The sequence below is a fragment of the Canis aureus genome, chromosome 11 (genome assembly GCF_053574225.1).
Source record: "Canis aureus isolate CA01 chromosome 11, VMU_Caureus_v.1.0, whole genome shotgun sequence".
Taxonomy (NCBI): domain Eukaryota; kingdom Metazoa; phylum Chordata; class Mammalia; order Carnivora; family Canidae; genus Canis; species Canis aureus.
This window is the reverse complement of record NC_135621.1, coordinates 46,290,479-46,796,452: the sequence shown is the minus strand read 5'-3', so window position 1 is coordinate 46,796,452 and position 505,974 is coordinate 46,290,479. Positions and strand designations below refer to the sequence as shown.

Genomic DNA, 505,974 nt, shown 5'->3' with positions numbered 1-505,974 from the left:
AGGGTTCACTCCATATATCAGAGCAAGTCCATTCTCCAGCTAGAAAGCCATGTCAAAGAAAAAGAGTATGTGTGGTAAAAGTCCTCTGCTAGACCTGCTAGGAATACCACAGGATGCTGTTGGCTCCTTTGAACACAAAGAAGTTACATATAATCTTCCCACAGCCCTCCCAGGAGTGCAGTCCATTCTCCATCACCTACCCAAACACAGGCTAACTAGTGACTTCCAGAATTTTCTCCACCTATATTTTTCACAATATTACACTGCTCCCTGTGGAGATAGATGTATCATCCCAGAAGTTAAATTCAAACTTTAGCGTAACAGACAAAAAAAAAAAATTCCTTCAAATTAATGATCATGTTTGACAATTCCCTGTTTTTAACATTAGGAGCACAATGCTTATTTTTGCTTTTCTTTAATCATTTCAATCAGTTTCTGTTGGGGGACTGGCAAGAAACTGTGGGAATTCTGATACTATCATCTTAATGGGAAATGCCTAATTTTGTTTGGTTGGTTTTTATTGTAGACAAAATCTTAACTTTTTTTAATTGTAGAAAATTATATATTCAGATGAGACAATGAATGAAAGTACAAATCATGTTGTGTGAACCTAAGACTCTGAAACATATAAAAATTTCCAAAGAAACCATTTTAATTTCTTCAAAGCAAATAAGCCAGTTTTCCAGTGAAAAGCATACCTTTAGGTCCTCAAAGGCTTATTAGGTTGAACCATATGAAACTGCTGGTATTTGATCATTTTTGACAAAAATGGCAATTTCAGATGGCTCAACAATTCTTTGGAGTCAACAATTTAAAAATATGTGACCAATATATACAATACACCAATACGATATGAAAAATTAACACAAACTGGTAATAAAAACTAATCCCAATACATAATATATAAAAACAGAACAAAAGACTTCATTTTTCAAATAATAGTACACTCTTTATTAGCAAGATGTGGAGGATACTACTGAATTCTATGAGCTAATGTTAAAAACTGGCTTTTAATAAAAATTATCAAAAACTAAATCCACATTTAAATTTCTTAATTTTAAAATATATTAAATAGGGATCCCTGGGTGGCGCAGCGGTTTGGCGCCTGCCTTTGGCCCAGGGCGTGATCCTGGAGACCCGGGATCAAATCCCACGTCGGGCTCCCAGTGCATGGAGCCTGCTTCTCCCTCTGCCTGTGTCTCTGCCCCTCTCTCTCTCTGTGTGTGTGACTATCATAAATAAATAAAAATTTATAAAAAAAATAAATAAAATATATTAAATAATAAAATTCTAGCCCTGGAAAGAATGTATATAAATAATCTGGTCCATCCCTCTGTCCTTTAGTACTCTAATGAAATAATGCAACAGATAAATATTTTAAAATTTCTAAAGGAGTGAGGAGCTCTCTTAGAAAAAGATTCCACAATTTAACAAGCCTTATTTTTCAGGAAGTCATTGCCTTTGAATAACATTTCACTTCACATTCATCATTCTTATACAACCATTTTTTTAAAAAGAAGGCCCAGCTGAAATTATGGGCAATTTCCTACTTAAAAATCTCTTAAAAAATAAAAGAACTGGATTCATAAAGAGTTTAGAAGAACTAGTCTAGAAAAGCCAAAAGACAGGGGAGCAGGAGTCCAAATGAGATAGGTTGAATGGAATGCGCACAGACAATCCTAATTAGAATGGATAACTAAAAGTTACAAACAGGACTTAGTATCTCATTCTCTAACTTTACTGAGTGTAAGAATTACATGGAAGAGACTGTTAAAACACAAAATTCTGGATGCCATCTCCAGAGATTTTGATTTAGTAGGTCTGAAATTGTGCTTAAGAATTTTTAATAACAAGAGCACCTGGATGGCTCAGTTGGTTAGGCATCCAACTCTTGACCTCAGCTCAGGTCATGATCTCAGTTGTGTGATCGAGCCCTGCATCAGGCTCCATGCATAAAATTCTCTCTCTCCCTCTCCATCTCCCTCTGTCCCACCCCTCTTAAAAAAAGAAAATTCAAACAAGCTTCAATGTGATGCTGAGTCACTCACTGAGCAGCACTGAGGTAACCAATACTGTCCTCAAAGTAGGTCTAGAATCAAGCAGCCTGTAAATTTGCATAGTTCTACTACCTACCAGCTGCTCCTCCTCTCTGGCTTGCAAGTTAAAGGAACCAGGGACAGAAGGATGCCATTAAAATGTTCAGGACATAATCCTCAAGATTACACTTGGGGCACAGAGAGATTTCAAAATGTCCAGTGGACATCTATTTCCAAGGCCCTCTTAAGAATTATGTAGAATTACCGAGATCCCTGGGTGGCTCAGCGGTTTAGCACCTGCCTTCGGCCCAAGGCATGATCCTGGAGTCCCGGGATCGAGTCCCATATCAGGCTCCCTGCATGGAGCCTGCTTCTCCCTCTGCCTGTCTCTCTCTCTCTCTCTCATGAATAAATAAATAAGATCTTTTAAAAAAAAATTATGTAGCATTACCAAAATCATTCCCTGTTTCTGGAGTATTCTTCTCAGGATCCATACAAGCATGGATTAGAAAAAGACCTGAATCATTCTATATCCGAAAGGGAAAATGGGGCTCATAGATATACAGAATCATATACTTTAAATTAAAACAATGAAAAAATAAAAAATAAAAATATAAATTAAAACAATGAGTAAAATTCCTCTGTTCTCTTACATGTTTTCGCTATGCTTATAAAACATACTAACTAGTGAATGAATACCAGATAAGCTATGGTTGAGAAGTTGTCTGGAATACAATCGTTATTTGTGAGTTGTCCCCGAAGTAATATAATCATTAACAATGTTATTCAAAACAGACTTCCAGGTAGAGGCTTAATAAGTTAAAATCTATCCACTGACCTTATAAAGCACAATCCCTGAAAACAATCAAATGACCCGTTACAACAGACTCCTAGAAATATTTTCTTCATCTAAATAGCTGCAAATCATTTCTCTGAGAACTGGGCAATCTCTTTTCAGCAATTATCCTAAAGTCCCAAATTCCATCATTATAGTGAAATGAGATGAAAAAAAGAATAATAAACTACATAACTTAGGATAATGCTTACTAGAGTATATTTAGCCATATTTTTATAATCATTCTTTACTTTTAAAATATATCAACAATTTTATTAAACTTGATTTTTAAAAATTCAAAAAGTTATAAGGAGCTTGGAGTAAAAATTATCAGTCATGAACTCTTTTTCTTAAGTACTAACTGGCAGACATGTTCCAAAATGCTGCTTTGTTTCAAAAGAAAAATTGTATTCTAGGGGCTCCTGGGTGGCTCAGTCAGTTGAGCATCTGCCTTTGGCTCAGATGGGGTCCTGGGATGGAGCCCTGAGTCGGGCTACCCGCTCTCTCCTAAGTGCTCACTCTCAAATAAATAAAATCTTTTAAAAAGATTGTATTCTAGAATATATAATGAGGGCAGCCCAGGTGGCTCAGCGGTTTAGCGTTGCTGCCTTCAGCCCAGGGCGTGATCCTGGAGACCCGGGATCAAGTCCCGCGCCGGACTCCCTGCATGGAGCCTGCTTCTCCCTCTGCCTGTGTCTCTGTCTCTCTCTCATGAATAAATAAATAAAGCCTAAAAAAAAAAATTATATATATATATATATATATATATATATATATATATATATATATATATATATATATATAAAATGACATGTATTTTCCCATGAAGACTCCCTGAAGACAGAGCATTACTTTCTACATTAGAATCATCTTTATTAGGGACGCCTGGGTGGCTCAGAGCACCTGCCTTCGGCTCAGGGCGTGATCCTGGGGTCCTGGGATCAAGTCCCGCATCGGGCTCCCTGCAAGGAGCCTGCTTCTCCCTCTGCCTAGGTCTCTGCCTCTCTCAATCTCTCTCTCCCATTAATAAGTAAATAAATAATTTTTAAAAAAGAAAAAAAAAGAATCATCTTTATTTAAAAAGCAGAATACTGACCATTAGCCAATCCTACACTATGGACTGCCCCTACCAATCAACATGTCCTCTTTCTGGATCTCCTTCAATAGATCAGGTTATTCCTTTTAAGATCTAGTTTGTGCTTTTTTTCTTCCCTCCTTTTCTACCTTCCTCTTGTTCCTTTTTTTCCACTTTTCTCTCCTACTACTCTTCTGCAAAACTTTTCAAATTCTTCTGTGTTTCTTTCTGGACTTCTCATTTTCATCCACAAAACTTCACAGCTCTTACCCCATTTTTCTTTCATATTATTCACACTCCCCGCATCCACCCTGCAAAATCTCCACCTTCTCTGTTGTCTTTGTTTTCAATTACTGGGGACTTTTTTTTTCCTCCAATTGACCTAAGTAGTCCAATTGCCTGGAGATACTAATTTTGTTGTTTTTGCAAACTTCACTAAAAACAATCGAGAACTTAGGATTTTTCCTTCTTGGAACCACAATGGCCAAAAAAAAAAAAAAAAAAGAAAATTGACAGGAAAACATTTTCACAATTAAATCAGAAAATGAATGTAGAGAGACAGGTAAGATCACCCTAAACCCATAATGTTGATGAAACATTATAAAAGATTATAAAAGTGAAATATCAGACGGTGACTCTTCAGATGACAATATCATGAATGAATTTTATCAAGATCAGGGCTTCCAGCTACAGATCAAAACAGAGATCCTCCTAGTCTTCCCACTAAGCATAATAAAACTCCTGGACTTTACATATTATAAATACAAAGACAACCCAGCGGTAGAGAGAAGGCAGCAGATAGAAGGGACAGTGGAGTCAAAGAACAACACATGGTGAGTTCTCAGTCTCTTCTTTCTGCTTCATATATTCCAGATTGCATACTGGAGAAGCCAGCATCCTGGAAGCACCATAGAGGCACAAAAACACCCCCGGAAAAACTGCTCTCTCTTGCCAAAGGACTAAGGATGGAGCAAGAAAACTTTGAGACAATAACCACTATATTTCTGACCAAATACCATGAAAACAACCAGAGTCCCATCTTCATCCCAATGGCAAAAGACAATCACAAAGTCCAGACCTCCACCCCTGTCTGACTGTAACAAGGCTGCCGGCACGTGTGTGCGCGCGCGCGCGCACACACACACACACACACACACACATACACACCACACACGGGTAATATAAAAAAAGACTATGTGCAGGGCATCTGGGTGGTGCAGTTGATTGATTATCTGACTCTTGGTTTCACCTCAGGTCGTGATCTTGGGCTCATGAGATTGAGCCCCACATCAGGCTCTGTGCAGAGTCTGCTTCAGATTCTCTTTCCCTCTGCCCCTCCTGCTCATGCTCTCTTTCTCTCTAAAATAAAGAAATCTAAAACAGAAAAGAAAGACAAGACTGTGTTAAGAGTGAGGACTTACTTCATCCCTCAGCAAAATGTGCCCCTGATTATCTACTGATAATGTGCTTGAAACAATGAAAAGCACTAACAGGTACATTCCCGTCTGCCAGCCAGGTGGCATCATCAGAGGCCTAATAGGGAACCAATCTCCCACCACTGCACAACTGTAATGAGGAGCCCCTTTCCACTGGGAACAAGCAAGGAGGATGGACTTCTACCTCACAAGGCAGTAATAAGGTGGAGTGCCAATCTACCTTATTACTTCCACCTTCCACATTATTTGGCCACCTTCCACCAAATTTTGGATTTGGTGACTTCCCCTCCAAATCCAAAAACAGTGTCAGAAAAGACCAGCTAAGGGGTACCTGGGTGGCTCAGTGAAGCATCTGATTTCAGCTCAGGTCATGATCTCAGGGCCCTGGAATCAAGCCCCACATCAGGCTCCCCACAGTGGGGAGTCTGCTTGTCTCTCTCCCTCTTCTTTTGCCCCTCCCCCTGCTCAGTTCTGTCTCTCCTTCAAATAAATAAATTAATTAAATATTTTAAAAAAGAAAAGGCCAGCTAAGACAGAAACTTCAGACCAAGAGTCTCATAAGATAATACTGAAAATGCCCTGGTTAGATGAAAACCACTCATTACACTAAGAATCAGGACAATTTCAACTTGAAAGAGAAAAGACAATCAGTAAATGTCAACACCAAGATGACACAGATATTGAAATTATCTGATAAAGGTTTAAGAGCAACCATCATAAAAATGTTTCAACAGGCAAATTTTTTAAAAATTGAAAAAAAACCAAACCCTACACAAAGAAATAGAAAAGATATAAAATCAAATGAAAATTTTATACAAGAAAATACCATAACTGAAATTTAAAAAATTTAATGTATGGGCTCAACAGCAGAATGAAGAAGAAAGAAGAAAGTGTCAGTGAATCTTGAGAAGACAACCAAAATTGCCCAATCTGAACAACAAAGAGAAAAACCGCTCAGAAAAAAAAAGTCAAACAATCTCAGGAACTTTGATACTATAACAAAAAAGATCTAACATTCCTGTCAATAGAGTCCCAGAAGGAAAAGACAAAGACAGTGGGGTGGAACAAGAATTAGGAAAAATAATGGCTACAATTACTCAAATTTGGCAAAAATATAAACACACATAAAGATGTAAGAAGCTGAGAAAATAACAAAAAAGATAACCCCCCACCCCCCCAAAAAAAAACCTGTACCAAGCAACACCATAAATGAATTTCAGAAACTAGATACAAAGAAAAAAATCTTGACAGCAGCCGGAGATAAATGGCACAGTATCTACAGGGAAAAAAATAATAATAATTTGAATAACTGCAGATGTCTCCTCAGAAATCATGGCAGCCAGAAGAAAGTAGCATGACATTTTTCAAGTACTGGGTAAAAAAAAAAAAAAAAAAAAACGAACTACCAACCCCAAATTCCCCATCCAGCAAAACTATCAAACCAAGACATTCTCAGACAAAGGAAAACTAATGGAAATTTTCATCAGCACATCTACCCTAGAAGAATGGCTAAAAGGAGGTTCTTGAAATGGAAAGGATAAAAGAAGGAATCTTGGAACATCCTTCTTGGAACATCAGGAAGGAAGAACCAAAAGCAAAAATAGGGTAAACACAACAGATGTTTCTGCTTTTTTCGAGGTTGCCAAATTATGTTTGGTAGTTGAAGCAAAAAGTGTAATGTCTATGTACATTATCAATACAGAGAAAACATTTTATAACAATTATAAACTGTGGAGGCTAAGGGGCTTTAAAGGAAATAGGTTTCTATATTTCACTCAAACTGATAAAATGCCAATAGCAGTAGACTGCAATAAGTTATATATATACAACAACCAGAGAAACCACTAAAATATCTATACAGAGGGATATACTCAAAAACACTAAAGATAAATAATAATGTGATTTTTTAAATTTCCTTTTTATTTTTGAGTGAGATTGCATGGCATGGGATAGCATATAATTGGATTATGGTTTTTTTAAGATTTTATTTTTATTTTTGAGAGAGAAGGCCCAGGTGTGGAGGGGTAGGGAGAGAGGGACAAAGTGAGAATTACAAGCAGACTCCCTGCTGAGCATGGAGCCTGAAGTGCAGGGCTTGATCCTGCAACCCTGAGATCAGAACTTAAGCTAAAACCAAGAATTGGCCACTCAACTGACTGTGCCACCCAGGTGCCCCTGGATTATGTGTTTTTAAACCACTCTACCAATCTTTTAATTGGTAATTTTAGACTGTTAACATTTAATGTGATTAGTGATGTTAGGCTTTATAAAGTCCTGTCATTTTATTTTTATTCACTATTCTCTCCTTTTATGTTGCTGTTTCTCTGTTTATTTTCCTACCTTCTTAAGGATTGTTTGAATGTTTTAAAAATTGCATTGTTATTGGGGGACCTGTGTGGCTCAGTTGTTTAAGCACCTGCCTTTTGCTCAGGTCATGATCCCAGGGTCTTGGGACATCAGGCTCACATCAGGCTCCTGGCTTCTCCCTCTGCACCTCTCCCTCCTTGTGCATGCACATGCTCACTCTCACTCTCTTCTCTCTCTCTTAAATAAATAAATTTTTAAAAGAAAAAGGAACAAACTATTCAAATAACTGACAACTTGGATGGACTTCAATTATGCTGAATTCAAAACATCAACTGTAATAATAGGTCGCATACTGTATGATTCCATTTGTGTAACACTTTCAACATGACAAAGTTATAGTAAGGAATAACAGATTAGTGGTCACCAGGAGTTAGGGAGGCAGGGGACAGAGGAACAGATGGGACTATAAAGGGGCGGCACAAGGGAGATATTTATGGTGATAAAATTGTTCTTTACCTTTGTACAAGAATCTGTACAAATGATAATATGGCAGAGAATTATACACACTCATAGTTTCAATGTCAGTTTCCTGATTTTGGCATTGTACATTACTCATATATAACTCATCATAAGAAGTAACCATTGGAGACAAATGGGAAGTTAGTTACACTGTATCTCTCTGTAGCATCTGTAGCTTCCTGTAATTCTATAATTATTTTAAATAGTTTTTTAGAAAGCAAAACAAAAAAGAACCAAAGGATGAACAAAAATTTCTAAGGACAAAAAGGAAATACAGCATTTTCTTCCAGTTGGTCATTCAACTAGAAGGACATCCTCACAATATTTGCCATAAAAAGTGAAAACATCCTGTTTTGCTAAAACGATGGATAATAGTATTCTCTTGACTAGCATGTATGTGTGCAAAAACATTTACTGGATTAGTTCCTAAACAGACAAATGGTAAAGGCTAATGCGCATATCAAAGTGATTAAAAAGAGATGATGCAGAAATGAAAAAACTTCACTAGGTTCATCATTCTAATTGCTGTTTATCAATTTAATAGTGAAAATGTTTTGCAATTAATAGCATCTTCAACAAAATTATCAAGTGTAAAAGTTCCCAAAAGTTTTGTGTTTTGATGATTAAAATGCAAAAGAACTGTAAGTAATGATGAGCTAGAACATACTAAAGATGTACTTAAAATCAGGAATTTCAAAAAAAAAAAAATCAGGAATTACAATTTACAAGCAGAATGTGTTCCAGGTTCATGCATGATCATAATAGTTGATGAGCAGTTAGTTGTGTTCAAAGGACATTGTCTATTGGAATTTGTATACTTACCAAACCAGAAAAATGTACAAAAATGTGGCTTTGTTAAATTTAGATTATTAAAATTTACAATAAAGTTGTTTTTCACTACCCCTTTATTCTTATTTCTGTATTATTTGTAAAACTACTTACAGTGAAAATAAATGAAGGTTGTCCACTGGACGCAGATAAACATTGATAAAATAATAATGATAAAAATCATGTATATGATAATCATATAATAAAATGATAAAACAATATTTTTCCTGGTATAATGAGGGCTTTTAGATTGAGTTTAGGGAAATTGCCACTTTCATCCACAGCTCACCCTTTCCCACATTACTTAAGGTAAACCTCAGTTTGGGATTTCTACTCTTTAGAACGATGCTGCAGAAGGGTGGAAAGGATCAATGGATTCAATAGACATCTCGTTATTTAGTCTACTCTAGGATCTATTAAGACCTGTTAGTGGAACAGATCATCTACAATATTAATCCAACTTTACATCTCTTTCATGATGTAAGGACACACAGAGAGGATGGCCCTACTCATAAAATATCAGAGGTTGCAGTTGCTGCAAAAAATACACACCAAAAAAAAAAAAATACACACCCTGAAGTTCTCATTTATAGGTTAAGCATACTTCTCAAAAATTCCTTAGGCCCTCTCTGAAGTTTTTCATGCACTGAAATTTCACCACATTTGCTTACTTTGGTGCTCATGGATCCTCACTTCTTCACATAGATGCCTCTATAAGCCCTCATTTTATCTCCACTTGGATTAGAATATAACTGTTCTCCACATCTTCTTGAATTCCCCTCCAGCTATTCTATGGATGATCACATAGCTTACCTTCCAAACTGGAAACTCTTAAGTGACTTCCTAGTTAACTCTCCAACATTACCTGTAATGTCACTTAGGATTATTTCTTGCTTCAACATTATCAAATTGCTTGGGTCTCTCCAAACTCACTATGAGTTTTAACCCTCTTAGTGCATGCTGTTTATCAGACCCATATTTCTCTTTCTTCATTTGATAAAATTCCATTCATCCTTCAAAACACTCTTTGGTCATCTTCCCCATGATGCTTTCTCTGACCTCTATCCTCTGTTTAGCTCCTCTTTGTCTTTTTTTTTTTTTTTCTTTAAAGGTTTGACAGAGAGAAAAGAGAGAGAGAGCAAGCATGCACACTGTGGGCAGGGGCAGAACAAGAGAAGAGAGCCCAGAACCTGAGACAGGAATCAGTCTCACAACCCTGAGATCATGACCTGAGCCGAAATCAAGAGTTGGATACTTAATCAACCATAGCTCCTCTTTATCCTAACTACACTCCTATTTTATATCTACTACACTGCTATAATTACATATATATCTCCTTTTCCCTACTAAACTGTGAGCTTCATGATGGCAAATATGTCAGGAATTCCCAAGACCACACCCAGGTTCACTGATTCAGCAGAAGGACTCACAGTACTCAACATACAGTAGTATAAGCAAAGGGAAAAGGCACATAGGTAGAAGTCTGGAGGAAACCAGGTACAAGCATCCAGGTCTTTTCTCAGTGGAATAATACAGGACACACTTAATTCCTCCAGCAATGAATTCTGACAACACATGCAAAGTGTTATCTACCAGTAAAGCTCACTAGAGACTCAGTGCACAAGGCTGTTATTGGAGGCTAGTCATGTAAGCAAGCTCTGCCTAGCACATACCAATATTCCACACTCAAAGAAGGAAAGCAGATGTTCAGCATAAACCAAATTGCTCGTACAAATAATTTAGGCACAATAAGCCACTCATCATGTAGAGTAAGGTTTTTTTTTTTTAAGATTTTATTTATTTATTCATGAGAGACATGGGGGGAGAGAGAGAGAGGCAGAGACACAGGCAGAAGGAGAAGCAAGCTCCATGCAGGGAGCCTGACGTGGGACTCGGTCCTAGGTCTCCAGGATCACGCCCTGGGCTGAAGGTGAAGCTAAACCACTGAGCCACCCAGGCTGCCTGGAGAGTAAATTTTATACCAGTGTTTACCAGCCAAGTTCCCAGATTCAAGTCAAGTTCCAACCTTGCAAGCAAGCCTTTCTAATGATAAGCTGTCTCACATCTGTTAACTCTCTTTACAGCAGAAATCACATTTTAGATTTTTTTCCCCTACATGTCCGTGCCTTGTAGAATGCTAGGTAATTAGCAGCTATGCCAGTGAATGGCAAATCCTCTTAAATTAAAAAAAAAAAAAAATTATAGAAACTGATATGTGTAAAATTCATCATAGCATTATTTATGTAGTTAAGCTAATGATTGTAAGTTTACAATAGAATGCTTTGGACCCACTAAACACCATGACATGGGAAACATCTGTGTTACATTAAGCAAAAACGTAGGTTATACAATGTGCCCAAAATGATGCCAATTACATTTATACTTAGCATAGTAGTTCTCAAACTTTTTGGTCTCAGAACTCCTTCACACTCTTCTAAATGAGAGGACCCCAAAGACCTTTTGTTTATGTGAATTATATCAATATTTACCATATTAGAAATCAAAACCAATTAACATGCAAAATAATTAAAATTATTTTAAAAATAAGCCCATTACATGTTAACATAAATGACATATTTTACAAAAAATAACTGTTTTTCTAAAACAAAAATTTAGTAGAGTGATATTTGCTCAAATCTAATGTCCTGCTTACCAAAATATAGCTGAATTCTCATAGCTGCTTCTGTTATTTGAGACTGAAAAAGGCAATAACCAAATAACTTATCAGTTTTTTTACAAAAATATTCTTGACTTTGTGAACCTCCTGAAGAGGTTCCCTCGAATCCTCATGTCCCTGAACCACATTGTGAGAACCACCAGTCCAGAAAAATGAGAGAAAACACACCAAAAACGTTAACATAGTTTTACCTACTAGATTCCGTTGACTAGCATTCTCTTTCAGGTTTCTCCTTTTTTTTTTTTTTTTTTTTTTTAAGATTTTATTCATTTATTCATGAGAGGCACATGGAGAGAGGAAGAGAGAAAAGCAGAGACACAGGCAGAGGGAGAAGCAGGCTCCGTGCAGGGAGCCCAACGTAGGACTCAATACCGGGTCTTCAGGATCAGGCCCTGGGCCGAAGGTGGCGCTAAACCACTGAGCCACCCGGGCTGCCCTCTCTTTCAGGTTTCTGTGCATTTATATTCTACTAAATAAGACTGATCTTTTTTTTTTTTTTTTTTTTTTTAAGACTGATCTTTTAACTTTTTTTCTAGCTATTCTTGTCCACTACTGGTTTAAGGGTGCAATGTACTTTATCCATGTACCTTGTTAAACAATGGAGTCTAGAACTGGACAATTACTCATATCCCCAAAGCCTGGCTGGCAGTCTTTCTAAAGCATCACAAAAAATTCAGTTAGCTAATGTTCTGTAATAATTCAGTGTTCTCAATTTAGTCCTCCTCTAATATGTCAACCATGAATAATATCCTTTCAGAGCTAAGAATACGTCAAGCATAGATTTCCACACAACCTCTGAGCACAGCACATGCTTAAGCAGCTTTCCAACCTGGAAAAATTAGATTAAGAAAGTGTTTTAGGAAATGGATGGTAGCCAACTCAGCTGAACAGAAAATAATTCCACACTAGCAAGCCCAAGGGCTAAATCTGCCAATTTTAATATATAAATAAGAGAGGCAACTGGCCTACCTGGCAGCAGTTAGGTCTATATCCTAGCCCCTTCTCAGGTCCTGTTTTAAAATTAGGTCCTTATTTGTAATACCTCAGATTTTAAAGAGCTTTCTTTTTTTAGAAATTCAATATGGCAAAAACTTTACGCCATTGTTTTATGTGTATTTAGGACTTGAAGAATCCTAGTAATGGGTCTCGAGTCTGCCTCCAAATTCAAAATCACCTGATGGAACATTTTAAAAATGCCCAGGGGACTTCTAACTTCTAACATAACAGACTGAGGAGGCCCACAGATCCTCCTCCCAACAGCAACTGTGAAGCTAGCCAAACAAATCAAAAACAACCATTTCAGTGCTCTGGAAATCAATTAGAGACATACAACAAATTGTTTATTCATGAATACACTGCACTGTAAGAACCGAGTAAGTACGTGACTTTATTGCCAGAAACTGCCCTCATCCCTCCTCAGGTCTATCACTTCAGAAGTTCAACAAGGCAGAGGCAGGCCTTGAAAGCAGTAGATCCATGGTCACTACTAAAGGGGACTCACCTGATTTGGAGTGTGGGTCAAAGCGGCAACCTCTGAGGCAAATGAAAGAGAGGGTCAGGGGCTCCGCCAGCCTGAGGTCATTGTACTATAGGGAGCAAGCAATGGACGGGCAGACGGGCCAAGAGACTGAACATGGAGCCCCAGGAAGTGAGACAGTTATAGGGAGCTTACAAAGCTCCTCACAGGTCAGGCTGACTGGAGGCCACGAGCACAGCAGAGACCAGAGTGGGCCCAAGCCACCCACACATGCCTGGCTGACAGAACCCATACACACACACACAGAGAAACAAACAGAGGCAAGAGGAAAGTAAAGCCACGACAGACTTGAAAACAGCCTGAAGTAGAACTGCTCAATGAGTACCTATCAGCAGAGAATGGAGGTCTCACTGCCTCAAAGTGTTTGACTACAACCCCAACCAATATTTGGCTGAACACTATCCTATGCACTGAAAAATAAAAATAAAAGTGTAGAAAGATATCAGGAGTCACATACTGTGGGAGAGACAGACTTGGGAGATGTAGCTCACTCAAGCTACTAAACAAATAAGCAAGCAAAACTGCCAACAGCTTCAGGAATAAAATTTTTAGAAGAATCTACAGCTGCATCAACATATTATCTAAGATATACAGTAGTCAACAAACATTTACAAGCATACAAAGAAAAAAAGAAAGTGTGACCAGTACCTCAAGCAGAAAAAAATTAGAAGCAGTCCATAGAAATGGTCTCTGAGTGTTCCCAGATGTTGGAGTTAGCAGATGAAGACTTCAAAACAGCTAATATAAAAGAACTAAATAAAACCACATTTACAGAATTAAAAGAAAGTGATGTAATGAATAGAGAAAATAAAGAGGTAGAAATTATAAAACAAGATGGAAATTCTTGAGTTGAGGCTCAACCCCAGATTTTTTTTTTTAATATTTTATTTATTTATTCATGAGAGACACAGAGAGAAAGGCAGAGACACAGGCAGAGGGAGAAGCAGGCTCCATGCAGGGAGCTCAATGTGGGACTCAATCCTGGGACTCCAGGATCACATCCTGGGCTGAAGGCGGCGCTAAGCCGCTGAGCCACTAGGGCTGCCCCAACCCCAGATTTCTGATAGCAAAAGAAAGAATCCATGAACTTGAAGTTAGATCAATAGAAAGTATCTAGTCTGAAAAATAGAGACAAAAGATTGACGAAAATTAAGCTATCATCAAGCATACCCAGAAGAGGAGAGAGAAAAAGTGTCAGGAAAGTATATGGGAAAAGTAATGGCCTTCCACAAAACAGGAATAGAGGGGAACTTCCTTAACTTGAGAAAAAATATCAACAAAAAAGTCTCCAGCTAACCCCACATTTAATGATGAAAAACTAGATACTCTCCTACTAAGATCAGGAGCAAGGCAAGGATGTCTGCTCTTACCACTCCTATTCAATATCATACTGGAAGTTCTGTATGATGCAAGAAAACAGGAAAAGAAAATAAAAAATATATAGATTGGAAAGAAACATAAAACTTTCACAAATGACACTGTCTACATGAAAGACTCCAAAGGTCAACAAAAAAAAAAAACTCCTGAAACTAATAAACAATCATAACAAGGTTTCAAGATACAAGGTTAATATATAAAAATCAAGGGCTTTCTTACATACCGGCAATAAACAACTGGATTTGAAATTAAAATCACAATACCGTTTACATTAGCATCCCCCCAAATTAAATACTTAGCTATAAATCTAACAGAATATGTACAGAACCTATGCAGAAAACTACAAAAGTCTGCTGAAAGAAATCAAAGAAGATCTAAATAGATATTTCATGATGTCAGTTCTCCCCAATTTAATCTATAGAGAAAAATCAATAAAGCCAAGTGTTAGTTCTTTGTAAAAATCTTCCCCCAAAAAACAGGTTTAGAGGGTAGTAAATCGTGGCTGGTTCAACATCAGAAATTAATTATTATAGTAGGAGCACCTGGCTGGCTCAGTTAGTAGAACATACAACTCTTGATTCTCAAGGTTGTGAATTCAAGCCCCAGACTGGGCACAGAGATTACTTTAAAAAGTTAAATCCTAAAAAAAAAAATTAATACACCATGTTAACAGAATAAAAGACAAAAAAACATGAATTTTAAAGGATGCATTAAAACATTAAAAAATTAATACACCATGTTAACAGAATAAAAGACAAAAAAACATGAATTTTAAAGGATGCATTAAAACATCCTGCCCTGCTGCTGACAGGGCAGCCTTGGGTGGCTCAGCGGTTTAGCGCCACCTTCGGCCCAGGGCATGATCATGGAGACCCGGGGTCGAGTCCTGCATCGGGCTCTCTGCATGGAGCCTGCTTCTCCCTCTGCCTATGTCTCTGCCTCTCTCTCTCTCTCTCTCTGTGTGTCTCTCATAGATAAATAAAATCTTTAAAAGAAAAAAAAAAGCATCTGACAAAACCCAAGACACACTGATGATTAGAAAAAAAAAACCTATATATAATTCACATCATACTTAAAGGGATCATGTCACTTTTTTTTTTTTTTAAGTCAGCTCCACGCCCAGTGTGGAGTCCAACATGGGGCTTAAACTCACAACCCCATGATCAAGACTTGAGATGAAATCAAGAGTCAGATGTCTAACCAACTGAGCCACCCAGGCACTCCCATTCATGTCACTTTTATTCAATGTTGCACTGGAGTTTCTAACCAGTATCATAAAGAAAAGGGGAGGGGAGTAAAGAAAGGAAGGGAAAGAGGGAGACAGAATTGGGAATGTAAATTTTTCAAGTTTCTAAAGGGAAAGGACGAACTGGTAATACACCAAAAACACAGGACTCATCTCAATAACTACAGTGGCTGCTACAAGACAATAAAGGCAGGTCTTAAAAATTAAAAGGAAACATATTTTTCAAGTTAAAATTCTTTACCCAGGGACACCTGGGTGGCTCAGTGGTTGAGCGTCTGCCTTCGGCTCAGGGCATGATCCTGGATTTCCAGGATCGAGTTCCACACTAGGCTCCCTGCGAGGAGCCTGCTTCTCCCTCTGCTTTGGTCTCTGCCTTCTCTCTGTGTTTCTCATGAATAAATAAAATCTTTTAAAAAAATTTTAAAAAATCCTTTACCCAGACATCAATTTAATATGAAACTAGACTTTTAAAATATTCAAGAATGTAACTATTCAGGAAGCTACTAGAGAAGGTGTTCTAACAAAGCAAAGGAAAAAGTCAAGGGGAAAAAAAAACAAAAAACAAAAACTCAGGATCTGAATGTGGGAGCCCAAAAGGGAGGCAAAGAAAACTCCCAGGATAATAAAGAACAGAGTTTCAGGAGGAAACTAACCGGAAAGAAAATAAAACCGATAGGTTATCTGGCATAGTAAAGCATCTCATCTGGAGAGAATTACAGTGGACATATGGCATAGACAATCAACTGGAAAAAATAGACACAGAATATTATACAAAAAAAGAATTAGACAACTATTAATACCAGGAAAACCAGAAAGTTGTACAACGAAGGAAAGGTCCAAGACTTAGCTTAAAGTAGGATATTTATTCAGTCACTATAGAGTAATGATTTAGCTAAAACTTGCAATATAACTATACTGGAAGGATGAGAAGGAAAAAGGGAATAAGAGCTAAATGCTCATCTATAATTAGAAGTCCACAGATGACATCTAAAAATTTTTTTTAAAAATCAAGTAATAATAGCACATATATGTAACTTATAAATCTGGAATCAGAAAGAACAGCCAAAAGAACTAAAAATAGCTACTTCTAGGAACTGAGACTGGAAGAGTACAGAGAAATTAAGCTGGACACCATTCTTTCAATATAACCTTTCAGTATTATATTTTAACTATAAGCATATTACACTTTAATAAAAATGTTATTTAATTTAAAAGCACAAAACACACAGATAATAGTAACACAGCTTTGATTAAAGGATCTAGGAAACAACCAGAAAATCCACTCTGCTTATAAGAGTATGAGGACAAAGAACCATGAAAAAGTAATGATCATAGAACTCAGGGAATGGAGTTGGAAAGAGAGTGTGAAGAGGTACTGGGATGCAACAAGCTGGGAGATACTGGCAGGAGGCTGGGCATACTTCTGTACTGTGTTCCAAGACTAGTACCTGGCTATCATGGAGCACAGGTGAAATGCTGGTAAGGAGGTATCAGGAAGGGTCAAAGGGACAGCTAGAGATCATGAGAGTGCTAAGGCACTAAAGCTAGAATCTATGGGAGAGGCAGGCAAGGCTATGACAAACAGGATCAGGAGAAAAGAGTATAGAAAGGCAATACTTTTGGGTTAACATTAGGTACTTAGGATGGTGATAACACAGGAGATGAAGATGAGCTAAATCCTGGAGAACAAGCACAGAGATGCCAGGATTAGAAATGAGAGCTGAAAAAAAAAAAAAAAAAAGAAGAAGAAGAAATGAGAGCTGAACATAAAATTGGTCTGTCCTCATCTCACACAACCTCTCAGCAGCATGTCACATGACTGACCATTTTTCTCTTTCCTGAAACACTTCCCTCAATTGATTTCTTTGGTATCACAATTTCCTAACATTATTCCTACTTTGCCAACTGCTTCTCCTCTACTTGACCTCAAAGATGGAGTGGGACAGGACTCAATCCTGTAAGTTCTCTCATTCATTCCCATTACTTTAAATGTTATCTGTATGCCAATAATACCAAAATTTGTTATCTCCAGCTTAAGTATCTCAAATTAATCACAGAAGTCTTGATTCCCCACACTCCCTCTTACTAGGCTTTACCTATCCTGACTTTGTGTTCTTTCAACATGCCAAGCTCATTCTTATTTGAGGACTTTCATACCTGCTAGTCCCCCTGCTAGGACTTCTCTTCACTCTACTCCTCTGGCCTCAATTACACTGCCACCACCTCAGAGAGGCTTTCTCTGACCACTTACCTGTACTAGCCTCATTCCCACCTCTGGCATTCTCACATTAGCTTGTCTCACTGCCAGTATTCATTGCTATCCAAAATAATTTAGCCTGTTCAGTTGCTCAAATATTATTGGGTAACTCTCTCCCCCCACCCTTAGCATCTCTATAAATAGGTGATATCCTTGCCGTCACAGAGCTTAACTTGTTTACCAGTATATTACTAGTGCCTGGTGGAACAGTACCTTGCATGTGCTCAATAAACACTTGGAAAAATGAATGATTTAACTAAGCTTAAGAGAAGGAAAGGAGTAATATGAAGAAAGCTACTTACAAATCCAGGAGTATTATGTCCATAAACCCCTAATATCCTATAGCTAATAAGATTAGTACATTTCCCTCAAGATCTAATTCATTACTGTAGTAGTTTAAGCACTAAGACAGTTTAGCATATTAACTTCTAGACAGTCCACCAAAAGAACAGAGGAAGCACAGTTCACATGCAAGAAGAAACTTTCTCTAGGGAAGGTGATAGAAGGCCATCTCAGAGTGTCTTATTTCCACTTTATCTTTAATCTTAGTTTTCTGATAAGGAAACCCAGGTTATCTTTACTCTTGTATCCAACTGGTTCAGAAAGGGCAAAACTCATTTCCCTTGAGAAGACAGTTTATTAACCTCCCAGATCTTAATCAGCACACTAAAAGATAACTTCCTTTCATTACTGCTTCAGCAAATGCTTGCTACTACATCAAGAAATGTTTCCCCTCTCTTGTTTATACTTCCTTCTGAAGGCACGGACTGCAGTCCTGTGTCTGTTTCATGTGTTTGATTCATGCACTGGATCACGCACCCTCTCAGGTACATAAGTTCACCATGATTCTGAATGATGACTCTAGATACTGAACTTCACTTCCCAAGCACAAATGAATCCATTTCCCTGTTGTGCACAAACATGGCCAATCACTACCACTGTCTTTCACTTCACTAATAGGGTGACTACATATTTATCCTTGCTCAGGACAGTTCCAACGTACAACTATTACCTGCAGCAAAACTGTTAATATCACCTCCTTTACTTTCAAGTGCCCCAGCTAGGACATTGTATCATCATCCTAACTGCATAGGAAATAAATAATGTACATTGAGAATACTCACACAACTGATTATATGATCATGGAATAGTATGAATTGAATGAAAATCAACTAATAATAACATTCCTATTACTAGATATCAAGAGCCAAACGTACCCAAACATTGAAAATGAGAACTACAATGTGGATGTTGAAGAGACTGATAACACAAAGGTCTTGATGTTGTATCCTATTATCTACCATGTATGCAGTATGCAAGGACAAAAAAAAAAAGTCACATCTGCCATGCCATGACCTAAACTCTAAAAGACAAACTTCTGAAGGAACAAAAATGAAAATGTTATATATCCAGTTTAGAAGAATTTGGACTAGAATCTTGCTGGGCACTAGAGAACAGAATGGTATGAAAAGCGGCTATAGTGTGACATCAGTGAAAACGATGGAGCAGGGATTGTGAGGGTATGCCCTCCATCCCCAGAAACAGTGAAATAATGTGAGTAAAAAACAAAACAAAACAAAACAAAACAAAAACCACCACCACCAAGATGTTTTTATACATACAGAACAATAGTTATATATACTATTACATATACAGTAAATGCTATCTGTGTAAACATTTTAAAGCACACATGTATATGCATACAATTATGGGATTTATAAACATAAATCAATGTATAAAAAATATATTAGAAGAATACACAAATGGGGCACCTGGGTGGCTCAGTCGGTTAAGCGTCTGACTCTTGATTTCAGCTCAGGTCATGATATCAGGGTCCTGATATTGAGCATGTCTCATGCTCCATGGGGAGTCTGCTTGAGATTCTCCTGTGCCCTTCCCCCCACTCACACACACACCCATGTTTTCACTCTTTCTTAAATAAATAAATCTTCTTTTAAAAAAGTTCATTATCTAGCCTAAATCCTAGTTTATGTTTGCTGGCTACTAGCAACCACTTTTTCTTGTGAGGCACCTGGGTGGCTCAGTTGGTTAAGTATCTGATTCTTGATTTTAGCTCAGGTCATGATCTTGGGGTCCTAGGATTGAGTCCTCTTAATTAAGCTCCACACTCAGCAGGGAGTATACAACAGATTATTTGCATGACTTGGGCATCCTTTAACTAACGGCAGAAGGAACTAACTTTTAACCTAAAAATAATCAAGTTAAAATGGATTTTTTGCTAAATTTTTTTGAAAACTGAAACCCCATACTTTAAAAAAAAGTAACAAATAGAGCTAGAATATGGTTAAATACTAGCAAAGGAAATACTGCTTTTAAAGAAAGCACATAGGGATCCCTGGGTGGCGCAGCGGTTTAGCGCCTGCCTTTGGCCCAGGGCGTGATCCTGGTAGACCCGGGATTGAATCCCACGTCTGGCTTCCGGTGCTTGGAGCCTGCTTCTCCCTCTGCCTGTGTCTCTGCGTCTCTCTCTCTCTCTCTCTGTGACTATCATAAAAAAATAAAAAAATTTAAAAAAAAAAAAATAAAAAAAAAAAATAAAGAAAGCACATGAAGGGGGATCCCTGGGTGGCTCAGTGGTTTAGCGCCGCCTTTGGCCCAGGGTGCGATCCTGAAGTCCCAGGATCAAGTCCCACATTGGGATCCCAGCATGGGGCCTGATTCTCCCTCTGCCTGTGTCTCTGCCTCTCTCTCTCTCTCTCTCTCTCTCTGTCTCCCATGAATAAATAAAATCTTAAAAAAAATAAAAAATAAAAAAGCACATGACAAAAAGTCACTTTAGATGACCAAAAGAATGAGACTTCCAGAAGCTTCTCTATGGAGACCCCACTTAGGTCTCTAAGATCTGCTTCCTACGGTACACCTGGGCTCACATCCTGTATTCTATCATTTTCCAGTCACATAATAGAGTGGGATTAAATAATTTACTGGTTGCATGTCTCCATGTCAAATAGGGATTTAATACTCACCTACTTCCCTCGAGTTGCTGGGAGGACTAAATGAGACCATGGATGCAAACATAGTCAACGAATGGTATTCTTCCTTGTTCTCAAATACCAATGCTATGCTTATGCTGGTCATGAACCTACAGGCTTATTTCTCCTGAAATGGCAGCAGTATATGGCAATAACAGAATTCTCATCAGTCTTATTATTTCTTGCAAAATCATCTGCAAATAGAACCTTACCAATGATTAAAAGTAAAAATGAGGAAATATGAATGGATAAGACATTTGGGGGAATGTTGCAGAGCTACAAAAGAGACAACTTGAGATGAGTGCAAATTATGACAGACAACAAAAATAGGAAACTTTACACCACAAGTCTTGAAGCTTAACCTCCACTGACACGAAAGAACAAGGTACCAAGGAAAAATCTATCATGACAGCAAACCACTAGACATACAGTCTAGGATTATTATAGTTCCTGGAACATTTACCTCTTTTTCCATAACTCATGCACAGGATTTGGGAAGAAAAAAAAATTTTTTTAATTTTTTGTAGTCTGAAATAGCAATCCAGGTGCCAACAGAAGTTTCTCTGTACAGATGCTGGCCAGAACTAACAAAGAGGTAAATTCAATTAACAACTGGCTGTTTGCCACAGTGCAGAGAGAGATAAACTAGCAGGCAAACTCTTTTCATATTTCATACAACTTTCCATTCTCTTTTACGTAACAAGTCCCAGACTGCTGAGTTTTCCTGCAAAACTTCAATCCTATTCAAACTCTTCTTTAGAGAGCTAGAGTTCATCGTCAACATAGACCAAAGTTGTAATGATGGATGAAACCTCATACAGAAGGGAAAGTAGGACAGGGCAATGTAATCAGTTAAATCTGGAAAACCAACCAATGACCATTTCCTAATAACAAGAACAGCACTTTTGTCCATCATTAAGTCTCATGGGCATCCAAGTTTTGGTCTCTAATACAATTCCTACTGAAAGGAACTAGGACTCTTAAGGCATAGCTAATTCCACATCCACTGACGGGGGCGGTGGGGGAGGAATCAGGATGTGTCTAGAACCATGGGAATAGATGCTTTCAAAGATGTCAGGGAGAGTTTAAAGAGATAAAGAAAGAGCCTAAAAGGGGCTCCATTAGACAAGTTATGACTATATGGGCATTTGAAGAAAAAAATTACATTTAGTGGATATAAACTTATTCTGTAAATAATGCTAAAAAAGAGAAAAATATTCAGAAACAGGCTGAAATGTGAAAAAGGTAGAGAATAGAACATGGTTAATTTTCTGTTAATTTAAACAAGTAGAAGACTGCCAGTATACTTGAGTATTTGTTTCTTATAATAAGCATGTCTGCTTATAAAGCATAAACATAAATTTGTATCGCGTCTACCAAGAAATGGTGGGGATTCTGGGCAAGTCTAAAACTACGGGAAAAAAATAAGAAAAGCAATAAGAACAAGGGGGTGGGGGGGAATGATTAGAGTAATGGTCACACCAAGAAATTTGGCTAAAAAAAAAAATACATATATATATATATATATTCCATGATCTGTCCTAAAATGATCAAACTCCTAGACTAATCCCTTATCTTAGAGGAAGAAAACTCTAGGTGGCCTTCTAATCACAAGATTCTAATAAGGCATGCTTAAGTTCGCAGTATCTCTACCAGGTCAGGGTAATGATAAGAGGACAATTAAGAATCCTATTCCAGAGGGAAAATACCAGCATGGAAAAAAACGAAAATCTATATTAGTAATGGGAGCTTAAATGGTCTTATTAACCTAACAAGTTAGGTTTAATTGCAGAAAGAACCCCCACTAGATAATAAGCAGCCCAGATTTAAATCATCTTGGGAGAACCAACCAGGTTTCCTGCCCCACTCAAGATTCCATCAATAACTGTGATCATGTTTAGCATGAGTGGTCTCAGCAGACATTCATTTTGTTTTTCCCAGGCTGGTGAGATTTCTAAAACGTCAGAAAGGTATAAAAATAAGAATTTCATAACCTTAGGAAGATTCGGAAATAAGGAAATGAATGAAGCCCATGCTATTGATAGTTTAGAAGAGTTTAAATATAAATACGGGTGGTATGTTTCGCAATATTTGTATTTGTCTGATTGAGGTGTTTGAAATTCAAAAACAGCTACACTTTAAAACAAAACTATGAGAAAAAAGATGTGTGCACACACACCCATATGTGCCAAGTTGTCACCTACCAAAAAATGTACCCAAGTCTAAAGAAATAAGATATTTTACTGGAAGTAAAACTGAGGACAAAATAGTAAGATAATGACCCTCTTCATCATAAACTCTTTCCTAGTTCTTCAGATCTATCACCTACTTCACTTTCATTATACATGCTTCTGATCTAACAGAAGCTGCCAGTCCCTAGACTGATTCCCCCAGTCTCTTGCCACTATCTTTCTACCCTTTATGCAAGAGGTCAACACTTCTGGTCACAATAAGGCTAAAATTAAACTTAAAAAAACCCTATAAACTAGATTTCCATTACTCAAGGCCCAGCACAATACCTGACAGAAAATGTGCACTTAAAATACTAAATGAATGCATTAAAAACCTAAGTGCCTAAAGAGGAGAGAGGCTGGATAAATTATGGTACATCCATACAATGGAGTCTTATGAAGTTGCGTAAAAAAAAAAAAAAATGAGGAAGATCTCCATGAACTGAAACAACTTGGAAACAACTTCCAGGACACATTGCAAAGTGGGAATTGCAAAGCACAGAAGAGTATCTACAGTATGCTACCCATCACATAAGAAAAAGGATATAAGTAAATGATTATGTATTCATTCAATTTATGCAACAAGGAATACAGAAAGAATAAAACAGAAAATGAGACTGAATACCTGCAAGGGATAGATGGAAACTAGGTAGAAAAAGGGGAGAAACGGAAATAGGATAGAAGGAATGAGGAGAGACAGTTCTCATAGGCTATTTTTTTTTTTTTTTTACAGTTGAGTCTCAGAACCAAGATAATGTTTCATATATCCAAATGTAAATAACTGCAATAAACAGGACATGGAGGGAGGCCCAAAACAGAATACAAGCAGGAATAAATGGGCTGACATGTATTATAAACAGAATAACCACACTGAAAAGGAAGTGACTACGAAATAAGCTAAGTAACTTTGGAAAACAGCATTTCACTATATAAGTTTAAGACAAAAAAACCAGTACACAAATACTGTACCCTAATAAATTTATTTTTCACTTAGATTTTGGTTAGCAATTCTGATACTACTATCTATATATACTATAATTGAGCAAATAACTATATTAGGGTATTAACAGTCTTTTTTTTTTTTTTGCATGTGTGAGAGACAAGAGATAAGTTCCAAAAAAAGAAATGTAGAAACCAGAATGAACACTGTTGTACTGGATTAAAATCAGAGGGATCAATATAAACTCATGGTGTTTTTTTCTTGCACTATCTAGTGAGAGGCTGAGTGTTGATGCCATAGTAGGAATGAGCACACCAAAACTCCATTCTTTAAAAGAACTAGAGGGTCCATGAAGCGAGGACTACTTCCAGGGCTGGGGCAGGGAAAATATAAGATGAACCTGGAGCACGTTACAGCACCAGAAAAATAAAAATTGCTCATAAGATGAATGAGAACCAGGGATGCCTGGAGGCTCAGCGGTTGGGCACCTGCCTTCGAGAGGCGGATCCGGGATCGAGTTCTGCATTGGGCTCCCTACAAGGAGCTTGCTCCTCCTTCTGCCTGTGTCTCTGCTTGTCTCTTTCAGTCTGTGTCTCTCAGGAATTAATAAATCTCAAAAAAAAAAAAAAAAAAAAAAAAAAAAAAAGATGAGAACTAGATCAAGGTGCTGGTTGTGCCACACTGTGAATGTACGAAATGCCACTTAATTGTTCACTTTAACATACTTTGTATTTTATGCTATGTAAATTTCACCTCAACAAATCTGAAAAAAAAAATGACAGGGGCATGCTGAAGGCACAAAATCCTCATTGAAGAAGCTCCCAATGGCCACCGCTGGGACTAACACCAAAATAATTAATGATAACAAAGGATCACAACCCACAGAACAAAATAAGTAACCATTGAGTCCATTCACTGATCAAGATATGAGAAAGAAATGAGGAAGAAGAGACATCTCTTCATTTCAGCAGAGTTCCAATTACTAAATGTAAAAGAAATGGCAGAAATGGAAAATCACATTAGGCAAACACCACAGTAATAAATTGTTGCAGACAAAAATAATCAATGGATATTCAAACTTGTGGGCAAAAGTATGATGAGAAACAGGATATCTGCTTAATTTTAAAGAAGCCTCCACAAAATGCTTATTAATTACAAAGAAAAAAATAGTAACTTTATAGGGGAGAAGCCAGGCAGATAGCAGTTTAACTAAGTGATCAGAGTTATTATAACCCGTGATAAGACACTTCAGCATCATGTACTTTGTGATATGATGCACTGAGAAGGACACAATGTTGTTTCTGTGGTATTCTTGCCAAAAATGCATTACTTCAATCTAATCATGAGAAGTCATCAGACAAACTCAAATGAAGTGACATTTTACAAAATAATTGGCCAAAGCCTTCAAAAGTGCCAAGAACATAAGAGAAAAGATTAAGGAAATTTCCCATAATGGAGGAAACTATAAAACATGACAACCAAATGCAATGTGGGATCCTGGACTGGATCCTAGAACAGAAGGACATTAGAACTAGTGAAATTCAAGTAGATGAGTTAATAGTACCATATCAAAGTCAATTTGAGGGTTTAGAATATTATATTCTGTGGCAGGTATAAGGGAACTCTGTGTACTAATCTTCAGATTTATTATAAATCTAAAATGATTTCAAAATAAAAAGCTTAAAAACCCCATTTATTATTCACCAGCTTACTATTTATTTATTGGTTTTTAGCTATCTCCTTTCCTCCTCTCCCAGACTAAAGCAAGGATTTTTCTGATATGTTCAATAATATAGCCCAAATCTCCAATAGTGCCTGACACACAGAAGGCACTAGACAAACACAATTATACAATTTTGGTTAGCCAGAACTATGATAGTATACTCCAAACCCTAGATTTACTATTAATTTCCTTTATATCCTGTTTGAAAGCAGTCTTCTTATTTTGTAAAGAAAAACTTTTAAAAATCTAAAAACTTGTATTTACTGTTTTTATTTGTAAATAAAATTCATAATTTTAAATTAAATGTTTTATTTGGCTTCTATATTTTTATACGCAACAGGATAGGATATCCAATCTTTTCATGCACCCAAGGCTCTATCTTGGATGCAACATACTGAGACTACTGGGGGCCCAAAAGTCATTCCACTGCCTAGTGAGGCAATGGTTCCATGCCAGAAGAGGCAGAGTCATGACATTCTCTTGCTACTGGCCCCCTCCATGCACCCGGTGCTCAGTTCCTAGAGCAGGAGTACCACTCAGAGAGAAGCTAGTCATTAGCCCCATCCCCACCTCCAGAGCCCTGGCTCAGAAATTCTTCCTGGTGAAAAGCAGGCCATAAAATAGATAGCTCCTAATCTCTTCCCAAAAGAACTAGCTTCATTTGTGACAGGAGTGGAGGAATTTAAATTAAGAGCCGTCTGAAAAACAGAAGTCGTGGTGAAGAGAATTGGGAGAACTGTGGATCTAATGAGGATATAACCTAGATGATAGGAGTTCTGTGGCTAGTTTGCAAGAAAAAACTAGGAAAATGAACAACTAAGAGGAGCCTTCCTGTGGTCAGAACAAATAGCGAAAATACAAACTCAAACATTTCTTCAAAAGAACCATAATTTGATTAGATTAGTTTGTAGCAGAATTTATGCTCCAGTGCACTGTTGTAAACAAGAGAACAATCAGCCAGCAATTAGTGTAGTGGTCACTGAAAGAGTGAATCCTACCAGTAATAACAGTCATCCTAGAAGTGGGCATACCTAAAACACTGTCTCCCTGAGGAGCAACACATAGACTCAACCTTATGGGGGATGAGAGAGAAGACAGACTAAAATAATCCAGCCAGTCACTAAACAAATAAATAAGCAAATAAGCAAAGTGATAACAGCCTGAGGGTAGCGGTGGGAGAGTATCCAGTGTTGCTAAAACTATCTAAGATGTCCAGTTTCCAACAAAAAATTATAGACAAAGAAATAGGTAAATATGACCCATATGCTAGAAACAAAGCAGGCAGCATAAGGCACTCACTGTGAACATGACTAGATGTAGGATTTAATGGGTAAGAAGTATTTCAAGAAGTCATTATAAATACAGTCACAGAACTAAAAGAAAACTTCACTGAAAAAGTAAAGGAAGGCATGACAATATTGCATCAAATAGAGTATCAAAAAAGAAACAAATTTTAAGAAAGAACAAAATGCAAATTCTGGAGTTAAAAAGTGCAATAATAGAAATCAAAAATTCACTAGAAGACCTCAAGAGTAGATTTGAAATGGCAAAAGAAAGAATCAGCCAACCTGAAGACAGATCAGTAGAGATGACATAAACCAAAGAGAAAAAAGATGAAAAATGAACAGAACCTCTTAAAAAGTTAGGATACCATTAAGAATAAAATCATCAATGTACTGGAATACCAGAAGAGAGAAAGGTTTAAAAAAAAAAAATACATATATATATATATATATATATATATATATATATATATATATATATATATTCTTTGTATATATGATAAATATAGAAGATGATAAATACTGCCCAAAGACACCTGCACCCCGATGTTTATAGCAGCAATGGCCACGATAGCCAAACTGTGGAAGGAGCTTCAGTGTCCAATGAAAGATGAATGGATAAAGAAGATGTGGTTTATGTATACAATGGAATATTACTCAGCTATTAGAAATGACAAATACCCACCATTTGCTTCAACGTGGATAGAACTGGAGGGTATTATGCTGAGTGAAGTAAGTCAGTCGGTGAAGGACAAACATTATATGTTCTCATTCATTTGGGGAATATAAATAATAGTGAAAGGGAATATAAGGGAAGGGAGAAGAAATGTGTGGGAAATATCAGAAAGGGAGACAGAACGTAAAGACTGCTAACTCTGGGAAACGAACTAGGGGTGGTGGAAGGGGGGGGGTGGGAGTGAATGGGTGACGGGCACTGGGGGTTATTCTGTATGTTAGTAAATTGAACACCAATAAAAAATAAATTAAAAAAAAAAAAAAAAAAACACTGCCCAAAGTTACTGAAAAACCAATAATCTACACATCTAGGAAGCAAGACCCATAAACAGACACATCATGGGGGCACCTGGGTGGCTCAGTAGGTTAAGTGGCTCCCTTTGGCTCAGGCCGTGATCTCAGTGTCCTGGGATGGAGCTCTGCATAAGGCTCCCTGCTCATCCAGGAGCCTGCTTCTCCTTCTGCTCCTCCCCCTGCTTATGCTCATGCTCTCATGCTCTCTCTCTCAAATAAATAAAATCTTTAAAGAAAAAAAAAATAGACACATCATGGTAAAAACAATAAAAGTCAAACACAAGACAATCTTGAAAACCACAAAAGAAAAACAATCCATCACTGACCAGGGAACCCCAAGGAGAACAACAGCTAACTTTACAGAAGAAATAATGAAGGCCAGAGGCAGTTGGGGTAACGAGAATATCTCAAAACAAAACAAAACTCTGTCCACTGGGAATCTTAAGTTCAGTAGAGCTATATTCAAAACTGAAGGTAAAATACACATATTCCAAAATAAACAAAAACTGAAAGGATTCATTCCTAGCAGACCTTCCTTACAAGAAATACTAAAGGAATTCATTAATTTGAAAGTAATCCTAGACAGATTTAAGTCAGCACAAAGAGCAACAGTGATTATGTAATTATAACACTATTAATGCATATTTTTTCTTTCTCTTAAAGTATTTAAAAAGAAATAGTATAAAATGATATGCATATAATGTATCACCAAGTCCATAACACATGGAAATGTAATATATTTGCCAATAACAGAACAAAGGAGGTAGGTGAGAATAAAGCTGTAATGTGCTAAGGAAATAAATGGTGGTAAAATAATAACAATGTATTGTGTTTATAATATTGACAGATGTAATGTCTACAACAACACATAAAGAAGGGATGATAGAGCTATATCAAAGTAACATTTCTACATATTACTGGAATTAACTTAGCATAAATCTGAAGCTGATTCTGAAAAGTTGAGAGATGTATACGATAAACCCTATGTATACAATAAGCCACTAAAATATACTCAATAGTGAAAAAAGTCAGTAATGAAATTAAAGTGCTACATTAGAAAATATTGAATCAAAAAAGTAAATAAGGAAAAGAAGAAAAAAGACGTGAGACATATGAAAAACAAAATGATGGCAGATATAAATCAAGCTAAATCAATGACAAGCAATGTGGATGGATAAACCGCCTGCCTACTCAAAAGGTAGACACTGTCAGACTAAATCCAGGAAATCATGATCAAACTATGTATTGTTTACAGGAGTCAAACTGTAGAATTAAATACACAAATAGATTAAAGCGAAAGAACAGAATAATGCAAAACATACAAGCAGAAACCAAAGAAAAGTTGGAATGGCTATACTAATATCAGACAAAACAGACGTTAAAACAAAAATGTTACCAGAGATAAAAAGAGAATATTTAATAATTAATATAAAATATTTAATAAAAAAATGTCCCCAATAACAGAAAATACATGAAACAAAACTGACAAAAATGAAGAGAGAAATGGAAATTTTACAGCAATAATTGGAGATTTCAATATTCTACTTTCAATACTGGATAGAACAACTAGACAGAAGGCCAACAAGGCAACAGAAGGCCCCTGTTGCCAACTGGACCTTACAGACATCTACAGAACATACAGCAGCACCACATACAGTCTCAAATGTATATGGAACATTCTAGAGGACAGACCATATGCACCAACTGGTAAAAGAAAAAAATAAAACATCAGAAAATACTTTGAAATGAATAAAAATCAAGACAGAACGTACCAAAATGTATGGGATGCAACTAAAGCAATGCTTAGAGGGAAATTCATAGCTATAAATGCCCACATTGTGAAAGAAAAAAGATCTAAATCAATAACCTTGCCTTCTAGAAAAACCTTACCTGCACTAAAAAAAGAAGAGCAGGGATCCCTGGGTGGCACAGCGGTTTGGCGCCTGCCTTTGGCCCAGGGCGCGATCCTGGAGACCCGGGATCGAATCCCATGTCGGGCTCCCGGTGCATGGAGCCTGCTTCTCCCTCTGCCTGTGTCTCTGCCTCTCTCTCTCTCTCTCTCTCTGTGACTATCATAAACAAATAAAAAAAATTTAAAAAAAATTAAAAAAAAAAAAAAAAGAAGAGCAAACTAAGCCTAAAACAACCAGAAGAAAGGGATCAAGATTAGAGTAGAAAGTGGGACGCCTGGGTGGCTTAGCAGTTGAGCCTTCAGCTCAGGGCGTGATCCTGCAGTCCTAGGATCAAGTCCCACATCGGGGGTCCCTGCATGGAGCTTGCTTTTCCCTCTACCTCTGTCTCTGCCTCTTTCTCTGTGTGTCTCTTATGAATAAATAAATACCATCTTTAAAAAAATGATTAGAGTAGAAAGTAATGAAATAAAGAGTAGATAGAGAAAAATCAAGAAACCAAAAGCTGGTTCTTTGAAAGGTCCTCAAAATTGACAAACTTTTAGCTAGTTTGACCAAGGGAAAAAAAAACAAACAGAATACTAAAAAAGGGGGCTTTACTACTGATCTTACAAAAATAGAAAGGACTATAAAGAAATATGATAAATAATCGTACACCAATAAATTAGATAGTGTAAATGAAATGGACAAATTTGTAGACTACAACCTACCGAAATTGACTGGAGAAGAAATACACAATCTGAAAAGACCTGTAACAAATAATGAGATCCTATCAGTCATCAAAAAACTACCCACAGGCCCAGATGATGTTGACTCCAAACATTCAAAGAATACTTATTTTCCACAAACACTTCCAAAAATAGAACACTTCCCAAATCTTTCTATGAAACCAGTATTACACCCCAATATCAAAACCTGACAAACACAATATAAGAAAACTACAGACCAATAACCCTTATGAATATGGATGCAAAATCCCCAACAAATATTAGCAAACCAAATCCAGCAACATATAGAAAGAATTATACAGCATGTGCCACGTGTTATTTATCCTAGGGATGCAAGGTTGGTTGAACACCTAAAAATCACTTAATGTAATACATTTTACCAATAGAATATAGATCAAAAATCACCCAATAGACATGGGAAACTCATTTGACAAACTTCAACACATTTTCATGATAAAAAACACTTAGCAAACCAGGAATAGAAGGCAACTTCCTTCACCTGAACAAATGGTATCTACTTAAAAACCACAGCTAACACCCCACTTTAAATGTAAAGACTGGCTGCTTTCCCCTTAAGAATGTCAGCTCTTACATTGCTTCTATTTAACACTGAAATGAAGGTTCTAGCCAGAAAAATAAACAACACACAGAAAAAAAAAAAAAAAAAAAAAAAAAGACATCCAGACCAGAAAGGAAGAAATTCACAGATGGCATGATCTGGTACATGGAAAATCCAAAGGAATCCACTATTAGAATAAATAAGCTCAGTACAGTTGCAGGATACAAAATCAATATACAGAAATCAATTGTATTTCTACACACTTGTAATGAAAATTGACAAAAATAAGAAAACAACTCCATTCAAATCCTATCAGAACATATAAAACACGTAGGTATAAATTTAAAAAAAGAAGCATAAAACCAATACTGTGTAAACATGCACAAAAATTGCTGAAAAAATTAAAGACCTAAATAAATAAAATCCTATGTTTTATGGATTGGAAGACCAAACATTGTTAAGATGGTAATAGTATCCAATCTGATGTATAGGGTCAATGTAATCCCTATCATAATCCCAGCTGACTTCTTTATGCAAATTGACAAGCAGATGCCAAAATTCACATGGAATTGCAACAACCCAAAAGAGCCAAACAATCGTGCAAAAGTATACAGTAGAAGGACTTACACTTCTCAATTTCAGAACTTACTACAATGCAACAATAATCAAAATAGTGTGGTACTAGCACAAGGACTGTCAATGGAATAGAATTGCAAGTCCAGAAATAAATCCACACATCTACGATTTTCAGTAACAGTGCCAAGACCATTCAATCAGGAAAAATAGTCTTTTAAACAAATTGTTCTAGGACAACTGTATAGCCAGATGATGGACCTTTACTTCATATCACACACAGAAACTGACCTAAAATGGTTCAAAAGGTCAAGACTCTTAGACCCAAATATAGCAGAATTTTCATTCTCTTGGATTTCACAATGAGCTCTTAGATATGACACGAAAGAAAGAAAAAAAAAAGATATGACACGAAAGGACAAGCAACAACAACAAAAATAGACTGAACTTCACCAAAATTTAAAATTCTTGTGCTTCACAGGGTACCATCAAGAATATAAAAGACAACCAAAAAAAAAAAAAAAAAAGAATATAAAAGACAACCCACAGAATGGGAGAAAATTTATCTGCAAAAATCATGTATCTGATAAGGAAATTATATCTTGAATAAATAAAGAACTCTTACAACTTAATAAAAAGACAACCCCTTTTTAAAAATAAGCTAAGGAATCTGGCATTGTGATGCCCCCAGATATGGTTTTCTTTTTTAAAATTCCCCTGGCTATTCGGGGTCTTTTCTGATTCCACACAAATCTTAAAATAATTTGTTCTAACTCTCTGAAGAAAGTCCATGGTATTTTGATAGGGATTGTATTAAACGTGTATATTGCCCTGGGTAACATTGACATTTTCACAATATTAATTCTGCCAATCCATGAGCATGGAATATTTTTCCATCTCTTTGTGTCTTCCTCAATTTCTTTCAGAAGTGTTCTATAGTTTTGAGGGTATAGATCCTTTACATCTTTGGTTAGGTTTATTCCTAGGTATCTTATGCTTTTGCGTGCAATTGTAAATTGGATTGACTCCTTAATTTCTCTTTCTTCAGTCTCATTGTTAGTGTATAGAAATGCCATTGATTTCTGGGCATTGATTTTGTATCCTGCCACGCTACCGAATTGCTGTATGAGTTCTATCAATCTTGGGGTGGAGACTTTTGGGTTTTCTATGTAGAGTATCATGTCATCAGCGAAGAGGGAGAGTTTGACTTCCAGGTTGTACTACAAAGCTGTGGTCATCAAGACAGTGTGGTACTGGCACAAAAACAGACACATAGATCAGTGGAACAGAATAGAGAATCCAGAAGTGGACCCTGAACTTTATGGGCAACTAATATTCGATAAAGGAGGAAAGACTATCCATTGGAAGAAAGACAGTCTCTTCAATAAATGGTGCTGGGAAAATTGGACATCCACATGCAGAAGAATGAAACTAGACCACTCTCTTTCACCATACACAAAGATAAACTCAAAATGGATGAAAGATCTAAATGTGAGACAAGATTCCATCAAAATCCTAGAGAAGAACACAGGCAACACCCTTTTTGAACTCGGCCATAGTAACTTCTTGCAAGATACATCCACGAAGGCAAAAGAAACAAAAGCAAAAATGAACTATTGGGACTTCATCAAGATAAGAAGCTTTTGCACAGCAAAGGATACAGTCAACAAAACTCAAAGACAACCTACAGAATGGGAGAAGATATTTGCAAATGACATATCAGATAAAGGGCTAGTTTCCAAGATCTATAAAGAACTTATTAAACTCAACACCAAAGAAACAAACAATCCAATCATGAAATGGGCAAAAGACATGAACAGAAATCTCACAGAGGAAGACATAGACATGGCCAACATGCATATGAGAAAATGCTCTGCATCACTTGCCATCAGGGAAATTCAAATCAAAACCACAATGAGATACCACCTCACACCAGTGAGAATGGGGAAAATTAACAAGGCAGGAAACAACAAATGTTGGAGAGGATGCGGAGAAAAGGGAACCCTCATACACTGTTGGTGGGAATGTGAACTGGTGCAGCCACTCTGGAGGTTCCTCAAACAGTTAAAAATATACCTGCCCTACGACCCAGCAATTGCACTGTTGGGGATTTACCCCAAAGATACAAATGCAATGAAACGCCGGGACACCTGCACCCCGATGTTTATAGCAGCAATGGCCACGATAGCCAAACTGTGGAAGGAGCCTCGGTGTCCAACGAAAGATGAATGGATAAAGAAGATGTGGTTTATGTATACAATGGAATATTACTCAGCTATTAGAAATGACAAATACCCACCATTTGCTTCAACGTGGATGGAACTGGAGGGTATTATGCTGAGTGAAGTAAGTCAGTCGGAGAAGGACAAACATTATATGTTCTCATTCATTTGGGGAATATAAATAATAGTGAAAGGGAATATAAGGGAAGAGAGAAGAAATGTGTGGGAAATATCAGAAAGGGAGACAGAACGTCAAGACTGCTAACTCTGGGAAACGAACTAGGGGTGATAGAAGGCGAGGCGGGCAGGGGGTGGGAGTGAATGGGTGACGGGCACTGGGGGTTATTCTGTATGTTAGTAAATTGAACACCAATAAAAAATAAATTAAAAAAAAAAAAGACCCAGGCTAGAGGCTAATAAATAACATAGTTTTTTTTCAATCATAAAATAAAATAAAATAAAATAAAATAAAATAAAATAAAAATAAGCTAAGGATCTGAATAGACAATTTTCAAAAGAATATATGCAAATTGCTAAAAGTATATAAAAAGATGCTAGACATCATTAGTCATCAGAGAAATGCAAATCAAAATCACAATAAAATACTATCTCCCCACCACTAGAATGAGAATCGAAGCCAGATAATAAGAGTTGTCAGGAATGTGAAGAAACTGGAACCCTCATATACTACTAGAAGGAATGCATAATGGTCCAGCTACTATGAAAAACAGTCTGGCAGCTCTTCAAATGATTAAATATAGAGTTACTACATGATCCAGCAATTCCACTCCTAGGCAAATACCCAAGAGAAACGAAAACATACATCCACATAGAAACACGTACATGAATGTTATCTGTCCCTTTGGACGTACAGATTGCTTGCTCGGTCTTCCCCAATTTCCGGATTGTACCTGACCAAAGTAGGAAGCTCTTTAGGAGAACACCAGCTACAAGTGAGACATGTAATGACTCTGGTCCCACTCTCACAACATCTGCTTACAACTTTCCCAAACTTATCCATTCCACATAATTGGAAATTGGAGTTCTGCCTCACTTTTATGTGGGAATGCTGCATACCCTGCTAAAACTGGTATCCCGGCCCAAATTCCATCTTCCCTGGCTGGGTTCCCAACATCCTCCCAAGCTTATGCCAATCCCATGGACCAGCTCTTGTATTCTTTCAAGTGTTAAATGAAGACCTACGAAAAATACAAATCATTGCACTGTGATTACCAACAAAACCTTGAGAATCTTTCATAGTCTATGTGCCAATGAAACTCAGGGTCTCATAACTCCAAGGCACAAATACTCTACCCCCTTTTTAGAACTTTTTGGCTGCATAAGGAGCTCTCTCTACCTGACATGCCCACTGTCTACTACTCTGCCTGGCATCACCTTCATATTTATTCTTCTTCTATGAAGTGACTCAAGAATTAGTAGCCTCTGTCTCTGCCCTTCTGGGCAGTAGACCAATAGCTAAGAGCATAATCTCTGGAACCAGCGTGACTGAGCTCAAACGCCACTCTACCACTTAATTGTATGACCTTGGCAAGTTTCTCAACCACTCTGTTTTCTTATTATTGAAAGGGGGTAATAATTCTTTCCAGGGATGTTATAAGGATTAAATGAAATAATGTATAATATAACATGCTTCCCAGCACCGTATTATTTCTTCTATATCTCAATCTATTGATGGTATTGCATTTGTTTACTTGAATCTTCCCTACCAGTACCCTACATTCACAAAAAGTGTTAAGCTTCTTATTTCTTTCATATTCGTAGCATTTAGTGCAGGGCTAAGCACCTATAAAAGGGACCAATGAGTGAATGAAAAATAAAAACTATTAGCCCAGCAAAGTCAATGATTATGGAAACCATGTTTTCAATATAAAAATCAGATCACATGGTTTATGAGTAGTCTAGAATTGCAATATTTGAAATCAGGCCTGCTCTGGAAAATCCAGGCTGATCTAGAAAGAATCCAAATGCTCAGCAGTTAGACTGGTTACACAAATGACAGCATTAAAATACAATAAATTGGGGCACCTGGGTGGCTCAGTTGGTTAAGTGTCTGCCTCCAGCTCAGGTCATGACCCCTGAGACCCAGCCCCACATCGGGCTCACTACTCAGTGGAGAGCCTGTTTCTCCCTCTCCCTCTGCAGCTCCCTCTCAAATAAATAAATAAAATCTTTTTTTTTAAATAACAAAAAACCAGAGGATTTTACATAACCATAACAGGAGTCCTCTGCTGATAACGTGAAGAAGTCTGGACAAAACACTAAGCAGAAAAACAGAGAAGAATATGCATGAAAGAGTTACAGAGCTGGTCAAAGAATGATAACCAAAGAGAACGGACTTAATGTATGAGAGAACAGACATTATGTTTATCTAATACCACAGGATGAAATAATATATTTTTAAATTTTTGATTCAACAGACAATACAAAAAGAAAATAATGCTTATAATGCCTTCACATAAGAAACAAGATAAGTGGAATGGAGATTCCAAAAATTTTACTCCCTTAAGACACAGAAGTTAAGTTTCTCCATTACTTTAACTCTGAATAGATAAGCTTCCTGATAAGAAAAAAAATCCACATAATCTCCTTATGGTCAATTCTCTGACTTTATAAGTAAACTTTTAAGGCCAGTCATCTGTTTTGGTCATATCTCGGACAATCAATAGTTTGATTAAATTAACCAGCTAAAGTTCTTTCTAAGTATATCTTCTCCTTTTGGTAACAATTAAAAAATGAAATCTAAAACGTACATATTTGTCCACAAAGAATAAAAGTTTTCAGCAAGTTTTTCATTCATTTCTCCCTGGAATAGTTCCTCTCCAATTACAGCCCAACTCAGAAAAAAAAGGAGATAGTATACTTGCTCAAAGAACAGATCATATGGTTTTCACTTTAATCAACTTATTTTGTTCATATGTACTCACACAGATATACACACATCTACATATTCATACCTATATACATGCTAGAGGAAACTAAATAATGAATCCATCTTTTCAGTTATCTTCATATAAATTAATAAAATAATGCCAGCAATAGGATCCTCAAATAACCTGGTGATGGTAACTACTCTAACTTGATTCTAAAAAACCAAACATGTACCTCCATCCTTCTTTGCCATCAAAATTCCTTAGGTTAACATAAGGAATGAGGGCACCTGCACCTGGGTGGCTCAGTAGGTTGAGCATCTGACCCCTGATCTTGGCTCAGGTCATGAACTCAGGGAGATCATGTGATTCCATGCAAGATCAAGCCAAGTGTTGGGCTCTGACAAAAAGACTGTTCTCTTTTTGGGCTCAGCAGGAAGTCTGCTTGAGATTCTCTCTCTCTCTCTCTCTCTCTCTCTCTCCCCCTCTCTTCTGCCCCTCCCCCTGCTCATTCTCAATAAAATCTTTAAAAAAAAAAAAGCAAAGGTATTATCCCTGAATATCACTTAATAATCTCCTTTAAAAAACATATTGCAACATTCTTGATACAATAACATTTGTTTCCAATTTTTGAGTAAGAATTTATCCTCACCCACTTCATAAATACTCTTGCCCAAAGAGCAATCTGTCAACACATGCAGTTTAATTCATTAACTACACAGCACCAAATCATTAGTATAATCAGCATGTAAATTTCATGAAGGTGCTGATTGTGTCTTTCTAAGCACTCTAAACACCCAGTACAAGGAAGCTTATTAAACATTTATAATGTTTAATAAAAATAAAATGCCAAAACAAAAGTCTTTATTATTCAACTTGGCTCCCATGTATAATATAACCACTGATCAGTATCTATTTTTTCAAGTGCAATTATAAGAAATCGAAAACAAACCCCATTCAAATTAGAAATTCTATCTCCTCTGTCCAAGAATAGTTTCATTTTTGTGTCAGAAAGAAACTAGCAGACCACCAGCGGAGAGCATGCAACATGCAAATAGTTGGGATATTTAACCTAAACCTGTGTGCATCCTTTAATTTGTGGAGATACTTTCCTTACCTTTCCCATTTTGCCACGTAGTATACCAAGATAAAGTCAGGAACGAAGTGATAAATGCTAAAACAGTAGCTACAGTTCCATTTCGGAGCCTCATCTCATTTCACCATCACACTGGTTCATATGTTTATGATGATAACCAAGACTGTTCTCTTTTTAATCCTGAAGTCAACTGAATCCACTACTTCTGGTTCTGGGCCAATAAAAACAATCAATAAGAGAGGTTCATTTCAGATGCTCGGCAGAACAAGCCTAGCAGCAACACCATTCATAATTGCTATTCAGGATTGTCTTCACAGTCTTCACAGGCTGATGTCTCAGGCTTCTTTCTTCCTATTCAGGGAAAAAAATAGAAAGAAAAATGTGTTTAATAATGCAAAACATTACTTATTTCATTTATCATTCACCATTATGAACAGACTTTTGGCTGGGCTAATCTTTATCTACAAAGATTATCCCCACAACTAAACAACTCATTTAATATACTAGAATTATATGGTTTTCCTCCTCCAGGAGAAAAAGCTTCAAACTATATTCCCTTCTCATTGATTCTGTTTTGTCTGTAAAAAGAAAGTTATGGTTCATTATTTAAAGGGGGAAGTTGTGGGGCTGGTTAAACAAATAGCCACAGATTCCAAGCGATAACTCGAAAGATCACGACACAGTTACTAAGTAACAAAATTGTTACACTCCTCAGTTTTCCTACTGCAAAATAATAATGCTTTGAAATTTTTAAGAAAAAGTGACAGACTACAACACATGAGCATTAAAAAACCTGGGCTCTAGATCCAACAGTGTCATTATATATATGACTTCGAGTATGCCACTTATCTAGGCCTTGCAATTTCATCCATAAAATGAGAATCCATCCTAGCTCCACTTTGGGGACACAAATAATGTTATAAATAATAGAAAAATAATAGGTCACAGGTGTTATTGCCATTTATCAATGTCATAAAAGAATGTAGTTTTCCCAGTGATTAACCTACTGCCAAGGTGTAACTTGGGAATATGTAGGCATTTAGAAAATGCAGTAACCTAACCAGAACACTGAATGACCTAGGACCTACCATTGCTTTCACTCAGAAAATGGAAGACCACCACCCATCTAACAAAACCATTGAGAAATTCCAATTCAATCAAGTCTTTGTAAGTACTTAAGTATAGTACCTAGCCCTTAATAGGTTCTCCATAAATATTAACTGTATAAAAAATAAAATCGAACAAGGGACACCTGGGTGGCCGAGCAGTTAAGTGTGCCTTTGACTCAGGTCATGATCCTGGGGTCCCATATCGGGCTCCCTACAGGAAGCCTGCTTCTCCCTCTGCCTATGTCTCTGCCTCTCTCTGGGTCTCTCATGAACAAATAAGTAAAATCTTTAAAAATAAATAAATAAAACCAAACAAAAAACTGCAGCCAGCCACTGGTTTGATCTACTCTATGCATAGCCAGTCTTATTCCCTGGGGGCATGTCAGGCACTCCAAGATGTCCACTGATTCCCAGGGGCCTCAAAGAGACCACAAGATGCACTTGGCAACATACTAAAACAGACTTTATTGGGGTAAGTTAATGCACCTCCAAAAAAGCCTGACAAGCCCAAGGGACAATTCCCTCAGCTACAGAGTATGGCTGATTAAAGCAGCCATTTGTAGGCAATTCAGAAACCACCATCTCAGCTACTTTGTAACACTGAACATTACTAGAAACCTCCCCTAGTCTAGGGCATAGTACTAATGGTAACAATGACAGACATTACAACAGTCTCCTGTGCATCTATGGTATGCTTTAAATCTTCACGAAACCCTACGAGGCAGGTATTTTTTTAATTAAAGTTTAATTGACACACAATATTACATTAGTTTCAGATGTAATGAGACAGGCATTGCTAACCCTATTTTACACACAAGGGAAATGAACCCAGAGAGGAAACACTAATCAGTAGGCCTCCAAAGTTCAAGCCCTAACCCACCGCCCTTTGCCTCTCAGACTAGGCCACCTGTACCTTGGAAGTATGAAGAGACTGCTAGAGCCACTCAAAGTCCAGATAACCTTCCTGAGGTATTAACTGTACCCAACGGTGTGTGAATTTTTTAAATCTTCTATTCTATAACAAATATGGATCTATTATGAAATAAGTTGCAAAATTCATATGAAATTTCCAACTTTAAACCTAAGACTTTAAACACATTTCTCACTTCCTGCAACCTCTGGCTAAGCACCCCTCCCCCCACCCCGTAAACACACCGAAGCATGCCTTTTAACCCTCCTGGGCCAGCAGCTCTCACTGTGATATATACTATTCTAGAAGCACTGAACCCCTCTACTTCCTGGCTTCCTCTTACTATCTGAAAACAAGGAAGTCCAAAGGTATTCTCAAAAGTTATCACTATTTCCCACCACCAAAGTTATTCACCTTCTTCTATAATTAAGACAAGTTAACATCAAACACGCCAACATGGATGGTTTAGTTTTTTAAATCTTTGTGGTGAAATCCTACAATCTGAACTAAATTCCTTAAAGTGCCTAATATGTTGTCTTACATCAATAAACATCCAATAATGAGTCTTGGTAATTCAGTGAATTATATAATGTAGAATCTCTGTGTGACATTATATAAAAATGCATATAACTTTCTGTTGCTACACACTTAGCCCCACCCTACTTCAGGAAGGATTCTGTCCTTGTAAAAGATTCCAAAGTACACAGGTTATTAAAGGTCCAATCAGTAATTTCAAGGAAGTAGAGAAAGAATCATAAAGATATTTCAAAGTAGTTTTATTAAATACAAAAAAAAAAAAGCCCACACAATAAAAGTCAGTATAAACAAGTAGAGACAATAAAAGCAAATAATTTCTAAAATCAAAGTAGACCATGGATAAACTACTGATGATATGTGAAAAATATATCAAATATTAAATCTGCCCCAGGAAGCTTTTAAGCTCTGGTTTGAAGGAGATACATATCAATTCTACTAACAAATAAGACCTGAAATTCTGCAGGAGAAATGGAAGGGTACTTTACTCAGTAAGAATGCAGTCATACATTTTAATTAGGGTTCCCAAACTAATGAAGTTAAACGGCACAGTACAAGTGAACACTCCAGACCAAAGCAAAACTAATGATCTCCATGCTGTTCAACCAGGAGAGGCAGTCACAGGCTGGACAGCCAAGAGCCCTCTGGATTGACTGACTACCTAAAGCAAGAAACAAAGTGACTCGTATTTTGATCAGTGCCCACATTTGTAAAAATGTTAATCTAACACCTTAACGCTCTCTGAGGTTATCACTTAACATATTGGAATCTTTAGCAACAAAAAAGGTGGTGGCTAAAATTACGAATCATCTTCATCCTGCCAAAGATGAATCGAACTTCAACTCTAGATCTTAGACTGAAAAATGTGTTTTATTTAACTGCCCTTTAAGGGCTGCAGTCCTACTGTTTTATTATTAGACACAAAAACCTTCATTTAAAGTGTTCTCTAAAATATTCAATACGTTTTATGGTTGAGGACACTCTGCCGAACACTTGGCATATCCCCTAATTATCCCACAGACAGGACAGTGGTGCCTGATGAACGAAACGCACAAGCATGAGACCCATGACATAAGCCGTAAAACTTTATACACAGTAATTATGTAAAAAGAGAATTATTTTAAATGTATAGAATTAATATCTTTCATTAATACAGCTTACATAATTTCATCGTCCTGTACGTTTTCCGATTTACAAATGTGGGCTAAAGATCCCCATGCCACGATAACCTGTTAATAAAACTGTGTTGTTTTTTTTTTAACATTCAGAAAAAGAAAGAGAAGCCACAATTCGCATGATTATGGGATTGTAAATGTAGGTTCTAAATTCCACCGAGCGACGCTGTCACTATCTGTCATGAGAATTCGTCCGACAGCAGAAGCACAACGGCAAAATACACGGAAGGCATTAAAAAAAAAAGAAAAGGAAAAAAAAAAAAAAAAACGTACGTTAGGTCTGATTATATTCCGCAATTCGGACCGTAATCGGCGGACGCACGGGCTCGAGAGGAAGCCACGGCGGAGAAATCCAGGCGGGCGCGCAGGTGGTGCGGCTGCCTGCCCCTGCCCCTGCCCCTGCCCCTGCCCCTGCCCACGCCTCGGGAGGGTCGCCCGGCGCCCGGCGCGCCACCACCCAGACCCGCGAGGGCCCCGCTCCAGCTGCCTCGGGGGCGGGCGGCCCGGCCGGCCTGGACCCTCACGTCGCGCCGACCCCGGCCCCGGAAGGTGCCTGCCCCGGGGCCGCCCGCTGCCGACGGAGCCCCCCTTGCCCCCGGCGCCCCGCAAGCCCGCACTTTCCTCCACTTTGCCCCAAAGTCGACGAGCCCCGCCGCGCCGGGGAGCGCGGGGAAACGCACCAGGCGCCCCGCCGGCCGCCGGGAGACCGCGCGGCTCCGGGGGGCGGCGGCGGCGGGCTGACCCCGCGCCCCGCCCGAGGCCCAGCCCGCGCCCCGCGCCCCGCGCCCCGCGCCCGCCCCGCAGCAGCCCGAGGCGCGAGCTCCCGGCCGGGCCCCGGCGCGCGCTCCGTTACCAGCAGGTGGATCTGGGGCGACCCCGGAGCCTCAGGACCCGGCGGCCGGGGCCGGCCCCGCCCCTCCGTCCCGCGCCCCGCCGCGCAGCCGCCCTGCGCCCCCACCTCCAGGCCGCCGCCGCCGCCGCCGCCGCGAGCCTCACCGCCGCGGGCGCTGCCAGTGCTGCCGCGGCCGCCGCCGAGGCTGCTGTGGCCGCCGCTGCCGCCGCCGCCGCCGCCGCAGCCGCCGGGCGCCCCGCCTCCCCAGCGCGGCTCCGCCCCCGCCGCTGGAGCGCCGCGCCCGCCCCGCCCCCGGCCCCGCCCGCGACCCCGCCAGCCATTGGCCGCCGGGGCTGCGCGCTCGCCGCCGGGCGCCCCCGCGCGGCCGCCCCGCCCGCCCCGCCCGCCCGCGTCGGTGCGCTGCCGGCTGTCCCCGGGGGCGCCCCGGACCCCTTCCCCCGCGCCTGCTGCCGGCGGGGCCCGAGCTGGTCCCGGCCCGCGGGCCCGCGCCGCCCTCCGCCACATCTGGCTTCCACCCTCCCGGCGCGTGCAGAGGCAGCTCGGCGGCCCCGGCAGGCCCCGGGGGCCCTCGGCCTCCGCCCGCGCCTCCGCCCTGCGGCCCTGGGCCGCCCCCCCCCCCCCCCCCGTCAGCAGCAGCCCGAGGCCCCGCGGGTCCAGCCGCCTCTCCGCCTGTCTCCGACCTTCGCGGCATCCCAGCCAGAGGCCCCCAGCCCAATCCGGGACTCGGGAAGACGGACGAGCTGAGGCGGAGGAAGGAGAAATACTAGGCTTACCGGCAGAGGCTTTGGGTGCTAAAGCCTTCGATCTTCCCACTCCATCCCTGCCCTGCCCTGCCCTGCCCTGGCCCTCTCTCCGGGGCCCCGTGCTCTAAGCTGTCACCGTGTCAAAAGGTTTGAAGTGACCCCAGTAGACCATCATCTACAGAAAGTCCGACTGGCCTGCCCGGCTTCTGCTGAGTGTTCTTGTGCACCATGACCCGTGTTGATAGTAACTACCATTGGGCAGTTACCATCGTCTTTCGGATACCCGCCAAGAGCTGTTGTTTTACCATCACAATAATCCTCACAACAACCCTGCGAGTTAATATTTACAGGGAAGCTGAAGATCAAGGGACGCCTTTCTTCCTTGCCGCCAGGCTCCCAAAGTAATAAATTTAGGTTCCTTTTAGAAAAGAGTAATCCGAAAATTCAAAACTTGAAGAGGCGAAGCTCAGAGTATTTTTTTCTTCCCGGCAAATTCCTTGCTTTTGTCTCGAGACAACAGTAATTAATAATCAGCTATGACATGCATGGGTTTCTTAGCTCTCCCGTGGTGATATTTCTCTCCAGGACTATTAAGCTGTTTTAAAGGTCCAGGAAGAGATACACGATTCCTTCCTCCCGTGGTCCTCCCTGGTTTCAGGGGGGATGGACAAAAAGGTTCGTCCACTATCCAACACCATGAACAAAACTTAGTCATGACAGCCATGACATCAAATCGCAACTTTTCTCTCTGCTCTGGGGGCCTGAGAACCAAATTTCCTGTATTCTATGACAAAGACATTTCCTAGTAGAAGGCTGGCAGTAAGATTTCTTTTTTTTTTTTAAGATTTTATTTATTTATTAATGAGAGAGACAGAAAGAGAGAGGCAGAGACACAGGCAGAGGGAGAAGCAGGCTCCATGCAGGGAGCCTGACATGGGACTCAATCCCAGGTCTCCAGGATCACATCCTGGGCTGAAGGTGGCGTTAAACCGCTGAGCCACCCAGGCTGCCCTGGCAGTGAGATTTCATGACCAGATGTAAGCAATAAAGATAGACCATTCAGGGATACACCCTTTGAAACACTGAGTGATACGTTTTGCCTAAAATACCTTGGGAATGGAAAATCTTAGGCCTTAGTGTACATTGTTCCTAATGACAGACAAGCACACCCCCCCCTCTTGCAAATGGAGAAATCTTTGCCATTTGACAAATGATGGTAAAAGCCACCAAGCCGTGCCCACAAGATTGGCCAAAAGGACAATTATTCTTTTTGCTACTATTCCTATTTTATGGAGGAAGAAACTGAGGCCCTGAGAGATCAATTTGGCAGATACAAATAGTAATTTAGGCAGCTAGTAAATGATGGAACCAGAGTTCATACCCAGGTCCGTTTGATTCCAGAGCCCCTATGTCATCCCACCACACTACCTCTCTGCTCAAGCCTTCAGCAATTGACAAAATTTTGTTAAATGGATGAATATTGAAACGACATGTTCCTCTCCACTTTCTCCATTCCCCCCCCCCTCTCAGTAAGGGACAGAAATGAAAGCACCCACAAACATACTGAAAGCAGAGGCATATGTCAGAGGAGAAAGGAAAGCCTGGAAGGACAAGTTTCAATTACAGACTCAATGGGCTTATTCAGGAAGACAGCAGGAATTCCCCCTGGACACTGGTTAGTGGTGAAACCTACAGCAGAAGACAGAAAGCAAACAGAAAAAAACAACTGCCTTCCATTTGGGGCCTTTTTGATAATATGTTGCTTCTCCATCTGTCAGCAGAAGGGCAGGTTTTGTAAGACATCTGACCCTACAGTTAGACTCGTCATTAACCATTCACATTTAGCTCAGGAAAATCTGGATTTCAGTTCATTGTCCTAAGAATGCTAATGGCATTGAAAATGTGCCTCCAAAGCATGGGTCATAATCGGTTGCTCATTCACCCTAACTTTGCAGAGCACATGATCCTGGATTTTCCAACCAGGTCTATGGTCTCTGTTTAATAAAGGCAGTCATACCAAACCCCACTGAGTCCTATCTCTTCTTTACTTTATCTCTTCCATGATGATTCCCCTTCTCTTTTATTCCCTTTTTATTCCTTCTCTACTGTGCAGTTTCTTTTTGCCTTCTCAAGGCCTTTACCTCACTGTCAGGGGAAATACAGGAAATGCATAGGCAAGAAATGCGGCCTGTAACTTCACCAATCTGTATTCTGTCCCCAACAAAACTGCTATGTTCTTTCCATGTTTTCTGAGTGCCTATGAGATGCAGAGGCAGCCAGCGTCTAACGGCAGGGCACTCACACACTCGTGGGAGAGGCAGGTAAGGAATCTAACCCCAAGACAGTGCCATAAGTTCAAGGTACTAGGATAGAAGATAGGATGGGGCCATCAATCAGATTCTCAGGGCAGGGAAGGCTTCCTGGAGGTGACACCTGAGCCAAAAGCAGAGTCCACACCAGAAGCTAATCTTTTCCCTTTACTGCTTTGATGGTGCACAGTTGCTGGTGGGGCTGTGCCTACAGCAATCATCTTCTAAGAAATCACACATGGGATCTTTAGTTCTCAACTCCAGTCCCCTCCAAGTCTTAGCAATCAAGTTGGAGTGCCTGGGTTGCTCAGTGGGTAGCATCGGCCTTCCACTAAGGTCATGATCTCAGGGTCCTGGGATGAAGCCCTGTGTTGGGCTCCCTGCTCAGCAGGGAGCCTGCTTCTCCCTCTTCCTCTGAGCAGGAGCAGGGGGAGGAGCATTCTCTCTCTCTCTCTCTCTCTCTCGCTCTCGCTCTCTCTCGCTCTCAAATAAATAAAATCTTTAAAAATAGATGTTGTGATTCTGGTTTGTTAGCTACTCACGTAAGTGGAATTTTCTTTCAATTGTAAAGGCTTTAAGAGGAATCGTCCCCTAAGATCCTCCTTGGCTCCTGTAGAAGTGGCAGGAACCTCTCGTTTCACTTGATAAACAAGTGTACTTTATCACTTCTAACCTAGAAGTTACAGGGGAGCTAGGATCAGGATGGGCAATAAAAGCTTATGTATTTTCAGATACAATGTCCAAACTGTTTCTGTTGTGTAATTAGGACACACAGGGACCAAGAATTTAACGAGAGAATGCAAATGGAACCAACTTATGTAATGTTCCACAATAGGTGGACATTCAGGTTCATCCAGGTGAAGGAAAGCAGAGAGCTAAAGGATTTTTATTTTTTTAGGTTTACACTTCCTCCTCACACTTTTGCTTATCCTGATGTGAGAGAAGCCTTGAAAGATGCCTTTCCTATTTCATTCGCATTCGCACTGTCTGGTAGATGAATCTACCAGATTATTCAGACAAAAGCCAACCTGTGCAGCTATGTAATTTGTTATGATGAGACCTCACCATACTTAAGTATTGTGGTCAGTGGCATTTGCGAACATATACAAGACATTGCTAAAATTGTTCAAGGTAACCCCAAGATGAAAGAGAATCCAACCATCTTACCAGGAAAGGGCTCCCTTCCAGGCATTGTTAGAACAATCAGCAATGCCCCATGGCAGGAAAAGTCTCTGCCAAGAGTGTTTAGGAGGATTGGAGGGATCACTCTCTTTTTAGCCACACCATTAAAGCTGACTCACTGGTTTTATTATATTTGATGTATACTCTGAAGGCACGATGGAAGAGAATTGTGCGCCAGAGAATTGCAGAGCTTTAGGGATTTTTTCCTTTTCTTTTTCTTCCTCTGTGAATTTGGTAGTTGTAAAAGATGCTGGATCAACAGCCCTGCATCTGAAATCCATCCATGCATAAAACCAATTCCAGCAGTTCAACTGTGCTACTCCATCAATTCATTTCAAACAGGATAAAAAACCTTTACTCGAAAAATACACTCAGGACCATCCCTGCCAAGTATTGGGCCATTTGGAGCTACGGATAGCTAGACAACATAATCGTCGTCTCCTTTTTTCCTAACAACCAGTATTTCTTTACCCTCTCTTATAGTGACTGATCACAGCCCTATAAGCTGGTGTCTGTATCAGCCAGGCACCCATAAGAAAGGAAAAAAGAAACTATTCTAGGTATTTTGGATAGAGGAACTAATACACAGATTGGTTGCAAAGGTGTTGGAAGGGCTGAATGAAGAAAGAAGAGGATGAAGACCCAAAACAAAGCAGGATGGATACCCAAGGATCAGGGGGTGCTAATGCCCCTGGGGTAGACACCTGGAGCTTGCGCCTGCTGCAGCACTATTGAAGAACTACTGCTATTGGCTCTGGAACCCTGGGGGGCTAGAGACAGGAATCAGCCCACCCCCTCAGCTCACACAGCTGTTACCAACAACCTCCAGCCAACTGCCACACCGTTGGTGGCAGAAGCAGGAGGCTTCTCTCTTTCCTATGCCTTCTGATCTCCAACCAGTGCCTCCTGTCAGCAGACACTAACAAAAAGCTCCAGGAAGCCCGGGGAACTGTAGCCAGCTCATTCCCAGCTGCAGCATCACAGAGCAGAGGACACGCAGCCCGTGTGAGGCGAGAGACAATGCATAGATAACCAACCCAGTGTCAATAAAAAGCCATGTCAGGCATTCTTTAAAGGCAAACCAGAAGCTTGTCCTGGAAACAGGAGGGAATGGAGAACTGTAAGGCTATCAGATCTTTCCACTCCAGTGGGGTTTATACAAACTCTAGGAAAACACAGTTCACATTCACATTGCTCTCAAGAGACTGCTCTCATGTCTCATGGCAGCCATCAAGACACTGTCACTAGTAAAGAGAGACTTTTCTATCAAACGGTGCCATATTAAGCCCTTACAGGATCAGTAGTTTACAAGACATGGAATTATAAATTGTGGTCTCAACCCTCGAGGAGTTGACAGCCTGGTTAGAAGAAATTGAACTCCAATAAAAAAAAAAAAAAAAAAAAGAACACTCACAGCTCTCAGGGTCTCATGCCCGCTTGCCACTAAAGCCACATTCCTCTGCCCCTCTAGCCAAGCCATGCTATCCTGAACCTCTCCCTGCCCTCCACAGAGGGGCACAGGCAGTTGCCTCTGGCAACTCACTCCCCATCCCCACTCCACCACCCTCTTTGGCCAACTAATATCCATCAAGATTCAGCTTGCTGCCACTGCCCTGAGAAACCCTTCCTTACCTCTGAGCCTGGGAGAGGGACGCATGGCCCTCCTGTCCCTACTCCTACCTGCGGATCCATCACACGGTAGCATTACCCTGAGTCTCCAAGCTGGTGTTAGTTGGAGGAAGGGCAAGCCCTGGCACTTCTCAGCCTTTGGAGTGATTGGGTCAGATCTGGGGCAGCTGGAACCCTCCAGCTACAAGTGGCTTGGGGACCATGAAGAATGTTATCATTTTCTCTGTGTCTCGTTAAGTGAAAAAAGATGGGCCCCGCCAATATAATTGCCAGCTGACTTCTATGCCTCACTCAGCTGTTATACTGCTGTGGGCAAGGACCATCTTTTCTTTTTCTTTTTTCTTTTTATTTAAAGATTTTATTTATTTATTCATAGAGACAGAGAGAGAGAGAGAGAGAGAGGCAGAGACACAGGTAGAGGGAGAAGCAGGCTCCATGCAGGGAGCCCGACGTGGGACTCGATCCGGGGTCTCCAGGACCACGCCCTAGGCTGCAGGCGGCTCTAAACCGCTGCGCCCAGGGCTGCCCTCTTTTTTTTTTTTTTTTTTTTTTTTAAGATTTTTATCTATTTACTCATGAGAGACACAGCGAGGCAGAGTCATAGGCAGAGGGAGAAGCAGGCTCCCTGTAGGGAGCCCAATGTGGGGCTCAATCCCAGAACCCTAGGATTATAACCTGACCTGAAGCCAGACACTCAACTGACTGAGCCACCCAGGCACCCACTACTTTAAATTTAACATTGGTCTAAGATCAAATCACCAGGCCTACGAAATGCCAAAGGAGAATAGAGAAAGATGGTTCTCTTCAGTAAATGACATTCTAATATTGGTGTCTCAGATGCAACCCCAAAAATGCTATATCACTTCAGAAATGAACTATAGTGGGAACAGGGATCCCTGGGTGCGCAGCGGTTTGGCGCCTCCCTTTGGCCCAGGGCACGATCCTGGAGACCCGGGATCGAATCCCACATCGGGCTCCCAGTGCATGGAGCCTGCTTCTCCCTCTGCCTGTGTCTCTGTCTCTCTCTCTCTCACTGTGTGCCTATCATAAATAAATAAAAATTAAAAAAAAAAAGAAATGAACTATAGTTCATAGTTCATTTTGGGAACTAAGGCCTCTCTTCAGAGGAAAGAATCTTCCAGAATTCTGAACACTCCATTCAAAAGACCTGTTCAAGTTCTCCTCATTATAAGGACTTTGGGGAGGTAGAAACACTGTTAGAAATTGAGAATGTCTTCTGAATACAAAAATCTTGGTGCACAGAAGTACCAGTAAGACATTCCAAGACAGTCTCCTCAGAGTGCTTTGTAAAACTAATTTTTTTAATCATGGTTTTTTTTTTTTTCCGAAGATTTTATTTATTTGAGAGAGAGTGAGTGAGAGAGAGCTAGAGAGATCATGAGCAAGGGAAGGGGCAGAGGGAGAGGAAGAAGCAGGCTCCCCGCTGAGCAGGGAGCCAGAGGCAGGGCTTGATCTCAGGACCTCAGGATCATGACCTGAGCCAAAGGCAGACACCCAACCAACTGAGCTACCCAGACACCCCTGTAAAACTTATTTTTTAAAAAATTCTCTACAAAATTTTTGGACATCCATTTGTTTTGTGTACTTAATAAATGCTTATTGAGGGCACACACTCTAAGAGTAAGCTGCCTCTGGTTCTGTATGGGAAGGTAATGGAGGAGCAAGGTTCAACTCATACACACCCTGGAGGCAAGAGGGGTGTCAGGAAGCTTCCCAGGTTAGGGGGCAAGAGAACAGTTCTAATAGGTAGGAAAAAAATAAACATAGCTAAGAACACGAAGGCCCCATTCTAGGGCAACTCAAGTCTGGTGCCAGCTGGGCCCTGTTGCCTTTCATCTGGGCCCCTACGGCTGCCTCCTAGCCGGCCAGCCAGCCAGCCAGGCTTTTCCTCAGATCTTGATTTCTTTCACCAACTGAATAATTGCCCCATCCTTCCATCATGGAGAACTGTTTGTTCCTGTCAGTTTTCCTCATAAAGACTCCACATGACCTAAAGCTTTACACAGCACACAAGCTAAATATATTGAGTAATCATTTTCCTAATTTGTCCAAAGATACGCAGATAGATACATAATCAAAAGTTCTGAACAGTGTGATGGCCCACTCAAAGATGGCTAGCCATTAACCAACTAGCTGGTGTCCCAGGATATGGGGCCCTCATACTTGAACCCTGCCCTGTTTTGACAACAGAAGTCATCAAATCTTTTCTCTGATGGGCTTGGAAACAAAGGTATGCAGTGTCATGCAATGTCAGGGCCAAAGCAGAAAGACAGAGTATGGAGTAGCAACGAGGAAGCCAGAGGTAGAGAGGAAAGCAGAGAGAAGAGAAAGCAGTCTGTGAAAGGGAAGAAGCAGCAGCCTGAGAGAGAAGCGGACTGAGCAGTGGAGGCCACTGTGGTATGGGAGTGTCTACGCGGGCAGGACAAGTATGGTCAAATTGAACTTGTCCAGGAGGCTGAGGGCTGGGTTCCTGCTCTTCTCTGTATGGAAGGCAGAGTAGAAGGGTCAGGGATTTGAGGAAGGCTGCTTGGTTTTCATAAGTAGGACTTGACTGTTTTTATGAAGGACCAGGAGCTCTTATAAAATCATATATGCAGATTCAAATAAAAAAAACCTAACATATTCTAGAATCAAAGATGTATTTTATTTTATTTTTTTAATTTTTTGTTTTTACTTATTTACGATAGTCACACAGAGAGAAAGAGAGACAGACAGAAACATAGGCAGAGGGAGAAGCAGGCTCCATGCACCGGGAGCCCAACGTGGGATTCGATCCCGGGTCTCCAGGATTGCGCCCTGGGCCAAAGGCAGGCGCCAAACCACTGTGCCACCCAGGGATCCCTCAAAGATGTATTTTAGATCATCCACAGTTTATATTATATGCTCTGTAATCCCATTCTCCTGTCACCCGTTAGTGGAAAAAAGTAGGTAATTATACTTATTTTGAAATTTGAATTTAAGACAATTGGGCATGGATTGAAAAGGTAGAGAGGCCAACCCCCGAAACTGCATCAAGGCAGCCAGAGATCCAACAAGGCCAAGGTTGGCTAAATGTGTGACATATTGATATACAGATTCTAAAATTGTCATAATGAGGACAAAAGTGATCTATTTCTAATAATGATGATCATAATTTCCATGTTCCATTCATTTTCCCCAAACCCAAAACATAAGATCACTTAGATAAATCCTCCTGCATTTTAACATTCATTAGAACTGCCTGTGTGGTCATTTTTTTTTTATCACTTCTCTAATTTCCCAACCTGAATCCTATCTCTCTGGCCACATTTATGTTGCCATTCAGCAGTAACAGAAAGATGATATTCAGAAGTACCAGCGAGTTGGACTCTCAAACTTCTAGCAGGATGTGGATTTGGCACCATGGGCTTATAATGAAAAAAATATAAGAACTGCTCCCAGCTAATGGAAAAATAAATTGGAATTGTATTGGGAAGGTGCCCAAAGGAACTTGCCTCAAATGAGAATTGAGTTTTTATTAGAAAAATCTGATAAGAGTAAAAAAAAAATTCATGCTCTGATCTCTCTAATCATCTAATGGTCCTTATAATTTATTGTTTCATTGCCCTCTTATAAAGGGACATTACACTTGAGTGTCTGTCAAATGTTTTTGTAATTATGAAAGTACCCTCTGCCCGGCAACGTGAAATAATTTCTCCTTTCAAATGAAAGCTTCAACCTTGCAGTGAAAGTACATGTGCCAATTTCTGCAACATCCAAGTGCTAAAGGAAAAGTCATCATCTTGGCCTCTGCAGAGAAGAATAAATATTTAGGAAGCTTCTTCCTCATTTTAGCATTTGCCATAGTTGCTATTTGGTTACATATCATATTTCTTTCCTGTTTGACAAATATTGACTGAGGGCTTACTATGTTCTGGGCACCAAGCACTATGTGGCACACACAATTGAACAAAGCTCTTCATTTTGTCTGGAGTGTGGGGTGAGGGCAGGAGTATAGTAAGAAATGAGGCTGCCCTGAAAGATTGGTGTTTGGGATCAGTTTTGCCGAGGAGGAGACTGGGGGGAGCACTTCAGTGTTAATATAAGGAGTATTGGACTTTGTTCTGTAGATAATGTGAAGTCATCAGATGTTTTTGAGAATGGCTGGTTGGAGCTCTGGTCACAAGACACGCCCTGATCCTCCTGGTGGCAGCCTGCACTGTTGGGTATAGGGCAGGGGGGTGGGTCCTCTGGTCAAGAGCAAGAGAGCAAGAGAGAGGAGGTGAGGAAGTGGCACGGAGACTGAGCCCAGCCCCAGGGATGGGGCTGATAGTAGCATTCCAAACCAAAGCAGAAGGTACAGCAACGGAGATGTTTGGGAGAAAGATGACTTCAATTCTGGCTCTGCTCAATCAGAGCTGTTAAGAGATACAGAGATAGAGCTCTTTGGCAGGAGTGGAAAATGAACATCAGACCTTAGGAGAAAGATCAGGTGATGCCAGCAAGATGGAGAGGGTTGAGGGTGAGGAGAAGCTACAGGGTTTACCTGCTAGGTCACCAACCACCTTCACAAGAGCCATTTCAGTGGAGCAGTGCCAGCGAGAGGCTCCAAGGCCATTTGCCGAGGATGAGTGGGTGGTAAGGAAGAGAAGGCGGTGAGTGTGAACTGTGCTTTCCAGAGTGGAGAGAAGCCTTTCTGGCTTTGTTGTTAAGATCAGAAACATTTGAAGATTTAGAAAAAGGGGATCTAATTGATGAATCATAATCTCATAACTGGCTGCATCCTACTGAGCATTCTCTTTTAGATTTGCTTGCTTAGTATTCCTAATCATTTCTCATGTCTCTGCTATTTTTCTATACTCGCAAATCAGAATGAAGTAATCATTAATACAGCTAGGATTCCCAGAATGTTTACCCTCTGCCAAGCATCACACTAAGAACTCTCAACATACTAATTAATGTAATCTTCATGACTGCTCTAAAAGGTTGAAGCTCTCATTTTGCCTTTCCACACATGAGAAAACTGAGGCCAAAGTCATGAAACAATTTGTGTAAATGCATGCAACTAGGAAGTCACTGAGCTGAGATTCAGCCCAGGTGTCCTGCTGGAGTCTACCCAGGTCAGGATGCCTCCTCCCCCGACCACTGAGAAGGTATCAAAGGAGTCCTAGGATCTTTACAGAAACTAAACACAATCCTAGAAAGCTTTCAAATATGTATTGTTATTTTTAGACTGACTCATTTTAGAGAGTGACTCGGGCTAAGTTCATCATCACTCGTCTCAGGGCCAACAGTTATGTAAGGGAAGCTGAAAAATCTGCCAACATCCTAAACCTAGAATGGAGGACCCTAGGAGCGAAGAGGAATCCTAAAGTCCCTTTGGTCAAGTGTTTTCTTCCCATAAAAAGAAACCATCATCTGGGGTTCCTGAGTGGCTCAGTCAGTTAAGCATCTGACTCTTGATTTGGGCTCAGGTCATGATATCAGGGGATATCCTGGGATGGAGGCTAGTGTTCAGTCTGCTTTAGGATTCTCTCTCCCTTTCCCTTTGCCCCTCCCCCCAACTAGCTCTCCTCTAAGATAAATAAATAAATCTTACAGGAAAAAGAAAGAGGGGCACCTGTGTAGCTTAGGTGGTTAAGCGTCTTCCTTCAGCTCAGGTCATGATCTCAGGGTCCTGGGATGGAGCCCCGTGTCCAGCTTCCTACTCAGTGGGAAGTCTGCTTCTCCCTCTCCCACTCCCTCTACTCATGCTCTCTCACTCTCTCAAATAAATATTAAAAAGAAGGAAAGAAGAAAGAAACAGAGAAGGAAAGAAAGAAATTAAGAAACCATCTAGAACAGCAGGGTGGCTTGGCCAAGGTCATATCACCAGTTTAGGACCCGCTAAGCCCAGAATATAATATCCTGGGTCTTTCTACTGCCCCTAAAGGAGCTGGAGGTGGAGGAAACAGGGGAGAGGGCTGTGGTGAGACAGGAGGGAAGCAGCAGGAGCAAGGGTGAGGGTGAGGGATACCAACCTGTCCCCAGGCTGCAGTCCTCCTCAGGCCTTTCCCTGAGGTTGCGTGGTCCTGTCAGCCGTTTGGCACGACTCTGATTTCCTCATTTCTCCCCATCTCCCCCCCCCTCCTTCTCACTCTCACATAGGGTCTTACAGTATCTATACTAAGGAGAAAGGGCGTATGAGGCTCCACACACAAGTGGTTAATGAATGTCTTAAAATTCATTAGCTGACCCACAACACATGAGTGAATAATTACAGGAGACACATGCAGAGGAAGAGCAGCTCCACGGTTCTCCCAGGGAAGCCAGGAAATAGCTTCAGCGGAAGCCTCTCGGATCCTGCGGGTGCACACCTGTGGTCTGGGCTGGTGACTGGAGCTGTGCAGTGGTGGGACCGGTCCCTTTCTTCTTAACATTGAGGCTCCCACCGTAGGAGCTGTAGTTGGTAACTTTCACTTTTTACTGGCATTTCATTCTGCTGCCAACAGGGATACAAGTAATGTGAAAACACTAAATGGGTGTCTCTCTCAAGAACAACTTTCCACAGAAACGCTCACTGTGCAAACACGGCTGCTCCCTAAATGGCCCTACACATGAGGCCAAGAAACAGAAAGCGCATTTTGCAGAATAACGGCCTCTCCCAAAACTGTTGGAGCGTTGGAGGCGGTGTTAAATCTCGTAAGCAGGGAAGGGCCAAGTCATTACCATCCAGTGATCCTCTTCTGTGGTCGGCGTGGAGATGTTTGGAGGCTGTTTTATTCATACGATTCCATTAAATGACTTCAGGAAAATACAAAAATACTGTTTGTCCTCATCACAAGAAAAAATTTTTTTCTGGGGATGTATATGATGGATGCTAACTAGACTTGTAATGATCATTTCACGATGTGTTCAAATAGCGAATCATTCTGCTGCACACCTGAAACTAATACGGTGTTAAATGTCAATTATACCTCAATTAAAAAAAAAAAAAAAAGCCAGGGGCACTTGGGTGGCTCAGTGGTTGAGGGTCTGCCTTTGGCTCAGGTCGTGATCCCGGGGTCCTGGAATCCAGTCCTGCCTCGGGCTCTTCATGGGGAGCCTGCTTCTCCCTCTTCCTGTGTCTCTGCCTCTCTCTCTGTATCTCTCATGAATAAATAAAATCATAAAAATGAAATATAAATTTTTTAAAAAGCCAGAGATAAGAGGTCAAGACAAAAACACAAACAACCCCTTTTTTTACATGAAAAATGTAACAAGTTTCCAGCTTGAATTCAAGAGTATGCGGAATTGGAAGTTATTGATATGGGCTTCATTTTAGGGATTGTGGGACAACCCCAGACAAAAAATATTTTTCTTGGTGATTCTCTGCTCCCTGAACATTAGTACTTTGTTATGACTTATCACATAAGTATGAGAATTTTTCTCTTTGATAATTCTCTGGGTCTTGGTAACCATTCTACAATACATGTTTATCAAATCATGTTGTACACTTTAAATATATACAATAATATTTGTCAAATTATTCTATAATAAAGGTTTTTGGGTCTTGTTTTATTTTAAGAGTAAATGCCCCTGGAAAGGACATTGAATTATACCAAGGCTGGCACAGGCCTGTGGGTCTAGACAGGTCATCACAACCACTGACCAGAGCCAAGAGTGGACTTTACCCCATCAGTCACCCAGTTTGTGTGAAGGGGTCACCACTATACAACTCCAGCCAGTTGTTGGCTCCTGAGGATAGAGGCCCAGAGGAGCCAGATCTGCTTTTTCAGAAGAAACTGAAATTCTGATTCTAGAGTTACTTTTCCCTATCTTTAAAAATTATTTTTTGAATTTAAATTCAATTAATTAACATATAATGTATTATTGGTTTCAGAGGAAGATGTCAGTGACTCATCAGTCTTATATAACACCCAGTGCTCATTGTATCACATGCCCTCCTTAGTCTCCATCACCCTGTTATCCCATCTGCCCACTCCCCTCCCCTCCAGTGACCCTCAGTTTGTTTCCTATGATTAAGAGTCTGTCATGGTTTGTCTCCCTCTCTGCTTTTGTCTTGTTTTATTTTTTCTTCTCTTCCCTGATGATCCTCTGTTTTATTACATTCCATGAGTGAGATTATAATTATCTTTCTCTGATTGATTTATTTTGCTTAGCATAATATTCTGTATTTCCATCCACATCCTTGTGAATGGCAATATTTCATTTTTTGATGGCTAAGTAGTATTCCGTTGTATATATGTACCACATCGGCCTTAGCCATTCTTCTGTCCATCTGGGCTCTTTCCATAGTTTGGCTATTGTGGACATTGCTGCTATGAACATTGGGGTGCAAGTACCTCTTCTGATCACTACATTTGTATATTTGGGGTTAAATACCCAGTAGTGCAATTGCTGGGTCATAGGGTAGCTCTATTTTCAACTTTCTGAGGAACCTCCATACTGTTTTACAGAGTGGCTGCATCAGTTTGCATTCCCACCAACAGAGTGAGAGGGTTGCCCTTTCTCTACATCCTCACCAACATCTGTCATTTCCTGGCTTGTTAATTTTAGCCATTTAGTATCTCATTGTGGTTTTGATTTTTATTTCCCAGATGCCAGGTGATGTTGAGCATTTTCTCATGTGTCTATTGGCCATTTGTATGTCTTTTTTGGAGAAATGTCTGTTCAGGTCTTCTGCCCACTTCTTGATTGGATTACTTGTTCTTTGGATGTTGAGTTTGATAAATTCTTTATGATTTTGGATACTTTAATACCAGCTGGACCAAACAAAATACATTTTCTAGCCATAACTGAACTGCAGATCTCAGCTTCCAACCTCTGCAGTATCTTCTTAGTTAATGATATCTTAAAAAGTGAACCAATGGATATGATCCTTAGACTTAGTTTGAAGCTCAGATTTTCCATTGAATAAATGTATTCAATGTATTATATGATATATGATATATGATGTATATATATGATATATATATATATACATTAAAAATTTTATTTATTCATTTGAGAGACAGAAAGCACATGAGCAGAGGGAGGGAGAGGGACAAGCAGACTCCATGCCAAGCAGGGAGCCCCATGCTGGCAGATCCCACAACCCTGAAATCAGAACTTGAGCCAAAATCAAGAGTCAGATGCCCAACTGCCCGAGCCACCCGGGTGTCTCTATGGTATATATTTTAATAATGCATGTGCTGCATATAAGGATAGATGTTATATATTACATTATGCATATATTAACATATCAAGTATTTAGACCTACTTAATGCTTAGAAACCCAGTTTTCACATCTGTAAAATAATTATGACATTGGCTACCTTGCAGGGATGTTCTAAGGATTTATTATATACGTTCCTTTCCATTCTGATTGGATGTCCTGGGGGAGCTATAGGAAACCTGAGGCCTACTAGGCTTGATATTTTGTTAAATATAGCCTGTGGTTAGGGCCAGCAGAAAGCAAATAGGAATGGGAAAAGTCTGGAGCAGCCACAGAGAAGATTGCTGAAGATTGGACACATTTTTCTCATCTTCAGTTCTCATATTTTATTGTATGGCTGAGCTTTGTGAACTTCAATACAGTGTCCTCTCCAAGAGCATTCACCCAATGAGATGGGACAAAGGCTGAATAGAAAGAGTGCTCTGGCAGAGAAGGGCTGGGGAAGCCACACCCCAGGGCAGGAAGTGGCCCCTTTGATGCCCAGAGGTTGACTTCTCCCACATGCTCTGCAGCCTGAGGCCTCTGCAGCTCCTGTATCCTGAAGTTCTGCCCTAGCTCAGACCTGCCCAGACACTGTGGTGATCACCTTATGTTGTTTAATAAAAGCAACTTATGGTCAGTGTGTAAAATACAATTCTAACTTCATAAAAAGAAAAGGTATACATATGTATCTAAGTATGGAAACTATCCTGGTGGAGAATACCAAACATCCTGGTAGGGGTGGGGGTGCTAGGAGAGTTCCTGTTGTATCTTTATGTTTGCAGAATGGCTAGTTTTTCCCAGGGCCCTCAAACTCCCAACCGGATTGTCCTCCGTCTGGATTTCTCCCCTCTCCTAGCAGTGTTCAGCTCTGCTGGGGTATCTCCAAAACTCCTTCTGCTGTACTATGCACAGTGCTTCACTGTTCAGTGCCCTTCCTAGTATTGAGTCTATACTTTCCTCCCACTCTGCCATGTAAATGGGTCCAAGTTCTGGTGCTCAGCAAAGGCCCCTCATCCCCTTCCTCCCTCTGCTTTCTACCAGGGCACCCCCCGACCCACATTTCTGCCCTCAGCACACCTCTCAGGAAGCCAGCATACTTCATCACGGCCACTCCTGCATCTTTGTCTGATTGCCTTCTGCCTATAGACTGTCCAGCAAAGAATGAGCCCAGAGGGGCCTCTCTCTTCTCAGATGTTAGCAACCAGCTCCCATCCTTTTTCCCTTCTCAAACCAAACTCATCATCTTTCTCCAAAATCCATCTTCTCTGCCCATGTCCTCATCTGAGGGGTTAATATGCCCTTGCTCACAGTGGCTGAGGCAGAAATCTCAGACTGAGTCTTTGCTCCTCCCTTTTTCTTCCTACACTTGGGGTCAGCTGCCAATTCCTATCTATCTGCCCTTCAGAAACATTACAGGCATCTGATCTCATTTCTCCTGTCTCCTCATTAGGACAAGGCCTCATGACATCAGCCTTCCTGAAAAGTCTGGAAGAAATTCCTGCCAGCTAGCTCAAACGTAAAAAAGGGATTCATCTGGACTTCATGAGGGATGGAGCCAAGAACTAGAACCCAAAACTGGGGCACACCTGGCAATAAGTTAGTCTTCATTGGAAAGAGGGACTGGGGAGTGATGGGGGAAACAGTGCACTCCATCCACTGCAAAGGATGAGCCCCAAACTCCAGAGCCTGGCACTCAAAGCTTCCCAAGGATGTGCTGTTTCCTGCCTGGCCAACAGTACTTTATCATTTTTTTCTCAAAAGCACATGACCATCTTTTCTTCTCTTTCCTGATACTATTCAGAAAAATATGATTTAAAATCACAAGGGGCCTTACACAATAAAAATGTCTGAGAAAAGAAATATGTCTCTTTAAGCTGAAGACCTCTATTTCAGTAAGACATATGTAAAGATGAGATTTAATGTGTCTTGATCTTTTTAGAAAGTACACTTTTATTTCATTTATAGTTAGAGTGTATGGCATAGGTGTTTCGTCTGCATATCAATTCTCCACTCTGCTTTACTAACAGAACCCTGATTTTTTCTGGGAATGGCAACGTACCCAAATAAATACATTTCCCAGTATTTGGATATGGGTGGCAGTATGATGGGTGACGGTATGTTGAAGTTCCTGCCATTGACAGTTATGCAGAAACTGTTATGTAAGGCTTTTACCCTTGCCCTTCCTCCTACCTGTTGTGTAGAATAGAAACCCAATGGGTGAGGCTTTAGCAGTTATTTAATGACCACACCCTCAGGGATAGTAAAGCTCTACGTTAAGAGGAGCCTGGTCCCCTAATGCTTTGTGAAGCTACCACACCAGCCTTAAACTGCTTAACTTCAGATTTCTTGTCACATAAAAGAAAAACCCTATTCAGTGGTTCCAAGCTTGGGCTGCCCTTAGGACTCATCAGAGGGGCTTTAAAAATTACTGTTGCCTGGATCTCACCTCAAAAGATTTTTATGTGGGATGCCTGGGTGGCTCAGTGGTTGAGTGTCTGCATTCAGTTTAGGTCGTGATCCCAGGGTCCGGGATCGAGCCTGCTTCTCCTTCTGCCTGTGTCTCTGCCTCTCTCTGTGTGTCTCTCATGAATAATAAATAAAATCTTTAAAAAAAAAAAGATTTTTATGTGATTGATATGGGGTGCAGCCTGGACATGCAGTTTTTTAGAACTTCCGGATGATTCAGTGCACCAAAAGTTGAGGACCACTGCTCTATTCTGTGTAAGCCCCTGCTTTCCCAATTTTGTTACTTGTAGTCAAATACAATGGCTCACAGGTATGATCCCCATTCTCAGCCACCCAGTGCGTTTCTAGCTCCTAGTTAGAATGATAATCAAGAGCAAACAAGCTACTACATACAGTCAGACCCAAGGGTAGGTGTATGACCTAACCAGGACCACTAAAATAATAAAATTTTGAGAAGCAAACACAGGAGAATGATTTCATGACCTTGGGGCAAAGGTTTCTTCAATAAAATATAAAAAGCACTAACCATGAAAAAAGAAGATCAGAAGGTTTTTCTTTTCATTTTTACTAAAATGAAAAACTCCTGTTCACCAAAAGATACCAATGAAAGAATGAAGAGGAAAGCCATGAATGGGAGATCATTGCACTACATATACCCAACAAAAGACTTATGTCCAGAACCCCAATCAGTCAATAAGAGGCAGTCAACCCAACAGGAAATGGGCTAAAGACTTGAACAGACACTTCATGAAATACGATATCCAAATGGCCATAAATATGTGAAGAGGTGCTCAATCTTCTTAGTCATTAGGAAAATGCAAAATGTAAAACTATAATGTGATACCATCGTATACCCATTGTATAATGGTGTAAAATGTCTCAAATGAAGAAGACTGGCAATACCAAGTGTGGGTGAAAATATGGAGTAACTGGAAATCTTCCATACTGCTGATGGGGGGGGGGGGGTAATTAATATCACTACTTTTGGAAACTGTTTAGGTGTATCTATAAAGTCTTTCAAGGGGAGAAATGTAGAATAATTTTTGGGCATCTTTTATAACTGCCAAAAATCCCACCCCAACGCCAAATTCTGAATACTTTAAAAAGAAAAATAACCCTGCAAACTTTGACACAAATCAAAGCTGGAGAACCAAGTTAATTGCATGCTGTTTATGGTAATGATACACACCATCCATTATAAAGTGTAAAAGGTCTTTAGGAAGGTAATATGCAATTGCTGTGTACTTGTTTGTATTGATAGCACATGATCTAACTTCACTGTGATGATTAGGACAACTTTGGTTATCAGTGCTACAACCCAATCAGAACAAAATTTAGCAAAAAGGGGGATTTTTATGGATGACTGCTAGCTTAAAAGCTGTAGGAGAGGAGCGACAAAGACAGCCTGAGGGACAGCTGGACCCAAAAACCTCAGGAATGCCCTTTATCCCTCCGCTCTTTAATTTCCCGCTATGTGACTTCCTTTTTCTTGCTGACTACCTACTTGCCTCTGTCTACTTAGTTCTATGTACAATCTCATCCACTGGGAAGATATGCATTTTTTTTCTCATTTTCAGTCTTAAAATTCCAGCAAAGGAGGGTGATTAGCTCACATGGGTCAAGATTCCACCCCTGGGCTCCCCAGCTGTGGGTGGGACCTGACAAAGGCACCGTGAATGTCCAGCTCCAGCCAGGTGCCCAGTCTGAACTGTGGCCAGGAGGCTATTTTCAAAATGCCTCCTCCTGAGTTATCATGAAGATAAGGTGAACATGAAGGGAAGCAATACCAAGAAACATGGAATACCTCATGATGGAGGCACAGCACATTCACTTTAGGGAAACTTTGATTTTCCTATTAAACACCAAGGTGTGATTGCATTTTCCTGTATGACCATTTCTCTAGTGCAGCCTCTATGAGGACTGGAATTGGGAGAAAATCAACCACAGCCCCTTGTCACGATACACTTGGACATACATCTATAGAAAGCCTCGGATGCCTAAAACAATAGATGGCCACACTCCATAAGCCATAAGCTGTATCTCAAATTATGGGATTGGGCAGCACCGTGTGTACCTAGAACACAAAATGTCAAGCATCAAGACATGGCCTGCATCAGAAAATGTTCACCATGTAGGATGCCCTAAAATAGAACTCAAGAGTTGCTAGATAAAGCCCAGTTACAAAGTATGGGGTAACAAAAGTACACCCCAATCTGCTAGAGTTTGGGGAGGGTCACACTCAAAAGAAGAAATCTGTTTTCTGAAGACAGGCTACTTGGGAGATCCCAAATACCAAGGGTAAGTCAGTGTGTGCTGCTCAAAATACAACATTGAGGCCAAAGTGTGTGCCCTCAAATACAAAGCCTAGTCTCTGAATATCCCAAATGGGGATCAGGGAAAAGTGGGGATCAGGTTGTTGCCCCCTTCCCTACAGAGAATTATGGAATGTCTGTGTTGATGCCATTAGCTGCAGAAATCTAAGAAAGTCCCAGAAACTCCAAGACTGGGTGGACAAAGTTCTTTCAGAACAAATTGTATGTGTGTGCTGGATTTCCCTGAATAGTAGTAAAGCTTTGCACTTCGTATCACACAAACGTTTAGAGTATTTTACAGGAAGTTGTTCTTCCTGTATTTTTACCAGCAAAGTAGATGTACTATTGTAGAACTCAGTCTGATCCCTGCCACCATCAGCATTATATCTATCTCCTCATGATGTGGGCCATGAGTGCAGAGACACCGCAGACTTCCTGCTGCATATCTGTCTGGGTTTTTGCATAGGTGGAAACAAATATTGCTTCACTGGGTTTTTCTCAATTCATTTCCTGAAAATATAGCTGTCTTCTTTCAATTCCCTAAAACATGCTTTAACGTCTTTTTTTTTTCTTAAAGATTCTATTTTTAAGTAATCTCTACACCCAACGTGGGACTTGACCCCACAACCCTGAGATCAAGAGCTGTGCACTCTACCAACTGATCCAGTCAGGGGCCCCCTTCCTTTAATATCTTTTATAGCTATAGTGTAGTTCTGAAAATTTTGACTTCATGCATCACAGTAAGCAAATGGTCTGGATCTGCTTCCTATGAACAGAACTCAGTTTGTGACTTTCTCAATATCCCAAGCATGTACACGCACGCATGCACACACACACACACACATACACACACATAAACCAAACAAACTGCCTGTTGGGCTCAAAATAGCCACTTCCCCAACTGAATTTTATTGAAGATTTTGGTGACTTAGGCAGACACAGCCTACGTTTCTTAGGGTCCCTGGGGCATGTCATCAAAGACAAAGTATCTGGTTGAATGGAAGATAGCATGAGGAGTCAGGAGGCCTTCCTCACAAAATAAACCCCAGAATAGGGAGCATGTTTCCAGAGATGGTGGGCACATGGAGCACTGGAAACAGGGTAGTGTGAATGGAGATGGGCCGGGCAGGCCTCTTGTTGCTCTAGCACTGCCTTAAATTAAAGGAGAGGCCTTCTGAATCCTGACCTGGAATTCCTCCCTTTTCTCCTGAGCCCCTGCCCCCTTGGTCAAGCCTTGGTAATGTAATACAGAAACCAGGGGATAGGGGCTTTGCACACATTGTCTTACAAATGAGGGCATGTGGTCGGAAAAGAGCTTCTGTGATTCCTGCTCCTGCTTCCTCTTCTCTCTTGGCATCTGGAGAACTTCGAGTAACAAGAAGTACAAAAAAGAAGAGGGGTCTAAAACATGAATCAAGTGGCAAAAAGTGTCTTGTTCTGGAAATCAATAATTATATATGCTATGCAACGTGCACGGTGTGGTGAGGGGGAGAGAAAGCAAAAGAGGAGCACAGGAAAATAAAAGGCAAAGTTCCTTCCCACAAAGGCCCCATTTATAGAGGCACAAACAAGATTGGAAACTATAAACAGCATGGTTGAATTGGACCCAGAGAAGGGTTCATTCAGTCCCCAAATTTAAAAAACAGATTTCCACAATAAAATTGGAGAATTGGACTTCTAGTGAAAAATCAGAGGACGCAATGATCCCAGATGTGTATCCTTACAGGCAACAACCTGTTTGGGTCTGGAGTGCTGGGCATTCCCCACTTGGGAACAGTCCACACCGCTCCCTGTTGCCTTACTCTTGAGCACTGTAACTTCATGAGCATTGTAGCAGATCACGTATAAATGTGTCATCCCTGACAGGAACACCAGAGCCACAAAATTAGAGGATGACTGTGTAAATTCAACAAAAGACCACTTATATAGCCATCACGAATACTTGTGGAAAGAGGAAGAGCATAAATCAATTCCATAAATTATCTCAATTCACTCAAGAGCACTGGGCTGAGGCTGAGGAATTCATTCATCTTCTGGCAGTTGGACAAGGAGGCCTAATTGTAGTGGCCAACCTCCAGTTTCTAGGCCCACTTGGAAGAGAACCAAATCTAGGATGGGGCCTTCTGTACACAGCTGCTGAGCGCGGGGGTCAAAGAGGGGAGCACAGGTCCTGCTCTGACATCAACCTTCAACAGAAGAGCGCCAAGGCGGAATCCATGAATAATTCATATCACAACCAGATAGATGCTCAGTGAGCTTCAATGGCAATGAATTACCTTGTGTGCATTTCCTGCCTACACATCAGTCCATCTTTTCACCAATGTCTGGGGCAAGTGTATGAATGGGCACATTCTCTAACGCCTCTGCTTTAGGCAAGGCAGTTTCAGGATCTTGGCCCAGGTTCCCAAATATCTGACTTGCTATTTACAAACTGTATACCCTAAGATTGCGAATAACTCATGACTAAAAACATGCCCTTGCTAGAGAGGAATCTGGATGGAAGAGAAGAACAATGTTTCTTTTAAAGCCTCTGGAAATTCATGTATGTCCAAGTCATGAGACTTGGGTGTTCTGGTGAGAAAATGTGGTGGGAGAGGAACAAAATCATTTATAGAACACCCGCTATTTGGGCACTTTACACGTGTTCTCACTGCTAACTTCACTGTCCAGATGGAGAGACGGGTTCTGTGATACCACCGTCCAGCTGAAATATAGCGTGAATCACATTTGTAATTTAAGAATGTCTCATTACCACATTTTAAAAAGGTAAAAATAGGGGTACCTGGATGGCTCAGTGGTTGAGTGTCTGCATTTGGCTCAGGGCATGATCCTGGAGTCCTGGGATCGAGTTCTGCATCAGGCTCCCCATGAGGAGCCGGCTTCTCCCTCTGCCTGTGTCTCTGCCTCTTTCTTTGTGTCTCTCATGAATAAATAAATAAAATCTTAAAAAAATTAAATTAAAAAAATGAAAGGTAAAAATAAAAGGGTGAAATGAGTTTGAATAATGTTTTACTTAACTCAATGTATCCCAAATAATCATTTATAAATGATTTGTATAATGATTTGTAATATGAAAAATTACAAATGAGATATTTTACATTCTTTTTTCAGACTAAGTCTTTGGAGCCCAAGACAGAGTTTACACTTAGAGCACATCTCCATTTGAACCAGTCACATACCAAGTGCTCCGCTCAATAGCCACGTGCGACTGTCACACAATACTGTGGGATTGAGCAGCCCAGCTCTGAGAGATTGACACACTCAAAGTTGTGTGACCTTGGGAAAATTGCTTCACTTTCCTGGTCCCCCATTTCCTTATCATGAAATGTGAAGAGTAATAGTTGGGTAAAGCATGAAGGCACAGTTCCTCCAAGGTCTTACAATAACAGATTAGCAGGACACAGAGGCCGTCGTTATGTGGTGGCAGGATGGTGGCAGACAAATGGCAAATGGCATACATGACATATTTACAAGTTATATCTCAAATCTAGGTGACATAGCTTATTAGTGGCAGTTTTCGCAACCACATAGACTTCAGAGTGACAGATGGGAGTATTCTGGGCCTGGGCAGCCCCCATCTGGGGCTTCCAGCAACCTGTCAGGCCTTCACCTGGACAGGCAAAATTCTAATGCCAACAGCCACTAGCATCTTCTATGAGGAGCTGGGGAGATGAAAACAACCCTCCTTAATAACCTTATTACAATGAACTATAACTTGTCTAAGATTTGTGTGTCAGATATTTATTACTACTAATTACTAATTATTACTGTACCAAAATGACAAAACACATGCAAAAATGCTATATCCAGCTCATTTGAACATTCATGTGTTCAATTCTATTGAGACTGATCACATTGTCTTTTTTGTTTTGTTTTTACTATTTTTTTACGTTTTTATTTAAATTCCAGTTAGTTAACATACAGCATAATATTGGTTTCAAGTGTAGAATTTAGTGATTCAACACTTACATACAACACCCAGTGTTCATCACCCCAAGTGCCCTCCTTCATCCCTATCACCTATTTCACCGATCCCCTACCACTTCCCCTGCAGTAACCATCAGTTCTCTATAGTTAAGAGTCTGTTTCTTGGTTTGTCTCTCTTTTTTCCCTATGTTTATTTGCTTTGCTTTTTAAATTCCACATGAGTGAAATTGTATGGTACTTGTCTTTTTCTGACTTATTTCACTTAACATAATACTCTCTAGTTCTATTCATAGTTGCAAATTTCATTATTTTCTATGACTAAGTAATATTCTACTGTGTGTGTGTGTGTGTCTGTGTATGCCACATCTTCTTTATCCACTCATCAGTCAATGAACGCTTGGGCTGTTTCCATAGTTTGGCTATTGTAGGTAATGTTTCTATAAACATAAGGGTGCATGACTCCCTTTGCATTAGTATTTTTGTATTATTTGGGTAACTATCTAGTAGCACAATTGCTGGATCATAGGGTAGTTCTATTTTCAACTTTTTGAGGAAACTCCATACTATTTACCAGAGTAGTGGCACCAGCTTGAATTCCCACCAACAGGGCAAAAATGTTCCCTTATCTCCACATCCTCACCAACACCACACCTGTTGTTTCTATGTTGTTGATTTTAGCCATTCTGACAGGTGTGAGATATTACCTCATTGTACTTTTGATTTGTATTTCCCTGAGGATGAGTGATGTTGAGCATATTTCATGTGTCTGTTGGCCATCTGGATGTCTTTTTTGGAAGAATGCCTAGTCATGTCTTCTGCCCATTTTTTAATGGGATTGTATTTTGAGTGTTGAGTTTGATAAGTTCTTTATACATTTTGGATACTAACCCTTTATCAGATATGTCATTTGCATCTTCTCCCATTTAGTAGGTTGTCTTTTAGTTTTGTTGTTTCCTTTGTTGTGTAGAAGCTTTTTATTTTGATAAAATCCCAACAGTTCATTTTTGCTTTTGTTTCCCTTGCCTCAGGAGATATATCTAGAAAGAAGTTGCTATGGCTCATGTCAAAAAGGTTACCGCCTATGTTTTTCTCTAGGATTTTTATGGCTTCAGGTCTCACATTTAGGTCTTTCATCCATTTTGAATTTATTTTGTTTATAGTGTAAGGAAGTGGGGCAGTTTCATTCTTTTCATGTTGCTGTCTGGTTTTCTCGACTACTTTTTTTCCCCATTGAATATTCTTTCCTGCTTTGTTGAGGATTGATTGACCATATAGTTGTGGATTCATTTTTGGGTTTTCTATTCTGTTCTATTGATCCATATGTCTGTTTTTGTGCCACTACCATCCTGTTTTGATCACTACAGCTTTGTAGTATAACTTGAAATCTGGAATTGTGATACCTCCAGCTTTGTTTTTCTTTCTCTAGGCTGCTTTGGGTATTCAGGGGTCTGTTGTGGTTTCTACAAATTTTAGGATTGTTTGTTCCAGCTCTGGGAAAAAATGCTGATGGTATTTTGATAGGGATTGCATTAAATGTATAGGGTAGTATAGACATTTTAACAATATTTGTTCTCCCAATCCACGAGCATGGAATATCTTTCCATTTCTTTGAGTCAGCTTCAATTTCTCTCATCGGTGTTGTATAATTTTCAGAGTACAGGCTTTCACCTCTTTGGTTAGGTTTATTCCTGGGTATCATATGGTTTTTGGTATGATTACATATGGGATTGATTCCTTCATTTCTCTCTCTGTTGCTTCATTATTGGCATATAGAAATGCAACAGATTTCTGTACATTGATTTTATAACCTACAATGTCGCTGAATTTGTGTATCAGTTCTAGCAGTTTTTGGGGTGGAGTCTTTTAGGTTTTCTATATAGAGTATCATGTCATCCGCAAACAGTGGAAATTTGACTTCTTCTTTGCCAATTTGGATATCTTTTATTTCTTTTTGTTGTCTGATTGCTGAGGCTAGGACATGCAGTACTGTGTTAAGTGGCTGGTGAGAGTGGACATCCCTGCCTTGTTCCTGTTCATGGAGGAAAAGTTTGCAGTTTTTTTCCCATTAGGAAAATACTAGCTGTGGGTTTTTCATATATGGTCTTTACTATGTTGAGGTATATTCCCTCTAAACCCACTTTGTTGAGGGTTTTTTATCATGAATGGATGCTGTACTTTGTCGAATGCCTTTTCTGCATCTATTGAAATGATCATGAATCTCATCCTTTTACTAATGTGGTGTATCACGTTGATTGATTTGCAAATATTGAACCACTCTTGCAACCCAGGAATAAATCCCACTTGATCATGGTGAATGGTTTTTTTAATATATATTGTTGGATTTGGTTTGCTAGTATTTTGAGAAGTTTTGCATCCATGTTCGTTAGGGATATTGGCCTGTAGTTCTCTTTTTTTAGTGAAGTCTTTATCTGGTTTTGGTATTGGGATAATGTGGGCCTCATACAATGAATTTGGAAGTTTTTCCATCCTTTTCTATTTTTTGGAATAGTTTGAGAAGAATAAGTATTAAGTCTTCTTTAAATGTTTGATTAATTTCCCTGTGAAGCCATTTGGCCCTGAATTTTTGTTTGTTGGGAGATTTTTGATTACTAACTCAATTTCTTTGCTCGTTATGGGTGTGTTCAAGTTTTCTATCTCTTCCTATTTTAGCTTTGGTAGTTTATATGTTTCTAGGAATCAGGTTGTCTTTTTAATATAAGTATTCAGAGAATTTACATTCTTAACATTAGATCTTAGCTAAAGAGTCAGCTAGGATGATAATTTAATATAAATGAGAAGATCTTTGTCATCAAAGGTGAAGTTTATTCTGATAAAATAGAAAGCTCCAGTATAGAATAAGATGCAGCATAAAAATATTGCAAATAGAAATGGGACAGAGCAGGGACTAGACTCAGATCCCTTCAACCTTAAAGGCAATATCCAGCATTCCTCCAGCCTCTATAAGGAAAAAAAAAGAAAAGTTCAAACTCTATACCTCTTAAGTATGCCATCTTGCAGAAATGCAGAGAGAGGATGCTCACTGAAAGGAGGATGTTCACTACAAAGATTGGTGAAGACCAGACCAAACCAGTCTGCTCCAAGGTGGACCCCAGTGTTGACCTTTCACCAACTTTCCCCCTTATTATAATACTAAAAAACACCACCCCCCCATGGAGATTTAACATGCTAATGAGACAGAGGACACAAGAAGCATGACCTTTAACTGCACAGGTTCTAATAAATCCCTGTTTCTACATGTTTTGAAGATGCCCTTTCCCACTTGAGTGTCTAAAAACTCTCCCTGAGGGGCACCTGGGTGTTTCAGTGGTTGAGCGTCTGCCTTCAGCTCAGGTCCTGATCCCAGGGTTCTGGGATCAAGTCCCACATCAAGCTCCCAACAGGGAGCCTGCTCCTCCTTCTGCCTATGTCTCTGCTTCTCTCTGTGTGTCTTTTATGAATAAATAACATCTTTTAAAAAATTAAAATAATAAGAAAAAATAAAAAAACTCTCCCTGACCTCTGCTCGGGGAGTCAGCCTGAGGACACCTTGCTCTGTGCTGTCTCCCTTGCGCTGACCATGAGCTTGGATAAAGCCTTACCTGAAACTCACATTTGGCCTCTTGTCAATTTCTATTGTTTAGGGAGCCCAAGGGCCAGGTATGGTATCATATTTGGAGGGACCCTGCCAGGACCCCAGGGGTTCTTTTTCCCCATCCAGGAGAATGTGGGACCCCCTGGGTCAGCCAGATGCAAGCCCTTGCAGCTGACCAGCCATCTCCTAAACGTTTATTTCTGTGTCACTGCTGCCTCTCCTGTCATGGGGTTCCCACTACTCTCATTCAGACAATATTTTTCCCTTTTCCCTTCCTTCCTAAACATCTAACCTCCCTCTCTCTTCTTTTCCATGCTCTTTCCCCTCCTTCTCATACTGCGGGCTGCCTCTAAGAGGCCACTGCTGGACTCCACCCAGCCTCTGAGAATGTGCCCCAGCACCGCAACCAACCAGCCCAAGTGGGAGTGGCCACCAAGTACCCACAGACCTGGGTGGCCCAAGATTTCCCCAACGCCAGACTCATGAGACCAGTGCATATGTAACCCTCACATCATGGATTGGCTAGAAATCTGATAGTCACAGGAAACTCCTTTTTTTTCTTGTCTTTAGTTGCCTGATTAGACCCTTGCAGGAAGGCGGGTTGAGCCTGATTCCCTGGGCCTGATCACCCAGGGACCAGTGAGAGTGCTGCCTCCCTCCACCGGCCACCATTTGGTTCCTTTGAATAGACATCTGTGTGGGATAAGTGGAAAGCCATTTCTTTCTTTCTCTCTCCTTTTTCCTTCTTGTCTTCCAGCTCCCTCCATTTTGCCCACTGTCCACTTCTAACCTGGAGGTTCTGTTTTGCTACCCAACTTGAAACACCTGGGTACTTCTCTATCCTCTGTTCTCATCTGTGGAGAGAACTGTGTGGACTTCTCTGTCTCCTGTTTAGTCAGATTTATCACCTGGTTAGATCTCGCTGCCTCTGTGAAGACCACCCAAACTGGGGTGCCTGGATGGCTAAGTTGGATAAGTCTGCCTTCAGCTCAGGTCACAATCTCAGGGTCCTGGGATCAAGCCCTGCATTGGGCTCCCTGCTCAGTGGGGAGTTGCTTCTCCATCTGCCCCTCTCCTCTTCATGTTCTATCTCTCTATCTTTAAGTAAATAACTAAGATATTAAAAAAAAAAAGACCACCTAAATAATACCTGGGCTCGCAGGGAAGCTATACTTTAACATTTACCGAGGTAAAAATTACTGGACAAAACCTTAGAGCACAGCCTCTATTTCTACCTCAAGCACACATTGTACATCTGCTTCATTTAAAAAAATAACCAGGGATCCCCGGGTGGCGTAGCGGTTTGGAGCCTACCTTTGGCCCAGGGCGCGGTCCTGGAGACCCTGAATTGAGTCCCACATCGGGCTCCCGGTGCATGGAGCCTGCTTCTCCCTCTGCCTGTGTCTCTGCCTCTCTGTCTCTGTGTGTGACTATCATAAATTAAAAAAAAAAAAAAAAAAAGAAATTAAAAAAATAACCAAAATGGAACATTAACATAAAGATTAAAACCTCAAGTTCCCACGAGACTGAAGTCATGGAGCCTTGCACAGACTGGAAAGGTTAAGATAAGGTCTGCAACTTTCTGAAATCTCCTTTGTCTAATGATTTGTAACTTTTTATGTTAACCCTGCATCAACTGTTCCTTCCCTGGAGCACTTCTTCTTTTTGAAGATTGTGTACCCAAAGCAGTTGTCTTAACTTGGGCTCAAATAAAATTATTTTCCTTCTACTTTAAAATTTAAAAAAAGGTGGGGGGAGATCCCCGGGTGGCTCAGAGATTTAGCGCCTGCCTTTGGCCCAGGGCACGATCCTGGAGTCCCGGGATCAAGTCCTGTGTTGGGCTCCTGGCATGGAGCCTGCTTCTCCCTCCTCTTGTGTCTCTGTCTCTCTCTCTCTCTATGTCTATCATAAATAAATAAATAAATAAATAAATAAATAAATAAATAAATCTTTAAAATAAAAAAAAAAAGTTTGTTCATTTAAGGTTTGTTGCCTTAACTAAAAGAGGCATGTCTTTAGAGTTATCAGCATTACAATATTTCTTGGCATAGTCAGCAGGATAACAGAGCAACTGGCCTGAGAACACCTTGGGGTTTTCTGGAACCTGGCATTCAGTGCCAGCACAGGCCCTTTGGGCCCCTCTGGCTTCTCAGCACCTCACAGATGCATGGATGAGTTCTCCTGATACCTAGACCTCCTCAATTTGAGCCCATAGTCCTGATGTTTATTTGAGCTGTTAGGGGCTCCCGGTAATGTTCTGTAGGTGGGCATAACCTAGAGGGGCTAAACCTGATGGGTTGATTGTTTTCATGTGACATTGTACTAATTGATGTTATTAACATAAAGCTTGAGTAAATGTTCTGGCTAGAAATATGAGTGACGAAGTCATCCAGCTCCAGAGAGAAATTACTCAGAAGTGACTCTGTGCCAGTCTCTCCTTGAAGGCAGAGAATCGGCCGGGCTATGCGGCACCTTCTATGTGTATCTGTTTCTGGAATCTGTACAAAGCTGAGAGAACTTAATTCCAATCCATCTCAGAGCCCGCTGGCGTGAGTTCTGACTGATAGGCGTGCTAACAGTTATGATCCTGTATCTAAAAGGAAATGATGTTTTTCCATTGTCACACTGCCTGGCCTATGTATATGTTAAACTAAGAGAAAAGATAGCCACTAAAGGCTCTCTTGGATTCCTTGCTCCCATGTGGTTGCCTTCACAAAGGGGGTTTTGGTTTGATTCTCTTCGCTTATCAAGAAAGCCATTTGGTTCAGTAGGTGAAGCTCCAACTTTTGGGGGAAGAAAAAATGCTAACAGGGGTACTCTGGGCTTCATTTATGGTTCTTTCTGAGCTTTTGCCTAGGAAGATGGGGAATACTTCTGTTCTCCCACCACCACCATCCCCCCCCCCCCACCCACCCAAATGTCCTTTAGGACATACTTGAAATAAATGGTTCAGAGGAAAAGCCTGTTTGCAAGAGGGAGAGACAAGAGGCAGAATAAGGAAGGTTAGTGCAAACTTTAAATCTGCCTCTGGCCTAGCCAGCTGCACCCCTGTCATCTCTGCACCCACACGCCCCCCTTCTATTTCTGCACCATCACCAGCATGACTTGAGTAGCCAGCTTCTATACCATCCCTGATGCCTCCAGCACCATGGCTCTTGTTTCTCCTACCCTCAGTATCAAGGAGCAAAAAACACCCCAAGTGGTTGTGTACTTCCTTATGAGGTTCAAACTAAAGCACTTCACGTATCAACATGAATGGGCCTAAGGTCTCTCTGGACTCAAAGCGCCCACTTCAGATTTCCCCATCGGAGTCCTCCCAGGAGTTCCCACTGGGGAACAAATTGATGACTTTTTAGTAGACACAGGCACAACACATTTGGTAGTAAAGTTAATTTAGGTTTGTTGCCTTAACTAAAAGAGGCATGTCTTTAGAGTTATCAGCATTACACATAACTCTTCTAGTCTACCAAGGTTTACTAAATGTCAGATAAGCTCATGTTATCCCTGTTGCAATTTGTCAAAAAAAAAAGAGGACTTTAAATGATGGTTAATTTTTGTCTGTCTCTCAAAGCTTTCATGGGTAATTGGTAAGAACAAGCAGATTGACAAAGCAAAAATATTTATAGCTTTCACAATCTTTAGTAACCTAAAACTCTGAAGTTTTGCTAAGTTAAAAGTTAGTTTTGTTAAGTTCATTAGATATCTAAGTCTTTTCCAAATGAAACAGACTACTAGAGCATTAATAGACCATTGATTACCGAATTTAGGTTTACCTACTTAGGCTTTTTTTTTTTTTACTTTGGCTTATTATAAGAGAAACTAAAGATAAATTTAGGTCTGCTAGTAAGCATGTCTTATGCTTTATTGAAAGTTGTACTATAAAAAAAGAACCCATATTTCTAAAAATTATGAACACTATGCATAAATTTCGAATCTAAAGAATTCTGATGTAACAATAGCTTACTGCTGAGTTTTTACTAGAAACTGAGGTTTCTAAGAATTAAAGTTCTGATAAATGGAATTGATACTACTAGGAATGATAAGGAAAACAACTCTGTATGCAAGGAAAGTAAGATATGTTTTTTATAAGAAAGGTATGAGAAATGAAAATATACTTCTGTTGAGGAAAGAGAAAATAATTTTGTCCTAAAATGACACTGGTTATTTAGAGAAGGCTTAGGACACAATCTAAATTTAAAAAAAATATATAGAAAGCTTGTGAAAAGAGGATCTTTAGAATTGTATGTATGGTAGACTGACTAAGACTGAGATAAATGAGTTTTAAAAGTACCCTGGTCGGGCACCTAGGTGGCTCAGGCAGTTAAGTGTCTGCCTTTTCGGGGTCCTGGGATTGCAACCCCCCCAAATCTCCCCACTCAGCGGGGGAGTCTGCTTCTCCCTCTGTGCCTCCCCCTACCAAGGCTCTCTCTCTCTCAAATAAATAAAAATTTAAAAAAATTAAATACTCTCATATGAGATTAAAATTTGGCTTTTCTCTGTTAAAAACAAGATTTTCTTACCTTGTTCTGCTCTTTGTAAGAATTTGTAAACAAAGATTCTCTTTGTCTTTCCAGAAAAACAAAGTTTCTATGTTTTGTCTTTATCAGGTCTTTATTTAATTTAAAAGGCTAGGTTTTGCTAACAACTATGTAACATCCAGCAATTGCGCTACTAGGTATTTACCCAGAGAATACAAAAATACTAATTCAAAGAGATATATGCGGGCAGCCCCGGTGGCGCAGTGGTTTGGCGCCGCCTGCAGCTGGGGTGTGATCCTGGAGACCCGGAATCGGTCCCACGTCCGGCTCCCGCGTCCGGCTCCCTGCATGGAGCCTGCTTCTCCCTCTGCCTGTGTGTCTGCCTCTCTCTCTCTCTCTTTGTGTGTGTCTATGAGTAAATAAATGAAATATTAAAAAAAAAAGAGAGAGATACATGCACCCCAAAGTTTACAGTAGCATTAGATACAATAACCCAACTATGGAAACAGCCCAAGTGAACATCAGCTGGTGAATGGAGAAGATGTGAGATATATATATGTACACACACTGGAATATTACTCAGCCATAAAAAGGAATGTATTTGCCTTTAGAATTTCTTGCTGCCCTCTTGGTTAAATAGATAAGTTTTGAGTTTTATAATGATTTTTTGATCCTGTTTTAGGCACATGACTTAAAACCTTCTGTTTTTCTTTTTTAATAAACTTTCCAAGACTCAAATTCTAAATAAAGTCCTTTTTGACTAATTAGGTTTGCTAACTGTTCCAGAAAGCATATGAAATTCTTAAAGTTTTAATATGTCTTGGTATAATGTCATCAAGTATAATGCTAATTATTAAAATGTTGTATGTCACAGAAATAACTAGATTTCCTTGTCAACTGCATTATAATGAGCTCACATCAGCTTTTCAAACTTGTCCATGTTTGAGTCTTTTATTATTTCTAGTTATTGCTCTGATGCTCTTGACAATGTTTCATCTTCGAAAAGATACAGATTTCTGTTATCTTTAAGATCATAAAACTAAACTGGGTAAGAATTTCTAGAACTAATGGGAAAACTACATTTAAACAGAATAAGAATTAATAGTGTGGGGGGTAGATAAATTAAGAAAGATGACTATAGTTTTTATGACTCTTAGGTAAAAAATTGCTGTTCTCTAATGTTTACTTTTCCAGATTTAAGGAAACTTTTTCTCTTAAGATATCTATGTCTTACAGAAATATGTTACAACATCCCTTGTCAACAAATTGAAGTGTTTATCTTTTCTCTCTACCTCTCTCTCCAGAATTCAGAAACTCTCAGTGAATATCCTTTCTTTCGTGGCAATTATAATTGCTTGCATAAGTCCAATAAGAATCTGTTCTCCTTGGATACCATTGGAAACGTCGGTTATTTTACCAAGGCTTTGACTGGAATGCCGTATCTGAGGGAGACATATTTAGATGCACACATGACCAGGAAGCCTTAAGAAATTAATGTTGACTTTATGGAGTCAATAGAGCCCCCTGGAAATGTTGGCCTGATTCCTTGCTTCCAGAGTTCCCAGCAGTCTTACCAGGTGAGTAAAGAATGTCACTTCCTGGCAGGTGCAGGAGACCTCAGAATATATTGGGGACCTTGAGAAGAACAATATCCCCACAACTACAGGTATTGCAGGCAAATCCGACAGCAACTATTTGCCTTAGCATCTAGCCTTGATCTCAAGGTCCTGGGATCAAGCCCCACATCAGGCTCCCTGCTCAACAGAGAGTCTGCTTCTCCTTCTTCCTTTCCTACCACCCCCTGAAAAAAACAACCAAACATACAAACAAAAACCTGTATGGTCAGGGGCAATACAAACAAATGAGTATTAATTTGACTGTCTTTGACAAAAGTGAGGGTAACTTTAGAGAGACTACATGTCTTCAATAACACAACTTCATGAATGTTAGACTCTGGTTCCGGTTAACTGTCTTTAAATGTTTGTTGTTTGCTTCTCAAACTGAACTGGATCCTACATTGTTCTTGTTTCCTCCAATATCTAGCTATGACTCTCTAAAATTAAAGCCTCCAATTTTCTTTCATTTTCGTGACTTGGAATCATTCAGAACCAGAACTAAAACTGTTCCTTTTCCTGAAGCCCTGCAAACTGAAGCCAGACAACTTGAGGTAAACTACAGAGAAATTGCCACAATGGCCCATGTTTACACAATCTTCGTGTCTATTACTTCGTGGGAATAATAAAAAGGTTCCATGGACATATGATTATTTAAACAGTTAGACAACGGGACAGACTCCCCGACAATTGTGTAAGCCTGCTATCACCGAGGTCCAGATCAGCAATAGGTTTGCTGACTGCCAAAACAGTCGGCTTGGTTGATTGTTTCCTTGAAAGGTCTAGCCAGGGAAGTCATTTACAACAATGCTGTCTTACAAAATGCCACAGTCACTGTGTTCACAGTGGTGACTGAAACAGGACAAGATTTTAAACTCATACAAAAATCTCTGGCTTCAGTGGTCTTAGACCACTGACTTGCCTTGGATAAGTGCAATCACAAATACATCTGGTTGTTTCTTCATTAGTGTTTCTGGAGAGGTGGAACAAAGGGCTGACATCCTCCTCCAGCAGACTACGTGGCTACATAATTTTAACAACACCACCACTCAAACCATCTGGGACTCCATTCATGGTACCTACCAAATGCTACTTGTTTCTTGCCTTTCGTTGGGCCCTTAGTGGCCATTTTATTGCTGTTACTTTGGGGGCTCTTTTTTCAAAAAGATTTTATTTATTTCTTCATGAGAGACACAGAGAGAGAGGCAGAGACACAGGCAGAGGGAGTCCCGCAGGGAGCCTGCTGTGATACTCAATCCCAAGACCCTGGGATCACAACCTGAGCCGAAGGTAGATGCTCAAGTACTGAGCCACCCAGGTGTCCCTGGGCTCTGTCTTTTTAATCTCCTGGCAATTTTGGTGTCTTCCAGGTTTCAACAATTCCAAGTCAAGTGAAAGGTGACACAAGGTTTCCAACCTCTACCTTTATGGAAGGATCTGAATCCCTATAAATCATTAGAACAGTCAGGGAGAGATTTTTACACCTCCAGAGTAGGATAGGGACTTAGCCCCTGCTCAGCAGGAAGCAGTTTCAGAAGATGAGACCTCTGGCCCTGTCTCCTTAGGAATAAGGAAGGTAAAGTCTCTCAGAGGAGAGTGAGACAGAGCAAGGACTGGACTCAGATCCCCTCAACCCTGAAGACAAAATCCAGCACTTCTTGACTGCCTCCATAAGGGGGGGAATAATAAAAAGCTCAAACTCTATGCCTTTTGAGTAGCATAACTTGCAGGAATGCAGAGAAAGGATGCTCACTGAAAGGAGGATTCTCACTACAGAGACTGGTAAAGACCAGACCAACCAGGCTGCCCCAAAGTGGATTCCAGGGCTGACCTTTCACCAACTTTCCCCCTCATTATAATACTAAAAAACACCCCCCGGGGGGAAAGGTTTAACATGTTAATTAGACGTGAGACACATGAAGAAGCATGAGCTTTAACTGCACAGGTGCCAATAAATCCTCACCTCTACAGGCTTTGATGGTGCCCTCTCCCTCCTACATGTTTTTAAAAAACTCTCCCTGACCTCTGCTGGGGAGTCAGCCTGAGGACACTTTATTCTGTGCGGTCTCCCTTGTGCTGAGCATCAGCCTGGGTAAAGCCTTGCTTGAAACTCCTATTTGGCCTCTTGTCAATGGGTCTTGGGCCCCATTTGGTAGGAGGGACAGCAGACACACCATTGGAGCTGATGGACCTGTGCTCACCTCTTGGTTTCTCCACTCTTTTCTTTATGACTTTGATTCCTTACATTGAAAATGGCAAAAATATGCCCCTTCCTGGGCTGTAGGATGGAATTAGCTTCTGAGCGGGATGAATGTTAGTACCCCATTTTTTCTACATCAGTGAGAAAGGGTGAGATGAAACAGTGAAAAAAGAAAACCATCAAGCAAAGGCCTTTTGTGTTTTGTTTTTGCCTTTTTTTGTGGCCTAATTTCTTTTAACAAATAACAATAATTTCTCTGATTAGGAAAATAGCACATTCATTGCGGCAGATTTAGAAAATGCAGCAAAATATATTTTTTTAATTGCTACTATATCTACCACCCAGAGAATATTAATGTTTTTGTGTTTGTCCTTCACATGCCTACATGGAAACATTCGTCTTTCTTTTTACAACATGGGGATAATATTATTATATAAAGTGTTAGATCCCATTTTTCACTTTATATGTACTCTTATTTTTTTAAAGGTTCTTCAGAAGTTTTGGAATTTCTCTTATTTTAAAAATATTGTTCAAAAACATAACTTAATGGTTATATAATATTTCACTATATTGATGTACCATATTTTACTTAGTCCTATTTTGGAGCAGTTAGACTGTTTCCAAGTTTTCTCAAAATAGAACTTCTGCATGGTACTCTTGCACACAAATTTTGGTGCACATCTGTTGAAGTCTTTAGGATAAATTTCTAGGAGTGGAATGAGTAATTCTAAGGGTTTTTAAGTGGTCCGGACACATTACTAAATCACCCTTCTGAAAGATCGTAACAATTGATGAGTGGTAATTTTTGTACCATCTGGTCTCAGAACCGAATGACCAACTACATTTTGAAAGTAATAGATTGAGGATTGATGGATTGCAAGTACATATGGGAGTTCTATTTATCTTTCTATGAAGCTCTATATGTGATTTTCCACATTTTGTAATTAGGATGCAGAGCTACAGAAATTTGGGAGCAAGCCAGATAATTTCCGGGGAAGAGATTGGCATGGGCATGGAAGACGGGAAACATTTGTCAGTCCTGGAGATCAAACACAATCAAGTCCTAGTACTTGAGGAAGGTCCATACAATTGGGGGGATGCTGGGTCAGCCCCAAGTCTTTAAGGGGAGCTTCCACAAGACTTGACTTCCGCACTTGGCGGGTGAGGCTTCTGGCTGCCTGCCAAGGAGGAGCAGCTAGGAACAGAGCCTCACAAAGTGGGGGCTGGGAGACAATGCCAAGGGGCTGAGGGAGTGGGGCCACCAGAGAAGCAAGCTTGTGAGAAGAAGGAGCTGGGTCTGGGATGCTCCTGGGGCCAGCTGGACACTCCACTGCAGCCACAGCAGCAGCCTACTGGAGATGAATCACGGAACTTTCCAGAAAGGTGAGGGTTCTCTGTAACCTATGAGAATCATTCTGTGGGTGCCTGGAACTGTCAGGAGGATGTCACCCACTGATGTGGGGAATACCACACAGCATGAGAGGCATGTCACCCCCGAAGTTTGGCCTGAGCCAGCAGCTGCTACTGCCAACAGCAGGCTCTAGGTTATGTGAAGACTCAACATTAGAATTAGGAATGTGGAGGAGGTGATGTGCAAGTAAAGAAATAATTTATATTTATTTAAACCAAAGATATGCACAAAACACAAGTCCTGAAGATTCAGAGTGCCCAAAAAATTGCCATTGATTTTGATAACTTTAGGAGAATTAGCAAGGTAACTAAGTAAGAAACGGGTGAAAATAATTCTCTGCTGGGGGGGGATGGTGAAACAGGTGAAGGGGATTAAGAGGTACAGATTTCCAATTATAAAATAAGCAAGGCACAGGAATGAAAAGCACAGCATAGGGAATAGAGTTGATAATATTGTAATAACTTGGTGCAGTGACTGATGGTGACTACGCTCAGGTTGTACAGGTTTCCTGCATCATTGTCGAATCATTATGTTGTACACCTGAAACCCATAAAATACTATATGCAAACTGTACTTCAATTAAAAAGAAAATGATTCTCAGAATTGTCACAAAGACAAATACCTCACTCTAGTAATTATGGATCCCCTGGCTTTGGACTCAGGAGCTAGGGCAGGCCAAGGGGGGTTCACATGGGGCTTGGGCAGGAAGGGGGCTGGCCAGCTCCCAGCAAGGGTTGGCTGACCCTTCTGGGGACCCCAGTGAAGGAGTTTGGGCACTCCGAAACACCCTCCCTCTGCCTTCCAGACCCACTGTCTCGGCAGACATATTCTTGCTGGGCACAGGTGTGGACTCCTTCAAATCCCCCCATGTTGCTCTTTGGAGACTTGGCCCTAATTGTTTTCCAAATAATTATGGATCCCTTGGGACTCCCAGGTGGCTCAGCAGTTGAACATCTGCCTTTGGCTAAGGGTGTAATTCTGGAGTCCTGGAATCGAGTCCCTTGTTGGGCTCCCCATGGGGAGCCTGCTTCTCCCTCTGCCTGTCTCGGTCTCTTTCTCTGTGTCTCTCATGAATAAATAAATAAAATCTTTTTTAAAAATTATGGATCCCTTACTACTTAACCATCCCCAGAAAAAAAAAAGAAAACAAAATGCTATTCACTAGCCTTAGGAATAACAAATCCTGCCAGACTGGTAAAATTTGACTGGCTCTAAGTTTGGTAAATCAAGGGCTATCGTTTACATGATATATATTAACTTCAGCAAGGGGTTTGAGCTCATCCACTCAAACCATCCACTCAAACCACTCAACAACCAGAAAAATATGTTCAAAGCATCTGTATCAGAAAACACACAGAGCATTTTCAAAGGCTGGTCTTGGGCCAGTATATCCTAAATTTTCATCAGTGATGGTATAAGCTGGTGCATATGAATAAATGGATCAAAGAGATGATCCAGTCTGGGGTTAGAATCTACTAGCACACTAACTACCCATGTAAGATGGGAGATAAAGACTTGGAAATCAAGAGTCACAGATATATGGAATGAGGGTTGAGGGCATCAGGTATAATAAAGAACAAATTAAGCAAATAAAAGTGATATAATAGTATAAGTACAATATAAAAAATAATATAGTATTTACATAGTATAGTAAAACTTCCACCTGCTGGAGTCTCCAAGAACAAGTCACTCCAGAAAGCCAAGTTTCCAGGAATTGAGACACCTTTAGGCATAAATTTTAGGTTTTTATCTATTTTTAATGGAAAATTTTCAAAAAAGCTATCATTCACTGTTTTCTTAAAGAATTTAATGAGTCTAATGTAACCTTTTCTTGATTACTCAGGGCAATCATTTATGATCAATTTCAATTCAGTAAGTATGTCCTGAGCATCCCTACTTTGTGCCAAGTACTATATATTGAACTTTAATCAGTTTTCCTTTACTTTAAAACCAGATTTTGAAAACATGATGCTAAAGGAAAGAGGCCAACCACAAAGGACCACAGAGTGGGTGACTCCACTCATATGAAATGTTCGGAAGAGGCAAACCTGCAAAGACAGCAAGTAGATGGGGATCTGCCCAAAGCCTAGAGGGGCTGAGTAGGGGGGATCGAGGCGTGATGGCTCAGGGGCACTGGTTTCTACTGGGGACGGTGATGATGTTCTAATGATTCACAGGTCTGTGGATATATTAAAAGCCATTGCACTGTACACTTTAAATGGGAAAATTCTGTAGTGTGTGAAGTATATCTCAATAAGGCTGTTAAAACAACAACAGGTTGTCAATATTCAGAGAACAGGAAGAGACAATACCTGAGCAAGGTGGGGGGGGGGGGGAGGGTGGCCTGCACTGCGCATCTGGGGAGGAACCGGGGATGTTAAGCTCCTACTCGGTCTCTGGCCAGGCTGGCTCTGCTCTCTGCTCCCTCTCCTGTCCTCACGCCTGCCTGTGACAGGTTCTGTAGCATCAGCTGCTTACGATCGGCTCTGGTTCTGGAAACCACAGAGGTGCAAGGCTAGGCTCAGGAGTCAGAAAGACCTCGGTTTGGTGACTAGGTTGTGACTCCATTGGTGTGATTGTGGGCAATTTCTTTACCTTCCCCAAGCCCCAGTTCCTTTATCTGTGAAACAGCAATGATAATATCTACCTCATAGTGTTGTTATAAGGATTAAATGAGATAAAGCTCAGAATGTGGCCGCTTTGTGTCTGACTCATCATAAGTGTTCAAAAGAACTTTGTGTCTGGGAAGTGAAAGTGTCGCTACGAAGAAGCCAGTCCTCAGAGCATGAGCTTGGTGGCACTCATTTTGGCTATTGGGCTGTTGGGACGGGTAAGGACATTTGTGTCAATGGCTGTTCCTGCCAGGGGAGGTGTTACCAAATTACCAGCTTTCCCTAACATAGTAGAGAAGGAATAAACATCAGTTGAGCGTCACTATGTGCCAGGTGCTTGACATCCAGGATCTCATTTAATCCTTCTAATAGGTCCGTGCTGTTGATGGGGAAACTGAGGCTCACACAGCTCATCCTGACGATGATGCTACAGAACGTTTTTACAATGTGCTACGATCGAGTACTAGCTCACCTAATCCTCACTAACCCTGGGAGGTCATGTGAGATGATGATTTATATGAAATATATATGTGGTCTGCGTCTCCACTTCCTGCAGTTACCCAAACCCTGAGAGTGATACAGGTTATGTTAATGGGGTGAGTTTCTGGGCCGCACCTCAGGGCAGGAGACTCAATCTGATTCGAATGGGGTCTAATTTCGGTTCCACCGTCCAAACTTCCCGGGAGCAGAGGGGGGCTGGAGGTTGAATGAGAGGGCAATGGCCAGTGATTTGATCAGCTGTGTTTATGTAGTGGAGCCTCCATAAAACCCCCAAAGGCTGGGTTCAGAGAGCTTTGGATTTGGTGAACTCACGGAGGCTCCAGGTGAGCAATGCACCAGAGGGCATGGGAGCTCTGTGCCCTGTCCCCAGACCTCGCCCTCTGCATCTCTCCCACCTACCTGTTCCTGAGTTATATACCCTCTTATAATAAACCAGCCATCAAGTGAGTAAAATGTTTCTGAGTCCTGTGAACTGCTCTAGCAAAATAATCGAACATAAGGAGAAGGTCGTGGGAACCCAGTTGGCTAGAAGCACAGGTAACAACCTGAATTTGCAACTGGCATCTCGAGTTGGGGGTGGGAAGCCTCACAGGACTGGACCCTCAACCTGTGGGACCTGAGGCTTTCTCCGGGGCCACAGTGTCACCATCGAGTTGAATTGCAGAGCAGCCAGCTGGTGTCTGAGCATTACTTGTGGGTGTGGGGGAAGCCCTGCACACACACATGGGCACACACACACACTCAAACTGGTCTCAGAATGTCAAAAAAGTAGTTATCATCATTATCTCATTTTACATATGAGGAAACTGAGGCAGAGAAAGAATTAACTTGCCCAGGGTCACATATATTAAATTGCTGATCTGGGACACAAACAGAAATCTGATTCCAAAGCCTACATCTCTTCCACGTCTGTGCTGCCCACTAGGAACACAGCAGAAGGTCCCAGGGGGCCCCATATCTAACAGGAAGACATGCTTCAAAAGGCACAGGGGATGGGATGCCTCGAGAATTAAAAGGAGGACAGTCCCTAGCTTCAATCATTCAATCAGGCAGCTGGCATCTTTGGAAACACTGAGGGGCTTCATCAGGCTCTTCTAGACCTTCCTACCTGAGAATACATACAGACAGTACCTTTTTATTTTACTTTATTTATTTATTTATTTTTTAGCTGAAGGCTACTTATGGTTTTGGGTTTTCAAAGGGCTCTTAACAGTTGTTCACCACTACAAGGGGGCTGGTGGCTGAATTTCTAACATTTTTCTAGTATATTTGTTTTTGCTGTTGTTTCTTACGTGGTTTTGAGCGCAGAGAGGAAATCCCTGGGGGATTTGAGAGGCTCGGGGAACTCTGAGGCCTCACCCACCTCCCCATCTTGCACATGACAGCCAAGGTTAGTCTTAGGGCTTTGTGTGTAAAGTAGGAGGAAAGAGGTCAGGACTCCCACTAGATCCTTTTATCTCCTTCAAGTCCACTCTAAATGAGGAAAGGAACAGTCCTTCATCTGCTGCCTCTACTCTGTTTGGTGAATCCAATGTTGGTGACCTCTAGCATCTGGACCAGAGAAGTTTTCTTATTCATAGACATCCTATGATAGTGGCCAGCTGTTCCCAGTCTCTGCGGAGCCAGCCATCCAGGTAATAGGTTCATACCTCCCACCTGCTCCTTGAACCATCTGGACTAACCTTCCTTGCCTGTCCCTTATAGGTCAGACCCATTTGACAAGACTGTCCATAGCCTAATGATAACTGCTTAATTGGTTTTAACTTTGGGGTGGAGGAGTGGGTTTGGTGGTACACGTTTCAAAATGTTTTTTCACGGCTTATATAGCTAGATGAATGCAATTATAATATTCAGACCCGGGACACCTGGGTGGCTCAGCTGTTAAGCGTCTGCCTTTGGCTCAGGACATGATCCTGGAGTCTTGGGATCGAGTCCCACATGGGGCTCCCTGCATGGGGCCTGCTTCTCCTTCTGCCTGTGTCTCTGCCTCTCTCTCTGTCTCTCATGAATAAATAAATAAAATCTTAAAAAAAATAATATTCAGACCCCTTCCTGAAATGTTTTCTCCAGACTGAGGATTATTTTGCTGGGGTCCAGTGACCCTGGCTAGAGGAAGAAATTCCCACAAAGCAAATAACTGTTAAAGCTTCTTTTTCTTGTGCTTTTTCCAGCCACAGATGTGTATTATTAACAACAACAACAACAAAAAATCACTATACTTACTCACGTGAAGAAGGTACCCCCACTGACTCCAGCAGGGGCCCGAGTGGTCCTCCTAAGCCTCTTCCCCACCCTCCACCAGAGGCGGCTCCAGGTCTCTCACTGCAGGAAGAGATTCCAATCCCTTTCATTAGGATGGGGTGGCCCTGGCTGAGGAAACAATTAGGTGGCGGCCTAAGGGAGCACCTGGCAGCAGTTAATATTTGACTCCTTAATCAAAGGACCAAAATTCAAAGGGCTTCCAGAAAAGAACAGTGACCACCTGCGACCAGCGATGGCGGTTGTAAACCGGCCCTGGGAACAAGGCAGGTACAAGGCATGGCTTTGGGGCGGGGGTGGGGACAGGACAGATGGGCTCCTTGGCTCCCCTGAATCTCCTGTGTTCAAAGGCATCTGATGAAGTTCAAAGTACCTCTTGGTTTGCCTTCTCATTTCCTGGGCTGAGTCACTGCCATGATCAGGGTAATATATTAAGCTATTCACAGTTCCTTACACTTTAGTAATCTCCAAAGCTCAGCTGCCAAGATCACGTTTTAAAAGAGAGAGACCTCCACATGGGGCAAGCCTGAGCGGGGACACACTTGTGAGGACGCCAAGCATGGTGGCAGGAATGGGGCGCAGGCGGTGTGTTAGTCTGCTTGGGCTCCCCTAACGGATACCAGACAGGTGCTGAAACAGCAGAAATTCGTCTTCTCACAATCTTGAAGGCTAAAAGTCCAAAATCAAGGTGCACTTTCTTCCAAGGCCTCTCTCCTTGGCTTGCACGTGGTCGTCCCTCAGTCTGGGATGTTGGCTTCTTCATCTCCTCTTCTCACGGAGATGTCATTGGGCCCTTCGTGTCTTCTCCAACTCCTTAATCACGGGGCCAAGATTCAAAGGGCTCCCAGGGAAGAACAGTGTCCACCTGGAACCGGGGACAGCTATTGTAGACAGGCCCTGGGAACAGGGCAGGTGCGTAACAATCCCATGTTAACTGAATTATCTCCTGAAAGGCCCTGCCTCCAAATACAGTCATATTCTGAGGTCCCAAAGTTTGAACTTCAACCCATGAATTTTGAGGGGGACAGCATCATGCCCTTAACTGATGATGTGAAGGACAAACTCCAAACACAGCCTCCTTCTCCAGTGTGTGGCAAACATCAGAGCCATATGTCCCTGTGAAGAATCTCCTGTGAGATGGGTTCATTCTTCCTGGGGTGCCCTGCAGAGCAGGAGCAGTGGCTGCGGGCTCAGGGGCTGGCCCTGCCCCAGGAGGGTCACACCGCTGCAAGGGCTTCGGTTTTGTCTGAGCAGGAGACCCAGCAGGGAACAGAGACCCCTTCCCTGCTCCACAGTTCTAAAATACTTAGGGGAGAATCAAACTCCATGCTAATTTAATAGTTATTAATAATTGATAACATCCATTCCTCAAGGATTGTTTGCACAGTGCACGGAGGCTGGAGAATTAGTGATAATAAAATTTTAACAATCAGATAAAACTGGGTTAACAGTTTTCCTGTCTTCGTTTTAAATGTGTATATGTATAAAATATTCATTGGGAGTTATAAACTAATAAACAAAGATGCCCCCCTCCCATCCTCAGGCTCCAATGTGTAAAATTCTAATGTGAAATTGTAAATCAAGAAACAGTAATGAAGGAATTATAAGAAAATGATCAGAAATTATAAGAAAATGACCATTCCGTACCAAGTGATGATTGGTATGGAATGAATACATTGCCAGGGTGGTAGGTCAACATGAAGGTAAGGACGGGACAGGAAGGGGAAGGGGCTGGCATTTCCCCTGCTCTGTCATCTGTGTTGATGTGCGATTGGCAGGTTTCACCTTTTCCTCAGCCGGCATCCGCTGGGCAGCTATGACCTGCCAGATTCTGGGCTGGTCTCACCACCACCTGGAGATGGGTTCCACACGTGTCCTCACTCACCTTCCTGCCCTCCTTTTCTAGAGCAGTTCCACGAATGCCAGAAGGAAAAAGAAAAGAAAAAGAAAAAAAAGAAAATGAAAATGCTTTTGGTCCTTAGGCCTGCAGAGTCTTTCCTGTGTCAAACCTCCAATGGCGGGGGATGCGTGCAGTCTCCCCGTCTTGCCTCTGATGGCTCTTTCTACCCAGTTGACGATTCTCAGGGTTTTTCCAGGAGCTTCTGTTCATCTCTATCTACATCCCTAGTTGGATTCTTCCCTTCTTATGGCCTTAAAAAATGTTGGCGCTGACAACTCCCAATTTATTTTTATTTTTTAAAAAAGATTTTATTTATATATTCATGAGAGACACACACAGAGAGAGACAGAGACACAGGCAGAGAGAGAAGCAGGCTCCCCATGAGAAGCCTGATGCAGGACTCAATCCCAGGACCCTGGGATCACGCCCGGAGCCAAAGGCAGATGCTCAACCCCTGAGCCACCCAGGTGCCCCACAACTCCCAATTTATATGTCAAGCTGAGTCTGAGCCCCAGACTCACAGATGTATCTCCTGGACATCTCCACTTCAATTCACTCAATTCTCAAGGCTCCTCAAACTCCTCCCCACCCTTCACCACTCTTCCTTCTGTCTCAGTAAATGCCAACACAGCCACTCACCTGCTCAGGGCCAAACTCCAAGAGGCATCCTTAATTTCTCTCCTTCCCTCACTCCCCATATCCAACTCATTAGGAAGTTCTTTCAGTCCTCCCTTCAAAGTCCATTTGGAGTATGGATTTTGAGCACCTATCCATCTCCTTGGTTACAACATTGGGCTGGCCACTATCACCTCTGGATGCCATTTGTGCAATAGACTCCCAGTGGGTCTCCCCACTGTCACTTTGCCTGCCCAACCAGCTGCTAGAGTGATTTAGAAACCAAAATTAGGTCATGTAATGCTACTTCTATCCCCTAGTCTGCATAAAATCCTCCAATGGGTTCCTGTTGTGCTTAGAATAATATCCAAACTTCTTATTGTATCCCCTAGGCCTTGACTGAGCATGTCCCACTCACCTCTCCAGCCCCATCTTGAGCCGCTCTCATGTCTCTCAAGACATTCTGGCCAGGTTGGCTGCCAGTGTCCCCTGGTTCATGCCTCTGGCAACTGGCCCCCACCTTCCCAGAGTCCCTTCATTAGCATGAGCTCAGGTATAGTTGAAAGGGACTTGTGACTCATAGCAAAAGCCTCCCCTCTCACCCATAGCAGGAAATTGTAGGGTTTTAGGAGCTCTTATGCCAGGAACCAGGACAAAGACCAAATATGTATTTCTTACTATATCACAGGACTACGCCAGGAAGACCAGGCTGTGTGTGGGGAAGGTGTCTAGATCTACTGGGCTTCTGGAGATGCTGGGAAGGCAGATGGATTTCAGAGCAGCAGTCTGGAACTGGAGACACAGAGCTGGTTGTCGTTAGCATATGGATGACAGTCACATAGGCTGAAACAAAAACTTTGCAGTGATTATTCATGGATTTTAGAATAAACTCTAAACTCCTGAACATTCTCTCTCATAGGGCCCCCTCTCCCCTCAGCTAATTTCTACTCATGGTTTGGGTCTTCACACAGTCACCCCAGGCAGGGCCTCCCTTCCTCCTCCCTCTCCTGAGGCAGGGTCAGGAATGCCTCTCCTGTCAGCTCCCACGGGGGTCCCCTGTCTCTACAGCAGTCCTTACGTGTGTCACTGCACAGGGGGGCCACACTGTCTCTGCCATGGGACCTGGCTCTTTGCCTCTGTGTCTTCCCCGACGCACACCCATCCCTGGCTCATGGTGGATGGCCAGTACGTATTTGTCCAAAGAGGTCATTAAGAAACGAGCCTTCTGAGGCCGTGAGCCAGTCTCAAAGAATGCAAATCCCAGTGTTGTTGGTGTTGGAAGGATCTGGTCACTAGAGTCCTGCCAGGCTCTCCTAGGTGTCGTAGACTGTGTACTCAGGGAGGCCTGAGGACTTTCGGAAGGGCCAGCTCCCAGAGATGCCAGGAACACGTGCTTATTTGTTCCCTCAGTGTCATACCTCCCCTCTCCCGGCCACATTCCAAACCTGTCTCAAAAGCCTGACCACTCGGTGAAACTTTCCCCAGTCCACCTTGGGTAAATACATGGCCGCTACTGCCTGCCTCTCGCTTGCTGCACTCACACGGATTTACCTTAGAGCTTGAGCTCTAATTTCTTTTTTTTTTTTTTTTAAGATTTTATTTATTTATTTTAGAGTGAGAGAGAAAGAGCACATGAGTGGTATGGAGGGATAGAGGGAGGGGGAGAAGCAGGCCCCCCTCCGAGCAGGAACCCCCTTCCCCGACATGGGGCTCGAGCCCAGGACCCTGAGATCATGACCCAAGCCACCCAGGTGCCCTCAAACTCTAACTTCTTATTATTTTTATATTGTGCATCCCTTTACAGCTTGGTTTCACACAAAAGAGTGCTGATCTGTCGCCTCATCGAAGTGTTGTCCCTGTTGGCTTGTCAACTGCTCCAGCAGGAAGGAGGCCGGACCCTGACTTTGAGCTTTAGTCGTGGTCACGAGCCTCCTTGGGTGACTCAGGGATTCCTCAGGGTAGTTGCGACAGTGGTGACAGAATGTCCCTTCATTCCAGATTGCCTGTCTGGGGCTGTGCAAGATGCCAAGCAGAACAGAACTTGTCAGGTTCCTGGGAGCCGGTATCAGCTTTTCGAATCAAGTAGGAAATGTCTGTACCTGTTCTTTATTCAACTGGATTCCTAGCGGGATCCCTGGGTGGCGCAGTGGTTTAGCGCCTGCCTTTGGCCCAGGGCGCGATCCTGGAGACCCGGGATCGAATCCCACGTCAGGCTCCCAGTGCATGGAGCCTGCTTCTCCCTCTGCCTGTGTCTCTGCCTCTCTCTCTCTCTCTCTGTGACTATCATAAGTAAATAAAAATTAAAAAAAAAATTAAAAAAAAAAAAAAACTGGATTCCTAGCTCAGTGGCAAGGTGCCTGCAGAGGACCCTGGGGGCACAATGGCCTCGAGGGACCAGGAAGGTCCAGGTGCCCTGCTGCCCTCCTGCCCTCTCTGAGGCCTACTGGGCAGTCACCTGCAGGTGGTGGCTCTCTGGAACAATCGGAGGAAGGAGTCAGGAACGGTGTCCCCGTGAGGCCGGCTTTCACCACTAACCTGCTTGGCTGTGCTTCAGCTGTAATGAAGGTCTAAGACTCCAAGAGCCTGTCATGAGAAGGCCATGAACACCTGTGTTTTATAGGCTTGCATCACTTCAGGGTCCTTGAGGTGCAATCTCAGGGAGCAGTCAGCTGTGTGTGGGAGGGAGTGGGCAGGGAGGACAGCCCCGATCCCTCCTCTTCCCAAGTGATCCCTCCTCTTCCCATCCTCCTTCTGAGCTGGGGGGAGACCTGTGTGCAGGGATGGGTGAGCACTTGCCCTTCTCCAAGCTGGCTGCCAACCAGAGGCGAGTCCCAGGACTAATGAAACACAGAGCCTTGTTTCTGCCTCTGGTTTTATTTTATTTTTTACCTTTTTTTTTTTTAAGATTTTATTTATTTATTTATTCAGGAGAGAAGAGACACAGGCAGAGGGAGAAGCAGGCTCCCTACCGGGAGCCCGACACGGAACTCGATCTCAGGACTCCGGGATCACGCCCTGAGCCCAAGGCAGACACTCAACCGCTGAGCCACCCGGGTGTCCCCTGCCTCTGATTTTGAAGAGGAAGTTATATGAAGGTTCTCCCTGGGCCCTTCCTGCCCCACCCTCTTGTCTGAGTTGGGGGGTGACTTCACCCTTCAGAGAACACACTTTCTTGTCCTCTGTGTTTCACTGACCTGTTTCCAAAGTGGGGGGAAATGATGGCAGGTAGATTAGCAGTCTGAACAAGCACTTCCCGTGTCATTCCAGAACGAAACGTGTGAGGACAGACAAGATACTAATTGTCCTTAAAATTTGACATTTGAATTAACGGTTAGATGGTATATTAGTAGGGGTTTCTCCAGAGAAATGGAACCAATAGGATTTGTTTGTTTATTTATTTATTTATTTATTTATTTATTTATTTATTTATTTATTTATTTATTCTAAGGTATTGGCTCACAGGATTCTCAGAGGCTGAGATGTCCCGGTCTGCTGTCTGATGTGGGAAACAGAGGCAAAAGGGAAATTAAGTTTCCTTACTACTTACTGCCCATTGACAAGTCCTTGAAACAAGCAGAGTGACCTTCCTCTAGGAACTCGGCTGCCTCCAAGTTAATACTTTGATAAGTACAAAAGGCAATCTTAGCCGGCCTCCCAGGATCCTCTGAGTCTATTTTAAGTTATAAAAATTCCTTTGGAAATTTCCTTTATCTCTACCCCTCAAGAGCTGTGTTGGCAATCATCCCCGGAGCGTATGACCCATCGATACACATCTGAAGAGTCTCATGACTGAGTTTTTACTAAACAGTAATAAATGACCTTTTCCTAACAATAGCTAGCCACCTTGGGCTCCTGGAAACCTGTTTCCAAAATACCAGGGATGAAAAAACAAAAAACAACAACAACAAAAAACAAAATACCATGGATGCTTACCCTATCCCTAAACCCTCCCCACTTGAGAGTATATAATGGGCCACTCTTCATGACCCCAGGGCAGCTCTTCCGGCCCACAGGTCCTGTCCCCGTGCTTTAATCAAACCACCTCTTTGCACCAAAGACATCTCAAGAATTCTTTCTTGGCCATCGGCTTCGAACCCTGACATCTTTCCGACCTCCCTACAAGCTGTCGCCCTAGGAAACCTGGTGATGTAGTTTCAAGACCTGATAGCCAGAGAGAGGAAGGGTGTAGATTCCAGTACAAGTCTGAAGGCCTGGGAACCAGGAGCCCTGCGGGCAGAAGACTGGGGTCCCAGCTCTTAGGCAGAGAGAGGGCAGATCCAACCCTTCCTCTGTCTTTTTGTTCTATTCAGGCCTTCAACCCATTGGATGTTGCCCACAGAGGGGAGAGCCATCTGCTTTACTGAGCCTACTGCTAAGAGATTAGCATTTGAAACACCCAGAGATAATGTTTAACCAGATAGGTTAAACATCTGATGATCTAGTGAAGCTGACACACAAAATCAACCATCACAGGCCTTGGTGGTTTTTTCCCCATCAAAGTGGCTAAAATAAAAGTTAGGCAGTGTCCATTTTACATCGTTAACAAAACACAAACTAGTGAACACCTACAACGCTTTGGCATTTTCAAGACCAAGTCCCCAGTCTCGTGTGTCCTTCTCCCAATATAAGAAACTGCTTTTTATTCAAGGGCCCAATGGTCATAAAATGCCAGCTGAGTGGTTACAATTTGCAGAGGAATATTTTAAGTGGTACATTATAGAATTTTTTTTTAAAGCCCTTTGTTTCTTTTCATATTATAAGTAACATTCTTGGCAATGCAGTTATGCTTTTTGTATAGAGGACACAAGTGAATATTGTGGCAAACACATCCGCGTACCTTCCACGGCCTTAAAACTCATGGCAGTCATCAAAGTCTCAAAAATGCCCCGGCACTAAATCATGCGGCCTCAGAAATGCAAAAATAAATCTGCAGTCTAGTCTTTCCAGAAGAAATGTAAACTGCAAATCAACTGACCTCAGACAATTCATTTATTTAATTTATCCTTTGGGTTTATGAAGGAGTCCAATTAATTTAAAGATGCCTTCATTACTGCTGGCTGCTCTGGATGGTTCTTCACTAAGAATGCTAAGTTCCTGGAACCGATGACTCACATCTTACAATTCTGTGTATCCTGCTCAGCCCCTTGAACACAGGCTTCTCTGTCTCAGAAGGTCAAGGGATTAACCCTTTCAACACCTGAAAGGGGATGCAACATCTGGATTGAGATGCTAGGACTTTTCTCCCAAGGGAGAATCCTTCAAGCAAACCGAGCTGGCTCAGAAAATACCCATCCAGTCACCAAATGCTGACTGAGGATTTCCAGACCCTTTGTTCAGACTGCTGAGCATCGGGATCACATGAGCCAGTGTGTGAGCTCAAAGCTCCTATAGGAACAATCAACTCACTCCTTACTTGGTACAGCTTAGGCTGCTGACTTTACTACTAGCTGACTATTACATTGATGATATGATCAATGATATTAATATGCAGGGAGGAAGGAGAAAACAGTTCTGTTTAATGTATTCAAAATATTCTTTCAAATACCTCTACAATATGAAGAACTGTTGCCAAGAATTGACACTTTGGAGAAGGGGAAATCTATTTCTTTCTTGGAAGTATTTGTTCCTTATATTCAAACAATGGGAAAAAATCTAAGCAATTATTTATTTATTTATTTATTTTTTAGAAGATTTTATTTATTTATTCATGAGAGACACAGAGAGGCAGAGACACAGGCAGAGGGAGAAGCAGGCTCCATGCAGGGTGCCCAACGCGAGACTCGATCGGGGTTTCCCGGATCAGGCCCTGGGCCAAAGGCGGTGCTAAACTGCTGAGTCACCCAGGCTGCCCTTTACTTTTATTTTTAATTTAAATTCTAGCTAGTTGACATACAGTTCAATATTGGTTTTTGGAGCAGCATTCAGTGGTTCATCATTTACATACAACACCCAGTGCTCATCACAACAAGTACCCTCCTTGATACCCATCACCCATCTATCCCATCTCCCACCTATGTCCCTCCATCAACCCTGTTTGTTTTCTATTGTTAACAGTCTCTCATGATTTGTTTCCCCTTCTCTCTTTGTCCCCCATCCTGAATGTTCATACTTTTTGTTTCTTAAATTCCACGTATAAGTGAAATCAGATAGTATTTGTCTTTTTCTGACTGGCTTATTTCACTTAGCATAATACACTCTGGGTCCATCTACGTCATTGTAAATTGCAAGATTTCATTCCTTTTGGTGACTGAGTAGTATTTCATTAGATATATGTATGCTACATCTTCTTTATCCATTCATCAGTCAAGGGCATTTGGGTTCTTTCCATAGTTGGGCTATTGCTGATAATGCTGCTATCCTGGGGTGCATGTACTCCTTCAAGTATGTATTTTTGTCTCCTTTGGGTACATACCTAGTAGTAAGCAATTTTTTTTTTCCAACGGTAAACCTTTGTGTATTTTATCTAGTGTATTTTAACCAGTAGGCAAAAGTGCCTCACAGCTTCAGGTTTTCTAGGTTGCCTGCTGATGGTTTAAAAAGCAAAAGAAAGACAAGATAGAAGATGAACACACACATTTACCTGGCCTCCTTCCCACAGTTCCACTGAGAATCAAGAATGAGTTGGAGTAATTCCACAAGACAGCAGACAACAGAAGGGGATATCAACAGAGATCAGATTTGAATATAATTCTGGAAGGTGGAAAGTGGGTGTAATGACATAGCAGGTTGAGCCACAGCTCAGAGGATACAAAGGAGAAAACTGCCTGACAACAGAGTCTTTGTCTTGGCTTCCAAAATTTCTACACTCAGAATTCACAGTTTTGTGCCTGGTCATAATTAAGCCTATCTGTTGACCCTCCCTTCCATGGACTTGGTCTTCCTATTCCAAATGGGTATTTGGGGAGAAAAGGGGTACACAAGTACAGAAGAAATGACAACAAACTCCCCAGATCAACCAGTCTCGCCTTCATCCATAAATACAAATGGACGTGAGGAGAGCCTTCAGGATAATCAACAGTTTGAAAGAGAAGAAACCCAAGGATGGTTCGCAAGGTTAAAATTAAATTTAAAAAACCAGCAGTCTTAGAGCTCCATGTGAGAGCATTGCTTCCATGAAACAAGAATAGGTTAACCTGGAAAAGGAGCAGAGAATCAGAGTTCTTAAAGATTAGTGATGGGATTTCTATGATAACACTGCACACTAATATGTGATATGATTTTGAGTATTTGCTGAAGTATAAGAAAGAATAACCCACATGGCTTTGATACTTGGAACATTCTCTGTGGAGAGATGGATTTCGTACTAGAGGATTACATTTATTTCTCCAATCACACTGCTTGGTTCTGTAGTGATTGATATTTACATAATTAAAATGTTGTGAATGCTATTTCTTAGTTTGCATTTTAAAAATCAACTTCTGGGAGAACACCAAAGACCTGGTTAATATATAAAATGGAGTGCAAGTAATATGACATGGGTACTGGAAAGGTAATGGGAATTGACAGCAGTCAGGCAAGGATAGGAAAGAGTATAAGGTGATGAAGGAGTAACCAGATCCTCACATCATGGAGAATCAAGAGGAGTGGTGTCCTGTTACCAGAAAAGAAACAACAAAGTGATGCAAGTAAACAAAACTATAAATATGTATGTTTATAAAAGATGAGTCTTGCGGAGTAGTAGAGGGAAGAGATAATATGAGTCACAATTTTTTCATATTTCATAGTGGGCTCAGTAGATGCCATGTAAAATTAATAAATCAGGAAATAAAGTTATAAGCATATTACCTAGAATTATGGATATAATCACCCAAAGAATACAAAACTGGGTAAATGTGGTTACTCTGGTGAGTGGAACTGCCTATGGGAGTGTAAGTCTTTGATTTTTCATTTCATATTATCCTGTAGTTCAGGTATCAGAAAAATATGGCCTCAGGCAGGCTGCCGGTTTTTGTAAATAAAGTTTTATTGGAACATAGTCTAGTTCATTTATATTACCTATGGCTGATTTTGTGTTAGCAGTAGGAGAACTGATTGACAGATATTGTGTAGCTTGCAAGCTGATATTTACTATCTGGCCTTCTACAGAAAAAGTTTGTTGGGATTACCAAACAGATTAAGATTTTTAAAAATTGCATGCATTATCCTTTTATTTAAAAAAAATAAGAAAAATCTTTATACCAAACATGGGGCTCAAACTTATGACCCCAAGATCAAAAGTCACATGCTCTGTTAACTAAGCCAACCAGGTACCCTGCATGCATTATCTTGATTCTTTTTTTTTTTTTTTAAGTAGGTTCCATGCCCAGCATGGAGCCCAAGGTGAGGTTTGAACTCACAACGCTGAGATCAAGAACTGAGCTGAGTTCATGAGTCAGACACTTAACTGAGCCACCCAGGTGCCCTATGCACTATCTTGATCCTTAAAAAAGAAAATTAAAGTAGGGGGGAAAATAAACATCCTACTTTTCAATACTTATTTCCAAACCACTGTCAACTTGAACTCTGAACCCTAAATACAGACCACACTAGACTTGTGTATTAGTTTGCTAGGGCTGCCATAACAAAGCACCACAGAAATTTATCTTCACTTAAATCTGGGAGGATAAAAGTCCAAGATCTAGGTATCAGCAGGATTGATTTCCTCTGAGGCCTCTCTCCTTGGCTTGTAGATGGCCATCTTCTCCCTGTGTTGTCACATGGTCTTCCTTCCCTGTGTGTGTTATGTGTGTGCACCCTAATCTCTTATTAGGACACCAGTTATGTTGGATTTGGGCTCACCCTAATGACCTCATTTAATTTAATTGCCTCTTTAAAGGTTCTATCTCCAAGTACAGACACTCTGACATACTGGTGGTTAGGACTTTGACCAATGAATTTGGGGGGTCATAATGAAGCTTATAACAGCTTCCAAGTCCAGCGTCCTGTTGGAAGAGATCATAAATAGAAGAAAACGTCTGGAACTCTGCTAGAGTCAATGCAGAGGTGTCAGTAGATGAACAGAACCACAGCCTTCAAGGGCAGGAGCTGCTGGGACCTCTGGGTTCACCACCACTGAGGGCTGCCTTCCACTCAGCATGGTTGCAGGCACCCAACCTCTGCCTTCTGCTCTGGCCTTGGAGCACTCACCTATAGAAGTGCCTGAGTCTTACAGATGAGATGGTAGATGAGGTGGCAGGGGTGGGTGATAAAGAAAACAATCTAATCTTTTTTTTTCCCCTCCTCCCCTACCTTTGGGAAGAAAGATGGGGCATTTAAATTTCAAGGCTTCAGCTTCTGAAATTTGGGTTTATTTTGTCTGAAGGACTCCCTAAAGATTTGCCTCTAGTTTCTTTTGTCTCTGTAGCAATTCTGCATTTTCCTAAGCTTGATACCAGAATTCTTAGCCTTGTGGGGAATCTTTCAGATAGAAGGTGTTCTTTACTGGATCATGGGCTAAATGTTGAGTTTCTGTTTTCTGCAAATGTAACAGCAATTGTCAAACTAGGTGCTTGGCAGGGAGGGTGCTCGCAGGCCTCTGGCCTCTCTGCAAATACTTCAGGATGCTTCGGAGAGGTTAATAAGCACACCTCAACCACCAGCTGGACTGTTGCTGTTTGTAATAATCTTCTGGGCATCACAAACATCTCTCTCCTTTATTTCCATGCTAATAAGGATAATTTCCCTACGGAGAAGGCAGGAAGGATGCCAGACAATACAATAAAGTAAATGTCAACCACTGCCTGAATACCTGTGCTATTACCCACAAGCACGCATTCGGCCTGCGTTATTTCTGGTATTTGGGCCTCAAAAACCTATTCACTAGAGATTATTTTCATCTATCAAGGAATAAACAAATATTTCCCTACACATGGGAGTTATGTAGAACTGACAGGACGATTCAGGGGTGCGGCTGGAGAAGCAGATCTACATGCCTCCCCCCATCACTTTCACCCATAGAGAGGGACCACGAAGGTCCCATCTTCTGATTGGCTGGTTCTGCATGGCTTCCTTCTCTTGGTAAGAAAAGGCTTTCAAAGCACTCTGAACAACTTCATTCTGCATAAAAGCCCATTTGGATCATTTTTCTGGATGATTACTTCTTAGTAATAATTACTATTAAGAGCAATGTAATGTAATTACCTTATAAAACAAATGTAAAAGACCCTGCTCTCAGACTACTACATGTTGTAGATGCAGAATAGTTCTATCCAGGGAAGACACTGAGCTCAAACTCCTTTCCAACACAAAGATCTGGACAGCTTCCCAGAGGGATGGCCATCCTCCCTCAGCTTGCTAACTTTGAGTGTCAGGGAACTCACTCCTGACTGGCATCCTGTCCCATGCTGGACAACAATAACAGAACATTCTTTGTCCTTCTCTTGAACTTTCATTTCTGGTCCTAGTTTGTTCCCTGGGGAATTGCATAGAATAAGTCAATCCTTCTTCTTTCTTCAAACATCTCAAGATGCTTCTCCTGCCTCCCCTTGGTCTTTCTGAGCTAAATATCTCTTTTCTCTGAAGTTTCCTGCACAGGACACTCCCTTGGCATCTTGGTTGTCCTCTCCTGAGCTCTCTCTAGAAAGTTAAGCTTTGTATGTGGGATGCACCTCATTGCCACTCACAGCCCATTAGCCGGAACTCAATGAGGTCCCATGAATAGGTAGATGTGTTGGGTGGGAGAGGGCGGAGGCAGGAGATGCAGTTTCTGGCTGGACATCTGCTCCTAGATACAATCTCATACTATGCAAGGGGATTGCAGGTCTTTGATGTATCCCTCCCTCCCTATCCCTAGCTATCTCTGCCACAGACCCTAAGACTGTAGTTTGGGAGGTGTTAGGTAAAATTCTCTCACACTGTGCTTATGGTCACATTCTTAACTTCACGTAAGACATTAACTTCAAAAACAAGTAGGGATTTCTCACTTTAGGACCCAGAAAAAGTATATGAAACTGCTATATTAGGTACCAGTTGCTATGTAACTCCAAAATTTAATAGCTTAAAACAATATTAAACATTTGTTTCCTAACAATTTCAGTGCGCCAGGATTAAGAGCACCTCACCAGATAGTTGGGCTTGGAATCTCTCATGAGGTTGTGGTCAGTATGTCAGCTGGGCTGCAGTCATCTGGAGGCTTGACTGGGGCCAGAGGAGCTGATTCTAAGGTGGTTCATTCATGTGGCTGGCAAGTTAGTTTGCTGTGCTGCCATGACAAAGTACCATAGACTCGGTGATTTAAACTAGAGAAATGTGTTTTCTCATAGTTCTGGAGGGTGCAAGTCTAAGATCAAGGTGTTGACAGAGTTGATTTTTTTTTAAGATTTTTATTTTATTTATTCATGAGAGACACACAGAGAGAGGCAGAGATACAGGCAGAGGGAGCAGCAGACTCCCCACAGGGACCCCAGTGCAGGACCCTGGGATCACGCCCTGAGCTGAAGGCAGACTCTCAACCGCTGAGCCACCTAGGAGTCCCAGGGTTGATTTCTTCTGAGGCCTCCTTCTTTGGCTTAGAGATGGCCATTTTCTCCCTGTATCATCACATGGTCTTCCATGTGTATATCTGTGGCCAAACTTCCTCTTCTTACGACACTAGTCATATTGGATTAGGGCCCACCCTGATTACCTCAGTTGAACTGAATTACTTCTTTAAAGGCCTTGTCTCCAAATACAGTTATCTTCTGGGTACTGGGGGTGGAGTTAGGACTTCAACATATGAATTTTGGGAGACACAATTCAGCCCATAACAGGAGGTCTCAGTTCTTTTGACATGGGCCTCTCCACAGGCTGCTTGAGTGTCCCAGACATGGTGACTGGCTTCTCTTAGAACAGTCCAGAAGGTAAAGACAGCAATATCTTTCACTACATTGCTTCAGAAGGCTCACATGGTCACTTGTGCTACATTCTAGAGTTAGAAGTGGGCATGAAGTCTGTCTTATACTCAAGGGAAGGGGAATTAGGCTCTATGTTTGAAGGCAGGAGTATCAGAGAATTCATAGAGATATTTTAAAACCACTGCTGCTGCCATAGAAATATTTCCCTGTTGTTTTCTCTTAGAATCCAAAATAAGGATTTCAGTTTTTCCTTTTTTTTTTTTTTTAAATTCCTCTGTCTTCCACTTAAAACTGCTGCAAATCTAGAACCTACCTTACTGATTGCATTTTGCTTAAAATTTCACAGGCACATGTATTTGCTCGGTATTTTTTTTTCTTTTTGATGACTTTGTCCTGTGAAACAGATGAGTAGGCTCTCCTCAGTGTGGATGAGGGAAGCTTGGTTATCCTGCAATTGGCAGCCTTGCTCAAGCTAGAGACAGTGACTGTAGTCTAAGGGGGAGACTTATTCAATCCTGTATAAAGTCTGGAGGGAGATTATCTCCAGGGCTTTATATGGAGTGTTATAAAATGGATGCTTTGAGGAGAGAAGTGTGACAAGTCAGGCTGGATGGAATCACAAGAACTTCCCAGGAGCCACAGAGCCTCTCGGTGATTTTAAACATTAATCAAAGGATAGACTTGAATGAAATGGAGAAAATTTTATTCATCAAAATTTTCCTCCACAGATCATTCCATTTCTTTTGAAGACATTTTGTTAAGCCTCTTAACAGTGTGGTATATGAATGTGCAGGCCTGAGGTACTCGAGACAACCAAGAGCAATTGTCCTGATGGTGGGGGTTGGCTATGGGAGTAGGAAGCTAGAGAGGTATATGGCCTCTTAGGTTTCTTCTGTGTGACTCCACCCTCAAATATTTAATAGACCTGACCAAAATAAAAGATGTCAGGTGTGCATGGATTTCTTTTGCAGACTGCTGAGAGCTGGAGAAAGACAGCAACAAAAATGTGTAAGTCCCACGTATGAAGTGGGCTGTGAGAATGGAAGACCCAGGGCAAGCAGGGGAAGGACATAACCAGGACATTGTCATCACAATTGGGCCTCCCTTGGCAGCCAGATCAAAACCTGGGGTTCCTGTTTCTAGGAACAAGAGAAACCCACAAGTGCAGGTATTTATCCTTGCGGGAAGCTCTGGAAGGCAAGGTGTGCTTTGGAAAGACCTACCTCAGCAATTTTCCCTTCTCTCCTCCTACACATTAATTCCCATCCATACATAAACACACTCTTGTTTGTCTTTTCTAACAAACAAATGAACAAACCAACCCTCTGTTGGCCATGTGCCCCTCCTTCCTTCTAGTGCCATTTCTCCCATTCACAGTAAAATTTTGAAAGTTCAGTACAGCTGATATCTAAGCAGGCTGGCTCACCTTGACTCGCTCTACTTGTGCTTCTGCCCTCAGCCCTCCACTGAAATAGCTCTTGTCAAGGTCACCTATACCTTCCACATTCCCAGAGCCAGTGCTCACTCTTTTTTCCATCTGTCTGGATCTCTTAGATCCCAGCTTACACAGCTGATTCCTCTCTCTTCTAACACTTTCTTCTCTTGTCTGCTATTCCTTTTTCATAGACCATTCTTTCATAGATCTGTCTCCTTTGCTGGCTCTGCTTTCTTCAGATCTGTAAGTGTTTATGTGTCCCGGGATCAATCCTGATACCCTTCTCTTCCTTTTCTGGACCCTTGATCACTTATCCAATCTAAATGCTGATGATTTCCAGCTGTATAACTTTATTTTGTATTCTACTTAGCTGTTTAATGGGAATCTCAAATTTGAGATATCCAAAATCATACAACAAAGGAGGCAAGGATATCTAATGGGAAAAAGGCTATCTCTTCAACAGATGGTATTGGGAAAACTGGACAGCTACATGTACAAGAATGAAACTGGACCACTTTCTTACACATACACAAAAACGAACTCAAAATGGATTAAAGAGCCATATGTGACACCTGAAACCATAAAATTCCTAGAAGAAAACATAGGTAAGAATCTCTGACATCAGATGTAGAGATATTTTTCTAACTATGGCTCCTTTGGTGAGGGAAACAAAGAAAAATTAAGCTATTGAGACTACATCAAAATAAAAAGCCTTTGGACAGTGAAGGAAACCATCAATAAAAAAAAAAAGAACTACTTACTGAATGGGAGAAGATATTTGCAAATAACATATGATGAAGTGTTAATATCCAAAATATACAAAGAACCTCTACAACTCAATACCAAAAAACCAAATAATCCAATTTAAAAATGAATTACAATTAAAATTGATAGACATTTTTCCATAAAAGACATACAGATGGGGGATCCCTGGGTGGCACAGTGGTTTGGCGCCTGCCTTTGGCCCAGGGCGCGATCCTGGAGACCCGGGATCAAATCCCACATCGGGCTCCCGGTGCATGGAGCCTGCTTCTCCCTCTGCCTGTGTCTCTGCCTCTCTCTCTCTCTGTGTGACTATCATAAATAAATAAAAATAAAAAAAAAAGACATGCAGATGGCCAAAAGATACATGGAAAGATGTTCAACATCATTCATCATCAGGGAAATGCAAATCAAAACCACAATGAGATAATCACTTCACAACTGTCATAATGGCTAGTATCAAAAAGATAAGAAATAGCAAATGTTGGTGAGGATGTAGAGAAAAAGGAACTCTAGTGCACTGTTGGTGGGAATGCAAGCTAGTGCAGTCACTGTGGAAAACAGTATGGATGTTCCTCAAAAAGTTAAAAATAGGGACACCTGGGTGGTTCAGTGGTTGAGCATCTGCCTTTGGCTCAGGTCATGATCCTGGGGTTCTGGGATTGAGTCCCACATCAGGCTCCCCCTGGGGAGCCTGTTTCTCCCTCTACCTATGTCTCTGCCTCTCTCTCTGTATCTCTCATGAATAAATAAAATCTTTAAAATAAATTAAAAATAGAATTACTATATCATCTAGTAATTCCACTACTGGGTATTTACTCTAGGAATTTGAATACACTAATTCCAAAAGATATATTCACACCCATGTTTATTGCAGCATTATTTACAATAGCCAAAATATGGAAGCATCTTAAGTGTTCATCCACAGATGAGTGGATAAAGAAGAGGTGGTATATATATAAAATGTAATATTACTCAGCCATAAGAAAGAATGAAATCTTGCATTTGCAGCAACATGGATGTATCTAGAAGGTATAATGCTAAATGAAATAAGTTAGTCAGAGAAAGACAAATACCATATGATTTCATTCATATGTGGAATTTAAGAAACAAAACAAATGAACAAAGAAAAGAGACAAACAAAAAAACAGACTCAAGTATAGTGAATTAAGCTGGTGGTTATCAGAGGAGAGGTGGGGGGGATGGATGAAATAGATGAGGGATTAAGAGCGTACTTATCTTGATGAGCACTGAGTAATATGTAGAATTGTTGAATCACTATATTATATACCAGATACTAATATAACACTATGTGGTAATTACAGTTGTTTTTTTTTTTTTTTTTAGTTTTTTTTAAATTTTTATTTATTTATGATAGTCACACAGAGAGAGAGAGAGGCAGGGGATCCCTAGGTGGCGCAGCGGTTTGGCGCCTGCCTTTGGCCTAGGGCGCGATCCTGGAGACCCAGGATCGAATCCCACATCGGGCTCCCGGTGCATGGAGCCTGCTTCTCCCTCTGCCTGTGTCTCTGCCTCTCTCTCTCTGTCTCTGTGACTATCATAAATAAATAAAAATTAAAAAAAAAAAAAAAAAAGAGAGAGAGAGGCAGAGACACAGGCAGAGGGAGAAGCAGGCTCCATGCACCAGGAGACCGACGTGGGACTCAATCCCGGGTCTCCAGGATCTCGCCCTGGGCCAAAGGCAGGCGCCAAACCGCTGCGCCACCCAGGGATCCCCCAGTTGAATTTTTTAAAATGTCCACAATCAAACCCCTTTTTGTGGCAAATCCTCTCCGAGTTCAATTTCTGTAAATGGTATCACTACTCACCTGGGAGCTCCAACCAAAAATCTAGCTGTCATCTCTACTTCCATCCTTTCCTTTTCACATCAAATCAAACCCACCAACATGAGGGATTTTATACTCACTTTAAAAAATATTTTGAATCCATCCACTTCTCCACTTCCATCATTACACCTAGACCAGGCCACCATGGCTGGGCAGGCTCCTAGCTTTGTTTCCACCTGTGCCCCCGTACAATACATTTTCACTTAGAAGCTACAGCCATCTTCTTAAAATGTAAAACACATCACCTCCCATCACTTCTCTTCATTGATTTCCCAAAGAACTTAAATCCATCTTCCCACATGGCCTACCAGGACCCCCACAACTGGTTCAGCCTGCTTCTCCTGTCTGCACCTGCCTGTCTGCACCTGCTTCTCCCCCTTATCCTGTACACACTGGCTATGCTGCTTCCTGAACATGCCAGGTCTGAGGGCCTGGGACTTTACAGAGCTGTCACCTTCGCCCAGAGTGTTCTTGACCAAATCGCTACATGGCTGGTTCATTTTTATAACTAGGTCACCTCTTCAGCAAACCCTTTCCTAACCAGCCACTCTCAAATAGCCTTTTCTGCCACAATCAAGTCCCTCTGTTTTAGGCTCACCATTGCAGGAATTGTTGCTTTTCCATGTTTTTCTCAAGTTTCATGTTTATTTAGTCCCAGCCCCAAATAGAATGCCTACTAGCCATTCGCTCACCAGCGTGCCATCTTGGTAAAGTGCCTGCACAGAACTGTCAACTGAATGAAAGAATGAATGAAAACACTTCATAGTTTGTGTAGGTACTCACAATTAAAAATTACAACACAAGGGATGCCTGGGTGGCTCGGCGGTTGAGTGTCTGTCTGTCTTTGGCCCAGGGCGTGATCCCAGAGTCCTGGGATGGAGTTCCACATCAGGCTCCCCTAGGGGAGCGTGCTTCTCGCTCTGCCTGTGTGTCTGCCTCTCTCTCTGTGTCTCTCATGAATAAATAAATAAAATCTTTTGAAAAATTATAACACAAAAGAACCTTCATACTTTCTCCAGTCCTTCTTGGGAATTGAAGGGTAAGGGTGAATGTAGTCACTCAGGGAAGCACCATGAGTTACATGCTTGTCTCCAAGACACGTGTCTTAGTCTGTTAGGGTTGCCAAAAGCTTGGTGGTTTATAAATAACAAAAATGTCTTTCTCACTCTTCTGGATGGAGGCTAGGTACTCCAAGATCAAGGCGCTGGCAGATCCGGTGATTGATGAGAGCCCTCTTCTTGGTTCATAGAGAGCCGTTTTATTGCTGTATCCTCACATACTGGAAAAAGCAGGGAGATCTCTGGGAACTCTTTTATAAGGGCACTAATCCCATTCATGAAGGTCCACCCTTAAGACTTAATCACTTCCCTAAAGGCCCCACCTCCTGATACCATCATACTGGGTGTTAGGATTTAACATGAATTTTTGGGAGAAACAAACATTTAGTCTATAACCAGTAAGAGCCCTTAAGTTCAAGGTCAGGACTTCCTTGTCTATACTATGTTCTTGACACAGATTCACCTCCATGCTAATGCTTTTTAAGAATGGGGACGACTCTGAAGGGTAGTGTTGAAAAGGCTAAAGTCAATTATTAGGTGCTCATCTGTGGTGAGATCTTGGACAGGTGACCTTAATGTTAATGCGCCTCAGTTTCCTCATCTGTAAAGTGGAGATAAGTACTTACTCCCAAAGGATTGTTGAGAGAATTACAAATATTACACTCAGAGCAGGACGTGGCACACAGGAGGCACTCAGTAATTGTTCACTCTTTCTTGTCAGGAAAACCAAGTGTGGCAATTCCCTGCAGACTTGGGCCATCTCCACTGCCACTCTAGACTTCATTCAGCATCTTCAAACTTTGGCCACTGTCTCAGTTTCTCCTGTTATAGCAGAAGATCACAACCTTCAGGCATGGGGGTGGCAGCCACTGGGCCACCCCCCAGTGAATTATCTCAGTGTCTTAAAATTTATACCCTTCTATCTTACCAGTTGCCAAGAGGATGAAACCAAGCCCTGAAATACACAGAAAATAACAACCTCTATTTGATTAAACTGAACCAAATACTTTTGATCTTATGGTCAAATCTACTGCCTCAAAATTGTTCATCTGAAATGTTCTGCTAATAGAGGAAATGGCAGTTTGGGATAGTAATAACCGACAAATTTTCTTCTAGTTAAAATTATTTATGTCTAAGCTGTTGGAGCAATTCTAGATGGACAGAGTTCTTGTTTAGAGCACATTTACCATGGCATTCAATATTGATGTTCTCTAAGAGAATGAAATTATTAAGTCAGTTTGGTTTGGAAAAAAAGAGCTATCCAGGGACTTTTTCAATAAAGGCAGACTTGATCAAGTTCTAGTTGATCAAGATGAAGTATAGTTCTAACAGCTGGAAATATTAATGAAGAAAATACAATAAAAGTAGAACTCAAGGTATATAAAATCAAATTATAGTATCTATATAGTCTATTGATTTTAGTGGCTAAATGCTCCCAGCTGTACATATTCCTATGAAGATTAGCTTGTTCAAAGAAACAAATTGGAAAAAAAAAACAAATTGGAAATGTTTTTAAAAATAGAGGTATTATATAACTGAGACACAGTTTTGTGTCTTTTTTGAGACACAAATTTTGAGATCCTAAATATATGCTCTTCCTCTGCTGACTTCTCCACATTCTATGTTCATGGGTCATCCTGGCTAATCCACTGATAACCTAATTTTCAACAGAAATGCACAGGTTGGATTAATCAGATGCTAAAGTATTATAACTTTTAGAAATTTTGTATTTTTAAGATACTGCACCAAATAGATAAAAACAGAGAAGAACCTACATTATCTTCTGATTTCCAAAAATAAACACTGAAATTTTATTGGAAAAAAGAATCTCAAAAAACCCCAAATCAACCCAACTGGGATTCTGAATGGTATATATATGTACACAATGAAACTCTATATATGGCATTTCACTCATTGCTGGAGGACATTCTCCAAGCATCAGTAGAAAACATTTACACATATGACAGAAGCATGTTTGAAACCTTTTATTGAACAGGCAATGCATTGTGCAATGGTTAAGGACACAGATGCCTTGTGGAAAAGTTTAAAAATTATTTTTGGAAACAGTCTGTGAATTGCTGAACCTGGCTATGTTCCTTCCACTCCTGAGAGTGACTATCTTCAGGAAAACTGTTTTATAGCTGCTCTTGGAAACGGCATCCCTGTTTTACCAAAAATGTCATGCCTAATAGTAAACATGAAAGGAGAAGACGGGGTCCACAGGCAAGACAAGAACCAGAGACACAGGTTGATCTCAAGTGGAAGCATAGAGACATGTCCTCCTAGAAGACTTCGGTCTCCTCTGACCTTGCAGGCGCTTCTGACTTAGGCATTCATAGTTCGCTTCTTTGCTTCTACTCTCTTCCTGTCCAAGCCCTCTTTATCAAGGCAATTCTCAAAGACTCACATTCATACCTTTGGGCACAGGACCTTGTTCCTGGCCCTTTTCAATGGTGTTCTTGTTTTAGGGCACCTCTGGCCCAGGGTTGCGGCTGTGTGTCTGTCTTTGTTGGCCTGGTTCCTTCCTCTTCCCCAAGCTTGCTCTCCCATAACTTGATGATAAAATCACTCTTCAGCTTCACAGTTTGTTTGTCTTGATTTACTGGCAGTTTTTGACTAAAGTGACCCGTCAAGGTAGTGGACATTCTGTAGCAGCAGGCTGTCAGCCTATTTTATAATTTGGGGCATGTCACTCCAAGCTTGAGATTTCTTTCTGGCAAGTTCCATCCAGGATGGCTGATCTGTGCTGGCATAACTGGCTCTCTTCAGCTGATGCAATTCTTTCTCCGTCATCACTGCAGACTGAGCTGCTGGAAAGAAGACAAAACAAACAGAAACATGAGAAATGAGTTTAGATTCCCACTTAAGCCTCTTGTGTTTCTTTAAAATATATGTCAAGGTCTCAACTGTGGTCTCAAACATAAAATTCGTTAATGCATAAACATGTAAAGAAGATTTAGGCATAGAATAATTTATGTAATAAAAAAGCCTTAAGAACAGCAGACCCCAAATGGTTCCAGGAATGCAGTGAGGTGAGAGAAACTTTCAGAATAAAACTGCCAAGAACTCTGGAGATCGGTTTGCACAACTGTGTGAATATTCTTCACACTGCCAAACTGTACACTTAAGAGTGGCTAGGATGATAAATTTAGTTGTATGTATTTTACCACAATGAAAAGTATATTTAAAAATACTGATACACGTGACAACAGAGACGAATCTTGAAAACATTATGCTTGGTGAAAGAAGCCAGATACATTTTATTTTATGATTCCATTTATGAGAAATGTCCCCAAAAGGCAAGTATAGGGAGACAGAAAGTAGATTAGTGGTTGCCTAGACCTGGGCTGGGGAACAGTGAATGACTGTAAATGGGCATGAGGTTTCTTTTTAGGGTGAGGAAGTATTCTAAAATTGGATTGTGACGGTTGTACAAGTCAGTAAATATATTCTCATTGTCAATATATAGTTGCTGAATTGTACACTTAAAACAGGTGAGTCTTATGGCACATAAATGTCATGTCAGTAAAAGCTGTTTAAAAACGTCAATGTGGCAAAGTCATTCGGAAAAAGAAAACAAGACCAAAAAAAAAAAAAGCAGAACCAATCCCAGAAACGTATTCTAAAGTGTTTGGTGCTGCTTGCAGGTTTCATACCCAAGTTCTGGTGGGACAATGAGATTCCTCGTTGCAGCCCCTCCTGGAGGCAGAGCTTTGTCCCTTGCCTCCGGTCCACAGTGGGCTTGGCTGGAGCCACCAGGAAAGACTTGCTGCGGACAAAGTCAGCTTGTTTCATGGGCTCCTAATAAGACAGAAGAGAGACACATGCTGTTCGGTCACCTGAGATTCCGAGAGGGGGCAAACATAACCAAAGGCAACAGGCTACAACATTTCTCTGCCAAGATGAGTCATGCCACTGGTACTTTTTTGGCAGAACTGTGACGTGGGCCCTTGCTGAGAGGAGCCTTTCGAATGCCAGACTCACGCCAATGTGGGGCCTGCTATTAAGCTTACACAGGCATCATAGCTTCTGCGCTGTCCCCATCCTTGGCCTTCGCCCCACCTGTTGGATGGCAGGGGTCTCATTTCAAAGTCAAAGTGAATTGTATTTAGAAATAGTTTTGAGATTTTTTTATGACACCTGGTATGAACATGAATGCCCCACACCAAAACAGCTAGTTAATATTTGCTTTATACGTTCCCCTAGCCTTCATGAAGGTTTTCAAGGGTAGGCACGATGGAGGTTTGGGTTCAAACGACAGAAAGCAGGCTCAGGCTCATTCCCTCACACAGCTGGAACACATTCACAGGTTTATCACGGAGGCTAGCAGGGGGAATACGAAAGCTGTGGGTCTCATCCTGCTTCTCAGCATCGTTGCTTGGACTTGAGAATGCTGTTTCAGTCCGGAGTGCAAAGCAGAAACCCGGCTTCCAGCCCTACAGCCCCAGGTGAGGAATAAGACCCCGCAGGCAGTCAGCAGAGCAGCAAAGCAGGGCTCGTCCATCAGCGCGCAATGAGCCGAGATGGAGCTGCTGACATGGTCACCAGGCTTCTCGCTGAGAAGTTATTTTAGCCCCGTTCCATTTCTCCAGATGCTGAGCTGTGTTGCCCAGGAGGCAGGGAGCAGAGGGCTGCCTCCGCTGCCTAAGCGATCTCCGGCTTCCATCAGCCCGGCGCACGCAGAGGGCGGCCGCCAGCAGGCATCACAGGCCAGGGCCCCTGCCACCACCACGCAGCCCCGGCTCTCGGGCCGGTCCCTCCCGTAGCTAGAGACAGAAAGCGTTTGCTCTAAGCACCTGGGCTCTCTCGGGCGCCTTGGAGGGCTTTCCTATTTCAGCCTTCCCCGTGCGGGCCCCGGCCTTGTCGGCCTTGTCGTCCTGGTTTGGGGGCTGGTCCGAGGTCCCTCGTCGCTTCTGCCGAGCGATGGTGATCCAGGGTGGAGCAGGCTGGCCCTCGGCGGCAGGAGGCGGCCCCTTCTCTGTGGGTGAAGACACAAGGTTACGCAAAACATCCCAGCCCCTGTCCGGTCTCAGCTTTGGCTTCTCCCACACACACCCACACAGAGGGGCAGGGGGCCCGGGTGGGTGAGGGAGGAGGAAAGAGGGTCTGGGAGCCCTTCTGGCCAAGACGATTACTTTTCTTTAAGGGACTTGGTTTTGTTTTCTCATTTCAAGGTGCATCAAAGAGATGATGCTCCTCTAGTCTGAGCCACAAAATCTTAAATGCAGCTGTTCCTATCTATATATGCATTTTAAAGCCATCTTCCTCCCACAGAATACTTTCACAGGTGTATCAGAAGCCCCCTGAATCCGAAGGTTCCCCACCAGCCTGCCTCTGCCACCACACAGAACAAAGACGGAAGCGGATCCCCAGAGGCCTGGCACCTGCCCCCACCCCCACCCCGCTACCCCTTCTACACAGTGCCCCTGTCAGCAAGGTGAAGGCAGGATCCCTGTCATAGCAACACATGAGACGTCTGGGATGAGTCAGTGTCGTTCTGCATGGCCTGACAATGCCCCCCCCCCTGCTGTGATAGGGTATTACTCTGTTCCTGTTTCTGCATCTAGTCTTTTTCTCTCCATCCCCAGGGGCACCAAGGAGGGGCAGGGGACAGGAGCCACGGCTCTGCAAGCTTCAGTCTCATGTCAGAGTTGGGAAGGGCCTCTGGCTTCACACACTGACCTCTCCCTGGGAGGGCAGCTGGAAATGGCTCCCGCTCTCCTGGCGGCTGCCTGCTGGTCCCTGGTGGGGGGACCCCAGCTCTACCTCTTCCATTCATCCCTTGACCCCTTCTGCCGCTTCGGGCTCTCCCTGGCCTCCGACTTCTTCCCTGCTGCTCTGCAAAGTGCTTGGCTCTCGCACAGCTCAAAAAGAACTCTCCCCTGAGCCTCACCGGCCCCTGTTCTGGTCCACCCTCCACTCCAGTGGCCTCTGCCTGTGTCTCTTCAGCTAACTCCTGACCGGGCTACAGCAGGAACATTGCTCCCTCCAGCCACCTGACTGCTGAGCCATAAATCCTGAGGTCTCCCCGTTCCAACCTGCTCTACCCTCCCCCCCCCCCCCCCAGCACTGATGGGGCTGCAGAACCACGCTTGGGAGGCCTCTCCTCCGTGGGTGTTCCCTCTCCAGGTCCTCGTCGGACTCTTGCTCCTAAACCTGGGAATCTCCTCGTTCCTGACCCTTAACCTCATCTCTTCTTCCCTAAAGTGTTCCCAATTCTGTTTGATTTCAACACTCAGATCTGCTCAGACTACTTTCTATTAGCCACAGCTCAATGTTTCTGCTCTCCTGCTCCTCCAGCCTCCCTCCCTCCTTCCATCCTTCCTGCCCACCCGCCCACTCTTCAGTGCTTGCAATGCGCAAGGACTGTGTGAAATGCTAAGGTGGAAAAATAAACAACCAGTTGTTTGTTCTTTCAAAATCTCAAAGTCTGTTGGGGGAGACGAAATACAAATAAGCAACTCTGGTGGAAACTGGAAGATGCTACAGTTTACAAAGTGCTGGGTGGATACAGGGCCTCACACTGACTGGTACGTGGCAGGGCAGGTGCTATCTGGGTTGGGACCTGGAGAAGGGACCTTCCAGGCAGAGCAGAGGGGCAAGGAAAGGCCTCCAGGTGGAAGGGGCAGCTGTGGGCAGGCTGGCTGAGAGGGGCTGAAGGATCAAGCAGGGGCCGACTGAGAAGGGTCTTCTTGGCCATTTTTCTGTCCATAATGGGGAGCATGGGGTTTCAACCAAGGGCACACTCTGGAGGCTGTGTGGAGAGGAAGTCAGATGGGGAAGGCTAGTGAGGAGGTGAGGAGGGAGGCTGTGGCCACAGTCCAGGAGGTCATGAGGGATTGGACACCCTGTTCCAGAATCATCCTTGCTTGCCCACAAATGTTCTGCCCAGCTGCTGCCTCCTCCATGAAGCCTGCTCTGGTCAGCCCAGCTCAACATGCTCTCCCTCTCCTAATCCTTCTGTGACTCTCTTAAGAGATGTGCCCCACTGCTTGGTGCTAAATGTATCTGCTGGTTCACTGTCTACCTCACTGATAGATGCTTTTGGTCATTAAAACTTCTTATTTATTTAACAGACGCATTCCACGGACCACGCACCAAGTAGTGTTCTAATATTAGCTCATTTACGATGCTCTTTTGCATTTTATCTCTTGTCCAGAGAACCCAGTGATTGTCAGGCACACAGAAGCTGGTTGCGTGTTTTATAAAAGTCTTCATTTCTGATCCCTTAACCTCAATCCCTCATTCCAGGGAGGAATTGACTCTGCAGGGAGTCCTCATGGTCTTTCTGGACTTCAACTTTTTTCCTAAAAAGGTTTCTTCCCACTTCTCCTTTGATCCTTTCCTTATACTCAGTGACAGTCGTGCCCTCTGCTCTCTCCTGGCCCGAGTGGGATGTCCAGTAGTGCCGTCCTCCTAGCTCTGCCCCGCTTGTGCTGGTTGGGAGCCTTTGACACAACACAGGCAGACTGGAGGGAGGGAGTTCACTATGGGTTTAAACTCATTACCTGAGTCAACAAGATATTCTGAATAATTCTGTCAAGAAGTGTGCACAGAGAGAAAGATTCCACTTGGGAGTATTAAGCTGGAGGCTGAGTGGCAGCTGTGAAATGCCAAGGTGGCCTGGCACCTCTGAGTGCTCTGGCTGGCTTTCCAGCCCCTTGGGTCTGCGTGGGGCCACTGGCACATGTGTCATTCTCACCAAAAGGGTATAAGGCAGCTCTGATGAATTCCTAGACGCTAACTGGGCCAAAGAGAGTATTAAAAAAAAAAATCACTGGAAAAAGTTATGTAGAACAGGGGCTCTGCAGCATTCCTGGGAACTGTGGGCAGACTGGGGCTGGGGGGCCTCCTGGGCCAGGCTCAAATCCTATTCTCTTGTCCAGTGTGCTCATGGGAACTGCAAGAGGTGGTTTTTCTTTCCTTACACTGCGAGTCTGCTGGCAGAATTCATCCCAAGCAGAGAAGGGGCACTGACCTCTGCTTTGCCTGTCAGTGGGTAGCAATGCTTCAGGCCGTACTCTGTAAGTGTGCACACACGTGTCAGAGGTTCGTGGGCAGGTCCAGGGGAGTGAGCAAGTGCTGCACCTGCGCCAGGCTATGCCAGAGTGGGATTAAACAACCTATAATGGCAGCGTCACCAAACCTGGGCCAGGCATTTGACCAGGATCTTTCACCAACCACTTCTCTTTCTTGGTTCCTCCTCCTTTTCCCTGAGAGGTGGCCTTTCCTTGTATTCTGTGCTCTCTCCTTGCCCACCCTCTTCCTTGTCAGGAAGACAAGTGGACCACAAGGACCCTGCCAGCTTCTAGACCTTTTCACAGGATGGTCCAGGGCCAGACTCAGGAGTGGTGGGTGAGATTCCAGACACAGGAAGCAGAGAGAAATCCACTAAGCATCCTATCAGGGTTCAGAGGAGCTTGAGATTCCACCTGGAGCCTCACGTACCCCCACAGATAAGTGCCTGTTCCAGGTGGGCCCAGGCACAGCAGCTGGAGAATCTGTGCTGCTCAGGGGCAGAAGGCCCAGGTGGCCACTCTGGTCTGTGCCCCCATTTTTCCTGCACCTGGCACCGCAGCAGGGGCAAGGGTTGTGGGGGTATGTGCGCCATACTCGCAAGGGAAGGGTGTAGAAGGGAATGAAGACACAGATATCGTGCAGGACAAGGCAGGTTTCAGACGCCAAAGACCTTCCTGTGTGAAACTCTAGAGCATAAATATGCAGGGTCAAGGTTCAACCGTAAATAGCTTCTGAGATTAAACATGTTCAAAATGTCATTAATCCCAGGATAATATAGATGTGGCAGCAGATTAAATAAAAGGAGCTGAAAACATTCCTGTGTTTACTTCTTTCTGCCTCAACGCACGGACAACCTTAGTCTTCTGGGGATTTGGCTAAAGGGCTCTGACATCTCAATTTCTCCTCCCCAAATGACAACAGGTTTTTCAAGCTGTCGGGTTTGTGCCTGGGTTTGCAATGAACAGCCCAGGAACATTTCTCACGCACAGGAAACCACCAATTCATGTCTGTATCTGTATGATCTCCTTTACTGAGAGTCTGAAAGAGACAGACTGTGCCAAACACATCTCCCCTGGAAAGAAAGGCAGCAAACTTGATCTGTTATACAGCATACGTTGAGTAAAATTTCCGGAAGATGGAATGCTCTAGATGCAGGAAGCTGTGACAGCCACAAAGCTGGCCCTAATTGATTTCACACAAGGGTAACATTTGATTGGGGAAAATAATTTTTTTTTTGTTACTTTGAGGCTATGGTTTTGTCCAAGAGGGAGGCTATACATTTAGCTTTTCTCCAGATTCCTTCCTTTTTCTTAACATGCTCTCCCACCTCAAAGGTTGAGTTTGAAAAGTATATTTATTGTTCAAGCATTCATTTCCAAGAGCTCTTGTTCTTGAGGTTGGTTCAATAGGCTGTGGTAATGAGGGCTGCTTCCTCCCTGGGGCCAGGAAACAGAGCAGCTACTGATGTGGCCCTGGGGCCTTCAGGGCTAGGAATAAGGCCTTGGGCTAGCAAGGCGCTTTTGGGCAAATTCCAGAACCTCTCTGTGACTCAGTTTCAGTGTAAAATGAGGAAAGGAGCAGTGTGAACCTCTCCTAATGCGACTGAAAATTGAACAAGATCATCCACTATCTACACCTCCTACATGACTGTGAAGATATAATGGGATAACCCACGGGAAGCACTTAGCACAGTGCCTGGCACCACGTGAGCTAAAGAGTGTGAGCTGCCCCCGCAACGGGTGCTGCTGGTATTCTGTTGTTATTCCCACTTGAGGAGAGATGCAGACTTTGGTCAAATCCTAGCCAGGACATTAGGGAGGCCAGTAAGCCATTTGCCAGTGTTCTCTCCTGTGATAAAAACCAACCCAACCCAAACTAGATTAAACAACAAATCAAGCACTGGGTTGTCCCCCAGCCTTTTGCTGAGCCAGGCGGCCAGGCTGACTCTTGGTTCCCGTGGACATAGTCCATGAGGGTTTGAGCAGACTACATCTTGTTGCTGGGCGTGTCCTTGTCTTCCTATGAGCCACACCGTAAGGGCAGGTGCCCTTTCCTGGTCATCTCTGTGTCTGCTATGTTCCTCATGGGCTGGGGAGGGTTGGAAGGGCCAGCGAGGTCTGAACAAAGCCATGCAGTCTGTGTCATGGAGGAGGCTGGCCCAAGTAATGCGCCCTCCGAAGCCACACTCTCTAGAATAGCAAGCGATTTGTTCCTCCTGGTAGATCTTATGCATAGTGGACAGCTGGCTGCCAGGCAGGAAGGCTCTGATGCAGCTACACACTGCCCAAGACGGCAGCTCAGTTTTCATCCATCTTCCCAGGAGCCTACTGTATATTGAAAATACCTCCCTCTCCCCAACTCTAAATACAGTGGGGAGGAAAACCATACAGTTTTTGGACCTATGTTTGGCATTTTAACCAAGCTATTTGTATACAGGAAGACTTAAAATGAACCATTCACAAAATCCTCAATGTTAAACCACTTCTAGAGATATCCAACTGGCCCTTTGTGAGGCAGAGGACGCTTATCACCTCATTTTGACTTACTGGTCAGTGATTTTTTTTTTTCTTTTTGGAGCCTATTATAATTCAGCCTTGGGTATGGTTTTCTTCCATTCAGAAAGCCTTCTGTAATGACCCACTGAGGGGATGAGGCTGGGACTCCAGCAGTGGTCTACACCCCATGTGACAGGCAGGGCACAGCTGTGAGTCTGGAAGCTGGGAGCTGTCCTGAAGACGGTCTTCTGAGTGAGAGGCAATGGGCTGTACAATGTGAACTGCCAGGGTTTCCTGCCCTTTGGCTGAGAAAAAGAAAGCAATCTCTACCCTAAGCTAACACAGAGCAGGATGGTGGGGTTCTTCGGCCTCTAGAAAGTTTAGTGTATGCTGCCATTTGTTGAAGCTGCAATTTTTAAGAATCCTTTCACAAAATGTCTTCCTTATTTACCAAAGTACACATGCACATGGTACAAATTCAGAAAGCAGGTAAAAGTATACACAAGGAGAGGAAAGTTTCCCATAAATCAATAACCCAGGAGAGCTGTGCTAACGCTTTGGCATGCTCCTTCGAATCTTTTTCCGTTATGCTGTCATCTTAAAAATACGTATCAACGGCTCATTCCCAGCTTTGCAAAAACATTCTTTGCGGAAGGAGAGGCCTGAGTTTACGCTCTAAGAGTTCTGATCTAAAGTGCATGCATCATTAACATCTGTCACAACTAGCTGAAGCCAGAACAGCGCCTAGGTGCTCCAATAACAGAGCAAACAGCCTCCATGTCTGCTCTCCCCCAGGTCCTCTGCCACCACCCCGGTTTACATGGGGGCGACGAGGTGTGTAAACACACACAGAGGGGACTGCTGGCGTGGGCGTGGGATCCTGGACTCTGGGGCCATGTGGGGCCTCACCTATGCTGAGGGTTTACGCCAGGCTTCCTGTATGAGAGGCAAGGGCTTGTTTTTTTTTTTTTTTTTTTTCTTTTAAAGCATTTTTCCATCGATTGTCAGTCTCAGCTTCTGCAGACAGTCCCTGATCAATACATGCTGGCCAAGTCTGCAGGGGCGCCTCACCACTTCTGTCCATGAGCCAGGCTGGGCCAGCTCACAGTCGAACTTGGGCTTTTAATTCTCATGAGAGCATTTGTCTCAAAACTGTGCTGACCGTGTGGGGAGTCAGGGCTTTTCACAGAGCAAGCTCCCTTCCTGAATGACGTGTGATGGGGCTGTGGTCTACTCCTACCTCCAAATTAAACTGGTTGCCGTTCCTTCCTTTCCTCAGTCAGCCAAGCAGCCAGTCCTCACTGTTCGCGGATTCCGTATTTGTGAATTCGTCTACTCACTAAAATGTCTTTGTAATGCCCAAACCGGTTCTTGTGACCCCTCGTGGTCCTCTGCACACATGTGCAGAGCAGTGAGACATTTGAGTCTCTGGTCGAGCCTGGTCCTAGCTGATGTCAAACAAGGGGACTCCCTGTGTTTCTTTTCCTGTTTCTGCTTTCATATTGTAAACAGATGTCCTTTTCGTGGTAAACTTAGTGCTACATATTTTTGCATTTTTGTGGGTTTTTTTCTTTTTTGGTGATTTTACTGTCTAAAATACCCCCCACCATCTACTAACGTTAAAGTGCTGTCCAGCATTCCTGAGCACAAGAAGACTGAGGAGCCTCATGGAGAAAGTACGTTTGTCAGATGAACTTCATTCAGGTGTGAGTTTCAGTTTTGTTGGCTGGGAGCTGGATGTCAATTAATCAGCAATACATATAATATGGTGTCTTTAAACAGAAACACACAGAAAACAAGGTCATGTGCTGATCAGCTGACAAAATGTAATCAGAGGCTCACTACTATGATTTCTACTCTATTTCTTCTAGGAGCAATAGTTCGGTATTCAATAATGCAGTATCCACAGCAACTTTATGGAGCATAACTACTCTAAATAATGAGAATCACCTGTACCTGATGAGTGCCCACGAGGCAGCAGGCCTGGAGGCAAGTGCTGAGTCTAATCCAACACCTCTCTCCAGGGCACTGCACACAGGCTCTCCTGAAAGAGCAATCCGGAACCTAGGAATCCTTCGACAGTTAACATATGGTCCTCAGTCCAGGAATGAGTTCCAGAGCCCGCTGGCAGGGAGCACCGGGGCCCTTGGGGGTATTGGTCTTACTCTGTTTCTTGTCTGATGTGTTTGGTGTGTGAAAATTCATTGAACTGCACACATAAGATCTGTGTATTTCTTTGCATGTTTATCATTCTTCAGTAAAAAGCAAACAAAACAAAACAAACCACCCATGAAAACTACTCTAAGATAATCAGGACTAACCTGGTGCTCAGGTAGCAAGGAGGAAGAAGAGCCCAGCTCTCCACTTGGATACAGAAATGAGGCAAGTTTGCTCCATGAAGCTGTTTCCACACTGCAGTCAGGCAAGGCTACTGTAGGAGGGGGTGAGGGCTCTCCATCAGCAGAACCTTCCCATCCTCTTCACGTCCCCTCAGCTCTCAAAAGCACCATGAGGTCCTTGGACCACTTGCCTTTCCTCCTGCTACGCCCTCAGCCAGCCAACCTCCTGCTTCTCTCCATCCTCTGAAGTCTTATCCTGAATCCTTCCTCCTCCATCTCCTCTCTTAAGCAAGACCCCACAGATCAGCGGGGGCAGAGACATATCTCTCTCAACACTCACTTCATAGCCTCATGGCAAAATGGAACTCTCAAGAAGGTAACAGCTGTGTCTGAGAGCCTATTTCCTGACCACCAGGGCCACACTGTCCTTACGGCTTGTCCAGACTCCAAGGTCAGGAGGCACTGCCAGGGTCTCCTCTGCACCCCAGCTCCTAAAACCCACCTTCAGACCTACAGATTTCCTCTCTCACAATCTTCAAACCCACGTGACAGGGAAAAAATGCCACTGTTATTTTAAATAGTTCTGGTAGCTTGTTTATATCCTAAGAGGTGAGAGTCCATGACTGTGCCCTTTTTTCCTGGTGTCATGGACAGTCTCTGTGGAGCATGTCACGCTTGCTCACCCCACATAGGGCACACTTGGTCAGACAACACTGGTGACTCTCAGGGCATCATGGTTTTATAAGTGCTTCAGTCCTGGTGAAAGGGCAGATGAAATCAGGAGGTTTCCCAATGTCAGCATTTATGAGGGTCTGATAACACAGCATATTCCTCAGGGGGCAGTGGTCAGTCCTTGTCCAAGGGCAGGAGTTTATGCAGGCCACCACAGTGGGAATTTATGTGAGTCTCTTCCCCAGGGGGAGGCCTGGGGTCTGCTTTTTTTTTTTTTTTTTTCTTGTTGTTGTTATAGCACCAGCTATAACTGGGCTCTTGTTGCTCAGAGGGAAAAATCCATGAAAAAGCATTTATAAACAAAAATCAATGCACGAATCATATCTGGATTGGGATATGTAGGGTTGGGAACCTGGGCCCATGCGGGCACATTTACTGGGGGGTATCCCAGGTGTCACATGCTTTGCATGGCTCTTTTCTTAACTTTAGGTGCAGCTGCCCAGCTCTCTGCATGGTAAGGCAGGCAGACATCCCCAAAGTGTCCAGCCCAATCCCCTCATCTCAAAGTGGACACCCAGGAAGCCAGAGACAGGCTCAAGGACATAGAGCTGTGATACACAAGCTGCACTCAAAGTCCAAAGTAATCAGACGGGCCCTCACCCACAGGGCTTAGATTCCTCTTCCTCTATCATCTCTCACTTCCCCTGGACAGGCAGAGAAATTCCTCCCCACCCAAGAAATGTTCACAGCAAAGGTGTGTTCAGTCTTGATTTCCATAGCCATATCGTCTTCCTAATGACCCTCATGAGCTTCCTTGTAATGTAAAAATCTTTCCAATCCCCATTTTAGAGACATGAACAGAGAATCACATGGATCAAAGGACTTGTTCAGGATCGTATAGCCCATATGTAACAAAGATGGAATCTGAACACAGGCTTTTTCTTTACTCTTCATTCACTACCTCGCAGACCATCTCATATTAAGGAGTATGATCCCACAACTTTCCCATACACCATTCTCTCCCCATTATAACTTATTTGTTGAGTGGTAAACAACAGTTCTCGGCCTTGGCACTATTGAGACTTGGGGCTGGATGATTATTTGTTGTTGGGGGCTGTCCTGTGCACCAAGATATGTTTAACCTCTACCCACTAGGTGCTGGTAGTGTCTCCCTCCCACCACAGTGTAACAATCAAGTATGTGTCCAGATACTGCGAAAAGTTTTCTGGGGGACAGAGCCGCCCCCAGGTGAGAACCACCACAGTGTAGAGTAATAGCAAAGGGCACATGGCTGCAGAGGTGGTCTACGTGGCACCAAATTCCCCTCTACAGTTCACCTGCTATGTTCCTTTTGGCAAGTTCTTTGACTACATTCCACCATTCCCATTTATAAAATAGGATTATTGTCAGAAATTAAAATGTAAAGCATTCAATATGATTCTTGACACTTAGTGAGTGCCTAATATACAGTAACTCTTATTGTCATTATTTACCTGCATACTGAGTGTGTATAAGTGGTGGGTAAATCCACCACAGACCCTGACTTTGGGAAGCTGATGTAGTGAGGGAGACAGACATACAGACAGGTGAAAGTATTACAGGACAAGCACAACCTTATAGGGTGTCAGGAAGATGCTACTTGCCCCAAAACAGTGCCATTTAACAGACCTTTCTCCAGTGGTGGAAATGACCTTTGGGCTGCCAGCTAGTCATAAGATATGGGAGTGCTGAGTCCTTGAGATGTGGCCAGTGTGACTGAGGAACTGATTTTTCAAATTTAATTTTAATTCGTTTAAGTTTACATTTAAACAGCCACACATGGGGCACCTGGCTGGCTCAAGTGGGTAAAGCATGCGACTGATCTTGGGGTCCTGAGATCGAGCCCCACGTTGTGGGGAGAGTTTATTTAAAACAAAACAAAACAAAACAAAACAAAACAAAACAAAACAAAACAAAATAGTCACATGAGGCTAATGGTTCCATGTTGGTTAGTTTACACAGATTTGGATCCTTGCTACTCAAATGTTGGTCTGTAGGCCAGCAGTACTGTCATCAGAATCAGAATCTCCATTTACATGAGATTCACAAACACTTGTAAGTCTGAGAAAATGCTGCCCTAGCATTGGCATTTCAACGCTGGCCTCACATTAGAATCACCTGCAGAGCTTTAACACTCCCATTGTCTGGGCTCACCCTGCACCCATCAACCTGAGCCCAGCACTGGGAGCTAATGATCTCAATGCTGCTCCAAGCTACCAGCTTGCAGGAGCCTGAGCCCACGATGCCTTCTGGCTGACAGAGTGCCTGACCAACCAGGTGGTCCAATTCCTGGACCGGCTGATGCCCCTGCTCCAGGATCTGGTGCCCCCTGCCTTGTATCTGCCCGTCCACTCCCAGGGCTGCCCCGCAGGTGCCCACACAGTCCTCAACTCTGACCTCACCGCTCAGGCTCTCCGAACCCTCTGCCCAGGACACTAGCCTACTTTTGTCACGAAAATGTTGCTTCTTCCCTCTCTGAGTCCACATCCCCCACACTGTACTGAGCCCTGGGATAAGGCCCAGGGGGCTTCAGTCCCTGCACGAGGTTCATGGTTGCCCTGGAGAATGCTGCAGATGGACGGTGGGTGGCCCTGCCCCTCCACACCCTAGGGAATGGGCTGCACCTTTGTAGGAACCTGAATGCTGGGCTGCCAGGTTTTAGACAGAGCAAAGCACAGCATGACCCTGATCCCCTACAGTCCAGACCCTGCCCCAGATGGGAACCAGAGGATTCTCAATACCTTCCTGGTTATCCTCAGGTCCTGGCAGTCACTGTGGTCACTTCAGGATATGATGCAGGCTTTGGGTTGAGTCAGTATTAAGTCTCCTATTCCCCTGAATGCAGTGTCTGAGTGCTGGGGTGGGAAGGAGGACTGGCAGGGCTCTCCTTTGGCTGGCATCTGCCACTGCCTCTGTGAGCTTTGTCCAGCCAGGGGCTGGCAGGCACTTGAAAGAGACCCAGGGATGCCCCCCTACAGCTGCACCTCTCTGGCTATGACTTCCCTCCCCTCCAGCCCCTGCTGTGTCCCTTTGCCCTCTCCATCAGGCAGGGCTCTGGGAGCACAGGTGAGTTAGGTGGCAACCTTGGTGGCCTTAGTCCAGCATCGGTCTCCCAGCTGCAGGGCACATGTGCCCAGGTCTCCAAAAAGCCCCACAGAAGGCCCCTTTATAGATTCTGGACAAGGGAGGGCTCCCTGGTCCCATCCCATTGAGTGGGGTCCTCGGAGAACTGTAGCTGCATTCCCAGAAGAAAGTGTTTTTGCAAAATGCCCCTCCTTCCTCTCCCGTCTCAGGACCCCCATGTATTCTTGGGGTGGTGGTCCATGACTCCCCACAATATTCTGCACACACATTCTCTCTGAGGTTTCATATTCCCATGTCAGTGTCCTCATTGGTTTAAACCAGGACAGAGACAATCCCATTCCCATACACTGCTCCATGCCACACAGATGAGGATATTTTGGTACATCCTTAGGAAATTATGACTGTTCTGTTGGAAACTGTGGCACATTTTGTAGTTACAACGCTTTTGCTGCCCTGTGTATTACTATTGCTAATAATCTCGTTCTACAAAAGAGGAAATTAATACTCAGAGGTTAAGAAAACCACTGGCTCAGAATACCACAACCCCCAAAAGGTGGATCTTGGAGTAAAACCTCCATACCTACACTCTTCAATCTTACCACCCAGCCCCCCTGCCTTGCCCTTGGTGCCATGCAAACTGCAGCAGGTACCACCCACAGGAGGCCAGGAGACCCCCAGGCACGGATACTCCACAGAGAAAAACAAAACCATGGATGTGCTCAGGGTGCTCCAGATGGAGTGCAGGAACGTGGAGTGCGCTGAGGGAAAGCAGGGGCATGTGCAGAGTGCAATGGGGAGCTGGTGGCAGGGGTGGGGCTGGAGATGTCAGAGGAAGTGAAGGAGTCGCAGGCGAACTTAGGAAGGCAGAAATGTTGACTTTGGCCAGAATCTACAAAGCCTTAAATGCCTTCCCCAGGGTCTTTTATTCCATTTAGTGGGAAGGCACTGAAGGTTTTAAAGAGGAAAACTCCATGTTTAGACCCAGACCTGGGAAGACAGAGTTGCAGGGAGGTGCTATGGGCATTGGGTTAAAGATCAGAAGCGCTGACATGAGGGCAGGATAAAGACACTCCACATTTAGGATGGCCAGGACCCACTGACAAGGAGGACATTTTTCATCCATCAGATTGAAAAAAAAAATGACAGACTGACAACATCTAGTGCTGATGAGAGGGTGGAGAAACAGTCTCTATTCTGTGCAAAGAGGTAGGTGTAAACTGGTACCACCTTGATGAGGGACAATCTGAAGCTATTAAATTAAAACTGTGCATGCCCTTGAGTCAGAAAGCCCGCTTTTAAGAATCTATCCTAAAGAAGCACTAGTGTGACTCCATGGAGAGAAAACAGACAAGAATGGTTATTGCAGCAAAAGGAAAAAAACTTCAGCACATTCGGAAATGCCCTTCAGTAGGGAAGGGCTAAATAAAACATGGTGGTACATGTACTACGTAGCCCTTAAAAGGAAGAAGATCGAGTGACTCATTCTGATCAGAAAAGAGGCCCGTGTCTCACTGCAGGGTAAAAATATCAAATTGTGAGCCAACACGTATAGCATTTTTGTGATTAAAAAAAGATTCACGTGCCTCCAACTGTATGTTGATATTGACGTAGCTCTGACTGCAACGGGCAGGGGAAAGAGCTGGTGGTGGTTCTTCCTGTGGGTGGGATTTGAGAGGTTCAGAGAGGGGTGCAGAAGAGGCAACTGTCACTTTTTGGTGCCATTTAAAAGATTATTTTAAAATTGACATAGAATAAAATTCTCCTTTTTTGTTATAGAGTTCTAGGAGTTTTTAACACACTTAGATTCTTATAAAAAGTCACAAACAGGATAGCAGACCAATGTCAACACCCCCAAAGAATTCTCTCATGCTGCCCCTTTGTAGGGATCCTACCTCTATCGCCAACCCCTGACAAATACTGATCTGTTTAGATGTCCTGTAAATTGAATAACATTTTGTAATCTTTTAAGACTGGCTCCTTTCACTTAGCAAATGCATTTAGGATGTTATTGTGTGTACTGACAGTTACACGCGTTCTTTTTGGCTGCTGTATAATACTCCATTGTTTGGATGACTGATTAAAGGATGTTTGGGGTGTCTCCAGTTTTTGGTGATTATGAATAATGTTGCTATAAACATTCATGTATAGGATTTTGTGTGAACCTAAGTTTTCACTTATCTAGCACAAATATTTAGACATGGAAATGCTATGTCATAAGGTTAGTATATTTTTAATTCTGTAAGCTGCCAAACTGTTTTCCAAAGTGACTACACTGTTTTGCATTTTCACTAGCAATGTATGAGAGCTCTGGTTGCTCTGCATCCTCTCCAGGATGTGGACATACCAGCTTTTTTATTTCAGCCACTCTAATATGTAATGAAGCTCATCACAGTCTTAATTGGTGTTTCTCTAATGGCTAATGATGTTAAACATCGTTTCATGTGATTATTTGCCATCTGTATATTCCCGCTGGTGAAATATCTGTTCATGTATTCTGTCCATTTTCTAATTGTATTTTTCGGCTTTGGACTATTGGCTTCTGGAAATGCTTTATATATTTTAGATAGTAGTCCTTTACTGGCTATATGGTTTGCAGATATTTTGTCACATTCTGTAGCCTGTCTTTTCATCCTCTTAATGGGGTCTTTGGTGGAGTGAAAGTTTTTAATGCTGCTGAAGTCTAATTCATCCATTTTTCCTCTTATTGATCATGCTTTCATGTCAAGTCTCAGAACTTTTTGCTTGGTCCTATGTTCCAAAGATGTTCTCCTGAAGTTCCTTAAAGTTTTACTGTCTCACTTTACATCTACCTCATTGACCCACTTTTGAGTTAATCATAGTACACAATGTAAGACTTAGGTCAAGGTTCCTATTTTTGCTTATGGATGTTCACATGCTCCAGAACCATTTGTTGAGGAGAGAAAATAAATCCATGCAAATACAGCTTTTTTTTTTTTTTTTAAACAAAGGCAAAAGTAATTCACTTGAGTTCCTTGGATCTGTAAGTTCATGTTTTTCAGAAATTTACTTTACAGTCACTATTCCTTCAGATTTTTTTTCCTGCTCAAATCTTCCTCTTCTCCTTCTGAACTCTTATGACATGAATGTTAGACTTTTTAATATTGTTCCAATGGTCCCTGAGGTATTTTTTTTTTCTTTTTGTACTCAGGCTAGATATTTCCTGTTCATCTGTCTTGAAGTTCACAGACTCATTTGTCATCTCTCTTCTACTGAGTTCTTCTAATGAATCTTTTATTTCTGTAACTATGTTTTCCTGTTCTACTAAGATGCCTGTATTTTTTTTTTTTATAGCTTCTATTTCTTTGCAGAGAATTTCAAGAGCACTCACTCTTACTTCATAGAACATCATATACTTGTTTCAAGTGTTTGGCTAACTTTGATTCCAGTTTCTGCTGCTAAAACAGAATACAACAAAGCTTTGTGCCTAAAAATAGATGATTAATAATAAATTTCATATGGTGGATCTTACTAATATTCACAGAGAGCTTTATGTTCAAGCATAAGAGGGCACAAAGTAAGCAGTTTTTTTTAAAAACCCACAAAATTATGAGTTTGTTGTGTTTTTCTTTAAATACTATTGTTAAAAATAAAAATAAAGAAAGTGTCCAATAATGCTTAACATTTGGATCACCTCAAGATTGGCATTTACTGATTGTTTTCTTTTCTTAGAGAATATTTTAGGTTCTCCTGATTCTTTTGTATATTAACTTTGGTTTATACCCTAGATATTTTGAGTGTTATGTTGAGAGTCAGTCCTGTTAAAATTCTCAAAGATTTGCTGTGCTGATTTTAGTTGGTCTCACGCAGGTGCAACTTGGAGATGAGCCCTGGACTTCACACACATAGGTAAAGGACCCTTCCTCAGGTGTCTCCTTTCTGTGATTTCCACCCCCAAGGTTCTCTGGCTAGAAAACCAGGGTTTAGCTCTGTACTGCTGTGTGCTACTGTGACTGGGACCCCTCAGGGCAGAGTGGTGAGAGAAAGAAGCCTGTGGGATCACCACAAGCACACCTGTCACTGTTGTTACGGCTGTGGAGGGGCTGTAGCTTCACTACTGGATCTCTGCTGGGATGCTGTCTGGAGAGGTAAAAGGCTCTGACTCTCAGTGCTTCTATGGGTGGAAGTGGGTGGCTTTTTGCTGGTGCTCACCCAAAAAGGTCTGGAAAGATTAAAAGAGCTCTGCCCTAAAGATGCTATTGCCCCAGTCACCAGGACAAGAGGTTCCAATTTGCTGTTGGCACTTGTCTGGTGCAGGGATGAGAAAATCTAAAGTGCTCCACCCTGCAGGGACTTTTTTATACAGGGGCCTGCTGCTTAGCTGCTGGTGCTCACATGCAGTAGGGCTAGGACCATCCAACAGACTTGTCCTAAGTTCTGGTGCTGGCCCTGGTGTCTGGGGTGAGGGTTGGGGGAACAGGAGGAACAGGACTGGAGCGTCACAGAGCTTGGGCCTTCAGGGGTTGTTGGTGCCATGTTGGCAGGGCAAGGAAGTCTTAAGAGTCCTGATGTCTCTATCCAGCCCCTCAACTCTTATCCATCTTTTAAAATTCTCTGACATTCACTTCATGCATTTGAATTTTATCAGTGGGAGAGATAGGGTGGTGTGTGTTTACTCCATTTCGGTCAGAAATGCAAGTCCCTCCCCCCTTTTTTTTGCAAGTCCCTTTTTACATAATTTTAGAAAAGTAGGATTGCAAGGTGACTTCCCCTATAATTTTTAGGCCTTTCAGTATTTTCCATATTAAAATCTTTTTTGATGACTCTGAGATCTCTAGCTTATCTGGATAGATGGGGGAACTGAGAAGGAAAATGATCTGAGGTTGGGGAGGTGTGGATAAACTGAGTTATGAATGTTGAGATGTCAAGTTAGGGATGCCCAAAGATGGCTCTTGTGGCTGAGGGATTCAAAGGAAGAGAGAACTTGGGGACAGGTAGAAATGGAGAGGCTGGTGCACTGGGAAGCAACCAAGGATGAGAAAATATAGGCGGTTTAAGGATCACAGGAAAGGTGAGAAACAGAGGCCCAGGGTGTTGACCACCCTAGCCCAGGAAGGGACTTTGAAGGGGAGTATAGGCCAAAAAGCAAGGCATGTGTGAACAGAGTTGGTTTTCTTTAAGAATTCAAGATCTATGAACACAGTTGACCTTTGAACAACACAGGTGTGAAGTGCTAGGGTCCATTTATATGTGAATTTTTTTAGATAAATACAGTATAGTACTGTAAAAATACTTTCTCTTATGATTTTCTTAATAATATTTTCCCCTAGATTACTTGATAGTGAGAATACAGCATATAATATACATAATATACAAATTATATGTTAATCAACTATTCATGTTATAGATAAAGGATCAAGAGTAGGCTATCAGTAGTTACATTTTTGGGATTATACGTGGATTTTTTGACTGCACAGGGGGCCAGTGCCCTTAACCCCTACACTATTCAATGATGAACTGTATATTTTTTAGCGTGATACCAAAAAAGACCCCCTACTCAAATGAACTTGAATATACCTAAAATAACTATCATTAGAGTAGGTGACAGTGGCTTGGAGTTCCTTTCCTCCAGAAAACACCTCTGACACCCAAAGACAAGATGGGCATCTATCTATACTCCCCTGTGGCATTCAGCTGCCACCTGCCTCTTCAGCCCGGTAAGCTCCTTGAGGGCGAGGTCCTCACACTTTTCCTGACTGCTCTTTTGGGGCCAGCACAGTGCTAGGTGAATGGCAGAAATCCATGAAATAGTTGTTGCAAGAATGAACGCACAAATGAGTACTAGAGTTTAGAGAAAGAGGTTCAGGGACCTGGGTGTGCCACTGTATCACCAGCCCAGTCTGGACATGATGAGGTTGGACTGGAGGCTAAGGCTCATTACTAAATGAGGCCCCTAGGTGATGATGGCAATTTGTCCATCTATTCTCCAAAAGAGCCCACATGGGATCACAACAACATGAAATCTAAATTACACACACCATAGAGAAAGAAGAATGACCAGAGGGAAAGGCCAACAGAGACAACATCTAGAAAGTGGACTCCTAAGTGGTCTTTTTTTCTATATACTTTCTGTATTTTATCATTTTTCCACACTTAAGAATCTCTAATTCTTTTGCCTAACTCATCCTGTGCTCCTGAAGGTGCTTTCCAACCTGCCATTTTGGCTCTGACATGGAGTGGCCTACCAGGAGGAGGATGGGTAAGGTCCTGCACAAATGAACAAGGCTGGTAACCCTGGACTATTCGCCTCCCCTCAATGGTCTCCTATGCATTGGTGAGCAAACACGGTACTGGGCTCGCAGTAACCACCCCAACGTGGCCCTGTGAGGTCCAGCCCACTTGCAAAGCTGGGCTCCTCTGCATCGACTGGGGAATCCTCCCTGCCTGCCCCACTGAAGGGTCTTTCATACCTTCAGAGAAGGAAAACAAGACGGAGTGTAGACAAGAGGAGGAAGGATAAGCGGGAGAGCTGGGGACAAAGCGCTTGAGTCCCTAAGGTAGAAGAACTGTGTACCCATCTGGGACACCTCAGTAATCTAACTCCCTGGTGTGTGCCCCTGGAAGAGGTACAGGGGTGGCAGCCCCTACGGGAGCTCTGGGTAAAGTGCCTGCCACCACAAGATAATAAACAGCAGTAATTAGGCTTTCTGGAAAACTGAATAATACTGTTATTAAAACTTTTATTATCTGTATGTTTTATGTGAATTTAATTGCCTCCAGTGGCTATATTTTGGGAGCAATGAGGATGATAGAAATAATAAGAATGAATTAAACCACAAGCAGATCCAGTGTCTGGGGAAGACAAAGAGGCTGCTTACACTAATGGCATCTGATAGCATCGACCCTGCCATTCTGCTCTGGTCTACGAGGCAGCCCCCAGACTCCGAGGTCCCTGGCAGCTGCCACAGCCTGTCCTGATATTTGCCCCTCAAATAGAACCACACTTTGGGAGAGTTGGTTTCCAGCAGAATGAGGGTAATTCTTCCCTTCCTCTCTGCACTGAAATGAAAATCACTACCTCTGCATTAAAGTAACCTAGATTCTTTCACCCTGGAGTTCATCTGGATTGGTTATTTCTGTGGCTTAGAGAATGTTAATAAATGGACAATTCTTTTATACTATGCTTTTAAGTAAGGCTGATGGTAAATACTATATTGTATGTTTGAAATTAAAGAAAAAAAAAGGTCTTTAGAGACCATTCCAGACATTTGACAATAAACAATCCTAACTCTCATAGCTTAAGCTGAGGAAGTCATAAATTATTGACATGTCAAGCATGGCCCTCTGAAGCTTCTTTTCCAGCTCTGATCATGAACCCAAGTATCTATCCCGTGTTTAAGCTCCATTCAGTCGGCAAGCCCTTGAGAGACATTTTCAATTCCAGGCCGTGAAGGTGGACGGTGCTGATGTCAGGGTTTTATCTGCACAGAGCAAACCCCCTCCTCCCGTGATATTTCAATGGGTTTTTGAAACACTCTACAATAGCTTCAATAACCTCACTGGCAATTTGCTGAGTGGATCATCAGCGAAGGCTTGAACCTCTCCCAAAGCTCCCTCACTGATTATCTTAATGTAGGGCGGTGGCAGCAGCTGCAAAGAATCACCACTGAGCCAAGGGGCCTTGCATCAGGAAGGCTGTGCATGTAGGCTCTTTGAGGGCATTTTCCTAGCGTTTCTGCCTAGAACTGTCACCCAAGAACTTAAAGCACTACACACACACACACACACACACACAAAGACACTCACTGCATTTTCACTAACTTCCTAGGAGGGAGGCAGAAAAGAATTTCTTTGACCCCATCTTTACATTGCTGTCTGTGAGCTAAATTTTTCCTTAGACGTGTGTCCTTCATCCTCTCTTCAAGGTATGGGGTCCCTAGGAGAACAACTGGCTCCTATTTTCTTGGCCCCACAATGCAGTATTTCAAGTGGAGTCCTGGACTTACAGATGCCACTTAAAACATCCTGAAAGTTTTGTTTTTCAAATAAAATTTGCCATGAAAAGCTTATCCTTAGGGCCTTCATCACATGCACACATGACTCGTGCGTACGGTTTCGTTTCTGGCTCACTGATTTCCATTAATAAAAGAACCCAGTAAAGAAATATCCTTTAGCTCTGCCACAAATACCCACTTCCAACAGATTTCTTGTTTCATCTGAAACGCTAAAAATAAAAAGTGACAAATGTCAAAGACATCGAAAGGTCATCTATTTTGTCTCTGCTCATTTTAAAGGACAGTTAGTTGCTTTAGAAGATTCTTACACTCTGCCCCAGCCTTCCCACCATCTCCTTTTTGGGACAGGAAGTTAACGCCCCCCCCCGCCCCCCAAGGGGCTCCTGTCTCACAGAGGCTTGTGACTCCAATAAATGGGATGCTTCCCTCATGAGGCTGGGCCACATGAGCCTGATTATTAAACAGGAAAAAAATTCTTGGTGCAGGGAGAGAGGGGAGAAGGTGGGAAGGACACTCAGTGACAGGGAGCCAGATGCTTCCTTTATAACCAAGCAGCGGTGTAGGCGGGCCCCCGCGTGCCGCCACCTGCGCGAGCGCATCTGTCCCGGGATCCTCCAACCCACCGGGCGTCCGAAGGGGGGGATGCGGGATGCGGTTGCGTGGTCCCCCCAGGGCCCGGCTGCTCTCCGGGAACACGCTACCTGAGGGCTCTCACGTGTCCCTGAGTTCTCTCAGCTGCCGCAGCGCCCTGCTCTGTTTCCCCCCTTCCCCAGCCCCTATTCGGAAGCCCTGGCCGAGCCCAGCGCGTGAGCGGCGCCAAGAGGACCCCGCCGCCCAGCCCCGGGTGCGCCCGCCAGGTGCGCCCGCCAGGTGCGCCCGCCAGGTGCGCCCCGCCCCGCCCCGCCGCGGCCCCGCTCTTACCCGCTGCCCGGTGCGGCGACCGCGCCTCGGCCCGCCGGGGCTCCCGCCCGGGCTCCCGCCGGGGCTCCGCGCCCTGGGCCGGCTCGCCGGGGCCCGCGTCCGGGGGCGGCAGGGGGCGGCCCTGCAGCAGCGGCTTCCTGGGCAGCGGCGGCTTGGCGCTGAGCGGCTCCGACGGCCGCGCCCGCCCCTTCCCGGGCTCGTGCGGGGGCCGGGCCCCTCGGGGGGAGGGGGCCTTGGCCTGGCCTCTCTCGTCCCTGGGGGGCAGAGCCAGCCCCCCCTTTTCTCCCCGGGCTTCCGCGCTGTATCTCTTGCCCGCGCGGCCGTCGGCGGAGGCCGCCTCCCTGTGCTTCAAGGACAGGGAGGTGGAGCGCAGCTTGACCGGGAAGGGGCCCCGGTCCTCCCCCGCGGGCGGCTCGCGGCCGGCCGGGCACGGCTCTCCCGCGGCGGGGGCCGCCGGGGGCGCCCGCAGGTCGTCGAGCGCCGCCTCGCTCTTCCAGGCCAGGCCGCTCCGGAGCAGCGGCAGGCGGCCGGCCGGGGGCCCCGCGGGGCCGGCGCGCTCCAGCAGGCGGCCGCTGCCCGAGCGGGGCCACGCGCGGCCCGACGACACGGAGAACCTGACGGCCCGCAGCTCGCCGCCGCCCCGCGCCCGCCTCTCGGGGCCCCCCTGCGGCGCGGCCGCGGCTTCGGGCCCAGGGTGCTCGGGCCCAGGGTGCTCGGCGTCCAGGGCCCCGGCAGGGCGCTCCTCCTCCGCGGGGGGCTCGCCGGGGCTCGCGCTCGCCGCCGCCGCCGCCGGGGCCGCCGGGGCCGCCGGGGCCTTGTGCTTCAAGCAGCTCTTGGGGGCCGGGGGGCTCGGGGCGCTCGGGGCCTCGGGACATCCCTTCCCTGCTCCCTCGGGCCCCGGCGCTTCCAGCGTCAGCTCCAGCTCCAGCTCCACCTGGACACTTTGGTCGGGCGCGTCTGGACCAGGGGCACCGTCCGAGGTGGTGGCGGGCGCAGTCTCGGCAGGGGCCGCGTCCCCCTCGGGGATGGAGGGAGATAACCGAATCTCCACATCTCCAGAAGCGCAAGCCACCTCATCCGCTGCTTCCCTGGCCGGGGGACACGTGCTTTCCAGGGACACCTCCTCCCCCTGGTTTTCGCTCTTGGGATTGTGGTGCGGGGAGCCTTCGGGCAGAGATGTGGACTCCGGGCAGGGGGCTGCGACGGCCTCGGGCTCGGGGACCTCAGGGGTGGCCGGGCGGCTTGCGGGGTTATCCCCAAGGAAGCTCTCCTCCTCCTCCTCGGCGCTGGCACTGAGTGCTGGGCAGTGCTGCAGGCGGGCCCGCCGAGCCCGAGGCCCTCCAGGCTGCAGCACGGTGACCGGCCCCCGGGGCTCTGGGCTTCTGTCCGCTACCGTGTCCTGCTGTGCAGAATTGGGACTCTCTTCTGTGTTGACTCTGGGTAATGACTTCTCATCATACTCCTCCTCCTCTGGGGTACACGTCAGATCACTAAGGGATTCAGACTGTGCTCGCTTGGAGAAACAGAGAGGACAAAAGACAGCATCATTATGTCCGATATCAGGAAGCCCACGACCTTTCCATTTTGCACAAGGCTTAATATGGTCTAAAGGAAGCAGTGTGCCTCTAAGGCTGGCACCTAGGCAGACATTCACACATTGTGTCTCTTCTTAATCCTTCCCTTACCAGTCTTAGGAGTTCAGCTTTCAGCAGAATAGTGGCAGCTATGCCCTTATAGTAAATAGTATGCTTAAGGCTCTAGTGGCCGAGCCACAAACCGGTGGACACTGCTCTAAAGACTGAATGAAGCAAAGGGGATCAAATTGGCTGGATGTCTGCTGTGCTTTGCACTCCACACCTATTATTTCATTTACTCTTGATTCATCCCAATAAGCAAAAAGATTATTTCCTTTTTTGCACTTGGAAAACTGGGAGCTCAGAGAGGTCCACACCTTGGTCAAGACTAAGCTTATTAGCTTAGCTGCAGGGCTGGTGCTCTTCTCTATGACCCTGTGCTGCCTGGGAGCTATGTCCCATCTCCTTGCTCTCATCTCCAGAGACGGGCCTCATGAGGAAGGGAGAATGGTTTGCCTGAAGGGTGATTCATATCACATCAAACAGTCCAGAGCAAACCACAACTTGTAAGAGAAAAATTCCAGACCATAGCTGAAGGAAAAAATCCAAACTTCTCAGCTAAATCAAAGATCTTATATTCTCTGGTCTTAAAATTCTCTCACTCCCTGCTCAGGTCAAGCCGAGAGCCCACTACTGAATATGCCACATTCTGGGCCGAATGACTGGCCAGCTCCTCCTTCCCCACACCCCCAGCATGTACTACTACCAGCATCCCCCCAAGAATGGTCTCAGACTCCAATCCTATAGGAAGTCTTGCCTATTCCCTGAAGCTTATGGTGCTCCTCTTCTCCTGAAGCCCTACTGGCTTGACAATCAAACACTGCCCCGTATTTTTCTTCTGAAGTCTCTGGAATTTAAATTTAGTCCAGCTTCCTCCTTGCCATACCCAAAATCAGCTGCTTGCTCAGGAAGGAGATCAAGGTAGTCATAAATTATTCAAAAGCACTATGAGAAAATGACCAAAAGCTTGAGGGTGTTGAGGTCAATCTTTTTGAAAAGTTCAGGACATCAGAAAACACTTCTATCTTCATGAAAGAAAAAAAAAAAGTTCAGGACATTAGACGCCCCCCCCCCTCCCTTTCTTTATGTTAAGAAACGTGCAGGAGTGTTTGTGTTTTGTTTGTTTGTTTGCTGGCATTATTTTAACATTTTCCAGCTGGCATCTGCTTGCTAACAGCACACGGGGTAACTGGGATGTTTGTGACAATACCTAAGCTAACTCTTGCCGAGATGCACAATCCTATTCCCCTTGATTTGAAAAGATGAAGATATGCAAAGAAATCTATAGAAGAATTTTCAAAAGCTGCAGATTTAAAAGGTGTTACCTGTCTTTTGTGACTACAGGAAATCACTGATGTTGAAACCTGTTTAGGATGTGGGTCACGTTTTAAAACTATCACAACCCTCACTAGATGAGCATAAAGCTAAGAAGCAGGCCTGGCTGGACACATCCCACCTTGAGCCACTCACAGCTACAAGGAGGTAAGAGTGAAGGGCCGGGCAGGACGAAGGCAGCATGGAGCAAAGACTTGGACACCGAGCAGAGCCTCTGCAAGGAACAAAGCAGCTTCTGATTCAGGAAGGTTCCATATACCCACTCAATCTCCACCGCCGCTTCCCCTCACCTCCTTCTCTGGGCCCTCACAACCCTCTGGAGGAAGAGGGAGCAGAGGACCCACTGCTCAGCTTGCACCAAGATGGAGACTGTCATGGGTGCCTGCACATCTGCCTCCTCCTACTGGAAGGAAGGAAGAGTCTTGGGGCAGCATCTGTGTCATCTCTGGGCAGAGGACACTGCCCGTAAGTAGTGTCAGACTCTGAGACCAGAGTTGGCAGCTCTGTCAGCCACAACTCCAGGCTACTCATATAATCATGCTGCTCCTACTCCCCTGCTCCTGGCACTGTCTGGGTTGGGATGAGGACCAGCCAGGGTGGTGACGCTGGTGTAAATAGTCGTGGGTGTTCTGCTTCCAGCGCGTCAGAGCCGCACTACAGGGCATGGTTCTGAGCAGCAGCATAAAATACTGAGATAACAGCCAGCATTTGTCTTGTGTGTGTTGGTCTTTCCTGACCTCTGTGCTGGCAGGGCAGAAGAATCTGGACAAATGTACTCTTGGTTGTGTTTTTCTAACTTGTATTAAATATCACAGTCTTAAAAGCCAAGGTTGGTTTGTTTGTGAATTGTGCCAAGATAGAGTTTTTAAGGTAAGAAAAGCCCGCCCCCAAACCTTTTTTCCCTCCAGAGCTCCAGAAGATTCTGAGCCTAGATGGTGTGGAGTAGAGGGTTTACCCCACCGACGACAGAGCTGGAGAATGCCTGGCCGGACTGGACAGCTGTTCTGCCCAGACAGAGGACAGAATGTGGACAGTAGCAGGGAGACTAAACTGGAGACTCAGAGAGAGATGCCGGGGGGAGGTGGGCCGTGAATCTCTCCTGAAGTCCCAAGGTATAAGAGGGGGCAGTGTGGCCACTCCTCCTCACCCTCAGAGCAGAATGGGAACATATGCAAGCACCCTGATCCCCCAAGAGGGGCCAGAGTCCCAGGAAAGTCCTCATAGTGGGGAGGAGGGACCTTGTGACCAAGGGCAAAGGGTGCTCCTGACAAAGGGAGACCAGAGGCCTCCACCTCAGAACCCAAGAATGACACTTGTGACCACTAGCCAACACTGCTGCCCAGTCAAAAACTGAAGGTATCCATGCCTGCTCCCTACCAAGAAGGGGAAGCAAAGAAGAAGGGAGGATAGATAAATGAGAGTTTAAATCAAGACATGTTTTCCCAGATGGCCTAAATCAGAATTTCTGTTATTCTAAAAAATGGGGATCAAGAGCTAAACCAAGTTAAGATGTCAAGAAAGAATGAGAGGAGCAGCTTTGTCCAGTGGACAGCGAATGGGGATGCCCCATTTCCACGTGGAGTACGACCTGGGCTTCCCTCTGCCACAAAGCCTGGCCAGGCTGTGGCTAGTTATGTGTGCTCTTGCCGAGGCAAAAGACATCTCCACGGGAATAAAGCTCAGCTAACAAAAGGACACATTAGCCTGAGGGTAATCACAGCTCACTACTTTCTCCAGTGTTAGTCCCTTCTAAAGTCAACCCTGCTGCCAAGAGTTTAAAAAGCACCTTGCCCAAAGGAAAACCCACTACTTCCAGGGAGTCCCTGGAATCCTGAGAGGCCCCAGCCCACTGATCCTAGCTGAGTACCTAGCTTGTCCTGGGCACTTCATTGGTACCCCACAATCTTGTCTCCAGGAAAGGAGGAAGAGAATGTTGGGCTGTGAGCATCTCTCTCTCAGCACTGTCATTTTCTGTGGCCATGCTGGCCCCACATCCTGCTCTCAGCTCCTCCAGGGCTGAGACACTGTGGGCACCACCAGGCAGCAGAGAAGGCAACAATCTTATGTGGACCTCTAACCCACTGGTACTATAAGGCCAAAGCACTGCATGAATGAGTTCTTGATTCCTAGCACCATGAGCTGACAACTACGCAGGCAGCATGACCAAAGTGGGGGGTGGCTGGTCCTCACAGGGGCACAATCCCCATACCACTAAAAGAGTCCTCACCCAAGGCAGGAGTCCACGCTAGTGCATCAGCTTCTCTGTCACCGGCTCATTCCCTCATTCATCCATCCATCCAACCAATGCACACTGAATGCCAGCTTTGTAGCTAGCATGCCCTATGGGCTGGGACGAGGTCTCAAAAAGACTGGCTATAAGAAGTGAGCTCACACGTTCACAGAGGTCACTTCTGTGCATGGCCAGTGCTATGAAGGAAGTGAACATGCTGGTGGGAAGGTAGGGATGCTTTCCATAGGCTGGTCAGGTGAGCCTCTCTGCGGGAGAGGACCTCGGAGCCAAGACCCAAAGACTGAGAAGGAGCAAGCCAGGAGAAGAGTGTCTCAAGCAGTGGATACAGCAGGCATCAAAGTGCTGAGAGAGAGAGAGAGAGAGAATAGGAGGCAGTCTGAGAGGCAGGTAGGGCCTGGTTGTTCCAGGCCGGGAGTACAGGCCTTATGCGGAGCGCCGTGGGCAAGGCAAGGCACCCACAGCACGTAGCAGCTTTGTAGGATTTGCTGCCCTGAACACGTGGCATATTTATGTGGGGAAGAGACATATCTGACCTATATTGAAAAGGAAGAGCAACTCCAGCTCCTGCGGATGCCCCACCGGCTGTGGGGGTTTCTCGGAAGGGGCACATGACCCTGAGAGGAGAGAGGCAGGGGTGGCGGGAGCGGGGGTGCCGCAGGGCCTGCCTGTCCTGCCTCTGCGTGGAGGACGAAGCCCAATTACCGAAGACAGCCGCCTCATCTTGCTGGACCGTTGGTTGCGGGGCTTAACCAGGAGCTTGTGCTTAGCTGCAGAGTTGTCCAGGCAGGAGGAGAATTCTGGAGGGTAATCGAAATCAGCCACGGGTGCCAAGCTGCTGTCCGAGGTGCGGGGGGAGACACTGGCGTCGCTGGCCTGCCTGGAGAGGAGCTGGTCTGGAGACTGTGGCCGGGACGAGGGAACTACAGAGACCTTCAAGGGACAAGGAGCAAGCACACCCAGCATTAACTTCTCGGTTGGGAGTGGGTCCAGCCAACATATCAACCCCCTCTTTTTAGTGAGCTCAGTCTTCCCACGCCGCCTCTGGGCTTTAGGCAGAGGGACAGATGTAAAATCTGACTCTCAACAGGAAGGACTCTGGGGTACTTCCTTAGGAAGGTAAATGGCTGGGAGTTTTAAATGTTGGCCTAACCCCTAAAAACTTCTCATTTCCAAGGCTAAGCAGAGGACCTGTGTCCCCGGCATCCTTGGTGAGATAACTCTGCCTTCACCCTCCCTGGGTACACGCGCTTCAGACAAGAGCTTCTTTCTCTGATGAAATGGACCAATCTGATCTCTGCAAAAGCAGGCTTGGTCCTGCCTCTGGAAACTGAGAGGGTGGCCCAGAGGTGTGATTCTACAGGCTGCAGCATAGGATGTGCCAAGCCCACCACCCAGCATCCCATCGCTGCAACTGCATTGTTCATTCTAGAAGGTTTCTGTCTTCATGTGTCCTCTTGGAGAAATCTGGCTTCAAGTTACCATCTGGAGTTAAAAATATTTTCCTACCTCATACCTCAGCAGGGAGGCACTGGTAGTTAGTCAAGGGCAAAAATGTTGTCGGGAGGAGGGGGATTTTGGTAGTCACGTGGAAGAATGACAGTTGCCTGCCCACTGAACTTGGCAAACTCCTTCACTGAGTGAAGTCTAAGTGGGTTCTATTGTAAAGATATTTATCAGCATGAATTGGTGGAAGGGGATCCTCATGCACACCCATGAGCAAATGTAGCCCCAATGAGGAGTGAGGAACAGAAAGAGAATCTGGCAGGTGCTGGGCTTTAGTCACAAGCCTGGCATCCACTTCTAGTATGGTGCTCAGTATTTGTGTCAAGTTTACATTTTTTTTCCCCAAATGTTTTTTGTTTTCCAAATTTTGTATGTCTACACACAACAAAATTTACCACTGCAACCACTTTTAACCACGCAGTTCAGTGGCACTGAGTACACTCATGTTGTCGGGCAACCATCCACAGAATTTTTTCTCTTGTAAAATTGAAATTCTGTACCCACTAAACAACAACTTCCCATTCCCTCCCCACCCCAGCCCCGGCAGCCATCATTCTACTTCCTATCATCATCATTCTACTTCCATCATTCTACTTCCTATCATCATTCTACTTCCTATCTCTACAAATTTGACTACTCTGGGTACCTCACATTTAATTTAAATTAAATACACTATTTGCCTTTTGTTGTTGTTGTTTGGCTTATTTCACTTAACATCAAGTTCACCCATGTTGTAGCATGTATCAGACTTTCCTACCTTTGTGAAGGCCAAACTATATTCCATTGAATGTAGATACCACATTTTGTTTAGCCATTTATCCATCAATGGAAACTTGAGTTGCTTCCACATTTTAGCTACTATGAATGCTGCTGCTGTGAACATGTGTGTACAAATCCTCTTCAAGAATTGGCCTTCAGTTCTTTCAGAGATACACACAGAGGTGGAATTGCTGGATCATACAGTAGGAATTGCTAGATCACAGAGTAGTTCCATTTTTAACTTTTTGAGGACCCGTCATACTGTTTCCCATACTTTGCATTCCCACCAACACTGCACAGGGGCTCCGATTTTTCCTCATCCTTGTTGACACTTGTTATTTTCTTTCTTTGATAGTAGCCATCTTATTGGGTGCAAGGGGCCATCAAGCTTACATTTTAACCTAAGACCATAATTTTATGCACCTCATAATGATTTAATAAGCCCCCGTGAAAATGGCCTCCTCAGGAAGGGGCAGAGAGCGACGTGGGCAGCAGGCAGACTCCCAGGGGCCTGGGTATATCTTGCCCAGTTTCTTTTCCACAACCCTGGAGGCCCACGCCATGCAGGTTCCAATAGCCTCTGCTAAACTAGGGGTAGCAGAAGGAAGTCACTGTTAGAGAGACAAGCTGATGCAGGGACTGCCCCTGCCAGGGAACTTCCTCGGAGAAATGTATTTTCCCTGTTAGCAGAAAGGTCCCTTACGTTTTCTCCTGCAAGTATTAAGTTTATTCCTGCCAACTAGGAGAAGACCATTACTACAATGAGGGGAAAAGGGTTATAAGTGGACATGGTCCATTTTAGTTCTCTTGTTTCAGCTACTTGGGTTCTTATGGGAATAAAGCAAGAAAAAAACAATAAACCACAGGACAGGACTCGCGGCTTCCTCTGTGCCTGTGGTTCTGGCTTCCATGGTTGTAGCTGATGACTCAGGAAGTTACCTAAGACTGCACAGGTGACATGTCTCCCAGGCGTCCTCTAAGGGTCACCACCAGAATGGGTGCGTTCTAGAGGAACAACGCGTGAACACTTCATAAAACGTTGGGTTTTGATTTTCTGCCTGTGGGGACTTAAGAGAACAGGCAAGATGAGCTGCTTTTGCAAATGCAATTACTCCCAGGTGAGAATGACTATGTCTTCTGTGTGGACATGGGCTTCGCTCACCCACCACCCCCTCCATAAACCCAAAGGACAAGCCTTCTCTGCCTCCTCTCTACTCAGCTCGCCCTGCGCTTGCACTGCCTGAGCGCACCCAGCGGATGGTCCTGGGCTCAGGCCCACTCCAGCCCCTGAGGGCATGAGGCCGGGCAAGGAGCTTAACTTCTCAGAAACTCTGACCACAATGACCTCTGTCCCTGCAAAACCCCTGTGCTGGCTGTCATGGCTGGTCTTCTGCTAAGGCGTTGAATGCTTACTTCTCAAGTCTTCGCGGTCATTCTGAGGGTTCTTCGGGCTTGAAAAACCAACACCTTGACGGCTGAGGAGAACTGCAAGTCCTGGGTTTGATCAGTGAGGTAATTACGTGAGGTAGGGTGGAGCAGGAAAGCTGACCTGTGTTTTTATCTGTGGGTTGAAAGAATTGCCCCTTGTACTGCTTGCTCCCACTCACCCGGCTTGTCTTGAAATCTGTGCTTCTGGATGATTCTGGAAGTGAATGATTTTAAAAAGTCTAACGCGGGCCCTTCGTTGGAGGAATGTGACGTTGGAGGAATGGGAAATTGGTCTGAAGTTCGCAGGCTTTTTCAGGAGTGACCCTGGGTGACAGCTGCCTTAAGGTGTTTGTCCTCAAAGAGAGGGGCTCAGCCATCAAGGGGTGGGCTGAGGCTGCTGCAGGGGGAACAGCCTGCAGAAAGGAAGCAGGGCCAGTGGGGCCTTTGTGGGAAGGAGGAGCCTGCTGGCTTTGCACTCCAGCTGGCCTTTCCTGCTGAGGGAAGAGGAGGTACTGACCTACCTGACCTCACATAATCCTCTCCAAAACCTTCCGGGGACAGATTCCTACAGGTTATAGAACCTGCTGCCTGCCTGGCTGCACAGCCGCGCGCGTGTGTGTGTGTGTGTGTGTGTGTGTGTGTGTGTGCGCGTGCGCGCGCTTGCTTCTGCCAGAGCCCATGTTGTCTCTCTCCTTATGTTATCTTCCCTCATCACCCAGGACAGAGACGACTTGCCAACTTGCCACCCTCTACCCAGTGTTTCCTACTTAATGGCAGGACACTTCACAGATGGCTAGTTTGATAACATATTACCTTAAAAATCACCAAATAGAGTTTCATTAGTTATTACTTCATGTGGTAATGAGATTTTAAAAATAATTCCATGCACTTCCTGAAAGACTCATTCCATCAGGAAATATCATCTTGGTAATGTCATGAGATACTTGTTACTGGAAACCTTTTATCACAATAATCTTAAGTTTCTTGGGCACATTGGACAGGTTGAGAGGGGGAAACAATGCACCCTTTAAAATGTTTTTATATAACCCACAATATTTGACATAATGATACCTTAAATCCCAAAAGGATGGGATTGTGGGCTGTTTCAGTTTTTTCACTGTGCCCAAGAAACTTTCAGGGCATAAAATATGATCACTGTGTCTTTTAAACCATGATAATAAACATTATATTTATTTTTTAAGTCTTAAAGGCTCCAATTTTAGTTTCTTATGAAACTAGTAGCTTGTTCATACTACCAATTAATAAAATCTGAGAACCTTGTTTTTTTCAGTAACATAATCACCATAGGAGGGATGCTGAGAAGAGGAGGCCAGCCCTGCCCAGTGTGAGTGGCTCCCACGCAGCTAACTATGGAATCTGTGCATTGTAGGGCTTTGCAGGTTTGGATTTGGGCTCATGCCTCAATGAATGGAATTAGAAACTACCTGTTCTTCTGTACTGTGCCAGCTAAAGGCAGAGAACCATGGTGCTGTGAGAGCCAGAGAACTATGGGATGGTGTGAGGGCAAGTCAGTTAACTGGCTCGTGAGAGTCATCTCCCCAACACATGGCCCTGAAGCATACAAAGTCCCATCTGGTCCTGAGGCTGGGGATGCTGAAGCTGCTCCTTTCAGAGTACAAGATGGGTCTGTCATGTGACACCACAGGCAGCCATAGCCTGTCAACCTTCACCTCCAGTATTTAAGATGTTAAGGGGTATGGGGTAGGCTTGAAATCCAGGAAATGGGCCAAATAATCCTTGTCTTCTCTTTGCTTCAACATGGGAGAGTGGGTGTGGGTAGTTCAGTCTTCAGACCCTGCTCATGGAACAAGCAGAGACAGGTTCACCTTAGAGCAGAATTCTGGAGAGAACAATTCTCTAGCCAGCTCTGAGCAAACCCCCTACCCTAGGGCTTACTTACATTCAGCTATACCACAGTCCTTCCTCTGGTATCAGCGATGCTCTGGGAGCTCTCAACTGCACCCAAGCTAGGTAAATATTCTTCTCCCTGCCTTTGCAAGGGGGCTTCTGGATGTCCAAGTTGAAGTGACTATTGCATGTATTACAGAGCAGTTCAGAATCTCCAAGACGGCGGTTCACAGTGAATCCCCAAGATTCACAGTGCATAGCACCCCGGCCAGGGCACAAGCCATAGCTCCAAGAACACACAAGGGCAAGAAGTGGGTATAAAACATGGACTCTGGCATTTATTTTTCAAGTATCAGCATAACACATATAACTCCAATTCTATCCACCCCCCAGTAAGGTGTGTCTAAAGGGAAAAAAATGGTCATTTACATACAAGAACAGTGAATGAGCTTAAAATGGTGGCACCACGAGCCGGGGCTTATACAAGACTCAATTCCTCCTCCTGTTTTTCTAGTGGGGAAGAGTGTTATCCAGGATCAGCTCCCTTGCCCTGCTGAAGTCATAAGTACCCTTCCTGCTTGTCAAACTTCCCCTATTGCCCTGTTTACCAGCACCACACCTCGCATTCTAGCCCTAGATCAGCAAGTTCTCAGGGCCCTCGACTCAGATCTGAGAGTCCAGATTAAGTCCACTCCCTCCTCCTCCAGCCAAATGTCATGACAACAGAAAACAGACATCAAGGTGTTTCCCTTTTTTTTAGATGGGAAGCCCGGTCTGGTCACCTGCTCAGACCGGAAAAACCAGGTATAGGGTCGATTGTATCAGATCTGTAACCACTTTGAAAAATGTTACCCAAACTGCATCTCCTGACAAGATGGAAATTTCTGCTCAAAGAATGAAAATGAATGCAGCCCAAAGACTGACTGTGAGCTCCACTGACCTGGTCTGGGATACCTCCTGGCCACAGACTGTGGGAATCTTATAGGAACACACACGGGCCACCAGAACCCCCCACTGCCCTCTGAGGTGAGCACGCACAAAGCTGTGAGGTGGTACAGGCTTCACTTGCCTTTATGGTTGTGCCGGGACCGATGTCAGGCAGCAGGGACATCTCTGGGGGACTCCTGGGCAGACCATCATCCTCGGAACTCATGCCAGCATCCTCTCCCCGCTTGGCAGGAAGGCCCCCCGGAGGAGGTGGTGGTCCCATTTTCACATTACACTGTATTTTTAGCTAGATTACAATAAAGAATATTTGCTCTAGTTTTCATTGGCAACTTTTTATCAACACACCTTCCTGCTCCAATTCATTCATTCAGGGGATATTTTTGATGCCCTGGCCTGGTTGTAGTGGGCTGAACTTAAAAAGTTGTCTGTAAGTGATTTGGTGCATCCTGCATGCAGTTATACTTTAAGATATGTCAAAAAAACTAAGCAAAAATAATTTTAAAACTTCTCGACTCATACTTGACATACATACCCATTGTCACTGCCAAGGAAAAGTTTACCTGCAGGGCTTTAATCCGGTCACACACGTTTTCTTGGGAAAATACCCGCACAGGCCGAGTAGGGTCCTGTCCCGACTCAGGAATGAAAATACTGTCGTGTGACAGGGCCCGGCTGCCCAGGGCGCCCCTCGACTCCCTAGGATAAAAGAGGCACTGTGAAACTCTGTGTTCCCCCAACCAGAGGCCTGGGGCCTAATGGCACATCCACAATAAGCCTTTGGCTGCATTTATTTTTTAGTGGCCTTTGACTCCATTTATCTTCACCCTGTCAAATACCACAGTCCACTATTAGGAGCACTGTAGAGACAGGGTTTTCCTAACGATCTGAATTGAAGGTTGTGTGAATTCTTTATACTAATTGGAAAACTAGGGTTTATGAGGTATGAGGTCTAAGACACAAACTATAGAAATGAAGGGCTGGCTGGGGGCCTCCGCTGGCTGGGAGGCTGTGTAGAAGATCGTGGTGGATGTCTGAGGAAGGTGAAATTGTTCCTCGTGGGCAAATAGGCCATTTCTCGGTGGGCTAGAGGTTGTGTCTGCACAGCAGGCTGAAGGCCTGCCTGATGGAGGTGTCCTTGCAAGGTATTACAAAACACACATTCCACAGGCTGGGTTTGAAATGAGAACTGCAAATCTGCAAAGCTATGCCTCTTTTCATTACCTGCTATGATCTGTGCATTCTAGCTTGTGTGCCTAGGCCCTGGAGTATAGATGGTGGGCCTTTCTGTCATCACCATCCTGGCCCCTGCCCCAACCCTGAGCTCAAGACTCCAATTCAGCACTGAACCCATAGGGCATTCATATAATGTCCTAAGAGGATGTGGGAGTTAGCTGTCAGATTTTCCTAGCAGCAGTGGCCGCCTGAACAATAGGTGGAAGGAGGTGATCAAGACCTGATGATGAAGGAAGGAAAGCCCGCCCCCACAGGCTCTGGGCATTTGTGCTCCCCACTCCCCCACCCATAGGCCGCCCCAGGCATCCTGTCCTCCACCAGGCATTAGGAACTTTGAGAAGCGGTCCCGCTCCACAGCAGATCACGTTGTGTTGGTTAAAGATGCTTGCCAACTTCCTTCTAGCCCACAGTGGTGAGTCTGCAAGTGGGGAACCGACGGCTCCCAGAAGGATGTGTCCTCAAGCCAAGTGAAACAACCTGCAGGCCCTCCCTGACAATGGCAGCTTTTGCTACAAAGATCACACGCACACCTGTGTTTCCTCCAGGTGCCCACTGGAAACCATAGCCTCTGCCCCAACACCTCCACTCTGGGTGTAAGCAAGAGTTGAGAGAGCACAAAAAGGCCTCCATAAAGATACACTGGCAAAAACACAAAAGGTCACATGCTCAGGGCCATTCGCTACATTTACAGAAGGAAAAGACTATCAACACCCAAATGGCCTTCAGCAGATTCCCGGCATAAACCACGGAACATCATTTGATAGAGACCCTGCAGCAGACCCAGAGGGTAAGAAGGCTATGTGTACCGGGCAGCGCCAGACCACACTCACTAGAAAGTGAAGCAGAGTGCAGAACAATGTTTACGGTGTGTTAGCTCTACGTGGGGAGTGGGGAACATATGTGAAGTGTGTTGTTTGCTCCTGTTTTAAAACATAAAAATAGAAGGATAAGCAACAAATGAATAAAAATAGTTTCCGTTACGGGAAAGACAAAACGAGATGGGGAGACAAGGTGCCAAGGCACTTACTTATACATTTACAATTTTGTCTTTGAAACTATGTAAATATTATATATAGTTAGAAGACAAAAATCAAACAAAAAGGGAAATAAGATAATCTCTAAAACTAGAAAACAAACAGAAACAAATGAGCCTAATTTTATATCATGTTGTTGGCATAACTGCACAGAGAAAAGAATGATTTCAAGTGACTTTAACTCAACATCCAAGAGACTTTTTTTTTTTTTGAGGGAGAGGTAGAGAGAGAATCTTAAGTAGGCTTCATATCTAGCATGAAGCCCAATAAGGGGCTCCATCTCACAACCTTGAGATCATGACCTAAGCCAAGATCAAGAGCTGGACACTAAGCCACCCAGGTGCACCCCCCACCAAGTGACTTTTGACTCTACATTCACAATAGGATAAATCCCCAAAACAACAACAAAACAAAGATATGAAATTACACTTGGCAGTCTTATTGGTAGCAATACTGACTTTTAAAAAATAGTACAAAATAATATTTATAGGTAACCTCTGTGTGGGAAGCAGAGTAATGAAATTTTTATATTATATGAAGAAGAAAATAAATAATTTTGTGAATATCACTAGGAACCAAGATTCTCAGTATTAGAGAACAGTGAAGTCACATAATCAAAGTAAAAATTTTGTCTTATTACATTTAACTGGAAATATCAGTGAGTTATTTTTCCCTTAAAAAATAAAATGCATTTTCTAGTATATCTAATCTACTGAAGAAGTCTAGAAGCAATGACAGCCAACTAGCAATCATCACCTCTGGCAGCCAGATTGTGGTCTCTAACAGCCATTTCACACTAAAAGGAACCAGGACCATGTGAAGAAATGGCTGATTATAGGTCTAAGACAGGAAATGTACAAAATAAAGCTGGGATTTCTCATTGTACAAGAAAGCAAGCAACGAAGGTTTCAAAGACAAAGGGGTCATGTCTAAAGAATCCAGGAGGTAATTTGAAGTGACTCCCAATAGTGTAAGATGAGACATTGTGAACATAAAAATGAATAAAGACTGCCATGGGCTAAAGCAAATCAAATATATGAAACTTTGTGTTCACAATGATATAGAAAAAAAACAGAGAAGAAAGAAAACCAAAACTCATTGGTCAGTATTGGAAATTAGGGTACTAGCTACATCCCAGATTATTATTCTGAAGGTAGACTAGTAAAAGGAGAAAGAAATGGGCATTATGCTGCTTTTCCTGGACAACTCGCATGTCAGAGAAACCAAGGACTTGACAAAGGAAAGGTCTTTTTCATGTAAGAATTTCAAGTAACACATGCAGAATGAGTAATACAATTAGAAAAACCAGGGATCCCTGGGTGGCGCAGCGGTTTGGCGCCTGCCTTTGGCCCAGGGCGCGATCCTGGAGACCCGGGATCGAATCCCACGTCAGGCTCCCGGTGCGTGGAGCCTGCTTCTCCCTCTGCCTGTGTCTCTGCCTCTCTCTCTCTCTGTGACTATCATAAATAAATAAAAATGTAAAAAAAAAATAAAAGGGCAGACTTCTTTAAAAAAAAAAAAGAAAAGAAAAACCACCATTTTGCAATGAAATAATCAGCAGGTGTTGAAACCATTAGGTGAAGGTTTGTGTATCACTGACAGAGACCCTCTAAACCCACTGCTCAGTTTTAGTGTCATGAGAAGTGGGACAACTAGATAGCATATGTCTCATGAAGTGATGTGACAGTGAGTATCCAGTACCATCTTGAACCTAAATCTAATTAAATATCTAGATCCATGTAACATTTTACAAGAGATTCAGAGACGATAAAAATGAGTTCAATCATAGCAAGAGAAAAGCAAATCCAGAATGTGGGATATTTGACTGAGACAATTACCCTGATTCTCCATCAGATCAATGACAAGAAACAAAGTGGGGTGGGTGGGGAGGGGGAAGGAAAATCATTACAGACTAAGAGACTTAAAAAGTATAACAACACAGACACAATAAATGAGTGTCAGCCTTTTAAACCCACAGGGTCCCATGTGGTTTGCCACCATTAATGTACCTTGGCATCCTTTGCCCGTGGTGATGGATGACAACGTACTGCAGAATCTAGAAGGCACACAGATTCTCAAAGGGGCTAAGGAGTGCTTCTAAGATTTCTGTCCCTTATATAGTCAATTAATTTATAACAAAGAAGCCAAGAATATACAATGAGGAAAGGACAGTCTCTTCAATAAATGGTGCTGGAAAAACTGGATAGCCACGAGCAAAAGAATGACACTGAACCCTATCTTACGCCATAAAAAAAATGGATTAAAAATTTGCACTTAAGGGATCCCTGGGTGGCGCAGCGGTTTAGCGCCTGCCTTTGGCCCAGGGCGCGATCCTGGAGACCTGGGATCGAATCCCACATCGGGCTCCCGGTGCATGGAGCCTGCTTCTCCCTCTGCCTATGTCTCTGCCTCTCTCTCTCTGTGACTATCATAAATAAATAAAATTAAAAAAAAATTTTGCACTTAAGACCCCAAATGGTAAAACTCCTAGAAGATAATATAGGTAGTAAGCAACCTTGACATAGGTCTTGGCAATAAATTTTTGAAAGCAAAGGCGACAAAAGCAAAAATAAAAAATGAGACTATACCAAATTTAAAAGCTTCTGCACAGCAAAGGAAACCATCAACAAAATGAAAAGACAACCTACAGAATGGGAGGAAATATTTGGAAATCATATGTCTGATAAGGGGTTAATATCCAAAATATGTAAAAGATTCATATCAATCAATAGCAAGAAAAAAACCCAATCCGATTTAAAAATGGGCAGAAGAATTAAATAGATATTTTCCCAAAAAAAGACACAAATGGCCAATAGACACATGAAAAGATGCTCAACATCACTATCAGGGAAATGCAAATCTCACACCCATTAGAATGGCTATCATCAAAATGATAAGAGATTAAGCACTGGCAAGGATGTAAAGAAAAGGAAAACTTTCTGCATTGCTGGTGGGAATGTAAGTTGGTGCAGTCACTGTGAACAGCATTGAAGCACCTCAAAAAGTTAAAAATTTGGGCAGCCCAAAAATTTGCCAATTTTTGCCAAATAGGCAAAAATAGGGTTCAGTGGTTTAGTGCCGCCTTCAGCCCAGGGCATGATCCTGGAGTCCTGGGATCCAGTCCCATGTTGGGCTCCCTGCATGGAGCCTGCTTCTCCCTCTGCCTGTGTCTCTGCCTCTCTCTCTCTCCTCTGTGTTTCTCATGAATAAATAAATAAAATCTTTAAAAAAAAAAGTTAAAAATAGAACTACCATAGGATCCAGCAATTCTAATTCTGGGTATTTATCCAAAGGAAATGAAAATAGGGTCTTGAAGAGAGATCTGCATTCCTAGATTCACTGCAGCATTATTCACAATAGCTAAAATACAGAAACAATCCAAGTGTCCATCAAAAAATGAATGGATAAAGAAGATGTAGTATGAATGTGTGTATACATATATGTGTGTGTGTCTATGTGTGTGTATGTTTGTGGGATATTACTTAATCATGAGAAAGGAGGACATCCTCTGGTTTGTGACAACATGGATGAACCCCAAGGTCATTCCACTACGTGAAACAAGACAGAGAAAGACAAATACTGTAGGATCTCACTTATACGTAGAATCTTAGAAAGTAGAACTCCTAGGAACACATAGCATGGTGGTTACGAGGGGCTGCAGGGTAGTGGTTATGGTACAAATTTCCAGTTATATGATGAAGAAGTTAAGGAGATCTATAACACAGTTTATATAGCATAGTAATTATAGTCAATACTATTGTAGTATATACTTGGACATTGTTAAAAGAATAGATCTTAAATATTCTCACCTTAAAAATAAATAACTAGGTGATGTGATATAGGTGTTAGCTCTATGGTGGTAATCATTTTTTAATATATGTCTGTATTAAATCAACATGTTATATGCCTTAAACTTCCACAATGTTATATGTCAATTATCTTTCAATAAAGTTGGTGGGGGGAAAGATTTTGTCCCATCCTCTGTACTGCTCTCTAAAAGCAAGTATTTCCTGGGCTCGTGAGACCAGCATCCTAACCTGATGCTTCCTAACCTAGCATCACTCCAGCAAACTTTTACCAGTAATTGAGGGCCTGGCTTCTGCCAGGTGCTAGGAACACAAAGATTAAAAAAAAAAAAAAGAAAAAAAGAAAAAAAAGAAACTGTCCCCATTTTCCATGGGCTCAGGGACAAAGAGGAGACACACCAGGGGACAGGTCATTTCTCACATACACATGTACACACACACACACTCAATCCCTGCTCACCCCTACTGCGATCCTGTTCTCTGGTTGGAAGGGCCACTGTGTGTTCTGGTCAAGAGACAGGGTGTTGGTGGAAGTGAGTGTTATAACTGACCTGGGGCTGGTCCAGTGAAGACATTTAATAATTAATAATTAGCAATATTATCACGATAATGCCTTACTCCCCCAGAATATGGAGCATGCTGCCTAAGGAAAAAATGCGTATGTATACAGCCCATCCTTGGTGCTCTTCACAAAGTGCAGTGTGGGTCCTTCTTGCTCCCTGCCAGCGCCAGGAAAAACAAAAACAAAAACCCTGAAGGAAAAAAACGTGAATCTTTCCGCTTCAGTCATCTGGTGCCACCAAGTGGTCAACATAATTCCTACTCCTCTTAAAAAAAAAGGCAAGGAGATTGGTGAGGACAGAGGGGACCAGACACCACCACAGGGATGCTGAAGCTTGTGACCTGGTCCTAGCATGGTCTGTTCCCCAGTCCCAAGGGTCATTATACCTTCCGTGGAGTTTTATTCTCGAATGAAAACTATGTTTGTTGCATGGCAACAAATCTGGGTGTATTTTTTCCCTTTTGTAACTGCTGGAATCACTGAAGCATGTTTACTGTATCTATATTTTGGTGAAGTACAAGTTATAGAAATAAGGATCACTTCACTAGATTTCCCCAAATTTTCATACCTATTGGTTCTTTTGTATCCAACAGGATTTTTGTATGATTTTTCTAGGACTTGACAGCAAGAAGCCTTCCCCTTACCTCTCCTTCTAATGGATGTATTTTCCTGGTATAGTATCTATGTCCTCAAAAAGAGTGCTAAGTCAAATAAAGTCATGGCTTACATCCTAATCTTGCCACTTTTCGTTGCAGGGCAATGGGCAAGGCCTCCAAAATTTCTCTAAAGCTTGGTTTGCTCATTTATAAAATGCTAGCTGGATCTGACCTCGTCTCCCACAGTGACTGTAGACTTTTAATGTAAAACACAGCACCTGGCACATAGCAGGTGCCTGATCATATTTTCCCTCAATTTTCTCCATCCCTATGTATAAAGAGACAGAAAACAGAACTTCTCTGGAAAAACCTCTAGTGGAATTCCCTGGGAGGGAAGTGGGCTCAGAAATCCAGCCAGTTACCAAGGCAATGAGACAGTATTCGGGTCCCCCCGTGCCCCTGTGGCCCCCCACCTGCTTTAATGAGAGCACATGAGCCTGAAGGACACACAAGTCAACTTACTCGAGCTCATCTTCTGAGTCATAGCCTACTGGTCCCGACTCGATGGCAATCACCTCACTCTTCGCCTGACTTTGCTTCCAGGCGCTATTCCCTGTGGCAGATGGCGATTCCTTTCTCTTCTTCTTCCCGAAGAACTTCTTAAACGTCTTGAACTTGGACTTTTTCTTTCCTATGCAGAAAGAATTAGTGTGAGTACTTACCAAGCATGTGTGAGCTATGCACCAGAAGGGCAGAGAGCAATATTTTTGTCCATGCATCAATTATGCACTTCTGGCAAGTCCTACTGCCCCACAGACTGTTACTGCACACCTGAAAAAATCGATCCCACAGCCCTGTGATCATGACCTGAGCTGAAATCAGGAGTTGGATGCTTACCTGACTAAGCTACCCAGGCACCCCCACCTGCTTCCTTTTTAATTGCTGAGTAATATTCCATTGGATTTCAAAAAAAGATTTATTTATTTTATTTATTTATTTATAAAATTTATTAATGAGACACACACACACAGAGGCAGAGACACAGGCAGAGGGAGAAGCAGGCTCCATGCAGGGAGCCCAACATGGGACTTGATCCCGTGTCTTGAGGATCAGGCCCTGGGCTGAAGGCGGCGCTAAACTGCTGAGCCACCCAGGCCACCCTCCACTGGATTTTAGTTGTTGAGCAATATTCCATTGTATTTTAATTGCTGAGTAATATTCCATTGTACAAACGAGAGCAATATTTATTTATTTATTTATTTATTTATTTATTTATTTATTTATTTAATTTATTTATTTATTTATGAGAGCAAGTTTTAGCATCTAAAATATACATAGCCAAAAGCAAGAAGTCCTGGTGGGGTAAAGGCCATGTGATAACTCAAATTATTTTCCCGAATAATCCCCAACTGCTTCATTTAGTATGAACATGTGAGCCCAGGACAAGCAGAAGAGGTCCCACCCAGCCTTGTGGTGCTCTCTGGAATGCTGGATGGCAGGAGGAGCTGACAACTTCTGGTGGAAAAAAAAAAAAAAACGTCAAATGGTAGTGGTAGCACTGATCCCCCCTCTGTCAAGCTGCCTGGATTGTCAGAGTTTATGACACTTTGAAACATTCTGTGATTTCTTCTCTGGTGCTTCCTTTATTCTCACCCACAAATTCTATCTCCAGGATCCTGTGACGTCACATGAACAGCTCAGCGACCTTCATTCCTTCTGAATCTTTATGAGAACTAACAACAGAAGGATGTAACACCAGAGATCAGCAGGATACTGTCTAACATATCCTGAACATTTGCAAAAACAATTTAGTTTTATAAGTAAACAATTTTGTGAGCTGACTTCCTTTAAAAAAAAAAAAACATAGTATCTTGATATTTAGATGAATGTCCCTTTGGGAAGTTTACATGATCTTGCCTTAATGTGGAGTATTAGGATTACTCTAGCTGGGGGTCCTTATATTACCTTACATATACCCCAAAGGGCAATCAGTCCTAGAGCCAAGTTTTCTTAGCTTCTAGTGGAAGTTTCCTTACCTTAACAATCACAAAATGGTTATGCTGTTAACTGATGGTCCTCGATGACAGTTTATTATTTGGAAAGACTCTTAAGAGTTTTCTGCACCTGCCAGGACCCCATCTGGCCTTTGCCTAGCTGATACACAGGTTTGCATCCCTGAAAGATCTGGACACACGTGCAGCCTCACCACCCTCTGAGGGTTAAAGAGAGTGGCTAACCACTGAACACTCTTGTCCTATCTGCAAGTGGCTGGTTCATCGGCCACCTGCCTGTGTTAGATTTGTTTGCCTGCTAGGCTGTTAAGTTTGGTTTCTCTAATGGTCACAGGAACTATTTCGATTTTCTACTTCTCAAATCTGTTTTATGAAGTTACGTTTTTCCAGGAATTTGCCTATTTCTTCCAAATTTTCAAATTTATCGGCCTGTGATTAAAAATATCCTCGTATTGTTTTAGCATCCACACCACCTTTCCTCAGCTCTGATATTTATTACTTGTGCCTCCTTTTTCCTTGATCAGTTGCACCAGAGATCAATTTTATTTGCCTTTTTAAAAAGTTAGCTTTGTTAATTCTCTCTGTTGAATGTTTATCTTTTGTTGTATTAACTTCTGTGTTCTAATCCTTATGCTTTCCTTCTTCCTACTTTCTTCAGGTTTACTTCTCAAGATGAATACTTAGCTAATTAATTTTTAGGCTTTTTTGTGTTTTTATAGCATCACACTTAGGGCAGTACATTTCCCCTTTTTGGCTGCATCCACACATTTTGATGTATTTCCATTGTTGTCTGGATGAAATATTTTCTAATTTCCCTCATAATACGTTTTTAGACCTAGAGCTTACTTAGATAAGTAGATCTTAATTTCCAAGCACTTGGAGATTTTCTTAGTATCTTTCTGTTATGATTTTCAGGTTAAATACACTGTGGTCAGAAAAAACCCTCTGTGTGATTTGAAGTCATTAAAATTTCTTGAGATGTGCTTTATGGCTTACCATAAATTTGTAAATGTTCCTGTTGTGCTTGACAATAATATATTTTTGCCAACGTTCTATGCATGTCTGTTAGGACAAGGCCTTTTTCCTTTTAATTGTGTTGTCCAGGTATGTTGTATCTTTACTAATTTTTAACACATTTGTTCTATCAATTGCTGATGGAGATGTATTTAAAAACAGTCCACTCTGCAGATTTTATTTTTATTTGACTGTCAATTTCTCTTCTATAACTTTTAACATTACGATGGTACAGAGAAAGGTAAAATTATCTTGCTAGGGAACTGAACCTTTTGTGAAATGGCCCTTTTCATCTTTAGTGATGCTTTTTGCCCTAAATTTTATTTTGACTGCTTTTAATGCACCAATCGAGCTTCCTTTTTCCTAGTGTTTACAACATATGTGTTTTTCTATCCTTTTACTTTAAACTTTTCTGAATTGTATATGTAGGACTTAGGGTTTTATTTATTTTTTTAAAAGATTTTATTTATTTACTTTAGAAATAGCATGTGTGTGCATGCACACGAGGGGGAGTAGTTGCAGAGGGAGAGGTAGAAGCAGACTCCCCACTGAGCAGAGAGCTCAATGTGGAGCTTGATGCCAGGACCCTGAGATCATGACCTGAGCCAAGGCAGACACTTAACTGAATGAGCCACCCAGGTGTCCTAGGACTTAAGAGTTTTAGAAATCCAATTTGATGATCTTTAACTTCTAAGCAGAGTAATTAGTCTACTTATACTTACTGTAATTACTGATACATTAATAAGAACAAGTCTAGAAGGAGGAGGGGCAAGATCGCGTAAGAGTGGGGTCCCCAAATCACCTGTCCCCACCAAATTACCTAGATAACCTTCAAATTATCCTGAAAATCTACGAATTCGGCCTGAGATTTAAAGAGAGACCAGCTGGAAGGCTACAGTGAGAAGAGTTCGCGCTTCTATCAAGGTAGGAAGACAGGGAAAAAGAAATAAAGACACAAAAGGCCTCCAAGGGGGAGGGGCCCCGCCCCGCGAGGAGCCGGGCTGAGGCCGGGGCGAGTGTCCCCAGGACAGGAGAGCCCAGTACCGGAGAAGCAGGAGCTGCACCAACCTTCCCGGGAGGAAAGGCGCCTGCAGGGAGTTGGAGCAGGACCCAGGAGGGCGGGGATGCCCTCGGGCTCCCTGGGACACTAACAGACACCTGCGCCCCGGGAGATACGCCGAGCTCCCTAAGGGCTGCAGCGCGCTCGGCGGGACCCGGAGCAGCTCGGAGGGGCTCGGGGCGGCTCCGCGGAGGGGGCTGCGGGGTGGGAGTGCGAATCCAACAGCGCAGGCCCCGGGAGCACTGGGAACCGGGACACAACCCAGGATCCGGCCTCCCCCGGGACAGGCAGAGGCCGGGAGGGCCCAGGACAGCAAGGACGCTCCTGCCCCAGCTGAGCAGATCAGCGGCCCCGCCCCGGAGCCTCCAGGCCCTGCAGACTGCGGGAGCTGAAGCCAGGGCTCCAGAGCTGGCCTCAGGGTTGTTCCTCCAGGGGCCTCACGGGGTAAACAACCCCCACTGAGCCCTGCACCAGGCAGGGGGCAGAGCAGCTCCCCCAAGTGCTAACACCTGAAAATCAGCACAACAGGCCCCTCCCCCAGAAGACCAGCTAGACGGACAAGTTCCAGGGGAAGCCAAGGGATTTAAAGTATACAGTCAAAGATACTCCCCCGTGTTTTTTTTTTCTTTTTTTTTTCTTTTTGATTTCTTTTTAAAAAAAATTTTTTTTTAATTTATGATAGTCACAGAGAGAGAGAGAGAGAGAGAGAGAGAGAGAGGCAGAGACATAGGCAGAGGGAGAAGCAGGCTCCATGCACCCGGAGCCCGACGTGGGATTCGATCCCGGGTCTCCAGGATCGCGCCTTGGGCCAAAGGCAGGTGCCAAACCACTGGGCCACAGGGATCCCCTCTTTTTGATTTCTGATTGCTTCCCCCACCCTTTTTTTCGCCTTTCTTTTTCTTTCTCTTCTCTTTTTTCATTTTTTTCTTCCTTTTTTCTTTTTTCTTTTTCTCTTTTCTTTCCTTCTCTCTCTTTTTCTCCTTTTCCAAATACAACTTGTTTTTGGCCACTCTGCACTGAGCAAAATGACTAGAAGGAAAACCTCACCTCAAAAGAAAGAATCAGAAACAGTCCTCTCTCCCACAGAATTACAAAATCTGGATTACAATTCAATGTCAGAAAGCCAATTCAGAAGCACTATTATACAGCTACTGGTGGCTCTAGAAAAAAGAATACAGGACTCAAGAGATTTCATGACTGCAGAATTTAGATCCAATCAGGCAGAAATTAAAAATCAATTGAGATGCAATCCAAACTAGAAGTCCTGATGAGGAGGATTAACGAGGTGGAAGAACGGGTGAGTGACAGAAGACAAGTTGACGGCAAAGAGGGAAACTGAGGAAAAAAGAGACAGACAATTAAAAGACCATGAAGACAGATTAAGGGAAATAAACGACGGCCTGAGGAAGAAAAACCTATGTTTAACTGGGGTTCCCGAGGGCGATGAAAGAGACAGAGGGCCAGAATATGTATTTGAACAAATCCTAGCTGAAAACTTTCCTAATCTGGGAAGGGAAACAGGCATTCAGATCCAGGAAATAGATTTCTCCCCCCTAAAATCAATAAAAACCATACAACACCTCGACATTTAATAGTGAAGCTTGCAAATTCCAAGGACAAAGAGAAGATCCTTAAAGCAGCAAGAGACAAGAAAGCCCTGACTTTTATGGGGAAGAGTATTAGGGTAACAGCAGACCTCTCCACAGAGACCTGGCAGGCCAGAAAGGGCTGGCAGGATATATTCAGGGTCCTAAATGAGAAGAACATGCAACCAAGAATACTTTATCCAACAAGGCTCTCATTCAAAATGGAAGGAGAGATAAAGAGCTTCTAAGACAGGCAGGAACTGAAAGAATATGTGACCTCCAAACCAGCTCTGCAAGAAATTTTAAGGGGGATTCTTAAAATTCCCCTTTAAGAAGAAGTTCAGTGCAACAATCCACAAAAACAAGGACTGAATAGATATCATGATGACACTAAACTCATATCTGTCAATAGTAACTCTGAACGTGAATGGGCTTAATGACCCCATCAAAAGGCGCAGGGTTTCAGACTGGATAAAAAAGCAGGACCCATCTATTTGCTGTCTACAAGAGACTCATTTTAGACAGAAGGACACCTACAGCCTGAAAATAAAAGGTTGGAGAACCATTTACCATTCGAATGGTCCTCAAAAGAAAGCAGGGGTAGCCATCCTTATATCAGATAAACTAAAATTTACCCCGAAGACTGTAGTGAGAGATGAAGAGGGACACTATCTCATACTTAAAGGATCTATTCAACAAGAGGACTTAACAATCCTCAATATATATGCCCCGAATGTGGGAGCTGCCAAATATTTAAACCAATTAATAACCAAAGTGAAGAAATACTTAAGATAATAATACACTTATACTTGGTGACTTCAATCTAGCTCTTTCTACCCTCGATAGGTCTTCTAGGTACAACATCTCCAAAGAAGCAAGAGCTTTAAATGATACACTGGACCAGATGGATTTCACAGATATCTACAGAACTTTACATCCAAACTCAACTGAATACACATTCTTCTCAAGTGCACATGGAACTTTCTCCAGAATAGACCACATACTGGGTCACAAATCAGGTCTGAACCGATACCAAAAGATTGGGATCGTCCCCTGCATATTCTCAGACCATAATGCCTTGAAATTAGAACTAAATCACAACAAGAAGTTTCGAAGGACCTCAAACACACGGAGGTTAAGGACCATCCTGCTAAAAGATGAAAGGGTCAACCAGGAAATTAAGGAAGAATTAAAAAGATTCATGGAAACTAATGAGAATGAAGATACAACCGTTCAAAATCTTTGCGATGCAGCAAAAGCAGTCCTAAGGGGGAAATACATCGCAATACAAGCATCCATTCAAAAACTGGAAAGAACTCAAATACAAAAGCTAACCTTACACATAAAGGAGCTAGAGAAAAAACAGCAGATTGACCCCACGCCCAGCAGAAGAAGAGAATTAATTAAAATTCAAGCAGAACTCAAACAAATCGAGACCAGAAGAACTGTGGTACAGATCAACAGAACCAGGCGTTGGTTCTTTGAAAGAATTAATAAGACAGATGAACCATTAGCCAACCCTATTAAAAAGAAGAGAGAGGAGACTCAAATTAATAAAATCATGAATGAGAAAGGAGAGATCACTACCAACACCAAGGAAATACAAACGATTTTAAAAACATATTCTGAACAGCTATACGCCAATAAATTAGGCAATCTAGAATAAATGGACGCATTCCTGAAAAGCCACAAACTACCAAAACTGGAACAGGAAGAAATAGAAAACCTGAACAGGCCAATAATCAGGGAGGAAATTGAAGCAGTCATCAAAAACCTCCCAAGACACAAGAGTCCAGGGCCAGATGGCTTCCCAGGGGAATTTTATCAAACGTTTAAAGAAGAAACCATACCTATTCTCCTAAAGCTGTTTGGAAAGATAGAAAGAGATGGAGTACTTCCAAATTCGTTCTATGAGGCCAGCATCACCTTAATTCCAAAGCCAGACAAAGACCCCACCAAAAAGGAGAATTACAGACCAATATCCCTGATGAACATGGATGCAAAAATTCTCAACAAGATACTAGCCAATAGGATCCAACAGCACATTAAGAAAATTATTCACCACGACCAAGTAGGATTTATCCCCGGGACACAAGGCTGGTTCAACACTCGTAAAACAATCAATGTGATTCATCATATCAGCAAGAGAAAAACCAAGAACCATATGATCCTCTCATTAGATGCAGAGAAAGCATTTGACAAAATACAGCATCCATTCCTGAAAAAACTCTTCAGAGTGTAGGGATAGAGGGAACTTTCCTTGGCATCTTAAAAACCATCTAATAAAGCCCACAGCAAATATCATTCTCAATGGGGAAGCACTGGGAGCCTTTCCCCTAAGATCAGGAACAAGACAGGGATGTCCACTCTCACCACTGCTGTTCAACATAGTATTGGAAGTCATAGCCTCAGCAATCAGACAACAAAAAGACATTAAGGGCATTCAAATTGGCAAAGAAGTAGTCAAACTCTCCCTCTTTGCCGATGACATGATACTCTACATAGAAAACCCAAAAGCCTCCACCCCAAGATTGATAGAACTCATACAGCAATTTGGTAGCGTGGCAGGATACAAAATCAATGCCCAGAAATCAATGGCATTTCTATACACTAACAATGAGGCTGAAGAAAGAGAAACTAAGGAGTCAATCCCATTTACAACTGCACCCAAAAGCATAAGATACCTAGGAATAAACCTCACCAAAGAGGTAAAGGATCTATACGCTAAAAACTATAGAACACTTCTGAAAGAAACTGAGGAAGACACAAAGAGATGGAAAAATATTCCATGCTCATGGATTGGCAGAATTAGTATTGTGAAAATGTCAATGTTACCCAGGGCAATTTACACATTTAATGCAATCCCTATCAAAATACCATGGACTTTCTTCAGAGAGTTAGAACAAATTATTTTAAGATTTGTGTGGAATCAGAAAAGACCCCGAATAGCCAGGGGAATTTTAAAAAAGAAAACCATAGCTGGGGGCATCACAATGCCAGATTTCAGGTTGTACTACAAAGCTGTGGTCATCAAGACAGTGTGGTACTGGCACAAAAACAGACACATAGATCAATGGAACAGAATAGAGAACCCAGAAGTGGACCCTGAACTTTATGGCCAACTAATATTCGATAAAGGAGGAAAGACTATCCATTGGAAGAAAGACAGTCTCTTCAATAAATGGTGCTGGGAAAATTGGACATCCACATGAAGAAGAATGAAACTAGACCACTCTCTTGCACCATACACAAAGATAAACTCAAAATGGATGAAAGATCTAAATGTGAGACAAGATTCCATCAAAATCCTAGAGGAGAACACAGGCAACACCCTTTTTGAACTTGGCCACAGTAACTTCTTGCAAGATACATCCATGAAGGCAAAAGAAAAAAAAAAGCAATAATGAACTATTGGGACTTCATCAAGATAAGAAACTTTTGCACAGCAAAGGATACAGTCAATAAAACTAAAAGACAACCTACAGAATGGGAGAAGATATTTGCAAATGACGTATCAGATAAAGGGCTAGTTTCCAAGATCTATAAAGAACTTATTAAACTCAACACCAAAGAAACAATCCAATCATGAAATGGGCAAAAGACATGAAGAGAAATCTCACAGAGGAAGACATAGACATGGCCAACATGCACATGAGAAAATGCTCTGCATCACTTGCTATCAGGGAAATACAAATCAAGACCACAATGAGATACCACCTCACACCAGTGAGAATGGGGGAAATTAACAAGGCAGGAAACCACAAATGTTGGAGAGGATGCGGAGAAAAGGGAACCCTCTTACACTGTTGGTGGGAATGTGAACTGGTGCAGCCACTCTGGAAAACTGTGTGGAGGTTCCTCAAAGAGTTAAAAATAGACCTGCCCTACGACCCAGCAATTGCACTGTTGGGGATTTACCCCAAAGATTCAGATGCAATGAAATGCTGGGACACCTGCACCCCGATGTTTATAGCAGCAATGTCCACGATAGCCAAACTGTGGAAAGAGCCTCGGTGTCCATCAAAAGATGAATGGATAAAGAAGATGTGGTTTATGTATACAATGGAATATTACTCAGCCATTAGAAACGACAAATACCCACCATTTGCTTCAAAGTGGATGGAACTGGAGAAGGACAAACAGTGTATGTTCTCATTCATTTGGGGAATATAAATAATAGTGAAAGGGAATATAGGGGAAGGGAGAAGAAATGTGTAGGAAATATCAGAAAGGGAGACAGAACATAAAGACTCCTAACTCTGGGAAACGAACTGGGGGTGGTGGAAGGGGAGGCGGGTGGGGGGTGGGAGTGAGTGGGTGATGGGCACTGAGGGGGACACTTGACGGGATGAGCACTGGGTGTTATTCTGTATGTTGGTAAATTGAACAGCAATAAAAATTATTTTATTAAAAAAAAGAACAAGTCTACATCTTATATACTTTCTCTTAATATCCCTTTCTTGTTATCTTTTGCATTAGCTGACTTTTAAAATTTGTTTTTCCCACCTCGAGTTTGTAAACTATGCCTTTAATCTCTGTTTTTCAGTAATTACCCTAGAAATTATATTATGAATTCTATTATATTATGCATTCTTATACAAGGAACTCAGAATACTTTAATCCTATTTATATGCTCTATTGTTTTCATTCTTTAAAAAACTCAAAAGATATCCTTCCATGTTCATTTTTTAAAAAATATTTTATTTATTTATTCATGAGAAACAGAGACAGAGAGGTAGAGACACAGGCAGAGGGAGAAGCAGGTTCCACGCAGGGAGCCCAATGCGGGACTTGATCCCGGGTCTCCAGGATCATGCCCTGGGCCAAAGGCAGCACTAAACCGCTGAGCCACCCAGGCTGCCCTCCTTCCATGTTTATTTAGATGTATCTGCTTATTTCTCATTTTCCTTGTCATTCCTTCTTGTGTTCCAGACCTTCCATCTAGGACAATTCTCCTTTAGAATCTGCTTTGAGAGGATCTACTGATGACAAATTCAGTTTCTATTTGTCTAAAAATGCCTTTATATCTCCTTTATTCCTAAAGTACATTTTTCTAGGTATAAACTCTCTAGGTTGCCAGTTTTTTTTTTTTCAGTAATACTGAAGAAGTTATTTCACTGTTTTGAGGTTTCTATTTTGCAGTAGAGAAGTCAGTCGTCAACTTCTGCTCCTTTGAAAGTCATATTTTTTTCTCAGACTAATTTTTCATTTTGTCTTTGATCTTCTATATTTTTACTCTATCTGGATTTCATTTTATCCTTCTTTGGGTTTATCTGATTTCTTAAATCTGTGGATGGGGTCATCTTTTTTTAAAATCAGTTCCAGAAAATTCCCTGCTACTCTCTCAAGACTGTGCTCATGTGTATATTATACTCTTTCATTTATCTCTAAGCACCTTCTCTTCTGTACTTCCCATCATTTTACCATTCTATGCTATATTCTATATACTTTCTTATGATTGATCTAACCTGAGCTGATATAATCTGCTGTTAAATTCATCCAATGAATTTCTAATTGAGACAATTATATATATTTCTAAAAAAATCCATTTGATGGTTTTCAAATCTAGTATATCATTTTTTTAAAAAACGTTATTCTAAAAATTACATAGTAAATTAGAAGGCGTGGGTGGCTCAGTCAGTTGAGCATCTGACTCTCGATTTCAGCTCAGGTCATGATCTCAATGTCGTATGATCAAGCCTCATGTCAGGCAAGGTGCTGGGCATGGAGCCTGCTTGGAATTCTCTCGCTCCCTCTCCCTCTTTAAAAAACATTTCAGGGGATCTCTGGGTGGCGCAGCGGTTTAGCGCCTGCCTTTGGCCCAGGGCGCGATCCTGAAGACCTGGGATCGAATCCCACATCGGGCTCCCGGTGCATGGAGCCTGCTTCTTCCTCTGCCTATGTCTCTGTCTCTCTCTCTCTCTCTCTGTGACTACCATAAATAAAAAAATGAAAAAATAAAAAATAAAAAGTAAATTAAAAAAAATAAAAAACATTTCATAGTAAAATTCACTTTTTTTTGGTACACACAGAGATGCATAATCACCTCAAGATACAGAACTATCTTCATGCTGCCATTTTGTAGCCAAACTGGTCCCATCTCTAACCTCTGGAAACCACAATTAGTGTCTCTGTTCCTATAGTTGTACCTTTTCCAGAATGTAATATAGATGAATTCATACAGTGGATTCTAGGTTTTGTCACTCAGCACAACGCATTTAGAGACTCATCCATGTCCTTATTCCATCAGTAGTTTGTTCCTTATTACTGCTGAGTACAGTTCCATTGTAGGGATATACTACTTTATTTAAACAATGAGCAAGTTGAAGGACATTTGGATTTGTTTCAATTTTTGGCAATATGAATAAAGTTGTTATAGAGTTCTTTTGGGGGGACAGAGGGAGAAATGTTTAGTACTTTTTCATGAGCTGATTTGCCATCTGTATATCTTCTGAGGTAAAGCATCTTTTAAAACCTTTGCTATTTTTTTATTCAAGTTGTTTGTTCTCCGTAAAGACTGCTAACTCTGGGAAATGAACTACGGGTGGTGGAAGGGGAGAAGGGCGGGGGGTGGGAGTGAATGGGTGACAGGCACTGGGGGTTATTCTGTATGTTAGTAAATTGAACACCAATAAAAAATAAATTAAAAAAAAAGTTGTTTGTTCTCCTATTGTTGAATTTTGAGAGTTCTAAATACAAGTATCTTGTCAGGATGATTTACAAATATTTCCTCCAGCCTGTGACTTTTCATTTTAATAGGGTCTTTCACAGAGAAAAAGTTTTAAATTTTAATGAAGTCCAACTTTAGGACTGAGGTGTCCTACCTAAGAATTCTATGTAATTCTAGGTCATAAATATTTTGTTTTAAGATTTCATAGCGTTACATTTATGCTGTTGTTTGATGATGTTTTAAATTAATTTTTGATTCATCTGTGACATATAAGTCAAAGTTCTCTTTTTTCCCATAGGGATGTTCAATTTGTTCTAGCACCATTTGTTGAAAAGACAATCCTCTCTCCGTTGAGTCTCCATTGTTTTATCTTTGTCAAAGACCAATTGACCATATTTGTATGTATTGGTCTACTTTTTGGACTCTGTTTATCTCTACACATCCATCTTTCTGTCAGTACCAGATTTGGCTTCATTATTGTAGCTCTACAGTAAGTCTTGAAATCAGGTAATATGAGTCCTCCAATTTTGTTGTCAAAATTGTTTTCAATATTCTAGTTTTCTTGCTTTTTCATGTTAATTTTGGTGTCAGCTTGTCAATGCTGGCAAAATATCCTCCTGGGATTTTGATCACTTTATCTTTATTCCTCCTCCTCCTTCCCATCCCTGCCAGGTTATTTCAAAGCAAATTCCTCCCAGATACTATTATCCCTTCATCCGTATGGATTTGGCTTCTTCCTAAATAAAAAAGATCTTTGACTTGTCATGGAAATCAAATAAATGATCACTGGTCAATATTCTTGCTACAGAATACAATGTTCTTGTGTCTAGCTTTCCACAGCAGATGTATAAACAGCATATTCTACCCCACATGTACTAATACACCATTCTGCGGCCCAATTTGGGGAGAACTGACATTTTAGAACATGGAGTCTTCCAATCTGTAAACGTGGTTCTAGTCTATTCAGGCTGCTATAATAAAGTACCATAGACTGGGTGACTTATGAATAATAAATTCACTCCTCACTGCTCTGGAAGCTAGAAGTTTGAGGTCAGGGAACCAGCACAGTGGGGTTTTGGTGAGTGTTCTCTTACAGGCTGCTGACTGTAATTTCTTGATATGCCCTCACATGCCAGAAAGAAATCAAGTAGCTCTCTAGCCTCTTCTGCTAAGGGCACTAATTCCATTCATGAGCACTCCACCCTTATGACCTAATTATCTCCCAAAGGCCCTACCTCCTAATATTATCACATGGTGGAGTTAGGACTTTAAGTATGAATTTTGTGGGAAGGGAGAGTCAAATATTCAGTCCATAACCCCTAATATATCATTCTTTGTTGATCTAGGACTTTCTTTAACCAACTCAGTTTTTTTTTTTTTTGCATTTTTCATTTACAGATCCTGCATACATTTTGTTAGATATATACCAAAATATTTTTAAAATTTGTGCTATTGTAAATAGTACTTTAAAAAATTTAATTTTTCAATTGTTCATTGCTAGTTATACATAAATACAACTGGTATTTGTATTTTGATCTTGTACCTTGCAGTCTTGCTTCACTTGCTTAAGAGATAGATCTAAGTACTTTTTTGATATATTGTATAATCCTGTCATCTGCAAAAAAAAGATAGTTTTATTTCTTCTGAATTTCACCTGTATCCTTTTTATTTCTCTCTCTTGCTTTTGAGCACAGGCTGGGAGCTAATGATATTTTTTATAGTTTCTGGTTCCTTCCAGGTATTTTCACTTTTTCTAATTATCATCAAACATACTGCGGACATTTGTTTTACAGCATATACTTGATAATTCTGTTATTTGATGCCTTTGTGCATCTGTTTCTCTTGTTTCTGCCGTGTATTAGTTTGCTAGGACTGCTATAACAAAGTACCATAAACCAAGCTGCTTAAACAACAAAGCTGTATTGTCTCTCAGTTCTGGAGGCTAAAAATCTGCGATCACGGCGTCGTTGGCATGGTTACTTCCTTCAAAGGGCTATCTATTCCATCTCCCCTAACTTCTGGTGGTTTGCTGGCAACTGTTGGCATTCCTTAGCTTGTAGATGCCATCACCCTGATCCGGCTGTATCTTCAAATGGTTTTCTCCCTGTATATGTGCGTGTGTCTATATTCCCCCTGTTGATTAGGAGCCCACCATACTCTAGCGTGACCTTCTCATAACTAATTACATCTGCAATGTAATTATTTTCCAAATTAGGTCCTATTCTGAGGCCCTGGGGGTTAGGACTTCAATATGTAACTTTGGGGGAGAAATAATTAAACCCATAACATGTTGGTTCTCATTCATGGTGCCCTACTGCTTTATATGCTTGGTTGTCACTGACTGTATGTTTGTCATGGAATTGAATAACATATTTTCCTTAATACTTTGAAGTCTAGATAGAAGGTATTTTTCTTTAGAGAAGATTGTTTGATGCTATAAAGTATCTACGGTCATATTCAGTCTATGAATATTATTAGTCAAGCTCAAGAGCAGAGATTCTCTAAATTACCCAAGTGATACAAACGCAAGCTACATATCTACAAAGGGTTGACTTACTCCTGGTTCACACTTACTCAGATTTTATTGCTTGTTGGGCCCCCAATTTATTGCCAGGAGGATCTACTATTAGATAGCCCACTTTGAACAGACCTGTACTTTGACATCTGACCCATTGCTTCATCTACCACTCCATAAAGATGTGAAAATAAAATTTCAAAATTTCCAAGATTGGTAAATGATCTGAGGGCAAAAGTGGCCTCTATGCCCATTTATCTCTCTATATTCCCATTTCTCTTTCAATTCTGGCCTTCTTATTTATTACTTTAAAAAATCTTTTCTTATCTGGAATTTTTAAATTGTTTTATTTTATTTTCTTTCATCATGGTAAGTGTAATCTTTCATCTCCATCCCCTATTTCCCCCATCCCTGCCACCTCCCCTCTGGTAACCATCAGTTTGTCCTCTATAGTTAAGAATATGTTTCTTGGTTTTTGTTTCCTTCTCTTTCTTTTTGCCCTTTGCTTGTTTTGTTTCTTAAATTCCACAAATGAGTGAGATCCTATGGTATTTGTCTTTCTCTGACTTATTTTGCTTAGCATTATACTTTCTAAAAGCTGTATCTATTTGCTGCAAATGGCAAGATTTCATTCTTTTTAATGATTAATTTTCACACACACACACACATACACACACACACACATACACACCACTTCTTCTTTATCCATTCATCAATTGATGGACACTTGGGCTGTTCACTATTGCAAATAATGCTACAATAAACATAGGGGTGCATGTAACCCTTTGAATTAATGTTTTTGTATTTTGGGGGTAAATGCAAGTAGCATGATTCATAGATATTAGGGTAGTTCTACTTTTAATTTTTTGAGGAACCTCCCTACTGTTTTCCACAGTGGTTGTATCAGTTTGCATTCCCAACAGTGCACAAGGGTTCCTTTTTCTACAGTCTCACCAACACTTGTTTTTTATGGCTTTGATTTTAGCCATTCTGACAGGTGTGAGGTGATATCTCATTGTAGTTTTGATTTGTTATTTCCCTGATAAGTCATGTTTAGCACCTTTCCGTGTGTCTGTTGGCCATCTAGATGTCATCTTTGGAGAAATATCTGTTAATATCTTCTGTCCATTTTTAACTGGATTGTTTTTTGGGTATTGAGTTATATAAGTTCTTTATATATTTTGGATACTAACCCCTTATTGGCTATGTCATTTGCAAATATCTTCTCCCACTTGGTAGGTTGTCTTTTAGTTTTGTTGACTGTTTCCTTCACTGTGCAGCTTCATATTTTGATGTAGTCCCAATAGTTTATTTTTACTTTTATTTCCTTTGCCTTAGGAGACAAAACTAGAAAAATGTTGCTATGGCCAATGTCAGAGAAATCACTGCCTGAGCTCTCTTCAAGGATTTTTATGGTATCAGGTCTCACATTTTAATCATTTTGAGTTTATTTTTGTATATGGTAAAAGAAAGTAGTCTAATTTCATTCTTTTGCATGTGGCTGTCCGGTTTTTTCAACACCATTTGTTGCAGCTTATCTAGATTTTTAAATTTTAAATGGGAAGGGGTTGATTTGAATAATTTAGCTCATGACTGTATGGAGAAAAAGAATACTTAGTTCTCTCTTTTTTAAAAACTGATACTTCATTTTTCTGTAAATATCCAAAAGTAGCATTCATGGAGGCTGTTCCAGACTAATGAAATACTTCTTCAAAGAGCATTTTCTTGCTTAAAGTCAGTAATAATTCATTATCCTGTGATATGAGAAATTTTGAAATTCTATTTTCTCTCAGGTTTAATTTTTAAAACTTTACCTTATATTTGGGTTTATTTGGTGTCTAACAAAATGTGACAGAGGAGAAGTAGTTATAATATGAGATAATAAGGTAAATCTATCTTTATGAAATAGAATCTTTAATGAAATTAGTATCTGAAGCTAAGGGTTAGCATCTGGGATTAAATACTATTAGAAGTTTTTCTCCCTGAACTATATCAAAGGAAATCATGACTAGCATTTTCACTTTCAACAAGATAGCGTTGGAGACTTTTGTTACCAAAACAAGGGGAGTATAAATGGCTAATCTAGGAAAAAGGTACATTGTGGGAAGATTAATGTTTTTTAATGCCAATTTAACAACTTTATCAAGACACAAATAACAATCTACAGATGACAGTGAACCAATCACGTAACTGGGTAACTCTTAGAACATTGTGATGAGTCATGGGCCTGGAATTTAGCTCAGGAAGGGTATAATAAAGGTCTCTGAAGGAGAATAAGAGCCATAAAAGAGAGAGATCAAAGGCTCTGTCTTGATAATATTATTTCTTCTGCATGATCAGACTATCTCATACTTTTCTCAACCTCCTACTGATCCTATGGGTGTTCTTGGGTGATAAATGATTCCATTGTATTGTTACTCCTTTGTTTTCCAGTCAACCAAAACATAGGGACAGATTTACCTCCAGGAATGAGGAAAATGACTTTAAAACCCCCTATGTTTGACAGCAAAGCAAAGGAGCACTGCCTTCAGTGGCCTTGAACAATCTGGATGTGCTCTCTCATTACAGTATGAAGGGCATGGGAGTACTTGAACACTCTGAACTGAACCCCTACCCTCCACACATACAAGAGCAAAGGCTTGGCTCCCCTTGCCCCACAACCCGATATGGGCTCTTCCCAGAGCAGGGGAAGTGAGAGCCTTACCTGTGCTGTCCTCTCCAAGGCCTTCTGCAGCTTCTCGAAGCTTAATGTCCATCACCCTTGTGGAAATCATGTTCAGCTCACTAAAATCAGATGGAAATTCATGTTAAAAGGGACATGCTTAACAGAAGTTAACAATGAGGAAAATGGTTTTGATGACTGCTTTTTGCCCACAACTTTACCTGCACACACCCCACCAAAGACAGATTCCAGGGCAGAATACAGGGCAGTACAGGCCAAAAACAGGTGCACAGCTCAAGATCAGTAACCACAGAGGCACTTATCTAATCACTGACCAGAGCAATTTCATGGAAAACAGTCAACTGGAACAAATGCTTCACTTTACCCAAGGCAGATTTGTTTCCTTTCTTTTAAAAAAGCTTTCTCAGAAATTATGTTTTTCTCATGGGTAAAATAAAGGAGGTTAAGAATACACTTATCATGATGAGCATTGAGCAATATACAGAAATGCTGAATCATTACATTGTACACCTGAAACCGATATCTCACTGTATGTTCATTATTTTTCTCTTGTTCACTGTAGAAAAGTCCAGAAGATACAGAGAATGAAAATCTACCCCAAATCCAACCTTAACCAAGGATATCCACAATTAATGTTTTAACCTCCTTCCAATATCTTTGTCTATGCAGCTGTTTGTGTGTACATGCACACATACAACTTATTAGAAGATTGACTTATCGATTTTCTTAGTTATATCACATCATTAAAATTCTTCATAAGTATTGCTGTGGTGGCTATAGTTTGATATATAGCTGCCACATCATTAATCTACCCTGAGTTCCTTTCTGAACTTTTTATTATGAAAAATCTCAGATACAAAAATACAGAGAATATACAATGAACTTAACATACTGTCCTCTTTGTTTTATTTTTGTACCTTCTCCCCCTCCCACTCTCACAAGGTCATTTCAAAGCAAACCACCCTAGATACCATTATCATCTCATCCATAGAGTCCCATGGTTTCTTCCTAAACTAAAAAGCCAGGATTCTTCATGGAAATCAAATTCAAGCTGTGTCCCTGCCTCCCACAGTTGACTTTAAAACAGTGTCTTTTCCTCTACATATACTAACTCACTATTTATATGGAAAGCTATTTATTACTGGCAGTTACTATGAATCCTCAGACTTTGAAAGAGGGTTCTGGTATCCAATTACCCAATTAACATTTACTAATTGTATACAGCACATAATGGGATATAATGGAAGAAATACAAAGAAAATATTTAACAGAGGAAAGGGATTGTCAGTCTTTGCCAGAGTTGGGTCTAACATTTAAGTCTTTAATATTAACATCAATATATCCATCTTCCAATTAGCCAATTCCTGAAAAGGTGAACAAAGCTTTACTGGTTTTTTAGTTTGTATATAATTTGGCTTCATAAAAATATCTGGTCAACAGAATGATCCACATGATCATCTCAACTGATGCACAAAAATTATCTGACAAAATTCAATACGCTTTCATGATAAAAACATTAAAAAACCTCTAGGAATAGAAGGAAATTCAACATAATAAAGGCCACATATGACAAACCCAGAGTGAATATCATCCTCAACAATGAAAAACTGAAAGCTTTTCCTTGAAGAGCAGGAATAAGACAAGGGTGTCTGCTTTCACCACTTCTATTCAACAGAGTACTAGAAGTCTTAGCCAGAGAAATTAGGCAAGAAAAAGAAATAGAAAGCACCCAAATTGAAAAGGAAGAAGTAAAGTTACTGCTGTTTGCAGATGACATGATCTTACATGTAGAAAACCCTAAAGATCCTCCTTAATACAAAAGAACTGTTAGAAGGGAACCCTGTGTGGCTCATGGTTGAGCATCTGCCTTCAGCTCAGGGCTGATCCTGGAGTCCCAGGATCGAGTCCCACATCGGGCTCCCTACATGGAGTCTGCTTCTCTCTCTGCCTATGTCTCTGCCTCTCTCTGTGTCTTTCATGAATAAATAAAATCTTAAACAAAAAACTGTTAGAACAAATAAATGAATTCAGCAAGTTGCAGGACACAAAATGAACATACAAAGATCAGTTTTTCTATACACAATCTGAAAGGAAATTAAGAAAAATGATTTAATTTATAATAACACCAAAAAGAACAAAATGTTCATAAATACTTTACCCAGAGATGAAATACTTGTATATGAAAACTATAAAATGTTACTGAAAGAAATTAAAGATAAGAAAAAATGGAAAGACCTCTTATGTTCATGGACTGAAAGACTTATTACTATGATGTCCTCCAAACAATGTACAGATTCAGGGAAATCCCTGTCAAAATCCCTGATCCCTTTGTGTCTTGCTGTTCTGTGATACTGTGGTGGGGACAAGTGGAGGTAGCTACCAGGGCATTTGAAAGAAGAGGCAACAGAGAAGGAAAAGCAGGAAATGTAAGAAGCAAGGAGAGTCAAAATAGTAAGGGATGGTTAACAGTGACCAACTATTACCCTGGGTACAATGCTTAAGGCTGTCACTGAACTAGAAAGTACAAGTACAAAAAAAAAAAAGAAAGAAAGAAAGAAAAGAAAAAAGAAAGTACAAGTGCAAGAGCTTCTACTGCTTGAATTTGGAGTCAACCACAACAATTGCAATTAACTATCAAGCATGTAGTGTATTATCTGAGTTACCTCATTTAATCCCCAGGAATCTTTAGTATTCACATTTTGGGACTGAGAACATATAATATTTACTGCCTCAGAGTAGCCAAGCAGAGACACCAAACTGTATACTCATGTTGACTGTATACCTAGCATGGATAGGCACTTTTGAGGCCTGGGACATAGTGATAGATGAGACTGACATGCTCCTTGCCTCTTGCAGGTGCTGACCCAGTAAAGGGAAGAGTCCTGAGCTGTCCTCAGAGGGGCTTAAGGGATGCTGGTAAATCCAAAGGACATGAATCTCCCACTGAAATGACTCTGCCGGGCAGCCCGGGTGGCTCGGCGCTTTAGCACCGCCTTCAGCCCAGGGTGTGATCCTGGAGACCCGGGATTGAGTCCCACATCGGGCTCCCTGCATGGAGCCTGCTTCTCCCTCTGCCTGTGTCTCTGCCTCTCTCTCTGTGTGTCTCATGAATAAATAAATAAATAAATAAAATACTGTTAGTTATATAAAAAAAAAAAAATGAAATGACTCTGCCTGTCAAGCAGCCCTTGTGCAGGAACATGCCAGAGCTCAGAGACCAAAGAGGCCCCAGGAGAACATCCACTGGGGTTGCCAGAGAATCTTAGTTTAGGAGAAAGGGGCTTGAGGCTATCATTATTTATCTACTATCACTCTTGAGAAGTCATGATTGTGCAGGTCTATATGAGACAGTGTGTGCACAAGCCCCCATGGGTTTGGGTATAGAAGGGTGGAGTTGAGTGTGGAGCAGATCTACTTGCTGACACTTGCTTCTGCCTGGCTTGAATGGTGTGGCTGTGATGAGGTCATGTAAGGCAGCAGGTTCAGGAACAGGTGGCGGGGGGGGAGGCCCAAGAATGGCCCAGTTCTCACCTTGCTATAAGGCACATCCTGGTGGGGCCAGATGCACAGAGCACCACCAGATGCCAAGGCTGCTATGGACTCACACACGGAGGCTAAAGTCACCCTAAGGATGAAGGGATCACATGGGAATCGGGCTCACCTTACATGAGAAGTTTTAAAACCTGCTCATATTTTCTGTTCTAAGTATCTTCATACCAATAAGAGTGCAATATGGTGCAGAGGGAAAGGACAAAGCCTGGGACATCAGGCAGACCTGGGGTTGAAGCCTCACCACCCCCAACACACACACCAGTGCTGAGCCTCAATATACAAAATGGGAATAATAATACTTTAATAATAATAAAAATAAATAATAAAATAATAATAAAATAATAATACTTTACTTAAATGGACTGAGAACACAGCACACAGAAACATTTGCTGAGAACAGCTATCAGTTTCCATAGCTTGTTCCTCATTGCGTGCTTATACGTGTCTCTGCATAAACAAAAACAAGAGCGTACACAACCAGCACATCCTGGTAGCAGGTGAGTTTGATTCTGTCTCATGAAGACAGTCTCCTTCTGCAAGCAGCTCACTTTACAGCCAATGTTACCAGTCAAAGATCAAGACATATGGATTCCCAGAGGCCCCCTGTGCTTCCCAATGTCCTGCAGCCTGAAGGGCCTTGTAGAGCAAGGTAAATCAAACCACTGCCAGGTAACCGATGAGACCACACTCCAGGCCATCCAGGAATGTCCTCTGTGGAGGACCACAGAGACCATCCCCTTCACTTAGACTCTCCAGGGAAAATACTCCACAGCTGTTACCATGGAATGTCTTCTCTACTGGGCCCAAGGACTTGCCCTTCTAAACACATGTTCTCCCACCCCCAGTAAGAATCAAAGACAAGTCAGAAGAAAGAAAACCATAATGAGAAAGCAATGTGGCAAACACGTCATAACTCCTGGCACCCCTTTTGCTTGAATTCAAAGTCAAAGTTCACCCCAATGCCCCCTCAACCAGCATTCTGCCCTCTAGCACCACCACTCCAACCCCTGTTGTTCTGACAGCTCAAGCCTAAGTAAAGGAAAATTTATTCTTCCAATCTAGACCTGAGGGGGCCTCTTCAGGGGTTCTCACCGATTTAAAAGAGGACTGAGCCTCCAGCCCCCTCTGTAGTTCACAGCACCCATCAGTGTGATCTGGGTACGTAGATCCAGTGGAGTTCTGTTGGGTCTGATCCACTCCCTCCCTCTGAACCCTAACTGCAACCACAGGCTTCTTCCCGGTTTATGGGAGAATTTCATCATTAGTCGCAGCTTATACTGAAAAATTCTACAAAACTTTATTCATTTGAAGAACGAGAATAGATTTTAATATGGTATTTTAAAGGTTCTAATCCACTATATTTACCTATACAAGGCAAAGAAAAATATCTGTAACTTGATTGCATAACCTGAGCACATAATTATGTAGGAAAGTCTTAGTGTTCATCCCTACAGACCTGCCAAATCCACAACACCCTCCAGGCCATGTTCAGATCCCTGCGGTATTCTTTCTCAGCCCTTGTACCTTTTTTTGCACAATGTCCACCAATGCTGTCAACAAGAATTGTTTATAAGATGCCTGCTTAGCATTTCCTTCTCTTCCAAGACGGCAGGCTTGGTAGGGCAAGCTCTGTGCCTGTTATGTCTGTTGCTCTCCTACCAGCACCCAGGACAGTGCCTGGAGCAAGGAACTGAACATAACACAGGAACAAGATAGCTGAGCAAAGGAGAGAGGCTCTGCAGATGACAGACAGGTTCCAAGAGAATGAAAAGCAGTAAGTCATCCAGTTCCACAAATGGATCTACTTTTACAATCCAATTTAAGACTGAGGAAATCCTCCATGGAATTACTGACACCTGACTTTGTAAAAAATAAATAATCTTTATCATGACCCCTCTTGGTTGAGGGAGAACTGAAGGAAATTGTTTGTTTGTTGTTGTTGTTTTTTTACAGAGCAACACGACTTTGAAAAGATTAAAAACAGAGGTAAATTTGGTTCAAGTGATGGTACTTCAGTGAGGCCAAATCTATGTATGTTTCTCTTCTGCTTTTTCCAGTGCCTGTGACTACTTGGTACAGAGTCATCAGTCTTGGAGAAAGCTGACTCTACCTTTGCCTGTGTGGTTACACCTGAGATTTTCAGGGTGAGTGGTGACAATTATGATTAAGTAACTTTTAAGAAAATTAAAAGCCAATGATCACAGATCTATATATGCAGTTTATGCTGTTAAAAGAAAATAAAAATGAATCCGAATACCAATGTGCCAGATCATCTGAAAATCCTAGAGCCATTCCCAAATATCTGCCTTAAATATATCATCTAATCACTGGAGTTTTTTTTTTACTTTTCAGTGTCCTGAAAATTAGAAAACACTGAGAAAGACTTCAGAGTCTTAGAGGTCGTTTTTCTTCCTAGATGATGCAAAAACAAATATAAAATTCAACAACAGTTGAAGATTTCAATACCCTGCTTCCAATGATTGACAGAACAACTAAGCAGAATATCAAAAAGGATATAAAAGATTTGAAGAACATTAACCAACTAGATCTAATAGAAATCTATAGAACCTCCCAACTCAACAACAGAATAAACAGCCTTCTCAAGTGCACATGGGAGATTCTACAGGATAGACAACTAGGCCATAAAAGCCCAAATTGATTTAAAAGACTTGAAATTACAGAAAGTATGTTTTCTGACAACCATGGAGTGAAATCAGAATGAGAAGATTTGAAAAAGTCACAAATATGTGGAAAGTAAATAATATGATAATAAATAATCAATGAACTGGCTATCTTAATGTCAGAGGAAAAAAGGATTTTAAGAGAAAACTGTTACCAGATATAAGTAGAGTCATTCTGTAATGATAAATTGGTAAATCCATCAGGAAGATAGAATAGTTATAAATAGGTATGCACCTAAAACCAGGGCCTCAATATACATGAAGCAAAAATTGATAAGAGAGACAATTCAAAGATACTACTGGCAACTTCAATAATTGGGGAACTTCACTTTCAAAAATGGATAGAACAAATAGAAATTCAACAATTATGTAAAAGACTTGAACACTATATAGATCAATTAGAATATATATATATATTATATATATAATATATGTACCCTATTCAATAACAAAATACAAAGCTGCCTTATCTGCATATAGAACATTACCCCTGATACTATATGGTAGGTCATAAAACAAGACTCAACAAATTTAAAATGAATTAATTCAAATAAAGCATATTCCTCAACCACAATGGAAGTAAATTAGAAATCAACAGCGCAAGTAATTTGGGAAAATTTACAAATATGCAGAAATTATACATTGCACTACTATATAACCAATCACGTCAAAGAGAAACTATAACATATTTTGAGACGCATAAAAACAAAAACAGAACATACCAAGACCTGTGAGATACAATTAAAACACTGCCTAAAGGAATTTATAGCTATAAACATCTATGTAAGAAAGATCTTAAACCAGTATCATAACTTTCCTCCACATGAAACTAGAAAAAAAGAGCAAACTAAACAGAAAGCAAACAGAGGAAAGAACATAATAAATATTAGAGCAAAAATTAATGAAATATAGAATAGGAAAACATTTTGAAAATCAATGAAACAAAAGCTGGTTCTTTAGAGATCAATGAATTTGATAGACCTTCAGCTAAACTTAATAAAAGGGGAAAAGACTAAAATTATTAAACCAAAAATGAAAGAGCATCACTACAGATATTATAGAAATAAAAAGGATAAAGGAATATTATAAAATGATTATATTCCCCGAAAATAGGTAACTTAGATGAAATGGACAAATCCTTAGAAAGACCAAAACCACTGAACTTGAAACAGTAAGAAATGGAAAATCTGACTACACTTAAAATAAGAAAAGGGATTGAATTAGTCACTTAAAATTTCCCATAAAGAAAAGCCCAGGCCTAGATATCTTCATTCTTACATTCTATAAAACACTTAAAGAAGAATTAAAAGCAACTTTCCTTTTGCAAACTGTTCTCCAAAAATATAAAAAAGGGTAACAACTGGGATCCCTGGGTGGCGCAGCGGTTTGGCGCCTGCCTTTGGCCCAGGGCGCGATCCTGGAGACCCGGGATCGAATCCCACGTCGGGCTCCCGGTGCATGGAGCCTGCTTCTCCCTCTGCCTATGTCTCTGCCTCTCTCTCTCTCTCTCTGTGACTATCATAAATAAATAAAATTAAAAAAAAAAAAAAAAAAAGGGTAACAACTCCCAATTCATTCTATGAGGCCACTATTATCCTGAAAGGCAAACCAGACAAAGACATCACAATAGAAGAAAACTACAGACTGATATCACCTATGAATATAAACATAAAAATTCCTGAGACAATACTAGTCAAATCCAGCAAGTATAAAAGTGAGATTTATTCTAGGAATGTGGGTTGGTTTAATATTTGAAAATCAATTTACTTAATGGGTGATCCTTGGCACAGAGAGAGCCTACAGTAATTGAAAAAATAAAAACAAAAACAAATCCCAGCAAATCCTGAAGAAGAGAGAGAATCTGATTTCCAGAGTTACCATATTATTAGATTCACATATCCAGTTTTTTAATCTATCCCTTAAAAAAGACATAAAGCATAGGTACCAGACAAAGACTTTAAAACAAGTGACTTAAAGATACTCAACTAAAGAAAGATGTGGAGAGGGCAGTCTGGGTGGGTGGCTCAGCAGTTTAGCGCCGCCTTCAGCCCAGGGCCTGATCCTGGAGACCTGGGATCGAGTCCCACATCAGGCTCCCTGCGTGGAGCCTGCTTCTCCCTCTGCCTGTGTCTCTGTCTCTCTCTCTCCTGTTTCTCATGAATGAATAAATAAAAAGCCTTTAAAAAAAAAGAGAAAGATGTGGAGAAAGTCAATTAAACAATGTATGAACAAAATGGACATATCAATAAAGGAGAAAACATAAAAAGAAAGATAAATTCTGGAGCTGAGAAGTATAGTAACTGAAAGAGTCACTAGAGGGATTCAAAGGCAGATTTCAGCAGGCAGAAGAAAGAATTAGAAACTTTGAAGATAAGTCAACAGAAATAACTGAGTCTGAGGAACAAAAAAAGAAAAGATTGAAGTAAAGTGAACAGAGCATAAGAGTACCACCAAATAGACAAATATATGCATTGTGCGAGTCCCAGAAAAAGGAGAGGGAGAAAGAAGCAGAGAGATTATCTAAAGATAGAGACTCCAAAGTCCCCAAATTTCATGAAAGACATGAATATATAAACATCCAAGGAGGTAATGAACTCCAAGTAGGATGAACTCAAAAATACCCACATTCACATACATTATAATTAAACTGTTGAAGGCCGAAGACAAAAAGAATCATGAAAGCAGGAAGAGAGAAGTAAGTCATCACATGCTAGAGATTCTCCACAAAGCAGATTTCTCTCAGAAACTCTAGAGGGCAGAAGGCAGTGGGCTGATAAAGTCAGAGCGCTAAAAGGAAAAAATGTCAACCAAGAACCTTGTATGTGGCAAAACTGTCCTTCAAAAGGGAAGGATAAGCTATCTCCAGATAAACAAAATCTGAGTTTATTGCCACCAGACCTGCCCTGCAAGAAATACTTGTTCAAGGGTGTCCTGCAGGTTGAATGAAAGGGCACTAGACAGTAATCTGAAGCCATATGAAGAAACACCTTAGTAAATGTACACACATGGGTGCATGGGTTTGTAATTCTATTTTTTGTTTTCTAGATGATTTAAGAGACTAATATCTTTTCTTGGCAGATAAAATTTGTTTCATTGAATGATCGATCTATGTAACTGCCAAGGCCACTATGTAGAGACAGAAGAGGCGGAGCTTTAACTCTTGGCCTCCTTCTCCTTGGACAGAGTCACAATTTCCTCCTTCCTGGTCTGGAGCCACTCTAGGCACTTACTTACATGCTTTCTTGGACTTAGACCTGCAGGCGTCGGCCTGGTCAGCCAGAAGGTTCTTGTGAGCCTTATCTGACTTCAGCTTACGGATGTGTTCCATGAGAATCTGTTTATTTTTCAACATGCTACCTTTACTTTCAGGTATAGGCTGTGATACATGTGGTGGTCAATCTTCCTAGATTCACAGTATCCTCTGAGCAGCCAGCACAGAATTCTCATCCTCCTCATCCTCCTCATCACAGTATCCTCTGAGCAGCCAGCACAGAATTCTCATCCTCCTCATCCTCCTCAATAATAATATATTATTATTACCTTCTTGGTCATCTGAGTGCTGTCAGTACTCTTTCACTTCTCTATGCCCATATGCCTGCCTTTCCTATGGGGCCAAAATGTTTCTCTGCCATTCAGCCCAGGAATGGATAGTCACACGCTCCCAGATGATCAGCCCATCTTTAATCAGCTTCCAGAATTGCTGGTGGGAGTTGGCATTGGCAATTACATTGGTCTCATGGAGATCTAACCAGACCTTCTTTTTGCCATAATGGAGGACACCAGAGGCAAGCCTCTTCTAAAGCCTGAACGTACTTATAGCAGTGGCCACAGTGGTGAAAAAGAACTCGAGGCTAACACATTACTAATTTATTTTTATTTTCATTTTTCTAAGAGAAATAACCTACTTCTTTATTCTTTAAATCCTTTTTATTTTAAGCAGACTTCCACACTCAACCTGGGGGTCAAGCTTGTGACCTTGAAATCAAGAGTCCCATGCTCTACTGACTGAGTCAGCCAGGTACCCCTGCTTTTTAAAAAAGCAATGAGGGGGATCCCTGGGTGGCTCAGTGGTTTGGCACCTGCCTTTGGCCCAGGGAGTGACCTTGGAGTCCCGGGATTGAGTCCCGCATCACGCTCCCTGCATGGAGCCTGCTTCTCCCTCTGCCTGTGTCTCCATCTCTCTCTCAGTCTCTCTCTGTGTCTCTTATGAATAAATAAATAAACTCTTTTTAAAAAGTGAAAAAAAATAATAAAAAAGCAATGAGTAGTCTAAGAGCCAGCAGTGTTGTAGCTTTGGTTTGTAACTCTGCATTTTGTTTTCTACACTATATAAGAGACTGATGTATTTTTAAAGATTATTAGTTTATTTTTTGGACACACAATGTATAAAGATGTTATTCTGTGACATCAACAACTGAAATGAATGGAGACAGACATGTAAGAGGACTGGGGTGTTACTGAAGTTAAGATGGTATAAATTCAAATTAAAGTGTTAGGATGTTAAGTGTTATTCCCATGGGAACCACAAGGAATATAGCTATGGAGTAAGTACAAAAGGAAAGGAGAAAGGAACTGAAACATTTCACTACCAAAAAATCAACTAAACACAAAAGAAATGCATGAAATTAGAGATAAAATAAATCTATAAGGTTTAGAAAAAATAGCAAAATGACAGAAGAAAGTTTTTCCTTATCAGTCTTAAAAGGAAGCCAATTCTGAAATAAGCTACAACATGATGAACCTTGAGGACATTATGCTAAGTGAAATAAACCAATCATGAAAAGACAAATGCTGTATGATTCTACTACTTAGAAGAATCAAAATCATAGAGACATAAAGTAGAATGGTGGTTTGCAGGGGCTAGGGGAAGCCATAATAGGGAGTGACTGCTTAATGGGAATAGACTTTCTGTTTTGCAAGATGAAAAGCATTCTGGAGATGGAAAGTGGGGATGGTTGCATGACAATAAAAATGTACTTAATCCCACTGAACTGTACCCTTAAAAATGGTTACGATGATTTTCTGTGGTGTGTATTTTATAACAAGAAAAAATGAAAAAAGTGCACACAAAAACTTGCACACCAATGTTCATAGCAGCATTACTTATAATAAAAAAAGTAGAAATAACCTATATGTTCATGAATTGATGACCAAATTAAAAATGTGGTATAGGGGCACCTGGGTGGCTCAGTGGTTGAGCATCTGCCTTGGGCTCAGGGCATGATCCCAGGGTCTTGGGATGGAGTTCCACTGCCTACATCTCTGCCTCTCTCTCTGTGTCTCTCATGAATAAATACATAAAACATCTTTTTAAAAATGTGGTATATACATACAATGGACTATTATTCAGCCATATAAAGGAATGAAGTATTATTCATGCTGCAACATGGATCAACCTTGAACACACTATGCTAGGTGAAAGAAGCCAACACAAAAGACTATAACCTCTACGAAATATCCAGAATAGGCAAATCCCTAGAGATGGAAAGTAGATTAGCATTTGCCTAGGGCTGGGGAATGGGGTGCTGAGGGAAGAGAAGTGGAGTGGAAAGTGACTGCTAATGGGCACAAGGTTCCTTTTGGGTGAGATGAGTATGTTCTAAAATTAGATTATGCTCACAGTTGCACAACTCTATAAATACTCTAAAACCTGTAGACAGTGCATTTTAAACAGGTGAAGTTTATGGTACATGGATTATATGTCAGTACAGCTTCTGGGGGAAAAAAGTGTTACCAGAAAAAAAAAGGGTAAAATAAAGAGCTTTTCAGAAAAGGTGACATGAAATGTTTGTCTCCAGCAATCCCAAACTAAAACAAATATTAAAGGAAGAAGGATATGATCTCAGATGGAAGCTTTGGAGATGTGGGTAGGAATGGAGAACAATATACATGTAGGTAAATCTAAGCGTGGACAAGAAGGGTAGGCGGCCTGGATTTCAGCCAGAGGCCCTGTGCACAAATGGCATAAATGTGTGCCCTGACTCTACTTTCCCTTCCCACAATGTTCCATTTCCTTCCAGCCTGGGGCCTTTGCAGATGCTGTTCCCTCTGCTTGAACATGCTCTTCCCTGCCCTCATGCCCTCCTTTTTCTTATTAACTCCTACTTATCCTCAATTCTGCTTCCTCAAGAAGACTGATATGCCCCTTCAGGATGACCCAGGACTTCCCACAACATACCTGTTCATGGCACTTGCCAATTTTAATCATATCTGTGTTTGCATGATTCTCTGATCCAGTTCTGCTTTGTAGATTTAAACCTGCTTACAATCCCTATACATTTAATCAATTTTTCCTTTTTGTGGGGAAAAAGACAAAAATAAATTGTGACTTAACTATTGTTCTCTAGTGAGTCACACCAGAATCTGCCTGTACCTTTTTTAGAAAAATAAATTTCACATTACTGAGGCAAATGCAATGTGTAATGCTCACAAAGTTCCTGTGAGAAATCTCTCTTCAAAAATTGTGGCAACTTAGTGATTCACGATAGATATTATTATCCTCCAGAGCAGAGGACTTGACCACTGTACCCACCCCAAAGTGACAGGGGTGTCAAGGCTGGAATCATCACAGCCATTTCTCTGACACCTAGATGTGTGTGTGCAAAACCTTCTTTGTCTAACTGTCAGAAAGGACAAAGAGGAGAAAGAGATCCACTTTGACATTTGGGAGAAAAGAAAGCCAAGAGGCCTTATAAGCAAAGGGCTGAAACCAGAGAACTCAGATACTGAGTCACAGTGCTTTGACTAGAACAAAAGGGAAGAATGAAGGAACATACTGGGTGGTCAGTTTTGAAGCTTCCAGTATCCTGTAATTGTTTATCTTATGAAAAAATAAAATTAAGCTTGGCCTAGAGAAGCAAGTCATCCTGTATCGAAACATGAAGACTAACTCCTTGAGGATAGAGAATGTGCACCAGCATGGTACTGCCATACAAGGTGCTCAGAAATGTTGATGAGTGGATGAATGGATGCATGAACCAAAGGCACTTATAACACTTGCTAGCCAAAAGAATCACCTCCTGATAAAAATGAAACAGCATCCACTACTCAGTCAATTCCCAAGGCCACTTAGCTAAACTATGTCACGTTTCTTCAGCCTGAGTTCTGCTTGCCCACTATCTTCCTTTAGACATGACTTAGGGACACCCATGCAGAGCTAAAGTTCAATGGCCCTCAGGAGTGAAGGAATACCAGTGCAGAGGACCTTCCTGCTCCAGATGCCTTGCTCCCATCGTCAGGCTTCCCTTTGGCTATGGCCTGCTCAAGAACAGTGAGGGATTCCACAAAGAATGGGGCTGTGGGCCACAATTCACTGGGCTGTTTCTTTGCAAAGATATGATGAGTTTCGCTCATACAAACTCAATCATCCACGAGATAAACAGCACAGTTTGTAAGCGAGTCAACAAGTATCTTATGGAAGATCACCAACACCATTTCTGAAATTTACGTAACAGTTGATTTCTTGGTATTCCGAATCCTTGTAAATGGGTGACTTGATCTGCTACTTAGCTGGAAATGCATACAGCGCGGTGTATATACATAGACACCCACACGTGAACCTGTGCTCACACATGAAGCCTAAGCCTACATGAATACTCCTCAATAAAACTTATGTCTCAGACTGTGATGCACGACAGCTCCTGCAGGAGGAACCCGTTTTTACACAACCAGAAGTGGAGGTTTTCATATGAGATTTGAGGAACATTAGTTTAGACATTCTCAGGTTATTCAACTAAAAAAAATTATATTAGAGACTTTAACAAAACTATTACTTCAAAAATAGGTAGGCATAAGAGCTTCAAACTTTGCAACCTTAATTTAGATATTGTATTTGCATAATTCTTGGGAAAATAGGATATAAATTCACTCTAATGCTGGGGATATCTTGCCAAGAGGGTATGTAACTTAGAAACTTTTCCATCTTGGAGAGAGAGCTGTGCCCTGTGCTGACTGCTGCACATACACCTGACAAATGGGCCACTGGAACCCAGGGCACAGAGAAGCTTTACCAGGGCTGGGCCATATTTAATGTCATCAGTTTACTGAGATGATAAACTCTCCATTTTTAAAAGATTTTATTTATTTGAGAAAGGCAGAGAAAGAGAGAGAGCACATGAGTGCACAAGAGCAGGGGTAGGGGCAGAGGGAGAGGGAGAAGCAGGCTCCTCACTGAGCAGGGAGCCCAACACAGGCTGGCCCCAGGACCCTGGGATCATGACCTGAGCCAAAGGCAGCCAGTTAACTGACTGAGACACTTGGGCAGCCCCGTAAACTCCCTTTTCAAATGCATGTATATCAAAAAGTAAGAACGTGAAGAAAGCTCTCACAGCTTAATTTATCTAGGATGTTACATATGTGATTGGCATTTCTGCAGCACGGCAGATGCAGAGCTGAGATTTTTTTCCTTTTAGTAGGAAGTCATGCTCCAAGGGCTATTAATAAGGAGACATAACACCACCCCTCATTCTGGCCCACTCAAAATAGGCAGACTCAGGCACTGAGGTTGAGTAATTATCAGTAAAAAGATTTTTATGAAATAAGAACAATGATGAGGACTTCCACGGACAGGGCTTTACACAGTACAAAGGAACCCTAAAATGCTGGGCTACTGTCCCATTGTAACAAAAGCAGAGAGGGAGGCTCAGCCAGGTGGACCATCTGCCCCCAAGCCCCCAAGCATCCCCCACATTGCCAAGATGTGTGCAGCTGAAGGGGCACCATCTACATGCCAACACCGTCCAACCAGCCCAAGTGATGTGCAGAGGTGACAATCACCTGGATGGACAGGGGCTGCCTTACTGGAAATCTTTCCATCTGGTGAATGAGACGTGCGACTCTTTTATCCTGATCAAATGAATTTAAGTCATGCCACTGCTCTACTTCCCTGTGTACCCCCGTGACAGGTCAAACGCACTGAGAACTGCACACCTTCAGAGGATGAGGGCAGCGGGGCAGCGGGGCATCTGCCACAGCTCAGTCTGTAAGCCCCTGGTGCTGGGTCTTTGAGCACAGCAATAATTCTAATTTCACTCTGAGCTCTGCTTTCTTCCCGTCACCCAAAGTGTACACACTGTGCCATGTGGACCCAAGCTTCAGGCGTGGCACATTAAGAGTAAAATGCTCTGTATTGGGACACCTGGGTGGCTCAGTGATTGAGCATCTGCCTTTGGCTCAGGGCGTGATCCCGGAGTCCTGGGATCAAGTTCTGAATTGGGCTCCCCACAGGGAGCCTGCTTCTCCCCTGCCAATGTCTCTGCCTCTCTCTCTGTGTCTCTCATGAATAAATAAAATCTCTAAAAAGAAAAAAATGCTCTGTGTTGCCAATCCTCTTCCCCTCTGCCTTTCTCTTCCTTTCATTCCCCCAACCCCACTTCCGCTCCCTGATCCCCTCGCAATATATGCATGTGTCACAAAGAAATTCATTATTTTGTCCCAGAATCCACACAATCCAAGGAGATAAATTAATGTCTGTAATGAAGGAGGTCAGAAACATACTAGAAAACCTGGCAATAGATGCTGAAGGTCTATTCTTTTGCCCCAGGGGACGGCAGCTGTGGTGCACACACATGCGCGCGCGCGTGCACACACACACACACACACACACACACCTGCGTCTCTCTGTGCTCAGAAGCCCACCTTGGCTCAGGCCTGAGGCGCTGCTAAAAGGAAGCCACCCTGTGGATGCTGAGTAAGCCTCCCACACTTCCATCCTGCTGGGGACCAGCAGCAGGCAGAAGAGAGGGCCTTCCCCGTCCATCCCCCACATCCTGCAGTGGCTTAGGGCCCTTGAGATGCCACTGGGTGCTGATCCAGAGCCTTCTTCCCTATCTCCCCAAGCAGTCTCACTGGGCCTGGACACCAGGGAGTGGGGCCTCTGCCAACCACAGCCACTCCTGAGGCCCTCACAAGCCCCCAGTGCAGGTGTGAAGACCCAGCAGTAAAAGCAAAGAAACACATGCACTGCTGCTTTCTCTCCGAGTCTGGAAGGCCAGGGGTGACACTGCAGGAAGTTGGTCTGGAGCTGGCACCTGCCTCCCTCCAAGTGGAGTCACTGCCAGCTTGCTAAGGATGAAAAATAACAAACCTGGGCTTTGTTTCCCTGGGGTCGCCACAGGCGGGCAAAGGACAATGACAGGATAAGGTTGCCTTTTCCATCTGGGTAGGGGCTGATCCCAGGAAGAAATGAGAACCAATGCTGAAAAAATTCCAAGCAGATTCTGAGCCTAACACAGCCAAATCCGATGCCTCCCTCTCGTTCCAGCACCAGGAACACACGGCACGGCCTGTCCCCCTTGAAGCGTGTCTGCAGAGCGAGGGGCCACCGTTGGGGACATATTCGTCTCTGCCACCCAACATGTGCTCCTTAGCTCTGCGTTTCTCTGTTCTTTGTTCTTAAAAACCCATCATGTTATCCCAGGTTCACAACAGGTTTTGTGAACTGTTTTCCAAATGCTTGTGTTACCGGGCACCGGCTCACCCCACTCCCTGTGTGGCAGTGACAGGACTCCCAGCGCTCCTGCTCGAGACCACACCTGGCAGGTGCACAGACCACACCACGGGGGAAATCACCTGCTTGGGGAGGCTTTCTGGCCTTTCCCCAGCACAAAGCTGGCCTCCCCAGGTGATGTCCTCTCTGACATCTGCAGCTGAGCCACTTATGAGTGACAGACACTGGCGGCAACCTAGCTTCACAACGTCGCCTGCCTTGAGTTTGTCCAATGTCTAAAGACTGCTAACCAGGATGGTCAGCAGTTTCCAGGCAACGTCTGGAGGGCTGGCAGAAGGCTCTAGAGAACAAAGTGTGATTCTGGATTATCACTGAAACCAAGCAGCAACGGTGGCAGGGGTGAGACAGTGACTTCTGAAGATGTTTCTAAGAAAATCCTAGCTTGCTTTTCTGTTTTCCAAAATGCATCTATATAAAATTCTAGTCAGATGGTTCACAATTTAAACAATAAAGCATGACCCGTGTATGTGACGGTGACAAAAGAAAGCAGTGACTTGGAAAATGATCACCAAGAGCTCTGAAGGTTTTTACACATTCTCGCCTTTGTGTGCTTTCGAGGCTGAAGGCCTGCTGCCTCGAGGCCAACAGGAGTCCACTGCTCAGGGTTCAGCTTTCTCCTGGAAAAGGGACAATAGGCTGGCAGGGTCGCCTGTATCCTGTAGGTGGTTCAGGGGCCCATGCAGTAGGTTAAACTACTGAAGGGTCAGGGTTAGGGTTAGTTGGGGCTGGGGTCTCGGAGATCCCAGCTAGCAGCACTCCCCCAGAGGCCCCAGCTGGTCAAACCCAGCCAGACCCACAGCAGCAACCCACTCCTGCTCGAGGCCAGCCTCCATCAGCCTCACGGAACTCTGAGCCCATGAACCTGCCCAATCGGGGTCACGGTGCTGGATGGCTCAGGGACCAAGAGGTACCCCGAGGAGCAGGAGAGGAAGATGCGCTCCAGCCTGCTTGCACAGGCACACACACCTCTGCACCCCCTTCCAGTGTGTGCTCCATGGCACTGTTTGTACATCTTTAACCTCTGCTCAATTTCAAGAAAAATGTTCAGGAATTTTGTTTCTTTGGCTCTTTCTTTGCCCTTCTTTGCAGTGCCCAAACGACAAGGCCAATAACACCCCTGGTGCATTCCTATTATAATGGAGTCTATAAACCCCAACAGAAAATCTTTTATGCAAGGAAATCAAAGGGTTTTGCGTCAGGCCTCTGGGCTCATTTTACTCAGAGGGAAGAGAATAAAGCAGGTCCCAGGTCCCAGATGGTTTATACTCTCATTTAATGCTCACAAATCTCTCTGAATTAAACAGGATATCTCATCTCCTTTTTACAGGTGAGAAAACAGGATCAGAGAAGTTAAGCAACCGGTCCAAGACTACTGAGCCAGGAAGTGGAAAATGTGACACTCAAATCAGTCTGTACCTCACCCAAGTGTGAGCTCTCTCCCATGAGAGCAACTGCCTCCTAAGAAGTGCAGGCCAGGAGTCGGAGTGATGGTCAAGCTATATCCTCCTGGGCCTTACACTCTGGCAGCATGGATCAATAGCCTTCAAAATCTTTTCTGATCTGGTAATAGCACTTCTAAGAAATTTGTCTTGAGATGATATGGCAGCACCTTGGGAACGTTTCAAAGGCTCGTCAGCAGGAAACTGGTTACAGTGCTGCGACACTGCTATATGAGGGAACGCTAGCTAGTCACAAACAAGATTGTGTTACATGAAAATATCGATGGACACAGGAGAATGTCCACAGTTCACTGTGCTGGGGAGAAGTGGCCTAGAGCAGCACTTCCACATGTCATCCGAAGGCTTCCACCACAGATTTTGCTTCAATCTGGGGCAGGGCCTGAGAGTCTTGTATTTCTAACAAGTCCCCTGGTGATGCCAATGATGCTGTCCATGGGCCCTCCATTGACAAACACTGTGCTATAAAAGTGTGTGCAGTAAAACCCATTATTTGTTTAAAGTCTCTGGATGCTTAAGAGGAATATGGAAGGACCACAAAAAGATGTGACCTGCAGTTATGTCTGGGCCACAGAATTATATGTATTTAAAGCTTTTCTTTTGCGCTTTTCAAGGTTTTTGCAATTTTTCTGATTGAAACTGTATGTTGGTTCATAATCAGGAGAAGTTCCGATAGTTGCTTTTGAAGACAAGGCAGGGGCTGTAAGGAGCCCAGGACTTGGGGCCTGGGATCTGGAGTTGTGAGCTTCCCACTCTGAGTCTCGGTCTCCTGACTTGGCAGCCTGAGGAGGGGGCGCTGGAGCCGGGCCACTGGGAGTGGAAATTCCTGCCCAAGGCCAGGCACTCGCCAGGATCTTAGCTGCTTAGAACCAAGAGCTTATTTGTGAGAGGTCATTTCTGTCATTCCCAAGGCACTTTCACACTTACTCACCATGTCCCCACCTCATTTCTGTGTCAGAGCTGGAGGAGAAGCTACCATTGTGGAACCTCAGATCACCGAACAGCAATGAAGGCGAGCATCTCGGCCCAGGCTGCAAGGCACGTCCATGCGGGTTGGCCCACGGCGAGCCTCTGTCACAGGACACAGCTTCCCTTCTGGTTCCACTACCTCTCACGCCCTCTGGCAGGTCCCTCACACAGGGACCACCACACGGTGCTCTGACCTCCCCACCCCCCCAAACTGGCCAGGGGCAGGGATGCAGAACCGAGGTCTCTGAGGGCCTCCCAGGAATCCAGCTGGGCAAGACCCCACACAACATGCCATGTAGCCTCTCTGTGCCTCTAGAGTAGCCCTCACACACTCTTGGGACTTTAAAAACATCACAACGTTCTTTTCCTCACATACCACTTGGAACATTCAGGCTGTTTAAACACCAATAGGAAAGATGGGTTCACTATTAATAAATTCTTTTCAGCCACAAAAGCAGTCAAACCAAACAATTAATGGCCCCACAGCTCAATTGAGCGTTTAAATGACTTAGAGTAGCTATTTACAAGCATCAGAAGTGAGTTAGGCAACTCCAAAATCTTCCCGTGCTTTGTGCTGTTCAGAGTTGACCTTCACAAAGAGGGAAGTGTCACGTTTGGGTCTGTTACTTGCTTACTATCCCAAAGTGGCGTTATAAAGAACCCAATGGCCATCATGAGTTACACCGATTTTAACTGAAACCAAAAACAAACAAGCAAACAAAACCCAAAACCCAACAACTACCCAGAAAGAGTAGCTGTAGATCATGTTGCCACGCTGACAATTTTTTCATGGTTCTGGCTGAACACACTTCTGTGGAAACCGTAAAATGACACCTGAGGGCAGGACCCGAGCTGAGAATCAGGAGGCTTTCTGCATAGGCTGCCAGGCACAAGTCCCTCCACCCTGAGCCACATGGGGCTGGTCACCCTCAGCACATCCTGGCCCATCCTCCCAACTCCCAGGGATGCCAAGGTCTCTCTGCTCTGCTGAGGATGCTCCCTGCTATCTCTGACAGAGGGAAGAGGGCAAGGCCCCAGCCGACAGGGACAGCACAGGAAGGAAGAGAGCAAGCCCAGGAGAGTGAACTATTATCCTATTCATGCGACCAGCTGGCCGGCACTGGGCAGACTTTGCTTCAGGACCATGTGGCCTGAGAAGTGACACACAGACATAGATGGTTCTATGTGGGGCATCAAGAATTGCTGGAAATAACACACTGCGAAGGACTAACGGAATGGGTTTTGGCTGTGCTGACAGAAGTAAAGAGATGCAAGTATCTGCATGTATTAAAAAAAAAAAAAAGAAAGAAAGAAAGAAAAGAAAAAAGCAGGAACCAGGCAGCCAAGGAAATTACACATTTGTCCCTGATGGCCTGCACTTTGGAGATCTGATTACGTAGTGGCTGCAGCTGCCAAGGATTTGTCCTCTTGGGCATGCATGACACCTTTTGTCACCACACAATGTGGCCTGCTGGTCTGTTCACTTCCCTCTAGGTTGATTCTCAGATTTCCCATCAGCCAGCTTGATCCTGGGGGAAGCCACAAGCCCAAAAACTAGCTTCCTGTTTTTGAAAGCAAAAGCCCAGAATGCTCCAGTGATCTCTTTGAATTGGAGAACATTCAGGTTTGGAGTTAGATGTGAAGATTTGAGGAAACTGTAAAATTACGGAAAACAAATTCTATATCTGGGCTTGTTTGCCTTTGGTTGTTTTTTGTTTTTGTTTTGTTTTGTTTTTTAATCATGTAAAGATATAGGTAATACTATTTTAATGCCTTTACAGGTCTAAAATCGCCTTGCCAGTTTAGGTATTAAAATAGTAGCTCGTTTTTAAGTTACCTTAGAAAACAGTTTATTTAGACAAGCAGTACAAATGCACCACAGAACATAAATCTGTTAAATTACTTTTCACAGTTTTCTCATCCTGTTACAAGCTGCCGATGTTCCCTACTGAGCACGGCTTTGGCCCTGAGACGGTGAGCAGAGTAAGGGCCAGGCTATGCGGGATGCAGCTTTGTGTTCACAGCACCGTGGGCTCTGTTAGAACCCAATAAACAGTCACTGACTTACATGAATGTATTGGAAGTCTAATTTTTAAGGTTGTCAACTAACCACAGTTCCTGCTTTCTGTACGACTTCATTTTTATCATCACAAGGGAAGATAAGGTGCAGTGGCAACCCTGGGTACACTCACAGCCACTCTTCGATCACTTGCCCTTGACAGACATCAATAATCAACCACAGCATCTTCCTCAGATTGTTCCCCACACAGGCCTCCAGGAAGTCACGGCAGCTGCCTGGGGGCAGCTACGCTGTTGGCAGGAGTGGCAACAATCTATAGACTGGTTCTAGCTTGGCTCAACCACTAACTAGCTACTAAACCAGCTCAATGACTTGGAATGAATCATTGCCCTCTCTTGGCCTCAGTTTCAATTATGATATGAGTGGTTTGGACTCATATTGGATATCGAACAGACCATTAAATTACTTTTGAAAAATAAAGGTCTGTAAAATTGGCACAAGTTTCTTTTTCTGTGAAGATGTGCCAGTCAGCCAACACATAAAATATGTTTGAGCTGAGGACAACGTGTATTGAAAATATATTTTCAACATCAAGTTCTTGATGTATGGTGGTAATACCACTCTCCTGTCTGGCCCCATCTACCTTACCTCCCGCCTGCTCCCCCACAAACTCACTTGCAGCCACACTGGAGACTCTGCACACCTGCAGGGAACCCCTGCTCTTCACCTCCCACACTCATTAGCAACTTCTACCACCACCCGGGGCCCTGGGAAATCTTTGTGCTTGCTGGGCACTGTGCATCTTTCCTTGGAGCGCCTGGCCGGTCACATCATTTCTTACACCGCTCTGCTCCCGGGCCTTGTGCTTCTCGAGGTCAGAGATGAGTTCTTTTCATCTCTATAGCCTTCAGGCCTACACATAGTAGGGGCCTGAGGTAGGTGTTCTGAAGGAGTGGGCCTCCCCACTGATGCATATAAAGTCCAAGGGCAGCATTCATCAGGTAATAAACTCGTATAGGTCTTTCACTTTGTTAACTTTCTTTGGAATGTCTAAGAAAAAAAATATTCTCAAATAGTTGATTTTATTTGAGCCATTTGGTAAGGTTCTCTGAAAAAGTGCTCCTGTGTGATTCACATGTGGGGGCTGGTGGGGTGTGACATAAATATCTTCCTATGTGGTAATCTGGAGACATCACGCTCGGAGAGCAAGGACATGGAGCAATATGAACGTACATTTGGCTGGCTATGTGAAGATACCTGATATTCCAAATTGTTGCAGCTTCTCTCTCTTTTGAAGACCTTGAAATAAGCAGCGAAGTCTCCATTTTCTGAACTATTTCCATGGAGTTGGGTGTAGTATACAGAGGTCTCACAGCATTTAGCAATTAATGACTTTTGCAGTCTCATGGGTCATAGCCAGCTTCCTCAGTCAGAATGAATTATTTGAGGACAATACCAATAAATCTGGTTCTTTCTGTATATCCCAAGGTGCCAAGTGTGCAGCAGGTGCTTAGTCAATGCATAGTGAACACACTGCAACATATAAACCATGTAAGCCTCCTCTTGGCCAGGGTCTTCTGCAGACATGGCACCAAGCACAGTTCTAGAGTCATTATGGTAGAACTGCATACATTCTTTACTTGGCTGATGCACAGGAAAGTGACCACAGAAAGGCGGGTGTGTTGATCTGGCAAGACCTCGTGAATAAGTGAGAACACTGGGGATTTCTCAGATTCCACCTTCTAGTGAGCCAAGACCTGATGGTGATGGCAACTCACCATGTGCCAAGAATTGCTGTAAATATTTCATATACATTTACTCTTTAAATGTTGGCTGAATTGAGTACTAGGAGTGTTTTGTCCATTCCAGGCAACTGAGTTGTTAATCAAAGAAAGCGTCACCAGGTGGCAGTTGGCAAAAGCAGGAAATGCCAGCACAAGTATGGGGTGGAGGTGGGCTCCTGAGGTCCCTGCATCTGTGAGCCCACAGACCATGGGACTGCTGTTTCCGAGCACGTTTGCTGGGTGCCTGCTCCTAAGGCAGTAACAGGACTTCCAGGTCTCTGGCAGCAGATCAGGTGGTTGCACAGCTAGGAGACTCGCTTCTGTCCCCACCTAGTTTCTCTCCAAGGGCAAGGGCATTGCAGCAAGATGCAACCCAGACTGCCTGATAGTCACTCTGGGCTCTGGAGAGCCCCCTCTCCGGAACTGTCTCTGGGAGCTACATCAGGTAACAGCCTGGCCAAATCGACACATCCACTGCCATGCAAGGGAGAGATCCGCCTGTCCCTACTGACTGCCTCTGGGGACCAGCAGCCTCAGCATCACCTAGGAGCTGGTTAGTGGGACAGACTCTCAGGCTCCACCCAGACCTATGTACTCACAACCCCCAATGGAACAAGATCCCCAGGTGATTCCTCTGCGTGTCAAAATTTGAGAATCACTGCATTAGGGTGGTTATTCCCAACTCTGGTTGCACATCACAATCACTTGGGGACGTTTTAAAGCTCCAGCCCATTTCTGGCAGTGTGACCCAGGTGTCAGTATTTTCTTAGTGATTTCAAATGTAGCCAGGGTGGAGAACCACTATCCCAGAGGTGAATCAAGACTTCTGAGAGCAGGGACACCTGGGTGGCTCAGTGCTTGAGCATCTGCCTTCAGCTTAGGTTGTAATCCCAGGGTCTTGGGATCAAGTCCTGCATCGATCTCCCTGCAGGGAGCCTGCTTCTCCCTCTGCCTATGTCTCTGCCTCTTTCTCATGAGTAAATAAATAAAATCTAAAAAAAAAAAAAAAAAAAAAAAGACCTCTTAATGCAGCCCTCATGTCATTAGGTGAGCCTGCAGGTGAGACACACAACCCCTGTGTAAGGACACAGTACTCTCCCACAAGGACAAGGAACTGCTCCAAGTCTAGTTCTTGCACCATCCAGGCAATTGAAGTGTTCACGGCCTCCAGCGTAGCCTGGTCCATGGCCTTGTGGTGGGAGTTGGGCACACGGCATCACTAGTTGGGGGAAGAGGGCTCTTCACATTGGTCCAGCCCTCTTCTGAGGTGCCTCTTACAATACAGGCTTAGGGCAGCCCAGAAGACTGACCCCTGCACCTCCCCCCCCCACCCCACACACACACACTCATGGCTGGGCTGCACTCAGAAGGGCTGGAAAACCAGACTTCTGGAGGAAGGGACAGCCTGCTTTCCAGCCCCCAGGTGATAGCCAGGGAACACTTGGGGCAATGCATCTAAAGCACAAACTGGGGGTGGGGGGGGCACATGGCTCTGCACCCAAGGCCACAGCCTCCACTAGCTAAAGGGTTTTAAGTTCCAACAAAGGAAAATAGGACTGTGGCCTCTTAGGAACAGAAACCCATGCAGCAGGGGAAGGTGAAGACCATTCAGGCCGCATGCTATTTTCAAGTGGTTGGCAGGGGCAGCAATTCCACTCCTGGGCATGACTGAACACAGAGGTGCAGCAGGGATACAAACTGTGTGCGCTCATGGACTTAGTAAGAACCTACCGAAGTCTGATTCTTAATACATGGTGTGGCCCGAGGCAGGAGCTACAGCTATGGCCCAGGTCAACGTAGTTCCAGACCCTGGCAAGAGTGGCTGCTGCAGGGACAGGCACGAGACTTATTTCAGGCCAAAGAGAGACTCAGAGCTTTTATGGAACTGTTGAAAATATTTGTCTGCTGGGACCGGAAGGATGTGAGCCTAGAGAGGAAAGAAGCACCAAGACATGAAGAGAGAAAAGCAAATGCACCCAGGTGCTCCGTGTAGAGTTCTGGATCCAGCTGTTCCTAAAGTCAGATTTCCATGGTGTTCCAGCTACATGAGCCACAAAGTCGGCTGTCTTTTTAAATGACAGACAAGCCTTTGCAAGCCTTATTTACAAAAGAAAGAGTCCCAACTAATTCTCTGAGCAAACAGGGGCTGGATAAGTGATGTCAAACTATTTGAACCTCTGAAGTCACAGACAGTCTTCATTTGGCTCCACTTTTAGATCCGCAGGACAAGGGGGTTTGGTAGACTTTCAAGACAGCTGTACCAGGACAGGTTGGGACAAATGATAAAGCAGGTATCAGCAGACCGTGTTCCTTGTAGATCTGCATGGGGCAAAGGCATGACCCCTCTGTGTTAGGGTCATCAAAGAACAGCTCAGTCGCTGGCAGAATAAGCCAACTCTAAGCTCTGTGCATTCCCTGCATGTGCCCATTGCATCCTGATGGCTTCACCTCTTCCATCTGGTGGAAAACCATCTGGCGAAGGATGAAGGGCAAGGGCCTTAACAGTGACACAAACTTAGGTGGACCCAGGTAGTGGCAGCAAGATTCTTGGTTGGAAAAAGTCACAAAGGGGGTTTAGGAAAGCAAGGCTTATTGTGTCATGTGGCATCCTGAGCCCCAGTAGGAGCAGGGCAGCCGAATAACTCCTGTGTTATTTGGCAGGGGTGGCCTGGGGTAGAGCAGGCCACCAAACCCAAAGAGACGACAACAAGGAAAGCCTTGGTGCCAACCCACAGTGATTGGCACAGAAGATGGAGAATAGAGGTCTTGATGGGCCAAGCAGATATAACAGGGTGCCAGCACCAGCAGTATTTCTCCCATCCAGATACCAAGCACCACAGGCCACCTCTCAGAACACAGAACACAGATGCTATTCACGGTTGCTGAGGGCTGGAAGGAACACCACACTGGCTGAGACTGAGATCGGTGGCCAAGCACCCCTGGGAGCTCAAAGCAGAAAAGAAACTGAGTTGTAGTAAAAACAAGTTGTTTCTCAGGTGCAGACACTGGTGGCCTTGAGACCTGCACTTGGGAGCCCGGCCTGGGGCAGAAGCAGTTGCACACTGCTCCCACTGGCCCACAACACGTTGGGGAGACTGCATTTGTACGATGCCAACACAACGTGCAACTTGCATGAAGAACCAGAGGTGATACAATTCGACATCGAAATAGAGAGAGGAGCACTCGTGGTGAGCACCGCGTGACGTATGGAAGTGGTGAAAGGCTATACTGTGCACCTGAAACTAATACTACACTGTATGCCAAGTGGAATTAAAATAAGAACTTTTTAAAAAAATCCACAAAAAAAATAGAGGGAAAAAGCTGGGCCTGAGTAGAACAGAAAGAGCACCAAGGCGCTGTCTGCACTGGAGTCCTGGCTGTCACTTTCCCAGCCTGGCCTCAGTTTCTCACTTCTCACAAGAACTGTCACACAGGCTGTTGTGAAGGACAGAACGAGGTGATGTAATGCACAGAGGAAGTATGGGAGCTAATGGGAGGGATCACTGCTCACTGTTATTTTTGGCATCTCTCAGAATGCAGCACATGGGCGCCCACCCACACCACCTCCACACACAAGGCCTGCTCTGGCTGTCCCGTCCCTAAGTCCCTGGGATGTGGAAATAGTGCCGCCCACGGGAGATGATCTGTGGCTGGGGAGCAGCCCGTGCGGGGAGGGAAGGGTGGTGACCCCACGGGTGCAGGATGGAGACAGGGTGTCTGTGTCACAGGGTGCACAGGGTGCACCTGGAGACACAGGCCAGCAGAGGGCGTGAGGGGACCCGCGGGGCAGGAGCTGGTGCTCGGCAGCAGACACCTGCCTGCCGCCGCTGCCAGGGACTGAGCAGCACTGAAGGGGGCGAGCGTGCAGCGGCAGCAAATTCCCTGCACCAGCCAGAGGACAGAGGCCGCAGAGCTCACAGAGCTAGGCGTGGGGCTCAGCGCAGACGGACAGGGCACCACAACGGCTAGCCGGAGCCAGGGACCCATCACAAGCTCATGTGCTGGCCTTAAGCGAAGAAATGTGCAGGGTTGGAAGCAGGGGGAAGGGATGTAAGGTGGGAGGTGACCTGAATGCCACCCTCTCCCACAATGACTGACAGCCAGCTTGCCTGGCCACACCACCAGGACAGCCCTGCCTCTTCAGTGCAGCTGAGGAAAGAACAAAGCAGGGATGATACTCTGATCCCCACCTGCAGGCACTTGAAAAATGGGAGGGTGAACCTGAGCTTTCTAGAGACTGGTTGCCCAGTCCTCAAACCCCAGAAACAAGAGACCATAGAGTTGGCTTCACCTCACAAGGAGGATAGTGAGACGGCTCCTGGCACAGAAAAGCACAAGAGGGTGGGAAGGGTGTCTGTGTCCATTAGGCATCTGTCCTACAGGAGCATCAGAAGGAAGCTGAAGCCCTAGAACAGGGGCTGCACTTTACGGAGATGATTCCATCAAGACAGTCACTGAAATCCGTCGCTGGACAGTGAATTCAGTGACTGAATTCTCCAGCAACTGGATGAAAGGGCTCAGTTAGCATAGCGTCTTACCTCCAGACTAGGATATCATCACCCTACACACCAGGGATGTAAAGGCCTTCAATTCCATGCTAAGGAGCTGCTAAACCCCGATGATGGTGGGAAGAACTGCCTTTTTTTATTGTGGTAAAACATGTATCAGGTGCATTTTTTTGTTTCTTAGCAAAAATAAAAGCCAAAAGCCACAGTGATGCTATGGGAAGAATATTTACAGTTCAGAATCAAATAATGACTACAAAAATATGGCTGACAGTGTGATAAGAGTTACAAAAAGTTATCTCAGTAAAGCTGCATTAGGAAGAACTGGAAATGCAGATGAAGATAGGGCCTTTAGAAGCTCAGAATTTGGGACGCCTGGGTGGCTCAGTCGGTTAAGCCTCTGCCTTCGTTTGGCTCAGGTCATGATCGCGTGGTAAGACACAGAGGGGCAGAGGGAGAAGCAGACTGCCCGCTGAGCAGGGAGCCTGATGCAAGTTTCTCTCCCTCCCAGGACCTGGAAATCATGAGCTGAGCTGAAGGCAGACACTTAACTGAGCCACCCAGGAGCCCCTCAAAATACTTCTAATAATAAAAGTGTAAGCAGGTGATATTAATAAAAATGGTGGACTAAGGGCCTCCAAAAAAAATCTTTCATCTATAAAAGCAACGAGAAAACCGGGGGGGGCGGGGGGGGGAGTTAGAATCAACTTTGTCACAACTCTGGCTATTAACCAAAGGCTTGCAGCACTCCAGGAAGCATTAATCAAGAGACACAGCTAAATCTTAGTATGAAGTGAGCATTTTAACCTTCCTTATTCCAACCCTCTGCCCTCGAGCTCCATGGTAGCCTTGAAAGCCAACAGCGTCACAATTACTCTGTAAATCAGTAGTCTGGCAGTCACTAGATGGGGGAGAACCAAGTTGAACTTCAAGGCTCTGTTCCCAGAGAACTGTCATTCTACCCTTCTGGTGGCTCCCTGGAAAACCCTAATCTATCCTGAGTCAGAGCTCCCTCAGTGTGAAAAGCCTTTTCTCTTCCACTGAGGTATTTGTTGAAAACAATTAAAGGCAAATATTTACATTAAATTAAGATGCATTAAATGGTTCAAATAAAAGAGACTGACAGGATACATTTTTTTAATGCTCCAAATATATGCTGTCTATAAGAGACACAATTTAAGTTCAAAGACACAAATAAGTTGAAAGTGACAGGATGGAAAAAAGATATGCCATGCAAACAACTAAAACAGCTGGGGTACCTCTACTAATACCAGACAAAACCGACTCCCAGACAAAAATTACTAGAGACAATGTAGGAAATTGTGTAATAATAGAGTCAATCAATCAAGATTTAACAATTATATACATATATGCACCTAATAACACAGCTTCAAAATACACAGAGCAAAACTGACAAGAGTTGAAGGAAGAAATAGGCAATTAGGCAGTAATAGTTGGGAGTCTTCTATGTTCCATCTCAATAATTATGGAACAACTAGACGATCAAAAAAGAAACAGAAGACTTCAATACACGATAAACTGACCAGGTCTAACAGACCAGAACACGCACTCAGTAACAATAGCATACACATTCTTCTCAAGGGCACGTTGAACATTCTACAAAGTAGAATATTTTTTAGGCCATAAAACAAGACTCAATATATTTTAAAAGATTAAAATTATACAAAGTATGTTCTCCAACCAAAACAGAATTAAATTAGAAATTAATAACTGAGGGAAATTTGGGAAACTCACAATGTCTGGAATAAATTAAGTAACAAACTTCTAAGCAACAATAGGTCAAAGAAAAAAATCATGAGACATAGAAAATACTCTGAGATTAGTAAAAACAAAAAGAGGCTATAGCTAAAACAGTGTTTACAGAAAATTCATAGCTGTAAATGCCTATATTTAAAAGGAAGAAAGATCTCAATAAATAGCCTAATAAACCACCTCAAATTTTATTATTTTTATTTTTATTTTTTTACTTTTTTTCCACCTCAAATTTTGAAAAGAGCAAACTAAACTGAAAGCAGGAGGAAAAAAATAATAAAGATTAGAGAAGAAATTAATGAAATTGAGACTCGAAAAACAATACAGAAAATCAACAAGAGAAAAAATTGGTTCTTTGAAAAGATCAACAAAATGAAAAAACTTTTAGCTAGACTGACCAAGAAAAAAGGAAAAAAAAAACCCCTCAACTTACTAAAATAAAAAATGAAAAAGGGGCCATCACTACTGACCTTACAGAAATAAAAATGATTATAAGGAAATACTATGAACAACTCATATGCCAACAAACTAGTTAATTAGATGAAATGAACACATTCTGAGAAAGACACAAACTATCAAAACTGGCTCACCAGAAATTCAGAATTGACCTACTACAACTAAAGAGACAGGAATTTTGAAACTTTCCACAAAGAAAATCCCAGGCTCGGGCTTCACTGATGAATTCCACCAAATGTTTAAAGACGACTGATAACAGATACGTACTTTCTTCTGGGAGATGATGGGGAAAAAAAAAAAGTTTCACAGTGTAGAAAAGGTTTGGGAGAGATGAAATATAAATTTACTTTAAAGACTAAAGAAAAAATATATACAGGGGGTTGTGATTTATATACAACTATCCAAATAATGTTCAACCTTATAAATAAGAAAATAAAGATCCAGGAATTACATTATCACAACTGTACTAGATTGCCTTTGTTTCTCCCTTTCTAAATAATCAAGATCTAATTCACATATCCCACCGGAGTCCAAAATATTTTTTTAAAGATTTTATTTATTCATGAGAGAGAGGCAGAGACATAGGCAGAGGGAGAAGTAGGCTCCTTGCGGGGAGCCCAATGTGGGACTTGATCCCAGGACCCTGGGATCATGACCTGAGTCGAAATCAGACACTTAATCACTGAGTTGCCCAGGTGTCCCCACACTGAAAGCTTTTGAGGAAGTTGAAAGACCTGAGTCAGGTGAGGAGGAAATATACACAGTATCTATGAGAAAGGGAATCTATATTCCTGACTTATAAAGAGCTCTTCTAAAGCAATACAGAAAATGCAAACAATTCCATTGAAAAGTAGGCAAAGAATATGTAAGAGTAATTCACATGATAAGGAACAGCCAATAAGTGTATTAAAATGGCCAACTCTACTCATCACCACATGTAACAAAGAAGACTATTAGCAATTTAAAAAGATAGATACTATTTACCATTGGTAAAGTGTGAGAACTGGCACTCCCACGTGTTGCTGGTAAGAGTTAAAAAATAATACACCTTTTCTGGACAGCCATTTGGCAGTTTTTACCAAATATTAAATGTAGCAATAGCAACTCCACTTCTGGAAATTTATTCTATAGGATTATCCAGAAGCACACACACATAGATAAATGAGCAAATATGTTACCCGCAGCCAGATTTGTATTAAAATTTAGACATATCATAAATATTCCTTGGTATGGGAATAGTTAACTGAATTATTCAGAATACTAAGGAGTGGTTAAAAGAAATGAAGTAGATGTATTCACTGACATGGAAATATTTATAAAATATGTTATGAAGTTTATATAAGGATCTGCAGGAAACTATGCAAACATAGTATTTCATTTTTGCAAAAAATGTGAACCCCAATATGCATGTGTGTATGTATAAATATAACCAGTTATAGACCAAGCTGGACTCATCAGAGTAAAAGCAGAAACGTACGGCATCCTTCCTCACACTCTTACTAAACTCACTCAGTGGACCTGTTCCTGCCACCTCCACACATCTCAGCCAGAGCTTTTCTAAGCTTTCTGAAATAGATGAATAGACCATCTATTTTTGGCATCAAGCACTTCCAGTTCCAGTCGACTGGAAGGTAGAGTCCTTTCCACAATAAAGTGTTTTTACTCCCTGGCTAATGGAGGCCCAGAGGCTCATGGGGGAAAGCATGTGAGCACCTCCCTGCCTGGCCCACCACCTGGCTTAGATGTGGACAGAGTCCCCAGGGACAGGCCCAGTCCACGGCCAGGGCCCTCAGGTAGTCTGAAATCCTTTTCTCCACCCCTGACCTGGGCCTACCCACTTTCTGCTGACTCCCAAACTCTCTGGGAATCCCTGTGGCCGAGTCTCCCACAGGGAGCCCTTACCCTTCCCTGGCAGGTCTGCCATTAGTCCGGAGACTTCCCAAGTGCTTTCTAGGGACCAACCCCTAGGCACCAAGTGCCAAGAAGCCATCTTCCCCTTCCAGTGGGAAGGTTCACGGAAGGAGATGGGCTCACTGATAATATCTCCAAGGAAATTCTCTCCACCTGAGATTCTAGGTCTTCGGCAGCCTGGAGACAGCTGGGGCCCCTGTGCCCCCTAGCTTCACCACGCTGCAAAAATAAGGGCTGTGCAGTACCACACGACTGTTCTCAGCCAAGAATGCAGAAGGAGATGCTGCTTCACATTCTGTTGTGTCAAAGTACAGAAAAGATCTGAGAAGATACACAGTGGCTTATCTCTGGAAAATGGATTACAGCTTTTTATTCTATGTGCTTCTGTAGTGTTTTTCTTTTTAATTACTCATGTATGTAATTAAAAGATAATTAAAGACAAGAAAATGTCTCCTAAGTCTGTTTTCTGAGCTTCTCAGCCTGAACAGCCTGTCTTGCTGATGACACCCATGCCATCAACAGGAGCCTGGCCAAGGCTTTGGATCCTCATGTCCACCCAGATTCACCTGAGCTCTCAGAGAGTCACCTGGGAACCAGCCCCTGAGATTCTCATGTAATTGGTGGGGAAGGGGTCTGGGCATCAGAATTTAGACATTCCCGAGGGGACTCTTATGTGCAGCCAGGGTTAAGAAGCAATGGGCTTGCTCCTTTCAACTGGGCCTAAACCACTCCCAGCCACCCCTGTACCCACCCTTACTCCCCTACCTGTGTCAGCACCACCTCCTCCTCACCCAGTAGAGCCAGAGAGACACTGCAGAGGTAGAAGCAGCACAATTTGGTGAGGAGATGAAGACTGTGGGGGGAGCCCACAGTCAGGCATGGGAGGGCTGACGTTATGCCCTAGTGTCACTCACTCTACACCAAATGGTGTGGCCAGTCCACTAGAAAGGAGACCCTTTCAACTGGACCTCATAACCTTCAAGAGTCAGGGTCTATTAAAGCATATCCATTGTTCTTCAGCTTTCTTCACTTATTCTGGACCATGAGCTGCCACTGCTTCATGTACATCATATAATCCTTGTATTTGTTTCTTCCTGTTTTTGTTTTGCTTTTCTCTTTATCTGGAGGGTCTTTTTGATCTTTATCCCCACAAAATGGGGTATGAAGGTGAATTTTTGAGCTCCTCCAGGCACAAAAATGTCTGTCCCAGTCCTGGCACCTGATTAACAGTTTGGTAGAGAATGGTATGCTAGGCTGGAGACCAGGCGGGCTGGCTCAGCTTAGCACTGGACCCAACTTCAGAGAAGGCTAAACCAGCCCTATGCCCAAAGCACACCCCATTCCCTGCCCAGGGGTCCAGCAGTGGGGATTGAGCAGAGTGTTCACTCAGCCACTAGTTCCCTGCAATCACCTGGGTTGAGGGCCTGAGCACACGAGCCAAAGACCCAACCCCAGAGCTTCTAGAAATCCTTGACAAACAGAGCTGGATACAGGTACTTCCACCAACAGCTCTAGGGCAGACCATGAGACAGAATCTGCTTCTGGAGCCCATCATGGGTTCCAATCAGCAATGCATGTGCTCAAACTTTGAAGACACTGTGTTTCCCTGTGGAAAGCCATCTTTTCAGAGGAGCAAGAAGAGGGAAAAAGGGAGAGAAAGCCCCTCCCTCACCCACATCTGGCTGAAGTCCACTCTGCAGGAGAGGGACAGCTCACCAGAGGCCAATTTGGGAAGTGTCTCCACGTTGGTTAGAGCAGAGAAGCAACACCACAAGCGCACCACGTGAACGCTGTGTGAAGGAGAGCCGGATGGTGGGTACAGCGGCCACTGAACAGATCGCCCCCTGTGATGTGAGAGAAAAACCCCTACAGCCACCCACGGGGGGCTCAGTGCTGGAGAGTGTGAGCGGCGGGGGTCAGTCTATGGTGAGAGGCAGAGGGAACAAGCAGAGAGATGTGGGGAAAGCAGCTCTGGGAAGGCCCCCAGCAGCCTCAACTCCAGGTGCCACATCAGCCCCCCTGTTCTCCTGCAGTGGCACCCAGAGTCCGTGCCATGGGGATTAACAGTTACTCTCCCTGCCCTGACCACAAGCAATTCACAAGCAGGCACGGGCTCCTCGAGGTCATCAGCTCGATCCCTGCTGCTGCTGCTGGTTCTGGGATTTTACAGACAACCCTGTCTGTTATTGTAAACTTCTTCCCCAGCACCTTCTAGCTCTAGGCACTGTGCTAGGTGCCGGGACACAAGAGTGACAACACAAAAAGGACCCAAAGATCTGGGGGCAATCATGCTACAGTGTGGCAGATGCCAGGATAGAAGAACCCGCAAGTCTGAGGCCAGGAAGGAGGGGTGCTCAGCACAGAAGAGAGCGGAATCTAGACTGAGGATGGATAAATGAGTAGACAGTTTGTCAGACAAATAGGATGTGTTGTGGTTGGGGAGGGGATTCTAAGTACAGGGAACAGCATTCTGCTTAGAGGCCAGAGTGAGGCACTGTGAGAAGTGTGAACACTTGACTGGGGGAGGGTAAAGACACTGAGCTAGAGAAATAGGCAGGGGGGTGCTAGATGGTTCTAGAATACTAAGACGTGTTAAGGTATTTGGACTCTATTTTGACAAGATTTGTGGTAGGATAATGATATCTGAGTGTCAAAAATATCCATTTGGCTGAATCAGGAGCAGGTGGGGTCAAAGGTGACAGAATGGGATGGAGAGGAATTGGCCAATTTGAGGGCTATTTGGAAGACATTATCCAAGACATGGTGTGTAAAGTAGGACTGGGGAAGAGTAACAAGGATCAACTCTGGGTTTCGAAATCAACAAGTGAGTGGATGGTGGGGTCACTCCCTGAGACGGGGGCTCAGCAGAGAGAAATGAAGACGCATGCAGATCTGCACACAGGCATGTTTTCAGGGGAAAAAAAATTAACAGCCGAGAAAGAATAATTGTGGTATTGTTCAATTTCATATGAACTCATTCCTGTAAACATCTATGTGAACGCTTACAAAAGGAAATCCTGGGAGTAGTCAAAAAATTCACTCAAACCCACACCCTACATACAACACGAAGGGCAAGTCTGGAGCAGAGGTGCACATGCCACAATCTTTTACACGAAAGAGAAAACCAGATTGCAATGCTGGGTGCGTCCTGACAACGGGTCTGCTGAATGACCCTCGCGACTTGGAACTGAGCCTCAGGTTGGAGACCTTTCTAATGAACCTCTCAGCACAGAGGTAGTTACTTCTGGAAGAGGAGTGGGGGCCTGAACCCATTGTCGGTGGCCATATAATTCAGGTACTGCTCACCCTTCTGGTATTCTTTTATTTTTAAATGATCAGATAGTGAATGTGACTTGTTTGTGGTGCACAGTTCCATGAGTACTGACACGTGTATGGATTCATGTAGCCACCACCACAGCCGGGACACAAAACAGTTCCATCACCCCCAAAATACTCCCCCATGCTGCTCCTTTACACTCACACACTCTCCCTCCCCCAATCCCTGGCAACCACTGATCTGTTCTCCATCGCTGCAGTCCTGTCTTTTCGAGAATGTCACAAAAATGGAATCGTACAGTATGTAACATTTTGAGACTGGCTTCTTTCACTAAGCATGATGCTCTTGAGATTCATCCAAGCCCATGCAGGAATCAATAGTTGTTCCTTTTACCCTTCTGGAATTAAATGCAAAAGCACTGAAAGCATTGCAAATGTATATTTGCTTTTTGCTCCTTTTATCACCTACATTTTCTCCTTCATGGATGCCTAAGAAATTGTCTCTGTGCCACAGATGCCCCAATAGCAGCACACCAAATGCCTAATAGGGTGAAGTCAGGGACTTCTGCTGATACAGATTAGTAAAACACTAAAGCCCCAAAGGTTTTATTTGGTATAGCTTTTTTGATCATTTTTAACTCCTAAAGTTAGGGATGCTCCATGTAACCCAATGAAAAGAAGAAAAATTAACCTTTACTTTAATTCTCTACAAACCTAACTTGGGAGGGACACCTGGGTGGCCCAGTGGTTGAGTGTCTGCCTTCCGCACAGGTCATGAATGGGGTCCTGGGATCGAGTCCCACACTGGGCTTCCTGCGTGGAGCCTGCTTCTCCCTCTGCCTGTGTCTCTGCCTCTCTCTATCTCTCATGAATAAAAAAAATAAAATCTTAAAAAAAAAAACCCACAAACCTAAGTTGGGAGATATAATTAAGCCTCAGTTACTGGTTTTCCTCACCACTCTTACAAAATAAAAGAGAAAGAGCACAGGGCATGCATGTGTTCAGTGACTGGTATTAGTCTGAGCTACAAGGCAACTCCGGATGGCATACTCATTTGACAATTTATTCTGCAAACATTACTGAGTGCTGGCATATCCACAGCACAATGCTGGGAACAGAGAGGTACATCCCTCTGCCCTCAAGGGACAGGGTTCCGGATGGCCCCCAAACCGTAGAGCCCACCGTGAGATTTCCTGCAGCCAGCCTACGTCACTCACTGCAGCTTGCTTAGACTCCATTTAAATCACGACGCTTCTCAAGCTTTCACTATCAGTGAGGTGGGTCACACGGCCCCAAAGCTTGCTGAGCAACTAGGGAAGCTAATATGTGATTTACAGTTTGTCATATATAATCCCCAAATGCTGAATTCACACTAACTAATCAAGAGTTGATTGTGTTAGGGTTTAACTACTATAAAGAGCAGGATACAAAGATTATGGGATCAGCTGAAGGAAAATTCTCTACTGTCACTTGTCTGGAATATGGCGTTTTACTGAGAGCTGGTGGAGTTTTACTATGTGTTTTTGTTTTGTTTTGTTTTTTGGTTTTTTTTGCACAAAAGAGAAAAAAAGAACCAGTTAACAATCAATGCTCAATTCAAGGGCCCCATGAAAATCAACCTGATAGGCAGTATGAGGGTCTTGAAGAGATCTGAGAACAGAGTCCCTACTTCCCTAAGGCTACAGGGGAAAGATTTGCCCACAAGAAAAGCATCAAAGCATGGTATTACGTGATGAGTGCCAATGCGAGGCTCAGATGACAAATGTCAGGAAGCTGACGAAAGGGAGGGCTGGAATGGCCAACCAGCTCTTCCAGGATCTCGGGCGGGCAGGGCACAGCTGGAGCGCTCGTACCTAGCCACCATGAGCGTGCTCTGGGCCCAGGGCACATGCACCTGGCAGCAGCTGAGAGCCTGACTTCCTGGGGCTGGGCGTGGTCTGCTTAGACACGGCATCTGCCCACGGCTACCACACTGTCCAGAGCTCAGCAGGGTCCTCCAGACCCCAAACACCCTCCTGCTGCCTCCTCCCCACCAGCAGCACAGTGTGGAGCTTCCATGGATGTGCAGAAGGGAGGCCCTGTATCCTGTCACCACGAACTGTAAGGGCCAAATGCTACAGAAATGTCACCACTGTGCTCAAACAGCAGGGGGTCAGGCTGTTTTCCTAAACAGGATGGCAGAAATCTATTTCACACACTTTTTTTTTTCTTAAATAGAAGAATGTACTAATCTCTGCCAGAAAGGGTACTTTTTTCCAAAAGGAGGAAGACAGAGGCTAAAACCCAGAGATGAGTTACAATCCAGGCCTGAGTGGTGACCAGACAAAGCCAGCGCCAGCTCATGGCTACCAGGCCCCCTGCACAGCCAAGACACCAGGAATGCACCCTCTGTCTCACTAAGGGACCCAAGCACAGAAGGGGTAATGCGTGCTCCAGGCAGAGTGCTGGCAGAGAGCATTAAATGCACTTGCCACCCCACGTGAGCCAGTCCATCCAGCCCAGGTTCCAATCCTAGCAAAACTCCACGTAGCTGCTCTTCTCCACACAGCCTGTCTGCCCACCGACAAGGAATGACTTTGGGCCCAGCATGGCACCAGCCGCCCAGCAATGCAAAGGGGTAAGACACAGTGTCTTAGCCTCAAGATGTTAATCCTTTCCTTCAAAGTGAAAAGTATTTAGTACGTGGCCAGGTATGATAAAAATGACAAATCCAGACTCCACGTAGAACCTTGTAGTTTTGTAGAGAAGACAGACATAAAAAGTGAAACAAATCTCTGGGAGAAAGAAAAAGATGTCCTGAAGGCAGAGCATGAGTGCCAAATGGATGGGCCAGTGGCTGAGGTCGCTCTAGGTTTGGAACACCTGGAAGGACGCTGGACTGCAGCCATGCTCAGGACAGGTGAAGAAACAGGGGCATGGTGGGGGGCGGGGGCAGGACAGGCACAGGGGAAGTGCCTGACAACAAAGGGCAGGAGGTGCTCAGCAGACAGACTAGCCCAGTCAGATGGGAGAAAACAGTGGGGCTCGGGAGGACAGGAAAGATAAAAGGGTGGAAAGCTGGTGCAGGCCTGATGAGGGAGCACCTGAGGCTGGGACCCCTGCTGTGTGTTGGGAAACCTTGGCCCAACAGGAAAGCCAGGACTGGACAGGAGGCTTGGCGTGTGGCACGCCCTGGTCTCCCCTGCGGCCAGAGCCAGGCCATAGAACCCATGTGGCAACAACTCTTCCAGTGACTGCCTCTCCCTGGCTTTCAAGAGGGGCTGCAGGAAGCCAGGGCAGGAAAATAGCAGAGGTGGGACTCAGGGCCTGGCTGTCAACTGTGCCTCTGTGGGGTGGGGAAAGGGGTACAGAGGAGGGCAGGCCTCCTGGAGAACCACACACATTCCTCCTATCCTGACTGGTACCCTGAATATGAGGCAAGGGCCTGAGCCCAGGCAAGGGGAGATCTGCACCTCCTCCCAAAGCCTTGCTGGCCAGAGCTCATCAGGCACAGGAAACGATCAGACATGGTTTTGGTTCCCCTCTGACGGTGGCTGCCAGGACAGAGCCTTGACTCAGGAGCCTGGCTTCCAGCTCCACCTTCTATGTCCAGAGCAGTGGTTGGGTGAAGGAATTAAGCTCTGCAGGAAGAAGATCCATGCTACTTTCCTCACTTAGGGAAGGAAGTGGTTCAACAAGGAAAGGGGTTCGGGTGCGGGGAGGGGGACCCTGAGGCCAGGGCTTTAAAAACAAAGGGCTTTGCAGTTCAAACTTGGCTGGGTTTCAAACTTGGCTCTGCCGCTTAAAGCAAAGTGGCCTCTCTTTGCTCTCTTAACTGTGAAATGGGACCATGCCTCCTTGCTGAGAATTCAGTGAAGCGGTGTTGGCATAGGGCCTGTTCATAGAAAGGGCTCAATAAATGGTGACCATTTTGACCATGAGGCGGCCTGGGAGCCTCTGCAGCAGTGAGAAAGTCGCCAGCACTGCACAAATGGCTTTCTGACTTTGGTTCCCACGTGGCAGAGAAAGCAGCCTCCCCACCACGAGTCTGCCCACTCCTGGTGCTCAGAGATCCCCTGATGCTATATACTGTACACAGGTCATCTACAGAAGCATAGTCCTAGGGCTCGCTTTCTCCAGAGCTCAAAGCTCAGGAGGGTGGAGTGGACATCCCAGGTGGCCTGCGGGTGCTGACACAGCCCAGGCGCCTCAGTCAGGGGGCTACAGGCTGATGTCACATCCACTGAGCATCTTATCTAAGATGATGCAACCACACATAAAGCCATCACATCAGACCAGAGAGCCCACACTGCACGAGGACTCCTTACATCTTTTCTTAAAGTCCTGAATCATAAAAGTGACATAGTCTAGAGATTCTGAGTTAGACTTAGGGACTAGATCTTTACGAGATTCCAAAATGGACAAAACTGGAGAACCCCGTCTGGGTGTGTATCATCAGCAAGTGTAATCCAGCGTCAGCAAGTACGAACGACAGTTGGCTGAGAACATGCTGTGCCCGGCAGCACAAGGCAGAATGAGATACAGCCTCTCCTCCTCGCACAGAACCCAAGGACTTGTCGAAGTAGTAAGACATGAACACTAGAGAAGCCGAGGAACAAATCCCAGCGAAACGTTTCATGACTGGACAGCAACAGAGAACCTTACGAAGGTCTGCAAGTGGAATGATGGAGTTAGCTATTTGGAGGCTCACCAATCCTAACATGTGACTTGGAAACACATGCAAATGAAATTTAGATGTCAGCCTCCCCCTCCCCCCGAATCACTGGAAGCAGTCAGGACAGATGTGGTCACAGATACGGCAGTGGGCTCGCCTCTCTCAGTGTCGCCAGTCCTATGGGTGAAGGGGTCTCTGGAAGCCTTCACACACACTCTGGCCTGCAAGGGCGAGGGTCAGGCCCACAGAGAAGGCAAACGATGCCTCCTGTCCCACAGCCAGAAAAAAAAAAACCTCCCTTCCCTAAGAGGGTGAAAAATTCTCACTGGAGAACTCCATACACAGCTTATCTCATGAGTATCAAGTATGCTCCCCAAGCATGTGGGTGCCAGGAAGGTGTCTCCGGAGTAGCAGGCACAGGTGTGCTGGTCTTCAGAGCAGACGTATCTGCCATCCTAAATTTGCAAACCAGGCTGTCGGCTTCCAAACAGTTCTGAATGAGCTTGGTGCGGGAGATCCCTTGTTACTACCAGGGCCTGCTCATCCCTCAAGTTGGAGGGAAAGTTTGGTAAGATCTAGGGTCCTGCACTAGATAGGGGTCTCCCCATGGGACAGAAGCACCCTGAGAAGACCAACTCTAGGGACTTAACCGTGGCCTGCTTCCCTAAATTCTACAACCCTGAGTCACCCCCTGACCTATGGGTTCAGTATTCCTGGGTCAACTGTCACCTCTTAATTCAAAGGACACATCCTGGCCTATAAGTCACCTCTCTAAGCCCAGCAAAGAAGCCCCAGGTTTACTAGACCTATTAAGAAAAAGGTATTAAATGTCCCAGTGTCCACAAGCAGCTTTACCACTGTCTCCTCTGGGGAGCATGGCATCCTGAGATGACAAAACCCTTCCTCTTGGGGTGCATCTCTGCAACTGCACTGGTGCACTCACTTGCCTCAGGCATATGGGGTAAGGGGACCATACTCACAGGCCAGGTGCTCACTCCCATCTGCTGTGCGGTGGGCTCAGCCTCCCTCCCTTTGGAAACCCAATCTCCAGGACAGCACAGAGGCAGGCAAGAGCTCCCTGAGGCTTCCTGCAAACCAGCAGAGCCAGCACCGTGCATCCAAACAGCCTGAAGCAGAAGCAGCTCACTCCCACCCATTTCCCTGAACTGGGCACATTACCACAAGGACAAGCATGCCAGCAAGCGCCTGGCAACAGGTGGGCGGAGGGACTGGTTTTCCTCAACCCGCCAGGCGCCCGCCTCTGGGACACATTACCTTCCAGAATCCCTGATCTGAAAACCCAATTTTCCCCCTACTGACCAAAAATCTCACCTAAGAAAAATAATAATAGTGGAGTCCTCTTATGATCTCTCAGTGAAGTATAAGAGAGGACGTCATGCCTCACTGTATAAAATAATTCCGCCTGTGGGAAGAAGTCACGTCTCAGTGGGCACTGGGACTCAGGAGGAGTTTTAAACTACCATAAACATTTCAATCGAGGAATAGGTTGTTTTTGTCCTAAAGCCACAATATACCAGTGATAAAAACACATTTGTGCTTTGATTATACCAAAGCTCTGAGAATGAGCTAAGCATTCTTAGCATGCCTCCCCCTGGAGTTGTTCTGCAAGTTTATCTTAGTAGTCATTTTTATTTCTGATGTATCCCTAAAGTTAAGAGTGAAAACCCGTTTTTTTTTTTTTTTTTTTTTTTTTACCAGCAGCATTACACACACACACACACACACACAGATGTGTGGTCTTGCACTTAGCAACGCTGCTGCAGTCAGAAGTGGTGCTGCTTCTGTGTCCCCAGTCTGAGTGGCCTGCTCCAGGCTGGTCTCTGGTGCCCAGAATGACATCTGCAAAACACAACGCCGCAGGCTCATGTAAGGGAGCCCCAGCCACTCTCACCAGGGCTGCCAGCGATACTCAGAGCTCCTCGCAGCTCTGTGTGGACCAGAGCCTGAAGCTGGTGAGGCCAAGGTAAAATGATACCGAGAGAGAGTCATAAAAAGCGAGAGGCCATTGAGACAAGCCGGCACCAAATACGTAAGTAGGCATCAAGGTCCCCACCTCCTCACGTGAGCACATTTTAATCTCTTTCCTTCCTTTGGGTGCACTCTCTCAGCCTTTCCTTGAGAACAATCTTTGGGAAACCTCCCCTCTGTGGTTATTATGGCATTATAGTCATGATAGGATGTTCTTTGTTCCTGTTACTCTTGGTGATCTGTCCAATGTGTGAGGGTGGAACCCTCCCAGGGAGCACTTGACTTGGAGCACCAAGTCCTGCTCCTTGTCACAGATGTGCTACCTAACATGGAAATAAACTTGAGAAATCCATGTGATCGCTCCCTGCCTATTTCTTCACCTGAGACAGACAAGGTGTTTTTCTTGTCTCTATCGAGGACCCGATGGGATACCACACACACAAAGGCCCAATCTCCTTTTGTTTGGCAATGGATCCTTGAGTGTTTATTGACATGAATTTCAATCAGAAGAAAAAGGCCACCTTTATTCCTCCCCACTGGTTCCTGCAGAGCTCAAGGCAGCATATATTACAAACCCAGGCCCTAAAAGGAACTGCTCACACCACCCCCTCCCTGGGCTGTCCTCCCTGGAGCTGAAGCCAACCCACATTCTGGAGCCCCTAGGGCTTAGATCTTTGGAGCCCTCACTCAATTCCAGGGTTAGCAGGGCCCTTCTTATGCCTTTTTTTTTTTTTTTTTTTAAGATTTTACTTATTTATTTATGAGAGACACACAGAGAGAGGCAGAGACATAGGCAGAGGGCGGGCCTGGATCCCAGGAACCCAGGATCATGACCTAAGCTATAGACGGATGCTCAACCACTGAGCCACCCAGGTGCCCTCTGTGTCTCTTTACACAATGAAAACATCTGCTGAGCAGATCCCAACCTCCATTCCCACAGATCCTGTCTTCAAATCAGACCTCAAAAATCCACATTCTCTTCCTCTATCTGCTGCCTCACCTTCAGAAGAGAACACACAAAACAGAGATACCAGAACATCTAATCTCATGAAGATGAGACCTGGGGGCTGCCCTATCCACAGGGGACCATGCAAAAACTTTGTTCCAGGGACCCAGAACAGGACACAGTGGAAAGGAACACGGGACTGAAATCCAGGACTCTCGGCTTTAGCGGTTCTGCACGGCCCTGAGCAGTAACTGAATCTCTGACTTACCATCCTAACCCACCGCATCCCCAGGCCCTGTGAAGATCCAGTGTGGCAACGTCCAGGAAGGCACTTTGCAAATGATGGAGCGCCATGCAAACAACAGGTGCCCTGCAGATGCACCCTGTCCTGCTTCAGGACTTGCCATCACAATTTTTAACTGAAAATTTTCTTTCACGCTAAAATACATAGGTTTTTTTTAAAAAAAGAAAATGGCAGATTCAACAGCCTACCATACCAAGTACTTTCCTGTCAGTGTTTACCCAGTGTTTACAAGCCCTCTCCTTACCGGCACAACATTTTGTGCACGGTTGCCCGTGAAACAAGTATTTATTGACTACTGTTAAGGTCCGGGCACCGTGCTGGGTACTGTAGATTGGGCAACAACCAACCACAAAACACAAAATCTTTGCTTTAATGTTCCAAGGGGAAGAGGCAATGAACAGACATATCCAATAAGCCAGACAGTGACGAGGCAAAGATTCGCCTTTAAAAACCCCGTGTTTTCGGCAGCCCTGGTGGCTCAGTGGTTTAGTGCCACCTTCAGTCCAGGGCCTGATCCTGGAGACATGGGATCAAGTCCCATGTCGGGCTCCCTGGATGGAGCCTGCTTCTCCCTCTGCCTGTGTCTCTGCCTCTCTCTCTCCTCTCTGTATATTTTCATGAATAAGTAAATAATTTTTTTTTAAAAAAAATAAAAACCCCATGTTTTAAAAACCAAAGTGAGGGGACACCTGGGTGGCTCAGCGGTTGAGTGTCTGCCTTCAGCTCAGGTCGTGATCCCGGGGTTCTGGGATCAAGTCCGACATCGGGCTCCCCGCAGGGAGCCTGCTTCTCCCTTTGTCTGTGTCTCTGCCTTCTCTCTCATGATAAATAAAAATAAATAAAAATTAAAAATTAAAAAAAAAACACAGTGAAGTCGGGTGGTGCTATTTCAAATAAGGTGATCGGGAAGGCCTTCTCTGAGAAGGTGACAGCTGAGCAGAGAGACTCGACAGGAGCAACGCAGTGAGCCATGGACATATGTGGGGGATGGGTGTGCAGGCACAGGGGAGAGCAAAGTGCTTCTGACCATGGCAGGGGAGCCAGGGGGACAACGCAGACGGATCAGAGACATGGTGGGGTGCCAGGGGAGAGGAGCCAGACAGCAAGCAGGCCTTGTAGCTTCGTGGGCAAGGCTCAGAATTTCATTCTGAGTGAAGATGCCACCAGAAGGTGCCAAGTGGAGTGCTGGCGCAATTGTGACACATCGCAATTTCACTTTCCAATCACTCCTGCCAGGGTACAGGAATACAGTCAATTTTTGCATCTTGACCATGTATCCAATGATGTTGCCAAATTCACTTATTAGTTAAGATTATTTAGAATTCTGTCTTCTGCAAACAAAGATAATTTCACTGCTTCCTTTCCAACCCTTATGGCTTTTATTTCATTCTGTTGCCTGATGACACTGGCTGGGACTTCCAGTCCTGTGCTGCACAGAGTGGCATACGCGGACTTCCCTGCCTCACTCCTGATCAAGGGGGAGAACATTCAGTGTTTCACAGTTTTGAGTGGTATCAGCTGTGGGTTTTTGAAAGCTGTCCTTTAGCACATTGTGGAATTTCCCTTTTATTCTGAGTTTGCTGAGAGTTTCTGGTCATAAACACACTGAGTTTTGTCACATGCTTTTTTCTGCATCTATTGCCAAAATCATATAATTTTCCTTTTTTTATTCAATTAATGTGGGGTATTACATTCATTGAGTTTCACATGTTAAACCAACCCTGCATTCCTGGAGGAACACCACTTGGTCATGAGGTATCATTACTGCTGTATTCAGTATGCTAGCATTTCATTATTTTTGCAAGAAATATTGTTCTGTAACTTTTTTCTTTTTTCTTTAACGATTTTATTTATTTATTCATGAGAGGCACAGAGAGAGATGCAGAGACATAGGCAGAGGGAGAAGCAGGCTCCCTACGGGGAGCCTGATGCAGGACTCAATCCCAGGACCCCAGGATCATGGGCTCAACCACTGAGCCACCCAGAGGTCCTTTTTTCCTTTTTTAAAAATCATGGTTATGCTGGCCTCATGATACTATCTGGAAAACATTTTCCTCTTTCCTTTTCCTCTATTAAAGAGTTTATGTGAGAGTGGTACTATTTCTTCCTTAAGTGTCTTCTAAAAGTCACTAATATAGCCATTTGGGCCTGGAGTTTTCTTTGTGAAAAAGTCTTCTAGTGTCAATTTCAATAATTTGTGTCTTTAATGGAATTTATCCATTTCATCTAATTTATTGAGCTTATTGATACAAAGTGGTTCACAATAATCCATTTTCCTCTTCTATCTGTAAGATGTATGTAAGAGTCCCTTTTTCATTGCTCATACTGGCAATTTAGTTTCCTCTCCTTTTCCTTCATTAGTCTTCTTGGGGGTTTATCAATTTTATTCATCTTTTTAAGAGCCAACTTGTGTTTTTATTGATTATTCCCTATCACATGTCTGTGTTTTTCATTTACCTTCCTCTTATCCTTTGTCACACATCTAAACTCCTAAATAAATTGCTACTGTTTGGCTTTAAGCCATCAATTGTTTTTGATGAGTTTTTAAAATGAGAAAATTAATTCTTTTATATTTACAACATATTTCCCTTTTCTGGCACTTTTAATTCCTTCATATGGATCCATAGTCTATCGGTGGCATGTCCCTTTGGGCTGAAGACTTTCCTTTAATGATCCTAATTCTGCAAGTCCACAGAGAACAGCTTCCCTCAACTTTTGTCAATCTGAAAATGTCTTTGTTTGAAGTTTATTTTTGAAAGATATATTTTTTCCAGAACGTTAAAGACAATGTCCTATTGTCCTCTGCTTTACATTTTTTTTTATCCTTTCACTTTATTGGAGTTCAATTTGCCAACATATAGTGTAACACCCAGTGCTCATCCCATCAAGTGCCCCCCTCAGTGCCCATCACCCAGTCACCCCCACCCCGCTCACCTCCCCTTCCACCACCCCTTGTTCGTTTTCCAGAGTTAGGAGTCTCTCCTGTTCTGTCACCCTCTCTGATATTTTCCACTCATTTTTTCTCCTTTCCCCTTTATTCCCTTTCCCCTTATTATGATAAGAAGTCAACTATAGGGCAGCCCAGGTGGCTCAGCAGTTTAGCGCCACCTTCAGTCCAGGGTGTGATCCTGGAGACCCAGGATCGAGTCCTACGTTGGGCTTCCTGCATGGAGCCTGCTTCTCCCTCTGCCTGTGTCTCTGCCTCTCTCTGTGTCTCTCATGAATAAATAAATTAAATATTTTTTTAAAAAAGTCGTCAACTCTATCCTTGCTTTTGTTTCCTCATATGTAATATATCTTCTTTCCTCTGACGGCTTTAATATTTTATTTTTCTCTTTTGTTTTTAGCAATTTAATTCTGGTGTGGTTTTCTCTGAGTCTACCCTACTTGGGATTCCTTGAAATTTGGGAACCTGTAGATTACAATTTTTTTCCTATCCAATTTGAGGAAGTTTCCTCAAATATTTTTCTTCCCCAACTTCTCTTCTTATAAAATTCCAACCATACATATGTTAGACTAACTTGATATCATCTCTCATATGTCACTGAGGCTCTGATAATTTTTTTGCACTTCGTGCTTCAGTTTGAATGGTTTGTATTGATCTGTTTTCAAGTTCATGGATATTTTTTTCTATACTGCCCAAACTGCTGTTAGATCCTTCCAATCCAATCTAATTTTTTCATTTCAGATACTGTATTTTTCGGTTCTGGAGCTTCTATTTGATTGTTTCTTACATTTCCATTTCTCTATTGAAATTCCCATCTGTTTGCTCATTATGCTTGGATAGGTTTATATCTATTGACCTTTTTCTTTGTTACCATTCACATGGCCCTGCATGGCTAGTGATTTTTGTATTAACATGCTGGATATTGCACATAATACTTTGTTTAAATAGTGTTGAGGTTTTTTCTGCCAGACAGCTTGACCAGCTTATCATCTGATCGTAACAGGGCTTCTTTCTTGGTTTTGCTTTAGTGGATTTATTATTTTTTTTAAGATTTTATTTATTCATGAGAGGCACAGAAAGAGGCAGAGACACAGGCAGAGGGAGAAGCAGGCTCCCTGTGGGGAGTCCGATGCAGGACTCGATCCCAGGATCCGGGGATCACACCCTGAGCTGAAGGCAGATACTCAACTGCTGAGCCAACCATGTACCCCTGCTCTAGTGGGTTTAGTGTGGTCCTCAGTCCAGGCTAGAGTGGCCTTCCTCCTTAGGTGTAGGAGTAGGGCTTCTCTTTTGTGGCCTCAAGTAAAAGTTCAGGGTGTTCATAAGGTCTCCTTACTCTGGCAGGTTATGGCTCTACCCCTCCCAGCACTGCGTGATTTCTAGAACTCTATGCAGCATACTACCCAGCCCCCAGGAGTTGTTTGCTGAACCTCAAAGCATCCTATCCTATCGATTACTATTACATTAGAGTCTAGGGGACCACTTTGAAGATTTGTGAAGTCCTTCTCTGCTCAGAACTCTCCTCTTCAACACCCTGCTCCCCCAATTCCAGCTGCCTCAGCACCCCAAAATTCTGATTCCTGTTTCCTCTGATCAGCTCTCTGCTGGCACCTGCTTCCCTGAGCATTGGTTGCAGAGGTACTCCCCAATAGAAGGCCAGGAGGAACACGGAGCTTGCCTTCATTTGGATCACAGATTTGCAGTGTGCTGCTTTGTATATTTTGTCTAATATCATAATGTTTCGGAAAGGAGAATAAATCCAATATTTATTACTCCATCATGGCTGGGATCCGAAGTCTGATTATATTCTAAGAGGCGACTCTGGCTGCTGTACGGAAGAAGCTATAAAACAAATTACCTACCATGAGTGACCACATGAAAAGGACTCATGATGAAGTTTTTCCTGAAGCCAAAAATGCAAATGCTCTGACACTGACTAAATACCTGTGCAAATCTGGCAAGGCCATCAGGAGTCCAACGCGTACTTTCAGATAAACCCATAGGAACATGAGGCCAGTTCTCACCTCTGACACCAGATACAGGCCTGCAGTTTTGAAGGCTGGGAGTAACAGAACCCCCTCTCATAGTTCTTCTGGCCAAGCCCAGCCACAGCTGTAGCCAGAGCTGGCAGTCCCCTAAGATCCTTCTCTGTTCAAAGCTGACTGACCAACGTCCACTGATGGGTCATCTTGTCTGAAAGACCAACGACCAGGACCTAGGAACCGAAATGAATGGTCTAGAGAACTCTGAAGTCACCCTCAAGTATCAGGTCTCTTCTAGAGCATTTCAAATCCTCAGGTGTGGGGCATGAATGGGTCACACGTTATGTCTCCTACAAATGCAGGACCAAGTGAATCCTCTAACAAAAGTTGCCTTCTTAGTAAGTGCTCGGCCCTGGCACTGCAGATAGCGGTCTGGGTAGGGCAAAGGTCAGTAGTCCTTCCCAACCACCCAGCTAAATGATCGCAGGGCTTCTCCCATCCAAAGCCTGTGGATAGCTTGTCAGGCAGTTTAAATGTGAAGAGAAAGATTTTACCAGCCCAAATAAAACTCGTCCTATCACTGGGGATATGCATCAGGGAGATAAATACCTGAAAGGGCCCGTCCCCTCCCTTCCCTGGTACAAGTTGCCACTTGCCCTGAACAACAGACCGAGGCTCAGGTTTCCAAGGTGGCTTACAGATCCAATGACCTTCCCGCTCATCAGAGGAGGAGTAGAGTTCTGAAGCATTTGGAACCTACCAAAGCCCAAGGTCTGCCCTTGAGAAGTGACCATGCCTCACAATTTCCACTAAACGCCCCTTTATACAGAAATTAATTTCATTTACACCTCACTTGTTTTCTCTCAGTGGGGTCTGAGTCCCTATTCTCTTTTGTACAAGGAAGCCAGAACAGTCTTAGGGGTTCAGAGGTCAGCACAGGAAAAGCCCACTACCCAAAACTTGTCTTCCCTGACGCTGTGTTTAAAGGATTAATCCGAATGTGAAGAGTAGAGGCTGTATAAATGTATTTTAAGCCTCACACAGCGAGTCAGCATTTCTGAAACCCTGGTCCTTCAGAGTCCTGTGAGGACTTTCCAGTGAAGATCAAGGAGAGACTGGCAGAGAGCTGTCAGGCAATTTCTGTGGAAGGCTTCTGAGCACACCATGAAATTCATATTTTCCAGAGCCCTAGACAGCAGTAGCAAATTCTTAAATTTCTCTGATGATATTTGCATTAGATTCCCTGTGCTTCTCAAAGGATACTTATTTGTTCATACAATTATTTTCTTTATTTGGTTCAATTATCTTCTGATTTACATCTAACAGCTGTACTATGTAATTGCTGTAACTTGTAAGAAGAGGTAGGTAGGTATGGAAAACAGTCATGATTATTGGATAAAAGATGCCAGAGGACAGAGGACGTTCAGAATGTTTCCATGTAACCTGGACCCAAGCAACTGTCATCAAACTCAAGTTCATGAAAACTGCAAATGCAAACGAAATGAGCTGTCAGGCTGCAGACTGTGAGCAAACACTGGCCATGCAAAGTAGAATTTCCTCCCTCCCACGCATTCCTGCTGCTGACCTGCTAAGGCCCATTGAAACCTGATGCTGAGCAGCCTCCCCGGGGAGCAGGGCCCTGGCACTGAACCCTCCATCTGGCCATGCACCCCAAGCCACCTGGCCAGCTGCTCCTTTTCCCTGGTTCCCTTTCAGCCAAAAGAATCTCATTCCTGTGCCACCTATAATCGCAAAGAGCCTGTCCCCAGGTCCAAAGCCCATCAGTGGGTGTGGCAAAGGGCCAGCAAGAGGGCTGAGGGAAGACAGCAACAAAAAGAGCAAGTAGCAAGGCTCCAGCAGCTTTTGTAAAGGGGTGATTTAATCCTGAAGGAGGAAACTGCTGCATGTTGTGCAGATCTCAACCCTCCAGCTTCACAAAACATCAAGCTGTCTTCCTCATCCTGTCCTTTCTCCCTGACATCACACTTGGGGGAATCCTATCCCCCGCCCCCCTGCCTGGCCCTGCCTCCCACCTCCACCTTCCACCTCCACCTCTGGCTCCGTCCCTCCTCCAGCCACTCCTACCTGTGGTGGCAGAGTTCACAGACCTCTCACCAACTGGGCTAGGGGCCAGACCCCAGGTCAGGCAGGAAACCCCACATGCCTTCTGGGAGCAGCAGGTGGCACATCTGGGAAAATGTACTCTGGGAAGTTCCTTATTTCCCAAACTATTGCTCTGAGGACCCCTGAGAACCAGAATCCGCTCTGGCTCACACTGAAAACAGTTCCCCTCAGATAAGGAGCAGCCTCAAAGGTGAGTGTGTCAGAGTTAGGGTGTCCCTCCCTCCTAGGGTGTAGGCTTCAGAGCTCACCAGGCCTGGGTCTGTTCATGGGCATGTTTCCTTGAAACATGCACCTACTCTCAGGGGCTAACAGGGGGTTAAATATGGAGATGCAGATCCACTGGTGAGCTCCAGGTTGTACACGACTACCTCTTACTGAAAGGGGCAGCTCAGGACTCAGGTTCCAACGAGGTTGGCACAGAGAATCAGAACAACGAAGAAACCTATTTTTCAAGAAAGGTTGAGAAGTTGTCAAACCCAGATGGCTGTCAGGAAGTGGCGTATACAGCTAAGCTCCCAGGCCTGAGGCATCTCAATGTTAAGAGTAGCTGTTACACAAGTATCATGCCGATGCTGCTGGCCAAGAATTATAAACCTTGACTGGGATTTTCTTTTTTAATTCTTCCCAAAAGAATTCTTTCCAACATTCAACCTACTGCAAATTACTTCACTCTTCTTGGCTTCAGTGTTCATGTTTGGAAAATACACAAGTCGTCCAATCTCACAATTCCCCAGCTTGATGCTCACCAACGGGGTCTGTACACCCAGGACTTGGTGGGACAGGGTGCCAGGCAGCAGGTGAGCAGCAGGCCCTGGGCAAGATGCTCAAGTGAGAGGTGAGAGAGAGAGAGCCCCTATGCCCACCATTCTGCTCCCGGCACAGGCAAATCCTTTCTACTGTCTGGGCCTCAGGTACCTCATCCTTCAAAGGGACCTATTCATTCTGGCCCTGCCCACCTCACAGGTGATGAGGGCCCCGAACAAGACTGCTGGGTACATGCTCTGCCTTGACAAAACCAGATGGTTGTATCAACAATAAAGTTTCTTCAGACTCATGGGACCCTTTGCACAAATGTCCCCAGGGGCTGGCCCCAGATACCAGCAGAGGGACTGGGAAGGGCATGAGCCCACGGGCATGTGGTGAGGGTCCTGGACCTCTGTGTGGAGAGCACTGAATCAGGCACCAAAGGGACAAAGGACCATACAGAAGTGTGGTCCCTGTCCTTAGACTGTCACAGATAGGGATGTTCCCCTTCATGTGCTAGGTCGAGGTGTGGTCCAACACACCTGAGATCCTATGTCCAACACTGATGAGGATGGTTGGATTAAAACCAGGGTGTCAGTGTCAGGGCAAGAAGGGAAGGCACCTACAAGAATGGGAACATTGATCCTCACAATGCTCAGAGCCAGGCGCTGTGGCCTCCTGGACAGCAGTACAGGTGATCGAGTGCAGGCCTGGGCTCTAGGGCAGAAACCACCTGCTCACAGCTTCAAAGCTGGACCACCCTGGAAACCTTTGGATGCTTTGTTTTCTCGCCCAAATTGTTCTCACATGATTAAGCCCACGGAAACCCCAAGTGCACCCATCACTCTGCCTGCGTGCGTTTCACATGGCAATGGGAAAACCACAGGGGTAACATCAGGTACCCACACTGCACACCAGAATCTTTGAAAACGTTTTTTTCTAGAACAATGCTGACATGCGCGTGATTAAATATTTCCCTGTTCCACCTACCTGATTCATTTGGTGGCAACACAAGTGCCAGGCCCCTCCCCACTCCCGGAAAGCACGAAGCCTGCCCCTGTGTTTTGCACCACCAAGCAGCGGCGGTGGTATTCCTGTCCCGCTGTCTCCAGTGACAACCACTGGCATCCTGGGCAACACACCAATGCCCGAGACTGGAGAGAGCAGGAAAGGGGCAAGGGGAAACAAAGCATTGTGCAATCTGTTAAAATCCCCGTGCTAACCACTCCCTCCCTCTGAACAAAAAGGCAGCAAAGAGTAAAAGGATGCCAGACAGAGGAGGAGGCCGCGCTGTCCAGTGGTGGATTAGCTTAGGTTCAGTTTGGCTCGGCCTGCTTTGGTGCGCTGTGGGCAGGCAGGTAAAGGCACTGAGTTGCCGGAGCGTGAGCAGCGAGCATGGCGATGCCCGTACCTGTCTGCCACTCACTCCTGGGGAGCGACCTGGCCGTGCCCTCCTGGCACCCACGTTTGTCTCAGGTGCACTGGGCCACACCAGCTGTGGTGGCACAGGCCTGCTGCTTTGACCCCCAGGTCTCTATAACTGGGTGTGTGCCAGGCACCAAGCAGACAGTCCCCTAACACCCTGCGGCCAGTGCTGGCTCCAAGAGCCGACCCCCATGCAGCTCAGGACTGCCGCCTCTGGGTCCTCCGCCTGGCACAGCCACCTCCCCCTGCTGCAACCCTGCTGAAACACAGCTGAGCTAATTCTGGGCTCCCTGCCACCCGCACAAGCCCACGCTGCACATGTTCTGACTCATTTCTGAGGCTCCCAGAAGCAGGGGCCAGGAGAAAGGCTGCGAGGCACCCACCGGGCACCCCATCAGTCCCGGGCCAGAGCCCTCAGGCCTGGCAGTGGAACCCAGAGGCAGATCTGAGACCTCCAACCACCTCGACCACATCACGTCGGCAGGAGACGAGCCCAAATTTTAAGCTCCACGACGTTCTTGAGATTCCTATACTCACACACTCCTAGCCACATACTCCTAGTACGCATAGCATGGAGTTAAAATCTGGAGTTAAAAATTAAACCTGTACTACTCTTACCACCAGGACCCATTTTTGGCACATGGAAAATTCTCGCCCTATCAAAGCCCTCAAACGTTAAAAACATTAGATCAGGGAAGAAGGAGACTATTTACATCTAACAGCTCAATTCTATCTAATTCAAAAACCACTTACCGAACACCTATTCTGTGTTATTCTTCTGGGTGTCTCGAGAAACCCAAGGCACAGTCTCCACCCTCAAGAAATCTCAGTCTGTGTGGGGAGCAGACAGTTGTTTCTACAGTCTGCTGTGATGGAGGGACGTAGAGAGTGACAGAGGGGAAGCAACGGGTCACTTCTGCCCCGGGGGTGAGGGAGGAGGAAGAGTGACCTGCGGCCAGGCCGCTGGGCGGACCCAGGGGGCGGCTCGTGGGCAGCAGGGACACGGTGTGACGTCTGCCGCCGGCGCCCGGAGATGGCTGGAGAACAAGGAGTAGAAAGGTTGGCACCTGCGGGCTGCGAGCGGCGGAGCGGCGGGCGGGTGTCAGAAGTGGGAGGCGGCCAGACGCCAGGCCCCTCTGCGAAGCCGGCACCTCCCATCAAAAGGCAGGTCTGGGCGTCCGAGGTGTCGTGGAAAATGTGGGCTTCAGGGGCAGGAAGACCCTCCCGCGCGCAGCGGGGCAAGGAGCTCGCGGGCCCTGGGCCTCCCCCGCCCCCGAATAAACAATCCGAACAAAACCTTACCTTGCAGGGCTGTTTTGAGGACTAAAAAGCTACGGAGAAGCCCCTGGCAAAGCTTCGTGGCCCGTGGCCAGCGATCCTGCAGTGACCCGGTAAGACACGATGGGGAGCAGACACGCTTTAGGGCCAGAGAGGCCGGCAGTGAAACGCCAGCTCCACCACTAAGGAGCCGTACAACCCGGGGAAGGGGACCTGACGCCCCCGCGCCCCAGCCTCTTCGGCACGAAGGGGAAACGTGCCCTGTGAACAGGCTCAGACATCATCTCTGTACCGCAGGCTCTTATCATCATTTTGCTGTTCCCCGTGACCCCCGGCCGGTGAGGGGCTGGCAGGCTGGCACGGATGCCCTCCTCGCGGGCAGCAGCCAGGACTCAAAGTCAAGGGCAGGCCAGGGGAAGGCGCAGGGGCTGAGGGGCCAGGGTAGCTGGGTTCCTGCAACGGCTCTACGGAGCCCTCCGCCTCCCCCAGCACCACACGGCGTCCCAGCCAGGCCGAGGCAGCGTGGCCTTGGAACCTCCACCCCCGGCAGGAAGCGCCTCGGGGCCGGGTTTCCAGGGGGAAGGATCCCCCCTTAATGCAGGGTGCGGCCCCCGTGTGCACACGGACACCAGTGGTATAAACCTGCAGAACAGGCACCCAGGGCCTCTTCAGACACAAGACAAGGCTCCCTGAGAAACCCAGCAGGGGCCTGCCCACCCCTGATGCTAAGGCTTGCCCCCGCAGCGGCTCCCTACATGTCCTGCCCCACAGAGCTCCTGCACGTGCGGGTGGGCGGGCAGCAGCACCCCTGGGTGCTGGCTACAGCGACAGACATCCCCCCGGGAGCCCGCTGGAGTGTCCCTGAAAAACTGCCTCGACACTGCTCTAGGCTTGGGTTACAGGGGCTGGCTCCAGTCACCGCCACCCATGGTGGCTCTAAGATTACACAAGCTGGACACTGTCCAGGCAAACCTACTGTTTGTTTTCATCCTCGTTGAAGGAGACTTTAAAAAAATAGGAGTCCCTGCTGGGGAAAGAGGAGCCCTGCCCGCCCCCCTTGTCCACCTCCCGGGGAGCAGTACCCTAGTTGACAAAGGTGACTGTTCACTGGCAGGGGACCGGGACCCTGGCCACCAACAGGCCACTGTTGTCTCAAACCAGGATGGCTCCATGGGAGGCGGCAGGGGTGGCCTTGACTCTCAGCCCCCAGTGTTGTTCCCAGAGCAGGGCCCCAGCCCCTTGAGACAATCACCGTCTGGCGGTCAGCAGGTGCACAGCAGGCAGAGGAGTAGAGTCCAGAGCAGGAGACCCAGGAACCTGGGCATCAGCTCCCCAGTTGGTCGGTCCTGGGTCTCTCCTAGTGTGGGCGGTTATGGGGAAGGAGCTGGCATGGGGCCCTCAGGGTAGAGAAATAATGGAGGGAGGGAGGTCAGTAGGATGGGAGTGTCCACTGCCTGGCCTGGCCCAGGGACTGGGTCTAATTCCTACTCAGAGCAATAAGGAAAGAGCAGGACATCTCATGATAGGCCTAAGGAGACTCGGGCCCAGGGATAAGGAGGTATACGGAATGTGGGAGAGGGGCTGCCCCTTACGGCCCCCTTCTGCATGGAAACAGGGGTAGCAAAGTCCTTCCTTTGGGCCTAGGCGTAGCTAGAGGAGGCCAGAGCAGAGTATCACAGCGGCCTGGCTTCTGAGCACACTGGAGGCGCCTCCTGGGACCCCCAGGGATGAGGGCAACAGCAAATGGGGGCCAGAGCGGTGATGCCTGTGAATATGACTCTCCTGAGACCTCGGTGTCTGGCATTGTGCAGGAGCTGCACAAGCCTGTGCTAAACCAGGAAATGGGGAGACCTCGTGAAAATCACCTGAGGGCAGAGGGAGGAGGCCCATCAACTTTGGCCAAGAGAAGGACAGGAGCTTCAGGGAGATGGGGTGGGGGCTCCGATGGGCAGGTGAAGAGGGGAACTGCTTGGCACAAAGCGGGCTGCAGGGAGGGTAGGCGGGTCATCCGCAGGCAACAGCACAGCCGGGGTCCGTGTCATATGTGAAAGTCACACACTCGACCCCAATGTGTGACCAGTGGTCAAGCTCCTTCCACAAAACTTTCTCTGATTTGAGGACCAAAGTGAAGCACGAAGGCAGGTCTTCACAATGTCTGCTAACCAGTGCTTGGTCTTCCTGTAGAACCAAAATCAAACTCCAAAAAAATCAAACTCCGAACACATAGAGCACAAGTGTTCAAAGCTGGGCCAAGCCTCTGACAAATGATGGCAGGTGGCCCCCCTGGGCTTCTCAGATGGCTGCCCTTGAAATCACTGTGTCAGGCCTGGAAAACTGCCCCAAACTTCCAGAGAGGGATGGATATAGCAGGAACCCCGACTCTCGCAACACTGTCCAATCTCCGGGTACACGTAGAAAAAGAGGGATATTCCTAATAATAAAAGCAATTCACAGGGCTGTAAAAAAAACCTGCTGTGCCCACACAATGGAATACTATTTAGCAATAAAAAGGACTAAGTCACTGATAACCAGGACTAAATGGATGAACTACAAAATAATTATAGGCTCACAGAAGCCAGAGAGTACAAACTGCAAGATTCCATTTACATAAAATTTTAGGGAATTTAAACTGAGTAACGGTGACAGACAGCGCCTCAGGAGTTGCCTCGTAGGAAACTAGTAGGGATGAGTGAGGGAGGGGATTACCAAGGGCATGATGGATATGTCCTGGGGGTGATGGATATGTCCATTATCTTAATGGTGGTGTCAGTTTCAAGCGTATGTACACATATGTCAAAACTTAACAGGTGGTGCACTTAAACATGTACAGATTATGTCAATTATCTCAATAAAGCTGTTTTTTAAAAAAGTCATCCATACTGATTATGAGAAAAAATACAGAAAAATATTAAATCTGCCATAATTCTATCAGAGCTGACCAGAAACATTTCAAGAATGTTTCCTTCCAGTATTTTCTCTACACACACACATAAATAATACATAAATTTATTTTTATGTATAAGGCAATCTCTTTTTTTAGAGAGCTTTATATTCTGAATTTTTTTTTAATTTTTATTTATTTATGATAGTCACAGAGAGAGAGAGAGGCAGAGACACAGGCAGAGGGAGAAGCAGGCTCCATGCACTGGGAGCCCGATGTGGGATTCGATCCCGGGTCTCCAGGATCGCGCCCTGGGCCAAAGGCAGGCGCCAAACCGCTGCGCCACCCAGGGATCCCTGAATTTTTTTTTTTTTTACATTGGACTTCCTGAATGTTTTTTTTGTTTGGTTTTAAACTCCAATCCCTCAGGTACCCTGGGAAGAAGAGGGAGGAACAAGCAGCTCCTGGGGAAGGGGAGAGCAGCGAGGAGAGGGCTGGAGCCCCTGCAGCCACGCCTGTCTCGAGGGGCCAGGTGGATGTAGAACAGGCGACAGAGTGAGGGTCCACGACCTTGAGCAAGGGCCTGCCTGAGCTTCTGGGAGTGTCAGCACCCCTTCTTATGGTTCAGTCCACCTAAACCCTCTTGTGCTTTAAATCCAGCCAAAATGACAGTGCTGTGTAACCCAGTACCTGTCTCATCAAAATTTGCCAAAGGGAAGCTAAAAAAAAAAAAAAAAAAAAAATGTGAAGACAGGTCTATGCACCCAGCACCTCTCCCAACTTCACTCTGGCCCCAAGCTCCTTCTCCGCTCTTGTTCTTCAGCCCCCTTCCAGCCCGGGCTGCCATCCTTCCTGCCTTCTTCACTTAGCCTTAGACCATGAAGTTCCCTTGACTAAGCATCCTTAGAAAAGCTCTCCAGGGCTCGGCCGCACTCCGGCATGAGGATGACTCATTCCCCGTTACTGGATGTTTAAACTGCTTCCAAATTTTCATCTTTATAAATAACATCGTGAGGAACATCCTTGCATAGAAACTTTTTGACTGCAGATTTCATTGTTTCCTTGGGAAAAATTCCTAAAAGCAGAATCACCAAGATAAAGGGATGAATTCTGTTAAGGGTTTGGGGACATTTTGCCAAAGCTGTTTGGCAGAGTGCTTGTACCTTTCCCTCCTAAAGGCACAGGGGAGTCCTTGCCACACATTTGTGCCAAGCGCCACCGTTCACAAAATCAATCAAAAACAATACACGCCGAAAACTTGCTAATTTGATAGCAAAAATTAGTGTCTAATTTTAACAGGCATCTATTTGGTTATCGTAAGACTGACCTTCCTCATACTTACTGCCATTCAAAATGAGTTCACATCAGGGGCGCTTGGGTGGCTCAGTTGGTTGAACATCTGACTCTTGATTTCGGCTCAGGTCATGAGCTCAAGGTTGTGAGATCATGAAATTGAGCCTGCACCCCCCTCAAACTCCCACTCGCTCAGCGTGGAGTCTGCTTCTCTCTTCCTCTCCCTCTGCCCTGTGCACACATTCTCTTAATCTCTTTCTAAAATAAATAAATCTTAAAAAAAAAAACCCAACAAATTCATATCTTTCACCCACTATCCTACTGGCAAGTTCATTCATAATAAGACTTCTTCATGTCAATTATTAGATTTGTTTACATAAGAGAGTATGTGTCATACACATTCTTAGTTTATCGGCTTTCAATTTTGTTTTGGGTTTCTTCTCTTGGCATACTGAAGTTTTTATTCCCTCTGATGAACAAACAAAACACAACTGTGGCATTATGGCTTCTGCCTCTGGTGTCGTGTACAGAAAGATGTTTCTCATCCACTAATTTCTCACTTACCTAAAATGAATTTGATAATTTCATTTTAAAATTTCATTTATTTGGGGGAATATATTTTGAAGTCTGATGAGTGAGGGACCTGATGGTTTTCCACGTGATTAAATATTAACTAAATCTGTAAACTCCTATTTTTCCAGACTTTCTAGTCTGTTCCATGGATCTGTTTTCTATTACTATCCCAACATCAAAATAAATTTATAATGTTTTAATATCTGATGGGTTATCCACCCATTTTCTGGCTGGCAGCTGCGTTAAATCCATAATCTGGGGACAACTTAAATATGTAAAACACTGATTCTTCCCTTCCAGAAGCACACTAAACATTTTTATTTATACAATTGCTCTTTTGTGTCTCCAGTGCCATCTTCTCATGTTCTGCCTACAGGTTCTACACGTTTCCTACTAAGTGTCCTTCCTAGGTATTCCATCTTTGATTCTCTCATGAATGGAACAGCTTCCCTGTCACATTTCCTGACTTTTCCATAGGCAAAGAGGATGCACTGCACACACTTCTGCATGTAGGCACTGTCTCCGCAACCTCCCCCAAGACAAGCACAGCTGCTTTGGAAGGTCCTACTGGGTGGTCACCCCAGCCGGATGCCAGGGCCATGGTCACTGAAGAGTGCCAGCACTTTCCTGGATGGTGCCTGGCCTGCCCAGTTTAGCTGCAGCCTACTGTTTTAAACCTCTCTGCCCTCTTCATTCCCTCCGCACCAACCTCGTTCTGTCCCATTAGACATGGCTCATCCTACACATGCCACACCCTCCCTCCAACGGGAGACGCCTCTCCTGTGCTTCTCCCTGCATAAGTGGCATTCACTCCTCCAGATCCATCGATGCTGCCTCCATAATCTGAATTCATTAATCTCTGTGGGGCGTGCATCTTATGGAGTAACCCTTATTTTAGTCTGCTTTATGATAAGAGTCATTCACACGTCTGTGTTCTATCAGGTGATGCCACGAAGACCTGACCCACATCTAAGCTATCGTGCCTCAAATCACACTGCTGCACATACAGCTGCAACAAACATGTGTTGTCAAACTAGATGAGGGAAACTAGAAAAGTGGGTGTGGAGAAGCTGCTCGTCCCAACTCATTCCTCAAGCCAAAAGGAAGAAGTCCTCCAGGAAGACAGAGAGGCCCACAGGACTGAGGACAAAGGAGTGCCTATGCTTTTTCAGAGTGGATGGGATGCAGGCCAGCTCAGCCTTGCACTCTTGGACTCTCCCCAGACGAGGTCTCAGGCTCCTCCCTCCCTCAAAAAGGTGGGCGTCTCAGTCTTGGAAATCAAATCTGCCAAACCACAGCCCAGACATGCTCAGAGGAAGGCCAAAGGCCTCAAGCCCGGCCACACAGAAGATTCACCTGTAAAGCTTGTTTTTTGTTTTTTGTTTTTTTTTGTAAAGCTTGTTAAACACAAACCATGGTCCCACCCAGACCTCCTGAGTCAGCCTAGTAGGTGAGGCTGGGGCAGCCACAAGGGGTGCTGGTAGCAGGCCAAGGCACCACCCAGGGAAGCGCACTTCCACCTCCTTGGCCTGCCCTGAATGAGGCAGAGTAGACCAGCAAAGGAGAAGGAAACCAACATTTGACAATGCCTGGAGGCGAGGCACTGGGCTAGGAAGGCACCTGACATGAATTAGCTGATTCCCTCAGCAAACCTGTATGAGTCACTACACCAACTTACAGACGAGGAAACACGTTCAAAGGCATATGTTTCACCCCCCAAGTGACCAGGTTGGGACTAGAACCAAACCAAACCAAACCAAACAAATCCATATTTGAGAAATCCAAACTTTTCTGGTTTAGCTAATACTCTCAAGGTCCTAAAATTTCCTCGTATCTCTCTCTCCATGACCCCTCAACCTGAGTTGAGTAAGCACTTGGATGCAAAACCAAGGGCTGTTTGCCTTCAATGAACAGGTGTGGCCAAGGTGGAGACAATCTTTTCAGGGTCCCTGCTTTCCCTCCAGCCCATCTGCATCCAGGCATTGCTAGGCCAGGCCGCTGAGAGGTCCCTTCCTACCCCGGGTCACCCCCACCTGTGCGACTCTGCTCAGACAGTTCCCTGGGTCAGGAGGTCCCTCTGCCACACCTGCTCCCAGGCCAGTCACTCTTCTTTGGGCTCTTGACACATTTGCCTATTTAGGCGCTCTCTTCTATTTTTTTAAAAAAGATTTTATTTATTTATTCATGAGAGTCACAGAGAGAGGCAGAGACACAGGCAGAGGGAGAAGCAGGCTCCCTTCAGGGAGCCTGATGCGGGACTTGATCCCAGGACCCCGGAATTACAACCTGAGCTGAAGGCAGACACTCAACCACTGAGCCACCGAGGCACCCTGGAGTTCTCCTCTATTAAAGAAAAATTTTAAAGTAAATGTCAAATTGCACCAGCATAAAGATGGTTATGTATTAAAACAACTTTTTTTAATGTTTTAAGGAAACTTAAGTGTTTCCTTTTTAATGTTTCCTTTAAGGAAAACTTCATGTTTCCTTTCTGATTTTAAAAGAAATTAAAACAATTCTGTGGGTCCCTAAAACTATTATGAAGTCTCGGCATCATGCCTCCCATATCTACTGGGCCAGTCAGCAGCCCCCATCCTACCATGAGGTTCCCCGGAAACTCCCTGTGGAAGCCCCAGCTCAAGCCTCCCCACATACCCGCCCTGGCGGAATCCACTGCCCTCCCCATCACATCTGCTGCCCTTATACTGATACATCTAGAGCGACTGGATAGGCTGTGAGCTCCAGGGGGGCCTTGATAAGGGCGTACTGAAGGAACACAACAGAAAAACAGACGTGAACTTTAACCAGATGAACTGAGACATTGGAGAGACCTCTGCCTGATTTTCTTGTGACTATGTCTTTCATATTCAAACTAGCTTAACATCCGGCTATCTCTCACAGGCAAACAGGAGGCCAAGGCACCCTTCAAGACTGGGTTACTGGGGGGAAAAACATGGCCACAAGAGTCCCAGAGCCTTCTGCTGTAACACCTCAGACGCCTTGGAAGTGTTGCAGTGACCAATGCTTGGGATTGTTTTTAACGCCTATGAGCTAAGAAATAAGTAAATCTGGAATTTTTAAAAAAGCAATAATTAATAATTGGAAATTTAATGCCTGCTACATCTTTTACATTTGTCTTCATGTTTGGTTACTTCTTTTAGACCATATTCTCTAAATTTATATATTTTTTTCAATTAAAGTATGTTTATCCTAAAAATAAATTTGGGAGCAGAAAGCTATTTGGTCTCCTTGCCCAAGGAGGCCTCATCCACTGCAGAAGCAACCTGATCCCAGGCACCCCCTGGTGGAACATGCTGATATTGCAGGCAAAGGACCCACCAGGTACATCCACTTTTTTTTTTTATTTTTATTTATTTATTTTTTTAATTTTTATTTATTTATGATAGTCACAGAGAGAGAGAGGCAGAGACACAGGCAGAGGGAGAAGCAGGCTCCATGCACCGGGAGCCCGATGTGGGATTCGATCCCGGGTCTCCAGGATCGCGCCCTGGGCCAAAGGCAGGCGCCAAATCGCTGCGCCACCGAGGGATCCCGACTTTTTTTTTTAAAGGTTACAAATATGCAATCGCCAAACATATATCCTTAGTTTCTTTACGTGTGAATCCCTGATCTACATGCATTATCTGGAAAGAGCATCAATATTACATCACATACATATACAGGTTATTTTTTCCCTAATACATGTAGATGCAGTATTATCTAAAATTATCTAGATGAGCTTCAACATTCAGTGTGTTTTTGTTTACATATATTTCCCTCATTTATGGCCCATGAAAATATAGTTACTGTAATGTGAGAGGTTTCCCAAATTGTTCATTCTCAGAAAGATCAGTCAGTCTGGCTTTCAGGGTGAATCTACAGCCTGTAAGAAACCACATGCCATAAAAAAAAAAGAAGAAGAAAAAGAAAAGAAAGAAAAAAGAAAAGGCAGGCCATTCTGGACACTGCTCACTGATGTGACTTCAGATGGGGATTCCAGTTTGGTCGGCTGTGAAGGGCTTAAACGGCACCTTTGTACCAAAGACACTATGTCCATTAGAAGAGCAAAGAACTGGTGAGATGTCAACTGGATGTCCCAACAGAGGTGTTTATTTGGGAAAGGAGGAGAAACAAGAACAGATGATGTTTGAGAAGTACCTGCTCCTGCAGCTAATCATGCTGGTACATGGTGAACAGTTCACTTAGGATGGCCCCACGGCGCCAGACTCAGGACACAACCCACCCCCCACCCCCCGGTCTTCTCGGACAGGTACAAGCCACCTTCACCTCTCTGAGCTTCAGTTTCCTCACCTCAAAATGGGGATAATCATTTCTACTTTTAAAGGTTATTCCAAGAATCGGTGGGATAATATATTCCTTAAATGTCTACTAGTGCCTGGAATATAGTACGTGCTCAGCCAACAGGGGCTCCAATCCATTATCTCTCACTGCACCACTTCAGTTTTTATTCTCAGACACAGTGATGATGTGAAATGTTGGAGTTCAGAGAAAGAATTCTTGCGACATCTTTGGTGTATAACGGTTTTATTAAAGCACGGGGACAGGACCTGTGAGCAGAAAGAGTTGCCTGGGGGTCACGAGGAGAGTCCCTTTATATCCTTTCAAGTTGGGAGGCGGTAAGGAAGAGCCTAAGTCTCTAAGGAATTTGGAAGCAAGATTTCCAGGACCTTGAGGAGACTAGCTATTGTTAGGAAAGGGTCATTTACTACCATCTAGTAAACCCTTAGTCCTGAGGCCGTTCAGATATGTATCATGGGCCATAGGCTTGGAGGATGACTGCTAACATATGTCTTGGGGGTGGGGGTGGTAGAGATAAAGGAAATTTCCAAAGGGATTTTCATATGTTAAAGTAGACTCACGGGATCCTGGGCGTCAGGCTCACATCAAGCAAAGGCTGCCTTTTGTCTCTAGCAAAGTATTAACATCAAGGCAGCTGATTTCCTGGAGAAGGTCACTCTGCCTGTCTCAAGGACTTGTCAATGGGCTGTAAGTTGTAAGGAACTTTAATTTTTTTCCTGCATTTCTTTTGCCTGTGTTCTCCACATCAATGGCAGTCATTTAGGTTTTATTCCTTCAGGTGAACAAGTACTTAACCAACTGGAGCTAAGTATGTGCTTACCCTGGGCCAGGCACTCCAGCCAGCCCACACAATCACCCTCTGATATGGGTACTAGTCCCATCCCCATGTTCTAGATGGGGATCAGAGGCACTGAGAGACCACATGACTGGGAATGGGAGGGGCAGGCTTTGTGCCCAGAACCCCCAGTCACTAGACCTTATTCTGACTAGAAATGTATTAATAAAAATGGCTAAATTATAATAAGGCTTAATTATAATAAAATGCCATTTCTAACTCACTCTTATATACTGGTTGCAGCATATCTGCCATTTCCACATGAACTATTATTACCTTTGCTTCTCCCAACAACCCTGGGACGCACGTCTCTCAGTCTCCCAGTGTGCACAGGAGGAAAAGTGAGACTAAGGCCATCCTCAAGGTCACCCAGCCAGGGACCTGTCAGGGTGTGGTCAACCCAGCCCCCAGCCTGTGCCCTTCTGCCTACCTCCTCCACCTGTGACTTTCCCCTCCTCTCCTTTCCTGCAAAAGCTGCTCAGGCTGGCCGGGAGAGGCAGGAGGAAGAAGGGTCTCCAAGTAGACTCCAGTTGTGTGTGGGATGTAGGGAGATGGGCTCAGGGGGAAGTGTGTGGGATGTAGGGCGATGGGCTCAGGGGGAAGTGGACCATAAGGAGCCCTTCCCATGCCCCAGGCCCTGTGCACACCCAAGGGAATAATTTGCCAAGAATGTTCACTCCCAATAAGTAAAACCCTGGGGGAGTTATAAAGACGCTTCCCAGCCATTGCCAAGTTAATAGTTCACAACAGGTTAAAAACAAGGCAACAAGGAAAGGACACAGGATTCAAATCCCTGCTCCACTGTGTACTGATGATTAAGTCCTATAATCTCTCTGTACCTCAGTTTGTTCCTCTGTAAAATGAGGATAAGAACAGTGAGGGGTGGAGCAATCATGACAGCACCTGGGCGTGTACACTAACTAGTAATAGGGATAGAGCCAACAACCACACAGTGCTTGTACAAGCAGAAGGGTAAGTGCCTGGGTTGTTTTCAAGGGGAAATCCTCTCCTGAGAGAAATGGGGGTGGGAGGTGAAGCTGGGTTCACAGCTCTTTCACTCACTAGCTGGGAGACCTCAGCCAAGTTAATTCACTTCTCTGGGTCTCGGTTTCCTTATTTATAAGATGCACACGGTGACGGAAAGTCGTCAGTGAAAGAAAGTGAAACACCCAAAATGGTGCCCAGAGTTCAACAGGCAGTAAATACAGTGACTGGCTCTGACATCACCAACTCTTTGGGCTGGAAAGAGACTCTTCTAATCACACACATACCCACACTTTATTACTTTAAAGCACAAAACTGGTGGCGGGGTGGAGGGGTGCGTGGGATTATGCAACAGGCAGCCTGGATCATCCAGTGTTTATATGCCCCCCCCCCCAAAAAACATTTTATATGGTTAGAAGGACTGAAAGAAAAACATCTGTTGCTGGTAAAAATATTCTGGTTTACTTCATAATATACAATCAGGGTACACCCCCCCAAAAGAAAAAGAAAGAAAAATAGCATTATATATAAGTCAAGTCCTATTTTTAATTCCTAGAAGGAAGGTGCTATAGAAATCCCAGGTGAATCACTTGGGATATATCAAATCACTATTACTTTCTCTTTTTCAAAAGATATGGATTTTTTTAATGGGTTTCTAAAACATGACCTGCTGGGCCCTCCAAAGACCAGTCCCAAGGGCTATCACATCCCACCGTGAGTTAGAGGGCGCTGGGCTCTTCTCTCGTCACCCCAGCATCCACCTTGGGGCTTCACATTAGGGGCCAGCAGGTTACTTTAAATAGTCCGTCTCCGAAGGGGTAACATTACTGTAAGTGAGAGAGGGCCTGTTTAGGGTCAGAAAGATGTGCGCCGTCAGGTCTGTGGCCACTCCCCACCCCCAGAGTCACCAGAACACCGTGGCCCACCCAATGGGCTTTAAAGACTTGTTAAAGTCTTTCCTGGAAGCGTCCCTCAGCAATGCTTTTCTTGAACAACTGAAAATACAGTAATTCGCTCAGAGGGGGACCTTGGCACTATACAAACACCTGAATTCATAGTAATTATGAAAAAAAAAAAAAGCCTGTTTGAAGAGGCAAGGAGAAAGTTTATAAATTGACTGCTAATCAATTACGGCTCATGAAAAAAAAAACTAGCTCTCCACTTGGTGGTATGTTAACTCATGCTTCCTCCCCCTGCCTAAGAACGGAGGGGTGTTCAGCATTCACATAGCACTGCCAAGAAAGGAGCAGAGAGAGCAAAGGGTCTCCAGTACTGAGAGAAAACAACCAGACAACCCACACCCTTCCTACTGAGGCTGGTCTCTGGGGATCTGATTTTCAAATAAATACATGGTCTATAGACAAGGCAAGTATGCGGGAACCATTTGTATGTGGCTTCATGTTGTTTTGCTACCTATTCTGAGCAAAGCTCAGGCTGGGGAAGCTTCTAATCTGGTTTCCAAGAGAGAGCAGGAAGGGGCCTTGGACATGATGTCCAAGGGGACTGAAATGAAAACCTCACCCATGAAAGACAGTGGGCCTTCTCTGAGAGCAGAATTACTGGTTCTGTGAGACAGGGACCAGGCCCTCTGTACCTGTGGCTACATTCTGTGAACCTCACCTCTGCCTGCATCCAGTACAACACTAAAAGGGCAACATTAGAAAGATACATAAAGGCTGAGATTCTATTCACATTCCGTGGCTCCCTCCCTGCCAGGCTCCCCACGTAGAGGACTTTCCTGTGCATCTCTGCTAACAGACACTACTGCTGTGTAGTGTCAGGTTTTCCTGTGTGTATGTGTGTGTGTGTGTGGGGGGGGGAGGTCCCAGAGCCTCTTCCCAGCTCGCTGGATGGACACTGCGCAGGTGGAGGGACCCTCCGCAGAACAGGTCAGGCTCCCGGCCGGCCAGCTCTGTAGTGTGGCTCTGGGGGTCACTCCTGCCGGGCTGGCCAAAGGCCAAGCTTCTAATAATTCTGTCCCCCCTGAATTTCCTGCATTAAATCTTCTTCTGCCTAAACTAACTAGAGCAAATCCTGAATAATACAGAGGCTGAAGACACTGTCGACCAAGATGCAAGAAATTTCATCAAAAACAAAACAAAACAAAACAAAAACCCAAAAACCTTTACTGTGAAAGAAAATTATTCCAGGTAGGACATATCAAAGGAGGAGACATGTACATACACAGGAAACGTACTTATGAGCTAGTACTTGAAAGGAAGCAACCAGAAAAATGGGCAAAAGAGCATGGACTGGGATGTTCACCGTCCTGTTGTTACTAAGAAGCAAAAGGTTGAAAATAACCTAAGTAAACGTCCATGCAACAGGGGACTTGTATAAGCTGGGCCTACCCGGACGATGGGACTTCCTCACAGCCACACAACTGATGTTAAGGAAGAACATCTAATGATGTGAGAAAGAGACTCCACACATACTACTAATTTTTAAAAGGCAGCACAAAACAATACAGACATCACCTCTTTGTGTTAAATATATCCTTTTGTGCACACACATGCATACACGTATATATTCAGCATGGCGAGGATAAAAGTTTGGGAGGATATGCACCCAAATCCATCAAGACGCCCACTCATGTTCCACCCCCGGGTTCCCTGGGTGGTGGAGTCCGCGTGCTGTGCGGCCCCTGGCCTCGTGCCACACGAGGGAGCAGCCAAAGAGCAGCCTGACTGTGACGAGCCAAATCACAAGTCTGGTCGGCACTCCAGACGGCTGGCAGGCCTGCTCCGTGCCAAGTTTGCCGCCTTCTGGGCCTTCCCTGCTTGCTGGCCTGGCCGAGTCCTGTCTGCAGTGGTTCCTTCACCACCTGGAGGTGCCCCTGGGATGTCCCAGGACCCATGAAACACAGCCAGTAATTTCAGTTCTCAACGTGGTACCGGGGAAGCCTTGCCTACCCGAACACCTCAACTGAAAGAACCATCTTTGCTCACAAAGGCCGTGAGGGAAACAAGATGACACTGGCCAAGCCTCGGAAAACACTGACTCAAACCTGCAAATGTTTTGTGCTTATACCTGAAGAGCCTGTTTCACCCAGACAATATACCGGGAACGCTACTACATGGCGATTTAGAGACCTGACTTCCAATGGAGCATGCAGCTGACACCCAGCAACCATCCAAATACACAGCACCACTTCATATCCTGTGGAAATAATCCCAGTTTGCAAAGAATGAATCACCAGGTGAAGTGGCCCGACTGAGTGATTCAGACGTCAAGTGCGTGGGTCTGACCCACCAACAAGCCCCGTCCTCCTCTTCGCTTCCAGCGTTAGCACTTGTGGCTGCCAAGTCCTAAACCCCCCATGCAGAAAGGACCTGCGAAAAAGTTCTTGCTACCACTTCTTAAAGGGAAGGGGTAGGAAAAGATGGGTAATTAAAGCATTACAGTGTGGTATTAAACCCAAGTGGAAACATCAGGTGCAGAGAGGGGACGGTGCTTCAGAGCAGCTCAAAGCATTGCCCACAACATTAAGAACCCAAGACATCCAGCTCTGAGCCTAGGCCCCGGGACAAGAGTGGCCCCACACCCAGCGCTCCTGTCCCTGCACCTCTTGGGTGCAGAAGCTGTGCCTGGCCATACAGCTACAACCAAAAAGACCTAACCTGCCCAAGGCTCAAAGCAGCATGTACAGCCTCACTGATGGGCATCCGCCCATGGGCACTCTTTCCTGAGGAGTCAAGAGCAGAAACCAGCTCTGAGCATGCAGTTCAGTGTGGGTCTGCAAACCTGAAGTAACCATGAGCAAGGTGTATGAGCGTACACAGACCCGACCCTGGTCCCAGAGGTCCCCATGCACCTCAGACTCCCCCATCTTGATGGGACAATGGCTTCACAAAAATACATTCAACCTGGAACCTGATTTTAAGAGACTAGCTAGTGTAATGTATATTTGTTGAATTGTTTGGGAATATTCAATCCTAAAGAGAAGACAGCAAAGGCGGTGGATGACTTGTAGGACAGGTTTAGTAAAGATAAAGCTCAGTAAAGAGAGCACATATATATTAAACATAGACAGAAAGCTGTGGAAAGACAAGAGATACCTAATATTCACGATGCACTAAATATACCCAAGGCAGCTGGGCAGTAAATATTCATGATACAATAAATGCTGAAAAAGTACTAAATATTCATGATAAATTCACATGCATGAGACTAAATAAGAGGAATTTGATATTGGTTGCAATTTGGTTACCCATTGGTGACACCCATTCTGATCCTCTAACCCATAGCTGTTCATCAGGCTCACTGGGGATCCACAGATGGGGGAGGGACAGAAGTATCCCTACATCTCTCCATTAGAATGTGTATGTGTGTGTGTGTGTGTGTGAGAGAGAGAGAGAGAGACAGAGAGAGACTGGCCCAGGGCACCTCCTGTCACAGCCCTGCTGCTAGTACTTTAACTCTGGTCTTTGTAACCACTTATCAGCAGGGAAAGCCAATGCCGCAGAGAGAGCTGGAACACATGAACACGGTATACACCAGGACTCAGATGTTGAGGGTCTTCCACCGCTTGCACCCTCTCCTACCTGTGGCACCTTCCCTATCTCCTTCCCCTTCCTTCTCACTGTGCGTTTTACATCACACCAAGGTCTTTCCCACACGCCATTTACCACCAGCTCTGTTAAGGAGCACTTTGCAGCAGATCTGCTCATTTTCCTAAATGCCATCAGATCTCAGATGCAGAAGGACCCTTTACTGCTTCAGGGTACTTATTAGGTGGCCCTAGCGGAATTATAAGTGCCCTTTCACCTTCTAAAAAAGACAATGGAAGAATAATAGTCATAAATAACTTATGAAGCATTTCTTCTGCTGATACAGTACCACAAGTGATACTTGTGTGTATGTGGGTGAATCACCCCGCACCCCATCCTATGGGTGCCCGAGGTCACAGGGACTCCACGTGACACAGCTGAAACCAGAGCTCTGACCGCCACGTTGGCTGGACCACCTGCTCTAAGAAAGCAGAACATCTCTGACATTTTCATATCCCACATTCAGGGCAGCTGGTCTGAGAGCAGTTTCACACACCACAGCTAAGTTTTCTGTTGCCTCCCACAGACATGAGAATTTAGGGGGGCAGAAACCATAGAGAGACTGGTGTATGGACCTCAGAGGTGAGCCCAAGTATTCTGAAGTTCTCAAACTTCATAAATTTACAAATCTGCCTCACACACCAGGGCTAGGAAAAGGCTTGAGCAAATAAATAACTTTCCACTCCCCACCTTTCAAAAGGATCTTTTGTAATTTCTTTTCACAGACACCTTAATCATAAGAAAAATACTTGAGAGTGTTTCCTCTTAGGAATCTGCACAGGAATAGTGCAAGGGTCTGCATGGAGCCAGGGACTGATGCCAGTGAGGAGGGACCCCTCGCTGCATGGTCACACCTGTATCACTGTCTCTTGTCAATAAGCCACTAAATTCTCATGGCATCTTCTGGTTCATGACCTGCTGAGCTCAGAATTACAGGTGACAGCACGTGAAAGCAATACAAAGAATTCTCAGGTAATTCCTCAGGGTCTCAAGGACCACTAGCCTGACCTAAAAGTTTGAAATTATTTTCCAGATACAAATATCTAAGAAAAGTTAGATGAAAACTCCTCTGATTTCCATTGTGGAGGGAAAACACAAAGAATTTAGGATGTTGATCTTTTCTGTTGTCCTACCTACAGATGACAGTAGCTGTGCCAGTGTTTATAGCTACCTAGACAACCAAAGGGATAATCATGTCACCAGGAAGGGTTAAGCAATGAGCGGGTCCTGAAAGGCCACTCCTGGGAAAGTCTTCTGTCTCTAGGCACTCAAGAACTCCTTCTCATGGAAAGTTCTCTTTTATCTCAGATCCATGTGGTTAAGTTTTAATGCTACGTAAAGTCACCTCCTCCAAGAAGTCTTCCCTGACCACTTCACCTTCCACTGAATGTGGGAAAAAAAAAAAAACAAAAAAAAAAACCACAAACCCAGAGCTTAGGTTCACATCTTTAGGCTTCCTAAAGGCTAATCTTATTCTCCAAATAATTCTTAAGCACTCTGAAGAAGCAACTAATTATGATTTGGATTTTTCTGTATTTCCCCTATGTTTTTAATAAATGCCAAGTACATGGAGGATGGTTCTGATAATGAAGAAACAGCAGCATAAATAGGGGTGACAGTTTGAAAGACATTAATCCAAATGAAATTGGTTTACTGGGCTGCACTCGGTAACATGCTAGCAGAAAGCTAGTCTCTTCTCCCATCTACCACCAAAGCTTCAAAGCTGCTCTTTCCCCATTTCCTCCCAGCCTGTGACTGGTATGTCCAGCAGGTCCTACAGTCTTCCCAGTCTTTTTCACACATTAAGAAGCCCAGCGCACATGGCCCAGGTCAGCCTGCCAGGAAGATGGGACCGGGGACCGGGGCAGGGAGGGGGGTAGGGAGAAGAGGGGAACTTCTTCCCTATTTTCCCAATTTGCTCCTCTATGCCTCCTTCCCACACCACCAGGATACATGTGATTTTTCTGGGGGTGGGGGTAACAGAAAAAGATGTTGGGCGGTAGGGGAGGGGGGTAATAGAAAAAGATGTTTAAATTCCCTTTGCATATCAAGAGAAGAGCTTGGAAGGGTTGATTCCAGAGCTTTATTCTAAGTCATAATGCACAGGGGACAGAAGATATGAACTAAGGAAGACCTGCCCCACAAGCTTAAAAGAAAAGAAGAATTAGAAGAATAAGGAGAAGGAGAAGGAGAAGAAGAAGAAACAGCAGCAGCAGCAGCAACAGGTCTTGGAATGCCTGGTTGGATCAGTCCATGGTGAAGCATGAAATTCTTGATCTCAGGGTGGTTCTGAGACCCACATTACAAGTAGAGGTTATTCAAAAATAAAATCTTAAAACAACAAAAAAGGCTCTTCCGGTACCGAGAAAAGAGGAACCTGGAGAGACCAAGCCCCCCCATCCCTTGCCTGGAGAAAGGGTGGTAAGGGAAGAAAAATCCTTTGCAGGCTGAGAGAGACATGGAAAGCATGGGAAGTTTTCATCCTGCTTCCTACTGGGAACACTGGGGATGGCTCGGTACAGCGGGAATGGAAGCCTAGCATAGTGCCACGCAACCTGGGCAGCTTCTCAGGTGCCCAGGACAGACCTAGAAGAAATCCAGAATATGCAGACCTCTCGGCCAGATGCAGGAGCCAGGCCCCATCTGTGGCTTGTCCCATGAAACCTCACTGGACCATACTCAGTGGCAACAAGGAAAGGAGGCTCAGTCGTGGTGGGGAAACTCGCCAGAGGACAGCAAAAGGATCAGACGACCTGCAAGAGGCCACTCTTCCCCACACCCCAATGTGACTAAACCTGGGACCCAGAGACCACCTGCAGGGACAAGGGGCCCTCCAAGGGTAACCCAGAGAGACTGAGACACTGATTCTCAAGGGACCCAGCCGCTTTAAGCTAGTGACTGAGATAATACTACTTGACTTAAGCTCATGAAAATCACAATCATGAATGAGGACCAAAAGGGAACCAAAGCGGTGTGTCTGGAGTGGCAAAGTTAAATACACTTATAAAACATTTTGCATATTATTATGACTGTGGCTGATGAACTTTGCCACGCCAAAAATAACCCTCGGCAAGAAACACATCTGCTTTGATTCAACTGCTTCCGAAGTGTCTTCATGTAACACAAGCAGAATTTATGAGTGTCGGTGCAGGACAAGGCACAAGGCTAACCTCAAGAGGAAAAACACGTGGTTGCAAGCTCGCAAGGCGAATCTGGGCCCACCAAGCCATCACGGAAAACTTACCCTCCAGGAGGACCAGTGCCTTCATACACGTTCTCTCATTTAACGGGACAGCATCCCCGTGAGCTGGCTATTGTTAATTCCATTTTGCTGAATGGCAAACGGAGAGTCAGAAGGATTCGGTGACTAGGTCAAGATGACCAAGCTGAGTGGCCATACGATTAGGAAAGCCACCCTCTCACAGTCCCCATATGCCCAGTCCTATGCAACAGCCAGGTGCTGTGCATTAGCTGTGCAACACCCATGGAAGGTCTGCTTTGTAAAATTTTATAAATGAGAAAACTGATGCTTACAGAAGTTAAGAAACTTGACAGTCTAGAACTAGAGTGAGACAAGTGAGTATACTGAGGCTGCTCAGGCACAGTACTTAAGGAGATACCAAGAAACTCCCTAAGATGAACATTTTAATGCAGTTTCAGAACATCAAAACGAACACAAAATCCACATTGTACTAAATATCACGATTTTAAATAAAGACAGGATTCAGCAGTGATTTTTCCTTTTGCCTCAGGCTCCAACATGGCTCAGGGACACTGAGCCCCTGGCACTGGGACAGGGCCAGGAAACCAGCCACCTCAACCTTTCTCCACCAGTCCCCAAAGACAGGGATCCCAGAAACCACTGCTGGGCCCTCTCCAGATGTTTCCCCTCACAATTTCAAAACCTCAAGTGGTTCTTAGGAGTGACCACCATGCTCTGTAATGCCAGGTGTGTGTGTGGGGAGAGGGTGAGGGTGGCTGAGTTCCAAGCTGAATACCAGAGGTCTAAATAGATTTATTCCATGGTCCTGAGCGCGTGTTATGTAAATGAAGGAAGCCCGCAGACTTGAATAAGAGAGTAGGATATTTTAAGATACCAGCTTGAGAAGGTATGGGGTGGGCTCTAAAAGGATCACACAGCTGCTTGTCTCCCACTTGATAAATTTCCTGGCCCCAAATTAAGTGCTCAGCAGTGACACGATGCCAGCTGTCAGCCTGTACCTCCACAGGTCCAACTCAAACCGAGGCATTCCTTTTTCCCTTGTTTTTCGAAAGCCAAATGTCAGCTCATCTGAGTAGCTACCTAAGCTCCGATCACTGCTTACTTAACCTCAAAGTAAAGCCCTGCCTGATATGAAGATCTGTTTTGTTCATTAAAAATGTGAACACTGTGGTGAGCATTACGTATCGTATGGAACTGCCGAATCACTATGCTGCACACTGGAAACTAAGATCACGTTGTATGTCAACTATAATTTTTGTAAGAATCACATCCCCCCCCCCTCCCCGCAACTGGACTATTTCTTAGATCAAACCCAGAATCGCTTCCTGGTGGCTTGTAATCGAAGCCTAAAACCCGTTTACGAATCAAGCAGTAAAGTCCAAGGAAGACGCTCCGTGAAGCGTCCGCGGACTTCTCCCGCGGGGCCCTGGGGCGGCGGGGACGCAAGCACAGCGACGCCGCAGACCAGCGCTTCAGGCCCGCGGCACCGTCCTCCCGGTTCGGTTATTTTCGTAAAGCTTGAGGCTGCTGGGCTTCACCTCCCGACTCAAAGTTAAGTCCAGCAGAGCGAGCCACGGGAAAGTTTGGGCGCGCGGGGGAGCGCGTCTGCCGCCTCTCGGGCCGCGGGGACGGCGCCCCCACCCCCGCTCCGGGCGCCCGGCCGCCCCCGCCGCCCCCGCCGTCCCCGCCCCCCCGGGGCTCCCCGCGCCCCCGCCCGGCGGCCCACGCGCGCTTCCCATCGCCCCGGTACCTGGCGCAGGCGGCGGCCCGGGCTCGGCGAGGCGCCGGAGGGACGCCGTCCGCACGGTGCGGGCAACGCTTCCGCCGAGGGCGCGCGCGCCCGGCCGCCCCCGCCCCAGACCGCACGGACGCCCGCCCGCGCCGGAACGCCGAGGCCCGCGGCGCCACGCAGCAGGTGGCCGCCCGGCTCGCCGCGGTCCGGGTCGGGGCCCCGAGAGCGGGGCGCGGGCGCGGGCGCGGGCGCGACCCTCCGGCGGGCGGCCCTCAGCCGGCCTCGGGGCGCGCTCCCAGCTCCCGGCGCGCCGCTCCGCTCGGCTCCACCTCGGCTCGGCGGGGGCGGACGCCGCGCCGCTCAGCTCCGCTCCGCTCCGCTCGCCCGCGGCCGCCGCGCGCACCTCCCCCGCGGCGCGCCGCTCCCGCCGCTCCCGCCGGCCCCGCCGCTCCCGCCGCTCCCGCCGTCCCCGCCGTCCCCGCCGCTCCCGCCGTCCCCGCCGCCCCGCCGTCCCCGCCGTCCCCGCCGCTCCCGCCGCTCCCGCCGCCCCGCCGTCCCCGCCGTCCCCGCCGCTCCCTCCGGCCCCGCCGCCCGCGCCGCTCCCGCCGCCGCCGCCGGCCCCGCCGCCCCCGCCGCTCCCGCCGCCCCCGTCGGCCCCGCCGGCCCCGCCGCCCGGGTCGCAGCCGACAGCTGGCGGGGGAAGGCGCCGGGCGGCCCTGGCTCTCCGGTGCGCCCGGCCGGGACCCTCCCCGCCGCCCCGCCGCTCCCGCTGCCCCGCCGCGGCCGGCCCGCTCGGCGGCGCTGTCGGGGCTCCCGGCCAGGCCCCCCTACCTTGGAGAGGCCGGGGTCCAGCAGCGGCCCCGCGATCCGGCCCGACGCCAGCCTCAGGCTTCCAGGTCACTGCGGGGCTCGCGGCCCGACGGCGCGGGGCCTGGGGCGCTCCGGGTCCGCCTCGCCGAGCCGGCGGCCCGCGGGCCCGGGGCCGAAAGGAGTGGGCGCCGCGGGTGGGAAGTATGCATTTGAATAAAAGTAAAAGTATCTTTTTTTTTTTTTTTTTTTTTTATGACCGTGTGGGTCCCGAGCGTCTCCGGGCTAATTAGGGAAGCTGCCGCCTGTGTTGAGGTGAATCATTGTTGTGATACCGCAAGTGTGGGAAGAAAGGCTGCTGCCGCCTTCTCGGGCTCACTGCCCCCCCCCCCCTCCTTTTTTTCTTTTAAAGACAAGCTGGTCGGTGTAGGAAGCTTCCTGGCCTCGGGGGGTCGCCCAGCCCGCCCAGCGGAGCGCCCGCAGGACAGCGGCGGCGGCCGAACGCTCAGCACGGGACGCCCCCGCCCAGCCACGTGCCCGAGAGCGGGGCGGGGCGGGGCGGGGCGACCGACGTGAGCCGGGTCCCCGCGGAGACCGAGGCCGCCGAGCTTACACGCGAGCGGCTCACGCTCCAGCTACCGGAGATGAGGCTACCGGCGGAGAGTGCTACCCGACGTCCGATTCAGCGGCGACGTCGGCGGGGCGGGGGACCACCCTGAATCTGCACGACGTCCTAGGGCGCTGGGTCCGACGACTCCTCCCTGCAGACCCCGAGGCTGAGGCCCGCAGAAGCCAACACGCGCACAGCCAGCGGCAGCAGAGCCAGCGTAGAACCCGGAAAGGCTCTCCGCCTCGCGTTAAGCAGATCAAAATCCCAAATAGAAGAATCCGAGGCGGGGGGAAAAGGCTAAGGACAGAGGCCATTTACTTGAGCATAAAAAGAGAAATTTCCTTAAAAATTTTTTTAGAAGAATATAATCCATCTGGCACAAACTATTCACTTAAAAGCCTTCCTCGATGGTTAAGAGCTTTATAAATTCTTTGCATGAAGGGAATAGATAGATACTGGGGATCAGTCTACAGCCCCCCCCCCCCAAGTTAATAACCTGCATTTGAAATGAACAGGTGACTCATCACTCTCAGAGACAGTGACTTTGTTAGGTGTGTTTCCTCTTTTCAAAATCCTCAAACTAACCTAACTACAAGCGAATCTACACACCCTTCTCTCACCTTGAGCCTCTGCTTCTTTGCTATTCAAAATCACGCTTTTAATTATAACTACTAAATATTTATTGACTCTATAAGTTATCTTTTCACCTAACAATTTTATTTGTTCCAGAATATCTTAAGCCTCTGACTTTATTTGTGTGTGCTGTGGGTGGCTTTTGAAGTTACTGGCGGTTTTGAGAGAACAAAAACCAAAGTTCTTGGTGATTAGCTAAGGCTGAGAAAGAACATGGTGTCAACACCCAAAATAGAAAGCGGTAGGGAACTATGTGAATAGGTTAGGAAAAGTGGGTGATTATCTGGCATCTGGTAGAGCAAGCACCTTCATCCTTTAAAAATGTCCCCCTCCCACCTCCCAGTCACTTCCACCTTCTTGCTGAATACTCTGGTCTCCAGGGCCCTGCCGTGGGTTCAAGAGAGCTCTTTCCCTCCTTAATGCTTCTTGGACAAAACCTTGAAGCTGGATTAAGAAAAGGCTAAAATGTTAGCAAGGCTTTGCTAAAGGTTCAAAGGAAGTCGAGAACCATGTAGTTTCTGGAAGCCTGCACAGACAACCATAACACTAAGAGCAGGGGTTTGTTTTTTCCACCCTTCCCTGTCTCCCTCTCCAGGGTTCCAGAAAACCTCACAGCTATCCCTAAGAACCTCACTGATATGGCAAAAGAAAGAAGACTATGCTATTTCTAAGTATATTGCACCTCATCTGGGAACACATCTTTATCAAATGTTCTAAGCCATTTACAATAATTGCTCACTTAAATCATTCAGTCCCCAGAAGAACCCTGAGCTAAGATCAGCCATTACTCCCATTCTCCAGATGAGGTACTGTTATTCTCTCTATCCTGTGGATGGGGAGACTCAGGCATGAAAATGGTAAGTAATACGTGCACAGTCATACAGGAAGTAGCAGCAGATCCCCCAGTCTGCACCCTCAGCACTGAACATGCTGCCTTTCTAAAAGTGGCAACTAATTTCTGCAAACTCAAAACCACCTTTCAGCTTCAAAAAGAAAGAAGTAGCCCTTTCCACACTCAGGAAGAGGAATCCTTTGGGATATCAGAAAACGAGAGTATTTACGTCTAGTGTTTCATCCCAGGATTCTGCTCTTGGGTCTTCATAAGACACACAAATTGCCTGTCTTTCTTTGGGTTCCAAAAATAGACCCCAGGCATAGGCATCCCTACCCAGGTAGAGAATTGAAGTGAAGGATCAGCCAGGAGCCATCTAGGAAAAAACAGTGCCACCCGTCTTATGCCCAGGTGAGCCTTGGTGACAGAGATCAAACTAAAGAGCCTCACAGTCAAGAGGCCACATGAACCCTATTCCTAAGGAATTTTCTCCATAGGTTGACTATCTGGCAGTATCCAGATGCCAGCCACTATCCCTCTCAACCTCCTCCAGGCATATGACCATGCCATTTCCCTCTCTCAAAACCCTTCCACTGGTTTCCATGCAATTAGGAGAAAATCCAAATCCCTTAAGGGAGCCTGATCTGTTCCTTGCCAATTTCCTTCATGGGCTTCCTTTCAGTACCCCCATCTACTTACTGCACACCAAACTGGCCTTCTTCCAGTTACTAAACACCTCAACTTCTTTCCTGCCCTGGTGCCCTCACCTGAGCAGCTCCCTGTCCTGGATTACTTTGCTTCTGCCCTTCACCTTACCCTCGCCCTGCACCTTGCTAACTCCTTCTTATTCTTCAGGTTTTAGCTTAAGTGTCTTTCCTTTGGTCTTTTTTTCCTGGCCTGTGTTTCCCACTTGTACCTCTTTTTTAGAGTATCACTCTTGGTAGGGGGCTAATTCCAAAATTAAATCATACTGAATCCCCCCATCAGAGCATGACTCCAAGAGGGCAGAGTCGGTATCTGTTTTGAGCATTATTGTTGCATATCCAGCACTTAGCAGAGTGCTGCTACATAGTAGTTGCTTGATAAATATCTTTTAATCCATCAGCTCTGACCATGACTTGTCACAGCCTTGGATTGCTCTATCTCCCTCAAATGTATTACTCTACCTACTCTCTCTTTCCAACTCTTTCCTACCCTGGTCTTGCTCCCCCAAACTTCTGCTCTTTGCTCTCTTGTCCTAAGAGTCATCCCTCCATAGCATCCATCCTTCGCAGTCCTGATCCTCATGGACATCACCCCAACTGCTCCTCTACACTCCCAGTGCCTTCACCTCTTGGTCCTCCTGCTCTGCCTTCCTGGTTGAAACTTCACCTCTACATCAGGCTCCTCTGTTCCTACAGTCAGGCCTTTCCATGCTGCCAAGGAAAATCACAGAATCATGCAGACCAAAACCACAAAAATTTATAGTCTCCAGCCTTACTTGGGCCTTACTACCTTTAAACATTCTCTGAAAAAACAAGTGGGACAATACATAAAATAAGAAAGAAGGAAAGAGTCCAACCCCAGAGGAATCACTGTTGCTATTTTATTGTTTTTCCTTCCGGTTTTTCTTTTATAAAAAAGGCACTGGAGTCAGTCTGCAAATTCAAATGTCTTCTACAGAGCTGAGAGGAAGCCAAATACATAATTTTGAGTCCGGATTTTTTTCAACTACATTATAATACAAGTATCTTCTATGTGATAACCAAGTCCCCATAAATATAAATTTTAGTAACTGGCTAATAGTCCATCATGTGGATATAACCATTTATTTTACCATGTCCCTACTCATTGTTTTCAATTTGAAGGTATTCTGAAACATTCTTTGACAAATATCTGTGCACAAAATTTGTCTGCATTTATAATTATATCCTTTAGGAGAGATCCAGAGGAGGAATTCCTGAGTCAATGGCTATGAGTGGGTCCAAGAGACTGACTGAGCCAGAGGGTAGAAGAAGACCCAAAGGACATAACTGGACACTACTTCGTTTGTCTCTGGGCAGCTTCTCCTCTGGTTCCCCACAGCAGCTAGTCCTAACTGCTCTCATGTGGTGTGTGTTCTCAGTTCCCATCTTAGTCTTTTGAACAGACAGGTTTTCTTCCTTCTTCAGAGAAAATTAAAGTTACCAGGCATGAACTCGCTCAATGCCCCACCCCCACCTCAACAACACTGATCTACCAAGATGTAAGATGGTATCTCCCTAACTCTTAAATTCTGGATAAGATTGGCTTGGACCCTCTTCCTCCAAGATTACCACCTAGGAAGATGGATCTAATATGTAACTATGATCATGATACCTATCATTTATTGAGTACCTATTATACATTGTACCATCTTAGTTGCTTTCAATGATTCCCATTTGAGGGATCCCTGGGTGGCGCAGCGGTTTGGCGCCTGCCTTTGGCCCAGGGCGTGATCCTGGAGACCCGGGATTGAATCCCACATCGGGCTCCCAGTGCATGGAGCCTGCTTCTCCCTCTGCCTGTGTCTCTGCCTCTTTCTCTCTGTGACTATCATAAATAAATAAATAAATAAATAAATAAATAAATAAATAAATAAATAAGAGAAAAAAATTATTCCCATTTGAATTTCTGTTGTGCAATATGCCCAAGACCACCCTGAGTGTCAGACCACTAATAGGACTCCAAACTCTTGACTTTTATATGGTATTTCTAAGTATTTCCTACATATGGGGCTGAATTTTTCCAAATTTGAAAGGTGGTCTAGCATAATCCCATTTTTCACATGAGTCTGGAAATGTGGTCTAGAGATTATAGATTCTCATCTACATCATCTGATATTGATGCTTTGTTCTAAGAAATTGTCGGCAGGCATTAAGCACATTTGCTTTCTTTTATATTTCCTACTTCCTTGCCTGTTATTTACATGGCATCATCTGTCACCACACATCCAGGCAGGTACATTTTTGTTCACACAATCAAACAATAGTGTGCATTTCAGCTCTAACTAGTGATTAACTCTTTTCAAGACAATTCTAACAGTCATGAGGCTCTGCATTTAGATCACACCTTTATTTCAGTGATTCTGAATGTTTTCTCATAAATCTTTACTTTTTTTTTTTTTTTTTGGAAAATAGGTGGTAGATTATAAAACCAGATGAGCTTATGTTTAGTACAGGTTCAGGACATTCTATATTTTCTCTGATAGGATGCATTTCCTTAGATACTTTTCATCCTTTCAGGCCAGTTTATTGATCTGTAGGAAGGTATTTTAGGTTTAGTGAGGTAGTAATTCTCAATAATTCTGGTTTAGTGTTGGCTGGGGCTAGAAAGTTACAGTTGTTAGAATTTTTTTTTTTTTTTTTTTTTTTTTTTTTTTTTTTAGTTGTTAGAAATTTATCACAGATGCTAAGTTTCATGAAATCTTATTGTTTCAGGATGGGCTAAATTTTGGTAGTGTTTTTTGTTGTGGTTTGGCTTTGTTTTTGTTTTCTGAGATATAACTGAGCTAAAGGGCACACTTCTTGTTTAGCTTGAATTTTTAATTACATGCCATCACTCCCATGCAACCATTATCCACAATAATATCTAGAACATTCCTAGCACCTCAGAAAGCTTTCTTACTGTTTGCAGTCAGTGCACACCCTCAAGTTAACCATTATGCCAGACTCTATCATCATAGATTAGTGATCTATATTGTTAAGCCTCATAAGTAGGCATATATAGATGATACGGTATCTCTTCTTTTGTGTCTGACTTCTATTATTCAATATTATCTCTGTGAGAGTCATCTTTGTTGTATCAGTTCATTACTTTTCATTGCTGTGTTGTATTCCATTGTTTGGATATACTACATTTTACTCATTCTATTCTGCTTGGGCATTTGGATTGTTTCCAAGATTGGGCTATTATGATAAATCTGCTATGAACATTCCCACCCATGTTTTTGGTAGGCATAAGCACTTAATTTATTGGGTAGTAGCCAAGGGTAGAATCCTGAGTCATAGAGTATATTCACATTTAACTTTAGTTAGTACTATCAAACACTTTTCTGTTGTGGTTGGACTGATTCACATTACCATCGTTAATGTAAAGTTTCAGTTGCTCAGATCTTTTCAATACCTCATTTGTGGTATTGTCAGTCTTTTAATTTTAGTCATTCCAGTGGGTGTTGTAGTGATAGCTCATTTTGGTTTTAATATTCATTTCTCTGATACCTAATGATGAGTGTCTTTTCATTGGCTATTTTGATATTCTCTTTTGTGAAGTGCCTATTCATGGCCTTTATTCCTCTATTGAGCTATCTTCTACTTGTATGTTGGTAGGAATTCCTTATATAGTCTAGATATAACTCCTGTATTGAAAATAGATGTATATTTGCATGTACATATTTATGCATATATATGTGTGTACATATATGCAAATGTGTGTGCATATATATATATATAGATATATATATATATATATGAACACAAGAGTGATGGAGCACAAATATCCAAATATCTTCACCTAGTCTGTGGCCTGCCTTGCCTTTTCAGCATCAACCTCCTCTCTTCCTATGGCCAGAACTTTCCATGCTGCCAAGGAAAATCACAGAATCATGCAGACCAAAACCACAAAAATTTATAGTCTCCAGCCTTACTTGGGCCTTACTACCTTTAAACATTCTCTGAAAAAACAAGTGGGACAATACATAAAATAAGAAAGAAGGAAAGAGTCCAACCCCAGAGGAATCACTGTTGCTATTTTATTGTTTTTCCTTCCGGTTTTTCTTTTATAAAAAAGGCACTGGAGTCAGTCTGCAAATTCAAATGTCTTCTACAGAGCTGAGAGGAAGCCAAATACATAATTTTGAGTCCGGATTTTTTTCAACTACATTATAATACAAGTATCTTCTATGTGATAACCAAGTCCCCATAAATATAAATTTTAGTAACTGGCTAATAGTCCATCATGTGGATATAACCATTTATTTTACCATGTCCCTACTCATTGTTTTCAATTTGAAGGTATTCTAAAACATTCTTTGACAAATATCTGTGCACAAAATTTGTCTGCATTTATAATTATATCCTTTAGGAGAGATCCAGAGGAGGAATTCCTGAGTCAATGGCTATGAGTGGGTCCAAGAGACTGACTGAGCCAGAGGGTAGAAGAAGACCCAAAGGACATAACTGGACACTACTTCGTTTGTCTCTGGGCAGCTTCTCCTCTGGTTCCCCACAGCAGCTAGTCCTAACTGCTCTCATGTGGTGTGTGTTCTCAGTTCCCATCTTAGTCTTTTGAACAGACAGGTTTTCTTCCTTCTTCAGAGAAAATTAAAGTTACCAGGCATTGAAATAATTTTATTAACCAGCTGATCTTAAAATAGGGACATTTTCCTGGAGTATTCAGGGGGGCCCAATGTAATCACAGAGGTGCTTGAAAAGGAAACAGGGACCAAAGAGGTGGTAGTGTGAGGACTCAGGTCAGTATTGCTCAGTTTGAAGGTGCAGGGTGTGGCCACAAGTCAAAGAAAGTGGGCAGCCTTTAGAAGCTCAAAAAGGCAAGGAAATGGATTCACAATCCTGCCAACACCTTGATTCTAGCTTAATGAGATACATATCAGAGTTCTGACCTCCAGAACTTTAATTAATTTGTGTTGTTTTAAGCCACTAAATTTATGGTAATTTGTTACTGCAACAATAGGAAACTAATACAAAATGTATTTTAGAACTCCCTACTCTTACTGTTGGAAACTCCACTTCTCTGTCCCTACTCACTGGCAATCTATAGGCGAGGTCTCATTAAACATGCCTTGGCTGAATTCCATTAATAACTCTAACATTTTATTTTATTTTTTTAAAGACTTATTTATATGAGAGCGAGAGAACACACACACATGAGCAGGGAAGGCAGAGGGAGAGGAGGAGAGAATCTCCAGCAGACTCCATACTGAGCACAGAGTCCAATGCAAGGCTCCATCCCACCAGCCCGAGATCACAAACTGAGCCCAAACCAAGAGTTGGACACTTAACTGACTGCACCACACAGGTACCCCTAACCTTAATGTTTTCAGTGGAGGTTGTCATGTAAACTGCTCTAATGGAATTCAGACCCTTACTGAGACTCTTCTAGACATTCCCACTTTCTTTTTTGACAAATACCAAAACTGATGGTCTGAAATTTTAGATCCTTAGGCATCCATTTAAGTACCTTTCGGCAACCTATAGACCTTTCCAGGAATGTTCATAACAGCATCTTCTGGTAACTAAAGTCAACTTTAGCTTGCTCAAGTGTTGTAAGATTTATTTAAAAAAAAAAAAGATTTATTTTTAGTTCTTCCCTCTTAAAACTGTTTCCATTATGCCATCTAAGAATCATAGTTTTGCTAGTTTTTAACATTAATGATGTTATTTTAAACACTATTTAAAACTCCTGCTCTAACCTAACAAATATTTGTTTGTCCAAAGATATCAGCTTCCTGGACTGGGGATGAATCAAAGATTATTTTGGAACAATACCTATAACAGTCCCCATTTTATGTTTATATGGGATAATATTTGAAATGAGAGAAATGAGATCTTTAATTAAAGCTTATGAAGAAAAAGTCTAAACCACTATTTTTCTCTTGGAAAGAGAGATAAAACAAGCATATATCTGATTTATGTGCTGGCCCACATAGCTCCTTTTGCAAATGTGGCTTTAAACCAGCTAATCTTTTAAAAGTCTTTACACTGACTAATTTAGAAGCAAGGAGAACAAATGTGGGAGTATAAATGTAAGGCACTGAATAAGAGTGATAATCTCTGCCAATGAACACACTGCTGTGTTTCTGAGTACCCAATGCAGTTCACGATTTTCATTTAGATGGAGCTTCCTGGAGCTTGTCTTGCCTCCCCAGCATGATGTGCTACGTGACTGAAATTCATATTTAGAAGGTTAGATCTTACAGCTCATGTTCTTCAGCCTCATTGTATGGGGGACCACGTTGGGCAACTGGTCGCAGGTTATACATTGATCATTGAGCTACACCTCACACCTGCCTCTAAAGGAGCCTGTATTATGTACCTGCCCACCTCTTACTCACTCTGTAGCTTCCTGAGTCTCTGATAATCACCAGTAAAATTTTTACAGAAAGCTGACCTTCTTAGAACAAATTAGCAACATTTGATAGGAATGCAACATCTTATTCATTTGATGGATTATAAATAAAAAATAAAATATAAACAAATATAAAAAAGGAAATGTAGGAGTTTTTTTTCAATCACAGAAAGTTGTCACTATTTGGGCAGTTTCTTATTTTTGACTGAGTTATGAACAAAAACATTCTCATAAGGCAGTTGTTTGGTACCCAAAACATATGCTCTCTCCTGCAAACTGCTGGAGCAGCTCCCCCTCTTGTCTCTATCAGTGAAATGATATGACATTAAGGTGAAAGAACTAAGTGAATGTTTCCATAGCAAATGCTAATACTAAAAATAGTGTTTGGAGTGAAAGTAGGATGGGGAATAATTTCTTCATTGTTTCCATGGAAAAATAGGAAAGTGGCAATGATGTATCCACTGACTGTGCCTATGACGCCTTAGGTAGATTTGGAGACTTCCTTACAAGAAATAGAATGGCATCTACTGACATGATAACTCTCTAAACAGCTGTTAATCATTTCACTGCACCTCTATGATCTCTTCCCATTCAAAATGTCTGTGAGTCTGATTTATTTCATGTATATATGGAAGTTTTTATTGGCTGTATTTTTATAGAAAAGTTTATTATTGTCTGATCCACATTGATTCTATGTGAAATTGCACAGGGGGTGCTGACCCTATGCGAAGTTATGATGTAGGAGAAGCTTGTTTTTGATGCACTTAGTCTTCTTGCAGTGCAGAGACTTATTCTGCAGGTGTCCTACACCTGCCTTAAACCAACATGCTAGTAAACCAATGCCTTCAAAGATGTAAATGACAAGTACTGACTTACCATTTTCCTGCCTCTATCTTCACTTAATAAGGGTATGTGTAATTTTTTTTTAAATCATGAAGAAAAAGTCCTAGGAAATGCATGCCTATTGGTAAAAAACATAAGACAGGGCAATGGGGCGCAGATGCTAGGGTGCAGGTCTCCGATTAACTTTCCACCGCAACACCAAGCCAAATCTGCTTTTCCATGAGCCAGTTGTACATGAGGCTGTAGTGGCAGACACATGCTCCTATTTAATACTCACAACCCACCTATAAAATAAACATCTCCATTTTAGTAATTAGGAAACTCAGAGGGAATTGCCAAAGTGATTGGAGAAGTCAGGACTCAGACCCAACCTGGTCTGACTCTAAAGCACTTAGTATGGGGCCTGCCTCTCCTCCTCTCCATTGTAACGTCTTTGAAGAAATTCTGATAGTTGGGATAAGATAATTTGGTGGTTCTGAACTCAAATGTTTGGTAGAAACTTAAATGTATTTCTTCCCAGCCTATGGGGCATAACATTAAAACCAGTCAGCTGTGTGAACTTCACATGCTGAAGCTTCTTGGGATTGCCTGAAGCCTAGAGATGCAACCCCACTTGTCTTCCTCCTGTGGCCTGAGAACAGATTTAGCTAAACTAAGATATTTCTGCTTACTCGTACACAAACAGGCTATGGCTGAGAGAAGATCTGTGATTAACGTCACTAATGAGCTTTTGTGAGCCTCTTAGAAGATAGCTCTGCAGTCCTTTTAGTTAAGCCATGATGTGTAAGTAGCACATCTCAGTATTCAATGCTCCAAAGATATCTACAAGTTGTGAATTTTACATCAATACAGATGACTTTATAGCTCAGTTTTAAAAGTAAAAGTTTTTAAAAGCACACCCTGAATTTCTGCTCTTGAGTATGCTATAAAAAGGACCAGATTTAATAACTAAAAAATTGGAACAAAGATATAAAACAATTATATTCAGGCATTTAAATATAGGTACCACAGGATCCTTGATCACCTTGGCTTCTTGCCTGAAAGTGATTTCTGTACTGCATAGGCAGAGAGAAAGACTCCAGACAGAGGTGACTGGACTGACTCCAGCAGGCTTGCTGAAAAAGGAAATGGTGATTAGAATTAATGGGGGCTGAAGAAGCTGGAATTTGCAAGCAGAGCTCTGGAAAGGAGAGAGCCATAGGGGGAAGAGCTCCAGAAACCTAGTTCTTCTGACTAGTAGGCTATATGTGCAGAGAGTTAAAGCTCCAAAATGCTGACCAAGGGACAATCCAGGTTAAAAGCTGAGTAATTCCCAGTACTCATACATCTCAAGGGTACAGGCGAGCTTTGACTAGCAGAGGGGAGAGTCTTTGGGGATCATACAGCTTATTCAGTGAAGACCCCAGAGGTCACCTTTAGTAGTGGGGCTGAACTTTCCTGGATTAACTATCCTGTAGACCTACCCCAGCAGAGAGTTATGCGTTGACTTGTGTCCCCACCAAAATTCATGTGTTGAAATCCTCATCACTACAAATCTCAGAAAATGACCTTATTTGGAAAAGGGTCATTGCAGATGTAACTGCATACTGGATGAGATCATATTGGAATAGGGTGGGGCTCCAGTCCAATATGACTGGGTGTCTTTGTACAAAGAGGACATTTGAACACAGACATATGTACACAGGGAGAACACCATGTGAATATGAAGGCAGAGATCAGAGTGATGCTTCTATCAACCAAGGGATACAGCAAACCACCAGAAGCTAAGCAAGACACACAGAATAGTTTCTTGCCTACAGCCCTCAGAAGAAACCAGCCCCACTCACATTTGACCTCAGATGTCTAGCCTCCAAAACTGTGAGATAATAGATTCATGTAGTTTAAAGCCACTCATTTCGTGGTACTTTGTTACAGTAGCCCTAGTGAACTAATAAAAACTGAAAGCAGGTGAGGAGGTGACATGGTCAGCAGGGGTTGGTTGCTGCATGCTTACCAGCCTCCACAGGCTGTGCCTCAGCTATTCCAGTCGGTACCTGCACTGCCTCAACCAGACACTAAACATCAAAAAGCCAAATGACCATTTGATGAATTTGAGAAGAACAGAAACTTAGGGATATCAAGTCTAAGGGAGACTCCAGCAAAGGACTGGCAGAAAAAAATGTTGGATTTTGCAGTAGAGTTCTTTAAAGACTTTGCAGACAAACTTCACACATTTGAAGACCATACCTCATTTGGGAATTTTAATTAGATATTCACCCAGTGGTTAAGTTATTTGTTTAGGAACCTACATGATCAACAGGCAGACCCCCAAAAGCAAATCTGGTTGTCTCCTTTCAGTGGGTTCAAATGCTATGATTGGACTGGAAAAAACTGGATGTACTCACATGACAGTGTGTCTCTCCATGAACCACTGGCCAGACAACAGTTTAATGAATTAATAATCAAATTAAAATTATCCTTCTTGGGCTATTCAGGAAAAGGTATTAGATGACCAGCCTATTTTTAAACAATTTAAAAGCTGTAAATCTAAGACTACAGCTTTGTCCTGCAATTGAATTGGTGTCTTAATCTTTTCCATTACCATTTCTGTAGACAGTTGGACTGCATGTAACAGCTTTTATATTAGGTTGAAAAGAATATATCCTTTTCCATTACATCCCTGAGTTTTAGTTTTTAATATCTAATGATACTCTGATTTCCTCATACAATCTTCCTTATATTTTATCATATCTACAAATATGCATATACTTTAAGACAGTAACCTCACCAAAAAAGAGAAATAAAAAGAAGGAAAAAGTCTTAGGAGTGATATGAACTGGTTTTACTCTTCATACTCTGAAGGACCTACTGCAAAAACTTACATGCAGAAAGGCAACCCAACTTGCTATTCCTTATAAAAATGAGACTTATTAAAGAATAAACCACCAACAATTCTAGGCCTCTTTGAAAGTATGAGACCATTTCTGAGCCCTTTAGTATTGAAGTGACAAGGGCAGAATGGGAATTCTCAAACAGAAAACCATTTCTCTTGTGACTACCAATGGGTGGCCTGCAGTAGGATAATATAAGGAGACATGCTATGGCTTTCTTCCTGTAATCTTTTTACTTTAGGTTGTGTGGAATCAGCTATAGAACCACAAGTGTTCTGAGAAACAAACATTCAAAAATCTCCCAAGATTCTTTCCCAAAGAAAAACAGGGGAAAATGCCATCTCTGTAGGATGAATGGCAAAACATAATATACAAGGTCAAAAAGCATAAGAAGATGCTACCTAAATTGTGAAGGGTAAAAGAAATGTAAGTGGTGTTAGTATTTAAAAAAAGAGCTCTAGTCCTAAAGTTGGCTCAGCCTGAAGTAGTTGTCTATCTGCAGGCAAGTTTCTAAAACTTTCTAAACTTTAATTGTCCTATCAGTAAAATGAAAAGGCGGAACCATTTAGAATGTATTTAATTTCATATTCAGATATCCAATGGTTCTGGCAGAAGACGAATAGGCTAGCTTTCATTCCTTCTTGCTAGATGAGAGACTGATCTACCATCTTGTTATTTGTTTTCTATTTATCCCATCTGTTTGTTTTTTCCTTGTGGGTGTGTGTATAGAGCTTTTAAAAGTGAAAAATATAATATCTGAAATAAAAAAATCACTAGATGGGCTTAACAGCAGATTAAACATTGTGGGGGAAAATGAGTGGATTTTAAGACCTACCTATATAATTTATCTAAAATAAAGCCAGAGAAATTAGATTAAAAATAAAATTGAGCAGAACCTTCGTGATCTATAGGCCATACCAAGTGCTCTAAGATACATATCATTAGACTCCCGGTAGACAGTAGAGAGAAGAAAAGAAATTTAAAAATATTTGAAGGACTAATTTATTCAAAATTTCTCAATTTGATAAAAATTATAGACCAAAAGTTGGTTCTTTGAAAAGATCAACACAACTGACAAATCTTTAGCTATACTGGCCAAGAGAAAAGAAGACTCAAATAAACTAAAATCAGGATAAAAAAAGGCATCATGATCAACCAAGGAATGGGCAGCCCGGGTGGCTCAGTGGTTTAGCGCTGCCTTCAGTCCAGGGCGTGATCCTGGAGGCCTGGGATCAAGTCTCACGTTGGGCTCCCTATAGGGAACCTGCTTCTCCCTCTGCCTGTGTCTCTGCCTCTCTCTCTCTCTCTCTGTGTGTGTCTCTCATGAATAAATAAATAAAATCTTTAAAAATAAATAAATAAAGGAATACTATGAACAACTATATGCCAACAAACTAAATCCTAAATGAAAGAAAATTCCTAGATATACACTTCCCAACTCTATCAATGAAGCTGGTAGTATGTTACCAGAAATAGAAATGACAAAAGAAAAGATAACTAAAGATAAATATCCCTTAGAATAATGTAAAAATTCTCAATGAAATACTATTAAAATTATTCCAACAACATATAAAAAGAATTATACACCATGAGTAAGTGGGATTTATCCAGAAATGCAAGGTTGGTTCAACATAGAAAAATCCATCAATAAAATAAATCATATTAATAAAGGACAAATACCACATGAGCATCTAAATAGACGAAAAAAATCATTTGACAAATCCAACACTTTTTCAAGATAAAACACTCAACAAGCTAGGCATTGAAGGGAACTTCATCAACCTGATAAAGGAAATCCATTACAGACCCACAGCTAACAAATTAAATGATGAAAAGTTAAATGCTTTCCTCCTAAGATCAGGAACAGACAAAAATATCTACTCTCACCACTTCTAGTCAACATTGCACTAGAAGTACTAGTTAAGGCAGTTGGCAAGTTAAAGCACATCCAGACCTGAAAGGAAGAGTAAGACAATCTACATTTGTAGATGACATGATTCTGTAGATTCTGTAGACAGAAAATCCTAAGGAATTCATTAAAGACTGTTGGAACTAATAAGCAAAAGTTCAGGATAGGTTAAAGAATACAAGATCAACATACGAAAATTATTATGCTTCCACAGACTAGCAATAAATAATCTGAAATGACATTAAGAAAGCAATCCCTTTTATAATAGCATCAAAAATAATAAAATATGTGAAAATAAATTTAACAAAATAAGCCTAAGACTTGTACACTGAAAACTGGATAATATTATTAAGAGAAATTAATGAAGACCGAAGTAAATAGAAAGATATCCCATAATCATGGATCAGAAGACTTAATATTGTTAATATGGCAGTACTTCCCAAACTGGCTTAAGGATTTCAGGTAATGCTGATTAGAAACTCAGCTCACTTTTTTTTCCATCAGCCAGTGACAAGCTGATGTTAAAATTCACATGGAAATACAAGAAACTCATACTGGCCAAAATAATCTTGAAATAGAAAAACAAAGATGGAGAACTCATATTTCTTAGTTTCAAAAGTTGAGGGCAGCCCCGGTGGCGCAGCGGTTTAGCGCCGCCTACAGCCCAGGGCGTGATCCTGGAGACCCTGTATCGAGTCCCATGTCAGGCTCTCTGTATGATGCCCGCTTCTCCCTCTGCCTGTGTCTCTGCCTCTCTCTCTGTCTATGAATAAATAAATAAAGTCTTTTTTAAAAAGTTACTAAAAAGCTACAGAAATCAAGACAGCATTGTACTGGCATAGGATAGACATATGTTAAGGGAATAGAATTGGTAGAACGGAAATAACACTCATATTTATAGTTAATTGATTTTTTGACAATGATAAGATGATTTAATGGGGAAAGAATAGTCTTTTCAACAAATCTTACTGGAAAACTGGATATCCACATGTAAAAGAATGAATTTATATCTTCTCCTTATGTCATACATGAAAATTAACTCACAGTGGATCACAGACATAAATGTAAGAGCTAAAATATAAATCTCTTAGAAAAAAACACAAGAGTAAATCTTTGTGACCTCGAGTTAGGCACTGATTTCTTTTATTTTTTTTAATTTTTATTTATTTATGATAGGCACACAGTGAGAGAGAGAGAGGCAGAAACACAGGCAGAGGGAGAAGCAGGCTCCATGCACCAGGAGCCCTAGTGGGATTCGATCCCGGGTCTCCAGGATCGCGCCCTGGGCCAAAGGCAGGCGCTAAACCGCTGCGCCACCCAGGGATCCCTAGGCACTGATTTCTTATATGAGACACCTGAAGACACAGTGATAAAAAAGAATATACCTTGTAATTCATCAAAATCATAACCTTTTGTGTTTCAAATACACTACCAAGAGAGTAAAAAGAGTAATGAATGGTACAACTTTGGTCTTCTTTTAAAATACATTTTAATTCTTTATACAGAAATCATTTTAGCAGATACTTTTGAATAGATCTGTATGAAGGCATATAAAGTATGACAAAATGTTACATAAATAACAGCGTAAATGAATTTTCTGGAAGTGTTGGCAGCTAAGCAGCTAGACCAGCGTTTTTTGCCTCCATAACTATCTACTCATGTGAGAATTTCATAGCATATCATAGATGCTACCAGAACTTTTGTTCAGCAAACTGACATTAGAACCACCATAAACTATTTTAAAGAAAAAGATAATAATAAGAAAACCAAAACATTTGCAAATTATATCTTGATAAGGCACTTGTATGTAGAATATATTAAGAATTCTTAAAAAAAAAAGAATTCTTACAACTCAATAATAATAAAAAATAACCCCATAAAAAGTTGGCAAAATATTGAACAGGCATCTCTCTAAAGACATATGATGGCTAATAAATAAATTAAAAGATGTTCAACATCATTACTCATTAAGGAAATGCAAATCAAAGCCACTACACACCCACAAGAATGGGTATAATGCACCGCTCCATGTGCGTCCCTCCCGAAGCTGTGTGCTCGGTGGAAGAGGACTGAAGAGGACGACCATCCCCATTAGAGGAGGATGGTTCTTCAGTCAAGGGTATATGAGTAACTATGCTCCCCTGCTAGAACCTCCAAATAAGCTCTCAAGAAATATAATTTAAAAATAACTTATGAGTAAAAGGGAATTATAATAGAGATTATAAAATATTTTTAACCAGTCATAAATGAAAATATGATCTCACAAAATTTGTGAGATGCACCTAAATACTTTGCCTTAGTGGAAAATTTATTCTGTTCAAAACACATGTATTAGAAAAGAAGACTGAAAAATCTGATGTAAGCACCCATGCTCAAGAATTTAGACAAAATAACAACAAATTATCCTTCAAATGACAATATAAAATAGAAGAAATTGGTAAAATAGAGAACAAAAGGCACAGTGAAAAGGATCAACAAAGCCAGAAATTGATTCTTTGAAAAAACTAATAAAATTGATATATTTCTGTTGAGACTGACTGTGAAAAAAAAATGAGAAGGAAGGCAAAATAGTCAATATGAGGAATGAAAAAAGGGACATCATTACAGACACTGCTACATTAAAGAGATAATTCCATGATTTTATGAACATGTCTAAAATTGTTTAAATGAAACGGACAAATTCTTAAGTAGAATTATATTTGAATAGACCTATTACTATTAAAGAAAATGAATTTGTAATTGAAAACTTTCCCACAATGAAAACTATAGGCCCCAGTGGCTTCATCACTCTTATTAATAGTCTCCCAGAAAATAGATAGTTCCTAATTCATTTTTGGAGGCTGATAAGGCCTCCAAAATAAGATCATTATAAGAATGAAAATTCGCACAGCTCAATTTCATTTGTGAGCAAAAATATCAATCAATTTTGCAAGCATATAAGAAGGTTAACATATAGGGGTGCTTGGGTGGCTCAATGAGTTAAGTGACACTTGATTTTGTCTCTGCTAATGATCTCAGGATCAAGGGGTTGAACCCCACTTCAAGTCTGTGCTTGGCATGGAGCCTGCTTAAAATTCTCTCTTTCATTCTGCCCTTTCCTAGTTGCACACGAGTGCACTCTCTAAAAAAAAAAAAAAAAAAAAAAGCTTAAAATGTAAAACCTAAGTTGGCTTTATTCCAGAAGTACAAGGTTAACTAACATTTGAAAATCAATCAACACAAATTAACTACATCAACATAATAATGGAGAAAGTAATATGATCAAACTAGATGCAGAAAACCATTTGATAAATTTCAACATCCAAGATTAAATCTCTTGAATTAGAAATTAAAGTTAACTTTGCTAATTTGATAAATAGTATCTTTTTGTGGCATTTATTTATTTTTTATTGGAGTTCGATTTGCCAACATATAGCATAAGATAAATAGTATCTTAAAAAAAAGAACAGTAGCCTACGGCACATATCAATGGTGAAATGTTGAAATCTTTCCCTGTATAATGATAAAGAAGGTAAGAGTGTCCATTATTATCACTTCTGAATTATTCAGCTTCAAATGGTTAGTCCTAGCCAGTGTACTAAATCAAGAAAAAAATAAAAAGTATAAAAATTGTGACAAAATAAAAATGTTATGATTAAGCATGTAGAAAATCGTAAAGAATTTATTATTAAATTACTAGAATGAATCAGTGACTTTCAGCAAGTTTACTGTGTAGAGTACAAGTACAATTGAATTTTATTTTATATATCAGCAAGAATCAAAAAATAAAAAACTTAAGATGATATGTACTCATTTATAAAGGCATCAAAAATTCAAATACCTAGTAACAAATATTTTAATATTTTAAAATTTGTGGATGAATACTTTAACACAGAAAACTATGACTATTACTGAAAAAGTAAAATAAATAGAAGAACATACGTTCATGGACTAGAAGACTCAATATTAGAAAGATGTCAATTCTCTCCAAATGCATCCATAGATTTCACTCAGTACATTAAAAATAATAACAGTTTTTAAATGGAATTTAAAAGTGATTTTTAAATTATATGGGAATGCAAAAGCAAAAATAGCCAAGATACTTTTGAAGAACAGTAACATGAAGGATAGCAAAACTTCACCAAAAAGCTACAGCAATTAAAACAATGAAGTTTTTTTATTTGTCATATGGAAAAATGGACCAATGGAATAATACAGAGCCCCAGAACAAAGCCACATATATTTGGACAGTTGATAGGATAAGTAGTAATGCATGTCAATGGGAAAAAGACCAGCTTTTCAACAAATGGTGTTGAAAACCCATTAGTTGGGAGCCTTAAACGGAATTTTTAAAAATCTCATTGCCTACCTCAACTCTACACACAAAAAAAGAGAATACGAGACATCATTATCATCTTAAGGTAGGGGAAAACTGGACAGAAAAAATGCTTATTCACAAAGAAAATTACTGATAAACTGGACATTATTAAAACTAAGAATTTATTAAAAGACACGATTAAATCAATGAAAAAGCAAGCCTCAGCAGGAAGTTTTGGGTTTCTATCTAGAATATATAAAGAACTATAAATGAATAAGACAGAAAACCTAACAAAAATTAGGTTAAAAACTTGAATAGGAACTTCACAAATACACCAATATAGAAATATGCATCTGAAAAGGTGTTCAATCACATTAAGACATTAAGGAAATGTAAATTATAGCCACAGTGAGATAACATTCTACACCTACCACAATGACAAAAAATGAAAAGACCGACCATACCAAGCTGGTGAACTCCCTTAGACTCCCACTGTGCTGGTGGGTGTGTGTAAATTAACATAAGTACTTTGGAAAACAGTTTGGTATTATTTATGAAGGTGAACATATGCATACTCTTTAACATAGTAATTCCATTTCTAGATGTATCATGTGCACCAAGAGATCCACACACAAGTGTTTATAGCAGCATCATTCTTAAGAACCCAAATCAGGAAACAACCCAAATGCCCACTAGAAGAATGAAGAACTTGTGTCATATTTGTACAATGGAGTAATACAAGACAATAAAAATTAACAAACTGAAACTATAGCTACAGGGGTAAATTTAGCAACAGAGATAAATGTCAAAAACAAAATATTGAATGAAAATAAAAAGAAAAGAAGAATACATATACTGTGATTGCATGTATAAGTCTCTAGATGGGAGACAAAATTATAAGAAAAAGTAATTATAAGAAAATAAAATAATCAGGATACTGGTTATTTGGGGTGGCAGGAATAGTGATTGAAATGGGGTGTCAAGATAACTGCTGAGATACATGATGTGCTCCATATCTTCACCTAGTGGTTCTATGGCGATTTGTGTTAATTTAGTTCACTAAACATTTGTATTGTGTACTTTTCTGTATATGATTACGATACTTTACAACAAAAAGTGCATTCTATGAAGTATTGCTAAGTATTATTATTTCATGATTAGATTTTTCTTATAATAAAATACAGAAAATTGAGATCAAAAACTTCTTTTCTCATCCCTACAGGTGACTTTCCTAGCCTTTTCCCAAGTATCTGGCATATTAGGTGTCAAATCTGTGATCCTATGATACCATTGTTTGCCAGAAAAAGAAAAATTCCTACTTCCCATTGAAGAATCCAGAGATGTCTGTTTTATTCTGCCCAGATAGCTTCAAAACAATGAGCAATGGTACACAAGGAGAATAGGACAAAGAAGTGCCCAGAGGGACAACAGTCCACCCTGTTTAGTTTTGATGATCTCTGGAAACTCCTCAAATAGATCATTTCTATTCATTCTGTCTCATCAAGAATTACCCTATATAAATCTGCTATCCATTGCTATAAAGGGAGATAATTTTCTATTATGTTATGTATGAACTACCCACTTACCCAGTGAAGATGTTTATTTCAAAACCTTTGAAGGCTAACCTACTGCTAGATGGGAACTTGTTGAAAATCTAAAGTTATTTATATTTGGGTCTACTTGCTGAAAATCCTTCTCTTTGAACAACTCAAACTTCACAAATAACTGAGGTTTGCAGATAAGCAGAGGGACTGGAAATGGGGCTGCAATAGTCAAATGTAGATCAGTTATAGCAGTAGCCATAATTCAATTAAGGTATAGAACTGGAAGAAAAGGGACGCCTGGGTGGCTCAGCAGTTTAGCGCCTGCCTTTGGCCCAGGGCGTGATCCTGGAGTCCTTGGAGTCCTGAGATTGAGTCCCACATTGGGCTCCCTGCATGGAGCCTGCTTCTCCCCCTGCCTGTGTCTCTGCCTCTCTCTCTCTCTCTCTCTCTCTCTCTGTGTGTGTCTCTCATGAATAAATAAATAAAATCTATTAAAAAAAAAAAAGAACTGGAAGAAAAAAAACTTTTCTCTTTTTTCTAGAGCAAGTGTAAAATTTTGATCACAAATACGGTTTAGAACTTTTAACACTTAGAAACTTTTTGCAATAGGACATTGAAAGTTCTGGGTTTCTGTGGATATATTATATATAAATATACACTTAGTCACCTATTATAAAATTTTTTTTACCAGTCTGTATAGTTGTTATTAGTGGGTGTTTTTCTTTAAGGCATTCAATATGGCATTCATCTAATAGAGGTAATCAGGCCTTATATTAATGCCTACAAAACCCAGAATTAGCTTCCATCTTCAAAAGAGAAGTCTTGAAAATGTACCAAGTAACTTTTTCAAAAAATAAAAATAAAAATAAAGTAGCTTTTTCATCATAGGTTAACTTCATTATTGAATTTTACAACTCTATGTTGCTGAAGAAGTGTTCTTGAATTGTTTCCTGCTTATGACTACCTTCTTCAGATTTGCCTTTCACTCACTTTTGCTAAGACCTGCTGCCTGCTTTTTTTCTGAAGAAATGATCATACAAATCATTACAAAGACTTATTAAAGCTATGTTTTGTTCAGCTAGAAATGTTTAGAAGGTAGGGATAGGTGCACCATGTTTCAAGAACTTAAATGCAATTGAAGAGAACCCCTCAGTGGAGCAAAGTCTATATTGCCAATGGAGAGGCATGTACTTTACCAGCCACTTGGCAGATATATGAGAAACATGTTAAGACAGGCTGCACTATAGTGCAAGTTCAGTGAGTTCCTGGATTTACAGAAAAGTACTGAGAGAAACTCCTTGCCCTGATAAATGTAAAAAAATAGGTTTCACTCATGTGTTCATTTAATAAATATTTGTTGGACATCTATTACATGAAAGTCACTGGTGCTTAAAGCTAAACTGGTAAAAAATGTTGCAATAGTCCAATGAAAGAAAAATAGGAAGAACTATATGAAATTAAATACCAAGTTAAGCTTATTATATCTAAGCTATATTCAAGCTTGCCCTTAAATATAGATAATATTTTTCTTTGCAATTATACAAATATCAAATTATACTGTCGTATGCAATATATACAATTCTATATACTGTATATATACAATACACAATATAATATACAATTGTATAAATATAATACATAATGTTGTATACAATATATACAAATATCAAATCATAATGTTGTATACCTGAAACTAATGTTATGTCAATTGTGCCTTAAAAAAATTGTCCTTTGAAAATCATCAGAATCAAGATAACCATGAGACACATTCTTGATTCTATTATGGTCATCAAAAGTAAATCAAACTATAGGACTATCTGTCTAGAGGCCATTATCCTGAAGTATAAACAAGCACAGATGAAGTTAATTAGCTGCCCTTGAGCTAGGCTTACTTTAAATTGCCCTGACTTTGATGGAAACATCATTAAAGAAACTGGTGGTTCTTAAATACAATTCCTGAGTTTCCATAGCCTTTTTTAAAAAATATTTTATTTATTTATTCATGAGACAGAGAGAGAGAGAGAGAGATAGGGGCAGAGACACAGGCAGAGGGAAAAGCAGGCTCCATTTAGGGAGCCCGACATGGGACTCGATCCCAGGTCCCCAAGATCAGGCCCTGGGTGGAAAGCGGCACTAAACCGCTGAGCCACCTGGGCTGCCCTTCCATAGCCTTTTAAGAAAACTAAGGAAGCAGAAGACCTTTCTATCACATTGAAGAGTCAGAAGGGTTCTATTTCAGAATGCTGAAAGATAGCATCTCTATTATGTCAGATGCTAAAGCCTAAGAGATTATGCAAATGCATTAATAATTACTATAATGTCTGTATTATACTAAGATAAAAGTGGTTTAAATCCAGTGCAACAAAATCATATAAACAGGTAGCAAGGAGATGATGGTTTTTTTCCTTAAATCACTGAAACAGGCCACCATATTTGTCATACCCAGATAACAGCTCAGTGACCATATACTTAGTTAACATTACCTCAAAAGAGTGAAATAAACATAAAATATTAATTCTTCATTTCCTGAGGGACAAAAGAGATATTTATAAATTTCATCGTTTCTTATTTGTTGAAGCTTTATGAAATTTGGTCTTCATTTTATTAAATGTATATATATAAGATGCAAAATTTCCTCAAGTACAGCAACAAAAATTTAAAGCACAAAAAACTCCTGCACAGCAAAGCTAATCATTAACAAAATGAAAAGGTAGTCTACCAAATGGAAGAAAAGATTTGTAAAACATAACTGATAAGGGGTTAGTACCCAAAATATATTAAAAAACTCACAAAATAGACAAAACTTCTCAAACAATCCAATTAAAAAATGGGCAGAGGATCTGAATAGAAGACATACACTTGGCCAATAGCCACATAAAAAAGCATTCAATATCACTAATCATCAAGGAAAATGCAAACCAAAACCAAAATGAGATACTAGCTCACACCTTGAATGGATGGCTATAAAAAAAGACAAGAAATAACAAGTGTTGGTGAGGATGTGGAGAAAAGGAAAACCTATGCACTGTTGGTAAGGATGTAAACTGGTGCAGCCACTATGGAGAATAGTACAGAGGTTCCTCAAAAAAATTAAAACTAGCACTATCATATGATCCATCAATTCTACTTCCTGGTATTCACCCAAAGAAAATAAAGACACTAATTCAAAAAGATATAAGCACCCCCATGTTCATTACAACATTATTTACAATAGCCAAGATATGGAAACAACCAAAATGTGCACTAATGGATGACTGGATAAAGAAAATATGGTGTGTGTGTGTGTGTGTGTGTGTGTGTGTGTGTGTGTGTGTTTGAATATGTATATATATGTTAGAATATTATTTAGCCATAACAAAGAATATTTTGCCATTTGCTACAACACAAATGAACTTCAAGGACAGTATAATAAATAAAATAAGTTAGATAAGGGATAAATACTTATATGAGGAATCTTTTTTTAAGAAAAATAAGTTCCAAGATACAAGAAAAGATTAGTGGTTGTCTGAGGTGAGGGGTGGAGTGTGGGCAAAATGGCTAAAAGAGGTTAAAGAATACAAATTTCCAGTTATAAAGTAAATAAGCCATGGGGATATAATATACAGCATGGCAACTATAGTTAGTAATATTGTATTGTGCATTTGAAAGCTGCTGAGAGAGTACATCTTATATATTCTTAAGAAAGAAAAATTGTAACTGTATAGTGACAGGTGTTACCTAGACTTACTATGATCATTTCACAATGTATACAAATAACAAATCAATATGAAATTAATATAAAGTTGCATTAATTATACCACAATTAAAGGGAAGTGGGCTTTTCCTCAGTATTAAGTCATGGAGTCATAGAAAGAGAAGGGGCTCAGAAAAGACACCAGGAACATGTTTCCAGCTGAAAAGCTGGCTTTTCTCATAAGAAGAGCTTTCCCCTGTATCAGGGGCCTCAAGAATTGCTCTACTCAGCTTCAAAGGCCCTTTGCTTGATTCTCCATGCCAAAACCTTCTGCCCACTCCAACTGAGAGTAATAAAGATATATTCTCTAACTATATTCCAAAGAAAGGAACTCCTATTATCCATGAATCTGGGTATACAATCTGAAGGCTAAAGAGAAAAAAAAATGAAGAAAAATGAACAAAGGCTCAGAAAAATGTAAGACACTATTAAACTCAGCAATATATATGTACTGGGACTAACAGGAAACAGGAGAGAAAGAAGAAGCATAAAATATATTTCAAGAAATAATGGCTGAAAAGTTACAAATTTGATATAAATATTAACCTACACCTCCAATAAGCACAACAAACTAAAAGTAGGATAAACACAAATGTATCAATACCCAGAAATATCATACTCAAGATATTGAAACTAAAAGCAAAAAGGAAAATTTGAAAGCAGCAAGAGAAAAACCACTCAGTATATACCCTAATAAGATTAGCAGCTGACTGCTCAACTGTCCTAAGAGAATTCTGAAAGACTAACAGCTGATTTATCATCAGAAACAATACAGGACAGAAAGCAGTAGGATGACATATGCAAAGTGCTAGGGAAAATAACTTACCAATAAGATTTCCACATTAAGCAAAACTCAAATCTCAGAAACAAAAATGAAATGAACACAGTCTAGTTAGCCTTAGAATATAACAAGTGTTGGTAAGGACATGGGGAAATTGGAAACTTTTGTTATTGGTGGGAATGTAAAATGACTCAACCATTAGAAAAAAAAGTAGAATATTGTATGATCCAGCAATTCCACTTTTGCGTATGTACCCCAAAGAATTGAAAACAGGGTCTCAAAGAGATATTTGTATACCCATGGTCAAGGAACATTATTCCTAATAGCCAAAAGACAGAAGAAATGCAAATGTCCATCAATGGATAAATGGATAAACAAAATTTGACATATATATATAATGGAATATTATCCAGCCTTCCAAAGAAGGAAATTCTGACAAGTGCTACAACATAGATGAATCTTCAATCTTCAGGACAGTATGCTAAGTGAAATAAGCCAGCTGCAAAAGGACAACTATTGTAAAATTCTGCTTATATCAAGTATTTAAAGTAGTCAAATCCAGACAGACAAAAAATTTACTGGTGGTCATCAGGGGCTGGAGGAAGGGGGGAATGGGGAATTATTGTTTACTGGGTATAGAGTTTCAGTTTTGCAAGATGAAAAGAGTTCTAGAGATGTGGTGAGGTTGTTTAACAATATGAATGTATTTAATACCACTGAACTACATTTAAAATGGTAAAGATGGTAAATTTTAAGTTATGTGTGTATTTTCTTACAACTGAAAAAATAATTTTTTATAATAAATTATATAAAATAATATGTATATAACTGTACTAATGGGTTTATAACTAGAGGGCCTATATAGAAATGTAATACATTTGACAATAACATCACAAAGGAGATTTGTGGTGATAGACTGTACTGGCATAAGAAAATAACACTTTCAAATTCAAATTCAAACTCACAGAAAGAAATAAAAACATAATAAGAAATTTAATATATTTTTTAATTCTATAAATATATTTGTTCTCTCTTCTCTAAGCTTCCTTAAAAACACAAAATTATAAGTAAATATAACAATGTTTGTATACAATTGGGTTTGTAATACATAAACAACTAAAAATCTATATCTTATACTTTATATATGAAATGTGTGTATATGCATATACACACACAGACAAAAAGGGAGAGAATAGAGCTATATAGGAGTAACATTTCCATATTTAACTATAATTCAGTTAATCAAAATATGAAATAGTTTCTAATAAGATATATGCTATAATGTGTAGAATAATCACTAAGGAAATAACTTAAAAATATACTTAAAAAGTTCATTACATAAATTAAAATGTTACACTAGAAAATATTTATTTGATGTAAAAGAAGACAGTAATGTAGCAACACAGGGAAAAGAAGACATATATAGACAACAAAATGTTTGTTTGTTTTTTTATGATAGGCACACAGTGAGAGAGAGAGAGAGGCAGAGACACAGGCAGAGGGAGAAGCAGGCTCCATGCACCGGGAGCCCGACATGGGATTTGATCCCAGGTCTCCAGGATCGCGCCCTAGGCCAAAGGCAAGCGCCAAACCACTGCGCCACCCAGGGATCCCGACAACAAAATGTTAAACAATAGTGGTAAATCTAGCAATACCAGGGGCACCTGGGGGGCTCAGTCGGTTAAGTGTCTGACTCTTGGCTTCAGCTCATGATATTGGGGTCCTGGAATTGAGCCCCACATAGGGCTCCATGCTCATTGCAGTCTGCTTGTCCCTCTCCCTCCCCCTTTGCTCCTCCCTCTGCTTGTACTCTGGGTGTGTGTCTCTCTCAAATAAATAACATTTAAAAAAAAATCTAACCGTACCAATAATCACATTAAATTTTAATGTTAAATAATCCAAACAAAAGGCAGTGATAGTCAGATTGGGGAAAAAAAAACCGAGATTCAACCATATGTTGTCTACAAAATACACATTTTAGATTCAAAGGTAGAATGAGTTGAAAATAAAAGTATTGAAAATATACAGTATTGCAGGTAGGAACAATGACACAAGTAGAATGACTATATAAAAATATTAGATAAAATAGACTTTAAAACAAAAAACACTACTGGAGGTACATGAAGAGATTTTGTAATTATAAATGCATCAATACACTTAGAAGATAGAACAATTATAAGCGTATGTACCTAACAACAGAGTCCTAAAATATATGAGGCAAAAACTGACAGATTCTGAGTGAGAAATAGAAAATTCAACAATAATAATTGAAGACTTCAATCCTCCATTTTCAGTAATGATAGAACATTTGGCAGAAGATCAACAAGGAAACAATATTTGAATAACATTAGAAACCAATAAGACATAATAAATACTTGTAGAACTCTACTTCAAAATGGTACAATACAGTCTTCTCAAGTGTAGATGGAAGATTATACAAAATAGATCATATGTTAATCCACAGAACAAGCCCCAAAATATTTATGAAGTTTGAAATCATTGACGTAGTTCTATGACCATAACAGAAAAAAATTAGAAATCAATAATAAAGGGAAATTTGGCAAATTCAAAAATATATGGAGATTAAATAAGATATTCCTAAATAACCAATGAGTCAATGAAGAAATCACAAGGGGATTTAGAAAATGTTTCAAGATAAATGAAAAAGAAAACACAACATACAGAATTTATGTGATGCAGTCAAAGCATTGGTTAGAGGGAAATTTATACTTGTAAGCACTTTATTTAAAAGGATCTCAAATCAATAATCTAATATTCCAATATAAGAAACAGTAAAAAGAAAAGATAAAACAAACTCAAAGTGAACTAATAAAGATTACAGTGGTAATGAATGAAACAGAGAATATAACAAGGAAAATAAACAAAACCAAAAGTTAATTCTTACAAAATATAAGCAAAAATGTCATAACTTTAGCTAGACTTACAAAAGAAGGGAGGTAGATAAGACTCAAAATTCCAAAATCAAGAATATAAGAGGAGGCATTGCTAATACCCTTACAAAAAAATTAAAAGATTATAGGGGAATACTATGAACAACTGTATGACAACAAATTAAATAATTTAGATGAAATGGACAAATTCCTAGAACATAAACTTTCAAGACTGACTCAAGAAGAAATAGAAAATCTAATAAGATTTATGACAAGAGATTGAATGAATTTAAAAGCTACCCAGGACAATATGGCCTCACTGGTGAATTCTACCAAACATTTAAAGAATTAATGTCAATCTTTAACAAACCCCTGCAGAAAACAAACACTAATCAACTAATTCTATGAGATTAGTATTACCTTGATATCAAAACCAGACAAAGATATCACAATAAAATAAAAATATAGGTCAATGTTTTTCTATGAAGGTGGATGCAAAAAATATTCAACAGAATATGAAACAGAATAACAGATTCTTATGCTGGAATATTTAGGTTACTGATTTGAGCTTTTTTTTTTTTAATAAAAGTGCTTACAAGTATAAATTTCCTTTTAACCAATATTCAAAGAATATGCAACTAGCAAATCAAATCCAGCAATACATAAAAAAAGATTATATGTCATGACCAAGTGGAAATGCATTTACTTCAGAAATGCAAGTGTGGTCTAATATCCAAAAATAAATTCTAATATACCATATCAACAGGATAAAGAACAAAAACTATATAAACATCTTACTGGATGCAAAAAAAGTATTTGACAAAATCTAGTACTTTTTCATGAGAAAAAGATCAGCAAAATAGGAATAAAAGGGAACTTTCTCATTGTGACAAAGGGCATTTGTTACAAACCCACAGCTAAGTACTGTGACCCTTAGCTGGACCCTTAAATCAGGAACAAGACAAGGTTATCTTCTCTCATCACTTCTATTCAACACCTTACTGAAGATCCTAACAAGGGAAATAGACAAGAAAGAAAATCTTCCATTCTGAAAAGGAAGAAAAAACTATTTCTATTTACAGATGGCATGATATTGTATCCAGAGAATCCTAAGGAGTCCACTAAAAATATATTAGATAAAAAATTCAGCAAGACTGCAAGATTTAAAAATATTACAAAAGGGGATCCCTGGGTGGCTCAGAGGTTTAGCGCCTGCCTTTGGCCCAGGGCGCGATTCTGGAGTCCCGGGATTGAGTCCCGCGTCAGGCTCCCAGCATGGAGCCTGCTTCTCCCTCTGCCTGTGTCTCTGCCTCTCTCTCTCTCTCTCTCTCTCTGTCTATCATAAATAAATAAATAAATCTTTAAAAAATTATAAGGGGAATCCCTGGGTGGCGCAGCGGTTTGGCGCCTGCCTTTGGCCCAGGGAGCGATCCTGGAGACCCGGGATCGAATCCCACGTCGGGCTCCCAGTGCGTGGAGCCTGCTTCTTCTCTCTCCATGTCTATCATAAATAAATAAATCTTAAAAAAAAAAAAAATTATAAAAGTGTCAATTGCATTTATATATAATAGCAATAAATAATCTGAAAATGAGGTTAAGAAATAAATGAACGGTAGCATATAAGATAATAAAACACTTTGAAATAAATTTATCAAAAGAGGTACACTGAAAACTATAAAACAATGTCAAAAGAAATCAAAGAACCACTAAATGAGTGAAATAAATGAATGAATGAATGAATGAAAGATAACCCATATCACACATTCATGGGTCAGAAAGCTTAATACCATGACAAAGGCAATATTCTCCAAATTGGTCTATTTACACTCAAAGCACTTCTGATCAAAATTAGCTGCCCTTTTTTGCAGATGTTGACAAACTGATCTTAAAATTCATATAGCAATGCAAGTCACTCAGAGTAGCTAAATGTTTTTATTTATATTGAAAAAGAAAAACAAAGTTAGAGGAACCCCACTAACTAAGCACCATTTGTAGTAAGACCATTATCTTCCCATCAGATTGCCTTTGCATCCTTATTGAAAATAAATTGACCATAAACATGAGAAAGAAAAGAAAAAACCCCTGGTGCTTAGATAACTGGTTATCCACTTGCAAAAAAAAAAAAAAAAAAAAAAAAAAGGAGGTGGGATCCCTGGGTGGCTCAGAGGCTTAGCGCCTGCCTTCAGCTCAGGGTGTGATCCTGGAGTCCTGGAATCAAGTCCCACATTGGGATCCCTGCATGGAGTCTGCTTCTCCCCTGCCTGTGTCTCTGCCTCTCTCTCTCTCTCTCTCTCTCTCTCTCTCGCTCTCTCTCTCTCTTTCTGTGTCTCTCATGAATAAATAAAATCTTTAAAAAAAAAAAAAAAGGAAAGAAAAGAAAAAGAAAAATGAGTCTGAACCGTTTCCTTATGCTGCACATAAAAGTAACTTGAACTAAATCGCAGCCCTAAATATAAGAGTTAAAGCTACACAATTTTTATAAGAAAACATACGAAGTAGGAGTTAGATGGTATAGTAGGGGGACTCTGAGCTTGCCTCATCCCTCCAATACAGGTGGATCAACATCAAACTATTTTGACCAACTAAGAATACAATCTGAGGATTAAGAAAACAATCTGCATAACTGGAGGGAGAGAATGTGGCAGATGTGAGGTTCGGAGCCATGAATTGGGAAGAGGAAAGAGTAGGGAACATTTTCCTTAAGAGTAGTCAAGGAAAGGGAAAGAGTGCATCAGGTAAATTTCGCACAATAATCCAGGATGAAGCGATGAGGAGATCCCCTGAGTCATACTGAGAGAGACCAATCCCCTTCCTGGAGTAAATTTGGAAGAGTATATTTTGTCTTTCTAAAGACAAAAGGCCAGATGGGAGTCATTGAGTGGAACTCAATAGCAGGGAGAGAGGTACACACAGAGCCAGATAACCTAGTAGCAGCTTTTCACTGTGAGCCACAATAGATTGCAGCCACCTTGCCCAGTGGCTGTTTTTCCCAGACAGAACTAAGCAGAGAGCAGACAGGAGCAGATAACTTGGTCACTGCTCTTCACTGTCTGCTACAATAGACTCAAGCCACTGTGGGACTGCTTTTTTGGGACAGAATGGAGTAGAGGACTGAGACACATACAGACAGCAGATAATCCGGTCGCAGCTTTTCACAGTGCATCACAAAAGACTCTAGACTCACCATGTGCACAATATGCAACTGCTTTTCTGAGCAACATGGTGCCAGGCACACTACCAGGCTCTCCAGGGAAGGGGAGTGGGGCCACCCGCACCTTGCCAGGACCTTTGAAATTTGAGGTTTTGAATCCCAGCCTCTGGCCAGACATAAAACACACATCTGTGGCAGAGGGCCCAAGCAATGGACAGGTTAAAAGCAGGGAACTGATAAAAGCCTGGGACAGGAAATTGTTCAATTTACTGTGAGGGCTTCCTGAACAGTGGCCACTGGGAGTTCCCCTCCCCATGGAGGAGACAGCAGGGTGATACCATCTTCCTTCTCCACCACCCTTTCCTCTTGCCCACCTGTAAACCTGTAGAGCAGGACTTCAGAGATAAACACAGTGCTTCTTCCAGTGGAGACTGGAGTTCCTTACACCAAACCCTGCCCCCCAGGGCCTGGCAGGAGCATCTTTACAAGGGCAAGTTGGCTTGTGAGCTAGCTCAACAAGCCTCTCCCAGAGAAGACCAACACAGGCTCCTTGCATGTACCAAGTCTACTGATTAAAGAGTGCTCCAAAGTGTCAGCTTCAATTCTGGTGGAAATAGGACCAGACTTTTTTTTTCTTTTAGTTTTTTAAATTTATTTTTTATCTTTCATTATATATATTTTTTCTTCATATTTTTTGGTATCAGCCTTATAATTTTTTGTTCATTTGTTTCTTTCTCTTATTTTTTGGATCAGCCTTCTTTTTTTTTTTCCTTTCTTCTTTCCTTACTCTTTTTTCCTTCTTTCTTTCTTATTCTTTGGAATCAGGCTTATGGTTTCTTGTTTGTTTGCTTTTTTGTTCCTTTTCCTTTTCTCTTGTCTTGGACAGGTTTTTTCCCCCAGGCTTATCTTAACAAACAAATCAAAGCACAGAAAGTTAAAGTTCTAAATACTCCCTACTACAAGCAAGGAGGAACTCTGCAGAGGATGGGCCATAGGAAAGAGCAGCCAAAATGCAACAGCAGAGTGCACACAGCATACACCAAAAACACTTCCTTAAGTGCTAGGCCCTGGACACTGTATGACCTCTTTTTAATAGCATTACTCAAAGGTACAGGAAACACAACAAGCTTTCATAACACACAAAAGACAGAAACTTAGCTAATATGACAAGACAGAGGAAAAGAAAGGTCAAGCAAGATATTATAGCTTGGCATGATATATTAAACATGCTAAAAGGGAAAAATATGCAGCCAAGAATTCTTTATCCAGCAAGGCTATAGTTCAGAACTAGAAGAAGAGATAAAGAGTTTCCAAGATAAACAAAAATTAAAGGAGTTTGTAAACACTAAACTAGCCCCGCAAGAAATATTAAAGGGGACCTTTGAGTGGGAAAGAGAGACCAAAAGTAACAAAGACTAATAAGGGACAGAGACAATCTACAGGACCTCGACTTTATAGGTAATCCAATGGCACTAAATTCATATCTTTTAATAATTAATCGGAATATAAATGGACTAAAAGCTCCAATTAAAAGACACAGGGTGTCAGAATGGATAGAAAAACAATAGCCATTGATATGTTGCCTATATGAGACTCATTTTAGACCCAAAGACACCTTCAGATGGAAAGTGAGGGGGTAGAGAACCATTTATGATACTACTGAACATGAAAAGAAAGCTGGAATAGCCATCCTTACAGCAGAGAAACTAGAATTTAAACCAAAGACTGCAATAAGGGATAAAGGACATTATATCATAAAAAGGCGTTTATCCAACAAGAAGATCTAACAATTGCAAAAATTTAGACCGCTAACTTGGGACCTGCCAAATATATAAATCAATAATAACAAACTTAAACAAACTTACTGATAATAATACAATAATAGTAGGGGACTTTAACAATCCACTCACAGCTATGTATACATCATCTAAGCAGAAAATTAACAAGGAAACAAGAGCTTTGAATGACACACTGGACCAGATGGACTCAACAGATATATCTAGAGCATTTAATCCTAAAGCAGCAGAATATACATTCTTTTCAAGTATACATGGAACATTCTCTGGAACAGATCACACATTGGGTCACAAGTCAGGTCTCAACTGATACCAAAAGACAGATCAAACCATGCATAGTTTCAGACCACAATGCTATGAAACCTAAAGTCAACCACAAGAAAAATTTGGGAGAATTACAAATACATAGAGGTTAAAGAACATCCTGCTAAGTAATCAATGCGTCAACTAGGAAATTAAAGAAATATTTAAAAAATACATGGAAGCAAATGAAAACGAAAACATGACAGTTCAAAACCTTTGGGAAGTAGCAAAGGCATCCTAAAAGGGAAGTACACAGCAATACAGGCTTTCCTCAAGAAGCAAGAAAGTCTCAAATATGCAACATAACCTTACACCTAAAGGAGCTAGAAAAGAACAGCAAATAGTCTATACCTGGCAGGAGAAGGGAAATAACAATGATATAGAAATCAAAGAAACAGTAGAACAAATCAAGGAAATAAGGAGCTGGTTCTTTGAAAGAATTAATTAACAAGATTGATAAGCTCCTAGTCAGACCTATCAAAAGGAAAAGAGAAAGGACTCAAATAAATAAAATCATGAATGAAAGAGGAGAGACCACAACCAACACTGAAGAAATACCAACAAGTATAAGAGAATAGCATGAGAAATTATATGTCAACAAATTAGGCAATCTGGAAGAAATGGATGAATTCCTAGAAACATACAAATTACCAAAAGTGAAATAGGAAGAAACAAAAAACCTGAATGGACCCATAACCAGCAAAGAAATTGAAATCAATAACCAAAAATCTCTCAACAAATCAGAATCCAGGGCCGAACAGCTTCCCAAGGGAATTCTACCAAACATTTAAAGAAGAATTAATACCAATTCTTTTGAAACTACTCCAAAAAATAAAAATGGAAGGAAAATTTCTAAACTCGGATTCTAAGAGGCCACAATTATCTTGATTGCAAAACCAGACAAAGATCCCACTAAAAAGGAGAATTACAGACCAATATCTCTGATAAATATGGATGCAAAAATTCTCAACAAGATTCTAGCTAATCAGATCCAACAGTACATTAAAAAGGTTATTCACCACAACCAAGTGGGATTTATTCTTGAACTGCAGGGGCGGTTCAACATCTGCAAATCAATCAACATGATTATACCAACATTAATAAAAGAAAAGATAACCATATGATCTTCTCAATAGATGCAGAAAAAGCATTTGACAAAATACAGCATCCTTTCTTGATAAAAACTCTCCACAAAGTAGGGATAAAGGAAACATACCTCACCATCATAAAGGCCATAAATAAAAGACCCACAGCTAGCATCATCCCACATGGGGAAAAACAGCTTTTCCCCTAAAGTCAAGAACACGACAGGGATATCTGCTCACACCACTGTTGTTCAAGACAGTACTGGAAGTCCTAGCCTCAGCAATTAGACAACAAAAAGAAATAAAAGGCAATCAAATTGGCAAAGAAGTAGTTAAATTTTCACTTTTCGCAGAAGACATGATACTTTAGAAAACCCAAAAGACTCCACCAAAAAATTGCTAGAGCTAATACAGGAATTCAGCAAAGTCATAGGATATAAAATCAACACACAGAAACCTGCTGCATTTCTATACACCAACAACAAAGCAGCAGAAAGAGAAATCAAAGAATCAGTCTCATTTACAATCACACCAAAACCCATAAGATGCCTAGGAATAAACCTAACCAAAGAAGTAAAGTATCTGTACTCTGAAAACTTATAAAACACTTATGAAAGAAATTGAGGAAGACACAAAGAAATAGGGGAATATGTTATGCTCATGAATCAGGAGAGAAAATATTGTTAAAATATCTATACTACCCAAAGCAATCTATACACTTAATGGAATCCCCATCAAAATACCACCAGCATTTTTCAAAGAGCTAGAACAAATAATTCGAAAATTCCTATGGAACCAGAAAAGATCCTGAATAGCCAAAATAATGTTGAAAAAGAAAACCAAAGTCGGAAGCATCACAATTACAGACTTCAAACTGTATTACAAAGCTGTAATCATCAAGACAGTACAGTACTGAGGGGAGGTGGCAAGATGGAGGAAGAGTAGGGTCCCCAAGTCACCTGTCCCCACCAAATTACCTAGATAACTTTCAAATAATCCTGAAAACCTACGAATTCAGCCTGAGATTTAAAGAGAGAACTGCTGGAATGCTACAGTGAGAAGAGTTCACGCTTCTATCAAGGTAGGAAGATGGAAAAAAAAATAAAGAAATAAAAAGCATCCAAGGGGGAGGGGCCCCACGAGGAGCCGGGCTAAGGCCGAGGCATGGCAAGTGCCCCCAGGACAGGAAAACCCCGCCTGGAGAAGCAGGAGCTTCACCAATTTTCCCAGTTGGAGCAGGATCCCAGGAGGAGCCTGGATGCCCTCAGGCTCCCGGGGACACTAACAGAGGACCTGCGCCCCAGGGGAAAGCACACCACACCCCACCACCAGGGCACCAGGGGACGTAGGCCAAGATCCTGCGCTCCCCCTGGGACAGGCGGAGGCCAGGAGGGCCCAGGAGAGCAAGGACAGTCCTGCCGCTGGGCGGCCCCAAGCTGTGCAGATCCGGGCCCCCACCCCCGGAGCATCCAGGCCCTTGCGGACTGAGAGCTGCACTGAGAGCTGCGGTAGTTACTGCGGGAGCTGACTCTAGGGCTGGAGAGCTGGCCCACCCCACTGTTGTTGTTCCTCCTGGGGCCTCACAGGATAAACAACCTCCACTGAGCCTAACAGTGGCCTCACAGGATAAACAGGATAAACAGCTCCCACTGAGCCAAGCACCAGGCAGGGGGCTGAGCAGCTCCCCCAGGTGCTCACACCTGAGAATCAGCACAGCAGGCCCCTCCCCCAGAAGACGAGCTAGAGGGACAGGGGAAAAGCAAGTTATTGACCAAGCAGCACTGGAAAGTTCCAGGGGAAGTCGAGGGATTTACAATATATAGAATCAGAGGATACTCCTTGTTTTTTGTTTTCTGTTTGCTTCCCCCCCTTTTCTTTTTTCTCTTCTCTCTTTTTCTCCTTTTCCCAGTACAACTTGTTTTTGGCCATTCTGGACTGAGCAAAATGACTAGAAGGAAAAACTCACCTCAAAAGAAAGAATCAGAAACAGTCCTCTCTCCCACAGAGTTACAAAATCTGGATTACAATTCAATGTCAGAAAGCCAATTCAGAAGCACAATTATAAAGCTACTGGTGGCTCTAGAAAAAAGCATAAAGGATTCAAGAGACTTCATGACTGCAGAATTTAGATCAGGCAGAAATTAAAAATCAATAAAATGAGATGCAATCCAAATTGGAGGTCCTAATGATGAGGGTTAACGAGGTAGAAGAACGAATGAGTGACATAGAAGACAAGTTGATGGCAAGGAGGGAAACTGAGGAAAAAAGAGAAAAACAATTGAAAGATCATGAGGTTAGGTTAAGGGAAATAAATGACAGCCTCAGAAGGAAAAAAATCTACATTTAATTGGGGTTCCCGAGGGCGCCGAAAGGGACAGAGGTCCAGAATATGTATTTGAACAAATCATAGCTGAGAACTTACCTAACCTGGAAAGTGAAACAGGCGTTCCGATCCAGGAAATAGAGAGATCCCCCCCTAAAATCAATAAAAACCGCTCAACACCTCGACATTTAATACTGAAGCTTGCAAATTCCAAAGATAAAGAGAAGATCCTTAAAGCAGCAAGAGACAAGAAATCTCTAACTTTTATAGGGAGAAATATTAGATTAACAGCAGACCTCTCCACAGAGACCTGGCAGGCCAGAAAGGGCTGGAAGGGATATATTCAGGGTCCTAAATGAGAAGAACATGTAGCCAAGAATACTTTATCCAGCAAGGCTCTCATTCAGAATAGAAGGAGAGATAAAGAGCTTCCAAGATAGGCAGAAACTGAAAGAATATGTGACCACCAAGCCAGCTCTGCAAGAAATACTAAGTCGGATTCTGTAATAGAAAGAGGAAGTCCAAGGGAACAACCCACAAAAACAGGGACTGAATAGGTATCATGATGACACTAAATTCATATCTTTCAATAGTAACTCTGAACGTAAACGGGCTTAATGACCCCATTAAAAGGCGCAGGGTTTCAGACTGGATAAAAAAGCAAGACCCATCTATTTGCTGTTTACAAGAGGCGCATTTTAGACATAAGGACACCTACAGCCTGAAAATAAAAGGGTGGAGAACCATTTACCATTCAAATGGTCCTCAAAAGAAAGCAGGGGTAGCCATCCTTATATCAGATAAACTAAAGTTTATCCCAAAGACTGTAGTAAGAGATGAAGAGGGACACTGTATCATACTTAAAGGATCTATCCAACAAGAGGACCTAACAATCATCAATATTTATGCTCCGAATGTGGGAGCTGCCAAGTGTATCAATTAATAACCAAAGTTAAGACATACTTAGATAATAATACACTTATACTTGGTGACTTGAATGTAGCGCTTTCTACAATTGACAGATATTCTAAGCACAACATCTCCAAAGAAACAAGAGCTTTAAATGATACACTGGACCAGATGGATTTCACAGATGTATTCAGAACTTTGCATCCAAACGCAATTGAATACACATTCTTCTCAAGTGCACATGGAACTTTCTCCAGAATAGACCACATACTGGCTCACAAATCAGGTCTTAACCGATACCAAAAGATTGGGATCATCCCCTGCATATTTTCAGACCATAATGCTTTGAAATTAGAACTAAATCACAAGAAGAAGTTTGGAAGGATTTCAAACACATGGAGATTAAGGATCACCTTGCTAAAAGATGAAAGGGTCAACTAGGAAATTAGAGAAGAATTAAAAAGATACATGGAAACTAATGAGAATGAAGATAAAACCATTCAAAATCTTTGGGATACAGCAAAAGCAGTCCTGAGGGGAAAATACATCGCAATACAAGCATCCATCCAAAAACTGGAAAGAACTCAAATACAAAAGCTAACCTTGCACCTAAAGGAGCTGGAGAAAAAACAGCAAATAGATCCTACACCCAACAGAAGAAGAGAGTTAATAAAGATTCGAGCAGAACTCAATGAAACAGAGACCAGAAGAACTGTGGAATAGATTAACAAAAACAGGAGTTGGTTCTTTGAAAGAATTAATAAGACAGATAAACCATTAACCAGCCTTATTAAAAAGAAGAGAGAAAAGACTCAAATTAATAAAATCATGAATAAGAAAGGAGAGATCACCACCAACACCAAGGAAATACAAATGATTTTAAAAACATATTATGAGCAGCTATATGCCAATAAATTAGGCAATCTAGAAGATATGGATGCATTTCTGGAAAACCACAAACTACCAAAACTGGAACAGGAAGAAATAGAAAACCTGAACAGGCCAATAACCAGGGAGGAAATTGAAGCAGTCATCAAAAACCTCCCAAAACACAAAAGTCCAGGGCCAGATGGCTTCCCAGGGGAATTCTATCAAACATTTAAAGAAGAAACCATACCTATTCTACTAAAGCTGTTCGGAAAGATAGAAAGAGATGGAATACTTCCAAACTCGTTCTATGAGGCCAGCATCACCTTAATTCCAAAACCAGACAAAGACCCCACCAAAAAGGAGAATTATAGACCAAAATCCCTGATGAACATGGATGCAAAAATTCTCAACAAGATACTAGCCAATAGGGGATCCCTGGGTGGCACAGCAGTTTAGAGCCTGCCTTTGGCCCAGGGCGCGATCCTGGAGACCCGGGATCAAATCCCACATCAGGCTCCCACTGCATGGAGCCTGCTTCTCCCTCTGTGTCTCTGCCTCTCTCTCTCTCTCTCTCTCTCTCTCTCTGTGTGTGTGACTATCATAAATAAATAAAAATTTAAAAATATATATTCTTAAGAAAAAAGATACTAGCCAATAGGATCCACAATACATTAAGAAGATTATTCACCATGACCAAGTGGGATTTATCCCCGGGATGCAAGGCTGGTTCAACACTCTGTAAAGCAATCAATGTGATTGATCATATCAGCAAGAGAAAAAACAAGAACCATATGATCCTATCAATAGATGCAGAGAAAGCATTCGACAAAATACAGCATCCATTCCTGATCAAAACTCTTCAGAGTGTAGGGATAGAGGGAACATTCCTTAGCATCTTAAAAGCCATCTACGAAAAGCCCACAGCAAATATCATTCTCAATGGGGAAACACTGGGAGCCTTTCCCCTAAGATCAGGAATGAGACAGGGATGTCCACTCTCACCACTGCTATTCAACATAGTACTAGAAGTCCTAGCCTCAGCAATCAGGCAACAAAAAGAAATAAATGCTTTCAAATGGGCAAAGAAGAAGTCAAACTCTCCCTCTTCACAGATGACATGATACTGTACATAGAAAACCCAAAAGACTCCACCCCAAGATTGCTAGAATTCATACGGCAGTGTGGCAGGATACAAAATTAATGCCCAGAAGTCAGTGGCATTTCTATACACTAACAATGAGACTGAAGAAAGAGAAATTAAGGAGTCAATCCCATTTACAACTGCACCCAAAAGCATAAGATACCTAGGAATAAACCTAACCAAAGAGGTAAAGGATCTATACCCTAAAAACTACAGAACACTTCTGAAAGAAATTGAGGAAGACACAAAGAGATAGAAAAATATTCCATGCTCATAATTGGAAGAATTAATATTGTGAAAATGTCAATGCTACCCAGGGAAATTTACACATTTAATGCAATCTCTATCAAAATACCATGGACTTTCTTCAGAGAGTTGGAACAAAACATTTTAAGATTTGTGTGGAATAAGAAAAGACCCCGAATAGCCAGGGGAGTATTAAAAAAGAAAACCATAGCTGGAGGCATCACAGTGCCAGATTTTGGGTTGTACTACAAAGCTGTGGTCATCAAGACAGTGTGGCACTGGCACAAACACAGACACATTGATCAATGGAACAGAATCCAGAATCCAGAAGTGGACCCTCAACTTTATGGTCAACTAATATTCAACAAAGCAGGAAAGACTATCCACTGAAAAAAAGACAGTCTCTTCAATAAATAGTGCTGCGAAAATTGGACATCCACGTGCAGAAGAATGAAACTGGACCATTCTCTTATACCATACACAAAGATAAACTCAAAATCAATGAAATATCTAAATGTGAGACAAGATTCCATCAAAATCCTAGAGGAGAACACAGGCAACACCCTTTTTGAACTTGGCCACGGTAACTTCTTGCAAGATACATCCACGAAGGCAAGAGAAACAAAAGCAAAAATGAACTATTGGGACTTCATCAAGATAAGAAGCTTTTGCACAGCAAAAGAAACAGTCAACAAAACTAAAAGACAACCTACAGAATGGGAGAGGATATTTGCAAACGACCTATCAGATAAAGGACTAGTATCCGAGATCTATAAAGAATTTATTAAACTCAACAGCAAAGAAACAAACAATCCAATAATGAAATGGGCAAAAGACATGAACAGAAATCTCACAGAGGAAGACATAGACATGGCCAACATGCACATGAGAAAATGCTCCGCATCACTTGCCATCAGGGAAATACAAATCAAAACCACAATGAGATACCACCTCACACCAGTGAGAATGGGGAAAATTAACAAGGCAGGAAACCACAAATGTTGGAGAGGATGTGGAGAAAAGGGAACCCTCTTGCACTGGTGGTGGGAGTGTGAACTGGTGCAGCCACTCTGGAGAACTGAGTGGAGGTTCCCCCAAAGAGTTAAAAATAGATCTGCCCTACGACCCAGCAATTGCACTGCTGGGGATTTACCCCAAACAGACAGATGCAGTGAAACGCCGGGACACCTCCACCCCGATGTTTATAGCAGCAGTGTCCACAATAGCCAAACTGTGGAAGGAGCTTCAGTGTCCATCTAAAGATGAATGGATAAAGAAGATGTGGTTTATGTATACAATGGAATATTACTCAGCCATTAGAAACGACAAATACCCACCATTTGCTTCAACATGGATGGAACTGGAGGGTATTATGCTGAGTGAAATAAGTCAATCGGAGAAGGACAAACATTATATGGTCTCATTCATTTGGGGAATATAAAAAATAGTGAAAGGGAATAAAGGGGAAAGGAGAAAAAATGAGTGGGATATATCAGAAAGGGAGACAGAACATGAAAGACTCCTAACTCTGGGAAACAAACAAGGGGTGGTGGAAAGGGAGGTGGGCAGGGGGTGGAGGTGACTGGGTGATGGGCACCGAGGGGACACTTGATGGGATGAGCACTGGGTGTTATGCTATATGTTGGCAAATTGAACTCCAATAAAAAATATAAATAAATAAATAAACAAATAAAAAACTAGAACGTGAAAAAAATATATGGTACTGACATAAAAACAGACACATATTTCAATGAAATAGAATAGAGAATCCAGAAATAAACTCTCAACTCTATGGTCAACTAATCTTTAACAAAGCAGGAAAGAATATCCAATGGAAAAAGGACAGCCTCTTCAACAAATGGCATTGGGAAAATTAGATAGGCACATGCAGAAGAATGAAACTGGTCCACTTTCTTACACTGTACACAAAAATAAATTCAAAGGGGATGAAAGACCTAAGTGTGAGACAGGAATCCATCAAAATCCTAGGGAACACAGGCTGCAGGCTCTTTGACTTCGGCTGGAACAACTTCTTGCTAGACACATCTCCAAAGCCAAGGGAAAGAAAGTAAAAATGAACTACTGGGACTTCATAAGGATTAAAAAACTTATGCACTGCAAAGGAAGCAATCAACAAAATTGAATGGCAACTCACAGAATGGGAGAAGACATTCACAAATGACATATCAGATAAAGGGCCAGTATCTAAAATCTACAAAGAACTCACCTAACTCAACACCCAAAACCCAAAAAAATCCAGTCAAGAAATGGGCAGAAGACATGAACAGACATTTCTCCAGAGAAGACATACAAATAGTTAACAGACACATGAAAAAAATGCTCATCAACACTTACCATCAGGAAAATATAAATCAACACCACAATAAGATGCACCTCACACCAGTCAGAATGGCTAAAATAAACAACTTAGGAAACAACAGATGTTGGTGAGGATGCAGAGAAAGGGGAATCCTCTCACTTTGTTGATGGGAATGCAAACTGATGTAGCCACTCTATAAAACAGTATGGAGGCTCCTCAGAAAGTTAAAAATAGAACTACCCTACCACCCAGCAATTGCACTACTAGGTATTTATCCAAAGGATACAAACATAGTGATTCAAAGGGGCACTGCACCCCAATGTTTATAGCAGCAATGTCCACAACAGCCAAACTACAGAAAGAGCTTAGATGTCCATTGATGAATGAATGGATAAAGAAGATGTGGTGTGTGTGTATGTGTGTGTGTCTGTGTATAATGGAAGATTAGTCAGCCATCAAAAGAATGAAATCTTGTCATTTGCAACATGGATGGAACTAGAGGATATATGTTAAGTGAATTCAGTCAGAGAAAGACAAATACTATATGATTTTGCTCATATGTGGGATTAAAAAATAAACAGATTGAACATATGGGAAGGGAAGGAAAAATAAAAGACAAAAACAGAGGGAGACAAACCATAGAGAAAAAACTGAGGATTCCTGGAGAGAAGCTGAGTGGGAGGATGGGGTAATTAGGTAGTGGGCATTAAGGAGGGCACTTGATGTAATGAGCACTAGGTGTAATACGCAACTGATGAATCACTAAATTCTACCCCCAAATTAATAATATATGTTAACTAACTTGAATTTAAATAAAACCAAAAATAAATTAATTTATTTAATAAAAAATCAAGTAAATGGTGTTGGGGAAATTGGACAACTATATGCAAAAGAATGAAAATGGACCACTTTCTTATACTGTACACAAAAACAAACTCAAAGAGGTTTAAATACCAAAATGTGAGACCTGACACCATAAAACTCCTAAAAGAAAACATAGGCAGTAATCATTTGGATACTGGCCTTAGCAACATATTTATGGATATGTTTCCTCAGGCAAGGGAAACAAAAGTAAAAATAAACTATTGGGACTATACCAAAAAAGAAAACATAAGAAATCTGTATTCATAATTTTGAGTTAGGCAATGGTTTCTTGGATACAACACCAAAAGTACAATAAAAGAAAAAATACAAATTGAACTTTAATAATTAAAATCTATGTATTGTAAGTGATACCACTGAAAAAGTGAAAAGATAACCAACCAAATGGAATTAAAATCTGTAGATCCATATCTGATAAGAGTCTAGTATCCAGAATATATAAAGAAAACCTACAACTCAACAATAAAAATAACTCAATTAATAAATAGGCAGTGAATCTGAATAGACATTTCTCCAAAGATAATATATATATGACAAATAAGCACATGACAAGATATTAATTACCAATAGCTATTAGGGAAATATATAAATCAAAATAATACCACTTTATACCCACTAAAATGGCTACTTTTTAAAAAAGACAAATAATAACAAATACTGGTGAGGATGTGTAGAAATTGGACCCCCAAACATTGCTGATGGGTATGTAAAATAGTACAACTTCTTTGAAAAACAGATTGGAGATTCCTAAAAATATTACTATATGACCCAGAAAGTTCACTCCTAGGTACATTTAGAAAACATAAGCCCATACAAAGACTTGTACATGAACTGCTATTTGTAACAGCCAAAAGGTATAAACAGTCCAAATGTTCATCAACAACTAAACGAATAAATAAGATACAGTATAACCATATAATGCAATACAATTTGGCAATAAAAATGAAGTACCAATACCTGTTATAATATAGAAAACCCTTGAAAACATTATGCTTTATGACAGAAGCCAGTCACAAAACACCACATGTCATATGGTTCCTTTTATGTGAAATGTCCAGAATAGGCAAATAAGAGAAACTATAAGATGCTTAGTGGTTGTCTAGGGGGTTGAGTGTGTGGAAGGGAATAAGGAGTGAGTGATGGCTAATGGGTATGGTGTTTCTTTTGGGATGAGAGAAAATATTCCAAAATTAGATCGTAGCGAAGGTTGCAAAACTCTGTGAATATGCTAAAAACAACTGAGTTATATACTTTAAACAGGTAAATTATATGGTATATGAATTATATCTCAATAAAGTCATTAAAAGGAAGAACAGTGGGAGAGGGAAGAATGAGTTTTTTTTTTTTTTTTTTTTTTTTTTTTGGGAAGAATGAGTTCTGACTCAAAGGAAATGTTTTGAGGAACAGGAACAAAGTCTATATATTCCCAGTACCAGGGAATGTCATAAATAAGCCCTGATGTATACAAATAACAGAACACTTATTAAGTCAATGAAGATAGAGTACAGTAGAGACATAAAAGGTATAAATGTATTGTACTTTATTTCTCTAGAAATTAAAACAGTGTATGTTGTTTTAGAAAACTAGTTTTGCCATGTTGATAAATTTCATTATCTAGTTCATAATTTAGAGACCTGATATTGCATCTGTTAATCATCCTAACATTTATTAAACTACTTACATTTTCAGCATGGTGAGAGATGGAAAAACTTAAACAATGGGTCCAAGTATATCTGATAAAACAAAGCAAAAACAAATGAAGTGGGGACATAGTTAAATATACTTTCACCCATTCAACATACTTTTAAAGACTACCTGTCATGTACAAAGCACCACTTTGAGTAGGAGAAGGCTGGGGATAAAGATATAAATAAGTAAAAATATATTCTTTCACTTCAAAATATCCAAAGTCTATTAGAAAATGAAAACATGAAGATAAATAGGTGTAATATGAGGCATTTACATGATATACCCCTTACGAGGTTAAGCATTTTAATGGGAAGTCAGAGAAGGGTAAAATAATTTAGAAATGATGGAGTTAGACTTCAAAAACCTTCTAGCTAATGACCTATCTTTCATTTTCTCTTAAAAGAATATAAAAACTTAATATTTATGCATTTTTGTTTTGACTTTAACCAATATTATGAAACATTCAAATAGTTCTTCAAGGTTATTAAGACAACAGTCTTCAGCCAGCCTCATTCTCCCCTTTTCATTACCTTATCCCAAAGGCAACCATTTTTACCTCTTTTGCTGATTGTCTAGGTATCATTGTCCTTAACATATTTATATTGTTATTTCTTGATTTTTCAGTTTTAGACATTACCTATTGACTTCCAAGTATGAAAGAAAATTTAGCTTTTGTGCCTTCTTAGGCTTTTATCACACATTGCTTCTTTCCCCTTCCTTCATCCTCTCATTAATTAATTTTATAATTTTGCTTAGGTTTATATTGTGTTCACATTATTATGACTATGAAGTACTATTTATGACTGAAGCCATCTGGTAAACCACAGTTAATCTTTCTCTTCCTGAACTACCTTTTATTTTCCCTATCTTGTTTTTCTTTTTTTTTTTTTTTTTTTATCTCCTATCCCATACCTGCTGAGGATTACCAAATCTTTTTCTCAGCCAAGTTTTCTCTCTTGAGTCTCAAACCTATATATTTCTTTATTAATTCAACAAATAATAAAAACATCTATTGACCACCTAGTATAGTCTGACATTGTACTGAAACTATAAACACTCTAGATATATTATCTCAGTCAATCTACATGATACTATTTTGAGTTGGGTACTATTATAGATAGATACAACATTTACAAATAAGGAAAATAAAGTTTAGAAAGTTTAACTTAATCAAGTGCACAGCTACTAAGTGTAGAGACATGATTTAAAGTCAAACAGTGGGACTCTAGAACCTATAATCTTAATCACCTATATTCTTTTTTCTTTCAATGAATATGTATCAACTGGAAACCACTGTAAGTCTATTATAGTTTGCACCATGATAAGTAAATCAGACTATTCTCTGTCCTCATGGAGCTAACAGTCTAGCAGGTATGACATGCAAACAAGATCATACAATTAGAATCCAATGAAGCACAAAAGATAAGTAAACTCAATAATAGAAGAATACATAGAACTTAGACAAGAAATCTAGTTAGACTTTCATTTTTTAAAGGAAATATTTGTTGAGCACATACTATGTGCCAGGCACTACAACAGGAACTGAGGACACAATGTTAAGCCAAACAAGAATTTTCCAGGCTGGGAGGGAGAATGGGAGAAACAAAAACAAGTGATCCAGGCAGAGGAAAGAGCATGTGCAAAGGCCAAGAGATAAAAGAGCGTAAACTGTTCCAAGTGCTGGAAGTAATTAAAAATAACTATAATATATAATTGAAATGTAGGAGGGATGAGTTATGACACTCAAGACATAAAAAAAAAGAACCAAATCAGAAAGGCCCGAGATGGCAATATTAAAGAGCTTGGACTTTCGTATAATGGCAAGTTTGGTACTCACAGAGTATGTATGTGGATGTGACTGTATTTGTGTTTTAAAACTATTTCTTTGATTATAGTGTAAAGAATGGATTAAATGGAAGTGTGACTGAAAGAAGATAAATAGGAGGCTGTTGCATTATTCTAGATTAAAGGTTATTATGGTCTGGATTACAGTGAGAAGAAAGAAAAGTAAATTCGTCCCAAAGATATTTATGAGATAGACTTGCCAGGAATTGGGGATATTCATTCATTTATTCCAGAAAAATTTATAAAATACCTAGTATGTGTCAAGTATTGTGCTAAATTCTAGCAGATATAATGATGTAGATATCATCCCTTGCCTTGATATATCTTACAGTACAGAAGGAAAGACAGATATGAGAAAAATAATTACACAAATAATTATACAACTGTCTTTTAAAGGAGAAATACTGAGTGCTTTTATAGGAGAATATGATCCAGTTAGATCAATGTTAGGAATCATAGAAATCTTGAGGAAATGACTTTTTTATTGTAGTAAATACACATAATATTTACAATTTTAACCACTTAAAATTATACAATTCAGTGGCATTAAGTGCATTTGTAATGTTGTATAGCCATTACCATTATCTTGTTCTAAAGCTTGTTTATCACCCTAAACAGAAATCCTGTCCCCACTGAGCAGTCCTTCCCCATCACCTTCTGGCAGCCACTAATCTGCTTTCAGTCTGGATTTGCCTGTTGTGGATATTTCATAAGAATGGAATCTTAAAATATGTGGTTTTATGCTTGGATTCTTTTATTTAGTTTTCAAGGGGTATTCACGTATCAGTAATTCATTCATTTTATATGAATATAACTGAGTAATATTCCATTGTAGGGTTATATCACATTCTGTTTATTCATTCATCAGTTGTTGGACATTTGGGTTCTTTCTACCTTTTGCTTATTTTGAATTAGAGCTGCTATGAATATTCATGCCCAAATATTTTTATTAATACTTTTTCAGTTCTTTTGGATATCTAGGGGTCAAATTGTTGGGTCATATGGTAGTTTTACGTTTAATTTATTGAGGAACCACAGTGGCTGTACCATTCTATATTTCCATCAGCAATGGGTTTCAATTTCTCCATGTTCTCATTGATATTTATTATTGTCTATCTTTTCTATGATAGCAATCCTAGTGCATGTGAAGTGATTGCTATTATAGTTTTTGTTTCCATTTCCCTAATAACTGAGGATGAGTATCTTTTCATGTACTTATTGACCACTGGTATACCTTCTTTGGAGAAATGCCAATTCAAGTGCCCATTTTTAAATTGAGTTGTTTTTTGTTGTCAGGTTCTGAAAATTCTTTATTTTTCTAGATACTAACACTCTTATCAGATACATGATTTGCAAATATTTTCTCCTATTATTTGGGTTATCTTTCACTTTCTCCTATTATTTGTGTCTTTTAATGTGCAAAGATATTAATTCTGAAGTCCAATTTATCTATTTGTGCTATTTGTTATTTCATATGTAAGAAATCATTGTAAAAATCTGAGATTATGAAGATTTGTCTCTCTATGTTTTCTTCAAAGAATTTTATAAGTTAGCACTTAAATTTGGGATCCCTTTTGAGTTAATTTTTGTATGTGGTGTGTAAGGGTCCAGCTACACTCTTTTGCCTATGGTTATCCAGGTGTCTCAGCATCACTGCTGAAGACAGTGTTCTTTCTCCGTTGAATGGTCTTGGCACCTTTGTCAAAAATCAATTGACTATAGATGTATGAGTTTATTTCTGGACTTTCACTTCTATTCCATTCATCCATATGTCTATCCTTATGGCAGTACTACACTATTTTGATTACTGCAGCTTTGCAGTAACTTTTGAAATTGGGAAATGTGGATCCTCCAACTTTGTTCTTGTTTCAAGATTGTTTAGGCTATTCTGAGTCCCTTGCAATTCCATATAAATTTTAAGATTGCCTTTTCCATTTCTGAAAAAAAAACCCACCATTGGATTTTGATAAGAATTATATTTAACCTGAAGATGGTGTGGGGGAATATTGCCATCTTAACAATATTAAGCTTTCTAATCCATGAATGTGGGAAATATTTTCACTTATTTAGGTTTTCTTTAATTTATTTCAGCAATATTGCATGGTAGGAAATGACACTTACGTTGACTTAATGTATGGAGTGAGAGGGGAAGGAAGTGACCTGAGATCGCATGTGGGCACAGGGCTCAGGCATCAAACATGGTAGCCGGTGACACTACCATAGAGAACAGAGGCAGAGAATGCAAGGGACAGACATTGTGGAATTTAGTTTAGGTGTATTGAATGAGACCCAGCACCTATGTGATATTTAACTTGGAGAGTTAACAGTCTTCTTTTAAAATACCCTTACTTCCGCAAGAGTGGATGCTGTATTAAATATGACATTTCAAAGCTGAGAGCCCCTTTTCGGATTTTTTTGTCATCAAGAAAATAGTATGTTTGGTATAGTTTTTGCATTGTATATTTTATTGCTTCAGGCAGTCTCTACCATATCAATAGGCTATTATATATTTATCTCAAGTGATTAGAATCTCACTTAAAAGGATATGTGTTCTTAAATATTACCATAAGAAAAAAATCCTTTCTTTGAGTCAACATAGAATACAGTTGCAGTTTCCCAGCCTTTGGATAATGTTGACCCATTCATACTTTTGCATATAATTTTCCTTTAAATATTCTATAATTAACAGCACAAGTCAAGTACAGTATACTTGTAATCAAGTATGGAAATGTTTTCTCGCATACTTCATTCCTATTCTCTCATGCTCCTCTCCCCCACATACAGCCCTCCACATACAACGTATGTTAAATGCAAATGACAGGTGACACTCAGCTCCTTGTCAGCTCTTCTAGGAGGTACATAGACTAAAATGGAATGCTGTGGTGACCTAGTGCTTAGGTCATTGCATCACCTACCAAAGGGTAATTTTGCATATTTATCAGTATATTACTTAGTGTTAGCAAGAACAACTTTTTTGTATACTATTCTCTAAAATGTTTATAAAAGGACATCTTATTTTAAATTATTCTATTTTTAGGGCAGCCTCGGTGGCGCAGCGGTTTAGTGCTGCCTACAGCCCAGGGCGTGACCCTGGAGACCCTGGATCGAGTCCCACGTCAGGCTCTCTGTATGATGCCTGCTTCTCCCTCTGCCTGTGTCTCTGCTTCTCTCTCTCTCTCTTTCTCTCTCTCTCTCTGTCTCTATGAATAAATAAAATCTTAAAAAAATATTTTAAAAAATTATTCTATTTTTAAAACGAATCTTTAATAACTGTCTTGAACTAGTTGAGTAAACCTCAAGGTTTTTAAAAATCAAACTAAAGTGAATATATAGCATGAATTCATTATAAAATATCAGAGTGCTAATGATTACACAAGACTTCAAACAGAGGACTCTCCTACTGTAGTGATACTTCATAGTAACTATATAAGATGAGAAACTGTCTAAACTTCATATGAATATTATTAATGACAGGACTTTCTTTTTAATTAAAATGGCAAGAATACAAATACCTCATATCAATCAGTAAAATACAGTAGTGTACAGGCTTTAATATCAACATTAAATCAAAGCCTATGGAAAGAAAAGGTAAAAGATTTAGGAAATTTTAGGAGGAATAAGAAAACATCACTAAACTTGTTATTCTACATTACAGACACCTGTCACGGGCAAAAAAAAAATAAAATGGCAATTAAGTTGATTGCAATACTTTAATATTTTAAAGAAAACTTATTAAAATACAGATTTTTTAAAAAAAATCTTACATTCTTAACAAATATAGCATCACCTACCTTTCTAAATATGGTAGGGGTAAACACAATTGCAGAAAATGTATATTAATTAGTGATACAATACTATGGGTTTAAAAACTCTGACAGACTCCTACTATCTGCTGTTTAAAATCAGATTATGGCCTGGAAATTATGTCAGGTTGGTTCCAAAATGGAATATTGGGTCCCAGGCCAGTATTGGTAAACTGTGCCTATTTTGGCACAACTTCTCCAGCAATGAAAGCATAAATCACAAAGAAAAAATTTAACCAACCAATTATTTGAGATATCAAGAAAGGAAAGGAAATCAGTTTTGTAAAAACACTTTTCCCTCTTTTTATAAGTTTCTTTATTTACTCGGGATAGTTAACATAACAGTGTTCAATAGTGAAGTAAGCAGATTTTACACTCACTATTATTGCATGGATAGAAAAAGCCATATGCATTTTGTTTCTATAAGTCATCTCAGATCACTGCGATATGGCACATGAGAACAGAGATTCAGAGGCACAAAGTTAATAAATACATTTAACATTGTCAAGCATTCAAAAGATAAATGCAATCATATAGCAAAAAAAAATCAGTTTGTAACTTTGACCTTTCCCAAGGATGTGAAGAATCTTTTCATGTGTCAGAAATCTCTATAGCAAAGATTCCTATGAGAGAGAAAAAAACTGCAGATTAATATATTTAATGCAGATTTCACCAATATTAAAAAATGTATTTTGACATTACTTTGGCAATACTTAAAATTTTTTCCCCAGCCTCTGTAAAGAAAAATATATACAATATATCTTTTTCATTCAGCTTTCGCAAAATTTGATACACCCATAACATGAAATAATATTCAACAATAAAAATAAATGATTGATTTTTTTCTTTAAAATTTTTTAATTTAAATTCAATTTAGTTAACATATAGTGTAGTATTAGTTTCAGGGGTGCAATTTAGTGATTGATCAGCTGCATATAACACCCAGTGCTCATTCTATCAAGTGCCCTTCTTAATGCCCATTACCCAGTGACCCCATCCCCCCATGCACTGCCCCTCCAGCAACCCTCAGTTTGTTCTCTATAGTTAAGAGTCCCTTATGATTGATACATACAACAACTTGGATGGATCTCATGGGCATTGTGCTAAATTTAAAAAGCCAGTCTCAAAATGTTACATGCTATGTGTGATTCCATTTTTATAACATTCTAAAATGACAGAATTAAAGATATGGAGAACAAATTAGTGTTTGCTAGGGAGAAGGAAGGAAGGGAGGGCTGTAACTATAAAAAGGTATCACATGAGGGGAGAAGTTCCTTGGTGCTGATGAACAATATAGTAGAGCATCTTGCTTGTAATTGTGGTATATGTGTGTTGTGTAGAAAACTGCACACACATACATATGAGTGCATATAAAAATTAATGAAATCTGAATAAGGCCTATGGCCTAGTTAATCATATTGTAGTGATATCAATTTCCTGGTTTGTAAGATATTGACATTGGGAAGTTGGGGTAAGGATATCTGGGATTGTCTGTACTATTTTTGCAACCACCTATGAGACTGTAGTATTCCCAAAATAAAAAGTATAACAAAGCAAACAAAACCGTGGTTGAAAGGAACATGCAACATCTGATCCATACAACAACCTGGATATATCTCAAATATATTGTGCTGAGTGAGAGTCAGCCACTAGAGACTATATGCATGATTCCATTTATATAGCAACCTTGAAAAGGTAAAACTATAGGGGCAGTGAACAGATCAGTAGTTGGGGAAAGTAAATTAAAGTACATTGATTATTGTCTAGATAATAGGTGGCAGTCAAAATATACCATTTAAAACTAACAGCAAAAGGTTAAGTAAGAAAAAGGGAATTAATGGCACTATTAAAATTATTAATAGAAATGTGACTAGTATAATAAATGCAGACCTTCCTGAATATCAAAAGAAATGACCAAAAGCAAAAGCCAAACTGAGAGATACAATGTCACATGATAAACACAGTTAACATAATATAACAGAGTTGAGACCAAATTTCACAATCATATCAATAATGTGAAAAAATTTAACTCATTCATTATTTCAAAATGGCTCATAAAGCAAAACTTAAATCCATACTATAAATGAGAAAGATACTTAAAATGCAGTGACTCAGAAAAGCTAAAAATTAAGAGATGGACAAAGATTTGCAAGGCAGATGGAGACAGTAAGTACATGCAACTCTAATACTAAACAAAGTAGACATAGACACCCAGCCCTTCCCACCTTCAAAAAATTAAATGCATCAGTAAAGCACACTTCATAAAATCCACATCCCACAATGAAGATACAACAGTTCAGAATATCCATGCAACAAATAAAACACTAAACCACCTACATAAAACAAAATTTATAGGAGATATAAAAAGAAATAAAATAATAATAATAGGAGATTTTTAAGCATCATTCTTAGTAAAACAGATCAAGTGAACAAAACTTAAGCAACGAAAAGGACCCCTGGATGGCTCAGTGGTTGAGCTTCTGCCTTTGGCTCAGGGTGTGATCCTGCAGTTCCTGTATTGAGTCCCACATAGGGCGCCCTAGAGGAAGCCTACTTCTCCCTCTTCCTATGTCTCTGCCTCTCTCTGTGTATATCTCATGAATAGATAAATAAAACATTTTTTAAAAAATTAAGCAATGACATAAAAAACTAAATGAAAGCAAAAAGGTAAATCTTTTAGAAATCTATACACATATTTCTTTTCTTTTTTTATACATATATTTCTGATAAGAGAGAATATATCTTCTCTGATGCACATAAACTATCCACAAAAACTGAACATGTGTTGAAGTACAAAGAAAACATAGGTATTTTCCACAAAAAAATATTATAAACAATACTCTCTAAACACAATGCAATAACACTATAAATTTAAAAATGAAATGGAAACACAAAAAGTTCTTCTTACTGAAAATTATAAGACTTTTCTATCAAATAACTCTTAGGTAAAAGTGAAAACATAAATAGAAATTACAGAATTTCTAAAAAATCATCATAATGAAAACACTACATATCAGAATCTGTGGGATATATTTTAAAGCAATGATCACTGGAAAATTCATAGAAATAAATACTTACATCAATAAAAATTAAAGAATGGCAATAAATGAGTTAAATTCCTAACTTAATATACTAAGGGGAAAAATAACAAAGTAAATAAAGCATAGGAAGGAAATAATATAAACAAAACCAGAAATTAATAAGATAAAGAAAAATAAATCAATAAGTCAAAATGCTTGTTCTTCGTAGCAATGAACAAAGTAAACAATTCACTAGCTAAGGTAACCAAGAAACAGAAGAGGAAAGCACATATACACAATTTAAAAATGACTATGGGATATGACTATTGATGCAGAGGAAATTTTAAAATTCATAAGATACAGCATTGGTTACTTCTGTGCAAAGAAATTTAAAAACTTAGAAAGAGGCAGTTAAGTGTTTTGTGGCTCAGTTGGTTAAGTGTCTGCCTTTGGCTCAGGTCAAGATTCCAGGGTCCTGGGATAGAGCCCCACACTGGGCTCCCTGCTCAACAGGGAGTCTGCTTCTCCCTCTTCCTCTCCCCTGCTAGTACATGCTTTCTCTCTCTCTCAAATAAATAAATAAAATCTTTAAAAAAAAACTCTAAAAGAAATAATTTTTAGACAGAGATAGAAAGCCTAAAACAATTTTTAAAAAACCAGAAAAATTTAACAAGGAAGTATACCTCACAAAAAAGAAGAACCAAGGCTGTGTGGTTTCACAGGTGAACCCAACCAAACCCTTAGAGATTAGATAATCACAAACTACATAAATTGTTTCAAAACATAGTAAATTAAAAACTCTCAAATTCCTTTTTTGCAGCATATATAACATTGATATCTAAACTTGCTAAGAGAGTACAAAGAAAAAAATTATAGGCCAATATCACTTGTGAATATTGATACACAAATCTAAAATAAAATATAAGTGAACATTAAGAATAGAATACACTAAGACCAAGTAAGGTTTATACCATAAATTCAAAGATGGTTCAATATCTGAAAACCTTTTCATATAATTCACATATTAATAGTTCTTTTTTATATTAATAGTTCTAAAGGGAAAAACCTTATCTCTATAGATGCTGAAAAAGCCCTTGAAAAAATTAAACACTCATTCCTAATAAATCTTGATAGTATAAAAATGGATAGATATAATAAAACATTTATATCTCAGTCCTAAAGCCAGCATCTTACTTTTATTTGACAAACCCTAGAGGCATTCCACTTAAGGTCAGAATCAAAACAAGGATGCCTATTTTCTCCACTACTATTTATCATTATTCTGAAGATATCAGCTATTGCAATTAACTAGACAATGCAATTCGAGAGATAAAAAAAGGAGAAGAAATAAAATGATCTGTTTTTTGCAGGTGACATGATAATATATCTGGACTCCCCTAAAGAATCTATGCCAAAACTTAATGAAAGAATAAAAAAATTTTAGCAAGGGCAGCCCTGGTGGCTCAGCGGTTTAGCGCCACCTTCAGTCCAGGGCGTGGTCCTGGAGACCGGGATGGAGTCCCACATTGGGCTCCCTGCATGGAGCCTGCTTCTCCCTCTGCCTATGTCTCTGCCTCTCTCTCTCTCTCTCTCTCTGTCTCTCATGAATAAATAAATAAAATCTTTTAAAAAAATTCTAGCAAGATAACATGATGATAAATTAACATGCAAAAAGAGTATTTTTTGAAGATAAAATGGGGAGAATAACCTAAAGATAAAATATTTAGGAATAAACTTAAGAATGTTCAAAAACTGATAAAAAGAAAACTACAACTCATTCTTGAATGACACAAAGTGACTGAAAAAATGGAAAAACATCTCTCTTTTTTGGGTTAGGACAGCTCAACATTACTAAGATGTCAGTTATCCCCAAGTTAATTTATAAATTGAATGTGATGCTAATAAAAATTCCAACAGGCTTTTTAAGATGGAGCTAGACAAGCTGACCCTAAATTTTATGTGGAAAATAAACTCACATGAAAATAAGCAAATACTTAAAAGTAAGAGCTCTTATAGGCACTAGCCTATTGGTATGCTGGAACTGGCTCACAGCTGATTGTAAATTTCAGGAATTTTGTGACCTGGTGGTTAAACCAGCATGGTACTTTGAAACTCTGCAATGTATGTATAGAATGTATAGAATCGTGTAATCACTGTATTACATACCTGAGACTAGGATAACAATGTATGTCAACTACACTTCAATAAAGAAGAAAGAAACAAGTAAACTAACTGGCCAGGAAACTGGCCACAGTGGACAGTTTACACCAATGAAATTGATAAATGCTACAAATAAGGGCTTTTCCCTCCCCTTCTTTGAAGAGCCAGTTTACCAGCCATCAGAATAGTCCTAAAAAATAAAATATGGAGCCTTTGTAATGTAAAGGAATATGGGGAACATGAGATGGAAGGCATTCAGGAGAAAATAACAATTGTCTATTACTTTTTGCAGAGTTTTGACTTTAAAAGTATATGAATCTACATATTCAAAAATACAACTAAATCAAGGAAAAAACTAGGAAGGGGAAAATAAAAATGGAAGCAAATTGAAGTAAAGGAATCTAATGTTATTTTAAATGCATATCATAATCACAGCAAAAGGGGAAAAAAGAAATTAATCCAAGTAATTTATAAACTTAGTATTTGACTATATACCTTCAAGATTTGGGCAAAGTAGTGCACAGGAATTACAAATGGATCATGAACTTTTAAGTGGTCTGTTTAATGTAGTGACATAGGTGGAGAAATTTTGAAGCTATTTTAAATGTATTCTGGGTAACTATGTGCATACTGTTGATAAACATGTTGATGTTGAACCAGGGTTCTCACTGTAGAAGAAAGAACACACAAATACAAAATGGAAAAAGGGAAGGAGCAAATCTGGGAGGATAGTTAGGAACTGGAGATACTGGTTATGTTTTAAAAATGTGTATATGCGTGTGTGTGCATGCACCTGTGTGCAAGGAGAGAGAGGGAACATATGCAAAAATGTGAGTACATAAGACAGCAGTTGTCTCTAACACAGAGAAAACAAATGGGGTAAAACTTTAACAACATTGAGTATGGGTAAAAGGTATACAGTCGTTTTCTGCATTAGTTTATTTTTATAACTTCTTTTAAGTTTGAATTTATTTCCAAATATAAATGCTTTTACAAAATTTGTGACATATAGGACTACATCTAAAATATTTTCCTCTGAAAAATAAACTATGTCCCTAAAGCATATTATGGTACTATAATAATTAATCAATATTTTACTAATGAAAGCATATGGAAAATTTAAGTTTTAGAATAAAGTCAGATTTTAAAAATATAATTTATGTAAATATTAGAATAAAGATCTTTCATTTTAGAAAATTTATATAAAACCAATGATTAAAATATTTTATGTCTACATACATTATCATGTGATTGTGTTTAAATAGCACTATTAATGATAAATTAATTTGAACTTACTCCCTCAAATATTCACTGTACATTGCTATATGGTCCCCAGAGAATGGATCTTTGAACTACTTACTCTTCTAATGATCGATCTAGGCCTCGGTCAGGAGATCGATGGTGAGTACGTTCTGGTGAATGACATTTTGTATTTGGCTTTATTGTAGAACTCATATGATAAGCAGTACTTGAGTAATTCTGGCGGCGAAGTTCTTGTACAGCCCTCTCTCTGAAGCAAAATAGTGAGGCTTTTAAACTTTATATCCAGTGATATTATTAATACTGTCATAAAACTGTAGTTCGGTTCATACTTTAAAAGCTAAGCATCATGAAATTACCAGAATCTGTTGTTGTTATCTAAAAAACAATGCCTTCCAGATTTCCAAACATTGCATAAAGACAAACTTACCTTTCAAAGCGTTCCGTCCCTAGTTGTCGTTTGGTAATGTCTAAATCGGCTTCCAATTGTGTTACAACATTTCTGAACTGGGCCACGTCTCTACTCTGGATGGCCCTGTATAAAAAAGTGTGACAGTTGATTAAATTTAAAATATGGCTAGGACTTCTAGAGTACATTAAACCATGTTGGCCATGGTTCCTCAGCTGGAACAAAGCCAAACTGTGATTTTTATGGTTGTATTAGTACATCTAAAATATGCCAATTTTGAAAGTAGTCTGCTTGAAAAGACTAAGCTGTCCCAGTCCCATTCAATTAGTTAAACCTTATCTGTTTCCCTATGTTTAGATGGGATAATATTACCTATTATCTATCTATATTATCTATTTTTAAAGTACTCTAAGGTATTATATGCAAAGTAGTATTATAACCAAATAATCAACATTATGATTAGTCCTATTATATATATCTATGAAATCAACCAAGTGTGTGGTTTTTTTGTTTTGTTTTGTTTTGTTTTATTCATGAGAGACACACAGAGAGAGAGGTAGAGACATAGGCAGACAGAAGGAGAAGCAGGGAGCCTGACACGGGACTCGATCCCGGGACTCCAGGATCATGCGCTGGGCTGAAGGCAAACACTCAATCACTGAGTCACCCAGGCGTCCCAAACCAAGTGTTTTGTATATACTTATAATGAAATTTGATTCATGCAATTTATAATGAAATTTGATGTACAAACTGTTAAAAATGTAATATGTCTTCAATTTAACAGGATCCTCCTTAGGGACAAACAATGCCTCAGAAACCCTGTGATAAGGCACATTATCATAAGGAGGATGATGAAAGCAATGAATGCTGCTTGCACAGAACATTCTATCCTCTTTGCTTGCCTTCAGGACAGTCCTGTTGACTGCTGAAATCTAAACTTTATAGAGATTAAGAACACAAAAGTTTATTATGCTTACCAGTTCTAAATGATTGTACTTACCAACCAGTCTAAAACACAATGTACCCCTAAAGGTGGGGGGCGGGGAGGTTGGGCATATCTCATTAGGGTAGATTTCCACCTAACAGCTTGAACAAGTGATCCTGCAAAACCAGTTGAAAATATTACAAAATCCCAGCTACAGTGACTAAAAAGAATGACTCACAGCTGCCATAACCTGAAAACAGTTTCTCAAGGAAACTGGCCTTGGCTTTGTAGCCTTTGCTCAGTCAGGTGCTCCCAGGAATGACTAATTCCTGAGACCATGATTCCTATCCTTCCCCAGGTCCCATGATCAGATGGGAGGGCAGAGTTGAAGCTGGTGTTATAGATGGGACACATAACAACAGAGGCTAATAGTCCCCATCAGTTTTTGTGAGAGGTCACCAAATTTAATAATAAAACATTCACTATTCAGGCAGGCATTTCTGCCCAACCTTCTAGCCAATGGTCTTATAGTAAGATGATAATGGTGCTAGGGATACTTAAAAAAACAAAACCAAAATCAGTGTCCTAAGGGTCTTTAGTATTCTATGGGAGTTCTTCCAGGTACCCAATATATACTTAAAGGTATATAAGGAAATACTCTGAGACAAGTCTAAAGTAGGCAGCAATACCAGGTGGGTCCATAAACAGAAAAATTACTCTGGTTTCGGAAGTGCTTAATTTTTTTCCAAAAACTTGCTGTAATATTTCTAAAAGGTAGTATTTTAGGTCAGATATTTTATTATATCCAAAGCTCTGATGGTTAAATTTAACCATCAACAAAGATGGTTAACTTAAAAAAATTTTTTTTTTGGTTAACTTAAATTTAACTATCATCTTTGTTGATGGTTAAATTTAAGTTTAGGTAAATTTAGATAAACATTAATAGAAATGAGTACTATATCTTGGGCAAATCCCAATATTTCTGGTCCTCAGTTTAATGAATGGCAAAAGATGGGCACTAAATTGTCTAAATTCCAGCTTTAAAATTCTACTAACCTATAAAATTCTACTAACCTATCAACAATTTTAAAAATATGACTTTATGCTATTATATTGCTAATCAACTCACATTTTATTTTCTGCCAAACAAAGGTGTTCTTTAAGAAGCTGAATTTCAGATTCTTTTTCTTGAAGCGCTATCTGAGACTGATATTCTTTGTCTCGATTGGCCACCAGCAAAGCTTCTAGATTCTGCATGGAGATTCTCTCATTTGTCATCTGACTCCTGAGGAGTTCTATTTCAGAGCGAGCAGAATCTAACTCATTCTCCATCTGTACGATAATAGGAAGATATCTATATTTATTCCCATTCATTGAACTGATCTATTATCAGAGACTCATGAATTTCTGTATTATGTTATAAACCAACAACCTCTTTTAATTTCTTAATTAGAAATTATGTCCTTCTTACCAAACACACATATACACACAGTATCACTTTCTCCAACTCTCTAATCATATCAAAAATTCATTAATTTAAGACTTATTAATAATTCCAAACTGTAAACAACTTCCATTTCTATCATTAATATTTCTTTATATATTTCTGCAAGACTGACATGACTTCTGCTTTGTCCTGAGTTAGGTGAGTTACAAACACCTAACTACCTTATAGAATATTATTGTACTTCATAGTTAAGGAAGATAAGGAATAAAATCATATTCCCTCTCTTGCATAAACCTGTGGTAAGCTTAATTTTTTGAAAGTTATCTTAGCCTCAAAAACGCTCTCTAAGCCAAATGTTTTTTCAAAAGGAGGATATTGCTATTTAGGAAAAAAAAGTATTCTTTATATCATAATTACACATTATAATAAGTTCTACATGTATTTAAAAAGTTAGACATGAAAAAAATAAAATTCTAAGAAAAGAGAATTTAATAAAAATGAAATTACTGGGGTAGGAGTGAGCACATAGGGGAAGAACTGTCTAGACTAGATACAGTTAAAAATGATATATAACCAAATAAACTTATCAATAGTCAATGTAAACCTAAATTTACAAGGAAACAACTGAAAGAATATAAACTCAGTTTGCATGATGACAAGTAGTAATTACACTTGTGGTGAGCACAGCCTCATGTAGAACCTTGTTGAATCAATACATTGTACACTTGAAACTAATGCAACATTGTGGGTAAACTATACTCAAGTTTTTAAAAATTATTTATTTATTCTTAAAGATTTTATTTATTTATTCATGAGAGACACACAGAGAGAGAATGGCAGAGACAAAGGCAGAGGGAGAAGCAGGCTTTATGCAGGGAGCCCAACATCGATCCCGGGTCTTCAGGATCACAACCTTGGGCCAAAGACGGTGCTAAACTGCTCAGCCACCCGTGCTGCCCAAAAAATAAATTTTTAAAGAAACTCAATAAATACAATGGTTAAATCTTACTATCAAAAGGAACCCATATGAATTGATGAGAAATATGAACTAATGGTACAAACAGAAGATTTACAAAATACAACTCATTAGTAAACATACAGGGAAAAAAATTACCCCTACTAATACTTAAATGAATACAAATGAACCAAGATGTTCTTTTATTCCAGGATTTCTTTATCTTGACACTACTGACCTTTTGGGTTGGATAATTATTTGGTCGAGGAACGTGTCTTATGCATTATAGGATATATGCTCTACTCATTAGAGATCAATAGCATCCTCCTACCCCATTTGGGACAATCAAAAATGTCTCCAGGGTGCCTTGGTGGCTCAGTCAGTTAAGTGTCTGATTTCATCTCAGGTCACCATTTTAGGGTTCTGGGATCAGAGCCCTGTGTCATGCTCCGTGCTCAGCAGGGAGTCAGCTTCTCTCTCTCTCTCTCTCTCTCTCTTCTGCCCCTCCCCCCACTTGTGCATGCTCTCTCTCTCTCAAATAAATAAATAAATAATCTTTAAAAAAACAAGTCTCTAGGCATTGCTAAATGGCCACATGGAAGCAAAATCTCTTTCACCTGAACCATGGTTATAGTTTATCAGATTGGCAAATTTCTTAGGGCATATTAACATTAAAATAAGCAAAGTAATTTCATACACTCTGCCAGCAGGAATACAAAATGGAGCATCACTTTTTTTGGCAATAGCTTTATTGGATTATGAATTACATACCACACAACTCACCCACTTAAAGGTACAATTCAACTGGGTTTTTTTTTTTGTTTCTTTTTATTTAAATTCCAGTTAGTTAACACATAGTGAATATTAGTTTCAAGAGTAGAATTTAGTGATATATCACTTACATACAACACCCAGTACTCATCACAAATGCCCTCCTTAATACCCATCACTCATTTATACCATCTCCTGTCCACCTGCTCTCCAGCAACCCTTAGTTTGTTCTCTGTAGTTAAGAGTCTCTTCTATGGTTCTCCCTCTCTTCTTTTTCTTTTCCCTTGTTCATCTGTTTTGTTTCTTAAATTCCACATAGGAGTAAAATCATATCATATTTGTCCTTCTCAAATTGACTTATATTTAGCTTAGCATAATACACTCTAGCTCCATCCACATCATTACAAATGGCAAGATTTTGTTCTCTTTTATGGCTGAGAAATAATGATGCAGAAAAAGTATTTGACAAAACACAACATCCTTTCTTGATAAACACCCTCCACAAAGCAGGGATAGAGGAAACATACCTCAACATCATAAAGGCCATATATGAAAGACCCACAGCTAATATCATCCTCCATGGGGAAAAACAGAGCTTTCCCCCTAAGGTCAGGAACACGACAGGGATGTCCACGCTCACCACTGTTGTTCAACATAGTACTGGAAATCCTTGCCTCAGCAATCAGACAACAAAGAAATAAAAGGCATCCAAATCAGCAAAGAGGAAGTCAAACTTTTGTTCTTTGCAGAAGACATGATATCTATATAGAAAACCCAAAGACTCCACCAAAAAATTGCTAGAACTAATACAGGAATTCACTAAAGTCATAGGATATAAAAATCTGTTGCATTTCTATACATCAACAACAAAACAGCAGGAAGAGAAATCAAGGAAGCGATCCCATTTACCACTGCACCCAAAGCCATAAGATAACTAGGAATAAACCTAACCAAAAGTAAAAGATCTGTACTCTGAAAACTATAGAAAACTTATGAAAGAAATTGAAGACGACACAAAGAAATAGAAGAATATCCCATGCTCATGGATTGGAAGAGCAAATTTTGTTAAAATGTCTAACTATCCAAAACAATCTACACATTTCATGCAATCTCTATCAAAATACCACCAGCATTTTTCACAGAGCTAGAGCTAACAATCCTAAAATTTGCATGAAACCACAAAATATCCCGAAGAGCAAAGCAATCTTGAAAAAGAAAAGTAAATCTAGAGCCATCACAGTTCTAGACTTTAAGCTATATTACAAAGCTGTAGTCATCAAGATAGAATGGTACTGGCACAAAGACCCATAGATCAATGGAAAAGGATAGGAAACCCAGAAATGGATCCACAACTACATGGTTAACTAATCTTTGACAAAGCAGGAAAGACTACTCAATGGAAAAAAGTCTCTTCAACAAACGGTGTTGGAAAAATTGAGGAAATCTTCTTAATCTCTTTTTTCTTCTGTGGCTTATGCTTTTGATGTAGATCTAAAAAAGCATTACCTGGGCAGCCTGGGTGGCTCAGTGGTTTAGCGCTGCCTTCAGCCCAGGGCATGATCCTGGAGACCCAGGATCGAGTCCCACGTCAGGCTCCCTGCATGGAGCCTGCTTCTCCCTCTGCCTGTGTCTCTGCCTCTCTCTCTCTCATGAATAAATAAATAAAATCTTAAAAAAAAAAAAAGAAAGCATTATCTAACCCAAGGTCACAAATATTTACTTCTATGTTTTCTCATTAAGAGTTTTGTAATTTTAGCTCTTATATACAGGCCTATAACCCACTTTAATTACTGCATATGGTATGTGATAAGAATCCAACTTCATTCTTTTCCATGTAGATGTATTGTATTGGCATCGATTTTTTGAAAACCATTTGACTACAAATTTAAGAGTTTATTTCTGGATTCTCAATTATGTTCCACTGGCTTGTATGTCTTTTTTTCATGCTGATATTACACTATATGGATTACTGTACTTCTATAGCCAGTTTTGAAATTGGGAAGTGTTGTTAGTTCTGATTTTGTTCTTTTTCAAGATTGTTTTGGCTACTCTGGGTCACTTGAGCTTGCATATTAATTTTACATCATCTTGGCAATTTCTACAAAGAAACCAACTTCTTCTGATAGGCATTATATTGGATCTATAGATCAATTTGGGGTTGTGTTGCCCTTTAACAATGTTCAGTCTTCTAATCCATGAATACAGGATGTCTTTCTATTTACTTAGGTCTTTAAAAAAAATTTAACAATGTTTTCTAGTTTTGTAAAGCACAAGTTTTGCACTTCCTTTTTATTTATTTAATTTTTCCTTATTTCATATTTATTATTATTTTATTATTATTATTATTATTATTATTATTATTATTATTATTATATCCATATAGGGGAAAGGAGAGAAAATGAGTAGGAAATATCAGAAAGGCTGACAGAACATGAGAGACTCCTAACTCTGGGAAATGAACAAGGGGTAGTGGAAGGAGAGGTGGGTGGGGGGATGGGGTGACTTGGTGACGGGCACTGAGGGGGGCACTTGATAGGATGAGCACTGGGTGTTATACTCTATGTTGGCAAATTTGAACTCCAATAAAAAAAATATACAAAAAATAAAAATAAAAATAAATAAAAATTAGAGCTACCCTATGACCCAGCAATTGCACTGCTGGGGAGTTACCCCAAAGATACAGATGCTTGAAAGACCAAGACACCTGCACCCCAATGTTTATAGCAGCAATGTCCACAGTGGCCAATCTGTGGAAGGAGCTTTGGTGTCCACTGAAAGATGAATGGATAAAGAAGATGTGGTATATATATATATATATACAATGGAATATTACTGAAGCATTAGAAACAATGAATATTTTTTATTTATTTTATTTAAATTCAATTTGCCAACATATAGTATAACACCCAGTGCACTTCTTTTGTTAAATTTATACCTAAGTATTTTATCTCCTCTTGGTGCAATCCCTTTGGATGCAATCCCATTTGATGGAATTGTTTTATTTTCATTTTTGGATTGTTCATTGCTAATACATAGAGATATAACTGATTATTGTATATTGATCTTGTGCTGTAACCTTAATGAACTTATGTATTAATTTAGGTTTTTTTTTAGCATATCCCCTAGGATTTTCCATATCCAAGATAATGTCATCTATGAATAAAGATAGTTTTTCTTCTTTATCGATCTGAATGTCTTTTATTTCTTTTTTACTTTAAATTGCTCAGGCGAGAACCTCTAGTAAAAATGTTGAACAGAAGAGACGAAGAGAGCATTTTTATCTTGTTACTGATAAGAAAGGGGAAAACATTCAATCAGTATTCCAACATTAAGTATGATGTTAACTCAGGGATTTTCATAGATGGTAAAGTTCCCATCTTTTTTTTTTTTTTAAGATTTTATTTATTTATCCATGAGAGACACACAGAGAGAGGCAGAGGGAGAGCAGGCTCCCTACAGAATGCCTGATGTGGTACTCAATCCCTGGACCTGGGATCACTCCCTGAGCTGAAGGTAAACGCTCAACCACTGAGCCACCCAGGAGTCCCAGTAAAGTTCCCGTCTATTCCTAGTTTATATTGTTTTTATCACAAAATGGTGCTGGATTTTGTCAAATGCTTTTTCTGCATCTATTGAGGTGATCATTGGTTTTTATTCCTTATTCTAATGATACGATATATTTCATAATTGGATTTCAGGCATTAGAACAACCTTGCATTCTGGGGATACATCCACTTGATCATGGTAAAAATTCATTTTATATTGTTAGATTCAGTTTTCTAATATTTCCTTGAGGATTTTTCATCTAAATACATAAGGATATTGATTCACAGTTTTCTTATGCTATCTTTGGTTTGGGCATCAGGGTAATACTGGCTTCATTGGGGAACATTCTCTTTCATTTTTGAAAGAGCTTGTGAAAATGTGTATCAATTTATCTTTAAACATTGGAAATATTTACAACTAAAGCCACCTGGGCCTCAACTTATCTGTATGAGAATTTTAAAATCACTAACTCAATCTCTTTACTCATTAAAGATATATTTTCTATTTTTCCTTGTTAGTTTCACTATTTTCTTTCTGGGAATTTATTGACTTAACCCAAGTTATATAATTTTTGGCATTTAGTTTCTCATAATATTCCTTCAGAATCTTTAATTTTTTGTAAGATTGGTAGTAGCATCCCCCTTTTCATTCCTGTTTTTAGTAATTTGACTTCTCTCTTTCTCTCCGACTAGCTAAAGTTTTACCGATTTTGTTGATATTGTGAAAGACCAACCTTTTGGGGTTTTTTTTTTATGTTCTCTATTGTTTTCCCATTTTGTTTTTATTAATTCCTGTACTAAGCTTTGTAATTTCTTTCTTTCCTCTTACTTTAGGTTTAGTTTGCTTCTCTTTTTCCAGTGTCATAAGTGAAAGATTAGGTTAGTGATTTAAGATCTTTTAAAAAAATATACAGACATTTACAGCTATTATTTCCATGTAACTACTGATTGAACTGGCATCTTATAAATTTTGGTACATTGTGTTTTCATTTTCCTTAACCTCAGAGTATTCTCTTCTTCTTTGATGCACTGGTATTGGGGAGTGTGTTGTTCAATTTCCATATACCTCTGAATTTCCCAAATTTTCTTCTTTTATTGATTCCTAACAATTGCATTCTGGTGGGAGAATATACTCTGTGTGATTTGAATCCTTTTAAATGTGTTAAGACTTGTTTTATGGCCTAACATATGGTATATCCTAGAGGATAATTCATGTACAATTGAGAAAACTATGTATTCTACTGTTGTTTGGTAGAGTGCTTTATAGATACCTGTTAACCTTAGTTTGATTTTTGTTTTGTTGGAGTTTTCTATTTCTTTGTTGATGTTCTATTTACTTTCTTCCTTATTGAGAGTGATGTATCAAAGTTTCCAACTATTATTGTTGAACTGCTTATTTCCAGATAAATACAGAAATATTATTCCTATATAGTTCTATTTCCTTCTCTCTTTAGTGCTATAAGCATTTTACATGTTACATCTATATGTCACAAGTACAATTATATATTGTTATAATTATCACCTTTTAATTATCTTTTAAATAATATGATAGGAAAAAACCCAGTAAGTATATATAGACCAACATAGCAGATAAAGGAATTAAAGTAGCTATTCTAAACATTTTAGTTCAAGTATTTATAGTACATATTTAAAAAATATAAGTACATATTTTAGTTCAAAGAAGTAAAGAAATCCATTTTTGGGGGGTTTAGTTTGGTTCCCATCAAATTTTTACTTAAATTCTGTAAAGTTAATGTTTCTGGTGAAAATTCTCTGTTCCTTTCTAGTCTTTGTTGCTTTGGCTTTCTTTTCCACTCAAAGAGGCCCCTTTAATATTTCTTGCAGGGCTGGTTTAATGGTCACAAACTCCTTTACCTTTTATTTGTCTGGGAAACTCTTTATCTCCCCTTCTGTTCTGAATGATAGCTTGCTGGATAAAATATTTTTGGCTACATATTTTTCTCATTAGCATGTTGAATATATATCATGCACTCTCTTCTGGTGCGCCAAGTTTCTGTGGTCAGATCTGCTACAAAGCTAATCTGTCTTCCCTTGTAAATTAAGAACTCCACCCCCCCCCCACCTTGCTGCCCCCAAGATTCTTTCCTTGTTTGTGTATTTTGTGAATTTGACTATGATATGTGGGCCAGCTTTTGTTGAATTTGATGCGAGTTCTCCGTGCCTCCTGGATTTTGATGTCTGTTTACTTCCCCAGATTAGGGAAGTTTTCAGCTATAATTTACTCACAAACTTTCTGCCCCCTTTTCCCTTTCTTCTTTTTCTGAGATTCCTATGACACAAATATTATGCTTTAAGGAGTCACTGAGTCTCTAAGTCTACATTCACGATTCTTTCCCTCTTCTTTTCAGCTTTATTATTTTCTGTAATTTTATCTTCTATATCACGGATTTATTCCTCTGCTTCAATCCTCATTGTCACTGTATCCAGTTGGTTTTGCATCCCAGTTATAGAATTTTTAAAAACTTTGGCTTGAATAGTTTTTAATTCTTTTATCTCCACAGTAAGGGATTCTCTAGTGTCTTCTATGCTTTTCTCAAGCCCAGCTAATACTCTTATGATTGTTGTTTTAAATCCTGGTTCAGGCATCTTATATCTGTTTTGATTAAATCCCTGGACATTACTTCTTGTTCTTTCTTTTGGGGTGAATTCCTCCATCCTGTCATTTTGTCTAGATCCCTGTTTTTTTTGTGTGTGTGTGTTTGTTAGGAAAGACTGCTATATTCCTGCTCCTGAGAGTATGGCTATATTAAGAAGAGGTCCTATATGTCTTAGGCCTGTTGCATGTTGGCTATTCTTTCTCTCAGGTAAGTCCTCTGCAGTTTCTTCTTGCCTGCAGTGGAGGGTGTTTGGACCTTGTCCACTATGTGGCAAGTTTTAACTGGGTGTGTTTTGGTCTTTTTGTTAAAAGACACTAGATCCTATTTTCCCTAGAACTGATGCTTTTCAGCACTCTATCACCAGTAGACTTGGTATGTGCAAGGAGTTTGTGCTGGTCTTTTGGAGGAGAGGCCTGCTGGGCTGATTCCCCTAGTGGAGATGCACCTGCAGGGCGCAGAGGGGTGGGGCTTGGTGTAAGCGTCTCCAGCCTCCACTGGGGAGTACTGTGTTGCTCACTGAAGCTGGTCAGTGCTGATGGGGGGTGGGGGGGAGAGGGGCAAAGTGGCATGGCTCCCCCACTCTTCTCCCTGGAGGGGGTAATTTGCACCTATCACTCTTTCAGGAAGCTCTTATAGAAGAGCAAACAATCTCCCCTCTTGTGTCCCCAGCTTTCATCAGATCACTGCCTTCAGCCTGTTTGCAATGTATCTGCCTTCCAAGCAACACAGTACTCCTGTGTTTTATCTCAGAAGAACAGCTGGGTATCAAAACTCCAAATTTTAGGGGCCCCTGTGGCATGGCCCCTCACTGATCCTCTGGGGGAGGGTCTTGTCATGCTGTGGCTGGTGCTGGTTTGCCACAGAAAAGATTCATATGACTACACATTAGCATGACCATGCAGTGGTTTGGAGTTTATGGTAAATCAGAGCAAAAAGCTAGCACCAGGGCACCTGGGTGGCTCAGTGGTTGAGCATCTGCCTTTGACTCAGGTCATGATCCCGAGGTCCTGGGATCTCCCTCTGCCTATGTCTCTGCCTCTCTCTCTCTCTCTCTCTCTCTGTATGTGTGTGTCTCTCTCATGAATAAATAAATAAAATCTTAAAAAAAAAAAAAAAAAAGCTAGCACCAACATTTGCTGTCCTAAGCCAGTTTCTTTGTTCCTATGCTAGTAAACAGGGCAGCACATTGGTGCCTGCCAGCCCTTTTGTTCCTGGAGAGGCCATGCCACCACTCCCAAATGCATTCCAAGAAGAGGAACTGTTTCTCCCTGTGGGACCCAGGGGATCCTCAGACCACACTGCCTGCTCCCAGGCCTCTGCCCTCCTTCCTCACTGGAGCACCACTAAGCCCACCAGTCATGACTGTGGCAATGACATGGACTTCTAAACTTCAGACTTGAGCTCCACTGCTTGACAAAAACTTGTGGTAGGCAGCCCCTCTCCTTTTCCTAGTCAATAATTTTGAGGAATAGTTTTTCTTGTGCAATCCCCTGTATGCTGCTTTCACTCTTTCTCTCTTACTCCTCTCTCCATGATTAGGGCTCCCACCCTTCTGCAGCACCTGCAGTTTTTTCTCCCCCAAATCAATTCTCTGCAACTCCTACCTGCCACAATGTGGCCATTTTTCTACCTCTAGATATGCAGTTTGTTCTCCCAGTCCTCAGATCAATTTCTTGGGTGATCAGAATGATTTGATATTTATCTAGCTGTGTTCAAGAGGTGAGGCAAGCATAAGGTCCCTCTACTCCTCCACCATCTTAACTCTAAAGGAAACTATGTCTAAAGAAGTAAAGGAATGTATAATGACAATGTCTCATCAATAGAGATTAATAATAAGAATAGAGAAATTATAAACTGTTCTTAAAGATGGCTTCTTTTGCTTGCTATATTTACCTACAGATGAGTCACACTTTCTTATTTCTTTGAGAGTCAAATTCTTGTTGTTGAAAACTGGACATTTAAGATACTATAACAACTCATAATACTGATCCTCCCCACATTAGGGCTTATTGTGGTCTTCCTTTCCTTTTCCTTCCCCTTCCCTTCCCTTCTCTTCTCTTTCTCTCTTTTTCATTCTTCCTTCCTTGTCTTCTTCCATCTTTCCTTTCTCCCTTCCTTCCTCTGGACAGTTTCCATGAAATCTATTTCCCTTGCAGTGTATAGCATCTGATATTATTCCTCAGGGTATATGCATGATTACACTGACTCATTTACCATCAGCATGTTCATAATCTCTCTAAATCATTCTCTTGGGATGACAATGGATTTAGCCAGGCTATCTTTAACTGTCTCTGTCTCTGATCTTCTTGTTAAGTTTCTAGTTGGTCTGTCTCTGTTGGTATCATCTACATGTTAGCCTCCATTATTTACTAACTCCTCTATTGATTGGACAATGGCCTAGGGTTACAAATTGTATTACAGTCTGATCGAATTAAATTTGGACTCCTTTGCAAAGCATTTGGGATGTCTTTAAGGCTTGCTCTGACTCCAGAAGGGGCCTCTTAACTATCACTTTCCATGGTTCTTTATTAAACTTCTAAGTAGCCTATTGTTTTGCTTCTTGTTATCATGAAGTTACTAGTTTCCTTTTTTAAAAAAATGTATTGCATAACTAATTGTTGAAATATTTAGAATAAATTGGATAATACAACAGCCATCCTCTTGCTCCTTCATGGAATCCATGTGAATCTGTGCTACACAACTTTTATATGCCTCATTGGACTGATCCCAGTGGAATTTTATCTTTTAGCCTTTACACTCCAGTAATATTTTCTCTTCTATTTGGCAGGACAACAACATTTGCCATATCGACTTCTAAAAGTGGTAGGCCTTGGAGCCACAGCAGTAGCACATGTGTATCTTCTTGCCATGCTTTCCAAGTGATGACATTCCCTTTATCATCTCAGTTCTGTGGCTGAGATCAAAAAGAAGCCTTTTCTGCTACATCATGCTCAGAAGCTTCTGCCCAGCAGAGTACCACTGATTTCTTAATTGTGTATCATACCTTTCTGAAAGCTCTCTGGCTATATATGCCCAAATTCCCACTTCTGGGAACATCTTAATAATATAATGCAAAATGTGATAAAAGTTTTATATAATAAAATGATTACCATATTGTTTTATATACAAATTAAAAATCTGAAAATTTTACTGTTCAGCAATAGGGAAGTAGTGAAAAGTAGAATTATCAATTTAATATGCTACTATTGCAAATATGTAAAAAAACACAAAAATCTGGCTAGGAAAAGAGAAGAGCTAGAAGGAAATACAACAAAATATTTATAACAGGAGAATAATTCTCATTCCAGTTTTAGGTTCTAAAATCCACTGTAGTCTAAGATGATGATTACACTTTAAAAAATCTATTGTTTCATTAAAAATTATATGAGATTCTTCAAAGCACTTTTCATATTATCTTAAGGAAATCATCCATAACACAAGTATTAATTAAAGAACAATAAAGAAAGAATATTTGGAATTCATATTATTAATATTCCTCTTGAGAAGAGTAATATAAGAGACAGATATACTATATTTATTTGAAAAATAGAAAACTAAGACCTGGGTGAATGGGTATGGTATAAATGTCCAGAGTTGGGGAACATCCTCAAAAAGATGTGACTACCAATTGATCTATGAGCTGGACTTAGACACTCAAAGACTCTTCACCCCCTCTCCTGTCTTGAAATGTGGGTCCCACTTGCCTCTCAATACTCCCAGAGGCTGCTCCAAGTACATAGCCTTGATATACTGATAGACTGTTGAAACACCTACACAGTATACATGACTGAACCCAGTGAGGGCCTCTTTATAAACATTTAAGATTTGATAAGTGAGTGTAAGAATCCATTCATCTTGCTGCTGTCCAAGACAAGTCTCATATGTAAGTTCCGTTTGCCTAATAAAACCTCCACTTACCAACTTGGAGTGGCTTATCTTTCTTTTTTGTCTCTTCCTGCCCTCTGAGTACAAGGACTATTTTCAAATTATACCTAGGAAGCTCCCAGGAGGATTGTGAACCAACATTCAGTAAGTAAAATTTTTTTAATGAAGAAAACTAAGACTGTAAAAGATTCTAAAATTCCTTATTGTAGTGCTTTAATTAATTTCACTGGAGAATGAAAATGGAAATACAGATCTTTCCTCCTTAACCTCTACTTTCTCATTTAAAATTATCTGAGTGATTCCAGGAATGCAAGGCTGGGTCATATTAAAAAATCAATCAGTATAATCAATTATAATAACAGGCTAAAGGAAAAAGAACCTTGGGATCCCTGGGTGGCGCAGCAGTTTGGCGCCTGCCTTTGGCCCAGGGCGCGATCCTGGAGACCCGGGATCGAATCCCACGTCGGGCTCCCAGTGCATGGAGCCTGCTTCTCCCTCTGCCTGTGTCTCTGCCTCTCTCTCTCTCTCTGTGACTATCATAAATAAAAAAAAAAAAAAAAAGAACCTTTACATTAAGTGATGCAGAAAAAGTATTTGACAAAAATTTAATTCTCATTCATAATAAAAACTCTCAGAAATATAAGAAGAGAGAGAAACTTCCCCAACTTGATAAAAAGCATCCAAAAAATTTTACAGAATTTTTTTCTACATAATAGTATGCTAAATGGTGGTAGATTGACTGCTTTTCCCCTAAGATTAGAATAAAGAAAGAACTTTCACCACTCTTATTCAACGTAACACTGAAGTACTAACTGGTGTAATAAGGCAAGAAATGGCATACAGATCGATCATGAAGAAATAAAATCCTTATCTTCAAATAACATGCTTGTCTACATAGAAAATTTCACAGAATCTGCAGAAAAACTTCTAGACCTGGTAAGTGAGTTCCGCAAGGTCACAGATATGATAAACATTCAAAAATCAATAATTCTATATACTTGCAATGAACATATTTATGGCAAAATTAAAACTACAAAATCATTTACAGTAACTAAAAAAAAGAAGGGGAAATATTTTGTATTTTGCAGTTGTAAATCTGATAAAACAGGTACAGAACTTACATACTGAAAACTACACAATGCTGATAAAAGAAATCAAAGAAGATCTAAATAAGACATACCATATTCATGGATTGGAAGCCTCAATATAGTAAGGATGTCAATTCTTCCCAGGTTTAATGTCATTCCTATCAAAACCCCAGCAAGATTTTTTGTGAAAATAAGTAGACTATTCTAAAATGTATATGGAAAGGCATGGAGACTAAATAGGTAAGACAATTTTGAAAAGGCAGGCTAAAGTGAATAAAATCAGTCTGAGTTAAAGACTTATTATATGGCTATGGTAATAAAAACTGTGTGGTATGAGGGCAAAGATAGACATAAAACAAATGTAAAAGAATATAAAACCAAGAAACGGACCCTCTCATATATGTCCAAATGATTTTTCACAAATGTAAAGAATCAATTTGAAGGAGATGGGAGCACTTTTTCAACAAATGGTACTGAAACAATTGGAGACCCATAGGCAAAAAAATGAAGCTTGATGTAAACTTCATACCTTATGTAGCAACTAATTCAAAATGGATCATGGCATTAAATGTGAAACATAAAACTATAATATTTTTAGAATAAAACCTAGGAAAAATCTTTGGGACTGAGAGTTAAGCAAACTTAGACTTTAGACTTAAAGCCAAAAACACAAGCCATAAAAGAAACTGAGAAACTGCAAATCATCTAAACTTAAACTTTTGCTCTGAGAAAGATCCTGATAAGATGAAAACACAAATTACATAGTGGGAGAAAATACCTGCAAACCACATATCTGATAAAGGACCAGTATCTAAGATACATAAAGAATGCATAATCCTCAAGATTAAAAAAGAAAACAATTCAATGAGAACATGGGCAAAAGATACAAGGACATGTTTCACCAAAGAAATATATATGGCAAATAATCATATAAAAATATGTTCTATTTCATTAATTTAGGGAAATGCAACTAGACACTGATATCACACTATACACATATCAGAATGGTTAAAATAAAAAATAGTGACACCACTAAATGTGGACAAAGAGGTGGAAAAACTGATCACTCACACATTGTTGGTGGGAATGCACTACGGTATAGACTCTTGGGAAAATAGTTTGGCACTTTCTTTTTTTTTTTTTTTTTTTTTTTTTAAATTTATTTATGATAGTCATCAGAGAGAGAGAGAGAGAGAGAGAGAGAGGCAGAGACACAGGCAGAGGGAGAAGCAGGCTCCATGCACCGGGAGCCCGACGTGGGATTCGATCCCGGGTCTCCAGGATCACGCCCTGGGCCAAAGGCAGGCGCCAAACCACTGCGCCACCCAGGGATCCCCCAAACCACTGCGCCACCCAGGGATCCCAGTTTGGCACTTTCTTAAAAAATAATTATGCAACTACCTTTTGATCCAAAAGCTGCATTCCTGGGCATTTATAGAAACAAAGACTCAGTTTCACACAAAAACATATAATTTACAATAGTTTTATATTTAAGATCTTAAAACTGGAAATAACTTAGGTGTTCTTCAATCCATGAATGGTTAAACAAACTGTGTTACACCCAAAGCATAGAATATATGCAACAACATAGATGACTCTCCAGAAAATTATGCTGAGTCAAAAAATCCAATCTCCAGAAGTTACATACCATATGATTCCATTTATATAATTTTTTGAAGTAATAATATTACAGAAATGGAGACTAGATTAGTGGTTGCTATGGGTTAAACAGCAGGTGGAGATAGGAGGGAAGTAAACAGGGCTATAGAAGGGCAACATGATGGATCCTGTGATGGAAATGTTTCATACCTTGCCTAATTAAATGCCAACATCCTGGTTGTGATATTAAACAATAGTTTTGCAGGAGGTTACCACTGGGGGAACACAGGTAAATGATACTTTGTATTATTTCTTACAATTGCATGTGAATCTACAATTATCTCAAAATCAAAATTTAATTTAGACAAAATTATTTGAGTGTACCCTATATGCACAGTATAGCTGAAGAAATACAAATGTAAATAAGACAGCCCTTGCACTTGAAATTACAGTTTATTATGGGGATAAACATAAATTAATTAATTAAAAAAATATATAGAAAGACAAAAAATTATGTCAGGAGTATTTAAAAATACATTTATACTTAGCCTGGACCACTTCACTATCACTAGGATCACTATTATCAAGAAGAGAAAAAAACAAAGCTGAAACACATCAACCCTCTGACAAGGGTGTAGAGAAACTGGAACCTGTATGCACTGTTTCTGGGAATGAAAAATAGTACAGTCATTGTAGAAAACAGTACAAAATTCCCTCAAAAAATCAAAAGTAGAATTGTCACATGATCCAGAAATTCAGCCTCTGGGTATAAATCCAAAAGAATTGAAAGAAAAGTCTTGAAGAGATAGGTGTACATTTATGTTCATAGCAGCATTATTCACAATAACTAAAATATGGAAGCAACCCAAGCATCTAATGAATGATGGATAAGCAAAATGCAGTATATTCATATGATGGAATATTATTTAGCCTTAAAAATGATAGAAATTCTGTAATATGCTACAACACCCATGAACCTTGCAGGCATTATGCTAAGTGAAATAAGCCAGCCACAAAAAGACAAATACTATATGAGTCCACTTACATGAGGTACTTACAGTAGTAAAAATCATAAAGAGAGAAAGTATAATGATGGGTGCCATGGGGCTGGAGAAAGGGGATAATAAGGAGTTACTGTTAATAGGTATAGAGTTTCAGATTTACAAGATGAAGAGTTATGGGAACGGGTGGTGGTGATGGCTGCACAGCAATGTGAATGTATTTATTACTACTGAACCGTACACTTAAAAATGGTTAAGATAGAAAAGGTTATATTATGTGTATTTTAACATAAAAGAAAAAATAGAAAAAATACTATGAGAATACTGAAGAAGCTACAAAACTTGAAGTAAACATCCTTAAAATGTTTAAAAATTAATATAAATCACTTTTAACTTTTTATATTGTACTTTTAAGGGTAATGATTTTAAAGCTTAAAAAAATTTACTGGAATATACCCAACTTGGTCACGGTGTATTATTATTTTAATAAGCTTTGGGATAATATTTTCTAGCATTTCCTTTTAATAATATTTCATTTACAATGACATTTATTACTTTTCCAATTTTAAAAAATGTAAAAAATATTTTTTATAAATTTATTTTTTATTGGTGTTCAATTTGCCAACATATAGAATAACACCCAGTGCTCATCCCATCAAGTGCATGTGCTCATCCCATAAATAACATTTTTAAAGAAAAATTGAAGGGGTTGCCTGGGTGGCTCAGTCAGTTAAGTGTCTGTCTTCAGCTCAGGTCATGATCTCTGGGTCCTGGGATGGAGCCCTGCATCATGATCCCTGCTCAGTGGGGAGTCTGCTTCTCTCTCTTTCTCCCTCTGCCCCTCCTCCCTACTCGTTTTCTCTCTCAAATAAATAAAGTCTTATTTAAAAAAAAAAAAAAGGAAAAAATTAAGGACTTTAAAAAAAAATTTCTACAGTGAGGATCTATTCATGGGTTACTTCCATCATTAAAAAGTTCCTGCTGAAATAAAATAATTTTAAGGAAGAGTCAGAAAATTCTTGCATATAACACTTCATTAATAAAATATTAACAGTGGATTCTTACAGAAACCAATAGACACATGATTCTCAAATGCATCATATCCTCCTAAAAAACAACAGACTAACAAAATAAAAAAACTGGAACTGTAAAGATGACCAAAATTTATTGACTTTTTAAACAGTTTTTATTTAAATTCCAGTTAGTTAACATATAGTGTAATATTAGTTTCAGGTGTATGATATAGTGATTCAACACTTCCATATAACACCCGGTGCTCATCACAATAAATGCACTCCTTAATCCCCATTACTTATTTAATCCATCCCCCTACCCACCTTCCTTTGGGTAGCCATCAGTTTGTTTTCTATACAAGAGTCTGTTTCTTAGTTTGCCTTTCTCTCCCTTTTTTTCCCTTTTTCTCAACTGTTTTGTTTCTTAAATTTCACATATGAGTGAAATCATATTGTATTTGTCCTTTTCTAATTTATTTCACTTAGTATAATACTCTCTAGCTCCATCCATGTCATTGCAATGGCAAGATTTCATTCCTTTTTAACGGCTGAGTAATATTCCATTGTATATTTATTCTACATCTTCTTTATCCATTCATCCATCAATGGACACTTGAGATGTTTTCATAATTTGGCTACTGTAGGTAATTCTGCTACAAACATGGGGGTGTTATATATCCCTTTGAATTAATATTTTTGTATTCTTTGGGTAAATTCAATTATACCGTGTGTGTGTGTGTGTGTGTGTGTGTGTGTGTGTGTGTGTGTATCTATCTATCTATCTTTAGGATCCAGGCTCCAATTATCTCTCCAAATATCTCCAGCCACTTTCACTTGTGCATGCTACAATGGCCATTGCAAATCACTTACTATTCACTCGAGAATTCATTTATAATTCCATATCATTGTCTACTTGTTCTCTCTGAATAGGATGCCTTCTCCCTTTTGAGCTCAGTACCACATCATTGTGGACCCCTCCCTGACACCCACAGGCCAATTAGGAATTCCCTCTCTAAAGCCTTGACTATTTTTTATTAGTATAACACTCATCTCAATATAGTGAGGTCCTTGAGGGCAAGGACCTATCTCTTTCTTCTCTTCCTATCTTTCTTCTTCTTCTTTCTTCTTTCTTCTTCTTCTTTCTTTCTTCTTCTTCTTTCTTTCTTCTTCTTTCTTTCTTCTTTCTTTCTTTCTTTCTTTCTTTCTTTCTTTCTTTCTTTCTTTCTTCTTTTCTTCTTCTTCTTCTTCTTTCTTCTTTCTTCTTCTTCTTTTGAGTATAAATGGTGCATGATGTTCCATTAGTTTCAGGTGTACAACATAATGGTTCAACAAATCCGTATGTTAGGCTATGCTTACCACAAGTGTAGCTACCATCTGTCATCATGCAATGCTATTACAATACCATTAGCTATATTCCCTACACTATATCTTTAATAGTATGAGTAATGACTTATTCATTCCATAGCTGGAAACCTGTATCTCCCACTCTCCTTCGCCCATTTTGCCCACCTGTGTAACCATCATTTTGTTCTCTGTACTTATGGGTTGTATTATTCATTTGTTTTATAGATTCTACATATAAGTGAAATCATGTGGTATTTGTCTTTCTCTGATGTATTTCACTTAGCATAATATCCTCTAGGTCCATTCATGTTTTGAAACTCATTTCATGGTGGCAAGTGCAATGTCAGTAGGTACAATCAAATGAATTACAGCTTAAAAGAACCCAACCATTAAATAAATATAGCTTAAAAGAATATCATTAAAGTTATAATTTAGCTGAGTAAACCCCAACTTCATAGTTCTTTGCTGATTGCTATGTGTTTTATAATTCTTCTGTCTAAAAGTAAATGCAAATTACATACTCAAAAGGAAAGTTTTTGTTACCTTCTTGAATTGTTGGGATACAGGTGTCATAAATTTATCTCTTGGACTTTAGTTTTTTTAATATCTCTTGGACTTTAGAAATCTAAAGGTGATAGATATGGCTTGACATAATATTTTATAAAAAAGAATTTGTTCTTCTAAAATTGTAGTAATTTTATAGTAACAATAATATTAAAATAACCATTTAAAAATGATCACATACCATTTCTATTTCTTGATCTTTGGCAATCAGTTGTCGATTAAGAAGTTCTTTGCTTGAGTCAAGTTTAATACAAAGTTCCCTTGTGGAAGATAAATCTGCAAGGGCAGACACTTTTTCAAACTGAACCTTCTGAAGTTCTTCTTCCATCTTTACAACTGACTTGTGTAAGGTAGAAATCTGGGACTTGTAAGACCTTTCTGCATTTAAGTGCTGCAAGGACAAAATTATTATTATATATACACATATTTTTTAACTTGAAAAAACTACAACATGGACCACAAAGTGGGGAAAATCTTTTGACAGTATACTTAGACTATAAAGAATTTTTACAATAAAACTGGTAAAAATATGTACAAAACACCCTGGGGAATATAGATTCAGCCTTTAAAAGACTATACATAAAATCCACGAGTAAGGTGATCAACTGGTTATTATTTTTAATGTGTTTAGAAAACAACTTTTCTGACTTAAAAGTATCAAACCCAAAGCTAGTTAAGATACATATATGTTTGGTCTATACTTCTATTTTTGCCAGTTTCAATTATTCTAGAAGATAAATATTATTGTTGTAAAGGCAAAACAATAGCTACCACTGTTTCACTCACAATACCCATTTTCCAATTCTTAAGTGGCATGCTGATCTACATAACCGTATCATAAAATGAGGACTGTTAGTTCTCTAGCACTTACTAGTAAGTCTGAGGGGAAAAGACTCTAAGCAAGTATAAATTCAGGATAAATCCACATTTATAGGAAATAAGAGCATGTTTTAAAAACTGCAAAATGAGACTCAAGTTATATAAATGCTTTTAAAAGTTCAAGATAATGCCACCCCCTTTTTTTGTTTCAGAGAAATATCTTATGTAAGTGCACTGCCACCTACAGAGAAGTTTTTGGTATTATGTGAAGCTGACAGAACTGAGAGACAAATAAAGAAATTTTTCTGCTTTTAGAAGTACAAAGCACAAAAAAATTGCTCCTAGAATAAGTTATTTGGCCACAATTTTCCTTCCCTTCCTTCCTCAGTTTCTCACTCATTCTTCAAACAACTTTCTACCCATCCATCTACCCATCCACTATCCATCCATTCCATATTTTTTTGGTATATTCAGTCAATGTGCCTAGATGTCTAACCCATGACAAGCAAAATAGTCTGTGTTCTCACGACACTTCCAGACTATGGGAGAGCCATACATCAATCAAATAATCGCACAAATAACTATATAAATACATATTAAGCAAATATTTCTAGAGAAAAAAAGCATATAACAAAGTAAAGTGATCTAGACTAAGAGGGTCAGAGAAGTCAGGAAAGATTTCCCTGAGTAAAAAGGACACATGACCTGAGATCTGAATTGTATGTAGATAAACAGTGTGTGTTGTAGAAGGTGGCTTTTCAAATTGAAGGAATGCTAAGTGCAAAGGCCCCAAAGGAAGTGTGTTGAGGGAGGGAAAATGACATGCTCCAACAACAGAGAGAAGACTAGTATAGTTGGAGTTCAGAGACCACAGGGAAGAGTGATAGGACATGCATTTGAAAAGGTATTTAAAAAAACCTCACAAGACGAAGCCTGATAAGCTGGTTTACAATTTAGCTCTATACCCACTGAAAAAAAGAGGGAGGTAATATAATTTTTTTATAATTTTAATCTGCACATAGACAGGTGAAACTGTGCAGCTAGGCAAAGAACTTTCTAGGAAATAACAATCACCAGGAAAACTGAGTCAGGCAATTCCCACATCTGATATAAGACCACTGAGCATTCAAAATCTCATTATCCAGGGATGCCTGGGTAGCTCAATGGTTGAGCGTCTGCCTTTGGCTCGGGGCATGACCCCGGAGTCCTAGATAGAGTCCCACATCAGCCTCCCCGCAAGAAAGCCTGCTTCTCCCTCTGCCCATGTCTCTGCCTCTCTCTGTGTGTCTCTAACGAATATAACAAAAACAAAAACAAAAATATCATCCAGACAGGAGACATTGATACATCACTGACTATACAAGGTATTCAACAGAAACTAGGAACTCAATAGAAAATGCAAGAAGGTCACACCTTAGTAGTGGGGATAAGTTATACCTAGAATAAAGTCTATTCTAGAGCTATTCTGAAGAACATATAAATAATCCTTGAAAAAATACAGGTAAATGTCAAATAACTTAGTTTGGCAAGATAAATCCAACAATTTTAAAATCTAGTTCTCAACGATGTAAAATTAACAATATCCAGAATACAATCAGAATTTACTAAATGGGGCCAGAAGTAGGAAGATGAGATCCATAATCAAGAGAAAAGTCAGTTAATCAATGTAGAAGCAAATGTGGCAGACATAATGAAATTAGCAAACAAGGACATTGAAACAGCTCTTATATGTGCACCCAACAGGCTCAAGGATTTAAAGGGAAAAAATAATGAGGAAAAAAGTAAAATACATTCAAAAGAACCAAATGGACTTCTTGAAGATGAAAATATAATCTCTGAAATAAAATTTTCATTGAATGGAATTAACATATTAGACATGTAAGAAGAAAAGATCACTAAATTTGAAGACAAAAGAATGACAACAATATAAAATGAAGCAAAAAGAAAAAATCAGAAAAAAATGTAGAGTGTTAATGATCTATGGAACAATATCAAATATCTAATGTACTCTGAATTGGAGTTTCAGGAAAATGTGTGTGTGTGTGTGTGTGTGTGTGTGTGTGTGTGAGAGAGAGAGAGAGAGAGAGAGAGAAACAAAAAATATTTGAAGAAATAATGAAAAAAAAATAATGGCCAAATATTTTCTGAATTTGATGAAACTTATAATGGAGTGTTACAAACACAAGGAAAACAACATAATTCCAACTGTGGAAAGTTGTATTCTGAAAATCAGTGATAAAGAGAAAAAAAAACTAATATAGCCCAAGTAACTCAGGTCATGATCTCTGGGTCATGAGATTGAGCCCTGCATAGAGCTTCACACTCAGTGTGGAGTCTGCTTGAGGTTCTTTTCCCCTTCTTCTTCCTCTCTGCTCTGCTTCTATCCCTTGCTTGTATGCTCTCTAACAAATAAATAAAATCTTTAAAAAAATAAAAACAGCCAGAGTAAAAAAAAACAAATAAAACAAAACATGTGTAGAGAAATAAAGATAAACTTGACTTCAGCTTTCTCTCCAGAGACTACTTAAGGCAGATAACACAGAATAAAAGGGAAGGAGAAAGAGAGGGGCAAACCGAAAAAGAGAGGGGCAAACCAAAAAAGAGAGGAATTTACCTATAGAAAACTAAAGGCTACCAGAAGAGAGGTGGGGGAGATGGGTTAAATAGATGGGTTAAATGAGGATTAAGGAGTGTACTTATGATGAGCACCAGGTGTATAGAACTGAATCACTATACCATACACCTGAAACTAACATTGCACAACATGTTAACTAACTGGAATTTAATGAAAACCTTAAGAAGAAAGAACAATGCTAAAAAAATGCCTACCAACTTAGAATTTTCTATCCAACAAATATGTTCTTCAAGAATGAAGGTAAAATAAACATATTTTAACACAAATAAAACCTGAGTTTGATGCCAACAGACTGCAAGAAATGTTTAAAGGAAATTCTTCTAGCAAAAAGAAAATGACAGTAGATTAAAACTTGGATCCAACCAAAGGAATGAAGAGCATAAGAAATAGTAAATATGTGGATGAATAAAAAAAAAGCCTTTCATTTACCACATTATTTTAATTTCTTTAAAGTGAAAATAATAATAATGCACTATGAGGTACACAATACATGAAGAAGTAAAATGTAAGAACCGTAGGATAAATGGTGAGAAGGAAGAAATTAAAGTGTACTATGTAGTAATATATTATTTGAAGGTAGACTATGACAATTAAAAGTGCAAAGTATATACTCTTAGAGTGAAAAGTAAATCCAAAATGGAGTACAGCTTATATGACCATAATAGAGATAGAATGGAATATTTAAAGCTCTCTATAAAAGGCAGGCAAGGTGATTCAGGCACAAAGCATGCTAGAACACTCCAGGGCCACACCTATACTGGTTCCATTAACATTGCCAAAGTGCCCCACCTGTGGAGTGCCCAAGAATGCTCCAACTTGCACCATTTCAGGTTGATCCATCATATCACACTGCCTCTTATGCAAAGAGCTCTGAGCCTCCCTCAGACTTGAAGCCACTTCAGCTTCAGTTGTCCTGCTAGAGTGTCCTCTGTGCAAGGAGTCCCAGGACAGCTCAACCTTCCACCCAAGGGAAAGCTGGGTCCAACCAAGATGCCTTCTGTGCACAGAATCCCAGGACAGCCCCAATCCATGGCCACTTTAGCTCCAGCCATCCCACCAAGACAGCCTCAGCACTGAATGTCCCAGATCCCCCAGCCCATTCAGCCACATTTTCAGCCAGCTAGCAAAATTTACCAGGCACAGTCTATACAGAGAATGATAACATACAGGAATATTCCTTCAAGTTTATGAAAATTAGCTCTTCTTCCTAACTCATAGAAACAAACACAGAAAGGCAAGAAAAATTAAGACAGAGGAATATGCTCCAAATAAAATAAAAAGACAAAACTTTAGAAAAAGAATGAAATGATATGGGAGGTAACTAATCTCTCTGATAAAAAGGATCAAAGTAAGACCACAAACATGCTCACTGGAATGGAGAGAAGATTGGATGAACTCAGTGAGAACTTCAGCAAAGAAACAGAAAATACAAAAACAAAAACAAAAACAAAAAACAAACAAACAAAAAAACAATCAGAGTTGAAAAATACAGTAACCAATATGAAAAAATATTATTTAGTTGTTAGTTGATTCCTTCTAATGGGAATCAACAATAGATTGGAGGACACAGAAGAATGAATCAGCAATGTGGAAGACAGAGTAATGGACAGCACCCAAGCAAAATAGCAAAAAATAAAAATAAAAATAAAAATGAGGATAGGTCAAAGGATCTCTTAGACAACATCAAGTGAACAAATATTCCTATTATAGGGATTCCAGTGGGAAAGAGAAAAAGAAAAGCATAGAAAATGGAAATAAGTACATACCTATCAATAATTACTTTAAAGATAAATGGTCTGAATGCTCCAATCACAGAGAGTTCCAAATGAGATGAACCCAAAGAGTTTCAAGATAGAGAATTTTAAAAGCAGCAAGAAAGAAGCAATTAGTTATATAAAAGGCAAACTCCATAAGGTTATCAGCTGATTTTTCAGCAGAAACTTTTCAGGGCAGAAGAGAGTGGCATGATATAAAGTGCCAAAAAGAAAAACCTACAACCAAAAATTCTCTACCCAGCAAGGTTATTATTCAGAATTGAAGGAGGGATAAAGAATTTCTGAGACATACAAAAGTTAAGGTAGTTCGTCACCACTAAATTAGCCTTGTGAGAAATGTTAAAGGGACTTTGTTAAGTAGAAAAGTCCATAATTATGAGAAAATTATGAAAGGGAAAAATGTCATGCAGAAAAGCAAATATACAGTAAAGTTAATAGAGCAGCCACTTATAAAACTAGTATGAAAGTTAAAAGGCAAAGAAAATCAATTATATCTAAAAAAGTTAGATATAAACTAGCTTTTAGTTTATATCTAGTTATTTATTTAGTTATAGTTAGATATAACTAAAAAGTTAGAGGGAAATTCACAAAATAAAAATATGTAAAACATGACAACTTATTCATAAAATATGACTATGGAGGGAAGGAGTGACTAGAATGCATTAGAGCTTAAGTGACCATCAACTTAATATAAACTGCTAAATACTTCTGATGTTATATATGAACCTTAACCCAAAACCAAAAACCCATAATAGATACACAAAAAAAATAAAGAAAAGGAAAGACCAGAATAACACCAGCTACACGGAAAGAGAACAAGAGGAGAAACAGATAGGAACTATAAAACAACAAGAAAACAATCCACTAAATGGCAATAAGTACATACCTACCAAAAATTACTCTAAAGATAAATGGTCTGAATGCTCCAATCAAGACATAGGGCGATAGAATGGAAAAAATAAACAAGACCACCTATATGCTGCCTATAAGAGACTCAATTCAAACATAAACACACATACAGACTGAAAGTGAAGGGCTGGAAAAATATGTTCCATGAAATGGAAGTGGAAAAAAAAAAGCTGGAGTAGCAATACTTATATCAGACAAAATAGACTTTTATTTTTTTTTATTTTGTTTATTTATTCATGAGAGATACATAGAGAGAAGAGCAGAGACACAGGCAGAGGGAGAAGCAGGCTCCATGCAGGGAGCCCAATGTGGGACTCGATCCCAGGTCTCCAGGATCAGGCCTTGGGCCGAAGGCAGTGTTAAATCGCTGAGCCATGCGGGCTGCCCCAAAATAGACTTTTAAACAAAGACTGTGATGAGAAACAAAGAGGTGCATTACATAACTATAAAGGGATCAATCCAACAAGAGGATATAACAATTATAAATATCTATGCACCCAATATTGAAACACCTAGCAAATTTTAACATATAAAGGTAGTGACTGACAATAATTGGAAGGGACTTGAACACCTCACTTAGAACAATGGGTAGATCATCTAGACAGAAAATCATTAAGGAAACAGTGTCTTTGAACGACATTATTAGACCAGATGGACTCAACATACATAGAGAATATTCCATCTAAAAATGATAGAATACAAAAATAAAAATAAAAATAAAAATGATAGAATACACATTCAAGTGTACATGGAACATTCTTGAGGACAGATCATATGTTAGGCTACAAAACACATGAATTTGAGAAGATTGAAAACATATCTTTTCTGATGACAGTGATAAGAAACTAGAACTACAAGAAGAAAACAACAAAACCCCTAAAAATACAAAATAAAGAAACAAAACAAAAAACCACAAACATACGAATCCTAACCAACATCCTATTAAACAACAAATGAGTCAACAACAACAAAAAATCAAAGAGGAAATTTTAAAACATCCCAAGACAAAAAATAACACTTCAAAATCTTTGGGACACAGGAAAATCAACTCTAAGAGGAAAATTTATAGCAATACAGGCTTACCTCAAGGAACAAGAAAAATCTACATAAACAACCTAATCTTTTATCCACAGGAACTAGAAAAAGAACAAAGCCAAAGTTACTAGAAGGAAGGAAATAATAAAGATCAAAGCAAAAATGAGTTAAATAAAAACTAAAAAACAATAAAAAGATCAATAAAACTAAGAGCTGGTATTTTGAAAAGGTAAAATTGATAAGCCTTCAGATTCATCAAGAAATAAAGAAGACCCAAGTAAATATGATGAGAAATGAAAGGGAAAAGTAATAACTGACACCACAGAAATACAAAGGATTATGAGTCAGTCATGAAAAATTATATGTCAACAAATGAGACTACCTAGAAGAAATGTATAAATTCCTAGAAATACACAATTTTCCAAAATTGAATCAGAAAGTAGAAAATCTAAACAGACCAATTACTAGTGACAAAATCGAACTGGTAATCAGAACACTCCAACAAATAAAATTCCAGGACCAGAGGACTTCACAAGTGAAACTTACCAAATATTTAACGAACAGTTAATACCTATTCTCTTCCAACTATTGAAAAAAAATAGAAGAGAAAGGAAAACTTCCAAATACATTTTACAAAGCCAGCATTACTCTCATATGAAAACCAGACAAAGATACTACAAAACAAAATAAAACTACAGGTCAATATCCTGATAAACATAGATCCAAAATCCTCAACAAAACATTAGCAAAACACATTTAAGATTAAAAAGGCTCATTCACAATGATCAATTATGATTTACTCTGAGGATGTCAGAATGGTTCAATATTCAGCAATCAATCAATGTAACATACAATGTTAACAAAATGAAGGATAAAAACCACATGATCATCTCAATAGATACAGAAAAACATTTGACAAATTCAACATCTGTTCATGATAAAAACTCCCAACAAAGTGGATCAAGAGGGAACATATCTCTACATAATAAAGCCATATATGACAAACCCCAGCTATTATCATATTCAATGGCAAATGGTTGAGAGCTTTTCCTTAAGATTAGTAACAAGAAAAGGATTTCACTCTCACCACATTATTGAACATAGTACTGGAAACAGTAATCAGACAAGGAGAGGAAATAAAAGCAAGCAAACTGGTAAGGAAGAAGAAAAACTTTCACTATTTGCAGATAGCATGACACTCTACATAGAAAACCAAAAGAAGCCTTAGAAGTAATAGATGAATTCAGTAAAGATGAAAGACACAAAATTAATATATGGAAATCTGCTGTATTTCTGTATACTGATAATGAAGCGACAAAAAGAGAAATTAAAAAACAATTCCATTTACAACTGCACCAAAAAGAATAAAATACCTACTTTTCACCAGGAGGTGAAAGACCTGTACTCTGAAAACTATGAAACACAGATGAAAGAAATTGAAGAGGACAAAAACATGAAAAGATATACCATGCTCACTGGAAGAACTGAAGAATTAATATTGTTAAAATGTCCATCCTACCCAGAGCTATCTCAGATTCAATGCAATTACTATCAAAATACTAACAGCATTTTTCACAGAACTAGAGCACATAATCCTAAAGTTTGTATAGAATAACAAAAGACCCAAGTAGACAAATTAATCTTGAGAAAGAAGAATGATAATGTAATTAATAATAATTAATATATTAATAATATAATTAATCATTGAAAAGGGGCCAGAAAATACAATGGGGAAAAGACAACATCTTCAGTAAATGGTATAAGGAAAACCTAAAAAACTACATGCAAAAGAATGAAGCTGGACCACTTTCTTACACCATATAGACACACACAAACCCAGAATGGATTAAAAAGCCAGATGAGAGACCTGAAACCATACAACTGCAAGAAGAAAACAGGCAGTGATCTTTGATATTGGCCTTAGCAATATTTTCTATATTTGTTTCCCTAGGCAAGAGAAACAAAAGCAATAATAAACTATTGAGACTAAGTAAAATAAAAAAGGTTTTGTACAGTGAAGGAATCATCAACAAACTAAAAAGGCAACCTGTCTGAGAAGATATTTGAAAATGATATATACAATAAGGGGTTAATGTCCAAAAACCTATACAATTCAACAGTAACAACAACAAAACCCCCAAGTAATCCATTTTAAAAATGGGCAGATATTTCTCTAAAAAAAGACATACAAATGGCCAACATACATATGAAAAAATGCTCAACATCACTTGTCATCAGGGAAATAAAAATCACACCACAATGAGATACTACTTTACGCCAATTAGAATGGGTAAAATTAACAAGATAGGAAGCAACAAATGTTGACGAGGATGTAGAGAAAGGGGAACACTCTTAGACTGTTGGTAAGAATACAAGCTGGTACTGCCATGCTGGAAAACAGTATGGAGGTTCTTCAAGAAGTTAAAAATAGAGCTACCCTATGACCTAGCAATTGCACTACTATTTACCCCAAAGATACAGATATAGTGAAACAAACGGGCACCTGCACCCGAATGTTCATAGCAGCAATGTCCACAATAGCCAAACTGTGGAAAGACCAAGAGATCATTGACAGGTAAATGGATAAAGAAGATGTGATTTATACACACCACACACACACACACACACACACACACACTCAGTCATCAGAAAAGATGAATACCTGCAATTTACATCAACGTGATGAAACTGGAGGGTATTATGATAAATGAAATAAGTCTATCAGAAAAAGAGAATTAAAAAAAAATAAAAAGAGAATTATATGGTTGCACTCATATGTGGAATATAAGAAATAGTTTGGAGGACCATAAGGGAAGGGAGGGAAAACTAAACGGGAAGTCATCAGAAAGGGAGAAAAACCATAAGAGATTCTTAACTCTGGAAAACAAACTGAAGATTGCTGAAGGGGATGTGGGTCAGGAGTTGGGGTAACTAAGTGATGGGCATTAAGGAGAGCATGTGATGTGATGAGCACTGGGTGTTATATGCAACTGATGAATTATTGAAAACTACATCTGAAACTAATGATGTACTATATGTTAGCTAATTGAAATTAAATTTTAAAAAATACTAAAAAAAAAATTGGCAGAGGATCTGAAGATATTTTTCCAAAGAAGACGTATCGATGGCCAACAAACATGAAAATATGCACATCACTAATCATCAGGGAAATACAAACCAAAACCATAATGATATATCACCTCACACCAGTCAGAATGGGTAAAATCAAAAACTCATAAAACAACAAATGTTGCTGAGGATGAGAGGAAAAAGGAACTGCACTGCTAGTAGGAATGTAAATTGGTACAGCCACTAAGGAAAACAGTATGAAGTTTTCTCAAAAAAATTAAAAATAGAAATACCATATGATCCAGTAATTCCACTACTAGGTATTTACCCAAATAAAAGAAAAACACTAATTTGGAAAGATATATGCTCTCCTATGTTTACTGCAGCATTACTCACAATAGACAAGATACAGATGCAATCCATAAATCCACCAAAGATGAATGGATAAAGAAGATATAGTAGATAAATACAATGGAATATGATCTTGACATTTGCAACAACATGGATGGACCTAGAAGGTATTATGCTAAGTGGAATAAGTCAGACAGAAAAATACAAACATCATATGATTTTACTCATATGTGGAATCTAGAAAAAAACAAAACAAATGGAACAAAGCAGAAATAGTCCCATAAATATGTCATGGTGGGGGAGGAGATGGAGGGATGGGCAAATGGAAGAAGGAGACTGCAAGATACAAGTTTCCAGTTATGGAATGAACAAGTACAGCATAGGGAATATAGTCAATGGAATTGTAATAACCATTGGATGGTGACAGGGGGTAGCTACATTTGTGGTGAGCATAGCAAAACATACAGAGCTGTCAAATCACTATGTTGTACACCTAAAACTAATGTAACATTGTGTGCCAACTATACTTCAATTTTTTAAATGGAGAATTAAAAATAAAACTACCATATGATCCAGAAATACCACTTCTGAAAATATATCCAAAGGAAATGAAAACACTAACTAAAAAAGATTATCTGTACCTCCATGTTTATAGTAGTATTTACTACACCTAACACATGTTCATTAGTGGATAAATGGAAAACAAGTTGTGATATACATATAGGGAACCCTTATGCACTGTTAGTAGGAATGAAAATTGGTGCAGCCACCATGGAAAACAATTGGAGGTTCTTCAAAAAATCAGAACTACCATACAATGCAGCAATCCCACTTCTGGGCATATATATGAAGGAAATGAAATCACTATCCTGAAGAGATATCTATACTCCTATGTTCAAATGTGGTACACACACACACACACACACACACACACACAGGAATATTGTTCAGCCATAATAAAATGAGAAAATCTTATCATTTGCAACTAACTACATGGATGAAACTTGTAGGAATTATGCTAAGTGAATTAAGTCAGACAAATAAAGACAAATACTCACTTATATTTGGAACCTAAACACAAACAAACAACAACAAAAACAAACTCACAGAAAAACAATTAGAGTTGTAGTTACCAGAGGCAGAGGAGAGGGAGAAAGGAAACTGAAGGAAGGTGGTCAAAAGGTACAAACTTCTAGTTATAAATAAGTACTAGGGACATAATGTACAACATGGCCCTGCCAAAACCACTGTCATTCCAGGATAACTGTGAACATACTCAAGTCCGCACACTTTGAGAAACATCTTCACATTGGAAGGGGAAGAAAGACTTCACTAAAATAATCCAACCAGTCACTAAAGATACAAACAGACTTTTGGTTTCTGTTCCAGCATGTATAGAGCTTGTAAATCATTATTTCCAACCTCACAACATAAAACAACTGTAAATCTGACAATAAAAAACTCTCCATCAGAGAATTAAGAACATAGAACAAACCTCTACCTCCCAAAATATCAATAAAGGTGAATACAGAGAATCACACTTACCAGGAACAGAAACTATCATTGAAACCAGCCATGTGCAGTAACACTACTGACTATTTGTTGGGAGAATGAACATGGACTAGCTTGAGAGAAAAAAACCTCCTGGGGTCCCAGCCCTAGGAAGGTCCCCACATTATCATTATTTTCCCCTCCAAGAACACAGCAGTTTTTCAGAGAAAAGTCCTCTCATGCTTTCCGCCAAGTGAGGAGAAAAGTAACTATTTTGAAATAATCCTAGAGCATCCTGCTCTCCTTGACAAAGGTCTGCCCTCAAGGGAGACAATTTTGATGGAGCATAACCATGATTTGAACAAAGACTAATCAACATGGAAGAATGGAATCCCTAATTCAGATACTCTCCATTCTTCCTGTCTCATCTAAGGAGGAAAAAAAAAAATCTGAGAAACACTTGTGATGGTCACATTTCAGAGGCACAAGCTCACTAAAAGACTAAGACCTAATCAAGGATAATAGACAGCTTCTCTCTGCCACAACTTACTACTACATCAACAAGGCTACCGTGTATTAACAAGGGATTACAGTTGAAAGAACTACAAGGCTCAGGCTCTATTTAAGAAGGACTCCCTAAGTGAACTCAAAGACAAAAGAGAAAAAGAATAGAAGAAATTTTAGCCTTTGCAATATAGAGCTACAGCAAAAAGCAATCAAACCTAACTCATAGATAAACACAACTTCACACTAAAGGCCTATTTACTTCAATGAATTTTACCCAACAAAACACATTCGGATTAAAAAAAAAATTTCAGGACATACCAAAAGGCAAAAAGTACAGTCTAAAGAGGTAAAGAAAGCAAGAGAACCAGACTTGTATATACAGAGATTTGGACTTTATTAGACAATGATACGAGATAACTATTATTAGTATTCTATGGGCTCCAACAGAAAAATTGGACAACATACAAGAACAGATAGGTAAAGTAAGCAGAGAGTTGGAAATGCTAGTAATCAAAAGCATGTGACAGAAATAAAGAAGGCCTTTGATGGGATCATCATCAGATCAGACACAGCCTATGAATATATTGGTAAACTTGAAAATTCAATACAACTGCCCAAACTGAAATGCAAAGAGAAAATATAATGGGAAAATAGAAATAAAACATCCAAAAATTGTAAGACAATTTAAAAAGATGTAATATATGCATAATATAACTATCAGAAATATAAAAAAGACAAAAATGAACAAAAGAAATATTTGAAGTAATAATAAGAAGAAATCGCCAAAATTAGTGAGACCAACCCAACAATCCAGGAAACACGGAGAACACCAAGTGACAGAAAACTACATGTAAGCATATAGCATTCACATTGCTGAAAATAAAGTACAAAGATAAAATCCTGAAGAAGCCAAAGGGAAAAATTCACATCACCTATAGAGGAGTACGGATAAGAATTATATAAGACTTCTCTTCAGAAATCATGCACACAAGAAGAGAATAGAGTAAAATATTCAAAGTATAGAAGGAAAAAAACCCTCCAAACTAGAATTCTATATCTGGAGAAAATGTGCTTCTAAAGTGAAGAAGAAAGAGACCTTTTCAGACAAACAAAAACTAAACGAATTTGTTGCCAGTAGATCTGCCTTAGAAGAAATGTCAAATTCTTCACAGAGAAAGAAAAGGATATATGTCAGAAACTCAGATCTATGTCAATAAAGGAAGATAGAAAAAAATAAGTGAAGGTAAAATAAAATCTTTTATCTTTCTTACTCTTAACTGACCCAGCAGAAACAGTTTGTTCAACATAATAGTAACAATATATTAGATGATTATACCTATGGATAAATAAAATGATTGACAGCAATGTTATCAAGGATAAGAGGGAAGATTTTCAAACACTATTATAAGATATCTGCACCATTCCTGCTGTTGTATAGTGTTGTTTAAATGTGGACTTAGTTGAAAGTGTATATTGGAAATTCTATGGCAACCACTAAAAAGTTTTTTTTAAAGGAGTATACTGATATGCTAACATGAGATATAACAGAATCATATAAAATACTAAAACCAGAAAAAGCAATAAATGAGTGGGACACACACACACAAAAAAAACAAACAAAGAGGAGGACAATGAATAGAAAATAGTTACAGATATGGTAAATATTAATCCAACTATATCGATAATCACTTATTTATTTGAGAAAGAGGGAGAGAGAGAAAATGCCTGTGCACGTGTGCAGGGGAGGAGGAGAGGGAGAGAGAGAATCCTAAGTAGGCTCCATGCTCAGCATAGAGCCCAACATGGGGTTTGATCTCATGACTTCGAGTTCATGACCTGAGCCAAAATCAAGAGTCAGCTATCCCACTGACTGAGCCACCCAAGTACCCCTATCAATAATCATTTTATTTAAAAAAATTTTTAATGTTTTATTTAAGTTCAAATAAATTAACATATAGTGTATTACCAATTTCAGGGATAGAATCAGTGATTCATCAGTTGCATATAATACCCAGTGCTCATTACATCAAGTGCCCTCCTTAATGCTATCACCCAGTTACCCCATCCCCCTCTATATACACCCCCCTTCCAACAACCCTCAGTTTATCCCCTATAGTTAAGAGTCTCTTATGGTTTTCCTTCCTCTCTGTTTTCATCTTAAAAAAATAGATTTTATTTATTTATTCATAGACACAGAGAGAGAGGCAGAGACAGGCAGAGGGAGAGGGAGAGGGAGAGGGAGAGGGAGAGGGAGAGGGAGAGGGAGAAGCAGGCTCCATGCAGAGAGCCCAATGTGGGACTCGATCCCGGGTCTCCAGGATCATACCCCAGGCTGCAGGTGGCGCCAAACCGCTGCACCACCGGGGCTGCCCTGTTTTCATCTTATTTTATTTTTCCTTTCCTTTCCCTACATCTTTTGTTTCTTAAATTCCACCTGTGAGTGAAATCATATAGTACTTGTCTTTCTTGGACTTATTTCACTTAGCATAATACCCTCTACATGTAAATGAACTTATATACAATTAAAATACAGAATGTCAGAGCGAAGGGGAAAAAAAGGCCCAACTATATATATTTATAAGAAACTCACTTTAATATAAATATGAAACACAAATCAAAGGAAGGCTGGAAGAACTATATAAATTTCAAACAAAGATATTTCAGAGAAAGAAAATTTATCAGGGATAAAATGGAAACATTACAGAACTATAAAACTTAATTTACCAACGCATAACAATCTGTAACTTCCATGAAAGATAAAGGAGTAGGAGGACCCTAAGCACACCTTATCCCATGGATACAACTAGGTAACACATACATCAATGTAAATAATCCAGAAAATGACCCGAAGACTGGCAGAACAGACTCTCCTCACAGCTAAAGGTAGAGAAAAGGCTACAAGGAAGAAGGTAGGAAGGGCAGAGATGTGATTGGAAGCTAAACAGACCTGTGGAACTTTCTGTGGGAAGGAGGAATGCTGTGGATGCAGAGAGAGAGAAACAGACTCTCAAACTGAGGAACCTATACGGAAGAGAGGAATCCCCATAACATTTGGCTTTGAAAACCAGAGGGGCTGAGTTTTGCAAGTTCTTACAATCAGTGGGGCTTAGCATCTGAAACTTTAAAAATCAACAGGCTTGGCTCTGGGAAAGCTGGGAAGGCAATTAAAAAACTGAGTTCCCACCCTTAAAGACATAGTACAACAGCCCATTAGAGATACAGCATTGAAGCAGCAATTTGAAAAACACCTGGAGTATATGGAAGGGTGATTTGCTTAGCGTATGTGATGGAGGATTAGGGATCGGGATCCGTGGGAGACTTCTCTAGGAACAAAGAAGCTGGTAGGCATCCTATCCCTCCCCTGCCCTTCACCTAGACACACAGACATCTGTGGAAGCCAGTGCTGCACCAACACTCACTACCTAGTTTGCTAACAGTGCCCCTGCTCCCACAGTCTATAGACAAGCCCCCTCCAGCCAGGACTTGGCTCCAAGTCCTCACCCATAGCAGACCGGTGCAAACCTTGCTAATAACACCATACCATGCTCCCGACCCTCAGCACTTCTGAGTCCACCCCCTCCAATCTGAACCTAGCTAATACCACCCGCCCTGACTCTTGTCCTCCTATGGTCCTGACAACTCTTGGTATGCTCTGGGCTGGAGCCAATCCAAAGCAGTGCCACAAGCCTGGCAGTATGCAACCAGCCCTGATGGGTCAGCACCACTCCAAAGTGACTGCTGTCCAGGAGAGAGGGGAAGATAACCAAACACACCAGTCTGACTGTGACCCCAGCAGTAGGCTAGAGACAGACTAGACTGAATGCAGGCCCCACCCACCAACAAAAGTTTCTCAGGGGACAAGATAGGAAAGCATCCTGCAGTTTGGTTCTACTACGTTTCTGTCAAATGCCTACTCTGACTCAATATAAATCTAAGGTGGCTCAACTGCCCCACTAACAACAGAAGGGTAATCCTCCACCCACAGTACACAAAGTAGGCCATTGCAGATAACAGGACTGAAGGCAAAAACGGCTCAGCCACAATAGCAGACCAAATGCAACACACATTGGAGACACCCTTGGAGCATTAGGTTCTGGTGAACAGTGTACACTGTACTGTAAGGCACTACAGAACCTCTTCTTCATAAGGCCACTACTTTCAGGGGCAAGAGACATAGCTGACTTTACTAACACAAAGAAACAGACACAAAGAGTTAGCCACAGTGAGGAGACAGAGAAAAATGAAATAGGACAAAATCACAGCAAGATACCTAAGCAAAACAGAGATAAGTAATATGCCTGATTGAAAATTAAAAGCAATGGTTATAAAGATACTCCATAGACTTGAGAAAAGAATGGAGGAGCTCGGTGAGACCCTCAACAAAAAGAACCAAGTAGAGATTAAGAACTCAATAACTAAAATTAAAAATACACCAGATGGGGATGCCTGGGTGGCTCAGTGGTTGAGTGTCTGCCTTCCACTCAGGGCATGATCCCGGGATCCCAGGATAGGGTCTGGCATCAGGCTCACCACAAGGACCCTGCTTTTCCCTCTCCCTATGTCTCTGCCTAGTTCACTCTGTGCCTCTCATAAATAAATTTTAAAAATCTTTAAACAAAAATACACTAGATGGAATCAGGGCACCTGGGCGATGCAGTTGGTTAAAGTGTTTAACTCTTGGTTTTGGCTCAGGTCTGATTTCAGGATTGAAATCAATGGGCTCAACTGGTTGCCCCACATTGGACTCTGTGCTCAGCATGGAGTCTGCTTGAGTTTCTCATTCCCTCTCCCTCTGTCCCTTCCCCCCACTTGCACTGTCTCTTGGAAGTAACTAAATAAATAAATCTCTAAAAAAATCCTGATAACATTTGGCTTTGAAGGTCAGTCAGGCTTAACTTTGCAAGTTTTTACAATCAAAAGGTCTTAACTCTGGGTACTTTAAAAATCAGTGGGACTGGAAGAGCCAGAGGGCAATAGGAAACAGAGTCCCCACCCTTAAAAAAAGAGCATAACAAACAATCCCATTGTTTTGGGATCCCTTTGAAAAGCATCTAGAGTATACCTAAAAGAGGATTATTCCATGTGCTGGAGGGGAAGGGATCTCTTCAGACTTCTCTAAGAGCAAAAAAACTGGTAGGTGCCACTCCTCGCCCCCAATCCCCCTCCCCCAGTTGTCTTGTGGATGGTCCTATCCAACCTACTTTGAACAGCAGGAGTCCTTTCCAAAGCGGCTCCTGCTGCATATCATACAAGCAGCCCGTGCAGGGACTGGCACCACTCCAAAGGGACTCCTGCCTTGAGGAAAAGGGAAAATAACCACACACACCAGTCCCACTGCAGCCGCAGAAGATAGACTGGGGGTAAACATACAGTTTGAGTGTAGGCCACACCCACCAACTCTCAGGAGACAACACAGGGAGACCACTCTGCAGTCTGGTGCAACTGCAGCCCCAGTAAATGGGCTGAGGGCAGGCATCTGGTTTGACTGATAAACGTGACACACTGCCTAACTACAAGACCAAAGAGGTACCAGACTGGCCCCTGACAGCACAGAGACCAAACTCTGCCCACAAGAGACAAAGTAGGCCATTGCAACTGAATATACTGAAGACAAATGTGGTTCAGCCACAAGAGTAGAGCATACACAACCCATAAAGGAGACACCCTGAAGCATGTGGTTCTAGTGATCAGGGAACACTGTGCTACAGGGCACCATAGGACCTCTTCTTCATAAGGCCACTACTTTCAAGAGCTGGAGATGTAATTGGCTTTCCCTTCCCACGGAAGCAAACAGGGAGTTAGATAGAATAAAAAGATAGAAAACATCTTTCAAATGAAAGAATAGGACAAAATCAAAGCAAAAGAACTAAATGAAACAGAGATTATCAATGTGCCTGGTAAAAACTTCAAAGTAATGCTCATAGAGTCACTGTACTTTAGAAAAGAGTGAAGGATCTTAGTGAGATTTTTTAAAAAGATAGAAAATATAGAAAAGGGCCAATCACAATAAAAGTAAATTGATCACTTATAAAACCCATATGAAGGAAAAAGCACAAAAGCAGTAAAATCAAATATCTGTAAAAATTGGTCAAAGGAGTCACAAAATAAAAGGATGTAAAGTACGACAACATATACATAAAATATGGGAGGAGTAAAAATTTAGTGTTTCTGGAATCGGTTCAAACTTAAGCAACCATCAATTTAATATAAACTGCTATATGCCTAAGATGTTACATATGAACCTAATGGTAACCATAAATCAAAACCTATAAAGATATGCAAAAAATAAAAAGAGAGAAATCCAAGCATATCACTAAAGAAAGCCATCAAACCACAAGTGGATAGAGGAAAAGAAGAAAGAACCAGAAAAGAAAGAAAGAAAGAAAGAAAGAAAGAAAGAAAGAAAGAAAGAAAGAAAGAAAGAAAGAAAGAAAGAAAGAAAGAAAGAAAGAAAACAAGTGAAAAATAACTATAAAACAAGAAACAACATGGCAAGAAGTACATACTTATTCAATAATTACTTTCTTTTTTAAATTTTTATTTATTTATGATAGTCACACACAGAGAGAGAGAGAGAGAGAGAGAGAGAGGCAGAGACATAGGCAGAGGGAGAAGCAGGCTCCATGCACCGGGAGCCCAACGTGGGATTCGATCCCGGGTCTCCAGGATCGCGCCCTGGGCCAAAGGCAGGCACTAAACCGCTGCACCACCCAGGGATCCCCAATAATTACTTTCATTGCAAATGGACTAAATGCTTCAATCAAAAGATACAAGGTGACTGAATAGATTAAAAAAGCAAGACCCGCTTATATGATGCCTTCAAGAGACTCACTTCAGATGTAAAAATACATGCAGATTGGAAGCAAAAGGATGGGAAAACATTTCCTTTCAAATGTAAGTGAAAAGAAAGCTGGTATAGCAATACTTATAACTAAAAAAAAAAAAAAAAAAAAAAAAAAAAGACTTTTTCAAAGACTGTAAAAGGAGACAAAGAAAGACACTACACAATCATAAAGGGAACAATCCAACATGAAGATATAACAATTATAAATATTTATGCACCCAAAAAGGGACTTCAGTGCATACACAAAGCAACTGTTAACAGACACAAAAGGAAGAAATTGACAGTAATAGAACAATAGGAGATTTTAATATCCCACTTATATCAATGGATATATCAGCCAGAAAATCAACAAGGAAACAGTGGCTTTGAATGATACATTGCACCATATGGATCTAACAGATATATTCAGAACACTCCATCCGAAAACAGCAGAATACACTTTTCAAGTGCACATGGAATATTCTCCAGAATTGATCACATTAGGCCACAAAACAAATCTCAATAAATTTAAAAAGACTGAAATCATATCCTGTATCTTTTCCAACCACAATGGTATTAAATTAGAAATCAAACATGAGAAAAAAACTGGAAAGAACACAAGTATAACATGATACAAAATAATGAATGGGTCAACCAAGAAATCAAAGAAGAAACTAAAAAACACATTCAGACATATGAAAATGAAAACACAACAGCCCCCCCCAATCTTTGATTGCAGCAAACACTATAAGAGAGAAGATTATAGCAATACAGGCCTACCTCAAGAAGCAAGAAAAATCTCAAATATACAACTGAATCCTACACATAAAGGAGCTAGAAAAAGAAGAATAAACCCAACACCAGTAGATATAAGCAAATAATAAAGATTAGAGCAAAAATCAATGAAATAGAGACTGAAAAAAAAATAGAATATACCAATGAAACCAGGAGATGTTCTTTGAAAAGATCAACAAAACTGCTAACCCTTTCAGCAACAAAATTGCTAACCCTGGGTTTCACCAGACCCATCAGAGAAAATGAAAGAGAGAGATAGAGAACTCAAATAAATAAACCCAAAAATGAAAGAGGAGAAGTAAGAACCACCACCACCATAAAAATAAGAACGGATTATGAGAAAATATTATGAAAAATTATATGACAAATTGGACCACCTAGAAGAAATAGGCACATTCCCAGAAACATACAAGCTGCCAAAACAGAATTCAAAAGAAAAAAAAAATTTGAACACACTAATAACTAGCCATGAAATTAAAACAGTAATCAAGAATGTCCCAACAAATAAAGGTCCAGGACCAGATGGCTTCACAGGTAAATTCTACCAAACATTTAAAGAAGGGTTATTACCTATTCTCCTCAAACTATTCCATAAAACAGAAAAGAAAGAAACACTTCCAAATTCATTCTATGAGGCCAGCATTATTTTCATACCAAAAACAGACATATGAAAAAAGAAGTCTAGGCCAATATCTCTCATGAGCGTACATGTAAAAGTCCTCAGCAAAATATTAACAAACCAACTCCATCCAATAGTACATTTTAAAAAATCACTCATCACAATCATGTGGGATTTATCCCAGTGATGCAAAGGTGGTTCAATATTCCTAAATCACTATGAAATAGTGTATTAATAAAGGAAAGGATAAAAACCATATGATCCTAAGAGATACAGAAAAGGCATCTGACAAAGTACAACATTCATCATAAAAAAAAAAAAACCTCAACAAGGTAGGTTTAGAGGGAGCACACTTCAACACAATAAAGGCTATATATAAGAAATGCACAGCTAGCATCATAACCAATGGTGAAAAACTGAGCTTTTCCTCTACCTTCAGGAACAAGACAAGGATATCCAGTTTCACCAATTTTACTCAACATAGTATTGATTGTCCTAGCTACAGAGATCAGACAAGGAAAAAAAGAGCCAATCAAATTGGTAAGGAGGCAGTAAAACTTTTACTATTTGCAGATCACATAATAGTATACATAGAAAACTTAAATGTGAGACCTCAAATCATAAAAATTTCCAGAAGAAAACATAGGCAGTAATTTCTTTGACCTGAATCATAGAAACATTTTTTTTAGATATGTCTCCTCTAGCAACGAAAACAAAAGCAAAATTAAAGTATTGGGACTACACCAAAGTGAAAAGCTTTTGCATGGCAAAGGAAACCATCAACAAAATGAAAAGGCAACCTACTGAATAGGAGAAGATATTTGCAAATAATATATCTGATAAGGGATTAATATCCAAAATATATAGAGAACTTACACAACTCAACACCAAAAAACCAAATAATCCAATTAAAAGTGGGCAGAGGATCTGAATAGGTATTTTTCCAAAGAAGACATACTTCTGGCCAAGAGACACATGAAAGATGCTCAACATCACTAGTCAACAGGGAAATGCACATCAAAACCACAATGAGTTATCTCCTCACACCTGTCAGTATGGCTAAAATAAAAAACTCAGGAAACAAGGGTTGACAAGGATGTAGAGAAAAAGAAATCTTCATACACTGTTGGTGGGAATGCAAACTAGTATAGCCATGGTGGAAGACAGTATGGAGGTTCCTCATAAATTAAAAATAGAACTACCCTATGATCCAGTAATCACACTACTGGATATTTACCCTAAGAATACGAAAACACTAATTCAAAGGGATATACACACCTCTGTATTTATTGCAGCATTACTGACAATAGCCAAATTATGAACACAATCCAAGTGTCCACTAATAGATAAATGGATAAAGATGTGGTGTGTGTGTGTATGGATGTGTGTGTATATACATATATGTGTGTGTGTGTATATATATATATATATATATAAGCAATGGAATATTATTCAGCAATAAAAAAGATTGAGATCTTGCTATTTGCAACAGCATGGATAGACCTAGTGCATATAATGTTAAGCAAAATCAGTCAGAGAAAGACAAATACCATATAATTCATTCATATGTGGAGTTTATGAAACACAATAAATGAGCAAAAGAATAAAAAAAGAGACAAACCAAAAAAATAGACATAACTATAGAGAACAAAGTGATGGTTACCAGAGGGAAGGTGAGTGAGAGGACAGGTGAAATACACGAAGGGGATTAAGAATACACTTATGATGAGTACTGAGTAATATATGGAATTGTCAAAGCACTATATTATACACCCGAAACTAATATTACTGTATGTTAATTACACTGCAATTAAAATAAAAAAACACAGTGAGATATTACATCATATGTCAGAATGGCTAAAATCAAAACAATAAGAAATAACAAGTGTTAGTGATGATGTGGAGGAAAAAGGAGCCCTCCTGCAACTGTTGGTGGGAATGAAATTGGTACAGCCACTGTGGAAAATAAATTGTAGGCTCCTCTAAAAATAAAAAAATAGAATTATCATACAATCCCATAATTCCACCACTGGGTATTTACCCAAAGAAAATGAAAATACTAATTCAAAAAGATACATGCACCACTATGTTTACTGTAGCATTATTTATAACAGCCAGATTATGGAAGCAACCCAAGTATCCATCCATAGATAAATGGATAAAAAAGATGTGGTGTGTATATGTATAAACACAATAGAATATTAGCCTTAAAAAAGAATGAAATCTTGCCATTTGCAACAACATGGGCCTATAAAGTATAATGCTAAGTGAAATAAGCCAGTCAGAGAAAGACAAATACTATATAATTTCACTCATACGTGGAATTTAAGAAACAAAACAAATGAACAAAGAAAAAAAGAGACAACAAAAAAGACTCAAATACAGAGAACAAACCGATGGTTGCCAGAAGAGAGGTAGGTAGGGAAATGGGTGAAACAGGTGAAAGGGATTAAGAGCACATTTACCTTGATGAGCACTGAGTAATATATGGAATTGCTGAATCATCATATTGTACACTTGAAACTAAAAAAAAAAAACATTCTGTTAATTATATTTGACTAAAAAAAAAAAGAAAAATGCAAGACTGGACACATTGGAGAGAGTAAGAGGAAAAGTTTAACTTTATCTGCATCACCCTACCCCCAAAGCAACACGGCTCACAGTCAGGAGAACTATTCTTGGCTTTTTCTCCCACAGAAGAAATGTAAAAGTGTGTGAGCGAGCAACTGGCTTCCCTAACTGTATGGTATGCTGCCCAAAAAAACCCATTTCTCTTTAACCTCATCCAGTGTATTGAGGCTTGAGCTGCATTACTTGCATTAAGCAGCTGGGAAAGCAAAGTCCAGGGCCTGGAACTGAATGTATTAAGGAGATGTAAATCATACTAACTAACATTAGGTACTCCATTGGGAAACTGTCCAAAAGCCACTAGTGAACTTCTACTTGGGTCCCTCAGCTGGCCCAAGGGCATCCCCAGTATTCCATGTGTTACCCACATTCATCTCCTACTCCATAGTTGACTCCCCATACTGGCTCCCAACAATAGCAAGAGTGAACTTTCACAGATTGCTAGTAAGAAGTGCAGAAAGTCAGTCCAAATTTCCAGCTCTGGGAGAGAACGTCCTTGGGAAAGCAAAAGGGATATTGGTGGAACATAACCTGACTCTGCAAGATCAAGAGAAGGCTTATAAGCTGAAGACTTCTGCCATAAGAGAGGTATGGAGTAGGTATATCTGTAGAAGGTCTGAGAAAGCCTTAGAATCCCTAGCAGGGCTGATAGAAGGCATTTCTCACCTGAAGTGGGTCAGTAAAGACTAAAGGGGGAAACTTCTACCTCACATGCAAAGAAAGCAGTGCAAGAGTTCAAAGGACACAAAAAATAAAGAAAACATGACATCAGAATGATCACAATAATCCTCCAGTAACTGACAACAAGAACATGAAGATTCACCCCATAAAAAAATCAAAATAGTTGTTTTATGGAAGCTCAGTAATATACAAGCAAACAGAGAAATACAAATCAGGTAAATCACGAAAACAATACATAAACAAAATGAGGAGTGTAACAAAAAAAGAAATCATTAAAGGAAAAAGAAATTCTAGAGCTAAAGAATATGATGAATATAATGAAAGCTGCAATAGAGAGCATCAATAGCTGAATATATGAAACAGATGAGAGAATTTGTGTTTTAGAAGAAAAGACCTATGAAATGATCCAGAGGGAAAAAAGAATGAAAAAGCCTACATGATACAGAGATATCATCAAAAGGAACAATCTGCAAATTATGAGAGTCACGGAAAGGGAGGAGAGGGAGAAAGGGGCAGAAAGTTTATTTAAAAAAATAAAGTCTATTGGGTGACTGGGTGACAGGCAGTGAGAGGAGCACCTGACGGGATGAGCACTGGGTGTTAGGCTATATGTTGGCAAATCGAACTCCAATAAAAAAATATACAAAAAAACAAAAACAAAAAAGTCTAAGAAATTCCCAATTAAGGGAGGGTTTGGACATTTAATTTCATGAAACTCATAGGTCTCCAAATAAACTCCAAGACTCATTAAAATAAAATGGCTAAAAATAAAAGAAAAATAAAATCTTAAAACTAAGTAAAAAAGAAGCTTGTAACACAAGGGACACTCATAAGGATATCAGCAGATTTCTCAGAAGAAACCTTATAAGCCAGGAAAGAGTGGTATGGTCAATATTCAAAGTGCTGAAGAAAATGTCAACTAAAAATACGCTACCCAACAAAAGTTCTGCAGAAATGAAGGAGAGGTAAGACTTTCCCAAACAAAAGCTGAAAAATTTCATCACCATTAGACCTGCCTTAAAAGAAACACTGAAAGAAGTTCTTCAAACTAAAATGAAAGGATACCAAGTAATGTAAAAATATATGAAAATATACAATACTGCAGTAAAGATAAATACATAATCAGATTCAGAATACTCTAACACTGCATTATAGTAATCTGTTAGCCACTTAACTCTAGTATAAAGATTAAAGGACAAGATTATTAAAACAACTATAGCTGAAATAATTTGTTAAAGAATTGATAGACATAAAACAATGGAACAGGATTAAGAGCCCCCAAACCCTCACATATATAGCCAACTAATATTTGACAAGGAAACCAGGAACACTCAATGAGGAAAGGAGAATCTCTTTAACAAATGGTGCTTGGAAAACTAGATAATCACATGCAAAGTGGTATCTTATACCACTCACAAAAATCTAAATGGGTTAAAGACTTAAATATAAACTTAAATCCATAAAATTCCCAGAAAAAAACAACAACAGGAAAAATGCTCCTTGACATTGCTCTTGGTAGTTATTTAATTTAAATTCAATTAGCCATCATACAGTACATCATTAGTTTTAGATGTAGTGTTCAACAATTTATCAGTTGTGTATAATACCCAGCGCAAAATCAATGCACAAAAATCAGCTGCATTTCTATACACTAACAATGAGACTGAAGAAAGAGAAATTAAGGAATCAATCCCATCTACAATTGCACCAAACCCCATATGATATCTAGGAATAAACCTAACCAAAGAGGTAAAGGATCTGTACTCAAAAAACTACAGAATATTTACAAAAGAAATTGAGGAAGACACAAAGAAATGGAAAAACACTCCATGCTCATGATTGGAAAAAAAAATATTGTGAAAATGTCTATGCTACCCAGAGCAATCAACATACTCAATGCAATCCTATCGATATTTTTCACGGAGCTGGAACAAATAATCATAAAATTTCTATAGAAACAGTAAAGACCCTGAATAGCCAAAGGAATGTTGAAAAAGAAAACCAAAGCTGGTGGAATCACAATGCCTGACTTCAAGCTCTATTACAAAGCTGTAATCATCAAGACAGTATGGTACTGACACAAAAACAGACATGTAGGTGAGTGGAACAGAATAAAGAACCAAGAAATGGACCCTTAACTCTATGGCCAATCTTTGACAAAGCAGGAAAGAATATCCAATGATAAAGGCAGGTTTTTTAAAATTTTAATATGACATCAAAAGCAGAAGGAATAAAAGCAAAAATAAGTAAGAGAGACTATATCAAACTAAAAAGCCTCTCTGCACAGCAAAAGCAGTATATGACAAAATGAAAGAAAATATTTGCAAACCATCTATCAGATAAGGAGTTAAAATCCAAAATATATAAGGAACTCATAAAATTCAATAGCAAGAAAAAATCCAAATTTTAAAACTGGACAGAGGACCTGAATAGATATTTTTTTTAAGAAGACATACAAATGGCCAATAGGTAAATGAAACAATGCTCAACATGACTAATCATCAGGGAAGTGCATATCAAAACCACAGTGAGATATCACCTCATACCTGTTAGACTGGTGTTATAAAAAGACAAGAGATAAAAAGTATTGCAAAGATGTAAAGAAAAGGTAACCCTTGTTCACTGTTGGTGGGAATATAAGTTGGTACAGCCACCATGGAAAACAATATGAAGGTTTCTTCAACAATTAATAATTGAACTACCATATAATCAGGAAGTGTACATAGTTATAGCTTTTTGTTATATTAGCCCTATTTTCCCCCATTTCTAGGAGTCCTCTATTATTACCTGGGCTTATAGTTACCATCTGTACTCATTTCCTTAGCTCAATATAATTTTGATTCCACCCAACTTCTTTGTGCTGTTATTGGTGAATATATCGGATATATATAATTATATAATACTGTTTTATACAACTGACTTTTAAATCAGTTCAAAATGGAAAGTATGCATTTTTTTGGAAAGTATGCATTTATAATGGTTTTCATAATTACATAATTACCTTTATAGTCACCCTTTCTGTGTGTGTTGATTTGAATTACCATCTGGTGTCAATTACTTTCAGACTGGAGAATTTCATTTAATGTTTTTGTGAAGTGGGTCTGCTAACAATGTTTTATTTATCTGGTAATATCTCTATTGTCTTTTTTTTTTTAAATACAGTTTTGCTGGATATAAGACTCATGGCTGGCAGGCTGGTTTGTTTGTTTTTTTTCCTTTAAGAATTGTGAATATGTAATTCCACTGCCTTCTGAATTCTAGTTTGTGCTGAGAAGTCAACTGTTAATCTTACTGGGGTTCGCTTGCAAGTAACAACTCATTTTTCTCTTGCTGCTTCTAAGAGTTTCTCCTTGTCTACGGCCTTTAGCATTTTTAAAAAGATTTTATTTATTTAAAAGAGAGAGACAGGAGAAGGAGGAATAGTAGAGGAAGAGAGAGAGAAGGAATCTCAAGCAGACTCTGAGAGAGTATGGAACCCCACTTAGGGCTTGATCTCACAACCCTGATATCATGACCTGAGCTGAAATCAAGAGTCAGATGCTTAACCAACTGAACCACCCAGGTGGCCCTGGCCTTCAGCAATTTTATTATAATATGTCTGGTTTTTGTTGAGCATCCTAAATGTTAAGATTAATTTTTTAAATTTGCAATGTCTTCAGCTATTATTTCTTCAAATATTTCCTCTGCTCCTTTCTCTCTTCTCCTTCTGTCACTCTCATTACATGTATGTTGGTGTGCTTAATGGTGTCCTACATTTCTCTGAGGCTCTGTTCATTTTTCTTCACTCTCTTCTTTGTTCCTTGGATTGCATAATCTATTTCAATCTATCTCTAAACCACCAATTCCTGCCTCAGCCAGTTCAAATCTACTGCTGAGCCCCTCTCATTTTTCATTCCGGTTACTATAATTTTCACTCCCAGTCATTCCATTTTGTTCTTTTTTAAAAATAATTTCTCTAGATTTATTGATATTCTTTATTTAAAAAGATACTGTCATGAAACCTTTCTTCACTTAATTAAACACGTCTCATTTAGTTCTTTAAACATATTTATAATGGATACTTTGAAATTTTGCCTGTTAAAATTTGGCATCTGGTGGCTCTCATAGCAATTTTTGTTTGCCTGTTACCTCCATCCTCCACTTCCCCTTCCAGTGTATTGGTAATACTCTCTTGTTTTCTTTATGTGTCTCATTTTTGTTGTTGTTGCTGCTATTACTGTCAGATAATATATTGCAGCAACTCTGGCTACGGTTTTCTCTGCCCTCTAGGGGTTGTTATTTGCTTATTTATATGTTCTGGATATAAAAGCTTTATCAGATATGAATTTTATAAATATTTTCTGCAATTTTTGGCTTATCTTTTCATTCTCTTAACAATGTCTTTCACAGAGAAGTTTTTAAGTTTAATGAAATCCACGTTATCAATTTTTTCTTTCATAGATAATGCCTTTGTTGTTCTATATAAAAAGTCACCATCAAACTCAAGATCACCCAGATTTTTCCCCATGTTATCTTCTAGAAGTTCTATAGTTTTGCATTTTACATTTTGGTCTAAGGTCCATTTTGAGTTAATTTTTGTGAAAGTAGTAAGATCTTGATCTACATGCTATTTTTTCCTTGCATATAGATATCCAGTTGTTCTAGAACCATTTGTTAAAAAAGCTCTTTTCTCAACTGAATTTCCTTTGTTCTTCTGCCTTGACTTTGTGTGAGTTGATTTCTGGGCTCTCTGTTCTACTTCATTGATCTATTTGTCTCTATACCATTGATCTATTTGTCTATTCTTTCACCAATCCTGTGCTATCTTGAATATTGTAGCATTACAGTCAATCTTCAAGTCAGCTGGTATTCTCCTTATTGAAATTGGTATTCTGAATCTCTTCCCTTTCCATATAAACTTTACAATCAGTTTAATATCCACAAAACAACTTGCTAGAATTTTGGCTGAGACTGAATTGAATCTATACGTCTGTTTAGGAAAAACTAACATCTTGACAATAAGAAACTTTCCAATCCATGAACATGGGATATTTCTCCATTTTTTTTTAAGATTTTATTTACTTACTCATGAGAGACACAGAGAGAGAGGCAGAGACATAGGCAGAGGGAGAAGCAGGCTCCAAGTAGGGCTGATATGGGACTCGATCCCGGAATTCCAGGATCATACTCTGAGCCAAAGGCAGACAGCCAACCGCTGAGCCACCCAGGCATCCCTAGTTCTTCATTTAGATCTTTGATTTCTTTCATCAAATATTTATAGTTTTCCATATATAAATATGTACATAAAATATGTTTATTTTCCATAAATATGTACAAGATCTATAGCTAGATTTATATTTAAGTATAAACACCTCCCAACTCATTCTATGATGCCAGAATTATTCTGATACCAAAACCAGACATCACAATAAAAGTATAGACCATTGTCTCTTAGAAATATAGACACAAAATCCTCAACAACATCCAAGAAAACAAAATCCAGCAGCACAAAAAAATAATTATATACCATGACCAAGCAGGATTTTACTTAGGAATGCAAAGTTGGTTTAACATCTGAAAATCAATGTAATACACTATTTGTAAAACAACAAAAAACCCACATGATCATCTCAACAGACATAGAAAAAGCATCTGAGAAAAAACTCTCAGCTAGCATCATACCTAATGGTGAAACACCAAATGTTTTCCTCCTAAGATCAGGAAAAACACAAGGATGTCCCTCTCCTCTTGCCACCTCTATTCAACATTGCATCAGAAGTTCTAGCTAGTGCAATTAGGCAAAACAAAAAAAAAGGCATCGAATTTGGAAAGAAAGTACAAACTATCTCTATTTGCAAATGACACAGTCTTGGATGCAGAAAATCCTAATGAATCCACTAAAAAATGATGAGAATTAATAAACAAATTCAGCCAGGTTGTAGGATAAAAGATCAATACATAAAAGTCAACTGCATTTTTGTTCATTTACAATGAATAATTCAAAAATGAAAATAACACCTCCATTTACAATAACACACAAAAGGGATCCCTGGGTGGCGCAGCGGTTTAGCGCCTGCCAGTGGCCCAGGGCGCGATCCTGGAGACCCGGGATGGAATCCCACGTCGGGCTCCTGGTGCATGCAGCCTGCTTCTCCCTCTGCCTATGTCTCTGCCTCTCTCTCTCTCTGTGACTATCATAAATAAATAAAAATTAAAAAAAAGACAACACACAAAAGAATAAAATACTTAGGAATAAAAATTTAACAAAGGGAGGCATAACTTATGCTCTGAAACAAAATATTATATTGTAATAAATTAAAGAAGATTTAACAATGAAACTACAGCCAATGTTCACTGATCACAAGACTTAATATTATTAGGATGGCTGTATTTCCCACATTATTTACAGATTCAACATAATCCCTATCAGAATCCCAGGTGGCTTCTCTGTAGAAATTGCCAGGTTGATCCTAAAATTCATATGGATATTCAAAGGACCCGAAATAGCCAAAACAATCTTGACTTTAAAAAAAAAAAACAAAACAAAAAAACCAGGAAGCCTCACACTTTCTCACTTCAAAACTTACTACAAAGCAACAGTAATTAAGACAGTGTGGTACTGGCATAAAGATAGATACAGAGATCAATGGAATAGAACCAGAAATAAAGCCATGTGCCTATAGTCTATTGATTTGCAATAAGGGTGTTAAGAGCAGATGCGGATTAGACAACTAGATAGCCAGACACAAAAGAATGAAGTTGGATCCTTAATTCACACCATGCACAAAAAATTAACTCAAAACGAATCAAAGACCTAAAACGAAGACTAGGAGCCTATAGCTAAAAGGTTGCTTTTTGTAGTCATAAAAATCTAAAACTGTGGTGAAGGCTGCACAACTCTGTGAATATACTAAATACATTTGACCTGTATACTTTCAATGGATGAGTTTTATGGCATGCAAACTGTATCTGAGCAAAGCTGCTAAAAAGTAACAAAAATGTGTAGGATGCAGCTAAAACAATGTAGAGGAAAATGTAAATATTTAAGTTATTATATAAAAAAGAAAAATGGGGGATCCCTGGGTGGCACAGCGGTTTGGCGCCTGCCTTTGGTCCAGGACGCGATCCTGGAGATCCGGGATCGAATCCCAAGTCGGGCTCCCCGTGCATGGAGCCTGCTTCTCCCTCTGCCTGTGTCTCTGCCTCTCTCTCTCTCTGTGTGTGACTATCATAAATAAATAAAAATTAAAAAAAAAGAAAAATGGTCTAAAACTAATCATGTAAGTGTCCATCTTAAAATTTTAGAAATAAGAGTAAATTAAACGCAAATTATGTAGAAGTAAAGGAATAATAAAGAGAAAAAATCAATAAAATATAAAACAAACAATGAATAAAAAATGAATGAAATTAACACTGCTACTTTGAAAAGATCAACATAAATGACAAATTTCCAACTAAACTGATGAAAATAGAGAAAAGTCATGAATTACCAATAACAAGAATGCATAAAGGATACCACTAAAAATTATAAATAACCTTTTGACAACAAATTTGGCAACTTTGATGAAAAGGACAAATCTTAGAAAAACACAGATTGCCAAAATTGATTTAAGGAGAAATAGAAATTCTGAATAGTTTCCAATCAATTAAAAAATTAAAATAATAATTTAAAATCTCCCTTTCCATAATTTCCAGGCCTATATGGTTTTACTTGTGAATTCTACCAACAGTTAGAGGAAATAATATCAATATACAAACTAGAATAGAGACAAGGGAATATATCCATATTCATTCTGTGAGACAGTATTAACCTGGTTAATATACCTCATTAGTTTATAAGGCAGATTAAGCAAAATCTGAAAATGACATCACAATTACAGGCAAATATCTTCATGAAACCAATGCAAAGATCCACAACAAAATATTATAATTTAACAATTTATTTAAAATATTAGCAATCTAACAATTTATCTAAAAAGATAATATATCATGATCAACTGGGATTTATTCCAGGAATATATGTTTAATTTTTTTTTTTAGATTTTATTTACTCACTCATGAGAGACACAGAGAGAAAAAGGCAGAAACACAGGCATGGGAGAAGCAGGCTCCAATGCAGGGAGCCTGCCGCGGGACTCGATCCCAGGTCTCCAGGATCACGCCCTGGGTTTTAGGCAGTTCTAAGCCACTGAGCCACCCGGGCTGCCCCAGGAATACATGTTTAAATATCAATCAATGTATTAACCATCTTAACAAGCCAAAAAATAAAAATAAAAAGATATGACCATCTCAACAGCTGCGAAAAGGCATTTGATGAAATTCTATACCCATTCATGATAAAAACTCTATGTACACTTAGAAGGTCTTCAAACTGATCAAATGTTTCTACAAGAATATACAGCTAATATCATATTTAAAAAAGAAACACTGAATCTTTTCTCTTAAGATGATGAATGACACAAAGATGTCCACTCTCACCACTTTTATTCAATGCCAGACAGAAATAAAAAGCTTTCAGATTGGAAAAGAAGAAGTAAAACTATCTTTATATGCAAAGGTCATGATTGCTGATGTAGAAAATCCTTTAAAATCTACCTAAAAAACCTACAAACTAAAAAATTAAATTTAAGCAATACTACAGAATAAAAGATAACAAAATTCTCTATTTCTATGCATAGGCAATTAAAAACTGCAATACAAAATTAAGGAATAAAATATAATTTACAACGATACTTTAAAGACTCATGAGATAATAAAGGATGATAACAAAATATACATAATATCTATAAATTAAAAGTATAAAGCAAAAAAAAAAAAAAAAAAAAAAATAAAAGTATAAAGCAGGTGGATACACTATATTTATGTACTGGAAGACTCAGTATTGTTAAGATCTTGACTCTCCCCATATTGATTTGTACATTCAATACCATGCTATTCAAGTCCAAAGTAAGTTTTTTTCTACAGAAAATAACTCATTCTAAAATTTACATGAAAATGAAGACTCATAACAACCAACATTCTGAAAAAGAACACATTTGGAGGACTCATACTAACTCATTTCAAGACTTAGTATAAAGCTACATTAAAGAAGATTCTATGATACTGGTTAAGAATGGATATGTATATCCATGAGACAGAAGAGTTCAGAAACAGATCCATTCATATAGAATCAATTTATTTTTGCTAAAAGTTCTTGGACTTTCAGACTCCAGAGCTAGGAGAATATAAATTTGCATTGTTTAAGCCACCCAATTTGTGGTATTTTGTTACAGCAGCCCTAGCAGACTAATTAATGCACAAATTAAATGTCCACCAACAGACGAATAAACAAATTGTGATATAGCTATATTATGGAATACTACTCACCAATATGAACTAAAATGAACTAACATACAACATATATGAACTTCAAAAATCATTATGCTGAATGAGAAAAGTCAAGATGCAAATGAATACTGTCTGATTCCATTTATATAAAATTCTAGAGAAAGTAAATCAGTAATAGTGACAGAAAGCAAATCAGTAGTTGTCTAGGGATTAGGATGGATTGGCTGCAAAAGGGCTTGAAGGAACATTAGGGAGGTAATGAAATGTTCTATAACATGATTATTGTGATGATTGTGAAAATGTATTCATTTGTCAAAAATCATCAGATCACACTGAGTGCTCTTATTGCATGTAAATTATACTTCAATTTTTTAAAAAATTTATTTATTTGAGAGACAGCACAAATGGTAGGGAGGGGTGGAGGGAGAGAAAGAAGCAGACTCCCTGCTGAGAAGGAAGCCCAATGTGGGATGAATCCCAGAACCCTGGGATCATGATCCAAACTAAAGGCAGACACTAAACCAACTGAGCCACCCAGGCACCCCTACTTCAACATAGCTGATTAAAAATTAGATATCCAGCAGTTTGTGAACAATAAACAAACTATATAGTTACATTAATATATAAAACAGACTTTTAAGCAGAGAGTGTTGTTCTGGTGACTCACAACACATTTATATTTTCATCATAAATATAAAAAATGCTGAACAAATAGCAGTCTTAAAAATAAAGCGAAAACTGAGAGTATCATTCAAAGAAAGGCAGACAAATCCACAATTATAGAGGAGGATCTTAATACATTTCTTTCAGTAACTCGAAGATCAAGAATACAAATTTGGTAAGGATTTGTAAGAATCGAATGATACTATTAACAAGTCTAATCATATATGCATATAAATATACTATATACAAATTTATACAATATGCATCTCCCCAAAATAAGTTCATACACAAGCTTTTCACGCTTATTTAGAATATTATCAAATATTAATTGTGTACTCTGGCACTAAGCAAGTCTTAACATATACCAAAGAATGAATATCATATAAGCCATTTTATTTCATCATAAGGTACAACAAAACTAGAAATAAAATAAAATAACCTTAAGTTCCCTGTGCATTGGAAATTTTTAAAATAACTTCAGTAAACATAATTATTTTGAATGTAAATGGACTAAACAGGGGATCCCTGGGTGGCTCAGTGATTTGGCGCCTGCCTTTGGCCCAGGGCGCAATCCTGGAGTCCCGGGATAGAGTCCCACATTGGGCTCCCGGCATGGAGCCTGCTTCTCCTTCCTCCTGTGTCTCTGCCTCTCTCTCTCTCTCTCTCTCATAAATAAATAAATAAATAAATAAATAAATCTTTTTAAAAATTAAAAATAAATAAATAAACAAATGGACTAAACACCCCAATCAAAAGACAGGGTGTCAGAATGGAAAAAACATCAAGATTCATCAATGTGTTGCCTATAAGGGACTCATTTTAGACCTAAAGATACCTGCATAATGAAAGTGAGGAAGTGGAGAAACATTTATCACATAAATGGATGTCAAAAGAAAGCTGGAGTAGCAATACTTATATTAGACAAACTAGACTTTAAAACAAAGACTATAAAAAGAGACATAGAAGAGCATTATGTAATCATAAAGGGGACAATCCAACATGAAGATATAACAATGTAAATATTTATACACTCAACATGAGAGCACCCAAATATGTAAAACAATTAATAACAAACATAAAGGATCTAATTGATAATAACACAATAATAATAGGGGACTTTAACACCTCACTTACATCAATGGACAGATAATTTAAACAGAAAATTAATAAGAAAACAACAGCTTTGAAAAATACACTGGCAGATGGACTTAACAGAAATATTGAGAGCATTTCACCCTAAAGCAGCAGAATACACATTCTTTTCAAGTGCAAATGGAACATTCTCCAGAACCAATTACATATTAGTGCATAAAACAGGCCTTAACAAATACGAAATTGAAATCATACCATGCATCTTTTCTGACCACAGCACTATGAAACTAGAAGTCAACCACAAGAAACCATTTGGAAAACCCACAAATACATTAATGTTAAACAACATGCTACTAAACAATTAATGAGTCAACCATCAAAGCAAATAAAATTTTAAAATACATGCAAACAAATGAAAATGAAAACACAAAAGTCCGAAACCTTTGGGATGCAGCAAAAGTGGTCCTAAGAGGGAAGTATATGGCAATATAGGCCTACCTCAAGAAGCAAGAAAAATCTCAAATATACAACCAAACCTTACACCTAAAGGACCTAGAGAAAGAACAACAAATGAAGCAGAAGCAACAGAAGGAAGGAAATAATAAAGATTACAGCAGAAGTTAATGATGTAGAAACTAAAAACGGCAACAACAATAGAACAGATCAATGAAATCAGGAGCTTGTTCTTTGAAAAAATTAATAAAATTGATAAACCTTTGGCCAGACTTACCAAAAAAAAAAAAAAAAAAAAAAAAAAGCCAAAAAACAAAACAAAACAAAAGACAAAGGATCCAAATAAATAAAATCACAAGGAGAGAGAAGAAATAATAGCCAACATCACAGAAATACAAACAATTATAAGAGAATATAAAAACTATATGCAAACAAATTGGACAACCTAGAAGAAATGGATAAATTCTTAGAAATATATAAACTAACAAAACTGGGATCCCTGGGTGACGCAGCGGTTTGGCGCCTGCCTTTGGCCCAGGGCGCGATCCTGGAGACCCAGGATCGAATCCCACGTCAGGCTCCCGGTACATGGAGCCTGCTTCTCTCTCTGCCTATGTCTCTGCCTCTCTCTCTCTCTGTATGACTATCATAAATAAAATTAAAAAAATTAAAAATAAATAAATAAACTAACAAAACTCAAACAGGAAGAAATAGAAAACTTGGACAAACCAAAAAAAAAAAAAAAACCCACAAAAAAATTGGATCAGTAATCAAAAAACTTCCAACAAGGTCTAGGGCCAAATGGCTTCACATAAATCTACCAAACATTTTTTAAAATATTTTATTTATTTATTCATGAGAGACACACAGAGAGACAGAGATACAGGCAGAGACACAGGCAGAGGGAGAAGCAAGCTCCATATAGGGAGCCCGATGTGGGACTCAATCCGAGGACTCCAGGGTCACAACCTGAGCCAAAGGCAGACATCTAACTGCTGCACCACCCAGCCTTCCCTCTACCAAACATTTAAAGAAGAGTTAATACCTATTCTCAAACTATTCCAAAACAAAAAAAGAAAGAAAGAAAAGGGAAAAAGCTTCTAAATTCATTCTATAAGGCCAGCATTACCCTGATACCAAAATTCAGATAAAGACTAAAAAAAGAGAAATACAGAGGTATCTGGTCAGTCAGGGGAGTGTGAGACTCTTGATCAGGGTCATGAATTCAAGTCCTGAATTGGGTATAGAGATTACTAAAAAATAAATTAAAAACTTAGAAAAAGAAAGACCTACAGGCCAATATCCCTGATGAACATGGATGCAAAAATTCTCAAAAAAAAAAAAAAAAAAAAAACCAACAGCAAACTGAATCCAATAATATATTTAAAAAAATCATTCACCACAATCAAATGGGATTTATTCCTGGGTTGCCAAGGTGGCTCAATATTTGCAAATCTATCAATGTGCTATTATATACCACAATAATAAAAGAAGGCATAAGAACCGTATGATCATTTAGTAGATGCAGAAAAAAACATTGACAAAGTACAGCATTCAGTCATGATAAAAACCCTCAACAGGGGCACCTGGGTGGCTCAGTGGTTGAGCATCTGCCTTCAGTTCAGGTCATGATCCTGGGATCCTGGGATCGAGTCCCTCATCAGGCTCCTTGCAGAGAGCCTACTTTTTGCCTCTCTCTCTGTGTCTCTTATGTATAAATAAATAAAATCTTAAAAAAAAAAAAACTCAACAAAGTAGGTTTAGACAGAACATATCTCAACATAATAAAAGCCATATACAAAAAACCCATAGCTAATATCTTCAATGGGGAAAAACTGAGAGCTTTTCCTCTATGGTCTGAGAAAAAGATAAGGATGTCCACTCACACCACTGTTATTTAACATAATAGAAGTCCTAACCACAGCAACAAAAAGAATTAAAAAGCATCCAAATTGGCAAGGAAGAAGTCAAACTTTCACTATTTGCAGATGACATGATACTCTATATAGGAGTGCCTGTGTGGCTCAGTCGGTTAAGCGTCAGCCTTCAGCTCCAGTCATGATCTCAGGGTCCTCAGACAGAGCTCTGTGTGCTCTCCCTCTGCCTGCTGCTTTCCCTGCTTGTACTCTCACTCTGTCAAATAAATACAATCTTAAAAAAAAAGAAAACTTGAAAAAGTCCACCAAAAGACTGCTAGAACTGATACACAAATTCAGTAAGGTCACAGGACACAAAACCAACATACAGAACTCTGTTATATTTCTATACCCCAACAAAATGAAGCAGCAGAAAGAGAAATGAAGCAATCAATCCCGGTTATAATTGCACCAAAAACCATAAGATACCTAGGAAATGCACCTAACCAAAGAGGTGAAAGACCTGTACTCTGAAAAGTATAAAACACTAATGAAAGAAATTGAAGATGGCACAAAGAAATAGAAAGATACTTCATGCTCATGGATTAGAAGAATAAATATTGTTAAAATATCTATACTACCCAAAGCAATCTACACATTTAATGCAATCCCTATCAAAATACCACCAGCATTTTTCATAGAACTAGAACAATCCTAAAATTTGTATGGAACCACAAAAGACCCTGAATAGCCAAAGTATCCTTGAAAAAGAAAAGCAAAGCTGGAGGCATCACAATTCCAGATTTCAAGTTATACTACAAAGGTCTAGTGAACAAAACAAGATGGCACTGGCACAAAAACAGAGACATAAATCAATAGAACAGAACACCTAGAAATGAAGCATAGCTTTATGATCAATTAATACTCATCAAAGCAGGAAAGAATATCTGAAGGGGAAAAAAAAAAACAGTCTCTTCAACTAACGGTGTTGGGAAAAGTGGACAGCAGCATGCAAAAAAATGAAACCGGGCCACATTCTTACACCAAACACAAAAATAAATTAAAAATGGATTAAAGATCTAAATATGAGACCTAAAACCATAAAAATCCTGGAGAAGAACACAGGAATGGCCAGGAAACATGAAAAGATCCTCAATTTCACTGTAATCAAGGAAATAGAAAACAAAAAAGTATAGAAAAATGTAAAAGTCTGACCATATCAAGTATTGATTAGTACCTGAGAAAATAAAAATCCATAATTCCTGGTTAAAGGGTAAAACTGTAGAGAGCACTTTGACAATACTTCGAAGAGTTAAAACTGCCCAAATCTATCCAGTTATTCCACTTTTGGGCATAAAATCAGAGAAATACATACCCAAGGAGAATACTAAAAAAATGTTCATTGTAGCATTTTATTATAGAAAAAGTGAAGACAATTAAATTTCCTTTAATATGGGAATGAATTTTTAAAATAAAATATTTATACAATGACTACAGATGCAACTGTTTGGATGTATACTGTATGTATCAAAATAGATGAATTTCAAAATTATGATATGAGCAAGAAAGGCAAACTGCAAATGGATATCTAGAGTATCACTTAAAAAAGCACACAAAACAATATTATACATAGTGTATGGGTGATAGATATATAGAAAAAGTATAAACATATGCAAAATAGTTACATAACTGACATGAAGGTTATCCATGCCAACCATTAGGGAGGGAGGAGTGGGAAGGATGAAGAGTTGTATCTGTAATAATTTGTTTCTTTATAAAAAGAGAATCTTGACACAATATGAAAAATGTTAGCATCCTTCAACTGAGGGGATCGGCACATGTGTGTTATTTATATTACTTTTTTTTGCACTTTTTTGGTATATATGAAACAATTCCTAATTTTTTAAAATGCTGAAGATTAAAATGCCCTGGTTGTAGGGCAGGTAATAGGTTAAAGCAGAACCAGATCAGATATAGGAGGACAATAAGGCTACAATTCACAATATATTTAAATAATTTAAATGTTTATACATTTAATTTATGGAATGCCAAACAAAACTCTTTCAACGATGATGCAGGATGCCCTACAAGTATATTTTTCCAAACTTACCTGCTCAACCTCTCTGTTGAGAGAATCTACTTTTTCTTTCAATCTGTTACCCTCTGCCTCAGCAGTAATAAGTTCTAATTTGAGGGTATTGTTATCTGCCTCTGCTTGACGGGCCTTATTTTCCCAGTTTTCAGCATCTTCATTGGCTTTTCGGAGTTGGTCCATCATTTGCCGGTTCTCAGATTCCTAGAAAGCAAATCTCAGGTATTACTTTAAAAGATGTACAATGGTCAACATACAATGCAATATAAACATTATTTGTCAGGTCATTGGAAATTTATTTGCTACAGGATCATTTGTAACATAAACTCGAGAAATCCCATCTATACTCAATTTAGAAAATTGGTCATTCTGTAATTAACAAAAGAGAGTGGGACCAGAATCTGCCCTGGCTCCTGAGTCACACTCACTGATCTAGTAAAGTTAAGCTGTTTACTCTTACCTTCAGAATCTGGATGAGTATGTTCTTTTATTGCTTTTGTTCAACCAAAATCCTTCATTGCCTTCATTGCCTTCTTTCCCTATGTATCTGTTTACTTACTACTTGCTGGTCTGGTTTTTGAGTTTCTGCCTTGGCCTAACCTTTTGTATCTGTGTATTCCCTTGTTCTTGATCGCTTTTCTAGGTTGTACTAGCTACAGAACTTCTGACTGTTTGCATATCCCAAACATCAACTTCTGATAATTCTGTTGGTTTGGCACATTTCCTGGCTAGCTCCTGCCATTCATTCATAACCCCAACCTTAATTTTCTCCATCATGGACTATACTATGATTCACTTCTGCTCACTGTTCTAGTACCTTGCTTAATATTACTAAGAAGTAGGGATCCCTGGGTGGCGGCGCAGCGGTTTGGCGACTGCCTTTGGCCCAGGGCGTGATCCTGGAGACCCGGGATTGAATCCCACATCGGGCTCCCAGTGCATGGAGCCTGCTTCTCCCTCTGCCTGTGTCTCTGCCTCTCTCTCTCTCTCTCTCTCTCTCTGTGACTCTCATGAATAAATAAATAAAATCTTTAAAAAATATATTACTAAGAAGTAAAATATCAAATCTATGCCAATAAACAATATTCATAAATATACAGTCATAATGGGAATATGATATAGAACTAATTTTTAAAACCTTAAAGGGATCTTATTTCTTTTTTTAAAATTTTTATTTATTAATTTGAGAGAGAGAGAGTGCACACGTTAGGGCAGCAGCAGAGGGAAAGGGAAAGAGAGAATCTTAAGCCTGACTCTGGGCTGTATCTCATGATCCTGAGATCATGACCTACCTGAGCAGAAACAGTCAGTTAGTCATTTAACTGATTGAGCCAACTAAGTGGCCCCAGGGGATCTTATTTTTGAAGGAAAACAATCAGCTCCACAAATGATATACTATATTGAGTAATCATTATGAGGCTATTTTTAAAAAGCATATTTTAATAATAATGGTTTGGTCAACTCATTCTTAAAATGTCATTTATAATTTTGGTAATTAATTAAAAGGCATTAGATCTCTTTCTCTCCTGTTAATATGCAGTGAATCTCTCTCTCAGAACCATAAAGTGACCAAATTGCAATAAGCAATGTCTCACTGTAATAAGGCTTTCAAATCAGATTTAAGTTCTCACCAGTATGATTAATTATGAGACTGATGAACTGAAATTCAGTTAATATCGCCACCTTGTGGTTTGGTTATTTATGACTAACATACAAGATTTTTGCCAAGTCTGTTAGTTACTAATAAGTTAACATACTAAACTACTGCACTGGCTTTCAAGATTCAGATATTCAGAATATGCCACTAGAAATCTGATGTGTTTTCCACTATTACACTAAAAATAACAGTTGTGTACACAGTGTGTACCTGGGAGGTACATAGTAATAGTATACATAAATTGAATTTTACCCCATCAATCTTCACCCTCTACCTTTCTATAGCACTCACTGTCTACACCATTCTCTTAACACTACTTCATAGCTTTACACTATTAGGTGTGGATGTCCAGTCTCCCCAATAATATTCTGAATTCCTTGAAGATAGAAACCATTTTTTAAATATTAGCTTTCTGACTAAAATATGAACTATTTTTATACTAAATGTAGTTTTGTGACTCCCAGGTAACACACGATTCAAAGATTAAGCAGTAAAAATGTTTGGTATTAAATGTCTGTCTTGGCCAACAAATACCTAGTGTACTTCCTTCCCCCTGAGCTTCAAGCAGTCAGAGTAATGTGGGACCCAAGAGAGGCAACATTATAAAGAAAGTAAAACTATTCTTTGGTGTTCTGCAATTCCATCTTCCAGGATTTTGGTTACCTCTTTCTGGTGCTGCCCCCCACCTTTTGTAAACCACAGCTACCTCTGGTCCACAGGCTAATTACAATACTCCCCTATAGAAAAACTGAGGCTGTCTCAGCTGGAATCCTTTGTGCTGAATTATGGGTACAGCCTCTCCTAAATGATCTCCCTATTATCACCCACTTATACACTCCCCTCTAGCTATAGAACCTACTTTTTTTCCTCTTACACCTTTGCTCATTTTGTCTCCACTGCTTGGGGTGCCATTCTGTTTCCTGTTTTTCATCTCTGGCACCTCAGCAACTAGCATACTACAATGCTGAATGAATGAGCTAATGAATCAAGTATTCAACAATTTTTAATGGACCCATGGTTTATTCTCTCAAGGAACTGCCTAGATCCATCTAGCTTTGTTGTAAAATGAAATCTGTTAAAAACAAAACAAAAATCTCATACTAGGATGCTACCAGCTGAGAGAACCTTGATGTGTGATGTCTGAAAATACAATTCCACAACCTAAAAGCCCCAGTCACTAATAGTGGAATTTCAGGTAATATGACAAGCTAGGGAGAAAAAGGAAAGTGTCTAACACTGAATGAAAGCTTAGTACATCAAATGTTCAGATACTCATTGATTTACATTCTACCTTATATATACCTAATGGTTCACTGTCCTAGGTCTATCTTCCTTGGGCCTTCTTCCCAATTGCAAATGGGCCACTGGGACTCAGAGAGGTTGAACAGCCCACGTAAGTCCATGTTAATAGTGAGAAGAGGGGTCAGACCTCTGACTTTGAAACTTCCATGTGTTTATGGTATTATGTTGCTGGCACCTTAAAATCGAGACATGTAGGAAACCATCTGCTTTGCCAACATAAGGCTACTGCCTTACTGCCTTACTTGCTTAGGGAGTCCTCAGAATCTCTTCTCTCTCAAGGTCTTAAACAATCTTATACACACCAAAAATGCTCAAGAAATATTTGTAGACTAATATTAAATGAGATGTTAAATAGAACAAGGAAAACAGTTTGGGGGTAGAAAGTTCCTATTAATGGTTTGAGTGGTATATAAGGAACACTATATCTATTATAGTAATCAATCCAGCAACAGTATTTAGATAATATTTTACCAAATGCACATACCTAACATCCTTGGTCAAGCTGTCTGTTTATTCCAGAGTTGGCACACCTATATCCAGATTTATTTGGTATTAGCTGTTACTAATAAAGGTGCCTGGTCATATGGTTACTAACAGAGAAGTACAGAGCAGAGCCATCTACTCTCTGATCCTAAGAAACAGATGGCCCTACAACAAGGTGATCAATTCTGATCTACTACACAATCAGATAGAGCCTCTTTTGTCAAAGGTCTGTAAACTGAAAACTATCATGTCTCAAATATAAGTGAGCCCAAGTTGATTCTGGTCCCTTATCCTTCATTCAGTTAGGAGGAATCCACTTATCTAGAATGGCTAAATGGCATACTAAAAGTGACATATTCTTGAGTTACCTTTCTGGACATTGGTGATATTCTAAATATATACTAAATCCATCATTGTCAATATAAAAATATTCTATATATTAAAGAAAGACTTGGTTCAGCTATCCCTATGATCAATAACTTCAGCAAAATCTCTTAGAAATCATGAGCAAAGAGGAAAAAACTATATACATACTTCAGATTTTAATATATTCTTCAGCTTGTTAACCTCCAAATTAGTATCTTGGACCTTCTGTTTTATGTCATTTAGTTCATTGTGCGTATCATTCAATTTTTTAGACAGGGCCTATAAGAAAAAGATAGCTAGATTTGACTACAAAAAAAGTAATAACAATTGCTTTATGTCAAAACCACCATAAATCTTAAATATTTTTAATAATGATAAATAAAAATCTCATATATAAAACTCTAAAAACCAAAAACACCTCAAATCTTCCTGCCTTTTAATACCACATTCTTTGCCATAAAACCTTGCAAACTCCTTCCAGTGAGTCGAAGTTCATTTAACCAAACCTCTATCTAAACTCGCCTTCACAATTTGTTTGGCTAATGGGGCAATAAACAACAGGACACAAATATAGGCTTGAAAATTGTTTATTTATTGGGACTTTCTGTTGCTGCTTTTGGGAATACTACAACCATTACCATGTGAATAAATCTGGATGAGGTTGTGGGATAATAGGAGACATGAGGCCTATCATCCCACTAGGGAAAAAACAAAACGGAAAATACAAGAATCAAAATAGTAAATGAGCAAATAACTCAAACAGACAATTCACAAAAATGAAGCACAAGTAGGTAATACTTGAAAAAAGTTAGTTAATCAAAAAATTTTTAATTTTTTAAACTTTTAAATGTTTACATTTTAATTCTAAATTTAAATAATTTTTAAATACTATTTTGCCCTCCAAATCAGCAAAGAATTAAACTTATTCCATTATAGCAAAGAATGAGCATTTCCATGTATCTTGGAGTAAACTTAAACTTAAATTTGTAAAAAGTAAATCTGTGACCTACTATCTACTATCTATAATCTATTTCAAGAAACTTTTTTTTCAAGAAACATTTTTAAATGCTCATAAAAACAGGAAAGGCAAATATGCTGCTTGACTATCTTATCATGTAGAAAAAAGCATGATATAAAGTAGAATGAGGTTTTATACCAGTTACATGAAAAAGTTCATGTAAATAAAAGTACAACAATTTTTTAAAGTACATTGAAAACAGTAAAAATATATGTTAACAGTGACTATTTCTGGGTGGTAAAAAGATGTTTAATCTAGTTTTTCATAAATATATTTACCTTTAGCCTATTTGCTCTAGCTATAAGTAGGTCCTATAAATTCATACCTTTGTTATTACTGCTATTCATTAATTTTTTAAAAATAAAAAGTAGTGCAGCAATTGCACTACTGGGTATTTACCCCAAAGATACAAATGCAGTGAAACGCCAGGACACCTGCACCCCAATGTTTATAGCAGCAATGTCCATGATGGCTAAACTGTGGAAGGAGCCTCAGTGTCCATAGAAAGATGAATGGATAAAGTAAATATGATATATATATATATATATATATATATATATATATAATGGAATGTTACTCAGCCATTAGAAACAACGAATACCTACCATTTGCTTCAATGTGGATAGAACTGGGGGGTATTATGCTGAGTGAAGTAAATCAATCGGAGAAGGACAATCATTATATGGTTTCACTTATACGGGGAATATAAGAAATAGTGAAAGGGATTATAGGGGAAAGGAGAGAAAATGATTGGGAAAAATCAGAGAGGGTGACAAAGCATGAGAGACACCTAACTCTGGAAAATGAATAGGGGGTAGTGGAAGGGGAGTTGGGACGGGGGGATGGGGTCACTGGGTGATGAGCACTGGGTGTTATATGTTGGCAAATCAAACTCCAATTAAAAAATATACAAAAAAAGGAAGTATTTCCTAAAGTTTAATATAAATCTATTATATCATCACTCCCTCTCTCTCCTTTAATACTTTATGTCTGAGAATTTCATTTAGAAATTATGTGGTATATTCTATGTAATAAAGGTTTAAAAAGTGGCTGATTCCAAAGCCTGAACTCTTCTACGAAATGAAATGAGGACTGTGTCTCAGAACAAAACAAGATTCTAGGAAAAAGTGTACCTGGTTTTCTTGTTTAGCTTTAGAAAACTGTTCTTGGAGATTGTCATTCTCATGAGCCAAGATATCTCTTTCCCTGGCAATCTGAGCCAGCTCATCATTTGTTTCATCCAATTGCCGACGCATTCTGGAAATGTCTTGTTCACACATAATTAGGGCTTCAGTAGACTGTCTATTCCACAAATCAGATAGTACATAAGAAGAAACATTTTACCAAAAACAGAATAACTAATTCTCGTAAGAAAGAAGATGGACAGTTAGCATGAGAACATTTGACATACTAAACACATTTAAAATTTAAATGTAGTTGATTGGAATTTCTCTATGTTACCCACATTTCACTATAAAAAGGGATGCTAGGGACGCCTGGGTGGCTCAGTGGTTGTCTGCCGTCAGCTCAGGGCGTGATCCCAGAATCCTGGGATTGAGTCCTGCATCGGGCTCCCTGTGTGGAGCCTGCTTCTCCCTCTGCCTTTGTCAATGCCTGTCTCTCATGAATAAATAAAATCTTTAAAAGAGGGCAGCCCGGGTGGCTCAGCGGTTAATGCCACCTTCAGCCCAGGGCCTGATCCTGGAGACCCGGGATCAAGTCCCATGTCGGGCTCCATGTCGGGCTCCCTGCATGGAGCCTGCTTGTTGCTTGTCTCTCTCTCTCTCTCTCTCTCTCTCTTTCTGTCTCTCAAGAATAAATAAAAAAATAAAATAAAATAAAAAATCTTTTTAAAAAAGGGGGGATGCTAAATATACATGTCAATGATTTGCTAAGTATTTAGAAAACTTCTGATGTTCAACTATAAGAAAGCCTTCACCCTACCTGTAGCTGCTATAGCTTAGTCTTTGCAGTTTCCTTGTCCTCTCGCCTCTTAAAAATTAATGGTTCTCAGGGCTTAACTCTCGGCCTCCTAATTCTTCTCACTCTACCCCTTCTCTCAGAAAATCCTATTCATAGCCATGGCTCCCAGCTCCATCTTCAGATGACTCTGAAATCTTATCTCCAATCTCAGCCTCTTTCACTCCAAACTCATATTTAACTGATTATTAGACATATCTACAAGAAATTCTCAAAGGCTCTTCAAATTCAGAGGAAAATCATGTTTCCACATACTTTCATAATGTTCAGTATTCATCCCCAGTCAAAAAATTGGCATTCTCCTAGATTATCCCCCTCATGTTACTCCTTTCTCCCAACTCATCCACCCCAATCTATCATCATCTCTTCCGCCTGGGTAATCTTTCTAACACAAAAATCTCCCCAATGTTCTTTAATGATTTCTTACTGTCCAAAAGATACAATCAAGACTCATTTGTCTATACCACTGGCCTCTGACTATTTAGCCTTTCCTTCCATCACTCACTTATACTTTGGGTTCTAACACACTCACCTACTTGTCATTCAAGAGGCTCTTAAACATGATCTGTGGTTCTTTTCTATTCTTTTCTTGGTGTTGTTAACACCATATTTTCTTTATTTCACTAGACAGACTATGCCTCCTTTCAACATTAGAAAGTTATAACCTTATATGTATCACTAAGCCCCTTGTCTCCTACTATCTGTACCTAACATAGTACTTTGCCCCCAATAAGTGCTCAAATTTTTGTTGAGTGATGACTTACCTTGATGCCTGTTCCATCTCAGCAATGATATTCTTCATGCCTGAAATGGTCTTTTCCTTAAAAAGTAATATAAGTATTAAATAAAAAATTATTTTAAACTATTTCTTTTAAAATTGAATGAACAAAGAGAAATGTTCCTCTCCCTTTTTGATTCTCATTTGGTTTTAAATATTTACGTTCTATTCTTCTTTTTTACACTTTAAAACTAAAGCCTGATGTACTGGTGTATTTGTAATGGATAAAAACAAGATTGTGCTTATTAAAGACTACATTTTGGTGCACTGATATGAGATCAATGTAGCAAATACTTGGTTAAAATGTTTTGTGTAATCACCCAGCAACACAAGGACCCCATAAGGACCCTGTTTTTGCTGGCAAACCAGTGGTTTGGCATTGGAGTGTTGTATACTGGGAACAAGACTGATTCACCTCCTCACTTCTCCAAGTTGTAAAACCAAGGAAAGTGAATCATATAACACTAATTTTAGTTCTGAGGAATAACTTTGATCAAGTAAGTTATTTATATTAGTCATCAACAACACCTTCAAAAAGCCATTCCAACTGAATTACTTATTAAAAAAATACTATTAATTTTAGGTGTAACTAATAAAAAGGTAAGCATTAGGCCTACAGCAAAGGTATAAAAAAATCAACTACTGACATTCTCCCTTTACAAGGGTGTGGTGAGGGAGTAGAATTAATGGAGTCATTTAAGATTGAAGTGGGTGTGAATATCTTAATGCCATCAATATCATCCCTATACCTCCCTTTAAAACTCTCAATAAAGGGATCCCTGGGTGGCTCAGGTTTAGCGCCTGCCTTTGGCCCAGGGCGCGATCCTGGAGTCCCAGGATTGAGTCCCATGTTGGGGTCCCAGCATAGAGCCTGCTTCTCCCTCCTCCTGTGTCTCTGCCTCTCTTTCTCTCTCTCTCATGAATAAATAAATAAAATAAAGCTTTAAAAAGATTTTTTTAAATAAAAAAAATAAAACTCTCAATGATCTTGAACTAGTTACAGATAACTGTACATAGATACTTAGGGCTAGCATTAGACCTAAAAAAAGTAGGAAAATTATTATTTCACTAAATAACTACAATTCGTTTTGCCTTTTGAATTTTCAAATCCTTAGTAACCAAACAGCAAGATGAAAAACTAAACCTATATTTCCAATCAGGTTTATCTCTGTTTCTCTTCTTTCGAGAGACAGTTAGTTGCATGTGTGTAAGTGTGTGTTATTTTCCTTTATTCGTGTATGTGTGTTATCTGCCTTTATTCATGTACTCCTCTCCAGGGTATTTTTAGCTTCCAGTTGCTTTGTGGTAGAATGGTGCAGAGTCCACATTAGGCAGTAATGCATATGAGAGCATATCCATTAAAATACTATTAGCAAAGCAGTTAAAAAAGCACAAGCCAATAAAAAGAAAATACTGCTTAAAATGAAATATTTATACAAGGTTTTGAAATATAACAATACATTCATAAATAAATTATAAAAACTAACTGGACTTCTAGTGTTTCTGAAAGCCATTACTTGGCTAAGCTTTCAATATGATTTATAAGTCTATACAGGACTTTACTGTATCAATAGAAATTTATATTGAAAGTAAAATTTTCTGAGAACATTGTAAAGCATCCAGGATAACAAAATTACTGGGTAGAATCTAATAACATATCCTCAGCCTATTTTTCTCTTAATATGACCCTAAAATCACCACTTCCCAAACTGTTGAAATCTATTCCATCATTATCAATTTAATATTCCTTGTACAACCTCAGTAGGCTTGTCCAGAGACAGAGGCTCAAGTTAATTATTAAAAATTCAACGTGTATGGGATCCCTGGATGGCTCAGTGGTTTAATGCCTGCCTTTGGCCCAGGGCCTGATCCTAGAGTCCCGGGATCAAGTCCCACATCAGGCTCCCTGCATGGAGCCTGCTTCTCTCTCTCTCTGCCTATGTCTCTGCTTCTCTCTCTGTGTCTCTCATGAATAAATAAATAAAATCTTTAAAAAAAAATTCAATGTGTAAAGGATGGTCATAAATCTACTTAGAAAAAAGGAACAAACTAAAATGTTATACAAATAGTTGTTTTATTATTCAAAAATATGTAAACTTGTTATCAAGTTTTCTAACTTTAATTGGTAGCAAGTAGTAAAACTTCTTTTAAAACTAGGATTACATAAAATAAAAAATAAAAAAAAATAAAACTAGGATTACAAAAAAAAAAACCTAGGATTACAAAAAATAAAAATAAAAAATAAAATAAAATAAAACTAGGATTACCAGAAAAAAATTTCCCCTTATTTACTAAAATGTACTTTTCCCACAGTAATTTATTTCTGTAATCACCAGATTAGACTCTAAAAGTACTGTTTTTTTAGTGAGGGGTATTTGAAAATTCAGCTCTGAAATATTGTGAGAACATTTCCTCTTTTGAATGTCTAACACTGTTTTAAAATGCTATTTCCCCTTCAGAGGATGGATGTATTTACATTCATGATCTTATATGAAGCTCTTGTTTTTTAAAATGGACTTACAACTCAATATTCCTTGTGAAGAAAAAATGTCAGTAAAGTTAGCAGAATTGAAGAAACTGAAATATTAGATATAGCAGAGGAAAATGATTCAGAATATTCTAAATATTAGTGTTTTTAAAGAAAATTGTGTTGAGTTATTCAAAAAGTGTTCTGAATAAAATGAGAGGCAAAACTCTATTCTCCACAAAACCCGTGTTAAGTAACCCATGTTAAGTAACTTAACCCATGTTAAGTAATGAGTGGGCTTTTTAAAAAAATAAGCCAAAATTTACTATCTCATGGACTTGGATAGCAAGATTTCAGTTGTGTTCATGATTCCCAAATTAACTTCACTTCAACTTTCTCTCCGAACTTAAAAATCCAGGAGCCGGGATCCCTGGGTGGCGCAGCGGTTTGGCGCCTGCCTTTGGCCCAGGGCGCGATCCTGGAGACCCGGGATCGAATCCCACATCGGGCTCCCGGTGCATGGAGCCTGCTTCTCCCTCTGCCTGTGTCGCTGCCTCTCTCTCTCTCTCTCTGTGACTATCATGAATAAATAAATAAAATCTAAAAAAAAAAAAAATCCAGGAGCCTATGAATATTTCAACTATGTGCCAAAGACATGTTAATATTATCTTCCCAAGCCTATTCTGTTTCCTAATTCATGCATGGAAATTATTCATGTAGTTCCTTAGCCAGAAAGCATATCTTGTCAATCAATCTTCCTTAAAAGAATTATTTCTCTTGCAAATACTGTCACTACTCTAATACAATTCCTATCATTTTACTTGTAGCTGGTATTATGGTATTCTCATTTCCTTATAATCCATCCTTTACATGGACTAAGAAGTGCCAGAATATTTCTTTCAAAATAAAGATCTAATTGTGTCGCTTCTTTTGCACTATTTCAAAGATCCTCCATATCCACAATGATAAAATCTAAACTCAATATCATACATATTTCCATGATTTGTTGCTTAACCCTCTCATCTTATCTTTTGTTCCCCAGCCCTGTTCCTATACTGATGTCTCCTGAAATTCTCTTATGAAAACCTCTGGGCTTTCATAGAAGCTGCTTTACCTGTCTGGATCACCCTTTCTCTCACTGCCCCCTTCCTCTAAGTCTTGCCCTGGCTATTCCTAGTGATCACAAGGCAGTCCAGGCATCATCACATCCTGGAAGTCTCTCTAGATCTTTTTCCTCCCCTAATCCAATCCCTAGGCTGAATTAGATGTGTTTATGCCTAACTCCATTCGCACATTGTGCCACATTGCTATGGCACTTAGCACATTCCATCATGATAGCATCTTAATTTATCTTCCTTCCAATTATACTATAGGCTTCTGGAAGATGCACTTACTATTCTCAGTTTCTAACATTATATATGGTACATGTCAATAAATGTTGAATGAATGGATGGATGGAAAAAATGAATTAGATCCTTTGAGAGGAAAAAGACCTTATTCCAATGATGCTGCCTTTGCTTAAATTATTTGTGGAAAACAGTTTGGGAATTGTCTTTAGAATTGGCTTATGAAATAGAAAAGGGTATCAATATTTCCCTGCCTTTTTGGCAATACTTTTGTTATTATTGAACAATAAAAAATGTGAGATAGAGACTATCATCCAGCTTTATTTACCGGTTACATATGATTTACTCTCAAAGGCTGAGGATGATATAAAAATATGTTCCTAGTTTTGAGCACAAATGCAAAGGTAGTTTTAATAAACATATTGCTTCCTAAGGTGACTATCTGAAGATATAAGTTCTGGTGTTCTTTTAAAAAGAAATCAGTCTCACTGCTTTATAATTTTGATATTTGAATTAGTTATGGTCAGTGAATATTAATCACAACTTTGAGAAAATAAATTTTAAAATATTAGCTGGTGGAATTGAGCACACAGTTCCTAACATTATCTTGAAATATTTCAAAATCAGATTTTATAGTTTCAACTCTCTAGAAAAAAAATGGAGAAAATCCTATCATTTTATTCAGATTCAAGTTCAAACATTTCTTTTAAACCACAGTTCCCAGAACATACTTTCATTGCCAAACTCTCTCCAAGGGATGCAATATTCTCAGATTTTTTATCCAAACATGCTTGCAGGCATTCCTTTTCTTTAGCCAGATCGTTGAGGGTTGCACCAAGAATGCTGATTTCTTCTCTCTGGGCAATACTTTGCCTGGTAAAATTATCTAAATATGTAATCATAAATGCATTATTTTAATCAAGATAATTTTTTTCCAATTCAAGCAGACTAAAATACTTTTCTTCTATATTGTGTCCAATGACTAAAAGTAAGTACTGTATCCTAAATAAAAAATGGCTTTTGTTGTTAGTGATTAAAAACTAAGATGAATCACGAAGTTCTAAATGACTCGTAAACATAAAAGCACAATTAATACATTTAAATTAGAACAGCAAAGGAAAACCCTGTATCACAAGTTCTCAAAGTAGATTTACATGTGTGGTAGGGGAGGAGAGGGTGAGTGGTCAAACTGAGTGGAATATTAAAACAACCTGTGATCTTTCTCTTTCTAATTTCCCCACCCTCTAGCCTAGAATCACCAATGCATTTAAGTTGGTAACTAAAGGATCTTAATAAAATATTTTTTAGGTCATTTTCAGAGTCAAATATCTCCTGATATTCTGATTTTGCTAAAGTAGGGTTATAAAAATTCCTAGGGGAAAAAAATTAAACATCCCAGGAAGTCTAATCTGTGATAACATTGGCAAGCCAATGTCAATGTTGAAGGTCTGACTGACTGGTATAGAATAGTGGTTTTCAAATTGTGGTTTTTCATCCAGCACCATCAGCATCATCTGGGAACTTGTCAGAAATATAAATTTTTAGGTCCCATACCACACCTACTGAATCAAAAATTCTGAGTAGGCAGAACAATTTAGGTTTTCACAAGCACCCCACCCACCCGTGTGATTCTAATGCATGACAAAGTTTGAGAACCACCTGAGGAAATTAGTAAAGATACAAAAAGCCTTGGCCATATCTTACTTCAAGGAGCCTAGCTCCAGTGATGTTTATTAGCTCGCCAAGTGATTCAGATAAACACTAAAGTTTGAGAACCCCTGGTCTAAAACTCTACATGGGAAGCTCTGTTAGACCAGACCTCTAGGTATATCCTTGCCAACAGTCGTCCAGAGAAGTGCTACAGAAGGTAACACCACATGCTAAGAGGATAATCTATACAGTACTTAAAAATACATCATGTCCCTTTTACAGAGTACTGTCTTTAAGGCAAACCACTCCTTTTAGGTATTCTGAATTTGAGTTCATTTCCATTGGCATAAAATAAATAAATTTTAAAACTCTACAACAGCTGTAGTATTTCCTAGCTTAAAAAACATCCTCAACCTCATAGCTCACTCAAGCTACCACACCATATTTCTGCTTCTGTTAATAACTAGGTTTAAGAGACTTCTATTCCTCCTGTCCCTACTTCAATTCCCAATCACTCCTCAACCTCCTCCATCTTCAACATCCAACACTCCATTCACACTTTTTTGGTCAATGTTACCAAAACTTCCAGTATGCCAGATCCAATCAATATGTTTTCATCCTCATGTTATTTTGCCTCTCAAAAGGATCTGACAATTGATCATACCCTCCTTTTAACGTATTTTGCTCTCTTGCCTCCCAAAATAACACTTACTTCTGGGTTTTCTTTCTACTTCTTTGGCTTCTTACTCAGTCCTGGATCCTTTTCTCCTCATTGTCTATTATTTTCCCTAGGTATTTCATGGTTTTAAAATGCCATTTACACGCTAATGTGTCTCAAATGTATATCTTTAGCTTAGATTTCTCTTCTGAGATAAGAACTTATCTATTTTACTGCTTACCTTATATTTTTACTTAACTTAAAAAATCCAAAAATGAGTTAATATTCCCCTTCTATAGTTCTCTTGCAGTATTTCCTATCTTAATAAAAAACACCTCTACTCAGCTAATTGTTTATGCCACAGATTTTGAACTACAAAATAGAAAATGTTAAAAAAAAAATTCCCCATTTTAAAATGGGCTTTTTAATAGTCCTGGCCAAAATTTTCTTTCTAGCTATAAAGATTAAGCTATGACTGCATTTTCATAGAGATCACTGGTAAGAAACATAAATAGGACATAAAAACAATTTTCTCTATGAATCCAAGTGATAGCATAGATATAGTCAAATATATGTATACTTTCCATGAAAAGTAATATACAGATATGTACCATGTTTCATTACAACACTATGGACAAGCTACAATGTAGCATGAAACTGTAAATTTACAAGGGATCATGATAAATTTACAAAGTGTCACTGCTTTGTTAAGCTATTTCTTCACTGAAAAATAGGAAGCCATGTCTAAGTATTTATGGTCTAAGTATTTATCTAAGTAAAAAATTTTACTTAAAACCATTTTTCCATGATTTGTGGTTGATAAACTTTTAATTTATGTACCTATTTCCAAGTTTATCTATATAACAACTGAAAAGAAGAAAACATATTTTTCTACCAGACTTTAAAATATATACATATATAGATATAGGTATTTCGGGGGAAAAAACTCACCAATTTTTTCATCCAAGCACATAATTTTCTCCTGAGTAAGCTGTAGCTCATACTTTTTCTTAGCAAGATGTCGTTGAGTATCAGAGAGATCTTTTTCTGTATTTTCATATAAAAGTCTGTAAACATTTTAATAATAATACTAATTCTGAAATTTTTATGCTTTATCAACTTTTTAGGGTATTTAAATCTAAAAACTGGTAATTACAGTAATATACATTTTTTCTAATATTTTCTTTATAAAAGTAAATTATAGAAAGTTTGGAGAATCAAGTAAAAAGGGATCCTTAATCCACCACTCCATAAAAAGCTACTATTAGTATTTTGGTGTTCACTATTCAGTATTTTTTTCACAATATGTATTTTAAAGTTACTATACTATAAATTCAAAATTGAATCCTTTATCATTTTTAATCAATTTTTTATTTTTATTATTTTTTATCACTTATACTTAATCTTTAATATTTTTCAGTCCTATAATACCGCTCTCCAAATCACCATTTTCTGGCTGAGAAGTATTATATGAGCAATAGCTATTACTTTAAGTAAATACAATCATTTATTTAAGTACTCCCCTATTATTGGACATTTAAGTTCATTTTGTTTTTTTGCTATTATTAACAAATTTCTAATGAACAGAACTTCATTCCACAAACATTTGTTAGGTGCCTAGTATGTACCAGGCACTGGGTGCTGAGGAAGCTATGGTGAAGTAGGTAGGCATAGTCAATAAACAATTTAACAGACTGTAATTTCTGGCAATATGGAAATAAGATAATCAGAAAGTCATCTGCAAAAATGCTTAGACACACTAAATAAGATGTATGAAGCATCATTTTTTAAAAAGATTTTATTTAATTCATGAGAGGGACAGAGAGGCATAGACACAGGCAGAGGGAGAAGCAGGCTCCCTGCAGGGAACCGATGCAGGACTCAATCCCAGGACCCCGCAATCATGACCTGAGCAGAAAGCAGCACTGAGCCACCTAGGCGCCCATGAAGCATCATTTTAAATGTATAGAAAACTTATAAGAATTTGTAAGATAAATCAGAGCCGTAAGACTATGAACTAGTATTATATGTGGCTGGGATTTCCCTGTCTCAGTAGCCTAAGGTCTTGTGTTTTAACTCAGAAACAGAAGATGAGGACGTAGAGATGTCTGCAATACAAGTATGAGACCTCGGGTGCCTGGGTGGCTCTGTTGGTTAAACATCTGCCTTCAGGTCAGGTCATGATCCTGGAGTCCTAGGATCAAGCCCCACATTGGGCTCACTGCTCAGTTAAGAGCCTGCTTCTCCCTCTCCTTCTGTCCCTCTCTCTGTCCTTCTCTCTCACTCTCCCACTGTCTCCAATAAATAAATAAAACCTTTAAAAAAACCCACAAGAATGAGAACTACGATCCTCCAATGAAAGCCAGTGAAACCTATACCATTAGTGGAAATAATGGAAAGCTATATCATTTCCACTAATAGAAATGTCAAACTAGAGAAAATCAGCTCATTAACCATTACTAGGCACAGGGTAACAGTAACAACTAAAAGTCTTTCTTGAGAATTCTTTTTTTTTATTTAAAAAAAATTTTAAGATTTTATTCATTCATTCATTCATTCATTCGAGACACACAGAGAGAGGGAGAGACATAGGCAGAGGGAAAAGCAGGCTCCCCACAGTGGGCCCCATGCAGGACTCAATCCCCAGAGCCTGGGATCACAATCCGAGCCAAAGGCAGACACTTAACTACTGAGCCAAAAGAATTTGTAGCTAGACCATATAAAGGACTTTCATAAGTTAATGATAAAAAGATAAACAACCAATTAAATATGGGCAAATATTTGAAGAGACATTTCACTAAAGAGGATAGAAGAATGGCAAATAAGTAAATGACCAGATGATCAACATCACTAATCATTAGGGAAAAGTAGTTAAAACCACAGTAAGATACTATACATCTACCCATATTACTAAAATTAAAAAGACAGAAAAAGTGTGGGCAAAGATATAAAGCAACTGGAAGATATAAAGCACCGCTAGTGGGAATACAAAATGTTAAAACCATATTGGAAAACTGTTTGAAAATTTCTCCAGAGTTAAACATATCTATCATATGATTCAACCATCCTAATCCTTGGTATTTACTAAATATATATATATGTGTATATATTCGTATATACACACACATATATATATATACATACACACACACACACACACACACACACACAGACTTTTGTTTGTAGCTGTACTTGTTAGAACCAAAAAGTGGAAACAAATCAAATATCTATTTGACATATCAATATAACAGAATACTATTCAACAATAAAAACAAATTAACTTCAGATATAATATAGATAAATCTCAAAGTAATTATGTCCAGTGAAAGCAGCTCAATGAAGAGTACATAGTATATTCCATTTAGATAAAATTCTAGAACACTTGAATTAATTTTTTTAAAGATTTTATTCATTTATTCATGAGAGACAGAGAGACAGAGAGGGGCAGGGACATAGACAGAGGGAGAAGCAGGTTCCATGCAAGGAGCCTGATGTGGGACTCGATCCCAGGACTCTAGCATCATGCCCGGGGCCAAAGGCAGGCGCCAAACTGCTGAGCCACCCAGGGATCCCCACACTTCAACTAATTGAATAATGACAGAAGGATCAATAGTTCCTTGAGGAGGGAATGGCAGGTGGGAAGAGCATCAGGGAAGAAAAAGAAATACAAGGAAACTTTTGAGGATGAGAGATATATTCATTATATTATGAGGATAATTTAATACATGTATATATATATATGACAAAGTTTATTAAATTGTAACTCTTAAGTATGTGCAGGTAACTCATATTGTATGTCAATTATAGTATAATAAAATTGAAAAAAAACAATAAAGCTAAAAGGTAGAAGTGTGTGTATAAGTAGAAATGCTATTATCTCGATAATATGTATCCCCAAATAATGCAAAAATAGGGAGATTGAAATATTGAAAGATCGAATTTGAATTAAAAAAAGATTACTCATACTGATGAAGTCCACAGAAGATAAATCATAAAAAGCTCCAATTTAACACATAAAAGTGAATGTTAAGATTATTAAAATTAGAAGATTTGTTTCACTTAGTTTTTCTTTTTTGTATTTTTAAAATTTTATTTAAATTCAATTAACATATAATGTATTATTGGTTTCAGAGATAGAGGTCAGTGACTCATCAGTCTCATATAATACCCAGTGCTCATTACATCACGTGCCCTTCTTAATGTTCATCACCCAGTTTACCCTGTCCCCCTACCCAATCCCCTCCATGACTCTCAGTTTGATTCCTATGCTTAAGAGTCTTTTATGCTTTGTCTCCCTCTCTGTCTTGTTTTATGTTTTACTCTCCTCCCCTACTATTCTGTTGTTTTTTTTTTTAAGATTTTATTTACTTACTCATGAGAGACACAGAAAGAGGCATAGACAGAGGCAGAGGGAGAAGCAGACTCCATGCAGGAAGCCTGATGTGGGACTCGATCCCAGGACTGTGGGATCATGCCCTGGGCTAAAGGCAGACAGTCACTCAACTGCTGAGCCACCAAGGCATCCCCTCTGTTTTATTTCTTAAATTCCACATATGAGTGAGATAATTGTCTATGATTGACTTATTTCACTTAGTGTAACATCCTCTAGTTCCATCCACCTCATTGCAAATGGCAAGATTTCATTTTTTTTTGACAGATGACTAGTAGAGTCCACTGTATATACATATATAACACATCTTTTATCCACTCATCTGCCGATGGATATCTGGGCTCTTTCCGTAGTCTATTATGGACACTGCTGCTATAAACATGGGGTGTGTAGGGACTCCTTCAGATCACTACATTTGTATCTTTGGGGTATATACCCAGTAGTGCAATTGCTGGGTCATTGGGTAACTCTATTTTCAACTTTTTGAGGAACCTCTATACTCTTTTCTAGAGTGGCTGCACCAGCTTGCATTCCCACCAACACTGTAAGAGGCTTCCCCTTTCTCTACATCCTCACCAACATCTGTCATTTCCTGACTTGTAATTTTAGTTATTTAGTATCTTATTGTGGTTTTGATTTGTATTTCCCTGATGCTAATTGATAATGAGCATTTTTTCATGTGTCTGGTGGCCATTTGTATGCCTTTTTTGGAGAAATGTCTGTTCAGGTGTTCTGCCCATTTCTTGATTGGATTACTCTCTGAGTTGCTGAGTATGATAAGTTCTTTATAGATTTTGGATACTGGCCCTTTATCTGATGTACCATTTGCAAATATCTTCTCTCATTCTGTAGGTTACCTTTTGGTTTCATTGACTGTTTACTGTGCAGAAGCTTTTTATCTTGATGAAGTCCCAATAGTTCATTTTTGCCTTTGTTTCCCTTGCTTTTGGAGACATGTTGAGCAAGAAGTTGCTTCTACCGAGGTCAAAGAGGTTGCTGCCTGTGTTCTCCTCTAGGATTTTGATGAATTCCTCTAGGATTTTGTTTTTCTTTGTTTTTTTTTTTTAATATTTTTTTCTTTATTTATTTATGATAGTCACACAGAGAGAGAGAGAGAGAGAGAGAGAGAGGCAGAGACATAGGCAGAGGGAGAAGCAGGCTCCATGCACCGGGAGCCCGACGTGGGATTCGATCCCGGGTCTCCAGGATCACGCCCTGGGCCAAAGGCAGGCGCCAAACCGCTGCGCCACCCAGGGATCCCTCCTCTAGGATTTTGATGTGAGACGCCTCACATTTAGGTCTTTCATCCATTTTGAGTCTGTTTTTATATATGATGTGAGGAAGTGATCCAGTTTCATTCTTCTGCATGTAGCTGTCCAATTTTTCCAACAATATTTGTTGAAGAGACCGTCTTCAACTCAAATACATGGAGGTTAAAAAGCATCCTACTAAAAAATAAATGGGTCAACCAGGAAATAAAAGAATAATTTTTAAAATTCATGGAAACAAATGAAAATGAAAGCACAACTGTTCAAAACCTTTGGGATGCAGCAAAGGCAGTCCTAAAAGGGAAGTATATAGCAACATAGGCCTTTCTCAAAAAACAAGAAAAGTCTCAAACACTAGACCTAAACTTACACCTAATGGAGCTGGAGAAAGAACAGCAAATAAAACCTAAACTCAGCACGAGAAGAGTAGAGAAGAAATCAATGAAATAGAAACCAAATGAACAGTAGAATGGATCAACAAAACTAAGAGCTGGTATTAATTCTTTGAAAGAATTAATAAGAATGATAATCCCCTGGCTAGACTTATCAAAAAGAAAAGAGAAAGGACCTAAATAAATAAAATCATGAATGAAAGGGGAGAGATCACAACCAATACTGAAGAAACACAAACAAATAAGAACATATTATGAGCAAATTTATGCCAACAAATTAGGCTATCTGGAAATAGACGCATTCCTAGAGATATATAAACTACCAAAACTGAGACAGGAAGAAATAAAAATCTGAAAAGACCCACAACCAGCAAGAAAATTGAAGCAGTAATCAAAACCTCCCAATAAACAAGAGTCCAGGGCCAGATAGCTTTCCAGGGGAATTCTACCAAACATTTAAAGAAGAATTAATACCTATTCTTCTGAAGCTGTTTCAGAAAACAGAAATGGAAGGAAAACTTTCAAACTTTTTCTATGAGGTCAGCATCACTTTGATCCCAAAACTAGACAAAGATCCCGCCAAAAAGGAGAATTACAGACCACTATCCCTGACGAACACGCACACCAAAATTCTCACCAAAATACTAGCTAATCAAACAGTACATTAAAAGAATTATTCGGGCAGCCCAGGTGGCTCAGAGGTTAAGCGCTGCCTTTGGCCCAGGGTGTGGTCCTGGAGACCTGGGATCAAGTCCCACATCAGGCTCCCTGTACAGAATGGAGCCTGTTTCTCCCTCTGCCTGTGTCTGTGCATCCCCCCTGTGTCTCTCATGAATAAATAAATTAAATATTTAAAAAATAATAATAAAAGGATTATTCACAGACACTTGAGTGGCTCAGTGGTTGAGCGCTTGCCTTTGGCTCAGGTCATGATCCTGGGGTCCTGGGATGGAGTCTTGCATCTGGCTCACTGCAGGGACTCTGCTTCTCCCTCTGCCTCCCTCTCTGTGTCTCTCATTAATAAACAAATAAAATCTTTAAAAAAAAATAAGGATTATTCACCATGACCAAGTGGGTTTATTCCAGGGCTGCAAGGGTGGTTCAACATCTACAAATCAATCAATGTAATACACTACATTAATAAAAGAAAGGACAAGACTCAAATGATCCTCTCAATAGCTTCAGAAAAAGCATTTGACAAAGTACAGCATCCTTTCTTGATTAAAACTCTCCACCTTGCAGGGACAGAGGGAATATATGTCAATATCATAAAAGCCCACAGCAAATATCATTCTCAATGGGAAAAAACTGAGAGCTTTTCCCTAAGGTCAGGAACACAGCTGGGATATCCACTCTCACCACTGTTGTTCAAAATAGTACTAAAAGTCTTAGCCTCAGCAATCAGACAACAAAAAGAAATAAAAGGCATCTGAATCAGCAAAGTAGTAGTCAAACTATCACTCTTTGCAGATGACATGGTAGTCTATATGGAAAACTGAAAAGACATGATTCCAAAATTGCTAGAACTCATACAGGAATTCAGCAAAGTGGCAGGATATAAAATCAATGCACAGAAATCAGTTGCATTTCTATACACTAACAATGAGACAGAAAAAAGAGAAATTAAGGAGTCAGCCCTATTTACAATTGCACCCAAAGACATAAGATACCTAGGAATAAACCTAACCAAAGAGGCAAAATATCTGTACTCAGAAAACTATAGAACACTCATGAAAGGAATTGAAAAGAAACGGAAAAATGTTCCATGCTCATGGACTGGAAGAACAAATACTGTTAAAATGTCTGCTTCACTTAGTAACAGTTCAACTGTTCAGAACAATGCTTTCAATGAGAATAAACTAGAAAATCTGGGGAGCGGTGGCAGCATGGAGTTAAGTGGGCAGTGAAGAATTATTTGATCAAGATTTGAGAAGAAAGAAAAATAGGTAGGTCTGGAATATGAAAGTTGTTTTCCAATCTTAAAGAAATTTTTGAGTCAACTAAAGGTAGAGACTGAAAAGCTGAGTAACAACTGTGACAATCTCAAGAAGTTAGGGTACAAAAACAGGAGTCCAGTCACGAAGGGTGGTACAAAAATAGGAGTCCTTTCACAAAGGGTGAAAGCTTGAGTAACCACCTTTCCCCCACACATACAAATTTGTTTGGGATGCTGAATAGTTAAACCAAAATATTTAAGGGTAGCTTCAACTTATCTCAGTTCAGACAAAAACAAATATATATCCTCTCTGGAGGAAAATAACATCCTAGGTTCAAATGATTTCTATACGTTTTCATATTCAGTATTCTACACTCAATCAAAAATAACCAGACACAGGATGCCTGGGTGGCTCGGTAGTTGTATGCCTGCCTTCGGCCCAGGACATGATCCTGGAGTCCCAGGATCAAGTCCCACATCGGGCTCCCTTTCTCTGCCTTTCTCTGTGTGTTTCTCATAAATAAATAAATAAAATATTTAAAAAATAACCAGACACACAAAATACATATGAATGGGAAAAAGTTAAGAAAAACAAAAGATACCAAAAATAGACCCAATAAAAATAGAGCCATACAGAATCAAGATAATGGAGTTATCAAAAACAGAACTTAGGGCAGCCCCAGTGGCGCAGAGGTTTAGTGCCGCCTGCAGCCCAGGACGTGATCCTGGGACCCTGGATCGAGTCCCACGTCAGGCTGTCTGCATGATGCCTGCTTCTCCCTCTGCCTGTGTCTCTGCCTCTCTCTCTATGTGTCTCTATGAATGAATAAATAAAATCTTTAAAAAAAAAAAAACAGAACTTAAAAAAAAAACTATAGTTAATATATCTAAGGAGATAAAAGCCAAGATAGAAGGTTTTTTTTTTTTTTTAAGATTTTATTTATTCATGAGAGACAGAGAGAAAAGCAGAGACACGGGCAGAGGGAGAAACAGGCTCTATGCAGGGAGTCCGATGTGGGACTTGATCCCAGGACTCTGGGATTGCGCCCTGAGCTTAAGGCAGATCCTCAAACTCTGAGCTACCCAGGTGTCCCCAAGATAGATCTCTAGAGGGACTTGAAAAAATATATTTTAAAAATGTCAAATGTAAATTCCAGAAATGAAAAATGCAAAAACCAAAATTAATTCAACCGATAGCTTTAACAGCAGGTTTAACACAATTGAAGAGGAAATGGGTGAACTAGAAGAAAGGTCAGGAAAAAAGATTAAAAGATGAAGGGGCAAAAGTACCATCTGAAATGAAAACAGTGGAGAGTTTTCTAAAACTAATGAAGGCTATCAAACAACAAAGTCAAAATATCTTAAAAACCTAAGGATAAATAAAAAGAAAACCACACCTAGGAACATTTAGTAGATAAAAAGCAAACATTAAAAGAATATCTTACAAGTAGAGGGGAAAAGATAAATTGTACTCAACAGATCAAAAATAAACTGATACAGGTAGAGTTACTATGCTGCTCTGTCCCTGGGCACTCTGGCTGCCCAGGAAGACATCAGGGGAGCTACCACTGTATCCTTGGCTCATGGAAGAAGGTAGCAAGGGGTTTCAGTGGTGCTATTACAAAAGCTTACTTAGCTTTTAGTGAAGAACTAACTACAGTGGACAATGGAGACAAAACATTCTCTGCACAATTCCTATTATGAAATTCTACCTAATTATCTTTATTCAACATGCATCTGGGGGAAAAAACACTGTCTACAGGATGGTATAGTAAATCAACAAAAAGAAAAACTTTGAAAATACAGTGAAATTCCACTGTAGTCCAAATGAAGAATCTTTTAAAATGCCTTGACAAATTATCTTCTAAGCTTTTTTCTTGTAAAGCAGCATTTAAAAATGCAAGCAAAGGGGTGCCTGGCTGGCTCAGTCGGTGGATCGTGCAACCCTTGATTGAGGTTGTGGGTTCAAGCCCCACATTGGGTATAGTGATTACTTTTTTAAAAATCTTTAAAAAATGCATGTTAAAAATCAGAAGCATAAATGTAACAAGCCTATCAATTTATAAAATGATGGCTCCTGAAAGACAAATGGACTGTGGCAAAACCTTCCAGTGTACACCACAGCTACTCTTCTGCTATTACACTGCAGCCATATACTTTCCAAAATAGCCATTTCCCTTGTACAATACAGGGATCCATCTATTAAGAAAAACAGAAAGGAAAACTACATGCATAATCAGAAGTTCTCAAATCAAACCTTTAAATCACTGACCAATAAACTCACACATAAGATAGACATTTAAGCAATAGAAACCTCAGAAATAAAGCTGGTAACCTTTGGCAGACTCTCGTAATGCTAGTATCAGAAAAGACTTTTACAGGGCAGCCTGGGTGACTCAGTGGTTTAGCACCATCTTCAGCTCAGGGCGTGATCCTGGAGACCAGGGATCGAGTCACATGGCAGGCTCCTTGCATGGAGCCTGCTTCTCCCTCTGCCTGTGTGTCTCTGCCTCTCTCCCTGTCTCTCATGAATAAATAAATAAAATCTTAAAAAAAAAAAAAAAGACTTTTACAACTCCAAGGTATATTTAGAACTTTAAGCAACCTACGTTTTTTTTTTCCCCAAATGCCCAGAGTCTCAGAATAGATTTTGGTTGCTTCCAAGCTTGGGCAATCATGATTAAAGCTGCTGTAATCTTGTGTAGGTTTTTGTGCCACACAAAGATTTCAACTACTTTGGGGCACCTGGGTGGCTCAGTAGTTGAGTGTCTGTCTTTGGCTCGGGTCATGATCCTGGGGTCCTGGAATCGAGTCCCACATCAGGCTCCCCATAGGGAGCCTGCTTCTCCCTCTATGTCTCTGCCTCTGTGTGTGTCTCCTGAATAAAGAAAGAAAATATTAAAAAAAAAAAAAAGATTTCAACTGCTTTGAGTAAATGCCACAGAATGCTGTACGGTAAGAGTATGTGTAGCTTTGCAGAAACTGCCACACTGTCTAATAAAGTGGCTGTACCATTTTGAATTCCCACCAGCAATGAGTAAGAGTTCCTGCTGACCCACATCCTCACCAGCATTTGTTGTCAGTGACCCAGATTTTGTCCATTCTAATAGGTATGTAATGGTATCTCACTATTGTTTTAATTTGCATTTCCCTGATGACCTATGGAGTATCTTTTCATATGCTTATTTACCATTTGTATATCTTCTTTGTGGAGGTCTGCTAAGGTCTTCAGCCCATTTTTTAATTGGATTGTTTGTTAGAGTTTTTAAAAGGTTGTTTGTATGTTTTGGATAACAGTTATCAGCTGTGTCTTTGGCAAATATTTTCTCACGGTCTGTGGCTTGGCTTCTCATTTTCTTGACATTGTCTTTTGCAGAGCATAAGTCTTTAATTTATTTAAGTATAGTTAATCAATTATTTCTTGCGAGGATCATGTCTTTGCTGGTGTATCTAAAAAGTCATTAACATACTCAAGGTCACTTAAGTTTTCTCTGTCATCTTCTAGAAGTTTTACAGTTTTGCATTCTACATTTAGGAATATGACCCATTTTGAGTTAATTTGAAGGGTGTGATATCTGTGTTGCAATTTTTTTTTTTTTTTTTTGGCATGTGGATATCTAGTAGCTCCAGTACTGTTTGTGGAAAAGACTATCTCTGCTCTATTATATTGCCTTTGCTCCTTTGTCAAAGATCAATTGACTATATTTATGCAGGTTTATTTCTGGGCTCTCTATTCCATTCCATTGACCTATTTGTCTACTCTTTTACCAATACAACACTGTCTTCATCATTGTAGCTTTATAGTAAGTCTTGAAATCAAGTACTATCAGTACTCCAACTTAGTCTTTCTTCAATATTCTGTTGCTTATTCTTTTGCCTCTCCATATAAAATGTTTGTTGATACCCACAAATAACTTGCTTGATTTTGATTTGAACTTACTGAATCTATAGATCAAGATGGGAAAAATGGACATCTTGAAAATATTAAGTTTTCCTATCCATGAACATAGAATTTTTTTTTAAAAGATAGATTTATTTGAGAGAGAGTGTGTGTGTGTATGAGTGGGGAGAAGGGGCAGAGGAGAGAGGGAATCCTAAAGAAGACTCCCTGCTGAATGCAGAGCTCAATGCAGGGCCCAATCTGTGACCCTGAGATCATAACCTGAGCCGGGACCTGAGACAAAAATCAAGAGTCAGATGCTTAACTGACTGAGCTAATAACCCTGGCACCCCCAGAATATTTTTCAGTTTATTTAGTTTCTCTTTGATTTCTTTCATCAATTTTGTACCTTTTCTCATATAGATCTTATACATAATTTGATAGATTTATACTTCAGTATTTCATTTGGTACTAATATAAATGGTACCATGTTTTCAATTTTAAATTCCACTTCTTCATTGCTAGTATAAAAAAAGCAATTGATTTTATATATTAACCTCATCTCCTACAACCTTGTTGTTATTGCTTACTCATTCTAGACTCTTTTTATTGATACTTTTGGATTTTCTACATAGAATATCATGTCATCTGCAATAGATTTTAATACTGAAATCTTACTAGTCTCAAATACCCAGACCCAAATTGAACCAGTCTTGGAATCACTGGACACAAAGACCCAAAACTAACTTTTTATTAACAGCTTTATCAAACATTCAACTATATGGAAAAATCTTCTTGGGCCTAGAGATACTTGATACACTGATGCAGACACACAGATTTTAAAAAAAAATCTACTTCTAGGAAATATTCTGAGAATACTCCAGCTCTTTACTATTATTGTCTGACATAGAAATTCAAACAGAAGAACTTCTGCTACTAAAATATACCTGTTTAAGTTTCCAAGATCTATAAAGAACTTATTAAACTCAACACCAAAGAAACAAACAATCCAATCATGAAATGGGCAAAAGACATGAACAGAAATCTCACAGAGGAAGACATAGACATGGCCAACATGCATATGAGAAAATGCTCTGCATCACTTGCCATCAGGGAAATACAAATCAAAACTACAATGAGATACCACCTCACACCAGTGAGAATGGGGAAAATTAACAAGGCAGGAAACAACAAATGTTGGAGAGGATGCGGAGAAAAGGGAACCCTCTTACACTGTTGGTGGGAATGTGAACTGGTGCAGCCACTCTGGAAAACTGTGTGGAGGTTCCTCAAACAGTTAAAAATATACCTGCCCTACGACCCAGTAATTGCACTGTTGGGGATTTACCCCAAAGATACAAATGCAATGAAACGCCGGGACACCTGCACCCCGATGTTTCTAGCAGCAATGGCCACTATAGCCAAACTGTGGAAGGAGCCTCGGTGTCCAACGAAAGATGAATGGATAAAGAAGATGTGGTTTATGTATACAATGGAATATTACTCAGCTATTAGAAATGACAAATACCCACCATTTGCTTCAACGTGGATGGAACTGGAGGGTATTATGCTGAGTGAAGTAAGTCAGTCGGAGAAGGACAAACATTATATGTTCTCATTCATTTGGGGAATATAAATAATAGTGAAAGGGAAATAAGGGAAGGGAGAAGAAATGGGTGGGAGATATCAGAAAGGGAGACAGAACATAAAGACTGCTAACTCTGGGAAACGAACTAGGGGTGGTAGAAGGGGAAGAGGGCGGGGGGTGGGAGTGAATGGGTGACGGGCACTGGGTGTTATTCTGTATGTTAGTAAATTGAACACCAATAAAATATTGTTAAGAAAATAAAAAAATAAAAAAATAAAAAAAATAAAATAAAATATACCTGTTTAGAAAGAAAAGTTCATTTAAGCAGCATAGGTACATAGATAATGAATACTAGTTCTGAAACACTGGGGATTTTCTTCTTCACCGACAGTGAACCCCAAATAGAAATTGATTCATTTCTTTTTTGGCTGATTTGGCTTGGAACACTACGGAACCTCAGTTTAGAGATACAGAAATCCAGACATATGCTCAACTATGCCCAGGACTCAATTTCTAGTGAGTGTTCACACACAGGACAAAACTTGTAATTTTCTCAACAACTGACAAAACAGAAAACAGGAACAACAATATTTTAACTATATTGAATGTAGTTCAATCTCTTCTGAGTAGATTGTGATTCCTTGCCTTTTGTACATGTAAACTTGAAACCTATAATGTGAATATATTACAAAAGTAGGATGATATTGATCTATAAAAATTAAACTGACAGCTGATGTCTCAGCAGAAATAAGTCATAAGAGAGTGCAAAGATACTATTAAGGTGTTAAAATAAAAATAATTCCCAATCTTTATAATTGTCTACCTAGTGAAAATATCCTTCAATATCACCAAGGTTACAACAGAGGTGGTGAGAAATTTTCTGCTTTTGGGTATATTTTAAAGACAAAACAAATTGGATTGGATATGGATATATGAAATCACAGATCACTCAAGGTTTCAGGGCAAGAATTACATGAAGAGACTTTTCATTTACTGAGATGGGAAGACTGAAAGAGCAGATTTATGAATTTCAGAGGGTGAAGGGTAGTGTATAGCACAACTCAGGTTTGAAAATGTTAAGCTTGAGATGTCTATTACACATCCCAGTGAAAATAAAAAGGAGGTGGTTGGACATTGAAGTCTGGACTTCAAGAGAGAACACCATGCTACAGGTATATATTTGAGAATCCAAAGTAAATACATGAGACTGGATGAGTTCACTGGGGGATGAATATAAATATAAGAAGACAAATAGTCTAAGGACTGAGCTCAGGGACACTCCAACATTTGCAGGTCATGGAGATGAGAAGGAACTAGCAACAGAAACTGAGAAAGGACAGTCAACGAGATGAAAAGAAAATCAAATGAGCATGGTACCTCAGAAGCCAAATGAAGAAAGCATTTAAAGGAGTAGAGCAAAGATGCAACTGATATCTTTGTCAAATGTTGCTGATAGGTTAAATAAAATGAAGACTGGGGTCTGACACTGAATTGAGCAACATGAAAGTAAATATTACCTTGAAAAAAGTTTTCATAGGGGCAGCCACGGTGGTGCAGTGGTTTAGCACCGCCTGTAGCCCAGGTGTGATCCTGGAGACCCTGGATCGAGCCCCATGTCAGGCTCTCTGCATGGTGCCTGCTTCATCTCTGCCTGTGTCTCTGCCTCTCTCTCTGTGTGTCTCTATGAATAAAGTCTTAAAAAAAAAAAGTTTTCATAAAATGATGAGAGAAAAAGGGAGATTATAGTAGGTTTAAAAGAACATCCGAAAAAAAAAAATAAAAGAACAAAATGCAAGACATTGGAGCCAGAAATTTAGACAACTCTTTCAATAAAATCTCTGTAAATAAGACACAAAATTTATTTATTTTTTTATTATTATTTTTTTTAAGACACAAAATTTAGTACAAATACGTAATGTATCTGAATAACATGATTACAAATCTGAACTAAGGACAAATACAAAAACACTGCACCCAACTATTTCAGAATTAACAAATTTCTCAAGTATACACTGAAAATTACCAAATATTGACCACTATGTAGACGGCAACACATTTCAGAAATTTGAAATCTAGTATGTTCTGCAAAATTATTTAATTAGCAAAAAGTCAATCAAAAAAATTAAAGTTCATTATGTTTTTGGTTACTTAAAATCACACTAAAAAATAACCAATAGGGGCAGCCCAGGTGGTTCAGCGGTTCAGCATCGACTTCAGCCCAGGGCGTGATTCTGGAGACCCGGGATCGAGTCCCACGTCGGGCTCCCTGCATGGAGCCTGCTTCTCCCTCTGCCTGCGTCTCTGCCTCTCTCTCTCTCTCTCATGAATAAATAAATAAAAATCTTAAAAAAAAAATAACCAACAGATCAAGTAAGAAGTAATGATGAAAATCAGAAAAAAAATTTTAAAGGTTTTATTTATTCATGGGAGAGAGAGAGAGAGAGAGAGGCAGAGACGCAGGCAGAGGGAGAAGCAGGCTCCATGCAGGGAGCCCGACGTGGGACTCGATCCCGGGTCTCCAGGATCATGCCCTGGGCTGAAGGCGATGCTGAACCGCTGAGCCACCTGGGCTGCCCAAGAAAATATTTTATAAGAAGTAACTACATAACAAAACTTGTAGGATACATTTAAATAGGTATTTTGAGGAAAACTTAAGACCTTAAATGTTTATATGAGGGGGGAAAATAGGCCTGAAAAGTAATGACATAAGCATTTATGCGAAGAAATTAGGAAAAAAATTTAAAATCTAAAGAAAATAGAAGGAAATAATAAAGAACAAAACTTAATGAGGATGACCAAAGCAAAATGTTGGTCCTTTGAAAAGACTAATAATATACTAAAAAAGGGGAAATCATTACAGATTCTCTAGACATTAAAATCTTCATAGGATATTATAAACACTATTTTAAAAAAATTTTAAAATTTAGAGAAAACATACAAATGCCTTTGAATATATGTTGAATGGCATAAGAAGAGATTTCTAATTGTTCCTTTATCCATTAAACAAATAAAATAAAAATTTCCTTCAAAAAAAAAAAGTAAGACCCAAAAGGCTTCATTGGTTAAGTACTAAAACTCTAATATTATGCAAATTCTTCCAGGTAATGAAAGAAAAAAATGAATTGAGATTATTATAAAGTTTACATGATATTGATACCAAAATCTGATTTTAAGAAACCCCAAGAAAGGCAAGTTATTGGCCAATCTCAATTATAAAAATACATGTAAATATTTTAAAGCATAAACTGACACCAGAAATCTATAAAAAGTATAATTTATCCTGACTGATTTGACGAAACACATCTATCCCTAGGGGAAAAAATAAATCCTCTCAGTAAGTAATCTTTTAAAGGAATAAAAACTTTTAACTTTTTCAACCTGAAAGAAGAAATCTATGAAAAACATACAGCTAGCATCATACTAACTGTTGAGAATCTAAATGTTTCCACTTTTGATGTGGAACAGGACAAGGATGTCCACTTTACCATTTCTATTCAATGTTGTACTGGATGTTCCAGGCAGTGAAATAAGAAATAGAAAAAACAAAAACAAAAACAAGCATGCAGACTGAACATGTAAAACTGTCTTTGTTTGCAGATAACTTATCAACATAGAAAATTAAATGGATTGTACAAAGAGGCTATTAGAACTGAAAGGTAAATCTAGCAAAGTTGTAAAATACTAAATAAATATATAAAAATCAATTGTAGGACTTCTGGTTTTAACCCTGACAAATAAAAAGCTTAGAAACCATCATTTCTATTGTTATAACAACAAAAAGATGAACAAAATGAAAATCACAGACTTTCTGTGGCACATTAGAATAGTGAATTACAGAGTAAACTGCCAATTCAAAATCTTAAAAGAATAACCAATTTTTGTTCATCTGGAGCAGTAGCCACTGGAATCACAAATGGTTAAGAACACTTCAATAACAATTTTTTTTTTCAATAACAATTTTGACAGATTCCTAGAGGCTGAGTTTGCACTAACATGAGAATGAGAAGCTCCTAGAGGTCACAGTTTTTTAGGGGTCCCTGATAGCTTCAGTGTTTACCTAAAGGAGTTCCACTAGGTTCTCACAGGAGGGATCTGAGAAAGATCCCCTCTGGCTCTGACAGGGGGAAAGTAATATTATGAAATATGCCCAGAGCATTTTCTATAAATAAGAGCTTACTCTTCAAGTAAAAAGACTTAACCAAGCCTTATCCAAGCTATAAAAGGACATTTCTCCCACCTTACCCTCTCTAGCCTTCCTGTTTTACATAAGTGGATAAAAAAAATAAAATAAAATAAAAGTTACAACAGTGGAAAAACACTTGTAAACATCATAGCCCAGAGACACAGGTCCACTAAAAGACTTAAATGTAAGTGTAAGACTAGAGAACATGTTGACCCCTCTCACCTTAACACCACACTAACAGGGCTCCATGATAATAACAGTGAATTACAACCACAGAGCTGCAAGATGCACACTGAGGAAGGGTACTCAAGGAAGCTTAAAGTCAAAAGGAGAAACAACAATCAGGACAAGAGAGGAATTTGAAGTCTCTGGCACCTACATCTACCACAAACATTGAACACAGCTCAATCGCCAGCCAAATTAACATAAACATTCACACTAAAGGCTTACTTACTTCAGTTAACACCCAATACAATATGTGTGGCTTCAACAAAAAAATTAGGAGCCATGCCAAAAGTCAAAAACACAACCCGAAGGATAAAACCAGACTCAAATATAGTACGCACATGGGAATTATCAGACAGGAAACTTTAAATAACTATGACTAATTGTTAAGGGCACTAATGGAAAAAGTAGACAATATGCAGTAACAGGTGGGTAACAATAAACAGAGATGGAAACTCTGAAAGAAAAGGAAATGCTAGAAAGCAAAAGATGTGACAAAAACGAAGAATGCTTTTGATGGTCTTGTCAGTAGTTTGGACACAGCCAAGCATAAATCACTGAGCTTAAAAACAGGTCAATAAAAACTTCCCAAACTGAAACGCAAAAAGAAAAAGAAAAACAAAAACAAAAACTAAAACAAAACAGAACATCCAAGAACTGTATTAACTGAAATACCAAAAGGAGAAAAAAGAAGAGAACAAGAGCCTAAGAAATATTTGAAGTAATTATAAAATAAATTCATGAGGATGAAAAGTACAATATAGGGAATATAGTCAATATTATAACTGTACAGTGATCTATGGTAACTACACTCATTGTGGTGAACATTTCATAAGATATATAGTGTCAAATCACTATGTTTACACTTAAATATAAATCAACTATACTTCAATTTAAAAAAATGATTTAAGTAAGGCCAAAAAAATGTTGGCCTAGAACTTCCCAAAATTAATGCACAGTATCTACAGGAAGGGAACTATAAAACAATGATGAAAGAAATTAAAGATCTGAATAAATGGAGAAATATTCCATGTTGATGGATTGAAACATTCTGTATTAAGATACTCGTTCTCCCCAACCTGATTTACAGATTCAGTGCAAATCCAGTTAAAATCTCAGAAAGCTATTTTATAGGGATTTATTTTAGAGAGGTATGGATTCTAAATTTTATATGGAAAGGCAAAAGACTGAAAATAGCCAATACACTGCCAATGAAGAGAAAGTTGGAGGATTCACACTACCTAGTTTCAAGACTTACTATATGGTATAGTAATAAAGACAGCATTGTTTGGCAAAAGAATGCTCAAAATAGATCAATGGAACAAAATAGAGATCCCACACAAATATAAGCAATTGATCTTTGATAAAGGAGCAAAGACAATACAGAAAGGCCAGTATTTCAACAAATGGTGCTAGAACAATTTCAAGACACCCATATGCAAATTAAGTGAACTGAACTTACATCTTTCACAGAATTAACATAGATCATTGAACTTAAGCATAAGATGCAAAACTATACAACTTCTAGGAGAAAAATATGCACCCTTGGTTTTGGTAATGAGTTTTTAAATACAACACCAAAAATACGATCCATGAAAGTATAAGGTAAAGTTGAACTTCATCAAAATTTAAAATTTCTGCTTTGCAAAAGGCACCATTAAAAGAATGAAAAGATAAGACATAGATGGGAAGTATATATTTGCAAACCACATATTTGATAACAATATGTATCCAAAATATTCAAAGAATTCTTAAAACTCAACAATAAGTAAACAAAAAATTGGAAAATGGGCAAAATATCTAAACAGATGCCTCACCAAAGAAAATATACAGATGGCAAGTAACAATATGAAAAGATACTCCACATAAATTGTCATTAGCAAATTAAAACAATGAGATATTGCTATACACCTATTATAATGGTTAAATACAAAAATGTGACAATACCAAATGCTAATAAGGATATGGAGCAACGGAAACTCTCACTCATTGCTGGTGGGAATGCAAAATGGTATAGTCACCTTGATAGAGTTGAACAGTTTCTTATAAAGCTTAATACAGTTTTACTCTATGATTCACCAATTGTGCCCCTAAGTATTTACTGAACTGATCTGAAAACCTCTGTCCACACAAAAGCCTGCATATGAAAGTTTACAACATGGGCCACCTGGGTGGCTCATTTGGTTAAGTGTCTGCTTTTGTCTCCGGTCATGATCCCAGGGTCCTGGGATGGAGCCCCACATTGGGCTCCCTGCTCAGCGGGAAGCCTGCTTCTTCCTCTCCCTCCGCCTGCTGCTTCCCCTGCTTATGTTCTGTCTAACAAAGTAAATAAATAAAATCTTGAAAAAAAAAGAAAGAAAAAAAAGAAAGTTTACAGCAGGTTTATTCATAATTGCCAAAAACTGGAAGCAACCAAGATGTCCTTTAATATGTGCATGGATAAACACACTGTAGTACATACAGATGATAGATTATTATTCAATGATAAAAAGAAATAAGCTATCCAGGTATGAAAAAACATGAATGAACCTAAAATGCACATTACTAAGTGAAAGAAGCTAGTCTGAAAAGGTTGTACACTGTATGATCTCAATTATATGACGTTCTGGAAAAGGCAAACATTTCCTCAGCCAGGTGATCAAGGTCAAAATCAATGATAATAAATTTATGAACATTATGTACTCATAATACCATATATATATATATCCTAAAATGGCATTTTACCTCTGTGACCGCTCTCAAAAAGAAATTATCCAGTCTAATCATGACAAAAACAGCAGGCAAACCCCAACTGAGAGACATTCTACAAAATACCTGATCAGTATTCCTCAAAACTGTCAAGGTCATCAAAAACAAGGAAAGTATGAGGCTGTTATAGCCAAGAGAAGCCTAAGGAGACATGACAATTAAATGTAATTTTGTGTCCTGGCTAGGATCCTGAACAGAAAAAGGACATTAGAGGAAAACTAAGGAAATCTGAATATAGTATGGACTTCAGTTAGTAATGTATCAAATAACTGAATCATTAATTGTAACAATGTAATGTACTAGTGTAAGATGTTAATAAGAGAGGAAATTGGTATGAGGTATGTAGTAACTCTACCATCTTCACAATTGCTCTGTTAATCTAAAACTGTTGAAAATATTTATTATTGTTTATTTTTAAAAACAATTGTATTTTCATATATAAGCAATAAGCAATCAGAAAGTGAAATTTAAAAATTCCACTTCCAACAGCATCAAAAAATAGGAAATAAAGATAAATTTGAAAAAAGAAGTACAGGACCTATACACTAAAAACTACAAAACACTGCTGAGGAAAATTAAAGTTCTAAACAAACAATGGAGCAATATACTCTGCAAGTGGGATCTCTTCATATTCCTTAGATGTCACTTTTCCCAATTCCAATCAAATTCCCAAGCAGGTTTTTTTTGTATACACTGTGAAACTGATTCTAAAATTAAAATAAAATACAACAGAATAGCCAAAACTACTTTGAGAAAGAACAAAGTTGGAGGACTAACATTACCTAATCTGAAGACCTTAAAAACACACACACAAAATAATTGGCTGGGCTATATTGGGATCAAGATATATACACAGAACAATCAAACATAATCATCAAGAAAAGGCCTATACATATATGGACAATTGACCTTCTACAAAATAAAAAAACAATATAGCATGGAAAGGATAGTTTTTCAACAAATACTGGAACAACTGGATATCTTTATGCAAAAAAAAAGTTAACTCTGATCTATATCTTGTACTATATACAAACTTTGAAATGGATAGCAGACTTAAACGTTAAGAACTATAATGTAGGGCAGCCCGAGTGGCTCAGCGGTTTAGCACCACCTTCAGCCCAGGGTGTGATCCTGGGGACCTAGGATGGAGTTCCGTGTCAGGCTCCCTGCATGGAGCCTGCTTCTCCCTCTGCCTGCATCTCTGCCTCTCTCCCTCTCTCTCCTCTCTGTGTTTCTCATGAATAAATAAATAAAATCTTAAAAAAAAAAAAAAAGAACAATAACGCTGCTGGAAGAAAACACAGAAGAAAAATTTAGTGACCTTATGCTTCACAAAAATTTCTTTAAAAGAATACAAAAACCTGAATATAATTTTTTTTTTAAATTTTTTTTTCATTTATTTATGATAGTCACAGAGAGAGAGAGAGAGGCAGAGACATAGGCAGAGGGAGAAGCAGGCTCCATGCACCGGGAGCCTGACGTGGGATTCGATCCCGGGTCTCCAGGATCACGCCCTGGGCCAAAGGCAGGCGCTAAACCGCTGCGCCACCCAGGGATCCCCTGAATATAATTTTTTAAAAAAATCAATAAATTTCACTTAATCAAAATGGAAAGCATTTGCTTTTTAAAACACACATAATAAAAAGGTAAGCCACATAGTGGGGAAAACCTGCAAAATATACCTGACATAGGACTTAGAATATAGAAAGGACTTTTACAATATAAACAATTCAATAGAAGTGTGCAAAAGATTTGAATAGACACTACAGAAGATGAATGTATGGTACATAAGCACATGCACAGATGCTCAAAATCATTAGTCATTAGGGAAGGCAAATTAAAACCATAATACATACCTATTATAATGCTTAAGATTAAAAGATAATGCATACCAAGTGTTGAGATGAGGCTACAGAACACCTGCAACACTCATACACTACTGGTGTAAATGTAAAATAAAATAGTACAGCCACCTTGGAAAATAGTTTAATATATTCTTCAAAAGTTAAACATTTATCCATCACATGATTCAGTTACTGTACTCTTATGTACTTCATCCAAGAAAAATAAAAGCTATGTCCAAAGATTCACGTAAGAAGACACAAGAATGTTTTATTTGTTATAGCTCCAAACTGGAAACAACTGAAATGTCCATATATTCATAAAATGGAATACTTCAGCAACAGAAAAGAATAAACTATTGATGATAGTATATGGATAAATTTCAAAATAATTATGCTGAGGGAAAACAGTTCCTAAAATAATATATACTATATGATTTCACGTATATAACATTTTAGAAAATCCAAACAAATCTCCAGGACAGAAGGCAAATCAGTGGTTGTTTAGGGATTGGCAGGATAGGTGAGAGGTTACAGAGAGAAATGAAGAAACTTTCAGGAATGATGGATAGGGCCACTATCTTAATTGTGCCAACAGTTTTACAGGTATATACACATACTTACCAAACTGAACACTTTAAACATGTGCAGTTTACTGAATGTATGTCAATTAGACTCTAATAATACTGTTAAAAGAAAACAAATGTATGCAAAAACCTTCCAAGTATCATATAACTATCTGACAGAATATTTTAATAAACTACTAAAATGCTTTCAAGGAACTTCTAATAACACTGGCAATGCTTATGATATACAATTAAGTGAGGCTGGCCAAATATGTAAGCTAATATAGAAAGACGTCAATTACATAGAAAGCTCATGTAACAAGGACGGAAATATTCCTGGTTAGAAAGAGATCTATATTAATAATAGTTTTCAGTGAGTTAGGGAATCATGGATGATTTAAATTATCTTCACACTTTTTTCTATTCTCCAGGGTTTTCTTTGTTGTTGTTTTTGTGGCATTTTATTATTATTTTTATTTTACCTGAGCTTGCATTATCCTTTTAAACAGGAAATTTAAAACTAAATGAAGGAAAAATATCTGAGTGATTATCTGTCCTAACAAGTTATTCCAACATATGTATCACAGACCCTTGAAAGATCAAAGAGAGGACTATGGGAGTTCATATGAGCATATGAACCAAGTATTACCTGTAGACTTAATAATATATTTCACACTCATATGAACTACTATTTTTCAAATGTTCAAATACACTGCAATTCAACATAATTGAATATGTAGAATGCTATCTTTCCCCTCAACAGACACTAAAACTGCTAACATGGAGGTCTTCAAAAACTTATTCCCCTATACTTATTGCCTGTAGGTTGCTTTATTTGGAATTTCTCGGACTACCATACCAGTATATAGGAAGGGTTAAGTACCAACTTGGCATTCAATTAACAGAGGTTCCATTATATGGTCCTACATGTTCAAAGGCCAAGGTCAAATATGCTTGGTACCCAGACAGACTTTGTAAAAGCTAGTTCAGTTAAACATTAGGCTTTCTGCAAAAAATGTAAGATGAAAGTTACCAGAAGTTTAACTCCTAGTTAACTATGGCACTACTAGGGACGCCTGGGTGGCTCAATGGTTGAGCGTCTGCCTTTGGCTCAGAGCGTGATCCCAGAATGCCCGGCTAGAATCCCACATCAGGCTCCCTGGATGGAGCCTGCTTCTCCCTCTGCTTATGTCTCTGCTTCTCTCTCTGTGTCTCTCATGAATAAATAAATAAAATCGTTAAAAAAAAGAAAAAGTATGACATTACCAGTCCATAAAGGAATTTGGGGAAATCATTTAATGTGTGCTGAGATTTCTACAAATGCTTCATAATAACCCTCTAAGAAATTAAAGTCAACAAATATCATTATAAAATACGAAAAGCAGATCTAGTAGTTATAGTAAACTAGTTGTTTAAAGGTAATTTAGTTTACCTCAAAGAATTATTCTCTGCCTTTTGTCTGCCAAGTTCACTTTCAGTGTCCATTGCCTTTCTTGCTAGTGATTTCATTTCTTTTTCCACAGTAGTTATGGTTTCCTTCATCAAAGTCATATTTGACATTTGCTCCATACGTTCATCATCAAGCTATACAAGTAGAATGACAAGGTTATTGCCACCACTAACAAAATCTTCCTAAGAGACATCCTTTCTTTGTGCAAACTGTGGCATATGACGAGATTTACACTAAGAGATGATCAGATTAGACTTGAATGTTGTGGGAGGCTGTATAGACAAAGTACTGTGGAAGACGAACAAGAACAAGCCACTGCACAACCTATGCATAAAGCCTATCACAGTATATGCATCTACATTTTCAATCTGGTTCATTTTGACTGCAGCATATGTAACTTATTTGCAAAAGGATTTATTTGTTGTTAAACATTAACAAATTATACATATAAAAAGGAATTATGAAAAAAATGTTTCTCCTGAGTAATGCTTTTTTTCTCATTATAACGTAATACAGATGAATTTATAAATATATTCAATTAAATTTGGTAATAGAAAGTCAAATTCCCCTAATTTTCTTTATATAGTCATAACATCTCAAATACATATTCATAGCATCTAAAATTCTTGATTAGTAAAAAGTGATGCTTCACTTTTAAATTCAGCTTAAATACATTCTTCTCATTAATTTTCATTTCATAATACTTTCTTCTACTTTAGCTACCCTTTAGATAGAATAAACCAGTTTCTCTGTATCTGACAATGCTATCTTTAATAAAATAGGGAGATGAGAAAGTTGCTAAAATCCCACAGATGTATCCCTAATGGGTTTTTTAAAAGAACACACTTGCAACCCAACAGAAAAAAAGACTTTACTTATATTTTTTTGGAAGGAAATAAATAATGAAAAAGTGATAATTTATACCATGCACACCATCTTAAATATTTTAGGATTATTAACACTATCTTAGAAAAATAAAAGAGCGTCTCTGAACATGGAAAACAAGGGAAAGGGGGAAGCTACTGACAGTTTATAGCCGAAAGCACAAAAGTGATTTTTCTTTACGTTATGAACTGTACACTCCAGCTCCTCTATCCTTTGTTCCAAATGGGCCTTCTCATTAAATGCTGTCTCTTGGGCAATCTGTTTAAAAAACAAACAAACAAACAAAAATGTTTTCAATGTCACTATATTGTGTTTCAGAAATGGTCATACAGATAAAATTTACCCAAACCTTTAGCCTTTCCCTCAGGCTATCTCGTTCTGTGGTCATTCTTCGTAAATCAGTAAAGGCCACATCTCTTTCAGTCTCCACCCGCCGGAGGATGGCATGTGCTGTTGTTGATTTAGGAGATTTACAGTTTTTCATCATTTCTCGTCGAAGTCGGGCAATTTCTTCTTGTGCCTATTATTTAAATATATAGACTTCTATAAACTTTGGAACAGACACAAATACAGCTATCTTATATCCAGCCAATTAAATACAACCCATATATATAAATGCATGCAACATTTTTAAGTGAGCATGAGCTTCTATAAATAAATGCAAATGATATCCAAAAATGCAAGTGACTGTGTAAAAAATAAAGTTTGATTTATTATATCTTTGCTAAAAATTTTTTAAAATTTGGAGGCAATCAATCCAAGAGAGAATGTCTTACTAAGAAATATGCATGTAATACACTACATCCATTTTGTTATATAAATTTGGGTTCAACAAAATTCTATTTTAATAAATATTATACTGTTCCCATCCTTCTCTACATAAATATATATGCCATTTCCGTGTCCTGGCTACTTTTACTCTGACAGAAGGCCTATCAATCCTTACTGACAACCCAATATACTCTCTCATACTTGTTCAAACCACCCTCAAGTCCCAAACCTACTGGACACCTACAGATGATTTCATATCCTACTGTGCTATTTAAAAGTCCCTAATCTTTCTTTCTCTTGATTTTGATCACTAACTATTCAGCTGGTCTCCAAGTCTCAGAGGAAGATATATTACCTCTCAATTCCATAGCAAAGCCTTTACCAGAATCCTGGACCTCATCTCCTGAAATGTCTTCTAGGATACTCCTGACTCAATTACAGTTGATCCTTGAACAACATGAGTTTGAACTTATATAAGGTCCACTTATACATAGATGTCTTCAATAAATACAATATATTACTATAAATGTATTTTCTCCTCCTTATGATTTTTTACTAACATGTCCTCTAGCTTATTTTATTGGAAGAGAAGTGTATAATACCTATATAAGAAACATGTTAACTGACTACATTATTGCTAAAGTTTCTGGTCAACGGACTAGTTGCAATTAAATTCTGGGGAGTCAAAAGCTTTTTGTTTTTTTTTTGGAGGGGGGGGGAGTCGAAAATTATACATAGATTTTCCAACTGAGCGAGAGGGTTGGCACCCATAGTCCCACTTTGTTCAAGACTCAACTGTATAATTATTTCCTCTCACTCTGAATAGCTCCCTCTCCACTGGCTCTTTCTTCCCTGCTTTCTACTAATACATGGCTCCTCTATCTTGAAAAATGTCATTTGACCTTGTTGCCCCATTTACAATCCCATATCTCTTTTGCATTTGACATAATTTTTTCTTTAAGCACCACGGTTTGTACCCATTGCCTGCTCCTCGCACCTACCCGAGGTAAACTGCCTGATTCCAATACCTACATTTTTGCAGAATTTCAAAAAATGACCTCACTATATAGCCTTTTCTCAGTTCCCATTTTTGGTATTTGGTAACATGTGACATTGTCTCCAACACCAGGTTTTAGATTCTTTCCTCCCTTGGGCTTAATATTGTTCTACCTTAGTTTCTGATCTTCTTTATCTCTTTTAAAGGTTCCTCTGCCAATCAAAAAAAAAATCCCAACATTACATCTTGACTTCTCCATTCCTTTATAGCTTTCTCATTCTGAGACCTCATCTACTCTGAAGGCCATAAACTCACCTCTAAGAAGATAGGTTTCATTAAGAATATCTTAAGAATAAAGTAATTCCCAAATGTTATGTTAATTTGGGAGATTTATTTATTTATTTTTAAAAAGATTTTATTTATTTATTCATGAGAGACAGACCGAGAGAGGCAGAGACACAGGCAGAGGGAGAAGCAGGCTCCAAGCAGTGAGCCCAACGCGGGACTCGATCCTGGGACTCCAGAATCACAACCTGAGCCAAAGGTGGCGCTAAACCGCTGAGCCACCCAGGCTGCCCTGATTGGGAGATTTAAGCATTCTTAGAGAACTTAAAAAATTATTTATCTCTGGAATTGATTATTATTAATTAGATATTTCATTTATAAATAAGTTTACCTGTTCATAAAGAAGAAAGGTCTTGTCTCTTTCAGATGTAAGAACCTTGACATTACCCTGAATTTCTGCCAAATGACGCTCATATTTTTCCAGCATGCATTTAAGTTCTTCACGGTCTCTTGTTGTCTTCAAAAGCTCAACATCACAGTTTGTACCCTACAGTTATTACATAAGAAATGTGAAATTCTTCTTTGACATGTGGTTCTAAAAATCAGTGCTACTAATAGCAGTACACAATCTCTACTCAAGGAAACATGACTATATAATGAAAGGAAATGATAAAAAAAAAAAAGTTAAAAAAAATCACTTCTCTTTTAAAAAGTTTCATCCCAAACTGGTCCACATTTATCTGATTACCTCCCAACCACTACCAATACTAGTGATAAAGAATCAAATTCAATGGACCACTGTGCCATCAAAGAGATCTGTTTCCCCAATTCTTGGATATACCAATTCATGCCAAATCAAAATGAATTATTTACACATTATGTAAATCAAAGAACAAAAGTTTGTGTTTGAGGAACAAACTCCAAAATATTTGTAAGTTTCCAAAACCTACCCGGGAAGATGGAGATGGGCGTCTTGGACTTTTAGACCTACTTCTGATCATCTTTCTCAAATTTTGAGCTTCACTCTTGTAGTAATCTCTGTCTGCTTCTAAAGTCTTGACAAAGGAATCAAGTCTGGAAGGAGATTTATTTTGTGCTTTTTCAGTCTCTAAAATTATCTTGCCAAGGAGGAAAAAATTGGGTCATTATTTCAGGTTAAACCATAGTATCATATTCTAAATGAAAATTGAATAAACAGGGTCCTTAAAAAATAATAAATTTGGTATTATAAAAATAATTAATCTATATTCCTTAGAAAGCAGCTAGATGTCTTCTTTTTCTAGCATTTCTGAATGTACTATATTTTTATTTAACTAAAAGCACCTCAAATTTACTCAATAATTTTAAGAAAAAATGGTAAAGAAATTTCAGAGAGGCCAGAAATGTCCACAGATCTAGTTACAAGTCCTAGAAATTGAATAAATTTACTTAGAAAACAAGAATGCCAATATTAAAACTTCTTTCATTGCATCTAAGTTTTATTCAATAATTGTTCAACAAATAAATAAATTAAATGAATGCTGGATATTCTATACTTGTATATACTTTCAAGTACATTCTCATTCACCTCAGAAGCATTTTTTCTTTTACAATCTTTATTTTACCAATACTTTATTGGGAGAAAATTACAGATATGCTTTCAGAGAGGGTGTTCCAAATATTTTAAATGATAGCATTAAATCATCTGAACGGAGCACTTTTTCATTTTTACATTGTTAGATAAAACAAAAACAAAAAACACATTACTCGGAATTAACATACAACATCTGACTTAATATTTATTACTAGGAGGAATAAAAGTTAATGTGTAAACAAATGCATCTTATATTTTGAGAATTAAATTATTCACAGTCATCATTCAATCAAGTAGTAGCTAAGGACACCAATAGAACCAACCAAAAGTTCTTTCCACCTCTAGGAAAGAAAGGTGTAATGATGAAATAGAGCAAGAACGGCAAGGCTCTTACAGATGGGAAGTGCCCTTGTACACCAGAGTGCTGATTTTAGAAAACATTTTTCATTGTTCACAAAATGCATGAGAGCTAAAACACATACATCATTTTTTTGTAGTCTAACAGAATAAAAATGATTCCTCAACCTACATTTATGAAAAACATACTTACAGATCTAAGCCTTTTAATTGTATCTTCCAATACTATTATATTATTTTGCTGGCAAATGAGTTCAATCTGAAAAATAAATTTGAAAATTGCCATTTAGATTAAAAATACTTAAATTGTTATTTAGAAAATTGTTATTTAGATTAAAAATATTTAAACAAATTGAACTAAAAAGAGAACATCAAAGAAGGAAGCCACTTGAAACAACAGGTATTGGCAAGGATGTGGAGCAAAAGAAAACTTCATGAACCGTTGGGAATGTAAACTAGTGCAGAAACTGAAAAACAATAAGAAGGTTCCCCCAAAATTAAAACTGTAACTACCTTACGATCCAATAATTGCACTATTGGGTATTTACCCAAAAAATACAAAAACACTAATTCAAAGGGATATATGCATCCCTATATCTATTGCAATATTATTTACAATAGCCAAATTATGGAAACAGCCAAAGTGGCCATCGAAAAATGGATATATATGTGGTTGTATACACACACACACACACACACGCACACACACAAAATAGAATATTATTCAGTCATAAAAGGAATGAATCTTGCCATTTGCAACATAGATGAAGCTAGAAAGCTAATGCTAAGGGAAATAAGTCAGAGAAAGACAAATACCATATGATTTCACTCATATGTGGAATTTGAGAAACAAAACAAACGAGAAAAGGAAAAAAAAGAGAGAGAGAGAGTGACAAACCAAGAAACAGTCTCTTAACCACAGAGAACAAACTGAGAGTTATCAGAGTGGGGTGTGGGTGGAATAGGTAAAAGATGGGATGGGGATTAAAGAGAACACCCAAGTGAGGAAAAATAAAATAAAATTAAAACTTAAAAAAGGAAGTCACTTAAAAATAAAAACATGTGGTGGATAATGTACAAAAGAAAAGATAACCTATTCTTTCTGTTCACCTACCTTTGGGTGGTAAAAGAACATAGGATGAAATACAGCATTTCCTTTCAATTAACCCATGTTTATTACCAAATAGTAATTGGTTATATTTTACCAAATTACTCCCTACAAACTGCAACAAAATGTTAATACTAATTATAATTCTAAAGATGATAATAGGGAAGAGATAAAAGAATGGATAGGATAAAAGTTTTCCTCAATCACCAAAGTCAGAAGTGTTTGCTTTCTCCTCTGAACTCTAGATCAACCAAATTCATAAAACATTTTTTGTATCAGTTTTAGGAAATCAAACATACCCAGTCTTATAATATAGCTACCTGTAGTCATAATCATATATCTAGTATATGACTAGATTGCATATTTCTAGAGGACAGTAACTATTTTTACACAAAGATCTATTTGATATAATCTATAAGTTGGCATATTAGTTTAATAAATTTATTTCTTAATTCATAAACCTTCCCCTCATTATTCTAAACTGTTTCCTGCTATATTTTAAATTTGACTTTTCTGGAATTATTGCTCCTCATTTGTTCTTTAGACCCAAGTTCTTTTTTAAGATTTCTCTGGCAGTCATATTTTTTTGTAGTTTATAAAATATTAAGGGTTAATGGTATGAAACAAAACATGTACAGTTTGGAAAAGCTAATGCAGTTTCCAACAGACAATTTTCAATGCTTTAATTTACACTATTATGTAGATATCAAAAAGAAATGGATCTATATTAAGTTATGTATAGAGATGCCCATATTAGTATAAAAACTCACACTGCCAAAAATTTTATCTGACACATTGCTATGAAAAAGAAATTTATACACACATATCCTAGATACAAATGGAACATAAGCAGTAATATGTAAACTGAGGAAGATAAGATTATGCCTAATTATAGCAAGATGTGATTACAATAAATGTTATTTTCTTCATTTCACGCTTCCACATGGAAATTTTTATAATAAACATATATTACTTTTGCAGACATAAAAAACAATGCTAATTTCATTCTGAAAAACAAAATTACAACTGGTCCAAATAAAAAGATGCTAACCCAGTGTTTTCATTTATTTGACAAATGATTAATGAGAACCTACTGTGTGCCTGACATTGTGCTGGGGATAGCAGGGAATAAAACAGACAAAAATCCTATGCCCTCCATCTGCACCCCAATGTTTATAGCAGCAATGTCCACAATAGCCAAACTACGGAAAGAGCTAAGATGTCCAGATGAATGGATAAAGATGTAATGTGTGTATACATATATACACACACAATGGAGTACTACTAAGCCATCAAAAAATGAAATCTTGCCATTTCCAACAACATGGATAGAACTAGAGGATATTATGCTAAGCGAAATAAGTCAATCAGAAAGACAACTGTCTTTTGATTTCACTCGTGTGGAATTTAAGAAACAAAACAGAGGAGTATAATGGAAGGGAGGGAAAAATAAAACAAGATGTAATCAGAGAGGGAGAAAAACTGTAAGAGACTCTTAACCCTCTTAAACATAGGAAACAAACTGAGGGTTGCTGGAGGGGAGCGGGGTAGGGGGATGGGATAACAGGGTGATGGGCATTAAGGAGGGCATGCGATGTAACAAGCACTGGGTGTTATATAAAACTGATGAATCACTGACCTCTACCTCTGAAACCAGTAATACATGTTAACTAAATGAATTTAAATTAAAAAAAAAAAAAAAAGAAAACCTCTGACCTCGTAGAACTTACATTCTAGTTGAAAAGAGAAAAATAAAATAGGTAAAATATGTATCTGACAGTTACTACTTTATTCAAAAAAATACATAATGAACATTCACATCTGTTCTAGGCAACTGAGATAAAAAAGTGAAAAAAAAAAACCAAAAAACACCAAAGATCTCTGCCTTTGGGGACCTTACATTCCAGCTGGGCAGACAGTAAAAAATAAAGCTAACAGGGATGCCTGGGTGGTTCAGTGGTTGAGCATCTTCCCTTCAGCTCAGGGCAAGATCTCGGAGTCCAGGATCAAGTCCCACATCGGGCTCCCTGCATGAAGCCTCCTTCTCTTCCCGCTGCCTGTGTCTCTGCTCTCTTTCTGTCTCTCATGAATCAATAAATAAAATCTTAAAAAAATAAAAACCTAACAAATTCTATAGTACATTGGGGGAAAAAAAAGAACAGAGTTAAGATACTGGAAGTGTTTATGAAGGAACAGACTGGAATTTTAAATAGGGTTATCAGATAAGTCCTCATTAAAAGGAGACCTGTGGGCACAGAGAAAGGGGTCAACCATATAAAAATCTGGAAGAACATTCCAGGCAGAAGATATAGCTATAGCAAATGTCCTAAAGCAAAGGAATGTCTGCTAAATTCCAAAAAATAGTAAGGAGGCAGTAGTTGGAAAGTGCTATAGAAAAAAAAAAAAAGCAAGGGAGACAAAGGGATAAGCATGGGGTGGGAGAGGATGAAAAACTTAAATAGCCTTTACACTTCATCTTCCACATGCTAAATTTTGAAATATTTTTGATTGATGAATCATACGTAAATGTAACAGTAATGACAAGAATAACCAAAGATCCAGTCCAATAATAGCCCTTATATTACTCAAAATATAAATTGTATGAAGAAACTAGTAATGGCAAAATTAAAATTCTCTTTCTTTCAAAAATTTATGTTCAGTTAGCTGAGAAATACTGTATTAGTAAGATATACATGATAAAAAAATTTACAACGAGCAGATAAAGAAGGTATATAGTTCTGGTGGTTTTAAAATATGTCCATTAAGGTTTTTTTTTTTTTTTTTGTCCATAAGTTTTGATATTCCTTACTTCAAAAGATGGAGTTTAATTTCCTTCCCCTTAAGTGTGGTACAGACTTAGTGACTCACTTCTAGTGAACAGGATGTGATGGTCTGTAACTTTGTTAATAGGAAGGCTGTCCATATTCAGGGACAGGAGGCATATGGAAAAGCTCTTTACCTACTGCTTAATTTTGCTAAAATGTTGCCAAAACTGCTCTAAAATTAAAATCTATTCAGATTTTTTAAAAGGGGGAGAACCTCAAAGAAATAAAACTCAGAAGAAGTGGAGACTAACACATTTTAATACACAGAAACTTAAAACTTTGATTAAAAAACCTTTAAAAAAAAAAACACAAAAACCTTTTAAAGTGTGAAATAGGGATGCCTGGGTGGCTCAGTGGTTGAGCATCTGCCTTTGGCTCAGGGTATGATCCCAGGGTCCAAGGATGGAGTCCTGCATTGGGATCCCCGTAGGGAGTCTGCTTCTCCCTCTGCCTATGTCTCTGCCTCTCTCTATCTCTCATGAATAAATACATAAAATCTAAAAAAAATTTTTTGAATAAAAAAATATAATGTGAAATAAACTGTGTGTTGTGAAAATAGAAAAAAGGATGGAAATGTAAGTATTATCTATCTGTTGGTAGGTATCTATGCAAGAGAGAGAATTAGGGAGAGATATGTCCTATATACAGAACATTCCTGTTTTTCTTCCAAATTTTTATTAAATTCTGGTTAGCTAACTAATATATAGTGTATTATTGGTTTCAGGATTAGAATTTAGTGATTCATCACTCACATGTAACACCCAGGGCTCATCATAACAAGTGCCCTCCTTGACATCCATCACCCGTTTAGCCTATCTCTCAACATCTCTCAACAACCCTGTTTATTCTCTATTGTTAAGAATGTCTTATGGTTTACTTTCCCCTCTCTTTCCCCCCACTCTTCCCATATGTTCATTTGTTTTATTTCCTAAATTCCATGTATTAATGAAATCATATGGTATATGTCTCTGACTTATTTTGCTTAGCATAATACACTTAGCATAATACATAATGCCACATTTCTGAGCCCTATCCACGTCCTTGTAAATGGCTAGATTTCATTCTGTTCAATGGTTGAGCAAACATATTCCATTGTATACATATATACCACATCTACAGAACATTTCTATTGCCTGAAATTTTTACCATGACTACATCTTACTTAAGAAATTTTTTGAGCAAAAACTTTTAAAAGAAATAAAATGTGCAGTACAATATATTTTAATCCGTAGGTAGACATTTAAATGTAATGGCAAACCTCAAAAACTTTGAAATGATAGGAGAATGTCACTTTTTCCATTGCACTTACATGATGTTTAAAGTAGAATTAAAATCCTGATCAGTAGTCCAATGCTAACTAGAATTATTGCAGTGATCATTTCACAATATATAGAAATAATCATATTGTACACCTCGAGCTAATATAATGCTATATGTCAGTTACAACAATAAAAATTCCTATTAGTGGTAAATGTAATACCTTTGCTTCTTCAAGTTCTTTGTCAGCAGTATCCACCACAAAATTTTTCTCTTTTTCTAGTTGCTCTGCTAGTTGGTCAATTTTAATCAATTCTTTACAAAGATGCTCATTGTGGCTGGTTAAATCATCTACTTGACTGCTTACCACCTCCTTACTATCCAAGAGTTTCCTAACATATTCTTCCAAGCCATGATTTGTCTGTTTGAGATCTTCAATCTGTTGTAATTAGAAAAAAAAAATCATATTAAAATATTTCCCTTGATTTCCTCTGAGGAAAACAATTAGATAACTGGAATCAGGAAGGGAGATTTATTTCCTTGGAAGGAAACCTAAGTATATACATTTTTTCACTTTCCAAAATTTGCACCATGTGAATGTAATACCTATCTGAAAAAATATATTAAATGAAAATTTAAAGGTTTATAGCTACATCTTCTAAGACAATTTATAATAAACTTAATTACTATTAAGTTTTGATTTTCAACTAAAACTATTAGAAAAATAGCCAAATATTTATATCTTCACAAGATAAACCAGTCTTGAAATTACTAATTTTAATAATTTATATTAGATGTTCTTTAGAATTAAATTTCTAATTGTTACCAAAATATGTTAACTCTTTAAAAAAAAGTTCTTTTGACCATATCAGTAACTTACTTGACTAAGCTAAATACCAAATCAATCAAGTATTTGCTGACTAAAGTGGAGGACCACAGCTTTCCTTCCCAGCCCACTATTAAACCATCAACGGATGAAGAAAGGGGCCTTTTCTATCATGGAGGTATCCAAATGCCTTTAAAGGAAAAAAAATATATTAGACTCATTGAACATAATTATGTGTCAGGACTTATGATAAATTACTTTTTTTTTAAGATTTTGTTTATTCATTCATGAGAGACACACAGACACAGAGGGAGAAGCAGGCTCCATGCAGGGAGCCTGATGTGGGACTCGATCCGGGAACTCCAGCATCACGCCCTGAGCTGAAGGCAGTCACTTAACTGCTGAGCCACCCAGGCATCCCTGTGGTGAATTAACTAAAATTTCCTTTTTTGCCCTGGTCTCAGGGAATTTTAAAGCCTATCTGTAACCTACCTCTAGCAACTAGCACAGAACCTGTGTGCAATGATCTCCTGTCTGCTATTCTTGTCCCATGCTTTCACAAAGTTTATCTTCCCCTATTCTTATTACCTAAGTTATTTTTATTACTTGTATCTTTTTTAAAACTATAGGATGTGGGATAAACATAAACTTCAACTTATCTATCTATATATCTTTTTATCTTTATTTATGGCTTCTATAGTGCCACATTTCTGAGCAATAAGAGCATACTAAAAATGTTTGCTAACCTTCCATTGTACCAGGAGAGGCTAAATGCTCCTCCCCTTTGTAGTCCCATTAAGCCTCTTACACAGTTTAATCTTGGTATTTTATAACATATATTATTTAACTCCCTGTCCCTTCCACTAAATTCTAAACTTTAAAGGGATTGTCTCCAACTTCAGTATTAACACACCTCTAATTTCTTTTTTTTTTTTAATATTTTATTTATTTATTCATGAGAGACACAGACTGAGAGAGGCAAAGACACAGGCAGAGGCAGAAGCAGGCTCCCCACAGGGAGCCTGATACAGGACTTGATCCCGGACTCCGGGATTGCGACCTGAGCCGAAGGCAGGTGCCCAACCACTGAGCCACCCAGGCGTCCCACACCTCTCATTTCTGTATCATTTACTATTTATCTAGCATATAACGCTCAAATTATTTTTAAATGAATAAATAAAACAAAGAAACACTCTCCTCACTTCTAACATCAAGCAAGCCCTACTTCTACTGAACTCCAAAATTCCAAAACACAAGTACTTTAGAAGAGGCAGTTTCAAGTGGTAGAAAGGATGTAGGCTTTGGAATTAGGCAGATAGGTTCAAATTCTGTTGTAGTTCTTTGTCAATTACTTAACCCTGGACAATTTACCATATTTTCTTGATCCTAAGAGATGCCTCTAACTTCAGAAAAAATAAATGGAAGCCTCTTGACCTTCATCTGTTAAGTAGACAGAATACCTACAACTTGCAGGGTTGTAGTCACATAAAAAAAGTTCAAGTAAAATTTCTGGCAGATGACAGGTCCTCAAAAAATAGCTTTTAAAAAAACTTATTTTGAAATAACCAGAAGATTCACAGGAAGTTGCAAAGTATACAAAAAGGTCCCCTGGGCCCTTAACCCACTTTCCCCAATAGTTATATCTTAAATAATTATAGTACAATCTCAAACTCAGAGATTTGGCATTGTTAAAATGTGATCCCATGTATAGACTGCTGTAGAACTAAGATACAGAATTATTTTATCACCACAAAGATTGCACTATTACCCTTTTATAGTCACATCCTCTCCCCTCCCCATCCTTAACTCTTAGCAACCACTAATCTCTATAATTTTGTCTTCTCAGGAATGTTATATAAATAAAATCACGTGATAAAGATCAGGGTACGTGATCTTCTGACATTGGCTTTTTCACTCAGCATAATGCCACGAGATGTATCCAAGTTACACAGATCTATAATTCATTCTTTTTTGTTGTTGAGTAACATTCCATGGTACAGATTACCAGTTTGTTTAGTCACTCACCAATTAAAGGAAATTGTAGGTGTTTCCATTCTTTATTTATTTTTAAGATTTTATTTATTTATTCATGAAAGACACAGAGAGAGAGAGAGGCAGAGACACAGGCAGAAGGAGAAGCAGGCTCCATGCAGGGAGCCCGACATGGGACTCGATCCCGGGTCTCCAGGATCAGGCCCTGGGCCAAAGGCAGGCACTAAACCGCTGGGCCACCGGGGCTGCCCTGTTTCCATTCTTTATGACAAATAAAGCTCCTATGAACAATCATATACAGGGTTTTGAGTGGACATAAGTTTTTATTTCTCTGGAATAAATACCTGGGAGTGCAATTGTTGGGTTGTATGGTATGTTTAGTTTATAAGAACTATTTTCTGGAGCGGTGCACCATTTCCCATTCCTACCATGAACGTATGAGTGATGTGGTTTCTTCCTTATCCTTGCCAGCAATGGATATTGTCACTATTTTTAATCTTAACTGTTCTTATAGGTATTTACGTTTCCCTAACGTTTAGAAAAAACAAACATCTTTTTATGTGCTTATCAACATATATCCTTCTATGAAATATTTCCTTATGTCTTTTGTTCATTTTCTAATTGGGTTGTTGATTTTTACTACTGAGTTTTAAGAATTCTTCATATATCCTACATATGATACACATAATTCTTCTGGCAAAAATAAGGTTTATAGCTTATTTTTTCATCCTGTTAATAGAGTCTTTCACAAAGCAAAATATTTAAATTTTAATGAAGTCCAAATTATCAATTTTTCTTTTATGAATCATGCTTTCGGTGTCACATCTAACAACTCTTCACCAAGCCCAAAGTCCTGAAGATTTTCTGTTACCCTATAAAAGTTCCATAGTTTTCTGTTTTACATTTTAAACCTATGATCCATTTTGAATTAATTTTTGTAAATTTTGTATAAGGTGTGAGGTTTATTTTTTCCTTTTTTTTTTAAGATTTTATTCATTCATTCATGAGAGACAGAGAGAGCGAGAGAGAGAGGCAGAGGGAGAAGCAGACTCTATGCGGGGAGCCCGACGTGGGACTCGATCCAGGGTCTCCAGGATCATGCCCTGGGCTGAAGGCAGCGCCAAACCGCTGAGCCACCAGGGCTGCCCAAGGTGTGAGGTTTAGGTCTAGGTTCATTTTTCTTCCCTAAAAGATATCCAATTGTTTCAGTACCATTTGTTGAAAAGACTATCTTTCCTGCATCAAACTCATTTCCACTTTTGTCAATAACCTTTGGCTGTACTTGTAGAAGGCTATTTTTGGATTTTCTATTCTCTATCACCAATCTATATCTATCCCTCTAGTAATACCATACAGTCTTAACTACTGTAGTTATACATTAAGCTTTGAACTCAAAGAGAATGACTCTTCCCATTTTATTATATTTTTTCAGTTTACGTTATTTCTATTTTCCTATTCTCATGTTAACCAATTCATTTCTCTCTTCTTTCCAACCTGTTGTTTGAGAACACTGAGTTTTTAATTTCAGTTATTGTATTTTTAAAGTTTTTTTTCATTGTGGTAAAACACAATTTATCATTCTAACCATTTTTAAGTACACGATTTGGTGGCATTAAGTACATCCACTACATCCACAATGTTGTACAACCATCCCAGCAGGCTCCATGCACCTGGAGCCCAATGTGGGATTCGATCCTGGGTCTCCGGGATCATGCCCTGGGCCAAAGGCAGGCGCCAAACCGCTGTGCCACCCAGGGATCCCCCCTATTTTTAATCTTTTGGAGATATATCTAGGAGTGGAATACCTGGATCATAGGGTAATTCTATATTTAACTTTTACAGGAACTGCCAAACTTTATTTCACCATGGCTACACCATTTTACACTCCCACTAGCAAGTCACAAAAGCTCCAGTTTCTAGACCACCTCACCTGGACTTGTTACTTTGTTTGATAACAGACATCCTAATAGGTATGAAGTGATACCTCATTGTGGTTTTGATTTGCATTTCTTCAACGGATGATGATGTTGACCATCTTTTCATGTGCTTATTTACCATTTGTGTATCTTTGAAAAAATGTCTATTCAAGTCCTTTGTCCACTTTTGAATTGGGTTGTTTTGCTTTTTGATTGCTGAGTTGTAAAGTTCTTTATATATGTTCTCAATATTAATCCCTTATCAGATGTATGATTTGGAAATATTTTCTCCCATACATTTTTAATAGATTTGACTTTTTTAAAAGGATTTTATTTATTTGAGGGAGAGAGAGCATGCATGTGCACTTGAGCAGGGAGAGGGAGAAGCAGACTCCCTGCTGAGCAGGGAGCCAGATGTGGGGCTCAATCCTAGGACCCTGGGATTATAGTCTGAACTGAAGGGAGATGCTTAACTGATTGAGCCACCAGGCACCCCTAGACTTTATTTTAGAGCAGTTTTAAGTTTACAAAAAAATTGATCAGGAAGTACAGAGTTCCCAATACCCTTTTTCCCCACCCAACACACAGTTTCCCATCTTAAGTTATGAATGGTATTAGTTTAGTACTTTCGCTACATTAATGATCACTGACACATTAACTTAAGTCTGGAGTTTAAATTAGGGTTTACTCTTTGGTAGATTCTGTGGGTTGCGACAAATGCATAGTAACATGTATCTACCATTACTGTAACATACACAATACAGAATAGTTTCATTGCCCTAAAAAACCTGTGCTCCATTCACCCGGCTCACCCTTCCTTCCTCCAATTCCCTGGCAATAAGTGATCTTACTAATGTCTCTATGTTTTGCCTTTTCCAGGTCATATAGTTGGAATCACAGAGTATGTAACCTCAGATTTTTTTTTCACCTAGCAATTTGCTTTCAAGTTTCCTTTATGTCTTTTTTGTGGCCTGATAGCTCATTTCTTTTTACCAACAAATAATATTCCATTGTACAGATATAACACAATTTGCTTATCTATTCATCTATTGAAGAACAACTTGGTTGCTTCCAAAATTTTCACTTGGTTCTTCTTTATATCTTTTATTTCTTTGATGAGATTTTCTAGTTTTGTGTTTGTTTCAAACACACTCAGAATTGCTTGAAGCATTTATATGGTAACTGATTTAAAATCCTTGTGAGACAATCTCTAATCCTGTGAGACATCTCTGTGTTGGCATCTCTTGGTTGTCTTTGCTTATCAAGGTGAAGATATTCCTGCTTCTTGAGATAAGAAGTGATTTTTTTCATTGAGATATGCTCTTGAGTTTTAGTAGGCTTCTTGTGACACTTCCTGTGACTTTAGTTCAAACTAAAAATGGGAGATGCTATCTTCTTATTGTTAGGTGTAGGTGGAAGTCCAATTTCTCTCTTAGGCCTCTGCTGATACCTGGGGAGGGCTGGTTTCCTTGTTACTGCTAGGCAGGGATGGGAGTTCAGGGTCCCCACCAGGCCTCTGCTAATACTACCACACTGAGATAGAATACAGATACCTTGTTTCTGCTCCCATGTATCTTTCACCACTACTGTGGGTGGGTGGACTTGTTATTGCTAGGAGGTGGTAAAAGTCCTGACTCTGTAGGAGGTCCCCTCTGACACCAGCTTAACAAAAAGGAAAGGGGACACCTCCTTATTCTGGGTGAGGGTGGATATCTAGGATCCCCACGTGGTCTTTGCCAACACTATGGGGATGGGGGATACTTATTGCCTCGTGAGCAGTAAGGTCTTGACTTCCCACCCAGCATTCCTCCTTGATACAACCTTGATGGGATGGGGGCTTAGAGGATGGGGCATGAGGTATGGTTGGGATTCCCTGTCACAGCCTGAAAAGGGTGGAAGTCTAGGCTTTTTACCCAGCCTTTGCCAGCAGGAGTGGGGCTATAGCTTTTCTCATGGTGTCTGAACAGCCAGTTACCGTCCAAAAATCGTCTGCATTAGAAACAGACCCATAAATACAGAGAACAAAATGAGGGTTGCCAGAGGGTAGGAGGATGGGAAAAAAGGGTGAGGAGGAGTGAGAGGTACAGCCTTCCAGTTACAGAATGAGTAAGTCATGAAGATGAAGGCTAAAAGATAGGGAATATACTCAATGATATCATATTAGCACTGTATGGTAACAGATGGCAGTTATACTTGTGGTGAGCACAGTGTAACATATAGACTTGTCAAATCACTATGCTGTACACCTGAAACTAATGTAACACTGTGCGTCAACTATACTTCAATATAAAAAATAAAAAATAATTAAAAGAGAACAAGAGGAACTTCACCAGGGAAAAGCCCAGAAGTTAACACTTTAATAGAGGGATCCAAATAAAGATCATTTGTAATGGGACAAAATGAAATTGTGTGCTACTTGATAGGATGCAATGAAAAGAATCCATCATCACTTTTGTGATATTCCTGTCTGTATTCATTTTGTACCTTAAGCCAACACTTATTATGTCAGTGTCCTGGGATTAGGGATCTGGGAGTGGCTTAATTTGGTGATTCTAGTTTAATGTCTTTCACTAGGTGAAAGGAGTCAGTTAGGGTGACAGTCATTCTGACAAAGTTTAAGTGGGGCTGGCAAATCCACTTCCAAGCTCACCATCACAGTTGGCAGGCCTCAGTTTCTCACTGGTTACTGACTACTTGAGTTCCTTTTCACGTGGGCCTATTATCCACAGAGCTGCTCACAACATGGAAGCTTGTTTCCCACTTAATCACTTCTGCTCTATGCTCTTGGTTATAAAGATCAATTTTGGTACCATATGCAGGGAGACTGTATTAAAGTGGGAGTAAAGAGGGTGGTGCCAATTTGAAGGCTGGCTACCACATATGTTATGAGCGAGCCAAAGGTTCGTAACATAAAGATAATCATAGCAAACCCAAATCAGTGGTCATTCTACAAAATAATTGGCCTGTATTCTTCAAAGTGTCATGGTCATAAAAATCAAAGAAGAATGTTCTGGAATGAAGAAGATAAAGGGACACAATAACTAAACACAACGTGTGATGCTGGACTAGATCTTTTTGTGATTGAGGACATTATGGGACAACTGGCAAAAATTTGAATAGGGTCAGAGGATTAGCTGGCAGCAATGTACTAAAGTTCATTTCCTGATTTTACCAGATTGTATTGTGATCTTATAGGAGAGTGTACTTATTTATAGAAATAGCCACTCAAATGTTAGGGATATCAGGACATCAGGTCTACAACTTACTCTCAAATGGTAGGGTGAGGGGATATTCTTTCTTCCATAATTGCAACTTTTAGATAAATTTGAGACTGTTTCCAAATTAAAAATGTATATAAATTATAAAAACGTAAAGCAGGAAAAAAAAAAAGTGGTCTACATTGCTAGGCTGCCCCCTTCCTAGTCCTTTAGCTGTAGGAATGCCTCCTCTGAGAACTTTTCTTGCATGCATCCATTGTTTCTATATGTCAGTTTTTCCAGCACTGTCTGAGATACACGGAGCAAAAGGAAAACCCAGGAATTCACTAACACGTCACTTACTATATACTGAGGTCCCTAGCCAGTCTTCCTTCTTCTGCCCACCTTTCAGAATGTCCTTATGTTTGTTTTATAACAAAACGTTCAGCATTTTTAGTTGTGCTTAGTGGGATGCATAAAGGGGGTCTACTCTATCTTCCTAGAGAAGAGGAAGTTTCTTTTAGAGCCTTATCACAGGTCAGCCTCTAGGAGAACAGACAATACTGAACTTGGAGTTCAGACAACTGGGTTCAAATTCTAGCTAACTTGGGAGTTCAGACAAATCCAACTTAGCTCTGTCACTTGTTAGTCAAATATTATAATTCTATAGCCTCTTGGAACTTCAGCTCCCATGTCTAAAAGATAAAATCACATCACTATTTCACGAGGTTGGAATCAAGAAAGATTATGTACTTAAAAGCACTGGATACAACACTTGCCACGCAGTTTTCACTCATATGTATCTGAATCGGCATGTATCAAAATGGGTAAGATAAAAATGGAATGATTTTAGACCCATAAGATTTCAGTGAGCACTGAATTAGTATTTATTCTCCATCTTCTTTTTTAAAATAGGCCCATTCCAAAATAATTCAGGGAAATACAGAAATTAAATGTAACCTGTAATTTCAGTGCAGAGATGAATTTATCTTGATTTCTCACTTCTTGTTCTAGCTGGAGAGTATTCTGGTATTTTTCAGCTTTAGAAACTGGAGCCCCTAGACCAAAATCATGTTCTTTGGTGGTAACCTAGTAGAAAAAATGGGAATGATATCAAGACATTCAGTTTAAAACAGTTTTGTGATTCTTCACAACAATCAATGACATTTGAAAATTAACAATATTCTTAGATACATTTTTAATTATTTTTAACTTTGCCTGACCAGCTAAAAGAATTTTCATCAAGCTTTACTTTTTTTTTTTTAATTTTTTATTTATTTATGATAGTCACAGAGAGAGAGAGAGAGAGAGAGGCAGAGACACAGGCAGAGGGAGAAGCAGGCTCCATGCACCGGGAGCCCGATGTGGGATTCGATCCCGGGTCTCCAGGATCGCGCCCTGGGCCAAAGGCAGGCGCTAAACCGCTGCGCCACCCAGGGATCCCCAAGCTTTACTTTTTAAAAACCTCACATTATGAAACTTTTTGTTTTCCAAACATAAAACTACAATATTACACATGCTTTTCAAAAAAGACATAGCCCATCCTATCCCTTTGGTAATCATTGTTCTAAGAAAATATGGGTCATAGGCAAATTATGTAGACTACTTCTAGGCCTGTGTTGTCCAATATAATAGGTACTAGCTACCTATTTATTGCTTCTTTTATATATTAACAAAAAAGTTTGCTACCCATATTACAAAGGGCTAACTTCCCTAATATTGGAATAATTTCTGTAAATAAAAAAGGAAAAGAAATACCCTAATAGAAAAACTAGTAAAGAATATGGATATTTCACAGAAATGGCTTTTAAACAGATTTAAAGACATTCAATCTCACAAATTAATATACCAAGATACCACTTTTAACCTCACATTGGCAAAGATCAGAAAGCTGTATATATAATTTATCATTCTTATACATCACTGGGGACAGTATAAATTGATACAATATTTCTGAAGAATAATTACACAAAATCTAACATTACAAATACATATAGCTTCTATATAAATAATTCCACTTTTAGGATTTTTTGCTACATAATGTATTTGCACATGTGCAAAATGACATGTTAAAATATTTTTCACTTTAGCATACTATGCATACTGCTCCACACTATGCTTTTTTACATGACAATGTAGCTCAGAAATTGTGTGATTTAGGGAAATAATTTGTAGGGTGCCTGGGTGGCTCAGTCATTTAAGCATCCAACTCTTAATTCTGGCTCAGGTCAGGTCTCAGGGTTGTGTGATTGAGCCCTGTGTGGGGCGTGAAGCCTGCTTAAGATTCTTTCTTTCCCTCTCCTTCTGCACCACCCCTCCTTTAAAAAGGAAACCAAAAAAAAAAAAAAAAAGGAAAACAAATAAAAACCTACCACCTCATCCCTCAATGGGTCTAGGGAAGTCCTGAACAAACAAATCAGAATTTACAGTATAATAGGATTAATGCCATATCAGAGGAATGCACATGTATGCTAAGGAAATTTAGAGAAAAAGACTACAAAAAAGTATTTTTGACTTGAACTTCCCCAAAAAAGATTTAGGACATATTTTCCATATTCCTCCAAAACCATGACTATACTCCTATTGGAGCACTTAACACATTGTATTGTGTCTACTGAATGTCCAGAACAATCACAACTTTAACATGTCTAAAACAGACTTTTTTTTTTTTTTAAGATTTTATTTATTTATTCATGAGAGACGGAAAGAGAGGCAGAGACATAGGCAGAGAGAGAAGCAGGCTCCCTGTGGGGAGCCTGATGCAGGACTCCATCCCAGGACCCATGGATCATGGGATCACGCCCCGAGCCAAAGGCAGACACTCAACCACTGAGCCACCCAGGTGCCCATAAAACAGACCTCTTAGGTCCCCCACTTGCACTCCTGCTCTCAACCCTGCCTCCACTATGTTCCTTCCCAGTTTTTCCCATGTCAAATGCACCACCATTTGTGTAATGCCCAAAGTCAAAAACCAAGGGATTGTCTTTGTTTCCTCTTTCCCTGACCCCCAACAACAAACTGTGTTAGTTCTACCTCTAAAATATTTCCCAAATCCATTCTCAACATGCTTATTACTACCTCCATATTCATCTCCCACATAATTACTGTAACAGTTCCCTAAATGGTCTTCGTCCTTCTATTGTTGCTCCCTACAACTTTTTTTCTGAACTGAAATCAAAGCAATCACTTTAATTAAAATAATGAGATCCTGCTCAAAACACTCCAATGGCTTCACACTGCAATTAGAATAAAATTCACACTTTTTAAGATGCTACATGATTTGGCTCCTGCCTTCACTTCCCTAAGTAGACCCAGTACTCTTTTTCACCCATCAGCTTTATTGGTTTTCTTTCTGTTCCTCCACTGTGCCCATCTCATTCCACTTCAAGCTCTCTGTTCTTGATTTCCCTCTCTTAAGAACACTCTCTCTCCCAGCCCTGTACACGGCTGATTCCTTCTCTGGCTCAGACGTTAGCAGGTCTTCCCTGCCTTCTTACCTACAGTAGCCTCTCTCCTAAATACTCTCTGATCAGGTTATTTGCACTTAATGATATTTGAAATTATATCATTTATTTTTTAATTTGTTTTTGTCTGTCTCCCCACTACTAGAATGTAAACTCCAAGAGATCTAGGCTTTTGTCTGCTCGCTATTATATCTCTAATGGCTACTGAAGTGCTCAGCACAAAGTTGGTAATCAACAGAATATTTTCAAAATAACAAAATTTTGATGACTCAAAAAAGTAGTTTCAATGGTACAGATGAGGTAGAAGCATATTTGAAGAGGACTAATAAATGAGTAATGAACAAAGAAAACAGAAAACGTAGAGTTATTTTAGGAAGCATGATCATGAGAGGTAGAGTGAAAGGCAGAAGACAACTACAGTTGTTGAATGGTTGTTACAAAGGAGAAAACCTTTTCTTAAGTCTCTTTCTATCAAGGACTCCCTTCAGAATTAGATAAAAGCTGAGTCCTTTCCTCAAGAAAATAAAAACACACACAAAACTTTACAAACAATTTCAGGGGATTCAAGAACTCTCTAAAGTTCTTGTCCACTAGGTTAAGAAGCCCTACAGTATAAACACATCGAAGATTCCTAAGAATGGGTTAATGTTAACTAATGGAGAAAGGCCACAGAGCCAATAAAAGGAAACCCAAATAAACGGTATGTGCACTGTCCGTCCTTTGAGATAAGAGGAAAGCAAGGTCAGGTGAAGATTTAGATAAGAAGGGGTAGAAATTTGGGACACCTGGATGGCTCTGCAGTTGGGCTTCTGCCTTAGGGTCGGGCATGATCCTGGAGGCCCAGAATCAAGTCCAACAGCGGGCTCCCTGCTTGGAGCCTGCTTCTGCCTATGTCTCTGCCTCTCTCTGTGTCTCTCATGAATAAATAAATAAAATCTTTAAAAAAAAAAAAAAAAAGAGGGGGTAGTAATTTAAAGTCCTGCCTAGTAGAAGTTTCATTTTTTATGAAATAGGAGGTAAGATCATGTGCTAAAAATAAAAAAATATCAATCTTGAGCAAAATATCATGCATATAATACATGCTCAACAAATGTCATCAAATATTTTGATATGATAATTAAAAATACTGTAGTACTTTATATGGAATTCTGAAATCTGGTTCCACAAAAAGTCTACTTGTTTTCTTTTTGTAAAGCTGTCTCCAAAAGTTTACAGTGATAGACACTGAAGTAGGAAGAAATAGCCTCACTAAAAGAAAAATGTAAAAAAATCACACAGTTCTTTGAGTAATTTTGAGACAGGTTTTTGTACTATAAAAGTAAGTCAAAAAACATTTTGGGAATTCCCTTCAAACAAAACAGTAAAGCCATATGCTTAAACTTTCTTATGAAAAACAAATAATCTAATTATCCATTCAAACTTAAGCTCCTTATTTCTAATCCAGACTATTCTGTAAAGGAATAACTTGTCTTTTTTAAGGAAAATAAAGCAATGGCCTTAGGAGAAGTATCATTTACCAAGACCTCTAAGAAACATAAGAAGGAGTTAAAGAGTTGTTTTCAAGGGGCTTTCATAAACTAAAAAATATTAATAATAAACATGTTAATCCCATAACTAACACAAATAGAACTACCTTACTAACTAGCTCAATTAAAAAGATTCTTAGGCACATATATGAGAAAGTTCACAGCAATGGTTCATGTTTACCAAAAACTGTAAAAACATTAATAGTGGATTAGGTAAACATTAAACAACAAACTAATTACAAGCAACAAGGATAAAACTTAAAAACCTCACATTGAGGGCAGCCCTGGTGGCCCAGCGGTTTAGCGCCGCCTTCAGCCCAGGGTGTGATCCTGGAGACCTGGGATCGAGTCCCAAATCGGGCTCCCTGCATGGAGCCTGCATCTCCCTCTGCCTCTCTCTCTCTCTCTCTGTCATGAATAAATAAATAAAAAATCTTAAAAAAAAAAAAAAACTCACATTGAGTAAAAAAGCAAACTGAAAAGGAATAGTTACTACAATTCCATTTATATAAAGTTCAAAAACAAGCCAAACTAGAATATGCGGGTTCCTATACAAAGATAGTGAAACTCTAAAGAAAAGCAAGGTAGTGGTTGGTTATCATAAGAAGTAAGGATGGTGGCTACATCTGGGGAGAAGAGAGAGCATGTGATGAGGAAAAAAATGAATAGTAACACCTGCTCTACTTGCCTCTGTATATGGAATACTCTAAAAGCAAATTACTCTAAAACTGATCTAAGCAACTTAAAAAGAAGACAGGAAAAGAGCCAACAGAATCTCTACATCTGATTATATGCCGGACTGTAAGCAGTGATTTCTTTTTTCCAAGTCAACAAAATAAAGTATATTTTGGAAGCTGCCATTAAATCACACCAAAGTTTATTTTACAGTAAATATTTCATTAATAACGCCTTCCTAGTTACTTCTCATTAATTAAAATTGAATGGTTTAGTCCCTTGAGCAATTAAGATACAAACAAGAATCAGTTTTATCCTGAAGGCAGATTTGGATGTGACACTTTCCATTTATGTTTCTAGTTTCTGGTTTCTAACCTGGTTTCTTCTAGTCGTAAACCAATTATTATCTTATTTTCTTACAGGTTAAAAAGAAAAGTGTAGTTTAAATGCTGAAAACCAGTAGAGGAAACTTAAAACAACGAATATCCTGCGATATAAGGCCCTGTAGTGTAAGAAGGAAAACACGGGGTATATTACCTAAGCACATTTTTCTTGAAGCCTCCATCCTTGACTTTATTTTAAAAAACAAACAAACAATAACAATGTATTCCTTTGTGTAATTAGATGTCCGGTCCATAATCGCCGCAGTTATTCAACTTTAATCTCAAATATTTTTTTTCAAACAAAACCCAGTTTACTCTGCCTTTCCTGTGTATAATCTCTACCGAAAATTACATGAGACTTTCATGCAAATACCTACGTAATCTCGGCCCTTCACCTCCCAAAGTCTATCAAGAGGCTTAGAAGTGAGAGGCTGGGAGTCGGGAATAGCAGGTTGAACTCCCAAATCTCTGACTTCCAAATTCCTCACCTCCAGTCCAAGCGTTTCTAAACAGAACAGTGTCCCCAACAACCAGGCGGAGAGCTGCGGCAGGAAGCGAAGCGGTCACCATAGGAACTGGGCTCAACCCGAAGCGCCCAAGAAACGACAACAGGGGCAAAGTTTGCTCCCGGTGGGCTTCCCTGGACCACAGCTCTGCCCGCTGCCGTCCCTCGCAGCCAGTCAGGCAGCGAACTCCCGCTTCGGAGGTCACCCACGGCCTCTAATCCCCGTCACACGCGCCCGGATGCGGGGCCTTCCGACCCAGGGGCTGCTTTACCCCAACCCGGCGCAACCCTGCTGCCTCTACCTGGAGCTCCGAGTCCCTCCCCGGGCTCCTCCGCCCGACATCCTCCCCGGAGCTCATCGCGACGACTGGCAGGCCACCGCCGGCGCCAGGGATCCAGGCCCCTCCCCGTCTCCATCCTCCGCCCCTTTCCCCTCCCTTCCCACCCCTATTGCGGCCTGGCTCCGCCCCGGCGGAGGCAGAGGAAGGCGGGACCCGGGGGGAAGGAGGCGGGGGCGGTTAGCGCCGGTCGGCGCCGCCGTCGGCCCCGCCCTCACGCTCCGTACCTGAGGGGGGCTCGTCCTCCACCTCCCCGGCGCCTTCGCTCCGCTTCCGTCGCGCGCGCCCCCAGTTCCCGTGCGCACGCGTACCTGGCTCGCCTCTCTCTCTCGCGGGGACTACAGCCGTGCGTGCGCAGCCACGCACGTAGCGACGCGTATGTCCACCTGCCCACCGTACAGGGCGCGGAGCAGACGCCTCTTCCTGGTCCATCCGCGCCGCGCAGGCGTACGACCACGCAGGGCCTAGACGTCCCACCCGAGCGTCCCGTCTCCTAGTAACCAGCCGCTGGCCGCTTCTCCACAGCTTAATTCTTACTCCCTGCCTGTGGCTGCCGCACCTGGATGGAACGCGCATGCGCAGGGCTGTATCTCCGCCTGCCTTCTTCCCTCCGCTCTTGGAACACCTGTTGCTTTGCTGTTGCAGTTTTGTGGCATTTTTTTCCCCCCTCGGGATACGGTGTCGTTCTGGACCCACGTTCAGTGAACTCGTTACTCCCTTTAGGGCGCTGGAAGGTTGCTGAGCTCTCCTGCCGTAACCAGGAGCCGGTTTTCGGGGAGTCTCCTAGGTCGGGTCCTGCTGCTGCAGCCTCTCCGGAGAGAGCAGTTCTGTCCGGGTAAGCGCCTGCAGCCGGGGGAGCCAGCAGACCCACGACCCGGTCAGCCCTGCACCAGTCAGCCATGGCTGAATCGGGAGGTGGCACAACTCGTAATGAAAAGGCGCAGATCCCTGACCGGTGTTCTTCTCCACGTGCCAGTTCCCCCAAAGACCTCTTTCCAGAAAAACTGGTGATGGTTAACAAAAGGGGAAAGGGTATACTATCTCACTTGATATTTAATATTGTATCGATCGTTTGCCTGTTTAACACCATCTGCATTTGTCTTCTCCCGAGCAGGAGCCTTCAGTTTTGGAACACTCTTTTAATTTAACCAAGTGTAACATTATCGGCCATCCAACTATGTTAAAATCCATCGCCTTACCTAAAAGTAGAGGAATGAGCTTTTTAGTGAAAAAGAATGAGGATTGCATTCCTCTGCCAAATTTTGGGAGCCCGGCTTGAAAAGAAATCCTATTTTTAACATTTCTTAATATTAATCTGTCCTAACCCAAAGGCTTCTAAATTCTAATGGCTTTATCGCCGTATCTTTTCCTACAGGTGAAATAGTTAACTAGATTTTTATAGCTGTTCTCTGATGATCTTGATAAAGTTTGCACCTCTGTATTTCAGAAGTAATTTCACATTTGAAGAGATTAGCAATTCCTGTTTTTGCCAGGTGAGTACTCATTTCTCTCTCCCTCCACAGTATGTTATTGGCAGTCATAAATACACGTTAGAACAAATTTCTTCGTAAAAGTACGTTTAATTATGAGTGCCGTTATTTTTCCCCATCTCCGATTTCTTCATTATTTATGTTGTTACATCTTCTAGTTTGTAGCATTTATTTTCAGCTATTATATACTTTCAGCTAAGTATAGCTAGTCACTAAATAATCTGAGTGTCTGTGTTCTTTTAAACAAGGAAGTCAGAGGTGCCATAATTATATTTCCTCTGAAGTGAGAGATGCCATAACTATATTTCCTCTGAAATATAATTATGCCTGATAAAATAAGTTACAAAGAAACATGAACTGGAGTGCCTGGCTAGTAGAGCATGTGACTTGCTTTTGGGGTCGTGAGTTTAAGCCCCATGTTGTCTGTGTTTTTAATTTAAAGTTTTAAAAATTTTGAAATTAGGGGCACCTGGGTGGCTCAGTTGGTTAAGCATTTGCCTTTTGCTCAGGTCATGATCTCAGGGTCCTGGGATCCTGCTCAGGAGGAGCCTGCTTCTCCCTCTCCTTCTGCCCTCCCCCATCCCATCCTCTCTTGCTCTCTCAAATAAATAAGATATTTTTTTAAAAAATTTTTCATTAAAAAAAATGAAGCATGAACTCTCAAAGACCATCCTAAAAAATTATTTTAGGAAGAACATTATGTAATCTCATTTCGTCTCCAGATACTAAGATTGTGAATAAAAGATGTATGAACCTCAAAACTCTCAGAGTTAAAGATTCAGGAGAAAGAAGGAGATTACTAATATGGAAAGTAGGAAATTACTTCCCCTAGGGAAAAAATAAGAAAAGCTTAAGCATTTACGTGCACCTCTAGATGTTACTGAAGACTATTTGCAAACCCTGTAAGGAAAAGGACATTTTAAGGTCAAACCAGGGCATGAAGATTTTCCTTTCTTTCCCTATCAAGGACTGTTGACTTCATCCCCCAACCCAAGAAATTGAACATTTTCTTCCCTCTATGGAAATCCAAAGAGTGGTAAGTGCTCCCTCCTGCCCCAACTAATCCTTTTATAGTACCTGTGCTCTCTTCCCTGTGACAGACACTGCTGTGTAATTCTAAGGTGTGTGTTTTCTATTCCCTTAGTTCCCCTTCATTTTACAAGCTTCACTATGAAAGCCCCAATTTTTTTTTTTAAGATCTTATTGATTTATTCATGAGAGACACAGAGAAAGAGGCAGAGACACAGGCAGAGGGAGAAGCAGGCCCCATGCAGGGAGCCCAACGTGGGACTTGATCCCGGGTCTCCAGGATCAGGCCCTGGGCTGAAGGCGGTGCTAAACTACTGAGCCACCCAGGCTGCCCGAAAGCCCCTATTTCATCTTCTTTTTTCCTATACCTCCTTTGTTCCCTAAGAAAAAAATTGGGGCCCCAATTGAACATATGTTAAGTTGCTTGATGTTGTTCCACAGCTAATTGGTACTCTGTTCATTTTAATATATCTTTTGATACATCTTCAAATTCACTCTTCTTTCCTTTGGCGGCGCTAATCCCATCTCCAGTATTTTTTTTTTTTTTTAATGTCAGGATTGTTTTTTCATCTCTGGAAGTTTAAATCTCTTTAATATCTTCCATTTCTAATCTCATCATGCTCATGCTTTGCTCTACCTTCTTGAAAATCTGTAAGATATTTAAAATAGCTATTAAAGTCCTTGTTTGCTAATTATATCACCTGTGTCATTTCTGGGTTTGTTTCTATTAACTAATTTTCTTTTCCTTCTGCTTTTGGGTCATATTTTTCTTCTTGTTTTCATGCCTGGTTAATTTTATTGGCTGCCAGACATTGCAGATTTTATATTGTTGGGTGCTGGAGGTTTTTGTTTTCTTTAAATATATTTAGGCTTTGTTTTGAGGTATAGCAATGTTACTTGGAAACAGTTGTATCCTTTAGAGCTGCCCTTTCAAAAGTAATAACCATTAACTACATGTGGCATTTTTAAATTTATATTAATAAAATTAGATAAAACAAAATTTAGTTCATGTGCGCTATGTACATTTCAAAATCTTAAGCCATATGTGGCTAGTGGCTAATATAGTGGACAATAGAGAATATTTTTATCATTGAGGAAAGTTCTGTTGGACAGCGCTACTTTAGAACCTTGCTTTTAAGCTTTATTGGGTCCAAAATACTCTTTAGGGCTAATCTGGCCCTTTTCTGAGGCCAGTACCTTTCTGGAGACTCTGTTTAGTGTCCTGTGTTGGAGTTCTTTATACTCGGGCTGTGGGAACTCTATTCTTGGCTCTGTGGAAGCTCTACAAACTATTTGGCCTTTTCCTCTTTGGTGGGTTCTTTCCCAGGCCTCAGTAGTTTTCCTTAAGCATGTGTTTTCTGATTAGTATTCAGCCAAAGAATTGTGGGGAATCCTCTGCAGATCTCTGGAGCTCTTTCCCTTACTGAACCTCTCTCTACAAGTTCTAGTGACTTGGCTTCTGCAGGCTCTGAACTCCTGTCTTCTCCACTCACTGAAATAACCAGACATATTTTGAGTTCCCCATCCTCATGTGGCAGCCTAAAATTTCCAGGCAGTGCTTATAGGGCTCACCTTGTTTATTTCCATTCTCCTTCACTGCCTTTTGCCCATTACCTAAAAACCATGTGTTTTGTCTGTTTTTTAATAGTGACTTGTAATTTATTTTTTTTAATTTTTTTAAAATTTATTTATGATAGTCACACACAGAGAGAGAGGCAGAGACATAGGCAGAGGGAGAAGAGGGCTCCATGCACCGGGAGCCCGACGTGGGATTCGATCCCGGGTCTCCAGGATCGCACCCTGGGCCAAAGGCAGGCGCCAAACCGCTGCGCCACCCAGGGATCCCTAGTGACTTGTAATTTAAAAATTGCTTCAGGCTGAGGGAACTGTAAATGCATGAGCCCTAAAGCAGAAGAGGGGTTGGCATAGCATATGCTTAGGAACAGCAATGAGGTCATGGGGTAGAATGAGTGAGAGAGATAGGAGCTTAGATGACACAATGTTAGCTGTTGTATTAGTCTCCTATTGCTGCTGTAACAATTTACCAGAAACTTGGTGGCTTTATGCAACATAAATTTAATATCTTATAGTTCTAAGAGGTTAAAAGTCCAAGATGGATCTCACTGGAGTAAAATCAGGATGTCAGCTGGGGTGTATTCCTTCTGAAGGCTCTCAGGAAGAACCCATTTTCTTGTTTTTCCAGCTTCTGCAGGATGCCTGCTTTGTTTGGCTCATGGTGTCCTATCTTCAGAGCCAGCAATGGCCAGTCAGGTCCTTCCCACACTGCATCATTCTCTCTTTCACTTATGAAGACCTTTGTGATTACACTGATAATCAGTGATGAGTCCAGGATAATCTTCCCACCTCAAAATCAGTTGACTGGCAACCATTACTCATCTGCATCCTTGATTTCCCCTGCCATGTAACATATTCACAGATTCTGGGAATTACGATGTGGACATCTTTGGATACCCTTATTCTGCCTACCATTGGAGACTCAATATATAGAGAATTTAACTTTCACTCTGACATGGAAAGTACCTAGAGCAGAGTGGTGAGCAGAGGATTGATGAGATCTGACTTATGTTTAAAAGGCTCATGCCAGATACAGTTTGAAGAACATGCAATGGGAAGGGTTGGGCAAGAATGGAAACAGAAGCAGAATTCATTGGAGGATGGGATATGGAATATGAAATAGGAGCTAAGAATTATTCCACCAGCAGTGCACAAGATTTCCCATCACCCTCTATTCTCCTTCATTTTCCATGTTTCCACCTTTCTAGTGTACCATTCTGATGGTAGTAAACTTGCATTTCTGTGATTCTTAGTAAGTTTGAACATCTCTTTATGTACTCACTATCTATTTGAGATTCTCCAATCTGTGAATTATATTTTTATATCCTTGGCCATTTTTCTATTGGATTTCCTTTTTTCTTGTTGATTTGTAGTTATTTTTATATTCTATTGTAAATCCCTTGTCCACTTTGTATCGCACATCCTCCATTCTCCATCATTTTAACTTTGTTTATAGTTTCTTTATTCAGTAAATTTCTTAATTGTGGGTACTCTGGTCCATCTGTTTTCTTCAAGAAATCTTTTTCCACCCAAGTTGACAAATATATTGTCCTACATTTTAAAAATTGCATTTATAGTTCTGTGACTCACATTTGGGTCTTTACTGCATTTGGAGCCCACTTTTGTGTGTAAGATAGGGATCCTGCTTTATTTTCATCCACATCATGAGCCAGCATTCACAGTACTATCCTACTTAAGTTCATCTGTTCTATCCCTTTTGTTGTATGGTGCTTTTACCATAAGTAAACTTCTGGCACATAACTAGGTCCATATTAGAACTCTGTCATGTTATCTTGGTCCTTTATTTATTCCTGCACCTGTGCTAAACTATTGTTTATTGTTTTTTGTTTTTACTTTGACTTTGTAGCATATCTTAATGGTAAGGCAAGTCTTGTCTGTTGTGTATGTCCATATTTAATTAATTTCTAATGGAACTTTATTCTTCCTTATGCATTCAAGATTTCTTCTTGAATGGCAACCCAAATGCTAGGCCCAAAAGGCTCTAAATACACTTGTTCTCCCTTCATGTCCTCAATATTCCAGACAAGGTGAGACTCAAAGGGCCAAATCTACCCTATTGTATTTGGTTCCTCTATTAAACTGAAATTTAACTTGCTAGTTGAGAACTCTGTATGTTACCATTATTTTACCACTATTGATTACAAATTCAGTACTTTGCTTTGCAGAGTTTTGTTACTATTGTTGAACCTTCAACAGTGCAGAGGCTAGGGGCACCAACTCCCTGCCCATGCAGTCAAAAATCTGCATATATCTATCAATTCCCCAAAAACTGAATTACTAATAGCCTACTGCTGACTGGAAGCCTTGCCAATAATACAAAAAAACTCATATTTTGTTTGTTATATATATATATTCTCTCCTGTATTCTTATAAGTAAGAGAAAAGTTTATTAAGAAAATCATAAGAAATACATTTACATTACTATGCCATATTTATTGAAAAAAAATTTGCATGCAGTTCAAACCTGTGTTGTTCAAGGATTAATTGTATATTATTTTTAACTTTTTTTCAACTTTGCATTTTGACACAGTTTTAAACATACAGAAATTTAACAATTACTATTTTTTTATCCTTTGGATAAAACCTAGTAATGCAAGTGCTGGGTTGTAGGGTAGTTCTATTTTAAACTTTTTGAGGAACCTCCACACTGTTCCCAGATTGGCTGTTCCAGTTTGCATTCCTACCAACAGTGCACAAGGGTTCCCCTTTCTCCACATTCTCACCAACATATATTGTTTCCTGAATTGTTCGTTTTAGCATTCTGACTGGTGTGAGGTGATATCTCATTATGGTTTTGATGTGTATTTCCCTGATAACCGAGTGATATTGAGCATTTGTGGTCTGAAAATATGCATGGTATAAGCTCAGTCTTTTTGTACTGTTTGAGCCCTGATTTGTGACCCAGTATATGATTTGTTCTGGAGAAAGTTCTGTGTGCACTCAAAATGAGTATGTATTCTGCTGCTTTAGGATGAAATGTTCTGGGTATATCTGTTAAGTCCATCTGGTCCAGTGTCATTAAAAGCCTTTGTTCCTTATTGATGTCCTCAGATGATCTGTCCATTGCTGTTAAGTGGGGTGTTAAAGTCCCCTACTACTATGTATTATTATCAATGTGTTTAATTTTGTGACTGATTTATACATTTGGTTGCTCCCTAGTTTGTGGCCTACATATTTACAATTGTTAGATCTCTTTGTGTCCCTCTTCATGTCTTATTACAGTCTTTGGTTTAAAATCTAGTTTGTCTGATGGCTGGCCACTCCAGCTTTCTTTTGATGTTCAGTAGCGTAATAAATGGTTCTCTATCCCCTCACTTTCCAACTGGAGGTGTCTTTGGGTCTAAAATGAATCTTCTGGGGTCAGCATGTCAATGGGTCTTGTTCTTTTACTCATTCTGATGTTTATGTCTTTTGATTGGAGCAGTTCATTAGTATTCAGAGTGATTATTGAAAGATATGAATTTAGTGTCATGGTGTTACCTGTAAAGTTTCTATTCCTGCCAATTGCCTCTGTTCCTTTTGGTCTTTGTTACTTTTGGTCTCTCTCTCTGCTCAAAGGGTCCTCTTTAATATTTCTTGCAGAGCTGGTTTAGTGTTCACAAATTCCCTTAGTTGTTTGTTTTGTTTTTGTCTTGGAAACTCTTTATCCTCTATTCTGAATGACAGCCTTGCTGGATAAAGCATTCTTGGCTAGAAATGCCGCTGACTTTTGTGTGCTGACTGCATCCTACAACTTTGCCAAATTCATTTATTAGCTCCAACAGTTTTTTTGTGGAGTCTTCAGAGTTTTCTATCATATAAAATCATATCATCTGTGAATAGAAGTAATTTTACTTCTTTTCCAATTTGTGTGCCTTTTATTTCGTTTTGCTCTGGCTAGAACTTCTAGTACTATATTATATAGAAGTGGTGAAAGTGGGCATTCTTGCCTTATTCCTGATTTTAAAGGGAAAGCTTTCACTATTGAGTATGCTATTTGCTGTGGGTTTTTCATATTATGGCATGTATTATGTTGAGGTATTTTCCTTCTTTTTCTGGTTTGTTGGTTTTATCATGAAAGTTTGTTGAATTTTTATCAAATATTTTTCTGCAATTGAAATGATTGTGTGATTCTTTTCTTCATTCTGTAATGTGATATGTTGATCAGTTTTCATATATTGAGCCTTTCTTGCATTGTAGGAATAAACCCACTTGGTCAGGGTTTGTTAGTATTTTGTTGAGACTTTTTGTATTAATGCACACTAGGAATGTTGGTCTCTAGGTTTGTTTTTTTGTAGTGCCTTGCCTGGCTTTTATATCAGGGTAACACAGAATGAGTTAGAAAGTATTCCCTCCTCTTCAATGTTTGGAAAAGTTTGAAAAATCTTGGTATTAATTCTTTAAATGTCTGGTAGAATTCGCCAGTGATGCCATCTGGTCCTGGGCTTTTCTTTGCCAAGAGTTTTTTGGTTACCGATTCAATCTCCTTAGTAGTCGTAGGTCTTTTCAGATTTTCTGTTTCTTCATCACAGTCTTGGTAGGTTTTGTTTCTAGGAATTTGTCCATTTCAGCTAGAATATTCAATTTGTTGGCATACAACTTTTCAGAACACTCTCTTATAATTCTTTTTATTTCTGTAGAATCAGTAGTAATGCCCCACTTTTCATTTCTAATTTTAATAATTTTAATCTTCTCTCTTTTTTCCCTAGTCCATCTAGTTAAAGTTTTGCCAATTTTGTTGATCTTTTAAAGAACCACCTTTGGTTTCATTGTGTTTTGTTGTTTTCCTGTTTTTTATTCATCTGCTCTAATCTTTATTATTCCCTTCCTTTTGCTATGAGTATAGTTTTTTATTCTTTTTCTAGTTCCTTAAGTTACAAAGTTAGGTTGATGTTTTAAGATCTGTCTTGTTTTTTTTAATGTGTTTATAAGCTATGAATTACCCCCTTTAGCATCGATTTAGCTGCATCCAATAAGTTTTGATATGTTGTAATTTTGTTCAAATTCATCCCTAAGTATTTTCTAATTCCCCTTGTGATTTCTTCTGGTCCAGTGGTTGTTAAAGAGTGTGCTAATTTCTACAGATGTGTAAATTTTCATGTTTTACTTCTGTTAGTGATTTCTACCTTCAATCTGTTGCAGTCAGAGAGGATACCTTGTATGATATCTATCTTTTAAAATCAGTTGAGACTTGGGGTGCCTGGGTGGCTCAGTTGATTAAGCAGCTGGCTCTTGATTTCAGCTTAGGGCATGATCTCAGGGTCCTGGGATCAAGCCCCACAGAGGGCTCCACACTCAGTGGGGAGTCTGCTTGAGGACTCTCTCTCTCCCTCTCCTCCTGCCCCTCCCCTTGCACATTCTGTGTGTGTGTGCACGGGTGTGTGTCTCAAAAAAAAATCTATAAAAGAAATTGAGACTTAATTTGTGTCCTAACATATAGTCTGTCCTGGAAAATATCCCAAGTGCACAGGAGAATGTGTATGCTATTGTTGAGTAGAGTGTTCTTATAAATGTTTGTTAAATCTGTTTGGTTTAATCTGTTAAGTCCTCTCTTTCCTTATCTTTTATCTAGTTCTATCCATTATTGAAAGTGGAGTATTGAAGTCTCCAACTATCATTATAGAACTAACTGCCTATTTCTCTCTTCAATTCCCTATCTGCTTTGTATATTTTGATGGTGTGTTAGTAGGTGGGCAAATGTTTACAATTGTTTGGGCATCTTTTATTTTTGGCAAACACCCAGCAGAGTGTTTGGCCTTCAATAATTATTTCTTTAATCCATTAATAATTTGTTAAAAGTTTTTGATAGCAAAAATGATATAACAGATTAGAGAAGTTCTGTTATTTTCTGAAAGGTGATAAAGCATAAAATCTGGTAAATTCCTTTTTAAAACGACTTTCAGAGAATCTGCAGAACCTGCACACCCTCCCACAAAGGAAATGTAAACATTGAGAGGTGGAAGGCAATTTTACTTTTGTTTTTGGCATCACCACCATGATATTTCATGAAAACAAGCACTGCCATGAGGTTAGTTGAAATTCCCACTGTATTCACTTGTTATCATTTCTTTTCCAAGCAATCAAGTTGAAGAAACGTTTCTGCTACTTACAAAGGTACCTGCAAACTATATTTATTCAACCATCCCAATGGGATTTTCCCTTGGTAAACCTGCTACTCAGGTATCTGCTATGTGTATGGATTCAAAAGTGGATGATCATTTGATGCGACGGACTGAGAAAAGCAAGTTGGAACCAGTGTTATTTCAAAACACCAAGAAAATAAGATTAGAAGACACAAACCAAGAAAACTTTACAAGAAACAAAGAGATTTCAGGATGTCTTTCAGAGAAAACCTTGGGTTCTGTGGTATATGTTAAAGAAAGTGATGGAATAGAAATGACAGATGTGGAATGAAATATTTGTACCTACTGCCAAAGAAATGAGAATTTGCTTTTGACTAAGAGAACATGTTGAATGACAACTTAACCTTATTAGGAAAACCTAACAACATGAAGAAAGACAATTGCATATTTTTCACTATTTATGAATCACCTTAGACTGGACTTTTTAAATACATACTCAAAAATGTTGTTTTGGGGGAAAAGCTTTCCAAAATTCAAAGCAAAATTCTCTGGTATTCTATCCTTGTCACAAAAATTAGAATTTTTGAAGAACAGTATTTAAATGGTACCAAAATATTTTAATCATGTATTTCTTTAACAAGTGATCAAAAAAACAGTGCCCAAACAATTTGACATCTGTATTTCACACTATGTGTGATGTACTGATTTTGTAATATTTCCAATTTGGGATTCTGCTTTAGGGTACTTTTTCTTCCAGCATTTTTGCATTTCTGTTCTGTAAAAGATCACTTCAGGTAAACTCTGCAAAAGGCCAGTAAATTACATACCTGGAAAAGCATTTCATATTTTAAATCATCCTTTTAAAACTGTTTTCCCTCCACATTGAATCTATTTCAGGATTACTAAATAGTTATTTCCAAATATAGTAGTTTATCTTATAAATACTACCATTTTATTTTATTTTTTATTTTTTTTTAAAGATTTATTTATTTTATTCAGAGAGATACTGAGAGGCAGAGACACAGGCAGAGGGAGAAGCAGGCTCCATGCAGGGAGCCCGACATGGGACTCTATCCCGGGTCCCCAGGATCACACCCCAGGCTGCAGGTGGCGCCAAACCGCTGTGCCACCAGGGCTGCCCTAGATACTACCATTTTATACTACCAATATTTAATATAAGAAAACAGCCTAATATTAAAAAAAGTTATTGTTTTATATATATTAGTTTGCCAGTCTTACCATTGGAGACAGCAGTATTTTGGCCCAGGATTGTGAGATAAAATTAAAACCATTTTGTGTCTGGACCTATAGTAACCTGTAATTATATTTATGTTTTGAACATTTTCTTGTACTTTAATATTGGTTATCTCTAATGCCCAATTGTGAGTAGTTTGCAAAATATTCATAAAAACGGAGGAAAATGCATCTTCTTTTAAGAGAAGCAATATTTTATAAATAAGAAAAATATAAATATATCTGTAGGGAATATTGAGCTTAGAGCTAAATAAAATTGTGGAATGGGACATAAGCCAATAAGAGGATGGTTTTTATCATTTACAGAACATAATTCTTTGTGAGAGAAAAAACCTCAAATGTTTCATTTGTTCACCTAACCTGGCACTGTGCTTGTTGCTGGGGATACAGTGGTGAATAAAATAGCCACTGCCATCATAGTGCTTACTGTCTGTCTACCAGGGAAGATAGAACATCAGACAGTAGAGAAGAATTATATAAGATACAAATTATGGGTCTTGCACTTGGCCTGCACAGGCGCAAGCCCGGAAGATGGTGTCAGCTGGAGCTGGTGGTCTGAGGCCGGCAGCGTCGGCCTTGCTGCTCCGGAGCCCACACCTGCCTGCCCGAGAACTGTCGGCTCCGGCTCGGCTCTATCACAAGAAGGTTGTTGATCATTATGAAAATCCTAGAAACATGGGGGTCCCTGGACAAGACATCAAAAAATGTTGGAACTGGATTGGTGGGGGCTCCAGCATGTGGTGACTAATGAAATTGCAGATTCAAGTGGATGAAAAGGAGAAGATTGTGGATGCCAGGTTTAAAACATTTGGCTGTGGGTCTGAAATTGCCTCCAGCTCCTTAGCCACTGACTGGGTAAAAGGCAAGACGGTGGAGGAAGCCTTGACCATCAAGAACACCGACATCGCCAAGGAGCTCTGCCCTCCCTCTGTGAGAAACTGCACTGCCCTATGCTGGCCGAAGATGCAATCAAGGCTGCCCTCGCTGATTACAAACTGAAACAAGAACCTAAGATAGAAGAGGCAGAGAAGAAATGAGCCCTCAATGAAGTGTCCAGCAGTGTCTGTCCACCCACCACACGATCACTGTAGGCGTTCAGAAGCCCCTCACACTACAGTAAAACAGCTCTGAGACACACAAAGCATTTGCTGGTCACATGGTGGCTCCAATGCAAGCAAAATACACAGTTTATTCGATCCAAGTCCTGTGCTTTCTTTCAGCCCACTTTATCGCCTTAATCCAGTTTGTGTATATTTTGAATTGTGTGCATGGCCTCAAAACTGAAATCAATCACGAAGTCTCAAGTGTATTTAGTCCACAAAGTGTGCAAATACCTAATCTCACCTGAATCTATCTTGAGGAAGATTACCAGTAGAAGGCCTTGGTATGATTATTTGATAGAACTAATTGTACATAAAACATTTATATATATATATATATATATATATATATATATATATATATATATATAATAAAGGAATGTAAGATCATGTTAAAAAAAAAGATACAAATTATGATGTGCCATGGAGAAAAAGTAAAATGTTCAGAGGGACAGGAGATGTAACACATAAACTTAATTTTTAATTGGAACTAGGAAGGTTTCTCTAAGGTCATGTCATTTATAGCTTTTGCAGTGACAAAGTTGTCTAAGTAAGATGATGGTAACGATCAGGGTCTTGAGAAGGGGATAGAGTTCAGGTGAAGGTTAGCAGGACAGAATGATGGTTTGAAAGTGAGAAGTGAGGAAAAGAAAGGATTTCTTCCTAAAGAGACTATGCATGGAAGTTCCCTGGGAAAAAAAAAACTGAGCTCATGAGTACAGTTTTGGCACCTAACCCAGTTTCCAAGGCAAGTAGACAGTTTTATGTATGGAACTAAAAATAGAAATTTTGAAGTTGTATGCAGAAGTGTATTCCCAAGAAGCCTTGGGAATGAGTGAGATTGCTCAAGGTGAATGTATAGTGTGAGCTAAGTCCTGATGAACTCTTTAACATTTAGGAGCTGGTCAGCATGGGGGGAACTGGCTAGGGGAACTAAGGAGTTCTTAGTAAGATGATAGAAAACTAATACAAGGTAATGTCAAGATTGCCCACAGTAGTTGTTAAGGTGGAAGTGTTAATTGAAAGTATGGAAAGGTCCATTGGATTTAGCAATCTGAGATGTCATAGTAAGCTTATCAACCCACTGCCCTTTTTAACAGGGGCTTGGCTCAGATATTTACAGCCTTGTTTTTCATCTTCATGAATGTCAAACGGGACTTTTGATAGTCATGTTGGATACTGAATTTGGGATGATCTTTGATTGTGCATGATGCCTCCTGCACTGCAAGGTGTCAAATATGGTAGCACACTCTAGTCATTGAGACAATAAAAAAATGCAAACATTAATTATCCTCATTAAGAACCATTGCTGCTAAGGCAACAGAAAATTGTAATCCCCAAATCCAGTCTAAGCCATAGTTTTAGCAGCACACTTCAGAAGGGAAATCCACAAAGAGCTTCCTGGAAGAGGTGCAATGGAACAAGCTTAATAAGGACAACTCAATTAGATGTTTTGGGAGAATTCTATGAGTGGTATCTTAAAGTGAGCACTTTTCAGAGTTCTGTTCTTTTTTTTTTCTGTTTCTAATAAATTCTCCATATTAAAAAAAGTATACAGTTCAACAGAAATAAGGATGTTAGGAGATTTTAAATCCAACAGATCCATAAAATAAGTTATCTAAACCTATTATACATGCATTGGTTTTACATCAATGGTGTTGTCATGGATGCTAATAATAAAAGCTTTCATTTTATTAAGCTAATGTGTGACTGTCTTAATTAGGACTTCCTAGAAGCTGCCTGAGAGGGATTCAGGTGCACATGACTTTTGAGAGTGTGCTCTTTAGGAAAAACTTGTAAGCAAGTGAAAGAAGCAAGATAAGGAAATAAGAAGAGTCAGCTAAGGATGAGAGCTCAGATAAGTTTTCGGCCTGATCCACAGGGTGCTCTGGAAGGATCATACAGCATAGTTGTCCTATTATTCACATTGAGGCAAAGGGTACAGCTACTATACCCAATACCAGTCAGGCCTTAGTTGCCACTACAAGCCAAAGAGGGAGGCTAGAGGAGCAGAGAGGTGGCATGACTCACTCAGGTGTCTCTGGGCACGACAGCTCCTACACTCACAGGAGCTAGAGAATGGATGCATGGACTAAGATAAAGGGGACTTGTCCGGCTGGAGCACTAGCAGTCTTCATTACAGTGTCATTACATATTACTATTTTCCTTTTATTTTGAAACAATCTCAAATTTACAGAAAAGTTGCTAGAACAAAGGCCTTCCCCTCTCCCCACAACCATTTGAGAATAAGTAGCTGATCTCATTCTTCATCAGCTCTGAATACTTTAATGATTTAAAGAATTTCATTTATTCTTTATTTCTATTTTTAATGGAAATATAATTGACATGACGTATTAGGTTCAGATGTACAACAATTTTTTTTTAAAGATTTTATTTATTTATTCATGAGAGAGAGAGAGAGGCAGAGACACAGGCAGAGGGAGAAGCAGGCTCCATGCAGGGAGCCCGACGGGGGACTCGATCCCGGGTCTCCAGGATCATGCCCCGGGCTGAAGGCCGTGCTAAACTGTTGAGCCACCCGGGCTGCCCAACATAATGATTTTATATATGGATACATTGCAAAATAACACAAGTTAACATCCATCACCACACAGTTACAAATTTTTTCTGTGATGAGAACTTTTAAGATCTACTCTCAGCACCTTCTAAATATATAATTAAATATTCAATATATTTAAATAAGTTAAATATGTAATACAATATTGCTAGGTATATATACCATGCTGTACATTAGGTCCCCAGGACTGTCTTTTTTTTTTTTTTAAACTTTTATTTACTTATTCATAGACACACAGGCAGAGATAAGGCAGAGGGAGATGCAGGCTCCACGCAGAGAGCCCAATGTGGGACTCCATCCCGGGTCTCCAGGATCACACTCCAGGCTGCAGGCGGCGCCAAACCGCTGCACCACCAGGGCCGCCCTCCCAGGACTGTCTTAAAACTGGAAGTTTAGGGAACCCTGGGTGGCGCAGCGGTTTGGCACCTGCCTTGGGCCCAGGGCGCGATCCTAGAGACCCCGGATTGAATCCTGCGTTGGCTCCCGGTGTATGGAGCCTGCTTCTTCCTCTGCCTGTGTCTCTGCCTCTCTCTCTCTCTCTCTCTATGACTATCATAAATAAATAAAAAAAAAAAAACAAAACTGGAAGTTTATTCCATTGACCACCTTGACCCATTTTGTCCCCAGCCCACCAAAAAGCACAACTGGTGGAATGGAATTTTGGGGTAGGCGGATTATGAGCGGGAAGTAAGGAAGTACATACTGGATGTGTAGCAAGTCCTTAAAGAAGCTATGTTTTAGAGGGAAGTAGACGGTATGAAAGGTGGAAAAAGTGAGGTCACTGGATGGTTGTTAGGATGAGGCAGAGTTGACGTCTGAGTGTCAGTGGTGAAGGTGAAGTAAGAGAGAGAGTTGAATAACCAGAGGACAGAAGTCTCAGAGCAGAAAGGAAGGAGTGGGATTCTTGAAAACCACCTCAGTAGGGGCGCCTGGATGGTTTAGAGGTTGAGTGCCTTTGGCTCAGGTCGTGATCCAGGGGTCCCAGGATCGAGTCCTGCATCGGGCTCCCTGCAGGGGACCTGCTTCTCCCTCTGCTTATGTCTCTGCCTCTCTCTGTGTGTGTCTCTCATGAATAAATAAATAAAATATTTTTTAAAAACCTCAGTAGAAAATGAGAGGGAAGAAACTACCATCTCAGATTTCAGAGAAATGAAATTAGGAAGATGGAATATAAACATAAGGGAAACAGATTTGTGTGGCTATTTTTAATAACTAGGAAAATTCCTACTGGGGCTAACCCTATACAGAATTAATTCCATCTGCATAATACAAGAAAGGAACTCAGGTGATGTCAATCAAAAGAGTAATGATACATGAGGAGCCATTGTGTCTTTATTGTAACCTTTTTTTTTTTTTTTTTTTTTTTTAAGATTTTACTTATTCGAGAAACAGAGAGAGGCAGAGGGAGAAGCAGGCTCCATGCAGGAAGCCCGAGGTGGGACTGGATCCCAGGTCTTCAGGATCATGCCTTGGGCTGAAGGCGGCGCTAAACCGCTGAGCCACCCAGGCTGCCCTATTGTAGCTTTTTAATTGTAACTTTGGAGTCCTGCTCAGCATCACCAAGTTGTGAACACTGGCTGCTTCTTATTCCAAGCATTTCACCAGTTTCTATTCTAACTGAAAAGTTTCATTTCTGAAACTGAAACAAAATTAATTTCAATTCAAATTATTTGGGCTCCTCTCATCAAGATGTGGGGGCCCATTGCACCTTTTATCTCTTGCCTGCCTTTGCTGCTGCTTTGGCCAATAGAATGTGGCTGCAGTGCCTCTTCCAAGGCTAGACCTAAACCGAGGTGCCCCAGCGGCCCCTAAGCACCAATTGTCAAGGGTGTGAATAAGACCATCCTGGACCCTCCAGCTTAGCCAACCCTGGTTGAAGAAAGCCCAGGCGAAACCATTGTATAAATGTTAGAAATAAATCATTTGAAGCCGCTGATATTTGAGGCAGTCTATTACGCAGCAGTTAACTGAAACTTTGACTTGCCTGAGGAATTGCCCCCTTTTGTCTGAGCCACAAGGATTTTCTTTCCAGGGCCAATGAAGGACATCACAGATGGGTATTGGCCTAAGTGTGTATTTTCTGACCCACTCCTTCCTGCCAGTTACCATCTCTCTACGAGGAATACCAGCTTATTCCTTTAAATGCAATTTGTCTTCTAACACTGATTCTAGTTTTCTCAGCTTCCAAGTGGACTTGGGTGCCCTCTGGACTGTGAGGAGCTACATAAAGACCTGGCGCCGTGTCTCCAGTTCAGCAGGTGCTTGCTGGCGCTCCGGCCTGGCCTGGCTGCTCGCTGCTCGCTGCTCTGGCTTCCGGGCGCCCTCCCGCTAGCCGCGCTCCGTGCCTGCCCCGTCCAACCTGACACAGCCGCCTCGGGTGACCGCTAGCTCTGGGCTGGCGCGCGGGGACCTGAGTCTGAACCGAGGGCGCTAGGGCTGTCCCCGCCTCCACTCCGGCTGGGCGCGGGGCGGGCGGCTCCCAAAGGCCCTCGGGAGGTCGGCGGGCAGGGCCAGACCCAGCGCGGGCCCGCGGCTGCGCAGAGCGAGGCCGGAGCGCCGCCCCGCCCCCCCGCCCCGGCACGGCCCCGCCTCCTCTGGTGCTTCCGGCCGGCCGCGGCGGCGCGGGGCGGGGCGGCGCGGGGCGGCGCGGGGCGGGGCGGGGCGGGGCGGGGCGGGGCTGAGCGCGCGCACAGCCGCAGGCTTTGGGGCCTCGCGCGGCCTTCCCCCGCCGGATCCCGCGCGCGGCCCTGGACGCGACTGGAGGCGGCAGGTGGGCGAAGCTGGAGGTGGGGCTCGGGGCGGGGGGTGGGGGGGACGCTGAGGCGGGCGGCCCTGCGAGACGGGCGAGGGGAGCTGGGACCCCGAGGCCGGGCGCCGCGCGCGCTGCGCCTCAGGCCGCCGAGCCCGTGTTTGCTCCGCACGTGGGCGGGCGTCTCTCCACGGTTAGGGTACGGCTTAGCCCCACCCAACACGGGAGGGTGGCAGACTAACAGGTGTTGCGTGCCAGCTGGTGCGTTCCCAACAGGGAGCCGAGAAGGCGAAATAAAACATGCGCTTGAGGGATCCCTGGGTGGTGCAGCGGTTTGGCGCCTGCCTTTGGCCCAGGGCGCGAACCTGGAGACCCGGAATCGAATCCCACGTCGGGCTCCCGGTGCATGGAGCCTGCTTCTCCCTCTGCCTGTGTCTCTGCCCCTCTCTCTCTCTCTGTGTGACTATCATAAATAAATAAAAATTAAAAAAAAATGCGCGTGGCCGTCGTGGGACTCGGGGTAAGTCACTGTCAGAGTTGTGGCCGAATAATTTAGGTGCTTTTAAGCTGCGGGGCCTAGGAGGATAGGTAGGATTGTTATTATTATTTTCTTTTTGCTTTCTTTTCTGTGTTGAAGAAACACGCTTGGCATTGCAGAATGGTGGTAGCAGTGTCCCCCCTAGAACGCGGATTGTTCTCTGGGGAAGAACTATAAAATCAGTCGTTAAAAGGTGAGAGTAAAAAAATAAAAAATAAAAGGTGAGAGTAGTTACATGCAGAGTTGATTTAAAGACACAGCATTTCACCAGGCCGTCAAGGCTGGACTATATCCTGACAATTAAGGAAAGACTGTCATTCAGCTGGAGGTCTCATCTGGTACTGAAGCATTGAATAAAAGAGAGATGCGCCTGCCCCTGGATCCAAGCCTCCTCCAGGAGAGAGAGGGTATCCTGGCTTTAACAGGATCTTTCCAGAGCCCAGAAGTTGAGTAGGTGGTTTCTTCAAGGCTCATCCCATCAGATATTGAAATCCTACAACTCAGTCCTTTTGTTCGGGTTCTCTATTCAAGCAAACTTATGATGCTGGCTTATCAGTATCCTCCACAGTGTTTGGACAGGCTGCTGTGAACGTGCAGTTGATAGCCGGCCGTTCTCTTTGTAAAATTAATAAATTGGCACTTTTTGCAATTCTTCATTCTTCAGGGCTCAGTTGAAATGTTACATCCTCACAAGGACTTTTTTGTTTATGTGTCTAGAACAATTTCTAGCACATAGTAGGTGCTTAGCGTAACTCACTGAGCTCTCTTGGTTTTTACTCAAATGTCACCTTTTAAATAAAGCCTAGCCTGACAATCCTATTTAGAATCACAGCATAGTTCCTTTCACACTTAAATTTCCAATTCCCTCTTACCTAGCTTTACTTTTTCACATAGTCCTTATTGATAAATCAATCCTAAGTACCTAGAATAATGCCTGTCATGCAATAGATGCAAGATTTGTTGAATTTATACTTTTGCTGTATTACATTCATACTGCATACACAATGCCTGGATGAATGAAGATATTTATATTTTGTGCACTAATAGACCAACTCCCATCAATTCTGGAAGTCTAATAATTTGCGTTTTTGATCAAAGCCAGTATCTTTCATTGTTAATTTATCGAGATAAATGGCACTTTGATGTATCTTGGTTGGGTATATTTGTACACTTTCCTATTTAAGCTCCTGTTGGGAATACATGTCATATGACAAATATGAGAAGAATAAAGAGGGAAAGATAGGAACTCTGTAACAGTTAACAATGTAGAACATTTCAGTTTGCCAGGCATGAGTACTTTATGAATGTTAACTTATTTAATTCTCTCAACCATTCTGTGAGGTAGGAACATTTTATAAATGAGGCAGTTGAAGCAGCTGCCTTAGGTTATTCAGTTAGTAAGTGGCAGAGCCAGGATTAATAGTTAAGTTCTGTAAGTGACTGCAATTAAAAATACTGTATTGCATATTTGAAAATTGCTAAGAAAGTAGATCTTAAAAATTCTCATCACAAGGGAAAGAAATGTAACTGTGAGGTGATGGATGGTTTTTGTTTGTTTTTGGATTTATTTTTTTAAAGAATTAAATATTTGAGAGGGAGAGAGCACAAGCAGGCAGACTGGGAGAGGCAGAGAGAGAAGCAGCCTCCCCGCTTAGCAGGGAGCCTGATGCAGGGCTCCATCCCAGAACCCTGGGATCATGACCTGAGCCACCCAGACAGCCCAAAGTGATGGATGTTAATTAAAGTTACTGTGATAATCATTTTTCAGCATATACATAGATCATTGTGTTGTGTACTTTAATACAATGTTATATGTCAATTATTTCTCAGTAAAATGAGGGGGGGAAAACTGTAAGATCTTAATCACTTTGTATCCTGCCATACTCTGCATAGGCAGATGGGTCAGAGCCCTAACCTTAGGGAAGGATAGATCACAAGGTCTTTGAGAATCTCCAGATCCACAGACATCATATATCAGGATCCCACCACCCCTATTCCTTATTGTTTCTCCCTTGGACCACAATGGGAGAGGTTCCCATTTGCTGTCAAGGCTGCTTCCCTATCTGAATTGGATCCCAGCACCAGGACTTTATCAGAGACCTCCTTTCACTGGTGTTGCCCTCCCCGCCCCATTACTAGCAGGATCTGAATGTGCTTAGTTCTCTTGCATTAATGTCTGCTACCCTAGTTCAGGCCCTCATTGTCTCCAGCTTGGACAACTGCATTAGTCTGTTAACCAGTCTCCCTGACCCTAGTCTATCTTTTCTTTAATTCATGCTGAACACTGCCCACAGAGGCAGTTCTGTATAATGGCTGACTTAACTCTTGTCTGCTTAAACTCTTCAGTAGATCCCAGCTGCTTTTAGAAAAAGTGCAAATGTCTTAGAATTATATGAATTTGCCTCCTTCCCCTTATCTATTCCCTGGCTATCTTGTGCATAGTAGGCACTCCATAAATATTTGTTCAATGAATAAAGAACTACATCAAAGTCAGTCAAACAGAACCAAGAACAGAGTATAAAGAAAGAAATCCAGGCAGGCTGCAGAGGCTTCCTAGAACAGCATAGCCATAGGTTTCAGTGGAGCTAGAAAACCAATAGTATAACTCCATCCTTGAGGAGAGAGTCTCCAAAACAGGCTTTCCTATTAGATGACTGTCTTCTGGAATATGCTACTCCCATCAATTTGGTAACACCATCATTATTTCAAGACTCAATATAAGTATCCTCTATTAAACCTCTCCTGACCTTTCTAGACAGAGAAAACATAAATTGGCTTTTCTATACTGTAATTTATCAAAATGTATCAAGAGTGATGAAAACATGAAGCCTCTTTATTTGTGCTTGTTGGACATTACTTCACTACAAAAGATTCTGTCCTAGTTTTGGCCTTTTTTTTTTTTTATCTTTTTTTTTAATTTTTTTTTTATTTATTTATGATAGTCACACAGAGAGAGAGAGAGAGGGGCAGAGACACAGGCAGAGGGAGAAGCAGGCTCCATGCACCAGGAGCCCGACGTGGGATTCAATCCCGGGTCTCCAGGATCGCGCCCTGGGCCAAAGGCAGGCGCCAAACCACTGCGCCACCCAGGGATCCCAGTTTTGGCCTTTAATAGCCATTTTATCCCAGTTCTTTTAACCTAAAGGAAAATTATGAGCATCCTAAGAAATAGAATTGGAACAGAATGGTTTCTTTACAAACATAACTAATCAAAATAGTTGATTATTATAGCTAGTATTTTCAGCCTGTTGCCATCAGCACCGCTAACAAAAATGTGTAAAGTGTCCAAGCATAATGAAATTGTTCATAGCCTTTCCATTTAACCCCACTACTCTGATTACCTCTTCCCCTAACCTCAGGGGGTCTATCCTAATTAAATACTGATCTAAATAAAAGAATTATATTGATAATAAGTGAAGTTTCAAAGTCAAATAGGAATCATTTTTAACGTATAGTAAGGGCATAATTAAAGCTTTCCACAGAGATGTTTATGAATACATTGTTGATAATACTGAAAAACTAGAAACAACCTAAAGTTACAAACTAAGAGACTGATTAGGTAGTAAACGATAGTGTATCAGACAATGGAATATTACACATTAAAGCTGATGTAATAGATTTAACATTGAATGAAATGACAGTGTGGTTCCAATTTGGAGGTGGAGAGGGATGTGTGTAGTTACATGTGCACAGAAAAAAAAAATGGGTAAACAAAATTTTAATTGTGGTTATCTCCAGGAGGTAGTATTATGGATTCTTTTATTTTTGCTCATTTTACTTATATGTATTTTCTCATTTTTCTCAATGAACATATTTTACCTGTGAATTCAAGATAATCTATTTGGCTTTGAGACATATTAAATATGAATTTGGAGATTTTTTGCTTGAAAAATCTGTGCCCTTGTTCTGTTTCAACTGAAATTATCTGAGGTTCGTCTTCATTTATTTCCATTGAGTACTCTGTTACAGAGTTGCTGAAGACTAAGGATAAAGCTAAAAGACAAGAAAAACAACTGGATACTTAAAAAATTTTAGATTAAATAACCAAGAATCAATAGCTAGAAAATACAATTTGATTTTCTTTTTCCCAATTAATTTATTTGTCTTCCATTTTTCAAAGCATGCTGATCCCGTTTTCAATGAAGAACTGCTTCCAGTTACTTTGTAACCTCAAGGTCCCAACATCTGGCTTTAAAAACCAAGTAAAAAGTGGGTTCATTTTACAATCAATTTCCAATGATGTTTATCAAAATCTGGCTGTAGAAGACTGGATCCATGACCATATGAATCTAGAAGGCAAGCCAGTTCTTTTCTTGTGGAGAAATTCTCCCTCTGTTGTAATAGGTCGGCATCAGAATCCTTGGCAGGAATGCAACCTGAATCTTATGAGAGAAGAAGGTATAAAACTAGCTCGGAGAAGAAGTGGAGGGGGAGCTGTCTACCATGATATGGGTAATATCAATTTGACTTTTTTTACAACCAAAAAAAAGTATGATAGAATGCAGAATCTAAAATTAGTTGTGAGGGCTCTGAATGCTGTCCAACCCCAGCTGGATGTACAGGCCACCAAAAGATGTGACATTTTACTTGACGGGCAATTTAAAATCTCAGGAACAGCTTCCAAGATTGGCCGGACTACTGCTTATCACCACTGCACTTTATTATGTAGTACCAATAGGACTTCCTTGTCATCTTCGCTGAAAAGCCCTTACCAAGGAATCAGGAGCAATGCCACTACTAGCATACCTTCCATAGTAAAAAATCTTTTGGAAAAAGATCCCACTCTGACCTGTGAAGTACTCATGAATGCTGTTGCTGCAGAGTATGCTGCTTATCATCAAATTGATAATCATATTAACCTAATAAACCCAACAGATGAGACCCTGTTTCCTGGAATAAATAACAAAGCCAAAGAACTACAGACCTGGGAGTGGATATATGGCAAAACTCCAAAGTTTAGTATAAACACTTCATTTAATGTATTAGATGAACAGTCACATTTGGAAATTAAAATATTCATAGACATAAAGAATGGAAGGATTGAAACCTGTAATATTGAAGCACCTGATCATTGGTTGCCACTGGAAATATGTGACAAATTAAATTCAAGTTTTATTGGCAGTAAGTTTTGCCCAATTGAAACTACTATGCTCACAAATCTGTTACTTAGAACATGTCCAGGAGATAATGAACTACACAGTAAATGGAATATCCTCTGTGAAAAAATTAAGGGAATAATGTGATTTCAAATAAATTTCTTAATATTAACAAATTTTATAATAAAATGTTTAATATACATTGTATGTCTTTTCTTTTCTTTAATAATCTATATACCCAACATGGGGCTTGAACTCACAACCCTGAGATCAAGAGTCACATGCTCTACCAACTGAGCCAGCTAGGCACCCTCATTATATGTCTCTTAAAAAAGACCTAGTCTCTTTCAGTAACTTCTCTATTAGAAATTGTCACCTAGTCTATATTTTTTACTGGCCTGCAGGATACTCTACCTCTTTCTTCATTGATTTTTTTTTTTTTTTAAATCTAGCACACATATATTTGCTCCTTTCTCTGTTACCATTGTGGGTATGTATACCATATTCAACACTGTGATCTCTGAGTTTTGTTTTTGCTTTTGTTTTTTTACTTCTAAGGAATATAACCCAGGCTTCTTGTCACCCCTGATACCTTAAACTCTAAAGTTCTTCCTTTTAATTATACAGTAGACCCTTGAATAGTGGGTTTGAACTGCATTGTTTCAATTATATGTAGATGTTTTACAGTGCTATAAATTTATTTTCTCTTAAAATTTTTAAATAACATTTTTTCTAGCTTTATTGTAAGAATACAGTAATACATACGAAAGATGTCTTGACGGTTATTAGTAAGGCTTCTGGTCAGTAAGCTACCAATTAAGTTTTTGGGAAGTCAAAAGTTATATGTAGATTTTCAACTGTGCCATGGCTAGCATCTCTGACCCCGTTATTCAGGTGTCAGCTGTACTTCCATCCTCTCCCGTTAAATTAAGCCCATGGCACTTTTCTAAACCCTTAACTCTCCAGATCTCTTGCTGCACCTCTCTTCCTACCCAACCCTGAATTATTTCAAGTATTCTTTCTTACCACATTCTCATTTGCTTTTCTCTCTTGACCTACAATGGCCAATATTTTATTGTTATGATTCCATCAATTGATTTTTCATTCCTATCATACCCAGATGACAGGAAATTCACATAATCATGCAGATGAACCCAATTTCATATTTATAGTTTTCAATTTATATTTATTCTCTATTGATGTTAGATTCAACCCCTCTCCATTGACTCCCTCATCCTTCAGGGGCCTTGTTCATAAATGTTTCCACTTTTCTTAAACTTGGAACTCCACTTCTTTTGTCACAAAACTTGACTCAATTTGACAGTGTAGGCTTTCATAAATGAGCTCCTTCAGCACCTTATTTCCTCTCAACAGATCTCATTCTCTAACACTTTTTCCTTAAGGTTAACTCCTCTTGTACCTGTATCTGTGTCCTTTCCAACCTGTTTGGGCCTTGTGCTATTAAATATTTATCTTTTTGGGGCACCCAGGTGGCTCAGTGGTTGAGCGTCTGCCTTAGGCTCAGGTCATGATCCCGGGGTCATGGGATCAAGTACTGCATTAGTCTCCCCACAGGGAGCCTGCTTCTCCCTCTGCCTATGTCTCTGCCTCTGTGTGTCTCTCATGAATAAATAAAATCTTAAAAAAATAAATATCTTTTTTATCTTACATTTTTCTCTCCACTCAATGGATCCTTATGCATAGTGTGAACAAATATGCTCATGTCTCTTCTTTCCCCAAAACCCCTGCTGAAGGTTTTGCTGTGTCTCTACATCTCTTATAGAAGAAATTGCCAAACTTCTTCAAAGAGTAACATCACAGGAACCAGTTTGTGTCTCCACAGTTCATTCATATACTCCTCTGATTTCTACAGTATTTACTGTGTGTTTTATGAGTGCCTACTATGTGCCAGGTACTTTGAATTGTTGGATGTTCATGGTGAGTGAGACATGATTACTGACCTCAGGAACTGACAGTTTGGTCTACTGGCTTTTAAACTCCTTAAAAACTAGAGTAAAAAAAAAAAAAAAAAAAAAAAATATATATATATATATATATATATATATATATATATATATATATACACACACATATATATAGTACTAGCATAGATATCATCTATACCTAAAAGGAATACTTACCATATACTATTCACTTACTTGACATACTTGATTTTTACTTCATCTTTTAAAAATTATCACTCACTAATAGGTCAAGACTGGAGTTGCCTAATAGGAAATGTAGACAAATTAGTATGTAATTATAAAGCAAGGAAAGCCTAGGTAGTTATAACAGACAATAATATGGGCTACCTAGCTAGAGCTATCAGACAATACTGAAATGGAGACCTGAAGAACGAGAAGAAAGCAGCCAAGCAGAGCGAAGTGGGGAGTATTTCCAGTTTTATTAGTTATCTATTGCCACTTAACAAACCACTCCAAAACTTAGTGGCTTAAAACATTTATTCACAAATCTGCAATTTGAGCTTTGATGGGGATAGCGCATATGATCCAGTGGCATTAGCGAGGGCAGCTTAAAGGGCTGGAAATAACTTGCTACAGGATGGCTCATATGGCTGGCAAACGTGCTGGCAATTGGCTGGAAGCTCAGCTGGAGCTATGGGTTGAGGGCTTCAATTCCTTTCCACTTGGGCCTAATCAAGGCTGCCTGAACTCCCTCACAGCATGGTAGCTGGATTCCCAGAAAAAGTGACTAAAGAAAGCCCAACAGAAACCATGTCCTCTTAAAACCTTATCTTGGAAGCAACTTGTATAGTCACACATGCATCCAAATCCAAGAGGAGAGAACATCGATAGCACCTCTCTCCATGGGAAGTATGTCAAAGTTATTATAAAAATTATTACTGGGTCTGGGGGATCTTATTGAAGCCATTTTTGTAAAGTATAATCTACCACACAACAGCATACAGGAAGCTCTCAAGTGGGTAAAAGCTAGGTTATTGATGGTGTCAAAGGAAGTATAGGCAAACTGAAGTGTGGGAACAAGGGGAGAATGGAGCAAGATGAGGATGAAGAGACCAGATCCGGTAGGGACAGATAGCCCAAGATCTTATTTTAAGTGCAGTGATACTGCAGTTTTCACTTTTTGTTTGTCTTTTAAAGATTTTATTTATTCATGAGAGAGAGGCAGAGACATAGGCAGAGGGAGAAACAGGCTCCTCACAAGAAACCCGATGTGGGACTCAATCCCAGGACCCCAGGATCATGACCTGAGCGAAAGACAGACACTCAACCACTGAGCCACCCAGGTGCCCCACTGCGTTGTTATAAAGCCTATTGTCTGCTCTGTGGAGAATGGATTGGAGTGAGAGAAGACAGGAAGCAGAAAGCCATTTGGGAGATAACTGCAGGAACCCCAGCAGAGGTGATGCTGGCAGTAGCCATGGAAAGATGCTGACATTATGTTAAGCACTTGTCAAAAATTAAGGACGACTTCCATTTTCGGGGCAACGTTTAATTCTGATTTATTGGAACAAAGCAGTATATATTAATCTGCTAGAGCTGTCATAACAAAATACCACAAGTTAGGTGGCTTAAATAATAAAAATATATTTTCTCAGTCCTGGAGGCCAGGAAGTCCAAGATCAAACCCAAGCCTGGTGTGTTTAGTGTCTCCTGGGGCCTCTCACCTTGGCATGCAGATAGCTGCCTTCTACCTGTGTCCTCACATGGTCTTTTTGTTATTGGGAAGAGGACTAGTTCCAAACTCGCCACTCGAAAGCCAATATTCAAGAGACAAGTGTTGGTTGCAAATGAAATGTTGCTTTATTCAGGAAGTTAGCAACTTGGGAAAATGGCAGATTAATGTCTCAAAGACCATCTTCCCTGTCCAGGGGAAGCAGATTTTTAAAAGGGAAGGTGCAGGGAATGGTGAGGGGTCTATGTGCGGAACTTGGTACTCAGAAATTAATCATCTGTTCTCGAAAAATCTTCCAGAATCCTCTGCTCTACCAACAATCAAGGCTCCTAGGTGTCTCTCAGTAAAGCATGTCCCTGCAGCCCAACAAGCCATGTCCTGGCAAAGCAGTCTGGACCCGTGCCCCTGTACCAGGAATCAAGGCTCCCAGACATCTCTTATCAAGGATGCCATGACCAGTGGTGGCTGTTTGAGTGTGATCAGGCCTTATCTTCTGGAAAGTCCGGTTCTTTGTTCCTCAAGGCCAGCACTTCACAGAATCTCAAGGGAAGTAGGTTAGTACTGTTATAAACTGAGATTTAGGTCAGCAAGCAAGGAGGGCATAAGTTGGAAGCACGTTAACACTTAAGACCAATTAGGGTACTGTTAAATTTTCTCTGAGTGTGCATATGTGTCAAAATGTCCACTTTTTAAAAAATATTTATTTATTCATGAGAAACAGAGAGGCAGAGACACAGGTGAGAGAGAAGCAGGCTCCATGCAGGGAACCTGACGTGGGACTCGATCCTGGGTCTTGAGGATCACGCCCTGGGCTGAAGGCAGCACTAAATGGCTGAGCCACCCAGGCTGCTCAAAATGTCCACTTCTTATAAGGACATCAATCTTACTGGATTAGGGTCCACTCTAAAGACATCATTTTAACTTTATAACTCTTTGAAGACCTTGTCTCCAAATACAGTTACATTCTGAGGTACTATAGGTTAGGATTTTAACATGTGAATTTAGCTCTTATGAGTTCTTGTCTTGTACCTGAGTAGATCCAGATCTCATCCCCCCCCTTTTTTTTTGTGAAGAAGGGGAGGGGCAGGAGTGGACAAACAGGGTTTCACCTGCAACTGGTTTTCTCAAAGCAGAAGTGGAGTAAGTGGAGGGAATTTTACTTTTTTTTTTTTTTTTTTAAGATTTTATTTCTTTATTCATGAGAGACACAGAGAGAGAGAGGCAGAGACATAGGCAGAGGGAGAAGCAGGTTCCCTCTGGGGAGCCTGATAAAGGACTGGATCCCAGGACCCCGGAACATGCCCTGAGCTAAAGGCAGATGCTCAATCACTGAGCCACCCAAGCGCCCTGGGATTTTGCTTTTCAAGTGACTCCTGAGACAAACACAAATGACAGTCTAACTGTTCTTCATTTGAGGCAGGATTCACAGGCAGGTCCTTCTGTTCTTCTACAGTAATATTAAACGGCAAATAAACAATTTGAAGAGATTTCTCATGGACATATTTTTTAAGCATTACATTTGCTGTGTGCAAGTTACTTTCCAAGAAAGGTATCCTGATAGGATATGCTTTGGGGCAATAAAGCACTCCTGATTTTCTGATACCATTTGTTTCTCAAGAGCGAGGATACCATCAGGTGAAAGGTGTTAAGGGCTTTGGGTTCCAAAAGGGCAATTTAACAAGCATCACCTGAATAGAAAAGGTATGTTTTGCAGCTGGAGCCCGCAGAATTTTCTGATTGTTTCCATATGGGGTTCAAGGAGAATGAGGAATCAAAAATGAATCCTAGATTTCTTATTTGAGCAACTGGATGAATGGGAGTAAGTACAAGGAGTGGGGGAGTGTGTTTCCAAAGTTCAGTTGCAGCATCCTATATTTGAAATGCCTGTGTGCTTCTGAGATGCCACAGGAAATGCCAAATAGGCAGCTGAATATATGAGATCACAGCTCCAAGGAAAAGTTTTGGCTTATTTTATATATTTAGGAGTTGACAGCATATACATAGAATTTTAAGTCATGAAAATGGATAACTGTGAACTTTTATAATTCATTTAAAGCTTAAAGTGTTTAGCACCTGAGTCACCTCCACCTTATAAACTTTGCTGTGAGGTCAAACCTGGTTTGTTGGAGAGGTCATCAGGAGGATGTGATGCCAGTTGACCCCTGAACTGAATATGGGCAATTGGAGGCTCTTTACACCCTCCCCTGCCCTTAGAATGTGTACCCACTGCTCCAACATTAGGAGCCACTTCAAAAATTCAGCCTTGAGAGACTAATATGATCCTGAGACTATCTGGATTGTACATGTGACTTGAATTCCATCAAAGCCTCTATGAACTCTTGAGATTCTGCAAGCATGTGTAGAATCTTGTAGTCACCCAAGAAAAGCCTTATATGTAAGTTCCCTTGGTTATTAAACCCCACCCTCCAATCTGGAATGGTCTGCCTCTTTTTTCATTCTTTCCTTGCACTGAGTTTATGAAGGCCAGTTTTGAATTTCACCTGGGGAACTCCAGAGGTTGCAAACCAACAACACTCTCCTCTGTGGAAACTGAAATTTCCACTGTACTCTTTTCCTACCTAGCCTCTCTTGAATCTAGGGTAAGGGCATATGTCTTAGGTTCTGCCAATCAGATGTACTTGCTTCAGAATCTGAATGCATCATGACAGAGAACATGGGATGGTGAAAACACTTCTCTGGCAGTAGTACCAGGAGCCTGAATTTCTAGGAGTAGCAAGGCACTGAGAGTGGCAGTGTACTGTCTGATAATTTAAGTGACAGAAGTGGTAATAAGACTACTGAGTCCAGGTCTTGCCTTGGGATCAGCAGTGGTACCATCTGATTAGTTCTGTGTTGTGATCTAGATGTGGTTTTTTTTGCTGCATAACTTCCAAGGCCAAGTCTGTACCTCGGTGGTGATGGCCTGAACTACCCACTATCTTTATAATCTCTTTTTTGCTTATATCAAGTAAGAGCAGTTCCTGTTGCTTTTCACTAAGAAATTACTAATCACTTGGGGGAGAGCGCAAATTAAAAAAAAATGTTACTACTTAGTATATGACTTAACACCACTATTTAAGAGACAGGATGGAGGAGAAGGAAAATATGTTTCATGGTATTTGAGAATTTCAAGAAGGGAGTGGCCCTCTTGGTCAAATACTTCTGAAAGTCAGGTAATATGAAGGTTAAGAAGCACTCACTGATGGAAGTCATTGTTGACTTTGATAAGAGCAATTTCAGTGGAGTGACTGGGTAGCCTGATTGAAGTGAGTTGAAATATGAATAGGGAGATGAGGTAATTGGAAAAAATTGTATAAAGAACTTCAAGAAGTTTGTTCATTAAAAACAAAGAAATAGGGTGGGTGGTATCTGGCTAGGAATGTCTATACTGGCAGAAACAATGCAGCAAAGGGAGTCATGGCTAAAAGGACAAATTCCTTGGTGAGGCAGTGAGGCTAACAGAGGTAAGATTGAGTTCACTTCCTGAAAGTTTGGCTATCTTCCATATATATTAGTACTATTAACCCTTTCTCTATATACTATAAATTTGATCTCGTGTTAACTTTTTATCATTTTTTTTAACTTTTTATCATTTTTAATCAAATTTTCAATACTTACATGATCAGATCTTTTGCCTTTTCCTTGATAATTCCTGGGTTTTGTGTTATACTTAGTACATTTAGTGGAGTTATACTTAGTACATTTAGTGGAGTTATACTTAGTACATTTAGTGGAGTTAAAAAAAATTTTTTTTATTTAATTAGCTCTAATAGAATAACTATGTGAGGTAGAAATCTAATGTTTTTTCCAAACATTTATTGAATAATCTACTCTTTCCCCACTAATATGAACCATACCTTTGTAGTGCATTAAGGACCCATACAAAAAAAAAAAAAGGACCCATACACACATTCACTTACTCTCTTTTTTTTTTTTTACATTCACTTACTCTCTCAGATATTTTCAGACTCCTTATTCTATCCCACTGATTTGTCCATTCTTATGCCCATACGCCCATACATTTAAAAAATAGTATATAGTACTATATATATATATATAGTATATAGTATATATATATAGTAACTTTATATATAAAAGTACTTTATACTAGATATTTATAGTATATATTTATATACTATATATTTATATAAATTATATTTAATTTACTATATATTTATATAAATTTTTATATATACTGTATATAAGTTTATATAAATATAACTATATTTATACATAAATATAACTATATTTATACTATATATTTATATATATAAAGTACTATAGTATATAGTGTGTGTGTGTATATATATATATATATATATATATATATATAGTAACTTTATGTCTTTATAGCTGGTCAGGCAAGTTTCCTAGCATTAGTCTCTGTCAATTAATTTATAAAATTAACTTAGGGAGAAATGATATTTTATTAAGCTTTCCCATCCAAGAATATAATTTGTCTTTCCCTACTTTCCTTTTACAATCCTCCATAAAGTTTAGTTTACTCACAGAGTTCTTGCACATTTCTTGATGTATTTAATAAGTAACTTGCATCTAGTAGTCTTCTGATGTTCTAATTGGATCTGGGGATAGATTTCAAATATATAGAATAATGGATAGCATTATTGCTTTATCCATTATTATAAATAATGGATAGGCACTTTTCCTTAAATATCAATATCTCTTAGGCAGGATTCCTATATGGGTTGAATAAAAGTTAATTTCACAGGGTTGTGGACTGCTGAATCTCTACAGTGATAGATACATATGCTCTAAAAGAAATCAGAGTGGTTATTTTACAATGAAAATAAGGAGGTCTAATACATGTTCTCACCTGAATGAAAAGCCTCTCTACTTCCACATGCTGATAGGTACCTGGCAAAATAAGCTACGATACTTTGCAGAAAATTAACTTCTGATTAGGTCCAATACTTGCTCTCCTGAGACCCTGAATTTCCATATAACCAAGCTTGGCACACTGGTTTGAGTCTTTTCAGGTTCAGCATTACCAGCACCTGAACCTGAAAACATTAATGAAAAAAATTAGGAACTTTTCCGGAATCCCTTCTTGGTCTTTTATGCCAATTTAGTCAGGTGGCTCCCAGAGGTAGAACATAAAGCTGGTGTTCAAGTCACCCAGGACCACTCTGCCCAATCTTATTCCCATGGCTTCTACCTGGCTTTGGTCCTTTCATACTATTTAATCTTGAATGTAATCTTCAGTCTTCTCCAGATGTGATGTTTTATGTGTACTCCCTAACACTAATACTTCTCTTTCCCTCCACAGACTGACTTAGCTTATTCTTTAAGCTTCCAGACTGCTCGTTACCTCTACCTTTATTCCCAACCCCAACCTATCTCCATGGAACCTAGTCTTCGTCCCCAACCACTCAACTGGCATCTGGATGGATGCCAAAACAGTTGATCTTAAACTGCAAGGCTTTACAAATGTGCCAACCAAGACTGAATAAGCTGTAAAATGTACCTGTGTAACTAAGCAGGTTGGTTTACCTTTACGGAGTTAGGTAATATTAGATAAATGAATGTTGGTAAATTTCTACCAGGGACACTTGTTATAAAATTAACATTTTTTTTCTCCTGGTTATTAGAAGCACAAGCCCATCTGTCTCTTAAAAGAATATTCTAATCCATGATTTTTCTTCCTGGACTCTAAATTCCCAGGGGCAAAATGAACATTGAATTCATCTTCATAATAGGTGCTTATTATTTATTGATCCATTCTCCAACAGTCAAATAAGAGAAAAGCTAGTAAAATGTTTAAATTAACCTTGTGACTAGAAATACCTAAATCTACTAAATAATGTATTTATAAAAATATTTAGGTTTGGTTACATAACTGAACAATGGATCCATAAGTTAGAAATATAAAAATTTATTGTTAAATTCATAATTATAGGAATGATCTGTCCAAAGTAAAAACAACAACAAAATCAATATTAACTTAAAATAGAAATATATAATACAAATTAGGTGACTACCCGTCATATTTTTTTTGTGTGCTTATTATGAAAAATGTCCACTGTGGTTTCATGACATGGTCTTAAGTCAAAATCACAATTTCCAAGGGAAAATCGACTCTAAGAAGAGAAGAAAAGAGGTTTTTTTTTTTTTTTAACAACAAAAAAGCCCAAAGCCAGTTTATTAAAATGACACAAAAAGAGTGCAACATACTCACTCTTAAGACTATATCCTACCTGTGGTTTCTTAAAATAATCGAGTCCCCTTCCAATCTTAATCATCCAACCATTGTTAAACCTATTGAAATAGTATACAGTATTATATTCTAGACAGTTGAGTCAGACAATTATCAAAGATATAGTGCAAGTATCAGCAACATTTCCTCATAACAAAGAAAATCACTTTCGGCAGCAGCACGAGTTGAACCAAACCGAGGGTTACTCATGGGCTATGTTTCCAATGAAATGAAACATCTAAAGAAACCATTAGTTGATTTGATTAGCTGGTAACAAGTTTAACAATTAAATTAAATCTTATTCTTGAATTTCAGATTTCTGATAAAACTTTCCTGTTCTACGAAGTGTATTCAGGCAGACTACAGAGTATTGCAGCGGTTCCCCTACCTAGAGATGGAGGACATAAGGAAGAAGAGCTCTGGATCCCAACCTCTGCTTCAACAATAGCACTGCATTTAGGTTATGCTTAAGTTTTCATTAAAACTAAGGGTGCAGTACTCTAAACATATAAAAGCCACAAACATATTACTAAGATACCTGCATATGCTGTTTCCTTGTAGACACTATAGCATATTGTCACACCTATGTGATTATTTAATAAACAAGAAAAACTAAACTCATCAAAATATTAAATATTATTACCAGAAAAATTATCCCAATACCATAACACTATATGTATAATTGAACAGAAAAGCAACAGAACACATAAACTCTAATCCATTAGGAAACATGAAACTCAGACATAATAAGCCAGATTTTTTTCCTCGAAAGTGAAAAGATACTAAAATTAATCTTTACTTAACATTTTAATAAATTGAATATTTATATGTAATTATGTAAAACTTATTAAAAGAAAAATATTTTCAACTGCATAAAAATTAAAATATTGCTATACACTAACCTAATTTCTCGGTCATGTACTGAAGAAGAATATTTTAATTCCAACAGCACTCCATGATCTTGGAGTGACTTTTTTATTTCTTGCAGGCCACTACTTTGCTGCTGTTTCCCACTACCCTGTAAATAGGAAAGATACAATTTTCTGTTCAGTTACTAATATTTTAAATTATCATTAAGCTATGCAATGTATATCATAGAATGAATTAAAATGGAAAAGATTCTATACTAGTTTCAAAGTCTATTATCTCAAAGAAGCAACCAGAGCATAAAGCAGTTTAACAGCAATTGTTTTTATCAAAATTTTTTTCTAACGTGTACATAACACAACTCTGTCCCATCTCCTAAAAGGTATTTTAGTAATGCTATTTATTTTTAAGATTTCATTTATTTATTCATGAGAGACACACAGAAAGAGGCAGAGACACAGGCAGAGGGAGAAGCAGGCTCCCTCTGGGGAGCCCGATGCGGGACTCCATCCCAGAACCCCGGATCACAACCCAAGCAGAAGGCAGATGCTCAATGACCGAGCCACCCAGGTACCCCTAGTAATGCTACTTAGTTATTCAGATGGAACTGCTTTCTTTTCAAGTTAATCCTAGAAATCTGGTTTATTTAGGAGCATTCCTATTTAAGTCAAAATCAAGATAGAGATGCTATTATGCTATGATCCACCAGAAGGCCAATACTATATAATCATTGGTAAAGAAGAGATAAAACTGTCAATAGTGCAAACATGTGATCATATCCTGGAACATCCAAGAGACTAAACTGACAAACTATTTGAATCAAAGAGCTTAGCAAAGTGGCCCAATGCGAGGTACAACAAAATCAGAAAAAAAATCAACAGCATTGTTTGGAAGGAAGGTATTTTAGTCCTGTAGTTAGATAATCCCGAAGAAATAGTTCTAGCGGAAGCAGTGTCCACATTTTCCTTGCTCAAACTACATCTTGTATCTGAATAAAGTGAATGAAGAAAAAGTAAATGCAGAAACAGTAAATGCTTCCAGATACCTACTTCATCCAGAGATGTGAGAAGATGAATAGTTTTTACTTTACATGGTTTCTTAATAAGCATCTCACAAAATCGAAGAAAGTTATATAGCTGAAAGACATCAGGATAGGTTATTACTAACTCATACAGTTTAAATAACATTTCATCATATTTTTGTACATTTCACCTACCTGATGAATCTGTCTAATGTAAGGATCTTGTATCCAAACTTCTGTAACTGTTTCATTAAGGTATTGTTGAAAAAGTGACTCATAACTGAAACCAGTTGCATTCTCTTCTATTTTAATCTGCATATGATATTTTCCATCTACAAAACACAATTTCAATAATATAACCAATGACCATTTATATTCCTTTTACACATATTTACATACAGTGATTAATCAGGATCTGATACAAGTTAATTTTTTTAACTCCTCCACTCAGCAAATATTTCTGAATACCTACTACATATATATGAGGCACAAAGCAAGATGCTACACATACAGAGATAAATAAGGCAAACAATCCCATAAGTGATTTTTATCTTCATGGAGGCCAAGTGGGAAAGTCCAGAGATTTCTTGGAACAGGTTCTTGGGTCAAATCCTACAGACCAGGCAGTTTATCTAAGAGAAGCCCATATGTATAATGATAGCTGATACTCTGTCATCGTGAATAGAACAATAAGCTAGAACTCCAGAGCTTCCTTGTCCTTCCCTTCAGATTTTAGTCTTTTTTATGTTCCTGCAATTTAATAGCTAAAGTATTAAACGTATAAATGCAGTACTATGTGGAATTTTGAAGTCTCTAAGGAAGAACTTATAGAATATTTTAAGCAGAAACTTATAGCACTTCTTAACGACCCAAGCCAAAGACTAGGATCCCACAGGATCAGTAAGATAGTTCCATTGCTTTTGTTCATTCGAAATGAATAATTATTGAATTAGTTATCAAAGACCTTTAAGTTTTTTAAAAATATGACCTCTAATGGTAGTTCCTAATTTACATGATTGTTATATATTTAAAGTTTGTTTAAAGACCAGTAGTTTGATTCTATTCCTAATATTTCCCCAAATATGTTAGCAACTATGTATCAGTTTTCAAGCCAAGCTAACCACATAGGCTAATTTAACCCAATGTATTCAAGCCACAATGCTGATGGTACTATATTTTATCAAGGTTCTTTTTTTTTTTAATCAAGGTTTTAAAAGGAAGTTTCATTGTACATTTAAATTTAGGGTAAAGTAAATACTTTTTATTCCCACCCAACAGAGGAGCTCCGGCAGGGGAGTACCCAGGGTATGCGCTCATACAGAATACTAGGAAGAGGTGGGGGAGGACCATATAAGAACAGTGAGGAAGAGCAGCTGAGGGCTGGAAGCACTGGTGGGTTTTTATATATATATATATATTTTTTTTTTAAGATTTTATTTATTTATATATTTATTTATTTATTTATTTATTTAAAGAGAGTAGCGAGTGGGGAGGGGCAGAGGAAGAGAGACAATCTTAAGCAGACTGTGCTGCCTGCGAGCAGAGCCCAATACAGGTTCGATCTCATGATCCATGAGATCATGGCCTGAGCTGAAACCAAGAGTCAGACACTTACCTGACTGAGCCACCCAGGTGCCCCTGGAGACACTGGCTTTTTGAGGGCAGTAGTAACTTTGGCTAACAAAAGCAGGTATGCCAGGCAAAAGTGGTGATGATCATTTATAGGTAGATGTTTGTAAACTGCATACTCATGAGTAGAAAACTAATAATAAGTAGGGAAGGACACCTATGGCATCTCCAGTCATTAGGAATACTTAACTCCTGGAATGTTTTGATTCACAGCAAAATCCTAAAGAAGTCCCAGGAGTTTCTTTAGCTACTTCAACATTTTGTTCATTTTCTAAAGGAAAATAGAAATAAAATACAAGATTTACATTCCCTATTTCTGTGCAGTATTATTTCAACTTTAGTTCACACATTACCTTCATGGGGATCTGTGAACTTAAAACAGCATGCAGAGTTCTGCAGTATGTATAGCTTTCATCAGATTCTCAAGAGGATATGTGAAAACCACCTCCCCACTGCAGGGTCCCCCCCCAAAAAGGTTAAGAATAACTTATGTATAGGGAAGTGGAAATGCAGAATAAACCAGTAGGCTCCCAGGGATAAATGGTCCAGACCACAGAGTTCCAAAAGGCAGAGCCAGAAACATTGGATGAAATGAGCTTTGTCACAATAACTTATGGACACGTTCTGTAAATTAGCCTCTTTACCTTCTTTTTCTTGATCCAAGTATTTCTTTACTATTTCTGCTTTATCCATGTAGCCAGAAATTTGTTTTCGGAGATTACGTTTCTTTGTATCATCTTTGGTACCTACAAATTAAAAAATACATTCTCAAATTTCCAAATAGTTTTTCTATTTAGTACAGGCATTATTTCCAGTTTCTCAAGTTTTCCACAAATTTCCTATCCTTTTTTTATTTTATTTTTTTCAAATTTCCTATCCTTAAGCATGGTTTGCCTCAGTCCTAAAATACACTAATGTGCTCATATTTGGCTTGATCATGCAAGACCTTCATTTTTACACTAAGCATCTGGAACAGCTTTATTGAGTGGAGACTCTGCCACTGTGTCTCACAGCTGGGGACATCAAATTTGGTGAGGTGACAAAGGTGGCTTATTACATGTCAAACCTGAGTCTAAGAATTGTTTTGTCGTAATCAACCACAAGTCTGAAATCTTAGCATAATCAAAACATAGCAAACAACATTTATCTTTTTTTTTTTAAGATTTTATTTATTTATTCATCACACACACACACACACACACACACACACACACACACAGAGGCAGAGACACAGGCAGAGGGAGAAGCAGGCTCCGTGCAAAGAGCCTGACGTGGGACTCGATTCCGGGTCTCCAGGATCAGGCCCTGGGCCGAAGGCAGTGCTAAACCACTGAGCCACCGGGCTGTCCCAACACTTATCTTTCTTACACAAAACCAGTTTCTCTTCTAGACTTTCTGGTTATAGTTTATGTTCAATTATTTTCCCAGCCATCTCAAAAATGTAAGGTATTTTTTTTAATATACATTATCAGTAAAATCTTACCTAAGCCCTAACCCCCAAACCCAATCGGTCACCAAATCACTTCTGGTTTCTTCATTCCTCCCTTTTGATATTGCTTATATCAAACTCCCATTAAAATATATTTTATTTAGAATTTTGTATTTATAGAAAAATTGCAATAATGGTACAGCATCCTTTCACCCAGACTCCCCTAATACTAATATATAAATATAGTACAATTATCAGAGTTAGGAAATTAACACTGATACAACACTACTAACTCATCTACAAACCTTGTATTCCACCAATTGTCCCACTAAAGAAAGTTTCTTTTCTGGTCCAGGATCTTACACAGCATATACTTATCATGTCTTCTTAGTGTCCTCTCCTCCAATCTGTATAGGTTCTTGGCCTCTCTCCACCTTTTATGATTTTGACATTTGAGGAAAACAGGGCTCAGTTATTTTGTAGGATGTCTCTCATTTGGAACTATTGATGTTTTCTCATGATTAGATTGAGGTTACACATTTTTAGCACAAAAATCATCATCAAAGCAGGCCCTTCTCAGTGGGTACATGATGTCAATATGTGTTACTACTGGTGACATTAACTTTCATCATGTGGTAATCGAAGATTTCTCCACTGTAAAATCACTATTTTGTCCCTTCTAAATGATATCTTCTTGTGGGAAGATACCCTGTTTCTCATCACTTTTATCCACTAATTTTAGCACCCATTGATGGTCCTTGCCTGCAACAACTATCACTAGAGTGTCTGTCAAACAGAGATTTCCTATTCTATCATTTAATTTATAAATTTGGAATGCGGGACGCGTGAGTGGCTCAGCAGTTGAGTGTCTGCCTTTGGTTCAGAGCGTGATCCCAGAGATCCAGGATCAAGTCTCACATCGGGCTTGCTGCATAAGCCTGCTTCTCCCTCTACCTATGTCTCTGCCTTCTCTCTGTGTCTCTCATGAATAAATAAAATCTTAAAAATAAATAAATAAATAAACTTGGAATGCTACTGTAAAGAAGAGCTATCCCTCCTCCCATCTACTTATTTATTCGATGATCAATTTATATCAATATGGACTCATGCATATTTATTTTAGTCTGTGGGTTGTAATCCAATACTATTGTTTTTTTATTTAAATTCCAGTTAGTTAACACACATTGTAATATTACTTTCTGGTTATAATATAGTAATTCAACACTTCCATACATCACCCACTACTCATCACAAGTGGGCTTCTTAATCCCCATCACCTATTTCACCCATCCCTCCATCAGTTTGTTCTCTATAGTTATGAATCTATTTCTTGGTTTGCCTCTCTTTTTCTCTTTGCTCATTTGCTTCTTAAATTCTACATATGAGTGAAATCATATGGTATTTCTCTGACTTATTTCACTTAGCATAATACTCTCTAGCACCATCGATGTCATTGCAAATGGCAATACTATTATTTTCTTGTTCTAATTTTATCAGCTTTGGCTTTGACAGCTCCTTCATGTTGGCCCCTGTCCTTTCTTTTTTTAATTTTTTATTTATTTATGATAGTCACAGAGAGACAGAGAGAGAGAGAGAGAGAGAGAGAGACAGGCAGAGGGAGAAGCAGGCTCCATGCACCGGGAGCCCAACGTGGGATTCGATCCTGGGTCTCCAGGGTCGCGCCCTGGGCCAAAGGCAGGCGCTAAACCGCTGTGCCACCCAGGGATCCTTGGCCCCTGTCCTTTAGAAGACTCCTCAAATTTTGATCACTTCCTTGCTTTCTGGTGCAAAATGTTTTCAACTCATCTTGTGTTTTCCCTGCCCCAGCCCTGGAATCAACCATTTTTCCAAGAACCCCTGGTTCCTTTGTTGGAGAATGGTATGAAGAAATCCAATTCTGGGTGCCAAGTGTACTTGTTGCCACTAGGAAAGTCCTGTCACTACTTCTAGGCTCTTTCAATCAACATGGCTAGAAAATATACGTAGGGTTACTAACATATATATACATCTTCATTTATTTCTGTCTATTCAACTGTGTGTGTGTGTGTGTGTGTATATATATATATATATTTTTTTTTTTTTTAATTTAAACCACAAGTTCATGATGGTAACTTTGATCCCATAGGGTTCATTCTAGCCCTCCTGCTCTCCTTATGTGTAACTTCTTTTATTTTTTTTTAATTTTTTTTTTATTTATTTATGATAGTCACACAGAGAGAGAGAGAGAGAGAGAGGCAGAGACATAGGCAGAGGGAGAAGCAGGCTCCATGCACCAGGAGCCCGACGTGGGATTCAATCCCGGGTCTCCAGGATCACGCCCTGGGCCAAAGGTAGGCGCTAAACCGCTGCGCCACCCAGGGATCCCAGTGTAACTTCTTTTATTAACCACAGTATATGTACTGGCTTGTTCAAGCCTAGTACAGACACGATTGTCCTCTCTTATTCAAGTTGGAGGAAAGACAACAAGAAAAGTAAATCAGGTAAGTATGTATGTTAGATTGTGGTAAGTGTTATTAAATAAAATAAAACAAGGAAGAAGGATAAGGGAGTCCTAGGATGAGGCTGCAATTTTACATAGGAGGTCAGGGAAGGCCTCACAGAGAAAGTAATATTTGTATAAAGAGGGAGTATGCTATAAAAATACAAATACTTGAGAGGAGAAGAGCATATTCCTTATAGAGACAAGTCCTGACATGCAACTTTAACTACACCAATCTTTTGTAAAAACTTTAATTTTTTTTTTTTTTTTTTTTTTTTTTGTAAAAACTTTAAATGGTTTCTCCTCATCTATGGAATGAGTTAAAATCTGGCGGTCAAGGCCATCCACTCTGTGTTCCAAGACTCACTCTATCTTTAAACTTAACTTCTCACTCTTTCTCTATAGACACATGCTGGAACCAACTTATTTAATAAAACAGCACAGACAGAATTTAAACACTTAGCTGAATTTCATTGCTGAAATTCTACTTACTCCTCCAAAGCCCCTGTCAAAAGCCACCTCCACTTTTCCTCCCCCAAATGACCTTTAACTGTCTAAATCTTCATTGCACTGGTCTATAACCCTCTCCTGGCACTTATTCCCTATATGGCGTTATTTGCATTTGTACCTTAATCTGTAAGATTATGTCACTGTCTCTATAACTTCTGTGGAATCAGGGAGCACACTGGAGCAAAACTGGATTCTCCGGATTCAGATTCCCAGAGTGCCAGAACTTGAGCAGCGCTCCACTTGACAACCCTAGAGCACCAGAATTTTAGCAATGCTCCATCTGATCAACACTGTACACTATCTCATTTTGGCAGTCAGTATACCAGAGTCTTTAAAGCCTTGGGTTCCAATTGTGACTCTACTAATTGTAGTGAGACTTAAAAGTTTAATTTTATGCTGCAAATGAGGGTAACATTACCTCCTACTTCATAGGGCAATTGTAGAGTGAAACAAGATTATGATTTTTTTTTAAAGACTGTATTTATTTATTCATGAGCCACGCAGAGAGAGACATAGGCAGAGGGAGAAGCAGGCTCCCTGTGGGGAGCCCGACGTGGGACTCGATCCCAGGACCCCAGGATCATGCCCTGAGCCAAAGACAGATGCTCACCCCTGAGCCACCCAGGCACCCCAAGATTATGATTTTGATGTACTCTGCACAGTGTCAGCACTCAACACTCATAATTAATTACTCCTATCACCATCATCACTATCATCATCAAACGGGCTCTCCCAAGATAGTTTTATAGTTTTTTTTTTTTAAGATTTTATTTTATTTGAGAGTGGGCGCTGGAGCATGAGTAGGGGTGAGGAGGGAGAAGCAGATTCCCCGCAAGCGTGAAATCCAATGCATGGCTCTATTCTTGAACCCCAAGATCATGACCTGAGCCACTCAGGCAGGTACCCGGTAGTTTTTATAGTTCTGACGAAAGCACTCACCCTTGAAGAGCGCCCTCTGCTGTTCTTTCAAGGCCTCTGTTAAAGGTACACATGAGAGATCTTAGGCCAGACTGGGAGCTCCACGGGTTGGGGGGCAGGGGCTAGTCTTAAACCAGTTTTATATAATACATATGTAGGGATCCCTGGGTGGCGCAGCGGTTTAGCGCCTGCCTTTGGCCCAGGGCGCGATCCTGAAGACTCGGGATCGAATCCCACGTCAAGCTCCCGGTGCATGGAGCCTGCTTCTCCCTCTGCCTCTCTCTCACTCTCTCTCTGTGTGACTATCATAAATAAAAATAAACGAATAAATAAATTATATAATACATATGTAACATATGTATTTAACATATAATATATAATTACTGAGTGTCTACTATGTGCCAAGGATTGTACTATTTGTTAGTGGTTATTTGGGTACTTCTCAACATTGAATAATTACACAACAGATAAAGTCTGGCTGCCCCATTCACAATACTATGATTTCTCACACCGATTTCAGTACACGCTGAAATTTCTCAATTTTTTTTTTTTTGCCGCTACGTGTTTTTATTGTTTACTTCTAACGAAAACGTCTACACAGAGAAGTAAAGATAATTGTGTAACGAACACCCTTATTACTCATCACATTGATTTAAGAATTGTTAGCATTCTGCCACATTTGCTCCAATTGTTTCTCTTCCTTAAAATTAAACTCAGATATCGTGACAAACTCTTTCCAAGACGCTCAAGTCTGCATCTCAAAAAATCAAAGGCAGTTTTCGAAAAAAACATACTGCTTAACAAAGTCAATAATTTGAGTGTTACCCAATCTCTATTCAAACGTTCCAAACTGATCCAGAAATGTCTCTTACATTTACGTTCAAAACTAGTCCTAGCAAGGCTTATATGTTACATTTTATTCTGTCTCTTAAAAATCTAGAGTACAGTTCCTCTTTTTTGATGACATCAACCTATCAAAGGCATAAACGAAACCAGTCCACTTGTTCTGTAGAATATCCGCCTTCTGTATTCGTATTTGCTTTCTCGTTGTGCACAAGGATTCTTAACTCCGCCCCAGGCACAGCGAGATCCAGTTCCTTTCATCTAGTCCTCTCTCCACGGCTCCCTGCTCACCTCTCAGGACCTGCATGAGCAGGTCAATCCCCTCCTGGTAACACACCAGGGCCTGCTGGTACCGGGAACCCGAGTCCAGTTCCATCGCCCGCTTTAACACCGTGAATGCAGCAATGCTCTGGGCATCCTGCTCCTTCCCGTACTTCGCCATAGTTCCGAAATCCCACCGGCCGGGAGCCCGCCCAGAACCCAGCCAGCCAGCAGCGCTTCCGGGAGTGATCACGTGACACCAGTGCGCCTGCGCACTCCTTCGGTGCCTCTTGAGTGGGCGGGGCGTGGCCGGAACGGAAGTGCACGGTTTTGCTGTCGGCGCGCAGTGGGACGCACGGCTGGGTTCGCGGGTAGCCCCAGGTGGTCCTTCCTCTGTCCTCCTTTCCTCGGTGAGTCAAGTTCAGGCTGAGCACGTTTAGCCGTAGCTGGTGAGAGGGGAACGAATGGTGGCGAGTATTGCATTTTTGCCAGGAGTATGTCCCTGGGAACGCTGTGGTCTCCGATCCGGGCTGATTTTCCTACTGGATTCTGAGTTTGCGGGTCGCAGTCTCCTAGGTGGGCCTGCGCCCGGGTACCGTCCCGGGGTCGAGCATCCTACTTCCCAGCTCCGGAGCCACGCGGCTGATGGAGCCCGACTGTGGGAGCCCGAGGGCCGAGCCGCCCAGGCAGGACCCCCCAGTGGGAGAGGGAAGTCGCGTTCGTCTTAGTTTCTGTGCTTCTGTTTTATTATTTTCGTTTTTTCCGCTGCGGATCGGCGTAAGCTGAATTTTTTGTTAATGAAGATAAAAGCTTTCCTAATTGCATTTTAGAAGGCAAAAATCTTCCGAGGTTGGCAGTTAAAATATATGCCGTTTCACCAAAAGCTGTAATTTTGCAACCATGTTTCTTGATCGCCACCTACCCAGAGCTGCCTGTTCTGCTTTGTATTTTTCCCAAGAGGTGCTGATGAGGATGAGGGCTGCCTATGACTTGTTAGGCATTAGCAATTAAAAGAAGAGATACTTACTGCCTTCCGGTTTATTGAAAGAGAAATTCCGTGTTGTGCATTTCCGGTAATGTTTTCCCTCCTTTTGTCATTAAATAGATACATGAAACTGTTCAGACAACTGGGAGCCAAGCGGAAAATCACCTTGATAGCCTCACCCCCCAGGGGTATGTTAGCATTTTACTGATAGCCTTCCAGAGTTTGTCTGTGTTTACACACACATTCCTCTCCCACTAGGGGGGTCCTGCCTGGGTGGCTCGGCCCTCGGGCTCCCACAGTCGGGCTGCGTGGCTCCGGAGCTGGGAAGTAGGATCCGCTTGACCCCGGGACGGTTCCCCGGGCGCAGGACCACCTAGGAGACTGCGACCCGCAAACTCAGAATCCAGTAGGAAAATCAGCCCACGTCTGACACCACAGCGTTCCCAGCGACAAACTTCTGGCAAAAATGGAATACTTGCCACCATTCATTCACAGACTTTTTTTTTTTTTTTAATTTCAAGTTTCTTTTTTTTTTTTTTTTTTAATTTTATTTATTTATTCATGAGAGACACAGAGAGAGAGAGAGGCAGAGACAAAGGGAGAGGGAGAAGCAGGCTCCATGCAGGGAACCCGACGTGGGACTTGATCCCAGGACTCCAGAATCACACCCTGGGCTGAAGGCGGTGCTAAACCGCAGAGCCACCGGGGCTGCCCTCACAGACATTTTTTTTTTTTAATGTTAAAGCGATCATACTTCTCATGATGCATTTTTTTCCTTCTTTTGCACCTGTACAAGAAAAGTTATTGTACATTAGGAGACAGTATAGTTATTTCAAGATCTAAGAGTTTTGTGCCTTATTGACAATAACCTTTACTTTTTATTAAAACTTAGAATTTTTGACTGTCACCTTTTTTTTTTTTAAGATTTTATTTATTTATTCATGAGAGAGAGGCAGAGACATAGACAGGGAGAAGCAGGCTTCTTGTGGGGAACCTGATGCATGTCTCCATCCCAGGACCCTGGATCATGACCTGAGCCAAAGGCAGTCGCTCAACCACTGAGCCACCCAGGCACGGCGAGTGTTGCACCTTTTCAAGTCTGTAAATTAAACTAAATTCAGTGAAAACTGATTGAGTGCCTAGTACAGAACAGGTATATGCTTTAGGTATATGCTTGGGATACATCTGAATAGATGGGGCAGACCAAAAACAGAATTTAAAAATCATTGTCCTTGCAGAATGAACATGTTACTGGGTGGAGACAGTAAACAAAAACCTAACAAACTGTTAAGTGCTATGGAAAGAAAATCAGGTGGTGTAAGAAGGAGTCTTGACAATTTTGGGGTGGGTCAAACTGTTAAGTAATGGAATAAGGATAGACCCTACTGAGAAAAGATTCGAGCCAAAAATTGAAAGAGGTAAGAGAAATTAACTTTGTGAATATCAAGAGCATTCCAGGAGAAAGAACTGCCAGTCCAAAGGAGTGCCTGGCAACTTCTAGGGCCTGGAAGGGGACCAGTATGTGTATTAAGAGTGATTGGAGGTGAGGTCCTAGAAGTGGAGGCTGAGGACTGGCTGTCGCTCCAATGCATTAGAGCTTTTTGTTATTTTAATCAATAAACTTTTTTGGAATAATATAGATTTTATAGAAAAGTTGTGAAGCTAGTACAGAGTTCCTATATATACCCCACACCTGATTTCCCCTTTTATTAACATCTTACATTAGTATGGTACATATGTTATAATTGATGAACCAATATTGATACATTGTTAACTAACATAATTCATTTGAATTTCTTAGTATTTACTAAATGTCCTTTTACTCTTTCAGAATCCCATTTAGCCATCATGTCTCCTTAGGCTTCTCTTGACTATGGCAGTTTCTCACTTTCCCTGTTTTTGGTGACCTTGACAGTTTAAAGGCACTCAATTATTTGAAGAGATACTGGTCAGATATTTTCCACAATGTCCATCAAATGGAGTTTGATGTTTTCCTCTCAGCCTGGTGTTCGGGGTTTGGGGGAAGAACACAGACACGAAGTGCCATTCCCATTCCATCATATAAGGGGTGCATGCTATCAACTTGACTTTTATCTCAGTTGATATAAACCATAATCATCTGGCTGACACAGTGTGAGGTTTCTCTAGTACACAGTTATTTTTTTCTCCTTTCTATGCTTTTCTCTGGGAGCAAGTTATTAAGCATAGCCCATACTTAAGAGATGAATGGTTTTAGGGACACCTAGGTGGCTCAGCAATTGAGCGTCTGCCTTTGGCCAAGGGCGTGATCCCCGAGTCCCCACATCGAGTCCCACATCGGGCTCCTTGCATAGAGCCTGCTTCTCCCTCTGCCTAGGTCTCTGCCTTTCTCTCTCTCTCTCTTTCTCTCTCTCAGCTTCTCATGAATAAATAAAATCTTAAAGAGAGAGAAAGATGAATGGTTTTGCTCCACCTCTTTGAGAGGGAATTATCTGCCTAAGTTATTTGGAATTCTTGTGTAAGAGCGGTTTGTTTCTTCTCTACCATTAATTTACTTCTTCATTTATTTATATGACTATGTAATCATGATTTTATGGTTTGGACTATAAGCCAATACTTTATTACTTACTTTGTTGCTTATATTGGTCTAGCCTTAGCCATTAGGAGCTCTTTGACATGGTCCTATGTCCCTTTGACATTCTCCCATCATTTTGACTTTTGAGTAGTTCCTTTCAAGTGTTACAAGATGCTCCAAGGGATCCCTGGGTGGCGCAGCGGTTTGGCGCCTGCCTTTGGCCCAGGGCGCGATCCTGGAGACCCGGGATCGAATCCCATGTCGGGCTCCCGGTGCATGGAGCCTGCTTCTCCCTCTGCTTGTGTCTCTGCCTCTCTCTCTCTCTCTCTCTCTCTGTGTGACTATCATAAATAAAAAAAAAAAAACAAAAACAAGATGCTCCAAGCTAATCTTTGTATATTCCCCGCTGTAGCCCTACAATCAGCCATTTCTCCACAGAGGCCTGGTTTCTTTTATTAGAGAATACTAAGATCAGGTGTTGGGTGTACTCATTGCTATTGGGACGCCATTGGTTTTTGCTCTTGTTAGCTAACAGAGCTAACCCACGTATACATGCGTGTCTGTGATTTTTTTTTTTTAATTTTTTTATTTATTTATGATAGGCACACAGTGAGAGAGAGAGAGAGAGGCAGAGACACAGGCAGAGGGAGAAGCAGGCTCCATGCACCGGAAGCCCGACGTGGGATTCGATCCCGGGTCTCCAGGATCGCGCCCTGGGCCAAAGGCAGGCGCCAAACCGCTGCGCCACCCAGGGATCCCTGTGATTATTTTCTACATCCATCAGTCTCTCTATTTAGCTAACCATGAACTTGAACTCGAATCCTGTGCCATTGGATCACATGGGTTATTCTTGCTTTCTCCTCTTGGCTTGTATGTTACTTCTTACTCCAGCAGTTGGAGGTTTTGAGAAGAGTTGACATGATCAGATTTAGGATTTTATTTTATTTATTTTTTTTAATTTTTATTTATTTATGATAGTCACACAGAGAGAGAGAGAGAGAGGCAGAGACACAGGCAGAGGGAGAAGCAGGCTCCGTGCACCGGGAGCCCGATGTGGGATTCGATCCCGGGTCTCCAGGATTGCGCCCTGGGCCAAAGGCAGGCGCCAAACCGCTGCGCCACCCAGGGATCCCAGATTTAGGATTTTAATGAGATGATTGCTGTCATGGAAAAGAGACTTTAGGGAAGTTGGAATGGAAGCCAGAAGGCCATGAGGAGGCTTTTGTTGAAATTTAAGTGGTAAGAAAAAGACTAACAAAGTGTGAGGCCAAATGAGTTGTGTTAGTCTATTATGTTTAACTTGAAGAAATATGGTAAAGAAAATACTTTATCATTACCTATTTGATTGGAGGCCAGAGGATTAAATAAGCGTCTCTTCTAAGGAAGCCTTGATACAAAATGTATTTAAACAACCAGCCAAGCAATGGCTGATGGTTTGACTAGATGTTGATTTGAACTAGAAGTTGTTAAATTGTATGGTAATGTTTGAAGTCTGAATGAGAGTTGTGAAATTTTGATGTACTTCTGAATTCTGAGTTGAGCAGACCATAGATCTAATCCATTAATTGATTCAGACATTCATAAACACTGGTTGCCTACTATTCATCAGATACTGTGCTAGATGCTGAGAGTAAAAACTGAACAAGACAAAATTCTGGCTTTCATGGCACTAAGGATTTAGTAGTTAACTCTTCTAAAACTGATACGTAGTTAATTTTGAGAGAGTGGTTCAGTTGCTGAAAATTTTTCTAAAGTCTGGCCCTTTTAATGAAACATCCTCCTTTGATTCCGACAACTTCATCACTTTGTCCATATCACAGAAAAGGCTTGAAGAGCTTGAGTGAGCCAGAATCTGGTGGATTCACTGAAATACAGCATTATATCCTATTTTGGTGCATTAGGATATTCTTATTACAGCTTTGTGATAATTTAATAATTTTATCATAGTATAAGTACCATTTATTGAGGGCTTCCTATGTGCTAAATACTGTCTTAGGTGTTTTCAGAATAACTCATTTGCAAGATAGATATTATTTTCATTCTTTTGGGAAAAAACTGAAGCACACAAATTAAGTGACCTACCCAAAATAAACATGTAGTTCATAAACCTAATCTTTCTGTTTTCAGTATACATCAGTATAGTAGGTTGTAGTTGTGCGACTCAAAAAACATAATTTTTTTACATCCTAGAAGCAATGCATATTTGTTAAAAATAGTTTAAAAATACAAACATGCAAAAAAAAGAAAGTTACAGCTTACTTTTTAATACAAAGGTGTTATGATTTAGTGAGAATACGCTGGATTGGGAATTAGGAGAATTGGGTTCCAGACTATATTCCTTGGATGCCCTTGGGTAAATGATTGAATTTTCATTCTCTACATACATGAGATAAGAAGGTTGTTAAATCTAGTTCAAGGGGTCTGGATTTCTTCAGTCCTTCTAGCCCTTTCATTTTTTGTGATTCTATAACAAAACATTCTTTGTGGTCATTGTTGAAGAAAAAATTTTAAACAATAGTAACCTCCTTTGCCCATTTTTGTTGAGTCAACCTAGCTTCTAACTCATTTGGCAAAAATGAGTTGTGGTTAATATATGATTACTACCTATGGTTTTGCTGAACTCCAAATAAGACATTTATTATTTATTGTATTAAAATAATAAGATTTTACTGTTAAACTATAAGTTTTATAATTAACTTGTTGTTTAGTTTTTTAATAGTACAGAAGTGGGCACCTGTCCATTTCCAAGACACATTTGACCCACAGATCTATTTCTGCTTGTCATAGCCCCTGAAGAGAAAGGTCAGCACAATCATGGCAGGGATTTTGCGCTCAATAGTTCGGAGGCCCCCAGGCCGACTCCAAGTAAGTGTTTCTTTTCAAATATTATCTTATTTTAATTCCTTAATAACTATTTTTTTCTCTTGTGATTAACAAAACAAACAGGCAAGTTAAACTGCATAAGTTTTTTTTTGTGTATTAAGTTTTTATTTAATGTTAAGAGCCAACTTTTTTTTATGATTTATCTGCTCTTTTATCACTAAAGATTTGAAATAACAAAAGATCTTTTCCCAGAGAACATGCTAGTAAAAATGGCCAGCGTTGATTCCCCTTAATTTTTTAAAGTTTTAAGGTTTTTTTGTCTTTAATTCTGAAAAAAAGTATATTTTCAATTATAGAAAAATAGAACACTATGAAAGAGCAGAAAGAAGAAAAGCATTCTCCCAGAGACCATTAATGCTTGTATTTTCATATATTTCCTTCTAGTCTTTCTTACACAAATTGCAGCAGCTCAGCCTAATCTGTTCAGAGGGGCAGAGTCTAGATACAGACCTCCTGCTGGCTATGGATGCTTTACATGCATTACCTTAACCTTAGATTAATTCTGTTGGTCAGTATTATTTCCTTTTTCTGTAGCAGACTGAGAGCAAGGGGACTGAAAGATTATAGAAAGGGAACAAGAGATAGGAACAAAGAGTGATGGCATTGTAGGGACTAGAAAGAAAACCAGAAACTCATTTCCTTTTACATTGTATTGTTGAAGGTGATTTATTGCACATTGTGTAGAGCAGGGGTTGGCAAACAACATCTGCAGGTCAGATTCAGTCTGCCACCTGTTTTCTTGTAAACCAAGTTTCATCGGAATGTAGCCACCCCCCCATCCTTGTTGTTCGGGGGCCCCTTTTGCCCTACCAAGGCAGAGTTGAAAGTCAGCAATGGAAACTGGACAGCCCAAAGACTGGAAATATTTCCAGACTGGAAATATTTCCTGTCTGGCCCTATACAGAAAAATATTCCAAACTCCTGTTCAAGAAGTCTGTATTTCATTCATATGTGGAGTTTAAGAAACAAGACAGATGAACATAGGGGCAAAAAGAAAAAGAGAGGGCAAACCAGAAAACAGACTCTATAGAGAACAAACTATGGGTTGCTGCCAGGGGAAAAACATGGGCTGAATGGGTGATGGGGATTAAGGAGGGCACTTGTGATGAGCACCAACTGTTGTGTGTTAAGTGGTGAATTCACTAAATTCCACATCTGAAACTAATATTGCACTGTATGTAAAGAAACTGGAATTTAAATAAAAACATGGAAAAGTATGTATTTACATGCTTTTTGCTTTCTAATGTGACTTTTGTCACCTACAAATTGATGGGTATGGATTTCTGCATTAACCAGAGTTCTTAAAAAATTGTTTTATTTCATGCTTTAGACCGTGACAAAAGGTGTAGAGCCTCTTATTTGTACAGACTGGATTCGTCACAAATTTACAAAGTCAAGAATTCCGGATAAAGTAAGAAGGGTTTGGGGTGGTTTTTTTAGTATTACTATTTTTTTAAGCATGCGATGGTTTAAAAGGTACCTACTTTTGTAATATTGAAAACTTTTATGTTAAATTATTTCTGGATGTTGGCGGTAGAATTTATCTAAATAATGACTTTTTTAAAAAAATGTGCCAATAATGACTTTTTTTTAAAAAATGTGCCACTGGCCTTTGTAGTAGTAGGTTTTTATCATCTTAGAATTTGTTTATTCCTGCTTGGGTTTTTTTGCCTTAATACTTTGTGTTTTCAATCACTATTGTCCTCAGAAAACAATGAGTCTTCTTCCTGCTCAGACACTGTCATTGTAGCTCTGTGTTCACTTTCTGTATTGACTATTGCAACTTGGAATCTTTGATTTTTCCTGCTAGATTTATGTGTACATATCATTCTTTCAGAAAACACTAGCTAAGCATTCTATTGATTTTTATTTTGTTTCATTTTTTTAAATGACTTTATTTCTTAGAGTAGTTTCTTAGAGCAGCTTTTATCTCTTAGAAAAACTGAACAGAAAGTACAGAGAGTTCCTGTTTACTTCCTCCCCCAACATATATAGTTTACCCTATAATTAATGTTTTAATTGTTAACATAATTAACATTCTAATACATTTATTAGAATTTATGGACCAGTATTAACAGATTGTTTTTTTAACAGATTATTATTAACCAAAATTCTTAGATTGTGTCAGAGTTTACTGTCAGTGCTATACATTTTATGACTTTTGACAAATACACAGTATCCTGTGTTATTAGGGTATCATACAAATAGTTTCACTGCCCTAAAAATCCTCTGTGCTTCACCTGTTCATCCCTCCCTCTCATCTCTCAACTTCTAGCAACTACTGACATTTTTAATGACTGTCTTTTTAGTTTTGCCTTTCCCAGAATATCATATAGTTGGAATCCTACAGTATGTAGCTCTTTCACATTGGCTATGTTTACATAGCAGTATGCCATGTGATGTCTTAATGTCTTACCACCATGATTGATAGCTTTTTATGTATTTGTTAACTATATGTAATCAAAAGAATGATAAATCATGAGTTAACTAAAAAAAGCTGGATAGAATTAAGGAAAAACATGAATTAGATCAAGTTCTTTTCCATTAAAGTAACTGGAGACTCAGAAATCAAACAAGGTTATAGAAATAATGAAAACTATATTTTTATAACCTGAGTTTTATGCCTGTGCAACTCATTTCTTTTTACTACAAATAACATTTGGTTGTATGGATATACCATAGTTTGTTTAGCCATTCACCTACTGAAGGACATCTTAATTGCTTCCAATTTTTGGCAGTAGTGAATAAAGCTGCTGTAAACATTTGCATGTGGGTTTTTGTGTGGGCATAAGTTTTTAACTCATTTGAGGTAAATACCTAAGAATGTAATTATGCAGTTGATGGTATATATGGAAAAGACATTTAGTTTTTAAAGCTTGGGTTTTTTTTTGTGTTTTTTCCCCCTAATTTTTTGTGCTGCAGCAAAATATATGTAAAATGTACTTTCTTAACCATTGTAAGTATATGTTTCAGTGGTATTTTTTTTAAATTTATTTTTTATTGGTGTTCAATTTACTAACATACAGAATAACACCCAGTGCCCGTCACCCATTCACTCCCACCCCCCGCCCTCCTCCCCTTCTACCACCCTTAGTTCGTTTCCCAGAGTTAGCAGTCTTTACGTTCTGTCTCCCTTTCTGATATTTCCCACACATTTCTTCCCCCTTCCCTTATATTCCCTTTCACTATTATTTATATTCCCCAAATGAATGAGAACATATAATGTTTGTCCTTCTCCGACTGGCTTACTTCACTCAGCATAACACCCTCCAGTTCCATCCACGTTGAAGCAAATGGTGGGTATTTGTCATTTCTAATAGCTGAGTAATATTCCATTGTATACATAAACCACATCTTCTTTATCCATTCATCTTTCGTTGGACACCGAGGCTCCTTCCACACTTTGGCTATCGTGGCCATTGCTGCTATAAACATCGGGGTGCAGGTGTCCCGGCGTTTCATTGCATCTGTATCTTTGGGGTAAATCCCCAAGAATACAATTGCTGGGTCGTAGGGCAGGTATATTTTTAACTGTTTGAGGAACCTCCACACAGTTTTCCAGAGTGGCTGCACCAGTTCACATTCCCACCAACAGTGTATGAGGGTTCCCTTTTCTCCACATCCTCTCCAACATTTGTTGTTTCCTGCCTTGTTAATTTTCCCCATTCTCACTGGTGTGAGGTGGTATCTCATTGTGGTTTTGATTTGTATTTCCCTGATGGCCAGTGATGCAGAGCATTTTCTCAGGTGCATGTTGGCCATGTCTATGTCTTCCTCTGTGAGATTTCTGTTCATGTCTTTTGCCCATTTCATGATTGGATTGTTTGTTTCTTTGGTGTTGAGTTTAATAAGTTCTTTATAGATCTTGGAAACTAGCCCTTTATCTGATATGTCCTTTGCAAATATCTTCTCCCATTCTGTAGGTTGTCTTTGAGTTTTGTTGACTGTATCCTTTGCTGTGCAAAAGCTTCTTATCTTGATGAAGTCCCAATAGTTCATTTTTGCTTTTGTTTCTTTTGCCTTCGTGGATATATCTTGCAAGAAGTTACTATGGCCGAGTTCAAAAAGGGTGTTGCCTGTGTTCTTCTCTAGGATTTTGATGGAATCTTGCCTCACATTTAGATCTTTCATCCATTTTGAGTTTATCTTTGTGTATGGTGAAAGAGAGTGGTCTAGTTTCATTCTTCTGCATGTGGATGTCCAATTTTCCTAGCATCATTTATTGAAGAGACTGTCTTTCTTCCAATGGATAGTCTTTCCTCCTTTATCGAATATTAGTTGCCCATAAAGTTCAGGGTCCACTTCTGGATTCTCTATTCTGTTCCATTGATCTATGTGTCTGTTTTTGTGCCAGTACCACACTGTCTTGATGACCACAGCTTTGTAGTACAACCTGAAATCTGGCATTGTGATGCCCCCAGATATGGTTTTCTTTTTTAAAATTCCCCTGGCTATTCGGGGTCTTTTCTGATTCCACACAAATCTTAAAATAATTTGTTCTAACTCTCTGAAGAAAGTCCATGGTATTTTGATAGGGATTGCATTAAACGTGTATATTGCCCTGGGTAACATTGACATTTTCACAATATTAATTCTGCCAATCCATGAGCATGGAATATTTTTCCATCTCTTTGTGTCTTCCTGAATTTCTTTCAGAAGTGTTCTATAGTTTTGAGGGTATAGATCCTTTACATCTTTGGTTAGGTTTATTCCTAGGTATCTTATGCTTTTGGGTGCAATTGTAAATGGGATTGACTCCTTAATTTCTCTTTCTTCAGTCTCATTGTTAGTGTATAGAAATGCCACTGACTTCTGGGCATTGATTTTGTATCCTGCCACGCTACCGAATTGCTGTATGAGTTCTAGCAATCTTGGGGTGGAGACTTTTGGGTTTTCTATGTAGAGTATCATGTCATCGGCGAAGAGAGAGAGTTTGACTTCTTCTTTGCCAATTTGAATGCCTTTAATGTCTTTTTGTTGTCTGATTGCTGAGGCTAGGACTTCCAGTACTATGTTGAACAGCAGTGGTGAGAGTGGACATCCCTGTCTTGTTCCTGATCTTAGGGGAAAGGCTCCCAGTGCTTCCCCATTGAGAATGATATGTGCTGTGGGCTTTTCATAGATGGCTTTTAAGATGTCGAGGAATGTTCCCTCTATCCCTACACTCTGAAGAGTTTTGATCAGGAATGGATGCTGTATTTTGTCAAATGCTTTCTCTGCATCCAATGAGAGGATCATATGGTTCTTGGTTTTTCTCTTGCTGATATGATGAATCACATTGATTGTTTTACGGGTGTTGAACCAGCCTTGTGTCCCAGGGATAAATCCTACTTGGTCATGGTGAATAATTTTCTTAATGTACTGTTGGATCCTATTGGCCAGTATCTTGTTGAGAATTTTTGCATCCATGTTCATCAGGGATATTGGTCTGTAATTCTCCTTTTTGGTGGGGTCTTTGTCTGGTTTTGGAATTAAGGTGATGCTGGCCTCATAGAACGAATTTGGAAGTACTCCATCTCTTTCTATCTTTCCAAACAGCTTTAGGAGAATAGGTATGGTTTCTTCTTTAAACGTTTGATAAAATTCCCCTGGGAAGCCATCTGGCCCTGGACTCTTGTGTCTTGGGGGGTTTTTGATGACTGCTTCAATTTCCTCCCTGGTTATTGGCCTGTTCAGGTTTTCTATTTCTTCCTGTTCCAGTTTTGGTAGTTTGTGGCTTTCCAGGAATGCGTCCATTTCTTCTAGATTGCCTAATTTATTGGCGTATAGCTGTTCATAATATGTTTTTAAAATCGTTTGTATTTCCTTGGTGTTGGTAGTGATCTCTCCTTTCTCATTCATGATTTTATTAATTTGAGTCTTCTCTCTCTTCTTTTTAATAAGGCTGGCTAATGGTTTATCTATCTTGTTAATTCTTTCAAAGAACCAACTCCTGGTTTTGTTGATCTGTTCCACAGTTCTTCTGGTCTCGATTTCGTTGAGTTCTGCTCGAATCTTTATTAACTCCCTTCTTCTCTTGGGTGTAGGATCTATTTGCTGTTTTTTCTCTAGCTCCTTTATGTGTAAGGTTAGCTTTTGTATTTGAGTTCTCTCCAGTTTTTGAATGGATGCTTGTATTGCGATGTATTTCCCCCTTAGGACTGCTTTTGCTGCATCCCAAAGATTTTGAACGGTTGTATCTTCATTCTCATTAGTTTCCATGAATCTTTTTAATTCTTCCTTAATTTCCTGGTTGACCCTTTTATCTTTTAGCAGGATGGTCCTTAACCTCCACGTGTTTGAGGTCCTTCCAAACTTCTTGTTGTGATTTAGTTCTAATTTCAAGGCATTATGGTCTGAGAATATGCAGGGGACAATCCCAATCTTTTGGTATCGGTTCAGACCCGATTTGTGACCCAATATGTGGTCTATTCTGGAGAAAGTTCCATGTGCGCTTGAGAAGAATGTGTATTCAGTTGAGTTTGGATGTAAAGTTCTGTAGATATCTGTGAAATCCATCTGGTCCAGTGTATCATTTAAAGCTCTCGTTTCTTTGGAGATGTTGTGCTTAGAAGACCTATCGAGTATAGAAAGAGCTAGATTGAAGTCACCAAGTATAAGTGTATTATTATCTAAGTATTTCTTCACTTTGGTTAATAATTGATTTATATATTTGGCAGCTCCCACATTCGGGGCATATATATTGAGGATTGTTAAGTCCTCTTGTTGAATAGATCCTTTAAGTATGAGATAGTGTCCCTCTTCATCTCTCACTACAGTCTTTGGGGTAAATTTTAGTTTATCTGATATAAGGATGGCTACCCCTGCTTTCTTTTGAGGACCATTCGAATGGTAAATGGTTCTCCAACCTTTTATTTTCAGGCTGTAGGTGTCCTTCTGTCTAAAATGAGTCTCTTGTAGACAGCAAATAGATGGGTCCTGCTTTTTTATCCAGTCTGAAACCCTGCGCCTTTTGATGGGGTCATTAAGCCCGTTCACATTCAGAGTTACTATTGAGAGATATGAGTTTAGTGTCATCATGATATCTATTCAGTCCTTGTTTTTGTGGACTGTTCCACTGAACTTCTTCTTAAAGGGGAATTTTAAGAGTCCCCCTTAAAATTTCTTGCAGAGCTGGTTTGGAGGTCACATATTCTTTTAGTTGCTGCCTGTCTTGGAAGCTCTTTATCTCTCCTTCCATTTTGAATGAGAGCCTTGCTGGATAAAGTATTCTTGGTTGCATGTTCTTCTCCTTTAGGACCCTGAATATATCCTGCCAGCCCTTTCTGGCCTGCCAGGTCTCTGTGGAGAGGTCTGCTGTTACCCTAATACTCCTCCCCATAAAAGTCAGGGATTTCTTGTCTCTTGCTGCTTTAAGGATCTTCTCTTTATCTTTGGAATTTGCAAGCTTCACTATTAAATGTCGAAGTGTTGAACGGTTTTTATTGATTTTAGGGGGGATCTCTCTATTTCCTGGATCTGAATGCCTGTTTCCCTTCCCAGATTAGGAAAGTTTTCAGCTAGAATTTGTTCAAATACATATTCTGGCCCTCTGTCCCTTTCGGCGCCCTCGGGAACCCCAATTAAACATAGGTTTTTCTTTCTCAGGCTGTCGTTTATTTCCCTTAATCTATCCTCATGGTCTTTTAATTGTTTGTCTCTTTTTTCCTCAGTTTCCCTCTTTGCCATCAACTTGTCTTCTATGTCACTCACTCGTTCTTCCACCTCGTTAACCCTCGTCGTTAGGACTTCTAGTTTGGATTGCATCTCATTCAATTGATTTTTAATTTCTGCCTGATTAGCTCTAAATTCTGCAGTCATGAAGTCTCTTGAGTCCTTTGTACTTTTTTCTAGAGCCACCAGTAGCTGTATAATAGTGCTTCTGAATTGGCTTTCTGACATTGAATTGTAATCCAGATTTTGTAACTCTGTGGGAGAGAGGACTGTTTCTGATTCTTTCTTTTGAGGTGAGGTTTTCCTTCTAGTCATTTTGCTTAGTGCAGAGTGGCCAAAAGCAAGTTGTATTGGGAAAAAGAAAAAGAGAGGAGAGAAAGAAGGAAAGAAAAGAGAAAGAGAAAAAAAAAAGGGAAGAAAAAAAAACGAAAAAAAAAAAAGAAAAAGAGAAAGAAAAAGAAAGGAGAAAAAAAAAGGGGGTGGGGGAAGGAAACAAATCAAAAAGCAAAACAAAACAAAACAAAACAAAACAAAACAAAAAAAGAACCACCGGGGTGTATCTTCTGATTCTGTGTACTTTAAGTCCCTTGGCTTCTCCTGGAAGTTGTCAGTCTAGCTGGTCTTCTGGGGGAGGGGCCTGTTGTGCTGATTTTCAGGTGTTAGCAGTTGGGGGAGCTGCTCTGCCCCTGCCTGGTGCAGGGCTCAGTGGGGGTTGTTTACCCCGTGAGGCCGCAGGAGGAACAGCCCCAGTGGCGGGGCCAGCTCTGGAAACCTGGATTCAGCTCCGGCAGGAACTCCGTCTGCAGGGCCTGGAGGCTCCGGGGCGGGGCCGCTGATCTGCTCAGCTCGGGGCAGGGGCGTCCTTGCTGTCCTGGACCCTCCCGGCCTCAGGCCTGTCCCGGGGGAGGCCGGATCCTGGGCTGTGTCCCGGCGCCCTGTGCTCCGGAGCCTGCGCTGTTGGATTCGCGCTCCCGGGCCGTGCAACCCCCTCCGCGGAGCTGCCGTCCGAGTCCCTCTGAGCTGCTCCTGGAACCGCGCAGCCCCCTCCGCACTGAGCCTCTTCCTCTGCCCAATCCCCTCCGAGCTGCTCCCGGGGCCGTGCAGCCCCCTCCGCGGAGCCGCCGCCCGAGCCCCTCCGAGCTGCTCCGGGTCCCGCCGGGTCCCGCCGTGCGCGCTGCAGCCCTTAGGGAGCTCGGCGCACTCTCCTGGGCGCGCAGTTGGTCTGTTACTGTCTCAGGAAACCCGAGGGCATCCCCGCCCTCCTGGGGTCCTGCTCCAACTCCCTGCGAGCCCCTTTCCGCCCGGGAAGGTCGGTGCAGCTCCTGCGTCTCCGGGACGGGGCTCTCCTGTCCTGGGGACACTCGCCCCGGCCTCAGCCCGGCTCCTCGCGGGGCCCCTCCCCCTTGGAGGCCTTTTGTGTCTTTATTTCTTTTTCCCCCGTCTTCCTACCTTGATAGATGCGCGAACTCTTCTCACTGTAGCCTTCCAGCTGGTCTCTCTTTAAATCTCAGGCCGAATTGATAGATTTTCAGGATAATTTGAAGGTTTTCTAGGTAATTTGGTGGAGACAGGTGATTTGGAGACCCTCCTCTTCCGCCATCTTGCTCCTCCCCCTGTTTCAGTGGTATTAAATACAGTCATATTGTCTTGCAGAGCCATCACCACCATCCATCTCCAGAATTCATCATCTTACAATACTGAAACGCTGTTCTCATTAAATAATAGCTACCCATTCCCTCCTTCCCCCAGCCCCTGGCAACCACCATTCTCCATTGATTTAACTTTTCTTTTTTAAGATTTTATTTATTTACTTGAGAGAGAGTACAAGCTAGAGAGAGAACATGAGTCAGGGGAAGAGGCAGAGGGAGAAGCAAGCTCCCTACTGAGCAAGGAGCCAGACTCCGGACTCAATCCCAGGACTCTGGGATCATGTCCTGAACCAAAGGCAGATGCTTAACCAACTGAGGCACCCAGGTGCCCCGATCTTTTTCTTAAAGATCAAATAATATTGATCTGTTGACTGTTACTTTGACTGTTTCAACACCCTTAATATGCTTGATGTTCTCTTATCAGAAACCTCTTTGTTTTTCAGGTATGGCCTTTCAGCTGCTATCCTTCCCATAATTGTATAGTCTTAAATCTTTTCCTGTTTCTTAGTCTGTAAAGTTCTGGAATAAAAGCATAGATACAAATATTACCATTCCTTTAAAATGTGCAAAGCAGTGATTTTGATTGCCATCTGTAGCAAATGTGAAAACTCAAACTTCATGGAAATGACTTTTTTTTTTTAAGATTTTATTTATTTATTCATAGAGACAGACAGAGAGAGAGAGAGAGGCAGAGACACAAGCAGAGGGAGAAGCAGGCATCATACAGAGAGCCTGACATGGGACTCGATCCCGGGTCTTCAGGATCACGCCTTGGGCTGCAGGCAGCGCTAAACCGCTGCGCCACCAGGGCTGCCCTGGAAATGACTCTTGAGATGTGTACCTCTAGTACTTGCCTGTATTCTGAATCTATTCCTATATTCTCAAATGATCCCTAGACCCAGTTCTTTGATAACTCAGGTATTTCAGGTTAAACCTATCTAAAATGAAACTTATCTTCTTACTTTATCTCTAAACAACCAAACAAAAGAGGATACTTGGCCTATCTTAGTTATGCCAATTAATGCTACCATCCTCTGCCTGATTTCCCAGACCAGAGACCCCTGAGTCCATCTCAGCCCCTCCTATTCCTTCATCTAGTACAAACCCATCTATAATTTTATTGCTCAGAGTCCCCAGATGAGTCCCTTTTCTGTTGGAGCTGCTGTAGTTCAGGCTTCTAAACCACGGCTACAAGTGCTTCTTAGTACCAGACTCCCACTCCCACCCCATTTTATCCTCTTCTGAGTATATTCTTTCTGAGTCTCTCAAAACTTTAGTCATGTTTTCTTTAAATCTGTAATCTTAAGTAGCTTCTGAAAATCTCTGCCAGGCTCAGCACAATTGAATAGTTTAACCTCATCCCCTACATTGCTTTTCATGGTTTTTTCCTACTCCAGCTACACAGAATCACTTAGTTTTCCCAAATATTTGATGCTTTTTACACTGTTTCTTGATCACTGGTTCTTTGTATCTTCTTTTCTTTGGTGTGGCTGCCCCGTTCTCTGTCTGCCACCATTCTTCTCACCCTGCATCTCTTCAAAACCCCTAGAAAATACAAAGGAACAAAAAGAACTGAAATGCACTCTTAATCTTACCTACCTGGAGACTGTCAACACCCTACCCTCCACATCCTATTTTGTTGTAGGTTCCTAAAGATGTGAATCATCTCATGTATAATGCTTCTCTTGTTGGTTTCTTCATTTAGCAATATAATGGGACTCTCTCAGTGGATAAGTTTCTACAATATTATTTTTTATGATTAAATTATACCCTTTTTGACTAAAGTACCATATTTTGTATGTGTTTCCTTGTTCTAATTCCCCAGAGGTATGACTATTGATCTAATGTCTTTGAGATGTTTATACATACATACGTGTGTGTGTATATAACATGATTTCTTAGAATTGATATTTATGTAATATATCACATATACACACCCATGTATTTTGGTACAGATAAAACAAATACAAGATCCTACTACACATGGTTGTGTGGAATTTTTTTCTCCTCAAGAATGTATTATGACCATCCTTCAAATTAGTAGCTGCTAAAATAGTATACCCTTTTGTTTTAATGGCAGCATTGTATCCCGTGGGATACATCATAATTTATTTAGTTGTATCATATTTTATTTGGATTTGTTATCATTAGTTTGTTCGTTTTATTTAGAATGTATGCATTGTAATTCTTTTAGTTATTCCATGAGGAACATGGATGTGGCCTTTAGTTTTTTCAGTATTACAAATAGTGTTACCATGTACATTCTTATTCAGTACATTTTATGTTCTTAGGGAAGTTTTTCTTGGGATAGCTAACTCGAACATTTTGATTCTTAGAGAATCAGTTCAAATGGCAGCTCTGTGGAGCTGCTTCTAATCCTTCATAGGCAGTCATTTATTTGTCTGTACTCTTCAAGTACTCTGTACTTATTTTCTTATGATACTCGTGTTATTTTCATTTTATGCTAATTTTTGTTCCCCTGCTTGAATGGAGGGGAGGGATACAGCCACACCCAGCTTACATAGTGCTAATATATTGTCCTGGCATTTGAAGTCTTTAGTGTCCTCTGGTTGCTCCTGCTTCACTCTTAAATAAAACAATCTGTTGCCTATGTGATATGTTTTTCAGAGTACAGAATTTTTCAGAGTAAGAATTTTCTAAATTCTTAGAGTTTGTCTAAGTAATCAGACTGGTATAAATAAATGTTCAATTTGAGGATGAGGATCACAGAAAGATTTGAGATGAGATCATTATGTAGTTGTTTGGGTTTTTGTTTGGTTGGGTTTTTTGGTTTTTGTTTTTTGTTTTTTTTTAAGAAAAAAGATGCAGAAACTGTGTAAGTTGAAAATTTACTGTTTATAATTTTTCTTTCTTAGGTATTTCAACCTTCACCTGCAGATCATGAAAAATATGGTGGGGATCCACAGCACCCTCATAAACTGCATATTGTTACCAGAATAAAAAGTACAAAGAGACGTCCATATTGGGAAAAAGATATAATAAAGATGCTTGGATTAGAAAAAGTATGCAACTATTTAAGTCCTCTTAAGTGTTGCCTAAATTTGCTTTAAATTTTATAATTTTTAAACTTAAAGGTATATTTTTATTATTTCTTTTGTTTAAATGTATTATTAAAAAAATAAAAAAATAAATGTATTATTTAAGTGTAATTTATTTGATACTTTGATTTAGACAGAATAAGTCTTCATCTTAACATTTTGCAGACAACATGGGATCATCTGCTTTGAAACTGATCCATTACATTTTTTCCTTTCTTTATAGGCACATACTCCTCAAGTTCACAAGAATATCCCTTCAGTGAATGCAAAACTGAAAGTGGTTAAGCATTTGATAAGGTTTGTTGTTCATTACTTCAGCTATTTTTAACAGTTTGTTGCCTAGTATGATTCTAAAAGCATATTCTTATGTCACAGGATCAAGCCCCTGAAGCTGCCACAGGGACTTCCAACAGAGGAGGACATGTCTAACACGTGCCTCAAGAGCACTGGGGAATTAATAGTGCGGTGGCATCTAAACCCTGTAGATCAGGAAGCTGTTAAGTCCTAATTGCAGAGCAATTTCATATTAAAAAATATAAATCATTTAAAGGTAGTGAGAAAGTGTTCTCATTAAAATATATTTTAAATAGTTGTCATTTTCACTGTCTAAACATGGTGTGATTCTTCCTTAAATAGCCTTGGAGGTTTCAGTGCTATTATTTGGTCTCTCTTTCTCTTTTTTCCCTCTGATAGTTTCATTGCAGAATGGGCAAGAATGGTGTTATTTGAACATCTGGGTTCAGATGTCACCTAGCAATAACTATTGACTTTTTAAAAATACTGTTTTCTCTTTTAATTGAATTCAACAAATTCTGTGACTGTCTTTTTGAGTGAGCAGCCTGTTATGTGTAGAGAAATGCATAGCTGGGGCTCTCTGGGTGGCTCAGTGGTTTAGTACTTGCCTTTGGCCCAGGGAGTGATCCTGGAGTCCCGGGGATTGAGTCCCACATCAGGCTCTCTGCATGGAGCCTGCTTCTCCCTCTGCCTGTGTCTCTGTCTCTCTCTCTCTCTGTGTGTGTGTGTGTGTTTGTGTCTCTCATGAATAAATAAATAAAATCTTAAAAAAAGAGAGAGAGAAATGCACAACTGACCAGAACATGGTCCCTACCCATCAGGAGCTTTGTCTGTTTTGCTAGAAAACAGAGACTCATGGGCAGCCCGGGTGGCTCAGTGGTTTAGCGCTGCCTTTGGCCCAGGGCATGATCCTGGAGACCCGGGATCGATTCCCACATCAGGCTCCCTGCATGGAGCCTGCTTCTCCCTCTGTCTGTGTCTCTGCCTCTCTCTGTGTGTGTCTCTCATGAATAAATAAATAAAATATTTTTTAAAAAAGAGAGAAAACAGAGACTCAGCCACAGTAATTAAGCATTGGATGTAGCTAGATTGGCTGCTTTGTGCTTTAGTGTCTATAACTATATACATAGAGTTGGCGGCATTTACTCTTAAACTTAGTGCCAAAAATGGGATCTGTATTCTAATTATAAATCTAATGTGGCCTAAATTTTATTGATGTTCTTTGAATTCCTAAGAAACTGCCAACAATTGAGATTGCTATTTGAAAGATGAAAAAGAAGGGAGAAATCTTTTAGAGAGAATTGTTTTATTTCCTTCTTTTCCTATTTCAGATACCTGGAGGGATTGGGAGAAGTAAGAATTTTAGGAGAGGTTCAATACTGGGAAATTTTGTGGCAGCTAATTGAAGATGATGGTGAAGAATCTCTGAATTCTAGTTACCAGTTATTTTCCTTTGTCTCTTGTGAGATTTAGTTTGGGCAGCAATAACATTGGCTTACTATGTATAATTTAGGTCCTAGTATTCATCCTGTCATAGATCTTGATGTTTTGGGGCATCAAGCAGAAGTACCACCTGAAATGAGCTAGAAATCATTAATTTTTTTTAAAGATTTATTTATTTATTTATTTATTTATTTATTTATTTATGAGAGTGAGATAGAACAGGGAGGAGGGCAGAGAGAGAGAGAGAGAGGAAGAGGGAGAGAGAGAATCTCAAGCAGACTTCCTACCGAGCACAAAGCCCAATATAGGGCTCAATCCCCGGACCCTGAGATCACAACACTAGCCAAAATCAAGAGTTGGATGTTCAACCAACTATGCCACCCAGGTACCCCAGATAACATTAATTATTAAGCTTAAATGCAATTACAGTTTTAATCCAACTGTTACTGAATATCCGATATGTAAGTCCTGGAGGGAATGTAAAACCAAAGGACACTAACTTGAGAAAGCTGATTCTAATTAGAGAGAGACCTGTGCTCCAACAAAATGTGTCCTTGCTGCAGTTGAGGATAGCTGTGTAAATGAAGCTGGTCCCTGGTAATTTATTGCCATATCTTTCACTATGCTGATATTAATGCTGTTTAAATGGGGAAAAGAACATTGGTTAATTTTTACCCAAAGAATCTAATAAAGTTTGGTAAGTAACTTTAATCTCAGCATCCCATGACTAGAAAAAAGGACCTAAATGTTAAGTTGAATTTAGAAGTTAAATTGTCTAGAACATGGGCATAGGCTAGTGCATTAGTTGCACTAATTGCTGTGTAACAAATTACAACAAACTGTGTTGCATAAAGCAACAAACACTTACCACCTCATTGTTTCTGTGGGTCAAAAGTTTGGGTTTATGTTTGCAGTGACATGGACGGAGCTAGAGTATATTATGCTAAGTGGAAAAAAGTCAGAGAAAAACAAATACCATATGATCTCCTCCATATGCGGAATTTAAGAAAGAAAATATGAACATATGGGAAGGAAGAAAAGAGAAAAAGGAGAGAGGGAAACAAACCTTAAGAGATTCTTAATGACAAAGAACAAACTGAGGGTTGATGGAGGGGTGCGGGTGGGGGATGGGCTAGATGGGTGATGGGTATTAAAGGGGGCACTTGTGATGAGCACTGGGTATGGTATGTAAGTGATGAAATCACTGAATTCTACTCCAGAAACCAGTATTGCACTGCATGTTAGTTAACTAACTAAAATCTAAATAAATTACAAAAAAGTTTGGGCTTAGCAGGGCTTAGTCGGCCTGGGGTCTCACAAGGCTGAGTTTTCCTCAGAGCCTTGACTGGGAAAGGATCTGCTTCAGAGCTCTCAGATTGTTGGCAGAGTTCATTTCTTTGTGGTTTTATGGTTGCAGGATGAATGGCAAGTTGCTTTTTAAACCCAGTATTGAGAGAAACTAGCAAGATGGGTGCTACACTCTTAAATAATCATGCAAATGCAGTCACATATATTCCATCACCTTTATTGTATTCCATTGGTTAGAAGCAAGTCATAAGTCTGGCTAAATGCAAGAAAGAAGGGAATTATGCAAATCTATGACTGTCAGGAGGCAAGATCTTGGGAGCTTAAAATTTACCTGCCAAGCATGGTAAGTTCACCCCAAGCTGGACCCAAATAGTTCCCCATATTGGCATTCCTTTGCCTCATTTCATTTCAAAACCTTTTAAGGACTTCTTGCCTAGTCTTGTCTTTAGGCCTCTGAAAATTGCTCTGTTTAATTTCATCTGCCTTGTTTCAGGAGATTTTGTCTGACCTCTCATTGGTGACCATTAGCATTTGGTTAGGCTCAGGCAGATGAAGTTACCCAAACACTAGCACTACCTTCTTCTTCTTCTTCTTTTTTTTTTTTTTTTTTAATGTATTTACTTGAGAGAACAGTGGCTGGGAGAGGAGCAGACAGAGAGAAAAAAACCTTAAACAGACTACTTGCTGAACATGGAACCCGACATGGGGCTTGATCTTAGGACTCTGAGCTCATGACCTGAGCTAGACACTCCACCAACTGAGTTACCCAGGTGCCCCTACCACTACTTTTGAGGACCATACCAGTTCTGGGGCATCTGGGTGGCTTGGTGGTTGAGCATCTGCCTTTGGCTCAGGTCATGATCAAGTCCTGGGGTAAGTGCCACATCAGGCTCCTTGCATGGAGCCTGCTTCTCCCTCTGCCTATGTCTCTGCCTCTCCCTCTGTGTCCCTCATGAATAAATAAATTAATTAATTAAATAAAATAAAAAAAGACCCTACCAGTTCTCACAAGATCTCAATCTAAAACTGTGCTTTTTCCAGGAGTATCTTTTCTCTACAATACAAATACTGTAACTGGCAGAGTTTCACCAAGAACAATTTGGAATTGCACTGACCTTTTGGGGGGGCTTTTAACATGAACAAAGTTGTGCATTTAGGAAGAACCTAAAACAAAAAGTGAAGAAATCTTATGAGGAGATTCTTTGTCTTGTTTTTCTAAAAAAGAAATATCTTAATATAGGTGGTATCCTGTTGTTCCTTCCCATACTTCAAAGAATAGCAAGTATGGGCTTTTTTTTTTTTCTTTTTTAAGATTTATTTATTTATGATAGACAGAGAGAGGCAAAGACACAGGAGGAGGGAGAAGCAGGCTCCGTGTTGGGAGCCCGACATGGGACTCGAACCCGGGACTCCAGGATCACGCCCTGGGCCAAAGGCAGGTGCCAAACCGCTGAGCCACCCAGGGATCCCCAAGTATGGGCTTTTTTTTTTGATTAGATAGCTTGATAAAATTTTAAAGCCTCAAGTTACTGTCTAAATCATCTGTCCTTCTTTATAAGTGTATACATGTCAAAATTTGTTAACTGCATTTAAATTTTTCTCTCAATTGATCTTATGTAAATAAGTTAATAAAGAATCTTTGGAAATCTAGACAGTTTCTAAATAACGCCTAAATAGACAAGGCGTTAGTCACTAAAATTTTTACTTTTATTTCTTAAAATGTCAATCAATTAACAAACACTACCTTTGGATAATATCTGTTTATTTTTGCCTCAAAATTAGAGAAATGATATGAAATAAGTGTTATGGAGAAAAAATAGCTAATCATTTCATTTTCTGTTCTCTAATTTTCTTTATTGTGTGGAGAAAAGAAAATTCCTTTGATCACTAAAGTTAAAGCTAATATAAACAGTGTTAACAATGTTACATAATGGAGGAGCTAAGATGGCAGAGTAGTAGGAGGACTGTAGGCTTGCCTCATCCGTTGAACACAGCTAGATAGATACCAAATCATTTTGAATACCCAGGAAATCAGTATAAGGACTGACAGAACAAACTGCACAACTAGGAGAGAGATGGCCACATTGTGGAAGGTAGGTGGGGCAGAGATGTGGTTTGGGGAAAAAGATGCTTGTGGGTGCTTTGAAGGGGAGGAGTCAAGATGGCAAAAAGAAAACACTTTCCCCAAAGCCACTGGCTGAGAAAACTCAAGGGACAACCAGCAGGACTGAAGTTTTAGATGTCTGCAGCATGGCAGCTGTGAAGACCTGAGGGTACTTCAGTGTTCCTATTGAGAAGGAGGGCAAGGGCCTAGGGATAGATGGGCCAATCTGAGGATTCTCCTGGGACACACTGGGAAAGACAGGAGCGGATCTGAGACCAGCAGCATTGCCTCTCTGGGGACAAAGGAGCTGATGGGCACCATTATCTTCCCCCACCCCTCAGCATTGGTACAGATACCTGCTGAGGATAGCTAACCTGGACACTGGCTCTTTAGTGCTTTTTGCTCCAGACCCCACGCTCCTGCACTCTAGTACAACTGCCATACAGAGTCAAGCCTGTATCCATCCCAGTGCAGGGAGACCCTTCCCCAGAGGATCAGCGTGGGTCCCCACCATGCCAGGTCCCTAAAGTTAGGAGTTTTAAAGCACTCAGCCAGCCTGGCTGGGATAGAGCCCAAAGTGCACTGTCCTGCTCCAGGTGAGCAAGCAACTCAGACACAGTGAAAACAGCAATCTGAAAAACACCTATGACACATAAGGATAAATTATTTGCTCAATGAGGGCTTCCCTGACAGTAGCAAGCATGAACTCCTCTCTCCAGGGACAAAAGAGCTGGCTAGTACCAACTTCCCTGCTCCTAAGTAAACAACACAGCACCAACACTGGCTGTTTTGGCTTACACCAAAACCTGCTGTGCTGTGCTCTACTGGCACAGCTTTCCTTGAGCAGGTGTGCCTGAGAACCAACACAGTGGACCCCTCCCTCTGAAGACCAGCACAAACCTCCACATACACAAGTCTACCGGCCATAGAGTGCTGCAGAGCTTCAGCTCTAGTGGAAATTGCTTCAAGTCTATTCTAACAAAAAAAAAAAAAAGTCTATTCTAACAAGCAGACCAGAGCATACCTAATTAAAACTTGCCACACTCTGGCCAAAGTCTAATCACTCCCACAGCAGGCAAGGAGAAACCCTGCAGAGGACCGACCTGAGGAAGAGAGGAGCCATAACACAGCTGCAGAGTGCACACAGCATATACCAGAGACATTTCCTGAAGCACCACATCCTGGACAGTGTATGACCTCATTGATAAAACCATTACCTTCAGGAGCAGGAAACAAGAGGTTTCCTAACACCTCTTGTTAGAGGTGAAAAGAAGACCGAGACCTAGACAAAATGCCAAGATGGAGGAATTCATCCCAAAAGAAAGAACAAGAATAGGTCATGGCCAGAGATCTAACGGAAACATAAAAGTAATATGCCTGATCCAGAACCTAAAACAACAATTATAAGGATACTAGCTTAGCTTGAGAAAAGCATAGAAGACATCAAAAGATCAAGGTGTCCCTTACAAAGATTAAAAAAAAAAAAAAAAAAAAAAAAACAACTGAAGACCAATCAGACCAAAATTAAAAATGCAGTATCTTAGATTCAAAACTGACTGGATGCAATCATCACAAGGATGGAAGAAGCAGAAGAATGAATAAATGATATAGAAGATAGAATTATGGAAAATAATGAAGCTGATCAAAAGAGGGTAAGAAAAATCTCAGATCAGAAAGTAGAATTAGGGAACTCCATGATTCCATGAAACATAATAACATTCCTATCATAGGAGACCCAGAAAAAGAAAATAGAGAAAAGGACAGAATGTTTATTTGAGGAAATTATAGCTGAAAATTTCCCCTAATGTGTGTGTGTGAGGGAGGGGGAGGCAGGGAGAAGGGAGACAGACTTCCAAATCCAGGAAGCACAGAGAACTCCCATCAAAATCAACAAAAGTAAGCCAATGCCAAGACATATTATCGTTCAATTTGCAAAATGTAGAGATAAAAAATCCTAAAAGATGCAAGACAAAACAAATCCCTAACTTACAAGGGAAGACAAAGGTAGCAGCAGGGCATCCCTGGTGGCCCAGCGGTTTAGCACTGCCTTCAGCCCGGAGTGTGATTCTGGAGCCTCAGGCTCGAGTCCCATGTTGGGTTCCATGCATGGAGCCTGCTTCTCCCTCTGCCTGTGTCTCTGCCTCTCTCTCTGTCTCTTTCTCTCTATGAATAAATAAAGTTTTTTTAAAAAAAAGAAAAATAAAAAAATAAAGGTAGCAGCAGATTTCTCCACAGAAATTTGGCAGGCCAGAGAGGAGTAGCATGATATGTTCGAGGTGCTGAATAGGAAAAATCTACAGCCAAGAATACTCTATCTAGGAAGCTATCATTCACGATTGAGGGAGAGATAAAGAGTTTCTCAAACTAAAACTAAAGGAGTTTTTGTGCACTAAAGAAGCCCTGCAGGAAATATTAAGGGGAAAAAGACTAGAAAGAAACAAAATCTACAGAAAAAAAATGACAAAATAAGCAATAAAATGGTAGTAAATTCATATCTATTAATAATTACCCTGAATGTAAATGGCCTAATACTCTGATAAAAAAAAACTTAAGGAGTCAAATGGATTAAAAAACAAGAGCCATCTATATGCTGCCTATAACAGACTCATCTTAGACCTAAAGACACCTCTAGATTGGAAGTGAGGAGAAGGAGAAATATTTTTCATGGTGATGGATGTCAAAAGAAATCCAGATAGGAATACTTGTTATCAGACAAACAAGATTTTAAACCAAAGACTAACAAGAGGCATTACTTAGTTCAGGGCCTTGCAGCAACTCGGTTTTTCCTTCTGCACGGGAGACCTCTGCCGCAACCATGTTACGCCAGATCATCAGTCAGGCCAAGAAACATCCAAGCCTGATCCCCCTCTTCATATTTATTGGGGCAGGAGGTACTGGAGCAGCGCTGTATGTGTTGCACTTGGCATTGTTCAATCCAGATGTTAATTGGGATAGGAAGAATAACCCAGAACCTTGGAACAAACTGGGTCCCAATGATCAATACAAGTTCTACTCAGTTAATGTAGATTACAGCAAACTGAAGAAAGAAGGTCCAGACTTCTAAATGAAATGTTTCACTATAAAGCTGCTTAGAATGAAGGTCTTCCAGAAACCATCTGCACAATTTTCCACTTATCCAGGAAATATTTACCCTCTAAATGCACGAAATCATGCTGGTGTATGTGTTGGGGTTTACACTGAATAATAAATATCTGAAACTTGAGGGGGAAAAAAAAAGACTGTAACAAGAGATAAAGAAGGGCACTATATCATAATAAAGGGGTCTATCCAACAAGAAGATCTAATAATTGTAAATATGTCCCCAACTTGGGAGCAGCCAAGTATATAAAATAAGAACAAACAAGCAATTCATTGATAATGATACAATAATAGGGGATGTTAACACCCCATTTACATCAATGAACAGATCATCTAAGCAGAAAATCAACAAGGAAACAATGGCTTTGAATGACACACTAACCCAGATGGACTTAATAGATTTATTCAGATCATTTCATCCTAAAGCAGTAGAATACACATTCTTTTCAAATGCACATGGGACATTCTCCAGAATAGATCACATATTAGGTCACAAATCAGGTCTCAACAAGTACAAAAATATTAAGATCATACCATGCATATTTTCCAAACCACAACACTATGAATCTTGAAGTTAACTGCAAGAAAAAGTTTGGAAAGACCACAAATACATGAAGGCTAAAGAATATCCTACTAAAAAATAAATGAGTCAACCAGGAAATTAAAGAAGAAATAAAAAAAAAATACATGGAATCAAAGGAATGAGACACAATAATCCAAAACCTTTGGGATGCAGCAAACACAGTCCTAAGAGAGAGTGTATAGCAATACAGGCCTAGCTCCAGAAACAAGAAAAATCTCATATACGTAATCAACCTTACACCTAAAGGAGCTAGAAAAAGAACAACAAATGAAGCCTAAAGCCAGCAAAGAAAGGAAAAGCAAAGCTGCAAGCATCACAATTCTGGACTTCAAGTTATATTACAAAGCTACAGTTATCAAGACAGAATGGTATCAGCACAAAAACAGACACATAGATCAATGGAACAGAATAGAAAACATAGAAGTAGACACACAACTATACAATCAGCCAATCTTAAAAAAAAAAAAAAACAATCAGCTAATCTTTGACAAAGTAGGAAAGAATATCCAATGGAAAAATAAATTCAAAATGAATGAAAGACCTAAATGTGACATAAAAAACCATTAAAATCCTAGAAGAGAACACAGGCAATAATCTCTTTGACATCAGCCATAGCAACTTCTTACTAAGTCCCCTGAGGCAAGGGAAACAAAAGCAAAAATGAAGATAAAGGTCAAAAGCTTCTGCACAGTGAAGGAAACAATCAACAAAACTGAAAGGCAACACTCAGAATAGGAGAAGATATTTGCAAGTGGCATATCTGGTAGAGGATGGGTATCCAAAATGTATAAAGAACTTAACCAAATTCAACACCCCCAAAAAATAAATAATCCAGTTAAAAAATGGGCAGAAGACACGAGTAGACATCTTTCTGAAGATGACATCCAGATGGTTAATAGACACACGAAGAGATACTCAACATCACTCATCATCAGGGGAATACAAATCAAAACTACAATGAGATATCACCTCACACCAGGCAGAAAGGCTAAAATTAACAATACAGTAAAGAGATGTTGGCAAAGATGCAGAGAATGGGGAACGCTTGTGCATTGTTGACGGGAATGCTAACTGGAACAGTCACTCTGAAAAAGTGTTGAGGTTCCTCAAAAAAATTAAAAATAGAACTACCCTCTGATCTAGCAATTGTACTACTAGATTTACCTGGAGGATACAAAAATATTGATTCAAAGGGATATGTGGACCCCAATGTTTATAGGAACATCATCAACAAAAGCCAAATTATGGGAAGAACCCAAATACCCATTGGGAGATAAAAGGAAAAGAAGTAGTATGTATATTCAAAGGAATATTACTCAGCCATAAAGAAGTATGAAATCTTCCCATTTGCAATGACATGGATGGAGCTAGAGAGTATTGTGCAAAACAAAATAAGTCAATCAGAGGAAGACAAATACTATGGTGTTTCACTCATATGTGGTATTTAAGAAACAAAATAGATGAACATGGGAGCGGGGGCAAGGAGAGACAGGCAAACCAGAAAATAGACTCTATGGAAAACAAACTGAAGGTTGCTGAAGGGGAGGTGAGCAGGGGAATGGGATAAATGGGTGATGGGTATTAAGGAGGGCATTTGTGATGAGCACCGGGTGTGGTATGTATGCAATAAATCACTAAATTCTACACTGTACTAATATTACACTATATATTAACTAACTGCGATTTAAGCAAAAACTTGAAACTAAAACAAAAAACAAACCCAGGGATGCCTGGGTGGCTCAGCAGTTGAGCATCTGCCTTTGGCTCAGGGCATGATCCCGGAGTCCTGGGATCGAGTACTGCATCAGGCTCTCTGCATGGAGCCTGCTTCTCCCTCTTCCTACGTCTCTGCCTCTCTCTGTGTGTCTCTCATGAATAAATAAATAAATTCTTTAAACCCCCCCCACAATTTTATATACTGTTCTACTAACTGTTAACACTATTTATATATTATTAACAATTTAAGCCAGATATCATAATTACAGAGAAACAAAAATGTATACAGCATAATGAATATGATTTTTGATTATTGAGATGGTAAATTTAGTACGATATATACATCTTCTAATATACTGATAAATTCTATTTTAGTGCTATAGATATAAGCTTTAAGTTCATTAAGTATAGATCATGCCTAAATACATACAAAAGCATATTAATAAATTACCACAATCTGTGCATCAGTAATGTAAAATAAAGGTAAAAATAGAATTTGAATAGACCAAGGTATTCTTGCCTAGAGACTCATCATTTCCTATTTTAGATACTTATCTCATATCTTGTCTTCTCTAAAAACTATTTTTAACTGCCTTTCTCAAGATCATACCCAAATTTGAAAGAGTAAAATTATTTATATTTTATTCTTAATCTATGGGTTTTCTAAAATGACTATCAGATAACAAAGATTTGCTATTCACCACATAAAAGCATAGGAATGGGAATGACTGTCTAAAAATTCTCCAAACATTAATTCAAAATAATTATAAACATTTTTGTCTACCAAACTTAATCAGACAACCCCAAAAGAAGAATGTTTTAAATTATGCTGGGAATTTCCAAGGTAGCAGAATGAAGTTGGAGGACAAGGTTTTTGGAGGTAATAAAAACTAGTTTTTTAAGTTTTAATTTTTATTATAGTTAGTTAACACACAGTGTTATATTAGTTTCAGATGTACCATATAGTGATTCAATTATTCCATACATCACCTGGTTAAGCTGTTGTATTTTGCATTTCAAAATTAGCTACAACATTGTACATGTGTGAAAATGAGTAGGGGTTTTTTGTTTGTTTTAACATACAAAGTATGGGGCATATAAGGGAGGGAAACTTCAGAGAAGGAGATAATTTCCAATTAACATTTGATTGATACCTTGCCTTGCTGCAGACCCTTTAATCAACTATATACCTTATGAGGTCAACTAGAAATTCCAAGGGAAAAGGTAGGAAGCGGCAAATTCAAGATGCAGACAGAATGTTACTATTGCACACACAGGGCATTATAGAGATTAGGGGCACATGCTCTAAATCCTAGCCCTGTTACTAGCTATGGGACTTTGGCAAATAATTTAACCTCTCTGGGTTTCAGTTTTCTCATCCATACAATGAAGATGATAAGTAGCACCTTTATCATAGGAATTGAATAAGAAAATAAATATAAAGTAACTGATCTAGTGCCTAGAACACAGTAACTATCATTGCTTTTATTAGTAGTATGGTAGTAGTATGTTTCCTTCAGAAAGAAGCATGATCATTATCCTTTTTATATCATTTCACCTCTGCCCCCCAACATACTAAGGCCTAAGGCTATCAAGAACACCAGCCTACCGGAGAGAATCTTAGGCCCCTACTTTGGCCAAAGTTTTGAAGGAAGGAGGTAAATTTTGAGGTTCCTTGAAGTTCTAGCTTAGGATGTCAGCCTTTTCATTCTCCAGATAATTAGAACCTGCTAGCACTGCACTTGTCTCCAGAGTAGGGGTCATTTCCTAAGTGTTTATGTGATTGAGTTCCATAACCCTGCCATGTCCATAAGAATTTGAGTTCATAGGACAGAATTGGTTTGAAATTTTTGAAAAGTAGATTCATATTTATGTGCTGATGTGAGAATGTCCAGTGCCTAAAATGTGTATGCCCTTTTTAGACATGGTAGTTACTATGCTTACCTGGGATCATCAGTGCCTCTGGGAGGTTATCAGTAAAGCTTACATGTAGGTAGGTCAACAAAACACCCATGCAGTTTCCTCCTTCTTAAAACACGATCTGAAAATGAGGTTTGTATGAGGGCAGAGAAATGAGAATGTTGGCCAGGACAGAGTTGCTATTATCAAAGGGCTGAACTTGCCTTTTGGAAATTCTGGCAAAGTGGTCATGTGGACATATCCACCCAGTTCCTCATTCCCACATTGTACCAGAGGGAATGAGCAAAATCTGCTGTTAAGGCCTGGCCTGGAAAAGGAAAAAGCAACATATGAAACAAAGAGCTTCTAAGGGAAATGGTCCATATTGTATCTATGATGACTATGGATCAATTTTCTTCATTATCTTGAGTTCTAATAATTGAATATACTTTGACATTATGGAAATCTTCCATCATTCTCCCTTCAATAAACAGCTTTGTATGCAAAAGGATCTTATTAGTAAAGGTACTCAGACAGATCTATTTATTGACTCTTCATCAATGTTGGCAAATTAATCTTATTCTCTATAATGAACTCCATACTCTGATTCAATCCATGTCCTTCTGACCACCTTCCCCTCTAGTACTGTGCAACCTCCCATAGAGCACTCACTCAGGTATACCTTCACCTTTTTTGTCTTCTTTTATAAGAATACTTCTCTCAGACCATCCACCATATTCTGAAGATATCTGTGGCTCTCACAACCTCCCCCCCACCCCCCAGCTCCACTGTCACTATAGGTATGGGACCTGGCCTCAGGGACTTACAGAGGGTTTCACTGGTAAGGACAATGAAGACTCAGCTGAAAACCACCAAGACCCAGAAACATCAGAGAAGCCACAGCCTCAGGATGCTGAGAATATGAGACAAAATGAGAATAGGACCTATCTCTTAGCACCATTCTATAAGTATATAAGCACTGCACATAGAGCAAATGTTTGCAAGCATGGTATTGAACAGTTATGAGGAAAGTAGTATTTCTCCACCTTATAAACAACACAGCATTCAAACTGTATTGAGTTTAAGTTGCATCTTTCCTTAAGGTACTCTGACCAACATTCTAGAATCCACAACAATCTCAAGTTCAGTTAATTATACTCTTACCAAAAAATCAAAGTAAAAATGTGTGTACATAAAATATAACTTTAATTTTTATGTTTTTAGGACTTTTAATAAAGTATAAAGTCACATATTGGAACAAATTTCTTATCTGATTGTTTTGAGCATGGGCACAAAGCTCAAAGGACAGCTGAGCATAGAACTCTTTATTTAAAAAAACTCCAAAAAATCCTCAGAGATATAAATGATACAGAATTAATGTATTCTTTACTAAGATGTGCTAATCCAGACTCTCTGGCTCCAATTACTTAAGTTTGAAATAACACGTGATAAAAATACCTCCACTGAGTTCACTTTGTAAAAGTCTTTGTTTTACAGTTCAGGGAAGAAGCAGGAAGTAGGGACAGAAGAGCTGGGAAATGGAGGAAAGGGGATGCCAAACCCATGACAGACCCTTAGCAAAGGGAGGAGGTTCGCGCAGATCCAAGGATTCAGGAGGGGAAGATGATGTGGGGAACAGATGGTAGAGCATAGATCCTGGAGAGGGAAGGCCATGTGTGTGAGATATGGAGTGAAGGACATGGTGGGAAAGAGAATTATGCTGGAGAGGAGAGGATGCGTATATATAGAGAACTGAGGAAGCCAAACACAGCTTTCACGGCATTGACTTGGGATGATCAAACAGCTAAAATGTGATGCTCACAGTCATGACTCTTCGAACATTCCATACATTTTTGCTAGTTTCAAATTACAACAAATAGCCTACAGTGACTTATTTCATTCTTTAAAAATTAGAAAAGCTATTTGGAGTAGATTTGGCAAAGCTAAGCCCTAGTTGGGGTGGTTATTCTTTGTGGATATTCGAGTTCATTCCCAGAAAACCAACAAAGAAAGTAAAACAAGTGGAAGAGAAATGAAGAGCAAATACATCATTATCCAGATTTCAATAACTCTGTGTGTGTGCAGCTCTTCTTAGGATGCTGGAGCTTGCAGGTCCTTATAAAGTATTCAAACACTCCGCCATCAAAGGCACAATTAGTAACCACATCCTCTCTCATCCCTTTCTTCATTTCACTTTTTTCAAAGCTTCATTCATGTTTTAGTCTTTTATCTTCTTAAAAGTAAACAACTTAGCTTTTTTGAGGAACATATTAAATGAACCCAAACAACATGTTCATGTGGCATGATAATTTAAGACTTTAATCTCTGTTTTGTCCCTTATTGACCAGGACTTTGTGTTCCTTTGATTGAGGTCACCCTCTATTCCAGGTATCTGTTTTTCAAAACATGAAGTTATTATGGGGCATTAGACTAAAAGGAAGGGAGAGACATATTTTGGAGGATTGAAAGAAATGAAATTCTGCATCCTGCGTCTAAGTAGGGACTCAGAGCGACAGAGCCCAGAGAGGAACATCTCCAAAGCACCTCAAACAAGTCTGACTCCAGGCACAGGAGGTGTCAGACTTTTACAGAGAATCCTGTGTGCTAGCTGGACCCTGAAGCAGCTGAGCTGTTTGTTCTAGAGGGGCCTTGGAGATTTTAATTTATTTTGGCTAGGACCACTAGTAATTATTGGTATTTGAGCCTTGCTTTTAAAAATCCAATCTAATAATTCTGTCTTCTAATTATAGTGTTCTGTCCACTTACATTTAGTATAATTGCTAATGTGGTTGGATTTAGATCTGCTATTTTACGTATCTTTTAGATTTTTCTTGTCTGTGTTTAATTTTTTAAAACTCTAGTTTTTTTTATGCCTTCTTTTTTGGTTGGTTAATTTTTTTTAGCATTTTGTTTTTTATTTTTCTATTGACTGTATTTCTTACATATTTTTAAATGGTTGTCTTAGGATTACAATGCACTTTAACTTACTCCAAACTGCTTGGAGTTAATACTTCATAATGAATATAGAAACATTGCAATAGTATAATTCCATTCACACCCCACATTCATTCTGATATTATTGCCATGTATAATAAACATACCTGGTAAACTCCAAAATACATTATTATAAATATTGCTTTGACCATTCATATATCTTTTAAAGAACTAAAAGAAAAAATATAGTCATATATTCACAATTTCTGATAATATTTTTTTTTCCTGTAAATTTGAGTACTGCGTGGTTACTCAGTGTCATTTCCCTTCAGCCTGAAGAAGTTCCTTTAGGATTTCTTGAGTACAGGTCAATTTTCTCAGGTTTTGTGTATCTTAAAATAATTTTTATTTAGTATTTTATTTTATCTTATTTTTTGGAAGTTAGTTTCCTGGACATAGCATCTTAAATTGTTTTTTGTGGTTTTTTAAATTTCAGCACTTTTTAAAAAAAGATTTTATTTATTTATTTATTTATTTACTTATTTATTTGAGAAAGAGAGAGCAATAGAGAGACAGAGCAAGCACAAGTTGAGGGCCAAAGGGGAAGGAGAAGCAGGGTCCCCACTGAACAAGGAGACTGATGTGGGCTTCCAAGCCAAATGCAGATGCCCAACCGACTGAGCCACCCAGGCACCTCTAAAGCACTTTAAAGGTATCATATAATTTGTCTTCTGGCCTCCAGAAGTGCAAAGTTCACAATCTTTAAGTAGTTCTCCTGTATCTGATGTTTCATTTTTCTCTTGTTGCTTTAATATCTGCTGCATCTCTGGATTTCAGCATGTTGTTCTATGCCTGTTTTGGCTTTCTTTATATTTTTGCTATTTGGGGTCCATTGACCTTCTACAATCTATAAGTCAATGTCTTTCAGTACCTTTGCTGAGTACATTACATCCATCATCTCATTGTGCTACTTATATAGCACTCAAAATCTCACTTAATTCTCATGACATTATGATTTAATATAAACTATTTTATCCATTTTTTTATAGAAAAGCAAGCTAATGTTCAGAGTGAAGAAGAAACTTGCCCAAGACCAAAGATCTGTTTAATGATAAAGTAAGATTTTAACCTACATCAGTCTGACTCCACATTCAGAGGACTTGTTTGGTGTTGGTGAAGTCCAGCATTAAAAATGACTAATTCTGCTTAAGAGGTCCATGAAGATTTCAAAGGTAGAGCAGCTCTTTTTTTTTTTTTTTAAGATTTTATTTATTTATTCATGAGAGACACAGAAGGGAGAGAGGCAGAGACACAAGCAGAGGGAGAAGCAGGCTCCTCACAGGTAGCCTGATGTGGGACTCTATCCCAGGGCTCCAAGATCATGCCCTGAGCCAAAGGCAGACGCCCAACTGCTGAGCCACCCAGGCGTCCCGGTAGGGCAGCTCTAAATCTGAGTTTTGAAGTATGAGTAGAGAGAGGGGGGAGAAAAGAGCATGTTTTTTTCTACTTTATCCCCTGTTTAATCTTTCTTTTCTTCCTTTCCTCAGTTATATTCCTTCTGATCCATCCCCCAACTTGGAGTTGCTTGTTTAGCAAAATAACCTGTTTGACCATTTCCTTTAGTCTTACTTCCTTTCTTCCTCAACCTCTTCTTCCTTTAGTATTACCTCTTTTTGGATGTCTCTCAAGCTTTATAATAGCCACTTCTCTAGGAAGTAGGATTTCCTTGAAGTTCTATAACTTGTCCATTTTTTAAAAATATTTTATTTATTCATTTATGAGAGACACAGAGAGAGGTAGAGACATAGGCAGAGGGAGAAGCAGGCTCCATGCAGGAAGCCCAATGTGGGACTAGATCCCAGAACTCCAGGATCATGCCTTGAGCCAAAAGCCAGGCCACCCAGGTGTCCTGCTTCTTGTCTATTTTGGATGGGAATTCCAGCAGAGGTAAGAAACACTCTTTGTCTCCACAGCATTCCAAAGCTATGTACTACTCTAAAAGCATACTTGCTATCTGTAATATGTTTACTCCCTAGGCTTTGGATAGTTGATACACTCTCATTGGTATAATACGTTTTGCTGATTTTACATGATGAGGCATTATTTTCTGAAGGAGAGCTTACATTAGTTGTAACATACCTTGTTTAATGACTTCCAGTGTTGGTTGAGGTGAGATCAATCAACAAATCATAATGGGTCAATGTTCTCAATGGGAGTAAGATACAGGAAGTTTCCTAACTGGAAAAGGACTATCATGAGATTCCTCTTCTGATTGGGGCAAAAAAGTGGCAGCATTAGAGGGGTTGTAGTGCTAAATAGTAATGTGAGAGGGAGAAAGTAACAATCTCAATAGAAGTTGATCAACTGGCTGGAATGTGTTTTGTTTTCTCAGCCAGATGTAATTATACTGCAAGCAAGCCATGAGCTTAAGCAAGCAATTTAGAATTAGTTCAGCAAAACATCAAGTTTTTCAGTGACAGCTATTGCCGTAAGATAAAGAAAATAAGCCTTCGAAACTAAGAGTGAGACTTTAGTAAGAGATGATGTGATAGTTCCCATGAAATTGAATTAAAACCTCATGGGGTTGTTCAGATAACTAACACACATATAAACAAAAGAACTTTTTGTAGTTGGGGATAGGTAGGGAAGAGGGAGAGAAGAGTCCTCTTATAAGAGAATTTTGGCATCCATTGTTGGCAATACCAAGTTAAAGCTAGAAATCCTTTCAACTGTCATTTTGTAAGTGGTCTAGGTATATTTAGATGGTCTTTAGTGAATCAGGAGAGAACTTTTTTGTCCCCTTAATAGGTCATGCCCCACACATACTGTGGTTTCACAAAATTGTAAATTATCTTTTGAAAATTTATGCCTCCTTCCTGTTAATTCTGAGAGGAAGTAAAGGGAATCTTTTTTGTAAGCTTCCTTGTTCTCTGAAGAAAGTGAAGGGGTTTCAGTGAACCCCTGGGACATGACTGTCCAGGTATATTGTTGATCTCTGCAAGTCAAGGCAAGAACGTACTGGCTTTTCTGATCTAGAGGCACACTGAAAGAGGCAGAGTAAGATCCAGTATTGTAAAGGAAGTAGCTTCAGCCAGAAGTGATGACAGGATATTTGGATTAGGTACTACTGTGAAGTAAGGAATAAAATTTTTGTTGATTGTCTTGAGGTTTTTAAATATTTTTAAATTGAAGTATAATTGACATATAACATTGTATAATTTTAAGGTGTATAATGTGTTGATTTGATACATTTATATATTGTCATATGATTACCACTGTAGCCTTAGCTAACACCTATGTTATGTCACATAAGTATCATTTTTTAAAAAAGATTTTATCTATTTATTCATGAGAAACAGAGAGACAGAGAGGTAGAGACACAGGCAGAGGGAGAAGCTGACTCCATGCAGGGAGCCCAACATGGGATTCGATCCTAGGTCTCCAGGATCATGCCCTGGGCCAAAGGCAGCACTAAACCACTGAGCCACTCAGGCTGCGCATTTTGTGTGTGTGGTGAGAACAATAAAGATCTAGAACTCTAAGCAACTTTGAAGTTTATAACACAATATTGTTGACTCTAATTCCCTAGGCTGTGCATTTGTTCTTCAGAATTTACTCATCTGTTTCCAGTTTGTATGCTTACATAATATATTCCCAACTCCTCCACCACCCCCAGCATGTAACCATCATGCTACACTCTGTTCTTATGAGTTTGGCTTTTTTAGGTTTCACATATAAAAGATAGTATTTGTCTTTCCTGCCTGACTTATCTCACTTAGTATAATGCCCTCAGGGTCCATCCTTGTTGTTGTAAATGGCAGGATTTCCTTTTTTTCCCCTCATGGCTGAATAATATTCCATCACATATACACACCACAAATTCTTTATCCACTCATCTGTTGATAAACAATTAGGTTGTTTACATATCTTGACTACTGTGATTCATGCTACACTAAACAGAAGAGTGCATATATCTTTGATATCCTGCTTCCAGTTCCTCTGGATACATATTCAGAAGTGGGATTTATGGTAGTTTTATTTTTAACTTTTTTAGGAACATCCATATCATTTTCCATAGTAGCTGAACAATTTACATTCCCATTTCTTGAGTAATAAGGTGCGTTGTCAATGAGTAGTAATATTTTGTGGGATTTTTAAAAGATTTTATTTTTAAATAATCTCTACAGCCAATGTGGGGCTCAAACAACCCCAAGATAAAGAGTCGCATGCTCTACAGACTGAAGCAGGCAGGATCCCCAGTAGTTAGATTTTGAAAGGAATCTTTTTTTTCCCAACCAGTAGGTCTCAATAGTGGGCTTAGTATATTCAGTAAACTGTATTGTAAACAGAGGCACTGTCATTCAGGCTTTGTTGCTCCATTTATAGAGCATAGGAAGAGTAGATTTAGCATAATTCCTAAGGGCCCTTAAGAACTTCAGATTTTCAGAATGATAAATATTAGCAAGTAAAATCCAACAATGTATAAAAAGAATTGTACACCATAACCAGGTAGGATTTATCCAGGTACACAAGGCTGGTTCAACATTTCAAAACTGATTGATGTAATTCATCACATCACAAGTTAAAGAAGAAAAACCACACAATCATATTGATAGATGCAACAAAATCCAACAGCAACAACAACAAAAAAAAACCATCCAATAAAATCTAACACTCATCATGATAAAGATTCTCAGCAAACTAGGAATAGAGGGAAACTTTCTCAATTTGATAAAAAACATCCACGAAAAAACCTACATGCTTAAAAAAAAACCCTACATGCTTAATGTTAAATCTAAAAAAATATGTATCATATATTTATGAGAAAAACTACAAAAAGCTGGTTAAAACAGAGAGGACCTAAATTAGTGAAGAGATATTTCATGTCTATCAATGGGAAGACTCAGTTTGTCAAGATGTCAGTTCTTCTCAATTTGATTTATAGATTCAAAGCAATCCCAATCAAAATCCCAGCAAATGATTTATTGGATATCAACAAATTGATTCTAAAGTTTTGTTTTGTTTTTTTTGATTCTAAAGTTTAAATGAAGAGGCAAACAGACAGAATGGTCAACTGAACAAAGAACGAAGGCCAAACTACCAAGAACAAAGTTGGAGGGATTGGTATTACCTGGCTATGATACTCAAGACAGTGTGGTATTTGAGAAAGAATAGACAAATAGATCAATGGAACAGTATAAATAGCCCAGAAATGGATAAATACAAAAATAGTCATTTGATCTTTGACAAAGAAACATAGACAATACAATGGAGCAAAGATCATGTCTTCAACTGGTGCTGAACCACTGGATATCCACAACCAAAAAAATAAATAAATAAATAATTCTAGACACAGACCTTATACTCTTCATAAAAAGTAAGTCCAAATGAATCTATACCTAATTTCAAAATGCAAAACTAAAACTCCCAGAAATAACATAGGAAAAGACTACATGACCTTAGGTATGTTGGTGACTTTTTAGATACAACATCAAAGACACAATCCATGAAATAAAAAAATGGTAAGAAAGATTTCATTAAAACTAAAAACTTCTGCTCTGTGAAAGATAGTGTCAAGAGAATGAGAGGACAAAGCACAGTCTGGGAGAAAATATTTGCAAGATACATGTCAGATAAAGAACTATTATCCAAAATACACAAAGAATTCTTAAAACTCAACAACAGGAAAATAAACAACCTGATTAAAAGATCAAAGGAGATATACGATGGCAAGTAAACATCTGAAAAGATGTCCAACATTATATGTCATTATGGAATTGCAAGTTAAAATGACAAGGTCTCTGTATACATATTAGAATGGCTTAAATCCAGAACACTAACAATTCCAAATGCTGACAAAGAGCAACAACAACAAAAAAATCTCATTTATTGCTAATGGGGAGAAAATGGTACAGCCAGCCACTTTAGAAGATAGTGTGGTGGTTTCTTACAAAACTTACATTTCGGGATCCCTGGGTGGCGCAGCGGTTTGGCGCCTGCCTTTGGCCCAGGGCGCGATCCTGGAGACCCGGGATCAAATCCCACATCAGGCTCCTGGTGCATGGAGCCTGCTTCTCCCTCTGCCTATGTCTCTGCCTCTCTCTCTCTCTCTCTCTGGGACTATCATAAATAAATAAAAATTTAAAAAAAAACTTACATTTCTTTCTATGTGATCCATCAATCATGTTCCTGGTATTTACCCAGATAAATTGAAAACTACGTCCACACGAAAACCTGCACACAGATGTTTATAACAGCTCTATTCATAATTGCCAAAAATTGGGAGCCACCAAGATGTCTTCAGCAGTTGATTGAAAAATGAATTGTGGTGTTTTCAGATAATGCAGTATTATTCAGTGCTAAAAAGAAATGAGCTATAAAGCCTTGAAAAGGTATGGAGGAAACTTAAATGCATACTAGTAAGTGAAAGAAGCCAATCTGAAAAGACTACACACTATATGATTCTAAGTATGTGACATTCAGGAAAATGCAAAGCTGTTGAAAAAGTGAAATGATCAGTGGCTGGGGGAAGAGGGAAGGGATGAGTAGGCTGAGCTCAGAAGGTTTTTAGGATAGTGAAACTATTTTGTATGATACTCTAATGATGGATATATGTCATTATAC

General features: G+C 40.2%; 7 protein-coding genes, 1 long non-coding RNA gene, 1 other non-coding gene and 3 pseudogenes across 40 annotated transcripts in view; 6 read left to right on the top strand and 6 right to left on the bottom strand.

Annotated features, from left to right (window-relative positions):
• MGAT4A (alpha-1,3-mannosyl-glycoprotein 4-beta-N-acetylglucosaminyltransferase A) overlaps positions 1 to 71,652 on the bottom strand; it is a 155,593-nt gene extending 83,941 nt beyond the window's left edge. For 2 of the 5 annotated variants that reach the window (XM_077915093.1, XM_077915098.1), the window contains exons 1-2: positions 42,020 to 42,177; positions 38,327 to 38,656 (exon numbers count right to left, since the gene is read on the bottom strand). In XM_077915093.1, coding sequence (XP_077771219.1) covers positions 38,327 to 38,420 — 94 coding nt within the window. In that variant the 5' untranslated portion in view covers positions 38,421 to 38,656; positions 42,020 to 42,177. Of the gene's footprint in view, positions 1 to 38,326; positions 38,657 to 42,019; positions 42,178 to 42,886; positions 42,908 to 42,991; positions 43,077 to 71,517 lie in introns of those variants that run through there. The other 3 variants (XM_077915096.1, XM_077915094.1, XM_077915097.1) reach the window with 3 other exon arrangements.
• Positions 71,653 to 106,674: 35,022 nt separating this feature from the next.
• On the bottom strand, positions 106,675 to 241,730 carry CRACDL (CRACD like). Of its 8 annotated transcripts, none has more exons than XM_077915051.1 (10): positions 241,248 to 241,730; positions 166,766 to 166,845; positions 149,727 to 149,895; positions 142,534 to 142,669; positions 142,095 to 142,259; positions 136,169 to 136,396; positions 130,247 to 131,759; positions 109,501 to 109,682; positions 108,361 to 108,505; positions 106,675 to 107,514 (listed from the first exon to the last, which is right to left on the bottom strand). In XM_077915051.1, the coding sequence occupies exons 2-10, from the start codon at positions 166,833 to 166,835 to the stop codon at positions 107,372 to 107,374; spliced, it is 2,751 nt and encodes a 916-aa protein (XP_077771177.1). In that variant the 5' UTR covers positions 166,836 to 166,845; positions 241,248 to 241,730; the 3' UTR covers positions 106,675 to 107,371. The 8 variants fall into 8 exon arrangements, with proteins under 8 accessions (XP_077771177.1, XP_077771176.1, XP_077771181.1 ...); XM_077915050.1 differs by lacking the exon at positions 241,248 to 241,730 and adding an exon at positions 240,435 to 240,560; XM_077915055.1 differs by lacking the exon at positions 241,248 to 241,730 and adding an exon at positions 221,281 to 221,312.
• On the bottom strand, positions 174,569 to 179,163 carry LOC144323136 (large ribosomal subunit protein eL19 pseudogene; annotated as a pseudogene).
• On the top strand, positions 219,440 to 223,883 carry LOC144324005 (uncharacterized). The gene is made up of 3 exons (XR_013389392.1): positions 219,440 to 219,809; positions 220,060 to 220,141; positions 223,339 to 223,883. It is a non-coding gene; the product is annotated as an uncharacterized LOC144324005 (long non-coding RNA).
• A 6,301-nt stretch (positions 241,731 to 248,031) lies between the features above and the next one.
• On the bottom strand, positions 248,032 to 422,109 carry TSGA10 (testis specific 10). Of its 10 annotated transcripts, none has more exons than XR_013389368.1 (22): positions 415,937 to 416,065; positions 407,269 to 407,484; positions 402,049 to 402,114; positions 400,876 to 401,043; positions 400,317 to 400,472; positions 398,222 to 398,392; positions 398,053 to 398,130; positions 396,970 to 397,121; positions 373,472 to 373,587; positions 370,944 to 371,098; positions 366,386 to 366,441; positions 364,775 to 364,943; positions 362,792 to 362,902; positions 358,834 to 359,019; positions 319,398 to 319,607; positions 300,516 to 300,718; positions 298,483 to 298,587; positions 298,153 to 298,302; positions 291,322 to 292,235; positions 285,957 to 286,008; positions 252,231 to 252,339; positions 248,032 to 248,124 (listed from the first exon to the last, which is right to left on the bottom strand). XR_013389368.1 is itself a non-coding variant. In XM_077915060.1 (20 exons), exons 5-20 carry the CDS (start codon positions 400,924 to 400,926, stop codon positions 292,211 to 292,213), a joined length of 2,094 nt encoding a protein of 697 aa, XP_077771186.1. In that variant the 5' UTR covers positions 400,927 to 401,043; positions 402,049 to 402,114; positions 407,269 to 407,484; positions 415,937 to 416,065; positions 422,095 to 422,109; the 3' UTR covers positions 291,905 to 292,210. The 10 variants fall into 10 exon arrangements, 4 of the variants coding, with proteins under 4 accessions (XP_077771186.1, XP_077771183.1, XP_077771184.1 ...); XR_013389369.1 differs by having other exon boundaries at positions 248,032 to 251,508; positions 252,249 to 252,339; XR_013389367.1 differs by having other exon boundaries at positions 252,249 to 252,339.
• A 211-nt stretch (positions 422,110 to 422,320) lies between these two features.
• On the top strand, positions 422,321 to 433,608 carry C11H2orf15 (chromosome 11 C2orf15 homolog). 3 transcript variants are annotated; one of them, XM_077915073.1, is made up of 3 exons: positions 422,321 to 422,702; positions 424,325 to 424,393; positions 432,039 to 433,608. In XM_077915073.1, the coding sequence occupies exons 1-3, from the start codon at positions 422,431 to 422,433 to the stop codon at positions 432,373 to 432,375; spliced, it is 678 nt and encodes a 225-aa protein (XP_077771199.1). In that variant the 5' UTR covers positions 422,321 to 422,430; the 3' UTR covers positions 432,376 to 433,608. The 3 variants fall into 3 exon arrangements, with proteins under 3 accessions (XP_077771199.1, XP_077771201.1, XP_077771200.1); XM_077915075.1 differs by lacking the exon at positions 424,325 to 424,393 and having other exon boundaries at positions 422,597 to 422,702; XM_077915074.1 differs by lacking the exons at positions 422,321 to 422,702; positions 424,325 to 424,393 and adding an exon at positions 423,243 to 423,360.
• On the top strand, positions 422,599 to 445,561 carry LIPT1 (lipoyltransferase 1). 6 transcript variants are annotated; one of them, XM_077915062.1, is made up of 4 exons: positions 422,683 to 422,702; positions 423,243 to 423,360; positions 424,325 to 424,393; positions 444,384 to 445,561. In XM_077915062.1, exon 4 carries the CDS (start codon positions 444,385 to 444,387, stop codon positions 445,504 to 445,506), a length of 1,122 nt encoding a protein of 373 aa, XP_077771188.1. In that variant the 5' UTR covers positions 422,683 to 422,702; positions 423,243 to 423,360; positions 424,325 to 424,393; position 444,384; the 3' UTR covers positions 445,507 to 445,561. The 6 variants fall into 6 exon arrangements, with proteins under 6 accessions (XP_077771192.1, XP_077771188.1, XP_077771190.1 ...); XM_077915065.1 differs by lacking the exons at positions 422,683 to 422,702; positions 423,243 to 423,360; positions 424,325 to 424,393 and adding exons at positions 439,661 to 439,746; positions 440,363 to 440,456; XM_077915066.1 differs by lacking the exons at positions 423,243 to 423,360; positions 424,325 to 424,393 and having other exon boundaries at positions 422,599 to 422,702.
• LOC144324000 (iron-sulfur cluster assembly enzyme ISCU pseudogene) lies at positions 433,827 to 436,096 on the top strand (annotated as a pseudogene).
• A 33-nt stretch (positions 445,562 to 445,594) lies between the features above and the next one.
• On the bottom strand, positions 445,595 to 445,667 carry TRNAK-CUU (transfer RNA lysine (anticodon CUU)). The gene has a single exon. It is a non-coding gene; the product is annotated as a tRNA-Lys (tRNA).
• A 7,682-nt stretch (positions 445,668 to 453,349) lies between these two features.
• On the bottom strand, positions 453,350 to 465,451 carry MITD1 (microtubule interacting and trafficking domain containing 1). 2 transcript variants are annotated; one of them, XM_077915068.1, is made up of 7 exons: positions 465,218 to 465,451; positions 459,392 to 459,493; positions 457,314 to 457,450; positions 457,147 to 457,233; positions 456,133 to 456,248; positions 455,232 to 455,292; positions 453,350 to 454,037 (listed from the first exon to the last, which is right to left on the bottom strand). In XM_077915068.1, exons 1-7 carry the CDS (start codon positions 465,366 to 465,368, stop codon positions 453,936 to 453,938), a joined length of 756 nt encoding a protein of 251 aa, XP_077771194.1. In that variant the 5' UTR covers positions 465,369 to 465,451; the 3' UTR covers positions 453,350 to 453,935. The 2 variants fall into 2 exon arrangements, with proteins under 2 accessions (XP_077771194.1, XP_077771195.1); XM_077915069.1 differs by lacking the exon at positions 453,350 to 454,037 and adding an exon at positions 454,894 to 455,114.
• A 3-nt stretch (positions 465,452 to 465,454) lies between these two features.
• MRPL30 (mitochondrial ribosomal protein L30) lies at positions 465,455 to 484,570 on the top strand. 4 transcript variants are annotated; one of them, XM_077915088.1, is made up of 7 exons: positions 465,471 to 465,597; positions 466,293 to 466,360; positions 471,514 to 471,591; positions 472,940 to 473,020; positions 483,788 to 483,934; positions 484,194 to 484,267; positions 484,346 to 484,570. In XM_077915088.1, the coding sequence occupies exons 3-7, from the start codon at positions 471,541 to 471,543 to the stop codon at positions 484,476 to 484,478; spliced, it is 486 nt and encodes a 161-aa protein (XP_077771214.1). In that variant the 5' UTR covers positions 465,471 to 465,597; positions 466,293 to 466,360; positions 471,514 to 471,540; the 3' UTR covers positions 484,479 to 484,570. The 4 variants fall into 4 exon arrangements, with proteins under 4 accessions (XP_077771213.1, XP_077771214.1, XP_077771215.1 ...); XM_077915089.1 differs by lacking the exon at positions 466,293 to 466,360 and adding an exon at positions 467,189 to 467,325 and having other exon boundaries at positions 465,475 to 465,597; XM_077915087.1 differs by lacking the exon at positions 466,293 to 466,360 and having other exon boundaries at positions 465,455 to 465,597.
• A 7,305-nt stretch (positions 484,571 to 491,875) lies between these two features.
• Positions 491,876 to 492,340, top strand: LOC144324004 (cytochrome c oxidase subunit NDUFA4 pseudogene; annotated as a pseudogene).
• Positions 492,341 to 505,974: the final 13,634 nt, after the last annotated feature.

Excerpts from the sequence above, each read along its gene's own strand:
- MITD1 (XM_077915068.1), bottom strand. The coding sequence starts at position 465,368 with ATGGCGAAGTACGGGAAGGAGCAGGATGCCCAGAGCATTGCTGCATTC. Across the intron at positions 457,234-457,313 it reads ACATTAGACAGATTCATCAG|CTATATAACTTTCTTCGATT; the intron begins GTAGGTGAAATG and ends GATGTCTTTCAG. Across the intron at positions 454,038-455,231 it reads ATTATTTTAAGAAACCACAG|GTTCAGGTGCTGGTAATGCT; the intron begins GTAGGATATAGT and ends TAATGTTTTCAG.
- MRPL30 (XM_077915087.1), top strand. The coding sequence starts at position 471,541 with ATGGCAGGGATTTTGCGCTCAATAGTTCGGAGGCCCCCAGGCCGACTC. Across the intron at positions 471,592-472,939 it reads GGCCCCCAGGCCGACTCCAA|ACCGTGACAAAAGGTGTAGA; the intron begins GTAAGTGTTTCT and ends TTCATGCTTTAG. Across the intron at positions 484,268-484,345 it reads GTGGTTAAGCATTTGATAAG|GATCAAGCCCCTGAAGCTGC; the intron begins GTTTGTTGTTCA and ends CTTATGTCACAG.
- CRACDL (XM_077915048.1), bottom strand. Across the intron at positions 142,670-149,726 it reads GACTCAGAAGATGAGCTCGA|GGAGTCGAGGGGCGCCCTGG; the intron begins GTAAGTTGACTT and ends CTTTTATCCTAG. Across the intron at positions 136,397-142,094 it reads GTCCCGGCACAACCATAAAG|GTCTCTGTAGTTCCCTCGTC; the intron begins GCAAGTGAAGCC and ends TGTCCCTTGAAG.
- C11H2orf15 (XM_077915073.1), top strand. The coding sequence starts at position 422,431 with ATGGAACGCGCATGCGCAGGGCTGTATCTCCGCCTGCCTTCTTCCCTC. Across the intron at positions 422,703-424,324 it reads GAGAGAGCAGTTCTGTCCGG|GACTGTTGACTTCATCCCCC; the intron begins GTAAGCGCCTGC and ends TTCCCTATCAAG. Across the intron at positions 424,394-432,038 it reads CTATGGAAATCCAAAGAGTG|CAATCAAGTTGAAGAAACGT; the intron begins GTAAGTGCTCCC and ends TTCTTTTCCAAG.
- TSGA10 (XM_077915057.1), bottom strand. The coding sequence starts at position 421,888 with ATGAGCTCCGGGGAGGATGTCGGGCGGAGGAGCCCGGGGAGGGACTCG. Across the intron at positions 373,588-396,969 it reads GCAGAGAATAATTCTTTGAG|ACTTTTATATGAAAATACAG; the intron begins GTAAACTAAATT and ends AAATGTTTACAG. Across the intron at positions 298,303-298,482 it reads GGGACGGAACGCTTTGAAAG|AGAGAGGGCTGTACAAGAAC; the intron begins GTAAGTTTGTCT and ends ATTTTGCTTCAG.
- LIPT1 (XM_077915066.1), top strand. The coding sequence starts at position 444,385 with ATGCTGATCCCGTTTTCAATGAAGAACTGCTTCCAGTTACTTTGTAAC.